Below are 549,839 nucleotides of genomic sequence, written 5' to 3' on the forward strand. Positions count from 1 at the left end.
GATAAGCTCTTTAAAGATTTTTATTCGCAATTTACTTTTTATTATCCTAGCTATAAATACGAAAGAAATCGCTCGTAACTTAGATAGGAGCTCTAGGTTCTTATTATAGGTCTTAAAGCGGCTTCGGATTACGTTAATTATACTAAGAAAGTCGTTTTAATTAAGATTACGCACCGCTTTATAATAATAATTAAAGGCTTTGCTTATGAGTACGATATTAATTACTAAATAGTACTAGTATTCCCTAATTCCGACTTTTTTATAATAATCGTAAAATATCGTTAGGGTTTTTTATAAGACCTTATACTTCCCCCCAAAGTATAATTTCTCTTTTAAAAAGATCTTCTTAAGGTCTATAAATTACCTCGTATTCGCTACTAGATTTTTAGTATTTATATACGATCCCTGCGTCGCTACGTAGTATTAATAACTTCGGGTCGTTTACCTCCTTTTTTATTAGCTAATCGGCGCCGAATTTCGTATTAATAGTAGTAACGAGTTATAGATCGAAATAGGTAGAATTATTAATTATTATACTTTTAGTACTATATTTTGCCCCGGTATATCTTTTTATAATAATAGATTTCCGTTAGTAATTATAGGGAGGAAATCTAAGTCGTTTACCCTTTTTCTAAATTTATTAAAGCGATTATACGCTCTATCGACCTATGCCTAGTTTTATAATACGAATTCCTTTTTTATAATTATCGCTACTAGTATTTCGTATAGTTTTTATAATTATAATTACGCTAGTAATACCCCTCGCCCATAGAGGAATTTATTAACTACTTTTATAATTCTTAGGCTTGCGCTCGCGAACTATTCGTTTAGTTAGTAACTAAGGTCGTTTACGATTTCGTAAAATAGGGGTTGCCCCTATAGCCCCTTTTTCTTATAAACCTTAGTTAAATAGATTAATACCGCGTTAATTTACTTATTACTAAGCTAATTTACGATTTTATATATCTACGTCCCTTAATAGTCCGGGTTAATATTTACTTACTTATAAAGGATTAGGATTTTATTTAGGATCGGGTTTTATCCTCTCCTTCTTTACCCTAACTCGCTAAGGGTCGTGCTCTAGCTTATGCCCGTATTAGTAATTACTAACGTATTTAATTTTAACGGGGATATATTTAATCCGCGCGCGGGTCGTAGTAAATCCGTACTTTCGCTACCTAACGAATTTATCGGGGTTTAAAAAATTCCTACTTCTTCTCGCCGTCTCGCTACTATTCTCGTTTTTACTATTTTTAATAATTATTACTACCTTTTTAAATCGCTAGCTATCGTACTTACTAAGATCCTCCTTTTTATTTAATAAAAAAAGGTAGGTTTTAGTAGTTCTTTTTAATAATAGTAGCGGCAGACGTTTATATTATTATAAGAAGATATAGTAATTAGTCTCGGGATCTTTATTAGTTACCGATTTTCGCTATCCTATATACTTCTAGCTTCCTAAGCCTCGTACTCTCTATAATCTCTAAATAACTTCTTTAATTAATTTCTTAAAATTAACTTCTTTAATTAATTTCTTAAAATTAGTAATCTCGCGCCGGGAGCTAGTATAAAAAAGAAGCCCTTTAGTAGCCCTTTAGAAAATTCTTTTCTTTTCCCCTTAGATCCTCGTCTTTTTAGCCTTTTCTTAAGCTAATAATAACTCTAGCAGGAGGTTATAGGACTACTTTAGGGTAGCCGCCTTCTTCCTAAGTTAATTTCTAAGATCCGTAATACTCTTAGTTCGATATTATAAAGACCTCTAAATCCCCTCTTCCCTCGTTAAACTATTCCCTATACTATATTCTTAAATAATACTTAGGAAGTAATTAAGGGAGCTATAAAGAGGTCGTTTAGATCGCGGGCTTAAGGTCGTATTTATAAAATCTTCGTAATAATAGACTTTCTTATATACTATAGATCTCTTAGCTTAATAGCTCCTATAGGGTTACTTTTACCGCTAAGTAAGAATATTTATATTTAGAGATCCCCTTTTTTAATCGCGCGGTACTCTTTTATACCGTACTTTTACTAATTTAATTAGTTAATTTCTAATTACGGGCCGGTTATAAAAAAGTCGTTTAGTAAAAAAGCTACTCGGGGCGATAGTAAAAGGCTAGTTATTTAAGTAGTTTTATTAATTAACGTAGTTTAACGTAGTAAACGTCGACCTCTCGTAAGTAATAAAGGGCTACGATTACTTAATTCCGTACGGTATTTAAAAATCGCCCCCTTTTTCGTTTATTTCCGTAAAGTTAATTAGTACAAATCTCTTATCCCGTGCGGTATTAAGAAGTCGTCTCTTTTACGTAATAAGATACCTTACCGATCTATAATAATAGAATTTAATTACTAATTAGTATTAGTATCCCTATTATATTTTCGTTTATTTCCGTAAGTTAATTAGTACAAATCTCTTATCCCGTGCGGTATTAAGAAGTCGTCTCTTTTACGTAATAAGATACCTTACCGATCTATAATAATAGAATTTAATTACTAATTAGTATTAGTATCCCTATTATAAAGTAGTTAGTTCGAACTATAGTTAATAAAGAGATTAATTAAACTATATAAATATTTGCGTAGTAAGTATAAAAAGGAGGTTCTAACCGTAAGTTAGGCTAGCTACGATAATCGTAAATAGGGCCCCTAATTAGCCCCTGCGCAGTCGGCTATATGCTGCGGTCGAATTGGACTTCTAATCCGATAGTGAGGAAGCGGACGGAATGTGGGGAATTGGAAGCTGTGAAGGGATTCTTACTTGAATTGGTTTCGCAGAGTTGATAATGTTTAGGGGCATCTACTATGATATGAACCCCAGTACGGTAATACTTCGTATGAACAGTTGCTCTAACACGTTGTAGTATAAGGTTCGAGTTGTGATGCTTTAGTTTAAATGTTGCTTTTTATTAACCGCGCGACGGCAGGAGACTTCTGTCACGTCGGTAAGCGGATACCATCCCCCGTTATTAGTCGAATACCCTAATTGGAACACATTAACTATGCAAAAGTAAAGACGCAAGATACCTATTCAACAGACCGGCGGATTAAACCGAATGGTACAAGCCTCGGTAACTAATCCGGGCAGGTGACAGACCTTCTTCTTTAGGCAACTTTTGGTGGTTAGCGCCTGGTGTTTAGGCTATATTAACTTTTACTACTATTCCACGCAAGTCGTTACAAGGGCCTAGCACGGCAAATTTGGCGGAGTTTAAACCTTTAGACTAAGGTACTAATTGTACTTTACTGGGAGGAGGGGGCAGGTCGCTTCCCCTATAATGCTCGAAGTACTATTGATAGTAGTAGTTATAAATACGATAGTTACTAACTAAATTACCGTTACTAAATAGTTATTAAGAGTTTTAGGAGTTATAAGTAGGTTATGTTCCTCCTATATAAATCTAAGTAAAGGTAATATTAAGCGAAAATATATAATTAATAATAGGTATTATATTAATTCGAATATTATAAACACCTTCTCTATATTATTATAACTTATATTATTTTTTTTAAAATTATTATAGTACTAGTACCGTTGGTAAGTAGCTATTATAATATTATTATTACTTTTTAGGGCCTTTAGTAGTCTCCTCTTGCTATTAGTACTGCCTAGGGGACTCTTTGCGCTATTAGTACTATTAGTACTATTAATACTATTACTACTCTAGCTACGCGCTTACTAAGTTAATATACTCCTTATCACTAAGCTCGGGCTAAAAAAAAAGAGAGATTATTAGTTAGTTATTTATTATTAAAGAGAAACAGGCTAAATCCTCCAACTTTAATACTTCAAAGAGCATAGCGCTCGATTATAATATTAATAATAATAATAAAGGGGCTCGGGCTATTATTACTATTAGAGGCTATAATAAATAAGCGGGGTAGTTTAAGTAAAAAAAATTAATATAATTAATATACTATAATTTAGCTTAAAAAAAGGGTATTATATTTAGCGAAGAAAAAAATGATATAATATTTAATATAATATATATTTTTAATATAATATATAATATATAATATGTAATGTGTATATATTTATAAATATTGCGAGATTAGTAAGATAGATATAGTAGAGAGACCTATTATAGAACTTAGTACTTACTCGCCCGTTTAGGGTACTAAAGTTAGAAGACCGCTCTAAGTAAAAGGGCTAGTAGAGTATTAAATACTATATAAAGTATTATATAAAGCTTATTTCCCTTTGGGGTCCGGTCCGCCTCATTAGGGGCCATCTTTGCCTTCACGGGCAAGCTAGTCTATTAGGGTTAATATCGAGTATCTTTATTACGTAATAAACTTTATAACTAATAATAGCCGGCCGCAGCCGTTACTAAAACGATCTTACTATAATATATTAATCGCCCTCTAAATAGCTAAAAACTACCCCCTACTTTCCGCCTTATTTAATAACTCTAGAATATCCCTTTTAGTTTTTCCTAACCTACTCCTATACTACGTTTTTAAAATATTAATAATACTCTAGAGTTAGTTAGGTATTTTAAAACTACTATATTATATAAGCTAAGCGCCTATTAGGGTAATAGCTATATTAATATATATTTTTCTAATTTTTAAGTTAATAATATTTAATCCGTATTCCTTAAGATAGCCGTATTATAGTTCGGGGTCCTTTAATATAATACTTATAAAATCGAACTTCTAGTTATTAAAAAAGCCCTAGGGGTCGATAATAACTATACGTCTCGGTATTTTAATAATATATATTTAAAAATAAGTAAACGATTTAATAATAATAATAATAGTAATAATAATAGGGTAATAGTAATAAGGCGATAGTAATAGGGTAATAGTAATAAGATAATAATAATAAATAATAAGAGAAGTAGCGTTTTTCGATTTTAATAAAAAAAACGAAGTAACGAATATATATATATATATGCGAGTCGAAGTTAAAAGCGTATATTAATAAGGTCGGTATTATTTTTAATAACGGTAATAAGGGTATTTCTAATACTATATTATTATAAGTTATTATTACTTAGGGAGTAGTAAACTTAGCTAAGTAAGTAGCTTATAAAGTAGTAGCGTCGGGTACTTAATATCGCTATTAATAATCCATAATTATAAACTTTATAAAAAGGAAAGTTAAAAAGTTAAAAAATCTAAAAAAAATAGTCTATCGAAATAGTAGGAGTATTTATTAATACTATGTATTAATACTATATAATCGATATTAAGAACCGCCCGAGTAACTAGTAAAGGTAGAATAAAAAAAACAAATAAAGCTTATTTACGGTTATATAAGCTATAAGAAGAAAATAAATAGCGAGGGTTACTAAGCGGCTAGATAGGAGCTATTATATAGTTAGTATATTAATATAATTATACTTTACTAAGGTAAGTATTATATAGTTAGCTTTTATAATTAATATATATATAATTAAGTTTAAATCGGTTACCTATACTTAATACGTTTTTAAAAGACGGGCCATAAGTAGCGCCGACTCGCCTCTAGGTAAGGGACTATATACTAATAATATACCGCTTATCCTCTTTTATAGTAGTTTAGTTCGTAACCCTTAAGCCTAAGTTTATATATTAATATATTATCCCTCCTTTCCTCCCTCTTATAGCCTCTATATTTTCTTATTATATATCCGTTATACTAGTAGTAAGCTATACTAATCTCTTTATACTAAAGCGAGAGGGTCGAACTTATATAATTAGTACTATATTAATATTAAAAAAGATAGAGATAGCTAAGTACTTAAATAAGTATATATATAGTAAATTAATTACGGTAAGCGCTATACTATATAAAAAGAGAGCTAAGTAAGGTATTAGTTATAGTAGTAGTATTAGACTTATTAGTCGACTCGTAAGTATTATAAGTACTATTTATTTTAAGGTTACGATACGAACTATTACTAATACTAGCGGTATTAGTAAAAGGATTATATAACTCGGTCTATATAATATTATTAATAAAGTTAGATATAGAAAGACGACTACTTCTAGTACCTCTAGTACTAATATTCGAAGTAAAAGAACTAGGGGTAGGTCTACGTAAATAGAAATTACGAATAAGAGCTTAAGTAATATAGTTAATAGGGGGTAGCGGGGGAGCCTTATTATTTTATATATAGCGGTAAGTATAACGCTTAATACCCGAGGTACGACTACTAATAATAAGGTCTCTTTTTTTCTAAATAAAGAGCTCTTTATTAATATTTATAAAATAATTTATAATAGTAAGGCCTTTATAAGTATTACGGATCTTAATATAGAAATTCTTATTTATAATACGCTTCTCGCTTTTAAAAATATCTTTATTAAGCTCCTTTTTATAGTTAATATACTCGAATATTATAAGAGCTAAGGTAGTAAAGACGATACGAATAAAATAATAAAGTAGGGACTACTAATTAGGGAAAGTAACTTCGTAATTAATAAAGGACTTAATAAAGCGCTAAATAGTAATAAAAGTAATCTTATTTAGCTAGCTAAGTAATAAGTTATATATAGTTTAGCGAGCGCTAGTATTATTATTTAAATTACTAAGCTTAGGATATAATTTAAAGACTTTAGTATAATTATTAAAAAAGCGATTATATTAATTAAAAAAGTAAATAAAGAGGAACTTATATTAAAAGTCCTAGTACTAAGTAGTATATAGCTTATAGAGCTTAATAACCTTTTTAAATAATAAAATATAGTCCTTAAATACTTTATAAATAATATTTATAATAAACTTATTATTATAAAAAAGGAGCTAGTTCTAATAATACTCTAAATCTAACTTATTATATAATATAGTATAAGTCTTTTTGGGAATATTAGTAAGAGCGTGTACTATATTAATAATAATTATAAAGTTATTAACTTTTTTTATAGTAGCCTTTTTATTACCCTTCTTAATCTTTTTAAGGGGGGTATTATTATTAAAAAGGGTAAGGGTATTATTATTATTAATAATAAGGCGCTAGTCTAGAGTATTTTTAAGAGCGATATTATTAACGTAATAAGTTTTAAAAAAAAGCCGGGGTTATTAATAGCTAAGGTAATAATATACTAATTATAGTTAATAACCTTAGTAATTAGGGCATTTTAATAAAATATATTAGTTAGATAATATTAAAATAAATAAGAAGAGTAATTATAATATTTACTTAACGAATAAAAGGGGTCTCTAGGGGAGGTAGTAGAGTAGGGTTAATTTATATAGCCTCGGGCTTAGGCTTAGGCTCTGGCTCTTTATACTTAAGCTCCTTATTATATAGCTATTATTATTACTACTTAATAAAAAGGGACTCGTTATACTTAGCTTAAAACTAAGCTTTAGTAGAGCGATGCGTATTCTTTTTACGCTTATTACTTTTATTACCTCTTTTAGTTTAATTATAGGGAGGTATAATAATTAATTATAAAGATATAGTAAGTAGTATATTATAAATAGGTAGAGTAAGGATACGTAATAAGTAAGGTAAGTTAGGTAGTAAAAGAATAAGCTATTTATATTAATTTAATAGACTAACTTATAATAAGTATAGAAAAAGGAAAAAAGGAAAGGTTTAGAAGCGCGGGTAGAGGGCTAGATAAGTTAATTTTTTATTCTTATTTAATAAGTACGTATATACGCGAGATAAGTAATTAAAAAAAATTAATAAAGGGCCTAAGTAGTAGTAAATAAGTAAATTAATAATAAAGATATAAATATGTGCTTATAAGTAGTAGTAATAGAGGTATGTTAGCTCGGTAAGGGCCCGGTTAGCTTAGTAAGAGTTATATAACCCTACTTTTACGGCCTTTTTCCTCTACTAGTTAACTACTTACTACTACCTAATTTCTTAACCTACCTTTTTAATACTTATAATAGGTATTTTGTAATCTAACTACGTTAAATTATTATTAAAAAAATAATATAAATATACGCGACGCCTCTACTTACTGCGACGCCTCTATTTATTACGACGATAGGTAAACGTAAAAAGCTTTTTGTTAATATACTTGCGGATAATATTGCCCTAGGTTACTACTAAAGGGCGCCTTAGCTTAGCGCTAACTAAGTATCTTAATTAAGTATTAACTAATCGGTTTCTTAATTATAAAACTACGATAGTAATATTAATATAAGAATAAAAGCCGATATTAGTTACTAAATAGACGCTAAGATAGATAATAGTAATATAATAAATAATATAGAAAATAAGGGCGAGGTATTTAATACTAATTCTATATATATTATAAATAAGCTCGTATTTTATTAAGGATAATTAGGATATAACTAACTATAATCTAAGCAGCGCAATTAATCTTAATAATATCGACCCTAATAAAGTTAATAAAGCTAGGGCTAACGGTAATTTACTAACTAGATTTAATATAAAAAAAGCTAATATTACTAGGGTATATAATAATCGTATTTTTAAAGAAGATAATATTAATAACCTAGATACTTAGCCCTTTAATAAGACTAACGATAAGGATAATACTTTTTTTTTATAAAAAACTATATTACTATCCGTACTAGCCCTTTTTTAAAAGAGCGTATTATAATAAAAGGGTATTAAGAACTCGATAATAATATTTTAAAACTAATCCCCTATTATTAAAATAAGTTTATTTAGTTATCGGACTTCGAGCTTAGGCTTAGCTTTTTTTTTTATATTTTTAGTAATAATCGTACGGAGTATATTACTCTTTATTAACTTCTTTTTATTTTTTTTAATATTAAGGGAGCTACTAAGTAGGCTATTAAGAAGCTTTTTATATAATTAGTATTTTTAAAAATTCGTATTTTTTAAAAATTCTTTTTAATCCTTATATAAAAAGCGGAGGTATTATTAATACTTAAAAAGCTTTTCATAATACGAGTATTCTATAAGTTAAATAAATAAGAGATTATAAAAAGGGGTATTATATTAAACTTATTTATTATTAACTCTTAGGTAATATTTATTAACTTCTTATTATCTAACGTAGCTAATAATATATATCGAGGATTAGTATATTTTATTAATATATTTATTAAGCTTTTTAAGTTATATAGTTAAGTATTGTTAGTATATATTACGTCTAGCGAGTTTACGTATATTATTAATAACGAGAATAAAGAGACTAATATAGTTTTATTATTAGACTTTATTATATATGAATACCTCGACCCCTTTTATATTTACTAAGAAGCTAACTAAATAAATAAAGAGAAGCTATACTATAGCTATATTTATACTATTAGCTATAATTATTAAAACGACTTTTATATTATTAAGAAGGGTAATATCGTAATTTAAATCTAAAAGATCTTTTTTTATATTAATAATTAATACCTAGAAATAATCCCGAAGCATCCCTTTTATAATAATAAAGGTTATACCTAAAATAATAATAAGATAATTATTATAAACGAGGTTACTTTTATCCCCGAGGAGAGCATAGCTAATATAATTAATAATAATATAATATATAATTACTTTTTTAGTAAGACTATAGCCGATTTAAGCCTTAATACTAAATAGAAATAGAAGTTTAAAAAGTTTATTAAGCGCCTAGTACTAAATAATTATAAACTCGTTATTTAGTAAGTATAGTACTATATATCTAAGGATATAATTCCCTTAGTATATATATACCCTATTTATATAAAGTTAGAGCTTAAGATATATAGTTAAGAAATATTTAAGGACTAGGATAAGTTTAATATAAAAATTTATAAATATCTAATTATATACTTTATTAATAAGTTTAGCATATATTATAATTCTTATTATACTCTTATAAGCGTATATATAATAATTACTAAGCTCTAGGTAAAAGATCGACTCTAATAGGCTAATATCTTCCCTTTTATACTTAGTCTATACGGTTCGAACTTTAATAATATTATTAAAATATTCTAATCCTTAGCTAAGCTCGACCGCGGTATTAAATTATATATTAATAATAAGTACTATATTATAATCGCGCTAATTCTCTATTATATTAAGGATATATTATAGGAAAATAAGAATAGTAAATTCTAAAATACTTAAGTAAATAAGTTTTATTATTTCTATTTCGTTAGTAATTGATAAAAAAATAGTAATAACCCGGAGTTAGTACTAAATTTCGATATAGTTACTTACGGGCGCTATTATTATTAGTATATAATTATATATAAGGATATAAATAATCTTATAATAGTGGCTTTTTATAAGTAATATAAAAAAGTATAGGGTATTATAAAAAAGACGCTTATATTAGCGTCTATTACCCTTATACTAAACTTAATCTTTTTTTACCCTCTAGATCCTATTTATTTTAAATATTAGGGCCTTACTAAGCTAATATATAGTATATTATTTAATAATATCCTTACTACGTAGGGGTATAAGGAGTATACTCATATACTACGTATCTAGCCCTTTTTACTAAGTTAGGAGCGCCTATAATTACTACTTTATTATTTTCGTAGTTACTCTTTAGTAATAAATACTTATTAGTTAGTTATTACCCCGGGTTTATTTCGAAGCTTCCTAATCCCCTATTATATTTACTCTAAATTTATAAATACTATATAAAGCTAGCTTAATAATATTATTAATAATAATATTATTAACTTTATAATAAAGGCTTATACGAGGTTAGTTAAGTTAAATAGTATCCTAGTTAGTACTAATATTAATAAAGCCGATTATAAGAATATAATAAGTATCGTTATCGAGGCTCGCAAACTATATTAATAGCTATATTAAATTACTAACTAGGCTATTATTAATAACCCCCGAGCGTAGAGTACCATTAGTAGTAGTTACTAAGGCTCGATAATACCGCTATAATAGCCCTTTTATTAATTATAAGTTAGGTTAGGATCGGAATATATATAGCTATTTACTAAGCCCGTTTTATATAATATTTCTTAATATATAAAAAGATAGTTAACCTAGTTATTACTTATTTTTATAATAGAAAATAAGCCTAAGGCTAAGCGAGGACTTATATTACTTAATAAAAGAGCTAAAGGGTATATATTAAATATAGTACGGCCGAATATTTATATAGGTATTTATTACGAAGCTATTACTAAGGAGTTTAGAATACTTATAAATATAAATATATTATTAAATAAGAATAAGTATAGGTAAGTAAGGGGTATAGTAATATCCTACTACTTTAATATTTATTATTATATAATATATTTATTATTAATAGCTATATAAGTAGTTTAAGATAATAGTAACCTAAACGAACTATACTAATATTAAAAAGATCTTATTATTAAAAGTTAATATATAAATAACGTAGCGCTTCCTCTTTCGTAATACTTTTTATTATAATAATAGTAAGCTTATTTACTAAATATATTAGCTTTATAATAAGGCTCCGATCTTATTTAATAAGGTACTATTTCGTATTAATAAAAAGGATATATAATAAGAGGATATTAAAGAGGAAGAGCTAGTAAGTATTATTAAGAAAGACGGGGAGTACCGTAATCCCACTATTATTAGTTAAGTTAATAAAGTATAGTACTTAATTAATAAAAATAAGCTTCTACTTATTAAGGATACGAATATATTATAAACTTTTAGGCGAGCCCTATACTTAGTATATATACGGTATTATATTTATAATAAGATCTAAAACTTTAGATATAAGGCTATTTAGTAGTCGAACCGTTTTAGCTTTATAGATAAGTAAGTACTATGTCTGCTTATTTACTATATCTACTTATTTACTATATTTATTTATTTACTATATTTACTTATTTACTATGTTTACTTAGTTAAGTTTTATACTTGGTAATTCGAAGTATTTTAAGGGGCCCGGCGACGCCCGCGAAATAAAGTTAATAATATTTAGGGCCTAGAGAGGGGTTATTAATATTTACTAAGGGGTCCGAAATTACCTTTTTATCTCTTAGTTAATAACTTTAAGTAATTTTATTAATTAAATATCGGATATTATTTTATAATATCGCTCTTAACTAAAAAAAAAACTTTAAGTACTACGTATTTATATACTATTGAGATATATAAAGTATAAAATCTAGGAAAATTACTATTATAATATAGGCCGTGATTTTAAGTTACTTTTGTTATAGTATTAAGGTTTTTAAAGTACTCTCGAAGTACCCTCGGGTTTTTTACGAATTCGTAGGATATTTACTATTACTATAGCATTATTACCCTATCCCTCGTTAACTATATAGGTAGTATTCGCAATAGCTTCATATTTATAATAAAAGGAATTACTAATATTCTTTTACTTTAGTAATTTCTATTAGTATATCTTTACTTATAGTAATTACGTTAAGTATATAAATAGTAATAGGTAGTTTATAATAGGCCGTATTAATTATATTTTTATTTATAAGATATATAACTTATGCTATATTTTTATTATTATTACGCTAATAGAGATCTTAGATAATAAGGACTATATACTCAACTTATATAAGGTGCGCTACTTTAAGTAACCTATTATTATTAGTATTAATACTATCTAGCTTAAGAAGCTATATTTCGTTAAGATCCGTAACTATAGTATCTAAGTAAAGTAATAAGTAGAGTGGCTATAATATGCTTAGTATTATATAAGTATATCCTTATTACTATTATTAGTCCGACTATATACTAATATATTTATATCGTAAGTATTAGTATTATACCTTTGCCTACCTTATACGTCTAAGTATTAGGTAGGTAAGACTATTTATTTCTAATACTTATAGTTACGAGAAGATAAATAGCTTACCTACCTAATACTAAAAAACTTTATAAGTAGTAGTAGCGGCGCCTTAATACTATAATTTCTAAATAATAAAGTAAGTTAATTATGACGAGCGGCTTTATTTTCTTTTTTATTAATAGATCTTTATATAAGTAAGCTATATATTTATATTATCTTACTTACTAAACTATTTCTCTAAATTCGATAGGGATAGTAGTATTAGAGTTAGGGGTCTAACTTTATAGTAATAGTAATAGCGTTTATTAGATTTAGAGGTTTAACTTTAGGGATTTTACTTAGAGGTATAGGTAGCCGCGATATCTGCGTATCTATAGTAATATTATAATATATATAGGTAGTAGTATATTAATATATTTACTTAAATATATTAGTATCCGTGTACCCCGGGCCCCGGGAGTACCCCCCGGTACGGTCCCCTAATACTTTACTTATAACTCCTAAAACTCTTAATAACTCTTAGACGATTATTACTATAGCCGTAACTATTATATATTCTATTACCGCTATAAAATAAGTAATAATATCTTATTTAATAGTAGTAGTATAGAGTCGCGCAATTACTTTAATAACTCTAATTAATATATTCCCTTATACGCCCCCGGTAAGGTAGTCTACGATCTCGATCGAGCAATTGAGACCCGAGCGCTCGCACCTTTTGGCTCATCCGTGTACCACGCTTGCTATTGTTGGAGTTCGATCAAGGTTGATGAGATAGCCGCTTCAGTTCCGACCGAATATCTGCCCGTTCTCGCGAGTTAGACTTTAATAGCTGCGCCTTATCGTCTGGAAAGCGGGAAACCTGCTTCCGGACTCCTTCAAATGGTCGATTTGGCGGTTGAGTGATTGACAGCTGAACTCTGACGGAGCTGATTGACGTCGCAATTGTTTGAAACCTTTTGCAGCAGTGGGTTCGCGATTCCGTTTCCAAGGCTCGGTCAGTTCGATCCTTGAACGGCCCAAACCTTCTCAATCTCAGCTGGGCTCTCTCCAGTCAAGGTAGTTATCTAGATGTAGCATGTTGTTGTCAGTCATGTCAACAGCAACTAGAAACGCGATTGGATCTTTCTTTGGCGGAGAATCAATCAGGGAAGTTCTCGAGACTGGAATAGCCGCAAGTGAAGTCTGACTGTAGCAACCAATTGCATTTCCACTATTCCGTAAATATCCATTTTCCATGGAATATGACGTTCTCAAGTTTGTGTAACTTCCGCTTGAAACCCTTCTTTGCCTCTTTTCCGTGATCATTGGACTATCCAGCATCAAGAAACTTTGGCAAGAGCTGCTGCTAAATTTGTATAGAAAGGACCGAATCCGGTAACGTCTTGTTCATGAACAGTCCTGAATCTATTAGGAATCATCGTTTTTTCACTCAACTGCGGATGTCAATCCATAATCAACAACATCAAAGTCAAGTTATTAGTATGGATACAATGCAAGACCAGATACAACCTATCGCCATAGTTGGCTTGAACCTCAAGTTTCCTGGAGACGCTACTTCGGCGGAATCCTTCTGGGAGATGCTTGAGAATGCAAGGAACGCATCAAGCAAGGTGCCCTCAACCCGCTTCAACGTCGATGCATTCTATCATCCACACCCTAACCGTCTCGACAGTGTGAGTTATTGCCTTTGATTCAACGTACGTGGCCAACATCTGATTGCTCTGGAAACCAGATGCGTGTTCAAAACGCCCACTTCATGAAAGAAGATCCGCGGGCCTTTGATGCTGTCTTTTTCAACATGTCGCCAGCAGAAGCATCCATCTTAGATCCCCAACAGCGCGGGCTCCTCGAGGGCACATATCACACCTTTGAAAACGGTATGAGCCGATAGATGGATGTTCTTGATCAAGGCATGAATCACTAATCGAGAATTTATGGAATCATACAGCTGGCTTAGCAATGGAGAGAGTTGCTGGTTCCCGCACCTCAGTTTTCTGCGCCTCTTTCGGCCGCGATAGTGATGCCATAGTGGCCCGAGATCCAGAGTTCCAATCCCGGTACCAAGCAACGTCTTCAGGGTCGTCTATGTTGTCAAACCGCATCAGTCATTTCTTTGACCTCCGAGGTCCATCTTTGACGGTTGACACCGCATGCTCCAGCGGACTGTACGCCCTTCACCTAGCGTGTCAGAGCATACTCAACGGGGAGTCCGACATGAGCCTAGTCTGTGGCTCCAATACCTATCTCACTCCCGAGTGCATGAGTTTCCCCTTGAGCAACGCCGGCTTTCTATCTCCGGATGGCCGATCCTATAGCTTTGACCACAAAGCCAACGGTTACGCTCGTGGAGAGGGATACGCATTCGTTCTTCTCAAGCCGTTATCCAAAGCTCTGGCGGACGGAGACATTATTCGATCAGTGATCCGTGCCACAGGCGCAAATCAAGACGGGCGGACGCCGAGTATCACCCAGCCCAGTGCTACCGCTTAGCAGCGCTTATACCCATTTAAATTAATCAAACAAATAAGTCAAACAAACAGTCAAATATAGGAATTTCAGCAAGTTAAATAATTAAATATCGTGAGGCCCTATATTTAACGTATTTAATTAAATATAAGGTTACTTAGAAAAGAAGAATCCGGGGCCGGGCTAATTAAAAATCGATATTCCTAACTATACCTTATAGAAGTTTATAATTAAAAATATAAATACTTAGAGCGGGATTTAAACCCGCGACTCCTTATTTATAATTATAAGTTCGGTATTATACTACTTAACTAAATAAATTACTAATAATTACTATAAAAAAAAAGGGCCTAAGTATTATAGAGCTTTAAATTTAGTATCTTATTATATTTAAAAATTTAAAAAACCTTTAGTACCCCCTTTTTTTAATATTAATAAAACTAACGAAGTTACGTATTATTACTTTTAACCCTTTATAATTATTATAATTATTATTAATATTAATTAAATTATATATTAATTAATTTGTTATATTATAATTAATTAATTAGTAATAAGTTATACGATCTTTAGTACGTAGCTACTATTTTAAATTATTTTATAATTATAAACCCTAATTAACGCTAGCCTCGTATTATTAACTAATTTTAATAATTATAATAGCCTCTTTATCTTTTTAAAAATAATTTAAAAAGGGAGGACTTTTATTAATAATAATTTAATATTATAAAAGGGCATAAGGCTAAGGAAGTTATAGATTTATTTAGAGGGGGTCTTTACTTAAGAGATTTATAATAGAAATATTTAAAGCGAAGTCTTTTAGTTTTATTATTATTATAATAAAATAAGTATTATTACTTATTTTAAAGTAGTAGCTATAAGCTTAGTAACAGCTTATTTAAAATTAAAATACTAAGTAATAAATCTAAGCTTTAATAAGTTATTATATCTATTAAAATTCTTTGAGTACGACTTTATATTAAAGAAATAAAAACTTACTTTTAGTATTATTACGAAGGGCTAAGTAATAAGAATTAAGGAATTAGTAATTAAGTATATTATTAATAGTAATAGCTTATTTATAACTTTTCATAATTTTTACCTCCGGGCCCTCTTTTATTAGTTAGATTATAGTATTACTAACGAACTCTTATTATTATATAAAAATATAAAAAAGGAGCTAAGTAGGATCTTTATTAAAAAAAAAGATATAATTAGGGTAAAGATCCGGAGGTTAATAATAAAAGTCTATTTATTATTTAATTTATAAACCTTATTAACATAGAATATTATTATCGCCGTTTTTATTTACTTTTTAAACTATGCTAAGTAATAAATATAATACCTTATTATTCTATAATAATAGTATAGTGCTTATAATAGGGCTAATATTACTTAAATTATAAAATTAGTAATAAACGACTAGGAATTAGGTAACTAAGTTAGAGTAATTATTTATAATAATATTTTAAATAAAGATACTTACCTAGGTTATTTATATCCTATATTATTTTATATTTATATTTAAGAAGATATTTTCAACTAGAGGATAAGGTACTACGGTTATATTCTTAACCTCGTTAATAAGGCCTTTTTATTTAGTAATAATAAAAAGATATTTAAATAAGAATTAAATATATTAATTAATACTAAGTAATTTTAAAAAGATCTTAACCTTTAGTATATAAGGGGCCCTATTAGTAAGCTTCGGAATATTATTAAATTTATTTACTTATTACTTTAATAATATAAGGCCTTCTTCGAAGTTAGTAATAAGATTAATAAAAACGATATATTTACTTTTTTTAAAGAGTCGTTATAAAAGCTTATACTAATACTTAATAACAATATAAAATAGAATTTAATATATCTTATAATATAGTGCTTTTTATAAAAGAAAAAGTAAATTTATACCTTCTTAGTAACTAGTTAAGCTTATAAAGATTTAAAGTAATAGATCCCTATTAAGGACGTTTTTAATAATAATAACTAGTAGTTACTAGCTGAGCTAAAAGCGGTACTTAAGCTATTTTATTTCTAAATAATAAAATACTAAAGCTAGGGTAAAGGAGATAATTATAGCCGTTTATAAGAAGTAATAATAAGTCTTAAGTACTTTATTAACTATTTCGAGGAATAGAAAAAGTTATATAATAAACTTTTTAAAAAAGAGATAAATTTTATAGCTTTTTAAATCGTAGCGTTATAATCGTAGTTAACGTAAGTAATATTACTTTATTAATAGTTAGCTCGTTATTAATTTATATCCTAACTTCTTTTTTAATTTTTAATTTTAAGTAGTATCCCTTATTATATTTAGTTTAAATATATACTTAAGGAGCGGATAAAGCTGCTTCTTAATAATAATTTTAACTCGCGAGGATAATTCTAATTATTAATTATTAATACTTAATAAGTTTTTAATAAGTATTATATTAAGTTAGGTAACTCTCCGCTCTATATTATAATAATTATTTTTTATTTTCAATAAGGATTAAAATAGCTAGAAAAGAGGTAAGATATACCTAAGTAGAGCTACTAACTATTTAATATAAAAAAGGGATTTTATAATTATGAATAAAAATAGTATATAAACGAGATAATAAGTCCTCCTCCTCTTCGTTATCTAAGTCCTCCTCCTTCGCTACGATAATTATAAGCTATTTTTAATACCCTTATAATTTTAAAAAGTATTATAAAAGACTCGTAATATTAATAATAATTAATATTTTAAATAATAAATATAATAATTAACTACGTACTTAAGCTTAATTAATATTACTTATGAATTATCCCTTAGCTAGTCCTTAACTTAATTTAATAATAAATTAATTATTAGCTAACTTATTTAATATTAAGTAAGCTTATACTTAATATTTTTATAATCCTTATAATAATAATAAATTGCGAGAGGATATTTAGCTTTACGAAGTTAACTTTAATTTTATAGCGATTATTAATAAGATCTTTTATACTAGAGGAGGTCTAATATCTTAAGAACTAGCTTTATAGTAGTATTATAGAAATAAGAGGTTAATTTTTTAATTAGAAGAGCTAATCGAGGTAAAGTTTATAAGTTAATATTATAAGGACTTTTATAATAGCTTTATTTAATTCCCGATTAGGAAATTAGTTAAATTTATTAATTAATTATTAAATAATTAAATATAGCGCGAGAAATGAGCTAAATAATTAAATACGAACCTTATATTTAATTTGTTTATATGGGTATAAGCGCTGCCGCTTAGGTTGAGCTCATTCGGAGAACTTATGCTTCTGGAGGACTGGACCTTTCCGAGACCGAGTACGTGGAAGCTCACGGAACCGGCACACTAGTCGGTAATCCAATCGAGGTTTCCGCGATTAGAGAGGTTTTCAGACCTCATAGATCTAGCCCGCTCTGGATTGGGTCTGTGAAGAGCAATATTGGCCATCTCGAGGGTGCTAGTGGCCTGGCGGGTTTGCTCAAGACAGTCTTCTCGCTCGAGAGAGCCATTATACCTCCCATCGCGGACTTTGAAAAGGTGAACCCAGCAATCGACGTCAATGCGCTAGGCGTTCAGTTTCCAACGCGCTCTACGGCTTGGCCTGCCACTCCTTCTGGGATCCGCCGGGCTTCAGTCAGCTCGTTCGGATATGGCGGATCTAATGCACATGTCGTATTGGATGATGCATACAACTATCTTCGGATTCGAGGCCTTACTGGAAACCACCTATCCGTGGCCAAGTCTAATGACTCTTACAAGCCATGTGTTGCGAACAGCAGCACCTCAATTGGAACAGTCGAAGATCAGGCCCCAGACGCCGGCATCTCTGATTCTGTTTCAGATGTTTCTGATGATAGTGGTGTCATCATTGGCTCTGAAGACGATGCTGAGCATAGCTCCATCTCGCTTCTCACATTCTCAGCCGCCGATGAGGATGGTCCACGAAGACAGGCCTCGGCGTTGCAAGATCACGTCGCTACCCAGCGAATGTCGCGAAAGAGAGCACAGAGAGTTTTCCTTGCCGACCTAGCCTACACACTCTCTCAGAAGAGCATACTCAATTGGAGAGCATTTGCAGTGGTCAAGTCGGAAGCGAACATGGGCAACAACCTCGCAGAGATCCTCTCCCCCATTACGTCAGTCTTGTCATCGAAGAGGCCAGAGCTCAATTTCGTCTTCACAGGCCAGGGAGCTCAGTACCCGCGCATGGGTCTCAAGCTGATGCGTTACGAAGTATTCCGGCAGAGTCTGATGGACTGCGACGAGTATCTGCGGTCTCTTGGTTGCGAATGGTCCGTCCTCACAGAGCTTCGGAAGGCCCCGGGATCGTCCAGAATTCAAAAGCCTGAAATTTCACAGCCCCTTTGTACCGCTCTACAGATTGCCACTGTCGACCTTCTCCGAAACTGGGATATCATACCACAATCCGTATGCGGCCACTCATCGGGTGAAATCGCGGCAGCATATTGTGCTGGAGCCCTTGGTCGCCAGTCTAGCTGGAAGATTGCATACTTTCGAGGCGTCTTGGCAGGTCGATTGGCATCTGATGCGTCTCGGAGCAAGACGACGATGATGTCTGTTGGCCTCGGCGAGGCAGCCGTACGCCCCTATCTTTCAAACAGGCTCTCGATAGCTTGTATCAATAGTCCAGCCAATGTGACGATTTCAGGGCCGACTAAAGAGATCCAGCTCCTGTTTGAGAGACTGGAGAAGGAAGAGATCTTCGTCAAAAGACTTCCTGTTGATGTTGGATATCACTCTCCGGCCATGGAAGTTGTCGCAGCCGAGTATCAAGATCGAATCCGTGATATTGGCGCACCTACTGGCTCAGCCGCCGAGAGGTTACGCAAGGAGTCTCTCGTATCCTTCTACTCCTCAACCGAGGGAAACCTCACATCTTTCGAGGCTGTGACGAACCCTTCGTATTGGGTAAAGAACCTTGTCTCTCCAGTTCTCTTCTCAGGTGCTCTCGAAGCCATGACCGGATCGAAACATGGAGGGCAACACTTCCTCGTAGAAATCGGTCAGCAGTCAGCTCTCAGACGACCTGTGCAAGATACCTTGACTCCTCACCTCGGCAATAAGGCTGCTAAGAAATGGCAGTACGTCAGCGTATTGAAGCCCAACGTCGATGATGATCGATCATTGATGGAGGCTCTCGGCAGTCTCTGGGCAGCAGGCATCCCGATTTCTTTGTCCAAGCCAAACCAGGAGTCGACTCAAATATCGCGGAAACCGAAGATTCTGGTGGACCTTCCTTCATACCCCTTCAGTCGGTCTCGGGAGTTCTGGGAGGAGAGCAGGCTGAGTCGCAACTACGCAAAGCGTCCGTGCCGTAGGCATGCTCTTCTGGGCATCAGAGACCGTGACTGGAATCCCGAAGAGGGAAGTTGGAGGCACTTGATCCGATCCCAAGAGAACCCTTGGATCCTGGATCATGCCTTGAACGGCTCACCGCTGTATCCCGGCTCGGGTATGCTTGTCATGGCCATCGAAGCCGCCCGTCAACTTGCCACACCAGTTGAAAATCGCATCCGCGGCTATCAGCTAGACAACGTACGCTTTTTGAGAGCCATTGATGTAGACGACTCAGAGCGCGGCACAGAAGCAAAGATTGTGATGCGGCGCCGTCGACAGGCCACCAACACAAGCGGACAACAGCTCTGTTACGACTGGCGGGTTTTTGGGACCAATGGCGACGACTGGAACGAATGCGCTTATGGAAGCATCAAAGTCGAACTTGAACCGGAGCAAGCCTTGGGATCCGAACAGGCCGCCGCTTCTGAGGCACGTCGGTCCCGCTTCGAGACGTCTATCAAAGAGCAACTTCAGGCAGACGTCGACAAATGCCGTCTGGTCGTGCACCCCAGCCAATTGTACAAGAACATGTCCCAGCGATCAGGCTTCGATTACGGACCGTACTTCCAGTTGCTGAAGAACATTTCCTACGATAGGGAAGGTCATGCTACAGCCATGCTGTCAGCGAGAGATTACACTTCAAGCATGCCGTACGCTGGAGAAGACCCGTGCGTGGTTCATCCGAGCACGTTGGACGCAGTTTGTCACCTTCAGATGGTCGCCCTATCTCAAGGTGGATGGAACGCCGTCCCTACGATGATGTTCTCGCACCTGCGAAATTCATGGGTGTCGCAAAAACTGTTCGTGGCACCTGGGAACCCCCAGCTGCGAGTTGCAACTCGAGAGACTATGCGCGCTGTCCGAGAAGCTGAGTGCAGGACACTGGTCACCTTTGCCGATTCCAATGAGCCCGTTCTCGTCCTGGATGGTCAGCGGGGTACAGCCATCACAAGTCTCAAGTCAGCCGACACAGCTGCTACTTCACAAGGCGATTGGGGCCAGAAGTTCTATGGTCTCGATTACAAACCCGACCTGTCTCTCCTGACTGTAGATGCCAAGAGTCGCTACTTCGCGGCTGCGTTCAAAGAGGATACCCGATGCCGCGCCCCTCCGAGAGAGCTCATCGATCGTGCCGATGCTATTGCTCTGCACTTCATCGAGGCGGCTCTGGAGCAAATTGACAAGGAAGATAAGCCGCTGCAATTCGATAATCACCTGGCTCGGTATGTCAAGTGGATGCGGCGCGTACACCTGAATCGGGATACATGGACGCTAGAGTCCCGGGGCCTAAGTCACCTGCGTATCGAGGAGATCTTGGATGAAGCCGAAGGCGAGCCTACGCAGAGACTTACCAAGAAGGTTGGCGAGCATCTGCACAGCATCCTCAAAGGAGAAGTAAACGCGCTCCAGGTCATATTCGAGGGCAATCTGGCCAACGAATTTTATCACTCTGACATCTTTGCAACGAATAATAGCAAGATGGGAGCGTACATCAACGTCCTAGCCCACGCGAATCCAAAACTTCGTTTGTTGGAAGTCGGAGCTGGAACCGGGAGCTCGACCGGCCGGATTCTCCCTTACCTGGCTGCGCAAGGGGTTGAAGGTGGTCCTCCAGAGGCTGTACGCTTCGGTGAATACTGCTACACAGACATCTCGGCTGGTTTCTTCGAAAAGGCGCGCGAGCGTTTCTCCTACGCGGCAAGCCACATGACGTTCAAGAAGTTGGATCTTGAGAAGCATCCCAACGTACAAGGGTTCGCCGAAGGGACTTATGATGTCGTCGTTGCAGGCAATGTGTTGCATGCCACAAGCGACTTGATACAGACACTTCGGTATGTCAGAGGTCTTCTACGGCCTGGCGGTGTGCTTGTACTGGGCGAAACAGTCAACCTGGACAACGTCCGTGATGGCCTCATTTTTGGCCTGTTGCCTGGCTGGTGGCTACGTGAAGGACAGTGGTGGTCTACCAATAAAGAGTACCAAGACCAAGGCCCCCTTTTGACGGAAGAGCAATGGACCACGGTTCTCAAGGAGGCTGGTTTCCCTGGAATCCAAATGGCTTTCCGCGATCATGAACAAAAGCCACATCACCGAGTCTCTATCATCATAACTACCCGCCCGGAGAATGAGAGCCTCTTAAGCCAACCGTCCAGAGTCGAGTCACCCTATAGGATCATCATGAACCCTACCTCAGCGATCCAAACCTCTGTGGCCGAGTCGCTCCGAAGCCACCTTGTCTCAGGCTCTCAGCCGGGGGGGGGCAGACATATCCAGCATAGTGGACATTTCATCAGGAGATACCAAATTGAACGGAGATGACGCAGTCATCAGCTTGTTAGAGCTCGATGCTTCAGTATTATCATCCGTCGCCGCGAAGGAGTTCGAAGCCATCAAGAAGATTTCCCTTGATACCAGGTTCACGCTTTGGTTAACTTATGGAGGAGCTCCAAAGGCCACCAATCCCGCAGCCGAGGTCGCCATCGGATTCGGCCGGAGTGTCTGTTCAGAGAGAGGAGACCAAGGTTTCGTGACTTTGAACTTGTCCTACCGGCCTGAGACCCCTACGGCTGTCACTAGCGCCGTCGACAGTATCGTGCGTGTTGTTGAGAGATTGCACAACGTTTCTTGCCCTGGTACCGACAACGAGTCCGAGTTCTCGGAAGACAATGGCTTGATCTGCATTCCTCGCCTTATGCCTACACCTCATATGGATCAAGCGCTTTCCATGAAGCAAAGTGGCGACAGGCTCAAGTCGTTCACATTCAACAGGGATGTTCCGAAGCCGCACATCAGTATCACTATTGAAACCCCTGGGCTTCTTGACACCATCTTCTACACAGAGAACGCTGAGGCGGACAAGGAGCTCCAGGCGGGTGACATTGAGATCGAAGTCAAGGCAACCAGCATGAACTTCAAGGATGTCATGATTGCTCTGGGGCAGATTCCTGGGCGAAGCTTCGGATTTGACGGCGCTGGCGTTGTCTCTAGAGTCTCGCGGGAGAGTAATCTTTGCCCAGGCGACTCGGTGTTGTTCTGCAGCTCTACTGGAGGAGGCTTCGGAACATTTGTGCGCTGTCCTGAACTGCAAACAGAGAAGCTCCCTACAGGCATGTCTTTCCAAGCAGCTGCCGCAATTCCGGCTGTGTGGTCTACAGTGGTGTACTCTCTCGACCACATTGCACGTCTCAGCCGTGGTGAGACTGTTCTCATCCACGCAGCCGCTGGAGGTGTCGGACAGGCAGCTGTGCAACTTGCTCAGTTGCGGGGTGCCAAAGTCTTTGCGACCGTGGGAAGTCAGACGAAGCGTGAGCTTGTCAAGCAGCTCTTTGGACTCTCGGACGACCAAATCTTTAACAGCCGTGATGAAACTTTTGCCCAAGATGTGCTTCACGCCACGGAAGGCCGAGGCGTGGATGTGGTTCTCAACTCACTAGGCGGCGAGCTCCTTCGTCAGTCTTGGGAATGCATCGCACCCTTCGGTCGCTTCATCGACATTGGCAAAGCGGACATCATCGCTAACAATACTTTGCCGATGGGACCATTTAATCGAAATGTGACGTTCTCTGCGGTTGATCTAGTCGTAGTTCATGAAGAGGCAAAGCCTCTCATGAAGAAGATCCTGCAGGATGTCACAAGGCTGTTCGAGGAGAACCCTCACCTACACGAACCCAAGCCGCTTCACGTATTCTCACCTTCAAAGCTCGAGGATGCAATGCGCTTCCTCCAGGGCGGGAAGAATACAGGCAAAGTCATCATCGACTACGCTTCCGCGACCGACACAGTAGAGTACCGACCTTCGCAGCTTCAGCACGGGTACAACTTCGACGCGAATGCCACGTACGTTATCAGCGGCGGCCTGGGTGGACTTGGTCGTGAGATTGCTCGGTGGATGGTCTCGCGCGGAGCCCGGAACCTACTTCTCCTCTCCTCACGTGGTGTCGCAGGACGACCAGACGCTCTCAAGCTTATTCAAGAACTCGAAGCCACCGATGGAGTCACAGTGCTCGCGCCGACGTGTAACGTTGTCGACCGGGGAGCGGTCGAGGATACCCTCCTGAAGGCATCACGAGAGCTTCCACCGATCAAGGGCTGCATACAGGCCGCCATGGTACTCCGCGATGACATGCTTGCCAAAATGTCTCATTCAATGTTCCATGAGACTCTCGGTCCTAAGCGCGCTGGATCATGGAATCTGCACCAGCTCCTGCCCGACGACATGGACTTCTTTGTCTTGCTCTCGTCATTCTGTGGCATCATGGGCAATCGTGGACAGAGCAACTATGCAGCTGGAAACGCATTCGAGGATGCTCTCGCGCGTCATCGAGTGGCACAAGGCCTCAAGGGCGTCTCGGTCGACTTGGTGCTCGTCGCTGAGGCCGGTTGGGCCAATGTCAACTATGAGTCCGTGACGCAAAGCCTCCGCGCCGGTCATGACAATCTCACACAGGCACAGCTGATGGAGTTGCTTGATTTGCTCTGCGACCCAAGCTACGACTGCGCAAAGCCTGGCGCAGCTCAGATCGTCAACATGGTGGACAGCGCGGCGGACCTGGCGCGCATGACACAACAAGGGCTCTTGGATTGGATGCAGAAGCCCATGTTCAGCAACCTTCTCCGTATGGGTGAGACCGAGGCTAGTGGCAATGGCCGTGGGGCCGGTGGAGGCAATGGTGATGGAAGCGACGACGTCAACCGGCTGGCTTTGGTGAAAGCGGCGCCTGACTTGTCGACTGCCAGCGAGATCGTAACACAGGGTCTCGTACAAAAGCTGGCCAAGTCGCTGTCTGTGCCGATTGAGACGCTTGACGTCGGGAAACCGGCGTACGTTGTTGGTGTTGATTCCTTGATTGCGGTTGAGGTTCGGTATTGGTTCATGAAACAGCTCCTTGTTGAGGTGCCTGTATTCGAGATTCTCAAGAACCAGAGTATCACGGATCTGTGTCAGCAGGTGGCTTCCAAGGTTCTGCAAAGCAGCTCGAAGTAGACTTGCGTATTACAAGATAGCTAAACGGGGATGAGCGTAATGAATGTCGAATCATATCAATCTGACCTGTACTTATCTCGACCGATCAAAATCGCCTTTCTCAGTGAACGTCGAAAAGGACATCATGACAATTTGTAGCTCTGAATCGCAACGTTGGCCGCTCACAGCCATCTGCCCATGATCCCGGATATAGGGCCAATCCTGGGAACCTCCCATTCTCAATGAGGATTGGTCAAAGACGGCACAGTAAGACGACGAGACGACCTTCCTAATTAGGTACTCGGGACCGCTGGAACACTCATGGTCCTCCTACGCCGCGAAGCATCACCAGTCGCCTCATAAAGGCCAGGTTTGATCTCATATCGCGACTGAGTCTTGAGACACCAATTGACTAAAGCTCAATCGAAACTTATGATAGAACTCAATTGACACAGCCAATATGACACGGCGTCTCATCGAACGACCAGCCCAGATCTACTCTGCGTCTCTGGGTGGCTCATTCAGGCCAATTTACACCGGCACGGACTCCGAACTGCCCGTTAGCATCTCCAAGAAAACAACTCTCACCATCATCACCACCTCCCTTCTCATCCCCGGCGACGGCGAACCCACCAAAGATGCTGCCCTCGTCATATCATCAAAGCTCATCGCCTGGGTCGGCCCGCAGTCGGCAATCCCTAAAGAGTACACCGACTCTCCTCACAAGTCCTACTCCACCCCATACCTGATGCCCGGTCTCTGGGACTGTCACGCTCACTTTGGGGGAGAGTCTCCCGACGCAGGATCCAGTGGCGATCCCTACCAGGTCTTTATCACAGAGCACCCCGCCGCATCCGGCGCCCGTCTCACGCGCATGTGTTGGCTGGCTCTGCAGCGAGGATACACGTCCCTCCGCGATGTGGCTGGCATGGGCTGCGAGATCTCCCGCGCCATCGAAGATGGATCCATTGTGGGACCCAACGTCTACAGCTCCGGCGCGTGTATCAGCCAGCTGGCTGGCCACGGTGACATCTTCTCTCTCCCGGCTGGAGATGTGCTGTTGAACTTGGGCGTGTCGCAAGTCACTGCAGGACACTTTGGCACTGCAACGAGCATGATCGTGGACGGCGTTGATGAGTGTCGCCGCGCCGTCCGATTGCAAATTCGGCGAGGGGCAAAGTGCATCAAGGTCATGGCATCTGGCGGCGTGATGTCTCGTGACGATAATCCGCTCTACGCGCAGTTTAGTCCTGCGGAACTCGAGACGATCGTGGAAGAGGCAAACAGACAAAATCGCGTGGTCGCGGCGCATGTCCATGGCAAGCCCGGCATCATGGCCGCCATCAAGGCTGGCGTCACGACGTTGGAGCATGTCTCATTTGCCGACCGCGAGTGCATCGATCTCATCAAGGAGAAGGGCATTATCTACATTGCCACACGTCTCGTCATGGACTTGCTGCTCGGCACCGGAGGGAAGGGGATCCCTCCTACAGCTTGGGAGAAGGTGAAGCTGTGTGCCACGAATCACTTGGCGGCATACAAGATGGCCATCGAGGCTGGTATTCCGATTGCCCTAGGTACAGACACGGGACCCGGGTTCAACATGGCAATGGAGTTGGAGGCGGCCGTGAAAGCAGGAATGAGCAATCTGGAGGCTATCAAAGCGGCGACCGCGAATGGACCGCTCAGCGTGGGTGGACAAGCGCCCAAGACAGGACAGCTCAAGGCTGGATATGAGGCAGATGTTCTTGGTCTGTTGGAGAACCCGGTGGAAGACGTCAGGGTGCTGCAAAAGATTGAGAATGTCGCATGGGTCTGGAAAGGAGGTTCTCTCTTCAAGGGGCCCGGTGTTGGACCCTGGGGTGAGGATCCTAGTTTCTTTGACGAGTGGTCTGCGGCCACATACATTCGTTCATAGTGCCCCGATAATGCCTTCTTTGGCCTTTTTCTAACCTCCGTTCTGTTTTGCTTCTTCATGAAGCTGGCAAAGCTTTAGTTGTGTGTGCCAGTGCGTATATTGATGACTTCAAAATCTCCTGGAAAAGACGCGATTCTTTGGTCGTGTTAACCGTCGGTTTCCTCAAAGCCCGTTGTAGTCCAAACCCATGGAGGAACGCTTTAGGTGTTACGCAACTTGATCCGAGTTGTTGAATTGTGATATGGTCTTTGGCCTTTCCAGCATGTAGCCCAGATAGCTTTCAAGCCGAGCCTAAGGCCCCGATAATGACGGATTTCCATGTTTGAAGATCCCAAAATCTTTGACATCGAGACAAAGACATCACCTGCTCCAGCTTCGTCGTCCATCTATCGCCGGGCCTCTGTTTGAAGCCACGATCCAACTCGATATCTCTCCAAGGGGGTGCCCGAAGTCATATTTAAAAAGGCCTCGTCATTGCTCCATCTAGATGATAGCGCCGTCTTCCTCATCTCAGCCTCATCCAAATTATTATCATTCTCACTCCCACCAATGAATTGTTCATCTGAAATACAAAGCACCGCATCCAGCATGTCCCCGAGACCAGAAGATACGCTCGGTAATCTCGACCTCTATCCCGCGAGCTACTTCGTGCCCATCCGCCACGGCGGCCAACGCCCGGTCAAAGTCGCAGGCTACACCCTCAGAGCGCTCGCCGAAACCTGCCGCAGCGAAGAGAGATACAATGCCGCCCGTGAATCTCTCATGAGCATCATCCACATTTTCCACGAAGAGATTGAGTTGCTCCGAATTGGCGGGTCGCCTGCTACTAAGCCAGCTGAGCAAGGCTATCTCAACGGCTGGGAAGATGCCTTGTCAACCGTCATCGGCGTTCTAAACTATTGCATCGTCAAGCCGGTGTCTCAGTCTTCCCCTAACGCTCGCCCCGAGACGCCGCAACAGCTTGATCGCCCTTTGCATTCTCTCAGGGTGAAGAAGTTGGCAGAGATGTACGCATGCCGTCCGCTTCTGAGTCTGGAAAGCCTAGAACAGGCTCCCGATGATGTCAAAGGCAAGAGACCGGCGACACCTGATGGAATTGATATTCGCCAGGGAGAAGGTGCCGCCCGCTGGCTGGAGTTCGTCGCCGGCGACGAGTATCGTCTCCCAAAGAAGAACTCATCTCTGGATATCCCCTCCACCGAAACTAACGGCTCGGGCGTCAGCACGCCCTCAACGACAAGCAGCGGCTCCTCGGCCCAGAACCTCCTCTCGTTCCCATCCAGCCAGGATACCGAGAGATTCGCCATGGCCGAAGAGAACCAACTGATCCCCGATGCTTCGGAACTCATCCGCGGCATCGACACCATCCAGATCCTGCTTCACTACGAGCGACAATGCCGCATCTCGGAGCGCAGAATCGCAGCGGAGCTGATCAAGTCGAGCGTCCTCCGCCGGGCCATCTTTCAAGACCGTATCGGCCGCGTGCACACGTCCGAGGGTGCGAATGGCAGTCGCAAGAAAGGTGTTGAGGATAGCATCAACGATCCGTTCTTTGGTCAGACGATGTACGAGAAGGCTGTGGGACAGGTGAAGTCGCTTTTCCGACGTTGGGGTGGTACAGCCTGGCAAGATGATACAGAGACGGAGGCAGACACGGAGACTGATACCGATACTGACCTCAAGGAAGCAAGTACGCAAGCTGTTGAAGAGCGCGCTGGCTCGATTAGTGAGAGTCTCGTGGGAGAGTACGGCTATGTCGAGTCCAGCCTTGCATGCCTCAACCCGGATTCAGATCTCTCGTTTCCAATGGTGCCGGACCCTTCGTACCAGCTGGGATACCAGGGAACAGAAGCTTGTGTGCCACATGTACAAGCCCCCATATACCAAAGCTTGTTCATGAGATCGCCGTACTTGACGCCAAAGTCTGGAAGCTCATGTGATACATCTAACCTTCTCTCATCATCCGAATACCGCCCGCTGCCTAGTCAATCGTATCTCATGGTAGAAGCAAACAGCTCCAAGGACGCCTGGGATCTACTCTCATCCTCACAAGACTCGCTGGCGAACATTGAGCAGGTACCCGCTTCCAGGGAACGAGAACAGCTCAAGCTCAGAAAGTCACCATTACTTGAATATTATGGCTCACACTACCCAAAGAAAGATCTCGGAGAAGCCAGTCATAGGGCACCACTCGCGGCCTCGCGGTCTCAAGGAACGTCAGCAGAGCCAGATTGTCCTGCAAGTTCCACACTTCCTCAACCTCCTTCCGAACCCTGGACTGTCGTGTGTCAATGTAAGGGATGTCAGGAACGGGCTTCTCGCGATCAGGTTTGAACGATGGTCATGCTGATTTTGGGGGGTATCAAATTTCGTATGTATTTGGGCTAGGTTGTTGGGTGGTACTTTGGTTAGACTTGTGAGATTGTTAGTTGGATGATTTTTCCAGGAATGCAGTAGACTGGTTTACTCACGAAGCATGGCCATGACTGCTCCTTGTGAACCTTCCCTACTGTTGCCCGTGAAGTGCCCCGCAACGCCATTCCGGGCTTTCGCATCCCTCAACCTTGCTCCCGTATCTTCGCCCAACGTCTATGCAATGGTCTCCGTCTCCATATCTCCCTCCTCGGGCTTCTCGGCAGTCTCCTCAACATCTGTAACAATCAAAGTCAGCTTTAGTCGCCACTTACTTCAAGCGTCTCATTCCGCCCCAAAGTCTTGTCCATAGTAGCACGAGGAGCACTCACCCTGCATGACAACCTCTCCCTCAGCCTCCATCTTCCTCCTCATCGCATGGGCAATCTTCTTCTCCATCTTCTTGGCCTTCTTCTTGCTCATGGGCGCGTTAGGACCGCTGGTGGCCATCAGACCGGGCCTCGCGCCGCGCATGGTGTCCGTCCTCGCAATCTTGTGCTTGTTCGCCTCGGACTTCTTACGGCGGGCAATCTTGGCGCCGAGGGCCTTGTTGGCCAGGCGGTTCTTGGAGGGACCGTTGGGGTTCTTGACTGACGGCATGGTGGCGGTGGTCTTTGGTGTCGTCGAAAGGGTTGGGGAATTCGACGTAGGGAGAGGGAGAGGAGAGACGGTGTCGAAGACGGAATGTCAAAACTGGGCAGCGGATGCAATGCGATGGAGCGTCGCTCTGGGATTTTTTAAGGTGGGGCACGGGGCGGGATGCAGGGTCGGGGTCCAGGCCTGCCCCGCTAAGGTGAGGTCGCCCCTCGCCGACCCCACACGCCTCACCGAGGTCGGTATACATCAAGGTGAAGCCAGACCTGGATGGAGTAAGGTAGTAAGACACGGCTCTGTGGCAGTACTTGTATGCCGCTCGGTCTTTCGGCAAGAAAGCCAGAACATAATACATGATGCCCACAGCGGGTTGTTGAGATATTACCGTATTTCTATGTGCCACATCTACTCGGACAACTGTATATCGTGATAGATCCGAGCAAATGAAATTTCAAGATGTCAAACTACAAATCGAGATTGTTGTCCTATTGAGACGCTTTCCTGCCCATGAAATGTGCTGCAACCTGGATCCAAACGCCGAACCTGAAATGCGATATGCCTTTCCCATCTATTCAATCAACGCCAATGTAGACTACTCTTTTACACTCATCACCGCGCTACTCTGTCACTGTTCTTTCCAATAGTGCTAGGGCTGCTAGGGCTTCCCTCGTCATCAACTTCGTCCTTCAGGCCTTTGCGGGCCTCGTCATCGTCGTCGTCGCTCATAAGGCCCTCGAGCTCGAATTCCTCGGCATCACGCACTTGACGGGTTTCACCGGGGCGACCGTTGGCCAGGGGCACGCCATTCGCCAGGTTGACCTTGCCTTCGGTGTTGGTGTTACGGTCGAACAGGTGGATGAGCATCATGGTGAAAAGGAAGAGAAGGAATGCGAAGGAGTAGAGGATAAGGATATACGACACGTGGTCGAGACCCGAGTTGGCGACAAGTTCCATCTGCTCCTCAGTGGCACCCATAAAGAGGAAGCCAGAGGCGTACAAAAGCTACAAGGCATTAGATAGTGCTCAAACAACGGCTTTTGGGTGATACAAAACTTACGAAGACAGGAATGAACTGCCAGCTGTTGGTTTGGCGTCCATCAGCAGAGACGCCAACGCCGTCCTTGACAACGAAGGCAACCTCAATAACACGGGTAATGCCGACACCCATCAAGGTCTTGCCAAACATACTGTGGGTCATGGCGCTGATGGGAAGGTCCTGGGGATGGGCAGACATGGCCCATCCAGTGACACCAATGACGAAGCCGGGAATGAAGTTGCGCTTGGGGTTTCCATCGCGGTCCCGGCTGAGCCAGATACCAACAAGACCAGCACACCACCAGATAATACCCATGGTTGTATGTTGCCAGTCGTTCCTGACCCACTCCGTGCCCCATCGATGCTCGGTGAAGGTGTTCACGCAGCCCCATGCCGCAATAACAATGCTGTCAAAAAATTCCTGGGATCGGCCACTGCGTCGCACCCACAGCTGTCCAACGAGGAGAAGCAGGGTCAAGATGATTCCGTAAGCAATGAAGGCGCTACCCATGATGAAATGCGCCAAACACTGGCCGAGATGGTCGCCCTGGCAGAAACCCAGCGAGGTAATGCCGCCAAACAAGAATTGTGTCCAAGCCAAGACTGGCGAGGCCTTGCCCAAGATGCTGTGGGCGGGCTTGATGAAGCGGCGGATACGACCGTTGATGCCCTTCTCGAGATGCAGCCTGAGGTAAATGCCCAAGCCGACCTGGGAGGCCATGATGATCATGAGCCAGTTGGCGAAGGAGGCATGGACGTTATGGGCAACGAATTGTCTTCCGCCATGCATGTGGCCGAGGAAATATCCGACAATGGCGAGGGCGGAGCCGAGGACTTGAGTCGGAACATGCCAGCGGTTCTTGGTCATCTAAAGAGAGGCAATCGTTAGCAACTCTTGGGAAGTTCAGAAACTTGTAGACCAGGTAGGATCGCCACTTACGCCCAAGACCATGCCGACGGGGAAGATGACCCCGAAGGCCAGCATCATGATGAAGATATGAATCCATAGTATTGTGTCCTGCAATTGTCGTCAGTTAGCATTCCTGGCCTTTTTGTTTCTCGTGTTTCTCGGAGGTGTTTCATGAGGTCGGGCAGTTTTTCTCGAAGGCAGTCTGCGTGCGTGCAGTCTCTTGGTTCGGTGAGGTGGTGATGGTCGCTTACGATGGGTTCTTGCGAGACGGTCTCGCCCTCTTGGATGTGGCTGACGCCGTGTTCGTGACCGAGAGCCATGGGAAGCGATGTGAGGATGTATGCAGCAGCAGCGAGTGTCTTGAAGGAGGAGAAAGACTTGAGCGGCAACGAGGCCGTAAAAGAGTCAAGTCGCGCCATGACGGGCGTTTCGAAATAGCAGAAGCGTCCCCTGTGCTGCTGGGCCTTGGTGTGCTGGGCTTGTCGGGGCGCGCTGGAGCCAGACGTGTCACAGACTTGAGCCTGGCTGGAGTGTTTGGAGCGGGGCGGGCTTGAGGATGTCGCAATGCAATTGGCGAGGTTCGGACGAAGCGTCGAGGATGGTGAGGTAAGGTAAGGTAAGCAACAATAGGGACCGGACGAGACGAGACGGGTGGGCGGCAAGGTACGCTGTAGAGCAAGCGAATGTCTACGGGGGAGGTTGTAGCGTAGCGGTACTGGTGCACTGAGGCGCGTGGGGACGGTCGCGGGAAGGGGTCTGAGGGTTTCGATCGGTCGGTCGTTCGGTCAGGCCAAGGCTTGAAAGGTCGGTCGTTACCGTGGGTGAGGACAAGGTAAGGTTGGTGTGGGAGTGGAGGGAGGGAGAAGCTATCTTGGGACGGCGACGGGACCCTTGGGTGTAGGCAGTCCTCCTCTCCTATGGTGGTGGTTTTTTGTCGGACGGAGAGGATTTTGGGGGCGATATGTCGTGCAAATAGAGATGTGTAGGATGCAAAAGAGAGAATGGCGAAAGAAGAATGAGGCTCACGGCTGGGCTGGGCTTGAAAGAAAAGGAGAGAGAAGCGCCAAATTGGAAAGACCCGGTCGTCGTGTCCATTAGATTGTGGCTTCGCTGATGCACCGGACACTGAGAAACCCGACCTGGACGGCCTACCTATCCGTACATACCTCCACAGCACTCCGTAGGTAAGGTACGCATACGTATTTCGTACGAATACATGGAAGCGAGCCGGAGGCTTCGGTAACGCCCATATTGCAAGTGGGGTCGACCTCTAGAAGGTATCGTTACACACATATTTTGCTGGGGTGTACTTCTCCGGGCAATCCGTCACCCAAACTGCCCGCCCGTTGTGATGGAAGTGGGAGGGACAACATTGACCAGGCCTGGGCAGATTACGCGGGGGATGATGCAAAGTATCTATTCATATTGAACTGTATCGCGTTGTACCTTGGTTTTCTTGTTGTCTGCTCGAGCAGTTGCTGGCTGCCTCACACCTGCCTTCTATTGCTGTTGCAGTGCTTGTGACTTGTCGGCTCCTTCTCTACGACTCTGGGAATCTGCAGACGGGACCTGGGAGTGCAGGTGGCAGCTGCTCCCTCCTGCCCTGCACGTTCCCCATCCCATCCAGGTCCTTCCCATTCGTCAGCCAGGTACGTATCGCACTTTCCCATCGTGGCATAACAGCATTGAGCGCATTTCCATTGGCCAAGCCAGGCATTCACCCCCTCTCTTTAGTGGACCCTCTAAGAAATGCCCAGTCGAAAAAAAAGTTGTTCGCCCATTTTGTTGTTCCCCGTCGCCGACTTTCCGTTCCAGGTTCGCCGGTCCGCCCGCAACGGCACGACGGGCATCAGTCAGCACAATCACCCGCACTGCACTCTGCCACTCACACTCACACTCATACTCATCCTCACACCTCACACCTCACGCCTCATAAGTACTGCGTATTCCCTCATCTTAGTCAATGACTTACTCAGTCGCCAATGTACCTGTCACGATGCTGTAGTCAGAAACGTCTCAAGACTCGCGATCAAGACTCAAGATAACCAACACAACTAGAGGACAGAGTTGCAACTTGGCAGAAGACCTCCCAAGAACACTGCCCCAATGCCAAACGTCCTCTACTCCCCCTGCCAAGCTATCATTCTGAACCCGGCCCGCCTAGCAAGCTCAGCCATACCACGCTCAAGAGCTAACATTCTGCAAAAAATGCCCCTAAAGTCTCTCCCTTCCAAATCCAGTCTTGTTCATCCCCCACACAATTTGCATCTTGGCCCGAGCAAGCCAAGCTGTCCATTTCTTTTACCGCTTGCCAATGCTTGAGCCGATGTCAAGTTTGCGCTTGGCTAGGAGCTACTTTTCTGGCTGCAGCCTGCGACTATGAATCCGCCCACATGTCGCCTTATAAATTCGCGAGTGTGAGGCCTCTGAAAGTCGGATTAACATGTATCCTGGCATGCATTTGTACAACACACGTAGGCTTATACAAGTGGTATGCACAACTGACTATGACATGACGTATCGATGTGAAGCCATCATCATTTTCACTCACTCAATAAGTAATTTCATCACGTACTACCGTGCTACCTACCCCAATGACTTCACACTTACAGCAGCTGTTTACATGGCCCATCGTCTGTTGTCCCTGGTCTAGGACAGGAAAAGGGTTCGAGCGGTTCGCGTGGGCATAATCGTGTGCGAGTGCGCCAACTACATGGGATTGAAATGGCACGAACCCTTCTCAGGAACATCTTGACACGGCCGTCAAAAGGCTAGCTAGCCGTGCCATTAATGCCGTCTCAACTCTGGCCTCTGGATGCCCATCCAAGGTTTATCAGAGCTATGAGTATGTGTGCAAGCTCAAACCCGATGATCCTCATTTTCTCAGTCTTCATTTCGATGTAAGTCAGCATAGCAAGAAGATTTGGCAATGTTCGCTGCCGCGTCGGCAGAGGACGTGAACCAACCCCCCCCCCGGAGGATCGCGTTAGCACTTTTGTCTCTTGTTCGCAGTCAAACTTTCAACTGATCTTGGTCAAGGAGAGACGGCTTGACCAATCGCTCTGTGTGAGCATCCTCGATATTGAACAGCAGCTGGCCAGAAGCGATGTGGTGCAAGATTTGTTCACCCTCCATTGGAGGCATGGATTTTCTCTCCAGTCAAAGCCCTATCCTCAATGATTGCGTTATTGCCGTTAAGATCGCGAGCCCAGGAGGAATACATTCATAGCCAGAAATTACTGCCGTCAGGTCTTCGACAGGAGTACGGAAACCCTCACTGGTGCCCAATAACAGCTCATTCCCACTGAACTCTTCAGTCATAGGCGGAAGATATGATCTAGTGAGGTAATTGACACTTGGAATTGCCCATTTGCTCTCCCAGAATATGTCGATATGAATGAAGCATACATGTTCTCAAGGCTTGAGGCCGCCTTTCGAGTCCATATCCCAACCATCTTTCCCTCGAAGCAACGTGTCACTCAAGGGAAGTTGCCGGTGCCGGCCCCATCATTGAAGCTTAACATGTGCAGGCAGAACCATGTAAATGCTTCTACCCAGCCACATGATGACAGGAAGATTAATCCTTGGAGCCGTAGGGCTTACACACATGCCAAAGGTCCAATGCACGACGCCGGCGCCGAGACTTAGACGGCGTAGCCCGAGCCACCGGAGCCCTCGCCGGCCAACCACGCATCGCTCACGGCGCCTAGCGCCGCCGTCTCCTACGTTTCTTCACGAATCCCGCAGCCGCCAATAACGCACCTCTCGTCTGTCTGCCGTCGCATGCCTCGGCACTTGCGTCGATCACGGAACGATTACTATTCCTCACAGGATGGCGCAATTTCACTGACTTACTTAAACACCATGGGAGGTCGCAACTGTTCGCACCCAAATTTCATTCAAGAGCTCTCGCTCGGTATTATTCACTGGCACTAGCCTTGCTACACGGATAGTATATTCTCATGACGCTGAGCACCTTGTCCCTTGAATCCCACCAAATCCCGCTGGAGATCGTCATAATCTCTTTCATTAATCATAAAGCACGCTGATTCACCCACAGAATATCCCTTAGTAGGTATAGCGGAAACCAGGCTGAGCACCCTCCTGCACATTCCGGTTAGCAATCGGTCCTAATCCAAGGAGGGTCTTGTGGGAAACACTTACATCATCAGCCTCAAGCTCCTTCTCGCCCCTGTCGGCCTTCTTGTTCTTGAAGTAGGCGTCGACAGTCAACAAGCTGACCAAAATGCACGTCAACAAGCTGCACGCAATGCAGGCGTACATGCCCGGGCGGTAGTGAGGCTTGTCCTGCTCACGGAAGAGCAAGCTACCGGCAATACCTCCGATACCACCGAACGAGACAAGTGTCGCACTGCAGAAAGCTCGCTTCCACTGGCCACGGATGTTGTTTGCCTGGTACGCCATCACAGCAGGGACGTTGGAGTTGGCACCGGCCGTGGTCAGGAAGACGCCAAAGTAGCGCACCGCCGCGCTGGAGTGGAAACCCATGATGGGAAGACCAACGATGCAGAAGAGCATGTTGATGAGAATGACGGGACCACGGAACTTCATTCTATCACCCAACCACGCGGTCGCGAACATGACGATACCGGCAAAGGCATAAGGCGGCGCGACGAGGCATTGCGCGGCACCAACGTCGAAGCCCATATTGACCTGCAGAATGATGGGCAAGAAGTATGCAAGCGCGTACGAGACGGTGGTGGTGTTGAAGAAGATCATGGCGTAGGCCCAGATTCTCCAGTCGGCGCCGGCACCGAGGAATCTCTTGAGGTTGAAGGCGGGAATGTGGGCGTCACCGCGATCACGGTTCACGCGCGCGACGATCCAGGCGCGCTCACGCTCGCCGAGGAAGTTCCAGTCCTTGCGCTTCTTGGAGTCGGGGAAGTCGACGAGGAGCCAGTAGCCTGCGAGGCCGAGCACGCAGGTGAGAGCACCTTCGATGATGAAGATCCAGCGCCATCCAGTCAGGCCCTGTTGGCCGTTGAGCTGCATCAGACCGAAAGCGAGAATACCGGAGAAGGCGGAAGCGACGCAGCCGAGAAGGTAGAAGACGGAGTATCGCTTTCCGACCTCATCTGTTCATGGTCAGAAGTCTGGTCGTGGAGGCAGCATCAGCGGGTGCCAACTTACATCTGGTGTACCATGTGCTGAGAAGGTAGACACAACTGGGGAAGAATCCGGCCTCGAGAACACCCAGGAGAATTCTGCATGCATACAAGTGTGTGTACTTTGCTGAGAAACCCATACCGATCATCACAGCACCCCACAAGAGGGTAAGTCCACCAAGGTGAAGACGAGGTCCAATCTTGCGAACAATGATGGTCGAGGGCGGCTGGAAGATAATGTACGGAATGAAGAAGAGGAGGGAAGCAATGCTCTGTTGAAGTCAATGGTCAGCTGTCCACCCTCATCGACCATACACACAGTCATCGAGTTCAACTCACGTATCGGTTGTCGAGATAGAGACCCAATTCCTTGGTCATGCCTGCAATGGCGGCCGCAGACAAGTTGGTACGATCCATCAATGACACGCAGTACATGGCACCGACAGTGACGACGAGTCTTCGGTCGACTCGGCGAATGATCTTGCGCTGCTCCTCAGCAGTGAAGCCATGGTCAATGTCGAGATCATGGGAGTCGTTGATGGAGCTGGTTCTGATGTGGTCACTGTGCTCGAAGCCTGCCTTCTCGGGGTCTGAGACGGGACGATCCATGTTGGGCGGTTGTGTCGTTGATCGAAGCTCGCTGTGAATGATTCGTCGAAGAAGTGAAAGACGAGGGACTGGTGTCGACGGCGCACAGAAGCTGCAGATTGTGCGTCACTTATTGAGTTTGACCAAGGGAGGGGGTCAATCGAGAAAGAGGTCTGGGCCTTCTAATCAACGCCGACGCAGGACTGAGGAATGCCGTTCGAATAAGGATGTGGAACAAACAACCCAAAGTCAAGAGGGGGGAACTCTGGAGGTTATCTACTCAAGAAACACAAAGATCCTGAGAGTAGCATCGGATGACACGACGATTCGATAACGATCCGCACACAGCCTTTTTGTATCCGTTCGGGTCCAGCCCCAGTTCCCCGCGAAAAGACAGCAAGTCGACGACGACTACAACCCCCTTCTTTTCACCCACCCCCGCCCCCCTGGTCCGTAAGACAAGACATACACGAAAGCACCCAGGACGGTGGATCCAAAGACCCAAGAATCCAAGACCAGACAAGGCCTTGAAGCCATCCAAACCACCGGCGTTCATTTTCCCCATGTTCCCCAGAAAAAAACACAGACGAAATGAGCCTTAGCAGACACACGTCCCCATATCTCCCCCGCCCTGGGATGGGGGACCACCCCCGATGCTGCTGTCCTCTTGCTGCGGGGGAGCCAATCAAACTCAAAACAAGACAAGAAGATACCGAGGGTGGCGGCAAGCAAGCCTAGGAAGAAGCCTGTGGAGTTGTCGACTCGTTCGAAGGAAGCCAAGACTGAAGGGCAAGGGCGTGGCCGCAGTGCCGCATTAGGATGAAAAGTTGGAACCAAGAGCCACGGAAAGGGTGTGGTATGCGGCATCGGTTTTCCCTCTAGCCGTCAGAGACAAGACATTCAGACACCGGGAGACGGGTCCAGCCAAAGACGGTGATGGCATGTAGATTGGTATTGAAACGGCAGGTAATAGAGACACGCATACCCGAATACTCTGCTGAATTGCAGAATTGCAGAAATAGAGATACTGATTCTTCGGTAATTTCCCATGTCTACAGCTGATATTGAGAGTGAGTCTCAACACCCCAGATCCCTCTCACTCTTAATCTCAATCTCGCTCTCACTCACACTCACCTCTCTCGCTCAAATCCACTCACTTGACTCAACTATGCTCACCAAAAATACAGCGGCACAGCGTGCGGCTAGCCACAACAGCTCAAATCCGGGGTACCAAAGGTTCAAAGTGGGTTCGTCCCGGCCTTTGGCTGCGGGGTAAACGCACGATGTGCGTGTGGAGGAAAGCTGGAGCCTCCACGTCCCGTGTGGGTGGTGAGGAGAAGTCCGCCGAGCCTAGTGGGAAGCAAGCCGGGGAAAGGGGGCCCATGGCCCATCATTCATCCATCGAACATGGGTTGATGGGCTATGAGAGACCCCAGGAGGGGACGTGTGTCGGTCATTCACTCTTTGAAATGTCCACTCATAAGATAGAAAGACACGATGAATAAAAAGGTCAGAAGTGATCATGGTTCGGCCGGTCGACTCGGTACTGTGCGCCGGAGCGACTTGGCGGGTATGCGATTGGATCGTCTGCCGGCGGATTGCCCAATTCGGTTCTAGACGCGAAGCTGAGACTAAGGCATGCAAGCCCACGCGATGAGACCCGAGAATGTACTAGGCGCAGCGCGGCATGGAGATGGGGTTGGGGTTGGGAAATCTGGCAGTCCACTCTTCTGGCAATAGGGACGAAGTATGGATGCTATTCCAATGTCTCTGCCCCTCTTCGGGTCTTTTTGTGATGCTACGCGGCCCCGTCGGTAAGGTAGAATAGTGAGAGAGAGAGACGGAGAGAGATAGAAAGAGTGAGGGGGAAGAAGCAAAGAAGATCGACGGGACATACGGAGGCGTACATGGGGAATGGAGATACGAGCCAGGGTGTAAGGACACCGACACGAAGTGATATGCTTCTTCTTCAGGCTTGATGACACACTGCTCAGGGTATCTCGCAGAAAGAGTGACATAACCCTGTGGAGCGTGCTCCATCTCATGCCATGTCACCTCCAGACGCAGCAGACATGGGGGATATCCGTGGCCGTGGCATCTGTCATTTTCTTGACTGAAAAGTTGTACCCATCTCCCGGGTGACTCGTCCCGAACCTGCGCTGGAATGGCGGCAAGAATAAGACACCGAAAGAGTGAGACGACGAACGAGGAGGTTTGTTGACCCTCGAACTTCGAACGGTGGACGAACCATGGGTACCTACCTTACGCACGCGCTTGCGAAAAACTGAAATTCGTTTATTGGCGCCGGTGACTGAATCGAGTGTGCTGCCCACGAACCTTCACGAAATGAAGCAAAATTCAATTGCCGCGCTCCGTGTGAGTCGCGTACTCCGTACCACAAGTCCGCCGTCCCAGTCCACCTGAGGACTCAAGGAGGCTTCGAGGGCTTCGAGACCTCATTAGACGCAGTCCGTCGAACCCGAGCCAAAGGACGCCAAACTTCCTAGGTGATCGAGAGACGCCGTCTGCCACCGGACGCCAAGATGCCTCCATCGATCTTGGCAAAAGCCGCGTGCCACCCGCAACCTGTCCTATCCGGACGTTTATAGCCATGTTGCCGTCTTGTCCGTCGTCAACAGTCGCCGAAAGCATCGAAGAGGCATTCCCAATCAGATTAGCAGGGAGATGAGCTGTCGTTAAGTCGCCTCCTCCCCTTCCCCGTGGCTGTTCCACCCCTGTTCCCGACATGGCGGCCTTCGTGTCTGTGAGTCTGTGACTGCTGTCTCAAGCGTCCTAGCGCACATCATCCCAACAACGTGTGAACGTGTAAAGATTCCACTACCGTGACCGCGGTTCAGACATCGTCTTCAGTCTCCCTTGCGTTGGCGTTGGGGCGAGCTGGTGCGAGCATGGACCCTTGAGGACCAGGTGATTCGATGCCACCCTCTTCAATTTCGCCCTGCATGCCTCGCCGTGCTACCAAACAACAAGAAATAGAACGAGCCAAGCAGCATTGGCGTCGCCGCAGATAGTGTACATCCCTCCACAGATCATGCACACTTTCTCCCCGAGTCTAGGTTCCCGACTCCTACCTATTGAGGATCTTAGGATGCATACACGCCACCACACCCTCCACGAGCAACCGCCCGGACGGCGGACAACCATTATAGATTTCCCCTCAGAGGCTCAGACTAAGGTAGGACATCAAACTTCCCAGTCTAGACCTGACAAGCCATCCTTCCAACCCCCTCCCTCGGATCGAACCTCGGCATCCTCGACCCTTCTACGGCGTGCCATTGGGCGACGATCACCTCTCCTGTGTCCGATTGAACGAGAACTGAAGCTAATTTCAACGACACAAATTCCCGATAGTTGGGTTGAACCTAACTGCATCTTCGCCCGCCGTGCCACGCCGTCGGTTCTTGGAAGTCTGTCTGGTCTGCCTGCTTGTAGCCCATGTTCAATCGCCTCCTGTCCTTTTGCTGCCCACTATCCCCCTTGGTCGCCCCTCCATCTCGATGGGAATTGCGGCAGATTCGCAAACCAAGCCCAAAACGTGCAAAGTCGCCCAGCCTCCATCATGATCCCACAGATCCAACAAGTCACCCAGATCCTGGTGATACCTTGTTGGTCAGGCCTACGTGCTTTTGCTTGGTCCTTGGATGAGGAACAGGGAGTTTACGGGTGGCCTGAAGAATAGGGCTGCATGTCTGCGCCGCAAGGCTGCATTCATTGAAATAGCAGACGACCGTAACACTGCTTGAGACCGAGGAAGGATCATCACCGTAAAGTTACGTACCTTGCGGTGAGAAACTGACGAACCAGAGGCTGTAGAGTGGCCGAACTTCCTCGGTTGTCTCGGCCTTCCAAGACTTGTGTAAACTTGAGGGTTCCCAGGGACGCCGGATGGTGATCACTATGCCTCTGATACGATCTCTTGCATCTCACAGAGAAGGAGAGCATAGTCCTCTAGGTTCTTCCGAAGTAGCTGTTCTCGCGTAGTTGTTGACACTTTCGTCTGCGCTTCTGCCAGTGGCTCTCACAACTCACCACTACATTATGTTACTACTTTGACGCTTCCACTCGTACAATTGCAGTATATGCGGCAACGTAGACACAACAAATCTGCCCCAGTTCTTCAACAGTCAGAGATCTGGTCATGATCTATCCTACACACGATAGTTCTGGTACCAGGATAACAGACATCGAGTGTCAAATCCCACAAACAAACAAGCTGTAAGTAATCAGGCTCATCACTTCGAGTCTTTGAATATATCATATGCCTTTTGGTACTAGAAGGAGAATGTCAGTACATATTCACAGGCAGAACTGATCGATATCCAACTTCAAACCCGAGACCACACCATAGACTGGAGAAAACCGACTTCGTACTTCAGACGAACCCCTTTATTCTGTTCCGATGGAACCAAGTATTCGTATAATTTTAATCAGGATAAAAGGCGAGAATCAGCAATGTCCTCCGAGCGAAGAACACGAAGCCCTACTCCAAAATCTCGGAAATCTCGAACCCTCCAGGGCTTTTGCTTACCATCCCTAAGACAGTGCAACAGTCCGGCATCGTCCCGTATATCTCAAGTCGTTTCTTCAACATGCTCCCTCATGCCCACATACTTTACATAAACCATCCTATTATCGTCATCTTTGTCGAAATAGTACAAGACGACGTTCAGCTACACCATCATCGTCCAACTACAGTCTACTCAAAGCCCCAAAGCCCTTTGTGAACATATACTAACAAATCATTCTCGCAGAGCCTAGTACTAGTTCGATCAGATCAATTCACCCTATATCGAGGTTTCCATAATTGTCGTTCTCGTATTCGATCTCCTGCTCTTCATCAAAATCCATGAGTCAAAATTCTCGAGGTTACGTTCACAAGATGAGACCATCACATACCGAAGGATGACCTGAGGGATTCTAGAGCCAGTTATCAAGGCCGGTTTCCCTCGATATGATCCACTGCAACCGACTGAAATTGACAAAGACACTGAGGCTTGCCAAGAAATCAGGAACATATCAGCGACCACATTGCGACGGGCCTACTGAAGCAGAAAGTACCACACTTTCTCCAATGAGATTGAGACCATCCAACCCATTCTAGATACTTGGGTCAAACAACACGAAGTCGCAATATGGGAAACCAGGACACAACGAGCGGCGGCTCAACAGCTCCCTGCAATCCATGCTGAGTCCTGAAGCTCAACTATTCTGGCTCGGTATTGGGAGTCCTAATGATCGTTGCGGCTGACGGACGTGGCGTACAATCCTTGGATTGATCTGACAACTGCTTGGAGACAAGAGGCCAGGTTATTGAATTCAATTTCAATTCTCAACTACTTTCGATGTGTCGGATTGGAAGTCCAATTCGACCGCGGCATACAGCCGACTGCGCAGGGGCCAATTGGGGGCCCTATTTACGATTATCATAGCCAGCCCAACCTACGGTTAGAACCTCCTTTTTATACCTACTACGTAGATATTTATATAGTTTAATTAATCTCTTCGTTAACTACGGTTCGAACTAACTACCCTATAATAGGAATACTAATACTAATTAGTAATTAAATTCTATTATCGTAGATTAGTAAGGTATCTCGTTATATAAAAGAAACGACCTTTTAATACCGCACGGGATAAGAGATTTATATTAATTAACTTTACGGAAGTAGACGAAAAAGGGGGCGATTCTTAAATACTATATAGAATTAAGTAATCATAGCCCTTTACTACTTATAAGAGGTCGACGTTTACTACGTTAAACTACGTTAATTAATAGAACTGCTTAAGTAACTAGCCTTTTACTATCGCCCCGAGTAGCTTTTTTACTAAACGATTTTTTTATAACCGGCCTACGATTAAAAATTAACTAATTAAATTAATAAAAATACGGTATAAAAAAGCACCGCGCGATTAAAAAAGGGGATTTTTAAATATAAATATTCTTACTTAGCGGTAAAAGTAACCCTATAAGAGTTATTAAGCTAAGAAATTTACGGTATATAAGAAAGTCTATTATTACGAGGACTTTACGAGTATAACCTTAAGCCTACGATCTAAACGACCTCTTTATAGCTCCCTTAACTACCCCCCGGGTATTACTTAGGAATATAATATAGGGGACGGTTTAATAAAAGAGGAGGGGATTTAGAGGTCCTAATAGTATTAAGCTAAGAGTATTATAAATCTTAGAAATTAACTTAAAAAGAAAGTAGCTACTCTAAAATAGTCCTACGACCTCCCGCTAGAGTTACTATTAGCCTAAGAAAAGGCTAAAAAAACGAGGATCTAAGGGGAAAAGAAAAGAATCCTCTAGAGGGCCGCTAAAGGGCTTTTTTTTTATACTAGCTCCCGGTATAAGATTACTAATTTTAAAAAATTAATTAAGGAAGCTATTTAAAAATTATAAAGAGCACGAGGCTTAGGAAGCTAGAAGTATATAAAATAGTAGAAATCGGTAACTAATAAAAATCCCGAGACTAATTACTATATCTTCTTATAGTAATATAAATATCTATTACTATTATTATTAAAAAGAACTACTAAAACCTACCCTTTTTTACTAAATAAAAAGGAGGATCTTAATAAGTATAATAGCTAGTAATTTAAAAGGGTAATAATAATTACTAGAAATAATAAAAACGAGAGTAGTAGCGAGATAATAAGAAGAAGCGGGAATTTCTTAAACCTTAATAAATTCGTTAAGTAGCGAAAGTACGGATTTATTACGACTAGCGCGCGGATTAAATATATTCTTATTAAAATTAAATACGCTAGCGACTACTAATACGAGCATAAGCTAGAGCACGACCCTTAGCGAGTTAGGGTAAGAAAAAAAAGGACGAAACCCGATCCTAAATAGAATCCTAATCCCTTATAAGTAAGTAAATATTAACCCGGACTATTAAAGGACGTAAATATATAGAATCGCAAATTAGCCTAATAGCGAGTAAATAAACGTAGTATTAATCTATTTAACTAAGGTTTATAAGAAAAAGGGGCTATAGGGGTAACCCCTATTCTACGAGATCGTAGACGACCTTAACTACTAGCTAGACGAATAATTCGTAAGCGTAAGCTTAGGAATTATAAAAATAGTTAATAAATTCCTTTATGAGCGAGGGGTATTACTAGCGTAATTATAATTATAAGAGCTATACGAAATACTAATAGTAATAATTATAAAGGAGGAATTCGTACTATAGAACTAAGCATAAGTTAATAGAGCGTATAATCGCTTTAACGAATTTAAAAAAAAGGTAAACGACCCAAATTTCCTCCTTATAATTACTAACGAAAATCTGTTATTATAAAAGGATATACCGGGGTAAAATATAGTACTAGAAGTACGATAATTAATAATTCCGCCTATTTCGATCTATAACTTATTACCGCTATTAATACGAAATTCGGTACTAATCGGCTAATAAAAAAAGAAATAAACGACCCGAAGTTATTAATAATACGTAGCGACGCAGGGTTTATATATAAATACTAAAAATCTAGTAGCGAATACGAAGCAATTTATAAACCTTAAAAAAATCTTTTTAAAAAAGAAATTATATTCTAGGGAGAAGTATAAGGTCTTATAAAAAGCCCTAACGATATTTTACGATTATTACGAAAAAGTCGGAATTAGGGAATACTAATACTATTTAGTAATTAATATCGTACTCGTAAGTAAAGCCTTTAATTATTATTACGAAGCGGTATATAATCTCGATTAAAATAACTTTCTTAGTATAATTAACGTAATCCAAAGCCGCTTCGAGACCTACGATAAGAACCTAGAGCTCCTATCTAAGCTATGAGCGATTTCTTTCGTATCTATAACTAAGATAATAAAAAGTAAATTACGAATAGAGATCCTTAAAGAGCTTATCGATCGAATTAATAAGCTAATAAAAACCTAGCTAAATAAGAGAATAAACGAGTAAAAAGTCGGATATTTTTATACCGTAGTTTAGTATATACTAAAGGTAAAAATTACCCTATACTAAGTACTTAAAAATTACGAGACGTTCTACTCGAGGCTAAGATCTAGCTTTAATATTAAAACGAGAATGCCGTGCTAAACCTATTTTTAAGCGTACGACGGCCCTTATTAATAATATTAAGTCGATCGAACGTATAATAAGAAGAGAAAAGAGGCTAGATACGGTAATTACTAATAAGGAGGCCTAGATTCGTTAAATAGGTAGAGATTTAACTTATGGGTAGGGTAATAAAAGAAGTAATATTATATTTATAAAAAGGATAGATATTAGTTAAGTAACTACTCTAAGAAAGAGTATACTAAATTATATAAATAGTATAGAAAGTTAAGGGTAGTAAATAGTAAAACTAGCCCTCGTTAGTTTAACTAATTCCTTATTATATATAAGGGTAGATCTGGGGGTATAGAACCTAGCGATAGTAGCTAAAGTAGCGGCCTAAAGCATATACCCCCTATAGGAAATTCGGAAAATAAAGAAAATCTTACCCCCTATATTAACGAATTAGATTATAACGAAATCGACGATATTAACTACTCTTTTTTCGCCCCGTTAGCCTCTAGAGGATATACGAGGCTAAACGAATAGAAGGTAATAAAAGCTCTTAATAAGTAGGCTTTTATTTATAAATAGTAAGGGAAGGTCCTTTAGATAACGGATATAGAGGCGGCTAAAAGGGCAAATCTAATAAGGCTAAAGCCTATTTTCTTAATGATTAAAGAAAAGACGCTATCTCTCTTAATATTTAAAAAAAAGGAACATAGTACTAAGTAAATCTAGGGGTAGCTAGAGGGGTCCTTTTTATACTACCTAGATCCCTCGAATACTAAGCTCGTATAAGTATTCTATATAAATAAAAAGTATAGCCTAGACGATTTTTATAAAATTATCCTAGATACTAAGGTATTATAATAATTAATTAAAGGAAAAGGGCAATTCTAAGTATTATAAAAGATCGCGCTAGTAATGCTTAATACGTTAACGGTAGGTATTATAAGGATTAGTTTTAGCCTAAGTAAGGAAATCGTCGCCCTGGGTATAGTAAAAATAGAAATATACTTCGGAACGATAACTTTCTATATTTTACCCGTTAATACCCCATTTCTCCTATATCTAAAAGATATAGATTAACTAAGTATTATATTTAATAACACGAGGAACAGAATCTCTAGCGGTAAGTACTTCGAAATAGTCGAACGATAATAGGGGTATACGTTTATAAAACTTATTAATAATACGAAGTTAATTAATTATTTAACGGAAAGTAAGCTTAGAAGACTATACTGGAAATTCGGGTACCCGTCGGTTACGAGGCTATATAACCTCCTAAAGTAATTAAGTAATAATAATATTAAAATAAGGGCGCTAGAGTAGTTAACGAAAGTATATTATTAATACTAGATAAATGCGCAGAGCTTACGTAGATTTAAGTTTAAATTGCGTAATAAGCTTAACTTTAATTAGGAAATAGTCGTCGATATTTTCTATTTAAATAGTTAGCTAGTACTATATATAATCGACGTAGCTATATCTTTCTAAGTAGGGCAATTCCTCTAGGATTTATAAATAAAGATAGTGTGGGTAGCCCTACGAAAAAGCTAGATCGATATATACTAAGGACTACTAAACGGTATTAGAACCGACGCTAGTACTAGTTTTAAGTCGGTAGAATTTAAGGATAATACGACGGCCTACGGTATATAGCTAAAAATCGTACCCGTTAAAGCGTATTATAGTATTAAAAAGGTAAAAAGGGTATATTAGTAATTAAAAAGGGCGTTTAGAATTATTAAAAAGGAAAATCCGGATTTTATTAACGACGAATACCTCTAGATAGTACTTAAATACTATAACGATACTATAAGGCCTAACGGACTTATACTAACGCTATTAGTATTTAAAGTATATTTAAGAACGACCTTAGCCTCGCTACCGTTACTAAGTATAAGCTAACGAGCCCGAGTAATTAAAAAAGTAATATAGGCACTGCGCGAGGTAAGTATAAAAAAGTAAGTTAATAAAGTAATTACTATGCGCAATAGGCCCGATATAAAAAATAATCTAAATATATTACTAAATTTAGATATACGAGTATAGTACGAAATTACCTAATAATAGGCTAGGTTATATAAGTTAATTTTTATTAACGAGCGCTTTTATATAATTACGAGAGATCGTAACTAGCTACTTAAAGTATTAATTATAGTAGTTAGACCGTACTATATAGATCCTAACGAGGTAATTTCTAACCTATAAAAAGAAGAAGAGCTAAGGGAAACTATATAACCCGCGGTAGAGACATAGGAAATTATCCTCGATAAAATCGTTATAGTAGTACTAATAGACGACGAGGAAAAGGAAATTACTAAAAGGGCACTAATACTACTAGCGAGACGTTATAAAAGACCACGACGGCAAGCCCTAACGTAGCAATTTATTACTAATAATAAGGTAATTAATACTTTTTATATAGTAAAAAAAAAAGCCGATTTCGAGCTAGTAGTTAAACTACGTAAAAAAGGCGTAATTGTAATTATTAAAAAGCCGTATAAGGGATTAGATCTTATTAAAGTAAACACTTTTCGCAATCGAGGGGTCTATCGATTTATTCTATACGACTTAAAAAAATATATAAACCTCCGCATATTTAAATTACGAATAGTTCGTAAGATTAAAAAGAAAGGAACACCCTAGCCGTACGAAAAGTCTAAATACGTAATTTAGGGGTACGGTAACGTTAAAAAGGTAGCGTTACTTATATAATCGCTTATTATATAGCGCTATAGCTAACGATTAATAATAGTAATAATAGTATCGCTACGGAAGAAGGGATATAAGATTTAGAGCTATAATATTACCTAGGCCTATACCTAATTAGCCATAGGGCTCATAAGGAAAATCCTGGCCTATTTACCGAAGGAAATAGCTAGTAAGTACCTAGAAAGTACGATTATTAAAGTGCTTAAGCTACTATATAGGCTCGCAGAATTGGGCACTTATTAATAAGCTACTTATTACAATTTTTATATTAATTAACTATTAATAGTTACCTCTACGTACGACCCGTACTTATTAGTCGCAGAGTACGAAGGCGACTAATTTAAAATCGTTAGAATATAGACCGACGATATATTAGGCCTATCCGATATTAACTTTATAAAAAAGAAAGATAAGGAGCTTTAGAAAGCGGGCTTCGTAATAAAGCTAAAAGAGGTCCTTATAATAAATACCCCCCTAGTATTTAATAGTAGAATTTTTATAATTAAAAAGGAAAACGTCGTCTTTTAATAAAAGGGGTAGGGTAAGAAAATTAACTTTGTTAATCTAAATATAACTAACGTTAAGAAGTAGTATAAAGCTAAGCTCGCGCGAGGGGTATATATTATAAGTATTTATTAGCTTAAGGCGACTTTTAACTACGCTAGGGTAGCATAGGTTATAAATCTAACTAAATAAAACGTCGAAGTACTTAATAAGCGGCTTAAGTAGTAATAAACGAATCTCGATCGAAGTCTCGTTTACTACCCGATCGACTTTATAACTAATAAGCTCTACGTCTTTATTAATAGGTTATTTACGAATAATAACGACCTTACTTCGTAATTAGGGTATATTATTATCCTAGCTAACGAGAGTATAGGTAAGAGCGAATTTACTATATACGGCAATATAATTTACTACTCGTTAACTAAAAATAAGTAAGTAATAAGAAGTATACTAGCGTCGGAGGTTTATAGTATAATTAACGGCGTTAACCTCTCTTACGTAATTTTAATAACGCTAAAAAGAATTACCGATCGAATTAGCCTTTTACCTATTCTAACGGTTATTTATACCGATTCCTACTCGCTATATAAATACTTCGTTAAATTAGGAACGATAAAGAAAAAGAGGCTTATAATTAATATTATAGCCCTTAGGTAATTATATAAAAGGCACGAGATATTTAAGATCCGTTAGATTAATAATAAAAATAACTTTATAAACGCTTTTATAAAAATAGTACTAAATAAGGGATTAGAGTAATTCGTAAGTAGCGGAAAAGTTATTATATAAATAGAGGGATAGGTTATATAAAAAGAATAAAGAAAAGGGGGAAAGGAGACGACTTAGTAGACGGGCCCGAGGTCGAATTATACCTCTAACCGTAATAATTAAATCGATAAAAAAAAGAGAAAGTTAGTATCGGATTAAAAGTCTAATTTAACCGCGGTATATAGCCGACTATATAGGGGCTAATTAGGGGCCCTATTTATAATTATTATAGCTAGCCTAACCTACGGTTAGAACCTCCTTTTTATACCTACTACGTAGATATTTATATAGTTCAATTGATCTCTTCGTCAACTACGGTTCGAACCAACTACCCTGTAATAGGGATACCAACACGATACAAGGGGTCATTCGGCCGACAGACCCTCTTTAACCCTTGCCGCGAGCTCCTCCAGAGATCACGTCAAGTGCCAATGCCTCCAGTGTTCAACGGTTCTTAAGCCGTAGTACACGTTTACATGTATCCAAGTCAGGGTGCTTTTCAAAGAACCCAACGAAAGGTCAGTAGGGTAAACGGCCATGTAAGACACAGCAGCCAATTCATGGCCTTTGAATACGTAGAGTTCTTGGTATTTCGTTTGAAAGGGCTACATTGACGAACGTAAATGCCAGCAGAAATGATGCTATTGGTCTTGAAAGTCCTCTAGGTCAGAGACTCTCGTAACCATCATAGAAACATAAAATGAGTACTATGGAAGTGTAAAGTATGGGTGGCAAAACTGACAAAGCATATGATGTTCAGAATCTCTTGGGGTAGAGGTGATGGGTTCATATCTTGCTTTTTCAGACGTTTCGTAAAATTGTAGCCTCCTTAGAGACGTCTTCGATTCAATCCTGATAGGTCATTTACCTAGGTATCTACGCAGGCTTTGGCGATCAACATGTGCCTACTATGTACATGCACTCTCTGGAGTAAGCCCGGAATATGTTGAAGTAGATGCTTACAAGTAGCTCTCGCTTCGTCCTCGCCATCTTTTCTATGACCTTATCTCGAGATGCATCGGACAGCCAGAGAAAGGTTTCCGTTTTGCTGCGAATAGTCACTACATGGCCGTCCAGAAAGCGTTTGAATGTAGCATCATACCATAAACGGCAGATCATTCGTGCACATGAACCTCCAAAGCAACTAAAGCCAAGGCCGTTCTCCTTCCCCATCAAGCGTGGACACATGGCAAACGTTTTCAGGGCTGAAGACTCTGTCCTAATAGCAAGCAGCTTTAGAGGAGGCCAAGAGTCAGATGCGCACCTCGTCGACAGTATCTTGAGCCTTTCAATGAAAATAGCTACTGCTAGTCGAGAAACTACGTATCAGACGAGACAGCTGAAACCATGGCTACCATGGTAGACGTTGGAATATGCAACAAAATGCGAGACTCTCCCGATTCGTCTGCTTAGAGAACACATACTTGCATACGGATACGACAGAGACAACAGAGATAGATTCGCCGAGGAAGAAAGAGGTCTTTACTCGCGTGCGTATCTCTTTTGAAATTTCCGGGAGCAATGGAAAAATGGGGTAACGGGGGCCCTCGTGAGAACCAATTGATGTCGCGGTGTGCAAGTTTCGGGACTACTTCTCAACCACGGGATCCATAACTTCGAGAGGGCTCGGGATCGTCATTGAAATATCCTACAAGGGACCAAGAGGCAGGTAGACTATTAAGCTGCGATCTTGGCAACCATGTGTACCATCTTCACCGCTTCAGTAACAGCGTCCGTAGATATTTCACCATGTCCGAGAGTCCTGCCAAGTGCTGGGCAAGAATCTTAGGTAAATGACGCCTAGGTTGCCAAGGCAAGAGCAACGGCTAGATGGTGGCTGAGATCACTGCCAAGTTGTGATATGTACACTCACACATTCACAAGGTCCAATCAGGGCAATCGATATGAACAAAAAGAAAAAGTTCTATTCATCGAACCAAAAGACACTAGAAAACAACATTGACCTCTGTCGGCCAGTCATGAAGCAGAATAGCTGCTGCCAGTGAAGACCCAACGCCATGTGATGGTGAGAAACACAAAAGAGCCTCATGCTAGTAAAAAATCTGTCGAGTCGTGACTGTATTAAACGAGGCACCATGGTAACCTGCGTTGGATATCCTACACGCTCGCATAAATGTATATCGCCCTAATCCTGGGCACACCCATTTTTTCCACCTCAACTCATCATTAGATGAAGAGACCGTTTACAGAGCAACCATGGCAGCACCGACGGCACCGGCGGCGACAATGTAGGCGCCGATGGCAAAACCGCCGAAGTTGAACATGGGCTGGTAGGGGCTGCCGGCAGCAGCGTTGCCAGAAGAGCTGGAGCTGGGGTTGGCAGTGGAGGAGACGGGGGCGGTGGCGGTGGCAGCAGCGCTGTTGGCGGCGGAAGCGGAGGCAAGGGCGGAGCTGCAAGAGCTGTCGGTGGAGGAGGGGGTAACAACCTGGCCCTGGCCATCGTAGTTGCAAGCAGTGCTGGCGGACTTCTGGGCCTTGTAGTAGGTGTCCATGACGAAGGCGAGCTTCTGCTCGTCAGTGCACATGGAGTAGGCGCCGTAGACACCGGTGGTGGTGTTGGTGTTGATACCGCGGCAAGAGTCGGGGGAGGCACCGCAGATGTAGCCGAAGATCTCGCCAATGGCAGAAGCCTTCAGGCCATCCTTGGGGGTGCAAGAAAGAGACTTGACCATACACTCGCAGAGAGAACTGTCAGGGGTGGGGGGAAGGGCATCGCCGTGAACCTCCCAGGTGGAGGAGGTGCCAGGGCACTCAGCGGCCTTGTTGGTGGGCGAGTAAGAGGCCATCTGAACGGCAGCGGGGGTGGCAGCAAGGACACGGGAAGCGAGCTGGTCGTAGTTCTTCATGGTCTTGGCGACACCGTTGTTGATCTCGACGAGACCGTAGTCGTTGGCCTCCTGGTGATACATGTAGACGATACCACCAGAGAAGACGTCAGTCATCTCCTTCTCGTACAGAGCGGTGGTCTCCTGGAAGATACGGCCATCGGCACCGTCGGGGATGTTGCAGCCGTACTCGGCGAAGAAGACGGGGACGGAGTAGTTCTTGAAGAAGTCGATCTGGGTGGTGTAACCGGCACCGGCGAGGGTGTTCTTACCGCACCACGAGTAGATGTTGTAACCCCAGAAGTCAATGGCGGTCTCCTGGTCACCGCAGTTGAAGTAGTGGGCCGAGTTGGTGCGAATGTCAGCGTCGTCGTTGGCGGCGTAGCCAACACCCATCCAGCGGTAACCCTTGTCCTTGATGTGCTTCTTGGAGTCACGAACGGCAGCCTTGACGAAGGCGGAAGCCTCGGTGTTGGTCTTGTTGTTGGAGACCTCATTACCGGCGAAGAAACCGATGGTGTTGTCGTACTTGGCGAGGGCATCGATAACGGCAGTGTAGCGGTCGAGGAGCTCGGTGTTCCACTGGGCGTTGTCACGGTTGATGGAGAGCTTGGGCTCACCCAAGTCGGAGACGACGTAGATGCCGGCGTCGCTGAGAAGCTTCATGCAGGCGTCGTGGTTGTTCTTGGGGTCAATGGCGTAGGTTCGGATGGTGTTGGTGCCGGCCTTCACCATGATAGGAACGTCACGCTTGCAAGCAGTCTCGTCTGCGAGGGGATCGTTGTAGTCGCCAGTCTTGGACTCACCACCGGCGGCGGCGGTGTCCTGCTGGTAGGCAATACCCTTCATGTAGAACTGGGTGCCGTTCTCGTAGAAGAACTTGGAGCCCTGGTTTGAATTGTTAGTGATGCATGTCAGGCTTGGTGGGGGTGTGTGATGGCATCATACCTTCATGACGATAGGGTCGAGAGCAGCGGCGTTGCTGGCAAGCAGCAGAGCCGCGGAAACGGCGGCGGCGACCTTGCCCATTGTGATGGTTGTGTTGTGTGATTTGTGAGTGTTCGGTACGTGTGGTCTGGAGGATCTTCTCTGACGGGCTTGTCTTCGAGGTTGTTGTCGGGAAGTGGGAAGTGACGTTTAGTTGTTTTTGTCTTTCCTGAATATCCGATCCAAACGGTCTGAAAAAGGTAGAAATAATTGGTTGAGCTAACGAGAGTGCGAAGTGGTTTGTTGTTGATTAAAAGAATAGGGTTTCAGAGACAGTGACACATTCAGAAAAGGATGAATAGGGCCTTGTCTGATGAATTCCCCTACAAGAAGAAACGATTGCGGATAGCAAGTGAGGGAGTGGACGGGTTTGGAGGAAACACGGAGAGGGGAAAGGAGAATCAAGAAGTCAGAGAGTCTGTGACGGGAGGGAGGCGCGAGGTAGAAAAGCAGAAACACGCCCTGGAATGTGTGGTCAAGCCCCACCGGGTACGAAGTGAGGTACTTGCTTCAAGTATCCATGTACCTGAGTACTTGTGGATGTACGTAAGGTAGGTACCTATCTCTTCTAAAGAATGGGAAAGAGCAAGAGGACTGAACCTGCCTGCAATTGCTGCGTACTGCGTACAGTGAAAGGAGTGGACTGTGGAAGGAAGACACAGAGGATCGACTGGTGCAATGGTGAGGCAGGCACCGGCTGGACCACCATGGCGTTGAGAAGGCAGGAAGCAACGGCGCGGAAGGCGTAAAAAAGGTACCTTGAACAGACAGGGAAGGAAGGACCGGGGTCATGGATAACCCCCAGGGGCAAGAGTGAAGGAGGGGCAGGGGTGACCCCTTTCGGTTTATCCTTACTGGCAAGCTTCTTCTGCTAGCCTGTTGCTTCCTCTTGCTTCCTCCAATCCTCCCCCCCCTTGCCCTCCTCCCAAAGTCTCTTTCCTCCACTCCTCCTCTCTAATCTCTTGGTATTCTTTACTCTTTTTTCTTGTGACCATCCACTGTTCAGCATTCATCCAATTTCGCTCTCTTCCAATCCATTGAACAATCATCCCCGTATTCGATGCGCAAATTGGATCGCCTCGTGAATACTCCGTACATACGTGCGCTACCGTCTCATCGTACCAAACACCAATACGTGCATCTCTACATTCAGCAATTGATGCCGCTTATTGGATACACCATTAGCACACACATTCAGACAACAAGACCGCAGACGCGAATAGCCGGCGCGAGAGCGAGGCGCAGCCGTCTTAGCACCATTCATACATTGCCTGCCTGCATCTTCATTTCCATTCTTTTGGACGAGACGAGCGAAAGAGAAAGATGCGACGGTACGGATACCTGAAGCCACTGCGCGACACTATTGAATCACGAGGTACCTGCACATGTGCCAAATTAGCACTTGCACTCAACATGCATCTGCCAACCGAACCTACCTTACCTTACTTAGTACTCGAGGAATGTCTTATTACCTAAGAACCTTCTTCTCCGCGCGAAAGAAGAGGAAGAGAGACGAGAGAGGCGAGCGACAAGATACGTACCCTGGATGCACGCAGGGAACCGCCTGGGCCATGTTCATCTCGTTTCAAGGTTGTGAGAGACTTGGCACAGTGTGGACAGAGGTCCATCCAAATCACCGTATGACGTTCGATGAAGCACTAACATCTGCTCAGGAATCCACCACCTAAAGCTGTTATAGCTTCATCTTCACTGCATCTCTCCTTGACAACTCTCCTTTCGACGCCATCTCGAACCAACACAAACACACTGCACCAGGGCACCAGGGCACCATTACCACGCCCCCAGTTCACACTGTAGCCGCTGGGGCCACGGTCCACCGCCTCATCCACCAAGGCCGTTAGTGAAATAGCGAGAAATAGGGGCAATCTCCACTCAAGGTGAGCTTCGGCCTGGAGAACCGGCTGACCTTCCAGACCGGGACTTGCGGACGCCGGGCTCATCTTCTCACAACCCAGCCGCCGCCCCTCGTCTGGTCCATCACAGGCTCATAACTCGTGGGTGTGCCACCAACGCACCGGCCTACCAGAACCAGTGAACCCCTCCAGCAAGACGCCGAGATGCTCTAGCCTCTACGAAGTAGGTTCTACGTAGTAGACGAACAGAATTGGAGGCTATCGTGTGCCGCCAAGCGTCAAACATCGCCATCTTTGGCCTCAACAGATAAACCAAGAACCCTTCCACCTGGATTGCCAAGAGGTCATTCACCTCTCAGCATTGGCATTTCTTCTCGTCCGTCCTCTGCGCCTCACTATCTCATCACATCCCGCTGTCAAGTCCCGCGGCGCATAACCAGACAGAAAGTCAATTTCACTTCACAGGTTCCCCTTCGCCCAGCCACTGCCCAGCGCGCTCTTCTCCCTCAGGTCTGCCATGGCAAGCTCCCACCGACTCTGCCCAGCCCAATCCAACATGCTTGGGATGAACACGGCAGCGATCTGAAAGAATTTTTCATCCTCATCTGCCACATACGGATACATCTCCTTGTTAGCAGCACTGCAATCAACTTCCGGCATGGTTTTCTTGTTATCTCCACCGTGGCCAACTCGACTGTCAATATCAGCCTCCAAGGTGTCACTCGCCAAAGGCCCAAATCTCCAGTGAGAACCACAGATAATGTTACAATGGGTAATTCAATACTCTGTGCAATGCAGGAGCAGAACAACCCAGAGAGCCAGGCTCCCAGCAGATGCGTCCACGTCGACGGAAGTACTCTGTACACAGTCTGACTGCAGCGGCGGTCCAGACCTTCAGGCCAATCATCCCACTACTCGTCTGTTCTCCCAGTCATCCCACACCATCCATTCATGATCCATCAGGCTTGCAGCGCTTGGCTGTTGCTGTCTCGCAGCACTCGAACCCAGACGGACCGATGTTTCTGGCGGTTGTCCCATGACAAAGCGCTGCGCAATCTGCTCGTATCCTTGCTTGACGGATGCCTCACTGCTGAGCAAATGCAAATCAAGCTGAGCTAGCCAACGCATGACGGACAGCTTCACCACCAGCTCGGGACGGACGGGGGCTGACCGAATTCTCCGAATTGACTGACGACGAAGCAGCGCATCGACAAACTGTCAACCACAGCCCCAGAGGCAAAACTTTCATATCGCCGCCAATACGAGGCTTGGAGGCACACCTACAGGCTGTGTGGGTGTGCTACTTCTACACAGTGAAGGCCTTTAGTTCCGACCAGCAGTGCAGTCAGCGCTAACCGCCATGTTCCCTGAGTCGACGGGGTTTTCCAGTACTGTGTCGGTGCTGGCAGCATCCATACTGGCAGCGTATGTATCCGTATGGGCACCTAATACTCGCCAGTTGCCAACTTGCAAGAGCAACAAAAATAGGACTGGCGAAGCGGGAGTCCAATTAACTCTCTTTTGGTATGGCCTACCTTAAGTTGTTTACTCTAGGCCTAGCGCCAGGCTTAAACGGCCCAGACATCCAGAGTCTCCAGAAGGGAGCCAGAGGGGCCCGGTCCGAATGTCGGATGCGCTGTTGGCATTGGTTCAAGGCCCAGCATCAAACCATCAAACCCGGTCTTGCGAATCTCAATCTGGAATCACTTTTACTGCGTATGCTCGCCGCCCCGATTTTCCAACGACAGAATTGTGGTTTATGTGGGCTTCTCGACACTGGTTCATCTGCCGCCGCGCAGGAAGCCAATACGATGGACAAACGATTTGCTTGCTTTTTCTTCACCCGTCTTGCGTCTCGTTTCTCCCCGAGGATGGGCCCTTTGGCCCGTTCATCGGTACAATGTACTGTACGGATACTGCAAGACGTGACCCGTTTATCAGAATTCGAGAGTCACCAGAGTCTTGCTGATTGTAAATTCGGATCTTCTATTCTATGGATTCCATGCGACGTGGTCTGCGGCAGTGCAACTCCAACCAAGCATTTCCTTCCCGTACCGCATCCGTCTACTATTCTTGTTGATAGTCGACAGAAGATCGTTTCGGTGTCGCTCGCGCCCCGTTTCACACCCATTCAGATGATCTAAATCGCAAAAGGCGGCCAACCATCCCACTCGGCTATCATCCCGCGGCCACCCAGCGGGATCACCGTCCGCCATGTCCGCAGCTCCCGCGTTCTCGATATTCTTTCCTCGGATTCTCGCGCCTTATCCTCATTCCTAACCAAGGGCAAACCCTCGTTACCTATCTCCCCCCGGCTCGCCCGCCCAGCGACTGTCTCCCTTTCCCTCCCGGCGTCACCAAAACCTTGAGCCTTGAAGGGGCCCACTCTGGCAGGATGATCCCCTCAAATCCGTGTCAAGTTGATGGGGAACCACTGAATCCGCCTCCAGCTGAACTATCTGTCACAGTGCCAAGAGATGGACACAGCGTTCTAGAGTCTGCGGCGCTGATCGAGATTTTCCCAGGCCCGACGTCATCGGTGGGCGGGTTGTCGATGCCAATCTTGCTGTTCGCCCAAGCGGGTTGTTTCTTTCAATCTGGTCTAATCTGGCCCTCCTTGTCGGATTGGCTGGTGAATTATGGTTGGATCCTGTCAACATTTCTCGATGCCAGCCTGTGGTTCCCTAATGTTGCTCTCGGGATACTCGAAATGCTTGATTCCTCCACCCCGGTGCTCCGTCGTTCATCTTCTCGTCTCCGGTTGTCGTTTGTCGTTAATCATTAGGCGCGTTATTCGTTTACTCGTTACTCATGTGTTGTTCGTCATTCGTCACTACTCGGTGGGCCGTCAGGGCTACACTGGAATGCGATGATGCATCCATACGTCTGCCGGCCCTGTCGCCTGCCCCGCGGCATATCACCATCTGCCGGTGATCTTGAAATAGGCCTTGCCTACGCCGTAGCAGACCCCATCCCAGACCTCGTACGTCTCGCGCCAGACGGTACGGAGCGGATTGCGCCCCGATGGGCGGCCTGATCTGCCATTACGCTGGTATTGATTGACAGTCGTCATTGTAGCTTCTCGTCTCGGTCTCGTGATTTGCTTTGGTGCTTGGGTTTTTGATATTCGGTTTGTTCACACGATACTCAAAAGCCCATTCGCATTCACATCATGAGCAGCCCCTCTGCTTCATTAAATACGTCTGGGCAAAAGCTGCCTCATCTCACAAAAAGTCTGCCTACATCTTGGCGGCTGTCACCCATCGCCAAGGTCATTGGTCGACCCTGTCAGTCGCCCGTCTTGTCACCCGGCGGTGCGGCCATCACGAGCGCTCCCGCACAGCCCGCAGCGCACCGCCGCCCGCCCGCCTGACAGCCGTTCCATTTGTAGTACGGTTTGCACCTGGCCCTACGCTGGAACTTGAGCTAAATGGAACGAACCCGCCTCGCCGCTGCGGATGGCCGCTGATACTACCTACCTACCTTACTACAACGTGCAAACTTAACCGCTGACCAAACACAATACAGAGAGCAGCCGACCGGGAGCTGCCTAAGGAACACCCACTAGGGGCATCTCACGGATCCTAACGGCTACCACACGCGCTGATCAAGTGCCTAGTTCGACTCATTTCTGACCACGGAGAACATCACCTTTGCGCCCTACGTATGTTAAGGATCCTCCGGTCGATCTGGAAGGGAAAGTCTTTGAGCGGCTCGCTTCTGCGGCAACAGGTACAGCGCGACATTGAATTTCCAGTTGGGGGATTGATGGCTGTGGCGCGGGTTCATAGCGGGCGTCACTGCGCTCACAATGACGAGGACTCGCTCATCCTCTCACTCTAGTTTGATACCACATGCAGAGGATAAGCAACTGGATGTCTAGGCATACGTTGAAGTAAGCCTCGCCAGAGGCTGCCTGTAGATGTATGCGGGTGTGTCACACACCCACGTTTCTGTGCTAATGTCCCACGGCCCGCGGACACCGACAACCCTTCGGCCCCGTTCAATCCTCCGCGTGCTGTGTTCCCAGTCGGCACTTGCTATGATATGTCTTGACTGTCGTGCATCGCTCACCCATTACTCCCCTGTCATAGGCCTTTTGGAAACGGGTTGTGACGATGAGGAGGAAGGATGTGATCTGTGAGACCTGTGGACGGCTGAGGCGCTGGTCTCACTCGTCTACCAGAAGATTGTAGTTGAAGGAGTACCTAGTTGTTCTGCGATGTCACGGGTAGGCAAAGGGTCAACAGGCGGCTGTCGAACATTTGCCACCGGCGTTTGTCATGTCATGTACCCTGTTTAGACCGTATATTTGAATGCGTGAATGATACAGATGTCTGTTGGCTACCTAGAGACAGATTACTGCCTCATGATGATGGTATGTATTCCCTCTCGCCACCATTCGTGCAAGGCTCCTGATAGCTCTGTCCAAACGCAGCTGATGGCTGATGTTTGGCGATTGCCGTTATGCCTTGCCCTTGAAAAACTCGTCCACAAGCGTCATGCTTGCGCATCTGGGCAAATTCCTGTACATATCTCGTAGTTCCTTCCTTCCATATCGGTATCTTGCCCTAAAGCACATGAACAGACTCTTTCTCGCTAGTCCACGCACTGATCAAAAACGATAATGTAGCAATCTCTGAAATACTGGTGAGGGGTGTCAGCATTCCCGACCGTTTTGCAAGTCGGAATGGATGGAACGAACGAGAGTATTCGAAGCAAGTATGTTTGTAAAAGTCACATCTGTAACAGCCATGTGGTCTTTGGACGAACGTCGAGCGCAGGGCCGCTCACTCGAGACGGATTCTCTTGGCAGCTGTCCGACTTGTTAGCTTCAAGGCAAAGAGGAAGGAGTAGGAGTAGGAACTGGAAGCTTACCACGCTCGCCGCCATCAGTAATCTTGATCAAGATCTTGGTCTCTCCAGCAGAAACCGCGATCTCGACAGGCTTGCTATTGTTGACGGCCTTGGCGTCGGCTTCCTCGGTAGGCATGCTATCGAATACAGTCACGATGGGGGACAAGCGCAACTTCCGGCGCGGCTTGTAGGGCTTCTTTGTTGGCGTAGCAGGAGGCGTGAGCATCAAGTCGTCCATCTTCTTGTTCTCGCCCTGCTTCTGAAGGAACTTGTCGTGATGGTCTCGGAACACTTCGCTGTCCACGTATTCACAACTCTTGGACTCCATGTGTTGAGCGAACGGATCGTCCTTGCGCTCCCACGCCCACGCTTGCATGGTACAGAAATCGCAGACGACGATGTCGCCTCCGACTTCCCGGTTGCCTTCGAAGCGATAGCCAGCGCCTGCCATGTCCTCGGGAGAGGGAAGCGAGTGAGGCCAGCGGCCGGGCTTGCCGTCCATGCCGCGGTCGAAGTACGAGAGGAGACGAACGCAGAATTCGTCCATATTGATGTCGAAGTCTAAATGATGACTGAATTGAGTGAAGTAGCTCGAAGGACGCGAGCAAAAGAGGATTTTGGAGAGCTTGTAAAGATTGCTATACGATCTGGCTCGCAGCGAAAGTGGTTGAGTATAAGAGAGAGTGGGCGATGATGAAAAAGCTGGGAGTAATTCGAGGCAAGTAGAGGAAAGAAAAGGAGAGATAATCTTTTTCGGAGTAGAAGGAAGGAGCAGGCTGAAATGGGAAGGGGTGCTCTCGCCAGTTCTGTTAGTTGACTTTCTTTCTGCGGGACAGAGATGAGGCCTCGTGATACAACGAGCAAGAGTGTGAGATGAGACGTGTTTAAAAATGCCTTGGGAGAGGCAAGATGGGTCTCATCAGTACTGTCTCTCAATAAGGTGTCCGGGCAAGAGGCTTCCTTCCACCGGCCCCAGGATTCACCTGCTAGCCCATGTGTTGGAAAACTTACAGTACAGAAGGCGTCAGAGTACAAAGATACCATTACTATCGCTGGCTGGCTTTCTGTGACCTCAATTCTTCGACTTCTCGGCTTTGTTATTGGAAATGTTAAACATAAAGACGTTGTGAAGTCGAGGCTTGAGCCGTTGCAACGCAACTTTCTTTGTCATCACTGTCTTGAGTCTTATCAAAGCAACGGAAGAGCTATGAGAGAGTAACCTACTACTCCAGACAATCTTTGCTCACCTTTTCGATAATGAAGCATGGCCGCCCTTGACCATTCCATAGGGAACTTTACAACACAGGACTAACGGCTCCGAATCCTGCTCTTGGGGTGGATTTACCTTGAAGAGGTGCCGCTAAAGACCATTCATTCCTTTTGCCGTTGCGTCGTTCCTGGAAACATGGGCAAAACGAATCATCATGGGCAATCTATCAGTACAACTTCATACCCGTAGCACCGTCATATGATACATCATCTCCTGGGAGCTGTCGGTCACCTCAATTTCCCTGATGCTTCAACCTTCATACACTAGAAAACTGGAAATCTTCAGTACATTGTTCAAACATGAAGATATTCTATCAGATCAGCGCCATCGCCACAGAGGCTCCCAACCGATATTCGCTTTCCCCTTCGAATACCAGGCCAACGAACACACTCCAACATACAGTCCGCTATGAGTTTCTTAAGATGTATCAAACTGCACCGAAGGCCTCTCCTACCGCTGCGTAGGAGTCTTTCTTATACTTCAGCCAGTACTCGACCGCTGCAGACCCTGTGACAATCACCATGTCCATATCGATGCTCTGTGGCGGGACGTAAACCTCAAATGTCGGGGCTGACTGTCCAATCATGCCGCTTAACCTGCCTTCAGGGTACCTTTTCCATGTCGCCAGCAGGTTGCCCCCGGCATCCTTCAGACACATCGTGTTCATTGACATGCTCAAATTGGAGACACCCCAACTGTAGCTTATACCATGGTGGTCGAACCTGTGCGTGTTACCCATAGTGTTGGTCTTCATCTTGATCGGCACGCCGCGGAGAATGACGTCGATTTTTGAGGACAGGGAGTGGTATTTCGCTATGAGTTTTGCTATCCGGGCAGTACTGTTTGGCTATCCGGGCAGTAATCCACTTTTCGAACCAATCAGAGCCTGCCGTCTAAACTCTAAACTTTTTTGCCCCGCTGCACCTGCCCACGGGCCACCTAGCGCATATGCGCCGCAATTACGTAAGGCAGCCGCAATTGCCCACGGTCGTAATTGCTTACGGTCGCAATTACCTACACTAGCAATTGCCTGCTTAATTACCTACTTAATTATCTATTTCTATAGGTATTTATAACCGTAGGTAATTACGACCGTGGGCAGTTGCGACCGTGGGCAATTGCGACCGTGGGCAATTGCGACTGAACGTGCCTGCGGCTGCCTTACGTAACTGCGCCGGGTGGCCCGTGGGCAGGTGCAGCGGGTACGGATGTGGGGCCATGACCCGAGCTCTGCAGCTGTGAGCTCTTATTGGTCCAAAAAGTGGGTTACTGCCCGGATAGCCAAACAGTACTGCCCGGATAGCAAAACTCTTCGCTATACCCAACGCTTCACCCGATGCTTGCGCGCGGGGATCTGCATGTAACACGGCAACGGTTTTGTTTTCCTTGTTGCTGTGAAGGACGTAGAATGGTGTTGTAGAACCGGTTGCGAGATCGACCCGGTCTATCATTGTTTGGGCACCACCCAGTCGTTCCACCTGGCGGAGGACTTCGCAGGGCGAGCCGGACGGCGTGGGCATTGCGTCGCAGCCGGTGCTCATCATGTTGTGTGCTTTCTGGTTGTGCTGATCGATGCGTTTGTCGACGAGGGAAACAAGTTCATACATTTCAGAGTCGGTGCAAAGGATGTTGCCTGTATCGTATTTATACAATAAAGATGCAAAGCTATCTTGCTCGGTCTTGCTTATTGATGATGCTGGTTCTGGCTCCGCTGCTGTGGTGATCTCACTGCGCTTCCAACCAGGGAAGAAATAAGCATAAATACTTCCTTTGCCCAGACTCGGAAAGCCGCAGGGTCCAGCTGCTCTGCCTTGTGCATCATGAGAGCTACTTGAAGCTCGAAGAGGGCAAAGGGAAACGACTTCAGGTTTCCTAATGTAGCAAGCCAAGATACTACCTCGTGGCTTGACGTCGCTGATCTTTGGCCAACGCTTTTGCCTAGCAGGGCTGAATAAACGTGGCGCAGGGTCTTCCAGGTCTTTCACACACCTCATAGGTCCCGCGAGAGTCGCCGGGATCGCTAGAGTCCTTGTTGTTTGCTCATTCGCTCATGGTGTGAAGCCTTAGGCGCGTGGCAATCGGTCTCAGCGACTTGGCTTGCGGCACAGGATCCGTCAGATGACGTGTGGTCAGCGGTTCTAATGCCACATTTCATGGATCGGCTAGGAATCCTCACCCTAAAGCCACATCATTCTTTCAAAAGGCACTCTGTCCTCAACTTCACTTTTGAAAAGCTGAAGCTCTAACATCTTTCGCTGCCTTTCTCGCAGAATTGTAGAAGTTGTCTGAAGTTCATGATGCTTCAACCCCGCACCCCATAGTTTAAATGCGCTTGCGGAGTCTTCCGCGACCTGTTGGGATGTTTACCAAATATGGAAGTTTCCCCAGCTAAAAGACTTAGCGTCATGCGCTGTACCTCGCTTTCGTACTTGAAAAGGCGGGCGGAGTCACCGCTTCCACCACCTTGGTAGGCCGATTTAAGGTGGTGAGATCCCAAATTTTGACGTCGATATTCCAACGTCACATTTCACCTTGAGCCTCTCAATCGACAGTCAACTATACAATAGCCAAGATGGTGCCACCAATCCGTACGCAAAAGGACGATAAGGCTATTGCCTTTGCCAAGACTCTCGAGCATGTGCCCTGGTGCGAAGACTATGAGAAGATGGTCTCCGGCATGCTTTACAGCTGCATGGCGCCTGAGCTAGTAGCATCGAGACACCGAGCCCGTCGACTGGCTCAGAAATTCAACACCTATGTTCCAGGAGACGACGAATCTGCAGACGACGTTGCCAACAAGAGAGTGGGCATGATCAAGGAGCTTTTCGGCGGTATTGGAAAAGATGTCTACGTCGAGCCCAGCTTGCAGGTTGATTACGGCTGCAATATCACGGTCGGAGATCGCTTCTACGCCAATTTCAAGTATGTGATATTCCTATGAGTCGACCCATTCCCCCTTTGAAACAGACAAAACTGACCAAGAACCTGTAAAGCTGCGTCATTCTTGACTGTGCTCATGTGACCATTGGAGACAATGTCTTCTTCGCCACAGGAGTCAGCCTCATCACAGCAACTCACGAGACTGCCTTGCAGTCTAGGAGAGACAACATCGAGTATGCAGAGCCCATCACCATTGGCGATGACTGCTGGATTGGAGCGAACGTCACAGTGTTGCCAGGAATCAACATCGGCAAGGGGTGCACCATTGGTGCCGGCGCGCTTGTGAATAGAGATATCCCCGATTACTCAGTTGCAGTGGGTGTTCCGGCCAAGGTCGTCAAGAAGGTAGAACCGGTTGCTTAGACAAATTTCGTAAAATAAAGACATACAATCTGGTATTTAATATGGGTTGTGTCAAGTTGTGAACTAGCCCTGCCTCCCGAAACCTTTCGACCCCTGCCCGGCTTTGCAAAAATCCGCGCTGTAAGTAAACACCGCTGCCCCATCAGTCTAGTATCTGCTTGCTGCAGCCGTGGAATTACGCCGCAGACCCTATTGGCTACAGCGATTGATGGATTGCCGAATGCCTGTGATTCGACAAAAGACTCACACGTCCAAGTCTGACACAGGCAAGAGATGTGACGAATCCAAAGCTGGGATCTCCTAACCACCATGACTTGGACTATGCTCAGCTCTGGTTTAACACAAAGCGTTCGACAAACCAAAGATTCGGTATCCAAGAAATGTATCCAGTGATGGACAGCGCAAACTTGACTTCCATACCGGCGGCGATCATCAGAGGCAACTGCCACCGCAGCATCACCGCGGCATAGGTCAGAGCAAAGTTTCTCGTCATCCAAGCTTGATGGCTCTTGATATCCCCATTCGACCGGACGGCAACAATGCTACGCCTAGCGCTCTCGAGCCATCCCAAGGCGAGAAGGCCAAAGCCAACCTTGCCCCATGTCAACGCCTCGCTGTTGAATGTGACGTAGAACGCAGCAATGCCACCAGTCGTCACGGCAAGGACATAGACCCATCCCAACCAGCGATGAATCTGAAGGTATCTCTGTCGTAGCTGCGGCAGGAACTGAAAAGGGCCGAGTCCCATGGCCATGAGAGAACCCCCAATGTGAATTACGCCCCCGAGTGAACCTATGATCCTCGCCTTGATTTGTGGATCGCCTGGGGTATTTCCGGTGAAGAATACAGCGCCGTAAGCTGAAATAATGAATGACGGAATAGCCATGAGCCACCATTGAAAACTCGGCCAGCTCGAGCGTGACTGTTGAGTAGTTCCCGCAGCCTTCCTAGCCAGGGCCCCATGTTGAGATTTGAGCGGCGTGACAGTTCGGACATCTTTGGGCTTTGGGTCGTCCTCGATTAGAGCTTTACGGTGTGAAAAGCTTGAGTTAAGCATTGTGTCGTTGCGATGTTGATGTTGTCGTTAAAGGTTGCTATCAAACGCCACGTGTGAGCCTGTGTGTCTGCGGAGTTGATTGGAGCTTTCTTACCGCTGTTATATGGGATTTTGAATGTGACGCTAGATCTGTAAAGAAATATGCTGAATAGAGAATCTTACATCCCTTTATAATGAAACTGAGTGGGATGACGGATGGCTGTCGTTGGCGGCTAGCGGGGTTCAATGTTCACCGTAGTCCGGCAGGTGGATGTGTAACCGCAAGGCAGTACAGTCAGTCGGCATTTACTGTACGGTCGGCTAACGGAGTATTCTAGATTCTCCTTTGCCGCCGTATAATTTGAACATAGTCTAGTCTTTGGCAGATGTGGAGTTACGTCCTGCTTCTGAGACGAACCCTCCCTACGGCCGCTTGCAACACTCCGAAGATGTATACTGATTTCCCCACTTCCCGTAATCGAACGGCATAACCAGCTTGTCAATCTAGCATTCGTCACTGGCGGTTGTGGGAAGCATATGTATCTGGGTTTCTTCCGTTTAGTCTAGCGGATGGGTTTGGGCCGATTTCAATGGACCAGGCTCTGGTACATCAGACCAATCAAGATTTCGTCATTCTCAGGAATCATACAGAAGCTAAGAGTAGAGCAGGCGATGGGAATGCTGACGTGCCATTGTGTGACTCTAGCGTAGTCAATGTCAATGCTCGCTTTCGCGGGAACGGGCCATTCCTCCGTTTTTCGGCGGACGAACGGACTATTCCGTGTACCAGTGTCCTTGCCTCGATTTTCCTCCAGCAATTCGTGTCTCATATAATTCTGGACACAGAATCTTCTTTTAAATGTAGATGTCATAAGTCCAGCTCCTCTACGTCGTCTTCGTGAGGTCTGTCTACGCGGTGACAGGTCAGGATCATCAGGTCTCAGCGACACCAGTTGTGACAATGCAAGTGGTGCTTCCCTTCCGGTTAGGTACCTTGATTGAAACTCGTCAGTTCTAGTATGCCTGAAATTTTAAAGGAGGAAAAGGCTTAGATAACTAGCCGAGTTATATCTATCATCGACATCGATTTCGGCAAGGAAACGAGTCATCCATGTAGCTTGAAGATGGTGACTAGGAATAGACCTCGTTCGTTGGTGTAGCGATTTCTATTTGCAACTTACACTAGACCTCCCTACGAAGGTAGCGTCTTTCGGACCATTGTTCCACGGTGGATAGAAATGCATTCATTACAAGCAGCCCAGTCAAGATCTATCTCCATTGAGCCACGACAAGTCATTGGCTTAATGCTTTGGTTGTATCTAGGTGACAACTAATGGTCCGTTAGGATGAGCAGAATCACTAGAAGATGACTAGTTCTGGCTTGATCTCCAATGGAAAGTACAATATTGTTCACAAGGACAATATAAGAGCCTCAGTCCCTTCCCTAGCGGTTCGGCTGACAGTTTGGCCGTGTGCTGACTGCACGTTAATGGTCAATCAATTTAGTCTAGTTACTGAGGAGCCATGTCATTGCCAACAAACTAAGCCCAGTTCTGGTTTCTCCCAAGTATGATAAAATCATAAACATTCCAACAAATAGTGTTATTGTCGCTTCAGCATGCTTTCACATGACTAAACGAAGACGTGGCCAGCCGTTGGAATCCACTAAATAAAGTTGCCGATGTCAACGTCTATGTTAGACCTCGATCTGTAACAATACCGCAAACTAGCAGACCACAGAATTAAAAACAATGCCGGTATGGTGAGGAGTGTTCAAGTGCACAGGGTCGTTTTCTATTTCCCCATCTAGGTAGGGTCAATAGGCTAGAAACACCTAGGCTCATGAATTTTGCACTCTCTGCCCGCTCTTGTAAAAGGCATATTCACTCATTGCTTAGGCTCACTTCTGAGTTTCGATAATGATGCTGTTATGAAAGTACGGAGTACGGAGACAGATGATGGGCGCCACATATCTACGGCACTGCCGCGCCAGTAACGGATGTAGTCCGCTGTTCAGCACGGAACCTCGGCAGGGAGATCTACGGATCACCAACTCGAGTCAATACCCTTGAGTTGAAGAACACCGCAATCAAAAAAAAAAATCGGACACCGCCGCAGGCCCGCAGCGCTCGTTTCAAACAACCAATGTGGCTGAGACAATGGCAAGGGCCACGGCTATGGCCGTGTTTGCCTGTTTGGGCCTTTCAGTACAAGCCGCCGACATATTCTTGACCCAAACTAGTTCTGACGAGATCTGCTAGCAATACGAAGATGGCCATAGCTTACCTCTATACTATGTATATCCGCAGTAGGGCGGCGGAGTCGCTGAAGCTTTGATCATCGGCCTTTTAAATGAGCGAGAACGACTCAGTATCTCCTCCTGTCGATAATTCTATGGAGTATTCGTACCTGCATGGGATCTATCTAGCCAATGGCGGAGCTCTTTGGCTTTAGCTGAGGTCCTCCGGCACCATGTGTTTCAGTCACAATGAGCTGCGCGAATTCACGCTATTTTCAAATAGTTTTAATGATGTTCGACTCCAATTTTCTATCTGGTCCCTTTCTATAATATATGTACATGTATCATAAACATTCGTATGCATCGTATCATGGTATCTCTGAGCAACCTGTGCTTATTGTGCGCGTTCACTGAACAGCGACGGCGGTCTTGCCAGTGCCGTATCCAATGTTGGTAACAGGCAGGGTGGTCAAAGTCTTGACGGAGCCGAGGCCACTAGGGCAGGCAGCCTGGTTGCTGACAGCCAGGTTGAGGGTGCAGACCTCATCGACACCCCAGGTGCAAGCAGGGTTCTGGATGTTGTAAAGAGCGTAGTTCTTGGCGACGAAGCTATCGGGCTCGGCGAGGCAGGAGGTAAGGTAGTTCATGCTGTTGGCAGCAGAGAGAGGGAACTTGCCGTCCTTGAGAAGGTGGCTGCACTCGCTGGCATCGACGGCCTCCCAGTTCATGAGAACACCGCCGCCAATGGTCGGGTCCTCAGTGGCAGACTTGCCGGTGGTGAGGTAGTTCCAGGCGTCGTAGGAGATGTCGAAAGCACCGCCAGATTGGTCGATGCGGAGGAGGTGAACGCTGCGGTCACCGTTGGAGACCTTAAGACAGATGTCGTTGCAGCTAAGAGGGTTGGGCCAGTAGGCAACGCGGTTGGTGTCGATCTTGCAGCCGAGGACACCAATGGAAGAAGAGTAGGAGTCGTGGGGCGTCATGCTGTATGAACCGGACTTGCCGGCGTCCCGGATCGGGATGGTAGCGGCCGAGACCAAGGTAGCCGAGACGGCAAGGAAGGTGGTCAAAGTGGTAGAGAACATCTTGACTGAAGTTGAAGGTGATATGTGGGTTTCTTTCCGAAAAGGATTGTGTAGTTAATATGGCGGCCAGGTGGACGACTGTCAAAAGATTCGAGGCTGAAGGTGGTATGGACTTTCACGTCGAGGGACAGGAAGTTTGGGCTTGCGAAGGAGTGAAGCTGCTGGTTGAGCGTTCAAAAAGAGTGATGCCTGATCTGGGAGCTTTCAAAGCTGGCCGAGAGAATGACTGGGGAAAGAAGAAGAGTTGAAGAGGGAGTGTAAGGATGGTGGTGGTGATCAGAACAAGACCATCCCAGAAGAAGATGAGACTGGGGGATTATATACCAAATATCATCCCTACAGGAGACGAGATGAAAACGTTCAACATCAGCCGGAAAGATGAGATGTCACTCACACGTGCTGGCAGTCAGTGCCATGTCAGGCTTGCTATTCCCTTCGGTCCATCTGCGGAGGCCCACGTAGCAAGGCGCTGTGTCCCCACAGACGCCGCAATCCTCCACGATGACACTGCGCCTGCACAGCTGGACTTGGATCCTTTGAGTCTGAGCCTGGGATGGGAGGGGCCGCAGAGGACCGGAGACGTTTGTGTGCCTAGAGTCTTTGAAGAGAGTCAGCGACTCCAACGGACCCGCAAAGTAGGAGTTGGCGAGTCGGGTTCGTTGTTCAATCAAGGACTGCCATGAATCTGACAGAAAGAGGCCGTGGAACCTTCAGAGAAATCTTTCCCTACCCCTCATTACGCTGCGGTGTTACTGTCAGAAACAAAGTGAGGAACTTGAGTTTAGAAAGCCCTAACGGGAGGCCCAGTCGCGGGAAACATTACACTAGGCAAGGTCCAAGGAAGACACATGGAGTTTGTCAGTTGGTTAGGCGCTGGGATTCAGCCAAAGTCGGAGAGCAGACCAGGAGAAAGACATGGCCAAGGCCCAACAAGGAAAGGGGGGTGCGCTCTGTCAGGGGGTGAAAATCGCTCATGGGTCGCCAAGGGGCCCGGATTAGGTTTAATGACAGGAACGGCTCAGGAACCAAACGCTCTTTGGCTCGTGCTAATCCATAGTTCAGGTCCCGACTCCCAAGTAAAAGGGAGCCAAGGGGCGGTACATCGGCAAGGCGTCGGCCACATCTCATGCCAGCACGGGAGTTGTGGGCGCTGTGCCTCTTGGAGCCTCGAGGGAACATTGAAAGAGGGGGTGGCCTCGGCGGCCAAGGCCCAAGGGCTGAGAAGGATGGCCTTTGAGATGACGGCGGATGCAGGTACAGTACAACGCAGCGCAACGTCCGGGAACCTGGGCGTATGTACTGCCGAACGGGAGAGCAAAAAGAAACCGAGCAAGCTTGACTGGTTCGAGAGGGAAGGGAACCCGCCGCCACGCGGTTCCAGCCCTGACGCTTGACTCGGCGCGGAGGCGCGGACGGGTCATCCGCAAGGACCGGAGTCTGCTTCTGGCCAGTCGGAAGATAGGGATTCCAACCTAGAAACGAACCACGAGTCCACGACATGCCTAGTGTGCAGCGATCGACAGGGCGGGTTGTGCTACGGTGCTAGTTTTTCACAAAATGGTCCCACAAGGCTCCAATACCCGAGCCTGCTTTTGCTTTTTGCTGTGCTGTTTCGGTTTTTCAAGAACTCCTCCAACAAGTCACAAAGTCACGGACAAGTCTCACGGGTCTCCAACAGGCTCTTCCACTTGCCCCGAAAGTATGGATCACCGGGCACACAAAGTTGGAGCCAGTTGGCGGGCGTGTCCGCTTTGCCAACTCGCCAACACCTTCTCCGCGTTGGCAACCGGGCGGGACTTGACGGGTACGTGACGGCCAGTTGGCGTCATGTCGAACAACGGATGGAGGGGTAAGAGGACCAAGACGTGTGTTGAGTGTTCTAGCCAGAAGTGCTTGCAGCTTGTACCAATCTAGCGGGGTTTACGTCTTTTGCCAATGAGAAACTTGGTTTTGTGAGCAGAGGGATTGGAAATTGTTAGAGGCTACTTCTTTTGACGTAAAGGAAATGCCTCGCCGCGGCTCACCGCGACGGCGGCGAAGTGGCACGCAACCGGCTGGAATGCAGGCTCTTTTGCATTCTTTCTTTCTTTCTCTCTGGACAATGCTTTGTAAGTCGTAACTGTCAGATTTTTTTTTCTTTCCTACATCCCAATAGGTCCGAAAGGATCTTTCTGAGCGATTTATGTCCGTACCTTGCCCGATCCCGGCACGTTTCCGAGGTCCAAGAAGTACTTGGAGGAGGTCTAGGCCGTTTCCATCTCATGATGTTTCCATCACCGCACATGCACGGAGAATCCTCCGCTGCTGAATTCTGTCAGCGCCATGCTGTGCGACTTCGGCAGTTGTTGGCACCTCACCATGGGCTTAGTCATAATTGTTAAGGGCTCTTTGCCTGGGTAAATTGTTCTTCCTCTCATCGGACATCTTGAGGGATTTCCAATGCCACTATTTCTGAGTCATCCATAGAGAAATCTCTCATGGGTCCTGAAGTCCGCGTAGCTGCTGCAAACGGACGGACCGGCGGCTCGACCAACAAAAGTCTCATTGAAACAAACTTCTGCACCACACAGACGGACCACTGAATAAACCAACAGCTACTCTTCGGCAGTCTTGTTCGGTAAAACTCTCGGTAACACGCAAAAAAAGAGGAAGATTAACAACCGGGGCTAACTAAGCTTAAACGAATGGAGCCCAGCCAAGGAACTGAGATCCGACGTAAGAAGCTCAGCTATTTGCAGAAAGTTGCGATTTCCCCAACATCTGAGGCTTGAGCAGTATGCATTCCAAATTCACCGAGTTGTTGTTGGACCCTTCTTTGCAATAAGTGCTCCGACACCGTTTACAACTGCTTTAGTGCGAAGAGTAATATCAGGGTCAGCAGGCATTGCTGCGACTTGAGCAACTGGCGGGGCTGCAACGACGAATTGCAAGGGCGCGGCATCGACTGAAGGTAATGATCGTATGTGAGTCGCATCAACTTCACTCATCGCACAATGCTAAGAAAAGCTGCATTTCAAGCAACTTTGAGATAGGGGTTTTCTATTTATCATTGTCTGGAATCTTATGACTTTTGCGAATTCTCAAGCGATCATGACCAAACGACCCCTTGAGTCGCCACCTGAAGTCTGAGCTAGCACCACAACCATGAACTGATCTCTAGCAACCTTGCCCTGAACTGGGTATCTCTCCTTCATCTTCTTCCGTTCCAGCATTCCAGACCATTCCCATTGGCTATCCTTGAGTGTGGGAGACCTCATCAGATCCCCGTTAACAAACACTTGCATCGATGCTGCCTCAGACGAATTGTCGACTTCCAAAAACCCACTGAGAGCGACGTGACGTCTTTCCAAGGTTTCCGTCGAGGCATCATCTTCTACGTCCACACAAGAGACGAGCAACTCCAGCTTCCTATGCTGCTTGACAGAACCTTGATTCGTGTTGACTTGAATCAGGTCCGTATCTAGCCGTGGCGCCAATGAGGGGCTCTCTCTTCGCTCCTTCGAGGACTCAAACGCATACGCATAACGTAACAGGTCGCTGTCACTCCAGGCCTTGCCCGCGAATGTCAACCCCGCAGGGATTTTCTTGTCATACAGCGATCCCATCGGCACAGTGATGGCGGGCACACCCAAGTGCTTCATTGCACGATTGCCATTGGAGTACTTCAACCCGTCTCGTAGGGAGTATGCCATAGACTCACGGTTGTCCTCGGAATCGGCTCTTCCGACGTCGCCATTCGTGGGAAAGACGACAACATCGAAGCCATTCTCGTCCATCCAGTGTTCCAAGTCTCTCTTACGAGCCTCCTCAAGCGCGATCAACGCATCTGCGCAACCTGGCAGATCGTAGATAGAGTCGGACCTGTCGCGGATGAAGTCAATCATCTCTGCGTACCGGACATGATTCTGCTGTTCGGTGTGCTCCGACCGATCATCCAACGGCGCAAAGTCGGGGTTGATCTGGCTGTGGTCAACGCCTTCCAGAGAAGGGCACTCGGGATCGCTGTTGTTGCGCAGAAAGTCATCCCAAGCGGTGGCAATCATCTGACACCGCTCAGTATCAATCCAGGTACTCGGGATGCCGGGCACATTAGCAGCTTGCCCAGGAAACAGTTGTGTCGAGTAACGCTCGACTAGTGGGAAATCAGTTTCGGTGATTTTGGCACCCAGCGTCTCAAGGTCAACTCGAGCTTGCTCCCATAGCTGCCGAGTGGCTTCTGAACAGACCACAGAGTATTCGGATGAAGTTTGCTTCCCGATGTAGCACTTGGGCACAGCAACATGCTTTCCTCGCAACGCCTCCGGATCTTTGAGAGATAAATAATCCCTTGGCCGGATCTTGGAGCTGGGTGGTATGGGCACAACCGTCTGCTCGCGCCAAAAGTCACCTCTGGGGTGCGCATCATCGGCAACAATGGCGTTCAGAAGCGCCAGCATGTCAGCGACAGACTTGGTGTGTGGTGCGACAACATCGCACGTCGGGTACAATGGCCAATGGCCGCGAGAAGGAATGACGCCTCTTGACGGTGAGTACCCCACCAGCGCGTTGTGCGAAGCCGGCGCTCGACCAGATGAGACTGTCTCACCACCGAGACCAATAGGGGCGAACGAGCATGTCGTGGATACGGCGGATCCGTATGAAGAGCCTGACGCGAAGCTGGTGCACAAGTATTTGGGGTTGTAAGGGCTGATTGAACGGCCGTAGAGGCCTCGCTGACTTCCTCCGTCGGCCATGGGAGGCATTGTGGTCTTCCCAATCAGTACTGCTCCTGCAGCCCTCAGTAGCTCGACGACCGCGGCATCTGAAGACGCAACGAGGCTTTCGAAAGCTGGGGACGCAGCTGCGACTGTGAGTATCGGATTGGAAGTCCAATTCGACCGCGGCATACAGCCGACTGCGCAGGGGCTAATTAGGGGCCCTATTTACGATTATCGTAGCCAGCCTAACCTACGGTTAGAACCTCCTTTTTACACCTACTACGTAGATATTTATATAGTTTAATTAATCTCTTTATTAACTACGGTTCGAACTAACTACTTTATAATAGGGATACTAATACTAATTAGTAATTAAATTTTATTATTATAAATTAGTAAGGTATCTCGCTACGCAAAAGAGACGACCTCTTAATACCGCACGGGATAGGAGATTCGTACTAATTAACCTTATAAAAATAAACAAAAAAGGAAGCAATTCTCGAATACTATACGGAATTAAGTAATCGTAGCCCTTTACTACTTACGAGAGGTCGACGTTTATTATATTAAACTACGTTAATTAACGGAACTACTTAAGTAACTAGCTTTTTACCGTCGCCCTAAGTAGCTTTTTTATTAAATAACTTTTCTATAACTAGCCCGCGATTAGAAATTAACTAGTTAAATTAGTAAAAAGAAATACCTATATAACGACTACTTACCTAATTAATTAGCGCGACGAACGAGCTTAATAATATAATATAAAAGAGTACCGCGCGATTAAAAAAGGGGATCTCGAAATATAAATATTTTTACTTAGTAATAAAGGTAACTTTATAGGAGTTATTAAGTTAAGAGATCTATAGTATATAGAAAAGTCTATTATTACGAGGATATTATAAGTACGACCTTAAGCTTGCGATTTAAACGACCTTTTTATAACTCCCTTAACTACCCCCCGGGTATTACTTAGGAATATAATATAGGGGACGGTTTAATAAAAGAGGAGGGGATTTAGAGGTCCTAATAATATCGAGTTAAGAATATTACGGATCTCGGAGATTAACTTAAAAAAAAAGCGGCTACTTTAAAGTAGTCCTACGACCTCTTATTAAAGTTATTATTAGCTTAAGAAAAGGCTAAAAAGACGAGGATTTAAAAGGAAAAAAAAAGAATCCTCTAGAGGGCCGCTAAAGGGCTTCTTTTTATATTAGCTCCTGGCGTAAAATTACTAATTTTAAGAAATTAATTAAGTAATAAAAGGGATTGCTAGTAAGTAATAATTACCTAACCATAATTAAACTACGAAAAAGACTGCTTAAAAGATATAAAATAGGGTACTAAGAGGCTATAAAAGATAAGATTTTTAAAGTATTTAACCCTACCGCGTACGAGTAATAAGTAGGTATTTTTAGTAAGTTTTTAAAATTTACGATTTTATAAAAAAGAGGGCTTAACTTCGTTAACTATACTTAACGGCCTATACGGTTCTTAATAGCCTATATAGCTCTTTTATAAGCCGCCCGGCGTCTATTTTTAACTATTTTTATAGAATACTACTCTAGAGGAGGTAGGTTAAAAAAAGAAGCTATTTAGAGATTATAGAGAGTACGAGGCTTAGGAAGCTAGAAGTATATAGGATAGCGGAAATCGGTAATTAGTAAAAATCCCGAGACTAATTATTATATTTTTATATAGTAATATAAACGTTTATTACTATTGTTATAAAAAGGAATTATTAAAACCTACCCTTTTATATTAAATAAAAAGGAGGATCTTAGTAAGTATAATAGCTAGCGATTTAGAAAGGTAGTAATAATCGTTAGAAATAGTAAAAACGAGAGTAGTAGCGAGATAGTAAGAGGAAATAGGAATTTCTTAGACTTTAATAAATTCGTTAAGTAGCAAAAGTATAGATTTATTATAACTAGCGCGCGGATTAAATATATCCTTATTAAAATTAAATACGCTAGCGACTATTAATATAAGTATAAGTGTTACGGCAGTGGGCATCAGGGCCCCTGTGGGCCCCGTGGCTTAGCCTTAGGCTGCGAGGCTGAGCTCCTAGTAGTTACGTAACGAGCTAGACCGCTGGGCCCAAAGGGCTAGCTCGCTAGCTTTTGCCTACTATTCTGTTTTTTCCCTCTTTACGTTAAGTCTTTAGTTAATTAGGTTAATATAGTAGCGTTCCGACCTACTTTAAGTTCCCTTTTATAATACTACTTAACGTTATTTAATTAACTATTCTCCGGAAACGGAACGATAATATCTTAATTAATTAACTACTTATTATACTAACTAGCTACCCCTATTAAGAAAGCGTATAAGAGAGCCGAGCGATAGCTAACTAAATTAATCGCGTATAAGTAGCATAATCGATACTCCCTAAATATATACCCCCTTTACTAAACGTAATAATTAGAGAATATAGCTAGGGAGGCTAGGTCTCCCTTTATATTAACGGCTTTTAGTAAAGTCGCCGCTTTTATAAGTCCTAATAAAGCGTCGTAGGCCTTAACGAAGGCGCTAAGCTCTTAATTATTAATTTTAAAGTCGCGCTATCCGACTAGTTAATAAAGCGCTTCTTACCCTCTACTACTTAGGCCGATCGCTTAGTATACCTTAGTAATATAGCTAACTAGCTTACCTTGCTTATTTATATCTATAACGATGTCCTCTTTAAAAAGAATACTAAGTAGTATATCGACCTCGACCTTATTTAGGAGCTATATTTTAAAAATAACGAAAAGACCTTACTTAAGTAAATCGAATAGTAGCTAAAGATACGCATCGCTTAGTATTAATTAGAATAGGTCCTAGCTTTTATTATTAGCTAGCTAAGTAATAATACGGAGCGCTTATATATAATAACTTATAAAAACCTCGACCTTATGCGTATTACTACTATAGAGCTCCGTATTACGAAGGAAGCCCTTACCTAAGCCTATATTAATAATACGGCTATAGCTAAAAAATTAGAGTAATTAGAAAACGGCTCTTAGGCTAGCTTTATTTAAAATACCGCTACCCTTAGCGCGCTAGAGTAACGGCTAGTATACTTAAAAATATAAAGTAATTACGAGACTACTTTAGCCTCGTCCTATCCTATTACCCACGGCTCTTAGAAAATACTTAACGTACCTATTTTTATAAGTAATAATACTAGCTTTAAGTTCGACTACTAGCTCTAACGTATTATAAAACGCTTAGAAAATACTAACTATAGTATGGATAAGTACTACTTAGAGTATATTATTAATAAGATTAGAGGTAGTGCTACGGAGTTTATATATTTAATACTAACCTCTAACGAGATTATTATAGCTAAGTAGCTATTTTACGAGCTTAAGTCGGTTTATACTAGCCCGACTACTATAGACGACGCTAGTCGTAAGCTAGACGCACTCGTAATTATACTTAAAAACGTTTACTAAAAGCGCTCTACGTTTATTAAGCTCGCGCGTGTTAATAAGCTTCTAAAATCTTAGTAGAAGCGCCGTTTCTATAATAAGCTACTTATATATCTTTATAACTAAGTTATATTAAAGTACCTAAATAATACGGCTATTTTTTAAAAATATACTAAGTACGTCGCTTAGCTAGCTAACGTAATATAGCCCCTTTTTATAAAGGACCGCCCGGTTAAGGCTTCTAGCTAGACTCGCTAGACCTCGGGTAGAAATAATAGAAATAGCGGAAATAATAGAAGTACTAAAGGTATTAAATAGGACCGAGGTCGCACCTTTATCCGCGAGACGATTCCTAAAGCCCTATATTAAAAGCTTAAGGATAGTAGCGCTTATTTTATTTATAATAATACTAAATATATTTTTAAGGACTACCCTAAGAAGCCGAAGACTACTATAGCCGCTATTAATACTACCGAGGGCCTTACTAAGATAAAGTCGGGTTTAGAAAACTAGAACCCCTAGTAGAAGTAAACTCCTAGCTAGAGGATACGTATAGAAAGGATAGAAGATTAGTAATTAATTTAGTAAACTTATAGGATCTCATAGGGGGCTAGCCCCTTAAGATAGAGCTTATATTAGTATTTAATAGATATAAAATTCGCTTAAGAGCCTTATTTAATATAGGAGCTAATAAGTACGGATTTATAAATAACCGCGTAACCCCTTTATTATAACGGTTCTACGTAGCTCTATCCTATAAATTATAATACCCAATCCCTATTACTAAATTTAATAAAGAGCAATTAGATAATACTAGCGTAGTATAAATTACTAACTTATATATTAATTAACGGGTCCTTTTAAAAGCACCCCTCTTTTAGCTTAATACGGGCCGCTACGACCTAATCCTAGGGCAGAAGTAGTTCGAATACTACGGGGTAAACCCTAATATTCGCTACTAACGTTTAATATAGCCTAAGGACTTATTATTATAAGAGACGCCCTTTATTATTATTAGGAATATCGAGGACCTATGTGCCCCGGAAGTTATTAATATATAATACTAAATCGACGCTAACTACTAGTAGGACCTATTTAAAATAGATATAACCCGCTATAATTAAAAGCTCTAGTAGTAGCGGGCGAAGGGTATACCGATTAGGATATTACTACGCCCGCTAAAAACGATAGCCTATTAAATATAGCGGTTAAACGAGGCTAAGAATATAAAGAAAATAGAACGCGCCCTTAATAGCACTAGTATCGCCCCTATAGAGAGGGCTAAGTAATAAAAACTATACTTAGTAATAATATAAATAGATATTACCTTTATTAGCGCTCCCGCTTTTAAAAAAAACCTAAGGTAGAAAGACGTCGAGATAGGCTTTATATTACTTTATAAGCTTAATTATATTATAAAAGATAAGAAAGAGGAGGTAGACCCCTTATATAACGACGACTAGGTTACTTATAACCTTATAGCGACGAACTTATTAAAGTATCTGCGGCCCTAGACCGACGTTTTTAATAAGGCTACTAGCGATATATTAGCGCTTTATAGGCCGTATAACTATAAGATCGAGCTCTTAGATAATAATAAGGAGAAGCTAACCTACTACTCTCTATATAAGTAGTTAGTACCCGAGCTAGAGGCTACTAGGGCCTATTTACTAAAGCACTTATAAAAGGGATTTATTAAGCTAAATAATGCTCCTTTTATATTACCGACGCTATTTATAAAAAAGTACGATAGTAGCCTGCGCTTTTACGTTAACTTCTATAAGCTTAATAAGGTTATAAAAAAAGACCGCTACTTATTACTACTTATTAACGAGACCCTCGCGCGGCTAAGTAGGGTAAAGGTATTTACTAAGCTAGATATTAAATAGGCCTTTTATTATATCCGACTTAACCTAGCCTCCGAGGACTTAACGATATTTAGAACCCGCTATGGGGCGTATAAGTATAAGGTAGTACCCTTTGGGCTTTATAACGGGCTTATTACGTATTAGTAATATATAAATAAAATATTAATAAAGTACTTAAACGACTTCTATATAGTATATATAAACGATATTCTAATCTTTTTTAACGACCCCCTCTAGTACTAAGAGCACGTTACTAAAGTGCTAAACTGCTTATAGAAAGTAGGCTTATAAGCGGATATTAAGAAGTGCGAATTTAGTGTTATTTTTATAAAGTACTTAGGCTTCGTAGTTTTAATAGAAGGTATATAGCCGGACGAGGAGAAAGTCTTTATAATTAGAGACTAGAAACTACTTATATTACTTAAGGGTATCTAGTCTTTCCTTAGGTTCTATAACTTTTATAAGAGGTTTATAAAGAATTACGGCTGCTTAGCTAGGCCCCTTACGAGGTTAATAAATAAGGGAGTTCTTTTTAACTTTAGCGCCGGTTATAAGACGGCCTTTAAGGCTATAAAGTTAGTACTAACGTTAGCGCCTATCCTCTACTATTTTAAGCTAAAGTTACTAACGCGGCTAGAAATAAATACTTCTAACTTAGTATGCGCCGGGGCGCTATTATAATAATAAGAGGATAACGGGTTATAGTACCTAGTGGCTTTTTATTTAAAAACAATAAGCGGCGCAGAGCTTAACTATACTATTTATAATAAAAAAATACTAGTAATAGTACTATGCTTAGAAGAATAGCGCGCGGAGCTTATAAGCTATAAATATAGGTTCGACGTTATTATAAACTATTAGCTATTACTATTTTTTATAACTAAGCGCCTACTTAACTTATAATAAGCCCGCTAAGCCGGCACGCTAACGGACTTTAATTTTTAGATTTACTACTACCTAGGGAAGGAGAACGTATTAGCTAACGCCCTCTTATAAAAGATAAAAGATATCCGTACTTAATAAGTACTAAAAAAGGCTAATAGGATATAAGTCCTTATATTACTAAGATTACTATTTTTTAATATCGTAGCGGAGCTGCGGGCGCTACTAGGCGCCGCCGTTAGCTAACTATAGTTTATAATTAGCTTATTTTTATTAAAAAACGAGCTATAGGGGTACTTATTAATAAAGAAGATTCTAAAGCTTAATAGGGACCCTATTATAGCGTTTCTTATATTAATACGAGCGCTAGTAGCTAAAGGACGCGAGCGCTAGTCTATTTAAAACGACGGATTATTAGTAATAAATAGGAAACTCGTAGTACCCGAGGAGGAGAACCTCCGTATTATAGTTATTCGCAAGGTCTATAAGTAGAAACTCCTCGCCTACCTAGGGCGTAATAAGGTCGTAAAAATAATTAAATAGCGGTATTACTAGCCGGGCCTAACGGTAGATACTTACTAATATGTTTAGAACTACTATACCTATTACTAATTATAAAAACCGCGCAATAAACCCCTAGGGGAGCTAAGACCGCTACTAGTACCCGACTACCCGTAATAGTATATCTCTACCGACTTTATAACTATCCCTACTAATTAAAAAGGATTTAATAATATATAAGTAGTAGTAGACCGCCTAGGTAAAAGGGCAATATTTATTCCTTATTATAAGACTATTATAATAAAAAATATAAGCCGGATATTTTATAAGCGGGTACTACTTATCTTCGGCCTATTAGAAACTATTACGTCGGACCGAGGCCCCTAATTTATCTCTAATTTTTAGGGGGAGCTCTATAAGATCTACGGGGTTAAGTTATAGCTATTAACGGTAGATTACTTATAAACGGACGGCTAGATAGAGGTACTAAACTAGTATATCTTATAGCGGTTAAGACTACTAATTAACCGATATTAAGATAATTAGAGTAATATACTACCCGCAGTCGACTTTGCCTATACTACCTAGCTTAGTAAGACTACGGGGCTGTCGCTATACGAAGTAGAATTCGGTCGCTAGCTACGGCTTTTTTTTAACTAGTCTAAGCGAACTTACTAATTTAGCTTTATAAAAGAGAAGCTAAACCGTATTAACGCGTAGTATATAGCTTAGGGAATATACGAGGCCTAGGAGATTACTAAGAGTAATATAAAGGTTACTTAGGTATAATATAAAAAGTATACTAACCGCTGCCGGCGCCCGGACGACTTAAAAATAAGAGACCGGGTCTTTATTAATACTTTATATTAAAAGTTTACTAATATAAATAAACTATAGTAGCTATAAGCCGGCCTATAGCCTATCGTTAGTACCGGATAGGGGGGTATATAGGTCGTAGAATTGCTAGTAAGTAGCCGGGTATACCCGGTCTTTTACCTAAGTAAGCTAAGGAAGGTTACTAACGACCTACTACCCGGGTAGAACTAAGAGCTGCCGCTACTAATTGCTAACGATAATAGTAAGCTAGAGTACGAGGTTTCTAAAGTAGTTAAGTTATGCTTATATAGGGGAAAGCTATAGTACTAGGCGGACTAGAAGGGATATAATACGGATCTAACGTAGTACGATATAAAGAGCTTTAGGTATGCGCCGGCGGTATTATAAGCGTTTTATTATTAATACTTAATTACTAAGGGTCCGCTACGGAACCTAGACGTATAAATAGAAGCTACCGCGGCTAGCGATTTACTACTACCGAGGGACGACGATAATATAATAATAATAATTATAGCTATAGATTTGTTAAAATAAGGGGTAATTAGGAGGTTTATTTTTCGGCGCTACGGATAGCGCCCTCTAGTATAGAGGGGGAGGTAATATTACGGTAGTAAGTATTAGGGCCCCTATGGGCCCCGTGGCTTAGCCTTAGGCTACGAGGCTAAGCTCTTAGTAGTTACGTAACGAGCTAGACCGCTGGGCCCAAAGGGCTAGCTCGCCAGCTTCTGCCCACTGTTCTGTTTTTTCCTTTTTTACGTTAAGTCTTTAGTTAATTAGGTCAATATAGCAGCGTTCCGACCTGCCTCAAGTTCCTTTTCGTAATATAAGTTAGAGTACGACCCTTAGTAAGTTAGGGTAAAAAAGAAGAGGACGAAACCTAATCTTAAATAGAATCCTAATCCCTTATAAATAAGTAAATATTAACCCGGACTATTAGGGAACGTAGATATATAGAATTACGGATTAGCTTAATAATAAGTAAATTAACGCGGTATTAATCTATTTAACTAAGGTTTATAAGAAAAAGGGGCTATAGGGGTAACCCCTATTTTACGAGATCGTAAACGACCTTAGCTATTAGCTAGATAAATAGTTCGCGAGCGCAAGCCTAGGAATTATAAAAGTAGTTAATAGATTTTTTTATAAGCGAGGGGTATTACTAGCGTAATTATAATCGCAAGAGTTATACGAAATATTAATAGTAATAATTATAGAGGAGGAATTCGTACTATAGAACTAGGTATAAGTTAATAAAGTATATAATCGCTTTAACGAATTTAAAAAAAGGGTAAATAACTTAGATTTCCTCCCTATAATTACTAATAGAAATCTGTTATTATAAAAGGATATACTAGGGTAAAATATAGTACTAGAAGTACGATAATCGATAATTCTACTTATTTCGATTTATAACCCGTTACTATTACTAACGTAAAATTCGGCGCCGATTAGTTAATAAGAAAGGAGGTAGACGACCCGAAGTTATTAATAATACGTAGCGACGTAGGGATCGTATATAAATACCGAAAATCTAGTAGTAAATATAAGGCAATTTATAAACCTTAAAAAGATCTTCCTAAAAGAGAAATTATACTCTGGGGGGAAGTATAAGGTTTTATAAGAAACCCTAACGATATTTTATAATTATTATAAAAAAGTTAGAATTAAGGAATACTAGTACTATTTAGTAATTAATATCGTACTCGTAAGTAAAGCCTCTAATTATTACTACGAAGCGGTGCGTAATCTTAATTAAAACGACTTTTTTAATATAATTAATATAATCTAAAGCCGCTTCGAGACTTATAATAAGAACTTAGAGCTCCTATTTAAGTTATAAGCGATTTCTTTTATATTTATAGCTAGAATAATAGAGGGTAAATTGCGAGTAGAGATCCTTAAAGAGCTTATTAATTAAATTAATAAGCTAGCGAAAACCTAGCTAAATAAGGGGATAAATAAGTAGAAAGTCGGATATCTTTATACTATAGTTTAGTATATACTAAAAGTAAAAATAACCCTATATTAAGTACCTAAAGACTATAAGATGCTCTACTCGAGGCTAAGATTTAGCTTTAATATTAAAATAAGAATACTACGCTAAACCTACTTCTAGGTATATAACGGCCCTTATTAGTAATATTAGGTCGATCGAACGTATAATAAAAAAGGAAAAGAGGCTAGATACGGTAATCGTTATTAAGGAGGCCTAGATTTATTAAATAAGTAGAGATTTAACTTATAAGTAAGGTAATAAAAGAGGTAATGCTATATTTATAAAAAGGATAGATATTAGTTAAGTAACTATTCTAAGAAAGAGCGTGCTAAATCGTATAAATAGTATAAAAAGTCGAGGGTAGTAAATAGTAAAACTAGCCCTCGTTAGTTTAACTAATTCCTTATTATATATAAGGGTAGATCCGGGGGTACAGAACCTAGCGACGGTAGTTAAAATAGTAGCCTAAAGTATATACCCCCTATAAGAGATTCGGAAAATAAGGAAGATCTTATCCCCTATACTAACGAATTAGATTATAACGAAATCGACGATATTAACTACTCTTTTTTCGCCCCGTTAACCTCTAGAAAATATACGAGGCTAAATAAATAAAGAGTAGCAAAAGCTCTTAATAAGTAGGCTTTTATTTATGGATAGTAAGAGAAGGTCCCTTAAATAACGGATATAGAGGAGGCTAAAAGGGCGAATTTAATAAGGCCAAAGCCTATTCTCTTAATAATTAAGGAGAAAACGCTATCTTTTTTAATATTTAAAAAAAAGGAATATAATACTAAGTAAATCTAGGGGTAGCTAGAGGGGTCTTTTTTATATTACCTAGATCCTTTAAATACTAAGCTTATATAGGTATTTTATACGAGCAAAAGGTACGGCCTAAACGATTTCTATAGGATTATCCTAGATATTAGGGTATTATAATAGTTAACTAGAGGAAAAGGGTAATTCTAAGCGCTATAAAAGATTGCGCTAATAATACTTAATATATTAACGGCGGGTATTATAAGGATTAGTTTTAGCCTAGGTAAGGAAATCGTTGCCCTAGGTATAATAAAAATAGAAACGTACTTCGAAACGATGACTTTTTATATTTTACCCGTTAATACCCTATTTCTCTTATATTTAAAAGATATAGATCGACTAGGTATTATATTCAATAATACGAGGAATAGAATTTCTAGCAGTAAGTACTTTAAAATAGTCGAACGATAATAGGGGTATGCGTTTATAAAGCTTATTAATAATACGAAGTTAATTAATTATTTAACGGAAAGTGAGCTTAGAAGACTATACTAGAGATTCGGGTACTCGTTAGTTACGAGGCTATATAACCTCCTAAAGTAATTAAGTAATAATAATATTAAAATAGGGGCGCTAGAGTAGTTAATAAAAGTATACTATTAATACTAAATAAATATATAGAGCCTACGCAGATTTAAGTTTAAATTGCGTAATAAGCTTAACTTTAACTAAGAAATCGTTATTAATATTTTCTATTTAAATAGTTAGCTAGTATTATATATAATCGACGTAGTTATATTTTTCTAAGTAGGGTAATTCCTTTAGGATTTATAAGTAAAAATAGTGTGGGTAGCCCTACGAAAAAGCTAGATTAATATATACTAGGGACCGCTAGACGGTATTAAAACCGACGCTAGTACTAGCTTTAAGTTAGTAGAATTTAGGGATAATACGACGGCTTACGGTATATAGCTAAAAGTCGTACCCATTAAAGCGTACTATAGTATTAAAAAAGTAAAGAGGGTATATTAATAATTAAAAAGGGCGTTTAGAATTATTAAAGAGGAAAATCCGGATTCTATTAATAACGAATGCTTCTAAATAGTACTTAAATACTATAACGATATTATGAGGCCTAACGGACTTATACTAACGCTATTAGTATTTAGAGTATATTTAAAAATAACCTTAGCCTTACTACCGTCGCTAAGTATAAGCTAACGAGCCTAAGTAATTAAAAAAATAATATAGGTACTGCGCGAGGTAAGTATAAAAAAGTAAGTTAACGAGGTAATTACTACGTATAATAGGCCCGATATAGGGGATAATCTAAATATACTACTAAATTTAAATATATAAGTATAGCGCGAAATTACTTAATAGTAAGCTAGGCTATATAAGTTAATTTCTATTAACGAGCGCTCTTATATAGTTACGAGAGATTGCGACTAGTTATTTAAAGTGTTAATTACGGTAATTAGACCGTATTATATAGATCCTAACGAGGTGATTTTTAACTTATAAAAAGAAGAAGAGCTAGGGGAAACTATATAACCCGCAGTAGAGGTATAGGAAATTATCCTTAACGAAATCGTTATAGTAGTATTAATAAACGACGAGGAAGAGGAAATTGCTAAAAGGGTACTAATACTACTAGCGAGACGTTATAGAAGATTATAATAGTAAGCCCTAACGTAGTAATTTATTACTAGTAACGAGGTAATTAATACTTTTTATATAGTAAAAGAGAAAGCCGATTTCGAGCTAGTAATTAAACTACGTAAAGAAGGCGTAATTATAATTACTAAAAAGCCGTATAAGGGATTAGATCTTATTGAAATAAATACTCTTTATAATTAAGGGGTCTATTAATTTATCTTATATAACTTAGAAAAATATATAAACCTCTATATATTTAATTACGAATAGTTCGTAAGATTAAAGGGAAAGGAATACCCTAGCCGTACGAGAAGTTTAGATACGTAATTTAAAGGTACGGCGACGTTAAAAAAGCGACGCTGCTTATATAATCGCTTATTATATAGTACTATAGCTAACGATTAATAATAGTATTAATAGCATCGCTACGGAAGAAGGGATACGAGATTTAGAGCCGTAATATTACTTAGGCCTATATTTAATTAGCTACAGGGCTTATAAAGAAAATCCTAGCCTATTTACTAAAGGAAATAGCTAGTAAGTACTTAGAAGGCACGATTATTAAAGTACTTAAGCTATTATATAGGCTTATAAAATCGGGTACTTATTAATAAGCTACTTATTACGATTTTTATATTAATTAATTATTAATAGTTACTTCTACGTACGACCCGTGCTTACTAATCGCGGAGTACGAAAGTAACTAATTTAGGATCGTTAGAATATAAACCGACGATATATTAGGCTTATTTAATATTAACTTTATAAAAAAAGAGGATAAGGAGCTTTAAAAAGCGGGCTTTATAATAAAGCTAAAAGAGGTCTTTATAATAAATACCCCCCTAGTATTTAACGGCGGGATTTTTATAATTAAAGGGGAAACCGTCGTTTTTTAGTAAAAGGGGTAGGGCGAGAAGATTAACCTCGTTAATCTAAACGTAACCGACGTTAAAAAGTAATATAAGGCTAAGCTTGCGCGAGGGGTATATATTATAAGTATTTATTAGCCTAAGGTAATTTTTAACTACGTTAGGGTAGCGTAAGTTATAAATTTAACTAAACGAGACGTCGAGGTACTTAATAAGCAGCTTAAGTAGTAATAAATAAATCTTAATCGAGGTCTTGTTTATTACCTAATTAACCTTATAATTAGTAAGCTCTACGTTTTTATTAATAGGTTATTTACGAATAATAACGACCTTATTTCGTAATTAGGGTATATTATTATCCTAGCTAACGAGAGTATAGGTAAGAGCGAATTTACTATATATAGTAATATAATTTATTACTCGTTAATTAAAAATAAGTAAGTAACGAGAAGTGTACTAATATTAGAGGTTTATAGTATAATTAACGGCGTTAACCTCTTTTATACGATTTTAATAACGCTAAGGAAGATTACTAATTAAATTAGCTTTTTATTTATTTTAATAGTTATTTATACTAATTCCTACTCGCTATACGAATGCTTTATTAAATTAGGAACGACGAAGGAAAAGAGGCTTATAATCGATATTATAGCCCTTAAGTAATCGTACAAAAGGTACGAAATACTTAAGATCCGTTAGATTAGTAATAAAAATAACCTCGTAAACACTTTTATAAAAGTAGTACTAAATAAGGGATTAGAGTAATTCGTAGGTAGTAAAAAAGTTATTATACGAATAGAGGGATAGGTTATATAAAAAGAGTAAAAAAAAGGGGGAAAAGGAGACGACTTAGTAAACGGGCCCGAGGTTAAATTATACTTCTAACTATAGTAGTTAAATTAATAAAAAAAAAGAGAAAGTTAGTATTAGATTAGAAGTCTAATTCGACCGCGGCATATAGCCGACTATATAGGGGCTAATTAGGGGCCCTATTTATAATTATCGTAGCTAGCCTAACCTATAGTTAGAACCTCCTTTTTACACTTACTACGTAGATATTTATATAGTTCAATTAATCTCTTCGTCAACTACGGTTCGAACTAACTACCCTGTAATAGGGATACTAACAGTGAGACCCTCCACCTTGTAGCTGTCTTTCACGGTGAACGGAATCCCTTCCAGAGGCCTTGGAGGACGCCCTGATGCGCGGTAAGCGTCCGAGGCCTGTGCCCCATCGAAGACTTTAGGGTTAATGATGCAAATGGAGTTGAATGTTGGCCCGCGGTGATCGAGTTTGCCGATTCGATGGAGGAAGCGCGCGACAAGGTCTACGCTTGAGATTTGAGAATTAATCAGCGCATCCTGTAGTTGACATATTGACACTTCGGTGATGTTGAGGGATTGTACGGCCTCCATAATGCTTGGTGTCTTGTGAAGAGACTTGCACACTGGTGGAGGCTTAGGGTGACTTAATAGGTGCCGACTGGTTGAGCAAAGAAACAGTACATGAAGGGTAAATCAGGATTCAGAGTTCGAATATCTTCAAAAATGAGTTTATATCCCTCTTTTCTTTTGGCCTATCCAGTCTTCATCGCGAGAGTCTCGTATGCTCACTCGACTGTTGGGACGGAAGGTCGAGACGGTGTCAGTAAAACGAAGGTCGAAGCGGGCATGGAATGTCGAGCCGGAACGCCCCAGTTAAACACGCCAAAATGGTGCAGCCAACGCAAGTTGATTCGTCCTAGCTCTAATCCGACGCTAGCGATTCTCCGGGCCTCAACTTGTCTCTTGAATCTATTCGCATTTTCTCGGACATCGAGGCTATCCACTTCACTGAAGTCATGATAGCAGATGATAATTAGTTCCTGCTATAAATTGAAAATGGGCTAGTGGAAGAATTGGTGGAATGAATAATGCGAAGTTTCGCGCAAGTATGACCGAGCACTAGGTGTGCATCCAAGGTTGCGAGAAGAGAGAGATTTTGATCTTTCTGCCTTTCAGCTTTCATTATGAGAAAGTCCGGGAAACAGAAAAGACACCAAGGGTGAGATTGATGGTTAAAGCAAGTCATAAAGTATGTATGAGGCCCTCACTTGTGGCGAGCTCACCGAGGTAGACCGTAGAGCTGGGCTAGCGAGTTCGGAAGGAGTAGGTGGCGAGTGTTGCACCTGTGACGGGAAGGAATTAATGACAGTCTATTGATGTGATGGAACAACTCTCGCAGTTGAAATAAGGGATGTAAATTCTATATGCTAGATTTTGATAGGCAGCAGCGTTCCAAAGAGCAAACCGTGGCACAAATGGATGAAACGTACTTTGTCCGAGGTAGGTAAATTCTCTTTACCCACGGTGAGCCTGAAACTCTTGAATATGACACCAACTTGTACCAAAACGCACCTTCGGAGTTATACGAGGATCATCGCAAGTATTATATTGTGAGTGCAGCATACTGGGGCCCCGGCTGTGAAAGACTAGCTTAAGCATATGGGCTGCGCAAGGTCGCAAGGGTGACAACTAGTACACCTGCTCCTCAGGAAGCCCAGCCTTAGTCAAGAGGTATATAAGTAAGTTTAAGTAAAAATGTCCGACTCGTAGCTTAGTTGGTTACTTATCATGCCCGGTAGTCAAGACGGACTAGCCCGTAGCATCACCAATAAATTGATGTTGCATGACAACCTTGATGTTCCTTCATGGAGGGTAGTAACAATCACTGGATTGATAACTCGTTTGCAGTCATTCTTTAACTGTCGGCAGAAAACTTCTCACACCGGAGAAGCTTTGCACACTTTACTTCTAGAAGGAATGGCTGGGCTTGGCTCGGACTTGTTTCGCGTTCAGTCCATGACAAGACTGTTCATACACCGAAATACGAAGCTATGAAAGGGGAGTTTTCGTCATTAGGTCTCTGCTGCTCCCATATGTTATTATCAGGGTTGCGTATTGGCGTGTTTATTAGCTTTTCTATTCATCACCAGCAATGTTGGGGGATGTTGACGAATCAATGACCATTTGTATCCTGCGAGGGAGTCCTTCGGAACCTAGAACCCAGATTCTTTACCTTACTTCTTGATATGTTCCCATCTCTCGTAAAATTGAAATCCCGAATACCAAGATTGTCGACGAACTTTGATAAAATTCCTAGTCAAACTTGAGCTTTTGCATTTAAGAATCTGAACATGTGCTTTTGCCAAAATATGGGTGTCACTCATCTTGGACACCCGTGCTTTTCTGGATTGTCCACGCGTCGGCAAGCTGCCGATAGACCCATTCTTTATGGCTGGTGGATCAAAGAGCCAAGCAATGCTTGATCTCCTCGGAATTGTGGCCCGAGGCTTGGATGTCACGGAACGCGGTGCTGACGATGAGCTTGGCACTGGTAGCAAGCGAATCAGTCTTTTAGATGATAAGGGTGTAACATATTAAGCACTGGGGGGTTTCCCATGAAGTAAAGAAACGAAATCTGACATTACCTAGAACCCGAACTTTGGGTGTTGCTGCTGAAGTATTTCAAAGAATGAAGACCGCACGTGGTCCAATTCGTGGTTGACTTTGACCAGCATGGATCCTTCAAGTACAGTAGCTTCTTAATCATCATGCAACATCGCAATTTTTCACCTTGGCTAACGTGCTGTTTTAGCGACAAAAGCCCCTCGTTGGACATTCGTCAGACCTCGTATTCATCCCGCTTAGAAACTTAGCTAGGGTGAAATCCTACAGCGTTTCCCGCGCATATTGTGACACTCGCGGGTTCACTCCGTGCATGTTATTGATCCCACCCCAGCCGAAGCAGCTCACTGTGTCTTGATTGGGACGACAATGCCGATCTGCGCGAATAGAAAGGTGGGGTATGATCAGATAAGATGATCTAATCCATCAATTCCATCCTTCCTTCAAAGCTAAAAGAGTAAAAACAGCCTGTTGTACGGTCATCTTCAGCAACAGGCTTTCTTGGCAATAATGTAAGGTTACAGAGATGGGGAACCTCAATGACACCTTGGCCAGATCCACCCGTGGGGATGGTCCGAACAAAAGAGGACGAAATCGTTTCGCATCTCGATTTGAGTGGTTGCCCATTGACATTTTGGGGTATGGTGGGTGAGATGGGAATTTGCCAAGTGGGTTGATGGATGACGGGTACGCTATCTGACGCTATCTCCCCAGCGTTTGGAGATCACGAGTAAAGGCTCCCACACCCTTGTCCTTCCCTACCAAATCTGACTTACATGGGCTTTTAGCCTTGGTTTCTCTTTTCCCGAGGCATTTGATACGATCCTGTCAATGTCAATCAAGTCGCTAAGCTGTTCAATATTCGGTATTTGGCACTGCACAATTCACAAAAATGGACGGCTTCAAGCTCCCCGAAATCCCGGCCTTGACCTTACAAGAAGGCGTTAAGAAGGACGAAGTTGACGCGGACAGAATTTCCAGTGAATGGCTCTCCAAACTCGAGAAGCGGTTCGCCGAAAAGTCTTTCAGCGACATCTCCGACTTGTTCATCGACGACTGCTGGTGGAGAGACATCGTCGGCCTTTCATGGGATTTCACCTGCAAGCAAGGCCAAGACAACATCAAAAAGTACCTAGCCTCAGCAAACCATGGTCTCTCTGAGCTGCAGACCAACAAGCTTGGCGGGTTGAAGCCATTGCTCCTCGACTTTGACGGCATGGTCTGGATCCAAACTGGCTTCACCTTCCGGACGCCGCATGGCGAAGGAAAGGGATTGCTCAAGCTAGGCAACACTAGCAAAGACGAGTGGAAGGCATGGACCGTCTTTACGCAGTTGGAGAAACTCGATTTCCAGAAGGAAGTCGAGGCACGGCACGCGGCTTCGGTTCCGACGCCAAAGGCGCCCGTCACTAATGGTGTCAACGGGGTCAACCGAGTCAACGGCATCAATGGACACGCCCATGTAGAGCCCGAGGAAGACCTGCAGGTTCTGATTGTCGGCGCAGGTCAGTCTTCATACTCAGCTTTCCATCTTCTTCTCTCGCTAACACAAGACACACCAAACAGCCCAAGCCGGCCTGATGCTCGGCGCACGCCTCCAACACATGGGCATCAAAACCCGCCTCGTAGAACGCAGCGCACGCCTTGGTGACTCTTGGCGAGAACGATACCAAAGCGTCACGCTGCATACGCCGACCTACACCGATCATTGGGCGTTCATGAAGATCCCCGAGACCTGGCCACGGTTCCTGACGGGCGACAAGGTTGCCGAGTTCATGGAGCACTACGGCCAGCTGATGGGACTCGACATCGCCTTCAACACGGAAGTCACAAAGGCTACATATGATGAAGAGAAGAAGAGATACCGTGTCGAGCTTCGCACGCCTGAGGGAACACGGACGTTGTCGGCGCGGCATGTGGTCTTGGCCACGGGCGTGTACGGCGACCAGCCCAAGATCCCTCACTTCTCAGGTCAAGAGATGTTCAGGGGGCAAATCTATCACTCAAAGTACCACAAGACTGCCGCCAAGATCCCCGATGTAACGAATAAGAAGGTTGTCGTCGTCGGCTGTGCCACCAGCGGCCACGATATCTCAGCCGACTTTGTCACGCATGGGGCCAAGGAGGTGACAATGGTGCAGCGACATCCAATCTTTTCCATCTCGCGCGAGTCGTGGGAGAACTCCATGCTCTCACTCTGGACAATCCCGGGTCTGAGTACTGAGGAAGCAGACATTGTGGGCAATGCTATCCCGCTGGCACTGATACGCAGGATGAGCATCGGGTTGACGCAGGCGATGGCCAAAAATGACAAGACGGTGCACGATGAGTTGAAGAAGGCTGGGTTGGTGATTAAGGAGGGCGAAGACGGGTATGGGTTGGCGGACTACCAGCTCATCAAGGGCGGGCAGTATTACATCGACCAGGGGGCGAACCAGATGATCATTGACGGCAAGATTCGGATCCAGAGGTGCGAGGAGGGTATAAAGGAGTTCCAAGCGGATGGCCTAGTCTTGGCAAACGGTACAAAGCTCGAGGCGGATGTGGTGGTGCTCGCGACGGGTTTCGAGCAGAACATCACTACAGTCGAGAAACTGCTTGGGACGGATGTTGTTCAGAGGCTAGATGGGTTCGCGAACTTGGATGCCGAGCAGGAACGCTCAGGTGTAAGTCTAATGATGCGAATGCTTGGAAGAGTTATGCTGACTATTGTGTAGTGGTGGCGAGCCACTGGAGTGCCTGGTTTCTGGTACATGACTGGCAGCTTCATGATGTGTCGACAGTTCTCCTTGCCGCTGGCGTTGCAGATTGCGGCGGTTGAGAAGGGTCTGAACACGTCTTACTATGCCTAGAAGTGACAATAACTAAGGTCAGTCCTACGAGGATGATTAGAGAAGTTCGATGGGAGCCTTGGCTCCTTGGCTAGACTGGAGGACTGGAAGGGGAAAGGGACAAGGAAAGGGTGAGGGGGAGGGCGGGCTGGTGAGCTCGATGGCCCATCTGGATCCATCATCGCGAACTTTCTTTCAACATGGAAGGTAAAACGGTTTCATTCAACATTAAAGATACCCATAACGAGAAAAGAAGAACACTTTTTATAAATGCTGCCAGGCAGAATGGAGGTGACCGCAAAGCTCCCCGAGTAACTCAGAACTCTCGGTCTGGGATGGACCCCAGACTAGGCACAACTGTAATTTGCCCACAAACACAGCCAAAGTCGACTTCACCCATGAGTAGGCCTGCAGGCGAAACGGAAGACAACTTCTCGGCCGAGAGAGACAGTCCCAAATCCTCAGTGTTCTTGTTACTGAGGCTCAAGGTGAGCGAGGTGAGCAAGGTGAAGAAGGTGAAGAAGGTGAAGAAGGTGAAGAAGGTGAAGAAGGCGGGCCTCGGTCATCAAGGTAGACCCACCTCACCTTGCCTTATGCTATCAGCACGTGATGGCGCGCCCGGACCCGATAAGGACGACCTCCAGAGAAGTGTCCTCTAATTCCATGTGCCAAAGGCTCGGCCAGCCACCTTGGACCCCCGGATCGACAGCTGGCAATAAACCACCATCTCGAAGCAACCCTCGCAACAACACCTCGTTCGCGATCGCAGCCCTCCTCACATCCGTCACTCCCTACCACTTCACGATACCCGGACGCGGCCACCCGAATACTCCCAGTACCACAGGCACAACTGACGAACCCGCGCGACCTTGCGACGACACAGACAAACCAATCCAACATCACCACGTCTACACAACCACACAACTACCGCCCAACATGACAGACCTCACGCACTTCGACCTCCTCCCCCTTCAACTAGACCCCCAATCCAAATCTCTCTCCTCAACCTCCTCCTCGCGCGCCCTCGCCGCCGAGCTCTCCCAACTAAACGCCCTCCACCGCTCCCTCATCACCTCCGACACAACAACCCAGCACGGCGTGCCCCCGCCGCCCATGCCCGTGAACCCCAAACGCTCCGCCCAAGTCGCCAAGCTCCGCGACAGCGGCAACGCAGAGTTCCACAAGAAGAAGTACGGCGACGCCATCAAGTTCTACACTCTGGGCCTGCAAATGGCCCTCACCCGTCCGCTCTGGGAACCCTCTCAGCTCGTCCGCGAGGAGGTTTCGGGTTTGTACGCCAACAGGGCGCAGGCGCACATGGCGCTGCAGCAGTGGGCAGAGGGGTCTGTTGACGCCGAGGCTAGCGTCGAGGCGCGCAAGGTCGGCAACGCAAAGGCGTGGTGGCGCCGTGGAAAGTGTCTGATGGAGATGGGCAGGTTGGAGGAGGCGAGGGAGTGGGTTGGCAAGGCTCTTGAGTATGAGGGCGAGGAGGGCGAGCTCGTTGCGCAGTACAAGGAGATTGAGGCCCGTTTGGAGAAGGCGTAAGTCTAAGAAAAGACGTATGATTTCTATCAAAAAGGGGGGTCATGTTCTATACGAGCGCCGAAGGAGTAAAGAGCCATTCCACTCAAAGCACTCAAGGATGTTCATACACAGATATATGGGTATGGCAGCTTGTAGTTCTCGAACGGGTGATGGGGAAATGAGGGGCTAAGAACCTGGCCAAGCAGTCTCGGGCCTGCTTTGGCTGTGCATAAGACCCATGAGAGAGCCGCCTGGCGCATGGAGATGGAAAGCCCGGGTAGACGCAATGGTTTGGCGGCTTGAAGAGTCCCTAGGAATTTGTGATTGTTCTTTGGCGCAGGTTGTCTCATTTTTTGATACAGGCTTGTTTGTTACTAGCCACTACAAACTTTGTCAGCAATGCGGCATCCATCATTTGCGACACTCGCGCCGAACAAACACATCAGGCTGGAAATCAGAGAACGTATGGGTGGGTTGGGTCATTGAGCATTTCTAGTATACCATAGGTACCACTACCTGAACATCCCAGTTTCGTTATAGGAAACCCCCATACCATGATCCCAAGTCTCTTGAGATAGACTCAGCGAGTAATGCGTCTCTGGGTAGGAAATATGTAAACGCAGCCGGAGCATCGCAATAAACCATTTAAACACTATGCATGGGATGCCATCATTGCGACGTTGGCGCTCCAGTCATCCTCTGGATATCCCAACAAACCAAAATCACTCTTCACAACTTGTCACAACTTGTCTGTTTCCACGACGGCCCCATGCCCAATTCTCAATCCGAATCCCATATCCATTGTCCCTCCGTATATCCACTCAAAGGTGTATCGTCTGCCGCGTCTCGTCGTGGGCAATGTTGTACGATGGAGTCCGCGGCTACAGCGAGCTGTCTAGCCGGACAGCATTAGGTGCGAATCCCACTCCTGTCGTTCCGTGTTCGTGTGGCAGATGGCCCGTGACGGTCTGGTTCCGATTATTGTGTTTGTTTGGGTTGTGCGGTAAACATGGCCTGCCACGGCCAATTCTTCGAGGTCAAAGGTTGCTCGACAGTCTCCTACGCAGCCTGAGCAGGCTTCTCGTTCAAGGTCTTGCCGCGCGGACGCATGACGGCATCCTGGCTGCTCATTCTCCTGTCCAGCGCGCGTTCCAACTTGGCACCCAGAGCTAGCTTGCTCAGGTTTGCGCTCTTCTCCTCGCTCAGAGTAACCCTTTGAGAGCTGAGGGCCTTGTTCTCCATGCGGTCGAGGCCAACAGCGATGTCGGTGATCTCGGCGTGAGCCGAATCGTTTGTCTGAATGGTGTTGGCAAATGAGGGCGCCATGCTATATGTGCTGTATCGCACAGAGGTACGCACCTGAGGGGGGGTTTCTGTTAGTACTGCGGTCATTTTGGTCTTTGGTTGAAGAGGACGGCACAGATGGAGGATTCAAGTGAACGAGGGAGGGTCGGCGAGAGGTAGGTAGTAATAGGATTGGATAGGAACGGGTCGAAAGGCAAACAAGATCGGATAGGTGGGTAGCTTGGGGGGGGAGGACCGGGATTTGCGGTGTCCAAGTGCAAAGAAGGGCACAGGGGCGGTTGCGAGCGAGGCGAAGCAGGTGAGAACAGACGCAAGACAGATGCAGGTAGGGCAGTTAGGGCGAAAAAAGGCAACATCAGGAGAGAAACAAACGTACAGAGGGAGCCATGATGGGACGAGAAGAATCGAGCGAGGTAGGCATTGTGTTGATTTTTTTTTGGGTTTGGCGAGATCCCTGCGTAAAAAAGGTTCGTGTCGATGTGGCCGTCCAGTCTCAACTATGGTTCGAGTTTCCACAGGCCGGGGCTTGCTTCACGACTGTCGGACCAGGCAAGCAGGCGAGCCGAACAGGGCGAAAGGGAATTGGCACTGGATTGGATTTTGGCAGATTGGGATGACTGCAGTGAGGTGCAGGATTGCTGCTGGACACGGTGCTCTTTGCGGCAGAGCAGCGGTAGCGGCAGCGGCAGTGGGTGCGGTAGGAAGGGAGCGGTCTCCGGTGAACGTGGCCGTGAACCGTGAAGGTGAGGGCGGCCGTGAGCGACTTCAGTCGTTCCTTGGTGCGTCCTCCGTTCGCTTCGGGGGTATGCGTGTGGGCGCGTGTGGGTTGGACCGTTGGCGTCAAAAGATTGAATGGAACAGCGGTTGCAAGTCAAGTTTGGCGAGCTCTGTGAGGTCACTGGGAGAGCAGGATTGCGGAAAATCAGGGACCTGCAGGCTTTGTGCTAGGTCCTTGGTTGGCGGGTTGGTGTCTCGAGAGGAGCGAAGTTGTCTACTCTACACGGAGGCGAGATGGAGGCGAACTTGTCGGTCGGGGGGGACGATCGATGGGTCTGCACCGGGGGGATTGAGCCTTGAGGTAGTATCGTGGACGTTGAACCTTTGCGGCGGTCCAGAAAAAAAAGCAGAAAAAAGGGAGCGAGTGGTTGATTGATGACGGAGGAGGGACTGGGTTAATTGGGAGGAGGGAAGACGAAGAGGAGAACGGAGGACGGAGGACGGGTCCAGATGCAGATTGGGAAGTCGCGGCAGGAGGGGAGCACGGAAATAATATCAGGCAGGCACACTGCTGTGGATCTGCGCCTGCCTGTTTTTTCTTGCTGCCCTTTGCACTTTCCACGTCTTCTCCTGGACAGGATCCTGTACGGAGTACCTTAGTGTAGTGCGCCTGCCCGACCTGGGGGTTTGGGACTGGACTGAGAGACGGAGGCCGGGAGTGGACGGAGCCTGGGACGCGCTAAGCAAGGCCACCTGGAGAAGGCGGGCAGGCGGGCTAGGCCAGGCCAGGCACACTTTCTCTCCTTGCCTCTGACCTCTCACCTCTCACCATTTAGTGCCCAGTCGGAGGTACCTGACAGGAGTACGTACGGTAAGGTAGGTACCTCTTTCTCTCCTGGCCTACCTTGACTGTTCACTCTCATCTCAGGCTCCGTGCCCGGCACCTGGAAAGCACGGCAAGTAGATGCGTACTCCCTGCACTTTCCCTCTGAGACTTCAGGTGCGCAATGATTCGAGGTGATGATCGTCGGATGTCAGGTTGATAAGGTAAGGTACCTTAAGGCACCTAGAGGCAGGCACGGAGATAGTACATGACACAGGTACCTACCTACCTTAGGTACCTCGAAAAGGGGGCCCAGAGAGGGAGGCAGGGCCTACCTCAGGTAGGTACGTAGGTATTTGAGAAGGGGCGCTTTCACCCCAAATCGATTATGTATGTAGAAAGCACGGCAGGAAGTCACCATCAATAGGAAGGAGAATGGCACTTGTGACTGCTTCAGGTTGACTGGTCTACAGATAGATAGATACCTAGGTACGTACGGATTACTGGAGGAAAGAATGCTGGACTTCCGACTTGCACCTGCAGCAGAAGCACCTGCGCTACTGTCACTTGAGATGGGCTAAGCAGAAAGGAGGAAGCAGCCATGTGCAGAACAGGGATCAGGTCATCAGGAGGGGAGGAAGCGACAGGGGGTTGGTCCTCCTTCACCAACGAATGAACATTGACCTCTCTCATGCATTCCCCCACTCTCAGGCACGGCGAGGGGTGTTGAGTGAGCCTGACAGCAGGGCCAATCCATGTCTCTCATGGCCGTTTTGCCCGATCAACAACGTGAGACGTGTACCGCGACTGCGAGTCTGCGAGAGAGATGCAGGCAGATACGTCTCTCTGCGATATAGATACGCAGCAGCTGGGCATGAGAGCATCACATCACAGCGCATCGCATCGCACCAGAATATGCGCTGCAGCTTCGCTCATACTTGCATTGCGGCACTCATCTACTAGAATGGTATAATACCCTTGGTCTATTTAGGTATTCAACGCCTCTCTGCAAGACAAGACGCTCTCCGGGGCCCCCCCTTCATAGCATCTTCCGAATCAAGTTTACACGGGCCGCAGAAGAGTCAGAGGTCATGAGCTGTGCATAAGACAACACATATGAGAGTGTCATGTTCCAGCGTACCGAAATCAGTCAACCAGGTTGAGCCTGCGAATAGCTTGGTGCTGCGGCCCTCTAATTCTACAAAGTGATGACCTCGATAAAAAAATAGATGTTCGTACACATTGAAATGCAAAATAATGTATGGATACCGGTAGGAGTAACAAGACTACCGGTAGATGAGATAACTCGCTGCACCCTGTTAAACTATTCGTGTGGTGCAGACCAGTTGAGGCGCGTCTCAGCTCACTATGAGTCTCATTCTTGATCTCACGCTCAGTCTCAGTCTCACTCTCACTCATACAACGCGAACAATGACATGACCGGGAGAGAGGTAAACCATGGCAGGCCCAGGCTAGGTTCCTTCCCTCATCATGACACACCAAGTTCAACCTAAATACGCTGCACTTTCCTCTCCCGTCTCCGTGGCCTCCGTGGTACCTAACTTACTTCAAGGTAAGGTAGGTACACAGTGAGGTACTGCAATGGTTGCCGTCCCTTCTTTTCACGTCGGATCTCTTGTTTCTTCCATCCCGCCCACAAACCTTGACTTCAACCAGACAGCATCGGGAGAAATCTCAATCCCACATCCCATGCAATGCAGAAACATCCCGCTTCCCTCCAGGGCCAACCTGGCGTCGGCACGGCACAGACTGTTCAAGGCTTCCCCTGTTCAATCTCTGCATTATTCCGAAGAAAAATCGCCCATTGACTGGATCCTTGGCCTCGCCTTGCCTTGGCCCTTGGGTTATCGTCGTCGCCTCCGCCCACCGGTCTGACTTGACCACCAGTCTTCTCTTTTCGACCGCTTGCGTCGACCTGCAGGCCAACAGCTGAAGAAACATGTGTGCCAATCAAAGAAACACCGACAGAATGCAGTCAACTCGCTTGCCAAAACCAGCCGCCCTCGCCGCCGCCTTCAAGTCTTCTACCGGTACCATACCTTCACCACGTCCCATTCTTTATCAAACCACCGCTCTACCCGATTTGCCAATCTTCTTCGCCTCCTCAACCTGTAAGCAGCCTACTGGCCAACGGCCGAGTCTTGTCCACCGTCCACGAAGGGGTGGAATTCCCACAGGGGTACGGAGCCACAATACACTGGTGCACAGGGAGGCTTGCTAGAGGTGCCGCTCAGGCGAATATGATCAACTCGAGTCTGGGAGGAAAGGGGCCAGATGCACAGGGATCGTGATTACCGATTTCGAACGAGAAACCAAACGGCAAAACGCTGCCCACTCGAGCCGATCACCACGCGTCTAACAGTCGCGGTCCAACCGTGAGCACTCACACAGCAATAATTACGGTCCGTCCGTCACACCTCTTTTCGCGTTGCAAGCAGCCTTTAGTTCCAACCTTTTGAATGGCTTTCCAAGGGGCCCGAGAGCCCCTCCGAACAACCATTAGACCAACGACAGGCAAATCGATACCGCACTCTCCAGACTCCGCCTCGGCTGCCCCCCCGACCTCACACCCACTTGACCTCACCATTATAAGGTACTTGGGCACCTCAAAGGCACTTGTCCAGGAACGCATCGCCAATTCCACGTGTCGCTTACTGCATCGATTGAGTTCGGGCCTCCCCCTCAAGTCGGGCCTGCGAATGGCCTACCTACGCCCAGAGTCCTTGGGACACGAAATCGGCATCGCATCCGTCTAGTGACAGAACTAAGCAGCAGCTCTCTCTCACCAAAAAGTTGGACCATGGTTTTAAATTGCGAGAATTTGGCTTCGAGCTACCGGCGGAATCGTACGAACTGACGCCCACTGACTGATACCGCCGGCCGTACGTGCAGGCTCAGCCAACCACCAGCCAGCCTGTCCTGTCTCGGCCACTGTCAAACAGCCGGTGGCTTTTGATGTTGCGATTGTTTTTCGATTCGGCCTAGTCGTACCTAAGTTCTTTCTCGCCCTCGTCCACTTTCGTGTTTGAAGTCAGTGCCGATCCTCTTGGCCTGGACAGGCCCAAAGACCCTGAGAACCCCCGTCAAAGTCCTATCATGGATATCATCACCCTCGCGCCTTGGGGCGGCAAGTCCAGAGGATAATTACGGACACCTACAAACAGACTGAGCAGTACTCCCGGCTCCGTCGACTGTGTGACACCGTATTAGTGCCGCCAACGTCAGCGCCCTCGGGCACCAAGCTTAGCTCCTCACAAGCGGGGTCTCCATCTTGGATATGGCGCTCATGATGGCTCGGCTTCGGGACCGACGAGCTCCATGACCACAAGGCATGATTGAAAACGGTCAAGTAATGGCGATTACGCTTGTTAGACTTGAATCCTGTCGATCGGCATCTTGCGAGACCAGCCACCTCCGGCAGTTCCATCATACTATGATCGATGCCCTCGTGTTTCTCGACCTGCCTACTGCACGGGAATGGCAATCATTGTCTGAGATGTAGGCACACGAGGCTCGTCTCAGCGATTCGGATGGGCTAGGTATCGTTTTCATATTGGCCACCTTCTCGCGCCATCATCACCACTAGACTCAACTTCTCAGACCACTTTCGATGCGACTCTGGCCTGACCAAACACGCCAATGGCTGTTTCCCCTCATCCCCCGTCCTCCATCGACTTGTACCTTGCTGCTGCATGCACCGCACGTGGCAGACGCACCCTTACCTGGCCGCTAAACTTCACCTGGAACTCGTGGACCACATGGGTTCTCAACGGACGACACGTTCCTATCACCAATGTGGCCAACCATATCGCTGCCGTTGTCGACTGTTGCCTGCCGTGGAGGATTTGACTTTGCAGTATCTTGGTCTTTCTGAAGCTTTATTTCGAAATATGTTTCCAATGAATCGTGACAGTCACCCAGCAGACTTTTCATGAATCAGGCCATGGGATTGACCTTTGGGAGCCTGTCAATCACTCCTCATCTCCCTAATCATTCGGCCGTAGAGCGTTCTCGGACATCACAATCTGCCAGGCCGGCCTGGTTGAGTGAAGGTTTCCATCGTCGGGTTTCACTAAGCATGCTGGTCCCAATCAAGATCGTTTCCGGACAATCCCGTCCCATGACTCCCATATAGACTTCATGCTTATACCGAATATCCCTATGAAGCTTTGTGGTTTTTCGACTCGGAAAGCTGTATGCATGCGGCTTATCCAACAGGTCCAGAACGGACACCGGAGACTCGAGTCATGGCATCGCTGGAGCTTCAAGTTGCTCCAAATATTTGACTGGGGCAATCACCACGGTACACCGTACGCGTTGGGAAGCCGGGACAAACGGCCACCCACTCAAACGGTCCGAGTCCCTCCTCCACGTGGTATCCCGCAGTTTGGTTACACAATCTTGGGGGCCCTATCTACAGTCAAGGCTTGTTCGGAATGAAGCTCGCTCAGGTCGGTGAGCAGCTTCGAGAGACGATGGAGCTTTTGCGTATTATGCTGATGGATTCGAACGTCGGCGAGTAATCAGAGTCGACAACAAGCTACGATTCTTTGGGCCCGACATTGATTTATCACCGAGGATCAAGCTCGGACTCCTGTACAGACAGCAATCGCACCCATCAGCTCCTTGACAAGTGGCACACTTTGAGGTGTATCATCGCTTCGGGGACACGTTTAGTGCCCTCGATGGGCCCCTGCAGCCAACATCTCCAGTCGCACGTCAGCCGTGTTTGCTTGCGACGTTGTGTCGTGTCTGGTGGGCATCAACAAGGTTGTTGTCAGTTCGAAACAGTTTCGCTTGTGTGCCCACAACTCCTCCACAGCTAATCTCTCTCAATCTGATAATTCTGATGAATTTACGCCTTGTTATCTTCAGGACTGGGTCGCCCGCACTGAGGCGCACGTCGCTAGCTGCCGGGTCGAGCCAACTGAGTCGTGACGAAGGGCGGTCAGCTAGCGATACGAGCATTCCCCCATGGCACGTCCCAGGATTCGCCCGAGTTTGATACTCTGCTGATCGTCAGTAAAGCGCTGTCAAGGTTTTCGAGCGGCTGCGGTGATAATGCCGAAAAAGCGGTTCGCGATGCCCCCTCTATCAATTTGTGTATCATGGACCATGGTCAAGCTTGTTGTCCAAAACTCCCGCAGCAAGCTTGCGCATGGACCATGGACCATGTAGCATTTACCCAGTAGACGCGCCCCCGGCTTTTCGGCGGTTTGCTGCAGGTTGCGCGGGGCAATTGTGAGGTCTGCCGGCATACATAGATGCATTGGAGAGCTTCATGGCAGGGACTCGAAGCTTAATCACAGGTTGACGTGGTGATTGGGCATCTTGATACCGACACAGGTTGATTATACTATCATGTTTGCTCCCCTCCTTTGCTGAGCCAGGCTTCAACTCTCACACGAAGAACACCATAACACACCACTGAGCTCGTCGGGGATATCTGGTCATTGATTCACGCTACTTCAGATCTGTGGTATAGGGTATATTGTGTTATTTGAAGGTGCTCAACAGGGCACATACTATGGCCTATAAAGAGCCTGTATTTGGCAGATTGCTTTACCGAATCTTCTGTGTTCCTGGTAAGTTCCGAACTTGACTTTGCCTACTATTACAATCCAACCAGCGCTTAACATCTCTCAATTGCCACCAACTTGTCTCCATGTCCAAGTTACCAACTTTGAGAACATGTCAAATACGAATCGAAACCACGGACATTAGAGGGAGTTATGGAATATAAGGTAGGAAAGGGTGAAACTCCGGTTGAGGGTGAGATACGGGTGGCGGTACATTGGGCGTGCTGTTCGCTGGTGGTAGATTAAACTCTCCATCGGACTCGTCTTCGCTGTCGGCGTCAGACATGGGCGGAGACATGGGCGGAGACATGGGCGGAGACATGGGCGGAGACATGTCAAAGTCTAGATCAAGCCTATTTTCCAAGGGCATTCCTACAGGTGTATAGATCGGGCCATCATCCTCGGGACCAAGCCTCACGAGCGCCAGCTCCTCCTCGGAAGTAGCCCACTCGGCAAAGTGCCCCTTTAGCGTCCGGATCCCGCAGGGAAACCTCTCTTTGGAGCGTCTCTCCCTCATGATCATGCCCACCTCATTCTCGGCCTTGCGCTGGCTTCCCGGGTCCTCCGCGGCCCAGATCTCGGCCGTCTCGAGGATCCGTCGCCAATTTACCTCAAAGTGGCGGGCCACGACCTCGAACCACGGGTTATCCTCGGCGGCCGGGTGGGCGTTCTTGCGCAGATGGAGCCAGTGGCTCATGGCGTAGATGAGGGTGTCGGCGCGCATCTCCGTCTTGTAAACCAGCGAGGCTGCCGGGGAAAAGGCCTGGTTGGGTTCGTTCCAGACCGGGTCCGGGCTGAAGATCATGGCATGGATGGAGACGAGGAGCTGGAGGAGGGTGGACTTCTTGGGGTCCCAATTCTCGGCGGCGCTGCCTGTCCAGGTGCCGAGGAGGGAGAAGCAGACTGTTGGCAAAGAGTTAGCAATGGTCCACGAAAATATAGTGCAGGTGAGAAATCAAAGGGGGCTTTCGTACCTTGGCCATTTGAATATAGGTTCGGGTTGAACTTTCGACGGCTGTACGTTGTTCTGAAGACCATCTTAGGTGGCCTCTCTGGGTAATCGAGAGGGCAGAACAGATCAAACTCGAAGAGCCCATTCTCATACGGCGTACCTTCCGGTCCGACGATGAGGACCTTCATGGCGTCCAACCGCGTGTCGTCGTGGCGAACAAAGATGCCGTCGGGGAGCGTGGTACGCAGCATGGAGAGCTCCATCACGAGCTTCTTCATACGGCGGGGGGCGGTGGCCTCCGAGTCTGGGATGGGAATCTTGAAGTCACTTTGCCATCTTTCGGAATCCATCTCCCGCACCTTGTTCTCGATGAGCCATTGCCGGGCGGCTGTGAGTCTCTCCTCCTTGTCATCGGGAATGGTGGGTGATTCTGCCACTGACGAAACGGTCGATTGTGAGTAAGTCAGAGAGGGAGGGTTGCTTCCTTCGTCAATAGTCACTTCCCTCTTGTCTTTCTTGAGGGTTTCTCCTTCGAGTTGTTGGGAGATCTCGCAAATACGGTCGCACATGACTATCGTCTGGGAGAGACCCCCGGGGCTGGGTTTGTAGAGTCGCTTCACCGATTCCGCCTGGACTCTCAAGGCAGAAAGTAGACTCACTAACGACTTGAGCGTTTCTTGAGGCTGGTCCTGCTTCTCTTCAAGCTCCACCGCTTTCCCCTTCCCCTTTTCATCGTCACTGGAGCTAGACGACCTGTCTAAAACTGGAAGAGGGCCATATCCGAAGCAGACCGGGAGTAGAGTGCGGGCGAGAGGATAGCTGATTCGAACATCACAGACTAGCGGGGTTGTAGCAGGGTGTGCTGAGAGCACGTGAAGGAAATCGAAGAGGGCTTGGTATGGAACTCGTTGCCGCATAATCTCTTGCATGTTATCATTCCGAAGAAGCTCTGCCATCCTGATCATCAGCGGGCTTCGGCGAGCCATGACCATTAACAACGGTGGAGGATTTCGATCAAACTGAGTGTAGTTGGAAGTTGAAGGCCATGCTATCGAAAGCGCGGCGAAAAGCCTGGGTAACCGAACCATGCTGTTCTCAAGGTCTTCGCGGCGAATACAGGCGAGTTCATTGGGCTTCTCTTTCTTTCTGTCGAGCTTACCCGTTGCGTAGCCCGTTCCTTTGGATGTGCCTTGGTCATCGCTGGTCTTGAAGTAGCTCTTGAATCTCGACCCGGACTTTTTCTCGGTCTTGGGGGGCTTCTCGATCGAGTCCACTTGGGAGTCTTGAAAGATAGAGACCCGCGGGTTTGCAGCGTGGGCGGTCGGGCCGCACAGGAGAGCAAAGAGGTGGAAAAGTCGACCAGGGGGGCAGCACCATTTGGTCGACTTGGAACTGGCGAATGGCGTCCTTAAATTATCTCCGATTCGGGAGCAGCCGAAACAGTATGAGATCCCGCAAGAGCATCTAACATAATGGCTGCCCAGTTCGATAGTCTCTCTACCTAGAAGAATGACACTGGCGTGTTGGAAGATGGTGCTGCTCTCAATTGCGACGCCACGCTTGCATCTTGGACACCTACGGCCCGTTGCAAACCTAATGAAGCGTCGAAGCACTTCTTCTTCTTCCTGGCATGACGGATTAGGAGACGAGAATTCCTGGATTATCGAGACGTTTGGCTGGTTGTTGTCGGAAGGTCTGAGCAAAGATGGGGGTACGCAGGGCGAGAATAGGGGTGTTGATAATGGCTTTCGAAGCCTGTCCGGGGCGGTGCCGTGGTTGTAAGCAAACGCCTCCGCGGAGCCCTCTGGCGTGGGCCGATATGGCTGGACAGCAGTAGGATCGAAAGGTCGAGGTGTCACCCATTGAGTTGGCAATTCGTTATTTATATGGAAGTGTGGGGCTTGCCACCTTTGTCGCGTTGAAGAGCCTGAGACGGCGGTCCCATCTACTGTCATGACCGGTAGATGGGCAGAGTAAGGGTTACTATCTGCCAACTTTGTATCCTCTCCTGGATCTAGCCATGAAGGCCTCATGCCTGCGCTAGAGGTAAAGGGTTGAAAGGGAGGGGATCGAGGATCCAAGGGCACTCCACTGCTCTTCCCGTTTCCTTTCAACTTTGTCTTGATTGTCATTAGGATTTTAGACCGTACCGAGTGCTTAGCGACCCCGGAAGATGGGGCCGAATTATCGGCTTCGTTTGTGCTGCTCGCTTCTGGGAGGCTAGTATCTCTGGGTTGCTGGGCTTCTTGGCCGCCAAGAATCGTATCCTGTTCCTTTGCGCAGATAACGAGTCAGAATAGAACATCCAGAAGATATAGCGAGAAGGTTTTTGGAATTCATACGGCGAACAACCCCTGTGTCTTGGCTTCTGCATCGGAACCCGATGGGAGGGCTACCGGTATGCTTCCCTTCGTTGCAGATTTCTTCTCCTTGTGTCGCTTGCGGAGGGCCTTGAGAGGCCAAGGAATGCGATAAAACATCCAAATAAGTGTAAGTGGAAAGAGGAGGGCCAAGAGAAGGGCTATCCACATCTATATAGGCTTGGCGGCCTGCGTAATCGAACGTTGGGGGTGATTTGAGAGGAAATCGGATGCATCGAGCTATCATGAAAGAACCATAAGAAAAGAGAAGGGAGGGGAAGCGCTGAGGGGCGAGCTTTTTATAGCGGCGTCTTTCCGATCAGGCCAACCGAGTTTGTACCAGTTCAGGTACCCAGGGTTCAGTCCTAGATCTCGGGACCTAGACGGACCAAAAGACACCGGCACGGCGCTCCGATGCTTTCCTCTCTATGATCGGTGGTTGACCCACACAGCAAGCATAGTCCTTCCGGGTTGAAGACGGACTACCCGAGCAGCACGGAGCAGGAGAGCCAAGTGGGTTCGAAAGTATATAAAAGATTCATCTTCTAAGTAGGTGAAATATATACACGAAGATAAATAGAACGCGACGTCTGCAGCCCAGGGCCATATTTCTAGAAGAAATTGAACAGCACTTAGAAGGCAGGGTTAGCGTTTACGAGGAGCTGCTCGAAGTAGGCCTGGAACCAAGTTCCGGCCTCAGGAGCGGGCTTCAGAGCGTCCTCCTTGCCGCAGTTGTAGTCGTAGCGAGTGGCGGTAGTGAGGGAAGTGCCGTCACTCTCACCACCAGGCTTCACCCAGACAAAAGAATCAACAAGAGATGAGCCTGTGTTGGTGGAGGGACGGAGACCAAAACCGGTGCCGATGGCATTGCACCAGTCACCCCAAGCCAACTGGCCAGTGGGCTGCTTACCAGAGCGGCCTTGGTCAACGATGAAGTGAGCGTCCCATCCCTGAGCAGCGAGAAGGGGCTGGAGTGCCTCGACGTAGTGCTTCTCGTCATAGTTGGAGTTGCCTAGGCCAGTCAGATACGGAAACGTTAGAAATCTGGATGGGTACGACTTACCTGAGGTGTAGGAAGGCGGGGAGCTAACGCTCCATGCGTTGTAGTTGGCCACGTTGGTCACGATTCCACGGAGAGCCTTGGGGCTGCCGGCATCTTTGTAGACCTTTGCGTACATGTTCGCGGCGGGTCCCAAGTTTGCAGCCCACTGGAGAAGTATATTAGATCAGTAGAACATGTGTGGAGCGTGGCGCGGTGAGAACTTACTCCTAACCAACCCGCGTGGCCGCCATCAAGGTACATGGCGACATTGGGCAGGTTGAGCTGAGTGACAGCATAGTTGGTGCACTCGAGGTAAGCGGCCTGGGCACCGGAGCACTTGGCAACGTTGAGGTTGGTGACCAAGTTTGCCAGGGAATCAGGCTCTGGACGAGAAAGTTAGGAAACGCAGATTTTGGTGGGTGCGAGACAAGACACATACCGATCACCAGGAGAATGCGAATGTCAGAGTACTTGAGAATCATAGTGCGTATGGCGTCGATGTACTCCTTGTACTTGGCAACACCACCGTCAGCGATGGCGTATTCGCCGTTGGAGGCGGCAGCAGCGCAGTCGCGGTCGGGAAGATCGTAGACGACGAACTGGCCGGCGTAGTTGCCGCCAGCGGCGTTGGCCTTGCGAATATCGGCCAGCGTGGAGTCAACCAAGGGAATCTTGGCACGAGTGTCCCTTGATGGTGTCAGCAAAAGGAGGCCTTCAACACCGACGTACGTAGCATAGATAACTTACATCCACATGAAGGTAGGGACCTTGGCAACGGCGGCAGCCGCCGTCTGCAAAGCAGGGCTCAGTGACGGGATAGCCAAAGTCGTAATCTCGGAGGCATAGTATGAGTTGGCCCAGAGGTTGACTCCGGCAAAGGGGTTGCCCGTGTAGGTCGCACCACCGGTGACCGCGGGAGCGCTAGTGGTGGCAGTTCCGGCCTGCGTGGTAGTGGTACCGGCCCCGGCGGTTGTCGAGGTTCGCGAAGGGCTAACGACTGCGGAAGAGCTAGAGCGAACAGTCGATGAAGCGGCAGCAGAGCTGGCGGACGAGGCGCTGCCGGGCAAGCACTGGCTGTAATAAGCGTTGTTGACGACGCAAGTGCTGCCAGAAGCACAGCACGTTGGGCCGGTGAAGCCTTGGCCGCCGCATTGTGCCCTGGTCACCAATCAGATTCTTTCCTCGTTCAAGCTGCATATCCTACTTACCAGACGGCTCCGCAAGATTGCCTCTCCTCGATGGGAACGGCCAGAGCTGCAGTGCCCAAGAGGGCAGCAGTGAGGAACGCACGAGCAGCCATGGTTGCTTCTGTTGTGGGATATTGACTTGACTCTGGAGAGGATGATGTCCGTGGGTTGCAAGTCTGGAGCTGATGATGAACGACCTGGGACATGGTCCTTTTATCATGTTGCCAACCTGAGTTGAGGACTCGGATCTCTTGAACACACCGCTTGGCCTTTCGGAACGGCGGGATGGATGTGTGCTGGGCCTATTCTGGGCTGCCGGCGGGAGAGAGGCATTGCCCCACGATCGCGGAGTGAAGCAGCGGCATCTTGAGTTTGATTACTCCATTGAGAAAAGCGTCAAGAGAGCAGACCAAGCCGAGGGAGCCATCGTTACCATGGGTATATGGGGATATGGAAGAGACATCCGAAGGACAGGTCTTGAACCATGGAATCGCCTGGTTGACGGCATGCTGGACCAGGTCCCTAAGGCTGGGCATGGAGCCATGAATTGCTTGCGGTTGCAGCAAACTACGGCCACCATCGATATTCCATGGCGTCAAGGAGTAAAAGTCCGCCAGCCAAGGTGTGGGCAAACTGCGTATTGGATGTAACGGAGTGTAAGTCATCTCGGAGGCGACGCTCCATATTAGCCACGAAGGGAAGAGCGCGTTGGTCATGGGGGCGTGATGGATGTGGGGACCGTTGAAGAGGGTGCCATGAGGGGTCGGGAAGCTCTTTAAATCGTTCCGGTCAAGTTGCAATCCAGCAAACTCTCGATTGGAAAGGCGGCTTCGTTGCCCGAGATAACGCTGAGTAGCAGTGGCGTGCCTATGCCATTTAATTTAAAGACGGAGAAGTGCATCGCGAACCTGTCGGAAAGTGTAGGTTAAAGACAGAGGTAACCAGTCACGGGATGCGAAGTTGGCGGATCGAAAGCCGAAGCGAAAGTAGCTTGGCTCCAGGTACAGAGACAGGTACCGTCAGCGAAGAGAGGAATAATCGTGGCGATTCGTCGGAGCCGCACTCAAGAGGGCAAGACGCAAGAGGCAAGACGCAAGGGACGACAAGCGAGTTGGAGAAATTGGGGTTTGTGTGGTGGTGAACCGCGTCGATGGTGGTGCTGTGGTACTCGGACCTGTCTGGTGTTAATGAGGTTAATGAGTGTCAAGAGCGGAAGCAATCAATACTGATTGCCTACCTGATAACCATCGGCCCTCAATCTTGGGTTCCCACGCCTGCGGGAACGATCCAAATTGACGTTTCGTCGAGATTTGGACGTCCAGCAACCTCATGTCATGACCACGGTGGCAATTGGTGGCCGGTGTAAGAGGCTTTGCTTGAGAGTATACATAACATTGCAAGCCGCTGATATCAATAGCATTGACGCGAGGAGAGATGACCAAACGAGAGCCGTGCACTATCAGCTATGCATACAGTTGGTGGGTGGTGACAAGAGCATGTCGAGGCAGATTCTTCTCTTGGTGGTGAGATGCCAAGGGTTCATGGTACCGACGCGCATCTTTCGGATGCACAGTCCCGTGCTCAACATCGCAGTCCATCCGTAGAACAGTCCGGAAGATCAGAGAGGCATGCTGTTACGAATAAGGGTCGTACGTTGTTGTCTTGGGGAGCGGAGACTCGTGATAGTGGTTGTGGTGGTGACGGTGGGTGTGTAAGAGGAGGAAGACGACCGGGGCGGAGGTGTGAAAATGTATTGGCACTGTCCAGATCACCGTGCTTACATAAGACAAGGTATCTAGGTACCGACTGTTACACGTCAAGACGGGAGTCTGCACGTGAGTGGATCACGTAAGGCGATTCCAGAAAGCTTACCTAAGAAAAGAAGCATGGACCATTGTGCCCCACACCGCACGAAGCGCCGGTCCACCGCGAGGCTCACCGCCCGGACCCTTTTGGGGCCTGGCAGAATTTCCCGCCGGTCCCGAAACCGTTCCCCTCGACCAAGTCGCAAAGTGGAAGCTCTCCCCTGACGGCTGACCGAGCCAGTTCCCGCCGCTGTCCCCGCCGTGTCCCGCCCGCGATCCTGTGCTTCGAGAATCACCAACACACCCATCCCACCAGCTCTACTACTGTTCACCACAACGCGCCCTCCCGTCTCTCCGTCCGCTCGTCAATCCCCAGTGGTCGCTCCCCTCGCGTGCGCCCTCACCCCCTGACCCGCCACGATGTTGTCTGGAATCCTCATCTTCAACCAAAAGGGCGAGAACCTCATCTTCCGCGCCTTTCGCAACGATTGCAGGCCCAGACTTGCCGACGTCTTCCGGATTCAAGTGATCTCGAACTCGCAAGTCCGGTCCCCCATCTTGACCCTTGGAAGCACCACCTTCAGCCACGTAAAGCATGAGAACATTTACCTTGTTGCTATTACCAAGAGCAATGCGAATGCTGCGCTGGTCTTTGAGTTCCTCTATCGCTTAATTGCGTTGGGACGGGGCTACTTTGGCAAGTTTGATGAGGAGGCTGTCAAGAACAACTTCGTGCTTGTCTATGAGCTGCTCGACGGTACGTGCCACATCACACCGGCTCAATGGACTGTGTTACTAGTGTTCCCCTTCTAACGTTCGCCTTGCAGAGATCATTGACTTTGGCTACCCCCAAAACACCGAGACCGACACCCTCAAGATGTACATCACGACCGAAGGCGTCAAGTCAGAACGAGCCGCCGAGGACTCGGCCAAGATTACAATGCAGGCGACAGGCGCGCTCTCGTGGCGCAAGGCAGATGTTAAGTACAGAAAGAACGAGGCGTTCGTTGACGTGATCGAAGACGTCAACCTTCTCATGTCCGCCACGGGAGCAGTCCTCCGCGCCGACGTCACGGGTCAAATCGTCATGCGCGCCTACCTCTCCGGTACCCCAGAGTGCAAGTTCGGCCTTAACGACCGGCTACTTCTCGATAACGACGGGCTCCTTAGTCTACCGAGTGGAAACAGGATGGGAACAAAGGCCACCAAGGCCGCCGCCGGCAGTGTCACCCTCGAAGACTGTCAATTCCACCAGTGCGTCAAGTTGGGCAAGTTCGACAGCGACCGCATCATCTCCTTCGTCCCGCCCGATGGCGAGTTCGAGCTCATGCGCTACCGCGCCACCGAGAACGTCAACCTCCCCTTCAAGATCCACGCCATCGTCAACGAGGTCGGCCGCACAAAGGTCGAATACAGCATCGGCATCAAGGCGAATTTTGGCGCAAAGCTCTTCGCCACCAACGTCGTTGTCCGCATCCCTACACCGCTCAACACTGCTAAGATCACGGAACGATGCACCCAGGGCAAGGCCAAGTACGAGCCCAGCGAGAACAACATTGTGTGGAAGATTGGGCGGTTTACGGGACAGAGCGAGTTTGTCTTGAGTGCCGAGGCCATCCTGACGAGCATGACGAATCAGCGCGCCTGGTCGCGGCCGCCCCTGAGCCTCAACTTTAGCTTGTTGATGTTTACCAGTTCAGGCCTCTTGGTTAGGTACCTCAAGGTGTTCGAGAAGAGCAACTATTCGAGCGTCAAGTGGGTGCGGTACATGACGAGAGCGGGTTCCTATGAGATACGGTAAGTCTGGCCTTGTCCATCATCATCATTCCATGTTCTAAGCCCTGTTGCTAACCAATTCACAGTTTCTAGCGAGGTAATTATACGTGTATGTGTGGTTTTGAGCTTGCGTGGTATATGCATAGTATGGCGTCAAAAGGTATTCCCAGTAGAGAAAAACTGGTGGGCTTCAGCACGTTTTGTCAATGTTTACGGCGGCCATATTGTTGTCAATAACGTCTCTTCTTCCAGAGATTATAGTAATACAAGGTCTCCCTCCCTAGCTCGCATCCTCCCAGTAGTTTCGACATATGTCGTTTCGACGAAATCATCTCCTCGTTGCCCCACGCCAGCCGATTCGACCCAACCACTTGGTCCAGCTGGAATAAGCACCTTTTCGTCAGTCAGCTTATCTCGCTCTTCTTACGCCGAGAAGGTCTCTTGTTCTCACCCGCGTCGCTAGCTCGACTATCGCAGGCTCATGTCCACGCCCTCATTGGCGACCTCTGAACGGCTATCCGGATAACAGTCCATTACCGTCGTGTTGTCCACGCCCTCCAACTCGTCGTCTTCCACCAGTAGCACCCTGATTCCCTCGAAATCCTGCGTAGCAGCGTCTGCCTGCTGGCTCCTGATCATCTCGTCCATAACCCTCGCAAACACGTAGATCGGGTGCTCGTCCGACCAACCCATGCCCTCCAAATTAAACACCTCCCGATACGTCTTTCCCACGCCATGGATTACGTCCGCCACCCGTGATATAGCCGCATCCCTGTCTCGACTGTGAAGCTGGTAATATAGTTCGCCGCGCGTCTGAAGCTGAGATCTCGTGATATCCTGTTTCTTGCATCGGGTACACCGGCCGTGACAGTGATCGACCAAGTACAGCACTCGGAGTCCCCGTTGTATACAACATGCCAGGTATGCCACCTCTTCAAACACCACCGCCCCAACTGTTGCCGGCGTCCACGTCTCCGCGATATCCAAAGCGATGAGTCGCGCATCACGTAACGTCTCCGCTATCTCGGCGCTCCACGGCCCTTCAAGCACCTCGGTCAAGTTATTCACCCCCGACGCCTCATATTCGCCAGACAAAACCCCGTGGCAGAGATCCGTGAGGGCACCGCCGTCTCCGAAACGCAACAGCAGCACATCTTCTTCGTTGTCGTAGTGTATTTTCTTGTTCCGACCGGGGAGGTAGACAGAGTTCATGTTCCTCCCCCTCAACCGCCTCTCCACAGCCGCCGAGGCTTCAGAACACACTAACCGCATCGTTTGCCGTTGTTTGTATACGGATGGATCATGCATGTGTCTCGCAATCCTCGTCCGCCGCGCAAGCTCCGCCGGACCCGTTTCAAGGGCGTCCAAGAAGACACACTCTCTGTACTTTGTCCATCTGGCGTGGTTCTGCTCTGAAATCTTGCCGTCTGCGGATTGGAAAGCCCGTCTGCTTCGATCGGTACCGCGCCAGGACGGAAAACAGACGTCAAAAATATGTATCGACGGTCCGGCTGTTGCTTCATCCCAGATCTTGAGGCGGAGTTCGGGAGGGAGCTCCGCGAACTTTGTGAATGGCATCATAGGCGAATTGGACCGGTGCTGCTGAGTCTCGGACGAGAATTTGACTTCTTGTCGTGATTCTTGTTGGGGTTTATAAAGATAGTCATGAAGGACTCTCATCGCATTCGACCCCGGGAACCCCGTCGCAGGCAAAAGAGTTGACCAGTCAGACACCCACTCAACAGCATCCACTGCCAACTCACACATCTCATCCATGCTTACTGTCACCTCACTGTCGTTGCTCTGATATCGCAACGTGGGATGATCAGACTGGAAAAGACAAATCAAGGCTGTCTTCAACGGCGTCCCTTGGACAAAGTGCCGCTCACTCGTATATCTGTTCTGGGCGTCAGCGCTTACATGCGTTCTCAACAGCGCAGACCCAGAACGCCACCATCAGATTTGGCCGTTGGTCGTCGCCCGTTTGATAAGCCACGCGACTACCGTGCCGCCGGGTCGCATACCACACCAAGATACAATGGCAATGTGCCCATTGGCCGGGTCATGTGTGAGCTTGGCACTTGATGGAAGATTGGCTCAACGGCTGCATGAGTCCGACCAGCCGGGAGAGCTGAGAGGACAATAAGAGCGAATCTAAGTTGTTTGCTTCGGTGGAACGGGTTGAATGGCCTTTCTGTCGCTACCAGTTGCCTTGCCCACATCGGCCACGGCTGCTAGTCACCGGAACTCTTGGAGGTCAATCATGTTGCTATCTTTACCGATTTCTTCTCAAAATTTCTCTCTTGCTGACTCTTCAGCATGCTCCTATACCCTATCTTCTTCCTTGCGCTTCTCATTCCATCGTCCCCTACATTATTAAACCGCCACATCACACGGGTAAACAGCGCTTATACCCATTCAAATCAATTAAATAAATAAGTTAAACAAAGAGTTAAATATAAGAATTTTAGTAAGTTAAATAATTAAATATCGTAAGGCCCTATATTTAACGTATTTAATTAAATATAAAGTTATTTAAAAAAAAGAAAATCCGGGGCTAGGCTAATTAAAAATTAATATTCTTAACTACGCCTTATAAAAGTTCGTAATTAAGAATATAAATACTTAGAGCAAGATTCGAACTTATAACTCCTTATTTATAATTATAAGTTTAGTATTATACTACTTAACTAAATAGATTATTAGTAATTATTATAAAAAAAAAGCTTAAGTATTATAAAGCCCTAAATTTAGTATTTTATTATATTTAATAATTTAAAAAACCTCTAGTACCCCCTTTTTTTAATATTAATAAAAATAATAAAGTTACGTATTACTACTTCTAACCTTTTATAATTATTATAATTATTATTAAAATTAATTAAATTATATATTAATTAATTTATTATATTATAATTAATCAATTAATAATAAGTCGTACGATTTTCGGTACGTAGTTACTATTTCGGATTACTTCGTAACTATAGACCTTAACTAATATTAGCTTTGTATTATTAACTAATTTTAATAATTATAATAGCCTCTACGCCTTTTTAAAAGTAATTTAAAAAGGGAGGACTTTTATTAATAATAATTTAATATTATAAAAGGGTATAAAACTAAAGAAGTTATAGATCCGTTTAGAGGGGGTTTTTATTTAAGAAATTTATAATAAAAATAATCAAAGTAAAGTTTTTTAGTTTTATTATTATTACGACGAAATAAGTATTATTATTTATTTTAAAATAGTAATTATAAGTTTAGTAATAGCTTATTTAAAGTTAAAATACTAAGTAGTAAATCTAAGCTCTAACGAGTCGTTATATTTATTAAAATCCTCTAAGTACAATTTTATATTAAAAAAACAAAAACTTATTTTTAATATTATTACGAAGGGCTAAGTAATAAGAATTAAAAAATTAATAATCGGGTATATTATTAATAATAATAGCCTATTTATAACTTTTTAAGATCCTTACCTCTAGGCCCTCTTTTATTAATTAAATTATAATATTACTAACGAACTCTTATTATTATATAGAAATATAAAAAAGGAGCTAAGTAAGATCTTTATTAAAAAAAAAGATATAATTAGAATAGAGATCTGGAGGTTAATAATAAAAGTCTACTTATTATTCGATTTATAGACCTTGCTAACGTAGAATATTATTATTATTGTTTTTATTTACTTTTTAAACTATACTAAGTAATAAATATAATACTTTATTATTTTATAATAATAGTATAGTACTTATAATCCCCCTAACAGAGCAATCCGCCGGGGCCGTACTATATATTACGTATTAAAAAGAACTAGGTATATTGCGCTCTATACTTAATTACTAATTAAAATAGCTCCCGACCTTCCCCCGTAGTCCTCTAAGTTCTAGTTATTTAGAAGGCGAGCTATACCTATTTTAATATATATAAAACCTCTTAGTACTAGCTTACGTAAGTAACTAAATCCTATATTATATACTCTTTTTTATTAAGGGTTAGGGGGCCCCTTATATATTCCCTTACGTTTATAATATAGCCCGTATTAAAAGGATTTTTAGTTTTATAAAATATAATTTCTAAGTTAGCGTTAATATACTAAATTTTAACGTTTATACTAGCCCGGCTATTTATAATATTTATATTATTACTTAGCTAAATTCTATATTATTAAAAAGTATTTTACTAATCCTTAGGCGTATTTACGTTAGTTATAATAACTATAGCGTCGAGCTAGCTAAAGAGGGCGCCTAGCCCGAGAGGGGTAGACTTATTAACGGGTATTTTTAGTTTTAGCTTACTAATTATTAATTATATATTAAGAGAGTAGGTTCTTATTAAGGTAGTAGTTTATATATTAATAAGTTTATTTAATGGATTTATTTAGTAGATTTATTTAGTTTAAATAGAGAGTAGTTTTAGGTAATATTAAAAGTAATAAGGATAAAAAGAATCTTTATAAGCTCTAAGTAGTAAATATTAGCCTATTTAGCCCTTTTTTTTAAAAACCTCTATGTTACTATTAAAGTTTAGAACCTCTGCGGTTAAGGGCCGCTTCTAACTATTATAATTAATTATTATAGCTAATTATTACGGCCGACCTCTACTGTTAACCTTTTTAGCTAGTACTACTACGTAAGTATATTACTTAGCTTATTATTAATAAGTAGCTAAAGAGGGCAGCTTACTTATCCCGAATTATATAATAGTTTTCGTATTAAAATTATTATATTACGTTAAGCGCGTACTTAGGGTATATTGCGCGTATTATATAGTTAAAAAGTATATTATATTATATAATTTCCCTTAAAAGTATAATCCCGTTAAGGTTAATCTTTTGCGCCTATAAAGCCGGAAAAAAACCACTACATAGTACTTATAATAAGGCTAATATTACTCAAATTATAAAATTAGTAATAGATAACTAAGAATTAAGTAACTAAGTCGGAGTAGTTATTTATAATAATATTTTAAATAATAATACTTACTTAGGTTATTTATATTTTATTTTATTTTATATTTATACTTAAGAAAATGTTTTTAATTAGAGGATAAAGTATTATAGTTATATTCTTAACCTCGTTAATAAAGCCTTTTTATTTAACAATAATAAAGAAGTATTTAAATAAGAATTAAATATATTAATTAATACTAAGTAACTTTAAAAAGATCTTAATTTTTAGTATATAAGAGGCCCTATTAATAAGCTTTGGAACGTTATTAAATTTATTCGCTTATTATTTTAATAATATAAGGCCTTTTTTAAGGTTAATAATAAAACTAATAAGAACGATATATTTATTCTCTTTAAGGAGTCGTTATAAGAGCTTATACTAACGTTTAATAATAATATAAAATAAAATTCGATATATTTTATAATATAGCGCTCTTTATAAAAAAAAAGCAAATTTATATTTTTTTAGTAACTAGTCGAGCTTATAAAGATCTAAAGTAACGGATTCTTATTAAAAACGTTTTTAATAATAATAACTAATAGCTACTAACTGAGCTAAAAGTAGTACTTAAACTACTTTATTTTTAAATAATAAAATACTAAGGCTAGGGTAAAAAAGACGGTTATAACCGTTTATAAAAAGTAATAATAGGTCTCAAGTACTTTATTAACTATTTTAAAAAGTAAAAAAAGTTATATAATAAACTTTTTAAAAAAGAGATAGATCTTACGGCTTTTTAAATTATAATATCGTAATTATAATTAATATAAGTAATACTACCTCGTTAATAATTAGCTCGTTATTAATTTATATCTTAACCTCTTTTCTAATTTCTAATTTTAAATAATATTCCTCGTTATATTTAGTTTAAATATATATTTAGGGAGTAGGTAGAGCTACTTTTTAATAATAATTTTAACTCGTAAGGATATTTTTAACTATTAATTATTAATACTTAGTAAGTCCTTAATAAGTATTATACTAAGTTAGGTAACTCTCTATTCTATGTTATAATAATTATTTTTTATTTTAAGTAAGGATTAAAATAGTTAGAAAAGAGGTAAGATATATTTAAGTAGAGCTATTAGCTATTTAATATAAAAAAAAGACTTTACGATTATTAATAAAAATAATATATAAATAAAATAATAAGTCCTTTTCTTCCTCGTTATTTAAGTCCTCCTCTTTTATTACGATAGTTATAAACTACTTTTACTACCCTTATAATTCTAAAAAGTATTATAAAAAACTCGTAGTACTAATAATAATTAATATCTTAAATAATAAACGTAATAATTAACTACGTACCTAAGCTTAATTAATATTATTTATAAATTATCCCTTAGCTAATCCTTAACCTAATTTAATAATAAATTAATTATTAGCTAATTTATTTAACGTTAAGTAAGCTTATATTTAATATCTTTACGATATTTATAATAATAATAAACTATAAGAGGATATTTAGCCTTATAAAGTTAATTTTAATTTTATAGTAATTATTAATAAAATTCTCTATACTAAAAGAGGTTTAATATTTTAAGAACTAGCTTTATAATAGTATTATAAAAGTAAGAAGTTAACTTTTTAATTAGAAAAGCTAATCGAGGTAAAGTCTATAAGTTAGTACTATAAGGACTTTTATAATAGCTTTATTTAATTCCTAATTAAGAAATTAGTTAAATCTATTAATTAATTATTAAATAATTAAATATAGCGCGAGAAATAAGCTAAATAATTAAATATAAACCTTATATTTAATTTGTTTATATGGGTATAAGCGCTGCGGGTGAATCATTGTTATCCTCTCGGTGCGCTCGGCCTCTTTTAAACTCCAGAATCGTTTTGCAGATTCGTGGCGTCGGCGCAGGCGGGGTAGTCCGGATTGTCATCAGTACCCTGGTTGCCAGGCCAGTAGTTCTTGCAGTCATACGCCCAAGTATTCCAGCTTGCACAGAGACTGTGGGCATTATCAAGAGCCTGAGAGTTCCCGGCGGGCCAAATGAGGTTGGCGTCGGCCTGTCGTTCCATTATTTGTAGAGACAGGCCCTGAGAGGCGTGGCGAGCAATGTGGCAGTGCATTAACCACACGCCGGGATTATCTGACTTGAAGGCAATGACAGCGTAGCCGCTCTTGGGAAGCAGTACCACGTCACGGCGGGGGGGATTGTTCCTTTTAATCTTCTCGAGGTTGAAGTCTTTGGGGTTCCATAACTTGTCATCCGCCTGCTCGACGATGGCAAAATCATGGCCGTGGAGATGGATCTGAATACAGTCAGTTTCGTGCCAAATCTAAATAGGGGCTACCGCTACTGCTACTCACTGGATGAGGACCATATGTTGGGTGGGTATTGTCGTTGTTGTCGGAGTTAAGAACCAGATATACCTATGTAAGTTGCCAGTCAGTAACACATTTGATGATAGTATCCTACGCGCCACCAAACTCACCCAGTCATCAGCGGTATAGTTCTCCGGCACGACAACCCATCCTGTCGGCCACTCATCGCCAACATTGTCGAGGTTCAAGAAGGTAGGATTGCCATAGGTGGTCTGGAAAGGTCGTACGTCCTTGCTGTCCGGTCGCTCGAAAGAGAAAAATGCTGTCGCGTATGGGCCTTTCTGGTTTGCTGCGTTGCTCAGATCCGCGATATTGAATTCTTCCCCGATTTCGCCGTTCGAGGGAGGTCCAACTGTCCAGGGAACAGTGGGTACAAGCTTGTCGTTGAACTCAGTATCTGAGACAACGAGGCTGATGTTCCAACCCGTGGTAGTGGGGTCTGCTGTACTGGAACTGTCGTAACGCAGGATACCGGTCTTCATGTAGTTGTTCACGTCCACAGTGGCGTTGCCTTCTGATGTCCGGTTCGTGCCTTCTTGCAGTGGCACCTGGGTGCGAATCCAGAAATTGCCATCCTCCGGTAAAGGATTAGCATCGGGGTTCGAGCTATTGACAACCGGCTTTGCCTCGACGATAATGTGATACCTCTGTCCGATGGCGATGAGAATAGAAGTAGCGTTAAATGGCTCAACGGGGACAAAGTCTGCCTCAACAACGGTAAAACTGTGGTTGTCGATGGAGAAGATAAACGTGGATTGAAATGCGGTGTTGACAAGGCGTAGGAGATACCGCTTTGCTCTCGTAATAGGGTTGGGATCGATGTCATCGAACCAAATCTCGTAACCACGGGGGATCTCTGTGGTGTTTTCAATACCTCCAGTGAATCGATTGATGTTCCCTTTGCCACCCAGCAGGATGTCTTGCCCCGTTGCAGGTATATTATTCAAGCTTTCAAATGCGCTATTGTTCGCTGAAATCCATTAATTAGTATCAGCTCGATGCAGCAAGACAATGCAGGCATGGCTTGGCCTGACTCACCCCAATCAGTCACCGAGATTGGCTCGATAGCCTCGTCATACGGGAATGATGTTGGCCCGTGAATGGTCTGAAGTAAGGTAGGATGATTAGCATTCGAATTTTGAAGAGACTGAAACTCAAGCAATAGGACTTACAATGGGAGCTTGCACTCCGTCGGCGTACTGGACCGAGTAATGGCTGTGATACCATGAAGTGCCGTACTGTGTGGCATTCCACCGGTAAACAAAGCTGGACTGCGGGGCGATGGGGCATTGTGTGATGCCGTTGACACCGTCCATGTGCATCGTTTGATTCTGCCTGATACCATGCCAGTGAACGCTGGTTCCGTTGTTGACGAGGAAGTTCTGAACGTGAATTTCCACGGTATCACCCCAGCAAGCTTCAATGAGAGGTCCAGGCCAAGAGTTGTTGAACAACTTCGCTTCGGTGAATTCCTGGCCGTTGGCATTGATGGATCCATCTGTAACGTTGAGGTAGTAAACACGGGTGATGCCTTGTGGCACCTTGTTCTCATAATCGGTTGTGATGTTGTACTCTTCTCCAGTATCCGCATTGCGAAGCCAACATTTCCGGTCATCTGCAGTGCCACATGCCTTGAAGCCTTTCATATGGCTGTAGTCGCAGACAAATTTGTCAATGTTGCTGCCGGGAGGCGTGAAGACAGGACTGCCATGTCCAGCGGTCTCTAGGCCGATGTGAGACCAGCTAAACTTGGCTCCTAGGTGGTGTTGAGGTCCGTCCCGAAAGAAGGGTGAACCGAAGAGTGAATTGGCAACATCAGTAACGATGATCCAAACATGGCGAAGGGCCAACATAATGACTTTCTTTTGGCAGGGCAGCTCAGAAGCTGGCTTACAAAGTAATTGATCAGAACCCCCTCGACAGGCTTTGCTTCAAGGGACTCATGAGAAAGGGGATTTGAGCATTTTTGAGCACGATTCGTATCGTCACGTTATCATACCAGCAAGCCTAGGCTTTTGCCTTCATTAACGTTCGCGGATCATTCAGCCCTCAGTCTACTGATGACTGGGTAGGGATACATTCGAGGCTGTGATGACTTTGGACTGGAACGGCGTGGCGCTTCGATTCAAGATCGCAACCGGACATGGAACGTGAATTGATGGAAATGTTAACCGCCACAAATTCCACTAACTTCCAAGTAACCTGCGGGATACAATTCGGGGATCTTGACTTGAATCAGAATTACGGATGGCAGATATTCATGTTTCATAGTCAATCTTAAAGTTCAGTACTGGATGGTACTAAGGTGGTCCGACTACCTTACCATGAGTACCGTCTTCTGCATCTCTGGAAGTGTGATAGGAGATCATCAGAGCACCACAGAGGAATCTCGGAAGAACGAACACTTGCATGAAGAGAAATAAGATATGTGACCGAAGCGACAGCCCGCTTCTGATGCTGTCAGCCGTCGGCCCAGCCCAAGGAACGGGCCGGCAAGTAAGGGGTTAGAAGTGATTGGTCGCGTTCCGCTCTCTACTGAGACAACACCATGCTAACAAGGTTGACGAGCGTGACAAGGCTCGAACCATGGATCACCACTTGCCTAGATGCGGCAAGACACCCACCGGCAACTACGGGTGCGGATGAGGGGTTGAACGGTCAACTGCCCCTGATTTCTCGTGGAGCGGCTGAAGATTTTCAGCTCCTCGCGCTTGTTGTTAGCGGATTCGGATTGGATCATTTGAAGCATGCGGGGGGGAAGGCGGTAATTGGTGTTAACTGTGAAAAGTCCGGAATGCAAACGGCTCATGGGGTGCTCCCTTAGTTTATGATCATGCCATTCTATGTTTACCGTGCTGATTTTCGGGAGGAGCATCCAATCATGCAGTCGAGACTAAGACGATTGCGATCGGAGCAGTGAGTTGTCTTACTGAGTTCTCTTCCATCGACAGAAGGCTGGCAATTTACGTCTCACTTAGTGAGACCGCGAGAAGCTCAGATGTCTTGGCATCTTTTTAGCTTTTCGTCAACCGCCCAAGAACTTCTTCTAATGAGAAACGAACAAATTGACTTGGTACACCTGTGGTAGAGCTTGGGAATATTCATTGAGGATAGCCTCATGAGTAACTGTTAGACGCGCGATGGCTTTCGTTGAAGATCCCACATAAAGTTAGAAGAGTTGCCATTGATCGCTATTCATTTCAGTGTTGAGCTTTAAGAAACAATACGCCCTTCAACATGTTCAGGCATCATCTTGACGTCAAGCGCTTGTGCACTCAGTCCAGCTTAGCTAGCTGAGGCTATGAATACAATTGAGAGAAACGGATGGCACATAGGTTCTCTGTAAGATGAGGACCAAACCAAATCAGTTGGTAAGCACACAATTGCGAAGAGAATGGTGCAGGTTGTCAGCATTTCGAATCGTTCAGTGACGAATCTTCTTTCTTTCCGAATAAGGTACTTGGGCTCTCGATGGCGGCGCTAAACATCGTTTACTGAGACATGGGCTTCCAGGGCTCCCACTTGCACAGCTTCGAGTCTTTCGGATCTAGGCCTTTTGTGCCACCCTGGAAACTTGCCTCAATTTGATTCAGACTTGTCCGTGTTACGGCTTACGTGGAGATTTGGAGTCTGGTATCATCCAAGTCCAGCTTCAATTGCCCAGGAAGCGCAGTCTCTGATTTCTGCGGCCGTAAGCTTTGAATCAGCTCCGAGGAGTGAAGCTATTGAATACCTTATGGCTATCTCAGCTACATCTGTCATTTTAGTTGATAGAGACGCATCTCAATGGGGAAGGTCTTGCGCTTTCCCAGCTCTGCTGGTAACCGAGGAGCCAATGCTCGACCTTGTGTAGCCGGCGGGAACGTACAGCCGCATTGCAGTTTCGGTAGGCGGATTTGCTCTCGTATGATATATCTCCGGCATGAATTCCCAATTCGGAAGAGTGTTCCGACCCGATGTTTGACAATACGCGAAATTTCAACGCCTTAGGGTTCGATCAAGACGACTGATCGGTGATAAGACCAACATACTTGGGTATGGCAAGTGAGAGAAGGCCGGACCGAGAAGCTTGATATCTTGTTCCAGCCACTCCGTCGCTGAAGAATGGACTTCCGGTGTCTCGGGACCCGTGAAGTACGCCAAAAAGCCTCCATATCAGCCATCAGTATCTTCCACTATAGCCTGCATGACTTGACAGACCTTGATCGCACTTTCTGCTGACCATCATGCAGTGTCACCATTTCAAACAGCCACAGGAGCGGCTGGGCCTCGCTATAAGTGGTTGATCTAACGTGTCTTACAGTAGTTTGCTCTTACAGTAGTCTACCCTTCTGCGTCGGAGCTGGCCGAACGTTGTCATTGGATATCGTGCCTAGTTTGATGTTAAGACTTTGGCGAGACAAGATATTCGGGGTTACGCCTTACTGAATGAATGTGTTAGCTGTCACATGTCATTTTCTTGCAAGAGCTCTCGCAGGTGACTTTGATGTCGGAACTGTTCGTGGCCACCGATTATAGCGCTACAAGCACACAGGAAGATTCCAATAAAGTCAAAGATCGTGATATCTGAGGTATGGTATAATCCTTTGGCGCACGCTCCTTCAATTAGACCACACAACTGCCGCAGTATTCGGGCTGAAGACTGTGGCATAAGTTATGTGTGACCCCATATACCGCGTCAAACGCCGGTGATATGTAGGAGTCGGCCGCCATTAACTTGACTCCTACTGGAATCTCGATTTCGAGCCCAAATCTAAGATTACACTACATCTTGCAGCTCTCGATGAGGCAGGGCCAAAGGGAATAGTCGGACACATCCTACAAGCCCTCTCCTGTGTACATCATTTTATCTCACTGTACCTACCCCTCTTTCCTCCCCCAACAAGCCGACGTGATTGCGAACAAGATGCATTGGGTCATCAATCTCTTACACTGGCATTGGTCGGGGGAACTGGACGGTTTCTCATGATTGGAAACAAGGGAAGCTTCGTGGAACTGAGTCTTGAGGCCCGGGAGCACACGAAAAACTGTACATCCACTTTGGAACAAGGCAACTCTGGGGTACATGGTGTTGTCCCATATCAGCTTCGAGAAAGGTGCTCTACACACATTAAGGGGTTTCTAGAACGCCTTCGAATATCGCGATGATGGGTAAACATTATCGCTAGTCTCATCAGCCTTGGAACCCGGAACCAGGAGCCCGGAAACGAGGATAGCAACTCGTGGGAGCCGGGGTGAATAGCGCCTTTGTGGCTGATTGCCATGCCCATCTCATGTGGCCTCCATATGGGCGACGAAAAGGCAATTTTCCCGAAGTTGTGCATTGTTACAAAAGTGTGCCTCTGTGTCTCATTCCTCTTGATATCATTGGAACTTCACATTGAAGAGAACCCTGGTTGCAAGACCGGTAAGCATGGGCAAGCCACGTGCTTCGCCATTCTCCGGAGGGACAGTCTGAATTGCGACCCATAGGTTTGACAATGGCGGCCAATTATTGAAGCCTGGAAGAGAAATCGTGCCATTCCCTTAGGGTTCGTGAGGCAAACATCAGAGAAATGAGGTGGCCAGGTCCCAACAGCGTGGTAGTGACGGGCCGGGGCTTTGAGATGGGCCAGATGCCCAATACTCGAGGTTCAGGGAGAAGTAGCTGTGAGCTGTGTCAAGGACATTACGAAAATTCCAATGGTATGGTGTATAAGAGGATTCATATCTGCACTCAGAAGTATCGAAACACTCGGCGACAACGGCATCAAACATCACAAGGGTGCCGTCCCAATCAATATCAAACCGATTCACTGAGTCACTTTGCTCCTGCTCAACAACCCACTGTTACCTTCTCTAGCAGATGCAGACTGCTTGTGATAATCAATTTTATCGAAATTCTGTTCATAAGTCGGCCCAGATCGACACTCAGCTCCATCATACACAATCAACCCAGTTCGCCTAGAGTCCGCAATTCCTCGAACCGTCTCTTGGCTCCCACTGCTTACACAAAACATCTGTTCGGAGCTCGCATCTTTGTGTCACGCGATATTTCGATCAACCACGGGATTTCCTGTCCTCGAGATCGGTCTCCGCATCTTGTCTAGGACCCCTTTTCCTTCCTGTTGTCGACATTTCGATACCTTACTACCTGCAACTACCTAAACGGGGAAGAACATACGGCAGCAGCCCTCGTGAAGACTACCAAAACTTTGGAATTTTTCAGCTCAGCTTAAGAACATCAACCATGTGCACTTGGTCCTACCTTCACCACCACCACGTTCAGCCGTGCCCTCGGCCGATTGACAATGTCTTCCATTGGGAATTTTGCATGGACGCTGGAGGAGATTCGGATGGCAATTTTCAGACTCCCTGCGATAAAGTCACTTCCAATGCGGTCCAGAATGTTGATTTTGATAATCCTTGTGCAACTGGAGGCTGTCTGATTTCTCCTGATTGCAGTGCCGGCGGCTGCCGTTTGCAAGAGTTGAACGGCTATTGGAACTGTTGTCAATGCAGCAGAGGAAGTAACACACTGCGCTGGTGTCGACACAAAATGAAGAAGAGTCCAGACACTTTCTGCTACCATCGAGTCTGCAGAAATTGTACGGCGGACACTAACACCTGAGTCCTGACGACCTTGGTAGGGCAAGACAAGGTGATGAGCACCTCACAGCCACTGAGCTTCATTGATAGACGACGACGTGGAGACAGGGAAGAATACACGAGGAGTTCGCAAGAGTGATTTGGAATCTTTCGACAGACCGACGATTTGCTATTCCAGAAGTGGCGCCATATCTCACTCGATGCTCGTTCACCAGCCGCCACACCCAAGTTCTCGGCTCTTCATGGGCCGTGGAAAGATGGGTATCAGAGTCTAGGCTATTAAGCCCTAGTCCAGCAGCTGATGTCGGGTCGTACACGGATCGGGATGAAGACCAGTTATATTGGAGAGAACATCAGGCAGGGGGTGTTGTCGTCGGCCGAGAGCGCCTCCTGGTGATCAACTTGCTTCCTGGCTGTTCACCACGAGCCCAACTCCACGCACGAGGCTGAACGATGGAGGCGAGGAGGCTTGGGAGCCTTTGCATTACATGAAGTAATATAGACCAATCGAAATGCTATCTTTTCTACTGCGTGTTTCACCCAAATGGTTCGCACATTTGCCTGACTAAAGTGTCTGTCGCGATTTTGTTCTAACGGAAAGCAGATACGGATCAAGCCCCGGGATTCAACGCGTCCGAAGTCGGTCCCTGATACATATCAGAGACCTGGCTGCCACGTTTTTCTTTCAATAACCCTTCGAACTATTTGTTCTTGGATGCATCTTGCGAGTCATTTGCTCGCCTTTTGCAAACAGGCCGCCAAAGCCTCCGCTTGGGACCCAATGCAGTGGTAACTGATCGTCAGGGGAAGGGGAAGAAATCGTGGCCGCCTCAATATGCTTACCGACAGGTCGGATTAGATCGCCGAACCTGCTTCTTCTGTAACCTTCCGGCCGGAGATTCTGAGTATATAGTTGAGGATTGAAACCCCAGAATAGTCGAGGTGTATTTCAGGACCTGGAAGTAACATCAGAACATTGAGCATCGCATCGTGCCTGTGACTCTCAAATCTTCATTTGACTATTCAACTCCAGCTTCTCTATCTTCGTAACTTTTGAACTGCAACATCCGCATATCGAAAAGTACATTTACATTCGAAAACCTCGAAGACGTCATGTGCCACACCATAGCTTTCAAGTTGCCCTGCGAGCATATCCAGACTCATATCGAATATTGCTCCAAGGCTTCGACATCCTCGAAAAAAGATCCATCCAAACGCAAAACCTGCAGAGATGTCACTCAACAAAACATTCCGTACCCTCCTCCCCCAGGCTATGACCAGAGAGCCTTGCCAAAGTGCCCTTTGGCAGACTGCCCATACGAAAGCCGCAACAGATGCTGGAACTGCTGCTGGTGTGGCAAGGGTTGGAACGATGGAGGCAGATGTAGCTGCATCATGATCATTGACGGAAACCAGTACCGCTGCGAGCATATCTGCTGCTCGACATGTACTGCCGCCATGGATGGTTGAATATTTCCAAGAATATGATGGAGCAATTAAGCGAGTGGCCTGTGGAATCAAATCACTCCTTGGAGCTTAGGAGGTGACGTAAAAGAAGGAGAAAGACTCAGCTTGAGATTCTCAAGTGACTAGACGTCATGGCAATCTATCTTTTGGAGGAGCCCAAACCCAGGAAAGGATAGTATGAATCAGTGGTGGGTGCAGAAACACATAGAAAGGATAGGTTCCACTTGTTTTCTCTTCAATAATCTCGCAGTGGTCGAGTAAGCCAGCAAGTTCTCATAGTGACATCCATCGCCATCGTCGGTGGCAATGGGTGCTTGCAGGGGAATCTCAGACAACCGGATTGTCTCACACTGTATAATGTATCTAATATTCCTAAGTGGTGAAATTGTCCGCAACCTTTTTCGGTGCCGCGTTCCTGCATGATATTTGCCCAGATTCCGTATCTGTGAGTAGTTGAACATGATCTCGAGATCGTGATCGGATGGGGTCCAACTTGGGTCACATTAAGCAGCTACCCAGCTCAGTCTCCAGATCCTGCACTCTTGCATTTCGATCCAGCCAACCAACCCCTCCTAACTCACGCCACTTTCCTCTCGACCACTCAGATTTTGGAGCAGCCGATTGGCGAGGCTAAGTATTATCGGGGCTAATATTAGCCCCGAATAAGGATCGTGATTATCGTGAAACCCTCCATTCAGACTATCACAAGATGGTCATGCGTCAAGCTTCCTAGCGAGATCTTACGAACCCAGACACCGGGAGGGCGGGCTTCTCATCCGCTGCTCAAACCACTCGTGGAGGAATTCATCCCCATGGATGCGATGTAAGACGCGTAACACAGAGATTGATGACGGTGGAGATCGTCGTGTCGCAATAATGGGTGGACCGGTGTGACACAAAGCTGCGAGTTCCCGTCGGAGACTTCACCCAGATTTGATGAGGGCGTGTTGGGAGAGCCCTGGCCGCACAAGCAGGTTGTTTCATTGGCTGCCTGATCTATGTTTCCGCACCCTCAAGTATGGATGCAACACATAACATTCACGCCAAACAACCCATTCACCATGCAGCCCGAGACATTGGAATCCCAGAAACAGTCAATTGGGGCCATCTTTGACCCTGGGTTCCACGACCCTTACTGTCGGTGAGCGAGGGGTGATGACAGATGAGATGTGGAGTGAGGGTGGTGTTCGAGATGGTTGGTAAGAAGTGAACATGTGTCAGTAGCTGTGAGAAAAGAAACCAACGGAGGCGTTCATCGGCAGTTAGGACGGAATAGTGATCATGGAAGTGCGGTAACTTTGTACAAATTTTATGATGTGCAAGGAGAGGTCATCAAGAAGGCGGAAACGATGAAGTATATAAGATACAGGAAGCTGCTTGGTGAAAGCGAATTCCAGTCAACTTCACAGATTACCGCCATCAGTCGTTGACTATCTCACTACAGTGACTTCATACTTTTGTTTCGTCAAGTATAAATAAATCTGCACATTGCCATCTTTCACCATGTGTCACGGCCACCCTCGTCTCCACCCTTGCTCACACACTTCGATCAACTGGCACTACTGCCCTTCGGCCCTGATTGATCTCGAAACAGGTGTAGAGACTCCTTGCTCACACCTGAGTTATGCAACCGCCCAACCCAGCAATGCCGACTGTCCTTTGATCAACTGTCAGTTCAAGGCGATGGGTGGCACCTGGACCTGTTGTCAGTGTAACCAAGGTCCCAATACCCAGGGCTGGTGTACAATGCCAAAAGCCACACCAGGCCATGGTACCTCCGCCCCTGTCAATGAGTCTGAGACTTGTGATCATGGGTGCTGTGCCGAATGCGCACGTTACCGTGGGTCTATCAATCCTCGATGTACACCTGTTAACCATTGAGCTAAACAACCGGCCTAGTCCCAACACGAGCGACCACCCCAGATATGGCATTCAGTGAGCTCCGTCAGGGGGCTGCTAGCCGCAGGTTTGGCTACGGCTCTTCCAGTCGCTCTCACCGTCGAGGTTCTGCCTTATCCAAGATCAACGGGTTTCCTCCTGTGGATGAGAACGCAGACACTGTGTCGCCCTCCGCATCAGGCTCGTGTTCAAGAAGCAACAACTCTTACAAATCGTCTACATCCGGCAATACCTCTTATGGATCTGTGACTTCAGCAAGCCGAAGCGCGGCCTACAGGGTCGATTTGGAGTACAGTTCTAAACGGCACAAGTCATCTTCCGGAAAGTCAAGCAAAAAGAGCCAGAAGTCTATGAGAGCGCATTGATGTAGGGTGGGTCAGCTGAGTTGGCGCTATCAAGGAGATTATCCTAGGAGACAACGAATTGTCAAATACTACGTTTGGCGATCTCTGTAGAGGACAGGTGCTCAGTGCCAGTCGGATTCTTTCGTCAACGCGTTTGTCAGTGGTCACAGTCTGAGCTTGCCAGCTGTGACCGGAGGAACCTATGAACCAGAGAAGTATCGGTTCTATCATGTTTATGTAAGTCTAATCCGGTGCCCAGCGCCGAGATCATGGTGCGAAATGGTACTGTTTGTAAACCAGTTGCCCTCGACTCCGCATCTTGGCCTTCAGCGTATCTCTTCTGTGTCCGGGAAGAAGAAGCAGACCCTGAAGGGAGAGAGCCATGTGTAGTCTTATAGTTCCGAGAACCTCATGCAAATCATGGTTTCGGCTAGAATTATGTTCAGGTCCTTAAAACAACATCTGTTGTGGAAGCTAGCAATCAATGATGAACAAAACGAGAGTCGAGGGAGTTGAAGGATTACACACAATCCGCCCATGATTGACTTGCCCCGCCACATTAAGTGTGGCGTCTAGCCTCGTTACCTAAGCGACCCGGAAGCGGGTGTGGGTTGATCCACCCCTCCGGGCACGTGCCTCCGTAGCCGGACCCGCAGTTCCCCCAAAAGCTCCCGTGAAGTGCCGCCGACGTGTCGTCTCATCTGTCCATCGCATCACACGTCAGGGTCACAATCTCAGAGAAGAAAATCACAAGAACTACATACTCGCCGTCAAAACTTTCTCAATGGCCTGTGGATCCGGCTGCTGCGGTCCTCCACAGGAACAGGCTTTCGCGAGGGACAACCCGCCTCTAGTCGCCTCGCCCCCAGATGGATTGGACCGCGACTATCCTGATGTTGTCGACACCTGCTGCGCGGTTGAGGAGAGCGATTTGAATGCCGTCATTGAAGCTAAGGTGGAAGAATGCAAGACGACCGATCATGGAAGAGACAAGGACTCTGGAAACACAATCCTCCAGAACTGCTGCGCTGCGTCCAACGACGGCAGCATTGACTCAGCACAAGTCGAAGAAGATTGTTGCGCTCCAAAGGTCAAGGTTGGCGACTTTGCGAACGCTTGCTATGGGTCTCATAATGAACAAGTTGCTGTAATCAGCGCTAAAAGCAATACCATCGCCGAGTCTCCTGACGAGTCCGCAAAGAAGGTTCCTGGCGTTGGATGCCAATCTGAACAAGACGACCCCGCCTTCAAGTCAATCGCGGCCTCGATCAACACTCCCGATTCCAAGCAGGACTCTTGTGCCCCAAAATCCAAGAAGTGCTCTTCAGGATGTTGTGGCTCGGCGAGGGGCAAAAGACCTACTGACAGCCCTGAGACCACATCAATCAAAGCAGTGGCGGGCGAAGTTATTGCCGTGACCGAATCTGATGGTGATGAACCTGTAAAGATCTGCTCAGACGATGGCAAAAAGGGTTGTTGCTCCTCTGGTTCTGCACCTGACGTTCGTGGAGAGAAGACACCCGGCTGTTGTGAGGGCAAGACGTCACCTTGCTGCGACTCTACTTGCATCGATCGCCTCGCTCTGCGCGAGTGCGCAAACGGAAAGGCTTCAAAGCTTCCGCAGACCTACCAAGGTAAATTCTCGTGCAAAGAGCTCACTTTTTCCAGCTGCTAATATGATCCACACAAGCCTCCACAGACAATAACTGCACTGGCGGCCAAGACGGCAAGGCGTGCCGAGGTCATTCTCGAAGCGTACGTCAGATTTATCAGTCAAAGCTTGATGCCTTGGGCTGTATCTGCCGTGCACTTCTTGCTCTCGGCCAGGAATCTTGCTGTGCTCCTCGTGAGCGCTCCTCCATCGAAAGGAAGCGATCTTCAAAGAAATCCGCGTCTTTTCATCGCACATCGGTTGATTCCTGCAGCGCTTCCGGGGTGGACAAATCTGCTTCCCGTCCGGGACCAAGGAAATGCGGCGAAAAGCCAACTCGCAGTTCAAGGTCTGGCATCAAACCAGGTACATGTAACGATGGTTGCTGCTCGAAGCCCAAAACGCAGAGCATTGTTGGATCATGTGCCGACTCCTGTTGCGACGAGTCGCCGTCGAGACCTATTAACCAATCGTTACCGCCTGAGCCGAAGAGTGTGAACGAGGATCTTGAACAAGGCCTTGTTGGAAAAGAACACGTCGTGCTGAGCATTTCTGGCATGACCTGCACTGGGTGCGAAACAAAACTCAGACGAACTCTGGCCACGATGAACGCAGTCAAAAACCTGAAGACTAGCTTGGTGTTGGCTCGAGCCGAATTCGACTTGAACATTGGCGCCGGCTCGGTGGATGAAGTCATCAAACATCTCGAACGTACAACTGAGTTCAAATGCGAAAAGATCACCACGCAGGGTGCTGCCAGTGTTGACATCGTCTGCCCTGGCGATCCCCAAGATTTCATCAATCATCCATGGCCCAATGGTGTCACGGACATTCGGGTCATAGACAAGGCCATTGTTCATGTTGAATTTGACGCGAAGGTCGTCGGAGCCCGTGATCTGGTCGAAACAGGCTGGGGAACGCCTGTTACGCTGGCGCCACTTCGAGCGGATCCTTCGTTGGAGGCTGGAAGCAAGCACATTCGCAACATGGGATGCATAACTTTGCTTTCAACTATCCTGACGATTCCCGTTCTCATAATGGCCTGGGCACCTCTTCCAAAAAGAGAAATAGCATATGGCTCGGCATCGCTAGCCTTGGCGACGATTGTACAAGTCGTAATTGCTGGGCCATTCTATCCAAAAGCTTTGAAGAGCTTGATCTTTTCACGAGTTATTGAGATGGATCTATTGATTGTGCTAAGCACAAGTGCCGCTTACATCTTCTCCGTTGTGTCATTTGGGTTTCTTGTCTCTCAGAAGCCTCTTTCGACTGGGGAGTTTTTCGAAACGAGTACCCTTCTTGTAACGCTCATTATGGTTGGTAGGTATGTGAGCGCTCTAGCGCGACAAAGAGCCGTCGAGTCTATCTCGATACGATCTCTTCAGATCTCGACGGCTCTGATTGTTAATTCAGTTGGTGAGGATGAGGAGATTGACGCCCGTCTCCTCCAGTACGGAGACATCTTCAAGGTCGTCCCTGATTCCAGAATCCCTACCGATGGGACAGTTATCTCAGGTTTCTCGCAAGTTGATGAGTCAATGATGACTGGGGAGTCAGGACGCATCGAAAAGTCCACCGGATCCTCAGTCATTGCTGGCACTGTAAACGGCTTTGGCTCTCTTACCGTTCGTCTGAATAGACTTCCTGGCAATAACACCATCAGCAATATCGCCGGAATGGTCGACGAGGCTAAGCTTTCTAAGCCAAAGATCCAGGACATTGCCGATAGAGTCGCTTCATACTTCGTACCGGTAGTTATGGCCATCACCATCATCACTTTCTCGATTTGGATTGCTGTTGGCATTGCGGTCCGCAAGCAGGGTGGCTCTGAAGCAACTATCCAGGCGGTAACATACGCCATCACCGTCCTCATTGTATCTTGCCCATGCGCTATAGGCCTCGCAGTACCCATGGTCATTTTAATCGCGAGTGGTGCAGCTGCCGAAAAGGGTATCGTCTTCAAATCTGCGGACAGCATTGAGCTTGCCTATAAGACTTCGCACGTTGTCTTTGACAAAACCGGAACCCTTACAACTGGAAATCTCAGAGTTGCGCACGAGACATACTTTACAAAAGATCAAGAGGCCATCAGATCGGTGCTTCTCGGCCTCGTTGGCACCATCAAACACCCAGTCTCTGTTGCCATTTTCACTCATCTAAAAGCACACGTTGCTACACCTACAGCTGTTACGGATCTGAAGGCCCTAACGGGCAAGGGTGTTGAGGCGAAACTCGACGGAGCCACTCTTCGAGCTGGCAACTCGCGTTGGCTTGGTCTCTCTAACGACCCCAGGGTTCAATCAGTCCTATCCAAGAGCTACACAGCCTTCTGCTTTACTGTGGACAACTCCTTGGTTGCTGTCTTTGGCCTCGAAGACTCTATCCGCACAGATGCTCTTGAAACAATTTCCAATCTCCAGGCTTCCGGCATTTCTGTTCACATCCTCTCAGGGGATGATGATGGTGCCGTTCGAACAGTGGCTTCACGATTGGGCATCTCAGATCTAAACGTTCGTTCCCGATGCACCCCTGGCGACAAGCAAGAGTACATCCAGAACCTACTGTCGCAACCTTTGTCCGACGCCCGCCGATTCAGAGCGAAGAAGCCGAAAGAGCCAGTCATCATCTTCTGTGGCGATGGAACTAACGATGCAGTTGCACTGGCACAGGCCACCATTGGCGTGCACATGAACGAGGGGACCGACGTCGCAAAGTCCGCCGCGGACGTCGTTCTCATGCGTCCGAGCCTTGCGGGGATTCTCACCATCATTGCCATTAGCAAGAAAGCTATCCACAGGATTGCCTTCAACTTTGGCTGGAGCTTCGTATACAACGTGTTTGCTATTCTCCTCGGCGCTGGCGCGTTTGTCAACGCCAGGATTCCGCCCGAATTTGCGGGCTTGGGTGAACTAGTCAGCGTCCTTCCAGTCATCGCCGCCGCGGTCCTTTTGCGATGGACCGCAATCTAGCCCTCTATCGTTACATGCCAGACCCAGGTGGGGGATCCGCTCCGGAGAGGGCGTGTGATGCTCACAGGCGGGCGCCTGAGGATGTGCGTCGGGGCATATTCAACATTTGCCACAAGAATAGTCGCTCTTTGCTTTTGGATGCTTGGAACTTGTTTTTCATTGGTTTGTGGTTTCTTGGTATCGCAAAGTGTTGCCACTACTGGTACGAGAATTGAGTCAATTGCTCTCTTTCGCATTCGTCTGCAAGAACGCGTGTATCGTGCCCTTCTTCGCTAAGCTCTGTCCAAGGAGTTGTAGAGGCACGGCTCCGTGTGCCCCATCGCAGTCTCTGAATCTCAGCTCTCAGATCTTACCTTCAACTGACATGGTCTGAATGTAAGCTACTTACACAAAAAGTGTGGATCAGGGGGTACCTCATCCGTTCTCGTTACTTCATAGATCGTTGGCATTTCAATTTACCAGGGCTGTTAGGGTGCAACGTTGACAGTCTCTCATTCTTTCTGCCTCACCTATCGCGATCAACGATGGGCAGCAAGACACTTCTCCACCCTTGATGTGAGATTCGGCAGAAACAGCTGCATGTAGGGTATACCCAGGTGATTGAAATGCTTGAAAGAGATAAGGTACCACAGGTCATCTTTGTGAACATGAATCTTCCACCGCCAAGTTTGAGGTATCTGCCTCTCGACGCCTTCGTGCCCGAGGCTGTCCATGCTTTGGGGATACACCTAATTCAAGAGTACTCGGGCGAATCAAGGGATCAAGGCGGTCAACTTGACAAGATGTTTGTACTTCTGACGGCAGAGTAAGTACTTGACTCAGAGATTCTGAACCCAATCAGTACTATATCGTCACTATGCTTCAGCCAACAGTATCCTCCCAGTGACGTCTGATCTAGACGCTAGATTGGTTTAGAAGCCGTGCATTTGGGGTTGGGTGAGAGAGTCAGGGGGGATACCAAAGGCTAGGGGCTCTAGAACCACCATGCTGCAGACAGATCGAGGCGTGCTGCATTTTGTCTGCCGTATCAACCAGTCGGTCTACTGGCATCGAATGGGTGTCGCGACATCATTCAATGTGCCATCTCACCGGTGTGGGGGCACTCCATGCAAACTGCAAAAAGAAACGAGGACATGGGGGCGGGGCCGCGGGGATGTTGCAGCATCATGGGACGGGGTGACGGACTAGTCGTCGGCAGACCCCTGGATACCGTCAGCTGGATATTTACATGTTCATTGCATATTCATCTCTTTACTTCGAATGGACGATCTTACCCTCTCTTCACGATGCGAGAGGTTTGGTTTTCAACCCTACACCTTTGTGTGGATCGAGCGTGCGTATTCCACGTGTGAAGGCGGTAGTTCAGTCAAGCCCATCGACCCAGAATGACGCGCATCCGAACACTTGCAGCCCTCGGTACCTTGGAGAAAAGGCTGTACGGTACCTCCGTACATCGTAGAAGGAGCTGCGAGCACGGCTTGACCTTGATACTAGGCAAGGCATGAGAGAGGCGCGGTGCCAGGGGACATTCCGGATGGTTTGATCGCTGTCCATGATTTCATTTCTATTCGTACGGTGGTACAATAAGGATTAAGGTCAGAGGAAGGGCTGTTGCTTTTTCTGCCCACCCATGCCCCGCGTCACGGGCCGTGACAACTTGTATGTAGGCTAGAGCATGCAGTCCAGAAACGCCGTCCTTGCCAAGAAGAGTGTGATGGGCAACACATGTGTCTATTGGCTCTAGACGGATCTCCGGCAGGACATGCGTGCAAATCTCCCGATCATACTGAAATGGGGAGTGCATGTTAAGCTGCTGCCTTAGGCTGAGCGTCAGTATAGGTGGTTACGGCCGATGCCTAGTCCTCACGTCGTTTATTGTCTCATTCGCGTGATAGCTCCAAACCAGGTTGGCATTGAAAGTCTGGGAGCTGGACTCACCTCTGGTGAGATTTTATCTTTTGAATCAAGCATAATTCCAAGGCTACTTGTATTCAGCCGAGAAGGTTACAGGCACGGAACCTAGCTTCGAGGGTGAAGGCACGGCATGGTCTTCGTAGTCCCAGTTCACGGGAGCAATGTTACTGCAATCAACTTGTTGATAATTATTCGACTACCTATAACTAACTTCTCTGAATACCTTCGGACAAATAGGGGACCGCCCTGCGTCTCCTCGTAAGATAGACATTGGCGTCGGTTACAATAGTGCAAAGGCATGTGAAGTATTGATATCAGCTTGCATCATGCATGCTTGGCACCTCGGATTCAGGCTGGGGGAAACATCACAGCAGATGAAGAGAGATCAATGATCCTAGCACAGCTGCTACCATCTGCATCAAGGGCGCTACCAATGGCACATTTCTGATAGGGCTGCAAAAAGGGACCTAAGTCCGAACAAGAAGACCTCAAGGGTGATGGATGCAGCAAGAAGCCAGCCATTCTGCCCGGCCAAGTTTGGCGGAGGACTCGTGGCTGGCGGCGAAATAAGCAATATCTCTGTGCCACCAGGGCCGCCCCGGGCCTTCGTGCCTCGCCCCGGCCCTTACTTCGCCTCTCTTCTTAGTGTTGTCCCATCACCTCGACAGTGGACACGTGTGACACTGATGTTGGCAGGCTGGAAAAGGAGGAAACACACCCATCCCTTATCCGGACGTGAGATCCTACACAGTGTTCTCTCCTACAGTGTCTATTCGACACTAGGTCTCGGGCAGAAAAAGGAACTAAAGGTCCGAGAGGGGGGAAGAGGAAAAGAAGGCTGGCACCGCTGGTACATGTCTAGGGCGCACTCCAAATCCCTGGGCCGCCATCAAATCTTTGGGACGCGTTGATGCTCTTGGATTTGTACACCCCACCACTAAACAAGCCACTTCAGCTAAATGCCAGTGGCGCGGTGACGACAGGGCCTTGTCACACAAGTGTATCTCCACCACTCAACCCGACAAGAACTGGATGTTTCTCCTTGTACTTCAGTCACTTTTCGGCTCTCTTGCTTAAAGAGGCCTCACCATTTCAAGCAGCATCTGCATGCAAGGATCTTAGTAAGTCTCCGTGATAACAACCGTGATGCAGCTGTTTGAGACTCGACGCTGTACGATGCGCCGATGCCAAGATCGCCCTCGCATCCATTCCTCTCCCCTTCAGTGTAGCTTGCCACGCATACCACCCAATTCTGACAAGAACAATATGGAGACATAGCTGGGAAGATGGGCCTGGCCAAAACTACAGACAGTGGCGGCCGGTTGTGCTCAGTCCACTGGGGAGTAAATTACCGTCAGCATGATACTTAGCATCTGCGACGGCACAGTGGAAGGGAGTTGAGATCTGATATGTGACACAATTGGCCCGAACTACTCTTGGATTTACATGCATTAGCTTCGCTCTCATGAGATAATAAGCCTCTTGAACGAGAAGACGTTGCGCTGTCATGCGGAGCAATCCGGCTTCCTCACTCTCACATTGTGTAGGTTCCCCCTCTTTGCATGCCGGCCTCAAACCAAACGTAGAACAGAGCTCATCTACATTAGCTTCTACATCATGGGCTTTCACTGCCTTTGTTTCATGCTAACTTTTCGTTTTAGGGGTCACTAGGGGTATGGCGCAGATGCTGTGGCAGGACGATCCTCGCCGGGACTAACACCATTAAGATTACTTCGCAGAAGCTCGACCTCTGTCTGTCACTTGGTTTTCTCCTCGGAAAACGTCAGCGTGTCCTCTAAATATGAGTTCATATAGAAAATACTGAACTTGCTCTGGCTTTCCTGAAGATGCTCTGACTGATGGGTGACCCAGGCAGAAGACATTATTTTCGCCAAATCTCAGGGTCGCTTCCAGGCCCCCATCACGTATAGCTTGTAGGCTGATCATGAATAGGTAGTATATGCCTAGTTCAAGGTAGTGAGCCTCCATGGTGGTTAAGTAGGCAAGTGATTAGGCACTTGTGAATTCTACTTCCTCGAATCCTTGCACTGTTGCCAGGAAATTCAGTCCATCGGTATCCGGGCTGCTGACTGGCCGTTCCGGCCTCACGATGTTCACGGATAGGCACGAAGTACCTGTCATGGCCAAGATCATTCTGACCGCTTTCTGTTTCACTGCAAGCCCCAAAGCTAGTGGAAGTCTTTCTTCAGCTGCCGACTCTTGAGACAGTCTACTGTTGTGCGACCCCGGCGCCCCTTAATCCTCACTTCGTATTGTTCGGAACCTTCGGCGACACCTGTCACACTATGGGCTCTAGTGGGTGAAGGGTCCTAGACAGTATTACCCACATGCAAATTACGTGTGGTGTCAGGGCTCCCGAGTCCGTAGGGCTTAAGTATTAGCGCCCATTGGGGTGATGCTGTGTGGTTGAGAATGAGCTCGTGGCTCGAGTCTCTTGGATTCTCAAAAGACTACGGAGATAATAATCGGAAACTCGTGAAGTTGCGACTGTCCAAGCTGAAGAGTTATAGGCTATCCTGTGGGCTCACAGATGCATTGTCGTCTCTTTCTGGTGACTAGGTAGTCGCTATCTGAAATTCAGTGTCTTGAAGCCTCGAGACAACGGCCTGACAGGGTGTCGGGTAGGGGCTGAAGAGCGCTGTCAGGTCAATTTCAAGGAAATAGGTTTCGTTTCAAGTAGGCTATTTGTACGGTTGCATGCTGCAGCCGGATGGCTCGTCACAGATCAGACCTTGGGCAACATAGACAGTCAGCTCAAGGAGGCTCGTGAGGGGTGTGCAGTCTGATTCTTGGGAATGTTCTACGAATACTTTCTCGCGTTAAGCTGCAGATGGAGACATTGAGTTTAGTGGACTCAGAATGTATGCTGCTATGATGAGAACAACAGCTTCAGGTTCTCGACTGAAGCAGACACAGCTCAGGAATCGGGGGTCCGCCGCAAACCCTCAAAACCAAATACGGGGGGGCGGGCGTTTCTCCATGCTCCATGTACTCTATATAGGCGCTTCAGACCCAGCAATCATTGGTGATCATAGTGGCATGCTTTGGTACGAGAATATTTCCGAGCATACTGCCCCAGCCGTAGATATATTGCGTAAAAAAAAAAACGGACGATGCCTCGGTGTACTCGATTAAGCACCTCACGTAAGTTCTCGTACTTCTTGTACAGCGCTACTTTGGGTTAGAGTCCAGCTCCCCGTCTCTCGACGTCCTCAAACTCGTAAGGGTTCAACTCAGCTCCCGATGCGGCCCAAGTGAACCCTCTAAAAGTTCGAACGATCCCAGACGCGGCTCTCTTGGATCGTTCTCCTTGGGGCGTGCAGGCGGCCAGGTCGTCAGCGATCTTGCGGAGGAAACGACTCTCAATGGGGAGAAGGGCCATCCCCGTTCGAGCATTCACTGGTAGACGGCTTATTAACCTCGTGAAGAAAGTCGCCAACCCGCAACGGGCGTAGGTTGAGGCTTTGGAATGGAGGGCTATTCCCCTCCCCCTCTCCCCTTTGACCCCCCATCTATTAATGCATTCGTAACATGAGACCAATAATGGCGCCAAGAACGTGCAGTGAATAGATGGGACAGTACCTGATGGATCTTGATCTTTTTGGATTCGGTTAGTTGTGGCCGCCGAATATTTCTTCGAGGCCGCGTTCCCGGGTATGCGCCCTGTGAAATCGGTACAATCAAACGTTCAACTGCCTTCGAGGCATCGTGTGCTACTTATCCACCGAGTGATGTGAATTGAGACGAAAAGAGGACCAAGAAAAATTTCGCTACGTGAATCTGGCTGTGTCTCATTAGTTATCTCGAATCTCGGGAGGGCTCTATCACCACCCACATCCACGGAATAGCCCTCGCAGTCTCAGCCCAACAGACATATTCATAGAATATCCACCTGTTCCCGCGGTCCATAGTCTCAAATCTAGAACCTACTAGCGCTTGAAAGCATTTTCCTATTTCGTGATAGCGACTTGGCCTGGTATACGTGCGCCTCCACATTGCTTCTAGGTCCTTCAACCTTCGTCCACGAGCCGACAGGTCCATCGGACCGGGGAAATGTGACAGACCAAGACAGACCTTCTCCAGACGGCCTAGACCAGAAGGAGAGTAAGACGCACAGTGCGTTTAAGAAAAGTATGCCAGCGCGAAGTACTCCTTGACGGCGATCGAGGGTGGACGGCGGCCCCATCCTCGGGCTGCGTCCACCCTCGGCGAGAACTCAAATGCGAACCAGCTAGGTCACTTTGTGTAGTAAGTTGCAGACTCACATGGTCAAGAACGCGGTAAGGGTCCGCGGTAAAGATCATGTCTTGGGTATTCTAGAGATTGTAAGCATCCGTACTTCCCCGGAGAGCGCCTTGTTGGTTTAATACCGGGGTTCAGATTGCTTGCTCCCTGATGTGGAATCAACGGCCGGATGCTGGGCCTGCACCCTGGTATCGCCTTCATGTAGCCTATCCGCCGCAGGATCTCGAATCCTCCACAGGCTCAACGCCCACGCACTAACCCCAGTCGCAAGATTAACGTACGCACGAGCTAAAAGGTGGTCTTGATGGGCCACAGATTTCCGGTAAATCCGGGTCAACTTTGGATTCGTCCACGTCCTCTGGTACGTCACTCAATTCGATGTCTACGCCTGTGGTGGGCCTAAAGTCCAAAGATACGGCAGTAGGGAGCGCCGCCGGTAATGCTCTCGCGCCGCCCCCGTCAGACACAGCCGACACAGGTGAGCATGCTTGGTCAACCGCTGGATGATTTATGACTACAAACAGGGATGCCGTTGCATGCCCACAATCCGCATACAGGAAGAAGAAATGTCTCCCTGAATGCTGGGAAAGACAGAGAAGTAGTGGGATATCATGGCTGGTCTTCAAGAACGATGGTGTAGATCCTCGAAGCGGGGAGCCGCCAAGATAGCAAAATGTCATTAAAGCGGGATGGGGAACCGCGTTATCTTACCATACATGTATTTTTCAAAGAAAAATAGACTTCGGATGCTTCAAGCTACAGTTTTCCATCGGTATCTTGCCTTCGGAGACACCCACTTGTCCGACTTGTATATCTTCTCAAGCCAATCCTTTTTCAACATTATCCCGAGCAGCATCGAGTCACGAGATCTGACAGTCGATTAACGGGTGGGAACACAAGCCAAGTGCGCCTTACCCTTGTCGTCGAATTCTCCCGGTCATTCGATTGAGAATTCGGTTTGCTCGTGCATCACCGGTTCATGCCACACCCAAGAAAACCACTTGCTCTTTGCGATAACTGCAGTCACACTCGATTTGATACCAAAAGATGGAGGATTCAGGAGCTCAATGGTCCGAGCACTGTGACCCCCTCGTCTTTGTAAGCCATTCCTGACCCAGCTCAATAACTCTCGCAGTAATTCTGCCCAGGCTACCTTCTTCCTAGAACCGTGAAAAGACGGTCTGAGTCAAACGAGAAGGGAGAAGGAAAATGACTAATCAGAATTCAGAACACCAAGACTTTGTACGATGCTGGATGCTCCGTTTACTCGGCGCCCTATGATTGCCAACACAGAGACTCGGCAACTCAGGGCCACTGGCAGTACGGCACTCTTGAAAACCAGAACAGTCCGCAATGTTTTCACCAAGCCATCAATGGGCCCTACAATGTCGACGCGCCTCAAGCTGTTAGCTGGACTCCAGCTCCATCCTCCCTCGATCATGGCTCATCGGGTGGGTTAATTCAGCAAACAAGCACTCTTCCGCCTAGAGTTCCATGGTCGGTCGGCCTGGTCTACAGCTGCTTCGTGCATCAGAACGATGGTACTCGGCCGCAAGAGAATCAAACTATCGACCGAGTGGTCTCTCTAAATGGTCAACACTTCAACCACGATGGGCGGATGAATCATTGGGAGGTTCCCGGGGAACGTGTTTCGACCACGGCGAGCTTGCAAATACCATCTCCGCCGAGATCAACAACTCTGTCTTACGGTTCTGCTAGTCCAGAGGATATTGTTTCGCCTCAAGAGAATCGTCTGCTCCATCGCGGTTTCCCGTTATCTGCCGAACTCTCTCAGCCAACTTCGATCAACCCGACTTCGCGGGGCGCCGTGCCTCATCAGCAACCTGAAATTCCTTCTCTGCCTAGTCCACAAGGCGATAGTCGAATCAACAACAAACAATCACGGTCTCAGAAGCAAGCCTGGAAGCAGTGCTTGACCTCTCCGACAAACAAGTCGAGTCCGCTTGAGCCACCAGAACAACCGGGAAACGCTCGTGGAGTCAAGTCACTTTCTGAGATGTCCTCCAAGCCTTCTCTCTACCATAAGCCAGCGCGGAATGCGGCAGCAAAAGAAAGGGACGAGGGTGGCCGGCTGTTGGAAATTGTCCCTCGGCCAAAAGACACCGAGTCACAAATCTCCAGTCAAGGACGAGAGACAAAGTCAGCTGGTCGACGGAAACGCGTACTGACGGACGAGGACCGACGCGCTGTGGCCGACACCCGCAAAATTGGCGCGTGTATTCGATGTCGTATGCAGCGTCTCAAGGTGAGTTGGCTATGTCCTCTTCCAAGATTGGCAAGGTCGATTGCTACAAAGAAGATGGGATCCTCGATATTGACCATGCGATATTAGTGCGAAGTTGACGCGGCAAATCGCGATGGGCCCTGCTTGACTTGTGCGAAAGTCGACTTGACTTCTTCAAAAGTCATTCACCGCCAGCCGTGCATACGAACCAAACTCGCCGATGTCGTCCTTTACAATGTCAATTACGCTGGAATCGACACGAAGCTGGGTCTTCCCGCCAAGATAATCGAGATCGAGAAGTGGGTTGACGAAGGTGAACATGACATCCAACTCGTAACGCGGGGACTGTGTTCTGTACCGATGAATATCCGGGTTCGCAAGTTCGACAAAGAGTCCATGCCGACGGACCAAATCAACTACTTCTGGATGAACGAATACAAGGGCGAGGTAGAAGAGACGAAACTCGAACCGTATGCTCTTGCCAGTGTGAGTTCGTCGAGGGAGCAGCTGGAAGCTTACATCGAGGCCAACGCGGTGAAGGGCTGGGAGGAGCAAGCCTATCGAGGTGATACCGACCAGCTCATTTCGAAACACTACAAAGCGGCAGTGGAGTACTACAACGATTGTGACCAACATCCCATCGACCGGCGTCTGTTACTCAACTTGTTCAAGTTCCGTTTCGCCCAGCGTGAGTGCTTTTCCCACTCTGAATCCAGGTTTCTGCATCAATTAAGTTGTGAAAATGTGGCGTTACATGTTCTAACAAGACTCCTTCGCTAGGCATCTTGACACGCCCTTCATGGATCTATAACAAAGATCCGAAGAGTCAAAATTGCCTAGGCATGACACCAGCCAAAGACGAATATCACCCTTTGATCGACAGAATTCCTACTCCGCCAACGACTACCTCGCAACTTCGTTCTATGGCTCATCTGCGACTGGTCAAGTACCACGAGCATATTCTTGAAGACCTTGAGAAGCTCTGCTGCAAGAAGATTCGAACATCCTTCTTCACGGTTTATCTCGTGACGTTCATCATGCTCCACGAGCTTGATGCGACTACAGAACACTACAAGAAAAGCCCCTCCTTCTGCGCTGCAAAAGAGGTATTACGCGGTCGTCTATACAGCTTGAGGACTCTTTGCTGATGAAGACTACAGAAAGAAGATAAAGAAGAGTCCTACCAGCAATATTGCGAAGTTGCGAAGAAGAGCGCAAACATCCTTCTGCTTCATTGGCAATATTACCGACGCGCTCCCGAATCATACTGCGCTGCCGACGATTTCCTGGGAGACCATGTTGCCCGATGGTTTTGGACTGGCTTGCAAGACAGACATGAAGGATTTTGCAGGCAGACCTGGAGGGACATGAAGAATGCTGGTAGGTGAAAACGCTGCCAACACTTACGTTTTAGCTTGACTAACTCTTTGGCAGGCCATTGTACCAATCAAACGTCCCCAGGAGATCCGTTTCACTGGATTTCTCAGATGTTTGATAGCGATTGGAGTCCGAAAAGTATATGGGACCGCGTGGATAATATTATCGCAAAGCAGGAACCACCGGCTGAGCCGGCGTTCAAGCCGCGGAAAGCGACGAAATTGCGATGAATGTTTTGACGAATGGAGGCGCGTTGGTGATGGTTTTGCATGGAATACACGAGGAAGGGTAGGACTGGTCATTTTAGTGGGAGGTACCCTGCATTTGGACATGAAGCTATCATGGCATGAAGTACGACGACGACGAATAGAATCAAAACTCATGTTGCCCGCACCTGTTTTGAACAGAAGTCCTATATATGGCTCTGAAACCGAGACACCAATGTTGGGCCTTACAAATGAGGTAGGTCCCTTCTAGTCATGTTGGTTGGCTCTCTAGAATAGGTATATTCCAACACAAATGCAGCGTGGGTGAATGGTAAGGTACTCATAGCAAAAGTCGCACACGCGCTTCTGTGGCTAGCCTATCAAACTTTGCCGTTTCAACCTTGCCGCACGCGTAGTATCTAGAAGTATCCTAGCATGCTAAAAATATTCCCCTCGAAAGTATTGGGCACATGTATTCTTGCTTCCCCTACCATGCTGGCCTCATCAACCTCCAGAGATGATCAAGTAGCTGCATACTGGTAGCTCGTCAACCTACCTTAGTTGAAGCAGACCCAGGCGGACAACTGCGGCGTACTTGTCAGCCTTGGGCGGCTTACCTGTCAGTAGTCTCAGGGGCACCTTAGAGACAATCTCTCCCAACATGATGCCTGAGACCTTCATTGAGAATATCACGAATACCACCTGTAATGGCTGACAACTGTTAGCACAGTACTATCGATTGTAATCGAGTTATTTATTTCGACCCTCTCGGAAATCATCCTTCGGGCAATACTTTTTAAGCCGTGGGCATGAGACTCCAAGCTGTTGTCAATGGCCTAATTGATCTTCCTCCGGGTGAAGTCAAAATTTTGATGGCTTTGTGCGGCGAGCTCAAGCTGGAACTCATGATGAGTCTCTCATTCGTATCCTTTGAAGAGACACCTCTCGTGCAGCTGGGCAAGCGAAGCACTGGAGACAATCCTCGACATGAGGTGCCTTAGCTAGCTGATTGACTGCTGAAGGTACCTTATTCAGAAGTAGGTAATCCGCAAATCATGCTAGAATACGATGAACAGGACAGCACGCGACAACGTTAGGACACCACCATACTCGTGCGGCTATCTCTACCACCAGAACGCGCTGCGTGCCTTATGTTCCGGCACGCCGGCAAAGGTACTAGCACTATGTAAACGAAGACGCGAGTTCTTATCTACACGCACCGAAAACCAAGTATCGTTCTCAACACACCTCGTGCGCCGATGCTGCCAGCACATCTCATAAGCCTTGCAAACACCAACTCAGGCCTCGCAGTAGGCAATATCGTCCGAGGGAACAAAAGTTCAAAAGTGATAGCACAACCTGGTTTCGATCCAGGGACCTCTGGGTTATGAGCCCAGCGCTCTACCCCTGAGCTATTGTGCTTGAGGCAGCCTGTTTAAAAGCAGATGCTTCGGTGAGGCGGGGCTGGGATTTATGGAGCTTGAACGAGTGTGAGTCATCGTGGGTGGATTCATGGCAGCCCCACCGGATTTGATGAACGGTCTTTTCTTAAGCCGTTGTTGTACGAGAAAATATTGCCAGCGCAACATCACTTTACGGAAGAGAGCATGCAAAGAGGTTAAGTTATAGGTATCTTGCGCAGAGTAGACAATATTCCTTTGGTCTAGATTTTGACATCTATGTAGCTAGTGGGCGGGCCAACACGCCATGGTATATTCGCAAGACATGATATTCATGAAAAATGCACAGACTCCCATTTCCTCTGACCACACTCAACGCGTCTAGAAGAGCCAAGAAAGGAAGGTTTTGTAGAACCAACCTCCCTTGCCGCCCTTGCCACCGTTGGCCTCCTTCTCGGCAGCCTTGCGAGCGAGGAACTCCTCCTCCTCGCGGTCAATGATATCCTTTCCGGTGTAGAAGTCGGCCTCGTGGGGCTTGACGCCACGGGTCTTGTAGTAGAACTTGTGGCCGAAGATGAGGATGAGGTAGAGGGGAATGCCAAGGTAGCCGGTGATGAAGGTCTTGTACTTCTCTTTGCCAAAGTCGCCGCCAGTGAAGACATCGTAGTTCTTGGTGAGGGCGATGATGATGCAGAGGAACAGAGCGCCGTAAGAGCCCCAGATGCCGACGGGGGCGACGTAGGGCAGGATCTCGTCGGGGATGTTCTGAGCCTTGCGGGCCTTGCACCACCAGATGTGGGTGACGAGGATCGAGATCCAGGTCAAGAGACCGAAGATGGTGGTGAGGTTGACGAAGTAGCCAAAGACAGCCTTGGAGTCGTTGGACACGTTCATGAAAGCCAGAAGGGCGAACATGGCGGAGAAGCCAAGGGCGTAGATGGGGACACCACGCTTGTCAGTGCGCTTGAAGATGGCAGGGGCGGAGCCGTCAGAAGCAAGACCGTAGAGGGTACGGGAGGCGATGTAGAGATCCGAGTTGGATGCAGAGAAGACGAAGATGCAAATGCAAGCGTTGATGATGTGGGGGATGACCTTGACACCAGCGAGCGTGGCAGCGACGACGAAGGGGGAGGCGGAGGCACCGGTCTGGGCTTTGTTGGCGAAGGCGAGATCCGGAGAGTTGTAAGGAACGAGCATGCCGATGAGGAGGACACTGAAGCAGTAGAAGAAGAGAATACGGTAGAAGGTGAGCTTGATCGCGCGGGGGATCGTCTTGCGCGGGTTTTGAGCCTCAGCGACGGTGACACCGACAAGCTCAGTACCGAGGTAGGCGAAGGTGGCGTTGACCATGCAGGACCAGAAACCATAGAAGCGGCCGGCATCGCCAGTGTCGATGTACTCCCTGAAAGCACTTGGAGGTTGTTAGTTATGGAAACGAGTTGGTTTGGAGGGTGTAAGTTAGACATACCCAGGGTTCTTCCAGTAGCGGAATCCCTTGCGATCGTGGTCGGGGCCACCGCCCAGAGCCAGGACGAGAGAGAAGATGATGATTCCGACAATGGTGACGACCTTGAAACTGGAGAGCCAGAACTCGAATTCACCGAAGAATCTGATACCGAAGTAGTTGATGCAGACAATGGCGACGAGGAAGATAGCTATGAAGACACCGGGGTTGACCTTTTCACGGTCTACCCAGAACTGGATAACCAAGGCGGCGGCTGTGAGCTGGTTGGGAGTGACAATAATGTACTTGAACCAATAACTGAAAGGCAAAATCATAGTCAGCACTTGGTGCGGAGAAAGAATTGAGGTGAAATGGAGGGGGTATTGCGACTTACGTCCAGCCAAGGGCAAAACCGAGCGAGGGGTCGCAGAATCTCGAGGCGTAGCCAGTGAAACCAGAAGAGATGGGCAGCCAAGCAGCCATCTCACCGAGACCAGCCATGACGAGGAAGACGATGAAACCGACGAGAGTGTACGAGATGAAGACGGAGCCGGGGCCAGCCTGGGCGAGAGCCTTGCCGGTTCCGACAATGAGACCAGTACCGATGGCACCACCGATGGCAATCATGGTGATGTGGCGGGCCTTGAGACCACGGTGCAGCTTCGTGTCTTCGCTGGTCTCGAGACCGCGGATGTGGACATTCTCCTTGAGGTTGTCGTCGTAGGTCTGTGTTTGGTAGCCCGTCTTCTCGATGTCGTGGCCGCCGTGAGCGCCCTCCGAGGAGGACGCCCGCTTGACAAGGCCGTCGCTCATTGTTGCTGTGTGGCGACTGAGTGCGTCGTACACAGAATGGGATGAGACTCTACTTCTGGATTTGGGCGAAGACAGAAGGTTGGGGGATTGACAAGTGAGAGCTCTGGGAGCGAGAGGGATGGGAGAGAAATGAGAGAGGGCGAGGTACACAACGACGTAGGGAGGGGGGTTCGAGGTTCTTTAATTAAGATTTCAGCGCCGGCTCGCGGGACCAGGGACGGAGGCGCGATAGAGAGGCTGCCGCATATGAGGGAAGGGTATCCGTCCATAGGTAGCAGCTCGCATCCCGTTTTGACTGACACCCGGCGGCGCCATACCAGCGGGCGAGGCAAGACAGGCAGAATCATAGCTGTCGCTCACACATACATCCCATGTCGCTCGCAGGTTCGTGGGCTGGACCTGGCCTAGCTTGCTTGGGGGTCTTGATGGAGCCTGCAAGACTGGGGCACTGGCGTCGTGCGCTAAGATACACCCGTCAAGGATCCCTGTAGGCGTCGCCGAGTGGTAGTCGGAGACGGATGGTGCTTATGGAGTTCTACATTGTTTTGACTGTTGGTATTACCTTTGGATGTTGGTCGCACTATCTTTCGGTATCTCTTTTACGTTGCGTGTACATGCGTGCCCACAATGGAGACTACGGGGACCAAGGTACCCGCACCACGCTCGCGGTTCTTCGCAGGCTAGCCAGGTGATTGTGGAGAGATAGAGGGAGAATGTGTGTGTAAAGGCCGTGTCTCACAGACAGCTCCTCCATTCTCTCCGTTAAGCCAGTCCAGTCTCTCAGTCAGGGCCCAGCAGTAGTGTACAGTACCGCACTGGTCGAGGAGGGGACTGGAGGATGAGTGAGGGGAGGGGAATTGTGGTGGAGAAAAAGCCTGTCTACCGGGGTACGAATGGGCCAGGAAACGACAGTACGTAGTAAGACAAGGATAGGCTGATTCTGTGGATGGAGGGGGGCCGTGGCAAGGGTTCACTTGTCTTGCGGACAGGAAGCAAAGACAAAGGCAGCATGGGCAGTTGAGTTGTGGTTTGTAATATCTGTTGGCTGTGATTGGGCACTGGAAAGTTGCGTGTCCAACGCCGTTCAGCCTTGGCGAGCATCATCAGTGCAGTAAGATGGATGGGTGGCGGTGGGCAAGTTTGGAGAAGTATGAGTTGGATGTGTGGAGGTGATGGGAAAGCCATAGCTTCAGCGGGGGCTACGCAGTGAGTTGAGATGAAGAGAACAAGAAAGCAGAGATACGGATACTTGGCAGTCAAAGTCAATCCTTAACGCGGAGTATCGTCAACCGCCGAGCATGAGTCGTGATTCCAAGTTAGCTGTGCCTAGAAACTGCCCAGCTGTCCAGTCCTTCGCGAAGCCAGTTCACGCCAGTCTTACTCGCTGATAGGAAGAGTTGGGGAAAGCTTAGACGCGACAAGCAAAGGAGGATGAGCCCCGAAGTGCCTGAGCAAGCGAGACAGACCCTGGCTCGAGATGGGCAACGATCGGTGGTACCAAGAAAACACCAAGACAATGGCCGAATGCGCGGGATTCCTTCGACGGCCGGACGCAGCAGGTCGATGTGCCAAATTCCAGTTCTGCCACTTCGGTTGCGAGAAACAATTCTAGAGCAACGCCCGCAGAGTGAGCAAATCCACCAGGTGGTTTCCTCTAGCAGCTTAAGAATTGTCTTGCATCGAGAGATTTGACCCAGACTGTCGAAATTTCCACCGTAATACTAGTCGTACGGACTTACGCGATGATGCTTATCTCTGGGGCAAACTCAGTTTACCCTCATCGTTCCTCTTTCTCCCGATTTATCGCCAACAGCGTGAGATCAACAGACCTTCCATCACGATCAGGTTACAAGTCTACCAACTACGAGAGAGGTAGTCAGTCCGCCCGGCCACCCGGTACGCCTCTCTCTCTCTCTCTACCCTAGAACTTAGCACTGCGCAAGGCAGAGTGCGAGGGAGAGACACGGACGGCGTGCGAATATGCAGGCTTCAGCTGTTTCCGTCCCACAGCGTGGGTGTCCCGGACACGGATAAGGCGTACGGAGTTGGAGTACGGCGACCAGGACGCCAGAACAGGAACCACCACGACCAACACCACCACCACCTCGGCCAGCTCTCGTCAAGTCACAGAGAGCCAAGAGATAGACGGCTCACGCGATGGCCATCTACTCGGGCAATCTGCGGGGACACCCTCAAGCCACGATTCATACCCTCGCGCCAATCACCGCCAATGGCTCGTGCCCAGATAGGCTGTTCGCTCGCTGAATCGATCCCAAGTATCCGTACTGCATTTGTTGCTGCTGATGGGCAGCGTGATTTTGCCTTTACTAAGGTACTAGCAGGCTGGCAGTATTACTGGGAGAGCCTAGCGGGATCCCTCGAGTCGTCGACCCTGCAAGGGAACAGCCAGTCTTCACGAGGCACTGATAGAGCTATCGGCGTGGCCGTCTCTGCCCAGTCTCGATGATGTTAACCTAGGTACTGCAACTGCATGGAAGAATAGACCGTTCGTCGCATCACGTCTGTTCACTGACTGGCTCTCTGACAGCTCAACACCAAGTGGTGGCTGCGTCTGCCAAAAGCTTAGAAAGCGCGCCACTGCGCCATCTGCGCCATCGTGCCCGTGTCCAAGAACCGCCAGCGCCTTGTCCATCTCTTGAATCTCTTGTTGCTTCTTGGAGTCTCAACCTCCCGCAGACGACCCGTTGCTCGGCAGAGGGGATGTGGATAGAGCCGCCGTTGAAGGAAGTCTGCCCCATGATTCCTATTCTCTACCCTTCACCATGTGCCCCTCCACGAGTCCACAGGAACAAATGCCCAGGCCAGAACAGAGTAAACGAATACGTACATGTTATGTGAACCTTTTAGGTGTTCAGCTTCACCAGCGGGTCGCCAAATAAGTCTAATCGCGACGCTGACAATAACGCTTATTGATCATATCGTCCGCGTGGGCATTCCATCTTACGTTCTAGAAACGCGCTGCATCTTCCCACCCATCCCCTCTCACCAAGGGCCCCAACCACCATCTTCCCTGCCACTCTCCCCCCTCCATCGCTTCTCCAGCTGCTGCCTCGTCCACTCAGAGCCTGGATCAATCTCCCCGCCAAGACGTTTATCTCTGGCCCAAATAAGCAGGTCCTTATCTCCTCCACATGGCCCCTGTACTCCTCTTCCCTGCCTCGGAGTGGGAACTTGGGAAAGTTGAGCATGGGTTTGCCCGAGCTTATCCTCGCCCTTGGCCGACTTTGGCTTAGACTACCGATGGGCGACCTCGGATGGCTTGGGACGGTTCGGCCACTTTGCCTCGTCCTGTCAAAGCCTGCCAAAGTCAATGGCTGGAAATGTCTTGTCCTGGACAAGTCGTAAAGTTGGCTCACGTTCCCGTCTGGCAGTCAGCATTACCTATCCGTACTGCCACTCTGCCATAGAGGCATACCTAGACAGAAAAGTCTTGCTAGCATGTTTTGTTTCTTGGGAGCCGGGACTGAATGACCACGGCTGCATTAGCCCCGCGAGACCCCGTCGCTTTTGCTCGGGCACCTGGCCGCATGCAAGTCCCCTGCCCACCCATTGAGTGCGTCGTACGAATGGCAGAGCGTCCTGTCCTGCGGGAACTATTCCCAAAGAGTCGGCAGCGTCTCTCCCACATCCCAGCCCAAAGGTCCATTCTGCATTTCTCGGGACTCTCTGCGCAGTAATTACATGCTAGCTGGGGCGTCTGGGCTGACTGGGAAAGGTCAGCACTTCTCAACTGCATGCGTGATGCGAAAATGAGACTCCAGTCCGCTCTTCACCTCAACGTGAACTGACGATGCGCTGGAATGGCGGCGCCAGGGCAGATTTGATGTCTGATTGTCGTCACGCAAACGTGGGACACTCGGCCGGATCGCATACCGAAGGGGATCATCGTGCTGCTTCCCTCTGATTGACGAAAACAAGCCCAACAGCGCCAGATGCGCCGTTAACTCAGACACCCACTCGCAAAGTGCACAGCCATCCTGGGGGAAGACCCTTTAGCCTGTGGTGCTTGGCGATCAGCGCGTCGTCTTTGACAAGTTTGGGGTAGGTATTCCCAGCTTGCCAGTCAAGAGACAGTCAATAGACAGTCACACAGTCAGACATCAGACTGTCAGACGTGATCCATCCCGTTGTCCCCCAAGGTCCCCAATCCTCCGCAGTGCAGGAATACCGTACATGAGTCCCCAAGTCCCGGTCCCGGTCCCACGCGTTGGTCGAAGATGCAAGCAGCCGACTCGAGGCCGGCTCGCCGTCATCTAAAAGGACCCAGCTCTTAATTCCCGACGTCTGTCCTGGCGCTGCAAGATCTGGAATAGCGGGCGGGACAGAGCAGGGATACTGCCGGGGGCAAAGGTAGGGTCAATGTGATGTGTCAAGTAGTGGTTGATTCTTCTAGCTAGGTAATGTGGGCAGAAGCCCCTATGTACAGTTGTGGCTGGTCGCCACCAGTTGTGGCACACAGCCTGTGGCTGTGTAGTGTGGCAGATACTGACTTTGGTACCGTCGGTGAGCAAGTTGAACGGCTATTGAAAGGCTGAAGTCCAAAGATGTCTCCTCTCCACGGAGCAACTTGTGACGAATTCCCTTCCGTCACCGCGAAACGGGTCTTCCATCTAGGTACCGTCCAAACAGACTGTGCGAGTCGGTACTATGGTCCCCCGGAACGATGTGCGGGCGTCTGATATTGGTTTCTCTTCTTCTCCCCCCTCCCATTCCCGAGAAAATCGAAACGGCCTCCGCTCCGGCGCTTCCCACTGTTCTCAGAAGTACGAAAAGTAATCAAAATCGCGCCATTCCCAACGCGCCCCTAACCCGAATATTGTGCCGGATCAGCTTTGCCAAGAGGCCCTAGATGCGGTATTTTACCCATCACTGCTCCGGCGACTCGCATGCGCGCCTGGATTTGATATCTTCTCGGCCTTGGCCCGGCTAGGCGCCTCGGACAGTCTCCTAGGCCTGCTAGGCAAACCAGTCTGCCGGTGGCTTGCTCTAGTGCTTTGTGTGCCGAAATCTGCAAAACACACGCTTGAGGCTGCACTAAGAGACCGACTGAGAATTCGCAACGGCGAGAAGACCGTGGAGTTGTTGAGACCTCACAACTCCTTTATCGAACGACGTAACTTTTGTGGTCAGTTTTTTCCGCTTTCAAATAACCGTGATAGACAATGCTGGCATAAGTTAGGTAGCCGAAGACGCGAGGTAGCTGTTGCATCGCAGTTGAATCGATCGTCGATGCAGCCTCTGCAGCCTGAAATAATTGCGAGTTCTCGGGATGCTACCCTGCCTTTCCCCTTGCTCACCCATCGACGGCTACTCACGGCCAACACCTCAAAGTTTTTGTGCGTGCCTGAAGGTACTAGGTATCCCCCTTCACTGGCGTCTTCTACGCATTTTCTAGCGTTTCCATGGCCGCCATCGCCGAGAGAGTAGTTGCTCGTCCCTGGCGCCCCTCGCAAAGTTTTGAAAGTGTGGGAAATAACCCTTCAAAATCTCTGTGTGTGCAGTGGGTCACTTTTCCCCAGCTCTTCCACATGATGTCTCACGAATCAGTGATGCTTCAAATTGACCAGACCCCAGATGAGACTAACTAGGGCAGTAAGTGCAATATGGAAATTCCCATGTGCATTCGGTAATTCCAGGCCTTCTCCAGGTATTCAGCAGCTCTTGGAAAAGCTTGGGACGAACGCACAGTTGGGGAAAAGGAAGCGATGGGGTAATGGATTGGTACTATGGAGTAAATTTCTCGTAAGAGGTTGGCATTCTAGCGGAACCTCTGTTGACGCCATTCTTCTCTCCCGCAAACACTCAGGCCGCCCAACGATCAGACTTATTGTGCCATCTGTCAAAGAGAGATTCTATTACGTGAAATGGCGGGGAGATTCGTGAATCCGTCTCTTGGCTGTCTTGATTAACCTGGGGTATGGGGTAAGGTAGCGAGGGAGGGGTTCAATGGATGAACCGGAGGCCAAGGCTATTATGGTTCTCTCTTGATTCCGGAGCAGTGAGGAGACAATTTTGACAGATACTGCGCAGAGCGTTCTGGTGTCACAGTCCTCGCTGATTGAGACACGGGAACTCTTGTTTTCCGTAGGGAAACGGATGGTCTCTAATCCCTAGAGTAGAGTACAAGATACAGCGGTCAAGAGATCAGCCTCGGCCGCCGCCGCCTTATCGGGAGGGAGGCTGAAAACGCCAGCTGAAGTCAGCCTAGATGAATGTCTTGACTGCGACGCCCAACGGGACACGTTGCGAAATACAAGGTTTGTTAACGGCATGCAGGACGGGTACGGCTCTCTCATGAGCGTCATTGCTCTTACGGTCAGTTCCGTTGCCGGTCAGCTGAGGAAAGTTAGTTGCTCATGCCGAAGGGGACATGTCGGCTCTCTCAGAGCACTGCGGTTAGCATTCAGGTGGTCCGGCGGCTCCCGCAGACCCCCGACAAGTGGGTGGCCTGAGTTCAATTGCGATGCGATCGACTCAGCCTCAGTAGCGTAGCATGCCCAGACTAGATCCGCAGACTGTTGAAGTACGAGCGGTCATGTTTGCATGCTGCACTCGTCTGGCACGTGAAGAAAGAACGGATGGCTTCGCATCTGGCAGGGAGTATCATGTCACGGCAGATAATCTTCCTACCGCTATTGTTACATATGATACAATGTAATATGATTCTATTGTCGTGGCCTAAGCCTTAGCCTCTATCCCGAAGCTAGCCAGTGTACAACATGCCAGCGACGCTCGCCGACGTGAGGGTTGAAAGTACGCCGGCGAATAGGGCAGACAAGGCGACTCGTGACACATCTCCGGCGCGTCCGGGAGCAATCTGTGAAAGAACACCGATCTGAGTTCCCAGTGAACCAATGTTGCCAAAGCCCTGCGATTTCTGATCAGTCTTCTACTCTACGTAGGGTTGCGACTCTGTCAAAAGTTAACTTACGCAGCAGGCATAGGTTGCAATGAGCTTGGATCGAGGTGACATGGAGATGTAAGGTTCGACCTTGCTTGACAGAGAGTTGAAAGCAACGTATTCGTTGGTGATGATCTTGATTCCAATGAGCTCTCCCACTGTGAGTAGGTCCTTCTTGGGCACACCCAGACACCAAGCGACGGGGTAAAAGACGTAGCCCAGGACAAGCTGAAGGGTCAATGGGGGATCGTCGATGCCCAAGAACTTGCCAAACCAGCCGAGGATGCCGTTGATGAGGGCGACGAAGGAGATGATGCAGAGGAGAGTGGCGACGATCATGCCGGCCACCTTGATACCGAACCAAGCTCCGTTAGCAAAGGCGTGGATGGCGTTGGCAGCCTTTTCCTCGTCATCCGGAACTGTGATGCTACCGCGAGTGATGCTTTCCTCTGTCTCTGGGTAGCGAAGCTTTGATACCGCAATACTTGCTGGAATAGACATGACGCATGACGAGACAAGAACTTGTGCGTCGAGGCCGAGGCCAATGTAACCAACCAGCACGGATCCCGCGATAGTAGCAAAGCCACAGGTCATGACCTGATGGATCTCGGCCAGCGTAAGGTACGGCACGAACGGCTTGATGAGCATTGCCGATTCACCTTGCCCGACGAAAGGGGTTGCCGTCGCCACCACGGCCTCGGCGCCTGAGACACGAAGCGACCAGAAGAAGAAGACGGCAAACTTCTTGATGAACCATTGCAGGAACCCGCAGTGATAGAGCAGCTGAACGAGCGAGATGAAGAAAATGATGGCCGGGATCACAGAAATGAGAAACCAGGTCAGAGCAGATACTTCAGTCGACGTCAAGAACTCGAGACCCTGCTTTGCGAAACCCAGAAGCGTCCGGGCCATCTCGGAGATGAAGGCAAAGATGTCGTAGCCGACGCCCGTTTTGAGCACGAATACGGCTATGATGAACTGCGTGAGCATCCCGCCGATGACAGTGTGCCAGGGGATCTTCCTCCAGTCGCGGGAGGTGAGGGTGAGAAGACCGATCATGAGAAGCAGGCCAAAGAGACTGATGGCGCGACTGGCACGAGTGTTCTCTCCTACTTCCTCAGGGACCATGGAACCGACAAGGAAGACGCCAATGGTGAGAAGCGCAGCAAGAGGCTGGTGCAGCTTGCTGGGGATCATGTCGTACGCTCTGCCAACGGTGTGCTTCCAGACGAAGCGCAGCGGTACCATGACGGCAGCGGCAGGGAGCCACAAGGTGACGATGCGTATGGTGATGGCGAGATAGACCAGGAAAGACTTCAACCAGCCCATCTTATCGCGCTGGAAGACGAGGCCGACGATCCACCATCTGTCCAGGATTTTTCGGTCAACCGATGCCACCAGACTAGCCACCATGAAGGGGACATCTGAGAGCATGAGAGAGGTTCTCAACTTACGCTGTGAACAACATCCATACAAACACGTGGATCGGAAGCTTGAACTTCCTATAGAACCGGGCCACTTTCGCTCCCTTGCCCTTGGCATCTCTCATCGAGTCGGTCTGGTTGGTGCCGACCTCCAAGTCGCTCGTGTCGACGACTTCTTCTCTGTCGCGTGACGACTTGCCCGTCTCGTCGCCCTTGGGCGGAAGAGAGCGAATAGGAGGGTCCACACCCGCCTCGCCGCCGGGCCCAATCTCGTTCCCGGACCCTCCTCCTCCTCCGTGCTTCTCGGACTTCATGTCGGTGCCAGACATGTCCTCGCCCGGCGCTGCTGCAGTAGTAGGACGCATGGTTCGCTTTTGGCTTGTGTGCCGTGCCGTCCACTGCGCACGGGAATGGTGACGAAGTAGGGGGGAGGTTTGAACAGGACGAGCTTTTCAGGGACTGGAGCCCCGTCCAAGAAAAAATTTGGCGAGTTGTGGAGAGGAATTAGCGGAGCCGGGAGGCGACGTCTTGACCGTGTGGTGATCCAGTAGGAGATGGGACGATGATGCTGGGAGGGGGGAGGTCAGTGCGAGCTTTTGCTGCGCCCACCGGACGAATATCAACTGAGATTAATGAAGATGCTGGGTCTCTACCGTAAGTCAACGAGAAGACGGTAGGCAAGATGGGATGAGACAGGAAGCTTAATGCGGCCTGATAATGGGAGGCTTCTCCGGATCCTCCAGCTTCGCGAATGATCGACGATGTTGCACTGTGGCGGGATGGCGGCGTGTTGCATGTGTTCATCGCCTGACAGCGCGTTGGGGTCTGTCGAGTCGGCCCTTTCTCCGTGTTCCCACTTCGATCCCTTGGCTTTCTTGGGGTTTACTTGAGCGCCACCCAAACTCGTTCTTGAGAACCGCGGCGACCGCCGTGGTGCATTGAGGTGCTCCGGCTGTCATACGGATACTTTACCGACAACAACACGTGGCACCGTGTCTAACCGGTGATTCTTATTACCTTCAAGATACTACCTGCCTACTGTTGCGGGGAAGCTGGCGCTGGCGTATTTCTCCACGAAATCGGTTATGCGGAGCTAGAGGAAGAAGAGTATTGAGCTACTGGTGAGAGCTAGGTGATGACGTCGCATGTCTTAGTGAAACCGATGATGTCAAATGTGAAAATAAGGTGCGGCTTAGATGTTGGGATGAACTGATAGGTCGATTGATCTGTTGACACAACGCAGACTGAGTCAAGGCATTGTTGCGACTGAACAAAGTAATGAATGGCGAACTCATCCGTCATGCGAGCTGTGATCATCCAATGGCACTCAGGAAGATTAAGTGAGATGAAACTTTCGTTCTGGGACTCTCAGAAAGCTAGTCAGCAGCTCTGGTAAGCCTAATGTGCAGACTGAGAGTGGATTGCTATTCCCGATGTCGACAAAAAATAGAGTTTCGGGTTCTGGACGGCATAGACGTACGTAGTATCGCCATGTCGGACAACCCGGCTGGTGTTGAGGGGTGTAACCAGCCGGGTGTATCTCGATGAATCTCCCTCTCGTCAGCTGTCGTGAGAGCCCTAGATCATCATTCTATTCGAAGGAACTTTGGCAATGTACAAATCTTGTTGTATTTCCTCCCAAAGCCAGACTATTAATACCTAGTCAAGGCGCTGGTGACCGACGACGTACAGGTCCGGGGCACCAGCAGAATCAAACCTTAACAATTACAGTTGCAAGAAATATTCCTATATAAAGCGATTGCAACAGCCACTAATACCCAGCAAAGTCACCAATCTCGACATTAGGCGTGATGTATGGTTGGATCTTGTCCCTCGTCTTGGTCCTCTGCTCATAAGCATAGGCCAGGCTGATGAGCTTTGCTTCGGAGAACTTTGCGCCGAGGAAGCTGATACCAAATCTACGACCAGTTAGTATTCGACAGGCAGTTCAACGTACGGTCTACTTACGGGACATGGGGACCAGTATCGACGAGGTTACCCCTCCTATTCTTGATCACCGTGGCATTCGCGGGATAGAAACCCAGGGGAACGGTAATCACGGGTGCTCCAACGATAGCGGCCCAGGTGCTAGAGAAGCTTGTCGGCAAGATGACGGCGTCGAGATTGTGCCTTTCCAGTGTTCCAAATAGCCCGCCCTCGCCACCAAGGAACGCACTCTCTTGCCAGGCGGCCCAGAATCGCGGGTCGGTGTTGTTGAACCCTTGCTCGTCAAGAGCCTCATCCCAGACACCCGTATTACGATCAGGGTAATCCTCGAGCGCGAATGATTGCGTGAATTTGCGGACGTCGGCCAGAGACTTCACATTGTTCGGGTTGACTGTGAGGTCAGTGAGATAGGAAGCCAAGTTCGAGATGAAGTCTGCGTTCAGGACGATGGTTTCGGAGTTTGACGTAGCTAGCTGCTCCGCGGCGGTAAAGTTGGCATTGTCGACAATGACGGCACCAGCCGCCTTGAAGACCTCAAGGGTCTCCTCAAAGGCATCGGTTTCAGTCCCGGTGGTGTTGTCGGAGAAGAGTTCGATGGCATTACGAGGGATCCCGATGCGAGTTCCTCGCAGACCGTACATATCGCAAGCGGCTGGGTAGTCTGGTATCTCGCCATTGTTGGGTATCGCTGACGTGTAGTTATCGTTGGGGTCTGCGCCGGCGATAGCGTGGAGGATGTAGGCGGCATCCTTGACGGTGCGGGCCATAGGTCCGATGGTATCTTGATGTTCACTAATCGGTATCACCAGGTGCCGGGATGTCAGGCCAACGGTTGGCTTGATGCCGACAAGATTATTACGTTGAGAGGGCGAGACAATGGAACCATCGGTCTGAATAGTGTGAGTAAAGATGGTCTAGTGCACATGAAGCTGTATCACGTACCTCGGTGCCCAGAGCCGCAAGTGCGAGGCCAAGATCTGAGGCCACACCACTACCACTTGAACTTCCACTCGGATCTTGCTGGGGATAGTAGGCAGCATAGACCTGACCTCCGTACGCGGACCACCCGTTGCTCGTATTGTTGCTCCTAAAGTTGGCCCACTGGCTGAGGTTGGTCTTGCCGAGGATAATCGCACCAGCCTCTCGAAGCTTCTTTGCCATGAAGCTATCTTGAGAAACCTTGGCACCTAGCAAGACCCATGAGCCCGCAGTGTTATTCATCTGGTCGGCGGTCGCGATGTTGTTCTTGATGAGGATGGGCATGCCGTGGAGCGGACCCTTGATTGTGCCGTTGGCGCGCGAAGCATCCAGGTCGGCGGCAATTGATAGAGCATCCGGGTTCACCTCGGTCACGACATTGAGTGTACTATTCACTTGATTGATGCGGCCAAGATAGGCATTGACAAGGTCGACACTGGTGAAGAGCCCGTTTTCGAGGCCCTCGGCCAGTTCGTCGAGAGTCACATCTATCAGACCGGGAAACGGTACACCCTTGACTACAGTTCAAGTCAGTGAATAGACCGGACTACAGTTGATATGATGGCAAGCTCACCCGTCGTCAAGCAGGTCGCAATGCCAAAGATCTTGAGCCAGATCAGGGCGAGAATAATCACTGGGCGATAGGTTGCCATCGTGCCCAAGTGAGCGAGGGCAAGTCCCGCGATGGTTAGACTTCAGATGGTTGACTTAATCACGAAACATGTTCTCCATCATCCAACCTGGGGTTGCTTTCATTATAAACACAACTGCCCAAGCCAAGACATCTCTGCGTGCATGCTTAGCTCGATGCAGAGGTGCATCGCGTAGAGTAGTCTGCCGGCACGGCCCCGGAACCCGGCGAGAGTGATAAGAAACGGCCGGGATCGCGTAGCTTTAGTCAACGCGGAATGATGGTGTATCCAGCCAAGAGAGGCAGCTCATTTTGATAAGAGCCCGGGAGCCAAAAGTCATGACGTGTACGGAGAGTGAGATTGGGGTATGGAACCTTTTCTCCCCCTTGTACGCAGTGTTAGTCATACCAGCAGACCTCGATACCCCTCAATTATTGACAAGGCATTCGCTTAAGGTAATGTACCGCAAGATGAAGTGATCAAGCGGTGGTAGCACGGGATGTTGCACCGAGCGGCTGGAGATGCAGCCACAAAACCGGTGAGAAGTGAGGGGCACGGAGGATCCTACGGAAGCACGAGAGAGAAGGGGGAGAGGCGCGGGGAACAGGTGCCGGTCCACCGGGGGGCCGCGGGGGGAAAACCCGCTGCGCTGGTGGAGACTTGGGTGTATGTACGTACCTCCATCCGCTGCCCGGCGTCCTTCCGGCTTATGTCAGCTTACAAGAGGCACCTTCACTCCTCCCGGTTGATCTTCGGCTCTGTCTCCTTATCTTATCAGCGAGCCCCGACTGGGCACTTTCCCGGCAAGAGGTTTTCCCGCTCGGAACGGCCGAACAGCGAGATGGCTTATGTAAGTGCATGATGTAAGTCGAAGGTCCTCGCTTCGATGCTCAGACGCGCCCTCGTCCCCAAACCTCCCCCCCCCCCCCCCTTCTCTCTCTTCATGAGGCCATCAGCACGACTCGGACGGTACTGACTTTGGCAAAGCATTCGTCACCTCATGTATCCATCTTCTCGTCATACCCCGATCAAGCCTGTTCCGTAATCTCACGGCATGTGGCCCACGCATCATATATCCAGATTCTGACGTTCTGGCTCGCAGGTGCAGCCTGGAAAGTCTATCTTCTGCCTATCTGTCCATACTGGCTACTCAGTCACGATCAGTCAAGAAATCCGAGAGTCAAGACTGCAGAATCAACACTTTCTAAAGTTCTGGCCAAGACTGCGAGAGACCAAAAATAGGACCGTGCCAAGAGCCATCTGCAACAGCTCTTCTACAGGTTATGCAGCATCGTCACATACCCTGCGCCACAGAGTCTCATACCATCGGTTCCTGCATGTTGCGAGTCTCAAAGATCTGCACAAAGATCGCTTACGCAGAAAGCTTCTTTTGCAGCGTGAACCCGAGGAAACGTCCAAGAGTTGACTCTCCGCCATTCAACGGACCAGGCCGCGTTTGCCAAGTTGACACTGCCGAAGCGTACAACAAATGCATGATATTCCCAGCGGACTAAGCAACCTTGCCTGCGGTAACGGCGGAATCTCGCCCAACAGGCTATCAAGGAGACATCACGGAAATCACAAGGCAAAACGATGTGGAGCTGCCATTGGCTGAGCCATCGTACCTGCATATCCGCCTCAATAACGTCTTGTCTTCTGATACGCCACCTAGGCATGATTCAGTCTGGTCACTTCAGACGATGTTAGCCCTAACTTCTGAATGAGTAACCTGCCCGTTGAGCCGGCAAAGCCAGCGTCCCAGCCCCCTGAACAAGTACCTTGGTTTCCACGACTATCAGCAGGCCCTACGAAGTGAGAGGCGCATGAAACGATACCTGCTGGACGTCCATCCTTGTGGATAACTCCCGACTCTCTGGGAGATCGCCGCTGGGGAAGCAGGCAGCTTGGCAGCCCACCTTACCCGCGCCATTTCATGCACCAGATTCGTCCGCCACTCATATCCACTGGCGGCTGGTCGCCGCTAGACGTCCGTGAGCGACTGCCGCTTTGCCCATCCAAACTGTCAACATTCCTTCGCATGAGGTTGCGCAGAGCACCCGATCTTGTCATCTGAGTGGGCTGTGGTGCACCACGGTTCGCTACGAGATGCTCTTTACCACTGCCGTCTGAAAGGATTCTCCGTCGTTCTCCACGCCAGCTGTCAGGACGTTTCGCTGGCATCCAGGTGAGAGAGCGCCAGTCTTGGCGTACCATAGTACCATATGATATCAAGGACGACATGAAAATCGACGTCGGTTTTGCCTATGTGGCTCGTGATGCAAGATTGCATCGTATTGCGTTTGCTGAAAACTTTGCTGCAGAGCCGCGGACTAGTCTAACTATGCTGACCTTAATTCTCACTTTTCCCCCCTTCTCTCCACAACGTGGATTCTTGGATGAAGGACCAGATCAAGGAGATGAATTACGTTTTTCTCAAGCATGGACCGAAAACTTGAGTTTCTCGGCAAGCGACGATTTACCTCTCAGCCTGCATGTAAACCAACCACGGGCCACGCACTAGACCGTCAGGCTTTCAAAACACTCTCGAAATGAAGCTAACACAAACTCGCTGAACTATCGTCAGAATCCAGGGAATCGCAAGAGGGCAAGGTTCCCGAAGCTTCCAGCCTGCATTCGGGCGAAGTCGAACCGCCGATGTGGTCGCGAGGAGATGACAGCCAACCCTTGGCTTCCACGACCTGGCCCCCTCGTCCCTTTGGCGCCATAGGTAAGCTTAAGACCAGGACTCCGCTTGCCGAGAGCGTAGAAGGGCAGAGGGGTACTCCAGGCCAGCCTCCAGGACACACCATCTTAAGAGAGGCGCTGAAACGAAGCGACATCGGACGAGTTGGTCTATCTCGCGTCTTCTTGCAGAATTCTGCTCAAGGCTTACATCAGACGAGGAGAGCCTCCACCCACGAAACGCCCCAGCGAAACGTCTCTTCATCCTAGAAAGTTAGGAGAATTAGCGGCGCAGGGAGATGCTTCCCACCCTGAGAGAACTCAAGGCGAGCCAGATGCAAGGTAGTATCCTCCACCCAACGCCGATCCGGCTCTATGCGGTGCGTGGCTCTCGTGAGGTCGGGCACTTGAGCCGTGAACTCTAGATGCTGTCGACTTGGAGATGCGATTACCAGTTTCAGGCACTCGCGAGTCGCCCTTTCCGTGAATGTTAATCGGAAGTCGCGGCCAATGGATCGACGCCCACCCCTTACGGCTGGCAGAATGGAAGCCATTCCAAGGTTTGGACGAGCATTGCACATCCCTGGGCTCGAGCCTGAATGCATACTCGCTCTTGTTGACTAAACGGAGTATTAAAGAAGAGCTTCATCGCCAACTACTTATGCGGAAAGGCCAGGCAGGCTCCTCAGTTTACGCCGATACCCTAACGGCAACCTCAGATACGAGTACTCCCCTCCTATCAAGCGCCAAGCTTGTCTTGGTCACCACCTCCAATCATTTGTTGAGCAAATACCACCATTCACTATAATGAGATACTTCACGCCAGCCCTCCTGCTCGCCTCGGCCCTCCTCGTCGGCATCAATGGTGCTCCGGCGGGGACCGATGTTGTCCAACGAGACCTAGGGTAAGCATGCATTGTGTTCGTCTAGCATGTCTTCCTCAAAGAAACTAACAAACAGCAGCGAGCTGGGCGCCCAGGCGGACGTGCCGCAGATTAATGGCCCCGTCGCCGCCGCCGCTGTAGAACAGCCCGAGACCGCGCTAGTCGCGGAAGATGAGCCGCACATCAAGGAGCGTCAGATTCTGAAGAAACTCGCCAAGCTCCTCGGCAAGAAAAAGAAGAAGAAGAAGAAGAAGAAGAAGGCGAAGGCCGCCAAGGCAAAGGCAAAGGCAAAGGCGAAGGTCAACACTCCACCTCCGGCCAAGGCGGCACCGCCTCCGGCCAAGGTCACTCCGCCGACTCCGCCTGCCGCCCAGCCTCCCGCCGCCGCCCCTCCCGCTGCTACTCCGTCCAAACCACCCGCTGGCGCGCCCAAACCACCTGCTGCGAATCCCAAGAAGGCCGGCGCCGCCGCTGGAGCCGGAGCTGCAGCGGCTGGAGGAAATGCTGCTGGAGCTGCCAAAGGTAATCCAAACCAAGGTGCTAAACCCGTCCCACCTGCTCCTGTTCCCGCCGGCGCAATTGCGGCCGGTTCAAAACCCAAGCCTCCGGCTGGAGGAACGCCCAAGGCGGGCGGTAACACAAACACAAACAACCCGAAGGATCCAGCCCCTGCCCCTGCTGGAGCTCTCATGGCTGGCGCTCTCGCCGGAGGTGCGACAAATGGGAATAAGCCTGGTGCTGCCCCTCAGACACCTCCCAAGCCGCAAGCCCCTCCTCCTCCTCCCCAGCAGCCTCAGACGCCTCAGAATCCCGCACCGCAGACACCACAGAACCCTCAAAAGCCCCAAACACCGCCCCCTAAGCCTGGTGGAAGTGGTGGTTTACCCCTTGCCGTTCCTGGTAGGAATTCTGTATGAGCTTGTGTTGACGAAATGGTTTTTGCGCAGTTTGAGTCAGCAATCGTTCGGAGATAGCGAACACACGGGACAAATTACAAGCGACAAGACACTCATTTTCATGCCTCGTGGGTAAACTAAAACTCCATAATTCAATAACTATATTCGGTGGAACATATTGGTGAGAAAGTCTTGGGCATGTCACTCGGTGAGACTACAAAGGCTTTGGCTTGGCTGGGAAATCCGAGTGTGTGTACATAGGGATGACAAAGACACGAATGATGACTGGACAACAAGTCGGGTTCTATACCGAAAGTGCTCCAAATGTGTGACAGGCATGATCCTCTGATATTCTGTGCGGTGCCTGGTGAGTTGCTTCTAGCTGAAGTTTATTGCTCTGATGCAAAGTTACGGCCATTAGAGTAGTTTCAGCTCGCCAATAAGGCACGGTTACAAAGTTTATTCATGACGCAGGTGTGTCGATGGCGACGAGTCTGCCCAAAGTGAACTTCGCAATGGCGAATGCGACCGTCAAGAGTGGTGCCTCTTAGTCTTCCGATACCGTTTGAGATGGTCACGCTCGATCCTGGAGCCTGGGCAGCACCTCTCTCTCATGCCAACCATCCCCTTCGTATCACCCGTTCGGTAAGTCGACCCACCCCCTTTTGGCCACCCCCCCCTTTTGGCCACCCCATTAAAACATGGTATTAAAACATCGCCACTAACTACACTCAATTAATTAACTATCTTCTACTGCCACAATAATATAGTTATTATTCTCCCTAGGTAATTCGACCCCTACGAGTTAACTAGGACTAACTAGACGGTTGCTAGAGTCCTCTTAAGCTTTTTATATCCTAAATATTCGCGAACTTAGTATTTAGGTCTATTAGTATACTCTTCTTTTTCCGTAGCCTTAATTAGTTAACTTTAGCTTTTAGAACTTAAATATGGTACTAAGATGCTACTAAATAGTAGGCCTGCTCGCTAAATACCTTTTTTACCTTTTTAAATAGTAGTTATTAAGTATTATAGTCTAGACTAAGCTCTATAAATAACTTTAACTAATTAAAAAGCTCGCTAGCCTTTTTAAGTATTAACTAGTTAATAATAGACGCTACTAATACCTAGTTAATAGCTTTTTTAATATTACTAATCACTTACTTAGTATCTATAGTCTTTTTAGTTAGTATAACTAGGTTAGGTAGGACTATTAGATTAGTAAGTAGTCTAGCTATATTAGGGGAATATAGTCCAGTTATTTTCCACTTACTTCGTATATTTAATAACGTTAGACTAGCTAAACGAGCTTTTTAATAGTAGCTTAAGAAGTACCGCTTTTTAATAATAATAGAATTATTTACTATATCCTCCTTACTAAGCTCCTTTTTATACTTAGACTTAATAAGTCTAAAGATAGTTATATTTAACGGCTAGAGGATATAAGAAGTATATAGTAGTAAGAATAGTAAATAGACGTTATTTTTATAGTATTCCTATATAAATTCTATCGTTATATAACTCCTATAGCTATCTAGAACTAATAGTTGAGGCTTATTAAGTATACTAAGCCCCCTAAGGGGGGGGGTCTTAGTTTATAATAAGAATACTATTTTTAACTACTTAAAAGCAGTCTTATTAGTCGTCTAGCTATTATCTATTATTATAAACTCCTAACTAATATAAAGGTTAAGTTTAAGTAGAAACTACTACTACTATACCGACTTTCCCTTATATATAATTAGTAGTTTAATAGCTCGACTATTAATAAAAATATACTTAATAATAAATACCTAAGTACGCAAACTAGGCTCTTTTTTTCGCACTACTATAGTCTCTATTTTACTTAAAACTAGGCTATTAAATCCCTTACCCTCTAGGATACTAGTCTTATTTATATTATACTTATTAATCTATTTAATATCGCTAATTTCTAGTATATTAAGTAATCTAAACTATAACTTAATTATATTAGTAATAGCCCTATTTAAATAACTTGAATCGATAGTACGACTTCTCTAGACCTTAATTAATAAGTTCCTTTTTAAAAAAGCGTCTATCTATCTCTTCTTAAGAGGATTTATATCCCCTTAGGATCTTAGAACTTACTTAGCGAATTCTATAAGCTATTTATAAGTTAGTATAATACTTAGATTATACTAAATACGAACCTATTAGGCTAGCTAGTCTTTTTATTATAGAAGAAGCCTCTAGAGGTCTACGAATACTATTACCCTCGTCTAGTAGCCTCTCTTATAATTACGAAAAGTTAACTTTAAAACTCTAAACTTAATCGAGGCCTAATTAACTAAGAGACCTCTTTTAATAGCCTTAAGAGCCCGAATAACTTTATTTTCGGTATACGAGACTATTATATATCAATAAATAAGTATATAAAAAAGAATTATATTTGGACGATTTTTGTAATTATTATAGTGGTTTGAAAATCGTGGGTAGGGTTTTAATGCGGTGGCTGGGATGGAGAAATGGGGTGGCTAAAAGGGGGGGGTGGCTAAAAGGGGGTGGGTCGACTTACCGTTCGGTACCATTTAGTGGCCAAACTTATTGTCAGAGTTGGCCCTGCATAGAGCAAGCAGGCAAGCTCTCTTATCGGGAAAGACGAGGGGAATTTGAAGTGACTGGGCAGAAACTTCCATCGACGGCTCGCACTATCAAGCGGCCTTCGGAGATTCGAGATGCTCGGAGTTCTGCTACTTTCATCAAGCATAATGGTGTCCGCGCTTACTTCCCATGGATGCCGCGGATGATCATCTGAACTTGAAAATCACAGGTAAAGATGTAGCCCTTTTCCAACTGGCAATTCATCTTACTTCCTCCTTGAAAGCTGGTTCGTAGATGACCACATCCATAGTCAGTCTGGATGTTTATCGAGGGGCGACTTCAGCGGAAGTTTGCCTAGCTCAGTTTGACCAAAAACGCCGCTCCTCCCCGAGAAGCTTTGCTACTGTTGAAGCAGGCCACAGCTGGGTACCTACACCTAGTGAAGTCAGCGAAGAATATTGTGAAATATTCCGAGTACAATACGGGCACTGGGGCATGCTACCAAGGGATGAGAACGGAGATAACTTGCGCATAACAAACGGCGATTGAATGTTGCAAAAGTCAGCTTATACGCAATGAAACTAATTGTCGGAAGGATTCACACACATAATCTTCCGTCGAATTATTGTTCACCTTATTAGATTATCCTGTGAGTTTACATGACAGAAAGAAATGTAGGGCTAGGGCTGACGACACTAAGGTACCTATCCCTAAGCACCGCAGCGCAGACGGATGGCAGTGTGCTAAATACGTGTTGTTATGATGACCGAATGCGTCTATCTGGCAAGTATTTTCGGTAATTAAGGGATATCAAGTCATGCAGGGCTCATCCCATATGTTTGGCCATACGCAAACAACGTAGTGACAATCTAGGTGGTGCTCCCTCTCATGCCCATAGTCCCTGCCGCGAAGTCGTTACTCGAGCCGTTTGTATTGCGTGGATCAACTAACCGGACAATCTTGCTGACCATGCACCTATATGAGCACTATATGTTGGTAACTGAAGCTGTTTACAAACCATAACTGGCGTGTAGGATACGATCTCGTGACTGCGAGTTCTCCAGCCGTCACGAGCAAGTAGCTAGAAAATATCTTTCGACCAACCCCTTTTGTATCAATCTCGTTCCTAGGTGCATGATTTGAGAGAGAGAGTCTGATAAGTAGCTGATGATCCCTGCTATGGCCAAAGTCCTATTGGGACCTTCTGATGCTGATCGAATATTCTGAGAGCAAAAACCGGACACTGATCTTGAATGTACGCGAAAGAATGGAAATGCCCGAAGAACCCAGTAAGAGATGGAATGGGTCTTGGAATCACAGGCCTTTTGTTCTATCAAAGCCTAGTGCTGCGTCGTGAAACCTCTTAGAGAACGATAATCCTTCTGCGACCCTTGCCAAGTAAGTACGACGTGTCAATTGTGCTGGGAAGAGACTACTGAGCTCAAACCGGCGAAAGAACTCAGCATTTTTGTTGAAGACATACTTGTTCGAAATCTGATGGAAAGCATAAGAGGATCGCAACCCTTGAATCCGTTGAGAACAGCATAACACTGTCGTATACTACTCTGACACTCAATGCGGTCTCGATATTATGCAGCTTTCTACCGCATAATGTCTTTTTGAGGATCTTCATTTTCCTGCTGGAAAAGCTTTGAATCATACAATTTCCCGATTCACCAGCTTCAGCGAGTCCAAGATGCTTCCACCCGGTAGTCCAGGCCGTAAGATCCTCAGATTTCTCTTCGGCATCAACGATAGGATCTACAATCTCATGTTCTTCCATGACAAAGGCATCCCAACGGAACATGTCGACCATACTCTGGTTACGATTATGTTGGGTGACGAAAGCGGAGCAGGAGGCCATCAGCCTCAGATGGAACCATACGACGACCTCAACGCGCGAGCCTTGAGCTTTCATCTCATCGACATGCTTGGAACACCAGATAAAGTCGAAATGTACAAGGGATACCTGTGTAATAGCACTCCTCGTTTCTCGTTCTGGTATCAACTTCGGCCAGGGGCAAACCTTCCACATTTCAAGCCTCCCTTGGAGTACAAGCGGGACGCAATCACCGGACAAGAAGGCCGGGACAAGCACACACAACGTGAAGTTGACAAGGTCAAGTGGGACAAGATGGCCGACCATGACCCGCGGCCTATTGTAACACGTTCTTTGACGGAGTCTGAGCGAAAGGCCAAGAGACAGAAGTTGGCCAAGAGACGAGGCACAAACCCTGACATCACTCATCTCATCGTCACCCGCGCTGAGGAACATGCAGCGTCGTCGGTTTGCAACAGTACAACGTCTTACGGCCACGATATTGTATCCCTTTACGAGAAAACTTACTGCGATATAACCGTTAAGAGACTCCACAACCTTTGTGACAACGTTTTGAAGGAGAACTGTTTTGACGTGCAACGAAGGACTCTGATAGGACATGGTGGAATCAATGCTCATGGCGAAATATCTGCAGTCGGTATCTCTCAGAAGCGATATAAAACGGCAGCCTACTGGGAAGAATGATCTCAACTCTCTTCGGAAGCTATGAAAGCGATCTGAGTCCACAGAGTGTTGTAGATTTTCACGGGTTTATTCTACTGCTTTCGTTGGAACTTGAACCTAAGCTATGGATGTTTCCTCTGTGTTGTACAAAAACAAAATCATGGTTGCCAGCGAGAAATTACGCCTTGTTTACCACACTCGGATAAAGACTCCTGCCGAATGAGTTCCTGGTGGGTTTAAGGGCGTAAGACTTAAGAGTTGCTTTACTAGAACTAGAAACATCATCACCCCTCATTCAATGGGCTTTTGTCACGAGAAACGCCGAGGAATCCAATCGCTGAGCAGTTTATTTTCAAGCTCATCCATTCAGCTGCCTATCAACTGCCTATTTGGATATGTACTGTTTAGAACGGTGTGCGCTGCATACATTGCTGAAGAAATAGTGCCTACGAGGAAGGTTTGGTGTTCTGAGTCAACCTCCTCAGAGATGCGATCTGGTCGTGACAAAATCCCACAGCCTGTTGCTTAATGCTATCCTCGTGCTGTTGCTCAACTCGTCTGGCCCCAGATACCCAGGTGACGATCGTCTCCTCAGAACCGGAAGGATGAAGCTGCACGGCTGCAAGGACTTCCATTGCCGGACTCGGGCTCGGCTCAAGCACTTCGTACTGCAGCTTGAAGGCGTTGTGGTCGCACACGACGATGCGCTCATCAAAGTAGGTCTCACCAAAGTAGACGCGGCGGACGGCGCCCTGGCCGTATCCTTCCAGGACTGCGGATCGGGTGCAGCCCGGGATCAGGATCCGCTCAGCTCCGATCGCTGAGAGAAACGGCCAAATTTCGTTGGCAGGAGCATTGATTGTTTCTGTAACTGAGGCCAGGACGATCCTCCCATCTAAGTCTTCGATTGACATCTTCAGTCTTAATACCCCAACATCAGTAGCCGTAACTAATGGCAGAATATTTGTATAATAACTGAGCATATGCACATACCTAAAGTAGGAGGGTTCTTATCCTACTAGAGTAGGGTGTATTTTTCTTCGCAAATCAATGATTTGTGTCTACAGCTTACTTATTTATTCGCATATTTCTCGCCGAAATGGTTCTGGATTGAATATGTTTCTTGGTTTCCTTGACGCAACGATATTCGACCGTCAAACGGACGAAAGATGGAAATTTGTAAGCTCTAGAAGCCCTGCGTGTGCGGAGTCTATACGTGTTTCGGCCTCCTCAACGTACTCCGAAAGCGATAGCGAGAATCCACGTCAATATGGTTTCGCTCTGAAATCTCAGTCGAGAGGATCCGTGTTTTTCTTTGCAAAGAACTCAGGAATCAGGTTTGGTATAGGTAGTTATCGGCACGGGCAAATTCTTGAACATCCTGCATGTAGTAGTGTTGTCGTCTACATACCTTAGCCTTCGGCCACTGCCGTTATGAATGCAACGGACTGTGAGCACGGAGCGCGAAGCAACAATCCCAAAGAGAACGCAAAGATAGTCTTTGAGAAGAGAAACGGTGCTATAATATTTGGGGCTTCCGGTATCGTGAGTGTCGGATTGGAAGTCCAATTCGACCGCGGCGTACGGCCGACTGCGCAGGGGCCAATTGGGGGCCCTATTTACGATTATCGTAGCCAGCCCAACCTACGGTTGGAACCTCCTTTTTACACCTACGCAGATATTCAGATAGTTCAATTGATCTCTTCGTCAACTACGGTTCGAACCAACTACCCTGTAATAGGGATACCAACAGTGAGCCTCCCAAGTTGCACATTCATTGGCTTTTTCTCCATGCTCAAAATTCTAGTCTAGCTGGGTTTTGATGCTCGAGTGTCTTAGCTACCTTACCCATCAACAGTCGCCTTCAGTCAATTCATAGGCATAAGCAAGAGGCCTCTGGGCAGGAAAACGGCACGGTTAGAGGACGATGCGAGACTGAAGATACATACCGGACTCGATCTTACCGATGCTGACTTGACGCTGCAGAGACCAAAGGTTATCCCAGAGGTTGTGCTGTTGCATTTATACGTTACTGGTAGGTACGACTTCATTTGCTTGATTATCAAAGCACAGCGCACACAAATGGATTGGCCAAGAGACTTCTTGCAGCGGACACGGGCCATGAAAGTGATCTAGAAAACCCAGTCAAGATCAACGCTGCGATCATCGACAACGGTCTGGAAGCCGTCAAGCATCTATGCCCGAACCTCGAAATTGTTTCCCTACAGACGGGCGGAAAGGTGAGTGAAACTCCGGCTGCGATAATTAAGTTTCACTAAAGGCTTCTCCCCTAGGGGTACGGAATTGTAGGATTCGACTGGCCTCCCGCACCGTGGAAGGAAGACCTAGCCCGCTTGCCAGAACCGTACGCGTCTAAGATTTTCTAGTTCGCCCAGTCCGACGTGTAAGTAGAGACGCCGCTAACAGTTGGTGGAAATGGGCCGAAGTCAGGCCGTCCTTTTTGGTGAACTTTTCGACAATAGTCGCGCCTCCTCAACTCCCTCATATCAGCCAAATCTGATAAGGCCTACTCTATAGCCTGGATTTCTCTCCCAGTCTAACGTCATAAACGTGGCACAGAGCTCGGGGCGGTATCACTCATTTTATCTTTCTACGTATGGTGACGGAGTGTCCTGTCCCTTTCCAGGAACCTAAGAGTCCTGGGCGGCACTGCACACCGATTCTTTTCAAGACCGGTAACCTGTTTCCATATTCACGTATCCTTGCACTCGTAGGAGACTCATGAGAGGCCATTAAATATCGAAGATGGCGATTCTGTCTCGTGGGAGATGAAGTGGCGATCTATTTGCAGCTATTTTGGCCTCAATGGAATTGGGCCACCAGAGCAGCTCACCAGCCAGACATTGGGCATCAACTGTCTCATTGCTCAGAAAGACAAGTGGCCAGACTAGGTCGTCACGAATGGTCTTGAACGGGGCGCCCTCGGAAACGTTGATTAGGATATACTAACTGTCATTTTAACCTCGCCGATTCCTATCGACTATGGCCTGACGGCATCTCGAGACATTGGGTTCACTGAGAGTCTAGAGCCGGGGAGAGGCTACATCCTAGCTTTTGATCGACTTGTAGAAGCAAAGTTTCTGCCGCGTTACTGACAAATTGAAACTCAGCTCGACTGGCTGGCCAGGGTGCAGAGATTCTTTCAGCCTCAAGTATTGTCAAAAAGTCCAGGGAAGCGGATCCAGAACCCTACGGTCTTCAAGTGAGCTCATCATGCGAGCGATTAGTAGACCGATATAGGCATAGACTAGTTTACATTGTTAAATATTTACACATCCTAGAGTTTCAAGACAGCCAATTCTGCGAAGCCGTGAGTTGGTGCTTGGTTCATGGCTGACCTATATGACACAAGAGAATGCGGAAGGGTACTTGGTGATGGTAAGAGGGTTGCTGCACCCTAGATGGAAGACAGAACTCAGTGGGAAGCAAAAAGGTGATCCGCCTCAACAAGGGGATTGTGATCTACAACTAGCTTGATTGTGGCTAGGTTGGCATTGAGGATTGACTTTCATAGAATCGAGCAGGTCTGAACAAGCCGTAACTTATAGCCTACACTTAGTCGTGTAATCAAAAGCAATGATATGGCTTCCATTCGGCGATGACATCCGTGAGGATAGGGCGGCAGGGGGGCTGCTTGTCGAAAACCCCTCCTCAGTCCGCCGTAACTTATCAGTTTCGAAACATTTTATATCCATAAACGAAGAAAGAAGAGCCTTAGTATGCTCTAACTCATGTCCCAGAGCCTTGTGGTTTCTAGAGCAGAATTATTTCACTTAACCTGATATCATTTTTTAGTGCCCCGCCACGTAGACTCAACTTCTAAAGAAAGCCTCCAGTGAACGAGAGTCATTTGAGTCCTTTTCTAGGGAACCAGGCTTGACCGCTCTGCCTCGTATTCATATAAACGGGTGTAAGTTAACATGAACGAGAAGAATGCTCCGCACTCTGTCCAACACAAAATCAGTAATTGCATGCGCGCTTAGGTGTTTCCTTTCGCACAAAGTAGCAGATTGTGATCAATCACAGTACGATGGATTGTATACCATAGAGTAATTATCTTACCTTGCGTGTCAACGAGTTCAAGTTCCATACGCCAATCAGGGTTGTAAAGACCATGAATCGAATTTGAAGCTTGAAGCAGGGGTCCCCTAGATCAATAGGCTTGGGCCGAGGGCCCGCACCCACGGGATCCTGAATCAATTACCATGAACTATCGAAAGATGCTTTTGGATCGGCGGATATCAGCCAAATGTAACGTGTAGGTTCTGACTGACAATAAAGTCTCGGTCATCGTCGACCTGGCGATCACCAAGATAACTTTCTTTGGCCTTTGCTTGGCGCTAGCAAAGGAATGCAGATTTGCATCTTCACTTGCACCTGGCAAATTATGAGAGAGAGCACATTGCCATCCAATTCTCCATGTCAGATGGCCTGCAAGTCCTAGCCCGTTTCCCCAGTCCTTTGACGTGAGCTGTCTAATCCATCAAACTATGCATATACCAATGGGGCAAAGAGCCGAGAGCCCACGTGAAGACGGATTCTGGTACTCACTTGCCGATCATTGGCGCAATTCTTTGCTCCATCGGGAAAGCAATGCGGCGTCTTAGGCATGAAGTACGGACCACCGAGGCCAGGCGTTCGAGCACCATATTAGATTCCAACTGGGATGCACGCTGTACGCTTGAAGGTTTCAGCAGAAACACCAGACGACTTGTTACAGGAAGGACCGCCTCAGAGGAACTCTGTCTTCACAGGCAACCAGAGAGATCGAGACAAGTGACAGGCCATCCTAGTTAAATTTTTGATCATTGAGAGTGGCCGGTGGCAATTCATCAGGGCAAAATGACGATACCCAGTCCTGAGGCGGAACTTTCGCCCGATGAAGTAGCCGAATTGTTGGAAAGAAAGACAGGTTTGTGAATTAGGGTGTTCGTAGGCCCGCCTCATCAAAATATGATGAGTCGCTCTGGCTTAAGTATTGATCGCTCAATGACTATTGTTTGTGTTTCTGAGGTCTACATGTACGCACCGTGACAGGTGGAGGCCGCTCTCTCAAATGCAGACGCTGACGAGAACCGTTCTGGCGCGGTTGATGGTTCGTGTATGTCTAGAACGCCTCGCTCAAAAATGCAAATCAACGTCCCTCGTGGTCATACCCCAATAATAATCGGTAAGAAGAATAGGCTTTAGGCTTTTTGCCGGTCTGGATGATCTTGTACACCAACCTTTGACCTCCTCTTCTCTCTCTGAGCCCGCCACTTGGGCCCCCAGAATTGATTGACAACCTGAATGGGAGACACAGCTATGACCGCCATGCCGAGGACAAGGAACGCGGTGCCAGGGCCAACGGCGTTGAGCATCTGCTCTGCGAATGCCACGCCGAGAGCTGCCAGCCCGCAGCGGACCACATTGTTGATGGCTGTGGCACTCGCGCCCTCACCGGGACAAAGATCCGAAATGATGGTCTGGTTCAGCGCAAAGATGGCGTTCGCCGATGCGGCAATAAGAAATTGCATTGTCAAGGGCAACGCAATCCATCCCGGTCGGGATATTGCATTAGGATACGCCAAAGAAAAACCGTAGCCGACGATAGAGGCAACGAATAGGAAGACTATCCACGGGAGGCGTCTCAGACGGGCCTGCTCCAAAGGGAAATCCGGCGCAATATCTTTGGGTGACAGTTCCTCGTCGTAAGGGATGTTGTGGGTTTCCTTGTATTTGGTCTCAACGGCTTTGTAGTCTCGAGTCAGAAGTTTGCCCGCAAACACGGAGCCGACAATGGTCCCAATTCCTACCCACACAGGTCAGTCACGTCCGGACAGTCCCGCTTCCATCGGAGTTCAAGCCATCCAATCAGTGTTTGATGTTCGGAAGGAGTAGTTTCTACTGACCATTGGGTATGAATGCTACACCAAGAAGGAGTTCGTTCAGTCCGAACCGCTCCTTGAACAGTGGAGTTGTGCTGGTCGTTACCATGTTCCAGATGGCATAGATCACACCACCCCAGACGAGGTTGATCACCAAGTCCTTCTCTTTGAAGAGCTTGAACGGCCTCAAAAAGGTCCAAATGGTAATCTTGCGATTCAAAGGTCCATCTGGATCCTCCATATACTTCGGCTCCTTGGTCACATATCTGTAAAGCGGCTTGTAGATGATGCCGTTCAGACGGAGGGATCCATTGCCAGCAATAGTTCTCAAAGTCTCTGGTAGGAATACCATGATAGTGATGAGAATCAGCGACGTGGCGATGAGCAAGAAAACAAACACGGATCGAAAGCCCAAGGAATTGGCGAGAGCACCTCCTAACAGCGGGCCGATCGCTGTGCTGAAATTTCGGACTACAAAGAATTAGATGCCGTTCAAGACCCCGGCGGAGAGTACCACGACTCACTCGCTTGATAGAAGCTGATGTATGCCCCCCTTTCGGCCGTCGGAGAGATATCCTGGATAACGCCGTTGCCTGTCACACCAGACACGTTAGCTGCCAAGTTTGGAAACTGAAGAGACGGCTACGACGGAACACCTACCGATACTAACAGTTGAGGCACTTCCTGCAGCTTGGAGGCCCCGGAAAATGAGTAATACCGCGTAGTTTGGCGAGAAGCTCAACGCGATATTGGCGCCAATGTAAACGCCCATGGAAGCGATGTAAGTTGGTCGCCGGCCGAGCGTGTCAGACATGGGGCCCCATATCAGCGGTGTAACGGCTTGCATGATCAAGTAAGACGTGATTGTGAGTGACACTTGTGATGCGCTAACCTTCAGCTCCTGGATCGTACGTTAGCATCTGCCGGGCGCGTGAATTGCTTTGAAAGAATGACGGATAGTTTCCACTCACCTTGGATATTGCATCCAAGGAAGGGTTGTAAATGTTGGACGATAACCCGGAGAAGAGACCCGCAGAAGCAATAATAACTAGAATAAACCACTTGTGCCTCTTGGTGAAGACCGAAAACGGTTCATCATTACCATCATTGTTGTCGTCGTCTTGCTGACTCCCCATCTCATTGGAATCGTCGAAAGGATTCCGGTCTTGGCCTCCACGTCCCTCGTCATACTGATTGTACTGAGAGTCTTCAAACGACTTGGTGCGGAGCTCTCCAGTGCTGCTATCCTTCTGCCAGGTCCTCTTCCGGATGGGCGGCGGTCTCAGCGGCAGAATGTTACGGCCGCGCGGGGCTCCTAGTCGGATGCTGGTGCCGGCCCGAGATAACCGAGTGGGAAAGGCCTTTTCGTCATAGTATCGGTCCGGCATGTACTCGTAGTCATGAGCGAGAAAGTTGTACGCTGCAGCTGATGCAGCAGTCAGACTTCCGAGCAGTCCCCTCCTCACGTCCGGTCGCGGCGGCGGCTGCGGCTGTAGCCGATTGGGATTCATAGCTTAATTTGACTCTGAATCCCTTTCTATTTCGTCGGTTCAAGAATGAAAGAAATCAAAGTATGGAAGACCAGATCTTGGCCCCGTGGACAGTTGCTACGCTCGGTTATCTCATGCATATAAAGAACAATACTGGCCAAGTCCACCGGCTGGTCTGGAAGTCCAATTCAGCTTTCACCGCCACGCTGTGACGCAGCCAGCTAGTATTCATCATCGTCCTGACGTCAATTAGAGATCGCGAACACGGCTGAACGAGCTAAATCGAATTTCGATAATCAGCTCGAGAAAGAAACCTCCAAGTTGAAGAGAGGACCAGGTTTACCCTCGCGCGAAGTGGTCCGGGGATGCCTGCGACTCCTCGCACGGCCGCCCACCCCAAATGCACGAGAAGCGCAAGGAGGCATGGGAGGCTCAAGAGGTTACAGAAAATGGTTTCGCAAAACACTGAAGCTATTGGTCGTCCCATCTTCTAGACCACTTCTGCCTCCTTTGTGAAACAACGAGGCTGCTTCGACGCCGCGTCGTAGTCATCGCCAACAACGAGTCGACGCTTCGAAGTCTATCTATGGCTCTCCGACCCCCTCCACCCCCCTTCTCCTCTCAACACAAACAGTAGGGGAACTTTAAGGGCAGAGGAAACAAACCGGAGCAGAGAAAAAGAGAGGGTCGGGGAGCGCACGTTCACCTAATGGGCCAAAGCCGGCCCTTAATCGATCACCTTCTTTTCCTATTGTCTCCGGCAACCGTGTTAATGACACCGAATTCCCATCATTTCTACCCGTCAGTCGGAAACTTGACGCACACTTGCCCCTTTGGGACACATCTCAACCCCGTAGACCAGCGCGAAAAGGCCCGGGCCCGAGTGGTGGCGCCTCGGCCTCCAAAGTTTGACACGAGCCAGAAGTCAAATGATGGATGGAACTAGCAGAGACTGACAGAATGGACGAGCACAAGGCCTGAATAAGAAGTGCATGGGTTCCACCTCGCTCGCTACCCTGGCCGCTGCCTTATCTAGTATCCCAGGACCCTTTCTCTCGGTTATTCGCAACCGGGCTAGCACGACAAGCGCATCTGTGATACGCTTGACAAGTGCTTCACGACCTGTCGGCTCACCTACCGAGGCAGAGATGTTTTAGACAGTGAATCGACGTACCGAGCAAAGTAGAAGACCGACTAGCCACTCCAGCAACAACATTACCGGCGTGGAGGGTGAAGCAAGTGATGGATATGGGAAACCGTAACGTCGCCAAGCGCGACAAGGAAGAGGAGGAGGAGGTTCAAGATGTTCGCCGACAAATGCAAGACGCCGAAGCAGCCAATGCTCAAGCTGTTGCCGCAGGAGCTGCAAAGCAAGCGGGCGCGCCCAATGCCAACGCGCTCCCTCTCGATCCGAACCAGCTTCTCTCAGTCCTAGGTCTACTCAGCGGTCAACCTCAAGCCACGCCGGCGGCGCCTGGACAGCCTGTGGCTACAGGAATGCCTCCGAACAACAATGCCAACGTACCGACGGTCACCATCTTCGTAACGGTGACGCCTCCAGCTGCGACACAGACCGTGATGATCATGGTCCCGACAACAGTCACGGTGACTGCGACACCAGTAGCGCCTCCCCCAGTTAATCAGCCTCCTCCTCCACCGCCAGCTCCGCCAGTCCAGACATCACCGCCGCTGCCGCCAGCAGCACCGCCGATGAGCACTCCGCCACCTCCTCCTCCGCCGGTCGTCGCGCCCCCACCACCTCCACCACCTCCTCCAGCCAGCGGGCTCACGATGCCTCTTGTTGGAGCTAGCCCGTTCCCGATGCCGCCTCCTGCGGCGTCCGTGTCTGCGCCCATGTCTTCAGCTTCATCAACAGGAACTCCCAAGGGAGCCGGCGGTACTCCCACAGCTGTAGTATTGTTGGGTGTCTTCGGCGGTGTTGGTAAGTCAAGCTTGACGAAGCTCAACTGGTAAGTTATTCGCTAACAGAGAGCCTAGCTGGTGTGTCCCTCTTAGCAATGGGAGCATTCGTATATGGTTTGATGAGAAGAAGAAAGAATAAGTCTGAAGCAGAGGTAAGCATCTAATGGATTCCTGAATATCAGCTAGGCGCTGACGAGTTGTTAGACTGCGAGCGTCCAGAGTATGCAAATTGGAAGGCCAATGCCCTCCTGAGTTCTTCAACAGAACCAGTGGGGTGTGGCGTTGTAGACTTTTCCCAGATTATTGGCGGTGTCATCAAGGCAACTTCATGGTCTAGAGTTGATAGTAAAATTCGGACATACCCCAACACACCAGACGGCAAAATTTCCCGGTTACCTCAGGCGAGGGAAAAGGCAGGTATCTGCTGGATTTCCGCTTCTCCCATTCCAGTTACTTCATGTAAGATCAGAAGCGTTGGAAATTTTGGAATACAATTATTGTCTATTGTTTAATATTATACACTCAAAAAATCCGCTGGGCGTAATCGTGATGAAAAGACACACTCACCGCATAATCATGCTGGTGGCTGAGGCAAGCCGTCCCATATCTCTTTCAACCATTCGGCGACTTTGGCGGCGATGATCTCGCTGTTCTTTTCCGTAGTGCAAAAAGCGTGAGGAAGTCCCGTATCGTCAATCTCAACCCTCGCCCAACCGTTCTCGATGTGCTTCTCTCTGGCTCTGATGAAGTGGTCCCTGAAATGGTCTCCAACCCAGTGATCCTTCTTCGCGAAGAAGAAGAAGAATCTAGGAGCAGCTCGCTTGCCGTTCCCCACATCGTCCTCTTCAACCTCCCAGAGTTCCTTATCCCACTTCTCCTCGGTAATCACTTTCATCTCATCTTTGCCCATGTGAATGGCTTGCCATACTCCGTCCCGACTCTTCAAGAAACTGGTCGTGACATCTGCTGCTTTGGGACCCATGCCTAGGACATTGCCCACGAACCACCGGAGCGCGACCGCCGGCCAGAGGTTCAAAAACTTTTGTGCGATCACGTGTGCGGTATTGTCGAGGAATGGCGTCGTACGAATGAGTTCCATTTGCTTTCCGCTCGGCGATTTGGAAATATGTGTGACCGTTGGGAAGAGCAGCATGCCCGTGAGAAGCTTGAGATGGGGCGCGCGCGAGGGATCCTTTAGGTGCCGGTGGAAAATCTCAAGGGCAATGTAGCTACCGACAGAATGGCCCGCGATCACGACAAAGTCATATGGCTCGCCCTTCTTGCCCGGCGAATTGCGCGAAGAGTCTGTCCGCCGCAATGATGCCAAATGGTCAAAAACAAGCTCAATCTGATGTTCCACATCATACGGCGGGCTGTCTTTACTGAACGGCTCGTGGCTGTCATCTCTAAACCCAAACAGATCGCGGCCGTGGACGTGAATGTGACCGTCGGCCCAGCCGATGCGGGCCTTGAGCGCATCGAAGAAGTCGGTGTAGTAATCGACAAGCCCTGGGTTGCCGGGAATGAAGAAAAAGAGGCCGTGTCCCGTCGCCATTGTCTGTGTTCGCGTGTGTGTAAGAGTGTCTTTCTTTTTTTTTCTTGCGCTTTGGTGAAGCCGTCTTGCAACACAGCACGGCCCGCACAGATTCTGTCGGCTCTGTGCCGAGAGTTGACGTCGTCTAAAGTCGAGAAGCCCGGCAACGAGAGGCGGAACTTTTGGAAAGGAGGTTGAAGGGCGGGAGATCCACCTCGGCAATGAATCGCGAAATTGGTGGGCAGTTTCCACGCGTTGCATTAGTGTCGGAGATAATGCGCCGTCGGCGTTTATCTCACTACGTGCTCGACGGTACGTACCTCGATTCTGGTGATGGCTTCATTTCGCCGAGCACTGGTGATGTAACGATTGCACACCCCGTACTTTGTTGAACATAATTCACTTGAGATTTATTCTTGTCCATGGTCGCCTGTATTCTGCTTATAGTCGCCGGAACCTGAGGGTGTCGGATTAGAAGTCTAATTCGACCGCGGCATACAGCCGACTACGCAGGGGCCAATTAGGGGCCCTATTTACGATTATTATAGCTAGCCTAACCTACGGTTAGAACCTCCTTTTTATACTTATTATATAGATATTTATATAATTTAATTAATCTCTTCTTTAATTACGATTCGAATTAACTACCCTATAATAGGGATATTAATACTAATTAATAATTAAATTTTACTATCGTAAATTAGTAAGGTATTTTATTATATAAAAGAGACGACTTCTTAATACTATACGGGATAGGAGATTCGTACTAATTAACTTTATAAAAATAAATAAAAAAGGAGACGATTCTTAAATACTATATAAAATTAAGTAATTATAGCCCTTTATTATTTATAAAAGGTCGACGTTTACTACGTTAAACTACGTTAATTAATAAAACTACTTAAATAACTAGCCTTTTACCGTCGCCCTAAGTAGCTTTTTTATTAAACGACTTTTCTATAGCCGGCCCGTAATTAAAAATTAACTAATTAAATTAATAAAAAGAAATACCTACGTAATAATTACTTATTTAATTAATTAGCGCAACGAACGAGTTTAATAATATAATATAAAAAAGCACTACGTAATTAAAAAAAGGGATTTTTAAATATAAATATTTTTATTTAGTAACGAAAGTAACTTTATAAGAGTTATTAAGCTAAGAGATTTATAGTATATAAAAAAGTCTATTATTATAAAGATTTTATAAATATAACTTTAAGCTTATAATTTAAATAACCTCTTTATAGCTCCCTTAACTACCCCCCGAGTATTATTTAAGAATATAATATAAGGGATAGTCTAACGAGGGAAGAGGGGATTTAGAGGTCCTAATAGTATTAAGTTAAGAATATTACGGATCTTAGAAATTAATTTAAAAAGAAAGCGGCTACCCTAAAGTAGTCTTATAACCTCTTATTAAAATTATTATTAACTTAAAAAAAGGCTAAAAAGACGAGGATTTAAAGAGAAAAAAAAAAGAATCCTCTAGAGGGCCGTTAAAGGGCTTTTTTTATACTAGCTCCCGGCGCGAGATTACTAATTTTAAAAAATTAACTAAGTAATAAAAAAGATCGCTAATAAACGATAATTACCTAACTATAATTAAGCTATAAAAAAACTACTTAAAAATATAAAATAGGGTATTAAGAGGTTATAAAAAATAAGATTTTTAAAGTATTTAACCCTATTACGTACGAGTAATAAGTAGGTATTTTTAATAAGTTTTTAAAATCTATAATTTTATAAAAAAGAGGGCTTAATTTTATTAACTATACTTAATAACTCATACGGTTTTTAATAGCCTATATAGCTCTTTTATAAGCTATTTAGTATCTATTTTTAACTATTCTTACGGAATACCGCCCTAAAGAAAGTAGGTTAAGAAAAGAAGCTATTTAAAAATTATAAAAAATACGAGGCTTAGGAAGCTAGAAGTATATAGAATAGCAGAAATTAATAACTAATAAAAATCCCGAGACTAATTACTATATCTTCTTATAATAATATAAACGTTTATTACTACTATTATAAAAAAGAACTACTAAAACCTACCCTTTTATATTAAATAAAAAAGAGGATCCTAGTAAGTATAATAGCTAATAATTAAAAAGGTAGTAATAATTACTAAAAATAATAAAAACGAGAGTAATAACGAGATAGTAAAAAGAAGCGGGAATTTCTTAGACCTTAATAAATTTATTAAGTAGTAAAAGTACGGATTTATTATAACTAGCGCGCGGATTAAATATATCCCTATTAAAATTAAATACGCTAATAATTATTAATATAAGTATAAGCTAAAGTACGACCCTTAATAAGTTAGGGTAAAAAAAAAGAGGACGAAACCCGATCCTAGATAGAATCCTAATCCCTTATAAATAAATAAATATTAACTTAGATTATTAAGGGACGTAAATATATAGAATTATAGATTAGCCTAACGGTAAGTAAATTAACGTAATATTAATTTATTTAACTAAGGTTTATAAAAAAAAGGGGCTATAGGGGTAACCCCTATTTTATAAAATCGTAAATAACTTTAACCACTAGCTAAATAAATAATTCGCGAGCGCAAGCCTAAGAATTATAAAAGTAGTTAATAAATTCCTCTATAAATAAGGGGTATTATTAGTATAATTATAATCGTAAGAGCTATATAAAATACTAATAATAATAATTATAAAAGAGGAATTCGTATTATAGAACTAGGTATAGGTTAATAGAGCGTATAATCGCTTTAATAAATTTAAAAAAAGGGTAAACGACTTAAATTTCCTTTTTATAATTACTAATAGAAATCTATTGTTATAAAAGGATATACCGGGGCAAAATATAGTACTAGAAGTACGATAATTAATAATTCCGCTTATTTCGATTTATAACTCGTTACCGCTACTAATACGAAATTCGGTACCGATCGGCTAATAAGAAATGAGGTAAACGACCCGAAGTTATTAATAATATATAGCGACGTAAGGATCGTATATAGATATTAAAAATCTAGTAATAAATACGAGGTAATTTATAAACTTTAAAAAGATCTTTTTAAAAGAGAAATTATACTCTAGGGGGAAGTATAAGGTCTTATAAGAAACCTTAACGATATTTTATAATTATTATAAAAAAGTCGGAATTAGGGAACACTAGTACTATTTGGTAATTAATATCGTACTCGTAAGTAAAGTTTTTAATTATTATTACGAAGCGGTACGTAATTTTAATTAAAACGACTTTTTTTAATATAATTAACGTAATCCGAAGCCGTTTTGAGACTTACGATAAGAACTTAGAGCTCCTATTTAAGTTACGAGCGATTTCTTTTATATTTATAGCTAGGATAATAAAGAGTAAATCGTAAGTAAAGATTTTTAAAGAGCTTATTAATCGAATTAATAAGCTAATAAAAACCTAGCTAAATAAAGAGATAAATAAGCGGAAAGTCGGATATTTTTATATTATAATCTAATATATATTAAAAGTAAAAATAACCCTATATTAAGTACTTAAAGACTATAAAACGCTCTACTTAAGGCTAAGATTTAGTTTTAATATTAAAACGAGAATGCTATACTAAACTTATTTCTAAGTATATAACGGCCCTTATTAATAATATTAAGTCGATCGAACGTATAATAAAAAAAGAAAAGAGGCTAGATATAGTAATTATTAATAAGGAGGCCTAGATTTATTAAATAAGTAAAGATTTAACTTATAAGTAAGGTAATAGAAGAGGTAATACTATATTTATAAAAAAAATATTAGTTAAGTAATTACTCTAAAGAAGAGCGTACTAAATTATGTAAATAATATAAAAAGTCGAGGGTAATAAATAATAAAACTAGCCCTCGTTAGTTTAACTAATTCTTTATTATATATAAAAGTAAATCCGGGGGTATAGAACCTAACAACGGTAGCTAAAGTAGCGGCCTAAAGTATATACCCCCTATAAGAGATTTAAAAAATAAAAAAGATCTTACCCCTTATATTAACGAATTAGATTATAACGAAATTAATAATATTAATTACTCTTTTTTTGCCCCATTAGCCTTTAGAAAATATACAAAGCTAAACGAATAGAGGGTAATAAAAGCTCTTAATAAGTAGGCTTTTATTTATAAATAGTAAGGGAAGGTCCTTTAGATAACGGATATAGAAGTAGCTAAAAGGGCGAATTTAATAAGGCTAAAGCCTATTTTTTAAACGATTAAAAAAAAGACGCTATTTCTTTTAATATTTAAAAAAAAAAATTATAGTACTAAGTAAATCTAGGGGTAGCTAGAGGGGTCCTTTTTATACTACCTAAATCCCTCGAATACTAAGCTTATATAAGTATTTTATATAAATAAAAAGTACGGCCTAGATAATTTCTATAAGATTATCTTAAATACTAGGGTATTATAATAGTTAACTAAAAGAAAAAGGTAATTCTAAGTGCTATAAAAGATCGCGCTAATAATACTTAATATATTAATAGTAAGTATTATAAAAATTAGTTTTAGCCTAAGTAAGGAAATCGTCGCTTTAAGTATAATAAAAATAGAGACGTATTTTAGAACGATAATTTTTTATATTTTACTTATTAATACCTTATTTTTTTTATATTTAAAAGATATAGATTAACTAAGTATTATATTTAATAATACGAAGAATAGAATCTTTAGTAATAAGTACTTTAAGATAGTTAAATAACGATAGGGGTATACGTTTATAAAGCTTATTAATAATATAAAGTTAATTAATTACTTAACGAAAAGTGAGCTTAGAAAACTATATTAAAAATTCGGGTACCCGTTAGTTACGAGGCTATATAACTTCTTAAAGTAATTAAGTAATAATAATATCGAAATAGGGGCGCTAAAGTAGTTAACGAAAGTATATTACTAATACTAAATAAATGCGCAGAGCCTACGTAAATTTAAGTTTAAATTACGTAATAAGCTTAACTTTAACTAGGAAATTATTATTAATATCTTCTATTTAAATAGTCGGCTAGTATTATATATAATCGACGTAGCTATATCTTTTTAAATAAGGTAATTCCTCTAAGATTTATAAGTAAAAATAGTATAAGTAGCCCTATAAAAAAGCTAGATTAATATATATTAGGGACCGCTAAACGGCATTAAAACTAACGTTAGTACTAGCTTTAAGTCGGTAGAATTTAGGGATAATACGACGGCTTATAGTATATAGCTAAAAGTCGTACTCGTTAAAGCGTACTATAGTATTAAAAAAGTAAAAAGGGCACACTAGTAATTAAAAAGGGCGTTTAGAATTATTAAAAAAGAAAATCCGGATTCTATTAATAACGAATACTTCTAAATAGTACTTAAATATTATAACGATATTATAGGGCCTAATAGACTTATATTAACGCTATTAGTATTTAGAGTATATTTAAGAACGACTTTAGCCTCGCTACTATTACTAAGTATAAGCTAACGAGCCTAAGTAGTTAAAAAAGTAATATAAGTACTGCGCGAAGTAAATATAAAAAAGTAAGTTAATAAGGTAATTATTACGCGCAATAGGCCTAATATAGGGGGTAATTTAGATATATTACTAAATTTAGATATACGAATATAATATAAAATTACTTAATAATAAGCTAGGCTATATAAGTTAATTTTTATTAACGAGCGTTTTTATATAGTTATAAGAGATCGTAACTAGCTACTCGAAGTATTAATTATAGTAGTTAGACCGTATTATATAGATCTTAATAAGGTAATTTCTAACTTATAAAAAGAAGAAGAGCTAAGGGAAACTATATAACCCGTAGTAAAAGCATAAGAAATTATCCTTAACAAAATCGTCGTAATAGTACTAATAGATAATAAGGAAAAGGAAATTATTAAAAGGGTACTAATATTACTAGTAAGACGTCGTAGAAAACTATAATAGTAAGCCCTAATGCGGTAATTTATTATTAATAACGAAGTAATTAATACCTTTTATATAATAAAAGAAAAAGCCGATTTCGAGCTAGTAGTTAAACTATATAAGGAAGGCGTAATTATAACTACTAAAAAGCCGTATAAAGGATTAGATCTTATTAAAGTAAATACTCTTCGTAATCGAGGGGTCTATTAATTTATCCTATATAACCTAAAAAAATATATAAACCTCTATATATTTAAATTACGAATAGTTCGTAAAATTAAAAGGAAAGGAATATCCTAGTTATATAAAAATTTTAAATACGTAATTTAGGGGTATAGCAATGTTAAAAAGGCGACGCTACTTATATAATTACTTACTATATAGCGCTATAGCTAACGATTAATAATAATACTAATAGTATCGCTACGGAAGAAGGGATACGAGATTTAGAGCCGTAATATTACCTAGGCTTATACTTAATTAACTATAAGGCTTATAAAAAAAATCCTAGCCTATTTACTAAAGGAAATAGCTAATAAGTACTTAGAAAGTACGATTATTAAAGTACTTAAGCTACTATATAGGCTCGTAAAATCGGGTACTTATTAGTAAGCTACTTACTACGACTTTTTATATTAATTAATTATTAATAATTACCTCTACGTACGACCCGTGCTTACTAATCGCGGAATATAAAAGTAACTAATTTAAGATTATTAAAATATAGACCGACGATATATTAGGCCTATTTAATATTAATTTTATCAAAAAAAAGGATAAAGAGCTTTAAAAAGCGGGCTTTATAATAAAGCTAAAAGAGGTCTTTATAATAAATACCCCCTTAGTATTTAATAATAGGATTTTTATAATTAAAAAAGAAACCGTCGTTTTTTAATAAAAGGGGTAGGGCGAGAAGATTAACCTCGTTAATCTAAATATAATTAATATTAAAAAGTAGTATAAAACTAAGCTCGTGCGAGGGGTATATATTATAAATATTTATTAGCCCGAGGTAACTTTTAATTATATTAAAGTAGCGTAAGTTATAGATCTAACTAAACAAAACGTCGAGGTACTTAATAAGTAGTTTAAGTAGTAGTAAACGAATCTTAATCAAGGTCTCGTTTACTACCTAATCGACTTTATAACTAATAAGCTCTATATCTTCGTTAATAGGTTATTTATAAATAATAACGACCTTATTTCGTAGTTAAGGTATATTATTATCCTAGTTAACGAGAGTATAAGTAAGAACGAATTTACTATATATAGTAATATAATTTACTACTTATTAACTAAAAATAAGTAAGTAATAAGAAGTATACTAACGTTAAAAGTCTACGGTATAATTAACGACGTTAACCTCTCTTATATAATTTTAATAATACTAAAGAAAATTACCGATCGAATTAGCCTTCTACTTATTTTAATAATTATTTATACCAATTCTTACTTACTATATAAATACCTCGTTAAATTAAAAACGACGAAGGAAAAGAGGCTTATAATTAATATTATAGCCCTTAGGTAATCGTACGAAAGACGCGAAATACTTAAAATCCGTTAGATTAATAATAAAAATAACCTTGTAAATACTTTTATAAAAGTAGTACTAAATAAGGGATTAAAATAATTCGTAAGTAGTAGAAAAGTTATTATACAAATAGAGGGATAAGTTATATAAAAAGAGTAGAAAAAAGGGGGAAAAAGAGACGACTTAATAAACGGGCCCGAGGTCGAATTATACCTTTAACCGTAGCGGTTAAATTAATAAAAAAAAGAGAAAGTTAGTATCGGATTAAAAGTTTAATTTAACTATAGTATATAGCCGACTATATAGGGGCTAATTAGGGGCCCTATTTATAATTATTATAGCTAGCCTAACCTATAGTTAAAACCTCCTTTTTATACTTACTACGTAGATATTTATATAGTTTAATTAATCTCTTCGTTAACTACGGTTCGAACTAACTACCTTATAATAGGGATACTAATAGAGGGATCGTACTAAACGTATTGAAGGCATGCTTCTTCCGCGTGTGCCCAGAGAGATGTGTATCTAATTATACCCACGCCGTACATTATGTCTTAACAGAAAGGTCTTCTCTTCGAATTCGATCAGCCGCATCAGAACTTAAACCGGAAACTGGGATGCATCCATCCAAGTCTAAACTCGTGCTCTTCTGCCGATTGGCCGTCCCTTTGACTCTCGTCTAGTCGAAAATCGCGCTGGCCTCGCGACTGTTTCTCGTTCTCCCGCTTCATATACAGGGGCAAAAATATTCCTATCACCAATAACACAACCAGGCAGCCAAAGTTGATGAAGTGCCCTTTGAGATATCTGAGAAATGACAGAGTCAGTGAACGGACACGCGCAAGAGTATCCATGAGGGCAACCTACCTGGGCGCTTCATCTTTGATGTAGGTGAAGGAAGCGAGAAAGGCAGCCGAGTTTCCGATTGACAGTAAGAAACCCAAAGCAACGGCACGGACATAGTGCGGTGATGCATTGATACTCATCCATGTGAGCGCTAGAGGAGGTGTTGCGTTGACTGACATGGCGACGAAAAACGAGCCAGCGTACTGAACCTTGATATTCATGTAGAACGGTGCCGGACCGATGTGGGCCCCAACGATCATCAGGATGTACCCGAAAATGCCGGTCATACTGCACACATTCAAGGGCAGCGCAGTCTTTCCAGACCGACGACTCCAGAACGAGATGCCAATAGTGAAGATCAATGCCGCAAAGTTGGGGGGAGCTGTCATCAACGATGCCTGCAGCTTTTTGTATCCCATGGCAGATATAATCGTCGGGAAGAACATGGAAAAGCTGTAGATGGCCTGGATAGAGCAGAAGCTTCCGAGAGCCATCAGAATGGTGATGACATTAAGGATTGCCCCTGAAATAGTTTTCCATGTAAGAGGATCCTTCTTATTCTGGAGCCTCGATATACCACCCTGTCGATCATCTGATGCTGATTCTTGGTCGGACAGGCGAGGATTGCCGAGATAGTGCCATTGATCTTGACATTGCATTCTCGCAACAGCCAGAGCCCTTTCAGTCGGCGAGAGAAATTTGGCGCCAGCAGGTGTGTGTGGCAAGATAAAAAGCAGCAGGAGGCCCAGCAAGACGGTCAAGGCCCCTTCAATGAAGAAAATCCAAGGCCACCCGTCATAGCCGCGGACCTTAATCTGTCCAAGTCCAGCAGCCATCAAGCCACCGAGAAACCCAGCAAGGGCGGTACTCGAGTAGAACAAGCCCACACGAAGAATGAGCTCATCGGCAGTGTAAAAGAAGCCAAGGTATATCAGAACACCACCAAGGAAAGAGCTTTCGGTTAAGCCAAGGAAAGCGCGCGTAATGCAGAGGCCGACGAAGTTGGTGATGAAACCGCTGAGAGTGGTAACTATCCCCCATGAGATGATCAAGAGCGGCAGCCATATGGCACCTCCGACACGGCGTACGGCTAGGTTTCCCGGGATGTTGAACAGTATGTTGAGGATGAAGAACATTGCCAGAGCTGCATTGAATTGGTTGCCAACCAGCTTGAGGTCTCGCTCGAGTCCATTGATACGAGCGAGAGCAATGTTGCTCTTGTCGAGGAAGAAGAGAAGATGTGCAAGGAACATAGAAGGTACCAGCCTGTGATCGAACTTGCGGACCAGGCTCGATCGGATCTTCTCTTTCTGCGCAGCGTTTCTTGGGGAGATGGAATCGGTATTAGTGTCGCTTGTTGTTTGTCCGATAGCATCACCGCACTTCTCCTCATAAGAACCGGTAGCATCAAGACCAGCTCCATCAATTTTGCCATCTCTGCTCAAGTCATGGTCTGCCGGCGAACATTTGCTGTCGTTGGAGATTCCAGGACCTTTCGCCATTTCAAAAGACAATTATTTACGTGAAGGGAGAAATTGATTGAGAGATGGTTCATAATTTGGGCTGTTTGCTAGTGGCAAGTCTAGAAACTTGAGCTTGAGGGGTAACCTCCAACTCTAAACTGAAGCGATTCCACGGCCTTGATAATGAATGGGGATAATTGCTCCGAGGTTAGTGACACAACTCACCCGAGAGGAAAGACTGGTCGGGATGTGCCACTGGCGCTCCTTTTCACCAACACAGAATGGTCCTCAACAGTATTGGCATTTCGACACGGCCAATCAGGTCTGTTGGCCACCGCCGCGATTCTTCTCTCATTGTCTGGATACGACCTACCACATGGCCTTGTTACCTACTTGGCGCATCTAGGCATCAAGGATAAAGTAAACACCTTCACTTCTTGATCTGCTTGAACAAGGGAGTAACCGAAGCAAATTGATTGTTACGACAACAAACACGCAGGCACCCCTTTCTGCATCCCCCGTCAATCACGGTATCATATCTGCGATCTAGGCAACTTAAACACTATGGGACTGCGCAATAATGACACCAATAAGAATGACTTTCTCTCGCCACATTTCGCTCCTGTGTTGGTCAACATACGGGTCGACGCATGTCCGAGGTGATGCAGTGATCAAGAGCCAATATTTGTGCGACAATCTGGGAAGCCACAATCGGGTCACTGCCTTAGCTTGTGTAACACATCTATCTGTTTTTTTGGTTGACTACCCCTGGTTTTCCTGAGATACACGGTACTCTCTAAATGATGTGCAAATGAAGTGATCATTGAATTTATGCGGAATTGTTGATGATTATACATCATCTTGTATGATAATCATACCAGATAGAGTAAGGCAAGAATATGACGCAGGCTGGACAAATCAATTCTGCTTGATTGACCTCTTTGTTTGTGGTACATCTTCATTCACCATCAGGTGTGGTTAGAATGAGTACCTCATGTTACAAAAATGCTTCCATGATTCACCGCCGTTTCGACAGGGCGTCCGAGACTTCACCTTTGTTGGTCTCACGGAGAAGAGATGCCTCTACTTGGCACAGTTTCTGGTTGGTCGTTTTCGCAGAACCCCAGCACGAGAATCGATATTTCGAAAACAGCATCCAAGACTGTCTCTACTTCATGCAATCTTCTAGGCTTTTCTACAATCCTTGATGGGCGCCGGGCACCCGTGCTGGCTTCATCGGAAGCGACACCAATTTTCGCCTTAAAATTGAGTCAGGAAACGTCACACGACCAACTAGTGATCCCGCGATCATGGCAGCTGTCTTGGAATTTGAGATCATCCTTGTTCTCGAACGATTGCGAGAACGATTCCCAGAGACCAGAGATCGTGGCAACCTATTCCTATGCCCGTCCTGCAATGCGAAGCGCTCTGCATCAGCAAACTTGAATGCAACAAGGCTCGTAGATTCCCATCGTCACGCCAGGTAAGCCAGCAGCCGCTACGATTTACCGATATCCAGAGTGTCCATCAAGAGTCAAACTATTGCCTAGACCTTTCTTGATGGTCGTTGTTCATGATGGACATCATTTTCAACTCTAAATCTTGACGAAGTCTCTCATTCCGACAAAATCACTTTCCTATATTCCTTAATCTTCGAATTTTATCTGTTGAAATGTAATCTTGAATATACTTCTTTTACTCGGTATTCTGCTCGGTAAATAGTTGACGAGATGAAGTCGATGCGAGATTCAAAGCAATCAGAATCGAGAGTGGTTTCGCTGGTTTCATTCTCCACGCGGTGAATCGAAACTCCTATCTTATCACCATCATCCTCGATCTCGTAGAGATCACTGTACTGTCATTACATAATAATGTTCCAGATCACTTACTACGTTTCTTACAGTCGTCATTGGCTTCGTGTTCTCGCTCAAACTTTCGGGGCCTTATGGGTCGGAATGGGAGTAAAGGCTTCGGTTTCGCAAAACGACGCCGCAACTTGGCTTCTCCAGTGACTCGGCCCAGTGGAGCAAGTCCGATCGCCTCTTGTATCTTAGCTAAGACTGGGCCGAGTCAACTTTGAAATGGGTGTGTTTAACACCGTCAGCGAATCATCGGCAAGGAAAACCGCCTCCTCTCCTCGTCTGCGTGTGTTAGTCAGGAATGTTTCCGACCAATACTCCGCTAGCGCTGCGCGTCTGCCTCCGAGAAAGGAACCTTGGAACCCTGGAACCCCAGATCCTCCGGATAATCATCGGCGGAAGCCCCCCCGCCCAGTTCTCGTTCAAGCGAAGTCACCAGACCACTCTCGACAACCCTTTTGTTATCATGGAAGCTGTTCTTCTTTCCAACGAGTTCAATTAATGGTTCTCGTCCGGCGTTCTTTAAAAGCCAATCCGTTTGTACACAGAGTTTAGAGAATCAGGTTGCGCTGGTGACTGGCCAATACCCCTTCAAGATGTCGCAAACCGTCACCGAGGCGCGGTCCGAGGCGCGGCACCAGAAAACCTTCACTTCGGAACCCTATGAGCTCGGCAGACTGAGCTCCAGCGGTCGCGCACTTGGGACTGCCTCACCGAAGGAAGATGGACCCGAAGAACATCAATCGTCGGATGTGCCCGACGACACTCCTCCAACAAATGCTCATGGACCTATCGAACGATGGAATTCGCCAAGGGGTAACATGGGAAGACTAGGCTTTGCTTTCTTCTCGTTTGCCATTGCCGGTATGAACGACGCAGCAGTCGGTGTAAGTGGTCGTTGATATGCCGATAAGTTGTAGATAAGTAGTCACTAACATAACACCATCCTTCAGGCTTTGATTCCCTACGTACGTTAGCCTCCTATGCGCTCTGAATATTAGAGGATCTGTAGTGGACTTGACATTCTAATTCTTTTCCAGCTTGAAACCTACTACGAACTCAGCTACACTATCGTCTCGTTGATCTTTCTGACTCCCTTCGCCGGTTACTCGGTCGCAGCATTCACCAACGCTAGGATTCATCAGAAATTTGGTCAAAGAGGCGTGGCCATCATGGCCCCTCTCTGCCACATCATCACATACGTCGTCCTGGCTTTGCATCCTCCTTACCCAGCACTTATCGTGGCCAATATGGTCAGCGGATTCGGCAATGGACTGACTGATGCGTGCTTTTGCGCCTGGGTTGGCGCCATGGACAAGGCAAACACGATTCAGGGATTTCTGCACTCTTTCTATTCCGTTGGAGCTCTCGTGTCTCCACTGATCGCTACTTCGATGGTGGTTACTGCCAAGCTGCCTTGGTACAACTACTACTATGTAATGGTGGGTCGAGTGCCACTTGGCCGGCGCCGTTGGTATTAAATACATGTACTAACAACTCGTAGGTCGGTGCATCTGTCCTCGAACTGGTCGGCCTCACTGTCACCTTCTGGCAAAAGACCGGCGCTATGTATCGCGCGGAGCACGCGCACGAGAACGAGGGTAACGGGGGTGCGGGTACCAGAATCGCACTCAAATCCAAAGTTACCTGGCTTTGTTCCATCTTCTTCTTTGCGTACATGGGTGTCGAAGGTAGGACGTCATATCGGTATGGTGTTTGAAAGGTGCTAACTCGACTTCTTAGTTGGTCTCGGAGGCTGGATCGTAACATTCATGTTACGCGTTCGAAAGGCATCCGCCTATGCGTCTGGTATTTCTGCGACTGGATTCTGGGCAGGCCAGGCCCTGGGACGTGCTACCTTGGGCTTCGTGACAGAGCGTTATGGAGAAAGGCTTTGCATCAGCATTTACATCGCCATCTGTCTCGCCCTCCAGCTTCTCTTCTGGCTTGTTCCCCAGTTCATCGTTTCAGCCATTGCGGTGGCTTTCCTCGGGTTCTTCCTGGGGCCGATGTTCCCTGGAGCAGTCATGATGACAGCCAAGCTACTCCCGAAGCACATCCATGTCAGCGCTATTGGCTTTGCCATGGCTATTGGTGGTACTGGTGGAACGGTTTTTCCGTTCATCATTGGCGCGATTGCGACAAGTAAGGGTGTTGCTGTACTCCAGCCGATTGTCCTGTCGCTGATTGCAGTCGTGGCTATCGTGTGGCTTTGCTTCCCTCGCATCAAGAAGCGGGATGAGAACATTATGTCTGGTCTATAAAAAAGAGGTATAACAAGGCGCTGTCCTTGATTGTACAATTGCCCACGTAATTTGTTGCCGAGCCATAGATGTAGGTAGATGAAAGATAGAGCTCATCGATCATTTCACCACAGACATACTGCAGTGGGAATCAATTTGGGAGAGAAGCTTCTGCTCAGTTTAAAGAGTAAACCGCACAATTATACACAATGCCTCCAAATAACCCAGCTCTGGCAAACGGTCGGACCCCATATGTACACAACAGGGGCGTATATCAACAGACCAGCAGCGTTGCGCATATACACTGAGTCAAGTATGTACAAAGAAATATCATTTCATCCCACCATACCATAATTACGACATCCAAACCGGCTGATGATCCAATTACAACTTTTGGCCAGCAGCGCCGGGGACGGAACCAGCAACCTTGCCGGAGCCGAGGGCGGCAATCTTGTAAGGCAACGAGGCAGAGGTGAGGGTTCCCTTGGGAACGGAGTTCTTGGAGCCACCGAGGTCGACGTCCTCAGCGACGGCGTATCCGGTCTCCTTGGAGTCAGCGAAGAAGATGGCTTCGGCGGGGCAGCTGTTAAAGGCGGTGCTCTGGACAAGGACCTGGGCACCCATGCGGGAGTTGATACCGGTGAGCAGGAGCTTGTCGTAGTATGAGTTGACGACGTGGACGGTACCGAAGCGGACGAGAGGAGTACGGGAGTTGATGTTGGTCCAGTGGTTGTTGGCATAGGTGACGTGAAGCTTGCCCTTGTCCTCGCTGCCGTTGCTGTCAGAGTGACCGACCAGGGATCCCTTCCACTGTATTATCGTTGTTAGTTTGGAACTTGTTGAGAACCAAGAGACAGAAGCCAAGATCATAACAGGACTTACGTGGTCGTGGAAGTAGACGTTGGAGACCGTGATCCAGTCAGCACCGTGGGAGATGTCGAGGAGACCATCGAGGTCATCCTTGCCTCCGCTCAAGTCACCAGAAAGGTCGCAGTGATCAACCCAGACGTTGGTGGACTCATCGATACCAATGGCATCACCATTGCTAGCCTTGACACCGCCGATCTTCAGGTTGCGGATAATGACGTTCTTGACCTGGCGGACGTACAGGCCAACGTTGTTGAGGGCTACAGAGATATTGACCTTAGTATAACAGTGCGTAAGAGGCGGTAATTGTAACCTTCACGATACTTACAGCTGCCCTTCTCTCCGATGATAGTCTTGTCAGAAGAAACGCGGACCTTGGCGCTGCCAGAGATGGCCCCGGAGATGATTATTGTCACGTAACAGGGATAGTAATCGCACCTCACAAAGTGCCCGTTACGTGCTAAATCACGTGTCTATCTTAGATATCGTGTATATAGACCTTCTCCTTTTATTTATTTCTACTTTAATAATTAAGCTACTTTTATTACACTCCGTATGCCCATTACTACGTACTATAACTCGTAATAGTTATAAGCCTAGCTCTTAATTAAGACCCTATACTACGATAACGTACTTATTAATACGATTCTTACGATCTCTTTAAAATAACCGACTTACTCATACCTACTTTAGCCTAAGCTAAACTAACTAGCCGCGATAGTTAAATTAAATAGTTTAACGTACTTCGCGCTATAAATAAGGGTGTCGGGGTTTAGAAATACGTCGACCTAAACGCTTTAAATTCCGACGCATTCCTCGACCCCTCTATAGCGCTTACTTCGCCCTTAGAATTCGGACGATTAGTCGTAACCCGTAATAAGAAAGAACTACGAGCCTACTAGGCCCGTTATAAAGTATTCGAGAACGACTAAAAAAACTAAGAAATCCTCTGCTAATAGCTTCTAAATATAACTCCTAGTACGAACTTTTTAACTTCTTTAAGTACGAGTAACCTATAGAACTAAGCCGGGTTTTTTTTTACGAAGCTAGCTATACTACCTACTTTACGTAGATAAATCTATCCTTATACCGTACTTATAAAGAGGATCTATACGCTCGAGAGTATTTAGAAATAATAGGAGCTTAACGCTAAATACGAGTAACTTATAGCTTACGAACATAATATTATTAATACGTATATTAAAGTCCTCGCCTAGTGGTTAGTAAAATTAGTTAATGCTATATTATACGAATACGTATTTTAGAAAGCTACTAAGAACGGCGCTAAGTTTAATATATAACGAATCGTTAAATATTTAAAATAGGAATTTGCGCCCCCCGAACTAGTAGTAAGGAATACGGTTCGAGAAGAATACTAATAAGCCCTTAATAAAACGAGGACCGGAATTAATTCCTAACGCTAATATAAGGAGTAATAGTCCGCTTACTTCTAAACTAAAACGTATAATATTTTAGAAATTAGTAAAGAGATCGCTATACTTAACTTCTTAGTTATGGTTAAGTCTAGACTTAACCCTATATAGGGCTAACGTATATATAAGACCTTTAGTAAATTAATAGCCTTCGGAACGTATACGAGGACCCTCGAGGAGATTGCGTATATATTTAGCTTAGTAACCTAGGATATATATACTAAACGACCTTTAGGTTAAAGAGGGGCTTATTCTATTTTTACTAGACGCTCTAACTTAGTTAACGACGTAAATAATAAGGGTAACGTTATATACTTTTATAATCGCGCATACCTATAGCGCCCTATGGCGTATTAAAAATTAGAATAGGTACTTATAGGCCGAAATACTAGTAAGTTACTAATACGAATACTAAGGAGCTATATAGAGGAAGTCCTCGCTACTATTAAATTAAGTAAGTAGAAATTACTCTACGGTAAGCTTAAGAAAGCTAGTTAGCTAAGGAACGATAGAACTCCTAAGAAACCTGGGTTTCCGAAAGGATCCTCTAACTAACCCATAGCGAGCTTATTAGCAGACTAGGACGAGGGCTACGTAATCGCTATATTTATAAAAAGTTAGGACTTAGAGGTAAACGTAATTTTTAGTACCCCTATAAGTAGCGCTTACCCCCTTTCTTAGAGTACGGTAATAAATAGCTATAGAGTAATATATCTAATTAACGATAAGAGCCTATTTAAACCCGAGAGTTGCGTACTATTAGGTAATAAAGACTACGTTAAATTAGGAACTACTATACTACTTATTACCGCACGCAGTACTCATATTATAAAGGGCGTCCTAGACGGACCTAAGGGAAAGGGAACTTACGATCTAAAGCTCTAGAACGTTACTTATATTAAGGGATTTTATGTTAATATAGTCTTAAAGACTTTATTAAATAGAAGCGCACTCTAGTACTACGGTCTAGATTATATTTTATAATAGGGAACGCTTTATAAGAGTACTATCAAAAAGCAGCTTATCTAAAAGAATAATCTAGTCTTCCTTAAATATAAGCTCCTCTAATCCTATCCTTCTTCTACAAACCTTAAGCGTATCCTATAGAGCCTAGCTAGTATTATACTACTAGTTAGTTATAGAAAATTCCGTCGCTTATATTAACGTACTTATAAGAGGTTTAATAGCGCGCTCCTCTAGCACCTTAAAATAAGTTATCTCGGACCTAATACTCTTTATTAATTACTATATAAGACTCGAGGTATGCGTATTAAACCTCTATTATAAGTTAAGTATAAAGTATATATATTATCCGAAGCTAAGATAGTAATCTTAAGAGGACCACCCTCGAGAAGAGCCTCACGGCTATAGTACCGTATATACTAGGATCTTTTCTATTTCGAACTATTTTTTAATAAACGATAATATATACTCATAGCTTCTGACGAATATAGTAAGTAGCTCAGGGGGTTCCCTTTAAGGATAAAAATAGAGGAGGAAGTGCTTTTCGTATTATAGAGCCTCGAGGTAGCGATTCGTTATTAAAAAGGGACTCTAATTTACTTCTTTAAAAGTAATAATAAGACCGCTCTTTTAATTATAAACGTTAGACGCGTATATAAGACGTAGTATAGCGAGCTAAGAATCGGAATAAAACTTCTATTTCTATATACGAAGGAACCCGTGGGTAACGCTAAAAGAGTAAGTTAACTCGTAATTGCTAAAGCTCGTAAGATGCGCCTTTTTACGAACCTCTTTATAAATCTATAGGACGAAATAGTACTAGCGGTAATCTTTATCTATAATATTACCCTACGGGAGGCTAATAAAGGAAATTTGCCTATTATAATAGAAATTAACTAGCAGAAGCGGTATTAACGCTAGTAATAAACGGGTTACTAAGTATAGGATTCTAAACCGGTTACCCCGCATTTCGGTAGCCTCTACGCATATAGCTACTAAGCATACCCTCTTTATAGGGATCGTAAGAGGGGCATATGTTAGAAGGAGTTTAAAGTGCTTCCCCGCGGGCATATAGGATACCTAGTTAGATATATATTAGAAACGCATAACTTATATAGGGTCTAGGTACCCGCGCTCGAGTAAGTATTTATTATAAGGAATATTAAGTTTAATAAAAAAGTCTTTTATAATCCTATACACGAGGAATAAGCTATCGTAGGTAAGTAAGTAAATCTGGTAATCTAAGAGATATAAGAACTCTTTAATACTAACGATAAGTTAATTCGAGCACTCGGGGAAGTAGATCTGGACTTCGGAAATACTAATACTTAAGATAACTTTATAGTCGAGGATAGTATTATTATTAGATTTTTAACTATTTAGGACGCTAAGTAACTAATAGACGTACTCTAGGGTATAGTAAATAAGGCTAAAGAGGCTAATATAGTCTTACTATTATTACTAACCCCTAAAATAACCCCCTTGCGCGAGCTCGGGGGTAGGGGTAAAAAAGGGGATATAATAACTAAGTTATAAACGGCTCTGCGCAGTCTATAGTCCTCTTTACGAGCGCTTATATATACCGCGGAGGTTCTCGAGTTTTTAATTCTTAATAGCTCTTAATAGAACGCTAGAGTACGCAGTAGACGAGGTACTGATTATAAAAAAGTAATTCCTAACGCTAAAGTCGACGTTAATAAGGAACCCTTATAATAAACCTCTACTATTATATAAAAACAGAGCTTATAAGAACCGCCTTATCGAGTACTAAGTAAAGCTCTGTTAGGTCCTAGACGTTTAAACCAGGCCCGCAGACCTCTATAACGCTTTAATAATAATATCTTCGCAACACTCTTATATTTAAATATAAGAAACGGCAATTACTATAACTATCTCTAGGACTACTTTTTCTCTACCTTTATACCTAATTAGCAAAAAGCTATAGAAGAAAGTAGTATAGGATATATAATACTCTATTAAATAGTAAAAGGAGTAGTTCATAAGACCTACCTAGAGCGCTCCGGAGGAGTTTAAAAACTACGACTTACTAAAGTTAACTTCTAGAGCCTACTAAAGAAGTTTAGTAATATTAAACATCTCCTACCGCAACTATAGAAGTTACTTAGGGATGCTATGGATATAGAAATGAAAAAGCTAAGGGATATTAGTATATAGGAAGAGGTTAACCGTAATCCTAAATAAGGGATCTTACTTTTATTAAAGTAGGTGTATATTTATAAGCACGACGTTAATAACGAGGTTAGTAAGGTAAAAGCACGTATATATATAAGGGGGGATATATAACTACTTAACCCCTTATAAAATACGTACGCTTCGACGCTCGCCGTAAAGGCCTTTAGGCTTATAATAGTAATAGCTACCTAATTCGACCTTAAAGTAGACTAGTATAATATTATTAACGTATTCCTTAACGCGCCTCTTAAGAGCGAGAAGCTAGTAATTATTAAACTCCTAGAGGGATATAAGGTTACTAGTAAAATAAATAAACTCTAACGCGCTCTATATAGCCTCCGAGACTTACTAATTCTTTAGTTCTAAACTTTTACCTCTATACTCCGTAATATAAACATAATATATAGCTACGAAGAGATCTATATTTACTAAACCGTAAATAAGAAGGTAATACTAGTATTCTACGTCGATAACTTTATTATTCTATACTATCGAGACGACCGAAAAGCGGCTTAGGGGATCGTCGATAGTATAAAAGAATATATTAACCTTAAAGAGAATAGACCGATTAATTACTTCCTTAAAGTGCGGATTTTACGAGACCGTACTACTCGCAAGGTTTACTTTATTTACGACGCATATATTGAGCGAGTTACTAAGCGCTTCGACCTTATAGATTTACTATATCTAGCTACCCCTCTTCCTTAAGAAGAGTTTAAACTAAACGAGGGGTAAGTAATAAAGGAGGAAATAAAGAGCTACTAAGAGAAGGTCGGGAGTATGCTTTATATAGCTATTATAATTAAACTAGACGTCGCCTTTACTTATTCGCAATTATTACGGTTCTTAACTAACCTAAGCGCAACCTATATCAAAGTAATTAACTACTATATCTAATATCTCTATATAACGAGATATCTTACGCTCTACTACGGTAGTATACCGAGTACGCAATTATTACTTCTAGCTAGAGATACTAGCTTCGTAAATAACAAGGTAACACGACGATTATTTTAAGGATATATAATATTCTTTTTTAGTAGCCTAATTTAATAAAAATTAGTACGCTAAGCGATAGTTACGACGTTAACTACCGAAGCTAAGCTTCTTTACCTTAAGGAAACCGTAAAAGAGACTATAGCTCTAAAGCGCCTTTTTAAGGATATTACCCTTAACCTAGGAGAAGTATAGTTAGTTAACTACGATAATTAGTAAACAATTCGACTCGTCGTGGGGGAAGGAGAAAGAATAGCTACTCGACTTCGCTATATTAATATATAGAATATATAGCTAAAATAAGAGCACGCTAGAGGTAGCTTCGAGGTTACTTATATATTAATAAAAAATATGCTAGTAAATAGACTTACTAAAAACCTTTTACGAGCTAAGTTTAAATATTTCCGTATACTTTTTAACCTTTACGATGCGCGAGAAGCTATTATAAATAGCTAAAATAGTTAAAAATAATTAATTTGGGCTACGCTTAGAAAAACTTAATGCTCGAAGGTAGACGATAGACGGAACCTAGAGTGCGGCCCGGAGGCCTAAAATAAATAAAATAACCTTACTCCGTAGGGTATACGTATATAAAAATAAGACCTAGGCTTATGCTTATTATTTAAACTCTTAGTTTATAAAGTACGCGATTATTAGGAGTATAGTATTATTAAAGAGGAGGGTTAGTATGCGTATTAAAAAACGCGTTTTGCGTACCTCGAAGTTTATAAAGCTAGGAGTAGTGGGGGTAGCGGGGGGCGCGGGAGCCGGAACGATTATTAAGTTAACGACTTAGGGTACGGAAGCGGGCGGCGCGATAGGAGGTTAGTTATAAATAATTATAATAAGTACAAGAGAGGACTAGGGGCGCGCGTTAAGGAAGTCCTCTATATAAAAGCCGATATAGTTCTCGTATATCCTCTAGTTATTATATATTTAGCGGACGATATTACGGAGCTTAGTAATATCCTATTAAAACTATAATTAGAAGTGCGCTTCTTAATAATAAAAAAGGATAATATACTTACGAAAAAGGGAGCGCTATTTATAATAGCCTCGGTAAGGGCCTAGGCTATTAGCCGTAAAACGACTAGTATATCGATATACCCTTTAACTAAACGGCCGTTAAAGTAGCGCGTATATTAGCTATTACTTCTTATAAAATAACGACTATTATCCTTAGTATTAGTATACCGGAGGGCTACTTTAAAATAGGGTAGGTACTAGATCTCCTATTCCTTAAGAGCCTCTCCCTTAAGCTTTTTAGGGACTAAGTATACGTTAAATAGGCCTAGAATAGTAAAGAGAACTATACTTACTACGGGGGGTACCTTAGCCTCTTAGCGTTCTCTTTTACTTCTTACTACCCTTTTAGGAAGAGCTAGCCTTGCGTTTTTTAGACCCTAGAATAATATTAAATATAAACTCCTAAAATAATAAGCATACGACATACCCTTTTTAGAGGGCTTATTATCCGAACTAGTCTTATCCTTACTCTTAAACTCCGAGGGGGGGATAGGTAAAAGCCCGTTAGAGCTCTTATTACTACTATTTACCTTATTATTGCCCTTATTACGGCTGCTAAGGAGAGCCTCGAACTTAATAGAATCCTCGGCATCTCGACTAGTAGCCTCGATATCTTCTTAGCTAGGGAGGGAGAGCTCGGTAGCCAGGCCCTAGTAGGCGGGTAGGAGGTCGCGGGGGGGGGTAACGACCCGGAGGGGCTCGTTAATATTATTGCTTATTTAAACTCTTAGTAAACCGCATAATACGTATATAAAAAGTATTATAAAAATTGCGCAAAACTTATTATTACTTCTAGATATATTAAATATTTATATTTAGAATAAAATTAGTAAACGATTCGATAGCGTAGGCGCGCGCGCGTAGTAAACGGGGGTACTTATAGTAATTACGAGAGGTTAAAAAGAGGAAGAAAAATAATAGCTAGGCGACGCTACGAGAATTTAGATATACGCAAGGCGGCTAGGTAGCCTCGCCCTTAGTAATTTATATATTAGAAGTAGTAGAATACGCGCTATTCCGGGTTAGGATTCTATTTATTTTAGATAAAGGGATATATTTATAATAAACGCAGTTTAAAAGACGCGTATCCTTTGCGCTTAATTTTCCTTTGTTTATATTCGACTAAATTAGGCCTTTATAAGGGCATTTAGAGATTCTATCTTAGGCACAATAGCTCCCTAGCGGTAGTAATTAGGGGGTATGTTACGTAATAGGGATAGTAATCGTACCTCACAAAGTGCCCGTTACGTGCTAAATTACGTGTCTATCTTAGATATTGTGTATATAGACCTTCTCCTTTTGTCTATTTCCACTTTGATAGTTAAGCCACTTTTATTATACTCCGTATGCCTATTGCTGCGTGCCATAACTCGTGATAATTATGGTAAGGGGACCCTCCTTCTTAGCGGTAGCAACGAGCTTATCGACAGTCTTGACGGTAACACTGGAGCCGCCGGCACCACCGATGGTACCTTCGCTTTGGGTGCAGTAGCCGATGTTGCAAGCCTCGGCGGCCTGGCGGAGAGTAAGCTCGTTGCGGGCGGTGACGATGTTGGCAGGCGAAGCCGCGGCCAAAGCAGCCATGAATGTGACAGCTGGAAACTTTATCTTGGTGGTGTTGAGTATCTTAGGTAAATAGGCTGGGTAAGGAATCGGTTCGGATGATTAATAGGTAAATGTCGTGAAGCGGGTGACTAGCACTACCGAAGTTGATGGAATGGGATGAACAGGAAAGAGAATGAAAGACTTGAAAGGCGCGATGGAGAGAAAGAAGAACTGCTGGTCCGACCTATCGACGGCTGAGTCTTATATATGAAATACAAGCGCCGGATTCCGTTTCTCGTTTAAAGTGAGGTAAGATGGCGCCATTGGTGATTGTGGGAACTTGCAAGAAGGCCAGTCCACGGCTCCACGTTGACAACTGCATTGCTGGGCGTTTCCAACTGAGCGCATCCCTTGAGCTCGTCGAGACCCTTGTTTATTTCGCCTTCTGTGTAGTCCAAGATGATCTTACAAACATGACAGGGCATCGGAGGGACTGGACGAGGATTCCGTCGATAAAGACGCCTTGGTCGAAGGATACAGCAAGAGGTGATTGGCCTCTAGCGCGCCGGTTACATTGACATGAACGACGCGAGTAAGGAAGACCGATGTCTTGGCCCGTCCCATGACGGCCAGGGTACCAAAACCAGAGAACTGGGCGCAACTTCATTTCCTAAAAGAACGTGAGAGAATGGCTGCTGTCCGATATTGCCCGTCTTCTGGTATGGCCTGGTGTGGTTGGGGAGTGCAGGGGTTGCGAATAGGCTCATTCGGCTGTTGCTGGCAGGGCCTAGTTGAACCCACCGAGGGCAGAAGACCGAGCCAGTGCCCCCCCAGCTGGGCAGCCGTCCGCAGTAACGCTGAAGGTGTGACCCTGCGCTAGAGTTGTACAGCTGCTATGTTTCGGATCAGCAGGGTGAGTGGCTTTTGCGCGCGGCACCCCGGAGATAGATGAACGCCAAGATGCTGTCTAAATGAACGAGGACTGGTCGTTGGAGGAATAACTCAAAGCAGAGCGTCGCCGTGTGCAGAGCGGATGGCGCCGCCTATCTAAGAAGATGCGCTGCTGATCTGATGGGGGTTATTGTCATGATGTGTGGGGGGATGACCCCTGGCCTTGTTGCTCATAGCGAGTTGCCAACGAGTTGATGACCGGCTCCCATCTCTTTACACCTTTTACCTCACGTTGAAAGCCCATCTTACGGCGAGTTCTCAACTATAGAGGAACACAGATGCGAAACGAAACTTCTATATCTTACTTCCTTGTAACTTCCCGGCACTTTGCGATCACTTCGCAGCGAACTTTATCACTCTCAGACAGTATGCCCGTCATGATGCAAGAAGTGAGGGGGGCGGTCATTGACCTGTGCATCTACCCGCAACCTTGGCATGTTGCACTATTGAAAAGGGGGATTAGCTGCCAAGAATGCGAATATTGGCATTCTGCACTGCCAAACTCTGCTTTCCAATCATCGTGCAGTTCAACTGCCTACTCCACCATTTTCTCACTTCTTACCAAGCACGAGAACAGAAGACAATAGCGGCCTTGTGTTGCCCATTCAAGGCGGGCGTATCCCGTGGCCTCCTCCTCGCCTCTCACGAGTCATCGATGCACCAACGTACTCAATCCAACTGAGCCGATAGCGCCAAGACGTCTATATCGAACCAACCTTGGCATTCTACAACGCAGGAGATTGGAACCTGAACATCAAACGGCTCGTATTCGATCGGCAGAAATCCACAATCAAGGGGAGAACGTCTTGCTCTCAAGAGAAAGGAGAGAGCAAGATCCGCTAAATCAAGAACTCAGCTGGTAGCTACGTCTAGCCAGACGTATGTCGGGGGAAGATCGTTGTCAACGAATACAATTCAAGGTCGGTTGCGATGTCTGGTCAGACCCAGCAGGTCAGCACTCCCTCTAGCCTTTCAACGACTCCATAGCGTCATGTATGCCTTCTGTACTAACCAATGCCGAAAAGGTTAGCACCTGCGGTGACACCATTTTGTCTTAGGATCTCTTTGCATAGCGACGGCTACCGGAATCCTTCTCGATATCGACCGACGGTTGCATCTTGCCGAACTCTTCAGATCGCCCGGGTCATGTGGCAATCTTCGCCATTGACTTATTTTGCACGAATGAAACTGTTTCCTCCGTCTCCGAATGACCATACGGAAAAGCCACCGACATGCCTTGAAGAAGAAGGTGGGTTGATCAAAGCTAACATTACATCCATCTAAGGATTCCACTCCACTGTAAGCGATTTCCGGTTAAATTCAATTTGCTGCATTGATTCGACTCAGGCACAGTATCCGCATTGATCGAGGAAGGAAAGGTGACCTCGGACGAAGAATCAAGACCATCAATGACGACCTCAATAGCTATTTTTGTGTTCTTGATCTGCATCTCGAGAGATATTAGATGATCATCAGAAGCGAAATCGGCGCTTTGCTCAGTCTCGTATTGCTATGAGCTTCGAATCAGTTGCCAGTCTGCTAATAGGTTGAGTAATTGTCAGCGCGCAGACTGAACAGCATTCAGGATGCTTGCCACACTTTTAAGGGCTTATGTCTAGAAGCATAATACGTCTCGGAATCTTGGTATTCTTTGTTACTTGACGCATGTGTCTCGCTACATATCTTCGTGGGCTTTGCTAACGGCTCGTCGCTTTAGATACTTCCAGAGGTGTTTTTCCGAGCATCCACTGGTCTTCAGTTGACTATCGATACAACTCCCCTATCTCTCCGATAGTCGAGCAGCCTGATTTGAGAACGTTTCGATGCTATGGCCCAAGTTCTCGTCCATCATCCATGGGTACTGGCAGCACACGTATGAGTGGCCTAACAGGACATAGAACGGAGTCATCCCATGCTAACCAGTGGTCTCCTCGGTCGTCCGGTACTATGAGACATAAAGGCCTCTACCTAAACATTCCCTCTTCTTTTCCCGTCAACTCTCATGCAATGGTTGGCAACGACCTATTTTCTTTCGGTCTAATTACCTCTGCGTGTCAAATTCGCATTTTATCACCACACAAACCCCTTTCGGATAAAGATGAGGCAGAGAAATGTTTACGATCTGGTTGCCTGGTCATGAGAGACCAAGAAATAAAGCACTAGAGCAAGAGTCCACCACCTGCATATGCGTCCTCTGTTCTCTAATCCTACCACTCTCTCGATGCCCTTTAACGGCAGCAAATATCCCACAAGCGCATCATTCAGTATACCACCAAGCGGGTGTCATATCGGTCTAGGCGGCCGAGCTCAGCCTCATCTTAGATACCTACCCCGAAGTCGACATTGATAGCGACCTGGGTTATCGCAAAGTAGTAAGTTCAAGCTCCAGCGCCGCTAGTAGGGGTTCGCCTTGCTAGATACGGCTGTGGGGAGACGCTTCCTTCACCGAGAATCCCTACTCAACCTTTTAGTGCCAAGGTTACGTGACCTTCACGTCACAATGCAGTGTCCCTCGGATGTAATGAAGAGTCAGGAGCACAAGAGTGCGCTTGGTCTCAACTCTCGAGTTGGTCTTCTCTTTCGTCGGTATAAAAGTCTATCGTAATTTAAGGTTATCGGGGCTTCTAGCGTTGGCGATGGTTGTAGATAACGTAGGGAGCGGACGACATAAAATGCGGGGTCGGTCCGGCGCCGGTCACGGGTCTCACGGGTTGAATCGGCTGACCCCTGCTTCCCCTCACATCGCCGTCGGCATATCATGACGAAAGAAAGATAAGAATGCTGTTGGCATATCACTCTTGTTCATTCCACGGCTTCCTTACGTCTCAATACACCTCTCAAGTTTCTCTGCCTTTGTTTTGAGAGAGTACGGCTATAGACCCATTTCACTTTGAACCTCATTCCTCTCAATCAAACATGTCTGATATCAAGAAGTACCAGCTTGGAGACTTCGCCCTCCAAAGTGGTGGCTCATTGCCAGGAGCATGGATCGCATATAAGACATTTGGCGACCCATCCCTTCCAGCGGTTGTCTATCCTACCTGGTACTCCGGCGCTATTGCGGACAACGAATGGCTAGTGGGAGACGACAAGACCTTGAACCCGAAAGACTATTTCATCATCATTCCGGCCCTGTTTGGCAACGGACAGTCCGTCAGCCCTTCCAACTCAGACATCAATCCATTTCCCGACGTGTCTTTCTTCGATAACGTGAAGGCGCAATACGAATTGGTTACCAAGGAACTCAAGATCACCCATCTCAGAGCCGTTCTAGGATGGTCTATGGGCGCGGCTCAATCTTTCCAATGGGCGACGCAATATCCCGACTTCTTGGATATCGCAGTCCCATTTTGTGGCGCCGCGAAGTGCGCCCTACACAATCAAGTCTTCTTGGAAGGCGTCAAGTCGGCGCTTCTCGCGGCAAAGAAGACCAGCTCAGCCGGCAGTACGTTAGGACGCATTGCATCAACCGGGGACAAGTCTGCCAGGGTCTGGTCAGACGAGGAGAAGCAAGTTGGCCTGAAAGCTTTTGGTCGCGGGTACGCCGGATGGGGCTTTTCCCAAGCATTTTACCGACATGAGCTGCACAAAAAGTTTTACGGAGCCAAGGATCTCGAGGACTTCATGCAATCGTTTTGGGAGAAGTGGGCTCTTAGCAAGGACCCGGAGAACTTGCTTGTCATGATTCACACGTGGCAAAGTGCCGATGTGAGCAATCAAGAGCCATACAATGGCGATTTCAAGAAGGCCATGGCGAGCATCAAGGCTAAAACTTTGGTGCTGCCCTCCAAGACTGATCTCTACTTTCCGTAAGAATCTCGCTCTAAATACCGCCATGACTAGTACTGACAGTTGCAGGCCTGAGGACTCTGAGTATGAGGTCGAGTGTATGAGTGAAGGCGTCGGTGAACTGGCTGTTTACCCTTCCATTTGGGGCCATTGGGCTGGAGGGCCCCCGGGGAACTTTGAAGATGTGAAGTGGCTAGACGACAAGCTGAAGAACATCTTCGCTATAGCGCCAAAGAGGAGTTAAAGAGGTCCAGGAGTTGATTGCGAAATATGCGGGGCATGGCGTCGTGACCAAATTGTGTCTTTTCGCTAAAAGCAATAGTTAATTTGTGCACTTTACCAGGAAAGAAGACACCGCCTCTTCCTAAGTCCTATGCCGGTGTGCTATTTCAACTATCTACTAATGAGATGTAAGAGACAGACATATGTTACTGTAACCACCAAGAAGACATTCAGTCTCTCACTTTCTGAGGTCTCTACACACTGGACCTTCCTGCCATTGTCCCTTTACTTTCGTAGGGCTGGCTGAACGGTGATACCCTCAAACTTCTGCCGAATCTCTGTAGTTACGCCAGACATATCGCAGAGATCTTTATCATGCAACATGTCCGAGCGGGGCACCCAACTTCCATGTATGCCATTGCGTAGCCGGAAAGGTAGTTCAATTATTGCCACAGGGCCTGATTCAATATCTTTGGCGTCGAGGATCAAAATGCAGGACAGTCTGACATCTCGTCTGTTCGCGATGGTCACAAGAAAGCCGTCTCCTTCCGCAGCTTTGAAAATGTTAGTGAACCCATCACTCGTCTGATGCCTGTTGCTCAATGGAATATTTACCCTCCGGGGACCTTGGTAAGAAAGCTACCTCATGTAGGGAAGTATGTTCCCCCGCAGACCAGTGATCATACTTCCCGGTGTTGATATCTGCAGCTGCAATGGTGTTGTAAGTCCCACCGACAGGACTGTACTTGGCCTTTGGATCGTGAACGCAAAGGAACAGTTTGCTGTACGCTTTGGTTGCGAATCTTTCATCAACCTTGGGCATTTCGCCATCGAGGGCGACGAGCTCGGTCGGCTCAACTTGGAAGGTTGTTGCGTTGGGATCGAGCTTCCAGCGCACATAGCTACTAGCAGGTTGTCCCACCGCTGCTTTACCGCTTGGGTGAGAGAATGGGTCTTCGCCTCGTGGACTAAAGAACCAAAACTAGTGCACAAGTTAGAGAATGCTTTTAGGAGATAGTCCTACAGACTGCGCACCTTGTTATGGTGGGTAAGGGGCGCGTCGAGGTAAACACATCCGTCTTCGCCTTCGAACGCGTTTCCGGTGTGTCCGTAGAAGGCGTTCTTGAAGTTGAACCACCGAACATCTTCAGGTTTAGGGTTTCGCCGCGGCAGAAGACCAAAGGTCAGGGTCTTGTCCTCAGCCCATGCGAAATGCTTCGATCCTTGCTGCAGTATTTCAACTGGCTGTGTCTCAAGTGGAATGAGTACGAATACGATCCAATTCTTGGTCGCTGCCATATCGTGCATCATTCCCACATACGGCGTCTTAATCCAACATTCTTCGAGCTTCTCCCCGTTCTTATCGAAGAGATAGTATGCAACATCATTTGTCGCATCGCCTTTGGCTTCATAGCCCATGGTGATCAGTTCTCCATTGTCAGGGTCAATTTTCGGATGCGCGGTAAAAGTTGGAGCTGAGTACTGCCCATGAAAGTCGTACAATCCTTCAGCTTTGAATTAGTTGCATGTAGAGAACAGGCATGCATTGGTCAGTTGAGTGACGATACCTTACCTCTGGTTTCAAGGGAGTCCGGGTCCATTGCGTACGGCCTAGAGTCTTCTTTCAATGCCAGTAGCTGATTTTCGAAATACACAATGTGAGTGTTCGCAGTGGAGTGAACCTCATGCTTCACTCTTGGGTCGTCTGAGTAGCGGTTTCGATATTTGCCAAAGACTGACTGCCTCGCTGCCCTCTCAATGTTAAACTTGGCAGTGCGCACATACTTCTGCTTGAAGTCGGCGTGGCCGTGCCTGATTCGAACTGCATCTATGGCGCCATCCCCGTTGATGAAAACATCGTCTTCGTAAAGAGGGGCCCAAGACCAGTCGGGCATGCAACGGTAGTATGTTCCGTCTATCTCTTGTGGGATTGAACCGCGGACAATGCAATTATAGACTTCCGCTTCGAAACGGCAAGGTGCTTCTGGTCCATCAAAGAATGGCGTTGGAGGGAAGTTCGTCTCCTGTTGTGCCTTGAGAGACCTCGAACACTCAGAGAGGTTAGGCATGTTGCTATCTTGATTTGTTTAAACCTTGGGGATGCCCATTGGATTCGTCCGTCTTTCGATGAATAGTTATACTACCAAATGACTTATTCGGGTGGCCCGGCATTATCTTAATAAACGTCTTCGGTTTTACTACGCTACTTCTGGTAACCGAGACCGACTACGAGTAGTTGCAATCGAAACACCATGGTCATCATTGAAAAGTACAGTAATCGATTCCCAGGCTTTTCCTCCTTGACGCTTCAAACTCTGTATCATCTGCCGAACAGTGACGCTGCCACACTTTCCAACGGCGACCGCTATGCGGAGATGGCGGGGGCGGAGACCGAGACGGGATTGAACTGCCGGTCGACCAGGGATGCTAGGTCAAGCACAAAGGGCTCAGTGATTGGTGGCCTAGGACGGAGACCGAACTCAAGGTTTCGGCTCTGGCCGTGCGTTCATTCAGTAAGCTGACTAGGTAGGACGGAAGATCGTATATATCGAGTGTATTGACCTGGATACAAGGTGGTCACTGACAAACGTAAGAACTCAACAATTACAGCAAACTCTAGTCGCGAGCTCGCAGGGTCGCTGTCCTTGAACTAAGACTTGCAAACACACTACCAAGTGCCAGTCACTACCAAAGTTCAACCGAAAGTGGGCATGACTTCCAGCAAGGACTACGTTTTCAAGCAGGTTGGCAATACGTTGATTGAGGCAACGGCTTACTGGAAGCCAACAAAGAGTAAGGAGCCAAAGGGGCTTGGTAAGTCTTTAATCGATCGTGTCGACTACCTTGTGACTGAATGTTCCCAGCTCTGGCTCTTCATGGAGGAGGTTTCGTGATAGGATCCAGACATGCGTTGCCAGAGGTTGAAGTTGGGTATCTTGCCGACGCAAACTTTGTTGTCGTATCAGCTTCCTATCGACTTTGCCCACAAGTTCCCTTACACGACGTAATTGAAGACGCTATCGACGTTTTCTCTTGGTGCAAGACGGAGCTTCCGCAAAAGTTCGAAGCGGACACTGGCTTTAGGATTGACGCACGAAAGGCGGTGGTTTTCGGGCAATCTGCTGGAGCACTCTTAGCTTTACACTTGGTGAGTTACCAATGCTTCCGGTCCCAGTTTGATACCCAAAACTCAACATCTCATGAATAGGGTGCTCTGGCGGAACCTCCCCGGGCGATTCTTGACTTTTATGGCGTCAAGTACGTCAGTGATGAATTCTGGCACAAGCCTTTGCCTGCCTTAGCTGCCATTCCGACACTGCCACAGGCTTTAACCGACAAAATCTTTGAAGAACCGGTCATGACGACCACTGTCACATCCCTAGAAAAGGCAGCTGCGTCTCAAGACGGGGAGAGAAAAAGGGGCATGCCAGCACCCGATCTATCGGTTCCTAGAAACGCCTGGCTATTCGCAGCATTGAAGAACGGGACACAGATGAAGTCCATCGTCAAAGACGATGACTTCGACCGCGTCGACCCTGTTAAAGTGTTTCACCCAAAATTCCCCCCAACCTTTTTTGTGCATGGGGATAATGATGGCTTGATTCCCAATGCCTTCAGCGAAAGGGCTTGTAGGGAGCTGACCGAGCTTGGAGTGAAGGCGCGTATCTCTTTGATTCCAGGCCAATCCCATGGTTTCGATGCCGGCTTAGGAGTGGATGACCCGGAATGGCCGCAGGTACGCGATGCGCTGGACTTTCTCATCTTCTACGGAAACAAAGCCATCTGAGGTGCACGCATCCTGCTAGAGATTGAAATCGAAATTATACTCAGAGAACCCCAGCTGCTCCCACAAGTCCAAATTGGGTAGTCCTGTTTCGAAAGAGATGATACTGCTGTCAAATGTTGTGGTTTCCGGTCTTGAAGAAGTTAGAAAGTCTGCTGGTAGAGAAGTCAAGCTAAAGAACTCACTGGCGGTGTTCAATGTCTTCGAGTACTTTGTCAAAACACTGGACGGCAAAAGCGTGCAATCTATCAGGAAACATTCGAAGAAGACTCCTCAACTTTATCACCATATCTCGCAAATCGACAGACGCTGGATTCTTGATGATTCTGATGAGAAGCACCAGTCCGCAGGTCACTGCATGGTACGAATCAAACCAGAAGTGGCTGGTAAGAACATCCCTTTCCTGCATCTCGATCAGCGTTGCAATAGTCTTGTTGTTGCTATCTTCGCAGATGTTCATTCGATGGTCGGCATCAGACCCTGAAAAGGTAGCATTAAACAGGTACGATTGAGTCAATAAGACGATGATGCAATGATATCTCAACCGTAAGTACAGCGTGGCGCGCAACAATGATGGGGGGATTGCTGCTGCAGGTATGGTCAGGTGCTGAGGCAGGCTCTCCCACCACCCATAAAGGTCTTGAATCAACCGATCGATAGCATTGCCATTATCGCAATGTTTCTCGGAGTTGCACTGAAGGGTACGAGACAGAAGCCGTGTAAGGCGTGCTGAGGCGAAGGCATACATGGGCGGCATGTTTGGGGCACCGATGAGGTTCTATGACGTGATGTTAGTTGAGGATTACATTTCAATGGCTTGCGCTGGATTACATCTGAAGGCGAACCGATGGTACTTAGATCAACGGTGATTCCTAACGATCTCCCCAGAACGCTGGTGAACCACTGATCCAAGTCGCATAATGACCACCAAAGCTTGGTTTTCTGTTCCGCCCACAGGGGACTTTCGTCGTCAGTTGCTACGTGCAACCCAAGTGACTGGGCAATTCTGATGGCGCTGCCGAGGACGACCCAAGAAGTGTTCCGCTGGCTTTTCTTTAGCCGGTACAAGGCCTAAGCTCAGTGAGCTGCATTAGCTGAGTTCTTGATCGGTGAAGTAGAGGTAAGCAGCATTATGACTGACCATAACAATAATCGCCTGGATACTCTCGACACTCCCCTCCTCGATGACACTCTCCATCTTCTTTGAGGCAAGCTCAAAATGATGTGGATCGTCGTCAATGAGAGCAACGATGAGCTGAATCATGGCTTGGGTCGACACGCTCACTTCTGCATTTCCGTGGGCTCTCACTATTGCATCGAAAAGCTTTTCTGGACCGAGGACGTAAAATACGCAGTTGACGAAGCGAAGAAAGACAACGCTGCATCTTTCGCATGTCTTTCTGTCGGGAAGTGCTGCATCCTGTTTATTCGACAGCGGTTCGCCTTCACGCAAGTCAAAGGTGCCACTGGGTTGCAGTGCCGCGAGCCGAGGGAAGCTTCGTGTGATGCACAGGCTGACTTTGGACTGAAGGACCGCGTAGCTTGAGGCACCGTTGAATCCTAGGGGGCGATGAGTAAATGCGAGATTCTTGTTAGACCGAATCGCAAGTCTACTCACTTCGCTGGCGTGTTGCATCTGAAATGAACGAGCCCTCTGACATTGGTGACGCCGAGTCCTTAGCAGCGACACCCGGTAGTAAGTGCCCGCCATCGACCGGCGAGCATGACGAAGTATCCGCAGGTGGGACTTGCTGTGCAAGTTCCGTGGGAAAGTCAGGTTGTTGGGGTGCCGCCTGGAGTTTGCTGACAAAAGTGCGCAGGCTTTCAACGCTTAATGGGATACCAGGAGTATAGTGCTGGACAATGGCGGCCATCAGTTCGAACTGCTCCTTCGAAGTGTGATAGTAGGGACGGATGCTGGCTTCATCAGTGACAACGCAATCTAATCCGAGGCGCTCACACCGGTGACAGGATCTGGACGTCGGTTTGTCGCACTCTCATAGTCAGTACGAGACTCAGTCCTTGATGTAGCTCCATTGCTCACTTTGATCTTTCGCTGTCTGCAATTGACGCAGCTAGAGGGCAGCCGACCGGCTCGACGCGTTGTTGTACTCATGCTGGCAATGACGGAATCGTTTCAAATCGAGGCACGTCTGCGATTGAGATGATTCCGATTGCCCAGCGAGGAAGCCATCATCACCAGACCACGGTATCACATAGAACGCAAAGGGCAGGCCAGGAGCCTTGGAGCCATGAGCATGGTCATACTCAGAGGCAACACTTGAATGCTGTGGGGATTTGTGCTAGCCTGTGGTCCCGGCGTTGTAACCGTAATAGCACGGCCCATTTGGAGTGATGTTAGGCACGAAACATTGGAATATGCCGGCTAGATCAGACTTCCTTCAACGTAGGGACTGTAGAACTCATTATTAATGCATAAGCTTCATATTCTGTATGACTCGTGTTGGAAAGCGTCATGATCTCGAAACATCACGGGTGAAAGGGGAGCGGCATGGAGACGGAGGGCGGACAATAGGGTACAAACAGAATCTAGGGGAGAGAGACCCACAGCGGTCACCGCTCTCCGTCCCATGCCGCATTCTTTGAGTTCGGCAGTCGAACACGGTCTCCGCGCTGGACACACCCATCGGTGACTGTGGATCCTCGATCCTTGTACTCAGGCGCTATCGGCGATCTGGGAAGTACTCACTTCTGTCTGCGAGGATATGAAAGACTAGTAACGAGAAATGATAAATTACCGTATTACGGAGAAGAGAACATGTTGTGTCTTTATTGCCACGCTTCGAATTGTTGCAGAGGAGTCAACAAATCAGTGAGCACAATTCCAAATGAGCCATGGAGACTCAGAACGCGACGGTCAATTGGCACTATTCCAGTCCCCAAGTCGCTGCCATCATCTCTGCAATCTTATGTTTGGTATATCAAACTGACATCAATATGCCTCCAAACATTGGACTCTAGACTGACTCTAGTAGCTGGCGATCCCTCTCATTTACAATGTGATCTTCCACCCTCTGGCCCGAGTCCCGGGGCCTTTCTTGGCCAAGTTCAACGACTTCTGGCACGCATACCAACTATACACAAATATGAGACATGAGACGCTCTGTAAACTTCATGATAAATACGGTAATCACTACAATCTGCTGCTCTCAATGGTATTAGCTAACATGGATGGCTAGGTCCTTTGGTGCGCTTGGGCCCGAGCACTGTCTCTGTGAACACCACAGAAGGATTCCAAAAGGTTTACTCGGCGACATCACCAATCGACAAGTCGCCATTCTATCAGAGCTTCACCCCAGGTTTCCAAAGTAGTTTCTCTTCGATGGGTCTTGCGTACAAAGAGAAGAAGTCTATTCTCTCTCAAGCATTTGCTCAGAAGAAGCTAGACGCCATGGAACCAGCATTCATGGAGCATATTTGGAAGCTTTGCGACGTGATGAAAAGTCAAGCTAAGGTCAATTTAGATGATTGTTTATCAGCCTTGACAGTTGACATCTTATCGGACGTTTGTTTCGGCGAAACGTTTGATTTACTTCACAATCCCACAGAGAAGGCGAACATCAGCGATGGTTTAGTGCAGGCAGCAAAATTTGTCTCATTGGTACCAATAAACGCCTTCGATTGTTCCATACTCCAGGCAATTTGACTAAGAGAGTTTTAGGAAGGTACACTCTGGAGATGACCTTTGTTGCAGCGCCTAATTCGAAAGTTCTCGTACAACCATACGACGCGGGGCTATCCAGCGAAGGTGAGTCTGCCTTCTGTTTCAAGCAGCATCGTCAACTGAAATGCGTAGATGGCGATTGGCGCCATGATCAAACAGAGACAGAATCCTTCGGGTAGGCAAGACATATTCAATTACCTACTTACGGCTAAAAGTCCCACCACCGGTACGCCGTTTCCTGATCGTGAGCTGTTCGGTGAAGCGATCGTCATGTTTGTAGCAGGGTCTGATACCACATCTACTGCGCTGTTGACAATATTGTGGCATCTGTTGGCTCATAAAGATGCATATGACAAGGTGGCCTTGGAGGTTAGATCTACAGTCACGACGCGTGATGAATTGAACTACCACAAGATTCAGCACCTACCATATCTAAGAGCTGTGATTGAGGAAGGATTGAGAATCTTCCCACCGAATGCAGGTTTCATTCCGAGACAGGTACTCCAATCCGACGGAGCCTTCGTTCTCCACGGCATACCTCTGCCAGTGGGAGTAAGTCGATATCATCGTCTATCTCAACCTCAAGAGCGTGGACACTGACATCATCCCTTCTCAGACGGAAGTCGGCGTTGCAAACATGGCGATGCATAGGAACCCCAAGTATTTTGAACGACCAAACGACTTCATTCCAGAACGCTGGATCGGCGATGGCCATTCTGCGGTAAAGGATAAATCAGCTTTCTCTCCCTTCTCCAAGGGCCCAAGGGCGTGCCTCGGAAGAACGTAAGAGGTCCCGTTTTAGCTTCTCACAGACCATTGCTAAACTTTGTACCAGAATGGCATACATGGAGATGTCTATAGCTTTGGCAGCAATGTTTTTGGAGATGGACATGGAATTTGAGGATCACGGTTCTGAGGCAAGACAGGGTTACACAGCGACGGATTCTTTCGTTCTCGTACGACCAAAAGTTAGGATCGTGGTAAAATCTCGCCGCTGAGAGGACGCAGGCAATCTGGAGGGCATTTGAGTCTTTTCTCTCGTGGGAAGCAGCCCCTCTGTTGCGATCTCAGCAAAGCGACAGGGGCTGCAGCAGAAGCCGCTAATGGAAGAAGGCACAGGCCATGAGACATGTTCACAAGAACATGCTGTAGAGACCGATCGGGTTCGAGATCTTGGTTGCAAAGACGGGAGCAATTTAGGCTAAAGGAGTTGATCTCATTCACCCCTGCTAATCTGATCACGGGAATCGGCGAGGCCCCAGCCAGGATGCTCCCATGCATGAGAGTCTTGAATACTGTAGTCACCAGGGATAGCAATGAAGAGAACCATATGGCGATGTAGAACAAAATGGCCTTCTGATAGTAATTATAGGAATATCTTGCCAAGAACCCACGCCAATATCCCACATCAGCCGCCCATGTGGAATAAAGTAGTAAAGAAAATGGTATCTAGTAAAGAGTGATATCTCCAACGCCAACGTAATCTCTGGGCTTAATAGGCCGTCCCTCAATGGTTCAAAGTTTCTTCGTATCAATACAGCACTATCTGTAGAGGGACTGACTCATGAGAAACCCCTTGCCTCAACTTTCTGTGAGGAGACCTGCACAATATCGCACTTAACCTCGATCGGCGCTCCTGGCTGCAGCTCGATCTCGTCATCAGAGACTCTCCTTCCCGCTTCGATTCTTGTTTCGACGACGGCGTGGTGGTTTGGTCTATATCCGCCCAATTCGATAGACTCCTGTTGCCGTGATGGAGACGGCATCTTATCGGTCTGACTGGTGAAATCCGGGCTATCTCTCGAGGCTTGGATGGGCAGCCCTGTCTCGCGGCTCGCATCAGAGTGGCTCAAATCGTAGCTGGCGACGCCATAGAGATCAGCCTTGCTGTCCGCCGAGCCAGTTCGTCGTTTCGAGTAGCGGGCAGAGTAGTGATTCGGGTTGCCAAGTGTACCACCGAGCTCGGGATCGCGGTGGCGTGAGGTACTTTCGGTGTTTTCAGAATAGTCTCCGTTCTTGTGGTATTTCGAGGATTTCGCAATACGGCTCGACAGGGCGGGAATGAATCGAGAGACCAAGGGTCGGAATGTCGGTAGGCAAGCGCAGACGAGTCCACAGCAGAGCTCGCCGATGGACCAACCGGCGGTCTCGACATTTTGCCAAGTGAAGTCTTCTTCGAGCTTGAGGAATCGGATTCGGATGAAGGATATGGTACATGTGCTATTCAAAGATTAGTCGGAGCCCGGAATGGTCGTGTGATCACGGGACAAGACATACAAAAAGCCCAAACAGAAGATACCAAGCAAGACATATTTCTGGCCTCGGGCCAGATTCAGTCTGTGAATAACTGGCAGCGGCAGCACAAATACAATAATGTCGGTGATGATATTGCCTGCTGCGTTGATGTACCATTGGGGGTAGTTCGGGATGCATTTGCCATCAATGGTCTTGTCCCAGAATGCCGGGATAGGGGTACAGATGAAGATCTCGACAAGGATCTGCGAAATGCTCCATGCGCCGACTATTACCATGGCCGCAATGAAGACCTTCTTCATCTTTTGGACGGCCAGGACTCGGTAATATTGAAAAAGGAAGGTCATCTTGATACCAGCCAATGCTGCATTATAGAATACAATGGTGACGTAGAATGTCTTCGAAGTGTTAATAGGTGTGCGAAATGGATTGTATCAGACATCAACTGACCTTCATGTAGTCTTGAATTTGTTCCGAAGTAAGAAAGTAAACATGATGACCGAGGCCATTTCTGGTGTCTTCAGGTTGTTAGATACCATCTGATGGAGCCGTGGATATATATGACTCACTCAGTGCGACAGCCAAGCCGCATCCAAGAACCAACAGCTACAGAGTTGTGGTCAGAATCAGGTTCAAGGCATGGAGAGGACTTTCCAAAACCTACAAAAGCAAAGACGGATGCCCAGTCATCCATACCAAATTGTCGTATCACGAATATTCTGGTGTACACTCGTATTGATACAGCCAAGAAGGCAACTGAAAGCACAAAGCTCGTGACGCCGACGACGATTGGTACCCGCGAGTCGTCCGCGCTCATTCCTGGAGGGACCTCCATGCTGCCTGTGAACTCTCCCTGAACAATGTTGACGGCTATGCTTGGTTGGTAGTGGAATTAAGAAGCATCGATAGTCCACGAGGACTGGCACGTGGCAATGTGCTTTTTCGTTCCCTTCAACGGCGGCTGATGATGGGGATAGGTGTGGGACGTCGGACGACGAAATGCATGGGAATCTAAACGCCGAGGGATGCTGTCTTTGTATATTGACGAAAACTTGGCTTTGCCAGCCTTGACTGGTCTTAGATCGAAGGGGCACCTATGCGCGGGTGTGGCTCGAGAAAGAGGCAGAAGACAGAGAGGGTGTGAGACATCAACGAGAAGGAGCTGCCCGCAAAGACTGCTACACTAGCACGCCTCGCACGCTCGAGGGACCCTCAGGTTTTCGATATTCCGTGTCTCATATGGCTTAGACGTGGAGACCACTGTGGGATCGACGAATCTATTTCCAAGGATACTGTCGATTGCCTTTGGGCAGAAAAAGCGCAATGCAGGAGCCGTGCGCGCGGTAGACTGCTCGGAATACAAGAAGACAGCTGGGCGGAACTAGCACAACGGTCGTGGCTTCTTCTCTGATGACACCCTTTGTGCAGTTTTTGTACACTTGCATGACGACCTAACGAATTGGCAAATGGGGAGTGACACCTTGTTTACTAGCGGAAAAGCCGTAGCGTGTAAGCTATGCCGGGACGGCTCCGCGTGTCGTTATGAAGGTTTAGACGAACTAACGGGCCTTCGATTCGTCATGTTAGACTACACCCGGAAGGTGGGAAAAGGAGAGGAGGGTGGCAGGCAGTGGACAGTCTGCGGTGTTGGAGGTCTGCCAGCCTAGGGACGCAACGTTATTCTCGACGCGCAGATGACGGCAATCTCCCGGCTTTGCTGGCACGCTGGCACGCTGACGGCGCATGGATTTGGCGGCACTGCATTCCTCTTGTCGCGGGCCAGGGCGGCAGGCATTCTGGGATTTCTTCCATTTTGGAGATGCGGCGATTCAGCTGCCATCGATAGAGAGACTTGCAATGTCTCAGATCACCTCCTGGCATGTGCAAATATGGAGCTGGGAGCTTGGGAGTCGGCCCCGAGTTGGAGTCGATGTCTGTGTGTCCAAGAGATAGCCCAATGATGATCGGCTGGACAGGGTGATAGGCTCGAACCCCGGGGATCCAAAGTCGTATACCGTCCCTGCTAGCCCGGGATAGGGACCGGGGTAACTCCTGTCCGCTTCTCGGTGAAAGAGGAGACTATCGCGGGAATTTATGTCGCCAGGGTCGCGGCTGACTCGCATTTGAGAGGTAGTGGTTGTTGGCGCAATTGCCAGGCATCGGCGATCACTGCTGACGGGCAGGAAAAAGAAATTGGGCATCAAATAGACTACGAAGCATTCTGCCGGGCCGAAGACAGATATTGAATAAAGCCATGGACGAATGACCTTGACTAAACTATCTGTTCATCTGATCGGCAGACTGACTTTGGCTTCCAGAATCGGGTGAAACAGAGACAGTTCAAAGGTCCCTTTTCGTAAGACCAGCCAGATCATAGATGGCTACTTTACCCTCTTGCGTAACAGTGTGCCGACAGCGACTCGGCTACGGAAATCATCTGACAAGATGATGATTATGACCGTATCTGTTTCCAGCAAATTTCTCGCTCTCGCACGAAAGAGGTAGTATTTTAGGACTTTGGGCGTCTCAGCCGCGCTCTCACCGGTGCCGACTACTCACTACGGAGTATGGGAGGGCAGATTCGTTATTGCAGCTCAACCGAGCAAATTCGGCGACGGCGGCCGAGCCGGTGAAGGGAGACCCACCTAAGTTCCTTGTTCTTCGCTCTCGTCGTCGAATCCAGCCTTTCCAGCTTGGCGTTGAAGGACCCTGGCACGCCTGGCAAGTCTGGCAGCCTCTTCGAAGCGTGGATCTGGTAAATCATGCCACTCAATGAATCGCATTGGTTAGAACCTGGCAGGCGAGGGTCTGAGCGTAACCACGCCGTCGGAGGGACGAGCCGGGGGGGGAAACGGGCAATGAATACTCTGCAACGCCTCTCGACTTGATTTGGACGACCGTCGATACAAAGGCCCGTTTAGCTCCGACGTTTGGCCCGACGATGGCGTGTCTTGCTACGCATTGTTTGTTCTCTTCGTACCATATTCAAGCCACAGCTGCGGCAACGAGAAATAAACTCAGGTAACCTGCTCCGCGGACAGGCTCCGGGCAGTACGGTAACTGTGTTGTCAAACGTTCTCGCGCTTATGAGAATTCAAAGAAACACGAAGGTAACACAACAATCAATGACTCGTTGATGTCCCAAGACTAGGTTAACGTCTCCAGAGAGAGGAAGCGCAGAAACACCCTCCTTTTCGAGGATACAGCAGACTCCCTGGGGATGGACAAGGAATATTCGCTTATTCCTCGCTGAATTCCACCGCGCGAGCCAGAATAGCCCGCTGAAACCCCTGGCATGTCCGCCTGGCGTGTCACTCGTCATCCATGGCGGGTCGATCTAACGGGCGCTGCGCCGGTGACAGCCCCTCTGTAGTGGGGTAGAAGGATCCGGTTCCTGGAGCGTGAGGGGAACAGGGCACGGCGAAGCCATAGAGATCGGTTCGACTTGTCGAGACGGTCAGGCTGTTGTTCCTGGATACTCAGCCGGAATCCATTGGCGTCAGGAATCTAATCTGCTATCATCGTGGAGGATCAGCATGCTTGCTAATTTACCCCCATGATGAGCCGTCCCACGCAACTGGTAAACTTTAGTCGTCGTCAGGTGATCCCCCTCTCCAAATCTTTGGGAGACTAGGGTTGAACTATGCAATCAAACGCAGAAATCATCGCACATTCAAAGAGTACGAATATCAACACGGAACCGATTATCTCTAACAGTTTTGCATCTTGTCATCCATATACGGGCAGCAAGACCTCAACTCCCCTCACCCTGTTGACGAGTGAGTGAAGCATGCTGTGAGGGATTACGTATTCACATTACCACAGACCCGCCCAGCTCCGTCGCGACCCATTCTAGTGCAGCAAATTGCACCAGACTCTTGAATCTTGCACCATCATTTCCACAACGTTTCCGGTGAAATCAACCATTCGCAAGGCAGATCTTGTGATTCTGGCTGGCTGGCCAAATGGTAAGGCGTCGGACTCCTAATCCGAAGATTCTGGGTTCGAGTCCCCGGTTGGTCGTTCATGATGTATTCCCAGCAGCATGACCTTTTTGCTGCACAAGCTCGCCTTATCGTAGACCACCATCTTACTTTGTCGGTGTGCTTCTTCTTTCCTTCTGTGACTTTATAGGTGTCAGCTGTACTCGTCTGTGTGCTGAGGTTCTTGCTGAAAAACAAATCTTCTTTGGGTCTTTATATGACCACGGCTCTTGGATTTTGTCCCACTCACGTGGTATTGACTCCCGTGGTATTATCAAGTTTGTTTATTTCTTTTGTAACATCAAAGCCCAAACATTACTGGGCAACAAAACTGCCCAGATAGTCGGCCTTTCCAACCGGAACACCCTTGGATCTCAGAATCGCGTATCCTGCATTCAAGTGGAAGAAGAAGTTTGGAACTCCGTGGCTCAAAGCTGCCTCCTTCGCGGTAACCTTCAACGTCTTGCCACCAAAGATAGGCCTTGAATAATGTTAGATATCTCTTCTGTATTCTGTCTCGTTTCATGGAACAAGCACTCACAAGTCGACTTGCGAGTCAGCCTTGGCGTTAACAGTCGCCGCATCGACCTTGCTCAGGAGCTCCAGAGCATCCTTGATACGCTTGTGGAGATCCGCGATAGTCTTCTCCGTGTTCTCGTACGGCTCCAACTCAACACCGGTCAGACGGCTGATGTTGGTCTTGACAGTCTTTGTCGCATTCTGGACCTGGAAAGTGAGGGGGAGTTGGTCCTCAACAAGACGAGCCTCTGGGTAAGTGTTGACATCCACATTGTTGGCCTTGGCATGCTCCTCAGCCTTTGTCAGGATGTGATCAAAGGTCTTGAGGCCCTTGGTGAAAGTGGGAATGACTGCGTCGTAGACGGTGACTGATGCCATTTTGTCGATGCTTCGATGTTAAGATGAGGGGAAATTGAGGAGAAGGCCGGAAGTCTCGGGAAACAGAGCGGGAGGTTTTTATAAGAGTTGATAGAGTTCAATCGTCTGTGTGACCGGCTTCGAAACATTGATCATGAAACGGATCTTCAGGCCGTCTTATATAATTATGTAGATCAACAAAGCGGTACATCACGGATTGGTAAGTTAATGTCACGTAACAGGGATAGTAATCGCACCTTACAAAGTGCCCGTTACGTACTAAATTACGTATCTATCTCAGATATCGTGTATATAGACCTTCTCCTTTTGTCTATTTCTACTTTAATAGTTAAGCCACTTTTACTATACTCCGTATGCCTATTACTACGTACTATAACTCGTAATAGTTATAAGCCTAGCTCTTAATTAAGACCCTATATTATAATAACGCACTTATTAATACGATTCTTACGATCTCTTTAAGATAACCGACTTACTTATACTTACTTTGGCCTAAGCTAAACTAACTAACTATAATAGTTAGATTAAATAGTTTAACGTACTTTGCGCTATAAGTAAGGGCATTGGGGTTTAAAAGTACGTCGACCTAGACGCTCTAAATTCCGACGCATTCCTTAACCCCTCTATAGCGCTCACTTCGCCTTTAGAATTTAAATAATTAGTCGCGACCTATAATAAAGAAGAACTACGAGCTTACTAAGCCCGTTATAAGGCGTTTAAAAATAACTAAAGAAACTAAAAAATCCTCCGCTAGTAATTTCTAAATATAATTCCTAATACGAACCTTTCGACTTCTTTAAGCACGAGTAACTTATAGAACTAAGCCGGGTTTCTTTTTATAAAGCTAGCTATACTACCTATTTTATATAAATAAATCTATCCCTATACCATACCTATAAAGAGGATCTATATACTTAAAAGTATTTAAAAATAATAAGAGCTCGATACTAAATATAAGTAACTTATAGCTTACGAACGTAATATTATTAATACGTATATTAAAGTCCTCGCTTAGTAGTTAGTAAAATTAGTTAACGCTATACTATACGAATACGTATTCTAAAAAGTTATTAAGAACGGCGCTAAGTTTAGTATATAGCGAATCGTTAGATATTTAAAATAAGAATTTACGCCCCCCGAACTAATAATAAGGAATATAGTTCGAGAGGAATATTAATAAGCCCTTAATAAAGCGAGGACCGGAATTAACCCCTAACGCTAATATAAGGAGTAGTAATCCGCTTACCTCCGAGCTAAAACGTACGATATTTTAAAAATTAATAAAAAGATCGCCGTACTTAACTTCTTAGTTATAGTTAAGTCTAAACTTAACCTTATATAAGGCTAACGCATATATAAGACCTTTAGCGAATTAATAGCCTTCGGAACGCACATAAGGACCCTCGAGGAGATTATATATATATTTAGCTTAGTAACCTAGGACGTATATACTAAACGACCTTTAGGTTAAGGAGGGGCTTATTTTACTTTTACTAAACGCTCTAACTTAGTTAACGACGTAAATAATAAGGGTAACGTTATATACCCTTATAATTATATATACCTATAGCGCCCTACGGCGTACTAAAAATTAGAATGGGCACTTATAGGCCGAAACGCTAGTAAGTTATTAATACGAATACTAAGGAGCTATATAAAAGAAGTCCTCGCCGCTATTAAATTAAATAAGTAAAAATCACTCCACGGTGAGCTTAAAAAAGCTAGTTAGCTAAGGAACGATAGAACCCCTAAGAAACCTAGGTTTTTAAAAGGATCCTCTAACTAACTTATAGCGAGCTTATTAATAAACTAGGACGAGGGCTACGTAGTCGCTATACTTATAAAAAGTCAGGACTTAGAAATAAACGCAATCTTTAGTACCCCTATAAGTAGCGCTTACCCCCTTTCTTAGAGTACGGTAATAGATAGCTATAAAATAATATATCTAGTTAACAATAAGAGCCTATTTAAACCCGAGAGTTGCGTACTATTAAGTAATAAAAACTACGTTAAATTAAGAACTACTATACTATCTATTACCGCACGCAGCACTCGTATTATAAAGGGCGTTTTAAACGGACCTAAGGGAAAGTAAACTTATAATTTAAAGCTCTAGAACGTCGCTTATATCGAGGGATTCTATATTAATATAGTCTTAAAGACTTTACTAAATAGAAGCGCACTCTAATACTGCGGTTTAAATTATACTTTATAATAGGGAACGCTTTATAAGAGTATTATTAAAAAGTAGCTTATCTAAAAGAATAATCTAGTCTTCTTCGAATATAAGCTCTTCTAATCCTATCCTTCTTCCGTAAACCTTAAGCGTGTCCTATAGAGCCTAGCTAGTATTATATTACTAATTAGCTATAAAAAATTCCGTCGCTTATATTAACGTACTTATAAGAGGTCTAATAGCGCGCTCCTCTAGTACCTTAAAATAGGTTATTTCGGACCCAATACTCTTCGTTAATTACTATATAAGACTCGAGGTATGCGTATTAAACCTCTATTATAAGTTAAGTATAAAGTATATATATTATCCGAAGCTAAGATAGTAGTTTTAAGAGGACTACCCTCGAGAAGAGCCTTACGGCTATAGTACTATATATACTAGGATCTCTTTTATTTCGAACTATTTCTTAGTAAACGATAATATATATTTATAGCTTCTAACGAATATAGTAAGTAGCTTAGGGGGTTCCCTTTAAGGATAAAAATAGAAGAGGAAGTACTTTTTATATTATAGAGCCTCGAGGTAACGATTCGTCGTTAAAAAGGGACTCTAATCTACTTTTTTAAAAGTAATAATAAGACCGCTCTCTTAACCGTAAACGTTAGATACGTATATAAAACGTAGTATAGCGAGCTAGGAATCGGAATAGAACTTCTACTTCTATATATAAAGGAACCCGTAAGTAATACTAAAAGAGTAGGTTAACTCGTAATTACTAAAGCTCGTAAAATATGCCTTTTTACGAACCTCCTTATAAATCTATAAAACGAAATAGTACTAGCGGTAATTTTTATCTATAATATTACCTTACGGGAGGCTAATAAAGGAGATTCGCTTATTATAATAGAAATTAATTAATAAAAGCGGTATTAACGCTAGTAATAAACGGGTTACTAAGTGCGGGATTCTAAACTAGTTACCCCGTATCTTAGTAGCCTCTACGTATATAGCTACTAAGTATACCCTTTTTATAAAGATCGTAAGAGGGGCATATATTAAAAAGAGTTTAAAGTACTTCCCCGCGGGCATATAGGATACTTAGTTAGATATATACTAAAAACGCATAACTTATATAAGGTCTAAGTACCCGCGCTCGAGTAAGTATTTATTATAAAGAATATTAAGTTTAATAAAGAAGTCTTTTATAATCCCGCACACGAGGAATAAGCTATCGTAAGTAAGTAAGTAAATTTAGTAATCTAAGAGATATAAGAACTTTTTAATACTAATAATAAGTTAATTCGAGCACTCGGGGAAGTAGATCTAGACTTTAGAAATACTAATATTTAAGATAACTCTATAGTTAAGAATAGTATTATTATTAGATTTTTAACTATTTAGGACGCTAAGTAACCGATAGACGTACTCTAGGGTATAGTAAATAAGGCTAAAGAGGCTAATATAGTCTTATTATTATTACTAACCCCTAAGATAACCCCCTTATATAAGCTCGGGGGTAGGGGTAAAAAAGGGGATATAATAACCGGGTTATAAACGGCTCTGCGTAGTTTATAGTCCTCCTTACGAGCGCTTATATATACTACGGAGGTTCTCAAGCTTTTAATTCCTAACGGCTCTTAGTAAAACGCTAGAGTACGTAGTAAATAAAGTACTAATCATAAAAAAGTAATTCCTAATACTAAAATTAACGTTAATAAGGAACCCTTATAACAAACCTTTATTATTATATAAGAATAGAGCTTATAAGAACTACCTTATCGAGTACTAAGTAAAGCTCCGTTAGGTCCTAGATATTTAAACCGGGCCCGTAGACCTCTATAACGCTTCAATAATAATATCTTCGCGACGCTCTTATATTTAAATATAAGAGACGGCGATTACTATAACCGTCTCTAGGACTGCTTTTTCTCTACTTTTATACCTAATTAGCAAAAAGCTATAGAGGAAAATAGTATAGGATATATAATACTCTATTAAGTAGTAAAAGGAGCAGTTTATAAGACCTACCTAGAGCGCTCTAGAGGAGTTTAGAAACTACGACTTATTAAAGTTAACTTTTAAAACTTACTAAAGAAGTTTAGTAATATTAAATATCTCTTATTATAATTATAGAAGTTACTTAGGGATGCTATAGACGTAAAAATAAAAAAGCTAAGGGATATTAATATATAGGAAGAGGTCGACCGTAATCCTAAATAAGGGATCCTATTTTTATTAAAGTAGGTATATACTTATAAGTACGACGTTAATAACGAGGTTAGTAAGGTAAAAGTACGTATATATATAAGGGGGGATATATAACTACTTAACCCCTTATAAAATACGTACGCTTCGACGCTCGCCGCAAAGGCCTTTAGGCTTATAATAATAATAACTACCTAATTCGACCTTAAGGTAGATTAATATAATACTATTAACGCATTCCTTAATACGCCTCTTAAGAGCGAGAAGCTAGTAATTATTAAACTCCTAGAGGGATATAAGGTTACTAACAAAGTAAGTAAACTCTAACGCGCTCTATATAGCCTCTAAGACTTACTAATTCTCTAGTTCTAAACTTTTATTTTTATACTCCGTAGTATAAATATAATATATAGCTACGAGGAGATCTATATTTACTAAACTATAAATAAGAAGGTAATATTAGTATTCTACGTCGATAACTTTATTATTTTATACTATTAAGACGACCGAAAGGCAGCTTAGGGGATCGTTAATAGTATAAAAGAATATATTAACCTTAAGGAGAATAGACCGATTAATTACTTCCTCGGAGTGCGGATTTTATAAAACCGTACTGCTCGCAAAGTTTACCTTATTTACGACGTATATATCGAGCAAGTTACTAAGCGCTTCGACCTTATAGATTTACTATATCTAGCTACCCCTCTTCCTTAAGAAGAGTTTAAACTAAACGAGGGGTAAGTAATAAAAAAGGAAATAAAGAGCTATTAAAAGAAGGTTAGGAGTGTGCTTTATATAGCTATTATAATTAAACTAGACGTCGCTTTTACTTACTCGTAATTATTACGGTTCCTAACTAACCTAAGCGTAACTTATATTAAAGTAATTAACTACTATATCCGATATTTCTATATAACGAGATATCTTGCGCTCTATTATAGTAGTATACTAAGTGCGCAATTATTATTTTTAACTAGAAATACTAGCTTCGTAAATAATAAGGTAATACGATAATTATCTTAGGGATATATAATATTCCTTTTTAGCGGCCTAATTTAATAAAAATTAGTACGCTAAGTAATGGTTACGACGTTAACTACCGAAGCTAAGCTTTTTTACCTTAAGGAAACCGCAAAAGAGACTATAGCTCTAAAGCGCCTTTTTAAGGATATTACCCTTAACCTAAGAGAAGTATAGTTAGTTAACTACGATAATTAGTAAACGATTCGACTCGTCGTAGGGGAAGGAGAAAGAATAGCTACTTAACTTCGCTATATCGATATATAAAATATATAGCTAAGATAAGAGCACGCTAAAAGTAACTTCGAGGTTACTTATATATTAATAAAAGATATACTAGTAAATAGACTTATTAAAAACCTTTTATAAGCTAAGTTCGAATATTTCTATATACTTTTTAACCTCTACGATATATAAGAAGCTATTATAAATAGCTAAAATAGTTAAAAATAATTAATTTAGGCCACGCTTAGAAAAACTTAATACCTAAAAGTAAACGATAAACGGAACTTAGAATACGGCCCGGAGGCCTAAAATAAATAAAATAACCTTACCCCATAGGGTATATATATATAGAAATAAGACCTAGGCTTATGCTTATTATTTAAACTCTTAGTTTACGAAGTACGTAATTACTAAGAATATAGCGTTATTAAAGAGGAGAGTTAATATACGTACTAAGAAACGCGTCTTATATACTTCGAAGTTTATAAAACTAAGAGTAATAGGGGTAGTAGGGGGTATAAGAGCTGGAACGACCGTTAGGTTAACGACCTAAGGTATAGAAGCGGGCGGCGTAATAAGAAGTTAGTTATAAACGACTATAATAAGTACGAGAGAGGACCGGGGGCGCGCGTTAAGAAAGTCCTTTATATATAAGCCGATATAGTTTTTATATATCCTTTAGTTATTATATATCTAACGGACGATACTACGGAGCTTAGTAATATCCTACTAAAACTATAGTTAGAAATGCGCTTCTTAACAATAAAAAAGGATAATATACTTACGAGAGAGGGAGCGCTACTTATAATAGCCTTAGTAAGGGCCCAGGCTATCGGCTATAAGACGACCGGTATATTAATATACCCTTTAGCTAAACGGCTATTAAAATAGTACGTATACTAGCTACTACTTTTTATAAAATAATAACTATTATCCTTAGTATTAATATACTAAAAGGCTACTTTAAAATAGGGTAAGTACTAGATCTCCCGTTCCTTAAAAGCCTCTTTTTTAAGCTTCTTAGGGACTAAGTACACGTTAAATAAGCCTAGAATAGTAAAAAAAACTATACTTACCGCGGGGGGTACCTTAGCTTCTTAGCGTTCTTTTTTACTTCTTACCGCCCTTTTAAAAAGAACTAGCCTTACGTTTTTTAAACCCTAAAATAATATTAAATATAAACTCTTAAGATAATAAATATACGATATACCCTTTTTAAAGGGCTTATTATCTAAACTAATCTTATTCTTACTCTTAGACTCCGAGGGGAGGATAAGTAAAAGCCCGTTAGAGCTCTTATTATTATTATTTATTTTATTATTACCCTTATTATAGCTACTAAAGAGAGCCTCGAACTTAATAAAGTCCTCGGTATCTTAACTAGTAGCCTCGATATCCTCTTAACTAAGGAGGGAGAGCTTAGTAGCCGGGCCTTAATAAGTAAATAAGAGGTCGTAAAGGGGGGTAATAACTTAAAGGGGCTCGTTAGTATTATTACCTATTTAAACTCTTAGTAAACCGTATAATACGTATATAAGAGGTATTATAAAAATTACGCAAAACTTACTATTACTTCTAGATATATTAAATATTTATATTTAAAATAAAATTAATAAACGATTTGACGGCGTAGGCACGCGCGCGTAGTAAACGAGGGTACTTATAATAACTATAAAAAGTTAAAAAAAAAAAGAAAAATAATAGCTAAGTAACGCTATAAGAATTTAGATATATGTAAGGCGGCTAAGTAGCCTCGCCCTTAGTAATTTATATACTAAAAGTAGTAGAATACGCACTATTCTAAGTTAGGATTCTATTTACTTTAAATAAAGGGATATATTTATAATAAACGCAGCTTAAAAGACACGTATCCCTTGCGCTTAATTTTTATTTATTTATATTCGACTAAATTAGGCCTTTATAAAAGTATTTAAAAATTCTATCTTAAGCATAATAGCTCCCTAGCGGTAGTAATTAGGGGGTGTATTACGTAATAGGGATAGTAATCGTACCTTATAAAGTGCCCGTTACGTGCTAAATCACGTATCTATCTCAGATATCGTGTATATAGACCTTCTCCTTTTGTCTATTTCCACTTTAATAGTTAAGCCACTTTTACCACACTCCGTATGCCCATTGCTGCGTGCCATAACTCGTGACAGTTAAATAGCAGGATTGCGTGCTTGGTAAGCTCTCTTATCAGTGCACCTGCAAGTCAATCTCATAACAAGCGGTCACCGCCAGGAACGCATCTGATCTAACGCAGATCTCACGCCTTTTGGTAGGGTTACTGATGTCGCGATGGTCCGGGGATGAGGGGCCTCCCTTGGGCTTTTCCTTTTACGGGCATTTGTTCTGCGGTTTTCACCATCGTGGTGGAACGTCACGTTATCGGTTCTCAGATGGCGTCATCAGCCTCTCCTTCCAACCCCACGACATCGCTACGCGGGCTGCGTTGAATGGGACAATATGAACAAGAGCATGACTCTAAACTGATTAGCAATAGCTTTCTCCAATCACGTCCAATGGTTTCGTGCAGGGGAAGTATAGATGTTCAGACTCTTGGTCCGAAGTCGGGTTGAATCCCCAATGCCACAAAACTAGTGATGGCGAATACCTTCGGATGATAGGAGCACCAGGCCTTGCAAAAGCCCGTGGCATGGGATAGATGCGGCTGCGTTTAACTGCAGCTTGTCATTTCTTGGGTCGCAATAGCGAATCACCGGCTCATACATGTTGCGTGGTTTGTCGTGACAAAATTCTCTCCGAATAAATGGCCGCAATCAATTTTGCTCTATGTGCTCGGTGTCCGCCGTGTCGTAGTAGCCCTATTATCCCTGATCATTTATACCGTCAAAGTTTGAAGACTTTAAAGCTACAGACCTCGAAAACTCATTGCGATGCACCATCATCGTACTTAGGAGAAGCGCAGGTTCTCGCTACGATATAGTGTTATCTCAATGATGCTGGCACCTGGTCATCATCCGACCTCTTTTTTAGAGTAATACTCACGTAGGCAGCACTGAATAGAAGATAATGTCCAGGGCGGAATTTAACTCCGAGTGTGATCATCGTTCTTTCGCATCCTCTAGCTTCTAAATGCTGCCGTGTGCCTACCCTATGGCACATTACCCGGAGTCGGCGAAGTCGTACTAACAGATTCAAAAGACTATGCTCAAAGTTACGAGCTCTCAATAGGTTCTAAGATTGAGTTATTCTGAGTTATTAGAGAAACATCATTACATATAAAGACGAGATTTGAGTTGTGACTTTGGAGATTAGCTACACAAGATGTGTGCTTTGGAGACAGCAGACTAAAAGTATGTTCTAACTCTTTTTGCCCGGCCAAAGTATTATTCTCTTACGGAGCAGTTCGTTTGGACCCAGAAACCAAACACCTTTTTAGGAACTCTATCTAGCATGAGAAAACTTGAGAAAGGTAAGTTTCGAAGTATATTAAGTCTTAGACGTGGACCACTCCACAAGTTCAGCTCCCTACATCTCAAAACCAATCTGAACATGTCGGAAATGTGACGACTTATTCATAGAAACCGTCAGGTTTTACGAAACCATCAAAACATGGGAGATCTCACCATTCGCCTTGAAAACCAAGAGAGACATCTTGCATCGATGCTTCGCTCCCCCATTTGTTACTTAATTATAACCACCATATCGCGCCGCACATGTGCATCGGGCCAAGGATGTGGAGAGTCAAGTGAAGACTATAGTGAGGGAATAACGGGCTTCCGACAGCCACAAACAACATATGGTCATCCAAGATTGAACTATCCCGCGTGGAATAGCCGGAAGTGTCTATGACGACTGCTAAGGAAGGTGTTGCTCCTGTGTACCCTATGGCAGCCATGTTTAGTCTCGTGGGGGGTTGGCTGACATCTGCCGAACTTACCCCTCATCTGAATTCGTTCACCCAAACACCAGCCTTGCCAAACCTACCAATCCATGGAGATGCGCGGGTTACACTATTCTTTTCGGCTTTAAACCCGGCATGGCGGTCATGTCGGATTGCCGTGAGCCGTGGGTAGTGTGTCGACGAACCCCAATGTTACTGCAGTGGGTAATTCTCCCTTCAACCACGACAGACCTAGATCGCATGAGTAGGCATAGTCAGGCAACGTGTGACTTTCGTCGAAAGCACGATACCATTAGATAATTCACAGAAAGGATTTGACAGAGACTTGAAACCCTTCGATCATTCATCATGATCCAGAACGATGGTGTGCCGCATTGCATAACCAATGGCAACTCCCTAGGAGACCTGCAGTGAGTTTAGCTCTGTATCCTCCCATTTCAGCTATTGTAAGGGACATGCTTAAGGAAACTCGTGACAGGAAAGAAGTAGACTACTCATGGGCGGCTCCTCTTCTTGAGCGGACCATTGACGCTGATCGCAAAGTCCGAGTCATCTGCGTTGGCGCGGGTTTCAGTGGCATCGGGGCATCAATTCACCTGCGAGAGCATATACGAGACATTGACTTCCAGATTTACGAAGCTGCGGACGATGTCGGCGGAGTGTGGCATCACAATCGATACGCAGGCGCCGCCTGCGACATCCCAGCTCACAGCTATCAGTACTCCTTCTGCCAGAACACCCAGTGGTCGGAATTCTATGCGCCTGGCCTAGAGATCCACAGATACTTGAAGAGAGTTGTCGATCACTACAAGTTGCAAAGCCTCATCAAGCTGCGTCACAGAGTAGTTGGAGCCGAGTGGTCTCAGGATCGCGGAAAGTGGCTTGTCAGAGTGTTAGATCTAGACAAGAATGAGGAGAAAGTAGATGAGGCAGAATACTTTTTGTACGCCACTGGTCTCTTGTCAAAGCCCAAATGGCCGACGATTGCGGGTAAGCTCACATCCTATAACTGAGAGGCTTTAGATAATGCCCATCAAGGCGAGAACGGCTGGACTAACAAATAGTGAACAGGCCGAGAAAGATTCAGGGGCATTTTGCATCATTCTGCAAATTGGGATGCTGCCAAGGAGGAAGCTCAAGAAGGATTCTCATGGAAAGACAAAAGAGTTGCTGTCATTGGCGTAGTAAGTCGTAGACACAGTCCTGATCGACAGTTCTTCATTTTCTCTGACCATATTGCGCTTGTCTAGGGGTCTAGTGCAATTCAGATCATGCCACAAATGCAGAGGAAAGCGAAACATGTTACAAACTTTGTAAGGAGTCGCAGTAAGTACACCAATAATCTTCCGCAGGTATTATTGGCAATTTACTTACCAGACAACCATTACCAGCATGGATCTCGTCTACATTTGCCTCGGCCTTTCTTGAACGCCTCAATGAAGGTGCAGGCGCTAGTAATCGTAAGTCGGTACCTTCAGAGATTCAGAAAGTCGAGCTCTTTGATGCTAAAGTCATTCAGATGTATTCTCTCCTGAAGAAAGGAAAAGTTTTACGAATGAAGAGTTCTACTCTCAGTTCCGTTGAGAGTTAGAGAGAGGCCTCAACGCCGTGCACAAGATCACCGAACAGGGCCAACCATTGCAGCTGGAAGCGCGAAGAATCATAGAGGAAAAGATGCTGGAGAAGCTTGCATCCAAGCCTGAGATTGCTGATAAGCTTATACCTGACTTCCCAGTTGCCTGCAAACGCCTCACGCCGGGGCCGGGTACGCTCACCGAAATCTTACTTGCACAACCCCTTCAATCGTCTTTGGCCCATCAAGAACAAAACTTGACTAACACAAGAAACTTCTTGCAGGTTACCTCGAGAGTCTAACAGCAGACAATGTTGAGTTCTGTTCTCAAGAGCTAGCATCGTTCACCGAGAAAGGTCTCATGACAGCAGATGGCTGCGAACTTGAATTCGACGCAATCATTTGCGCTACTGGCTTCGTGAGCTACATTTACTATTCAACGCCCCATTTCAGGATTAACACACGTAGAAAGGATGTCTCTGCTGTACCCAGCTTCCCGATCTATGGCTCTAACAACATCAATTTGCAAGACATGTGGGCCACAGATGTCAAACAGTACTTGGCTGTCTGCGTTCCTCAGATGCCTAACTTGTACGTCATTATTGAGCGTTCAAATTCCTTGGATATTGCAGCCACTTACCTGTTTGACAGCTTCCCAATTCTAAGTGTCCAGTCTGGTGTTGGTTCAGGGTCCCTGCTCATTCTGATGGAGCAACAAATTGCCTACGTCACCAAGTGCATTCAAAAGTGCATCCGGGAAGGTTACAAGAGCATCGTAGTGAAGGATGACGCTGTCGAATCATTCCTTCAGTACGCAGACAATTACTTTGACAGGACTGTGTATTCAGGTGAGCCGCTTGTTACCAAGCTTTTTTGCACAAATCGACTGCCGGGAAAGAGACTAACTCCATCTACTATGATTCTCACAATTCAGGCAACTGCAAATCGTGGTACAAGAACGGAGCTTCTGGAAAGGCCAAGATCCGAACACTGTGGCCTGGGTCTTGTCTACACGGGTACACCGCGCTGCGTCACCCTCGATGGGAAGATTTCGAATACGAAAGGGCCGAAGACTATGATCATCGAATGGCATGGCTTGGCAACGGAGATGTCCGACCGGATCTTGATCGTGTGTTCTATTTGGACGAAATTTGGGCGATGCACAAGGTTTGTCCACAACAGGTTTTTACACATTTACTACCCCGTCACTTTACTGACTATGTCGATGGTAGGATCATCCAATGTTCAATGATTGAAGATTAGGGTAGGCATCTTATGCGGGGGTTCACCCGCATATGCCCGCATCTAGGCATGTGTCAAATAAAGTAGAGTTTGCCGGTGGACTTAAGGTTGTTTCAAGACCGGTTCCAGGACACACATGGAGACAGAGAAACTTCCGGGGCAACATGAGTTTGTGTAATTACCTAGAGCAGGAAAGTTTTGTCTGCGGCTCCGTTTGCATGCGGACATCTTTGGACTCCACGGGATTGATTATGCCGCTCAAGGTGACGAATAGTTGTTTATTATCGACAACCAAAATAGCGATTAAAACATCCCAGTACAAAACCTTTCAGGCCAAGACACAATCATGATTCAATTGAACAAAGCCTCGGAATTCAGAAGAAAAGTGGTGATTATTGAGCGTATTACAACATCCATGACGAACTTACGGTGGTTTATCAACAACAGCTTTGGCCCTCATTCGTTTCCAAATCAGGCCTTGACACACTCAATGACCTGCATCTTCATGTCCAGGCCATGAATCTTCTCAATCTTAAGCCCAGACCTAGCAACAAGCACCTCCCAGTCATTGGCTGTCCGTTCCTTGCCCCCAATTCCGAGCATGCCGAAGTCTGTCATGGCGCCAATGGGCGGGGGAGGGCTCGGAAGGACGTATTCGACGATGAGTACCTTACTGTCCGAACTCATGGCATCCGATAGCTGCGTGAGCATCGTGGCGCAGACATCGTCTCCATAGTCGTGTAGACATCGCCGGATCCAATAGATCAGTGCGTCTGCATGTGTCAGCTGATCTTCACGGACGCGGGCAAGACTTCGATAGCATGTAAACGTACTTCTGACAGGTTGCGCTTCGTGGAAGTCGTGTACCTGGAGGTGTACACCATCGAGCCCCGAATCTTTGAGGCCCACAACCTGTTGAATCACCTCATCTCTGTCCTGGAGAACTATGCGATCGGCTGGAATAAAAGGGTTCTCCTTCATAATCGCCTTGATGGCGTGGCCCTTGCTGCCACCCACATCCACGAGAAGCGGTCTGTCATGCTGCTCCGACAGCTTCGTCGCCACCCAACCAAAGTCGTAAATACCAGTCAGAGGAATGAATGACTGCACCATCTCCATAACTCCCATGAACCTCTTTACCTGCGCAGGGTTCTCTTGGTGAATCTCCCAGATCTCTTTTTCTGGCTGACCGCGTGAGAATGCATAGGGAGTGTGCTGCCGATTGGCCGGCTCCCGGCGGCCGTACTGTTCAAAGTACTCAGGCAGCTTCAGAGCCGTCATAACATGCTCTTCGAACCTGGCGAACATGTCAGACGGTTGGTCATTGAATGAGAGAGTCTACTCAAGTCTCACATCATGTGTAGCAGGAGTTCATTAGATGTCCCGGGAAGATACTGGCGTGATTTCTCTGTATGTGCGATCTTGTCGTCATCCACCTGACGCAACATTCCGCTGGAAACAAGCACCCAGGCTAGCCGTCCTTTATTGCTGTCAATTTCGACGTTCATCGACAGGTTGAGCCGTTGAGTGAGCCGACTTACGAAGTAAAGGCTCATCCGCGGACAGCTTTTTGGCCAACTCAGCATATGTGATAGCGCCCTCCAATGGTATCATGGCCAGGGCGTTCCAGTCAAGGAGCAATTTAAGTCCAGTCAGTTCCATGACATTAATCACCCGGTCCATCCAGTCTGGTGTCGGTCCTCGAGCTGCCGCGAGGATCCTTTGAGCTATGTCAACGGCGGCGCTGTTTTTTTCAACATCGCTTGACGTCGAGCTTGCCAGCTGCGAAAGCTGAGTTGCTAGCGTATTGAAGGTCTTGGAGAGGTCAATCATGATATAACTGCGGTTGAGGTGATGAATCTGGTTCACTGAGACGTGTGTTTGCGAGGTTTTGAACCAGGACTTGGTGACGAAAACTGTACGAGTCTATGATATCTCTCTCCTCCAATATATATCTACGTGCTACATTGCAAAACGGGCACCTCAGCCTAAATTCCGGCTTACATAGAGCGGGAACGAATTCACCGAACGAAATTACCGAGTCCCGAGTAGATCTCGGGAGGCCGATAGTCGCCCCGCCCTGCCGTTATCCCCGCGCCGAGAGCGGGGCCGAATCCTTCGGGCTTTTGGCAAGGGAGCCGCTGTCTCCTTAGTTGTGGAAAATACGCGGGTAACCCCCGAAAAGACCGTAGGGCATTCCCGGAGATGTCCAGCTGTGTTTGTCAGTCGATACCCTCAGCCTTCCGAGCTCCAGTCAGCTGAAGTGCGAATCGCATTCCACAGATGGCTGTCACATCAGCTTACTCAGTGGTTTTCGTCCCATTCCTTGGCCGCCTTTGCCGCCATTCCGGTACGGCGAATAATCGCACTCGCATCGGCATCAAGCTCTCGACTCGATGTAGTCAGGGACATGACCTGAGAACGGCACTACCACGGCTCTGTCTGACAGTCTTCTCGAACAATTCCCGCGTTCCATTCTCTCTCTGCAGCGACCCTGAAGGGAACGGATAGGCCGTGTTCCCGCGCAGTCTGCAACCCAACACCAAACCCCAAAGCCGCGTTTGCCAATTTGCAACCCCCCCCCCCTTTGCCTCTTGTTCCGCTTCCAGGCGACTCATGAATTGCCAGAAGAGGGAAATGGGTGGTCGAAGGAGGCGACGCATAGCCCATCATGCAGGGTCATTGGGCAACAGAGACCGACGGGGCCAATCTGTTTCTGTCTTGGCAGTCTCTGCTCTGGTCTTCCGGCCTTCCTGTCGCGTTCCGGTTCGATGTTTGTCAATGAACGGAGGGGCCTTGCGTCGCTGGATATGGGTGGCAGCCGATCATCCGTCACGCCTTGTCAGCCGATTAGGCCATATGCGACCAAGACACGCCAAAACCGGCGGCGACATCATCGCTTCCCCAGCTGCACAGGGTATGACCGGCCAAGACGATGCCGCGCATTCCCCAGATGGATAATCTGCAAGCCACGAGAGGCAATAGGTACCCTGGTGGAGCCAGAGATGCCATACTGGCCTTCGTTTTCGTGGGGATCGGTAGTTTCCTCATACATCTTACCCCGTTTCCCTTAGTGCTAAGGTTAAATCTAGTGCCATTTTGGCGCAGAGCCGTGAGCCGTGGGCCGTCAACTAGTGCTTGGTCTCCGCCCTCTTAACCCTTGCGGCGATCTAGAGCCTGACCCCGTTTGAACCTGTTTGGAGGCCATCCCGGTTACGCGAAGCCCACCAACCTGGAGAGAGTTTCTCCTCTAGATTACCCGAATAGGAAACCCATACATTGGTCCTGAAGACCTTTCCCTGGCTTGTGCGCGGGAGGCTGGGTGATGGGCTCTGGGGTGATGAGTTGTTTGCTGCATTTGAGTGCCCAGATCGTCGGCAAGTCCCTGTAAGCCATCGGCGAATGACAGATGTCGTCGCGCCTGAAGTTCTTTGACTCTCTGACTCGAATCGTTGGTGAAGAGGTGTGGTGGTGCAGACCAACCCCAAAACGGTAAGATGGTGAGAAGAAGACAGAGCCTCAACCCTGCGGTCTTCCCCCATTGCCACACATTGTCCGGAGGGAAGTCCTTGGCATGGGAATCTCAACGTCTCCAAACGTCTCACGATTTCGTGAACAAACGTTGCCGCTCAGACATGGGGCTCCTTGTGCCTTTCCCAAATGGTAGCTGCAGTCGACTTTGTGGGACGACTTACACGGCCGAGTTTCGTTTCATCTGAACTTCAACGCTCGCAAGCGCGCACAACTGACTATTTTCCTCCCCACACCAACGGCAGACATAACACAAATTCGCACACACTTTGACATGGCGCAATCCTGGATCCGTCAATACACACCGGTAGGGGGGGTGACATAATGGCCAATACGCCATGGAAACTAGTGCTGCTCCCCTCAACTCAACGACGACAGCCAAGATGTGCAGCTGACTTGGACGTGAAGACTGGGCCCAACGTGGCACGTAATCCGTGCCCCTCCTCCACCACAGAAACAAGGGAGGGCTCTCGAACACCTTGAGACGTCCGAAGAAACTGCCCGCAAGCCGTGGTGCCGTTGGTCTGGTGCGATAATAATATCCACACCTCTATGGTTTCCATCGTCTCAGGCTCCGGGGGCTGTGCGTATATTGGACCTATCTTGGTGCAGGGGACTTAGAGTTGCTGCCGAGGTGAACTCACCAAGATGTGCTTCACTGCTTTTGCCCGTGGCATATGAGGTCAGCGCGCAGCCATCCGGTCACTCATATATCAGCTTGATAGTTCCCGGCTCACAATCGGGGATGAAAAAGCATCCTCATCCATCAAACCTTGTCAGCACAGACTTTTCCAACGCTTCTTACTTATATACTCCCGGGTTGGAGACTTGTTTCCGCATCTTACTCTATTCTCTAATCATCCCTTGATACCACAACAGATCACTCTGGCTAGTGACTTATTACCAAAATGCAGCTGACCAAGACTCTCCTCTTCGCCCTCGTCGGCACCGCCTTCGCCTCCCCCATCGAGAAGCGTCAACTCTCCGTCATCCAGGGCGCCGTCACCTCCGTCCAGGGAGCTCTCACCAAGCTCAACACCGCTGTCCAGGTATGTTAGTCCGAAGATCGGGCATACGGTACCGTCGGAAAGCTTCGGCTTCGATCTGGTGCAGAGATGGGATATGCAGGAACATAGCACACCGGACATTTTGACTAACATGCATGCTTCAGGGCGTTGGTAACGATGTTGCATCTGCACAACCCATTCTGGCTGCCTCCACCGAGGTCCAGAACACCCTGTCAAAGGCCGCCACCGACATTCAGGGAGCTCAGCCTCTTCAGCTTCAGGAGGCTCTCGGACTTCAGCAGACCGCTACCGATCTGACCTCGTCCGCAACCACCTTGATCGACACTCTCGTCTCCAAGAAGCCCAACTTCGACCAGATTGGTGTCTCCAGCGTTGTCCTCCAGAACCTCCAGCAACAGAAGACCGCCTCCGCCAGCCTCGGAACCGCCATTGTCTCCAAGGTTCCCGCTATCGGCCAGGGCATCGCACAGCAGAGCATCGACCAGATTACTGCCGCCCTCGACAAGGGCATCCAGGCCTACTCCGCTGGTGGTGCCGCTCCCGCTGGTGGTGCGTAGAGCACCCCCCCTCCGTCGCGCGCCGTCCCCCGCGCCTCCCCCGTTTCCGTCCGTCCGTCCGAGAAGTTAAACATAATCGAATACTAACCATGGTACTCTTGCTTTCCAGCCAAACCTGCAACTAACACCACTGCTCCCCCTGCTGCTGCTCCCGCTAAGCCCAAGACTCCTGCTGCTGCCCCTGCTGCCCCAAAGACACCCGCTGCTGCTCCCAAGGCCCCCGCTGGGGGTATTGAGGGTCTGCTCGGTGGTCTTCTCGGTGGTGGTGCGGGCGGTGCTGGTGGCGCCGCCGGCGCCGGAGGCTTGGGTGCCCTCCTCGGAGGTCTCACGGGAGGTGCAGCTGGCGGTGCGGCGGGCGCTGGTGGCGCTGGAGGAATCGGTGCCCTTCTCGGTGGTCTTACTGGTGGTGCGGCTGGAGGTGCGACGAAGGCGAACGTGGTCGATTTGGCAGAAGACGCAGCAGAGGAGGACGAGGAATAAAGTACAGACCGGGATACTCCTTACAGCTTGTTTAGCCTGTAGCAAATCATCATTGAGGCTTTCTTTCACCATCACAGTTACCGATTAAATTGTTCCTTTCGTGATGGGTGTCGTTCTTTATTCCAGCGACTGTTCAATACTTTGATCATCGTTTACGATCGTTACGACTTAGCTATACCGTGCTAGCCATGTTTGACACATCAACATCTACGGCCGGTCTTGACATTGCACATGTTGAGTCAGGATGCGCGCTGGGTCACCGCTCGTTCGAATATAGCAGAACTCAGCGGCCTCCTTCGTATCGGAGCAATACTAGCATCAATGTCCATGTTGGACGTTACCTGACGTGCAGTGGGCAGAGCATTGCCAGGTTCCCCGGATTTGAGCATTTAGTGAAACATATCTAGCGTCGATCTTACGACAGACCCAGCTGCAAACCTCACGTCGCAGCGGCATAGCCTGGTTTCGTAGATCTCTCCACTGGATCCTCGTTTACTTTCTTTGAGGACAGAAAATCCTACTACGCAAGCCTACCAGGCTTCGGGCCCCCACGTATTGGCCAACTTGGCGAAACCTTACTCACGTATGTCAACAGCCTATAGGGCTGTCATGCGCGGCAGGCGAGTCGCCTTTCTGAACTTTTATCTTGTGATGCCGCGGCGCCCGATGGTGGTTTGACCACCCACCCCTGACAACAGCTGACAAGTGTTGGCATTTCAACATCAAGACAAGTCCAGTCGTTGAGTACTATGCAGTATGTTATGATTAAGAAGAACTTATGCCGTTTGTCTTCCCCACATAGTATTCTCGTGACAGAACTTACCCCGCGTGGGATCGAACCCTTTTGTTAATTACTCCTGTCTCTGATAACCACAATGCCACTGCCTACAACTGCAATGACGTTCCCCAGGATTATATGCCAGCCGATCGACCGCGCGCTAGCATTGAAGACGGCGTGTCACCCCGGTCTGGTCTGCTCTTCGGAGGACTGGCGACGCTCCCGTGATCCCTGGCAGCTCGATGTTACATGGTAGACCTTGAATCGAATACTGACAGGGCGGGGTGGCCAGGGTCCCAAGTCAACCGAGACGTGTCTCTGGCACTCGGAGCCGCTGCTCTGTTGACCCAATCGCATCTCGATCCTGGACTCTGTCAGTCGATCCTTGTCTCCTTTCACGTCTCCATCTTGCCAGCACCCTACTTAGTGTGCTAGTCCTCTTACGACAACCCCAGAAAGCTGTGTTTGATCCTCGCGATCAACATCATGGAGTTATTGAGTCTCTAAGGGACTCCGCCGTTTCGGCGATCGAATCTTACGACGCACAAGTATAAGCGTGAAGTAGAAGCATACTATATGCATAATTGGAATGAAGCAACATACCTGCTACATTTTCTCACACGAACACTGGGTATGAATAGCACAATCTCATGATGTTCAAAATCTAGTAATTCCGATGTCATAGGATGATGTTGGAAACAACCTCGGTTCAGGTTTTTTGGCGTTGTGACCTCCGTGCCTTAGTCCAAGGATCCAGACATGGAATCCAGTATGGGCTACGAAATGTGTACATTTCAAGCCTACTGTGGTTGAGAATATGCGATACTTACAGCAGGAATGAGAATCCAAAGGTGTGAATTATTTCTTGGTCCAGTAACTTCTAACTATGCGATATAAGCGCAATCGCATCAGGAACATACAATATCCTCATCAGAGATGAAATGTGAACCTCCCGCACACCGGAACCCCGTACTCTGCTTGATCCACTCAAAATTCATGGGGCATCGGCCCATCATCGCGGCTTTCTTGCGCTGCTCTTCTTCTTTCTTCCGTCGCTCTTCTTCCTCAATGAGCTCCTTGAGAATTGCGTCCCTGGCAGCCCCCACTGCTTTGCGCTTCTTCTCGAGCATTTCTCGGTACTTGGCATCCTTTTCCTCTTGAGCCCTCTTGTCCCTCTCCAATTGTTCCCAGACCTCATCGCTGACACCGGCGTCGCGTTTTGCTACTCGACTCTCATCACTGACTTCCACCACTGGACACTCGGGAGGCGTTGATTCTGCTCCCTCTTCAGTCGCTTCGGGGGCGGTTTTTGCATAAGCTGTTGGTTGCATGCTTTGTGTTCGAGGGGGTAATGACATCTGCTGGAATATTCGCTCGAGATTGGGCACGCCACGCATGGTCCCTGCCTGCTTCTCCCGGCTTTCGCGCTCATCGAGCATCTTGGAGAATTCTTGCTTTACAAGATCTTCGTCGATTGTCACCCGTCGGTCTCGGCAAGACTTGATCGCGATGCTAACAATCGACTTGGCAAGGCTTTCCACATCTCGGGCGCTAGCCCATCCGGCGGTTGTAGTGAGTTTGTGAAACGTAGCGACAATTTCCCTCTTGAAATCGGGCGATGGATTCGATATACAATCCATTACGAGATTATTAGATGAATTCTTACTGTGAAGAGTTCGCTTCTGCTTATCTAGAATCTGCAGCAGAAGCTCGTAGCAACTCTCGGGGCTAAGGCTGTGGAAGTCGATGACTTCTGGGAACCGACTTGACATTCCCGGGTTGACTGAAAGTAGCCGATTGATGTCCTCGTCGTATCCAGCTAGGATTATTACAAGGCGATTCTTGTACTTGTCCTTCGTCACCGAATCGACAACCTCATCAACTGCCTCTTTGGCAAATTGTCCTTCCGCAAGACGGTAAGCTTCATCGACAAACAGTACTTTTCCAAGAGCCTTTTCCAGGAGTTGCTGCACTTTAGGGCCGGTCTGGCCGATGTATTCGCCGATGAGATCAGATGCAGAGCAGTCAATAACTTCTGCCTTGGCCAAGAACCCCATATCGTAGAAGACTTTGCCCGTCTTTCTCGCTGTTGAGGTCTTGCCCGTACCTGGAGGGCCGCGGAAGATGAAGTTGAAAGGAATACTATCCTTAGGGTCCATATTCAGTGCCTTCATACAACGTACAGTCTCCTGGTATCCCTCAAGGGTGGCGACAATCTTCTCGCAACCAACGGTCCCCTCGAAGAGTTTGGCAACATTGGTCTGAGCCCGATCTGCGCGGTCAAAGTCGTGGTCAAAGTCCAGAGCTTCGAGGGTAGAGACGTGATGGCTTTCTTTAGCTGTCAGTCGTCGCTGATGACGTGCCTTTGCCTCGTTCAGGAGAATGTCCACTTCTCCTGCATTGCCAAAGTTTGGTCGGTTGCGGGCCCTCTCGAGCATCTCTGAGGCGACTTGCTTGGCCTGATCAGTAGCGGAAAATCCTTGTAACTTGAGTTTGAGGTCCAAGATCTTCCGCATGTCTGCCTTCTCGAAGTCTTCGAAGATAAAGGCTGACGACAATGGAAATCGTCGACTTAAGCCCGGGTTGACGTTCTGCATCATCTCCTCCATCTGGTCCTTATAACCCAGAAGAAGAACACATCGATCTTCTCCTGGAACACTTTGGACCTCAGCAACAATGGTGTCTACTACGGCAGTTTTGTAGGGGTCAGAACCTCCCCAAGCTGAGTTACTGCCCCCGTATAATCCGTAAGCCTCGTCAATGACGAGAACCTTACCGACGGTCGACGCTAATATGCCTTTGGTCTGGGCCTCGGAGCCTCCTAGTACAGCACCCGTGAAGTCCGCCGGACTTTTGACAATCACTGTGAAGCATCCATGTCAGCATGAGAACTCCTAGGTACTTCAGGCACACCAGCTTACCCTCTCCATTCGATAACAGACCTAAGTCAACAAGGATCTGGGCGTACAGCTTGGCGACAGTGGTCTTTCCCGTTCCTGGCGAACCGAGAAAGACTTTATTGAGCGTATACTCGATGATGGGTTCTTCCGCCAGCTCGCGAACATAGTTGGTCTGGATGCTATCGATCAAGGCTCGAACTGATTCTTTGACTGAACTAAGGCCGATCAAGGTCTGTAATTTCCCCCAAGCTTTGCTGTGCTCGAGGGCAACTGAAGGTTCAGGTCCGACCAAATCCTCCATTGTGAACAGGAGATCGTCCGGGTTCGCGCCCCTTCGATGAGCCTTCCGAATTCGATTGGCCTGCCGGCTGGAGACAATGGAAAGGAGATTTTCAATTGCTCGCGCATTGCCAAACCCTTCCTTTCCGCGCCCTCGTCCAAGTCTACGACAGGCGATGCGGAGATAGAGATCATCTTCCCACTTCATGCGGCATCCGTACTTATTGTCAATCTGGAACTGAAGGATCTTCAGAAGCTCGTCATCATCGTAGTCGTCAAACTTCATCGTAATCGGAAACCGACTTGGAAACCCAGTGTTGTGCGCGAAGAAAGACTCCATCAGTTCGTTGTACCCAGCGAGAACGAAGACAATCTTGCCGGTAAGGTTCTCAACTTCCGCGAGCAGGAGATCAAGGACTGCGCGGCCACCGGGACTATTGCCTGAGGATAGTTGATATGCTTCGTCAATAAAGATCACACCACCGCCGTCATTCAAAATGTCATCTAACAGCTTCTGGCAGCCAGGCACACCTAGAGATGCTAGTTTCGATCCAGACGTCTCTTCGAAGCGACTGCCAGCTATGACGCCCACCGACACCAAAAATTGGGCAAAGATCCGTGCTACGGTAGTTTTGCCTGTGATCAACATATCAGCCACCGAATGACACTTATTGTTACTGCGATTGAGCCTTACCTGTTCCGGGGTTCCCCAAGAGGGAGCAGCCAAACCTCTCCGTCGACAATGAAATCCTCTGTCTCGCCGCCGTGTCGACTTTGGACTTGATGGAGAGGAACTCCTCTTTAATGCTCTCGAGCCCGATCATCTTCATGAGTTGATCCATGGCACTGCTGCTAGCACCGAATTTCGACTTCAAATTCAGCCACTCTTCCTCTGCGCTTCCGGGTTTTGGGGCTGGGCTCGCTGTAGGTTTTCGTTCATCTGGAAAAGCACCCGGAACTCTCTTGGGAGCTTCTCTGGCAGCCTTAACCATCTCAGCACGAGCTCTCGTCTGCTGCAGAGCTCTGAGTTCTTCTCTGCGTTCTTTCAGAGTCCTGTTCTGCTCGAGGTCCTCTTGTTCATTCATTATCAGTCTCCTCTGAAGATCCAAGTCGTCTTCTACCTTTTGTAGATCTTGAGCGTATCTCTTCTGTGCCACATCGCGATCCACTTCCATCTGCAAGTCGCGCTTCAAGCGCCTCCGACTATTCTCATCCTCCTTGAAGCATTCGACGCATTTTTGAGTTCGGTTGTTGCAGTCAACGCTGTACATATGTCCCCTGTCGCAGTGTTTTGCGACCTTTGTGTGACAACTGATCTTGCTATGATCCATGAGTCTATGGCACCGGCGAAGGCACTTATGTATGTTGCAAGACAACATGACGTTACTACATGCAAGTTCCGTCTATTAGCATAGGTCCTGCTTTAACGTCAAATTGAGCTTCTTGGTGAGACTTACCAAGCTTCGTCGCAGCCACCTTCAGGACACTTCATATCGAAGTCGTCCGGTTCTTTGAGCAATGCGGTCCTGCCAGTGTGCTGTTGGCAGCTGATTGCGAATCCATCATGTAGATAATTCTTCTCCTTCAGTAAGGCGAAGAAAGGCAACCAGACTGCTTTTCCGTGCCCAGATGCCATGAAGGTTTCCATATTGCCGAAGAGAATGAGACACTCTCTCGCACGAGAACATAGAACATTGAGCCGCTCAGGCGCTTTCATGAATCCGATGTCGCCATTATTGTTGCTCCGGGTCAGAGAAACAATGACGATGTCGCTCTCTTCGCCCTGGTAGTTATCTATAGGCAGAAATAGGTAAGGCTTCAGTCTTCAGACTTCATTGGCCGAAAGTCTCTTGAACTCACCGATAGTCGAAAGTTTGATTCTTCCTGATCCTGATCCGTCGTGCACTTTCCCGGCGGCAGCAGTCATGAGTCCCGCGCGAATGAGCTCAAACGAATCTAAATCATTGAGCCAAGGGTCATTCTCGGAGCTCAAGATTTCTCCGAGTAGGCGCAATTGTCCCAGATATGGCGTGAGAATGACGAGGTTTTCAGTGCGATATCCTTGCTGCCCAAGGTATTTGACTAGCTTCAGAACCATTCGCGCTTCATAAAGATTACTCTTACTAGAGACGACACCAACGTCGCGGCGATCGGTAATATCGCCGGCCAGGTCTTCTGGGTGGCTGTGGTTGACGAAGCTGACTCTTCCCTGAAATCCCTTGGGAGGCTTCCGATCCTTGGTCTTGTCACCGTCCAATAGATCCGGGTATGTCATCTTCCGGACAAGATCCGAGATATCGGGATGCATGCGATGCTGCTTTTGGAGTGTGACGTGGTCGTGTCCCTGGAGAATCAGTCGTTCAAAGAGCGAGCGATTGAGATCGAAGCCGTCTCCTTTTTCGACGCTTAGAGCATAGTTGTTGATCTTGGGTCGCAGTTGTTTATGGTCTCCGATTAGTAGGAGCTGCTTTGTGTCGCTGTGCAAAGCAGTCAAAACGTGAGCCTCGAGGATTTCACCAGCCTCTTCAACCAAAACGACATCGGGATTTGCAGCCTTGATCAGCGACTTGTACATGGCAGCCGCGGTTGTTGTACATCCGACGACTCTCTTCGTTTGCATAAAGGAGCATTTGGACTCTCTGAACAGCCTGTCCACTTGCTCCTGGGCTTCATTGAATCTCTTGATGAGATTCTGGACTGCTTCGATTCGTTCCTTGCGAATGCACTCGACCCACCGTTGGATATGTGCAGATTTCTGAGCCATTGACAAGTACCAGATATCGTGGCTTCCAGACGAGACGAAGTGACGGAGTTCACCGGCATCTTGTCCCGTAATCCACCGGCCCAGCAGATAGTCGGGACCCATGGCTCTGTTACTTTTGCCTGCGATCCGGAAGCCTCTGTCTTGCTCGGGTAAGAGAAAAGCTTCATAAAATAGCTGGTCATCGTCGGAGAACTCGAGAAAGCTCAAGAGCTCCAAAGAACCAACCTTGTCCCGGACGAGAAGGTCGCATGCCGACCCCATCTCTCTTCGAACTTCATCCATCTCTGTTTTCATGCCGTTGATGTGTTCCCACGTTGCATTATTTCGACGGTAGGCGTAACTTCGCAATTGCTTCTCCAGTGACAGGGCTGAAGTTGATTCCTTTGACTTCGATCCTAAGCGCACCATATCACCGGATGAAATGCCAATTTTCATCAGATCCTCGAGGAACTGATCTAGGGCATGGTTGGTGTAGCTCAGCACCAAAATTCGCTTTTCCGGATCTCCCAGCAGTATCTTAGCTGCCAAGGCGCCAACGAATGACTTTCCAGTTCCTGGAGTTCGGTTAACTTCGTACCTATTTAAAGTGTGATATATGTGTCTCAGTTGAAATGACTGAGGGTAACGTACCAGGAGGGCCTTGGATGAGTGCCAAAGGGCTCTGTAACGCATGCAGCAACGATTGAAGTTGAGAATCATCGAGTCGGAAAGTCTGCGTGCCCAAGGAAAGGCAGCGTGTTCCACTTTTCATCATCTCTTCCAACCTTCTCACATATTGTTGGACGTAAGAAGTTTGCTGAAGCAAGTCTTGTGGTTGACTTTTCTCATCGTTTGGGAGTCTCAGAAGCCTCTCTGCGAGAGGCAACTCTGTTATTTCCTGAAGACACTCCAGAACGGGTTGGTAGGCAAACACCGGAGTATCTACAAGAACGAACCTGAGATTGTTTGACGGTGTAAGTGCCTGCAAAGCTCTTGCAGTAGCTTCACTATCAGTGAATTGCAGGGTGACGATGGGGGGCTTCTTCGACAATTGGTCCACGTCCCGTAGCAGGAATGCGAACGCGACAATATGGTCTTCACCACATAAAGCGCCGAAAGACTGGTGTCGAAGGAAATTTCTGTGGTCATCAAAGAAGGCCTTGCATTTGGCCGGTGATAGCTTCTTTATGATCTCCAGTCCCCCGAGGCATGTAAGCGCGACCGCACAAGCACGGCTTCGCCTATCATCGCCGGTGTCAATGCCAACAGGCAACAATCCTGAGAGTATCTGGGCCCTCTTCTTGCTCTTCTTTCTTCCCATAGCTACTTTAAAATCATCACGGAGTTCGCCCAGCATGTCTTCACGAAGAAGGCGAAACTGGTTATCCAGATGAACACGCGGTCGCTGAACCTGACCTGCGGCAGCAACCTCGGCTGCCATTCGATAGAAAGGTTTGGCATTGGAGTAGAACTCGTCACTCGTTGGAAAGATTGAGATATCTCGAAAGCTCGAAAAGTCATTGTCATGGCGGCCTCCGGCTGCCTCGAGGTTCTCATCGCCAGAAGACGATCTGAGAGCGAGTACTTTTCTGATCCTGTAGACGAGGTCACGAGTCCCATGGTTCCGAGCCTCGCAAAACGGCTTCTCGTCCAAGGCGTTCGTGATGTCCTCTACGATGGTATCGATTATGCTGTCAGAGAGACCGGAAAGCTCGATGCAGAGCCACGCAAAGACTTGAAGCTCGTCTTCGGTAAGTTGAGACTCTCGGAAAGCGCTCAGGAGTTTTCCCCAGAGGGCTGGTGGGTAGGCGATGATGAGTAGGACTTGGTGAAGAAGCTGCCCACCGTACATCATCTTCAGTCCGGGGTCGCTCAAATAGGCAATGAATGGTATAACGTGTGCCCTCATGAAAGAGATTGACGAATCGATCCGGATGCTGTTGCTGATGGCATTGCGTGCAACCTCACTAGCCGTGATGATCTCCAGGCAGGCAGCGGGAGAGGTGTTCGTTCGAACTGCCTCGAGGAACAGACGTGCCTCGACTGCCGTGTAAATTGCTTTGCCACCTTTAGTGACATCTCTGAACACTTTCAAGAGGCGGGAAGCGCGAGCAGGATCAATCTTTTGAGTGGCAATGACACTCTCTGACTTGAGCAGGACCATGATCTCGTTCGTAAGGAATTGATGGAAAATGTTTTAGCGACTCGCAGAGCTTTCAAGCTCAGATTCTGGAAGCATATGACGTTTTGCAGTGAATAAGTGCCGAAAGAGATGGCTCGATCTCGTTCTCAGTGCGGTTTTCCGGCCGATCAACGAAGAAGTCGTCACATGCCACGGTTGGCCCAAGTATAAGTAAGTAAGTAAGCAAGGTTAAGCTTCAACGTTTTCTGTTGGGAGCCAACATGTTGGGGACCTAGAGTAATAAGCAAGTAGAAATACCACCAAGAGTAGGCTTTCTTCTCGAAGATTGGGTCGCGAGATGAGGGGTTGTAGGCCTCCGGCATGAAGGCTGCAAGAGGCCGCCTCGCAGCTCGATGACTGGTTCGCCATCCACAGAGCGAGCCGCCATTAAAAAGAGGTTAACATCAATATGGTTACCAACTATTTCGTCGTTTCTGATTGTCTCATAGTTCCCATCTAGTTCCCTGGCTCCTCAAAGTCCTCCGTTCCTGCACCAAGTAATGTATCGACGACAGAAACATGACCAGCTTCAAAGAAACCCGCGATGGCGGCGGTCAGAACCTGCGACGACATGGCCGGCGCCACCATTCGGGCCACTCGTAGAGACTGTCAGTGTAGCAGAATTGTCTAAGCCTGCCTTGGAGTTTGAATCAACTGCCCGGGTGACGGGCTGCCAGCTTGTCGCGTCGTATAACTGGCTGGACGGGACATCGCCGTCAATCATCGTCCCAGGTGAGTAGTGCTACTGTACTCGTCCGAGGGCATGGTGGTATTAATGAATTCAGGTGCGCCACCCAGATGGACACCCCTCGCGGAACCTCGACAACTGTCAGAAGACGACGGTGTCTATTACCGTGACAAGAACGCTGCCCGACACCCAGCTCATCCGATGGAGCCCGCCATCCAAGCTATCCTGATGGCACACCCCGAGCCCTCTCCCAGGCCCGTTGACATCGTTGCCTGCGGTAGTACCATCGGGAACTTGCTCCGCTTCATCCGAGGTGACGAGAGACCCTTCCGGATGCTCCTCGAGGTGGTTGGCGATGCTGTCCACCTAATCCGTAGGGAAAATTCCCCGAAAGAGACAATGTCTGATGTCAGGGGCTACGGACACAAGTTTCCAGAGGCTTACACGACTTGGGATTCTGAAGTCCGTGGTTCAACATCTCATCAGCGGATCATTCAATACGACTTTGGGGGGCTTCGTTGCCTTGTTCGTCACGAGGGTGATGGCTACCTCCAACATAAACAAGGCTCCTCTACGAACGATACCCGCACCACCTTTGTTGAAAATGTTTCAGTCGATAGCCTGATCGAAAACCTCAAAGTCAAGGAGACGGCACCAGGGAGTCCGCAAGACCAATCTCAGCAAGTACAACTGAAGAGTGGCGGGTTTGAGGTGCCCCAATGTGCAGTTTTTGATCTCAAGACTCGGTCAGTTAAGCGCAAAGGCAGTGATTTCCTTGGCGAGGAACTTCCGCGTTTATGGGCTGCCCAGATTCCTAACTTCATCCTGGCCTACCATGATAGGGGCACGTTCAAGGATATTGAGGTCATGGATGTGGTTCAGGAGGTCAAAGCCTGGGAGACATCGAAGAACCCGGAGCTCTCTCGACTAGCGGCGCTCCTGTCTCACATTGTCCGCCTTGCTCGTGCACAGAGGAATGACAGGCTTGAGCTCAGCCGCCAACATCTCGACAGGCTCGAGATTCGGAACCAGTGCCCTGGACTATCTTCCGCATTCTCTAGTGAAGTCAATGATGAGTGGGCAATGTGGCTAGCTGGAGATGATACACAGGATGGCCCGAGTACGGATGGTGAGGATGGACTTCAGTGGAGCGATGGCGAAGGTGACTACACAGCCTGTTCCGAGAGCTGTTCATACTGTGGAAAGTGTACGTATTGATAATGGCATTTCCTTCCAGACTTACAGATTGGATACTATATGAAGGGTATTGTAGTTCCTGTCGAATATATTGCGATGATTTAAAGACCTTTGCAAGTTAGCGTTGTCTCCTCAAGGATTATCACGGCAGTTTATGTAGGAGAAACTGCAGTGCCGATGGAAGAAGTGACCACATCCCTAGTCTTGCTATCTTTAGTTTCGTTGTGCATAGTGTTTTAGGACTCTACCATTCTCTGAATCTCAATTAGTCACTGATAGATTCTCCCTAGCCATTGACCTAGTAAGTTCTGTTGGTGGTGTCGCGAACAAGGTATCGTTGATATGGTGGGATGTGGTGGTTGATTGAGGGTCGTGATGCTGTTCTGGGAGACGATTGTTGCGATGTTAGTCCTGAGAGGCGGGGATTCAGGTGGGATCAATCACAAGGGGCCAAGGTAGCATGGTTTTGGTCAGATCAGCCTGCCTAATCCCCACTTCCCCTGGTATGAACTGCATTGAATACACCAGGAGCGTTGAGGGTGGCGGCGATAAAGAAGGGGATACAGCCAAGGTAGTGATGATACTGGCGACTGGTCGTTTGTTTCACCGCCCGTTAGGTCTATGTGCGTATACTTTCTTGTGATCAATCACGCAAGTACCGCAAGCACTTGGGCATTACTCTGTGATCACCGAGTACGGTGGTCAACTGCGGGCCAAGCTACATAATGCTACGCAGCAGATGATCGACGAGTCTTGACCGTGAGTGCCGCCGCCAGCATCCCAAGTGGGCTGAAGTCCCAAGAATCAAATTATATCATCCGGGTGCCCGCAGGTCAAGCACCATATCTGATGCCTAAAGACATCGCCGCTAACACCATTGGTATTGACTTTTAGAGCCTCACAAATACCCATCAATACACTAGCTATGGTTAAATGTTGTCAGCCACTGCATTGTTGGTAGGATAGGAGTTGGTGCTTACTGTCCATCGTCTAGGTTGCCGTGATCATTTCAGGAAACCCGTTAAGGTCAGTCGACGTTTCTGGGTGGACGAGAGGGAAGATACGTGCATCGTTCCCTTTTGCCTTCGTGGCCTCATGGTTGAGTTACCTGCGGACTTCGTTGACCACTCTAGCTGGGCACGAATGGTTATGTACTATGGAAAGCGTAACTCCTCGGAAGACTTCACTGAGGTCGACACTCAACCTAGGGTCCAAACAGTGGTATGGCAGATGACAGAAGAGAGGCTAGTTACTCCAGTAAATCCCTTTCCGCTTCATCTGAGCTTGGAAGCCATCGATGTATCCAGCGCCTGGTACATTGACTCGGTGGATCGAGGCAGAAGGGATCGTCGTCTCCCAATCACATCTGCAAGAGTTACCGTGCTAGAGGTCACCGGCTTCCGCAATGGTGTAAAGACTTTGGCTGCTCGGCGATATTTGGGGATATGAGCCATCAGCCGCTTCTGGCCGCCGTAATCGTTTTCACTAGATTTCTGTGCTTATGGATACGGTGTGGTCGGAGATGATGTAAAGAGTTCTAGCGCATTGTTTTGAGGGAAGCCTCCACGCGCGGTCGTGAGAGCGCGTTTGAGTGGGTCGAATTAACGTCGACAGGTAGGGCCAGCAGTTGGGGTAAACAAGGGGGTCAAGGTGAGCTTGGTGGGATTCGGTGAAGGGGGCTTTACCGAGATGATCACCAATTTATCCCACCATGTGGGTGAGCAGAATGGCGGGGTAAGCTGATAGGAGAGTCAACAGCTGTTGCCAGAGAAGCAGACCACACTCTGGCTTGCGATAGTCCCGTTCTATTCCGCTTATGCTAGAGGTATGCGGTTTCCCTCACACGCAGGCTCGCTCTACGAGCTGTAAGGGGCTAGGATCCTCGTCAAGAGAGAGCCCAACCGCTACCGGGTCATCTGACCCTACTTCCCTAATTCCCTAATCACCTCCTATATGGTTTACTCGATTATGCTGTTCATAGAAGTCCACAGGATGCGCCTATTGTCAAGCCTCATCGGCCTATGACGTCTGCCAGTCTCGGGTGGCCTCCTGCATGCGAACCGAATCAACCACTGTGGAGCGTGAACTTGACTTGTCTCGACGCTCATACCAGAAATGTCATGAATGGCTGAAACATGGACTCTGATAAGACGGCTATGCCAGGCCTTGTTCACCCCTCCGACAGGTGCCTTGGCATAGCAAAGTTGGGACATTTCCCATACCCTGGGGCTCTTGGGGTTTTTCTAAGCGCGATGGCAACCTTAAATTTTTCATCACGACACCCTTATACAATACCGGTGGGGGGCTCCGGGCTTACTTTCAAGGCCTTGAAATGATATTCGGCCAATTTCAACTCACTTTCTATGTCATTTTTCTCTGTTTCGGCTTGTGAAGGGCATTTCTCAATTTTTTCTCTTTCAATTTTATAATCTCAATTCCAAGAGCCAATGACCTACTGACTGGGTAACTCACCAACTACAACCAGGATCGCTGTCCAACGCAGAGTTCACCTGAGAGTAAGGCTCGACTTGGGATATTACTCCAACAATTGTAGCAGGAGACGGCTCAATAGAAAATAGCAAATAGCTACGGGCCAACGTGACGGACGAGCTGTGGTAGTGAAAGGCACAGCCTTTGGCCCCTCATGTATGACGCGCAGCAAAGCAACTCGCCCCTTAGTAGCCAGCTCTTCAACATTCCGACCATGTCAAACTCTTCCCATCGAGACTCATAGTCGGCTTTTGAGATTGAGAATAATTGCGACCATATGAAAAGTAGAGTGACTACTTACTTATACACACATCACCAACAGTACCAGCCTCTTGTTCAGATATATCGTCCGGTCATCAGGTAACCAAAGTGGGGCTTGTGATTTCCCCAAATTCATCGTCAGTGTGCCTCACCTGGAAGTGGAAATACTCGCTCAGGAAACAACGTGAACCAACGGAACAAGATGGGAAAGAAGTAGATAGACAGAAAGAGAAGAAAACGCGGGCATGCGCGTGACTGGCGAGAAAGAGCAAACGACCAAACAGGACGCGCGACATGAGATGAGAGACAATTGGCTGCAGGATCCCTCCCTCCGCTGCCTGCCACTGCGCTGAATCCGAACCTGCCTTCACTTCACTTCATCTCACTTCACCTCTCATTTCACCTCTCACTTCACTTCTCACTTCACTTCTCACCTTCGCAGCTGCCGCATCAAAACCTCGCCTTCTGCCTTCCATAACCACTGATTTGTCAACTTGCCGAAGCTACCTGCTTCAGTTTGATTCTTCAAAGTCTGGAGGTCGCGTCTGGACGACGCTCATTCATCACCGCCTCAACCGCCGCACACTCTTCATCATCATTCTTTGGCGTTGGCGACCCATCGACGCAGCCTGACGAATAGCCACCAACGATAATTGTTCCCTATACAGCCTCGATACCGTGAACAGAAACAAGCAGTACGGTGTCGTCGGTGACAGGACCATCAATCAAGATGGCTCTCTACCAGCAACCCCAAAACCCGTATGGGGCCCCGTCCCTCGTCATCGAGCCGACCCAGAGCTACCTCTACCATCTCCGATCAATGGCCCATCGGAAAGACATCCTCATCAAGAGCGGCTTCATCCTCAATCCACTGTCTGAGAGGGATATTGACGATAAGAAGCGATGCCGCAGATGTAACCTCCGCTGTGAGTATTTGTGCATCAGCCGCTCTTCTCTTCCAGACCCCACGTCATTCCTCACCATCGCCATCACGATACTGACCTTAAGGCAGGCTCCAACAACAGGAACAAATTCAAATCGAATGGGAAAGGGTCACACGCCGATGCGAAGTCCTCATCTGTTCAGCCCAAGACCAAAACGTTCACCAGATCTTCTTCCACAGCCGACGAGGAGCCCGAGGGCGCAAAAGGGGACGAGAAGCCCGCAAAGCCGGTCCTTAAGTGTCAGTATCACACCGGCCGCGTCATAAATATGGTAACTTTCCATCTCTTTTCACCTTCATTCCGTTTGTCAAACCGAGCTGACGCCTATAGCGCTGGAACTGCTGCAGAGTCCACGTTTCCGAGCCAGGCTGCACGTACGCTCCAGAGCACCTCGTCCGGAACTATCCCTCGGGTGAAATCCACGACCGTCACCAATTCCACAAAACCCCGACTCACGCCCTCCTGGACCTGGGAACTGACACCGTGCCGTCCGCTCAGAGGGCACCGCGTCTCGCCGTCGCCATGGACTGCGAAATGGGCGTGGCCTACGACGGAGAATCCGAGCTCATCCGCGTCACCCTCGTCGACTACTTCACATCAGAGATCCTCCTCGACAGCCTCGTCTACCCGCAGGTCCGCATGGCGCACTACAACACGCGCTTCTCGGGTGTCTCCCGCCAAGACATGCAGGCTGCGCGATCAAAGGGCAAGTGTATCACTGGCGGGCTGGCCAACGTCAGGGCCGCCGTGTGGGAGTGGGTGAGCGCCGAGACCATTGTCGTCGGACACGCCGTCCACAACGACCTCGCATCACTGCGATGGATTCACCCCAAGGTGGTGGACTCCTTGATTCTCGCTACTAACGTGCGGGCCGAAACTGAGAGACTGGAAGCGGAGGAGGAGGAGAGAGCCAATAAGGAGGCCGAGAAAGCTGCCGCTGAGGCTGCTGCTGAAGCCGTCGCCGAAGGCGGCGTCAACTTGGAGGAAGAAGACCTAATCTCATTTGATAAGCCCGAATCCTTGGAAAAGACCGACGAGGGAGGAGGTCTCGCCGAGAGGAAGCCCCAGAAGCGCAAGGCCGGCGGGCTCTCCCTCAAGGCGCTGACATCCGAGATGCTTGGTCGTGACATCCAAAAGGGTAGGGTCGGTCACGACAGCCTGGAAGACGCCTTGGCGTCGAGGGATCTGGTGCACTGCTTCGTGGCCAAGAAGCTTGCGGAGTCGGTCCAGGACGGCGGACCGATCATACCTGGCTTCTGGTAAAGGGGGGGGGGGGGGGAGGATGATGGGGCAGATATGCTTCATGCCTATTCTGAATGCATCGTCTTTCCAGTTTCCAGGGTTGGAGAGGCGGAAAATGCGATTACCATGGCACACGGGGCCTCAGGAGTCAGATGGTTCACATCGTCATAGCGGATAGCTAGCATAGCATAGCGAGGAGACAGCGGTTCTATCAAATCAGATATTCTGGGATTCTTCCAGAGATGGACAACTTTTTCAATGCCATTCCCACCTACGATTCGTTTAGTATGGGCGGGAACGTCAAGTTTACCTAAAAAGAGAGAAAGAAATTTCGTGCAGGTCGAGCAAATACTTTAATTCCATGTCAATGCTTTGCTAATTTGATATCGCGGCCTCGAGGCCGAACTAACCTTGCCCCCCCTACAGTATGCCGTGTTGCTCCCAATCTCAGATAGGACAGAGTGAAATGAAACATCCATAGTCTATCACCGACTAATAACAGGTCGATGAGAATTGGCCTCTAAACGGCCAACGTGTGTTGATCTCAAGCCTAGCTAGGACTGCCAAAAGGGCCACAACCAAACACAACCATCCGCGAGATAGAATATTCTTGTGCTTGTCGCACGCATCCTTTAGACCGTTGCCAAACAATGCCAAAAGGCTACATGGACCCCCCCCCAAAAAAAAGTCCAACCAAGCGTTAAAAAGGGTAACCGACACCTTGCCTGTTCCAAACCCTCTGTGTACCGGTGTTTCCCCGCGCGCTCCTGGGTATATTGTCGTTGCGTATCTCATGCCAGCGTATCATAGTCTCCAACCGCTTCCCCCAAAGGATATACGAGCCTGCTTCAACGCCCTCTCGCTTATCAATGCTGCTGTTGTCCGTTTGGTGTGGTAGGCTCAATCATATCCGGGTCCAGAGGTCCCAGCATAGACGCCTCCATGGAGATAACACTCGCCGGCCGACTGCGATGCGAGACGGGGCTCAACATTGACGCTTCCATTGATGCCGTGCTGGCACCAAGTGGTGCGGGTCTCCGATTTGTGTATGCGGGGAAGCCAAGGTTGGTGCCTTGCGGCGAGAGTGCGTTTGCAGTCGATGTGCTGGGTCCGGCACTCGTCGGGGAGTAGTGGCTCGAGATGACCAAAGGCGACGGGTGATTTGTCGGGCCCCCGGCCGTCGGTGAACGAGTTGACTGCGGAAAGCTGGGGCTGGTAGGGCTGAACAACAAGGGAGCCTGTCCAAGTGGTTGGGCGAACATGGGCACAGCGCCGGCCGGAGGCACATGGTTCGGCGGGGGCGGAGGCACACCGTTTTGGGCATTGCCGTTCACAAGGTTTTGTGCCAACAAGGGCTGGCCATCGACTGCCATTTCACTGCCGTCAAGACCTTCAAACTCGTCGTCCTCCGGCACCTCCGCTTCGTCAACTTCAACATCCCCGTTGGTCTGTCCAGCGTGTGCGGCCGTTGCGCGGGGATCGGCGGCTCGACGTGCAGGGAAGCTCGAGAGCCCTGGGAAGCGAGGACCAGGAGAGTCGCGAAGACCCTCGTATTCGGGAGAGGTGTTGAGATAGTCGCGGAGCTTCGTGACGCCGACGCCAGAGAAAACACAAAAGACGCCTCGCTGATGATCCGTGAATTCTGTGCACGTCTTGTTAGTTTATCTGTACACCAACAACGAGGAACAGATATGGCTTACCAGGCGGAGGAGGTCGGCAGAACTCGGCGAATTCTTCTCTGAGGAAAGCGGTGACCCCTGTCAAACTGAGATGGGTCAGGCGTGGGCAGTAGTTAAGCAGTTTGATGATACTCTACGATAATGTTAGTGTGCGGAATCGGCAACTTTACATGGGGCGACAACATGCCTTGAGTGTAAGGTTGGTGCAGTAGCTGAGATGGACTCTTTCGAGGCTGGACGAATAGTATTCATCAATGTTGCCATGCGCATCGCGGCGTGCCCGGGGGCGATGGTTGGCGCGAGCGAGCGCGAACACGGACTCGTCGGTGATACTACTGCACTTGACGAGACCGATTCTCTTGAGCTTAGGAAGTTGTGCCAGTTTGGTGACGGAGTCGTCGGTGAGGTTAATGCAGCATCCCAGATCAATGTACCGTATACGATTGCATTGCTGCACGAGGCGTTTGACGGCCTCGTCGGTGATATGGCCACAGTGACCAAGGTGCAAATAATGCAAGTTCTTGCCGAGTTTTGAGATGGCATTCACGGCAACGTCGGTGATGTTACGGCACTTGGCCAGCACCAGATTGCGGAGGCGTGGTGCAGCATCAATAATCTTCTGCACCGACTGATCCGTCAGCCTGGCGCAAGATGTCAAGTCGAGAATGCGCAGGTGATCGTAGGTCTTGGCCGGGGGCAGAGTCAAGAAGGCGCTGTCGTCGATGAGCTCACAGCCTGCCAGCCGAAGCTCGCGGAGGGACTGGCCCTTTGAGATGAGGGCAGTGATGGGCTCATTGCCGATCTGAGCACACTGGTGCAAGTCGATTTCGAGGATATTCGGGCAGTTCTCGGCAAATGCAAGGATGGCATTGTCTTGCAGTTGAGCACAATCGTTTAGTTTGAGCTGTTGGAGAAGAGAGTCATGTCAGCGAATGTCCAAAACGCAATGCGGGGCGCGAAAGCCAAGCGCGAAGCGCATACAGGCCAGGCCTGCAGGGAGAAAAAATAGGCAAAGGAGCAAGGGAAGCAAAGAGCAAACATACCCTCTTGATGAACCGGCAGTTCTCAGCAAGCTGTATCATGCTGTCGTTGGTGATCAAGCGGCAGCCAGAAATGTTGAGACCCTGTAACCTCTTGCAGTGCTCGGCGATAGTTTGGATAGAGACGTCTGTGATGTGCTCGTCGCCTGAGATATCAAGGGCAAGCAACGAGGAGCTGTTTTCCACCAACTTGGTCAAGCCCTGGTCGGTGAGGTTGCGGCAGTTGGTCAGAGTGAGTCGCTCGACACGAGTGCACACGGACAGAGGCATGACACTGCCATCGCTGATCTTATCTGCGAGACCACCGGCAGCAAGGTTGAGACGCTTGATGAAGTCGCGGTATGCGAAGAAGGGCGTCTCTAGTTGCAGAGTAAGGCAAATTGACGAATGATTCTTCCAGTTTGTGCAGGCGGGGCGATGCCACAGCAAGTCGACAGAGTTCTTAGCCCATCGCTTGCATGTCAGCATGCAGTTGAAGAGGTCGTTTGAGTTGTTGAGCTTGGCGAAGATGGAGATGAGGATCTCGCTAGGGAGCCGGTTGACAGCGGGTTGGCACGGATCATCGCTAACCTGCATGTCCTCGATGTTGGGGACGCCGAGTGATGATTGGGAATCGTTGCCGGCGATGAAGAAGTCTGACTCCTCATTGTCGGCAGGGAGTGGCGAGTTTGTGGACGACGAGGATCGCGAGTCCGGCGTGGCTGACTGTGTAGCCATGATCTCTATTGAGGGGGCAGCGGGCCTCATGATGGGCGGCTGCGATGTGCGAGCAAGGGAGCAAACGGTCGGCGGATCGTGGATTCGCGTGAATTCGGTCAGAGGAGAGGGAAAGGGGGTTCGGATCCCCAGTCGGAGAAAGTTCGTGGACTATGGCAAGCGATCTCGAGTCGCTAGTCGTAAATCGTGGGTGCCGTTGGTGTTTTTGTCGTCGTGATGTAGTTTGTAGGGTTGTCGGGTTTCGTCAGGTTGGCAGAATGAATGGCGGGGATTTGTCACCAGAGCGAGGGTTGGAAAGGCGAACTAGTTCCCACGAGGCCGATGGAACACTGGAATACTGACACTGACGCCTGACCCACGGAAGGTGGAAATGGAGAGGCTCCGACAGTGGAGGGGGGAGCCGGGACAAGGAGGCAGGCTGACGCTAAGTCTGTTGTGAGTCCGGTACCTCTCTGGTGTGTGTACTTTGTAGTTGTGTGTATATGTGTGTGTGTCGACTACTGCCTCAGCACATAAACGGGGATGGCAGTACGGAACACAGGCTGTACAGGAGTAAGTACCCGTGCTGGTGCGTTTTGTGGTGCAGGGCGAGGGCGCGGAAGGTATTTTGTGCGACGGAACGGAGTGCCAAGGCAACGGAGAGAAAGAGAAAAGAGTATTCGTAGCAGACAAGACTGCTAGGGAGAGACGAGGGTTATTGTCGGAGACGGCGGCTAGAGGAATAGAATTGTATTCTCGATTGGGATAAGTTGGTCTGAAGTCGTGTCGTCGATGGGAGTAGACTGGAGAGGGAGACAAAGATCAGGTCGAGAGTTCGCGTCGCGAGACAAGAGACTGAAAGGTAACCACGGGGCACAGGGTCGTTGGGTGGCAGTAGGTGGTGCGTGGGCTGCGGTTGCGTTTGCGGTGAATCGTGATTCAGGTTTTGCAGCACCGTCTCTCTCCCTGTTTCTGTTGCAGTGAAGCGAAGCAAAGCAAGCAGGAGGGCCTGAAGTGATGCCGTGCGGTGCGGTGCTGTGCTGTGCTGTGCCTAAGCAGTGGGCAGTTCGTGGTGGCAGCGACAGTGACCGACAGGGCGGGTGACAATGACGACGGGGCGAGTGAGGCTAGAGCACCCTGAGCGGCCGTGGTCGCAGGCTCCCAGCTTGCGGATGGGCGGGCGTTCGCGTGTGAAGTGGACTCTGTGTGTCTTGTACGGATACCTAGGCTGTAGCTCAGCGAAATGTTAGCAGTGACTTTGGAGCTGTGGAGAAAGGGAGCGGAGGGATGTGACACCCTTGGGCCAAGGGCCTTGGGCTCTCGGAGGGCTGGCTGGGCTGGGCGGCGGCTGGGCTGGAAGTGGAAACCAGGGGACGGAGGGCTGGGACCTAGGATGTGTGTAGGTACCTTGCTTTTGGGTGGTGCGGGAGGCAGGTCTCTGGTGCTCGACGTGTGTCGCCTGCTGCGTGGAGCTGTTGATGGCGGAGGAAGATGCGGCGGTGATGGGAGAGGCTGAAGGCTGGCAGTAGACCGGGAACCTGCGATGCAATGCGATGCGGTGCGATGCGCGGCAACTGGTCGAGCGCGAAGTTGACGATGGCTGCTGCTGCTGCTGCTGTTGCTGCGAATACTACTGTATAGGTAGGCTCTGGGGCAGGCGGTGCTTGTTAGGCTTCGTCTTGTGGCACTTGCAAGGGCCGACTCTAGTGTAGACTTCTAGGAGACTGGAGCATCCGTAGAATAGAATCCAAAGGATGTCGGATCGAGCCGGTCAAGTTCTCTGAGGCGTGGGCGTGGGCGTGGGCGTCATGAGGTAAGGCTGGCGGGAAACCCAACGTTGACGCGTGACCTGCTCCTGTGCCTTGCAGTTGCCGTTCTCCTCTCTTTCCGGTATTTCTGACCTTTCCCGCTTTGCACCCTTTATTCACTTTCTGCTGATGTTGATTTGATTGCAGAGTCCGAGCAGAAAAGGATGCTTGACTTGTTGAAGCAGGAAGAAACAGCAGCAATGCGAAGAGTCACAGTCAAACTTGGGGATGTATCGATGTACTCATGTATCGATGTACCAACCAAATGGAGGAAGTTGTGTTCCGCAAGTTAGGAAGGACCAGACGGGACCAGGACAAGGGACCGGGGAAGGAATAACAGAGGGGTCGTCAAAGTACTTATCCACACAGTCACAGTGCCTCGCTACTTCAGTACGTCTCCCGTTCTCATTGAAGGCGACACCATCTCTCATTGGCCGACGGCACAAAAGGGCCTGAGGTTGCGGGATAGGTAGGTGATGATTCTGGAGTTACTTTATTGTGTAGACACTTTATAAAATAAAATGAAAAGCACATGGTTGCTTTGTAGACTATGGATTACTTCTCCCGTGTCTACTGAGCTTCTGGCTCATCAATACTCCGTATACAAACTCGAAACCAGACCACGCGAGACGAGACGATATCCCCGACGTGGAGCGTGGGGCGCTCTCAATGGAACATGCCGCTTTCCCAAGGAGCCATGCGTTAATGCGGCCTGTAATGGAAAAGGTTACCTCTAGCCCTCAAAGTACCTCACTTTCCAAGGTACCTTATACTGCCTGTCAAGAGACATACAACATTGTGTCACAAAGTCATAACCAACCAAATATGTTGCAGAACGTGCCTGGCGGAAAGAGCATAAGGTACCTATGCAACCCGAATGTCGTACAGCCCGTTCATGTACTTCGTACAAAAACCCTCTACTGTGTATGGCAGGCGAAGCGGTACTCGAGTCTCGCCTATACTTTACCCAACCTGCGGCATAACTCAATCTGGCAAAGTCCCCTCTTAAAAAAAAAAAAAAAAAAAAAAAAAAAAAAAAAAAGGTACATTCCACTTGCTACGGAAATCACTCGATGAATTGCATTACCGCATTTCGCGCCAACTCCACCAAAATAAGCCCATGGCATTTACATACAATTGCACGAATGGTCCGGGCCAGGGAGACTGAAGCCGTCGCTTGTTCCTGACGCTACGTCAAGGACGGAATGGTCTACAGCCTCTGGCACGTCTTGTCAGTCCCTCTCATTAACAGAGTTTTGGCTGAGTGTACGTAAGGTACTTTGCAGTGCTACCTTACCTTGAATCGCGGCATTCTTTCTCGACATTCGACTAATTTCTCTTTCCTCTATCTTCAGCTCCCTCTAGCCCAGGTCGTGAGTACAGAATGAGGTGCCAAGTCCTGACTAAATCTTCCCAGGCGTATGATGATGAAGATGATCATCGCCGAGAGGGAAACGCTTCCACACACATTGGTCAATATTCAGAATACGGCAATGCCATCAATGCAACATCGGCCCTCTAGAGCCTACCAGGAACCATGACATCTTGAGCTTGTCGGCCTGCCTGCATGCTTACATCCAACCTAATCTCGTTACCCTGACGTCGGGGACCATCTAGCAACTGACAGCATCCCCCAAAGGCTACCTATCTATCGAGTCTCTGCCGCTCCTCGCCCTTCGCCTCTCGGAGACCAAATCGTCAGCAGATACCCGTGGCGCCATCTTCATCCACGCTCAGACTTGAGCTCGAGCTTCGTCTTCAGGGCACCCAATCTCCGTTGCTGCATCTCGGGGCACAGACGCGGGCCCCCATACATTGTGCTCTCAATGACAGTCTCAAGACATTTCCTCCCACCCTCCCTGCCTTATGAGACGGGATGTCAGGGCCTCGGATGCTCGACTGTAATGCGGTCCGCTCTTCCAGACAGCCTAGACAGCCTAGCTTGTTGTTGCCGTTTCGTGAGGATGCTCTTTTTGAGTTTCCATCTCGGCTTCTTCCTCGATGCTCCTCGAGTCCTCACACTTCAGCACAAGGATGTTGAACACCTTAGGACCAATGTCGTTGGTCTGCTCTGCGCCTGATACCGTTTCACTCCCGACCACCCCGGTCTTTAAGGACATTCTCCCACCTGGGTCATCCCTGCCTTGCTACCTACAATCCGTAGGGCAATTGATATCTTGCGGCGACTGCTTCAAAGCATGACGGCCGCAAGACCACTCGTTCAATCACATTGGTCCGACGGCATGTCCCGCATGTCACTTGCAAGCATTGTAAAGGGAGACGTCGGACGTCGGGAATCGGTGACTACGATCGCCGAGTTCGCGTCTTCGGTGTGTAGGCCGCGTCGTCTAGTTTCCTCGTCCGTGGTGTCGAGCCTTGGATACGGGAAGATGGGGTGAATGCCAAGCCGGCTTAGACGGGCTTCCACGGCTTTTGGCTTTTCGAATTCAGCTTCTGCGCTCACATACGAGAAGTAGTGAGAGCTCGCAATCGTCGATACTAGGCGCTGCCATTCTCCCATCATCAGACTGAAGGGCAGGTAGTTGGGTACTCGGTCAACGAGGCTCCCGGGCACCCGAGTTCACAGACCTGGAGACATCCTCGAGGTATGGTGGGGTAGGCCGATTGAGTTGGGAATAAGGAATGCTCCCGCAGTGGACAAGAATAGCAACCCCCTCGCGTACCAAAGACAACGTGTGCAGGGTCTGCGGGAGAGGGAGGATAAGACGTCGGGGACGACCAGCCTGGCTGGCTCTCACCTCATTCGTCATTCAGACGGGCATCAACAAAGCCCTGCATTAGGTGAGGTTGGATTGGCTTCACCTGGTTGGCGGTGTTGGGTGAGCCTACTCGGAAGGAATATCAGATTGCGACGTCCTCACCATCACAACGGCGCAGTCGCAGCACTCCCGTGGTCTAGCCATCCGCGAGGTCTACTCGCAAGACAGACGCACACTCCAAGTGACAGCCCACACAGCCAGGTCAACGTGTGGGAGTGAGCGGTGGCTTCGCGGTCCAGCGTGATACCGTCACGATCCTGGACGCCATCACGCGTGGGCGCTTAGACGGCCACAGACGAGCGACCACTCAGCTTCGCCCATTTCACATTTTCGGATCACAGACGTGCAACCCTGTTGTGATGTAATGGTGGTCTCTGAGCGCGAGAACCCTGGAAGTCTTAGCATCAAGTCACCGAGTGATTGCAGGATCGGCCGTCATGACTATCGAGAGACTAGATCCTCATCCTTTGACTTTTACGCATCCTGACCATTCTCGTGGAACAGATGGGCAAATGCATGTGCCGTGTCAGATCGCATCCAACAACCTAGTTCCAACACAACATCCATCATCTCCATTCAGGACATTTCCATGATCTTGTACGCGGATAAAATAGAAAATTCAGAGTCTTCGAATGGACCAGTCCAGCCCTTGAGACGCAGTAAATCAACTTTTCCCTTGCATATGTCGCAGATATTAGTAGATGCACCTGAAGCTCTCCCTCCTTGTGTCCAGGGACTGCGATCTGAGGCGGAGAAGCGGAGGTGGAGGCGGAGTCGGAGGACATCCGCACAGACCACAGCCAAAAGTGAGGGAGCCGCAGTACGTAGCTTTCCTTACCTAAGCAAGACGGAGAATACCGGCACGTGACAGTTTTCCGGAGGACGTCATCCGGAGGGGCCGATTATGCGCCGGGCCACTCAGGTGCCTCGCTCGCTGACGTGCTCCAATTTCTCAGGGCATCGGGGGGGGGGCATTGGATCCAATGGGGAGAGCTCCAATTGCCATGCGGTTGACATTGACAATTCCCGACCACAAGCCTCACGTCACGATCAGACTCTCTCCATTGCCTTCGTAGCTCGCCAGTCTGTGCAAAGGAATAGGCCAAATTACACTTGCCCGCATGACCAGGCCATGAATCGTTCTGCCCGACCGGCACCGAAGTCGAATTAGCAAGCCCGGGTCTACAGTTCAAGGTACTGCATCATTGACGGTTGTCCCCGCCCGACCATCCCGCACCATCTGAAGAATCTCGAATCTCCATCAGCCCACTTCCCTTTGTCGACTATTGTTCCTCCACACGGTCCATAGTACCGAGTGACCTCTACCAATTCAACCACAGGCGCACTCTCGCTCGCCGCCTACACGACTCACACACATTCTCGCATACCTAACACTCAGATTCACGCCCTCTACCACAATGTTCCGCCCACGCACTCTCCGGGCCCTGCCCAGGGGTCTGCCGCACCCGCAGCCACCCGTCCGAACTAGTCGCCGCACCCTCTTCTCTCGCCAGCGCAGCTCGCCCTCCCGCCCCGTCGAGCGCTTCAACCTCGGCCAGCTCAGCGAAGCCCGCTCCAGCTACGACCGAGACCGCACATACTTCCTCGTCGCCGGTGCCCTCGCCGGCATCGTCTCGTTTGCGTACACGGCCAACAAGCTCCGCAAGGCCCTCGCCGCCGAGAAGAAACGCAACGCCGCGGAGGACAGCGGTGGCAGCGACAATGGCAGCGGCAGCAACACGAGCGAGCGCGCCGGCTTCCAACTCGATTCTTCTGTGCCGGCAGAGACCTTCACCACCGAGGCCGGCACCAAGCGCAAGGTCGTCATCCACGACGAAGACGGCAGAGAGCTCGTGCCGACGGGCAACAAGACGGTGCCCAACTTCCCGCGGACCATCGACCTCTCCCTAAGCAAAACCCACCGCGACCCGGAAGCGCCTATCGCCGCGACGGTGCAGGACACGGACGGCGTAGAATACACCCTCGTCGGCCTCGGCATCCGCACCGTCAGCTTCCTCAGCATCCAGGTATACATGGTCGGCTACTACGTCGCCACCCAGGACGTCGCCAAGCTGCAGCACTACCTTACCAAGAAGATTAACCCCATCGCGACGACGCTCGTCCCCTCGGAGCGCGACAGCCTCAAGCAGAAGCTGTTCGACCCCGTCGAGGGCGAGGAGACGTGGACGGCGCTGTTGCAGGAGGTCGGCACCCGCAGCGCATTCCGCATCGTCCCCGTGCGCGATACCGATTTCCCTCACCTCCGTGATGGGTTCGTGCGAGCCATCACGGCGCGGTCGTCTGCGGATAAGGAGGCGTATGGAGATGAAGCGTTTGGCGAAGCGATGAAGGAGTTTAAGAGGCTGTTTAACCGTGGCAAGGTGCAGAAGAACAAGGAGCTGTTGCTCTGCCGTGATGAGAAGGGCCAGCTTGAGGTCGTTTTTGATGATGGGCGGAGCATGGGCAGGCAGAGCGTCGGCAGGGTGCAGGATGAGCGCGTGTCGAGGCTGCTATGGCTCAACTGGCTTGCGGGCAGCAAGGTTGCTTCGCCGCCGGCGAGGGAGAGCATTATCGATGGCGTCATGGAGTTTGTCGAGAGGCCCGTCGGTACTGTTGCCGCGCAGGTTGTGTAAAAAATGGGAATGAAGAGAAATTTGTAGAATTAGTTGAAAATAGTCACGGCTCAAAATGTACAACACACTAGACGCGGTCCTCGCTAAAAGAAAGGCCAATATCATTTCTTGGAAACTTGTATTTTGAGACTCTAAGCACCCATCTTTATGCCTTTAAGCCCATGGTATATCATCATCCACCATTCTCACTCCCACCGGGTTGAACGATTCTGCAGCAACAGCTACAACTTGAACGGCCTTGAAGTCGAGCCGTCAGCGTGTTCTATGCTGTATGCATTCTCCAACCAGTTTCTAATCAAACACACAATGTCTGCCCCCTCTTTCTGTCTTTCTCTCTGAACCGAGGACGAAAGTGGGTGCCTTACGCCTTGAGAGCGCCGGCCTCCTTGAGAAGGTTCTCGAGCTTGCCGCCCTTGAGCAGGCCCTGCAGGTCCGAGTTGCCGCCAATGTGCTTCTGGGCGATGAAGCTGTTGGGGACGGTGCGCTGGCCGGTGATCTCGTGGAGGGCGTCCTGGATGGCGCTGCCATCGTCTGTATTGGTGTCAGTAAGTTGTCTGGATGCTAGTGTTGGTAGATGAATGGGAAAAGACTAACCAATCTGGTCGAGCTCGAGGACGGTGTAGTCGGCGTTGATCTCGTCGAGGACGGACTTTGTGGCGCGGCAGTAGGGGCAGTAGGACTTTGAAAAGACGACGACCTTGTTGTCGTCGATGAGGGACTGAACCTTTTGCTTGGTGGCGGCCATGTTTGCTGGTGATGTCGAGGATGAGGAGAAGAGACGTCTGAAGAGTGATGCCATTTCGGAGGGAGAAGAGTGGTGGAAGGAGGGGCAGGGGCGATGATATAATAAAATGCAGCAGGTGACGGGGAGGGACAGAAGGTGGGGGGTTATTTGTCAGGCAAAGTGTCGCAATGCAGCAGGTAGGGGCGGGGTGCTGGGTGCTTGTGCTGGTGCTGGTGCTGTGCTGAAGCTAGATGCGGTTCAGTTTAGTTGCGACGGGGACGGGACTTGCAGCGAAGGGAAAGGCAATTCGGGGCCGAAGGCGGCGGGAGTGGATGATGCAATCGGGACTCTGATTACCTAAGAGGTAGACTGTGAGGTTCCAGACTGCGACGCAGCTGGTAGCAAAAGCCGAGTTTTCTAGAAGGTGGAGGTCACAGAGTTTAGTGTAACCGTACAACCGTGGTGTGGCTTTCAAATTTCGATACCTTTGGGAGCAAAGACCCGATTTATAAGACACCGGCTCTCCCGAAGCTCACCTGCCTCGGCGTGTGTTACACCTTCTAGGTACCCGTAGATGTACTGAGGTTTGTCAGCTTCATTCGGGCCCTTGAGAGGCACCCGTCGACAGCGAGATTCCACACTGGAGATGATTTGATGACCTCGGCGAAGAAGAGAGATGCGAAGAGGCTAATTCAAAATGGGCAATGAGCTCAACTCAGCACCGGAGAGCAAATGGAAGGATCAAGGACCGGCTTGTGCCTCGAGTCTGCGGGTATGGTACTACGTATTGCTAAGCTTGCAAAGTTGGGTCCGCTTGTCGTGAGATGAGGTAAGCATTTAGATAACTGGGATCAGGATAAGATAAAGATAAGAGGACCCTGGATTTCGGTGCATCTCGTGTTTCTGTCAATACCTAGGTACCTTAGGTAGGTACTCTACGTAAGGTACCTTCACGAACACCACCATCTTTCTATGGTTAATGAAAACATGAATGCACCCAAGATTCCACATGGGAGGCTGAGGGAATGAGGCTATCATACCCAAGTTGGGGGATCGATCTATCCGCATCACCCACAATTATTACCCGCGTCTAGCGCCTGACCGCATCCTCGGGCACCCGTACAGCGCAGCACACGTCTCGAGGTTCGTGATGACTGCCCGGTACGGAGCACACGGCAGGTAAATGGGTCAACGTTGTGGACGGGGCATGGCTGCTGGGTTGGGTTTGAAAGTCAGACGGGATTATTCCCGGGTCCCTGCAAGTATCGGCTGCTCGCCGAATCGCAGCCAATTGCTGATTCCGCCTGCCCCGGTTGTCGTCGTGCAGAGAATCCTCGAGGACTGGTGAGAGTTACCTAAGTATTTGCAAACACCAAGCCATTCCCAAGCAGGCTTCGTGTCCTCTTTGCCGCAGTTTTGCCTATACAAAAAACTATTTGAAACCTTTATTAACTGGTCCTTCTCAACCTGATATCCAAACCATTACCAGTCAGCGAATCCCTGATAACCAAAGTAACAAAAGGTACGTCTATCTATCGTGACAGCTCGAAGCGCAGAAAGGACCCGTGGCACCGTCTCTCGGCCCGGCCAATGACACCGGGTCCTTCCTCGGCGCGCATCCCCGTCATTCGCTGCCTTTGCAACCTGCCAGGTTTTTTCTAGAACCTCCCCTCCACATCCACTTCCACGCTTCACCATCGCGCAACCTTACGCAACACCATCACTTCCGACCACTCACCTCTCGCCGTCGTCCCCAACTTTCTGCCGTCATCCTCTCCGAGTCCCGTAGGGCCACCTTTGACACACAACCACTCCTCACGCAGACCACACTCGCTCACTCGCTCGCTCACCCAGAACCGGACGCTTCGTCGCATCCCTGCCCGCCGCCCTCATCATCGCCTCTTCGCCCATCCACCACCCACCAGAACCCCAAAAGCTGACAGCGCATTGCCTTCTCTCCAGTCCTGCTTCTACAGCCTCACCAAAGCCAACGAGCCACCACCTGGATCCTTGACCCAGGCTGGTGATCGTCCACGCCAGTTGGAGCCGGATCGAAACTCTCGACGACCCAAGCAGCCAAGCACCCGAATCGAACAGAACAGAACAGCTCGTCTTCTTTTATCTTTATTTTATTTCCCTTTACCCCACTGCTTCTGCAGCCTTCTTCTCTCTTGGTGCTGCTGCATTGCGTCGACTCCTTTCCCTTCCAAGGACCTTACCAGAGCCTGCGCCGTACTTGCGCCGTACTGTACGACCTGCCTTGCTGCAGAACGGCCTGATCTTCGAACCCCGCGAGTCGGAAAATTCCAGACGAGGGCATCCCCACGGCACCCGACGCCCACGATCAACATTTCACTCCCATCCGCCACGATACCAATCACTGCTGTCGCCTTCGACCTTGCCTCACTTCACCTCTTCTCTCCTCCACCCCCTCCCCCTCCTTCTCATCCACTTTTTTCTCTCTCCCGGTTCAGCGTCCTTAGCTTCAAGGACCGCCTACTCCCGCCAAGGTGGCTTCCAGTCAGCCTCTTCTGGCATCTTCTGGTGCACTCCAAAACATCACCGCCTTGTTACCCACCACCCTCCAGGTCTATCTCGACAAGTCCATCGCCAGCCTAGCCAAAGCTATCGCCAACTACTCCGGATACATCTCCGACACCACCGGCATCGATCCGAACCTCATCCTCTACTCCACCATTGGCTGCATCCTTCTCGCAGTCCCCTTCACCATGTCTCGATACGGCTGGTCGACAAATCGGGAACAAATATCCCCTTACGGCTCCACCCTCAGCGGTGTTCCCGACGTTACGGACGAAGACTTTAGCTACATCACTACAGAGGACCTGCAGTCAACCTCTCTTGGTAGCTCTGTCCCGACGAGATCGTACGCCCACAACCCCCGATCCCGTGGCAGCGTCCCCGACGACGACATTCTCCTCATCAAGAACAAGGGCATCACCTACCCCGCCCACTTCCCCGCGTATGCCATTGGCGACGGCAAGCTGCGCGTCCGCGATGTTCGGGACCGAGTAAGCGTCCTGCTGGAGCTGTCCGAGAGACGTGGACGCCGCGTCAAGCTTCTCTACAAGGGCCGCCAGCTCAAGGAGCCCGCTGCGCCCGTCCGGGATTACGGTGTCAAGAACAACAGCGAAGTCATGGTGGTGCTGCCCGAGGGCGAGGTGGACGCTGAGAGCAGCGACGACTCGGACGAGGAAATGGTGGTCGTAGGTGGCGATGGCGGCAGCGCTGTGGGCAGCAACGGCGGCACCGATGACGGCAAGAAGCGCCGTGGCAAGAAGAAGGGTCGCAAGTCCAAGAAGCGAAGCAGCAACACCAGCCCGAGGGATAGCGCATCAAATCTTGGCGTCCCAGGTCAGGAGAGACAAAGCTCGCCCTCCCCCAGCAAGGCCAACGGCCCTCACGCCAAGCTCGATGCCATTGCAGCAAAATTCGAGGCGGATCTTCGCCAGCCTTGTGAGGACTACATCGCCTCGCCTCCGACAGACCCCAAGAAGAGAGAGGAGGAGCATCGCAAGCTGTCTGAGACGACGATGCAACATGTGCTTCTGAAGCTTGATGAGGTCGAGACGGAAGGCGACCAGGACGCCAGAATGAAGAGAAAAGCCTTGGTCCAAACCGTTCAGGATGTCCTGAAGCGCCTTGACGCGAGGCTCAAGGCATAAAAGAAGCGAATTGGGGCGTCATTTGGGGGGTGCCTGCTGTTTCTGCAATACGTTTGTTTACTAATAACGGCCTACTTCCGTTGAATTCTTCTAGATGAGCATTTGTGGAGGGTTTCTATTCAGTCAAGCTGCATGTTTTATCAAAGCGAGATTTGCATCTAGAGGCATGCCGCGTAAAATGGCGGATGCGATGGGCGTTAGGGACAGCTTGAGATGGGATGCTGTACAACGATGGCCATTGCTTGAGCCGAAGATGATGCTAGGCAATGGGGAGCAGAGACGAGGAGTAGAGACAGAGACAGACAGAGAGGCGCATAGCACGCCGTAGACAGGAACTGCAAAAACAACCCAAGTGTACTGGGATCTTCACTCCATCCATTGCGCACATGATGCATACGAGCACAGCCTTCCAAGTCCTAGACCTGGAACTGGATCTTGGAATAGCCGCATTCTGTCATTGAAGCAGGGCTGCAGCGTGACGTTGTCGACGAGGTCCAGTCGTGGGGATATCCCGGTCTCCCGTTTGAACAATTGTGCCATGCTTGACGTCGTTGGCTTAGTCAACGGGTGTCCTTATCTCATGTGACAGAGAGGCCGTTATCGATTAATCCGGTATCGGGTATTATTTCCTGCCCGGCCTAGGGACCCAGGGGAGAAAGACGGGAAAGGCCCGGTGAATGGAAGCGGCAGTGACAGACGTGGGCAAGGTGAGTCGTCGATTGGGGTCTGGCCGCCAGCGGATGCCCCGCCACATACCTTACACCGAGATGAGCCCGCACTGAAAAGTCAAGGTGAGTCAGCAGAAACCTGACGCTGTGGGCATCGGAAGCGCTGAGCGGATGCGCGCCTTCTGGTAGGTCTTTGCAGCCCTAAGCTGCCTCAGGCCCCACTTCCAACCCTCGCTTGTGATGGATACTGCTTTGCCACAAAGGGCTAGCCTCATTCATTTCTCTGGCGTGCCATTGGAGGGTTTTGTGTGTGCGTGTGTAAATTTCTCATTGACCTGTCCCCTTCCCAGTTGTGTGCCCGCCCCGATTTCAAGATTGTCGCGACGGCTTCTTCCAAATCTCACCCTCCGACAATACTAACCCAATCGCAGCAGACCAAATCTCTACAGAGGCACCCATTCCGCCCAGAGATTTGAATCACCCTTTTCCTTCTTTTTCAGCAGAACACCGCGAACCGGTGTTTTTAAAGGAACAGGAACGATGTCTTCTTTCGAGCCGGTGGTGAGTCTTTACCGAATTATCTTTTGGGGTTCCCATTTCGAGATAAATGAGAGCCGCGGAATATCGACGATGAGGAATTTCGGGATACTTGTAGGAGCGAGGAACACCATGCGATGGAACAATGGCACTTGACTGCAGCCCGTCTTCACGTCAACGCTGCTTCCGCTATTTCAGCTCGCCGCCGCTGTTGTCGCCGGCGCTTCAACAGTCAATCCCGAATCTTCTCATCGGCCGACCGCGAATACATTGTTGGAGATGCAGATCGCTGACTCCAGCCCTCTCTACAGGTCGTCATCGACGGCAAGGGCCATCTCCTTGGTCGTCTTGCCTCCATCGTCGCCAAGCAGCTTCTCAACGGCCAGAAGATCGTCGTTGTCCGCACCGAGGCCCTCAACATCTCTGGCGAGTTCTTCCGTGCCAAGCGTATGTCGACTCTCTCTCAACCCTACCCCCACCGGTCGCAACACCCAGTCTGTCAAAAGAGGAGGAAACACCACTGGGAACATGCAAAGACTTGCGGTGCCGACAACCCGAACCGATCGAACATATACTGATGAATGGCTATAGTCAAGTACCACGCCTACCTGCGCAAGATGACCCGTTACAACCCGACTCGCGGTGGTAAGCCAACACACATACACACACATACATCCGGGCTCTGCTCTGTCTCCTAGCTGAGATACTCAACTCGAGGACATTCAAATGTCTGACTTGACCGCTATAGGTCCCTTCCACTTCCGCGCCCCGTCGCGTATCTTCTACAAGACCGTCCGTGGCATGATCCCCCACAAGACTGCTCGCGGTGCCGCCGCTCTTGAGCGCCTCAAGGTCTTCGAGGGTGTTCCCCCTCCCTACGACAAGCAGAAGAAGATGGTCGTCCCCCAGGCCCTCCGTGTCCTGAGACTGCAGCCCGGCCGCAAGTTCTGCACCGTTGGCCGTCTCTCCCACGAGGTCGGCTGGAAGTACCAGGACGTCGTTGCCAGGTATGTACCTCCCACAATGGACCTAACCCTGGGTTTTTCAATACTGACAAACCCCCCAGACTCGAGGAGCGCCGCAAGGCCAAGGGTGCTGCCTACTACGAGCGCAAGAAGGTCGCTCAGCGCCAGCTCACCGACGCGAAGAAGAACGCCAAGGTCGACCAGAAGACGGCGCAGGCCCTCGAGGCCTTCGGCTACTAAACGTAGTCGACAAATCCCTTTTCGACGTTGATTTTTTTCGAGCCGCTCTATCTTGAGGGAAATGGAGGAGGAGAGGAGGAAAGGCTTTATCCCCGTTGAGCCGCCACCATACCCACCACCAACGCCCACACGATAGTCCGACCAAAAATGAAAAGACTCGGAGGGTGATTTCTCGCGCATTTCTGTCCTCTTCCTCGCGTTTCCTCATTAGATTGGCGTGGGCGGTTCACAAGGGAAATTCTTCATTTTGCTGATGGCACAAATGGGCTGGTCATTGGAAGGGGGGGAATTCAAAAATAAGACATGATTTTGGGGGGCCCAAACGAGAGAGAAGAGAGTTTTTATGGAGTGAGTCCGAAAAGGCTTCGCTTTGCAAAATCATCATCATCCTGTTCAATACCCCCCCGCGCCGCCGTTCTCGGTGTTTTCGGTACATTCGGTTCAACCGCCAAAAGCACACAAATACGCACCAACCAAAAAACCCCTTTTCTCGCAATAAGTCACAACACAAACACTCAATCTAGATGATTCATGTCCACGGGCTTTTTTCATGGTGTACTTTGTCTTTTTAATGGTGGTTGCCGTAAAAAGATTTTGGGGTTTTGGCTTTCTGAATTATATGGGAATTGATATCACACACTTCAACAACATTCATCCTGTCGATCAATGGCCTCCCCCATCTCATCCTCTTCTTTTCAATCTTCCCCCCCTTCCCCAGGGTTTCCCCCTTAGACGAACAACCCGTAGTCCCAGATGAGGCGATATTCGAAGAAGAGCAGACGGAAATCGAACGAACAAAAAGAACTACGAAGAAGAAAAGTATACCACGGCATTTTGGGAGGGGAACCTTGGCGAGGCGTCTTGTGCTTAGAGAAGTAATTGCATTACAATTATGAAGACTTCATGTGAAATGATGATATCAAGTGACGATCTAAGTATGCTGATCAAGTGAATACTGCGGTCTTCCTTGCTCAAAGTTCGCGAGAAAGTGAAATGATCGATGACGGAACATTGACGAAAGCAACCTTCCGTCGCACTCAAAAGAGGGTTCCACGCGCGAATCTTAAGCACTCTCATCTCAGGAGTGCAGATTGAATGTTGGCAAACCCGCGACGGCACTTAGTAAACGTGACATGTTCGCGACAAGACGCGTTAGTGTGCCCTATCTTATCCCAAGTCCTAAGAGACCCGCCGCCAATTCACGGCACAATCTTATCGTTCGAGGGTCCAGCTCGGTGTGCCCCAGAACTAACATGGCGAGGCTCCTGTGAAAATCGAGGCCGAGTAGCTGTTTGCCTAAATGACAATATCTGCTCGTAGACGTGGGTTCCGGCTGCAGCTGCAAGTCATGAGCCGTTCGCTGATTGACGGCCCTTGAACCCTTCAGGTGAGGTCATCGAGCGGCGCCGAGGTCTACGCGCAGGCCAGAGAGGAGGACGCTTGCGCAGCGCGGCCCGGGCTGCTCGCTACATGAATACACGCCAGACCGACTCTTTCAACAATGGGCGATTGGTTTAGTGGTATAATGACCGCTTAGCATGCGGTAGGTCCTGGGTTCGATTCCCAGATCGTCCAATCTTTTGGCTTTTCCAGCTTCAATCCTACCCTTTGCCAATTGTGAATGATGTCCTTTGATGCAGTTGTAATCTACAATTTTTCTAAGTGAGCATCAAAGTTTGTTGAATCTTATTGCGTGTATCTGTCCGCTTTTTGTTCACCTGCTCTGAAGGAAGCAGGTGTCGTTTGTGCTTGCCAATGCGAGGCTGAGTGGGCTGGGTGCATGTTTGTGGTCCGTGCTTCGACTTCATGTCAACATCAAGACGCGCCTTGAGTTGCTCAATAAGTGCCGTTTCTTCATCATACAACAGGCATTTGATCGCTAAATTGAAGATTAGGAGTCTTCAGGCTGAGGGTTTTTCAAAGAGACACAGGAGACTGTGTACAGAGATATACAGCCCGAAATGACACAAAATATTGGAGATTCCATGGATGGTCATTCAAAACCAGTGAATAAAGATACTGAAAAAGAAAAGTAAGTTATCGCAACGCGTTTGAACTTTGTTTTCCCTCGTAAAACTGTTTCTTGACGCGTTTGAACCTTAATGAGAGACTTTGTTAATGTTTCTTCGCTTACAGAGAGTTTGAGGAGGCATCGGCCGTGGTTGCGAAACATGTCAAGCTCCTGCGGGAGTACAACCAGATCAAGGATGTGGGGCAGCAACTGATGGGTATGGTTGCCGAGAAGAGGGGCGTCACTGTGGGAAGTCTGTATGAGACTCGCGAATTTGGAGTTGGGCCAAAGGATTGAGATGGGGATGCGGTGGGCTGGGAGGTGTGTCGCGATTGCGCGTGGAGGAAGTGTGCGGCAGACTATGGCTGATGCTGCGTGCTTGATCAATCAGACACGGTTGATGAGAACCAGAGTGCTCTCGAGACAGTAAGGGTGAAGTATGTGTCTGACCTGACACCATAAAAGCCTGCCGTGACGTGAGCGTCCAACATTCAGTGCTACATAAGCCTAGTACCATTGCTTTTTCCGGAGAGTTTCTGAACTTGGAGAAGAGATGTGTAAAAAACAAGGTAGCAGCAAATTGGAGAATAAAGGCATGAGAGCAAAGACAAAAAAGAGTTTCAATAGATCGAAGGTGTCTCCGACGGGAAACGAACATACTTCTCCATCCAGTCGTCGCCGTTACCCTCCCGATCTTGATCATCGTGTAAACCGCAAATATCAGCCCTGCACGACGCTCCATTAACCTCTGAGCACCTAGTACCTGTAATGTCTTGCAAGTACTGTGTTTCGTCGCGAGAGGAAGTGTCCGGATCGCCAGCCTTATTGTTTTCGCTGTTTTCGTTGTTCTCGATGTCTTTGATCAGCAATGCCACTTCTGACGGCAACGTCAGGTCATCAAATTTCGCCTCCTCTCTACTAGTTCCACTTGCTGCCTTCATTATCATCTCGGCTTCCACGTCATACCCGAAGAATTGCTGTAGAGGCTTAAGATCGTCTTGGAGGTCTCCGTTGTCAGAAGAGTCGCCTTCATCCCCCACGAATCCTTCAAAGTGATGCTCCGGCAAGTTGTACGTCTCGTCAAACAGCTCATAATCAGCTTTATCCCAACGTCGAAAGCTCCGTAACAACCTTTCAACGGCGAGGCGCCCTCGTTTCCGCGCTAACACAACAGCTCTGATGTACTGGAGACGGCCGGTTCCTTCAGTCGAGACGCCAGAGTCAAGGAGGAGCTGCACAACGTCTAATCGGCCATTCTCTGACGCCGTCTCTATAGCAGTCCGCCTGAACTCCGTCTTGCCTGGGATGTCTGGATCTGCATGCAATTCTAGCAATCTTTTCACGACGCCGAAGAAGCCCATCATAGCTGCCTCTGTCAACGGCGGATGACATAAGAAGTCCTCATGGTACTCATTGACATCGGCGCCCATTCTTACAAGAGTCTCCACGAGGGCGATGTCGCCTACAGTGGCCGCAGCTTTCAGCGGTGTTCCACAGATTCTTTCACTCTCACGCCAGTGCACGGTGTTGACACCGATGCCAGACGACAAGTACCAGTCCATAACCGCGGTAGACTTTCGAAGAATAGCTCTCGTTAGAAGCACCCTGTCCAGTGTGGCTTTGGCTCTTTGTAGAAGGGGGAGGATAGCCAGGGCATGTGGATTGTCAGCAACACGTGAACAATCGACGTTGAATTGGTGGCCATTTTGCACCAATCTGGCGACGCAATTCGGTGAAGATAAGAGCGCATGAAAGGTTACTGGCTGATGCTCCTCATACTGTCGCGTTTCCTCGTCAATCGCTTCGAGATATAGCTCTTCGTACCGCTGTAAAGACACCTTGGGGGGCCTGTTAAAAGGTACGAACATCTGGGGGCCCAAACCTCGGTATGTCATTTGCGGAGGGCACAGTCCTGTCATAAGAATTTCATCGGCCACATCATCGATGCCAATTCTCATTGCGAGACACATCGCTGATCCGAGCCAATGGTGTTCGCTGGTCGGAACTTTAGCATGTTTGCTCAGCTCTAAAAGCTTGTGGAATAGGACCCAGTCAAATGTATACTCGGCCATATAAACAGCTGCAAAGACTGTCCTTGTCGAGAACTCGGCCGCGTCCATTAAACCTATGATCTGTAGAGCCATCCGAGAATCTTGGACCAATATAGCGGCTTCGAGAGGTGATAGCTCGTTAAGAAGACTTGGTGCGGTGAGCGATGCCCCAAGTGCCAGTATCTGCTCTGTTGAGGAGGCCAGGCGAGTTCTGATCGACATCGCTAGCTCTTCCCCGAATAGTTTTGCCCCGCAGGAGAGTAGGAACAGGGCGTTTTCTTCACTGCTGCAAGACAAAGCTGCTTGTAGTGAGGTTCTACCCAACTGGCCTACAGATATGATTCCATGGAAGAAGCCCCAGGTGATCACCTCGCGTTTTCGGTAGCGGCGAGGGCCTTCGGCATAATCTCCTGCAAAGGGTTGACAGAAGTTGACATCAGCACCGTGATTCAGCAAGAGTTTAATGAGTCTTGGATCGGCACTGGCCGCGGCACACTGAAGTGGCGTGGTGAACACGAGGGAACCGACTTCGACAACAGGGTTTGGTATTGCTCCGAGCCCCAAAAGGCGTTTGCACAAGGAATAGTTGTTCCTAGAAGCTGCAACCCCTAGGACCGACTCTCCAACGAAGTTCATGTAGTTGAGACAGTCTCGGTGCTTAGAGACCCACTTGAAGACCGATTTGCTGCTGGTTTTGACAGAAGTGATGAGAAGTTGAGCAAGAGAGGTTGCACTCTTGAATTTGGATTCGAAAAATTCGAGGATAGGCTCTGTAGCGGAAGAATGAGTTCTCATCCCAAGTTCATTCAGAAAGACGCGAGACATGATCTCGTCATCTTCTTGGTATCGGTAAACAGATAGTACCCATCTCGTCATGATCCCGACTGAAGGCTCATGAACGACTTGTGCTGAGACGAGCGCTGCGTTACAAACAATTTGAAGCATTTCAAGGTCGACTGAATGACTGTGTGCGCCAAGTTTTGTTAAGAGCTCGACCATGGTGATATTGAGCGTAAAGGCAGCCCAATGAATTGCCCTTAGGTGATCGTTGTGAAACCTTATGGATGTAGGTATAGGTAGGTCGATCAGAGGAAGGTTGACATCTATCCCGGCTAAGGCTAGGGACTCAATGGTGGCAAGGTCCGAAGCTAGAACCGCTTTTTCGAAAATCTGGCACAAGAAAGCCTGAAGGCTGATTGGGAGAGTCTTCAATTCGCGTGATACTAGTAGTTTCCATGCAGTGATATCTCGAAACACTGTCAAAATTGCTTCGTTGATCATGTCTCGGTCGTAAGGTCCTTCATCTAAGTGGTTGCAGAAACCATTGGATAGAAGAAAGACCATGATTTCTAAGGCATCGGAGTCTGCGCATCCGGAAGAGAAGCGTTGAATGAGACTAGTTGCTCTGCGAGCATGGTTGTCTGTCGTTCTCTCAGGCATCAGAAGATAAAGGGCCCGAAAGGTCTGCTGAAGGGTTGGTGTGTAATCCCGCGGTTGTGTTCGCCGTAAGGTAATGCGACCCAGTTCTCTGCCCACAAGAATCGTGGCTGATGGAGAGATACTGCTTTGTATAGGAATGTTTATTGTCAAAGCTGTGTATGTATATGAGCAAGGCAGGCCAGATCTCAGGGAAGGCATTGCCTCAAGCTATAACGCGAACATACCGCTCAAGAGTTGCTGACACTGCAACCAAGGCAGATTCTGTATGGTACAGGAATATCGAGCCTCTTTGATAGGCGATGGAGTCCGGATTATGAGTGGAAAGTCCCCAGGTAACGATGGCGTGGGCATGGCTGGAAAACATTCAGTGAGAGGACAGAGCATACATAGGAGAACTATCATGATCATGTTTGATCCATCTCCGGGACATGAGAAGTCGAAAGTTCTTACGTGGTTTGAATCTCTCCACAATTGATGTATGACAGTGCCGCGCTCTTGCTTTCTCCACCGCCGCAGGCCTCAATGGGATTCCAGAGAGATACAGACTGGTCCTCTTCCCGCGGCTTAGACGCTCGCGAACTCGGACATCGACGCACTTCCATTGTTGGGCGGACATGTTTTTGAACATGTGCCATTCCTTGAGTTTCCATTCTAACTGAGCTTTGCTATGAGAATCTTAGTACCTCGATTTGACGTTGCACTGTGCATAGATTCCTTGGTGGTAGGGTAGACTTACGATGCATGAAATTTGTGCATGGTCCTGAGTGCCGTCAAGACGAAGGTCAATGCCATATCTTGCTGTAGATACAGTCGTTGAATGACAGATCTTACCCGCTCCCACTCTGCCTCGCTGATCACAGGATGCCGTTGCCTATGAGACATGGTGGCAGAAGCAGAACGCACAGCATACAAGGTCTTTTGGGGGGTAGAAAGATGGATTCAATGATCTTCCCTGAGTCTGGGCTACGGTATGGAGGGAATTTCGATAGCGAGATGTGGAAAGCATATGTCCCATGCTTTCGGATGGATTTACTTGAGGTTCAAATACATGGGCACACGAGGCGGCATACAGAGTAAATGCGACTGTTGATTGGACTGGCCCGAAATCCGATTCAGCTTTTCCCTCCACCGCGTGCGGCATCAAGCAGACCGTTGGTTTCTGGGCAGCTTGGTCGTGATTGGGTACTTCCAAAATCTGGTTCGGTGTAAGCCCAGCCCCAACCTGGCCTCGGCGAGTAGAAGATGCAGGAAGAATGCACTTTGCTGCTGACCGGCACATTTCTTAGAGCCTGCCGAAAAAGTCATCATGCTTAGTCCCTCGATTCATGATGTGGACATTCCTCATTGGGCGTTGCCAGTTCCTGATTGAACCTCTGTCACTGGTGTTGCTCATCGCAGATTCAAGCACTCAGGGTCGCTCTTGGCTGTTTTGATTCTTCGGCGATCCAGTTGGAACGTCTCTTGTAGTCTATCAGGTACCTTAGTCAAGACTGTAAGTTTGTGTGTAGGCATTACGATATTATGTTATATTTTCCAAGTGCACTCTTCGCCGAGCCCCGTCTAAGGCGCCCCTTTCACTGACTACCTATCTATTTGGACAACCAGGCAACAAGCGCGTCATGGAACTCCTCTGGTTGGGAGATCTGAGGCGCGTGGCCAAGCGTGGGGAAGGTGTGAAGAGTCGCGTTGGGGATCTGGGCAGCAACAGCAGGACCGAGGGCAGCAAAGTTACCCAGCTTAGCAGCGACATCGGGAGGAGACCACTGCTTTCCGATGGCTGTGTTGTCCTTCTCGCCGATCATGAGCAGGGTGCGGGGCTTGATGAGAGAGAACTCGTAGCTGACGGGCTGCGTGAGGACGAGGTCGACGATCTGGGCCTGATTGAGCGCATAGGTGTCGGCTTTGGAACCCTTGTAGATGTTGACCAGCATGTTGACCCAGGTGTCGTACTCGTCCTTCCACTCTCCGACGTAGTAGGTCGCCTGCTCGTATCCCTTGATAGAGGCGTAGGAGCTGGCGCGCTCCGTCACGTAGTTGTCGTCGATGGGGAGGTAGGGGACGCCGAGCGCCTTGTAGTCTTCGAGGCCGACGGGGTTGACGAGGACCATCTCGTCGACCTCGTCGGGGAACATCAGACCGTAACGGGTAGTGAGCATACCGCCGAGGGAGTGCCCCATGACGGTAGCGCTCTCGATGCCAAGGGTCTTTAAGAGTCCGTTGGTGTTGGTCGCGAATTGCTGTAGAGAGAACTGGTAGCGCTCAGGCTTGGATGACTTGCAGAAGCCGATCTGGTCCGGGGCAATGACGCGGTAGCCGGACTGAGCGAGGACGCGGATGGTGGTCTCCCACGTCGGGCCGCAAAAGTTCTTGCCATGGAAGAGGACGGCAGTCTTTCCATTGGGAGCGCACTTTGGCTTGATGTCCATGAAGGCCATCTCCAGCTCCTGCAGCTGGGAGGTGAACTTGTACAACTTGACGGGCCATGGGTAGGTGAAGTTGGAGCCGTTGAGGTCTTCGGGGAAGGAGTCGGAGTTGTCGTCGATTGTGCCCTGGGCAGACACGAGGGCGACGCCCGCCGCGGAGAGGGCGGTGATGATGGAGAAGACCTTCATTCTGACGAATCTTGGTAGGGTTAGCTACGTGAATACTGAGTGAAGTGCCGCATGAGAACTCTCATCGTGCCATTGACAATGTAGATAGCCGACGGAGGTGTGTAACAGCCAGGTTATCACTGCGACAACCAGACAATCAAATAAACGAACAAACAGACTCCTATTCATCATGAAGTTTCAAACAACTTCATTATGGAATGCGACCGCCGCAAGACTCTACCAGACCGCATAGACTTGGGCTGGCTTCAATTGAGGGATTGACGCAAAGTGAAGCGTACTTACTTAGTAGCGATGACAACTCGACTTCAACTCTGCCAGAGATACCCGTTGACCTGAGCAAAGTGCCAACACCTGGTGCGTGCGAGCGGAAGATCATTTCGCGACTTGTAACCCAGGATGGGCGCCGTCTGTTTATATTGCGATGGTAGCTCGGACAAGTTGCCGGGAACCAACACGTGTGTTGGAGCACATGGCGGGCATACAAGGCATGGAATAGCTGCAATATGCACAGAAAAGATGGAGAAGTGAGGGAGGGAGGGAGGGTGAGAGGTAGGGATGGAGGAAGACCGAAGCCAGTCATGACGCCGTGCCTCTTTGGGCCGCACAACTGCGTAAGGCGAGATCCATATTCGATGGCTTCGACACTCTAATCTCCGCTGTCCAGTGGGCCTGACAGCTTCGGCTCCGCTGGCGAGTATGCCCCGGACGGTGAGGTGGGTTGGCGCTATTTCTTCATATCGGGTGCTGCGCCGTTCAAGCCGGCCGCTGAGGATACGGCCCGGGTCGGTGGCGCAGGCGGGTTTGTTTTGACCTTGTGTCTTGGTTGGACTGAATCAAATTCGATACGTCAATGATTTCTATCGCCATTGGTGTGTGGTCGCCGTAGACTTGGCCACCGATCCGTGAGTTACGATAGTAAACATGGCGGATGGACTGGTAACATCGACGGTTGACTCAGGTAAGGTAGGATCTGACGTCGTTCGCGTAGTTCTAGCGATGACTCGCCTAGAGAAGCATGCTGAGATCATGACAGAACCAGCAGGATTTCAGCCGGGAATAACGAGATCGAAGGACTTTTGCAGGGCCCTGGTCGTCACCAACATGAGTATGGGAGGGGAGGGTAACTCATACAGAAGCATCCTTGTGAGGTGCGGTGGTGCGCAGTTCTGCTGACCCGTGTTCTAGGTCTCAAAGGCGTCTTTACTCCTTAAGGTAGGCTTTGATCTTCCTGAAGAGGCGCGGTGTCTGTTCTTATCGACCTGCGATGCGCAGCTGAGGCGACAGAAGATTCGGCGACAGACAAGATCGGCGTTGCACAATTCTTTGGTTGCCATTAATGCCAGCCTTCGTCACAATTGCTGCACATGGATCAATCTCACAGACGAACGTTCCCGTAATGTAGATGGGATTGATTTCATTCGTCCTGCCACACATCCCCGTCCTTCGTCCCAGACCGGCCGAGATCTTGGTTGGTCAGTGCCATGAACTGTCGGTCGAACGTCAATAAGATAGAAGTTTTGCTAAAACAGTCGGGTTGTGGCTCGTAGCTCGTATTCTGTCGGTCTACTGAACCGCCCGCCGTTACGTATTTGCAAATTTCTCTTCGAGATCTCCGCCATGTTCAGGTGAAAAAACACCAGCCTCTTCCGACTTAGACCGCAGCAACTTCATCTTAAGCTGTTGCTGATGACAGGGATGCTTGCATTGATAGTGCTTCATCCCGGCTATCCGCGGCGGGCGCCAGTGTCCGACCGAAGAACACACAGAGAGAGGGGGAGGGGAAAATCCCTCAGAAGGGTGTCTCGGCCGATGGTACACGGAGCGTAGCTCGCCAGCTTTCATGAATAGGTAGTACCATTCTGCTGCTGGGATGCCATGACACCCATGGTTATCCATTGGACAATTTGACAAGCAAACTTGGGTGCGTGGGATCACAATCCTTCGATCATTTACAATATTTGTCTACCTCATCAGGATGCCTAAATCGGGAAGGCCTAGCGAAGGAGGATTCTTTGCCCTGAGGCTTGCATATCTTCATCGAGAACCACCTAGGAGAACCACAGAACTTGGGTAATGCCAAGTGCGGTTCCTGGAGGCAATCCGCACACACCACGCAGCGAACATCGCTGCCCAGAAAGGAAGCTCAGCGCCGTTGACCGAGAGCTCTATCGAGTGACTGCATCATGAGAGTATCTCGGTGACTAAAGTAACGGCTGCCTTTTCCGTTTGGACGGGTTATCTGTTCGCCAAGTTCAGCCAGGATACCACCTCACCTTAGGTACACTGGATGTCGGACACTTCGTCACCATCACAGCAGCATCGGATGTCAGATCTCAATCGCGGCCGGGTGGTTGCAACGAGAACAGACGGACATCCCACCAAACTGAGTTGGCGGGAGCGGGAACCAGAACGGGACGTTGGCGCCAACAGCCCCCAAGCCCACAAAGCCCCCCTCAAGTCCTCGCAAAGGGACCACAAGGCGGACGATATTGTAGTGGTGTGGTGACATTAGGGCCCAAAGAACGACGGGCCCCAGGGCGCACAGACGGGCCTCCGGATGCTACGGATGGGCAGGGAACTTTAAACGAACCTGTGTGATGGTTGCATGCAACTTCAGTTTACCCAAGATGAACTGCAAGCCACAACGAGAACTCAATGGCAAGTAACATTCCGAAGTGCCCATCGAAGGATCTAGTCGACGCCAACAGCCGGACTGCGGCGTTTCTTATACGTGGTACAAGTCAATAGTGGCGTAGCCTCATGACGAGCTCCAACAAAGATTATTAGCACGAAAAGCCTCTGATGAGTGAGCTGATTTTGTCGGACCAACAAGGGGAAAAGCCATTCAGCTTATGCGAAGAGGACCACCGGAATCCGCTACAGAACCCCATAAACCCTCCACGCCCCGTCTCCTCATCCGACAGAACGTCTGAACATGGATCTGGTGGATGTTGAAGATTTTGACGAGGAAAAAGAAAGCAACGGAATCGATTCCTTCGACATGTGAAATCCTGTACTCCGTTTAGGACCACTGGTACAGAATCACTTGCACCTCATTTCCCAAAAATCGTCAACAACACCCGGGCTGTGGGCACACTGTCCGTCCTTCAAGTACGGTAGAGCCTAACCTAAATGGTATCGCTGTCCGATGCCCATGTCTAGACCTCTTCCTCAATGTGTAAAGATGGAAAGGCAAAAGAGTGACAAAGATGAGGGTGCCTGGATGATCCCGGTCAGGTACATGTTCGTCGGACATGTCTTTTGGGCTCTCGAAGCTGTTCTCTTTCATGCAGGCCTTTATGTCGAGGACCATCAATGGTCAATCTCTTCAAGCTTCCGCCTGGTCGGTATAGCATACGTAAGTCCAGGGCATAGAGCCAGATCAAAACATCAGCAAACTTCCACTGGACATTGATCTGAGAACCACAAACGTTTTCCTCAGCAACTGCCTGTTCATTCTACCGAAACCAACACTGCTCCAGAATCGAACGTTTTGTGTGGAAGACATTGGGGACGGTCCAGAATTTGATCCTGGCGACGACCACAAAGGATGGCGGATGCAACGACCCATTCATTCACCCTTTGGTGATCACTCTCCTTGTCCCTCGACCTGCGGAAAACTGCAAGGATATAGAGTTCGTTTCTCTTTGGTCGTCTCGCGATCGGTAATCTAGTCTACCGGCCGTTTTCTGTCTACATGTACCCGCAGCCCTGGTCTTCCTTCACCTGGCCCCCAAACCCGCGTTCGTCCCTCGGCGAACCTCATGGTTGGCTATCCACCCTCCTTTCTTAGGAACGGAGACGCATAGTGGCCAACGGTTGACTACTCCTTCAAGTACTGCAGTAGTCTGCAGACTGTCACGCCCGTTTCACGCCACCCTCCTTCTCGGTTTCGATGCAAGGGCGGGCAAGAGAGGGAGTTGCAGACTTGTGCCTGGCGGGAGACATACGCGGGGGGCCGTTGTCTCTTCCTGTTCACATACTTTTTGACTGCCCAATGAAATCCCCGCCTTTCCTTTTCTACCACGGAAAGGTTACTGAACCCTTCGGACTTGGACGGACGGGTTCTCCCTAGTCTAAAGCCACAAATTCTGCACAAGACAGGCCTGGGAATGGACATATAACCGTTCGTGGGGACCCAGTCGTCCCAGCTTATTGGATTCTCCCTCGATCTGCGTCTGCCATCTTCCACTGTTCTGGTGTCTTGCCCACAGACCGTTGGCCTCTCGGGGCCCACAACCTCATCGGACCAGTTTGATCTCCTACGGCTTCAACATCAATCACTGCATATTCGCCATGGTCGAGGGGAACATTCCCGGCGAGAGCAATGCGCTCATGGTGCAGGTGCCGGCCATTGTCTTCTTCGTACTTACGCCCATCTTCGTGGGCATCCGGTTTTGGTCGAGGATCAAGATGAGATCCGGCCTTGGTTGGGACGACTGGACCATCCTGTTCTCGTTCGTGAGTCTACTCTACAAGAAACTCGGTACCATTTTGTTCGCTGACGCTCCCAAGATCTGCTGCCTGACTGTATCGATATTGATGATGATCTCCTGCGAGTATGGGTTCGGCCAGCACATTAGAAACCTGTCTAAACCTAATAAGGTCATGACTTTGCAGGTATGTAGCCAGGAACATCTCATGCCGCTTGGTTGAAGTGAGGTATCATGTAACATCAGTCTGACTGTTGATAGTTGTTCTACGTTGCACAGATCTTCTACAAGATCACCATCAATCTCACAAAGGCATCGATATTACTCCTATATCTTCGCATATTCGTCCAGCGGTACTTCAGGATTCTTTGCTACACGCTACTCAGCATCATCCTGGCCTACATGGTAGCGACATCGGCCTCTTCGATATGGCAGTGTACCCCTATTCCGAGAGCTTGGGACAAGACTATTCCGGGCACTTGTATCTCGCTTACTATGAACTGGTATGCGAATGCGGGATTCTCTATCGCTACCGATATCCTCATCATGGCATTGCCGCAGCACGTTCTGTGGCAGTCGAAACTCCCTCTCAACCAGAAGAGGCTGCTCATGATTGTCTTTGCTCTGGGCCTTTTCGTCACGATCACGAGCATCTTACGTATGACGACGCTGAACTTTTCCACCACAAGCCCAGACACCACTTGTAAGTAACAAAAAGACTCCATATGACTTCAAACATATGCTTACATATTGACGCAGTCGACATTGCCTCCACGCTCTGGACAGTCGTCGAAGATAACGTCGCCATCATCTGCGCCTGCCTGCCAATGTGCCGTCTACCCTTGACCTACCTCTTCCCAACATACTTCGCGACCAAGAAAGGGTCGTCTGCCGGCAGCTACAACACAGGCTCCGCGCCGCGAACGAACAACAGCAACTTCATCCACGCCGGTACGAGCCGCAACGACTGGCACCCATACCAAGGCCGCGAAGAGAAGAACGGGATTCATCTGACGAGCGTGCATGCCAGACCAAAAGTTGGGGACGATACGAGCGAGGAGTACATCCTACCTACAGCCGCCGACGAAAGGCGTGTGAGGACTCCGAGCGAGGAGGTGGAGGATCGGCGGGCTATCAGGAAGACGACGGCGTTTCACATGACTTATGACGAAGAACGGCCGAGAGTATGATCCTAGGGATATAATGTGACGGAGAGGACAGCTACGAGTAAAAAGCATGATTTCCCGGAAATGTTACTACCTAATCCTCGTTCTGCGAGGTGTAGAAACACCTTAGACCGGAAGTGACTACGCCGAATCTTACGTGACTCACTTTGAAGTGTCCTTACCTCCATCCGCAATGAAAGAAGGGTTATGTGAGAGCTATGGTATGTTTAAGCTGCAAGAGACGCAATAATTCTGTCGCGCCCAATGCAACGGTCGTTTGTAAAGCTGTCATACCGGCTGACATATTGGCCAGTGGTGTTCAAAAGTAAAACGTCCTTATTCTGTCCATACAGCGGGAACTCCGCGATTTCCTGTCCATGGGGATTTCCGCTTAGAGTGAAGCTGGTCATGTATCGCTGCAAGGCGATCGCAGTCTCTGGACTAGACATACCAACCCCGTTATCGGAAAAGGTGTATGCAACATCATCGGCGTGCATGGCTGGGTATACACCAAACTCGTACTGATGAGTCGTGCCATTCAGCGCTCTCACGAGAGCAAGACCATTGCACCGGAAAAGCAAGTCCTGCATGGTGAGGGAAGTACGAGCGATGTGGTCCGTGTATCCATAGGAGCCATTGAGAATGGGCGGGTACAGCTCCGTTGCCATGTAATCGATCGAGTCAGCGCTGGCTCCGGGAAGGGTGACGGACATCCATTCGTGGTAGCCAGCGTCGTCTGTGATGTCGAAGGAACCGAAGAAGAGACCATCGTTGGTGTTTGAGCCAGCCATGACTTTGACTTTGGTATCGAACTTCCCCTCCGAGATCAAGACTGCAGGCTCGGCCGGGACAAAGGTGCCGTCAACTACCGGGCTGAAAGTGAAGCTTCCCAGGCGGCCTGCAAAGACCTGATCGCTGTTGGCTGCAATCACAGAGGCAGCAGGAAGCTGCCTAGCTTCGGCTAGAGTGCTGACGTTTAAACGCGATAGGAATTCGGCAAAGATATCGTCCTGGTTCTGGGCTGGCGGAGATGGGAGGATCGCTGGGGACTGCGGGATAATCTGTTGGAAGGGAACGGAGCCCTGGGAGCCGCCGAAAGCCTCCGGGATTTCCGTATTAGCCTCTTTCACCCCCTCAAATCACTTTTCCTTGACTCACAGTTGTCTGGAATACGATCGAACCTCCTCCAGCGGACTCTCCTGCAAGAGTCACACGAGCCGGGTCTCCGCCGAAAAGGTGAATGTTTTGTTGAATCCACTCCAGCGCAAGCCTCTGGTCGAGGAGTCCAGCATTGGCAACGCCTCCCTGGGATGTAAATTCTGGGCCGCTGAGGAAACCAAAGGCACCAAGGCGGTAGTTGAGAGCCACATAGACAAAATCGTGGTTGCCTTGTCTTAAGAGACCAGCAGGCGAACCGCTGTTTAGTCCAGCCTTGGAGCCAACGTCGTAGCCACCGCCGTAGATCCATACGAAAACCTGTTTGAGTAGCCAGTGTCAGCTCAGGAATCTTAGTTTCTTTGACGACAGGGGAATCGCATGGATCACAAGATGTTCTACTTACGGGTGCTCTAGTAGCAGTCTCATTGGACCTGACAGCATCAAAAATCTTCTTCGGGGCCACCACGTCAAGAAACAGACAGTCTTCGCTAGCTCTCGAGTCGAGGAGCTGACTAGCAGATATGGAGATGTTAGGACCGAATAGGTATTGGTATGCTTGTTCGATCAGGCTCGGCGTCCATTCCGGGAGGGCCTGTGGGCAGATTCGGGCCTCTTCACCCTTCTGCACGATAGACCTGTTCGTTGCAGGAGTTAACGGGGCAGCGAATCGAAGATCTCCAATTGGTGGGGCTCCATATCGAATGTTGGAAAAGTTGTATGCTTCACTCAAGGTCTGTGATGGGTGAGCTTTTCAAGGATGGCAAAATCAAGTGTCATTGCATTTGGGGCAATTGCCCTTCAAACACAAGGTTTTACTTACATCGAAGTTGAGAGCTTGATGAAGCTCGTAGCCTAAGTCTACAATCGGTAGACTATTTGACGTATTGCCTGTTTCGATGCATGACGCTGAAACGAGTGAGAGGCAGACGAGCGTGATGATACCTGCAACGAAAGAACGCATCATGGGGAGAGTGAAGCCGTGTCGATCTTTGAATGATGACAAGTGAATCGAGTGTGCTTGCTAAAGAATGAACGGAGAAGAGAATTTGGTTTCTTTTTAACATTTCTACTGCTTTTTTGCTTGCCTCTCTTGCCTCTACCGAAGAAGACAGTCTTGATTGCTTCTACTGCACCTCGCGGGTCTCTCCACTGATAAACCAGTCTGTACGGACGAACCTTGAGCCGCGATGCAGCCAGCTGACGTCTGTAATTGCTGCATGTTGGATTACGATAGCAAAAACCAAGACTATAAGTCAAGGGCAAGGGGGCTTGAGTCAAGCTGCGGCCCGATTCCTTAGCTGAGCAGACACCAGCGCGGAAACAAGCCGCTCTTCTTTCCTCTTGTGCGTCTTCTCTTTCTTTCGAGAAGGTCTGTTCCTCCTCCACTCTAGCCGTCTTCACCACCTTGCCAGGGCACGCCGGCATTCCATCAGCCGGGATATATCACGACTTGAAAATAAGCGAGAGAGGAGGGAGGGAGAGAGAGAGAGAGAGAGAGAGAGAGAGAGAGAGAGAGAGAGAGAGACGCTATGAAGGTATTCGGATAGACGATGATGTGTATGGCTCGGATTTTGATTGGGCAGATACGCGTACGTGGCTGTCTGTAGTAGCCTGTAATGCTAATATCCAAGCCCGGGACCGGATCCGTCAGCTCGGTTTCGGGAACGATATGAACCGGTTTAACTGCCGGGTAAGGCCATTCAGGAGCTACAGCCAGGGACACGGAGAGTCATTGTGGAGTGAAAGCTGTTTCTGTACCATTTCCGGGTCCATAAGGCAAGCAGTTACTTTCTTAGCGGGCAAGGAAGCACGGCCATGTCAGCGACACTGCGAGACATACTTGTTCCTATGTCCGTACACTCCGTCTAGAAGACTGACGTAATGATGTTAAGTCCGTTAACAACAAAAAATACTTGCAACTAGAGTTGGCTCACACGTATCTGTCAATTTCACATATTTAATAATCAATTATTCCGTAGTAAAAATTGACTGTATTACTGGACAAGATACACATTGTTAGAACCTACGTGGTCGCATTTTTGATTTTCTATTCGTCAAGACTGAGCCACCTCCTTGGCAATTTCACATATCCAACCTTCTCAAAAAATGACCAGAGTTCTTCTTACCGGAGGCAGTGGCTTCATTGCTACGCATATTCTGAAGCTTCTTCTTGAACGCGGGTAGGAGACATTCCAATTCGCGAATCAAAAGCATATGCTGGTCTCAACTAAAAGCATCCATGTAGACACTCTGTGGTCACAAGCGTCCGCAACCAAGCCAAAGCAGACGCTATCAAGCAGTCATATCCTGAAATCGGAGCCGACAAATTGTCCTTCGCCATTGTTCCCGATGTGGCTAAGAGCGATGCATTCACCGATGCCGTCAAATCTGACCCACCATTTGAGGCGGTCATTCATACTGCAAGTCCCTTTCACTTCAACGTGACGGACATCAAGGCGGACCTCCTTGATCCCGCTATCAACGGAACAACCGGTATCCTCCAAGCTATCAAGCAAAATGCCTCGTCGGTTAAGCGCGTGATCATCACGTCATCCTTCGGTTCCATGATGGACATTTCCAAGGGGCTATGGCCCGGTCACACTTATGACGAGAGTGACTGGAACCCCATCACGATGGAACAGGCGTTGCAGAGCGCTGGCGCTGGTTACTCTGGTGAGTTGACCCCTACTGTCTCGAGATCGCGCTGAATGCGGCACTTGATAATTGCTATGTATCTGACAAGTATACAGCAAGCAAGAAGTTTGCTGAAAAGGCAGCTTGGGACTTCCTCGAGGCCGAGTCTCCTGCGTTTTCCATTTCCACAATCTTACCACCCCTCGTCTTTGGTCCTGCTGTGCAGAGCCTGGCTTCCCTTGATGCCCTCAACACCTCAAACCAATTTATCCGCAGCTTCATTCTTGGCGCGGCGAAAAAGGGAATTCCTCCCACTCAGGTCAGTCCATCTTCCCTGCCGTAACTCCGATTACTTCGACGCACTTCGGCTGACTCGAGTGTGTATCACAGAACCCCATCTTCGCCGATGTACGAGATGTGGCATTTGCTCATGTAGCGGCCATGGAGAAGAAGGAGGCTGGCAACAAACGCTTCTTTATCACGAACGGCTACTGCTCAAACCGTGAGATTATTGAAATCATCCAAAAGCTCTTCCCGGAATACAAGTCAGCTTTGCCTTCCAAAGGCACTAAGGGCGGTGGTACGTGGAAACTTTGATTGCAACTTATTCAATGATCACTGACCGCTGTCTAGAACTGCCCAAGGAGGTTTACCAAACGAACACCACACGCAGCGTCGAGATTCTGGGCATGAAGTACGCGGATTTCGAACATTGTATTATTGACACCATTAGATCTTTTGCCTCCATCAAGCAGTAGCATCACAGTGCTCGGGTATCGGGGGAGATGACATCAAAATTGTAGCATATCTAGCATAGGAATGATCAGGATTGCTTCTATGTTCGAAATGTGTTGATCCATAGGGGTGATGTGCGATAGTCTAGAATTTAAACTTCAAGTAATTGTTAGTATCCCTATTATAGGGTAGTTAGTTCGAACCGTAGTTAACGAAGAGATTAATTAAACTATATAAATATTTGCGTAGGTATAAAAAAGAGGTTCTAACTATAAGTTAAGCTAGCTACGATAATCGTAAATAAGGCCCCTAATTAGCCCCTATATAGTCGGCTATATGCCGCGGTCGAATTAGATTTCTAATCCGATATTAACTTTCTCTTTTTTTTATTAATTTAATTACTATAGTTAGAGGTATAATTCGACCTTAGGCCCGTTTACTAAGTCGTCTCCTTTTCCCCCTTTTCTCTACTCTTTTTATATAACTTATCCCTCTATTCGTATAATAACTTTTTTATTACTTACGAATTACTCTAATCCCTTATTTAGTACTACTTTTATAAAAGCGTTTGCGAGGTTATTTTTATTATTAATCTAACAGATCTCGAGTATCTCGCGCCTTTTATACGATTACTTAAGGGCTATAATATTAATTATAAGCCTCTTTTCCTTTATCGTTCTTAATTTAACGAGGTATTCGTATAGCGAGTAGGAATCGGTATAAATAACCGTTAGAATAAATAAAAGGCTAATTTAATTAGTAATTTTCTTTAGCGTCGTTAAAATCGCGTAGGAGAGGTTAACGTTATTAACTATATTATAAACCTCCGACGCTAATATACTTCTCGTTACTTACTTATTTTTAATTAATAAGTAGTAGATTATATTACTATATATAGTAAATTCGCTCTCGCTTATACTCTCGTTAGCTATAATAATAATATACCCTAATTACGAAGTAAGGTCGTTATTATTTATAAATAACCTATTAACAAAGACGTAGAGCTTACTAATCGCAAGGTTAATTAGGTAATAAATAAGACCTCGATCGAGATTCGTTTACTACTACTTAAGCCGCTTATTAAGTACCTCGACGTTTTATTTAGTTAGATTTATAACTTATGCTACTTTAGCGTAGTTAAAAATTACTTTAGGTTAATAAATACTCGTAATATATACCCCTTGCGCGAGCTTAGCCTTATACTACTTTTTAACGTTAGTTACGTTTAGATCGACGAGGTTAATCTTCTCGCCCTACCCTTTTTATTAAAAGACGACGGTTTCCTTTTTAATTATAAAAATCCCGCTATTAAATACTAGGGGGGTGTTTATTATAAGGACCTCTTTTAGTTTTACTACGAAGCCCGCTTTTTAGAGCTCCTTATCCTCCTTTTTTATAAAGTTAATATTGGATAGGCCTAATATATCGTCGGTTTATATTCTAACGATTTTAAATTAGTCGCCTTCGTGCTCTGCGATTAGTAAGCACGGGTCGTACGTAGGGGTAACTATTAATAATTAATTAATATAAAAATCGTAATAAGTAGCCTATTAATAAGTGCCTAATTCTGCGAGCCTATATAGTAGCTTAAGTACTTTAATAATCGTGCTTTCTAAGTACTTACTAGCTATTTCTTTTAGTAAATAGGCTAGGATTTTCTTTATAAGCCCTGTGGCCGATTAGGTATAGGCCTAGGTAATATTACGGCTCTAAATCTCGTATCCCTTCTTCTATAGCGATACTATTAGTACTATTATTAATCGTTAGCTATAGCGCTATATAATAGGCAATTATATAAGTAGCGTTACCTTTTCGACGTCGCCGTACCCCTAAATTACGTATTTAGACTTCTCGTACGGCTAGGATGTTCCTTTCCCTTTAATCTTACGAACTATTCGTAATTTAAATATACGGAGGTTTATATATTTTTTTAGGTCGTATAGGATAAATCGATAGACCCCTCGATCGCAAAGAGTATTTGTTTTAATAAGATCTAATCCCTTATACGGCTTTTTAGTAATTATAATTACGCCTTCCTTACGTAGTTTAACCGCTAGCTCGAAATCGGCTTTCTCTTTTACTATATAAAAGGTATTAATTACCTCGTTATTAGTAATAAATTACTGCGTTAGGGCTTGCTATCGTAGTTTTTTACGACGTCTTGCTAGTAGTATTAGTACCCTTTTAGCAATTTCCTCTTCCTCGTCGTTTATTAGTATTACTACGACGATTTCGTTAAGGATAATTTCCTATGCCTCTACCGCGGGTTATATAGTTTCCCCTAGCTCTTTTTCTTCTTATAGGTTAGAAATTACCTCGTTAGGATCTATATAGTACGGTCTAACTACCGTAATTAATACTTTAAGTAGCTAGTTACGATCTCTTATAATTATATAAGAGCGCTCGTTAACGGAAATTAACTTATATAGCCTAGCCTATTATTAAGTGATTTCGTACTATACTTATATATCCGAATTTAGTAGCATATCTAGATTATCCCCTATATCGGGCCTATTGTGCGTAGTAATTACCTCGTTAACTTACTTTTTTACGCTTATTTTATATAGTACCCGCATTATTTTTTTAACTACTTAGGCTCATTAGCTTATACTTAGTAATAGTAGCGAGGCTAAGGTCGTTCTTAAATATACTCTAAATACTAATAGCGTTAATATAAGTCCGTTAGGCCCCATAGTGTCGTTATAGTATTTAAGTACTATCTAGAGGCATTCGTTATCGGTAGAATCCGGATTTTCCTCTTTAATAATTCTAAACGCCCTTTTTAACTACTAATATACCCTTTTTACCTTTTTAATACTATAGTACGCTTTAATAGGTACGACTTTTAGTTATATACCGTAGGCCGTCGCATTGTCCTTGAATTTTACTAACTTAAAGCTAGTGCTAGCGTCGGTTCTAATATTATCTAGCGGTCCTTAGTATATATCGATCTAGCTTTTTTATAGGGCTACTTATACTATCTTTGCTTATAAATCCTAGAGGAATTGCCCTACTTAGAAAGATATAGCTACGTCGATTATATATAGTACTAACTAACTATTTAAATAGAAAATATCGATAACTATTTCCTAGTTAAAGTTAAGCTTATTACGTAATTTGAATTTAAATCTGCGTAGGCTCTGCGTATTTATTTAGTATTAATAATATACTTTCGTTAACTACTCTAGCGCCCCTATTTTAATATTATTATTACTTAATTACTTTAAGAGGTTATATAGCCTCGTAACTAACGGGTACCCGAATCTCCGGTATAATTTTCTAAGCTTACTTTCCGTTAGGTAATTAATTAACTTCGTATTATTAGTAAGCTTTATAAACACATGCCCCTATTATCGTTCGACTATTTCGAAGTGCTTATTACTAAAGATTCTATTCTTCGTATTATCGAATATAATACCTAGTCGATCTATGTCTTTTAAATATAAGAGAAATGGGGTATTAATAGGTAAAATATAGAAAGTTATCGTTCCGAAGTATGTTTTTATTTTTATTATACCTAGGGTGACGATTTCCTTACTTAGGCCGAAACTAATCTTCGTAATACTTACTATTAACGTATTAAGTATTACTAACGTAATCTTTTATAACGCTTAGAATTACCCTTTTCCTCTAGTTAACTATTACGATGCCCTAGTGTCTAGGATAACTTTATAAAAATCGTCTAGGCCGTACTTTTTATTCGTATAAAATGCCTATATAAGCTTAGTATTCGAGGGATCTAAGTAGTATAAAAAGGACCCCTCTAGCTACCCCTAGATTTACTTAGTACTATGTTCCTTTTTTTTAAATATCGAGAGAGATAGCGTCTTCTCTTTAATTATTAAGAGAATAGGCTTCGGCCCTATTAGATTCGCCTTTTTAGCCGCCTTTATATCCGTTATCTAAGGGACCTTCTTTTACTATCCGTAAATAAAAGCTTACTTATTAAGAGCTTTTATTACCCTCTATTCGTTTAGCCTCGTATATCTTCTAGAGGCTAACGGGGCGAAAAAAGAGTAGTTAATATCGTTAATTTCGTTATAATCTAATTTGTTAATATAGGGGGTAAGATCTTTTTTATTTTTTAAATCTTTTATAGAGGGTATATACTTTAGGCCGCTACTTTAGCTACCGTTACTAGGTTCCGTACCCCCGGATCTGCCCTTATATATAACGAGGAATTAGTTAAACTAAAGAGGGCTAGTTTTATTATTTATTACCCTCAACTTTTTATACTATTCGTACGATTTAATACGCTCTTCTTTAGAGTAGTTACTTAACTAATATCTATCCTTTTTATAAATATAGTATTACCTTTTCTATTACCCTACCTATAAGTTAAATCTCTACCTATTTAACGAATCTGGGCCTCTTTATTAGCGATTATTATATTTAGCCTCTTTTTTTTTTTTATTATACGTTCGATCGACCTAATATTATTAATAAGGGCCGTTATATACTTAGAAATAGGTTTAGCGCGGCATTCTCGCCTTAATATTAAAGCTAGATCTTAGTCTCGAGCAGAGCGTCTCGTAGTCTTTAAGTACTTAGTATAGGGTGATTTTTATTTTTAATATATACTAGACTGCGGTATAAAGATATCCGACTTTCTGCTCGTTTATCCCCTTATTTAGCTAGGTTTTCGCTAGCTTATCGATTCGATTAATAAGCTCTTTAAGGATCTCTACTTATAATTTGCCCTCTATTATCTTAGTTATAAATATAAAAAAAATCGCTCGTAGCTTAAATAGGAGCTCTAGGTTTTTATCGTAAGTCTTAAAGTAGCTTCGGATTACGTTAATTATACTAAGAAAGTCGTTTCGATCGAGATTACGTACCGCTTCGTAATAATAATTAGAGGCTTTATTTACGAGTACGATATTAATTACCGAATAGTACTAGTGTTCCCTAATTCCGACTTTTTTATAATAATTATAAAATATCGTTAAGGTTTCTTATAAGACCTTATACTTCCCCCTAGAGTACAATTTCTTTTTTAAGAAGATCTTTTTAAGGTTTATAAATTGCCTCGTATTTGCCGCTAGATTTTTAGTATTTATATACGAACCCTACGTCGCTACGTATTATTAATAACTTTAGGTCGTTTACCTCCTTTTTTATTAACTAATTGGCGCCGAATTTTATATTAGTAGCGGTAATAAGTTATAGATCGAAATAGGCAGAATTATTAATTATCGTACTTCTAATACTATATTTTACCCCGGTATATCCTTTTATAACGATAGATTTCCGTTAGTAATTATAAAGAGGAAATCTAGGTCGTTTACCCTTTTTTTAAATTCGTTAAAGCGATTATACGCTCTATCGACCTATGCCTAGTTCTATAGTACGAATTCCGTTTTTATAATTATTATTATTAGTATTTCGTATAGCTCTCGCAATTATAATTACGCTAGTAATACCCCTCGCCCGTAAAGGAATTTATTAACTACTTTTATAATTCCTAGGCTTGCGCTCGCGAACTATTCGTTTAGCTAGTAGCTAAGGTCGTTTATAATCTCGTAAAATAGGGGTTGCCCCTATAGCCCCTTTTTCTTATAGACTTTAATTAAATAGATTAATACCGCGTCTATTTACTTATTATTAAGCTAATCTGCGATTCTATATATCTACGTCCCCTAATAGTCTAGGTTAATATTTACTTACTTATAAAGGATTAAGATTCTATTTAGGATCGGGTTTTATCTTCTTCTTTTTTACTTTAACTCGCTAAGGGTTATGCTTTAGCTTATACCCGTATTAGTAATCGCTAGCGTATTTAATCTTAACGAGGATATATTTAATTTGCGCGCTAGTTATAATAAATCCGTACTTTTACTATCCGACGAATTTATTAAAGTTTAGGAAATTCCCGCTTCCTCTCGCCGTCTCGCTACTACTCTCGTTTTTATTATTTTTAGTAATTATTATTACCTTTTTAGATCGCTAGCTATCGTACTTACTAAGATCCTCCTTTTTATTTAATAAAAAAGGGTAGGTTTTAGTAGTTCTTTTTAATAATAGTAGCGGTAGACGTTTATATTATTATAAAAAGATATAGTAATTAGTCTTAGGATCTTTATTAGTTACCGATTTCCGCTATCCCGTATACTTCTAGCTTCCTAAGCCTCGTACTCTCTATAATCTCTAAATAGCTTCCTTCCTCGACCTACCTCTTCTAGGGCGGTATTCCGTAAGAATAGTTAAAAATAAACGCCGGGCGGCTTATAAAAGAGCTATATAAGCTATTAAGAACCGTATAGGCTATTAAGTATGGTTAACGAAGTTAAGCCCTCCTTTTTATAAAATCGTATATTTCGAGGAAATTATTAAAAATACTTACTTATTACTTATACGTAGTAAGGTTAAATACTTTAAAGATCTTATTTTTTACGGCCTCTTAGTACCCTATTTTATATCTTTTAGGTAGTCTTTTTCGTAACTTAATTACGGTTAGGTAATTATCGCTTACTAGCGATCCTTTTTATTATTTATTTAATTTCTAATCGCGGGCCGGCTATAGAAAAGTCGTTTAGTAAAAAAGCTACTCGGGGCGACGGTAAAAGGCTAGTTACTTAAGTAGTTCTATTAATTAACGTAGTTTAACGTAATAAACGTCGACCTCTCGTAAGTAATAAAGGGCTACGATTACTTAATTCCGTATAGTATTTAAGAATCGCCTCTTTTTTCGTTTATTTTTATAAAGTTAATTAGTACGAATCTCCTATCCTATACGGTATTAAGAAGTCGTCTTTTTTACGTAGTAAGATACCTTACTAATCTATAATAATAGAATTTAATTACTAATTAATATTAGTATCCCTATTATAGGGTAGTTAGTTCGAACCGTAATTAACAAAGAGATTAATTAAACTATATAAATATTTACGTAAGTATAAAAAGGAGGTTCTAACCGTAGGTTAGGCTGGCTACGATAATCGTAAATAGGGCCCCCAATTGGCCCCTGCGCAGTCGGCTGTATGCCGCGGTCGAATTGGACTTCCAATCCGACAGTAATATTAGAAAACCCCAAACCCGAAGAAAATGATGCTGCTATGAGGTGGTCTATCAACGTAAAGGAATCTGCACAGCAATATCCTAAGGCATGAAGTCCTGCGCCATCATGTACGCTTCATTCCTGGCCTCCTCATCATATAGAGCCCCACTATGGTTTCCGGACAAGAAGGGGGTTTAGGGAAGCCATGGTTTTTCGTCAAACGGACGTAATGAAGCCTACCATTTTTGCAAATTGTAAACCGATAGAAGAATGAGATAAACAAGTATCGGTTCAAATAGAATGTTTGATTGGTAGGAGCATGTATAGTAGTTTCATGCGTGCTGATGATCCAAGCAACCTGTTGTTGTCGTCTTGTTCCAACATCGGCTGGGGACCGATAATGCGGCCGACGCGGCCGCCTGCGATGACTGAGTTCGCTAGAGGCCCAGAGCCTCTAGTAGGTAGCAAGGAAGGTTGGAACCAAACATTCAATCGAAAAGGACACAGTATAATTGGAAACAAAATCTACCTAAAGTATCTGAAAAGAGACCACTTATGAACTGAATGGGGTGAGAGTCTGGAGTTCCCGGCTGGATATTCCAGCGCGGGCAATGCGGCCGCATGCCGCACGTTGACTAGTGAGTGGAGGGAGGCGCAATGCGGCGACGCGGGGATACGGTAATGAGATGCATGCTTAGCCAAATCGACGGCGGATGGATAGGATACTTCTGGACTTACGAACGTTAATTCCGAGAGAGGTCATGTTGCCTGCGCGCTGGTGGCTTTTTGTATGTCTGAGAATCGAGTATAAAGGGTCAGGTCGGTCGATTTGACATAACCTGGTGGGATTTGAAAGCATATCACACCTCATTATACTTTACATCTCTATACACTTCAAATTCCCAACAAGCGGCTGGTCAGTCTCCCACTTTTACATCATGTCTTCAAAGTACGCCTCTTCCCATCTTTCTCCTCAAGGTCCTGGGGATGCTCGTCCTACAGCCCTTCAAATCATCAAAGACGAGGGTGTTGAAGACAAGCTCTCTGACAAGGTTGTCCTCATCACTGGCTGTTCCTCCGGCCTAGGAGTTGAGACGGCGCGTGCGCTGTTGGTGACAGGTGCAACATTGTACCTGGCGGTTCGCAATCCCGCCAAGGCGAAAGCTGCCTTGGGCGACATGTCCCAGAACGACCGAGTCCATCTCTTGACGCTTGACCTGAATGATCTCACGAGCGTCAGGGCCTGCGCCGCAGACTTCGCGACAAAGAGCAAGATCTTGAACATCCTCATCAACAACGCGGGTGTTATGGCGACACCTGAGGGCAAGACTTCCGATGGGTTCGAGACCCAGTTTGGCACCAACTATGTCGCCCACTTCCTCTTCTTTCAACTCCTCAAACCTATTCTTGTTGCCTCCTCGACTCCAGAATTCCCTTCGCGGCTAGTCAACGTCTCTTCAAGCTTGCATAGAGCCTGCGAGGTCCAATTTGACAATTTTAATTGGACTGGAAACTACGACCCCTGGAAGGCTTATGGCCAGAGCAAGACTGCTCTTGTATGGATGGCCAACGAGGTGGAACGCCGATATGGATCTCAACACCTCCATGCCTTCAGTCTCCACCCAGGGGGCATCTTGAGCGGTCTTCAGCAACATGTCCCTGTCGAACTGAAGGAGGCATGGGGGAGGAATGAGGCCCTCGCCAAGCATTGGAAGAGCGCTGAGCAGGGAGCCGCGACTACTGTGTGGGCGACGGTCAGCAAGGACTTGGAGGGCCGGGGTGGTAAGTATCTTGAGGACTGCCAAATCATTGGTGCATGGGATCCCGCAACTGGTGATGCTGGCTCGGGATACGCTACGTGGGCGTACGACCAGGAGAAAGCTGAGAGGCTGTGGTCATTGGGTCTCAAGCTTGTCGGGCTACCAGATGCCGAGTAAGGCCATCCTTCGGACCGCCTGGAGATGCTATAAATAGTACGAGCTTACTGGTAGAAGCATGAGATCTTAAACAGTACTCCAAAAACTATATCGTTGCATGCACGATCAAGTACGCAGGCTAAGTATGCAAGAGCATCACGTAGTGTTGTAATTGACAAGGCTATTGTTCATCTTTTCCAAACCTCCCATCTCAAGCCGTACGTTTAAAACCTGAAGTAACCAACTATTTGGTGAGGACTCCCACAACATGGGGGATCACATCGCTGCTTGACTCATCCGGCGGTTGGGCCAAGTCCACCTCGCTCCATGAGCCAACCTGCCTCAAGGTCTGCCCAGTGGCTCGGCACAATTGACAAGAACCCATCATGTGCCCCCAAAAGATATTTGTGAATTCTGGGAAACAATGTCAGTATGATGCATGTCCGAAGGTGTAGGAAGGTTTCTCACGTTGAAAAAATGGGATAAACAGCCCTTGCTCCGCCTTGACATGCTCAAAGACGTACCATCGGCCGCCCTTCTTCAAGTAGTTGTAAAGCAGCTGTATGTTCTTCTCCGGCTCCGGAATGCTGCAGAGGCACTGGACAGTCATGATGCAGTCGACGCTACCGGGCTCGATCCGTCCGCCCCAAGCCGACTCATTCTGCAAATCCTCAATGCCCACCGGCACAACCTGGTAGGTTCCTTTTAAGCCGACCTCTTCGACACGTCGTTTCAGCGATGCAGCAGAAACCGGGTTCGGCTCGACGCCGTAGATCTTGGTCGGAGCTGCACGGGACTCGGCCTTGGCGGACCGGACGACGGTGGCGAGCGACTCGGTCCACATCCCACTGCCGGCTCCGATTTCGAGGACAACACCTTCGATAGGCTTGCTGGTGCCTCTTTCGGAGACCCGCCCGTCACGAATTCGGCCCTCAAGGAGCGGCAAGACTTTGTCCTCTGCGCTGGCTTTGGCTTTGGGGCCCATGAATTTCCAGAACTCGCCGAACCAGGCCTCTTTGAGTGCGGACCAACTCGACAGGGTCTTGACGTCACCGGTGATGGCGAGTTTGAAGATGGTCAACCATAGGTAGATCAAGGAGATGGTCATGAAGAACCATGGTAGCACGATCTTTGCCAACATTGTGATCATGTGAGGCGGTTCGATTGGTAGCAGAGACGTGAATACCCGCAGTGGTATCACTGTGATGCTTTTGATGCTTTAATACAACATAGGTAAATTCGGAAACTTTACGAGATGTTTCCGTCCTCTTAGTCAAAAGCGCTTGAGCACGGATATTTTGGCGCCATAGAATGGCAGCAGAATGCAACGGAGACAAAAAGTTTGCCCCTCAGTTTCAAACCCCGCGCCGCCTAAAGTGGACCGATCATCTCCAAGACGTAATATGGGGCCGGGAAACTTGCTCGCTTCAATGGAGAGAGTGTGTGAGTTCTAGAGTAAGAGCAAAGACAGGGTAGAGCGAACTAAGAATACATCTTTATCAAATAGAATATAGAGTTTATAACACGCTTAGGGACGCGCAACTACAATATGCACTAGTAGTAGTATCGGATTAGAAGTCCAATTCGACCGCGGCATACAGCCGACTGCGCAGGGGCCAATTAGGGGCCCTATTTACAATTATTATAGCTAGCCTAACCTACGGTTAGAACCTCCTTTTTATACCTACGTAAATATTTATATAATTCAATTAATCTCTTCGTTAACTATAGTTTAAACTAACTACCCTATAATAAGGATACTAATACTAATTAGTAATTAAATTCTATTATTATAGATTAGTAAAGTATTTCGTTACATAAAAAAAACGACCTCTTAATACCGCATAGGATAAGAGATTCGTACTAATTAACTTTATAAAAATAAACAAAAAAAGAGGCAATTTTCAAATACTATATAAAATTAAATAATTATAGCCCTTTATTACTTATAAAAAGTCGACGTCTATTATATTAAACTACGTTAATTAATAAAACCGCTTAAATAATTAACCTTTTACTATCGCCCCGAGTAGTTTTTTTACTAAACGACTTTTCTATAGCCGGCCCGTAATTAAAAATTAACTAATTAAATTAAAAAAAGGAAATACTTACGTAACGACTACCTACCTAATTAATTAGCATAATAAACGAGCTTAATAATATAATATAAAAGAGTACTACGCGATCGAAAAAGGGGATCTCTAAATATAAATATTCTTACTTAGCGGTAAAAGTAACCCTATAGGAGTTATTAAATTAAGAGATTTATAGTATATAAAAAAGTCTATTACTACGAGGATCTTATAAGTATAACTTTAAGCTTACGATCTAAACGACCTCTTTATAGCCCCCTTAACTACCCCCCGGGTATTATTTAAAAATATAATATAAGGAACGGTTTAATAAGGGAAGAGTGGATTTAAAGGTCCTAATAATATCGAGTTAAGAGTATTACGGATCTTAGAAATTAACTTAAGAAAAAAGTAGCTACCCTAAAGTAGTCCTACGACCTCCCGCTAAAGTTATTATTAACCTAAGAAAAGGCTAAAAAAACGAGGATTTAAAGAAAAAAAAAAGAATCCTCTAAAGGGCCGCTAAAGGGCTTTTTTTTATATTAGCTCCCGGTATAAAATTACTAATTTCGAAAAATTAACTAAATAATAAAAGGGATTATTAGTAAGTAATAATTATTAAATTATAATTAAGCTATAAAAAAGACTACCTAAAAATATAAAATAGGGTACCGAGAGGCCGTAAAAAATAAGATCTTTAAAATATCTAACCCTACCGCGTACGAGTAATAAGTAAGTATTTTTAGTAAGTCCTTAAAATTTATAATTTTATAAAAAAGAGGGCTTAACTTTATTAACTATACTTAACGGCCTATACGGTTCTTAATAACTTATATAGCTCTTTTACGAGCTACTTAGTATTTACTTTTAACTATTCTTATAAAATACCGCCCTAAAAAAAGTAAGTTAAAAAAAGAAACTATTTAGAAATTATAAAAAATACGAGGCTTAAAAAGCTAGAAATATATAAAATAACGAAAATCGGTAACTAATAAAGATCCTAAGACTAATTACTATATCTTTTTATAGTAATATAAACGTCTACCGCTATTATTATAAAAAAGAACTATTAAAACCTACCCTTTTATATTAAATAAAAAAGAAGATCTTAATAAGTATAATAGCTAGCGATCTAAAAGGGCAGTAATAATCGTTAAAAATAATAAAAACGAGAGTAATAATAAGACGGTAAAAAGAAGTAGGAATTTCCTAAACCCTAATAAATTCGTTAGGTAATAAAAGCACGGATTTATTATAACTAGCGCGCGGATTAAGTATATCCCCGTTAAAATTAAATACGCTAATAACCGCTAATACGGGCATAAGCTAGAGCACGACCCTTAGCGAGTTAGGATAAAAAAAAAAGGATAAAACCCGATCCTAAATAGAATCCTAATCCCTTATAAATAAGTAAATATTAACCCGGATTATTAAGGAACGTAGATATATAGAATTATAAATTAGCCTAACGGCGAGCAAATTAACATAGTATTAATCTATTTAACTAAAGTCTATAAAAAAAAGGGGCTATAGAAGTAACCCCTATTTTATAAGATTATAAACGACCTTAGTTACTAACTAAATAAATAGTTCGTAAGCGTAAGCCTAAGAATTATAAAAGTAGTTAATAAATTCCTTTATAAGCGAGGGGTATTACTAACGTAATTATAATCGCAAGAGCTATATAAAATACTAATAGCGATAATTATAAAAGAGGAATTCGTATTATAGAACTAAGTATAGGTTAATAGAGCGTATAATCGCTTTAACGAATTTAAAAAAAGGGTAAACGACCTAGATTTCCTACCTATAATTATTAATAAAAATCTATCGTCGTAAAAAGATATACTAGGGCAAAATATAGTACTAGAAGTATAATAATTAATAATTCTACCTATTTTGATCTATAACTCGTTACCGTTACTAACGCGAAATTTAGTACCGATCGGTTAATAAAAAAAGAAATAAACGACCCGAAGTTATTAATAATACGTAGCGACGTAGGGATCGTATATAAATACTAAAAATCTAATAATAAATACGAGGCAATTTATAGACCTTAAAAAGATCTTCTTAAAAGAAAAATTATACTCTAGAGGGAAATATAAGGTCTTATAAAAAACCCTAACGATATTTTATAATTATTATAAAAAGGTCGGAATTAGGGAATACTAATATTATTTAGTAATTAATATCGTACTCATAAGCAAAGCCTCTAATTATTATTACGAAGTAGTACGTAATCTCGATCGAAACGACTTTTTTAATATAATTAACGCAATCTAAAGCCGTTTCAAGACCTACGATAAGAACCTAGAGCTCCTATTTAAGTTACGAGCGATTTTTTTATATTTATAGCTAGGATAATAAAGGGTAAATTGCGAGTAAAGATTTTTAAAGAGCTTATTAATTAAATTAATAAGCTAGCGAAAACCTAACTAAACAAGGGGATAAATAAGTAAAAAGTCGGATATCTCTATATCGTAGTCTAGCGTATACTAAAAGCAAAAATAACCTTATACTAGTTACTTAAAAACTACAAGACGCTCTACTCGAGGCTAAGATTTAGCTTTAATATTAAAATAAGAATACCGTACTAAACCTACCTCTAAGCGTATAACGGCCCTTATTAATAATATTAAGTCGATCGAACGTATAATAAAAAAAGAAAAGAGGCTAAATACGGTAATCGCTAATAAAGAGGCCTAGATTCGTTAAATAGGTAAAGATTTAACTTACGGGCAGGGTAATAAAAGAGGTAATATTATATTTATAAAAAGGATAGATATTAGTTAAGTAACTACTCCGAAAAAGAGCGTATTAAATCGTACGAATAATATAAAAAGTCGAGGGTAATAAATAGTAAAACTAGCCCTCGTCGGTTTAACTAATTTCTTATTATATATTAGGGTAAATCTAGGGGTACGGAACTTAGTAACGGTAACTAAAGTAGCGGCCTAAAGTATATACCCCCTATAAGAGATTCGGAAAATAAAGAAGATCTTACCCTCTATATTAACGAATTAGATTATAACGAAATCGACGATATTAACTACTCTTTTTTTACACCGTTAGCCTTTAGAAAATATACGAGGCTAAACGAATAGAGGGTAGCAGAAGCTCTTAATAAATAGGCTTTTATTTATAAATAGTAAGAGAAAGTCCCTTAAATAACGAATATAAAGGAGGCTAAAAGGGCGAATCTAATAGGGCTAAAGCCCATTCTCTTAACGATTAAAGAAAAAACGTTATCTCTTTTAATATTGAAAAAAAGGAATATAGTATTAAATAAATCTAGGGGTAGCTAGAGGGGTCCTTTTTATATTACTTAGATCCCTCGAATACTAAGCTTATATAAGCATTCTATACGAGCGAAAAGTACGGCCTAAACAATTTCTATAAAATTATCCTAAATACTAGGGTATTGTAATAGTTAACTAAAAAAAAAGGGTAATTCTAGGCACTATAAAAAATCGCGCTAATAACGCTTAGTATATTAACGGCGGGTATTATAAAAATTAGTTTTAACCTAAGTAAGGAAATCGTCGCCCTAAGTATAATAAAAGTAAAAACGCACTTCGGAACAATAACTTTTTATATTTTACTTATTAATACCCTATTTCTCTTATATCTAAAGGATATAAATCAACTAAGTATTATATTTAATAATACGAAGAATAAAATCTCTAGTAATAAGTACTTCGAGATAGTCGAACGACGATAGGGGTATACGTTTATAAAGCTTACTAATAATACGAAGTTAATTAATTACTTAACGGAAAGTAAGCTTAGAAAACTATATTAAAGATTCGGGTACCTATCGGTTACGAGGCTATATAACTTCCTAAAGTAATTAGGTAATAATAATATTAAAATAGGGGCGCTAAAGTAGTTAATAAAAGTATATTACTAATACTAAATAAATACGCAGAGCCTACGTAAATTTAAGTTTAAATTACGTAATAAGCTTAATTTTAACTAGGAAATTATTGTTAATATCTTCTATTTAAATAGTTAGCTAGTACTATATATAATCGACGTAGCTATATCTTTCTAAATAGGGCAATTCCTCTAGGATTTATAAATAAAAATAGTATAGTTAGCCTTACGAAAAAGCTAGATTAATATATACTAGGGACCGCTAGATAGTATTAAAACCGATACTAGTACTAGCTTTAAGTTAATAGAATTTAGGGATAATATAACGGCTTACGGTATATAGCTAAAGGTTATATTTATTAAAGCGCACTATAGTATTAAAAAGGTAAAAAGGGTATATTAGTAGTTAAAAAGGGCGTTTAGAATTATTAAAAAGGAAAATCCGGATTCTATTAACGACGAATGCCTCTAGATAGTACTTAAATACTATAACGATACTATGGGGCCTAACGGACTTATATTAATACTATTAATATTTAGAGTATATTTAAGAATAACCTTAGCCTCGCTACCGTCGCTTAGCGTAAAATAACGAGCCCGAGTAGTTAAAATAATAATATAAGTACTACGCGAGGTAAGTATAAAAAAGTAAGTTAAAGAGATAATTACTATATATAATAGGCCCGATATAAAGGATAATTTAAATATATTACTAAATTCGGATATAAAAGTATAGCGCGAAATTACTTAATAATAAGCTAGGCTATATAAGTTAATTTCTATTAACGAGCGCTCTTATATAGTTATAAGAGATTATAACTAGCTACTCGAAGTATTAATTACGGTAGTTAGACCGTACTATATAGATCCTAACGAGGTAATTTCTAACTTATAAAAAAAAAAAGAGCTAGGGAAAACTATATAACCCGTAGTAGAGGCATAAGAAATTATCTTTAATAAAATCGTCGTAGTAATATTAATAAATAACGAGGAAGAGGAAATTACTAAAAGGGTACTAATACTACTAATAAGACGTTATAAAAGACTATAACGGCAAGCCCTAACGTAGTAATTCATTACTAATAACGAGGTAATTAATACCTTTTATATAGTAAAAAAAAAAGCCGATTTTAAACTAGCGGTTAAACTACGTAAAGAAGGCGTAATTATAATTACTAAAAAGCCGTATAAAAGATTAAATCTTATCGAAATAAATACTCTTCGTAATCGAGAGGTCTATCGATTTATCCTATATAACTTAGAAAAATATATAAACCTCTATATATTTAAATTACGAATAGTTCGTAAGATTAAAAAGAAAGAAATACCTTAGCCGTACGAGAAGTCTAGATACGTAATTTAGGGGTATAGTAACGTTAAAAAAGCGACGCTACTTATATAATCGCCTACTATATAGCGCTATAGCTAACGATTAATAATAATATTAATAGCATCGCTACGGAAAAAGGGATACGAGATTTAGAGCCGTAATATTACCTAGGCCTATACCTAATTAGTTATAGGGCTTATAAAGAAAATCCTAGCCCATTTACTAAAAGAAATAGCTAGTAAGTACTTAAAAAGTACGATTATTAAAGTACTTAAGCTACTATATAAGCTCGCAGAATTAGGCACCTATTAGTAAGCTACTTACTACTATTTTTATATTAATTAATTATTAATAGTTACCTCTACGTACGACCCGTACTTACTAGTCGCAGAGTACGAAGGTAACTAATTTAAGATTATCAGAATATAGACCGACGATATATTAAGCCTATCCAATATTAACTTTATAAAAAACGAGGATAAGGAGCTTTAGAAAGCGGGCTTCGTAACGAAGCTAAAAGAGGTCTTTATAATAAATACCCCCCTAGTATTTAATAGCGGGATTCTTATAATTAAAAAGGAAACCGTCGTTTTTTAATAAAAGGGATAGGGTAAGAAAATTAACCTCGTTAATTTAAATATAATTAATATTAAGAAATAGTATAAAGCTAAGCTCGCGCGAGGGGTATATATTACGAGTATTTATTAACCCGAAGTAACTTTTAACTACGTTAAGGTAGTATAAGCTATAAATCTAACTAAATAAAACGTTAAAGTACTTAATAAGTAGCTTAAGTAATAATAAATAAATCTCGATCGAGGTCTTATTTACTACCTAATTAACCTTACGATTAGTAAGCTCTACGTCTTTATTAATAAATTATTTATAAATAATAACGACCTTACTTCGTAATTAGGGTATATTATTATCCTAACTAACGAGAATATAAGCAAGAGCGAATTTACTATATATAATAATATAATCTACTACTCGTTAACTAAAAATAAGTAAATAACGAAAAATATACTAGCATTAGAGGTCTATAATATAGTTAACGGCGTTAACCTTTCTTACGCAATTTTAATAATACTAAAGAAGATTACTAATCGAATTAGCCTTCTACCTATTCTAATAGTTATTTATACTAATTCCTACTCGCTATATAAATACCTCGTTAAAATAAGAACGATAAAAGAAAAGAGGCTTATAATTAATATTTTAACCCTTAGGTAATCGTATAAAAAGTATAAAATACTTAAGATTTATTAAATTAATAATAAAAATAACCTCGCAGACGCTTTTATAAAAATAGTACTAAACAAGGGATTAAAATAATTTATAAATAATAAAAAAGTTATTATACGAATAGAGGGATAGGTTATATAAAAAGAGTAAAGAAAAGGGGGAAAAGGAAACGACTTAGTAAACGGGCCCGAGGTCGAATTATACCTCTAACTATAGTAGTTAAATTAATAAAAAAAAGAGAAAGTTAGTATTAGATTAGAAGTCTAATTCGACCGCGGTATATAGCCGACTATATAAGAGCTAATTAAGGGCCCTATTTACGATTATTATAGCTAGCCTAACCTACGGTTAGAACCTCCTTTTTAAACCTACGTAGGTATTTATATAGTTTAATTAATCTCTTCGTTAACTACGGTTCGAACTAACTACCCTGTAATAGGGATACCAACAGGTAGACTTTATTTCAAAAGGCCAAAAGACCCGAGATGAGATTTTCTATGTACAGTCTAATCATTGTTCATATTACAAATGGGATTTTTACAGGCGGGCACTGATGTTCAGAGTCCCGGATTGCTGCTAAAAGCCAGCTAGAGCATTTAGAGCTTCTTGACAGGCTTAGCGGCAGGCTCCTTGGAGATGCGCTTGGCAGTCTCCTGCTCGTCGCGCTCGTGCAGCTCAGGCTTGGAGTCCAGGGGGCGGTCCAGGCCGAGGCGGTGGTAGGTGCTATAGGAAGCGATGCCGCCCTGGGGGTCGGCCTCGGTGACGAGCTCCTTGCGGCGGGTGTCGACCAGGAGGCGGATGAGGTCGGGGCGCATGTAGTGGCCGGCGAAATCGGCGAGGACCTTGGTGAGGTGGGTCTCGTTGAGGTCAATGTCGACGAACATGAGACCGTCAAAGTCCTTGTCGGGCTTGGGGACAGCCAGGCTGCCGTCGGGCTTGTAGATGCGGGCGTGGCCGTTGTAGTCGGAGGGGTCGGTCTCGGGCTCGACGCCCTCGGGGGTGTTCTTCTTGAGACCCTCGACGGAGAGGCGCTGGAAGGGAGCGAGGACCCAGGTGCCGGTCTCGATGGCATAGGCCGGGGTGACGAGCTCGGAGGCTGTGTCGGCGTAGTTGGTGGCCGGGTCAGGGGACACCTGGCGCTGGACGCCGGGGTAGATGGGCCATCCGGCGACGTGAACCTGCTCGCCCTGGGAGACGTTGAGGGACTTGAGGAAGGGGTTCATGTTCTCCCAGCAGTTGAGCTGGCCGACGCGGCCGATCTCGGTCTCTGAGACGGACATGAAGGTGTCGCCGGAGCCATCACCGTAGACGAGCTTCTCAACGTGGGTGGGTTTGATCTTGCGGCGGTGGTTGATGATAGCGCCGGTGGGGTCGATGAAGACCTGGGCGAGGTAGAGGGTGGCATGGTCAAGCTCGGCGAAGCCCATGGAGACGAAGATCTGGTTATCGCGGGCGGCGCGGCGGATACGGCGCATCTCCTCAGAGTCGACGCGGAGGGAGTTCTCGCGGTACTTCTTGAGCATGGGGAGGGACTGAAGGTAGGTGACCTTCCACATCCAGTAGGGGTAACCGGGGATCCCTGTGGGGGTATTAGCATGCTGAAGAAGTTTGAGGCCAGGAGGGGTCACTTACAAACTTCGGGGAAGGCAACAAGCTTGCAGCCGGCCTGGCCAGCCTCGTTGATGAAGTTGATGGTCTTCTGAACACCACCCTCAAGGTCGAACCACTAGGAAAGTCAGTTATCAGTGGAAAGGGAGGAAGATGGCATCGAGGCTTACACCGGGCTCGGAGGTGACGGCGGCGGCCTTGTACTTGGTGATAGGCATGTTGGCGGGTGTTGTTATTGGAAAGATTCGAAGGGAGTTGAGTCGATGATTGTATGAGACTAGAAGTCTTGATGATTGATGATCTTGTGTGAGTGTGATGATCTGGAAGGAAAAAGAGATGAGCCAAGTCGCGATGCTGAAGCCTTTTTATGATTTCTTCTTCCTCTCAAAACTGACTTTGTTGAAATGGATTGACTAATTCAACGCCGTCGGGCTTTGCGAACCATCTTGCAGACTGCATTTGACAAGTTGCATTTCTGAGTTCTTCAACACAGGTTGATGTCAGTTGCTCGCTTGATTTACAAACGCCGTATGTGGTACTACCTATTGATGCGATCCGGGCATTCGGGTCCATTTGCGCAAGTTTCTAGTCCGCATTTCATTTCCATAGGCCGCCAACACCTTTGTGGCGTGACTGATGTTCGAGAAGTTCCGAGCTGACGAACAGTAACCAGACGGACAGGCTGTGACACGACTCAGGCAATGCGGATACCAACATCATTCCTCACAGGTGGTAGGTAGCAGAGACTCGGAAGAACGCGCATCAAGCAGTCCCCTTGGACCTAATTCCGAGCCATGCGAACTTCGTCCGGGTGCCACGGGAAAGCTGGGCAAAAGCCGCGCTGCAGAATGGCATGTTGCCTCTGACGTAAACAGCACCCCGACTGCCGCTTTGCTCCGGGTCGATCAGGCGAGATCTTGTGGGTGCTCTTGATTTAGTTCCCGTCTTCCCGGCAGCGGCGCGGTTCTCAACGTGCAGCTGGCCGGGGGGCCATCGCCGTTTGTGGATCTCCGGGATCTGGAGATCTGCGTGCGTTCAAACCCCGCCAGATCCAAACACCTACATCGTCTGATGTTCGGGGACGCCTCGATCCCGATAATCTGTGGGGAACCATGGGTGTCAGTCACGGGAGAGAAGGAATTTGCTAAATACTATGTGGAATTGTTCCTATCCACTACCGATCTGATAATGCTGTCTCTGTTGTGCGTATGGGCGACCTTGTGCTCTGCAACGAATTGAATGCCCGCGAAACACAGCTCTTCCTTCCGTTCGCGTATCGATCCATGTCACCATTGCGTCTCCCGACTGTCCTCGAACCAAAGCATTTCCTCGAAGGCCCTGACGCCTCATCCTATACTCAAACACAGTCTTCACCCAATGCTCCCTCACCCCCTGTCTCCAACTCTAGTGCTTCGTATATTGCTCTGCGTTCTGCCCGCTTCTGTTTCACTTCTTGAGGAGATAGTCGCGCTTCAGGAGAACTTTCATGATAGCCTTGGAGCGAGAAGGCTGTTCCTTGTAGGTCGGGTTCGGGTTGCCGAGCTTGTCCCAGAGGCTGGGAAGGCCGGCAGCACCCCACTTGTCGCGGAGATCATCGTAAAACTCCTTGTCGTAAATTCGCCAGAATTCCTCTTCCGTGTAGTAGTTGTCGCCGTAAACCACCTTGGTACCGCCGAGATCGCGAGTAGCCTGCTCAATCATCTTGTTATCCCGGATGAATCGCTCAAAGGCCTCGGGGCTGTCGCGACCTGGAACGTCATCAGGCCCGTGGATGGTCTTGGGACCCCACAATCGTACATTGACATTGATATTGTGGCAACGTTCACGGTTGCGACTGTCGGGAATGACTCTTACGGGGCAGATCCAGACAGGATAAATCCCCAAGTTGTTGTTGACCCAGTCGAGGAAGGCCGCAACGGTGTTTCCCGGCAGCGTAATATCTTGAAAGAACATTTTGCGGTTCTGTCTGCTATGATGGATACTAGCGAACAAGCACTCACCCTTCACGATGGGATTGAGAAGAAAGCGTGTAAGACCGTTGAAGGTATCGGGATTCTGACCGTAAACTCCCATCCAGAAAGAGGCTCTATCGTATCGGAAGAGATAATCCTTGATCGGTACTAGGTCAGTGACTATGCCTCTCTTGTCGACTGAGCGAGATTCCGAAAGCGTGCAGAGCATGCAATTGGTATCTCTGACGTGAGAGACCGACTCGTGCACATGTAGAGCGAACCACTGATCATGAGCTCGGCTGAAGCGAACGACAGGCATGCCCTGCTTCTTCTCATCCGTCATGGTGCCAGTAATGATGACACCATCGTTTAGACCGAACATAATGGCATCGACGAAATCGACGGGCGAAGTATCGGCGGTGTAGGACTGCATAGTGTTCAAAGCTTCGGCGGCGGAGTGAACTGGGAGATAGTTGAGCTCGACAAATCGGCGAGCAGGAACAAGCTTGACTTCGATGATTGTGCATAAACCGAGAGTACCACAAGAGCCAGCGAGACCACTAAAGAGGTCCGAGTTCTCGACGGGCGAGGCGGTGACGATGTTGCCGTTTCCAAGGATGACCTCGAGAGAAGCGACAGACTTTTCAAAGTGACCATAGCGGAATGAAGAACTCTCGAGCGCAGTGCCGGAAAAGGCGCCGCCCACGGTGATGCCAGGGAACTCAGGGACAACGGCAGGAATGAGGCCGTGCTTGAGCGTGGCCGTGACGAGAGTCGCTATTGATACATTTGGTTCCACGGCCGCGCGGCGCCGGCGAGGGTCGACAGTGATGACATGATCCAGCCCACTGATGTCGATGATCTCATCCGCCTGTCGGGTGCTGGGCCGGGTGCTGTTGGTCGTCTTGTGATGAACGCGATATTTTATTCCGTCGCGAGCGAATTGTCTAGCCTTGGCGGCGATGACGCTGACGCGCCGGCGATGCTTGATCAAGCGATACTCCGTCTCGATGGATTCGGCCATTTTTCCATGAAGTAGACGTGAAATGATTGAAGGCTGATAAGGATAGGTGTTGGTATCCCTATTATAGGGTAGTTGGTTCGAACCGTAGTTAACGAAGAGATTAATTGAACTATATGAATATTTGCGTAGTAGGTATAAAAAGGAGGTTCTAACCGTAGGTTAGGCTAGCTACGATAATCGTAAATAAGGCCCCTAATTGGCCCCTATATAGTCGGCTATATACTACGGTTAAATTAGACTTCTAATCTAATACTAACTTTCTCTTTTTTTTATTAATTTAATTACTATAGTTAGAGGTATAATTCGACCTTAGGCCCGTTTACTAAGTCGTCTCCTTTTCCCCCTTTTTTTTACTCTTTTTATATAACTTATCCCTCTATTCGTATAATAACTTTTCTATTACTTATGAATTACTCTAATCCCTTATTTAGTATTACTTTTATATAAGCGTTTACGAGGTTATTTTTATTATTAATCTAACGGATCTGAAGTATCTCGCGCCTTTTATATAATTACCTAAGGGCTATAATATCGATTATAAGCCTCTTTTCCTTTATCGTTCCTAATTTAATAAGGCATTCGTATAGCGAGTAAGAATCGGTATAAATAACTATTTAAATAAGTAAAAGGCTAATTTAATTAATAATCTTTCTTAGCGTTATTAAAATTATATAAGAGAGGTTAATACCGTTAATTATATTATAAACCTCTAACGCTAGTATACTTCTTATTACCCGCTTATGTTTAGTTAATAAGTAGTAAATTATATTACTATATATAGTAAATTCGCTCTTACCTATACTCTCGTTAATTAGGATAATAATATACCCTAATTATAAAGTAAGGTCGTTATTATTTATAAATAACTTATTAATAAAGATATAGAGCTTATTAGTTATAAGGTCGATTAAGTAATAAACGAGACCTCGATCGAGATTCGTTTATTATTACTTAAGCCGCTTATTAAGTACTTTAATATTTCGTTCGGTTAGATCTATAGCTTATGCTACCCTAGTATAATTAAAAATTACTTCGGGCTAATAAATATTTATAATATATACCCCTTGCGTAAGCTTAGCCTTATACTACTTCTTAATATTAATTATATTTAGATTAATAAAGTTAATCTTCTCGCCCTACCCCTTTTATTAAAAAATAACGGTTTCCCTTTTAATTATAAAAATCCTATTATTAAATACTAAGGGGGTATTTATTATAAGGACCTTTTTTAGCTTCGTTATAAAGCCTACTTTTTAAAGCTCCTTATCCTCTTTTTTTATAAAATTAATATTAAATAGGCTTAATATATCGTCGGTTTATATTCTAACGATCCTAAATTAATTACTTTTATACTCTGCGACTAGTAAGTATAAGTCGTATATAAAAGTAACTATTAATAATTAATTAATATAAAAATCGTAGTATATAGCCTATTAATAAGTACCCGATTCTACGAGCTTATATAATAGCTTAAGTACTTTAATAATCGTACTTTCTAAGTACTTACTAACTATTTCTTTTAATAAATAGGCTAGGATTTTCTTTATAAGCCCTATAGCCGATTAAGTATAGGCCTAAGTAATATCACGGCTCCAAATCTTATATCCCTTCTTCTATAATAATACTATTAGTACTATTATTAATCGTTAACTATAATACTATATAATAAGTAATTATATAAGTAGCATTACCTTTTTAATATCGCCGTACCCCTAAATTATATATCTAAACTTCTCGTACGGCTAGGGTATTCCTTTCCTTTTAATCTTACGAACTATTCGTAATTTAAATATATAGAGGTTTATATATTTTTCTAAGTCGTATAAGATAAATCAATAGACCCCTCGATCGTAAAGAGTATCTACTTTAATAAGATCTAATCCCTTATATAGCTTTCTAATAATTATAATTACGCCTTCTTTACGTAGTTTAACTACTAGCTCGAAATCGGCTTTCTCTTTTACTATATAAAAAGTATTAATTACCTCGTTATTAGTAATGAATTACTACGTTAGGGCTTACTATTATAGTCTTCTACGACGTCTTACTAATAGTATTAATACCCTTTTAATAATTTCCTCTTCCTCGTTATCTATTAATACTACTATAACAATTTCGTTAAGGATAATTTCTTATACCTCTACTGCGGGTTATATAGTTTCCCCTAGCTCTTCTTCTTTTTATAAGTTAAGAATTACCTCGTTAAGATCTATATAGTACGGTCTAACTACTATAATTAATATTTTAAATAACTAATTACGATCTCTTACGACTATATAAAAGCGCTCGTTAATAGAAATTAACTTATATAGCCTAGCCTATTATTAAGTAATTTCGTACTATACTTATATATCCGAATTTAGTAGTATATCTAGATTATCCCCTATATTAGGCCTATTACGCATAGTAATTACCTCGTTAACTTACTTTTTTATACTTACTTTACGTAGTACCCGTATTACTTTTTTAATTACTTAGGCTCGTTAGCTTATACTTAGTAACGGTAGCGAGGCTGAGGTCGTTCTTAAATATACTCTAAATACTAATAGCGTTAGTATAAGTCCGTTAGGCCCTATAATATCGTTATAGTATTTAAGTATTATTTAAAGGCATTCGTCGTTAATAAAATCCGGATTTTCCTTTTTAATAATTCTAAACGCCCTTTTTAATTACTAATATACCCTCTCTACCTTTCTAATACTATAATACGCTTTAACGAGTACGACTTTTAGCTATATACCGTAGGCCGTCGTATTATCCCTAAATTTTACTAACTTAAAGCTAGTACTAGCGTTAGTTCTAATACTATTTAGCGGTCTTTAGTATATATCGATCTAGCTTTTTCATAGGGCTACTTATACTATCTTTACTTATAAATCCCAGAGGAATTGCCCTATTTAGAAAGATATAGCTACGTTAATTATATATAATACTAGCCGACTATTTACGTAAAAGATATTAACGACGATTTCCTAGTTAAAGTTAAGCTTATTACGCAATTTAAACTTAAATCTGCGTAGGCTCTGCGTATTTATTTAATATTAATAATATACTTTCGTTAACTACTCTAGCGCCCCTATTTCGATATTATTATTACTTAATTACTTTAGGAAGTTATATAGCTTCGTAACTAACGAGTACCCGAATCTCCGGTATAGTTTTCTAAGCTCACTTTTTATTAAGTAATTAATTAACTTTATATCGTTAATAAGCTTTATAAACGCATACCCCTATCGTTATTCGACTATTTTAAAATACTTATTACTAGAGATTCTATTCCTCGTATTATTAAATATAATACCTAGTCGATCTATATTTTTTAGATATAAGAGAAATAGGGTATTAATAAGTAAAATATAAAAAGTTATCGTTCCGAAATATATCTCTATTTTTATTATACCTAAGGTAACGATTTCCTTATTTAGGCTAAAACTAATCCTTATAATACCTATTATTAACGTATTAAGCATTACTAGCGCAATCTTTTATAGTACTTAAAATTACCCTTTTCTTTTAGTTAACTATTATAATACCCTAGTATTTAGGATAATCTTATAAAAATCGTTTAGGCCGTACTTTTTACTCGTATAGAATACCTATACGAGCTTAGTATTCGAGGGATCTAAGTAGTATAAAAAGGACCCCTCTAGCTACCCCTAGATTTACTTAGTACTATATTCCTTTTTTTTAAATATTAAGAGAGATAGCGTCTTTTCTTTAATTATTAAGAGAATAGGCTTCGGCCTTATTAAATTCGCCCTTTTAGCCTCCTCTATATCCGTTATCTAAGGGACCTTCCTTTATTATTTATAAATAAAAGCCTACTTATTAAGAGCTTTTATTACCCTCTATTCGTTTAGCCTCGTATATTCTCTAGAGGCTAACGGGGTAAAAAAAGAGTAATTAATATCGTCGATTTTATTATAATCTAATTTATTAGTATAGGGAGTAAGATCTTCTTTATTTTCTAAATCTCTTATAGGGGGTATATACTTTAAGCTATTACTTTAGCTACTATTACTAAGTTCCGTACCCCCGGATCTACCCTTATATATAATAAAGAATTAGTTAAACCGACGAGGGCTAGTTTTATTATTTACTACCCTCGACTTTTTATACTATTTATATAATTTAGTACGCTCTTCTTTAGAGTAGTTACTTAACTAATATCTATCCTTTTTATAAATATAGTATTACCTCTTTTATTACCCTGCCTATAAGTTAAATCTCTACTTATTTAACGAATCTAAGCCTCCTTATTAGCGATTACCGTATCTAACCTCTTTTTTTTTCTTATTATATATTTAATTAATTTAATATTATTAATAAGGGCCGTTATACGCTTAGAGGTAAGTTTAGTACGGCATTTTTATTTTAATATTAAAGCTAGATCTTAGCCTTAAGTAGAGCGTCTCGTAGTTTTTAAGTACCTAGTATAAGGTTATTTTTACTTTTAATATACGCTAGACTACGGTATAAAAATATCCGACTTTCTACTTATTTATCCCCTTATTTAGCTAGGTTTTTACTAGCTTATCGATTTAATTAATAAGCTTTTTAAGGATCTCTACTCGCGATTTACCCTTTATTATCCTAGCTATAAATATAAAAGAAATCGCTCGTAGCTTAGATAAGAGCTCTAAGTACTTATTATAGGTCTCGAAGCGGCTTCGGATTATATTAATTATACTAAAAAAGTCGTTTTAATTAAGATTACGTACCGCTTCGTAGTAATAATTAGAGGCTTTACCTACGAGTACGATATTAATTACTAAATAGTATTAGTATTCCCTAATTCCGACTTTTTTATAGTAATCGTAAAATATCGTTAGGGTTTTTTATAAGACCTTATACTTCCCCTTAAAATATAATTTCTCTTTTAAAAAGATCTTTTTAAAGTCTATAAATTACCTCGTATTTATTACTAGATTTTTAGTATTTATATACGATCCCTGCGTTACTATATATTATTAGTAACTTCGGGTCGTCTACCTCCTTTTTTATTAGCTAATCGGTACTAAATTTTGCGTTAGTAGCAGTAATAAGTTATAGATTAAAATAGGTAGAATTATCGATTATTATACTTCTAGTACTATATTTTACCCCGGTATATCCTTTTATAATAATAGATTTCTGTTAGTAATTATGAAAAGAAAATCTAAGTCGTTTACCCTTTTTTTAAATTCGTTAAAGCGATTATACGCTCTATTAACCTATACCTAGTTCTATAATACGAATTCCTCTTCTATAATTATCGCTACTAGTATTTCGTATAGCTCTTATAATTATAATTATATTAGTAATACCCCTTGCCCATAGAGAAATCTATTAACTACTTTTACAATTCTTAAGCTTACGCTCGCAAACTATTTATCTAGTTAATAACTAAGATCGTTTATAATTTCGTAAAATAGGGGTTACCCCTATAGCCCCTTTTTCTTATAGACCTTAGTTAAATAGATTAATACTTCGTTAATTTACTTATTATTAGGCTAATCCGCAATTCTATATATCTACGTCCCCTAATAGTCCGGGTTAATATTTACCTATTTATAAGGGATTAGGATTCTATCTAAAATTAGGTTTCGTCCTTTTCTTTTTTACCCTAATTTACTAAGGGTCGTACTTTAGTTTATACCTATATTAGTAGTCGCTAGCGTATTTAATTTTAATAAAAATATATCTAATCCGCGGGCTAGTTATAATAAATCCGTATTTTCGCTACTTAACGAATTTATTAAAGTCTAAGAGATTCTTACTTCTTCTCGCCGTCTCGCTATTACTCTCGTTTTTACTATTTCTAATAATTATTACTAACTTTTTAAATCGCTAACTATTATACTTACTAAGATCCTCCTTTTTATTTAATATAAAAAAGTAGGTTTTAATAGTTCTTTTTAATAATAGTAGTAGTAGACGTTTATATTACTATAAGAAAATATAATAATTAGTCTCGGGATCTTTATTAGTTACCGATTTCCGCTATCCTATATATTTCTAGCCTTTTAAGCCTCGTACTCTTTATAATCTCTAAATAGCTTCCTTCCTCAACCTACCTCTTTTAGGGTAGTATTCTATAAGAATAATTAAAAATAAACGCTAAGTAGTTTATATATAAGCTATATAAGCTATTAAGAACCGTATAGGCCGTTAAGTATAGTTAATAAAGTTAAGCCCTCTTTTTCGTAAAATTATAGATTTTAAGGACTTATTAAAAATACCTACTTATTACTTATACATAGTAAGGTTAAATACTTTAGAAATCTTATCTTTTACGGCCTCTCGGTACCCTATTTTATATTTTTTAAGTAGTCTTTTTTATAGCTTAATTATAGTTAGGTAATTATTACTTATTAGCGATCCCCTTTATTACTTAGTTAATTTCTTAAAATTAATAATCTTGCGCTAGGAGCTAATATAAAAAGAAGCCCTTTATTAGCCCTCTAGAGGATTCTTTTTTTTTTTTTTTAAATCCTCGTCTTTTTAGCCTTTTTTTAAGCTAATAATAACTCAAGCGGGAGGTTATAAGACTACTTTAAAATAGCCGCCTTTTTTTTAAGTTAATCTCCGAGATCCGTAATACTCTTAACTTAATATTATTAGGACCTCTAAATCCCCCTTTTTTTTATTAAACCGTCCTTTATATTATATTCTTAAGTAATACCCGGGGGGTAGTTAAGGGAGCTACGAAGAGGTTATTTAGATCGCGGGCTTAAGGTTATACCTATAAGATCCTTATAATAATAAACTTTTTTATATACTATAGATTTCTTAGCTTAATAACTCTTATAAGGTTACTTTTATTACTAAATAAAAATATTTATATTAAAAAATCCTTTTTTTTAATTATATAGTACTTTTTTATACCGTATTATTAAGCTCGTTCATTACGCTAATTAATTAAGTAAGTAGTCGTTACGTAAATGTTTTTTTTTACTAATTTAACTAGTTAATTTCTAATCGCGGGCCGGCTACGGAAAAGTCGTTTAATAAAAAAGCTACTTAGAGCGACGGTAAAAAGCTAGTTACTTAAGCGGTTCCGTTAATTAACGTAGTTTAATATAATAAACATTAACCTCTTATAAATAGTAAAGGGCTACGATTACTTAATTCCGTATAGTATTTAAAAATCGCCTCCTTTTTTATTTATTTTTATAAGGTTAATTAGTATAAATCTCTTATCCCATACGGTATTAAGAAGTTATCTTTTTTACGTAATAAAATACCTTACCGATCTATAATAATAGAATTTAATTACTAATTAGTATTAATATCCTTATTATAAGGTAGTTAGTTTGAACTATAGTTAACGAAGAGATTAATTAAACTATATAAATATCTGCGTAGTAAGTATAAAAAGGAGGTTCTAACCGTAGGTTAGGCTAGTTACGATAATCGTAAATAGGGCCCCTAATTAGCCCCTGCGCAGTCGGCTATATGCCGCGGTCGAATTAGACTTCTAATCCGACAATAGGTCCGACGAGCTACTTAAAGCTTCCGAGGGTAAAACAAAAATGTAGTGGGAATCGGCGGTTAGTGAGGTGACAAGTCTCAAGGAAAGCAACTCGACTGGAAAATAGAAAGTTAGAAGGAGGTATAGGCAACAGGAAAAAGTCCTCTGACCTAATCACCCACAGCGGGGTGAGGGTATCTAGACGGAGGAGGCCGGAAGGATGAGGAATTTCTTGGAAGACCAGTTCCGTGCCATGAACCCTGGGCCTTGTGAGAGAATCCGTGGCCAGGCATTGAAAAGGCATGATGCTTATTGCCTCGTCGTATGTTGTGTGTGGGCGTGGCTGAGAAGGCGAGTGCAGGGGATGCCTGTGCCTTCATTGTCTCTCCTTGGTAACATAAAGAGGTAAGACGGGAACCATCTTATGGCTCTCACAACAAAAGGAGAATAGAAGGAAGGTTCATTGTGACAGTTTTCAAAGGCGTGTCAGAACGTCGCTGTTCGAATCTCACTCGGCATACAAATAAAGGAGGCATGGGTCAAGAGTGATCATGTTGCTTTCAATCAGGTTTCAAGCTCCTTGTACCAGAGTGCAAAATATTGCCCATAGTTGAAGGGTGAATGAAAAGAAAGTATTCAAGCGAGAACTTGATCACCTTCACTTGTATCTCGAAAGCCTCATAGCTTACGATGAATGAGATCATAGATGGGGAATATCCCAAGCCTCACTTTCTCAGTCTTACACAAATGTTTGCTTGATCATCTCAACTGGGCGGATGTAATGTTAATTGCCTGGCATCCAATCAGCTTATCACATCAAAGGTGCGATGAAAGTAAAGTTGTGACGAAGTTGAAAAAGCAGTAAGGGTGTTGGCAAACAGCTATCCGGTCTGTTCAGATAAATTAGTACACATTCACTCCTAAGCTTTGGACGAAAGCTCAAATGTGATTCACTACAATGAGCCAAGTGAGGCATGTAGTGAGTATATGAGGCAGCTTATCATGCTGCGATGAGACTCATTTTTTACTTAACACCTCAAACCTAATTATGCAGGAAGAAGCGAGAAAGGCAGTCACCGGTGCTCTTGACTTTGTAGAGCACCTCGGTTTGCTTGGGTGGAAGGAGTCATCCCACAAACAGTCAAACACCAGGCAAGAAGCATCACCAGCAAATATCCTGCGGGAAAGACAGAATTACGCAATTTCCTCAAGATTTTGTTCCTGATGTTGGGAAACCACCAGTAAAACAGACGAACTTCCATTTCCACGCCCCCTGGTGGTCGCCCAACATTGACATCCAGTCTTCAACATCATATCATCCATCCACACACTAGTCTCTAGACTCCCACCAGATTCCCCCCCAATAGCCGACGGATACCCCAAGCATCTATATGCACGCGCCGAATACAGCCTTTTACCTATTCAGCCATGTTCTCGTCAACACTGCGTGCGATGCGAGTCAGGGATGCCCGGAAACAGGCCAAAATGTTCGAAAATGCATTTGAACGGGCGATGGAACTGGCCAGCCCTGAAGTGATAACCGAGTTTGCTGCCTCCAATCTGGAGGTGTCATATGATTCCGACTGGGATCTGGAAGAGGGTGCAGAAGAGAACATGGAGTTTTGGGATGATCCACCAGTACGCGAATCCGAAAACGGTTCGAAAAGCGGGAAAGGGAAAGAACCGGAGGAACGTCTGCCATTCGTCTATCAGCCACCTCATGAGAATGATCCCGCGGACCAGCGTTCAGATATCAACACTCTCCTATGGTTACTTGCTGCCACAGATGTCGAATCCGATCAAAGCAGACGCAATACACCAAGAACGGAACCCAGCAGCAGCTCAGACGTATCCATGGGTGATGCCGAGGACCTTGAACAACGCGATACAGAGATGGCAGACATACAAGCCGAACCAGGGACTCAAAGTTGCAAGCGAGAGGGCATATCAGTTACAGACACATTGACCCTAGGCAACCCACTCGAGGCAGAAGCCGATATACCAATAAATGACGCACTGTCGGCAACGAGTCAAGGAGATTCTGGAAAGAGATTTCCCCCAGGAGTTTATATCGAACACGTGGAGAATGTTGAGAATGATGGAGGCTTGGAGCGGAAAGAAGACGACGGATCGCTTGAAGCGGCACAGCTCGAGAGTTCATCCGAATCTGCCATGGCACAAAATGATGATAAACAGCAAGTGGAGTGCCCCAGCATGGAGAAGAGACCTTCCGCTATCTCGGTCGAGTTTTTGGAGGGCATCTGGCATCATTATCACGAGCTGCAAGAGTTTTGCGAATGGGAAGAGGCGCACGAGTGGAATCGAAAGAACCTTCGCAAAATGCTCCGAGAACCCTTGAATGATAGTCGAGCCCGCCATCGACAGCGCTCTCCGATGCCATACCCCCGGTATGGACGATCGAGAAGCCCGTTGGGAGTCACCGTGATGACAGAGGGGGTTGAAGAAGACAGACAGTCGGCGTACGCGGCAGAGAATATGAAGTGGTAGTGACATGGAGACTGAATGGCGCCTTGGAGTATCTAGTATAGCATGCTCGACGTTTTGGGGAGCTTTTCGGTATCGTTGGATATTGGCATCAGCGGGGCTTTCTGTCAGTAAGGTAGTAGAGGGACTGGGTGTAATAGCGAACATCACGGTTTTATGATTGCGTTAGACACACACTGGAAGTAGCGCCAAGCTTGGAAATTCATTTTGGTCCATTGACCCAACGTCTTGTGTTTGCAAATAAGGTACTGTACGTTGCGAGAGTATTGTAACCCTTGAATGATGCTGAACGTGACCCTTACTCTCATTGAAGTTTCTCGCCGATGCTCCCGAAAACCGGCTTGGGCTCCGTCTCATCGCCATGTTTTTCAACGGAATTCTCTGAGTCGTTCCTGATAGACGTTCTAGAAAAAACTGGTGACTCATATTAGCCTTTTGCTAGACGTTCAGTTGCGGAAAACTTACGTGCATCCATCTCTTCAAGAGATTTCCCCTTAGTCTCCTTGATGAAGAACCAGACAAATACGACGAGTGCCCAATTGAAGATGCAAAACATCAAGAATGTCTTCCATCCAAGGTTCTGAACGGCGTGTGGCGTCGCTTGGGAGAAAACAAAGTTGAAGAGCCATTGTGTTGAAGTGCCGATGGCAATGCCAGCTTCGCGGATTCGAGATGGGAAGATTTCACCCATGTAAACCTGGATCTCGGTCAGTGGCGTCCTTTGAAGGCGCAAGAATGTTTCAAACTTACCCATGGTGCTGGACCCCATGAAATGTTGTACGACATGGCTTCGAGGTAGATCATCGTCATTGAGGCGATGGCTGTCGAGGTCAAACCCTGGTCTACGGATTTGGGCGGGTGGGTTGCGGTGAGGCAGGCGATAATGAGCATGTAAGTCCCCATCAGGAATGCTCCACCCAGCAGCGAACCGCGGCGTCCGATACGTTCGACGAGGAAAAGAAGATAGAAGAGACATGACACGACCTTGACCAGACCGAAGAAGCCTGTGATGAGGAGGTTATTCTGACCTGCACCTACGGCTGCGAACACTTGCGGGGCGTCTGCGGATAATGTCAGTGTTTAGGAATTGGGAAACACGAGTATGGTTTCTTGGATCTTACAGTAGGCCAGAGACGTGTTGCCAGTGAGTTGAACACCTAGAAACTATGTCAGCCCTGGTCAAAGGGGTGTATATTGCATGCTTTTTTGGATGGGTACCGATTTGTAGAGCAATGATGAGAAAAATGCGGTATTGGTTGACAGGCTGGATCAGCTCTCTCCATGTGAGTCCCTCTTTTTGGTTTCTCTCTTCTTCGATACTGGCAATAATTTCGGCAAACCTGCGGTCTCATCAGCATTCATGCTACTCTTCATGAAATCGAACAGCTCACTCTTCTTGGACTTCGGGCGCATCACCACCCCGAACCCAAATCAGAGACTGCAGTGCTTCCTCTCTCCGTCCAGTCCTGGCCAGCCATCGTGTACTCTCCTTGCAAAGCAGCATGCCCAATCCGAGAATCGCCCCAGGAACGAGTTGCAAGCCGACAGGAATCTGCCACTGCCTCGTTGAAGACTTGACATGCTTGCTCACACCGTAATCAACAAAGTAGGACGTCATGACACCCATCGTGAAAAAGAACTGGAACATGCTGCCGAGCATTCCGCGGATGCTCTTAGGGGCCATCTCTGCCGAGTACATGGGGATCACGACGGTGGCCATGCCTACGCCAACACCGCTGACGACTCGAGCGACATAGAAGGCGGCGAGGGAGTGAGTGTTGATTGTTTGAACGATTGCGCCGGCGCAGAATATTATTGAGGCGAGGATGATTGACCATCTTCGGCCGTATTTTGCGGTGAAGGGCCAGATGAAGAAGCATGAGAAGAAAGCTGTTGCTTAGACAGAATTAGCAGAGGCTCTCTGACCGTAGAGAATCTGAGAAGTGGCAGACCTCCTGCCTGTAGCAGACTTGTTGAGTTTGACCCGACGTTGGCTTTCTGGGACGGGCCATAACGAAAGTCCTCTTGGAAACCTTGGAAGGTGAGGATACCACCAATGATACCAGTGTCGTATGCAAACAAGAAAGACCCTACGCAGCACAAAGCTACGAGGTAGAATGCTCGAAATGTCCCTAGTTCCGACATTGTCAATGGTGATTTGTGAAAGGTCAAGGCTCAATTGATTCACCAATCTGTCGTCGAGTGATTATGAACGACCACAGGCTGTCTTATGTACGGAGGCGTATCCTAGATGCTAAACAGCAAACTCAAGACTCTGCATCTCCCGATTTAGATAGGAGTGGAAAAATACCATAGGAGAAAACAGCTCTAACCAGTTTGTCGTCGCCGGCTCAGCACGCAATTCTAGAGTGCCCAATAGCTGACTATCGCAGCATCAAACAGACAAACTCCTCGAGCCATTTCCAGAGTGCTTCCAGCACGCCATACGGCCCCTGCTCCCAAGAGCAGGGGTCAGCCATGGACAAACAGCAAGAGGCCCGTCGTTTCCTCTCTTCAATCGGAGTGTGGATGCCGGTAGTCGGCCGGGACGCTCAATCTGGGATGGCCTCAAGGCCGGATGAGTCTCCATTTGCCCGTTTGGGATGCCGGACCGACTACCGAAGCCTCCGGGAGAGCGCGTGGGGTAAGCTCCGGCGAGGTACAGGGGTGCCGGTCTTCCGTTCCTGTTGGTTTTCTGACAGATGCCTTTTGAAAATGCTTCGGCAGGGTAACATGCCATGTTCGATTCGCGTCATTATGTGTTCCACATCACTTGAGCAGCTCAAGAGGTTCATTACCAATGGGTAAGATTATGGGACATAGCTTTGGAGGGGCTTTGCTGCAGGGTTGGAGCTATCCTAAGCTTTATCGAATGCCCCTCCTTTCAGTCACTCGGTGTCATTTAAACCCTCCAAGCAACTGAAGACTTACCTGCTTCCTCCACCTTTCAATCCTCTCTCGCTGCCAATCTGCTGTCATATAAGTATATCAAAATGACGAACGTTAGGCCCAACATCCTCTTTATCATGGCTGATGACCATGCCTCCAAAGCCATCAGCGCTTACGGAGCTGGCATCAACCACACTCCAAATATTGACCGGCTCGCAGCGGAGGGAATGAAGTTCAACCACTGTTATGTCACCAACTCCATTTGCACTCCGTCCCGCGCTGCCATTCTCACGGGTACCCACAACCATGTCAACGGCGTCATGACGCTGAACGACAACATCAACAAGCACTTGCCAAACGTCGCGAAGCACATGCGTACCGGCGGGTACAGGACGGCAATGGTCGGCAAGTGGCACTTGTGCGAAGGCAGACCACACGAGCCCACCGGCTTCGACTACTGGTCTGTCCTCCCCGGGCAGGGCGATTACTGGGACCCCGAGTTCATTGAGCCAGCGGGAGAAAAGGTTGAAGATGGCTACGTTACAGATATCATCACCGACAAGTGTCTCGACTGGATCTCCAAGACAAAAAACACCGACAAGCCCTTCTTCCTCATGTGCCACCACAAGGCTCCGCACCGCTCGTGGGAGTGCGACGAGAAGCACAAGGACCTATACAAAGACCCGATACGCGTTCCCGAGACATACGATGACGACTACAAGAACCGCGCAAAGGCTGCAAAGGTTGCAAAGATGCGTGTTGCAGGAGATATGACGTACCAGGACCTGGGCCTTGTGCAGCCAGACGGTGGTAACAAGGTCGGCGAGCGTGTCGTTCAGGAGGCGGGCTCTGCGCAGCGCAAGATTCCTGTTGATGCCAAGAGACTGATCGATAAGGAAGATGGGACAGTGTTCACCTTTAAGAGCCAGGACGACCTTGCTCATTTCAAGTTCCAGAGGTACATGCAGCGATACCTGCGAACCATCCAGTCTGTCGACGACAATGTCGGGCGAATGCTTGACTACCTCGAAGAAAACGGGCTTGCGGAGAACACCATTGTGATCTACACCTCAGACCAGGGCTTCTTCCTTGGTGAGCACGGATGGTTCGACAAGCGATTCATGTACGAGGAATCTTTCCAGATGCCCTTCCTCATTCGATACCCGGCGGGAATTGCCAAAGGCTCTGTTTGCGACGACATCATCTGCAATGTCGATTTTGCGCCTACCTTTCTCGATTTCGCAAACCTTCATATCCCAAGCTACATGCAAGGCGAATCTTTCCGGCAGTTACTGGAGGGGAACACACCAGCAGATTGGCAGCAGATTGCCTACCACCGGTACTGGATGCACAATGATATTATCCACCACGCCTATGCGCATTATGGCGTGAGAGACCAGCGATACAAACTCATCTACTGGTACAACGAGCCGTTAGAGGTTAGTGGCGCCAGGCCGGGCGGGGAGAGGGATAAGGAGTGGGAGTTGTTCGATTGCGAGAAGGATCCATTGGAGCTGTTCAATGTTTACCAGGACCCAGCTTACGCCGAGAAAGCGAAGCACATGACGAGATTGCTAGAGTTGAAGATGGAACAAATCGGCGATGAGCCAGTTCATCCCAGAGGTGTTGATACTGGCGGGTCAGTGAGTTTAGCAAGCAAATTGAAAGGCAGAACCATAGATATGCTACTTCTTGTAAGTATGAGTGCTTGACTACGATGCCAGATCAGGGTCATATTTCGATGATAGTCTCTGGATATGCACGATCAAGACTTCAATAGTTGTCGTATCGGATGACTTGAATCGAAAGTCAATTATTAGAACCTCGCAGTGGCATGTTGGAGAATCATGGTGGAGAGGTGGATTCGATCTCCCAGCAAGGGTTCGTGAAGTGAACAGGGATAAACCGCTCGCCAACTCCCATAATTGGCTCACCAAGGCCCATTCCTGGATGTCGTTACCCTATCCACTCCTCGCGTCATGGCAGTCTAGCTCGAGTAGGTAAAGTGTAGACTCCCTCCGCATTCATGTTTGCCCTCATGCAGAGAGATCCGGAGAATCATTCAAGAAACCCGGTTCCGAGGACGAGGAAACAGACTTCGAGTGAGAAGGCGGAATCCAAACCTTTCCTATCGTCCATCCATCCCCCGAAATCCATCCCGCCGGCTTGCTCAAACGACTCCTCCGACATATCATGCTTGCTCAAGCTCCAGCTTCCATGGCATAGAATTATTATCAACTTCTATTGTAAAGTTACGGAACCGAACGACGCTGAGTTGCGGCAGGGCACTGCAACATGAGACGAGGTCGACAATGAAGTGCCAGGATGCCAAAGTTTCAACAACAACATGATGGACTCTTTCGTTGGCTGCTTTCAAGCTGGCCCAAGCACGACGCGTCAGACTTGTTCTCAATGCCGGTGGCGCAAGGTCAGTCCGCTGGAATCGTACCGTTGGTCTGTGGCCGTGAATTGACCTGAATCAGGTCAAGTGCGAAGGTGGCAGTGAACTGCGTTGCGGCACGTGTGCTCGTCTTGGGCTGGATTGTTCGCTTGCCGCCATCGAGGAAGTTGGACCAGATTTTCACTTTGGCAAGCAACAACTGGTCTCCACCAAGCCGCGACGCCTCAGAGGCACCCGGGCGTGTAAAGCTTGTCGAGAAAAGAAAGTCCGCTGCTCCGGCACATCACCGCGATGCACAAACTGCGCGCGCCATGCTAGAGAGTGCACATACCCGACGCCGGCACGAAGTGCGAGGGCATCTTCCCCGCAGAGCACCTCTACCGAGGGAGACGAGTCCTGCGGAGTCGAAGTCGGCCAATTCCTCCCCGGCGCCGTGGAAAGCTTCTTCGAGAAGGTTTACCCTCTTCCATCCCACGCATTTCTGCACCCCGAGACGACCAGGGAGCGTTGTCGAGAGGGGAGGATTGACTCAGCCCTGGCACACGCCATCTGTGCTTTGGCGACCCTTCACTGTGGTTCGGATCTTCAGACTCGCGACAGAGCTACGCCGTGGGTTCAGACGGCGGAACAAAAGATATGGCAGCACCTCGAGAGCCCTACCATACCGCGTTTGCAGGCCCTGCTGCTCGTGATTCACTATCAAATGGAGACTGGAAAGTTCCAGAGAGCGTTCATGCTGACGGCTACTGCAGCTAGGTTTGCAGCTGCGATGCGACTGAACCATGAGAGGCCTGATCTCGACTTTGTCGCGCAGGAAGTACGCCGTAGGATCATGTGGTCGCTGAAGATTACTGAAAGGTACTTTTCAGTTGGCTTGCCCGAATTTGAAGCTTGTCCTATCGAAACGATTTACCTGCAATACCCCTCAGATGAGAATGATTTCAGCAATGATGGAGATTGTGGTGATGGGGCCTCCTATAGACTCTACGTGAGACTGGAAATAACTCGGAGGGACATTATGAAGTTGACAAGAGGAGTGACACTTTGCGACCAGCCTTTCTTGCCTTTGACGAAACTCATCGGCGACTTCGAAAGCGACCTGGGCGAGATCGGATCGCTGTTGCCAGACGGAACGAACTTTTCTATGGTCAATATCGGAGCCCTTGAAGGCGACCGATGGCTGCGGAGACGGCTATTCATGCACATTTCATTCCACCAAGCCCATTGCGACCTGTACCGAATCCTGCTTTCAGGATATCCCGAAGCAGCACCTCGCGTGGTTCTCGAGGCAGTAGACATGGACTACATCACCATGGCAGAACAAAACTGCCTTAAACATGCCACCGCCATCATTCAGATCTTGACCAGCCTCAACCAACACAGCACAGAACTTCTGCTTCTCGAATTCGACACGGCTATTTGCGCCTACCACGCCACGAGGCTCTTGCTTTTCATAGCCCGAGCACAAAGAACGCCGGGCTGTCCCTCACCAGAGTTTGCCTTGAGCCGCGCGGCTTTGTGTCTGGCTGCGCTTCAGCGTTTCTTTCCTTCCTCCGCACTGGTCAAGCCCATCATCGACGATATGGAGCGACTTTCCCGGGGCCATGCACCTCAAGAAGCCGGGATAGGCGGGCTATCGTCGCCAGAGTTTCAAGAAGGAAGACGGAATCTAGAACAGCGACTTTCAGAGGTAGCAAAAGCGAGACAGAGGCTGGCAATTCACAGTCTGCTGAGACAAGCCGACTTTACCGACGAGGATGAGGGAGACGATTACTCTTCTTCCATGTCTGCGTCCGGGTTGTCCCCAATCATGATAAGGCGAACGCCCTAGACTCTAGAGTCGGACAGTGGCGGCAGCAGGTCCGGGATGCGTACCCCGCGAAAGAGCAGAGTTCCTACGTCCGCAGTTCGGATAGCTGCGGGCGGCCTTTCTGACGAGGCACCGTTCTGATGAAACTGGTGGAGACGCCTGACTAGCAAGTAACTATGCATTTGGACTCGCTTACTGGTGTCAGCAACAAACATATTAACCGAGTATGAACTTGTGGCTCTTGTTACCATTCCTGAGTATGAAAACTCTCTGTTTCTCGTCCAGGTGGAGCTTGGTGTGTTAAACTCTGGCATAGGGAATAAGAAACCAATAAGAAGTTGTAAAAGTTGGTGCATGCGCTTATGCATAGAGCAAAAACGATGATGTGACACGCTCCACGCGATACTTGCTCATACCAGGTGCGCAATATGATGGAACCCAGTAGAGTGGAAAGCGACATCCAAGCCACCAAGAAGGCGGTTCGTGGAGCTGAAATAGAGTTTGTCTTTTTCCGCAGGTTACTTAAGCTATTCTGTAGTGTTATGTATTTTTCTGTCAAAGGCCCCTCTCCTCTGTAACCACTCAGCGTTTCAGTCCGGCCTCACGGCGTTCCCGTTCTCTGGGTTGACAAGAACGTACATGTCAGGCGCCGACTCATGTCCCCTGTTGACATGACTCAACAACAAGGCAAACACGATGATGGCTCGGAGGAACAGGTCAAGAACAACATAAATTTCGAGATGGCGGGCAAGCAGAAAGAGATAAATATCGTTGAAAGTCCGCCAAGATGGTTGGAATAATAATCATCTCCAGCGCACCATCTTACTATTCACTCAACGATTTCATCAACTTTATCACACATAATACCTAAATCAGACTTTCCGGTTAAAGTCCAGCAAAATGAAGTTCTCCGCCGTCATCCTCTTTGTTGCTTCAGTCGCCGCCGTTGCTCTCGATACCGATGTCCCTCCTGCGCTCAGCCAGCCTGGTCGCCGTGGTGTTGACTGCGGGGCTTGCGACAGACTGAACTTCTGCCCTGGCAAGCCCAACAACAATGTCGAGTGCGAGCTTGACGGCTGCTGCAAGAAGTAAACGACTTCCTCGGGCTTCCAACTGAAAATTGAGATATCAACATGTACGTCATCAGATCTATTTTCTTTTTAAATCTTAAGGTGCGATACACAAGCTAACAACCACTCAGACAGCGCGCTTCGGATACCCATCACGGTTGCCGTATTTCTAACATGTGGGAACTTGGTGAAGTCAACGTTCAGATGATCAAAGGTCTTAGCAACCTGATCTCAACTACCTTACCTTACCCAATACAACTGTTCAACCAATTTATTTGCCAACTCTGATCGGATGAAAGAGTACGAATATCATTTTACACCAAAGTTGCGTTCAACCTCTGCAGATCTTGGGTTCTCGAACTGTTCCCAATCCAGAAGTTGCACAGTCCTGTCTCGACTTGCCATTTCCCGTCGACGAAGTAACCTAACTCGGCGTAAGGCACATTGAAGCTGACCTGTGAGGAGCTGCCTGCTGCGACTTCAACCTTGCCAAAGCGAATAAGCTTCATGACCGGGAACTCGATTTGATTGTACTCTGGACGATAGTAAAGCTGCACCACCTCCTGGCCATCTCTCGACCCCGTGTTCTTGACTGTCGCAGAGACAGTGACTTGGCTGTCCTTGTCACATTGACTGACAGTGCTGTTGTTACCCACTGAGTGGCATTGGAGAGAGACGAAAGAAATGTTGAAAGTCGTGTAGCTCAAACCAAAGCCGAATCTCAAAGGAGCATAACGTGTCAGTTCTGGCAAGTGCCAATCATACTGCGTCGCCGTCCCAAATCCACCCTGGTCATCGGACGGGAAATAGTCATAGGCCACAGGGAACGCGCCATCGGCTTCCGGAAAAGTGATTGTAAGCTTGCCACTTGGGTTCACACTACCAAAGAGGATTTCCACCAAGGCGTCAGCTGTGAATTCACCGGCGAGCCAAGTGTGGATGATTGCCTTTGCCCTCTTGGCCGACTCTTCCAGCAGGAATGTCTGACCCCCGCTGAGTACCAACACAGTCGGCACGTCGGCGTTGATCACCGCATCGAGAAGCTGCTGTTGCAACCCGGGAAATCCCAAGTGCGGATGACTGAAGCCCTCCCCATCAGTCCGGTGAAGAGACTCGTACGAGTTGTCAAAAGACCCCCAGCCGGACCCGAGAACCACAACGGCAAGGCCCGCTTCCTTAGCTGCGTTGACAGCAGCCTCGATGCCCGAGCTGTCATTCGTGCGCAAGATGTCAACCCCTGCAACATATTTGACGTTTTCCACACCAATTTCTCGCTCTAGACTTCGACGGAAGGTATCGCCATAGGAGGAATCTGAGGCGTTGTTGGCAGCATATTGGCCGGTATTGAGAATGTCGGCATAAGGGCCTAGCAGGGCAATTTGGTGCACTTCGCTGCGCTGCAAAGGCAGCGTGCCATCATTCTGAAGCAGCACAATTGCCTCGCGCGACACCTTGCGACTGATCTCAAGATGCTCCTCGCTGCGAAGAGTCGCGGTCAGATTCTCGACCGAGAGGCAGATCAAAGGTTCCAGTAGCAAATTTGATCTCAAGAATCGCTCGGACAGAGCTGTCGACAAGTTCCATGACCTCGGTATCGTTCGAATAGTTGATGAGCGTGGGGAATACAGAAGGCGGTCTCGGTGAAAGTTCGTGCTCCAGCCCACCCCGCAAAGCCTTTAGTCCGGCGTCCGCAAACGACTTGGCGACCTTTGACTGAGTATACATGTTGCGAATCGAACCGGCGTCAGACATGATGAGACCTTTGAAGCCGAGCATCTCTCGAAGAACCTTTCTGTTGAGGTACTTGTTCATGGACATGGGAACCTGATCGACGCTGGCATATGATATCATCAGTGACAAGGGGTTTGCCTCTCGAAAGGCCTTGACATAGGGGGCTCCGAAGTCATTGAGGATATAGTTCAGGCCACTCTGAATGCTCGCAGTGTTCACGCCTCCGCTGCTAGAGCCGTAGACCCAGTGCTTGATTGTCGTTGCGACTTTGACGAAACCGTTCTCATCTTTCTCCTGCATCGTGTTGATGTAGTGCGTCGCAAATTCGCCGACGAGGTAGCTGTCCTCGCCAAACCTAGGTGAAGTCATTAGGAAGAAGTAAGATTGTTGTTCGAAAGCACTTACATCTCGCCGTTTCTCCCATTTCTGGGATCTTTAGCAAGGTCAACCTCGGGCGATAACACCCAACGAGTGCCCATCGCCACATTTTCGTCACGAATAGCGGCTACGGCTTGTTCGTAAAGAGGAATATTCCACGTCGATCCCATGGAAAGGGCGCCAGGGAACAGAGTGCCACCGGAAATCATGAGACCACTAACAGAGTCGGCGATGGTGATATACGGAATGCCTAGTCTAGTGTTGTTGATTTGCTCGGCTCTAACCTTGTTGGCGATAGGCAACAGATCATGCGCATAATTTTGAGGCGCCCCGAAGCCTACGATATGATCAATATTGACGTGGAGATGTAGGATTACCAAATTTGGCTTACCGATCTGCCCATTCTGAGTCTTCCGGATTTCCTCGAACAGCGTTTCGTTGTATGATATCTTGCCGTTAACAGTCTCTGCAAGTCGTCTTATCCCTACGAGTTCAGGTTACTAACACAGCCCGGCTTTCGCAAGCTTTCCGACTAACCTCCGAGCTGGCCAATCTTTTCCTCCCATGACATGAGACGCAAGAGGTCGTCAGCTCGCTCTGCGGCAGAGCGTGTCGAGTCGAGATAAGCTGATCCATTCGATGCAGCTGTAGCACAGCTAATATGAATGAACTGACAAAGCGCGAGGACCACGAACGAGGTTGCTGATTTGACCATCTTGACGACAATGCATAACACCCTGAGCGAAACCTGGGTATACTGAGAAAGCAAGTGACAACAGTTGCCAGGTTCTTCTCTATCTTTCCGAAAACCTTATATCTTTAGTTGAAAAGCACGCCATTGCAAATGGTCCACCATCAACCAAGAGTTCGGGCCAAGACTCCACTCGAGAAAAGGCTCCAGGATTCCGGCAAGCAAGGCCGGATCGGGTGCCCCACTTGGTTCGCCGGGGCTCCGAAGAGTCAGCTCGGATGTCGGTCGGTAGTCCTGAAGGGGGAAGGCTAGACCGGAGTCTACCCAATCATTCCCATTCCGTGCTGTGCGGCGAGGGATTGTACCATCCTATCCATGAAGAGCCATGGTGCTTATAAGCCTCCAGGAATTGTTCGGCGACAGCTATTTGCTGTTCCATGCTGACAAATGCCCCATCTCTGGATCCGATCACTTAACAGGTGTCCTGGGAGTGTAGTTACAGTAGCTCATCACAATTCGGGTTCTGCGTTTGCTTGTTTTTTTCTTTGCACGTAAATATTCCCTTGAATCCAATTGTAAGTTATCGAAAGCACATGTAAGGTCCAAATAGAAAACGCTGAAAGTGTCTTAATGAGTTGCGTGTCGCTTCATTATCTACATGTCTACCTTGGGAGCTGTCGATAGTATTCCTATGCTTTGCTGCTGCCCTTGTTGTTTTCAGGTTGCCTAACGCTCCTCCACTCCAAAGCCAAAGCACCAAAGATGGCGAGACACACGAGGACCAGGCCAACAAGAAATACATGTCTGATCGCCTCATTGTAAGCAACCAGAGCTGTAGCCTTGATGGCGGCGGGGAGGTTTGTTAGGGAGGTGACACCGTTGTCCAAAATCTTCTGGGCATCGAGCCCGGGAACTGAAGAGAGTCGCTCAAGCAGCTGGGTATTGAGGATGTTCTGAGCAACAGCCAGGAAGATGGCTCCGCCAATGAGCTGGCCGAAGAACATGAGGGAGATTCCCACCGGCACATCCTTCTTCGGCAAGACTGTCTGGGCTGCTAGGTTTGGTGCTTGTGTTGACAGGCCCAACCCGAATCCGTAGATGATTTGGTATCCAATCCATTTGCTGCTGTCAGTGTTGACCTCGAATGTGTAAATCAACCCAGCACCGACAGCCATTAGGCAGATACCTCCGATCATGAATGGTGTGTAGTAGCCGATGCGACGAACAAGGGCGCCCGTCATGAGAGTGGCGACTACCATTGAGAGCATGAGGGGTGAGAGACGGATTCCAGACTCGACAGCTGAGACGCCTTTGATAGCCTGGAACCAGATCGGTAGATAGTAGGCTGATTTCCAATTAGTCTGAGTAATGTGCGAGTTCTGTGCTGTTTGTGTAACTTACAGAATATCATCAGTTGCGATCCGTTACAGATGGTAGCGTAGACACCTGCTAGGATACTGCGCTGCGTAAAGATTCTGCTAGGGAGTGTGGCTGTCTTGGGCATGAAGATTTGGACCAGAGCAAACCCGGCGAGAAGAATAACTGCGAGCACCAACAGAAGAATGATTCTCCAGTTGTTCCACTAAGAGTCATGGTCAGAAATTGCAACCAGATATGTTTCGGAGATGTAGACTTACAGCATACGTCGAGCCACCCCATTCCATGGCCAGAATGAGAGACACTGATCCAGGGATAAGCAGAGCGGTACCAAAAAAGTCAAGCTGCGCCAGCTTGGACTTCAAATCAAGCTTTGTGGTATCTCTATCAGGAATGGCAAGGATCAAGAAGATGATGATGCCTGCCAAGCCTCCCAAGGGGAGGTTGATATAGAAGCACCATCTCCAGGTGACTTTTGAGGTGAAGACGCCTCCAAGCAGCGGTCCGACCACGGAAGAGACGCCGAAGATGGCGCCGAAGAATCCTTGGTATGTGGGACGTTTGCGAAGCGGGACGGCATGCACGATGATGACAACCTGAGGGAATGCGGGTTAGACCTTGATTTGACTGCGGGATAGTAGACCCAATACTTACTACGCCGCTGAGGATACCAGCCGCACCAAGTCCAGCAATGGCTCTCCCAATGATGAATGACACCGAATTTGGAGCCGCGCCGCAGATTGCGGATCCAACTTCGAAGAGGAAAAGGGAAGTAAGGAACGTGCCCTTGACGCTGAAGAACGTGTAGAGTTTGCCGAAGAGGAGTTGTGAAGCGCACTGGGTAAGGAGATATGCCGATCCGTACCAGCCTATGTCAGTGACGGAGTGGAACTCGTCGGTGATTTGGGGGATGGCTGTTGTGATAATCATGCGATCCTGTGAAACGGTCCCGTTAAATTATTGTCTCTAGACATACGTGGTGTGGTTGTACAAAGTTAACTTACCAAGGAAGTCAAAAACATGCACATGAAGGCAGACGACATGATGCAGGCGAACTTGAGTCCTGTCGGATATTCTGCGTCATCTACGGACTTTCCTCCATCCTCGAGCTTCTCTGAGACGTTCTTCTCGGTCTTGGTATCATCGTTGTTTAGTGATGGCTCAGCAATAGTCGAAGCTCTTGACTCGTTGTCGTGGGATGGTGTCGATTCAGGATGTGTGCTTGATGGAGTTGCCATCTTGAAGGTTTTGTTGACGTTAAAACGTGTTGGGATACTGAGATCAGACTTTTGGCGGACTTGGTACTGGAAGCAGACTACTTTGACCAGATTAAAGCATTAGATATTGGGTGGACCAAGTGATTGAGATCTGAAGTAAGGTTGAGGCTGTTGAGCTGAAAAGACGAGAAGCCAAGACCTCGGGATGCCATTTCTTTATACATGTTCAAGAGAAATAATGTTTTCCAAAAGACTGACTTTTGAAAAGTCCGTTGTCGGAAAACGGCAAGAACAAGCCATCGTAGACCCATTGCTGATGCATCTTTGGTTTAGACCGTCGATCCTCCCAAACATCTCGGGCCCGAAATATCCAAAAGAGGCTAGACTCCTCAGTGATCCTCATAGTAAGGATGGAGCAATTCATCAGACGGAAGCCGAAAAGAAACGCTAACCTTCTTTGAGACCCGAGATCCCCGACATCTTCCTTCGCGCCATCCCGACGGGCATCCTTCACCACAAGTAACCTCACAACCGTTACCGGACATTTTCCAAAGTCCGGGAAGAGTCCGAATATCTTATGAAAATCAATCAATCAAATGTGCATGGATACTTGTTTCGCCTCAAGCAATCCGTCTCTCATTTCTCAACGTTCTGCCCATGGCGACCCCGCAACCGACAGCTCTTCAAGGGCAGCATAAGCACGCGTGCTCGCTCTGCGCAAAGAGGAAGATCAAATGCGACAAAGCTGAGCCATGTTCAAACTGCACAAAGACACAGGCACAATGCCTCTACGAAGGACCAGCTCCGCCGCGACCTCGAAAACGAGCTGCTGACGAAGAGCTCCTTGCGCGCTTGGCCGCATACGAGGACTTGATGCGGAAGCACGATGTCGACTTTACGCCGTGTTCTCATGGTTGGATTACGTCTGGGCCTCAGGGGCGGATCAAGCAAGATAAATCTGAGGCGATATCCTCTGCGACGTCTCCGCTCGATCACCAGAGCTCAACGACTCAAGTGTTGAAGGGTATTCCCTTGACAGCAGAGCGGTCAGTGTTAGGACGGAGTAGAATATGGCGTCACTTGCTGATTAGACATACTTAGTTGTCTTTGGTCAACTCTCCCGGCAGAAGTAAGAGTCGCCGTGCTATTTAGTAGACGACTAATATCTGACTTGCATTACAGCTCATGTACCCGCCCGTGCAGTGCCTCACTCGTAAAGAAGACCCTCTGCATATCCCTACGCCAGCGCTTCATGTTTTGATGACGACCGTTCAACCCGAACTTTCACAGCTCCACCCGGACCCAAGGCACATCTGCCGATTTTGGCAGATCTTTGTCGAGGCCGTCAACCCATTGTTGAAGATCATCCATGTGCCGACTCTACAGCAGCAGGTCCTGGACGCAAGTTGGAATCCGGCCGGCGCATCAAAGCCGCTTACAGCCATGCTATTCGCCATTTACACTCTAGCTGTCACCTCCACGTCCATTGAAGGCTGCCAGACTACCTTTGGCGAGGCCAGGAGCACGCTCATACTGCGCTATCGGACCGCCGCTTTGCGTGCTCTCATTGCAGCCGACTTCCTCACCACGCGAAACTTTGAGGTTTTGCAAGCCTTTGTTCTTTTTCTCTTTTCTGACCCAGATTCGGAGCTGACATCCACTCTGACCGGCGCCGCAATCAGGATCAGCCAGAAAATGGGTCTGAACAGACCAAAGCCAGATCCAAAAGTATCGGTATTCGAGACTGAAATGCGTATACGTCTATGGTGGCAGTTGAACGGGTTGGATTCTAGAGTGAGAATCGTCAAAATTGCGGGCATGCGACTCATACCATCCGAAAGTGATTTCGGCGATGTCCGCCTCCCGCTCAACGTCAACGACGCCGACTTGCATCCGGAAATGGCGGAACTGCCACTGGAGCACCCGGGGGCAACGGAAATGCTCTGCGTGTTGATGAAGTTTGAGACCTTTAACATCATCAGATCCTCCAGTAGAGCTGTCAAGGTCTTTGATGTCATCATACACGGCCCTGGGAAAGACAAGCCTCCATCAAAACTAGAAGATGATGCGATCAACGAGATTGAGGCCATTTACCACGAAAAGTTCATTCGGCACCTGGATAGGAATATTCCTCTCCATGCTCTGGTGTATACCATGACCAGGCTCACGCTAGCTCGCTTCCGGTGCAAGGTGCACAGCCCGCGAGGCCGGGCTAATAGCAATGGGGAGGTGTTCATGACGCGCGAGGAGGGTGATCTGGTTTTCGACTGGAGTGTGACTTGGCTGGAGATGATGGAGATTGCTATGAGCAGCAAGTTCTCCTCGCACTTTATCGCGCATATGACGACGAAATTCACCGTGGATGTCTACATCTATATCATTAGTGATCTCCGCAAGAGGGTCTCTGGTGAGCGGGTCACGTTGGCTTGGAAGCTTATAGAGAGTCTCTACGGATATCATCCGGAACTGATTGAGAACACGGAGAGTTCCTTCTATGTGGCGCTAGGGGACTTGACATTGGAAGCTTGGGAGGCTAGGAGGAGAGAGTTGGTCAATATCCAGGGGAGTCATGAGACCGATAATCCGCCCCGGTATATTTGCTTGCTTCGGGAACAGAGGCAACAGAAAATTGCGCCAGTTGCACAGGTGCCTGCGGCAGACTTTCAAAGTCTTGACCCTCTGGGACTCACCGATTCGGCAAACTTGGACTGGGACTATTGGAATGATTTTTTACGACTGTAGTCAGGTTGTTGTAATGGCAATTTCGACTTCAACTAGTATTTGCCATCTACATTGCAATTGCCCATTTGTGAAACTGAGACTCTTGAAGGTGGAGTTCGAGTTGCGGTGACTCTATCTAGTTCAAGCTCACGTTCCATCGCCAATGCGGGCCAGCGCATCCTTGTACTCAGAGCTAACGACCCCTTCGCCCTGCTCAGGTAGTAGTGAGTAAGCACATCGTAGCATGGGAACACCAAAGTCCCGTTTCAAACCTTGCGCTCAATGACTGAGAGCCAACAGTTGCGATGGACCCTGGATGATGGGATCAAAGAGACAATGTTGTTAATACATCATCCGAATATTCCCCATCCGGAGATTGGGCCGCGGCACGCGTCTAGTCAGCAACATCCCTGCGCAGCCCACGAGTACGACGTTGTTGTCATTTGACAGTCGGCAAGCATATTCAATTCTTCAGCGGCACCTACCTGTACTTGGGGAACTACTCAATGTCTTCCAGTCTATTTATGATACTGTACGAACCTAAGGTATTCTTCCCCGGCACAGGAAATCGACATTATGAGATTTGCGTTCCTTCGCCAGACTATTCTTAGTGACCTTTCCCCGCATCTTTGGTCCCCTCCTTTCCCACCATGATCGTCCGCCAATAGCCCCATGCCGACACACACTGAATGTATCCCTCCTCAAGACTTAACTCCCCGACGAGTCAGAAGACGCCCATATGGCGTAAGAATGCCTCTAGGACCTATTGTATAAGTCAAGAATTCGCGCCCGAGTCCGAAGTCATCTTGCTAAAAGGCACTAGAAGAGACCAGCCGACGAGCCCTAAACTCAAAGCTGCCCAGCTGCGCCATCCGGAAAACATGGAGCGAACTGGAGCCGCCCACTTAGTCTATCATAGTGTTGGGGAACCCTGGAGTTGTAACCTAGCCAAGTTGGCAAATTAAATAACCTCAATTGGCTGGGTCGGTTAAGCGCCCACACCTCAGACATGCTTCCCCGTATCAACTTCGCCCCATAGTTGTCCTGCCTAGTGCAACATAACATCTACATCCGTACTCTGTTGAGTCTGTTGTGTCTAGTCTGTCTGCACAATCACTGCGTCTGCATCTCTATGTGTCTATGTATCATTGCCATCCCATCCCCGCACCCGACAACTAGCTCCTCCTTCAGGGTTCTGGTCACATCGGGGTCTTCAGTAGCCCCTCCGCTTGTCCGCAACCTGCGACGTGTTCGCCGCCATCTGTGCGGCCATGTAGCCCCTTGAGCTTCTCGAAATGCAGCCCCAAGCTTCCAAGGGCCCCCTCCTCTAGGCCTTTGTCTCTCTCTTGTCAATAGATCAGCGCAACGCGGAATCTCGGCGGAATACACCCTGCTTGCATTCCGCCCGAGCGTGCGTAACAGCCCTGTGAATTTTTTTCTCCAAACGCTGCGACGTGGCGTGCGGAGAAGGATATATAAAGTAGAGTAACCATCGCAGTCCGCGAGCCGCTTGTTTGTGCTGGTTGCTTCATCCCGACTCTCTGCTCAACACACTCAATCACCCCCACGCGCGCCTCTGTTTTTGAAATCTTTTGCCCCTCAATTGAGTTTACACTGGCTTTGCGAAAAACCGTAGCCATGGGTCTCTACAGCAAGCTGGCGGATGATATTACAGAGGTGGACGTGATCATTGCTGGAGGTATCTTGCAGGACTTCTACACCCCAACCAACAATTTTCACGTATTGACTCTTCAATCCTAGGCGGAACAGCAGCTTGCGTCCTCGCTGGTCGTCTCGCGGCCGCCGACCCTCAATTGTCCATCCTCGTCATTGAAGGCGGCACGAACAACCGCGATGTTCCCAATGTCGTCCACCCCGCCTTCTTTCTGGACCACCTTGCCCCGACGAGCAAGACCGCAATCTTTTACCAGGGCAACGTATCCGACAAGCTGGCAGGTCGCGGTCCCATTGTCCCGGCTGGAGGAATACTCGGTGGCGGTTCCTCGATTAACTTTATGCTATATGTTAAGTCAAAGCACCCACTTTTGGGCACCCCCCCCTTTTGGGCACCCCCAAAAATCCCTCCCAGCCACCACATTAAAACCCTACCTATTATTTCAATTCAACACAACAATTACAAAAATCGTCTAAATGCATTCCTTTTTAGCATACTTACTGATTAATAAGTAATAGTATCGTATACCGAAAATGAGCTCTAATAGGTACTTAATGCTATTAAAAACGGTCTCTCTATTAAAAGGGCCTTGATTAAGTTCGGGGTTCTTAAGATAACACTTTAGGGTCGAAGGAGAGGCTACTAAACGAGGGCGAGGGCATTCGCAGAGCTTTAGAGGCTTCTTCTATAGCAAGAAAACTAACTAGCCTAATAGATTCGTATATAGTATTACTTAGGTATTATATTAACTTATAAATAAGTTAAGGAATTCGCTAAGCGAGTTCTAAGGTCCTAGGGGGATAATAAACTACTTAGTAAGAGATAGATTAACGCTTTTATTAAAAGGAATCTATTAATAAGGGTTTAGAGAAGTCGTTTAATCAATTCGTACCGCGTTAATAGAGCTATTACTAATATAATTAAATAATAATTTAAATTACTTAATATACTAGAGATTAGCGGTATTAAATAGGCTAATAGGTATAATATAGATAAGACTAGTATAATAGAGGGTAAGGGAGCTAATAGGCTGGTCTTGGGCATAGTAAAGGCTATAGTAGTGCGAAAAAAAGAGCCTAGTTCGCGTACCTAGGTAACGATTATTAAGTATATCTTTGCTAATAGTAGAGCTATTAAACTACTAGTTATTTATAAGGGAAAGTCGGTTTAATAGTAGTAGTTCCCTCTTTAACTTACCGCTTATAATAGTTAGAAGTTTATAGTAATAGATAATAGCTAGACGACCGACGAGACTGCCCTTTACTAGCTAAAGGAAGTGTTCTTATTATAGACTAAGACCCCCCCTATTAGGGGGCTTAGTAAGCTAAACTAGCCTCGACTATTAGTGCTAAATAGGCATAGGAGTTATACGACGACAGAATTTATATAGGAGTGCTATAGAAATAACGTCTACTTATTATTCTTACTACTACACGCTTCCTATATCCTCTAGTTATTAAATATAGCTATCTTTGGGCCTATTAAGTTTATATATAAAAAAGAGCTTAGTAAGGAGGATATAGTAGACAATTCTACTATCGTTAGAAAGTAGTACTTCTTAAGCTACTACTAGCTTACTCGTTTAGTTAGTCTAACGTCGTTAAATATACGAAGTAAGTAAAAAGTAACTAGACTATAGCTACTTAACATAGCTAAGCCACTTCTTAACCCAATAGTCCTACCTATATAAGTTATATTATTTAAAAGGGGTATAGAAGCTGGGTAGACGACTAGTAATACTAATAGACTACTTAACTAGGCATTAGCGACCTCTATTATTAACTAGTTAACTCCTAAGAAGGCTAGCGAGCTCTGTAATTACTTAAAGCTATTTATAGAGCTCAGTCTAGACGATAGTACTTAATAACTACTATTTCGAAAGGTAAAAAAAGCTTTTAGGGAGCAGGCCTACTAATTAGCTATATCTCGGTACTAAGTTCGAGTTCTTAAGGCCAGGATTAAGCGTATAAGGCCTAGGAAAAAAAAGACTATATATCTAGACCTAAATACTAGGTTCGCGGATATTTAGAACGTATAGAAAGCTCAGGAGGACTCTAGCGACCGTTTAGTTAGTCCTAATCGACTCGTAGGGGTCGAATTACTTAGGGAGAATTTTGATTATATTGTTGTAGCAGTAGAAGGTAGTTAATTAATTAATTGTGGTTGGTGTTGATGTTTGGATGCCATGTTTTGTTAGGGTGCCCAAAAGGGGGGGGTGCCCAAAAGTGGGTGCTTTGACTTACCGAATCTCTGTCTCTCCCCTCCCCTTAATGCCCCCCTCCTCCCTCTTCGACTCTCTCGGATCTCCAGCCCCCCTCAAGTTCGTAGCCTCAACCCGGTATCCGATAAGACCTCCCCAGCTTCGCCTCCTTCATCCCCCCATATCCGCTCCCACACGATCCATTCTGTCTGGACCGTTTCATCCCGTACCCCGGATGCGGGGGCGGCAGTTAGCACCGGGATGGAAGGGGAAAAGTTGGGGTAGCTCCATTCTAGCTCGTGGCACATGAGCTCTTCTGACTCCCTCATGACGATCGACGTCCCCTCCACGAGCCAAGCTAACGAGTCATGCTATTGCCAGCTACACCCGTGCCCAAAAGTCTGACTTTGATTCATGGGCGACACCCGGCTGGTCTTCGGCAGACCTTTGGCCTTACCTGAAGCGCTTCGAGACGTACCACGGTAACGGCGACCCGGCCCACCACGGCTCTTCTGGCCCGGTGCATGTGTCTTCGGGAGGCTTCCGTGTCGAGAGTGCCGAGGATGATATCCTGGCCGCCGCAAAGCAGACTGGCTACCCTGAGATTCGGGACTTGCAGAACCTAGAGGCAAACAGCGGCTATGAAAGGTGGATGAGATACGTCTCGCCTGAAGGGAGACGACAGGATGCCGCACACACTTTCCTGCACCCACTTCTCGAGGATGGAAAGCACCCGAACCTTCACGTGCTGGTGGAGTCAAAGGTGATCGGCGTCCTGTTTGACGACCACAAGCGTGCCGTCGGAGTCGAGTACACTCCCAACTCAGACTACCAGGCTGTCTTGAACACCACACAACAACCGGTCCGGAGCGTCAAGGCAAAGAAGATGGTGGTCGTGTCGTGCGGCGCCTGCGGAACCCCCGGCGTTCTCGAGCGCTCTGGCCTAGGAAGCAAGAAGATCCTGGACAAGGCTGGCGTTCCCGTTGTGGCGGATTTGCCTGGCGTGGGAAGCAACTATCAAGATCACAATCTTGTTTTGATGCCCTACAAGACGGCGTTGAAGCCGGAGGAGACGCTGGATAACATCTTTAGCGGGCGCATAAGCCACGAGGATGCGATTGCCAAGAAGGACAAGATGCTGGGCTGGAACGGTGTCGATGTCGTCAGTAAGATCCGGCCCACTGAGGAAGAGGTAAAGAAGCTCGGTCCCGAGTTCGAAAAGGCATGGGAGAAGGACTTCAAGAATGACCCCAACAGACCTGTCATGCTTACTGGTTTCCTTCACGGGTATGTACACCATGCAACACATCCTACTATCAAGAGCGCAAAGACACTGACATCTACAGGTTCCTGGGCGACCACGCCGCCATCCCGCAAGGCCAGTACACCACAGTCGCAAACTACACGGCGTACCCCTACTCCCGCGGTAGCATCCACATCACCGGCCCCGCCCTAACGGATCCCCTCGACTTTGAGACCGGATTCTTTAGCGATCCTGACGACCTGGACCTCAAGAAGCAGATCTGGGCCTACAAGCACTCGCGCGAGGTCGCCCGCCGCACAGCCCTCTACCGCGGCGAAGTCGCCGGCGGACACCCTTCCTTTGCTGCGGACTCCAAGGCCGCGCTTGTCGAGTCCGTCTCGGCGGACGCGTATAAGAACGTCAAGCCGATTGAGTATTCTAAGGAAGACGACAAGGCGATTGAACAGTTCTTGAGGGAGAACATCAACACGACGTGGCATTCTCTTGGAACGACCAAGATGGCGCCGCGGGATGATGGGGGTGTTGTTGATTCTTCGTTGAGCGTGTACGGTGTTGAGGGACTCAAGGTTGTTGACTTGAGTATTGTGCCTGAGAATGTTGGTGCTAATACGAACAACACGGCATTTGTGGTCGGCGAGAAGGCGGCGGATATCATTGCAAAGGATTTGGGCATTATCATCGCGCCAAAGTTGTAAGATGATGACGGATTGAGAGATGGACTGGCTGGCAGACCGCATATGAGCGAGATGTAATGAGTGCGAAGCAATTGACGACGAGCCCGTTCTGAGGACAAGCCCTTCTCAGCCCTATCATCATTCCTGGTGTTTATTGCAATGAGTAATGTAAGATTTCACTCTAGAATCCCGATTAGGGGAGTTGGCACACACAGCACGGCAAATCCATAGAAGGCTGGAGGAGAAGTACGTCTCGTTCTAGGTGATGTAATTTGTGTATATCCAAATCTCCCCAGAACGTTCATTTCATTATTAAGATCGTGACTACACATGATGCAGTCTTACAGGAGTGTGGGTATCAAGCTCTTCAGCGAGCACAGTTCTAGATGAGATGGCAGGTCTTCAAGCAGACTCGTGGTGAGACTCGTGAAGCCCCTTCTTCTCAGCGTGGATAGCGCTGTCCTCCAGGTCCTCAGTCAGGCCGACATCCCGTCTAGCCTGCTCGAGCAAAACGCTGTCCTCGGCACCCGCGTTGCTGCCAAAGACACGGTCCATCTCCTCAAGGGTGGCGCCCTTGGTCTCGGGCAAGGCGAAGTGCACCCAGATGATGCTGGCGCCGAGGAAGACGGCGAAGAAGATGTAGGTTCCCCATTTCCAGCTCTCGAGCATGGAGGGAACGTAGAAGGCGACGGCGAAGTTGTTGAGCTAACAGGTTGATGTTAGTCTGATGTCAATGTCTAAAAAGAAAGAGGCTTGGAGTGCATACCCAGTTGCTTGATGCGCCGATGGAAGCACCCTTAGCGCGGATGGAGAGGGGGAAGATCTCGGAAACAAGGGTCCATGAAACGGGGCCCCACGAAGCTCCGAAACCGGCAACTGAGATGTAAAGTTAGCATACCTAGTCCTTAAGAGATCTCGACTGGAGACAGAAAGGCTCAACGTACTGTAAATCCAGATGAAGGCGACGGCAACCCATCCCTCAACAGGATGGCCCGGCCAGTCGTGGCTGAACTTGGCGACAATGATACCGGGAATGACCATGGAGATCAACATGACAATGGAGCCAACAATCAGAATGGGCTTTCTGCCGACCTTGTCGATGATGGCCATGGCGGGAAGGGTGCTGATGAAGAAGACGACACCGGTGACGCCAGTGGCCAAGAGAGCAGTCGTGCCGCCGGTGAGACCGAGGCTCTGGAAGACGTTGCTGGCGTAGTAGATGATGGCGTCGATACCGGACCACCTAGCAGACTCAGTTAGTTCGGTCGCGGGGGCCAAGGAGGTCGTGGTAGACTTACTGTTGCCAGAACATGACCAGCCAAGCATACGCAACACGCTTGAAATGGTCCCAGGAGCGGAGAATACGCCAGTACTGCGCAACCTCGCGCATCCAAACGCTCGTCTTCTCCTTTTCGGCCAACTGAGGGAACGCCTTCTGGAACGAGCGCTGCTCGAAGAGGGCCTCGGCCTTGATCTCCTTGAACTCAACCTGGACAAGCTCGCTATCCTCGGGGAGCTTGCGGAGGTACGCAATGGTCTTGACGGCCTCTTCGTCGCGGCCCTGCTTCACGAGCCAGCGAGGGGAGAAGGGCAGCCACCAGATTCCGAGGGCGAGAAGGGCGGCGGGGACACCCTGGATGTAGGAGGGGAGTCTCCATGCGAGGTCGGACTGGCCCTCGCCGATGCCGCCGATGTAGTTGCTGCCGTATCCGATCCAGAAGGAGAGCATGATTCCGAGAATGGTGGCGAATTGGTAGAAGGAGACGATGAAACCTCTCATTTCGGGGGCGGCGAGCTCGGCGTTGTACAGAGGGCTGAGAGTTGGTTAGCATCGTGGCCTCGGCGTAAGTTCTTAGACAGAGGGCAGACTTACCCGACACCACTAAAGGTTCCGACACCAAGACCGGTGAAGAAACGGCCGGCGTAGAGGAGCTCAGGCTTGTGGTAGCTTGCGCCAGTGTAGAGGTAACTGCCCAGGACGACCCAGAGACAGGCGGAGAACATGGTGTACTTGCGGGAGAAGACCTCGCCAAAGACACCGGCGCTGACGGAGCCCAGTATACCGCCGAGCTGGAGGATGGACGTCAACCAGCCCGTCGCGCTGGACGAGTTGACGACGGAAGGGAAGTTGTCCTTGAAGCGCGTCATGACGAGGGATTGTCCGAGGACACCTAGGAAGACGATCAGGTCAGCAACGGAACAGTCGTCATCGGATTCGGGAGATTAGAGACATACCCTGCTGGTATCCATACTCAAAACCTCCAAAGGATGCAAAGAGGGCAATGACGAGAATCTTGGGGTTGTTTGCCAGCGAAATCCATCTGTTCTGGTAGGCAAGCTGCGTGCGCGCCTCGGCGGCGGTGGCTGCTTGGACGGCCATGATTGCAAAAGGCGATTGACGAGCAAAAGAATTGGCCTCGTAACGCAAGACAACCGAGTGACAATCACGGGAAGCAGGAGCCGGGAAATAATAAGACGATCACCTCACCCAACAGGCCGGGCCATCGTCTGTACTTATTCTTGGGAGCACCGACGCTAAGGACTGCCTTCCTGGGGGGTGGTTGACCAGGGAGACGTCCTTTGGCGATGGGGCAACTTTTGCCAGATGGGGACAGGATGTGTCAAGTTTTGATGCGACTCTGTGTAGACCGTCCCGCAGAGTCGAACGAGATGGGCCCCATGGGCTAGGTTCTTGGGTCGTCCCTCGTGTCAATGTTATTGCTAGCTCCTTGAGTTCATCATTGACCTGTCTGAACCCAGGGAAGCCTCGTCTGGCATGTTCGATCTGTGTTGCTTCTTCGACTGCGTGTACATGTGAGATTCTCAGTTGCTGGAAATCCGGGGTATGTGAGATCAGCGTGGTGGGATCTGAGTACTGACCGACATGGTGCTTATGGTTCCCGGATCCAGACGTCGGCTCCAAATACGCGTTCTACTACCGCTGGCTCTTTGCCCGACGATCACCTCCCCTCAGGTTTGGCAAACGTTGGCATCAGTTGGCATTCGCCCGAAGGTTTCCGAACCCGAAGCATCTCCAACGCTCCAACCCCTTCAGAAATCCTCTGGCTGCTCAAGAGCTGGCGGGACAAACAGCGGAGTCCTCCGTCTTGTTTCCACCTTGACCCCCTGGTTCATGGAGTTCATACCCCGTCCACCCGCACACAGAGAAGTCTGGCACATCACACGATTTGGTCCACCCCCGCAGCGGGTTCGCAGTCGTAAAAAAGATACCAAAGTAAAAAAGAATTACGGAAAAAGAGAAGGCCAAGGCGTGTAACGTCGGGGAAAAGTCCCGGAGCTAACGCCAGAAGCGGAAGTTGGCCGAGTTGGTCTGGGACTCTGGGTGGATTCAAAGCAGAAATCTTTACCACTTCCCCACCGGCGGCGGTAAAGTGCCAGAGGGCAGAAGTGTTCTTGACTAAGGTGTTTTTCCCGTGGGGAATGTTTTGACTTCTCTGGGGATCCCGCTGGCCCAGACTCGAGTGAGGATTGTGAGGGGAAAACCCCCCATCTTGTCAGCAATAGCACCGAGAAGAGGCCGTTGAATCGACGACAACAACTGGTCGACGTGCAGATATACCGGCCACAATGACAGAACTTTGATTGTCTTTCAGGTTTCAAATAGACCGCCCACATGGTCGCCACGTTAATTTGACGGTTCCCGGATGAGAAAACATCCCTCATACCGGATCTCATACCGGGATATTCGTCGAAGCCCCAAAGAAAAGTCAAGTTGAGCCGCACCCTTGGCAGCGATGCCGGGACCGCGCTATTACTCAACTCGCCCACTCCTCGACGCTTCCAGACTTTGCTTTTATGGTTATTGAGCCCGGGCTCTTGTACGTCAGGAGTCATGCCATCCCCGGCGCCATGCTGCTGCTTGACTAAGAAGTCCCACAGCAACGTTACCTAGCAGGCTAGTTCGCGTGTGCTCGACCTTTTTGCCCGCGGGGTTGGTTTCTGACTGGTCCCTGTAATCAAAAAGCAGAATTTTCTGCAGGCGATCCTTTGCAAGTAATTCGCTTCTGCAATGCGCTCTTTCAGTTGGATTTTCGTGTCGGCAGGACCCGGCCGAGATGTTCAAAATACCGTTGCCTTTGACCGATGAAGTTTGCGTCATTGAATCGCGAAATGTGAAAGCTCGGTGTTCTCTCCGTCGATGCTTGGGTAGTCGGCTTTTGTTGCCGACGCTAATTACGTGAGCTCCATAGTTGTGATACTGAGCAAACGTCTGTTCATGATCCCCTGATGGCATCAAATTTTCTCATTGCAAAAAACTCGTCACCGCTTCACATTGGCATCGATGCATCGTGGTTCGCGCATGAGATCCCGGTATTGCTGGTGGAGAGCACGACAGGACCCGTTTTCCATCTGCGGGCGAATTCGGAAGAGCAATAATGAACGCCCCACGATGTCGGTTTACGAGTCTTTTGGGAGATGTTCGAGACAAAATAGCGGAGTTGACGACCTGTTCCTGACTCGATGCATCATGTCCTCGGCAATCTCTTACGGAAAGCGTAGATGCAACCGATGGTGCCAGCAAGCATTGCAATTTGCTAGGTGTAATCCGTCGGCCCTCTGAACTCATGCCAACTTTTGAGGCTTGAGACTGCTTCACTTCAGATGTTCACATGCCTGCTCTCTGCCATCGCTATATCGCTGCTATGGGACACCAGAAAACGGAAGGTCTTGCGCGTTATGTATTGTTCACCCTCCACGGCGTAGGAGAAAGTTCTATTGGAGGGTAAAGTGGTTTAGTCGAAGGGGCGTAGACTCGATCAAAGGTCTCTTGCGCAGGATGCCACGATGCTGCGGCTTTGGCACGTCTACTCTACTAAATCACACACGCGAAAATGATCAAAATTGAGATTTTTGAACGACATAGGGGTGGGAAGATATCTCGACGTGATCTACAGCTCGTACATTCTCAACTACGTCATCTCTAAAACTGGAGATGGCCAAACATCGTTCAGAAACCACAGAGACGAATTGGAGACATGCAGTCGAAAGTTACGCTTTTCTCAATCTGAACGTCAAAATAGACAAGCGATCTCCGGCAACGGTTGATCATATGGTTACGACAACCTGGAGAGTGGACGTGTAGATCGGCAGCCATCCGAAGTGCGTTTGACACGTGGAAGAACCGCAATGCTGGGTCGTCAGCCCCCCAAGGATGAGTATCCGTGACTCCTAGGACCCATCGACGGCAGTTGAGATGAAGGTGGTTCGAGACATTGCTCATGCAAGGTAACCTTCGAAGGCGGGTAGTCCCACAGTGACAGACACGCAAGACTTGGCTCCAGACGCAACATGCATCATAGACATGCATGAATTAAGAGCCCATGTGGAAGGGAGCGCGAGGCGTGTTCCCCCGCAATATTCCCTCTGAGGCTGGAGAGACGTCCGGAGAGGCCGGGGTAATTCTGGGGTTCTGGGGTTCTGTGGGGTTTGGTGTAATTGATTAGTTGACAACTTGACAACATTAAAGCATTACAGCCGACCGATGATGGCATTTGGCGAACATGAGTATTCTATGATATAGCTTCTCTTCTAGCTTTGTTTCTGATCGGATTTCTCGTTCCAAAGTCAGTGATAGTGGACGCCTTGGAGCGCCCCGCAACTTGGTGTGCTTTTCTCACAACTCGAGATGTCGAAAGACAGCCGCGACTAGCTGTAACATTTGAGTCTCATGACGTTTGATTGATGTCCTTCCGTGAAGCGTAGACTAAGATAGCGCGAAAGCAAATGCATTGAGAGGAGAAAATTGTAATGGGCGAACTGATACTCTTGACGACGGTGAAGTTGTCATCTCGATATGTCACTGACTGAATGATCCTGACTTTAGGCTCGGCTGTTGGTTCTGGCTACCGCAGTGCAATCAGCGGACAAAGTCAAGATGTGCACATTATACTTTCCCAAATAGAGAAAACATCATGGGTCTTTTACTCATTGTAGGCAAGTCCATGCGAATGGCGCCTTTTCCACCAATGTCTTGGTGCCAGACCACCTTACAGGAGGCCATCTTGAGCCCTGACATATCGATCGTCAATGCGGACTATAGCTTAACTCAACTTGAGGAAAGGTATGAACTCTGATAATGGCGCGTACAAGGCCCATTTTGAAGAGTCTGGAACCAAGGACTGAAACGGACGCGACAATTCTCGACGGGGGCGAACCGAGGGGCGGCACGTGCCGTGGCACCTGCCATGTCTATTCTAGGGAGAGTTTGTTGAATGATTGAGTTTGGACGGGAAGTTTGCGTTACTTTACTTGGATGCTGTAAGCAATATAGCCGAACATGATGAACAAATGGTCATGGTGATGGTAAGATTTGTGAGATGAGAGATGAGAATGAACGGTGGTGAGTGAACAGGAGCTGGATGTGATGAGATGAGCAATCAGCTGCCTTTAAGTGACTGATATGGATAGATGAATACGTCTATCCGAAACCAGGGGCTTACGTCATTTCTCTCGATATTTCTGTATCGGGGACGTGCCCCGCGCTAACCTGGAAGGAAAGAACCGTGCACGCAGCCCCTGCCCCACCATGGCGGGGAGCTGCTGCCGTTTTGTCACAGAAACTCGGCGGTCGGTGTTTTGGCACCCAAAAAAGATGAGACACGTCGTCGCAAACAAAATCTCTCGAGATAACCTGATAATCTCGCTGCTTTCCCCTCTCTTTCTCTGAGTCCCTCTGAATTGCATCTTCTTTCCGGCCAACCTCTGCTGGACTCTCTCGATACCCAATCCCTTCTTCAGATCCAAGATGCCTGGTATGGTTCCCCGCCATTGGTGCCTCCAGACATCACCACAAACCTCGCACCAAGCTAATCACCATGCTATTGACAGCTCCCTACTCGACCGGCGACAAGACCTCCTTTGGCTGGGTCACTGCTCGCGAGCGCTGGCCCGTCATTATTGTGCGTACTTGGCATCCTTGTTGACAATTCACGTCTCGCTGACAGCTACCCTGCAGACCCAAGCCATTGACGACCTCTACCGATCCGTCACCCAGACCAAGGACGCCGAGAAGGAAGCCGAGGGCAAGAAGATCATTGAGGAGATTGCAAAGATCAAATACGAGGTTCAGCACGACCGCGCTTTGACGTACGGCTCTCCATCGACACCTCCAGTACGATAGTTGCTGACTATACTCTCCATACCAGACCGATCGAAGACGATGGATACCCCGACGTGAGCATCTACAACGAGGAGCTCAAGAAGCTTGGCTCTCCCACATGGCTGAACGTGCCGTGGCTTTACACCGAGTGCTACCTCTTCAGGTAAGCTACATATGGCAAACCACTTGGCAAACACGTGCTAACAGCAACAGACGCATCAGCACGCACTTTGCCCGGTCCACCCACTGGAAGAACTACGACGTCTTTGCCCGCCAAAAGATGAGCACATTCAGATCCTCCCGCCCCGCCGTGGTCGAGCTGGCGTCAAAGTACAAGGAGCTAGTCGAGCAGCTCCACAAGAACAAGGGCGCCGCCCAGGACGAGGCCGCCGAGAAGCTCCTCTTCACCGAAATGTGCGAAATCTGCCTCTGGGGTAACGCCACCGACCTGTCCCTCCTGACGAGCTTGACCTACGAAGATATCCAGAAATTGCAGGGCTCCGAGGCCCGCAAGGCTTCCGAGAAGAACATTGTCGTCAACGATCTCCCCGCCGTCTACGAGCTCCTAAAGAAGGCCAAGGCCGAGGGCAAGGCTGAGCGCCGCGTCGACATTGTGCTCGACAACGCCGGTTTCGAGCTCTACGTCGACCTCATCCTCGCCGGGTACCTTTTGTCTGCCGGCCTGGCCACCAACGTCGTCCTGCACCCCAAGTCCATCCCCTGGTTCGTATCCGACGTGCTCCCGGGTGACTTTGCCCAGCTCCTCAGCGCCATTGCCAGCCCTAAGCGCTTCTACGAGACACCCTCCGAAGAGGAGGAGCTCCAAGGCAAGACCCCCGAGCCTCTTTCGGCTGCGGACTCGGAAAGCCTGGCATTCCTCTTCCAGGAGTGGAGCCAGTTCCACGCCGAGGGACAGCTCATCCTCCGCCCCAACCGCTACTGGACGCACCCCGGCCCCTTTTGGCAATTGCCCGAGGAGGCCAAGGAGCTGTACGAGGACCTCAAGGCCAGCGAAGTTGTCATCTTCAAGGGTGATCTCAACTACCGCAAGCTGACTGGTGATGTGAGTTCCACGTTCTACGTAACAAAGTGGCTAGGATGCTAATGACAAGTAGGCCAACTGGGATGCTGCCACACCCTTCACGGAAGCCCTCAAGAACCTCGGCCCCGGATCCGGCCTCAACATCTTGGCCCTCCGCACGTGCAAGGCCGATGTCGTCGTCGGCCTTCAGCCTGGCGAGGACGAGAAGCTGCTCGCCACCGAAGGCGGCGGCGGCGATTCTGGCTCACGGAAGTGGGCTTGGAGCGGCAAGTGGGCCGTCGTATCTTTCTCAGACGGTAAATAAACCGTTTGATTGACTGCTACTAGTGTTCTCTTTCTTCTTTTGCGTATTTACTTTACTACCGCTATAGAGCCATGACCGATAGACATTTGAGAGAAACCTCCCCTAGACGCGAATAGAGAGGCTGGCCTTTTTCCCTAGCCTCGTCTAATCTAGTTTTTTTGACCATTCAGTTCCTCGACCATTTCCAATAGCTTTGACTGCCTTCCACCGACTCCCATGGTACTTGTGTCTTCCCTTCTAAGGCTTATCCTGCCTCTTCTGTCAGGCCCTCGGACCCAGCCTCCCGCCCCGGAGTCGTAGACCGGAACCTTGGGAGGTTTGGGCTGCGGCGTCTTTGATTTGGGTCGTCGCGGTCTCGATGGCGCGTCCGGGACTATGCAGACGGAGCAACCTTTGCAGCGGAACCTTGGCGGTTTTATGTTCTCGGAGCGTTTGGCGGGCTCAGCCAACCCAGTTGGCTCAGTCAGTTGAGTCGGTGTAGTCAGTTGAGTTGGAGCAGTCAACTGAGTTGACAGAGTCTCGACAGTTGACTGAGACGGAACAGACAACGGAGACTGAAGGGTTGACTGAGATTGTTTGTCTGGCTCGCGCCCCATGGCTCGAAGCTCCGCCAGTTCCATTTCCTCGGGAGTTCTGTGCGGAATGTTCGCCAAGGAAGACTCCCCTATCAAAGAAAGTCAGCTCGCGTCCCCATACCCTCTCTACGAATCACTCACAAGGAAGGCACTCAGCGCAGACGCCATGGTCACAATCTTGACCCTCGCACGTCATGGAGTCCTCGTTATCCATATCGCACACGTGGCAGATCCATCGCTTGTCCTGTTGCTCGTACTTGCACGCCATGGCAGAACAGACGTCCCGGACTGTCTTTTCGACAAGGGTGGGGTTTGCGCATTTCGTTGGGGTGATTCCGAACGGGCAGTCGTCAAAGGCGCGTTTGCAGACTGGCGTGAAGTCCTTCGTGTGACCGCACTCGTAGTGATATATCGTTTTGATGCACATCTTCGCGGTAGGTCTTATGGTCTAAGTGGGATGTTGTTGATGCGTTGTTTCTAATGGTTGACTCGGTTGAGAACAATGAACATAAAGATCGAGAGAGTAGATATGACAGCGAGTTGGGCAACGGAGATGACTCGATGCTCTTGACGAGACGGAAGGTTTGGTCCATGGACGGTCTGCGAAACCCTCTGTCGACACGGGACGGCAGGAAACCTTGGGAGACATGGCGGCTTCCTTGACACCACCTGGAGAGATGGCAGTCGACCTTGGTGTTTCCCTCTTGTCTCTGACAACCTGTTTGGTCTCGACTTCCTCCCGTCCTCACCGAGGGTATGCGGGAAAGCATCACGGGCCTCGCCGAGCTCACCGAGCCTTCCTTCACCTTTTTTTCATGAGAATCTCTGGAGACTCACAGTAGTGAAAGGTATGTATGAATTATAACCTACTATTTCATAACAAGCAGACTATTACAAAGAAAATGTTCCATGCGGAAGAGCAGTTCTCCCAACAACGCCTATCCAGATGACAATTCAACAATCTCTTCAACGATTAGGTATTCCATCTCTCTCTCCGTCCCTTTCTCTTTTCCACGTCCCCATGAAATCAAACGCAAAGCCCAGCACAATCGGCACCCCCCTGAAGCGGGTGACAGTCATCTCTTGGATCATCAACGCACCACTTGCCAGCGGGGCACTTGATGGCCGCGATGCCGCCGCACATGATGGGCACGACGCAGATGCCAGTCTGATCGCACGCCAGGCCGCAGCCCTTGCGGAAGGGGTCGTCGATACACTCGAAGCTGGCGGGGCACGGGTTGGGCGTGGGTCGGAGGCCGCCGCACTCTTGGTAGATGTTTGTCTTTACGGGGGCGAGGGAGATTGTGCGGGTTCTGCCGGGGCGGGATGTCGTGGTTGTTGAGAGGGTTGCTGCGCCGGCGGAGGAGGAGGAGTTTGATGACGGTGGGGATGGCGGTGAGGAAGAGAGGGGAGATGCTGCGGAGGATGCTGGTGGTAAGGGGACCGCTGGGATGGCGGAGGAGGAGGATGGTTGTGGGACGAGGGTCGTTGGTTGGGATCCTGGTTGTGTGAGGAAGGGTGTTACGGCTGGTGCGTCTGCGGCGGCGAGGGCTGTTGTGCCGAGAATGGCGAGGAGGGTGTCGATGCGCATTGTGAGGCTGTTAGTGAGGGTTTGGGTGGTATCTTGGGTGAGGTTTGCGAGTATGGACGTCTGCTGTCTACAGTCTACGCGTGTACCGTGTGACGGGCTTAGAACTTGGGAGAACCAGAGGGCGAGCAGCCAGGAGGAAGAGAACATCTGACTTTGCAAAACGGCGGACCGTTGGTTGTTGATGTATGAAATTGACATGGCTGTCGTCTGGAATGCGGTCAGATGGGTTGTCTTGGTGCCTCATCTATCCCGAATTCCAGTCCGCGGTGGGACAACCACCACCGCCACGACAGCCTGCCACTTTTGGGGTTCGGGGACACACGGGAACACCAACAAGTGGGAATACGGGGTACAGTTGTCTCCACGAACATTCCCCCGCAAGGATGGGCTGAGCCTTTGAGGACTGGTTGAGTTAGCCTCGTGTCTCAGTTGCGCCTGTGCCCGAAGGGAGGATTGACATGACACTTCCAGTTTGGGAGCCATCACAACATTGACTGTGATAGATATGGGTTAGGAGAGTGACGCCGGATATAAATCTCGCGATACTTGATTGTGCTTCGCACGTATCGGACTGTGATAGATGTGGGATGCCGTGCGACGAGGTCTCTTGGGAAGATCGCTCCTCTTGCAGTGATGATGGCGGTTGTTTTCAGTGGAGGGTTACTCCTCACGAGGTGAATCGAGCTGCCAAGATTCATTCAGCTGGCCGGATGTATCGAGACCTCGGTGCGATTCGCTGCGAAGGTTTGCCGATCTGTGCATCGCGGAATGGCACGGTAGTTGTGGCTGGCGAGGAGGCGGCGGCGTCTTCGGACGGGTTGTAAATGACCTTGGCAAGTCGAACAGCTAGCTGTGGAGGTGCTGGTAAGATATGATGAGTCTGTCACGACCAGATATTCGAAGGATCTTGGATGGCCGGATGATGAGAAGGCTGGGACTAGTTGACCTTGGCTCGTGTCACCTTTAATTCGTGAATTCCAGTCGATGGTCGGCCTGCCTCCGTCCGCCGACCGGCCCCGCTTCTCCGTGTCGGGTCCGTCCCATCTCCTACCGATCCGTGCCGACAGGAATGCAGCCGTGAGACGACACCGCAGCTCATTTGAGAGAATTGATACTGACCTTGGATGTATTCGGGGGAAGTTCAATACTCCTGGTCTTCTTGCTCTTCAACTAATGCCAGAGCGACCCATATGAGGACATGAAGGCTGACGACGTAGACTACCATGTTCCCGCGTCGCCGGTCGGACGTGTCCAATCTCTTGCCGACTTGGGCCGAAGATGCCAATACCAACCACAAAAGCCACATGATAATTGCTGTATATGTCATTCCATTTGTTTGAAAGTCCATAAACAATTCATGCACAGAAGTAAGTAGTGCCCTGCCGTTAAAAGGTGTTTGGGCAACCCTGTAGTCTTCGAACCCCGTAAATTATTCTCTTCTGCCTACCTATCCATAACAGTAACCTAGAAACTATAAACTCTAGCTTTTCGTCGACCTTGATATACGATGGTTTCTAACTATCAAGGTTGACAAGGGCAGTATTTAAACTCGCATCTGACAAGCAGTGGCTTGCTTAATCTCACACTTTCACACGTAAACTTGACGAAACAAGTCAAGACGTCAAATTCGATAACATATTCGTTTATTATCTACGGCAGGTTTACTTCTCGAGGTATTTCCCTTTTCCGTATTTCATTCAGTCAATGTTTTCATTGCCTAACCGCTGAACCTTTAGTACCTTCTTGACATCCCAAATGACGGTGCCGATTCAGCCGGTTCTGATGCCGGGCTCCAAGTCTCATACCACTATACCGCCACATGTAGCGACTTGGGGTTCTCTACCATGGGAACTGCGGCAGATGATACTTCAAACTATTGCACGACAAACTTCTGGTTGGGGCGCCTGCGCTTCCGTTTGTAAGGAGTGGCAGGCTATACTAGAGAAGGAAAGCTTCCGCCAGCTGAAGTTACAAGCTTCCTGTTTAGATGATATAGAAGCTATGATTAGTGTAAAACAAGCAAAGCTTGTTAGTCATATCTGGCTAAATATCGAGCTGAAGCCATATACATGTCGAAGTTGTCAGACCACTGAAAGTTCTTCATGGGCTTGTGAAGATGGCCGCATGGCTAGACGAGCAATTACGAAGCTTTTTTCGATCTTGTCTCAATGGCCAGTGGTAGAGGGAGCCGAGCTGACACTGGAGTTGAGCTTCCAGTCTCCTAGCGATAAGGAGCATTGCTTTAAGAACCTCTATTTTGGAGGTGTTGGCGAGGATGAGGATTTGAAATTCGACCGGCCTGGTCATCGGTTACCCCACCTCGACTCAAAGCATTCATTTCACGACTCTCAACATGGCTGGATGAATGGACGTCAGGTCGATGCCCCCAATGGAAATTCTTTTTCACGAATATTTCAGCCTCTCCATCTCACATTCAAGGAAGGCCTCCCTCAAGTCAAAGCGGTAACACGATTTGTACTTCGCCGACAATGTCGAAGATGGATTGAACCTCGAGTGCTAGGGTTTCTATTCGATAAACTTCCTCGATTACAATCATTAATCTATGAGCCATGGCAAAGTTTGGATAAGATGGCACAAGATCTTATTTGGGATTCCGGTAAGATATAGTATTTGACTATATATATTATACCTACTAACGACTCGCGCTACAGAATACCTAAGGCTTATCGAATCCCACTTACCAAAAGCACTGAAGAAAATATCAGTGTTTGAAGAGACTAATGAAGAATATATTACCTCGTTTCGACCTATCTCACCAATCACTGCACCTGATATAATCCGGATCACATCACCGACGGTCAGTGCTGCTTTTGCCAAGAGGAGTCTTAGTCTCGAGCAGCTCTCCGTTACGTTTTTGATTGAAGCTTCGGACTTCTTCCAGTCACGTCAAAAAGACTGGGTTTGGAGCCACATGAGATTCCTGACTCTTACATCAAGGATACTTACCCAAACAGAGAATCTCAGGATAGAGAATCTCTTAAGAAATGCTGCTACAACTGCACTTTCAATTCCACACCTACATACAATGGTACTATGGAATGGTCGTAAGGGTGAAGCTTTTAAGTTCTTCTACCACGCAAAGTCTAGTTATACTTGTATTGGCTGGCAAGGAACATGGGATTGGAAGCTGAAACCTAGCGTGATACGCAATTGGCAGAGGGTTGCCGATCAAAATACTAGGCATGACCTCAAAGTCATTCCAGAGCCTCTCATTACTACAAGCATCGACTCTCATGCTCATGCCATCGAGCTCCTGGACTTGCCCTCGGAGGTTGTTCATCCTGTATCTTTATTACAGATGCAACGAGAAGCTGAATCGAGTTGGTATAAGACTTAGACATAGCTAGGCTGAATACTAGGTGTTGTCTCTCATGAGTTAATGAAGTGATTTGACGTTCAACTTTAATGTACTGATTAGGGCGCCTTTCTGAATTCAGTATCTTCTGCCTTCGTATTGGGCCGAAAGGGAACTCTTCAACCCCACTTCCACCCTGCTCACCCTGCTCACCCTCACCCCAGTACGGCAGACTGCAAGAGGCACTCCGCCAAAACACTTTTTTCATGTATCAAAGCAGAAATCGTATTTTACGGTTACCCTACTACTTAGGATAGGGTCTAGATTAGTATAATAACCTATAAATAGGGGTTATAAAGATTTATAGCTTAAGAGATATTTTAATTTCGTAATATATTAGACCGTACGGCGGTATATAAAATCGTATAATATCGTACCCTAATATAAAAGTTTTTCTTCTTTTTATAACTTTATTATAAAAATAACGATTACTTTTTACCTTTTTATAAATAAAAATCACTTTTTACTTAAGTTATTAAATTAATAGCTCGCTTATAGATATTAAAATATAGATTTATAATAACTTCTAGTCTTTATATAAGACGTTACTAAACTAATCGACCTTACGATACCTCCTTATAAAGCTATTTTAAAACGACCGATTAATAATAATATTCGTATAGGCTTTGCCCTTTTTATATAATAAGAACGTATAAACGTATAAGTTTTAATATTAATAAAATCTCTTCTTATAGGCTTAAAGGAGTAAGAAAGAAGTATTTAGTAAATAAAAAAGGAGCTAAAGTAATTATTAATAATTAATATTTTTATTATATTATATAACGCATCCTTTTTTAAGAATAAACTTAATACTTTCTAAGTAACGACTTATATTAATATCTAAGTTATTAAGAAGTTTATTAGGAAAGTTTAGTTTAATCGCTTCTCGACGTTTATTTTATATTAAGATATAATGCGATTTATTATTTTATATTTCATAATAAACTAATAAATTCTTTTAATAGAGTAGATAGTATTTCTAATTAATATAAAGAATTCTTATAATATTTTAAAGTACTTTAAAGTAGCGTACGAAGCTATAAGTTTAAAGAAATTCTTTTCTAAAGCTATAATCTTATATAAAAAAGATAATTACTAACTTTTTATTATTTCTTAAATTAGAATTAAGTTACTAATTATTAAACCTTAGTGAGTAAAGAAGGGAAAAGGTCGTATAAAGCTAATTATAACTAAAACTTTAAGTAAAACGACGTATAGAAATATTTTAAAAACACGGCTTTTAATAGGTATTAATATTAAACTAACGATAAAGATTAAGGAGGAATTGTTAGTTAAGTAAGAAAAGAAGATCGTTAAAAAGGAGGTAAAGGCTAAGAAAAAGGTTAAAAAGGATAAAAACGATAGAAAAAACGAGATTATAATAGTTTAATAAGAAGATAAAGTTTATAATAGTAAATAACTTAGTATACTATAAGGATAGAAACGAGCATTCTCGTTAATAAATAGTTTAGAATAAACTATAATTATATTTATAATTTTTTTTCGTCCTTAATATTGCTCGTAATTACGAAGCTATTTAATATTTTAAAATTAATTCTAAAGTTTTCTAATCTCTACTTAACCTATATAATACCGCCCTATAGTTTACTAAGTAAAGTAATTTCTAATTAGAGCTTATTATATATATATTACGTTAAATAAATATAAAGATATTAATACGCTTTAAAATAAAAATAATTAGCCTTACTAAACTTCGTACTTTTAGCTAATATAATTAGGGAGCCCTTAATAATTAAAATATAAATTTATAAAGTAACTTAAGGAGGATATATGTTTAGATTATTACTATTTTAAATAGCGTTTAATAGTTATTAAACTTAGTCTTAGTTAATTAGCTATATAAAGTCTTATACGGTTCGTAACGTAAGTTAATAGTATAATTACTATAACTAATTAAAAATAACATAAGGGCGACCTTTTTAATAACGAATTTAATAAGAGTTCTAAATTTATGCGAAGTTAATAAAATTAGAACGAATTAGTAATATATACGTAAATAGAAGTATAATCTAGTTAAAGAGTATATTTATATAAAATAGCCCTCAGAACTTAAGTAGTTAGAAGTATTCTTATAAACGTAAGTATACTTATATATATTAAGATATATATTACTTACTTACTAATATACTAATTTATTTTAATAAAGACGATTTTATTAACTCTTAATCTTAATATTATAGATACTTTTACTAAAGATTTAGTAATTACGGAATATAATTAAACTTTTTATTATTAAATAGTATTATAAAAGGTAGTAATAAATACTAAATATAAGAACGGTTTCTTTCCCTTAGTCTAAACGAACTCGTAATAATATAAATCCCTATTATTAAATAACAGTAAGATATTATATAAATATATTTTAAGACGTATAGATAGAAACCCTTATATAGAACTATATAATAAACCGCGAATAAGTATTAATACTAATATAGATCTTAAATCTAAATAGTAAAAGCTTATTATACGTATCTAAAAACTAAATATAATTTAGTTTAGGAGTCGTAAACCCTTTATAACGGTACTTTATCTTACTTAACCGATTTTAAACTTATTATAAAAAGGTTTTATAATATATAAAGTATAGTTTATCTTAGCTAATAATATAAGCTTATTAGTAAACTTATATATAAAAATACTTTTTATTATACCCTTTAGTATAGTAAGTAACCTCTAGTATATTAAAAAAAAACTCTTTTAATTATTATTATATAATTACGAGCTATTTTAGTATTTATCGTTACTAAAGCTAATTTTATTAACGAAGTGTTAATAATCTTATAACCGTAATTATAAATCCTTTAGACTAGAGTTAAAAAAGAATATTTTTATTATTTAAGTATTATTAGAAGAATAATTCTTAGATACGAATTAATAAATCCTTAGAAAAGACTATACTCTCTTCTTATTATAAGTCCTATTTCGTAAGTTAACGTTCGAAAGTTCGCTTTATAATTCTAGTACTAAAAACTGTAAAGATATATATAATAATTATATTATAGGTCTAATTACTCTCTAATTTTATAATAATTATCGTTTAATATAGTAAAAGATTAATACGTAGTCGTATTATTTTAAGAAAGTAGTAATATATAAAGTAAGAAACTAAGAAAGAAATTTTAAATAAGGGGTAAATATTTATATATAATTATAGCGATATATAGAAGTATCCTTTTGCTTATAAGGTCTTATAAGTATATATATAGAAATATAAACGCTTATAGGGATCTATAATGCTAAAAAGGATAGAAAAGTACATAATAATAATATATAATAAATAAAAGTTCTATAATTTTATTAAAAACGTTAAACTTTAGGGGGAGCCTTTATACGGTTAATTACGGCCTCTTATAAGCTAAACTAAGCGCGTATACTCTAACTTATAATTAATAAGTACTCTACGACTCTATAGGGGCCTTACTACCCAAGTATTAAGCCTAACCGTGCTATATCTTAATATATACTTATATAAACTCCTATATTATACTATATAAAAATATTAAATTAATTACTCCTTACTTAGAGTTTATATAAGTTAAAAATGCTCCTTATAATCCTACATATTATTATATATACCCTCTTCGTTATTTTTAGCCTATTTAGCTACTTATTTAAGGGCTTTTATTATTATATAAAAGTATATAGCGGGGATAGTACTTAAAGACTTAAATAGAGCGCCGATACGGACTTTATTACGGCCCTTATAATTATAACTGCGCTTAATAACCTTAGTAAGTATATTACGAGCTAATACGAACCGTTAATAAATTATAAATAAATATAAAGTAGTATAAGGTAACGTATAAATAATAACGGGAGGTATAACGAGCGTATACTCGTATATAGTAAATATATAGTTATAATTAAAGTAGCCCTTATTTATAAAAGTAACGTAATTAATAAAAATGCCTTTACTAACTTTATAACGGGCGCACGACTTAGTATTAGTCTTAGCGTTATTATATACGGTTATCTAAATAGTATTAGTAGCCTAAATACGAGTTATAATAATATCCGGGGGTATATAACGGCTATTCTTAATAATCTTAAGGTTAAGCTTAATCTAACGCTAGGGCTAGATTATACGGGTTAATATAGTAATATTAAATAATATAAAGTAGTATATACTAACTTATATAATACTAAGGTTATAGATTTAGTAAAAAGTCTTTAAAAAGGAAGACAAAGAGCCTATAAATAATATAAAAATCCGTATAATAAGGAAGCTATTATATAGAGGTATACGTATTAGTAAAGAGGTAAGAGGTTATTTTATAGGATATAAGGTCGTTAGGGTACTACGTAGGTTAGTATATAGGGACTATCGGGAGCTATATACCCTTAATACGGGCCGGAACGCTATATTAAGTACTTATTATAAGTATTATACGGCGTACGTAATTATTAGGAAAGGGAGTGTCCTATACGAAATTATTAGTATATATACGTAAATAGTTAATACTAAAGAAAAAAGTAAATAAAAAGAATTAAATTATAAATAGGTATATATACGTAATTATACTTATAATTACGCATATATTAACTTAAAAAAAAACATAATTACTAATTAGTAAAAATTACACTAGTAATTACGTATAAAATTACCTAATTATACCTAATTCTAGCACGTATAGCTTTAACGAGGTAATGCGGGATATTCTTATAAAGAATATAAAGAGTGAATATTCATATAGAAGCAAGAATATATGAATAAAGGGGATATAAGCGTATATAAAAGAGGTTTTTGTAATAAAGAGAGTAATATAGTTGAATTACTATATGAGAAGTTGCTTGCTTAACGAAAGGTCTAGGTAGGCAAATACACGCCTATATGTAGGCATAAAAACCTCCTACTGGAATATTCCATTGCTTATTAATTATGATATAATTAATAAGCGTATACGTAAGTGAATGCGTAATCGTAGTACGTAATTCCGCCTCGAGTAAATTCCAGATTATTCAGTTACCTTCCAGTACTTTCCATTGCTCACGTAAGCTCATATAAGCAGTATTGCTTACATAATCAATACCTATAATAATCTACAGAAATCGTAGATTAATATGGTATATAGTTTGCTTACGTAATATTGATAATAAGGCGAATAATAAGGTAAACAAAGTTACCTTCGTAACACTAATTAATATTTCTAATTAGTAAATCGCGAATATTATATTTATAATTGCGTATATAATTAGGTAATAATAATAAAAGTAAAGTAGAAAAGGGTATAAAGTATAATAAAGTAAAATATAATCGTTAATAAGTAACTATAGGGGCGTAGGCGGATTACTTACCTTACTTAAGGAATATTAAGTTAATTAAGAGGAAAGGGAAATTAATTAGTAATAGAAATTAGTAAGAAGGATATGCCCCCTAGCTACCCTACTTTCGCTAAGTAGCATAACCGCCCTTACGTAACTACTACTACCTACGGTTATAAATAGTTCCTTATAATAATATATAGGATTTATTATAATATTTATTTATATATATAAGAAAGTCGCGCTATTGATGCCTAAAATTTACGGTAGCCGTAGGTCTATTAGAAAGAACGGTTTTGGCGGAGTGCCTCTTGCAGTCTGCCGTACCCCAGTTGTAAAGTCTGCGGGTTAAAGCAGCCACTTGAAGGTGAGCGACAGGTGATACGATCGCAATTCAAAAATAAAGTGAGGCGCCACTACAGCCATATAGGGGCCGTCCGACGAAGCAGGCCGCTACTTTCCCGTCCATATCGCATTCGTTCGGTTTGCTGGCTTGGGCCGAGAGGTGCACGCCGCCCAGGCCGGAGACTCTGCGATATCTCGAGGATCTTTGCTCGAATATTCCTAGATCTTGGGACCTAGGCTTAGTCCTTTATTCTACCTTTCAGCCACTGTCATAATTACGCAGGCAATTGTGGACTTGGTCTGGCGAAAGAGGCCACCACGACGCCGTGTCGGATCCGTCTGATCCCCTACGCATTTGGACCGAGAAACATCCCGCGAACGAGTCCGACTGCTATTTCCGAGGATATGGATTCAGTATTGTAATGTTTCAGACAGTCGTTAATATCCTATTGTTGCTTTCTACTTTCCAATCGTGCAGTTGGGGGCTTAAAGTCCGACGACACGGACGACTCCCGTCGTTCCCCGCCGCCACGACTCACTTCCGCAGCGGCCGAATTGCATGCGACGGACGCACAGATTCGTACATCCTTGACCATAAGGTAGGTAATAAATTAGCAGGACCCTCCGCAGTCATCGACGTGAGCTCCGAGACGGAAATCAAGTGACCTCCCGGTCCTCTGTCACCGGCCATGAATACCTGCGCGCTGTGGAGTCGTCGGTGGTTCAGGTCGCCGTCAAGTGTGATCTCGATGATGTTCTCACTCTGACCAAGGCTGAAAAGCCGCGCCCCATATCCTCCGGGCGGTGTCAGCGAGAGACATCTGTTGACACACGTTCTCACTCACCACCGTCCAAAGTCATCTGGTGTCCCTACGTCCTCTAAAGACCCCAACAATCTCAGAGTCTTGCCAGAGGCAGATCAGAGTAGGTGGCCCAAGACGGAAGGAGGTTGGTGGAAAGGCGCTAGCTTTGCCGCTTCATCCGAAGACGTGTGTTGGTCGTTGGCTGTTGGTTGTTGGCTGATGGGAAGCGACCGACTTTTCGTATTCGGCCCATCTTCCGACCTTGCCGTACAACGATGCGCCACTTCCTATGTAAGATAGTCGGCATACAGCCTGACAACATGTAAGAATATCACGCATTCTCTGATATCGTCCAAGCCCCGACACCCAAAACCTCACGGAAACCCCCATATCAACCGAGTATGCTCTGCGCACCTCTCATAACCATGATCTTCAGCCCCTTCCGACCATGCGAGGGCACTCCGACCTTCCAAGACGAATACCGCGGCACCTACATCCCAAACTTCATCGAAGCCTGGCACGGCCCGCAGATCGTGGCGCCGGACACCCCCTACGTCGCGGCGGCGGGCAAGAACAGCTTGCACTTCATCGACACCCGGTTCGAAGCCAGCGTCGCGGAGCACATAAAAACGCAAATCGAGTGGGCGACTGTGATGGTAGGGCCGGAGGAGGTCATCGCTATTGACGAGATGGAAGCGACGGCGGAAGTGAGGAATAGCTTGACGGGGGAGACGGTGTTTGTATTTGATCCGGCGTATGCGAGGGTGCTGTTCGCGAGGGGTATTAATAGGAGGAATCCGGAGATTAAGCTGCCTGAGCTTGACTTTGCTGGGGACTGGTTGGTGAATTATGAGAGTGGTCTAACAAAGATGGAGGACGTCTGATTATCGTTGCTGACTGCTGATCTAAGAGAGATGGAAAGCTGAATGTTTGCTTCCAGGTCTGGCATTTCTTGTCGTTTGAATCTGTTTCACCAACTCAGTGACGATGATGATAATAGTTGGACATTACGTATGGACGCTGCTTGGTATACGGTCGAGGACTGACTCCACGCTAGGCATCACTTCTAGTCTTCCAAAGAGAACCACGCTTTTTCCCACTCATGTCAGAACTGTGAATGGTTCAGACCTAGAAATCGATGTTGTCATCGTAGCTATGAATCCATTTGGGTTCTAAGAACAGGCTATCTCGTCCTCCAAGGAACTTTGGACGTAGTCTCTCTTGGCGAAAGGCTTGAGTTGGACCTTTTGTACAGCTGAAGTCGAAGGATTGATCTTTTGTCTAGCTCGCAGTGGTAGAGTGGATAGCAACTAGGTATCTATGGTCGGCCGCCAAGACCGCCCACATGACACGTAGCTAGGCGGCAAAGTTCTCGTCCACGATAGACTCTGTTAATTGGGCGGCTTGGACATGAAGTACCGGGTCGCGAGTTGAGAAGTACCGGGGTAGTGATCTTATCTGATGATCAGTTGTGATGCGTGGGCATCGCGAGGCTGAAGGAGTGGGTCGGAAATATTATGAGATTGAATACAGTAGAGATTTGCAGAACTATGGGATGACTGTGTCTCTTGCGCCAAGAGACGGCCAATTTGGGAGCACTTATGAGCGTGCCAAGAGATATGCGTATTCCTTTGACTCGGAGGTGAGGAATTTTCGCCAGACCTCGAACTTGTGGACTGATTGTGATGTGACTGATCTTTTCGCTAGGCTTCGAATAATCGATGTGAAGAATCGATGGGCAGAGCAAGTATAAGTATGAGGTTCAGTTCCGCTACACTCCGTCATTATAACAACACCAGACTCAACGCACTCATCTCTCTTTTCACAACTAAGAACTCCCCAAGTATCGAGTCACCACCAACAATGCTCTTCACCAAGTCTCTCCTCTTCGTCACGGCCATGGTGGCCCCCACGGTCATCGCTGCCTGCACGGGAGCACCGTTCCAGGGAACCTGCAATAACTGCGTTGTCGAGTGCCACGATAGTGAGTCTTTTTTCTTAGGGACACACTTGAGACATGCGTGTTTCTAACGAAAGTGAAGCCTACAATGGACCCGGCAGACAGGAGTCTCTGCAACGGGCCAGCTGCCAGTTTGCCTGCCTCGCGTTCTGTGACGACTGCGACTGAGTGATGGGAAACGATGTCTGCAGGATTCTATGTAGATGCTGGGTGTCATGATTGAGAAGTTAATTCATGCCAAACATGGTATGGGGCGACAAAGGCAGCAGTAAAATGTAGTCGGAACATGTATGGTATTAGGTTCGGTGTGAACAGGTCAGGGCGTTGAATCTAGCTCAAAGGCTCAAGTAAAGACTTGTATTGCATTCACTATCTCACCTTGTCCTAAGTGAAGTGTCTCACGGTTGTATTCCTACCTGTAATTAGGTGTATAAACCTAGTAGAGGGAGAACTTGTCAACGAAACTGAGGTCCCATCAACCATCGAGCCAGAGTCCCGGGACTTGGAAGGCATACTCAACTTTAGCACCACAGCGCTAATAGAGAGTTGCCACAACGTATAGTCCATCCCATATCTCTCCTCGTACCACCACTATCTGGGTGACTCTTTGTCTCAAGCCAGCTTGATGGTCCACCAGACTACGTTAGACATTGTATGGTTCATTAAACACCTTGCGCGCTCCGTGACTGGAAGCAATCTACAATGAGGGACACGCGGTCACAAAGCGGGAGAAATGAATTGCTTTGCTACTGATGTTTAGCCATCAGAGCCTTGCCTGGTATCTGCGTGACATTGTCCCCATCCCAACGCCCGTAACTCCATCGCACTGCCTACAAAGCTTGAAGAAAATTGACCGCCCTCGGCCCCTCCAACTCTGCAGCCAGCTCCTATTTGTATGGTGTCTGACGAAGAGCCTTGACCCGTGCCTCAGGCTGCCCGTATACTGAAAACTTGGACTGTAGACTCGGACTGGAACTAGCGCTATGTGTCCGTGGATTGGGGGCGCCGACCCCCTGGCTCAGAAATTGTCCAGCATGGTTGATGTGAGCCTTAGGCGGGAGCACACCCCTCGGCGTGCCGAGACTCGATCCAGGGCTTGCATGGTATCCGTACGGTAGCCTAGGACTAACGTTGCCACCAGACGGAAATTGGGGGCTGTAGGTGCCGCTTTGCAGGAACTTTGGGCTCATATCGGCGAGGGAAAACTCGTCTACTTGCTGCGGGCGCCGAGCTGGTGGATGGGGCGGGGACGCGGCGGCCGAGTCTCTCAAAGAGAGGGACAGGTTCCGTGTCTGCCTATTTCGCCTCGAGAATCCCTTTGGCATAAAGGTGTCGTGAATCTTGCATTGAAACGTCTTGGTCGTCCCGAAGACGAGAAAGGCGACCAGGCTTGGTGTCACGCCGGCAACGTATCCCCTGATACTGGAACGTGCTCGTCTCACGCTGAGGTCGGGCTCCAAGTTGTCGGCGGTGTCGATGGTGTGGCTTGCCGCGGCGATGCGCGGTATCACGTTTGTGTACTCAAACACACTGCATATACAGGTTCAACTGTTAGCATTCGTCCCAGCGTGAGGTTAGAACATTCGTGTGCGCAGCCTTCCGGTCGGACGTGGTGTGACTGACCAGAGCACTGCGAAGGCGATCGACAGTCGGATCACCAACCAACTGTCATATGTGTTATTGGTGCCAGCACCGCTGTACGCTCGACTTCGTCCACCGCGGCTTGAGGCACTGCCCAGCCAGACGGACCGTGCCTTGACGCTGCCACCGCCGTTATTGCTGCTCGGTAGCGAAGAGTTCATGTCCGGGTTCCCGTAGAGCACGTTCCAACTTGTGAGGTTCCGCCGCGAGTGGACGTATTTCAAAAGGATCATGAGCAACAGTACAGCGCTTCCAAAAAGGCTCAGGACAAATTGTGTATTGGCAACAAACATGTACACCAGGAACGACTTCTGGGCCGGCGGAGAGTGCATCAGGCCGACGGTGATACTGGTGAGAATGATGGGCAAGACTCTTCCGACAATGGAAATGGTGTGTGTTGTCCTCGGCGTTGTCGCGAACCATCCGTAGACACTAGCGGCCAAGGATAAGGCACTTTCTTCGTGTTAGAAACGCAATACCTCTTGTTGTTGTTTGGGGAGGGGGGGAGAGTTTCTCTTTGGCATCTGGCTTACAAGAAAAAGACAAATGTTGATGCAATGGTGAATCCAAAGATGCCTGTTGTTCCGGTCAATCAAGTCAGCGGCGCCAGTCACCAAGGCCGATAGGTCGCTCTTGGGCTATCTTAAGGAAACCCCCGACAAAAAGAGCATGCACGTACGAACGTAGCTGAGGACGAGCTTGATGCCCTGGGAGCCCTTGTGGTATTGCACCTCCGCATTATCGGCGTTTTGTCTCGCATAGTAGAATTGTTCTGTCAGAATGTCTCGCCAGTAGGCGTAGTCGTAGAATTGCTGGCAAATACTCGTCGTCGTGATAATGAGAGTAGCGTAGGAGATGCAGGCAATATCTAAGAAGAATGTGTAAGATGATTTGCGACTGGCCGCCAGGTAATCCTGGAAGAGAATTCACTGGAGAGAGAAGATGGTCCGCAACCTACAACTTGTCCGGTCATTGTGCGTCCAAAGCAGCCATCCCAGTAGGATATTGGAGAAGAAGCAGATGAAGGAGTAGCATATCACCGCGACAGCTTCGGCATCGACAGCGGCCGGTAGTTGAAATACCATCACGACGGTCACTTGCGCCGCGACGTCATCCGTACATGGCGATTCCGCAAGAAACCAAAGCGCAAAGGACCGAGCTTCTTCGATCTCTTGAGATTTCGTTCAGCTCAGACGAGGGGACACCACGTTTTTGATGCGCACCCAGCCGTCTCCCCGTCTCGCAATTCCGTGCACCCCCCCCCCCCGCCGCCGGAAGCTGCAGATGCAGTGCAGGGAATCTCAGCCCCGTGTGGGGAGGCTCTGTTGATGGTTTCTTTTCCAGTTCGCCATCTGATGCGGATTTCTATACAGAATATGCTGTCTTATTGCGTGGGAAGATGACTCGCTCCCGACGAGGGGTCTCCTTTAGGACGCGTTCTCCATCTCCTCGAAACGAACCCCTGGTCAAAGCCTATCGCGTGGACCGACTGAGGAAGCACAAGGTTGCGCTGCTAGCCGGATAGGTAAACCGAGGTGGTGACACTGACTCGTCCGTCGACCAACGCTGCAACCATGCCTGAGAATTTTGCATATTAAAATAGCGTCTGTTATAGTGCCGAGTGAGCATGATACAATTGACAGCACGTGTTTTCTGGGTATTACTGGCATGTCTGAACCTGGTTGAAGTACCATGTCGTTGCATTCAAAGTCGCAACTTGAGACTACCGGATCGAACTCTCCATGCCCCATGGGATGACGAGACGATCAGACGCGACATTCCGATTCTGGATTCCTTCCTGCCGCGGGCGAATTCGAGACTATCGCACCTTCACAATAGGAGTCGCAAGTTGCAACACGCATCAAAGTCTTCTCATGCACTCAGTCAGGTCAAGGCCACACGGGCGGTCGTAGGTCTCAAGGTTCAACAAGCTCGCGAATGGGTACATGTGGAGCGCGAAGTGGGTAACAGGCCCAAAAGAATTGTGGATGATCGGTCTAGGACCTTCGTCCAACAGTCGACGGCGGGCAACAGGCCCGGACTCAAGAAAGTGCCGACCTGCTCACTCGCAATTCCACCGACCGCACGTGGTTGGTTGCTGCTTCTTGAGAGTAGCATGATGGAGTTTGTCCGACGTCAAGCATTTGATGGGCTCAGTAAGACTTTGTTTTTACCTCTCTATTACTTACTTTGTCACCTATGGTTATCTTTTCTTGCTCATGAGCGGAACATGCGCCCATTGTGGCTGGCCCTTGTTCGCCCCTCGTGGTGTCCAAGTTGAAGCTACCTACATACCATATCCTTAGCGATATCGACGAGGACTCATCATTGATACATAAATAAAGGCAGAGCATCTCGATGTCCTTTCTGAGGGTAAGATTTACTGATGACTGCTTAGTGTTATGTTTCCTTTTATGAGGTATTTTTTGATAGCAAACGTGACCCCACCTGGATGTAGGGAAATTACAATTTTGATTGCTTCGCACTGAACGAGCCTTGGACGAAGCGCTTGACCCTTCGCTGGGTGGTTATCGTCAGTTGCACTGTCAATTTAGATCGTCGTGCTGGAATAAGCTTCCTCGAGAACCTCAGTCAGAAAGGATGTGGTACACAAGAACCAGGTCAAATTGACTCTTGACTGCGCGCTTGTGTCATGAATCGCTAGTCGTCTGTGAAAGGTAGCTGTTGCTGATTCACCTGAGTCCTTCCAGCTGAACTTGAGGCCCATGAAGCGACCGACATTATCAGTGATCGCCATCTCAGCTTTTCTATTTTGCGCTCAGCCACCGCCATTCCAGGGGTGAAGCGCGCGCCTGATGTCTTGGCGCTATGTCCCGCGAAGTTCTGTCCTACGATATGGAAAGAAAGCTTCTCGCACTCGAGTGCCACTATCGGATGCTCTATGTCGGCCGTACATATCAATAGAAGTGTTTCTCACACAGTCTTCAGCACATCAGCCCCGTCCTATTCTTTCACTCACCTGGACACAACATCGATTGAAAATGGGAGTAACACTGCAAGTCGACACTAATGATGACAATGTCAGCCGCGAGGAGAACGATTGGCTGCAATATCAACAACAAGCCGATTCTGACAGTGACTCGGACGATTCTTTCTTTAATAGGAAATCAGATAACCCATTCATCCGAGCTGGCACTGTCGCCGTTAACTTGGCGAAGAAATGCGACACGTTCTTCGCCAAGATAGGGGTGCGAAAAGCTGAAATACACCGTGACCCCAAGACTGGGAATTGCATGACCTGTGGAGGTATGGACGAGGGGTTTTTCTCTCTTGTCACGGATATCGAAAAGAGGGCCGCAGCTGGGTGTCCGTCTTGCAGCATCATCTGCGCTGGTGTACGAGCATGTCTACCCAGGCACATTGCCACTAGCTCAAGAGTCTCTGTGATGGAGACCTGGAACTCAGGATGTGCTGGACGCCAGTTCATCCGAACGAAAAGAAGATCAGCGACGATGACAGGGGCCTACGGTGTCATCGTTGCCAGGAGCGACCATTTGGATCTCAGCAAGATCTTTGTCCCCTGGACACAGTTACGAGAGCAAGTTCTTGCCGAACTTAACTTCTTCGGTACTCAAGGTGAGCCATTCTTCCAGAGTAGAAGGTCTCCCTAGATCCTTTCTAATTCCGATGCAATAGAGGAACCCGCATCGTGGGACTCGATCGGCCTCGCTTACCACATTTCCGGAGACACATCTTCCGATGCAGCTTTTCAATGGCTCCAAGCTCGCCTGCAGCACTGCATTTCAGAGCACTCATTATGTAGGACAACAGATAGTGACAGGCGAATGCCAACCCGCGTTCTGGACATAGGGCCTTTCGACGATCACGTCGAGGGTTCGCAAGAGACAACTGATTGCGACATTCGACTTCACGAGACCCAAGGGATTTGCGATAGATATGTCTGCTTAAGCTACTGTTGGGGAGGCACCATAGATATCCGCTTGACCAAAGATCGATATCATTCCTACATGCACCGGGTCACTTGGTCATCTTTGCCCGAAGGGTACCGCGACGCTGTCAGACTGACTCGCAAGCTGGGAATCCGCTACATCTGGATTGACTCGCTCTGTATCATTCAGGACGACAAGGACGATTGGAGGGCAGAGGCAGCTCATATGGCATCAGTCTTTCAAGGCGCCCACGTCACGATTTCGGGAGCGAAATCCTCGAACCCTCACCAGAGCTACTTCGCCCATAGCGATAGCAAGTACAAAGCAAAGAGAGTAGAGCATCGGGATGACAAGGGAAAGACATGGCACGCAAACGTGCGACACACCGTTCCGCACTTCTTCTCATCCGACGCATCTGGTGAACCAAACTACAGCCCAGGTAACTTCCCTTTGCTGAACCGTGGCTGGGTATTCCAGGAGCGTCTACTGTCTCCCCGAATCCTACACCTTGGAGATGTAGAGATGGCTTGGGAGTGTAACGAGGTCTGCGCCTGCGAGTGTATGGGAGAGACCACGATATACGACACCGAACCAAGATGGGCGCATACCAAGGGTGCTCACGTACGAAACTTGTCATCTGCGACTGAGGCCAAGGAGCTGTACCCAGATTGGCGCAGTACGGTGCAGAATTACAAAAGAACGAGGCTCACTTATCAGGATGACATCCTCCCAGCCATTGCAGGCGTGGTAAAAAATATGCAGAGGTATAGAAAAGACAGGTACCTGGCCGGAATCTGGGAAGACAGCTTGCTTGACGATCTCGCCTGGCAGGCTACCCAAAGTGTTCTCCCTCGACCGGACTCTTGGACAGCTCCGACGTGGTCATGGGCATCTGTGACATCAAGAATCCACTATTCCAACCTACGTACGACATTGGCATCCAAGTTCATGGAAGAGGCGAATGCGAAAATGCAAAGAACAGTGGTCATCGAAGCTTCAACGGAGTCTGCGGGAGCAGATCCAACAATGGAGATTATCTCGGGCCACATAACTTTATCCGGGCCAATGATCACAGCACGCCTAGAGAATGATGAAGGGGAAATCGACGCTCCTATACCGACCTATTTCGCTCTACACGGCAGCACGTTACTGGAAATAGCCCCTGACTACAATTTCTGGGCGCCTGGTAAAGATTATGTGCCGCTTGGCAGCACCATTTATCTTTTACACTTGTGCAGAGAGCCCGAACTTCGGAACAAGAACGGCATAGGCACTAAGAAAATGCCGACCAAAGTTTTTTCTCTCGTGCTTCGAAAGGTGGATGACGATGGAGACACTTCCACCGTCAGCGGTCACAGCAAGAAAGGAAACACCAAGGGCGATCGTTCTTCAGTACATTCAGACCACGGGACGTATGAAAGAATCGAGATACTGATACTGGCCTGCGATGACGATAGGACAGAGGATTATGTAGTCGAAAATGGTAGAGATAGCGTGGTGAAGTTGATTTGACCGAATACTTTCCTTTTTTGTCAAAAGAACTTAGATTGTCAATATTTGGCCATTAGGTCAAGCTTTCTTATGTTGTAGGAGAAGCTTCTCACTAACTTTTGCTGGAGTATGTGATAATAAACTCGCTCGTCAATCGGTCTTGCATCGATTGGGCTCGGTACCGACGCATTGCAACTACGATACAATGCCCTGAAAGCTAGACCATACCCGTCAGGTACTATAATTGATACTGACAGCAAGACTGCTCAAAGTGATGCTCCCATGGAGACTCGCGCCCGTCATACTGATACCGGCCTCAGATTGACAACGGCCTTATTCTCTTCTGTGGGAACGCTCTCCATCCAAAATCATAGGCAGGCCAGAAGCCGTTTCTTCTATTCGGGAAGGTAAGGTAGATCTCCATTCTTCCTCGCATTCGCTAGAAGCGGAGCCAAAGGCTTTTGGTACAACAACATGTAAGCTCTAGGGCAAGAGATCTCATGATAAGCCTCTTGGACGGCAGAATTCGGAACAAGCCAAATTGGAGGCGTTCACAAGGTTCAAGCCCCTTGCTAGCAGACTCTTGGCCGATGCCAATTGACTTGGCGGGCTTGCAGAACCAAAAGAACATTTGTGCTATTAAGACCTCTCTGTTAGTATCCCTATTATAGGGTAGTTAGTTCGAACCGTAGTTAACGAAGAGATTAATTAAACTATATAAATATCTACGTAGGTATAAAAAGGAGGTTCTAATCGTAGGTTAGGCTGGCTACGATAATTATAAATAGGGCCCCTAATTAGCCCCTGCGCAGTCGGCTATATACCGCGGTCGAATTAGACTTCTAATTTAATACTAACTTTCTCTTTTTTTTATTAATTTAACCGCTACGGTTAGAGGTATAATTCGACCTCGGGCCCGTCTATTAAGTCGTCTCCTTTTCCCCCTTTTTTCTATTCTTTTTATATAACCCATCCCTCTATTCGTATAATAACTTTTCCGCTACTTACGAATTACTCTAATCCCTTATTTAGTACTATTTTTATAAAAGTATCTGCGAGGTTATTTTTACTATTAATCTAACGGATCTCGAGTATCTCGCGCCTTTTATACGATTACCTAAGGGCCATAATATCGATTATAAGCCTCTTTTCCTTCGTCGTTCCCAATTTAACGAGGCATTTATATAGTAAGTAGGAATCGGTATAAATAACTATTAGAATAAGTAAAAGGCTAATTCGATCGGTAATCTTCCTTAGCGTCGTTAAAATCGCATAGGAGAGGTTAACGCCGTTAACTATACTATAGACCTCTAACGTTAGTACACTTCTTATTACCCGCTTATTTTTAATTAACGAGTAATAAATTATATTACCGTATATAGTAAATTCGCTCTCGCCCATACTCTTATTAACTAGGATAATAATATACCCCAATTGCGAAATAAAGTCGTTATTATTCGTAAATAACCTATTAACGAAGATATAGAGCTTACTAATTATAAGGTCGATCGGGTAGTAAACGAGACCTCGATCGAGATTCGTTTACTATTACTTAAGCTGCTTATTAAGTACTTCGACGTCTCGTTCGGTTAGATTTATAGCCTACGCTACCCTAGCGTAGTTAAAAATTACCTCGGGCTAATAAATACTTATAATATATACCCCTCGCACAAGCTTAGCCTTATACTACTTCTTAATATTAGTTACGTTCGGGTTAACGAGGTTAATCTTCTCGCCCTACCCCTTTTACTAAAAGATAACGGTTTCCCCTTCGATTATAAGAATCCTATCGTTAAATACTAGGGGGGTATTTATTATAAGGACCTCTTTTAGCTTCGCTACGAAGCCCGCTTTCTAAAGCTCCTTATCCTCCTTCTTTATAAAGTTAATATCGGATAGGCCTAATATATCGTTAGTCTATATTCTAATAATCCTAAATTAGTCGCCTTCGTACTCCGCGACTAGTAAGCACGGGTCGTATATAGAGGTAACTATTAATAATTAATTAATATAAAAATCGTAGTAAATAGCCCACTAATAGGTACCCAATTCTGCGAGCCTATATAGTAGCTTAAGTACTTTAATAATCGTGCCTTCTAAGTACTTACTAGCTATTTCCTTTAGTAGATAGGCTAGGATTTTCCTTATAAGCCCTGTGGCCGATTGGGTATATACCTAGGTAATATTACGGCTCTAAATCTCGTATCCCTTCTTCCGTAGCGATACTATTAGTACTATTATTAATCGTTAGCTATAGCGCTATATAGTAAGCGATTATATAAGCAGCGTCGCCTTTTTAACGTCGCCGTACCCTTGAATTACGTATCTAAACTTCTCGTACAGTTAGGGTATTCCTTTTCTTTTAATTTCACGAACTATTTACGATTTAAATATATAGAGGTTTATATACTTTTCTAGATCGTAGAAAATAAATCGATAGACCCCTCGATCGCGTAAAGTATCTACTTCGATAAGATCTAATCCCTTATACGGCTTTCTAGTAGTTATAATTACGCCTTCTTTACGTAGTTTAACTACTAGCTCGAAATCGGCTTTCTTTTTTACTATATAAAAGGTATTAATTACCTCGTTACTAGTAATAAATTGCCGCGTTAGTGCTTACTATCGTAGTCTCCCGCGACGTATTAGTACCCTTTTAATAATTTCTTTTTCCTCGTCGTTTATTAATACTACTACGACGATTTCGTTAAGGATAATTTCCTATGCCTCTACCGCGGGTTATATAGCTTCCCCTAGCTCTTCTTCTTCTTATAGGCTAGAAATTACCTTAATAGGATCTATATAATATAGTCTAACTACCGTAATTAATACCTCGAGTAACTAGTTACGATCTCTCGCGACTACGTAAGAACGCTCGTTAATAAAAATCAATTTATATAGCCCAGCCTATTATTAAGTAATTTCGCGCTATACTCGTATATCCGAATTTAGGGGCATATTTAAATTAACCCCTATATTGGGCCTATTGCGCATAGTAATTACCTTATTAACTTACCTTCTTATGCTTACCTCGCGTAGTACCCGTATTACTTTTTCGACTACTTAAGCTCGCTAGCTTATATCTAGTAACGGTAGCGAGGCTAAGGTCGTTCTTAAATATACTCTAAATACTAAAAGCGTCAGTATAAGCCCGTTAGGCCCTATAGTATCGTTATAGTATTTAAGTACTATCTAGAGGCATTCGTCGTCGTTAGAATCGGGATTTTCCTTTTTAATAATTTTAAACGCTCTTTTTAACTACTAGTGCGCCCTTTCTACCTTTTTAATACTATAGTGCGCTTCGACGGGCACGACTTTTAACTATATACCGTAGGCCGTCGCATTTTTTTTAAATTCTATTAACTTAAAACTAGTACTAGCGTTAGTTCTAATACTATCTAGCGGTCCCTAATATATATTAATCTAGCTTTTTCGTAGAACTACCTATACTATTTTTACTTATAGATCCCGTAGGAATTACCCTACTTAGAATAATATAGCCTCGTTAATTATATATAGGACCGGTCGACTATTTAAGTAGAAGATATTAATAACAATCTCCTAATTAAAGTTAAGCTTATTACGCAATTTAAATTTAAATCTACGTGGGCTCTGCGCATTTATTTAGTATTAGTAGTATACTTTTGTTAACTACTCTAGCGCCCCTATTTTGATATTATTATTACTTAAATGCTTTAGGAGGTTATATAGCCTCGCGACTAACGAGTAACTAAATCTCTAGTATAGTCGTCTAAGCTTACTTTCCGTTAAGTAATTAATCGACTTCGTATCGTTAATAAGCCTTATAAACGCGTGCCCCTATCGTCGTTCGACTATTTCAAAGTACTTACGGCTAGAGATTCTATTCCTCGTATTATCGAATATAATACTTAGTCGATCTATATCTTTTAGATATAAGAGAAATAGGGTATTAACGGGTAGGATATAGAAAGTTATCGTTCCGAAATACGTCTCTATTTCTACCGTACCTAGGGCGACGATTTCCTTACCTAGGCCAAAGCTAATCCTCGTAATACCCGCTATTAACGTATTAAGCGTTACTAATACGATTTTCTATAGCGCCTAGAATTGCCCTTTTCCTCTTATTAACTATTACGATGCCCTAGTATCTAGGATAATCTTATAAAAATTATCTAAGCCGTACCTTTTGTTCGCATAGAATACCTATACGAGCTTAGTATTCGAGTAATCTAGGTAGTATAAAAAGGACCCCTCTAGCTACCCCTAGAATTGCTTAGCACCCTATCTCTTTTCTTTAAATATTAAGAGAGTAGAATTTTACGCTATTAAATTCGTCCTTTTGCCTACCTCCGTATCCGTTATCTAAGGGACCTTCCCTTATTATCCGTAAATAAAAGCCTACTTATTAAGGGCTTCTACTACTTTTTATTCGTTTAGCCTCGTATATCCTCCCGAAGCTAACGGGGCAAAGAAAGAGTAGTTAATATCGTCGACTTCGTTATAATTTAATTCGTTAGTATAGGGGGTAAGATCTTCCTTATTTTCTAAATCTCTTATAGGGTGCGGGTACTTTAGGCCGCTAAATTAGCTACTTTCGCTAAGTTCCGTACCCCCGGATCTGCCCTTATATATAATAAGGAATTAGTTAAATCGATAAGGGCTAGTTTTGCTATTTACTACCCTCGATTTTCTATATTATTTATACGATTTAGCACGCTCTTCTTCGGAGTAGTTACTTAATTAATATCTATCCTTTTTATAAATAAAACACTACTTCTTCTGTTACCCTGCTCGCGAGTTAAATCTCTGCCTATTTAACGAATCTAGGATTCCCTATTAACGATTACCGTACCTAGCTTCCTTTCCTTTCCTATTATACGTTCGGTCGACCTAATACTATTAATAAGGGCCGTCATATACTTAGAAATAGGTTTAGCGTAGCATTCTTATTTTAATATTAAAGCTAGATCTTAGCCTCGAGCAGAGCGTCTCGTAGTTTTCGGGTACTTAGTATAGAGTTATTTTCGCCTTTAGAACGCGCTAGATTATAGTATAAAGATATCCGACTTTCCGCTCGTTAGTCCCCTTATTTAGCTAGGTTTTTACTAGCTTATTAATTCGATTAATAAGCTCTTCGAGGATTTCTACTCGCAATTTGCCCTCTATTATCTTAGCTATAAATATAAAAGAAATCGCTCGTAGCTTAGATAAGAGCTCTAGGTTCCTATTATAGGTCTCGAAGCGGCTTCGGATTGCGTTAATTATATTAAGAAAGTCGTTTTAATCGAGATTACGCACCGCTTCGTAATAATAATTAGAGGCTTTGCTTACGAGTACGATATTAACTACTAAATAGTACTAGTATTCCCTAATTCCGACTTTTTCATAATAATTATAAAACATCGTTAGGGTTTCTTATAAGACCTTATACTTCCCCCCAGAGTATAATTTCTCTTTTAGGAAGATCTTTTTAAGGTCTGTAAACTACTTCGTATTTATTACTAGATTTTCGGTATTTATATACGATCCCTGCGTCGCTACGTATTATTAGTAACTTCGGGTAGTCTACCTCCTTTCTTACTAGCCGATTAGTACCGAATTTCGCATTAGTAGCGGCGACGAGCTATAGATCGAAATAGGTAGAATTATTAATTATCGTACTTTTAGTACTATATTTTGCCTCTATATATCCTTTTACGACGATAGATTACCGTTAGTAATTATAAGAAGGAAATCTAGGTCGTTTACCCTTTTTCTAAATTTGTTAAAGCGATTATACGCCCTATCGACTTGTGCCTAGGTCTATATTACGAATTCCTCCTCTATAATCGTCGCTACTAGGATTTCGTAAGGTTCTCGTGATTATAATTGCGCTAATAGTACCCCTCGCCTATAGAGGAATCTATTAACCGCTTTTGTAATTCCTAGGCTTATGCTTACGAACTATTTGTCTAGCTAATAGCTAAGGTCGTCTACGATCTCGTAGAATAGGGGTTACCCCTATAGCCCCTTTTTCTTATAGACCTTAGTTAAATAGATTAATACCGCGTTAATTTACTTACCGTTAGGCTAATCCGCGATTCTATATATCTACGTCCCCTAATAGTCCGGGTTAATATTTACCTACTTATAAGGGATTAGGATTCTATCTAGGATCGGGTTTCGTCCTCTTTTTCCTTACCCTAACTCGCTAAGGGTCGTACTCTAGCTTATACTTATATTAGCGGTCGCTAGCGTATTTAATCTTAATAAGGATATATTTAATCTGCGCGCCGGTCGTAGTAAATCCGTACTTTCGCTACCCGACGAATTTATTAAAGTCTAGGAGATTCCCGCTTCCTCTCGCCGTCTTACTATTACTCTCGTTTTTACTATTTTTAGTAATTACTACTACCCTTCTAAATCGCTAGCTATCGTACTTACTAAGATCCTCCTTTTTATTTAGTATAAAAGGGTAGGTTCTAGTAGTTCTTTTTAATAATAGTAGCGGCAAACGTTTATATTACCGTAATAAGATATAATAATTAGTCTCGGGATCTTTATTAGTTACTAATTTCTTAAAATTAGTGATCTTGCGCCGTAAGCTAGTATAAAAAGAAGCCCTTTAGCGGCTCTTTAAAAGATTCTTTTCTTTTTTCTTAGATCCTCGTCTTTTTAGCCTTTTTTTAAGCTAATAATAACTCTAGTAAGAGGTCGTAGGACTACTTTAGGGTAGCTACTTTCTTTTTAAGTTAATCTCCGAGATCCGTAATATTCTTAACTTAATATTATTAGGACCCCTAAATCCCCTCCTCCCTCGTTAGACCGTCCCCTATACTATATTCCTAAATAATACCCGGGGGGTAGTTAAGGGAGCTACGAAGAGGTCGTCTAGATCGCGGGCTTAAGGGCATACCTATAAGATCCCTATAGTAATAGACTTTTCTATATACTATAGATCTCTTAGCTTAATAACTCCTATAGGGTTACCTTCGTCACTAAATAAGAATATCTATATTTAGAAATCCCCTTTTTCAATTGCGTAGTGCTCTTTTATACTATATTATTAAGCCCGTTCGTCGCGCTAATCGATTAGGCAGGTAGTCGTCGTATAGGGAATTCCTTTTACTAATTTAACTAGTTAATTTCTAATCGCGGGCCGGCTGCGGAAAAGTTATTTAGTAAAAAGGCTACTTAAGGCGATAGTAAAAAACTAGTTGCTTAAGTAGTTCTATTAATTAACGTAGTTTAACATAGTAGACGTCGACCTCTCGTAAGTAGTAAAGGGCTACGATTACTTAATTCCGTATAGTATTCGAGAATCGCCCCCTTTTTTATTTACTTCCGTAAGGTTAATTAGTACGAATCTCCTATCCCGTGCGGTATTAAGAGGTCGTCTCTTTTACGTAGCGAGATACCTTACCGATTTATAATAATAGAATTTAATTACTAATTAGTATTAGTATCCCTATTATAAGGTAGTTAGTTCGAACCGTAGTTAATAAAAAGATTAATTAAACTATATAAATATCTACGTAGGTATAAAAAGGAGGTTCTAACCGTAGGTTAGGCTAGTTACGATAATCGTAAATAGGGCCCCTAATTAGCCCCTGCGCAGTCGGCTGTATGCCGCGGTCGAATTGGACTTCCAATCCGACACTCTTAGCCTAACTTAATTAGCGCGGAAGCGAATGACAAAACATTAGCAGTTGCGTGAAGTTGATTAAGAATTCTGGCTATCAAACATCGAGATTTCGATACCAACAAGAGATCTATCGTGAAAACCCGAACGTAAAGGTGCAGCTAGTCAAGTCCAGCAACCTGGGGAGGCTGCAAACTGCCTATCCGGACATACACTTCTGTCGAAATTTGAGACAGGACAAGAAACAACCCAGTCCCTTTCCATATTTTCAACACACAATTATCATCCTATTAGCCTGTCTCAAGGCTTCGCTATTCGTTCTGGCATCGGAAATCTTGGATGAATGTGTAGCGACGCTACCTTCTTCGCGAGCCGGTCCAGTAGCCCTTGCTGTTTCGAATAGTACAAATTATCTCGGCTCGAGGGCATGTGAGACTGCAGCGCAACAAAGCTGGACTTGCTTAACATTTTGGGATTTGCTAGCCTGCCCATACATCACGCTCAGTGCTTAAATCATGCATATTGCGCAAATACTGTGTAGGACCAGCGGGGATGTGCTTGACAAGATCGTATCTCGACGCACTTGGGTATCTTTCAACGGAGCACGCGATTGAGAGTGTGCATACCTGAGACAAAGTAAATGAAAGCAGAATGATCAGAAAGCAGTCAAACGAATCCGTACATTCGACGCTCGAAATGTTCAGTCCAAATGTCAGCATAAAATATCGCATCGAACACGCCCGCCCCACGCTTGAACGATGGTACCCCGAGCGGTTTCCCTTCAGTCTACCGCGAAAGCCAGAATCCGTGTGACTTCCACTTGGGGACATGAGAGAGGAGCTTCAAGAATTCAAATCAATGGTATTGGCTGACATACACCAGAAATCCATCGCATTATGGTGGCGCGCTGCAGCCGAGTCGTTTGTTGGACCGGTATTCCAGCCGCAGCCACCAACGGCGTTCACTCCGGCGTCACCAATTCTTAATTTCTTCCGACCCTTGTGGATAGAATCACCTTGGCGGCCCCATTTGGCGCCAACTACGGGGGGACGGACAAAGAGGGGGAAGAGTGGGAATGGGGTAAAGTTGGAGAAGACGAGGGGGCGGAATCATGACAATTCATTCCCTGATCTCAAGCTTCTGATAGAGCTAAACAACCGGTTGCCATTACAATTCGCCAGCAAGCCGTACGTTTTGCATACCAAAGATGCACATGTAGTCAAGGGATGAGCGGGGAAGTGGTGGTCTCTTGTTCTAGGGCTAAGGGTACCTCGCTCGGGAGGACGCCAATGATCCGGGCCATCCTACATGAAGTCATGTCTATGAGCATGCAGGCTTTGACCGCGTCTCTCCAATCAGTTGTGCCGCGGGTGGGAGATCTGGCGATATAATTAACCTCAACCTTTTCCGTCTGCTTCCCCCTCAACTTGGTAAAACATTTGGGCCCTCCGTTCTTGACTGACTTTGATCTGCTCTCGTGAGGCTTTGTTCTTCTAGTGGGCAACTACCTACATGTAATTACGGACAGCAGTGTGTTGATTGCACCCCTCTTGCCAAGACACCGAGAGCAAGCGTCTGCATGCCCAGCTACGCCTTCTGACGCTGGGCACTCTTGGCTACACATACCGTAGTAGGGTATAGCCTTTTTCACTTTTCAGCCAAGACAATCTTGTCGAGAGATGATCCATTTGATCGTTCTTGGATTGGGCCTGGGGTGCACCAGCACGACACCGGGGGAAGAATATGCCTCATAGGCCGTCACCGACAAATCAGTCCTACGCCGCGCCGGTCAAGCACTAAATCGGGCCTGAGCTGGCAGCCCTGGGGAAATTCGCCTGGATATCCCGAATCGACGACCAGAATGAGTCGAACAAGTATACCAGTCTATCTCGACTCCAACTGTTTAAGTAGCAGAGGGTCCGGTAAGGATCACTATGGGGCTCGAGATCCGGGGAATCATCGCCGCGTCGCTTGTCAACTGTCAATCTCGTGTTGAGCAATTCCGGGGACGCGCCACCGGTACTGTCCCCTTGAAGCTCCAAATGAGACCTTCTTCCCCACGGCGTTCGTCCTGTCTCTAGCATTTCACTGCGAGGCCCCCACTCCGATGGAGCTGAGACCGCACAAATGCGACGAGGGCCTCCTTCATGCTTGACGCCAGAGCAGGTCTGCAAGGGTGGGCAGGTCAGACTACCTTTCGTGGATGGTCACCTGCGATCCTGCGTTTCTGCATTCGCATTGGACGTTGCTATGCTCGCAACTCGATCCTACATGGATGCCACCGATAGTTGGTCCATTGGGTGTCATCGAAGACAGCGGACATGAACATTAGCATTGCTCGACTGGTACCACGGATATAGTCACTCCAACGTCTTGCAGACATAAGCTGGACATCCTCCACCTGAACGTCGCTGAACAGAGGCATGCGGCCTCGAATATCCCATGTACTATGTGATACGAGCTTCTTAGCGAGCTTCTACGCCCGCTCTGATTGTGATAGTGGTCGTGTATTCAGCGCATCATAACGCACTAGACGCCCTAGAAGCGCTGCAGGGAAGGCTTCGTTCAAACTGGTTCGCCCCCGTCATCAAGGAAGCAACTAAATCAACCTTCTAGCCTGACTCCAAGTATTCTAGTGCGCGGCGCCAAAACGAAGCTTTCCCCTTCACGCAAGTGCCGAGCCAAATCGTAACCAGCCGACCTGCCTGCCCTCGCCAAGAATGAGGGCTTGAACTACGTCTGGCACGACCTATCATTGTTGGGAAAACAACGCAAACATAGATACAAGAACGTGCGTGAGCACACCACCGTAGATAAACACCCGGAGCATGTCCGGGGCAAGTCAATGATTAGTGAATTACATTTCGCCTGCTCCGTCGACTAGGCTTGAAACAAGGTTGGCACTTGTTGGCCTTACTTGGCGCTGCGCCGTCTCCCTGGCCCTGAGCGCATTTCACTCTCGGCAGCGCTTGTTAGCGGAGGTTTGGATTCTAGAACGCAGGGAACCATCGTCAGGTTGGCCCACCTTCTTCTACGACCAACCTTAAGCTGCGTCGTTCGACCCAGGAACCTGATCCCCTCCCCCAAAGAACTCACGCCACCATGCCCAACCTGCACTGAAGCAATCCAGCGAAGAGGAACGCGGGGAAAGCTGAGTTAGCGCGACACTGATTGCGCCCACTTTCCCCAGGTCAGAAACTGACCTCCCACTTCCCCGGACGGAGACACATGCACAGCCCACCCCGACTTGACCGGGTGCGGGCGTCCTTAAGTGAATGTGGCGGCCGAGGTGAGGCACTGGTATGGGAGTCTTGCCTATCACCCTTTCTAACTCGCATCACTATACGAGCAACGTAATGTCGTCAACTCGGGACGAGTCATCAAGTCGCAGAGCCAAGAATTAGGCCCACCACGTTCATTCTCAAAAGCCATGCCTCCGGTGATTTTCATCCCTCGCTCGGCAGTCTATGTCACTACTTTGCAAACAAAATAACACGAGGCAACTGAGGAGAGGCACGCTACTACTTGCCAAGACACATGGGCAGTCAAGGGTAGAAGGAAGGCAATGTCACATTCCCCAAGCTTGGTATTTCTTGGTAACTTTCTTCTGTAGCACAAAGTGATTCGTCGTGACTCCTGTCAACGCTTATAATAGCAGCTAGCTGGGAGCGTACACCACCAGCTCAAGTTGTGCGCGCTTCCAGGATCGCTGGCCGCCCGCCTGGGCAAGTCTTCTCCTTCTTGGGAATGACTAGGGGGTGGTCGTTGGTGTTCGGAACATGTCGGGCGTGACTTGGCAGAAACAAAATAAGTGAGATTTCGTGATGAACAAGTGTGGGTGTAAGCAACCCAAGACTCGCCGAGCCCATGCCCCTAGTCAATCGCGGGCACGACATGGGAGCACAACGTGGACGGAGGCTGGAGGTCATCCCACGAGGGTAAGGTCTGGGCATCCCCGCCTTGTACGAATACATAAGAGCTCCAGACCCCGTGGGGAAATGGAAAATGAATTTCGCTAGACAGAGTACAATTAGCCTAGCATCGCTAACATCAGTCTCAATATCTTCCTCCACACTTCTTTTGTTGCTCGTCTGGACTTCCGAGAAGTCATTGCCAAAGCAAGAGCCGGAATCATGACCTCCAAAACCAATACCGCGGCTAATAATGAAGCCGACAGAGTCAAGGATATGGAGCCCCAAATCTTTGAGGACGAGAACCCAGAGAAGCCCATTCCAAGGAACACGGGCAAGATCGACTACTCTGGGGCTCAGGAGAAGACTGATCCCAAGGAAATCGCTCTTGTGAAGAAGTTAGACAGATGGATCATGGTATTTGAAACTCCAGATACCTTCTCTAAGTGACTATGGACTAACTAATGCTTTTCTTTAGCCGATGCTATGGTCCATGTACTGGCTGAATGTGAGTCCACATTTTGGAGCCTCTACGTCGTCAACACACACTAACGACTCTTGCAACAGTACCTTGACCGCAATGCCATTGCTTTGGCTCGTCTCAACGATCTCGAGAAAGACCTCAATTTAACTGGTTCTCGTACGTCTGACAATATTCGTTGGTGGTGTTAAGAATATCGCTAATGCCTCTATCTGACAGAGTACCAGACCTGTGTTTCGATTCTCTTCGTCGGTTACATTCTGTAAGATGCTCGTCGATGTTCACTTGTTTCATAACTAACACCATCCTACTAGAGGACAGATCCCTTCAAATATGTTCCTTACTCGAACCCGGCCTAGCCGCTATATGGTACTTCTTCACAGCCCCCGACTCTGAACGCAGGGAGATACTAAATCTGTTGCCTGTCTCCAGGGAATCATGATGATGCTCTGGGCTGTTGTTAGCGCTCTCACTGCAGTTTCCAAGGACTTCACCGGACTTCTCCTCACCCGGTTCTTTCTCGGAGTCACTGAAGCTCCATACTATCCCGGTGCTGTCTACTTGCTGAGTATCTTCTACACCCGAAAAGAGGTTGCCACTCGCATTGCTATCCTCTACACCGGAAATATTCTCGCCACTGCCTTCGCCGGCCTGATTGCTGCCGGGATTTTCCACGGCATGGATGACCTCGCGGGCATTGCAGGCTGGAAGTGGCTGTTCATCCTCCAAGGTGCTGTTACGTTCGTCATTGCAGTCATCGGCTTCTTTCTACTTCCCGACTTCCCACAGACCACCAAGTGGTTGACACAGGAAGAACGTGACCTCGCCTACAACCGTATGGAACTCGACACCGTTGCCAATAAGGGCGAGACCAGCACCTGGAACGGTCTGCGTCAAGCTGCCAAAGACCCCATGGTCTGGATCTTCTGTGCGATGGCCCACATGCATCTGGCTGCCAATGGTTTCAAGAACTTTGTAAGACTTTTATGACTCCTGATCGACATGTGAGAGAGGAGACGACTAACAACAAGTTCTTGAACAGTTTCCAAGCGTTGTCAAGACACTCGGCTTCAACACAACCATCACCCTCGTGCTCACCTGTCCCCCCTACCTCATTGCTGGTGCGGTTACCATTGCTGTGTCTTGGTCATCAGGCAAGTTCAATGAGCGCACATGGCATATCACCGCGTCCAAAGCCGTCGCCGTTGTCGGTTTTATTTCAGCCGCTGCCACGATGAACTTGGCTGGTCGATACGTCTCCATGGTGATCTTCACCATCGGCACATACGGAGTCAACTCGGTGCGATTATTCTCTCTCCAAAATCGTTGCAAAACTTTGCCATTGTAGCTGACTCCGGAAACAGTTGATCCTAGGTTGGTGCGGCAGTGTCTGTGGTCAAACAAAAGAGAAAAAGGCAGTGGCCATCTCCATGGTGACCATGATCATGAACGTCAGCTTCATTTGGACCCCATATCTTTGGCCCAGCAGCGACGAGCCTCGTTATGTCATCGCCATGTCAAGCAGCGCCGCATTCAGCATTGCTACTGCTTTGCTGGCTTGGCTTGGAAAGATCATCTTGAAGAAGCGCAATGAGAAGCTCAGGGCTTCCCCTGACGAGACCGCCGTCTTTTATGTCTACTGAATGTAAACTTTGATACGAATTTCTTGCGGGGGACTGCTTTTTGCACACTCATACACACTCATTTAGAAGTATCACTACGGCTACGTCTGTTTTTGGAGCTGATCATATAAACATGCTGTAGTACCGTACTCGAGTAATGATATTCGTGTTTTTCCTCTGACCTTGCATCAATCGAATTTCAGCTTGATCTTGTCATCGCCCCTTCCCCCTGGTATCGAATTCGTGCTATTGGAGTTCACTTGATGAGGATTGGTGTGGTCGTTGATTGTGCTTTCCTGGGTACCGGCTCTAGTATGGGCAAGATGGCCCACAGCTTTCTACCTGCTTTCTCAATAAAGCTGCTAGAGCTCGATATTCTTTCTGTGGAAAATGCGTTTAGCTGCAAATCCTCACTCCTCGTTGGGAGATGATACTAAGGTGATGTGGTAAGCTGACACGACATGGCTCCAGTCAATTCGCTTCCGCGTCTCTAATAGGGCAGCTGAGTCAAGGGTCAGATTTTGGTGCCGTTGAAGGAACATCTGAAGGCCGAATTATGCTGCATACGCTGGGATCGACGGATGTGGGTGGACAAGCGAGGCGGTTGGGGTCGCGATCAGTTGCTTAGCCTATTTTGACAGGAGGTATCTCTATTGTAGCGGCAACCTTTAAATGTCAGCCCTACCGCTCCTCTTTCACGTCGCTTTAAAGTCTCTATTGAATGTCCTAGAGCCGGGGAGTGCGAAGCTCTCGGTAACGCCAGCATCGACTCCACGGTTTTACCAGAAAAGCATAAGCTCGACCTTCCATGGCAGATAGAGCTCTTCAAAAGCCAATGGCGCCGGTGGCCCCGGTTTCGGCGCCCCAGATCCTCAGCTTTGCCCTCAGGGACCGGCCGAAGGTAAACCGCCGGAGACAAGCTCCGAAGTCTCGGGCAGGCTGTATCACATGCAAGTGAGTTACGAGCAACATGAAGACACAACAACCGCATCTGAGATATGCGTTCCGATCAATTCTCACCGATGCTTGTGATGCAGCGAGCTAACGCAATCATTAGAAAACGACGCATCCGTTGCGATGAGGGGAAGCCATCCTGTCTAAATTGCGGCAAATCAAAGCGAACTTGCGAAGGATACGCACCAAAGTCCACGGGAAATGAACGTAGATTGCAGGAATACCGCCCACTGCTCATTCGACCCAACTACGAGATGTACATGTTTACTGCACAACTCGAGAAAGATCAATTCGAGTATTGGATGACATTCAGCAAGCAGTTTACTCTGTTTCCGTCGGATCTCATCACACAGCTCATACCACAAATTGCCCGTGAAGAGCCGGCCATCAGACACGCAGCGTTTGCCATTGGCGCAGTCACTTTGGGCAGCGATAGTCGCCTACAATGCACCAGTGGCGCGGGTCCATTCATGAAGGATGCTTTGCAACATTATGTAATATAGGTAGTAGAACGGCATCGGTATCTAAAAATCAACAAGTCGGCAGGATGCTAGAGACTAGCCTATCTCTACTCAATATCCGCGATCCAGCCTTCTTATCTGGCTTATTCAAAGATGGTCAAATCTTTGGAGATTTGAAGCTGGAGACTGACCCGTTCCAAGGAAACCGATCTTGCGGAATTCATCTTCCGCGCGGTAAGGTGTGGGGGTTATCTTCTCATCCCCAGCCCGTACACGACCCAGTGTTTACGCAACCGGTGTCATGTCTTTACTTGACAGGATACCTAACTTCAATCTGCTACCAAATGATTGCAATGATAAGATAATAGCATTGTTTTATCTTGGGAATGGAGCATCCTGGGGGAAGGGTTAATAGATTGGCGCACGCCGATGTACTAATCCGTGTTATCATCCGAAGATGATTTACGTGTCCCTCGCTGTGTAGGATAGAACTCGATATGCCGCGCCCAATGATGCACAGAGTATAGAGAGACTTTCAACTGTACTAGAAATTATGAAGAAGCGTTCGCGCCTTGCCTCTGAGACTGAGTCGCGGGAAGATCCAGCAATATGCTCCTAGCAGATGTACCATCCAGCCGACTGAGATTCTCACCTGCCTCACACGCGTAGAAACGATGACCACAAGACACGAAAAGACACATTCAGTCGACCTTTAGAATAGGCTCGAAGAGAACGTCGACAATGCCTATCTCGAACCAGGCTCTCAGAGCCTCCCATCGAAGAACTGGCTTACCAGATTACGGAACGCCTTGTTGCGCTCTGCTGAGACTCGAGGCGTGGCACCTGTTCCGATCGAAGAGAGAAGCGACAAGGATACTTTTAAAATATTCACGTTGTGGCTCACTGCAAACTGCACTACCCTCCCGTATGTTTCGAAATTTCTTCCTGAATTATGGCACCTCCGCGCGTAAGACTTGCTATAGTTCGCCAAGCTGATGAATACCATAAGTATGACCACTGGCATATCCGAAACCCTCAGCTTGGACTAGATCCTACTGTTACTTCAGTAGTCATCGTGCTAAGCACTCTCCTATTCATCCTTCCCGTTGCCTGGATGGGAATGATGGGGCCGAAGACTGCCATGAGTTAAGTGGTTCAGACTAGATACTACTTCTGGTATTACTCAATCCCACGCTTGATGAACGTTTCTTTCATTGTAATCAACTCGAAAACCAGCTACTACTTTTCTATCGGCATTGCGCTGCTACAAATCGCCACCTTGATCGGTTACACCATCATGGCATCTATTGTCAGTGGGTAGACTCTCACGGCTGGTTCTGAAGGCGACCTCGGCTTGATTGTGGGTATCACAATTAGTGTTGTTGGCGCACTGCCCATATCCTTCTTGGGCCACAAGTATCTGCATTACATTGATTAACACTTGTGGGATCCATCTTTTGTTGCTCTCGTAATTGTTGCCGGCGTCAGTGGCAAGTCGGTTGCTGGTGCGGGTGCCGAGACTGTTGCGAGTTCACCAGTCTTGACGTTTGCCGCTGCGTGTGCAAGTCTGTGTACTAAGGTAGTTGGGCTCCGTTGGTATCGGACTTCGCCGTCTACATCGACCCATCCACGCCAAGGAAGGTCTTGACTTGCGCATCGCCGAGACTGGAGTAGGCTTACGCCATCTACAACAGAACCAAGATCTTTTTATGCGTGTACGTAGGGTACAGTGTTCCTTCAATTCTGCTACTCATTCTAGGTGCCGCTGCAGGTGCCGCTGTGCCAGCAAACGAGACTTGGGCTCAGGCCTACGGTCTCTACTCCGTTGGTGGTATCATCAATGCCATAACACTCCTCTGGGAGGATTTGGAAAGTTCGTCTCGGTCCTGTTGGCGTTCCTGTGCTTGGTTTCACAGCCTGCACACTATATTCGCTCTCTATTAGCTTTCAGTCTCTTCATCCGATTCTCAGTCGCCTTCCCCGGTATCTATACCCGCTTGTCATTGTGGCAATCATTGTGCCCATCTCAATTGTTGCCAGCTCCAACTTTTACAACTCTCTATCGAACTTCCTGAGCGTCGTTGGCTACTGGACGGCTTCGTACACTAGTATCGCGCTTACTGAGCACTTCCGCTTTCGTCGGGGCCGGTATTCTGCGTACAACATCTCTGACTGGGATAATCCAAAGGCACTCCCGCTTGGATTCGCTGCCTTGGCATCGCTCTGCTGTTCTTTCAGACTGATCGTCCCTTCTATGGATACTGCGTGGTATACTGGACCCATTGCAGTACGGACCGGCGATATTGGTATGCAGTTGGGAATTGCTCTTGGTTCACTAATATATATAGTGCTGAGAGGTGCCGAATCACAATGGAAAGGTCGAGGTAGATCATCTTAGTAGGAGCTTTGGGTACTTACCATCTTCCTCACCATAGTCTCCGAACTTTTGAAGCAGTTTGATTTCCTAATTAAAAAAAAGATGTAGCTTCACTGTCCCTAGCTCAAAACTGGAGACCGCCGTTCAGAGGTAGTGAGTGGTATCGTCATTGTCACCGAAGGCCGTCTCGGGGTCCCCTCAATGGACTTCCGTTATGACTGCCACATGACTTTACCGTAGTAATTTGAATGAAGTAGCCTCCACATAGTGGTCGGCAAAACCTCGAAGTCTCGCGTCGCTTGATGGCTGACCTCATCAACCCAGCGAATGTCGTGCTCACATCAGGTGCTCAAAGACTCCTCAATTGCATTTAAGAGCCGTGCCTACCCAGTTTCCCTTTTGCAATTAGACAACTTTCTAAACTTGTCAATCTTCACATTGATAGTCGGTTGGGTTCCCCTAGCCCTCTCACGACAGCTGAACTAGACGCAAAGCGATGCGTTGATGTTCCTAACTAATTTCCGGCGTGCGACTTCGGCGGATTTGACGGCCTTCGCAGTTGCCGACAAGACTGCGAGCATATCTACGCATGACTTCAAGTAAGCAATAATCTATCAGGCGCTCTCGAAACATATGTATTGCAAACGGCCCGAACGAAAAGTCCAAAGCATATCGAAAAGAACTGCCACGTCAAGCGTCGGACAATGCCCGGCCTCTTGTGAAAGCAAAGAGTGCATCTGGGCCCAGAAATCCGCTGCGACTCTGCGGAGAAGTATGCCGACCATGTCCTGGGCCCCGGCCGATGGCCGCCGTTGAAATGGAAAAGCAATGGGATGCACGAGATCGGGGCACTGTCAATCTAAGCTGCTTTCAGGGGAAAAAGAAAAGGCACGAAAACAAGACCAAAAGACCTTAGCAATCAATGCGAGCCGGCATCAAGCCGCCCGAACGGCTGTCGCAAGACTAAGATTCCATTCGGGTCGCAGCCGACGTTACCCTCTCTCCTCCCATACGAAAGAACAAGGCACTAAGCGCCGACGTCGAGTCGCCTCGCCGGTCACAAGCAGCCTCGGGGGCTTCAGCTCGGAAATTCTTGGACATTGACGATCCCCTCTCAAGTCTCATTGTTAGACGGGTCATTGGAAACACACCAACTCGCCTGGTGCGACGCTTGCTAGTTAAGGGGGGGGGGTAAAGACGCGGCAACCAACAACGGCGCGGAAAAGCCAAACGCGACGGGAAAGTTCACCATTTGCCACAGCAGACTCTAGGCTATTCTTTGCCGAAATTTGCATCATCACAAGACTTACGCGACTGGCTGTGAACCACGTTGCCTTTCAATTTCCATAGGGTCGACTCGTGGGAAATCTCAGCAAGAATTGAGGAGAGACGTTCTTCATCAATATCAGCGAGGGAATATCAGTGGCTCGAAGTCTCATCCCCACAGAACTAGGCAGGCCAGGGAGCGACCATCTGTTCACAGACCGTTCTGCCGTCAGTGCCGCGAGGCGAGATGAGGTAGGCAGATCTCTCTCAGATGGCTTCGCACGCACGCACGCCCAGGTACGACACGCGCCGTTCATAGAGCTACGGCCTCGGGCGTCCACTGTCGCGCGCGGAGCTTCGTGGCCAACGAGGTGAACACTGAACAAGCATCCTGGAGGCAGAGCGCCATGTGTGATGCAAAATGAAGTATGGCACAACCTTAAGCTCTTCCCAAGCTACCTGACGCCACGCCACGATGGGCTACTGTACAGCGAGTATGTGTCGGTGGCAATCAACATCTCTTCACGAGAGGAAGAGACCAACTCGCGCTAGGAACTTGGCTCAGGTCTCGGTCAGCGGAAGACAGAAGGGGAGGAGGTCTAGGGGCGGGAGGGGGCAGCCGGCTTGTTCGGCCGATCTCTGGCGCAACTCGAGCCATATCCGCCAGCGAACCCCTGTACCGCCCCAGCAAAAGGACCGGACTGGGCTCTTTCCAACTCCAACCAGCTAAAGAACCGGCAAAGGCAGCATCGGGGCCCTCGTTGTGGTCGTCTGTTCCCGCTCGCTCTGGTTTAGAGTTAAATCAAAAGCGGTCAGCCGTTGATGAGACGAGGATCTCTCATCAAAGGTCAAACCGCGGTCAAATCCATCCACGGAAAGACAGGAAATGATGGATTGGTTTTTCTTTCAGTCTTGTCAGTGTCAACGTCAACGTCAATGTCAAGTGTCAGTGTCACGATGTATCTACCTACATGTGACAGAAGCAAATATGGCATGGAGCCTGATCCGTCGCCAACGTCAGCAATCTATGGAGCGTAAGGTACAAATGTGCCATAATCAGATGCTTTTTCATTCTTCTTCGTCTGCTTGCCGCACTTTTCGATATTTTCCTGCAGAAAGACGTAAAAAGGAAGCAGCTTCACCTCGGCAGGCTTGCATCTAAGCAGCACTGCAGCAGTCAGGGACAGGGGCACCCAGGCAGCGCCATTCCGACAAGGGAATGGCTTCGTGCGGGGGAAATTGGCATCTCCCCAGACAAGCTGCGATGTGGCCCTCCCCTTCCTGGGCCTCGTCCAAGCTAAAATTTGTCCTTGTCCACGTCGTCAAACGGACGCGAAGGGTGCAGAGCCTGGCTTGGTGTGGTGAGATTGACCCAATCAAGGCAGACATGACACACGGGTGTTACCTCGATGGGATACCAGAGAGAGGGGGATCACGGTGGTTGCTTGTGGCTGCCGTGGTGTTCCTGCATCTGCCCACCTTATCTTGCCTGTGTCTGCCTTCTTGTCTGTCGCTCCGGGTATGATTGTATGTCTGGTGCCACCATCTTTCTCTTAACCTTAGGGCGCCAGACCCGGATGGATTGGCAAACCTTTTTCAGCTCAAGTTACCGAAACGCGCGACCTTTGCGTATCTGCATTATGGACTTGGACGGGCAAAAGTGGCCAATCAAGCTAACAGAGTTCGCATAATCACCAAGTCGCCCAGATCCCTCTACGGAAGCAGAGACAACACGATTGGGATGGCGTCTTCAATGGCCTTTACGAAGTGGTATCAAGGTGTTCTAGATGGTTCAATACGGGCAAAGACTGGAGCTATAGTTCCGAGTGCGCTTGTGCCACCCAACAAACAGTCCAATATCATCCCGCATGTGGCAATGTGGCCTTGGTCAAGCAAGGCCAGGAACCATCATCATCTTCTCAATTAACTTTGCAGAGTCTAGAAGCCCCCAAAACCTACTTCACCAGGAACCATGGCCAGAGGTTCATCTGACAGCTCCGGACTTCAGCTCGTCTTACTTCTGATTCCCTAGAGACGCTTGGCCAATGGCAACTTTTCGATTTCCCCATCAATAGCGTGACAAGCAGCCAAGAGATGCTCCCGCCATTGTCCCCAGTCACCCCGGATTTGGCCTGGAAAGTGGAAAGGAGGAGAGAAATTTGATCCCAGCTACGGAGAATTCTCCATTTCCGAGAGCAATTGACTCAATAATACATGTAACCACAAGTGTTGCACGTCCGCCAGATCCCATACACAATTTCACCAGTCATGGGATTCAACGCTTATTGAAGCGCAGCGCCATGTCAGCTAACTACTAAGATGAGTGGATTGGCTCCGAAATTACGCCCGACCGAACATACAAAAGTCCAGCTTCCCAACACTGCAAAGCCCATGTCCATCTGCATCATGCCACTCCCCTGATGGGGAATCGATCTCCTTCTTCACATGTCCAACGAGATGAGTACCGAGCACAACCTGCGGCCTTTACACACACAGAGACACCACTTTTTCTCCAATACGCGCCCTCGCGCCATAATGGCCAGGATTCGGAACTTAGCTAAGAGGCAATAGAGGTCAAAAAAGCCCACTTCCCCGGCCTCGCCTTGACCCAAGAAGATCCCCGTCCTAACGGAGGACACTGTCCAATCCGGTATTCCCACCCGTCCACACCCCCTGCTCCTCTGCAACCCTCGCCTTTGCTCTATACGATCACCGGCGCAGCCCTGAGGCCTGCAGACCACTCGAAGGTCGGGTACGCGCGGGGAACTTTCGACTACGAGGTAGGCCCTGTTCTCGCTCTCTTCTTTTTTCATCATACCGTTGCAACGCGCATGCACATGCCGACCCCATTCGGACCTAGCAACCACTTCTCACGACCAGGGTCTCCCAGCTATCCACTTTCCCCCAGATTCTTGACTTGCTTGCGCAGTAACTCTACTGACGGAGGTCCTCATCCATCCGGGTTTTCTGTGACTACTTCAGTTGCTTGCCAGTGGTAGTCACTGGACTCGCTACAACTGCTTGTACATGCTCTCCAGGATGGAAGCCCACTTCTAGTCGTTTGCCCCGTCCCAGCCCTGAGAACCTTGGTTATTAGGCTCGCCAACTAGGTCCATGCAATCCCTTCTCCGTTATGAACCTCGAAGTCATCCCAGTCCGAACATCCCGCCTATACCCATACAGCCGAAAGGCATCAGGGTGCAACCACACGTACCCTCTACTCCGGCTTCTATCTACATAAAGTCTGCTCTCCCTCAGCTTTTCTCAGGCTCTCTCTTCTCCTCTGCTTCATCCACACTCGCTTGTCTTTCATACCGACACCTGATACCCACTACCACCTTACACTCACAACCCACCAACAAGCAACAATTATCAAAATGAAGTACGCGTATGCTCTCGCTGCCCTGGCCGCTGTCGTCGCCGCCCAGGTTGACCCTACCATCATCCCCGAGTGCGCTCGTCAGTGCTTGCTGGACGCCACTGCCTCGGCCACCAGCTGCAAGGCGGGCGACTACGTCTGTTCCTGCGAGCCCGCCAACAAGTCTGCCATCCAGGCCGCCGCCACTGGCTGCGTCGTCGGAGCCTGCGGTGCCGACGTTGCTCTGAGTATGTCTACATCCATTCCTATGTACTACCAAAGTAGCATCATCAGAAGGCTAACCTCACTTCTCAACAGACCAGGTCCTTCCCGCCTCCGACAAGCTTTGCGCCGCCGCTTCGGCCGGCTCTGGCATGTCTGCCTCAGCTTCCGCCTCCTCCTCGGCCGCTGCCTCCTCGGCTGCCTCTGCTGCCTCTTCGGTCCCCCCCGCCAGCATGCCTTCCGTTGCCTCCACCACGGCCGTGACCGTCACTGCCTCTCCCTCCGCCAGCAGCGTTGTCGTCACCTCTACCCGCGCCAGCAACGGCACCGCCTCTGCCTCTGGCACCGCTTCCGGTACCGCTGCCGCTACCACCTCCGCCGTCCAGGCTGGCGCTGCTGGCCTTGCCCCCATCGGTGGTCTTGCCATGCTGGTTCTCGGTGCTCTTGCCATCTAAGCTACCAGACCACTGGAAACATGGCTCTTGGAAGTAGAGCTCGCCCGGTGCTATCTGTAAAGATAGATGGGTGGACTCTTTGTACGCTCATGAGAAAAGCCGGAACGAAACGATTCATGGTTGATGGTGGATGATTGAAGTTTTCTGCACCGCCATACGGAGGTTTATTGCCCGAAGTCATGTGTTTGACATCGGGCATGTAGTTCAAGTCAAAAGCAATACAAGTTTTTTAATACCATTACTCAGTCTCTCTTCATTATCTTGCAAAACAAAGTCCAATATCGCTCCCTCTAAATTACCCTAGCAGGCCTGGGGCCGCATCAGAGGAACCAAAACACAACTGTCCATGTTAAGGTTATCGGCATCAAGATCTTCTTAGCTAGACGTCCGACGACAGGTGACCACGAGCTATGCGGGGTGTTCATGAGAATGTTTGCCTGCTTGCTAACATCCGGGCACTTCCCATCGAGCAGATCCTGCATGCTAGACCTCTTTCCCACGGCCGCTTTCCCGTCCGGCATGCACTCTCCCGCTTCGTACCCGCGCCTGAATTCGAGCGCATTGGCAAACATCCGCGCCTTCTGATCAGTGGTGAAGCCGTTCTGCGGTATTTTGCCACGGCACGAGGAGTACTGTTCTCCAACCAAAAGCTATCCGTTAGTGCTCTTCTTTGAGTCCAATGTGAGGGCGGCAGGACACTGACACTCATGTAGTTATTGATCTCAACCGCTGGACCACCAACGCATGTTACCTGCGAGCATTGATAAACCACGTCACGATTACCCGAGGTCTGGGTCGCGTTTGTCAATCCATCTTGAATGAGACATTCCTGGCCGATCTCATTAAACGTATGACCGAGACCAAACCAGTGACCAACATCGTGAACAAGTGTTGTGGCGTCGCCTCCCTGAACATGCGCCTCTTCAATTACAATACCGTCTGCTTCATCGAGCTGCTGGTTTGGGAACGTGACGTACTATGCATGATGATAATCAAGAGTTAGTCATTGTTTTCTTTCATGATCAGGTAGTTAGTTGGAATAGCCTTACGCTGTTGAGTTCCTGGTCATTCTTTTCACTGCTTCGCAACCCATTGACAATCCAAACGGTCAATGTTAGCTTTCCAGGCGCGCGTGTGCGGCGTTGCCAGTCTAATAATTTAGCCTCCTGTCTGGTTACTCTTGACCAGTCCTCATTTGCCTTTGGCTCCCACCAATTGAGTGCCATAAAGCGGAAGTTGATCCTCACTGCTCCCAAAGCCTCGTTCAGGACATCGATCTACACACCTTCAGTCCCAATACTCTGACAATCTCTACAATAGATGAGTAAGAGCTTACCTGTCCTTTCACCCTCGACTCCATCTCATTTGGTTTCTCGGCGGTCGAAGAGGCTCTCATATAATGAAAATATACCCCAACTTCCATAGAGTCAACTGCTTTGCAATTGCTAAAGCCTCGGAGATCCCTTGATACTAATGGTATCCAGTCGAATACGTTGTCAACGAAGGCCTTTCTCCTTGCCAATCTCTGAGAGTATAAGTTTTGGCACTCGGAAATATTGGCTGGGATGGAGACTTTTCCCATGTCGACAGGAGCAGGGTCCTTTTTGGCAAAGTACTCGAAATACGCCGTCTCAAGGATCGCCAGCGCCCGGGCATTGTTATTATTTATCGACTTTGCCGGAACATTGACATTGAGCTCGGCTTGAAACTGCTCAATCGTTGATTTATCGGGAGGTGTGACAACTTGAGACTCTGGGACCGCCAGAATTGCTGTTTCGTTAACACCTTGGAAGCTGTCCGATGGTTGAGCGGCAAAGGAGGCCGTAGTAGCTAGCTCTGGCGATGATACTGTATAAGTAGCTTGACCGGCACCAAGAGAGCCGGTTCGAGACCTTTTCAGTTTAGCAAGAATTACTAAGGTATCAAGAAGCACTTACACTTGAGTCGATGCAACATTGCCCGGGTCATCAACTGCCTGAGTGCCTGACGCTTGAGGGGCACCAGGTGCAGTGGTTCCTGATCCCTGGACCTGGACTAACGTAGAGCTACCGGGACCTCTGGGTACGCTGGATTGCGCCTGAGAACTGCGCTGTGCCGAATTCGAGTTTGGAATACTTGCTGATGCTTCGCCGCTTTGTACAATTACTCTAGATGAAGGAGCTTCCCTCGAGTCTGTTATCCCTCTCGAAGGGACCGCTTGACCAGACACGCTGACTTGGACCGAAGACGCTGCTTCTTTGGGAGAATTGGGAGAGGCAGGCACAGCAGATGATGCAGGAGCAGCCTTAGATGTAACCTCTACATTCGCAGAGGAGGGCTTGATGATTTGAATAGAAGGCTGCGCTGAACTTGGACGAGCTTCTGATACGGGTGGTCTTGCTACGGAAGAGGCCTCTTGCGGTGTGTTGGGCCTGGTGCTTGCGGGTGGAGGAGCGGCTGGTTCTATATGCTCTCGTGTCAGCAAAGTCTCGCACAACAAGACATAAAGCAGTGAGTCCGCCTTAAGGGCCTTTCACTATTTGTACTGACCTGGAGAGCTGACTGGCACCGGCGGCCTGGCGACAGAAGATGCTGGAGCATCAGAAGTTGACAAGTTGCTGAAGTTTTGCGCAGACACCCAGGATAACGGCCCAGATAGGAGACAGATGAAGGCAAGGAATCTCATGTTGAAGTCAACTCGAATTCACTCCAATGGTTATTTTCAATATTGAATTTGAGCAGAGATATCTCAAGATGGGAAGACCGTGCCGATCATTATTATACGCTTCATGTGGACCATCTCCAGAACTCGCTTGAGCTATCCAAAACCGTTTGAAGAGGGTCTCTTCAACCAGATGGCTGGAATACGCCACGCTCGCTGCTAGCAGAGTGAGGCTGGATGCATTCGGCATTTTGATTCACACATGCGGGGAAAACTGGCAGCTTGGGTAGATGAACGAGCTGAACAGCTTCTGCCAAGCCTGTCTCTTTGAGCCACAGACGTTGGCGGTGCTTCAGCCGCAGTGCTTCGATCCATCTCCGACGTCGTCTGCTGTGATAGGCGGATTTGACAACCTCCTCATATGGAGAACAATGTCTTGAGATATGTAGACAAAAGCTCCCCGCAGCTCCTATTCCGCGAACCACCCGAGGCAAATGCTTCGACGGTGTTGAATTCACTCCACAGAGCTGCTGATCATTCCAGCAGAAGCAGCAAAGATGGCTACGGGCGAACATGTCGTAATTGTTGTTTCAGTGCTATATGTTGCCTCATTCCACGATGCCAACAAGCGGTATTCCGTAAAATTTGGCTAGATTCTTCACTACAGGCGGGTCACATTCGAGGTCATCTTTCAGGCGGGGAATGCAGCTTTCTCATTGACATATCAATGCTATTGCGCCACAACAGCCATTCGCTCGAATACCCTGGAGCGTATTGGATGTTTGCGGCAGTCGTGTGCTACTCCATAACCTACTACTACCAAATTGTAGAGCCATCCTAGAGCCCAGACTTGCGCCAAGGCTGGCCATTGAGGCGTCTCTCCGTCCTCGTGACATTTTTGCCAGGCATAACACCAGCTGCGCTTTTAGACAGGCAGGTAACATTCTTAACGCATCTTTAGCTTTGAGTTTAATTTCCTTAGCTTCCATGACTGCCGCCACGGCTCAGCCCTAGGATTGAGACACTGGAGTTTTGGGATAGACTGAAGTTCGGACCGAGAAATTGGATTGTGTCCCGCATCATCCGCGCCCGGGGTAGAGAGTAGAAGACATCTTAGTGAGCTGAGCAATCGAGGACACCAATGAGAACCCACAATGGCGATCAAAGAGAGAAAATGCGGGCGAAAATTCGTCCCCAAAGATGGCGAGACAAATATGCAGCAGCTGGTAGGACCGACCGAAGCGCTGGGGTCCCTGCACCTACTTGTATATTTGCCCATTTGCGTGATTGTTATTTGACTGAGCCTTATGTGTAGACATCAGGTGACGCGAAACATTCCAATGGTGCCTACGACGTCCCATGACGTGTGAGTCACCTATCCAATTACTTAATCCCCCCCCACGAACACTAAAGTTACGTCAAAGTGATGTTCAAAAGCGAATCGTTGACTGATCAGACGTAGATGTAGCACAAGAATAAAGTAGCTGCGTTGTTCTAAGAATCAAAGCTGGGTCTACTCCAGCTCTGACATACAGCACTGTTCGTGTAACACCAAATATTTAATATTCGGTATCAGCCAAGTGATTACGTAGTTGGCCCCATTCCACTTTTGCTGTCCATTTCGTGCCATGATATCTGGGAATGCCCTTAAATAGAAGAAGTCTAAACGAAAGTCAAGAAGAGAAACACCAGCTTTGTACTCCAGCCCCCAAGACCCCTCATATCAATCTATCAAGCCAGACTAAACTGGACGTTCACACCAAGAGTGTCGTAATTTTGTACAAGACGGAAACTACATTCTCGGAGCCCGACGACGGCCGAATTCATATTCACCGTAGATGGTCGACGCCGAAGTGTATTCATCAGACTTGCGAGTCTCAAAGGTCGTCGGGGTGGGCGATACCTCTGAAATGGAGGGGCTCACCAGGGACGGTCGAGCACTGGCCACGGTGGTGCCGAGATACTTGGTCGAACTCGACTCCTGGGACGACTGGGAAGATGAAGAAGGGGGATAGTCGTAACCACCAGGGATGCTGCTGGCAGTTGAGCTAATCAAAGTTGGAAGAGCACTCGAGATGGTGGTACCCAAGGTTGAGCTTGAAGCTGGGTAATAGGTGTCGTAGCCTCCAGGGATATCCGAAGTGCTGCTAGAGACGAGTGTAGGCTTGGCGCTGCCTACAGTAGTTTCCGGCGATGCGGTGGACTCCTGAGTGGAGGGAGGGTAGTCGTATCCGCCAGAAACGCTGCTCAGAGTTGCTGTACCTGTGGGTGTGACGAGAGTTGCCAGAGCGCTGGAGATTGTGAATCCCGGTGCAGAAGTGGAGGGAACGGAAAGATACGACGACACAGACGTGGAAGTGGATTCCTCGTGAGTTGTGCAAGGTTCCTTGGATGTAGTAGAGACAGTGCTGCTCCCGAGAGAGGTAGGAGTAGTGTTGGACAAGCTGGGGGCGGTGGTAGTAGGGTAGCCGAGCGTGGTGGAAAGCTGAATGGAGGTTGGTGATGAAACAGATGGAAAGCCACTGGAGACTCCTGTACCGCGACTAGTCGACGAGGAGGCAGTCCCGGTGCTGAGAGGTACGGTCTTCGTGAGGGTGACTACAACTGTAGTCCTCTTCGTGGTATGAGAAGTGGAGAGAGGGGGTGTGGATGCTCCGGGATGCTGAGACGAGACAGTGGTGTTTAAGACTGATGTGGTGGTGAGGGTGGTCAATGAATAGGATACAGGGGGGGCGATGCTCGACTTGGATTGTGTGGAAAGAGACGGCAGAGGGGGAATGCTGATCGTGGGGATGCTTGGGATGCTTTGCGTCGTAACTTTTGAAGAAGTGGACGAGTCTGTGTCAGTGGTGCGGATGGTCTTGGTAACGGTGCGAGTGATATGAGTGCGGGTAGAGTTCGTCCAGAGGCTCGAGGGGAAGCCAGTGGTAACACTCGTGCCGGCAGTGCCAGTACCATGACTGTAGGAGCTGGGAAGGCTGAGGGTTCTGGGATATCAGTTAATATCAATGGCAACTGCGAAAGAACGTCAACTTACGACGAAGTATTGGTGGCCCAGGTTGGAGAGGAGCTCGGGGTGCCAGCACTAGGCAGCTGGGAGGAGAAAGTGACTCCCGTAGTTGGAGTCCATGATGACACTGCTCCGGTGGCTTCAGAAGAACTGCTAGAGCTAACGGAGGTGGACGAGTTGGTGTGACCGAGGGACGTAGACGCAGTAGGAAGAATGCTGGACGACAAGGACTTAGAGCTCAAGCTTCCTGGGATGCCCGTACTAGAAGGCTCGCAGGTGTGAATGTACGGAGGTGTCACAGTCAGGGTCTCTGTGATAGTCACAGTACTGGCACACTGAGAACCACAAGCAGTGACAGTCACCGTCGCCGGAGGATGCGGAATGAGGTAGTTGTTGGCGTTGGGAGGAATGGCGTTTACCAAAGAGGCACTGCCAAGTCGGGTCAGCAATGGTCAAGAAGAATATGATTGAATCCTCACCTAAGACCTAAAAGGACGAAGTAAAGTGCGACAGGGACCATGACTGGCAGAGGATTCGGGATATCAAACGAGTGTGGCGTTGCAACAGCTGGTGCTTGCGGGTTTGAGATGAGAAGCGAAACTCCGGTACACCATTACGTCTGTCCAGACAGCTTTATATCAAGAAGCCCATCTTATGTACACCAATGCTAAATGACACAGCATATATCTCAGAGCATTCTCGATTGCAACGCCGACGGGAGGGCCGGCAGACATCCTCGTCACGGAAGCCGTTACCCCGGCCTAGAACGTCCTTCGGCGAGGCTTTTCATGCAGGGCGCCGCTGAGAGCCAACAACACAGCGATCGATTCAAGTATCTCCCTATTGAAATTCCGAGCTAAACAGAAGTTAGAGGCTTGCCCTCGTGGTTGTTTGAAGCGAGATCGCACAAGCCGCAACGTTCGAGATGCGTCGTTGCCACATGGGTCAAGGGGATGGGTACCTGATCTCATCTGAGCCAGAGCGTCAGGATTGTTTGACAAAACCATTCGAACTTCACGAGTGATAATTTGAGCCGAAAACAGATGGGATTTCTGGCAAGGAAAGCCATATAATTTAGCAATCTCAAGTAACGGCTACAACGTGTGATGCTACATAGCTTGGATGCGCTCCAGAGCTGGCACTTCAGGATGCAGTGTTCGTTTGCGGGTAGAATTTGGAAGACAAGATTAATGCCCCTGCCTTTTAGATTCGACGGGAAATCCTGGTAGGCAAACAAGAGCGGCGAGAAAACAGAGTCGTGTGAATGAGCACGGCTGCAGATGCCCTCGTTGCGGCTGCAGGTGTCCGTCCCACACAATCTCTGGCAGACAACCCACATAGTCAAATAACCTCATACGAGCAAAATAGGTAAGAAGTGCAAGTTCGCGTTACCCTGGCCTTAAGATTGGAGCATCGGAATACGATTTTGTGATCTGCGTGTTCTGGAGGGCACATGTACGAGAATCTGACATCCTCTTCGCCCCGAATTGTAGAATGTTTGAAGCTTCGAGCTTTTCCAATAACCTGGAATCACTATTCTCGAAGGATGCTCCAGCACGACAGATCCCGTATTTTTCATCAAGCATGAGATACTACGGTAGTGAGGGACTTTTTGGCTTTCACATTGGCTTCCAACAAGATGGTGTAACACCGACGCCAGTGCACGCATCGCGTGTGTGCATGCCTGCATTGACGTAGCTGCGGGTTTCCGACCATTCAGGGGTGGGACCAAACAGACAACATCTGTTCCCTTCATAACAAGAGGAAGTTTAGAGCTTGTGTCCTTGGTTGCAGGACCAGAGAATGCACCTACACATAAATTCCATTTAGGGACTGGATTCACAGAAACAGTTCATTCTACTTGTAAGGTATACCGGGGAGGTGCATCCTGCAGATGAGCAACACGTACAATCAGATCCCGTAAACTTGACATTCTTGTCACATGTTGATTGCGGGAGTATGTGCGATTTCTGCGGCGGGAAGGATGAAGGAAGCACTTTTGTCTGGAAGTTTCTGTTGCAACAGAAAAGTCGGAAGTTTCCTAATCGGCCGAAGGCAGGAGTCATCTTCGTCACTTTGGAAGGATCAGCAGAGCTTCACGTCTTGTTTGCACTTCATCTCGGGATGTGTGGGCCGTCTCACACCCGTTGATGTTTGTCCTTGTTGGTACTCGGAGATTTGGGCGAGCGGCTGTACTGGACTTGGGGGATAGTCCCTCTACAACACACCTTGATCTGCACGGGATGTTTTGTTTGACCAGACCTTGCCCCGACCTGTCCAGGCGATGGTATCACCTCGATGCGTGGCACGCGTGGCCAAAGGCGTTCGAAGTTACGGTTGTGCGCCACATCACCGAGGACGGGGGCCATGAATCATTGATCCTCGTACAATGCGACTAAATTGGCACTCTGTGTAGAGTAAAGTAATGTTCACATACAGAGCAAAAACACGTATCTGAGACTGTCTTAAGCTCTGCGAAAGGAATCATTGCCAAGCTCTTCCACAATTGCAGGTTACACGGCCGGGTAAGGAGTCGTAAGGTGGCCACAATCGCGGCACCTATGTGTGCGATTCAATTCTCCTCGGCACGCCCAGCCGCTTGATTTGGTTGTGGCAGGTCCCGCTGGAATAGATGAATGATCAAGTGCGTGATGCAACTGTCTCGCACTGCACCCTGGGAGAGTACCCTCGCCTCTTCGTCTTGCGAGCAAACAACTTTGGGATGGAGATGTGCAGTCTATTCATAGTCCCGCACCTCAAATTTCTGGATACTCTCTGGATAATCTCCATCCCAACATACTGTTCTCAGAGGACCGCCTTCAATGCCTTGAATGCATCATCTCGACTGCCCGAGAACCTGAGCTCTGAGGTCTTCCAGTTAATGACGTTCCAGATATTCTCCACGTATGCCGCCTTTCCATTAAGATACTATCACTCTCCTTGATTAGTCTACTAGAGTCTCAAGCACATGTTCTCATCGGTGGGGACGAACCTGTAGGTAGTACGCGTGCTCCCACATGTCGACACCAAAGATGGGCACACCCTTGGTGACGGGGTCCTGGTCCTTGGTGGTAACGATGCTGAGGCCTGTGACATCGTCCTTGACCAGCCAACCCCAGCCGCTGCCGGTGATACCAAGCAGAGCGGCATTAAAGGCCGCTTTGAATTGATCAAGGCTACCCCAGATACGAGTAACCTCGGCGATCAGCTTCGGTGCCGCATCAGGCGAAGCATCCGGGCTTGAAGCTGGGGAGAGGTTCTCCCAGAAGAGAGAGTGGTTGATGTGGCCACCGCCGTGAAAGTTGAGGGCTGCGAGGACCGTGAATCGACTTTGGAGAGGGTTCGCGTTGTAGGTCTCTATGGCTTTATTCAAGTTCGTGACGTATGTTTGGTGACTGTTTAACTCAATGATTAGTACCTTGGTGACGCATACTCCGTTTCTCCCCGGCACGATGCGGCTTACTGTTTGCTGTGATGTAGCTCCATGATTTGAGGTGAGATGTGAGGCTCGAGAGCCTGCGGATGAGATTAGCATATAGCGGCTCTATCGAGCAGTGATGGGAAACTAACATCGTAAGCGTAGGGAAGCTTAGGTAGCGTGTACTGCGCGCTGGTCATTGTCAAATATTGATGCCGGGTATGGTCTGGTTAGCTAGGCTGTGCAGCGAATATCGTGAGGTCTTGGAGCTCTGTGTAGATGAAGTTGAGTCAATAGGAAAGGGTATCGAGGGGTAGGGACTTAGAATCCAGAGTCACTCCCGCCGGCAAAGACATACAACCGGTCCAAATGAGGGGTAGAAGTGAGCACATTTCATCATCTAGGCAACAAGACTCGCCTTTTCCATGTCCGTTGAGGCCGAGGATGTGACAAACACCTTGATGGCTGCCCTTCCTCCGTCTCATTGACCGGCTCCATTCCGACATTGCATGGGTCATGGTGCTAACGCCCACCGACGATTCGGGCATCTCCACCAGCCCATATGCCTCGAGATTCAGTCCTCGTCAAGATACATCTTCGAGAGGACTGTTTTCAACTTCGATGTGTTTTTAGTAAAGTCAACAGTATGTAAGTCGCGGCGATATGTGTATGTACCTAGCGCAGACCGGCTTAAATATGATCAATATTGCTCTAACTTGCTCACCAGGAAACCCGTGCAGGGCCCTCCAGTCCCAAAATTGGGGTCAGATGTGCTATGATTGGCCAACATATTGTTAGTGACGCCCCGGTCCGCGACCCGTTCACTCTCGTTTTGGGATGACAGGGATAGAGAGACAGATTGAGCACCTTGAGGGAGTTATTAGGATCAATCGAGACGTTTAAAGCATCGCGAAGACTCTACCTTTCGAGTTGCTGGTTTGTACAGTTGTTCCAATTCTCACAAGTCGGCCTTCCAACAGCATCCACCGACTTGCTAGCCATACTCACAACTCATTCACATCTCACCATGTGCGGCCCAGATACCTGCACCAAGCCCCGAGGCGGCGCTTTGGCTGTTCTCAACCAACCTTGCAGCCAGCACAGCCCGACAACACCGAAACAGCGCCTTCGCGGAGATCTCGCTTTTCATACGCCTGGTCAACCGGGATGCTCTTTGGCGACCCATGCACGAATCACAGGCGGCGAAGGTTGCGATTTACAGTCGTTGTCCGAGATGATTGTCGTGATACAGTAAGTAATGCTGACCTGAACGTCGCGAGGTGGGGTTGAGTAGCATCAGGCATTAACAAAGCTCTTCTTAACAGTCAGTCCGGTGACCTCACTCGTAAACTTGAAGATTGCGGCTTGTTCGAATGCTTCGCCTTCTCCGGTGCCTCGATCCTCGAGAACGGTTCTATACTGGAGTTGGCGTTGAAAAGGCCAGTCTCGCTGGAAGTCGGCGATGATGGCATCATTGGCCGTAGAGTTTCTGTCTTTCCAGGAACAGGAATGGATCATGCATGCGCCGAGGGCATCGTTGGCTTCAATTTTGTCCACGCATTGTGAAAGCAGTAGATCGCATCTGACTTGAGGAACCTATTTTAGCATGGCATTTGGCGTTTGAGCGAGATTGGCGTTCAGTATTCATTTATGATTTTAGTTCGTGGACTACCTTGGACTTGTAATCCCGAGCATGATTTTTATGTCCGTTAGCAAAATGAGTGCATCTCTATATTTGAATCACAAAGTCCATGCACTCTGTGTCTCCGGATACTCGAATCTAGACACATCGATTCACGAGACATACGACACACCCATCTGTGTTTCCAATTTACTCGCGATTCTCTTCATTCAATGGCCTTACCTCACATTACCGAAACATCCTCGCGCGTGTACACGCGACTGCATTTGACCACCATGGGAATCATCGCCCTTTAAGAGTAGAAAAGCCCTCCTGCAAGTCTCCAGGGCCGTTTGGGCTTTTAAGTACCAAGACACCTTCGTAGGGACCGTTTAAGCTAACTATTGTCCTACCCATCTGCTCTTCAACTTGATCTTTTGCTTCATAATGATGATTGATAATCCTTACAATACTTGACTCACATAGGGCCAAGAACGCCGAAGCTCTATCTTCAAGATGCATTAGTATGTGGAGGAACATGACCTTGCAATCGAGAGCGGTGGCAAACGGCTGATGGGATAGGCATCTTGCTACATCTTCGACCATTGTCGGTGACAGGAATATCCGAGAAACCATGACATACAGTGGTAGCTTCTTAAGTAAGCACTGGACCTTTCAGTACGATGGGTACCTTACATGAGTGAGGACCTTGAATACGACTTCGCACTGCACATGTTGAAATAAACTGGAAAAGATTGAGTACTCCAGATCTTCTGGCAGCAGTACTCTCAAGGTTAGAATTATATAAGCTATCAGCAGTGACGATGATCTACGCCGTGTTGTCGACGGCCTCAGAAACGGCGCCGACTACCTTACGGAGTCAATACTCAACATCCAATTGGGTTGATTTTACAGACATAATGCATCATCCGTTGTGAAAATTAATCAATAAGAGAGGATATTTGAAGAAAAGAAATGCCCTGGCAAGTGGTACCTGGACGTATTGGTGAGACATCGTGACATCATGCGACAAAGCTACATCATATTCCAGGTTGCCCAATATCCAAAGACGCGTTGATGTTATTGGAATGACTACCTAATAAAAACACATTGCAAGAGACGCCAGAAGGCCTTGCCACGTTCCGTATGCTAACTTCTAGCTGTCAAAGCGAATACGATGTGAGGTGACGATCAATACGAGGTACGAAATCGTGATACAAAATCCCCTCATACCTCGTCTAGCAAAATTATTCGGCAAACCCCCAGAAAAATTCGCCTTTGCTACAAACGTTCTCGATGAGACTTTTTGAAGCACGAGACGCTTCTGCAAGGTCGATGACAGCGTCTGGTCTAGTGTCTCCACTTTAAACCGAAGAATGCAAATGGAAAACCAGATGGTGATAAGCGAAAACCATTTTCCTTGATGACTCTGCCAAGCCAGTTCGGCACTGCTGAGCTAATGTGAGACCCGATGTCTCTAGTTGGGTGAAGTCAAAAGCCGAAGGTATTCAGCCTTTTACATAGAGAAGGGGCTTGCGGAGTAGTCCCGACCCTAAGGTTAGTCTCGGCTATTCTTGGTTCTCGGGGAGCAACGTAGCATAGCTTGACTCGTGGGGGAGGGAGGCAAAATCAATGGTTGGGCAGAGCTTCACGGTTAGCATTTTCTTTCCTTCGGTTCAACGACCCGGGCCAAGAGGCTGGCGGACAGCGGAGCTGGATTGATCGGCCGTTCGGCAGCAACCGACTAACCCGGCCTTGGTCAAAGACAAGAGGGTCCCTAGTGGGCTGATTGGCACGCTTCCTCGCCGCGTCCCAAGCTGGAAAGCCAGGGTCTATTTTCAGCATGTTTCTGACGTCAAACAAACTCTGTCTTCAAAGAGCCTCTTCCCATTCTGGTGAGGTTCGGCCTGGTTGGGAACTGAAAGACAGCCCGATGGGTTGTTAAGCCCCTGCCACAAATACCTATGGGGTCCTCCAGACGCTAGCTGAGCCATGAGATCATGAGGACCGTGGAGATATTGAGCTGTCAACTTTAACGGGTTAGTTGCCGGGGCGAACGGCTAAGGCGAGGTGGGTTGCTAGTCAATACGAACAACTTAGAACAATTTTCCCGCCCTTTCGGCTCCACTGACGAGCCTCTCGCACACAGGCGAACACGAGATGTTGAAGTTTCTCTCCAGAAGAGAGGCGGAGAGATCGACTTTGAGAGTCTTACGATGCCTCGAGTAACCTGTATATAACCATTGCAACATCGCTGCTGAAATGTTGTAATCCTCCTCATCACACTCAGCTTCATCAACAACATCAGCAACATCATTAACCTCCATTTTATCTACACCCATTCATATCTACAATTGACATCCTCGGCATCTTTCAATCACATTCATCTTACCTTCAATCAATATGATGAACAAGATCGTCTTCGCTTTGGCCATGGCCTCCGCCGCCGTCGCGGCTCCTCTCAATGCCCGCCAGGACGCCTGCCAGGACGCCTACAAGGCCTGCATCGCCGCTGGTACCCCAGAGGTTGCCTGCTCATGCACTTTGACGGCCTGCGTCGGTGAGGATAACGCTCGCAACCGCGAGTACTGTGCCTCCGCGACAGCCAACCTCCCTAAGCCCACCTCTACCGGCATCCCCGGCGGCTGCAACCCGGCTCATCCCGGATCTTGCCCCTCCTCCTACTTCACCTACACTACTGCCACTGCTACCGCCGCTCCCGCGCCAACCTTCACTTCCATCTCCGGAATCCCGGGTGGCTGCAACCCTGCTCACCCCGGTTCCTGCCCCTCCTCCTACTTCACCTACCCGACCTTGTCCGCCACCGCTGTGCCCACTCCCGCACCCACCTCCGGATCCGGCGGAAGCGCCCCCGCCTACCCCAACCCCAAGGCAGTCGAGGGCAAGAAGTGGACGATCAAGGACATGATTCGCTACTGCGGCGAGAAGAACGACGGCTGCGACTACAACTTCGCCATCGAGGCTGACGGAAAGACCGAGCGCTGCACCGTCATCCGCATGCCCGGCTCCAATGCGGCCACCGAGAGCTGGTCCGACCAGCCCTGCACTTCCGGCTCCAACTTCAAGGTCTCTTGGGGCTACGTTGCCAACCCCGCCCCTGCTTTCGCCGTCGTCACCGTCGTCAACGGCAAGGAGCTTGCATGGTTCGGTGTCTCTGACATCAACGGCAAGCCTGTCACCACTGCTCCCTCCAGCCCCTTTGGCTCCGGACAGTTCGGCAACCTCGGCCCCGAGCAGGTTTACACCTACTAAGTGGCTTTGAAAAATCTCATACAAAAATTGCATTCATTGATTTTAGCGACTATTGATTTGACGATACGATACACCGAGGCATATGATACGAAGCATAGAGAAGGGATCCAAAACTAGACACTCATTATGATAATGTTAAATACTCCCTGTACAACATACATGTACAAATACACAATCCTTAAATATTAATGTAAAGTCTTCCGCGCCCAGCGTTTCTCCTGCCGTGGTGCGATGTGGAATCGTGTAATTGCTCTCGGCTGATAATTGTGTACAAAATCCGCAAATCTCAGATTCCACGAGCACAGACATGTCCTCACCGGACTGATTCATACTGGTGTTGATAGTCTGGACGCATGTCATGGTACAGATTTGTGCACGTGGCTAATGTGACTCCTCTTATATGCAAGTGCCAACTGAGATCGCGGACTCGCCGCGGTAAAAAATAACGGGCTGATGTTTTAGATTTAGTCGGAAACCTTAATAAAGTGTGTAGTCCACTACATATTTGCACAAAACCCATCCAGCTTGTTGTACCAGAGACTGCACAGACTCATCATACTGAGTCAAGAAGCTTTCACGGGGAATTGTATGTTTAAAGAGTACTCCGTAGAAAAGGGGGAAAATGGAGCGTGATAAAAAGCCAGTGACGCGCCGGAACTCGACCTGCTTTGCGTGTTCCCAACTTTAGCAACGACTTCGCGAACACCCGAGTGCTCCTGAGATATCTGCAACACGCAACGGAATCGTAATCAGGTACATCAAATCTCTCAACCAAGCGTCAGCGTTTGGCCTCTGTCGCAACCATGAAATTCATTACGGCAATTTCCTTCTTCTTTGCTGCGGTTGCATCCGCCCAGTCCTGCGTCGGTACCGAGCTCCAAGTTTGTGACGGCAACAGAATCAAATTCTGTAACCTTGCAAGAAACAACGTCTTCGATGTGAGCAATCTTATCCAAAGTCGTCAGTACCAGATGCTTACCCTTTCTCTAGTACATGGACTGCGGCAGTCAGAAGTGTCATAACGTCGTTGGAGGAGCAAACTGTCAATAGTCTGGGCGTGGCACTGAGCTTGGAGAGGGATATGTTGAATGGAATGACTTCGTCAGACATAGAGATACTGGAATAGAAGTCATTGATCTGGGCTAAGGCCCGGTTTGCGTACGTCACGAAGCACGGAATTTTGATTGTGAGCTTTCCCGGCGTTGTGTGAATGTCAAATCATCATTAGTGATTTCGTCGGGGCTTCCGTGTAACTGCCCGCTCATTGCACACTTTTGATTACTTCGCGAATGGAACACGCTTTCAAGTCATGGGCTAATTCAATACCGTTCAAAAGTCGTGCCGGCCATGTCAGGTGTACATATGACAGCGACGGATAGGTCGGAGTTTCTACAAACTGGGAATGGTGCTTGCCCCGAGAACCAACACTAACATCCCGCTCAACTTAGAAGTCCTGGGTCACGGAGGGACCTGTAGAACTCAGTTCAACGATTGTCAAAGTGTACCATGTTCTCGCTTGGCCACGACACATTGCCTCAACTAGGATGAATTTTGATGCATGCCCGGGACCAAGCTCGATATACTAACACTGGGTTCTTCGCCCCTACTCACATTTTCCATAACTAGTTCATCTTCATCTACATCTTAGACCCAACCTTGGTGCCATTGTTCGGAAGCTTAGCCCTCAGCAACCCAAAAGGACGCTGTCTTGTGTCTGTCCCGGGATAGACCGCCGGGCCGAACGCCAGCTGATTGTTTGTGAAGTAGATATAGCCATCTGTGGCAACAGAGAACTTGAATTCCGCCTCAGTCAACCAAATATGTCCATGATGGAATTTAGAAACAGCTGGAGCTTACCGTGTCGGCCCAGTTGATTCTCGGATCTCGCAAAAATACCTGATCAGTCCCATTCTCGGGGTTGAAGAAGTTGATTGCGTTTTGCTCGAAATTCCCGTGGTAAATGAATCCATTCGTGTCCGTCTCAAAGCCGTCAGAAAGACCCCTCTGACTCTCCGTCACAACTGCTGCTTGAGCTCGTATCTCTGATGTTGGACCATTGTCTCGTAGACGTTCCGTGGGGATGCTGTACAGGTATCGGTTGCCAACGCCACCAAAGTACAATGTCTTGCCATCTTTGCCGAGAGCGATGCCATCAGCACCAAAGGTCAAATGACCGGCTCGATTGCCTGCCTGGTTCGCGTAGAGCTCGCGGCCCCAGACAAATGCGAGAAATTGTCGGTCGCCTTGCACGTAAGGACTTCCGTCAAGGTGCCTCCACGATTCACCAGATCCGAGATCGACGACGATCAAGCCTGTCCGGCCCTCGCTCGAAGAGTCCGTGATGTAAGCAACACCTTCCCCGCTGCTGGTTAGACTAGGATCCAGGTCAAATCGCACGTCGTTCAGGTATGTATCCGGGTAGGCGACAGTATTGGGAAAGACGATAGTTTTGATGACCGAATTTGTGGTCAGATTGACGCCGACTAGCTTTGCGCCACCGACGCTGGCAGGGACGAGAACGCCCTGAGGTGTCAAGACCCTGCCAGTATCTAAAATCCAAAGGCGATCCGCACTGTCAATGACCACGCTTTGAACCCCAATCAGGTAGTTCTTGTAGTTCGCGCCCGTTGGAGGAGTAGTGGTGAAGTTGATTGCGCCGCCAGGTGGATTGTTGAACTCAGCACTTGGGTACGGCTTCTCGATATTGTTTTCAAAGAGTTCGGCAACCGTGTACTTGCCGTTGGTACCATCATTTGTGTTATTTGGGTCCAGACCACCGGGGTAATTTGAAAATCTCCGTCCAGTTGACGATACGGCAACGCCTATTCAAGTATATGAGCGTAATGCGCGAGTTTTCTTGACTTTGTGACATTACCCGTGGGCCACTGGTCGTTGTACAGATGAACGACTTCGAGGGACGGACCACTTCGTCCTGAATCAAAGATGAGGTTCTGCGCTCTCGCTGGAAAAAGACTAGCCAGAGTTGCGACCAATGTCAACTTGAGAGAAATCATGGCTGCTGAAAGCTTAAACTAGACCTGCTGCTGTTCTCAAGTGAGAGCTCACGGGGCACAACGCGTTTTGGGGCAGTAAGTCAAAATGACTATTGCTTATATGCACTCCCTCACCTCGGAGACTTCGTGACCCATTGGATCCATGACGCATGCATCCACGTCTGTTCACATCACCTTGAGGATTGCAAAGCGCCAATATTCAGCGTGAGTGGTCAATTTTCTCATTCCTCGACTCGCAATTCTCCAGAGTTCGCATGCGGACACTCGCTTAATTGCCTGTATTTAGTCGCTAACCACCACTGCCGTGGCACTAATTGTTGGCGCTACCACTCCATGAGCTCATCCTGCGGGGAAGCTAGGAATTCAGTATCCCAAATCGGCGCGTGAAGAGCGTGTCCGTGGGATTGCAGATAATGAGTGCCCGTTGGAAAACATGTTTGCTGCCTGATTATTGTGCACTATGACGAGAAAGGGTCGTCCGCGAAGCTGATGGAAATAAGTTGGTTAGAGGAAAGTTCAAAGGCACTTCTCGTCTAGTGGGTCGATGTTCTTACAATGTGTTGCCGAAACCATCATCACACACTAGACGTCCCTGAACGGGACTGCACTGAGCACCATCAAGTACGACTCTGCCTCCGCTATTATCCTTGGCCGGAACACTTTTGGCCGGTGCAGCAATGGCGGATGCCATGAAGCTGCCGAGAGCAACGATGATAAGGGAGAACTTCATCTTGAAGGTGGTGCTTGGAGAGCTGCAAGAATTACCAAGTTGAATGAAGGCGTTGTGATGTAAGGTACTGGTATGCTTAAATCTGGCCAGCCAGGAGCGATGAAATGTTTTTGTTTGTGAAATGAAAAGCCCGCTTGCAGAAAGTGACGTGACGGTATTCCAACGATGAAAGGTCCATCGGGCTTTTAATGTGACTTTGGGCAATTCAAGCTTAAAAGGAGCGATCAATTCTTTTGGTCGAGATGAGACGATGTCAGGGTGCAGTTGAGACGAACACCCCGGTCACATCCCACTCGGCTGTCAACACGAGCACATCGCGAGTATCAAACCTTTCCCCCTTTGTTCCACAGTCAACCGACAACATTGTCTCACGTTACCCCACACGCCTCAGGAGTAATGTTTCGGCCTTCAATTTTCCTACTTGAGAAAGTGAAGCACCAACTTTTTGTATCCCTCTATGCTTTCAATCAACTCCGGCACACGGATGAACTCGTCGGGCCCGTGAGCTACCAGGATAGACCCTGGACCGTACAGCACCCTGTTGTCGCAGTACTCCGCCTTGAGTCGAGGTACGTCAGTCCCGAAAGCCACGGGAGCCGCATCAAAGCCGTCAATCTCCCACTGCAGTAGCGCTTCGGGGTACTCAAAAACAAACTTCAACTCCACGTCTGGGTGTCGTGAAACGATCTCGGCAACCTTGGTCTTGATGCCGGGCAGGTCGGAAACCATGCGAACCTCGCATAGTGCCTTGGCTGACGGAGCGACGATGTTATGTTTCTCGCCTCCCTCGATAGTTCCGATGTTGAAGGTGGAAGGGCCGAGCAGGTCGGATTCGGGCCAAGCTGCTGCGGAGAGGTCATTCAACACCGCCAGCAATGCAGAAGTTGCGCTTTTGCCGAGATGGGGGTATCCTGAGTGACTACATCTTGGCTTTAGTAGTGCTTTTGGATGAATACGATCTCTTCGCGGTTGAGAAGGGTTGACTTACCAAGCGACGCCGTTGGCGATCACTTCAAATGCCACCTGCCCCTTGTGACCTTTTGCAAGTTTGCTCTCAGTCGGTTCAGCAAAAATGCCAGATTCCCACTTTAAGCCCATGTCATTCGCAGCGATCATTCCGTGACCGCCGTTTTCTTCACCGACAACAAACAACAAGGCAATATCTCCTTCCTCCTGTATCTTGGCTTCCTTTCTCAGTTCTTCTGCAGCTAAGATCTCGGCTGCCAACGGGCCAAGGTCGTCGGACGAGCCTCTTCCCCGGATGATATCCCCGTCGATCGTTAGCGGAATATGCGGTGGTACAGTGTCCATATGGGCTGTGAGAAGCACCCGTGTCTTGCGTGAAGAGCCAAGGTATGCGTAGACATTATGGCGAGACGATTCTGGTGAAATGGGTATTCGCTCGACGGTGTATCCAAGCGAATGAAGATGATGTTCTAGGAAGACACCAATGCTTTCCTCAAGTTCGCTGGTGCTCACGATTGACATGAGCGACTTCAACAAGCCCACCACGGGGTGATCCATGATAGCAGATGCCATAGCTTTCAATTGGCTTGAAGTCTGCGCTTTAGAACTACTTCTGACATGTAAATGAGAGGAGCAAAATGCTGCGATGAATGTGGTTGGGGCGGACCCCTCTCCGTCAACACCGGTACGGAGTTCATAGTTAGTTAAGAGAGACTTCCCCAACCGTGCATTAACACCCCAAATTGTGAGTCACAACCAACCAACAGTCGAATGTGGATCTATCGGCGGGAACCACTTTGTCGGGCTTTGGTCAGTTCGGGCCAACATCCGCCTTGCTCGGGATGATTTCCGCGTTGGTTTCTTGGTGCCAGATATAGATGCTGTAGCCATTTCAGTCAACCGGACTTAGAAAATCAATGCCAATGACTTTTTCCAAATACTGGGTTCTACTTCGGTGGTGCGAGAGTAATTACGTGCAACTGACAAGAGGTTTACCACCTCAGCCAGCCCAAGCTGCAACCGGCTGACTGCAAGCCCCCCTAAAGAGTTCTCGTCATAACGTCGATAGAGGAAAGCATTCCCCAAATGCTTCTGATTTTGTCCACTGCCCGACCTGAAGTCGACGAGTTTTTTACCAATGTCGTGAAGGGCCTGGTTTCATCAGTCGTCTATGGAGTGTCTACACCGAGTTTGGCAGAATCTGCTCTCTCCAACTGTTGCAACATAGGTACTGAGAAACAGCAAGTATGCGGAACATGGCAAACGTCAAGCTAGCTTGGATCTACTTTGGGACTTGGTCATTTATTTGATGCCATTTGGACAAAGCTTTACCGATGCTCTAGGCATAACGCCAATGATCATGGCACACCCTACCTACACGATAATGGACGGAAATCCTACTTGCACTGCACTAAAACCCGTGGCGCACTGGTCTCCCATCACTTTCCTATACCTTGTAGCTCCAGCTGGGCAGCTCAGGCCAGGGAGTAGAGCTGATTTGCACGTTGGGATCTCCCGAGGTGGGTGGATTCCTTCTCAATCCTCCGCTTGGTGAAGATCCCCAATCAACGACGGGTAAATCTCACCGGGCTGTGCTGATGTCAGATTAAATGTCTCCGCCGGGTTAGCGTGGCATTAAGTATCTCTAATAGCTTGCAAAGGTAGGCGATATTTCAACCTGATAAGAGGATGTGCCCTTCCTACCTGCACTCTGTAAATTGGAAGCATTTGGGGAACACAATTGGAGACATTTCCGCTTTTCCTCCTCAGCATCACGAAAGACCTTTCTCTCCTCCACATGGCGAACGACGACTCGAAGCCCGTGGGTGGCCAAGTCGGCGTTGTCGGCACCGGGGCATTGGGACTTCTCGCAATAAAGAACCTCAAGGAGCAAGACCTAGAAGTGACCGCGTTTGAGCAAAATGATCACCTCGGTGGGCTATGGCACTTCTCACCCAGACCAGATCAAGTCACCGCACTTCCAATGACATCTTTCAACACCTCAAAACAGATGGTGAGCAAGGCTTGACTTTTCTGCATTAGTGACGTCAGATACTCATGCAAATATTAGGCGCACATCACAGACTTCCCCTTCACGGATGGTAAAATACTTCACCTACACCGCATGGGTATGATCGTTGCTAACGTTGCCATGTGGCCTTAGATGATGCAACACACCCCACTGCGAAAAGTATTGAACGATACCTCGAAGCTTACGCAAAGGAATTTGACCTTCTGCCTCATATCAAGTTCTCCACCAAAGTCAGCAAAGTAGAACGAGATGATGTCAACGGGAAATGGGTCATACATACGCATAACACACTCCCAGGCATGGAGACTGGCCTTCAGAAGCATGTGTTCGATCGAGTTGTGCTGGCCACTGGAATCGTCAACACTCCAATGATGCCAGATATCAAAGGCATTGAAAAGTTCGAGGGAGAGGCCAAGCACTCTATTGAATTCAAGGACCCATACCGATACTCGGGCAAAAATGTTTTGCTTATCGGGATTGGGGCTACAAGTGCTGACACGCAGTCGTTTCTCAAGAAGGCAAACGCTCGCTCAATCACAATCAGTCATCGTCAGCAGTTCTATCTGGTAAGTTGCCGGACTCTCGAATGTGATTCTAGCTTGTAAGGGTATGGTTCTGAATGCGATCACAGGTCCCAAAAATGGTCCGGGGTAACGCTTTTGACCACAGCATGACGCGCCGTGCCCTCACATTCTTCCGAAGTCTAGGTGATTGGTGGCCTAGGGCTTGCGCCATGTTCTTCACCAACGCTTTGGATAGCGCCCGAAGGAAAGCATATCCCTGGCTCAGCAAACATCCGTCGTTTGTGGCTCCCCGGGTTCTCGCAAGCGCAGAGCATCGGATTCCGGTTCTATCAAATGACCTCGCTGAGAACTTGAGGGACGGTATCACTCGTACTGTTCCTGGGGTGAAGGGAGTTACTGGGCCCAAGTCGGTCACTTTCACAGATGGTACAGTTCTAGACGATATTGATGCCATCATCATCTGCACGGGGTATGAGTACGATTTCTCGGTCATCAAAGGCCCAGGTGACCCTACCGACCCTGCAAAAGCTCCCGATCATTTTGAGCGCATCAACGCAACTCGATTCAAGGACCCTCATGTCCAATTCGCTCGCTTGTATCGAGGGTTTCTGTCAGAGGAGTATCCTGAATCACTTGCGTTCATCGGCCACTTCTTCATTCTGAAGGCGCCATTTGTGTTCAATGACCTCGTCACGATGGCGCTCGCTAGCCTCTGGAGCGGAAAAGTCCCTCTTCCCTCCCCCGACTTGATGACAAAAGACATCAACAGACACTACGACACCGTTGTGGATACTCTTGGACGCGGGCCGCTACCCCACCTGGGGTTTAGGATGTTCGGCAGCGACACCTACACATGGTTGAACCAGGTTGCAGGAACCGGGGTAACGGAGAGGGTTGGCTGTTTCAGTATGGAGGCCTGGAAGCTTTGGTGGAGCGACCGAAAGTTCTACAACTTGCTCATGGACGGTGCCGATTCACCGGCGGTCTACCGGCTTTTCGAGACGGGGCGGGGCCGGAAGGCTTGGCCGGGGGCCCGCGATCAAATTCTGAAGGCGAACAGGGAGGTGGAGGAAATGGGCGAGGAGTGGAGGAGGAACAACAACGCAAAGTCAAAGTGAAATTGCGCCCCTTTGTGTACCAAGTATTTGACAGCGAATCCTCTTGTGTCATCGGAGTAGGTACTGTCGTTTATAGGCAGCGGTAATCAGTCTGAATTGAGGTATACTATTCTCTAGGCCCCAACGCCTGTACTCAACTGTTAATGAAAAGTCATGCATGTCTACTGGAATAGGTAATAGGAATCCACTACTTCGAGTGTTCCTATACTTTCACGTGAGGGGCGATAGTGGTGGTCATCAGACGATCGGCTATTCGTGAGCCATTTCAACAAGCATTGATTACTCCACTTTCTCCGCGGCACGACATTCGGGAGAGCAATGTCGCCATCACCGCAGCGAAACCGGAACAGCCAGCGGTATTGATATCTGCTGTCTAGGCACAAGGTACGAGGTTCAATCTCACCAGAGCTAACGAACTAACTCAGCGTTGACCAGACGATTGAGCAGCATCTTCAGATAGGGCAGAGTTTCTGTGCTTTCAGCCGTCGCAGAAGACATCTGGCACACCTTGTATACCACTATGGCCACCGTCACTTTGACCCGTCCAGTGCAGCCGGACATCCAGTATGCTCCAGACTATCAGAAGTTTCAGGCTCGGACTGCGCGCCGAGTTCAGGAGCCTGGTCTTCCCAAAAGCCTCCCTGAGGGCCTTCCGCAGAAGTTCACGAGCGATATGGTCTGGGAGGGAGCAACACTAGCCAACGAGTATGATTGGACATATGCCCTCACAACAGAACAGCTTGACGAACTTGACGCAGCGCTCTCTCACTTCAGAGGTATGATGGATTACCTCACATGCAACCCGCAAGATAGCAACCTAGAGCTGATCTATCCACGAAGCGCTGAATTTGCCGCTCGGCCACATCAATCTGGAAAAATTTCCCCTGCCCAAGCTTCATCCCGAGCTTCGAAAGCTCTCATATGAGTTGCACAATGGGCACGGATTCTTCGTTATCCGCGGCCTTCGTGTGGATGAGCACACAAGAGAAGATAACATCATCATTTACGCAGGCTTGTCTTCACATATCGCACCTCAACGGGGTCGCCAGGACAGGCAATACGACGGGAAGCCAGCTAATATAGTTCTCACTCATATCAAAGACTTAACTTTAACGAAGGACAAGGGCCAGATTAGCAGTCCTGCCTACACTACGGACAAGCAAGTATTTCTATCGGATTAGAAGTCCAATTCGACCGCGGCATACAGCCGACTGCGCAGGGGCTAATTAGGGGCCCTATTTACGATTATCGTAGCCAGCCTAACCTACGGTTAGAACCTCCTTTTTATACCTACGCAGATATCTAAATAGTTTAATTAATCTCTTTATTAACTACGGTTCGAACTAACTACCTTATAATAAGGATACTAATACTAATTAGTAATTAAATTCTACTATTATAGATCGGTAAGGTATCTCGCTACGTAAAAGAGACGACCTCCTAATACCGCACGGGATAAGAGATTTATACTAATTAACCTTACGGAAATAGACGAAAAAGGGGGCGATTTTTAAATACCGCACGGAATTAAGTAATCGTAGCCCTTTACTACTTATAAGAGGTCGACGTCTATTACGTTAAACTATATTAATTAACAGAACCGCTTAAGTAATTAGTTTTTTACCGTCGCTTTAAGTAGCCTTTTTACTAAATAACTTTTCCGCAGCCGGCCCGCAATTAGAAATTAACTAGCTAAATCGGTAAAAGGAATTCCCTATACGACGACTACCCGCTTAATTAACTAGCGTAACGAACGGGCTTAATAATACGGTATAAAAGAGCACTACGTAATTAAAAAAGGGGATCTCTAAATATAAACATTCTTATTTAGTAATAAAAGTAACTCTATAGAAGTTATTAAGCTAAGAGATCTATAGTATATAAAAAAGTTTATTATTACGGGGATCTTATGGGTACGCCCTTAAGCCCGCAATCTAAATAACCTCCTCGTAGCTCCCTTAACTACCCCCTGGGTATTACTTAAGAATATAATATAGGGGACGGTCTAACGAGGGAGGAGGGGATTTAGAGGTCCTAATAGTATTGAGTTAAGAGTATTACGGATCTCGGAGATTAACTTAAGAAGAAGGTAGCTACCCTAAAGTAGTCCTACGACCTCCCGCTAAAGTTATTATTAGCCTAAAAAAAGGCTAAAAAGACGAGGATCTAAGAGAAAAGAAAAGAATCTTTTAAAGGGCCGCTAAAAGGCTTCTTTTTATACTAGCTTATAGCATAAGATTACTAATTTTAAGAAATCGGTAACTAATAAAGATCCTAAGACTAATTACCACATCTTATTACGGTAATATAAACGTCTACCGCTACTATTATTAAAAAGAACTACCAGAACCTACCCTTTTATACTAAATAAAAAAGAGGATCTTAGTAAGTACGATAGTTAGCAATTTAAAAAGGTAGTAGTAATTACTAGAAATAATAAAAACGAGAGTAGTAGTAAGATAGTAAAAAGAAGCGGGAATCTCTTAAACCCCAATAAATTCGTTAAGTAGCAAAAGCACGGATTTACTATAACCGGCGCGCGGATTAGATATATCCCTATTAAAATTAAACACGCTAGTAATTATTAATACGGGCATAAGCTAGAGTACGACCTTTAGCGAGTTAGGGTAAGGAAGAAGAGGACGAAACCCGATCCTAAATAGAATCCCAATCCTTTATAAGTAGGTAAATATTAACCCGGACTATTAGGGGACGTAGATATATAGAATCGCGGATTAGCTTAACGGCAAGTAAATTAACGTAGTATTAATCTATTTAACTAAGGTTTACGAGAAAAAGGGGCTATAGGGGCAACCCCTATTTTACGAGATCGTAGACGACCTTAGCTATTAGCTAGATAAATAGTTCGTAAGCATAAGCCTAGGAATTATAAAAGCGGTTAATAGATTCTTTTATAAGCGAGGGGTACTACTAGCGCAATTATAATCGCAAGAACTTTACGAAATCCTAGTAACGACGATTATAGAGGAGGAATTCGTAATATAGACCTAAGCACAAATCAATAGGGCGTATAATCGCTTTAACAAATTCAGAAAAAGGGTAAACGACCCAGATTTCCTTCTTATAATTACTAACGGTAATCTATCGTTATAAAAGGATATATAGAGGTAAAATATAGTACTAAAAGTACGATAATCGATAATTCCGCCTATTTCGATTTATAGCTCGTCGCCGCTACTAATACGAAATTCGGTACTAATCGGCTAGTAAGAAAAGAGGCAAACTACTCGAAGTTACTAATAGTACGCAGCGACGCAGGGATCGTATATAAATACTAAAAATCTAGTAGTAAATATGAGGTAGTTCATAGACCTTAAAAAGATCTTCCTAAAAAAGAAATTATACTCTGGGGGGAAGTATAAGGTCTTATAAAAAACCCTAACGATATTTTACGATTATTATAAAAAAGTCGGAATTAGGGAATACTAATACTATTCGGTAGTTAATATCGTACTCGTAAGCAAAGCCTCTAATTACTACTACGAAGCGGTACGTAATCTCGATCAAAACGACTTTTTTAGTATAATTAACGTAATCCGAAGCCGCTTCGAGACCTATAATAAGAACTTAGAGCTCCTATTTAAGCTACGAGCGATTTCTTTTATATCTATAGCTAGGATAATAGAGGGCAAATTGCGAGTAGAAATCCTCGAAGAGCTTATCGATCGAATTAATAAGCTAGCGAAAACCTAGCTAAATAAGGGGACTAACGAGTAAAAAGTCGAATATCTCTATACCGCAGTCTAGCGCGTTTTAGAAGCGAAAATAACTCTATACTAAGTACCCGAAAACTACGAGACGCTCTACTCGAGGCTAAAATCTAGCTTTAATATTAAGGTAAGAATACCGCGCTAAACCTACTTCTAGGTATACGACGGCCCTTACTAATAGCATTAAGTTAACCGAACGTATAATAAGAAAAAAAAAGAAGCTAGGTACGGCAATTACTAACAGGGAATCCTAGATTCGTTAAATAGGCAAAAATTTAACTCGCGAGCAGGGTAATAGAAGAAGCAGTGTTTTATTTATAAAAAAAATAGATATTAGTTAAGTAACCACTCCGAGGAAGAGCGTACTAAATCGTACGAATAATATAAAAAATCGAGGGTAGTAAATAGCAAAACTAGCCCTCATTAATTTAACTAATTCTTTATTATATATAAGGGTAGATCTGGGGGTACGGAACTTAGCAAAAGTAGCTAATTTAGTAGCCTAAAGTACCCGCACCCTATAGGAGATTCGGAAAATAAAGAAAATCTCACCCCTTATACTAACGAATTAGATTACGACGAAGTCGACGATATTAACTACTCTTTCTTTGCCCCGTTAGCCTCGGGAGGATATACGAGGCTAAACGAATAAAAGGTAGTAAAAGCCCTTAATAAGTAGGCTTTTATCTACGGATAGTAAGGGAAGGTCCCTTAGACGACGGATACGGAGGTAAGTAAAAGGACGAATCTAATAGCGCAGAATTCTATTCTCTTAATATCTAAAAAAAAGAGATAGGGTACTAAGTAATTCTAGGGGTAGCTAGAGGGGTCCTTTTTATACTACCTAGATTACTTAAATACTAAGCTTGTATAGGCATTCTACGCGAACAAAAGGTACGGCCTAGACAATTTCTATAGGATTATCCTAAATACTAGGGCATCGTAATAGTTAATAAGAGGAAAAGGGCAATTCTAGGCGCTATAGAAAATCGTACTAATAACGCTTAATACGTCGATAGCGGGTATTACGAGGATTAGCTTCGGCCTAAGCGAGGAAATCGTCGCCCTAAGTATAATAAAAATAAAGACGTACTTCGGAACAATAACTTTCTATATCCTACCCGTTAATACCCCATTTCTCCTATATCTAAAAGACATAGATCGACTAGGTATTATATTTAATAATACGAGGAACAGAATCTCTAGCTATAAGCACTTCGAAATAGTCGAACGACAATAGGGGCACGCGTTTATAAAGCTTATTAACGATACGAAGTCGATTAATTACTTAATAAAAAGTAAGCTTAGACGACTATACCGGAGATTTAGCTACCCGTTAGTTACGAGGCTATATAACCTCCTAAAGCATTCGGGTAATAATAATATTAAAATAGGGGCGCTAGAGTAGCTAACGAAAGTATATTACTAATACTAAATAAATACGCAGAGCCTACGCAGATTCAAATTTAAATTACGTAATAAGCTTAACTTTAATTAGGAGATCGTCGTCGATATTTTCTACTTAAATAGTTAACCGGTCCTATATATAATTAACGAGGCTATATTATTTTAAGTAGGGCAATTCCTACGGGATCTATAAATAAAAATAGTATGGGCAGCTCTACGAAAAAGCTAGATCGATATATACTAGGGACCGCTAGACGATATTAGAACTGACGCTAATACTAGTTTTAAGTTAGTAAAATTTAAAGAAAATGCGACGGCCTACGGTATATAGTTAAAAGTCGTGCCCGTCGAAGCGCACTATAGTATTAGAAAGGTAAAAAGGGCGCATTAATAGTTAAAAAGAGCGTTCAAAATCATTAAAGAAGAAAATCCCGATTCTAATAATAACGAATGCCTCTAGACGGCACTTAAATGCTATAACGATATTATAGGGCCTAACGGGCTCATACTAACGCTTTTAGTATTTAGAGTATATTTAAGAACGACCTTAGCCTCGCTACCGTCGCTAGATATAAGCTAGCGAGCTTAAGTAGTTAAAAAAGTAATACGGGTACTGCGCGAGGTAAGCGTAAAAAGGTAAGTTAATAAAGCAATTATTACGCGCAATAGGCCCGATATAGGGGTTAATTTAAATATACCCCTAAATTCGGATATACGAGTATAGCGCAAAATTACTTAATAATAGGCTAGGCTATATAAATTAATTTCCGTTAACGAGCGTTCTTACGTAGTTATAAGAGATTGTGACTAGCTACTCGAAGTATTAATTATAGTAGTTAGATTATATTATATAGATCCCATCGAGGTAATTTCTAGCCTATAAGAAGAAGAAGAGCTAGGGGAAGCTATATAACCCGCGGCAGAGGTATAAGAAATTATCCTCGACGAAATCGTTATAACAGTACTAATAGACGACGAGAAAGAGGAAATTACTAAAAGGGCACTAATACGTCGCGGGAGACTACGATAATAAGCACTAACGCGGCAATTTATTACTAATAACGAGGTAATTAATACTTTTTATATAGTAAAAAAGAAAGCCGATTTCGAGCTAGTAGTTAAACTACGTAAGGAAGGCGTAATTATAATTATTAGAAAGCCGTATAAGGGATTAGATCTTATTAAAGTAAATACTCTGCGCGATCGAAGGGTCTATTGATTTATCCTTTACGATTTAAAAAAGTATATAAACCTCTATATATTTAAATCGTAAATAGTTCGTAAAATTAAAAGAAAAAGAACACCCTAACCGTACGAGAAGTCTAGATACGTAATTTAAGAGTACGGCGACGTTAAAAAAGCGACGCTACTTATATAATCGCCTACTATATAGCGCTATAGCTAACGATTAATAATAGCACTAATAGTATCGCTATAAAAGAAAGGATACGAGATTTAGAGCTATAATATTACCTAGGTATATACCCAATCGGCCATAGGGCTCATAAGGAAAATCCTAGCCTATTTACTAAAAGAAATAGCTAGTAAGTACTTAGAAAGCACGATTATTAAAGTGCTCAAGCTACTATATAGGCTCGCAGAATCGGGCACTTATTAATAGGCTACCTACTACGATTTTTATATTAATTAACTATTAATAGTTACCTCTACGTACGACCCGTACTTACTAGTCGCAGAGCACGAAGGCAACTAATTTAGGATCGTTAGAATATAAACCGACGATATATTAGGCCTATCTAATATTAACTTTATAAAGAAGGAGGATAAGAAGCTCTAGAAAGCGGGCTTCGTAGCGAAGCTAAAAGAGGTCCTTATAATAAACACCCCCCTAGTATTTAATAGTAAGATTCTTATAATTAAAAGGGAAACCGTCGTTTTCTAATAAAAGGGGCAGGGTGAGAAAATTAACCTCGTTAACCCGAACGTAACTAATATTAAAAAGTAGTATAAGGCTAAGCTTGCGCGAGGGGTATATATTATGAGTATTTATTAGCCTGAGGTAACTTTTAATTATATTAAGGTAGCGTAGGCTATAAATCTAACTAAACGAGACGTCGAGGTACTTAATAAGCGGCTTAAGTAGTAGTAAACGAATCTCGATCGAGGTCTCGTTTATTACTTAATCGACCTTATAATTAGTAAGCTCTACGTCTTCGTCGATAGGTTATTTACGAATAATAACGACCTTACTTCGTAATTAGGGTATATTATTATCCTAGCTAACGAGAGTATAGGTAAGAGCGAATTTATTATATATGGTAATATAATCTACTACTCGTTAATTAAAAGTAAGCGGGTAATAAGAAGTGTACTAACGTTAGAGGTTTATAGTATAGTTAACGGCGTTAACCTCTTTTACGTAATTTTAACGACGCTAAGAAAAATTACTGATCGAATTAGCCTTCTACCTATTCTAACGGTTATCTATACTAATTCCTACTCGCTATATAAATACCTCGTTAAATTAAGAACGACGAAAGAAAAGAGGCTTATAATCGATATTATAGCCCTTAAGTAATCGTATAAAAGGCGCAAGATACTCGAGATCCGTTAGATTAATAGTAAAGATAACCTCGCAAACGCTTTTATAAAAGTAGTACTAAATAAGGGATTAGAATAATTCGTAGGTAGTAGAAAAGTTACCGTACGAATAGAAGAATAGGTTATACGAAAAAAATAGAGAAAAGGGGGAAAAGGAGACGACCTAGTAGACGGGCCCGAGGTCGAATTATACCTCTAACCGTAATAGTTAAATCGATAAAAAAAAGAGAAAGTTAGTATTAGATTAGAAATTTAATTCGACCGCGGTATATAACCGACTATATAGGGGCTAATTAGGGGCCCTATTTATGATTATCGTAGCTAGCCTAACCTATAGTTAGAACCTCCTTTTTATACCTACGCAGATATCTAGATAGTTTAATTAATCTCTTCGTTAACTACGGTTCGAACTAACTACCCTATAATAGGGATACCAACAATTTCATACGGATGCCGGAGACATTGTCTCTCTGTTTGCTCTCTCCACTGCTGCGGAGGGCGGCACGAGCAAATTGGCAAGCATCGCAAGGGTTTACAATAAGATCGCTAGTACGCGTCCTAATCTCATCCACACCCTCACGCAAGACTGGCAGTTTGAGGTGTAAGTAGCTGCATGCTAACGAGAATGGATTGATGTAACGAGATGAGTATCGGCTAACGATGTGTATCATTGCTAGTTTCGGCAAGCCCGAGAAGTCTTTCACTTCCCGACCTCTGGTGCACTACCCACCTGCGACTTCAAAGACGCCTGAGCGCTTAGCTGTACAATACGCTCGTCGATACTTTGTCGGTTACGGTGCGCTTCCCCGAAGTGACGAGATCCCACCGATCTCCGAGGCACAAGCGGAAGCACTTGATACTCTTCATTATCTTGGTGAAAAGTTTGCCGTCAACCTGGATTTCCAAAAAGGCGACATTCAGTACGCCAATAACATGGGTATCTTCCATGCTCGTGATGGCTTCACCGATACTCATGAGCAACAGTAAGTTCATGCCTCCACTATTTACTGGTGGATTCAAGAAGGGTATCGTGTTGACTGGTTGATTTTCAACTGCCATAGGCGTCATCTGCTACGACAGTGGTTGCGCGATCCAGAGTATGGCTGGGAGACGCCAGAGCCATTGAAAGAAAGATGGGCTCAATTGTACGATGGCATTACTCCAGAAGCTCAGATATTCCCTCTAGAGCCATTCATCCGTAGCGAAGGAAACAAGAGTAAGGGAAGGTCATAAAACAGTTATCCGTAGCTCAGTCTAGGCTGTCAAGAATGTATGCCGCTTTGGCTTCTGGAAGTCGCATCTGGGCAACGCGCCCATGAACTCAACGCTTCCAAATCGGCCCAACCAATGAATTGCTATTTCTCTAGAGGTGCATCCTAATTTTATGAAACTGGGATCCCGGAAAAATATGGTCGGCCCGGTGTTGGCTGGGGCTTGGGCAAAGGACGTGCCAAGAGGCTGACGTTCGTACCCAGATAGATTCACTGGACAGTAAGAATTGGTTCCCGGAACAGCGAGAGGCCTATTCACGAGCAAAAAAGCAGGGGTACAGTTTGAATCATACCTAGTTGGCTTTCTTCCTCATAGCTATACCCCCTGCAATCCATCCCAGATGTGATGAGGACTGCAGCATTGTTCGCGATAGCCAGTCAGCATTGTGTGCTGCTTGCTGACATAGGAGGGCTATCGTAACACTTCGTGAACAGCAATAAAGCACAAGCCATAAGAAAGGCAGGCCTGGGTCTCCGGGATATTTGATGCTATCCCTGAGAGCATCGCATACCTTTGAAACTAGTACTGCAACCGAAGGAGGAAGAATTCAAGTAATAAACCGCATAACAATAAACCAAGGATAACAGCCTGGAAGCCCCAGGTTTTGGTTGGATTTTCTTCTTCCCCGCAAATGCTGCTACTATTATTTCTTTGATAGAGTTGACATAAAGCCTTGGAGGCGATTGGCAGCCCGATTTAGAGGCCTGAGACTCGGGACACTCCATTGAACGGGATGGAGATCTTGCGCATACGCTTGCAAAGGGAGGCAACGGGTCGAAGGCCGCTTACCAGAAGGCAGTAGAAATACCAGTTTAAAAGCAGTCGCCATCAGGTTATCACATAGAGTGCACTTACGGTGATATTTCTTAAAGTCAAGCAGATGATTGGCACCAGAATGTCTTCGACTCGTCCGCTTCACATGCTGCATCAGATTCAATGACTCACTGTAACATGGACTGACGACTTAGCATAGCTGCATCGGTCCTGAACGGCACCGGTTATGTCAGCCTTGCCTTTATCTGCTGAACAATCGGAATATTGATGGCTCTGGCAGGGCTAAGCATGTACGTGGAGCTTGCAAGCTACGTCCCTAATCGCAGCGGCTTAGAGGTCTTGTTTTTCGAACAAGCTTATGCTCGACCGAAAGATTTCTTCCCCATGTCATTTGCCGTACAATCAGTCTTGCTCTCCTTCAGCTATGTCAACGCTATCGGTGAGCTTGCCGGGTTGTTAGCCGCCCAACTTTCTAGAGTTAGGTTGGCAGGGAGAGCAAGGTAAACGGGATGGGATTGCCGTCGCTGATGAGGGCCAACATCGATACCAACATTAGAAGAGGTTCAATTTGCAGGGGCTTCAAGCGAGCCTCGGCTAAACAAAAGAGCCTTTTATGAGCAGCGTTGGTTATTTGATTTCAACAGTCATGTATGAGTCACCAACATGCCAAGAATTTCCAAACTCCAACCTCAACGAAATCTGCCTGAACGAGGTGGAAATTATCACGCCACTTTTGTAGTCACAGCAACAACAACGACAACGACAACCATCTGGACGGTGGTGATAGCACCCAAAACACCGCTCCAGTATCAAGATTCATATCAACGACAAGTCCTTTTTTTCAATCTGCTCAATTTCCAATTCACTTGTGGCGAAAATACAAACCATCTCAATGGCTTCCCTCACAGATCTACCAGTCGAGATTCTCGACCAGATTTGCACCTCACTCTGCTGTCATTGTCGACAGCACAAAATGCAGCTCGACAAGCCGAGCGCCGCCGTCAGCTCGACAGAAGACGACGGAGAACGGCTTGGACTACGCAATCTATGCCTCACATCACGGTCACTACGCCAAATTGCTCAGCCAATTCTTTTTCACGTTTTCTTACACCACTGCACCATGAGCACCATGAACTGGACAAGCGAAGAAACAAACTTGATACCTCGGTTGTTCTAGTTACTGAGAACGATCAACGAAGACGCCCATCTTTCTTCTTGCCTTAAGTCCATCGATATCAATGCATTTGAAGAGAAATGTATTATCTGTTCACCTTCGTTAGAATGTGCAACTCAGGAAGAAATCAGTCAAGTTACGCGATTGTCGAAAAAGACAGGTCTAGATATCAATTCCGCCGGCTTGGACCACGATCTTCTCCCTGAGATTCTAATCCAATTCTTATTGATTATGACGCCGAATCTCCAGAACGTCAGCTTGTGCGTACCACGTTGGTGGGTCTTTTACCCGTTGAGAAAATGGATCAATAAATGGAGGCCCAAACTAAATGAGTCAAAAATACTGCTGGGCCAGGTACGACACATGGAGCTGGAGACTGAGAGATATAGCGACGACACGTGTCTTGAGGACGACCATAAAGATGAGGGTCTTTGTCACCCGATTCCTGATCCCATTGAACGACTACTCATAGACAGTGCACCGAATCTCGAGGTATTGTCATGTTCTGCTGGAGGGCTGGAGGGTCTTCCGAAGTTGCCATTGCTCAGGTGGCTGCACCTCCGCATGGAAGGGTCTTGGAAGGGAATGTTGCCTAAATTAATGGATCGCCTACCGTCCCTGACACATTTCAGCTACTCGACCAGCAACTTGCACTCTCCCACGCCCAGAGAGATCCAAGACGCCCTCCATAATCACCAGGAGACTCTTCAACATCTCACTGTGATCAATCGGTTTGGGGAGAGCATTGCAAGTGATGATTTGCGAACGGATCCAAGCCGGCCATACTCAATGACCTCTCTGGCCGGTTTCAAGGCTCTCGAATCCATTAACCTTGATGGCTATATGATCTGGCCGCATCGGAGGGACGGAGGCACGATACAAGAAATGGAGGCGGACTTGCAGCTTCTACCGAACTTTTTGCCTCAATGCTTACGGCAGCTTCATATTGATGGCTGGGGTAACTACGGAGAGGAGAACCTAAGGTCTTTAGCTAAGGCTATGGCAAATGTGGAATTTCCCTACCTGGAAACGGTGATCTGGGGCATCGTTCATGATCGCCGGCTCCTTCGGCGTGGGTCTTGCAACAAAGCGTGGGAGATGGGCATGGATTGGAGGGAAATAATTACAGAGAAAGTTGAAGACCGCATACGCAATTGTCATCAGGAAGCATTTCCAAACTGGGGAGACGATTTTTTGGGGTCTGCTGCGAATGAGGCTGGCTGATGATCAATTGCTCGCTTCAACTACCTACTCATATAGCATCGAAGCTTTGCGTCGTAATATAGGGCTGTAAATGTCCGAACCGCTCTCACCACCATGTACTTACTCAGTATCTTGACCGGCCGTGGGCCAGTTACCTTCCCGATGAGAATAATATGACAAGATGATGAAGCGTAATTATCAAATTCAATTGAGTCTTGAACGGGCTTGAGGCATTGATGATGACATATTCTGCACAAATGCTGTGGCCAAGTACGTGCAGTGAAGAGGGATAGGGGAGCTGCGACCTTTCTACCACGAATTTGCTAGAAGGGAAAATTGATTGTTCAACTACATTGGAACACATCTCGACATTGACAATGATCTTACTCTTCCCACACGCTTTAGGATGATTTGTGCAGTGAAATTGTCTACCGAAAGTCAAAAGCCGACGTTGCAATTGCACTAAAGTTCTGTTTGTTTGATATGATCACTACAGTAGTATACTAAGGTACATGGTAGTAACTCAAAGATTGGCATACCAGAGCACAAGCAGAGTCTTCCCACATTTCGTAACTGTGGTAAATAAGGCGTGATTGCTGGCCGGCAATTACGGTTCCGTTTTTTGTACGACAGTAACATTGATACTTCAGCTTTGAAAGTTACCATATGTCAGGAATGCCTGATCTATATATCCAGCTTTACCATGACGCCAATGCTTTTTCCAAAACTTTGGTACTTTTGCAGCGCCGCCTGTGCCTCCGGCTTAGTCCAAGCAGCCTTTGCTTCCTGGCGCACGTGTTAGCAGTGAATACATATAACCTAAGACCGTAGCAATCAGATGGAAGGCTTACCTCATCACTGTCCCATCCCAAGATGCCCAAGCCAGTTGACTGACCTCCATCTACACTCTTTCCTCCAAAGTGGACGGTCTGGCCGAGGGCAGCAACTAGGTCCATCCAGGCCTGCTTCGCTTCCTCATGCTTACTCTCGTCTGCAACATCAATGAAGCAGAACTGAGTAAATGTCTTAGGCTTTTCACCGGGAAGCGGACCAGTCTCGAACTTTTTGACTCGAGGCTCGCCGCCGGGACCAGCCTTGAACTGCTCTTCACGCTCTTTGATCCACGCCGAATCGGCAAACGCCTTGTCATCTGCCGCGGACTCGAAAGCTACGAGGAGATTTAGGTACTGCCAAACAACTTGACTTCAGAGGAGGATCTCACTTATCGTTTGCAGGAATTTGAAGTCTGTCACAGGTGTTCCGTTTTCGTTGATGACATGTCCACCAGCTACTCCAATAACGCCTGGCTGCTTCGCAATATCTTCCTTGACCTGCGGCCATGCTCCGAGGAACTCATCCTTCTTGTCGGCAGGAATGTTGGGGGTGACGACAACGAGGAAAGGCATTTTGGCTGTTTTTATGTTCGGGGCTAGTAGAGACGATGGAATTGTTTTCGTGGTGTGTTTTGGCGCTAACCGGTCTACGGTGATCTGGTTGTCTTTCGTTTCGATAAAATATTGATTCTGTGCTGGCTTGAAGTCGGTTGGTGGATGCGGTCAACACGAGGTTTTTATGACTTTCGAGGGGGGTTCATTCATGTATCAAAGACCTTGCTGAATCAAGACAGTGGTCAGTCAACCATCGACCCCGACACAGACCGCACCCTGCACCCGGAAATCCCGGCGGTGCGGCATGACAGCAGCCAGGCGCCCCCAGACGAGTTGCGTCTTGGAAGCCCCCCCCCCCCCTCCGGCACAAGCTGAGAGCCACCAGTACGTCGCCGACCGACCCCAGATCAGCTAACCTCGAACCCCCTCTCGTCGCGGATAATACCACCGGCAACTAGGGACGGCTCTCAGGGTCCAACAGCTGATTGGCGGTGCCCACTAGGTATGTTGCATGGTAAACAAACCGCGTGTACTTGTATGCCGTATCGTGAATGCTTCAACCCAGGAAGTGAAACCCAGGCGGAGCCGGGAACCGGGGGTCAGGCCAGTGTGGGGTACAGTCGCTGCCACGGCGGCGGAGGACGGGCCGGCGGGTTTTGACGAGACGGTCTCGGGTTTTCGTCTGATCCGTGATTTATGCCCCCTCCACCAAGCCGAAAGTCTAATTCACTCGGCAACGTGCTTGGAGGCCTGCATGAATCCAAGCCGTCAGCCCGGCGGACAAAAGATTGACTAGGCCAGGTCTAAGAAAAAGGGGTCCTTATGCAAGTAACAGCTGTCGAATCACCGCAGGCGAAGTGTGTTTGCTGCGTGAGGCAGTGCCAGAACCCGAAGGTCTTTCAAGGAGCGAGAATCCCTAGTCGAGTGCTTGGCTGTACTAATTCAAGCTGAGTGTTCATCTCGTATTGCTATGTATTACGAAGCTGGAAACACTTTGGCAGAATGCGGGGACAAGCACATTGAGGCATGGAGATGCGACTGAGTCAGATACATGAGGAAACGTTCCAGAACAAGCACAAACCTTCGGGGATATATCAATATTCCGGGGAATTAGCAAAGCAACCCGTGCTCATATCCAGTCTCTCCAATAGTTGCAATGTTACTGAGGAAGGTTGAATTTCTCAGGCTGGCCTGAAATAAGTAGATGCGAGTACAACTGAATGGGTGAAGTCATGGCTTCGAGCTTTTGCATCAAAGATCAGCAAGGACTTGGACATGGTCCACGAGCTGAATACAAGTACTAATCGCATGATTGTGGTAAAGAGTTTGTTCTATTTTCATCCCTCCAATGCATGTGTTTTCTCCTTCGGCACTAAATCTACGTGATGGGCAATGACCGAGGCCTGGTTTACAATATGGACTTGGTTGTTCGGAGTTTCGGGCAAAATGAGGTTACCGAATCAACAAGTGAACGTGTGAAGCAGCCTTGCTCCCCTTTGATATTGAGAAATACCTGCAAGCAACATTGAAATCTCGGGAATAATGCATATGCACTGCTTCGAATACATGGCTCGATCGGTTGAGTTCAAGTGGCGGTGTGAGATCGTTCAATGACTCGCTCCTGGCCACCACAAAGACAGGCCGATGCGCTGCACAGTTTTGCCATAAGTCTTCCACTTAGAGAAGCCGTGCCCGAAGATAGGATTTTTAATTATTATCGGCTGCAGGGGCGAGCTCTAGCCAAGGGCTCTGGTACTGTCACATATCAGCAGAAGAGTAAGTGCCTCTTTCGTTCATCCCGAAATTCGGTCGAGATCGTTTGTTTGTGTGTGTGTGTATGTGTGTGTGTGTAAGTGAAAGGAAGAGAGAGAGGGGGAGAGAGAGATAGAGAGAGATGTTGTTGTTGAAGACATACGACTCTTTGCTCTTTGGATGAGAAACTACATACGACGTATTGAACTAATCTCTTCCTTGATTCCCATTTTCATGAAACGTCGAAAGCTATGCACATTACTACCTACAGGATATCCATGCCTGACCTTACACAGATCGCACAAATCTTGCCGACAGTCAAAACGAGGACATTTCACACTGCAGGTGGGAGCTTGGCATCTGAGAGCAGCCAAATGTTCAATCTGTTTCTTCTCTGTGGCCAGACTGATCCAGGGTAGCTTGCAAATATGCGTCTCGATATTTGATGGTTTAAACGTATATGTCATGACAGTTGAGAAAGCCCCAACTGTTTGCGTTGAGCACAGAACAATTACACTTCCACCCCATCATTGTCGAAATCCTCAGGACCACCAACCCAATATTCCTGACAACGATTTCCCCCCTGCTAAATGAAAGTATGCGAGGCGACGGGTATCTCTCAAGCGAACACGACAACAGCCGCCGCGACACCGAGAATTGCCGCCATCCCCGCCCGAACGGTCGACCCCGCCCCCGCCGGAACCGTACTCGACGAAGGCTCCGCTCCGCTTCCCGTCCCAGTCGGCACAGCCTCACCCTCCGTCGACGTGATCAAGGTACTACCGGCGACGCCCGTCCTAGTCGTGACCACCGACGGCGTCAGCGACGACAATGGCGACATCACCGACGTAGTAACGGTTTTGATAATGGTGCTCGTCGTGGTAGGGGGCGTGACCGTCACCGTCGTGCTGCCTACACCGCTATTCGACCCGGGGGTCGCGAGGGTCTGGGTGACCGTGATTGTGGGCGGTTTGACGGTTGCGCAGCTGGAGAAGAAGCTCTTGGTGATGGTCTCGGTACCGGAGTAGCCCGGGCAGCCCGGGATTTTCTTGCCGGACGCCGGGTCCGTACCTCCGCAGTCGAGCGGGGTGCAGATTTCGTGGGTTTCGGGGACGTAGTGGATGACTGTCTTGATGGAGTCGCCAGAGGGTCCTGGGTAGGTGTATGTGAGAGAGGTGCAGCCCGTGAGGTCCGTCTTGGCTAGGACCGCTGTAGCTGCCAGAACTGGGAGGAGGTAGCGAGACATCCTTTTTGGAGTTGAATGACGATTTGCGAGTGAACGTTGGTGAACGAGTGTGATGGTCAACAACTGCTGATAGACACCTAAGATCTCGAGGATGAGAGAGGCATGGATCGCCAAGTCATATCTGGGTGGCATAACGGGTCTTTTTGAATACATGATGGTGTTGTAGGATCGGGAAGTCGCATTGGTCCCATGCGTCTTGGATGTTTGGCGAGCAGGCAAGCTTCCTGGAACCTCGTCACCTCGAACTCGTCTAGCCCCTGGGTACGACCTCAAGAGGCTGCGTCGTGCCGCATAGGCGCGTCGACTCCTTGCATTACCGGCGTTATTTTGTCATCTGACACGAGGAAGGACAGGGACAGGAGAGAACACAGCGGTTCTGAACAATCCCGTGGTTCATGTCAGGCATACTACGAGAACAAAGAAGGTTTATTTTCGGAGACATGCACTCGAAAACAAGCGACTGACGAATGCCTTGCCGCGCTCACATACTTGGCAATCAACAACTGAGATGCAAGGAGCAGGAATTCAATCTGCCTGTCAGGCACCGGAAGATCAAGGAATACTGTCTTACTAATGCTCTAGTATCGACCTAGGAATCCAACGGCGCCATATCATCACCGAGAGAATTGGAGCAAAAACTCACAGCCAGTTGGGCCATTTCATTAAACCACGGAAAGTGGTGGAGGAGAAGAGATTGGTTTTGCTATCTATCTCCGAGTCCACTGTCATAGAATCGGTCAAGCTTGTCCAGAAGATCGAACAAAGAAAACCTGACTAAATGTATGTACAGTACAGGTCAAAGTCTTTGAGACGATTGCTCAAGGACGGCCATGCCACCATCCTCGTATGCGGGCCCCTGCTTGCAATACCAAAAGCACTGCAGTTTGCCGTTGTTTCCATCAAACACTGCTGCATTGTTCTCCCTCCTGTACGACACGACCTCGACCTAGCAATCGAGTCACACGAAATAGCTCTTTTTTTGCCGTTGGGAGAGGGGCTGTTGCCGGTGCGTACTCTTCTGAGTCATCTCTCCATCGAACGGCCCACGTGCTTGTCTGGCGACAGCTTCAAGTTAACATGACATCGAAACTCAAAGAAACCAAGAGCACAGTGTTCTGTATGTACAGCAATGGTGTATTGACAGGTAGCGATTGGCGCATTAGTTGGTAAGTCTAGGTTATTACAATTTATCATACAGAAGTCGTCGTGTCGGCCGTTAAAAGAAAAGGAATGCATAGCCGGAAAGTCTTTGGCGACGACTTTGTCACTTCAAGATTCCAGCGAATGTTGATCCCCTCCAGCGGAGAGACAGAAGTCGGAAACAACACTTTTGCGAGAGGATCGAATTCAATCTCTTTACTGCGCCTTCTTGGCCTTGTCCAACTTTTTCTCCCGTCTACGCTGGTGGGCTTCCGCGCCGGCTTCGGTATCCATGAGGTAGTCCCACCACCGGAAGCTAGACGCGTAGTTGCCAATGAATTTCTCATGGTGCACGTCGTGGTGCTCGGCGCCGGCCCAGAAGGGGAGGAAGTGCCTCAGAGACCAGGGGAAATCGTAACCGGAATGCGAGTCGATGGCTTGGAACAGGCGGAGGACAATCCACATGTACATGGTAAAGAGGTGCAGGTCCTTTGTGATGAGGACCCATAGAACGGGGGACCCAACGGTGCCGAGACCAAGGAACATGACCTCAATCGGGGAGGCGTACTCGGCCGTCATGCCAAAGGGGGCCGAGTAGTAGTGGTGCATCTTGTGGACGGCCTTATACAGGGGAGGCCAGTGGGCACCGCGGTGCATCCAGTAGTGCCAAGTGTCCTCGAGGACGAAGAAGATTGCGATCTGGTAGGCCATCTTCCACCAGGCGGGAAAGGGCACGCCGTAGTCGAGACCGCACCAGGTGGCGATGGGGTGGAAGAGCCAAATTTGCGGAAGCTCGACGGTGAAGTGACTGAAGAGAACTAGGGCGCCGCATTCAAATTGCTCTCTCCAAGTTGGGACTTTTTGCTGCTCGAGGTTAGTGGCTGGTACGGGTGGTAGTCGTTCATGTCTGGGATCCTGCCGAATGCATTAGACATGGCGGATGTGGAGTGACGTGCCTGTTGAATCTTCCACCTGCGGAAGTAGGGAATGGCGTCGATAATGATCCATGGCAGACTGCGACCAAAGTAGACGACCTCGTGCATGACAAAGGTCATGATGCCAGTGGCGAGGATGTCGTTCTGCATCCACAGGTACCACGCCGCCCACAGGCGCTCAATGGCGTTGAGCTGGACGTTGTACTTGTTCACATCGTCGAGTACGCCGAGGTAGGTTGTGGTAGACGTCTGGTTGGGAAACACGACGGTAGAATTCCTATGAGAGCGTTGTGTGTAAGCGGATGGTCAACTTGTGAGGTAGGTGGGAAGTTGCGGTTGGCTTACCAGGACGCCATGGTATCAAACACACCCCAATGCAGGAGAGACGAACTAAAGCAAGGTGATGTGCGACTCTCGAGATGCAACGGCAGCAACTAGAGCAAATATGGGAATTTGGCAGAATTGCGAAAGGGGTCAAGTCGAATTAATAAACATCCGCGTTTGGTGGAGACTGCGCGTGTTGGCGTTGAACGGGCTTTGGAAATGGACGGTTCTTCTCGAAGGGCGGCGCAGGGGTCCAGACGCCGATGGGACGATAAAAATTCACCGGCATCCGCTCAGGTGTGGTACGATAACTTGCATGTTTTGCTGTGCCTGTTCCTCTTGAGACACGGGAGACTTTAAACATGAATCCACAGATCCGAATACGAAATGGATGAGTTGCGCCTCGACGACCGTTGCCATCGGCTCATTGTAAAGCTGATGAGATTGGCGAATCTGGTGACAGCTTCTCATCGCCTGCTCTTGGTGAATGGCCCGGAGCCGTGTGTTTCCAGCTGCAGAGAGGCACAGAGTATCCATTCTCCATCCCCGGGCGACCCACTTCCCGGTGGTCTGTTTGTGGTGTGATTTTGTCCACCGCGCTTGAGTCCCCGAGATTGCCGGCCTCAGGGGCAGCGTCTGGCGCCCACAGCCTGGTTCTGGTCCGTCCTGAGCTTGCAGATGGGCTTCTGAAGCACTGAGACAAGGCGATGAGAACATTTGACGTTGCGATGGACATTAGATAATCTCTCGTTATTAGTATCCCTATTATAGGGTATTTAGTTCGAACCGTAGTTAACGAAGAGATTAATTAAACTATATAAATATTTACGTAGTAAGTATAAAAAGGAGTTTCTAATTATAAGTTAAGCTAGCTATAATAACCCTAAATAGGGCCCCTAATTAGCCCCTACGTAGTTAGCTATATATTATAATTAAATTAAACTTTTAATTTAATACTAACTTTCTCTTTTTTTTTATTAATTTACTTATTATAATTAGAAATATAATTTAACTTTAGGTCCGTTTATTAAGTCGTTTTTTTTTATTCCTTTTCTCTATTTTTTTTATATAACCTATTTTTTTATTTATATATTAACTTTTTTATTATTTATAAATTACCCTAACCCCTTATTAAGGGTTACTTTTATAAAAGCGTTAGCGAGGTTATTATTATTATTAATTTAATAGATCTTAAGTATCTCGCGCCTTTTATACGATTACTTAAAGGTTATAATATTAATTATAAGCCTCTTTTCTTTTATTATCCCTAATTTTATAAAGCATTTATATAATAAGTAAAAATCCGTATGAATAACTATTAGGATTAGTAAAAAGCTAAGTTAATTAGTAATCTTTTTTAGTATTATTAAAATTACGTAGGAGAGGTTAACGCCGTTAACTATACTATAGACCTCTAACGTTAGTATATTTCTTGTTATTTATTTATTTTTAGTTAATAAATAGTAGATTATATTACCGTATATAATAAATTCGCTCTTACTTATACTCTCGTTAATTAGGATAATAATATACTCTAATTACGAAATAAGGTCGTTATTATTTATAAATAACTTATTAATAAGGGAATTAATAAGGACGCATAACGAATTAATACGGACGCATAGCTCTTAAGAACATATAATATTCTCCATTTCTAATTAGTTTAAAAAAATAATACTTCTTTATAAAAGTAATAAGGGTAATTATATTAATATAACTATTCTTATTATCCTCTTTAACCTAAGCTTTAGTTTAAGATTTTTAAAAATAAGAATATTATTATAACCCCCGTACTCGTTTAGAACTACTATATTACTTATTTAAAATTTATAAATCTTAAATAAGCTAATAATCTAAGCTTTTATAAATTTTAAATAAATAAGGCTTTTTTATATTATATATTTAAAATATATAAAAAGTAAATTATAATAACGTTTACTTAACTACCTTTTTTAATATAATTATAATAATTTACTATTACTATAAACTACTTTTTACTAACTCCGTTTTTTTTAAATATTAAGCTATATCGGCTGTTTACTTATATAATTCCCTATTATTCTCCCCTTATTAAAAATACTAAACTAGCTCCTTATTTATTATTAAAATAAGCTTAATATTTAGCTTTAATTTAACTAACTTATCTTTTTTATAAACTTAGTTAGTATTAACTTATTCTTATTTTTAAATAAGTAGCTTCGCTTCTTATTATTAATACCTTAGTTATTATAAGTAATACGGGCTTAACTAGCTAACCGGCCTTTTTTAAATAAAGTTAATTATAATAAAATAGGCTATATTATATTTTTTAGCTTATTACGGAGGGATATAGTAATTTTAAAATTAAAGATTTAGTAATATAAATTTAAAAAAAACGTTTCTTAAAAACGCTACTAAAAATATACTTTTTATTTATTAAAAGTAGCTAAATTTAATATTTTAAAATAGATTTTATAATAATATAGGATACTTAGCTTAATTAAAATAGTATAATTTAAATTATAAGATCCGAGGGGGTCTAGGAATAGCCTCTTATTAAATAGTATTACTTTTTTTATAAGCCGGCCTTACGTCCTAATTAAAATAAGATATTTTAAGAAAAGTATTATTTAGAGTTTACTTAAGTACTTAAAATAAATACTTATATACTCCTAGCTTATAAGTACCTTATCTTTTATATAAGCTTAGTAAAAGCGTAGTTCTTAATTATTAATTATATTTTATATAACGTTAATAAGCCGATATAAATAACTAAGACTATTTAAAAAATAACCCTTAATATTATTATTACTTAACTTAGTATTAAAAATAACACGAGTACTAAAGTTTTAATATTTTTAAATAAAATAACGGGCCTATTATACTTTTAAAAATAGGTATATTACGTAAAAGTACTAAAAAATTAGGTGTTAGTTATTAAACTTTTTATAGAGCTTAGTCTAGGCTTTTTTAAAAATATACTTAGTCTTAGCGAAAATAATAAACTTTTATATTATAAGGACCTTATAATATATATAAAGGGGGGGCTTATTAATAAGTATATTAATATAGGCCTTATTTTTATTACTTAGTATAACTATTATTTATATTAATAACTAATATCCCTCGTTATTAAACTTATTACTATTATTATTATAACTACGGTCCTTAACCTACTTTTACTTAGCCCTAAGTATAATATTAAAGTTAATATAATAAATATAAAGTTATTACTAAACGTTTAAAAACTACTCGTTTAGTATAGCCTTTATCTATTTATTATAGTTTATAATAATAATAATAAAGTAATAGACTAAGTATTAGTTTATAAATTAGCGGATACTTATTAAAAGAAATTAAAAACTTTTTAATTTCTTATTATTAATAAGGCTAAACGTAGTATTATAAATAAATCTAAAGTAGGTTTACTTAGTAGCTTAGAAAAGAGGGAGCTTAAAGCGATTAGTATTATAAATATTATTAAAACTAATTACTTTAGGGAATCGCTTTTATATTTAAAAACAATAAAAAAAAGTCTAAATAAGGCTAATAAGGTAGTTTAGCTCGTTATTTACCTATTTTACTATATATAAAATATTTTACTTATTAAATAGCTTAATTAACGTTATAGTTAGCGAGTATTTAGCTAATTTCTCTTAGTTTATATAAGCCCTAGTATTATAAATATTTTACTAAGTAAATAAGGACTTGAAGAACTACTCTTAAATAATAATACGTACGTTACGTACTTAAATCCTAACTCGTTAGTTTATAGTTTTAATAATATCCTTAACTAGCTAAGTAAGCTTATAATAAAAAGGGTATATAAATATTTTAAAGCTAGGCCTATAGTTATATTAGCTATATTAAAAATCTTTATATTATTATAATAACTACTATTCCTTGACCTTAGCTTTAATAATTAACTTCTATTTATAATTATATTTTTAAGATCTCCGTTACTTTAAACCTATATTATAACTAAGCTTAGGATATTTATATTAGTTATATTAAAATATATACTAAATATTCTTCTTATTTTACTAATACGTATAATATTTTATAATATTAAAGCTATTAGCCGTAATAAAAATAGTAACTTAATTAAAAAAAGTATTTATTATTAGCTCTAGGCTACTAAGAATTAATAAGTTTAAGGTTTTATTTAAAAAAGGGGAGAAGGATTTGTTACTTTAAGTACGATAAGAAGCTATAGTTTAAAGAAATAATAAACTTAAAAAAGGCTTTTATTATAAACATAAATAGAGTAATGAGTTTATTTAAGAACCCTATGCTTCTTATTATAAATGGCTTTATTTATATTATTAAATAAAGCTAGTTATTAACCTTTTATTAATCTTAATAACTTATATAATAAACTAAAGAATATTATTAAATTATTCTATAATAAGCTAGGTAAGTTATTAAAATGTATTAAAAAAAGGAGAGGGACTAGGCTTTAATAATATTTAAAAAAGGGTAGTATACTGAGTAATCTATATCCTTTTTAAAAAATAGTATATAAAATAGAATATAGGCCGTTTAAACTTTTTATTAAAAGGGGGAGGATTATATATTAATAAGAATTAGGGAATAGTAAAAGGCTAAAAAGTATTAGTTCATTAAAGAATTTCTAATTAAAATAGAAAGTTAGTTTTATTTTAATATATTAATACGAATAATAAAATAATAGTTATATTTCTTATAATAGTTTAGGTAAAATATTATTTATTAAGTTATTATATATATAAGGATTACTAACTTTATAAAACTAGCTAATATTAATATAGCTTCTACTTAAAATAAAAAATAATAGTATATTATTATTATCGGAGCGTTAGCGTCTTATAAAATAACTTTAATTATTTAAGTTATTAAATTAAGCTTAGTAATATAAGCTTAGTACGTAAGTTATTAAAAGAGCTATTTTATAATATATAAACTAGTATAGCCTTAAGGAAAAGAGGATATAAGACGTATTAAGTTAATAATAACTTCGTAATAAAGCTCCCTTAAGGTATAATTATATAAAGGAGATTATAGAAAGGGATAGGTACTTTAAAAAAAAGTAATAAAATCTAAGTATATTAATAATAAATCTTTAGACTAATTAGAGGTAGAGAATGTTATGCGTCCCTAAGAGCTATGCGTCCGTATTAATTCGTTATACATCCCTATTAATTCTTATTAATAAATACGTAAAGCTTATTAATTATAAAGTTAATTAAGTAGTAAATAAGGCCTCGATTAAGATTCGTTTATTATTACTTAAGTCGTTTATTAAGTATTTTAATATTTTATTTAATTAGATCTATAGCTTACGTTACTTTAGTATAATTAAAAATTACCTTAGGCTAATATATACTTACAATATATACCCCTTGCGCAAGCTTAGCTTTATATTACTTCTTAATTTTAGTTATATTTAAATTAATAAGGTTAATTTTCTTACCCTACCCCTTTTATTAAAAAATAACGGTTTCTTTTTTAATAATAAAAATCCTATTATTAAATACTAGGGGGGCGTTTATTATAAGGACCTTTTTTAGCTTTATTATAAAGCCCGCTTTTTAAAGCTCTTTATTCTTTTTTTTTATAAAATTAATATTAAATAGGCCTAATATATTATCGGTTTATATTTTAATAATCCTAAATTAATTACTTTTATACTTAGAGATTAGTAAGTATAGGTCGTACGTAAATATAATTATTAATAATTAATTAATATAAAAATCGTAGTATATAGCTTATTAATAAGTACCCGATTTTATAAGCCTATATAGTAGCTTAAGTACTTTAATAATCGTATTTTCTAAGTACTTACTAACTATTTCTTTTAGTAAATAGGCTAGGATTTTCTTTATAAGCCCTATAGCCGATTAAGTATAGGCTTAGGTAATATTACGGCTTTAAATCTTATATTCTTTTTTTATAGTAATATTATTAATATTATTATTAACTATTAGCTATAGCGCTATATAATAAGTAATTATATAAATAGTATTACCTTTTTAATATTACTATACTCTTATATTATATACTTAGATTTCTCGTATAGTTAGAGTATTCCTTTTTTTTTAATTTTATAAACTATTCGTAATTTAAATATATAAAAATCTATATACTTTTCTAAGTTATAGAGAATAAATTAATAAACCCCTTAATTATAAAGAGTATCTATTTAAATAAGATCTAATTTCTTAAATAGCTTTTTAATAGTTATAATTATGCCTTTTTTACGTAGTTTAATTATTAACTTAAAATCGTCTTTTTTTTTTATTATATAAAAGGTATTAATTACCTCGTTATTAATAATAAATTACCACGTTAGGGTTTACTATTATATCTTTTTATAACGTTTTATTAGTAATATTAATACTCTTTTAGTAATTTCCTTTTCTTCATCGTTTATTAATATTACTTTAATAATCTCGTTAAGGATAACTTCTTATACCTCTATTACGGGTTATATAGTTTCCCTTAGCTCTTTTTTCTTTATAAGTTAAAAATTACCTCGCTAGGATTTATATAATATAGTCTAATTATTATAATTAATACTTTAAGGGGCTAGTTACGATCCTTTATAATTACGTAAGATCGCTTATTAATAAAAATTAATTTATATAGCCTAGTTTATTAATAAGTATTTTCGTACTATACTTATATATCCGAATTTAGTAATATATTTAAGTTATCCCCTATATTAAGCTTATTATACGTAGTAATTACCTTATTAATTTACTTTTTTATATTTATTTTATATAATACTTATATTATTTTTTTAATTACTCGGGCTCGTTAGCTTATATTTAGTAATAATAGCGAGGCTAAGGTCGTTTTTAAATATACTCTAAATATTAATAGCGTTAGTATAAGCCCGTTAGGCCTTATAGTATTATTATAGTATTTAAGTACTATTTAGATATATTCGTTATTAATAAAATTAGGATTTTCCTTTTTAATAATTCTAAACGCCCTTTTTAGTTATTAATATACCCTTTTTACTTTTTTAATATTATAATACGCTTTAATGAGTACGACTTTTAGTTATATATTATAAGCTATCGTATTTTTTTTAAATTCTATTAATTTAAAACTAATATTTGCGTCGGTTCTAATACTATCTAGCGGTCCTTAGTATATATTAATCTATTTTTTATAGGGCTACTTATACTATTTTTATTTATAAATCCTTAAAGAATTACCCTATTTAAAAAGATATAGCTATATTAATTATATATAAGACTAGCTAATTATTTAAATAGAAGATATTAATAACGATTTCTTAATTAAAATCAAGCTTATTATATAATTTAAATTTAAATTTATATAGGCTCTGCGTATTTATTTAGTATTAGTAATATACTTTCGTTAACTACTTTAATACCCCTATTTTAATATTATTATTATTTAATTACTTTAGGAGGTTATATAGCCTCGTAACTAACGAGTACCTAGATCTCTAATATAATTATCTAAGCTTATTTTCCGTTAAGTAATTAATTAACTTCGTATTATTAATAAGCTTTATAAACGTATACCCCTATTATTATTTAATTATTTTAAAATACTTATTATTAGAAATTCTATTTTTTATATTATTAAATATAATACTTAGTCGATCTATATCTTTTAAATATAAGAGAAATAGGGTATTAATAAATAAAATATAAAACGTTATTATTCCGAAGTACGTTTTTATTTTTATTATACTTAGAGTAACGATTTTCTTACTTAGGCTAAAGCTAATTTTTATAATACCCGCTATTAATATATTAAGTATTACTAATATAATCTTTTATAACGCTTAGAATTACCCTTTTTTTCTTATTAACTATTATAATACCTTAGTATTTAAAATAATCTTATAAAAACTATCTAGGCCGTACTTTTTACTTATATAGAATGCTTATACGAGCTTAGTATTTAATAAATCTAAGTAGTATAAAAAGGACCCCTCTAGCTACCCTTAGATTTACTTAGTACTGTAATTTTTTTTTTTAAATATTAAAAAGAGTAGCGTCTTTTTTTTAGGTATTAAGAGAATAGGTTTTTACCTTATTAAATTCGCCCTTTTAGCTACTTCTATATTTATTATTTAAGGGACCTTTTTTTATCATTTATAAATAAAAGCTTACTTATTAAGAGCTTTTATTACTTTTTATTCGTTTAGCTTCGTATATTTTCTAAAGGCTAATAAAGTAAAAAAAGAGTAGTTAACGTCGTTAATTTTATTATAATTTAATTTATTAATATAGGGGGTAAAATCTTTTTTATTTTCTAAATCTTTTATAGGGAGCGGATACTCTAAGCCGCTACTTTAGCTATTATTACTAAGTTCCGTACCCCTAGATTTACCCTTATATATAATAAAGAATTAGTTAAACTAACGAGGGCTAGTTTTACTATTTATTACCCTTAACTTTTTATATTATTTATATAATTTCGTACGCTCTGTTTTAAAATAGTTACTTAATTAATATTTTATTTTTATAAATATAGTATTATGTCTTTTATTATTTTATTTATAAGTTAAATCTCTACTTATTTAACGTATCTAGGCCTCCCTATTAATAATTACTATATTTAGCCTCTTTTTTTTATTATTATATATTTAATTAACTTAATATTATTAATAAGGGCCGTCGTATACTTAGAGGTAGGTTTAGTATAATATTCTTATTTTAATATTGGAGCTAGATCTTAGCTTTAAATAGAGCGTCTTATAATCTTTGGGTACTTAGTATAGGGTTATTTTTACCTCTAATATGCACTAGATTATAATATAGAAATATTTAACTTTTCGCTTATTAATCCCTTTATTTAACTAGGTTTTTATTAGTTTATTAATTCGATTAATAAGCTTTTTAAAGATCTTTACTCGCAATTTACCTTTTATTATTCTAGCTATAGATATAAAAAAAATTATTTATAACTTAAATAGGAGCTTTAGGTTTTTATTATAGGTCTCGAAGCGGCTTTAGATTACGTTAATAATACTAAAAAAGTCGTTTTAATTAAGATTACGTACCGCTTCGTAATAATAATCCGAGGTTTTATTTACGAGGACGATATTAATTATTAAATAGTACTAATATCCCCTTATCCTAACCTTTTTATAATAATTATAAAATATTATTAGGGTTTCTTATAAGACCTTATACTTCCCTCTAAAATATAATTTCTTTTTTAAAAAGATCTTTTTAAAGTTTATAAATTACCTCGTATTTATTATTATATTTTTAGTATTTATATACGATCCCTACGTTATTATATATTATTAGTAGTTTTAGGTCGTTTAATCTTTTTCATTAATTAGTTAGTACTAAATTTCGTATTAATAATAGTAACGAGTTATAGATTAAAATAAGTAGAATTATTAATTATCATATTTTTAGTACTTTATTTTATTTTTATATATTTGTTTATAATAATAGATTATTATTAATAATTATAAAGAAGAAATCTACGTTATTTACTTCTTTTTTAAATTTATTAAAACGATTATACGCCTTATTAACTTATACTTAGTTTTATAATACGAATTCCTCTTTTATAATTATTATTACTAGGATTTTATATAGTTCTTATAACTATAACTATATTAGTAATATCCCTCGTATATAAAGGAATTTATTAATTACTTTTATAATTCCTAAGCTTATATTTATAAATTATTTATTTAGCTAGTAACTAAGGTTATTTACGATTTTATAAAATAGGAGTTGCCCTTATAGCACCTTTTTTTTATAAACCTTAGTTAAATAGATTAATATTACGTTAATTTACTTATTATTAGACTAATTTATAATTTTATATGTTTACGTTCCTTAATAGTCCGGGTTAATATCTACTTATTTATAAAGGATTAGGATTTTATTTAAAATCGGGTTCCTCTCTCTTCTCTTTTACTTTAACTTATTAAAAATCGTACTCTAATTTATACTTATATTAATCATTACTAACGTATTTAATTTTAATAAAGATATATTTAATTTACGTATTAGCCGTAATAAATTTATACTTTTATTACTTAACGAATTTACTAAAGTTTAAGAAATTCCTATTTCTTTTTACTATCTCGCTACTACTCTCGTTTTTATTATTTTTAATAATTATTATTACTTTTTTAAATCGTTAGTTATCGTACTTATTAAAATCCTCTTTTTTATTTAATATAAAAAAATAAGTTTTAATAGTTCCTTTTCTTAATAATAGTAGTAGATATTTATATTATTATAAGAAAATATAATAATTAGTCTTAAGATTTTTATTAGCTATTAACTTTTTATTATTTTATATACTTTTAGTTTTTTAAACCTCGTACTTTTTATAATTTCTAAATAGCTTCCTTCTTTAACTTACCTCTTTTAGGGTAGTATTTTATAAGAATAGTCAAAAATAAATACTAAGTAGCTCGTAGAGGAGCTATATAGGTTATTAAGTACGGTTAGTAAAGTTAAGCCCTCTTTTTTATAAAATTATAAACGTTAAGGACTTATTAAAAATACTTAATTATTATTTATATTTAATAAGGCTAAATACTTTAAAAATCTTTTTTTACGGCTTTTTAATACTTTATTTTGTATTCTTCAAGTAGTTTTTTTTATAGCTTAATTATAATTAAGTAATTATTACTTATTAATAAACTTTCTTATTACTTAGTTAATTTTTTAAAATTAATAATCTCGCGCCGGGAGTTAGTATAAAAAGAGCTCCTTAGTAGCTTTTTAAAAGATTTCTTTTTTTTTTCCCTTAGAGCCGTATTTTCTTAGCTTTTTTTAAACTAATAATAATTATAATAAGAGATTATAAAACTATTTTAAAATAACTACTTTTTTTTTAAATTAATCTCTAAGATTTATAATACTCTTAACTTAATATTTTTAAGACCTCTAAATTCCTTCTTTTTTTATTAAACCGTCCTTTATATTATATTTTTAAGTAATACTCGGGGGGGTAGTTAAGGGGGTTATAAAAAGATTCTCGAAATTATAAGCTTAGGGTTATATTTATAAAATCCTCGTAGTGATAGACCTTTTTATATATTATAAATCTCTTAGTTTTATAATTCCTATATAAGTTCTTATTATACTTACTAAAAATATTTATATTTAAAAATCCCTTTTTTTAATTATATAGTTCTCTTTTATATCATATTATTAAGCTCGTTTATTATATTAATTAATTAAGTAAGTAGTTGCTATATAATTATTTCTTTTTACTAATTTAACTAGCTAATTTCTAATTATAAGCCGGCTATAGAAAAGTTATTTAATAAAAAAGCTACTTAAAATAATAATAAAGAGCTAGTTACTTAAGTAGTTTTATTAATTAATATAGTTTAATATAATAAACGTCGACCTCTTATAAATAGTAAAGGGCTATAATTACCTAATTCCGTGCGGTATTTAAAAATTACCCCTTTTTATTTATTTTTATAAAGTTAATTAGTATAAATCTCCTATCCTATATAGTATTAAAAGGTCGTCTTTTTTACGTAGTAAAATACCTTACTAATTTATAATAATAGAATTTAATTACTAATTAATATTAATATTCTTATTTTAAAATATTTAGTTTAAACCGTAATTAATAAAGAGATTAATTAAACTATATAAATATCTATATAATAAGTATAAAAAGGAGTTTTTAACTATAGGTTAGGCTAGCTATAATAACCCTAAATAGGGCCCTTAATTAGCCCCTACGTAGTTAGCTATATACCGCGGTCGAATTAGACTTCTAATCCGATACTCGTTAATGGCCGTTTCTATAGTAGTTGGGGCCAAGCAACATGGCAGAGGTGTAATCTGCGTGATGATCTGCCACTACGGAGTGGATGGGCAAGGTGAATATTGCAGCTCTGTCCATCGGGTTGATGAACTTCAAGGCGTCTTCTGAGTGCGGACAAGTTAGGCCTGGCAAGGAAGTTTACTGCCGTCCGTGTGGTATGATTGTGCATCCGGGTCGGACGCAAGATGCCCGGCATACTATGCACGTCTTCGGCTCGCTGATGGGTCCGCCCGCCGTCGATTGTTCGGTTTTCAGCTCGCCGTGCTGCCCCATGTGGCCACAGACACGCGGCAGTCACTCGATTCGCGATGGACCAGTGCCGAATTTGTTTGCAACGGCCAAAGGTGGGCACTCGCCGGGTCTGTTGGTGTCTTGATCGGAGCAGCTCGACAGGTGAGGGACGCAACATGCGGTGTGGAGATGATGGCCCATCCCGGCCTTGGAGGTGTCCGGATACGGATGCCAATGTTGACCCTGGCTAGCGATAATGGTGCATGTTGGAACTTGGATAAACATGGGTGCGTAAATTGGTTTCCATGTTCAAGTCTCGCTGTCGCTGGTTCGTCATCAACTTCATCGAAGACTCCAGGTTGGCCATGGCCATCCTCCCTGCTAGTGACGCCAGCGGGTCTGGGTTTGTCACGTCACCGGACCTAGGGGTTCTGATCGAATGAGAAAAAGAATTGATTGTTGTTATTGATCGCTGTTGGAAGAAAGATTGGCTGGTAGCTGTACCGACTGATGTGTCGGACTACCTTACCCTGCTGTAGAGGCGTTGTTGAGATCTCGCAGAGCAGAGGGAGAGGGCTGAATCTGGGCCACAAAGAGGTTTGAAGGACTCGTAGAATCGAAGATCCTCGTCAAGTCTTTTTTCGAGCCGTATCGAGGTTCCCAAATTCGTGGAGAAGGTGAGGCAGAAGAAGTAGTGTGGTGATGCGTTTTTTGGTGTTGAGTGGACCTTCAGAGATTCAAGTGTGGCTGAGGATGTCGGCGATTCCGATGCTCCGACTGTGGCTCAGCTGAGGCGGTGCACATCAGCCACTCACCGCCAGCCACGCGACGGCATTCGCGCCCAAAGCTCCCGCAGCTCTCCACTGGCACCACTCACCCACGCACCAACGCGAAGCGCGCCCGCACACCGCACACCGCATCGCAAGGCAGCGAGCTCTCAGTTCGTCTCGGCGGCATGGGGAAAAAAAGAGGCTCAGCAGGTTCTTTGCCCTGGTCTCTGACCCCGTACAGACCCCGTCGAGACCCAACCTCCTCCAGTCATCTCCCCAGTCACATCGAGTCCGCGCCCACCTCGTGACCTCAGAGGCTCTCAGTCAAGATGACCCATCGTCGGCCAGACCAGGGTGTCTTCGTTGTTTATCCAAGTTCTTGTTCTCGTTCTTGATGCTGGTTTGGGCTGCGGGTCGTCACTTGCGAGGCCATCTTGGACGTGGCCCTGATTCACGCACACGCATAACAGCAAATGTCGTGAATCCCCTTCAAAGTGTCGTCACGCTGTTCTTTTTCTTGCCTTTCTCCTGGCCGACTCTTGGCAAGTCTTTACCTTCTTTTTGACGCGACCTTTACCCGCTGCCGCTATCGCATTTGAGCTTTCCATCCTTCGCATCTTCCTTGGCGCTCCGGCTGCTATAGACGAAGACATTCACGAACTTTGAACTAAGAAGGAAACGACGACGACGAACAAATCCATTGTTCAACTCGAAGGGAGGAAACAATGGGATACATTGCAAACACGCCCGAGGAGCGCCTCGAGCGATCAGACTCGAAGAATCCAAAGACAACGTGCAAGGGCCTCACGGGCGCAGGAAACCTATGCCGCAACTCAGTCACGCCCGCGAGGGGCAAGATGCTTTCGCCAACGGCCAAGGAGGAGTCGCTCTACTGCCACCACCACAAAGACCAGGCTGCAAGTCGCTCTGCACAGTCGAGTCCCGGCCCTAGACTGTCCGGCAGACCCATCTTGGAAGAGCGAACGAGCATCGACACTCTCGCGGACCGTCTTGGCCTGGTGGACGTAGGCTCCAACCCAACCAAGAAACAGAAACGGCCTCATGGAGGACGGCTCAGTGGCGGTAGTGGGACACAAACCACGAGCGCCTCGAAGCCGCCCTCGGCATATACACGTCCGCCGCAAAAGCAGCGCAAGGAATTACACCTCTGCTGCTGCTTCAGCATCCCCATCGACGAGGTCCAGGAATCCCAGCCCGCCCCTCGGCCCCAGCCGCGACCGGTGCAGAACGGCGGCTCCGCAGCCATGCCCCGGCCCTCGAGCCAGCTCCTGGCCCCTTCGAATTCGCGCCCGCGACCGAGCACGTCGAGCCACTCCCGGAAGAGCTCCCAGCAGGCGTCCCCTCAGCCGCTCTCGACGTCCCAGACAGCGCAGTACCTATCACTCATCCCCCCATCGACCGACCCCCAGACAGCATCGGCGCTCATGGCGGAGTTGGCGAGGCCGTACGGCAGCTCTGAAGAAGCGGGCTACATCTACATGTTTTGGATCACCCCGACTTCCAAAAAGGAGGCGGCCCCTGTGCAGGAAGCGAGATCGCTGCTTGCACCGCCTTCGCCAGCCCGGGGCGTGGGACGCAACCGACGGTCTAGCGACGTGGTATCGGCCTTTGCAAACGCCAACGGCGGCGCATCGGGAGACAATAAGATGCTCATCAAGATTGGACGGGCGCAGAACGTCCAGCGCAGGATGCAACAGTGGACAAAGCAGTGTTCCTACGAGATCGAGGTACTGCGGTACTACCCGTACATACCGGGAGCGAGCGCGGCATCGGGACAGCAACCGCGCATGACGCCGCATGTGCACCGCGTCGAGCGGCTCATCCACATTGAGCTGTCGGGCATGGGACTGCATGCCGGGCCCATAACGTGTGCCGGATGCACTTCGGTGCACCGCGAGTGGTTTGAGGTGCAGACGTCCAAGAAGGGCATCGGCGCGGTGGACGATGTGATTCGGAGATGGGTTGACTGGGACGAGACGACTGTTTGAGTCTGGCGGGTTGACCAGACTTGCACAGGACTACCTTTGGAGTGCCTCAGTGGTGATCAAGTGATCACTGGATGCTGGGCCTAAGCCCTTTTATCTGCACGCATTGCATGGCGGACGGCGCAAGGGAATCTTTCATCGCATTCGAATCTCGTATAGCATTTGAATCAGTATCAAAAGAGTACAGCAGACTGCAACCAGACTTCGGGGCAATAACAGAACCCTGCATTTCGGCAGCTGCCCGCGGGCCTCGACCGGTCGGGATTCCGCCGGTTCGGGTCACCAAGGAAAGACTCACGAATACAAGCGGAGTACTCCTTAGATGTTTGAGTTTTACGTTTTTACTGTGTATGTTTTTACGTTTGCTCTGCAGGTTGATGCAATTTCAAAAGCCGATGGCGCAATTTCAGACCTCGACCCATGGCCTCCACGGTTCCCGGGCGGGTGGCAGCCGTATCCCAACGTCAGCTGAAGACAAGGTTCAATTACGGGGACTATGACTGTAAGATCAAAAGGAACACAAACTGTGAGCATCCCACGCTGCTACAGTTTCCATGTGTCATTGTGGTTCTCTTCTTGGTTGAAGACTCGGGCTCTTTGGCTCTTGATCAAGTTGCCGAAAGTGGTTTACTCTTGTAGACTCTTGATCATTACTGCACCTACGGAGTACGGATACATACAATGAACGGTCTTTAAGTCTCATAACCAAGATTACAGGCAAGCAGCACACACTAGCGGTAGACTGATACAACGTGTATGTACAGGTTGCTCCAGGTGTCCAGCAAACGTCGAGGACGGCACGGATGTGGCCCGACGGTGCCACCACCTCCCGCCCACCCTGCTCGTTGCATGCAGCATCCTGGGAATGCTGACGAGCTAATGCAGAACCAGAGGGACGGCGGGGGACACCACCGTTGGAGCCTTGGACTCTGCTCTGGAGGTATGAGCGTCTGGGCGTCCCCCAGCTTCGAGGCCAAACTTTCAGTGCTCTCCACGCCTTCAAGCTCTGACCCGGACCGAGTGAGTAAACATGGACTGGTTGGTTGCTCAGTGTCTCTGTTGAAGATTCATTCGGCCATAACTCAATGTGTTGGTCTCACAGAAAACAAACAGAACGGTGACTGTTGATGAGAGTCTCACATCTCAGATCATCAGCCAGACATTCGTCTCACTCGTCATTCCTCGCCCTGCCAAGCTTGGTGTTTCCGCGTGCCGAGCAAGTGCCTCATCTCTTGGCCATCTCTTGACAACCTCTTGGACTTTTTGTTTCCCGCTCAGAGGGCCGCTCGCTGCTTGGCGCTGGCACAAATCCTCCGAGCAAACTCGCACCCACCAACAAGCCCTACTAGTCTGTTAATCTGTGAACGAGGGCAGCGTCACTTCATCAGGACTGGAGGGGGGACTGGCGGGGGGGCTGACCGGGGACGACGTCACTAGCTCGAGCAAGCTTTTCTGGTGGCGCATCTTCCGATGCTTGTCGTTGCTTGTCCTGTTTGGCATTTTTGCTTGTCTCTTGTCGATCGCTGGTGTCGCCCCCGGGAACTCAATTGGCTCTTCAACGACATTGAGTCTCTCTCGCAAGAACTGCACCGGTGCCCGGCGACGCCGCGGCCGTAAGAAACGTTCGTTCTACTCGACACGCTAGAGGGTTTGGTTTGGTCACCAAGTATCCAATGTCATCTCTTGAACGACATCTCGACGGGGATAGCAACAACAAGTTCGCCTCTTTATGGGTACCCTACTGCAGATACTGGCAAGGTAGGCAATGCTAACCTAGCACGGCTAGGTACCTCCAAGGCCCCAACAGTCTTTCCGAGCCGCGAAGCCATCCGCGATCCAGTTCCCCTTTGAGAGAAGCGCCGCCTGTAGCTGGACGTCTTCCCCATATCTTGCAATGACGTGCTCCGCGAGCCTGGGCCGGATTGTGATCCCCTTTTGACGCCTTTGGTCCTCGACAACTTTGAGAGGCTCTGAAATCTCTGACCGGGGCGGAACTCGAGTTCCACCCACGTACGGGGGAGATCCTTCTCCTCCCCTTGCTCCCCTCTGCATGCTTTCACATTTCCTGGCTGCATTGGCTGGTTTCTGACTGGAGGATGTCCGCTGGTGGGTATCGTAATCTGTGGCGGACGCTTTCAAGCAACTTTGCCATGGTCGAAATGTGTCGAACGACTAGCCAAAGTGACATGGCAATAAACCTGTTCTGTGGTGCCTCTTGAGGTATCGCCATCATCTTTGACAAGGCGAAATCCCTCTGCTCTCTCACGCTCTCTAGGGATAACACCATCCGCACACCCCTTCCCAGTTGCTGTTGTCTGCGCATACTCGATCTGCCTACTGCAGTCTCCTGCAAGTCGCATGCAACGAGCTCCTCCCATCGCTCCCTCCGGCCCAGTTTACACTCCTGGTTCGCAAGGAACCCGCGTCCGTGGCTCCAGCCCTTCTTCGGCCGTTCCCAACTTCCCATGTCACCTTGCCATGTCGCATCTCTCTTCCCAACTGCCGGCATCATACTGCTGACGCCTGGCCAAGCTGATCTTTTTCCTCTTCACAAGTAGCCTGTAGCTCTTTGCCTCTCCCTCCTTCTCCTCGTACCCTTAAACTCGCACGTCCCACGTGCTCGCGCATTCTCTCCGTCATCCTGTGCCTGGAGACTGTTCTGAACTCTACCTCCCTCTTGTCCTCGTCCCTCCTCCTCTTCTACACCTCCGTCTTTTCTCTTCTTCTCCATCCGCCGAACTGCCACTTGAGCGTCCGTGATCCGTCCCACCGTATCGTCACACCAGTATACCACTGCGCCATTGCCATCGATATCATCACCCACCCGCATTGCGAAACCCCGTCGCCTCTACCCCTCCATCTCCCAGTGTCACCCGGCGCATCGCCGCGACTCAATTGGCGCGCCATGGATAAAGATCTACGCCAACCCGAGCCCACGTCCAACGACAAGGGCTCCTCCGAGCTCGCTTTTGCCCGCGCCGATGCCGAGACAGGAGGCTCCTCCGGCTTCAGCGCCTGGTTCGGCGGCCGCAACACAAAGGTCGGCCCGCGGATTGCGCCTCGCAAGGAGGGTGTCGGAGAGGGCTCCGACAGCGAAGACAGCGCCGATGCTATCTTGACCAAGCAGCTTGCCGAGGAGAATAGTCATGCGATCAAATACAGGACGTGCAGCTGGCAGAAGACGGCCGGCCTGCTGTTTTCCGAGTACATTTGTCTGGTAAGTTTCCGTCTTGGGGGAGATCTGGCGCATGGCACATCGTGCTGACCGACAAAGGCCATCATGAGTTTCCCGTGGTCATACAGTATTCTTGGCCTGGTGCCCGGCTTGATCCTCACTGCCGTCATCGCGCTCGTTGTGCTCTACACGTAAGTTCCGACTCCCTCGCCCAACTCGCCTCGACATGATACTGACTGCCCGTGTAGATCTTTGGTTCTTTGGCAATTCTGCATGAGACACCCCGAGGTTCGCGACGTCTGCGATATCGGCCAGATGCTCTTCTGGGGAAAGACATGGGCCTGGTACGCTACGGCTGTCATGTTCATTCTGAACAACACTGTATGCCTCTTACTCCCGTCGACAACATGGGTGCATTGCTAACACTACGTACGTAGTTCATCCAAGCTCTACACGTCCTCGTTGGCGCCAAGTACCTCAACACAATGACCGAATCCGACCCCGTCGTCTGCAGAACCGTCGTCTTCTCCATCGTCGTCACCATCATCTGCTGGCTCTGCTCGCTGCCTCGCACCTTCGACGCCCTTTCGAAAGCCGGAACCGCCTCCGCAGCCTTCACCTTCATCTCAGTGCTTCTGGCGACCATCTTTGCTGGCATTCAGGCGCATCCCGCCGGCTACGACCCCCGATCAACGTATGTCGATGAGACCACAGGCACTACAAAGACTGGCGGCGCCCCGATTGTCACGGCCATCCCCATTGCTGCCACGACTTTTGTTTCTGGAATGAATGCCTTCCTGAACATCAGCTATACTTTCATCGGCCAAATCACGTTGCCCAGTTTCATTGCGGAGATGAAGGATCCTAGGTAAGTCTACAATCATACTCTTTTTTAGCATACATGCTAAGCCAGGTATAGGGATTTCCCCAAGGCTCTCTGGGCCGTGACCATTGGTGAGATCATCGTCTTCAGCATTGTCGGAGCTGTCGTCTACGCCTTCGTCGGAAACCAATACATGACGGCTCCCGCCTTCGGCTCCCTCGAGGAAGTCTATAAGAAGGTGTCCTTCTCCTTCATGATCCCGACTCTCGTCTTCCTCGGCGTCTTGTACGCCAGCGTTTCGGCTAGATTCCTCTTCTTCCGTCTCTTCAAGGGCACCAAGCACTTGCACGAGCACACCATTGTCGGCTGGGGTTCTTGGGCCACCATTCTTCTTGCCTTGTGGCTTTTGGCGTTCTTGATTGCCGAACTTATCCCCTTCTTCTCTTCCCGTAAGTTTCGCTTGGTCAATGATCCAGAGTTTTCGCTAACTAGGTTCAGTGCTTTCCCTCATGTCCTCTCTGTTCGATTCATTCTTCGGCTTCATCTTCTGGGGCGTCGCCTACTTCCGCATGCGAGGTGCCGATAATCGCGCCGGTGTCCCCAAGCCGGGAAAACTTGCCGATCTTACGACGATGGGTCTCAACATCATCATTATTCTCACCGGTCTTTTGTTCCTCACTGCCGGCACATACGCCAGTGTTGAAGGCATCATTGAAGAGTTTAGAGCGGGCACCGTCGGCAAGCCTTTTGGCTGTGCAAGCAACGGGCTTTGAACGGGCCCCAACATCAATTGTCTTTGTGCCATTGTAAAAGATTGACACATGACTTGGAGCGTCGCTGCATGCTCGTAAGCAATATTATAGGGGGTAGAGGAAGACTAAAGCAACGATACCATAGTGTTTATTATCACGTCCTTTTGGCTATAAACAGATCAAGACGCAGTTTCATGATCTTTTTTTCGACCTTTCACTAGCGATGTCGACAATGATGGTCCCCGACATCAGGAGTGCACAAATAATCCACCTCATCAAATGCAACAGACAGCGCTTATACCCATACGAACAAATCAAATATGAACCTCATATTTGATTGTTTGGCTGATTTCTCGCGCTATATTTAATTGTTTGACTTATTTGATGAATATTTGATTAATTTGCTAGAATTTCCTATAGCCCGTTTAGAGGTGTAAATAGTGCAGTGGATTTTGCGCCGGAGCCGCCGGAATGTTTTCGGCGGGCCCCCTTTGATACCGGAGGTCCGGTGTTCGAATCCGGGTCCGGGCGGTCCCTTTTTTACCGTATTTTCTCGGTATATTATTGGTATATTCGGGCCCACCCTTAGATTCTAGATTTGATCAAATATACTAAATATATGGGCTAGAATATTTGATTGTTTGACTTACTGAAATTCCTATACTTGACTGTTTGTTTGACTTATTTGTTTGATTGATTTGAATGGGTATAAGCGCTGGCAACAGATGCCATCTAAAGTGCTTGTTCGCTCATCAAGAGGCCATGGAAGTCCCTCATTGCTATGCGAGCGGTGATACAATCATTGCTCATAAAGGCAAAGATGGCAAACGAACGAAACATTCGTGCGGATCCCACGTCAACTTGTCGTAAGCCCCCTTCGTGTTGAGTTTCTGTGAAAGCTTTTCTAGTTGGAAATTCGACCGCACAAGCACCACCAGCATTCGAAAGTGCATATACCTCGGATCAAAAATGTCTCTAGTGCCGTCCTTAGACGAAAAACATCACCTCTCAGGCGCGTACATTGCCCTATTGATGCCTGGGACACCAGACGCCACCCATTTCAAGCAGTGTGGCACTTAAGAATGGTTGAACATTGAAGTTTTGCCTCGAGGAATTGAAGAAGTTACTAAGTTGGATAATTTTGTGGTAGATACACCACCATCCCAAGCTTGTAGTCCTTTGAAGCAAATTGTTGCAAGCTCGAGCTCCAAAATCTTCGTTCGAATGACTTTAAACCAACGTGGTCAGACGATCCGCCTCGGATACGAGCACGGAGGTTTACGACGAATCCGGGGAGTATTAGCCGCCAGACATGGATGGATAGAATTCCACACTGGACGGTCCGCCATACTTTGCCTGAAATGCTTATACTGTTAGTATCCCTATTATAGGGTAGTTAGTTCGAACCGTAGTTAACGAAGAGATTAATTAAACTATATAAATATCTACGTAAGTATAAAAAGGAGGTTCTAACCGTAAGTTAAGCTAGCTATAATAATTATAAATAGGGCCCCTAATTAGCCCCTGCGCAGTTAGTTATATACTATAGTTAAATTAAATTTCTAATTTAATACTAACTTTTTTTTTTTTTATCGATTTAACCGCTATAGTTAAAAGTATAATTCGACCTCAGGCCCGTTTACTAAGTCGTCTCCTTTTCCCCCTTTTTTTTACTTTTTTTATATAACTTATCCCTCTATTCGTATAGTAACTTTTTTACTATTTACGAATTACTCTAATCCCTTATTTAGTACTACTTTTATAAAAGCGTTTACGAGGTTATTTTTATTATTAATTTAACGGATCTTAAATATCTCGCGCCTTTTATATAATTACCTAAGGGCTATAATATTAATTATAAGCCTTTTTTCCTTTATTATTCTTAATTTAATAAGGTATTCGTATAATAAGTAGGAATTAGTATAAATAACTATTAGAATAGGTAAAAAGCTAATTCGATTAGTAATCTTTTTTAGTATTATTAAAATCGCATAAGAAAGGTTAACGTTATTAACTATATTATATACCTTTAACGCTAGTATATTTCTTACTACTTATTTATTTTTAATTAACGAGTAGTAGATTATATTACTATATATAGTAAATTCGCTCTCGCTTATACTCTTATTAACTAGGATAATAATATACCCTAATTACGAAATAAGGTCGTTATTATTTATAAATAACTTATTAATAAAGACGTAGAGCTTATTAATTATAAAGTTAATTAAGTAGTAAACGAGACCTCGATCGAGATTCGTTTATTATTATTTAAGCCGCTTATTAAGTACCTCGACGTCTCATTTAGTTAGATTTATAACTTACGTTACCTTAGCGTAGTTAAAAATTATTTTAAGTTAATAAATACTTATAATATATACCCCTCGCGCGAGCTTAGCTTTATATTACTTTTTAACGTTAGTTATATTTAAATTAATAAAGTTAATTTTCTCGCCCTACCCCTTTTATTAAAAAACGACGGTTTCCTTTTTAATTATAAAAATCCTATCGTTAAATACTAGGGGGGTATTTATTATAAAGACCTCTTTTAGCTTTATTATAAAGCCCGCTTTTTAAAGCTCCTTATCCTCCTTTTTTATAAAGTTAATATTAAATAGGCTTAATATATTATTAGTTTATATTTTAACGATCCTAAATTAGTTACTTTTATACTCCGCGATTAGTAAGTATAGGTTATACGTAGAGGTAATTATTAATAGTTAATTAATATAAAAATCGTAGTAAGTAGCTTATTAATAAGTGCCCGATTTTACGAGCCTATATAGTAACTTAAGTACTTTAATAATCGTGCTTTCTAAGTACTTACTAGCTATTTCTTTTAGTAAATAGGCTAGGATTTTCCTTATAAGCCCTATGGCCGATTAGGTATAGGCCTAGGTAATATTACGGCTCTAAATCTCGTATCCCTTCTTCTATAGCGATATTATTAATACTATTATTAATCGTTAGCTATAGCGCTATATAGTAGGCGATTATATAAGTAGCGTCGCTTTTTCGATATTACTATACCCCTAAATTACGTATTTAGACTTCTTACACGGCTAGGGTATTCTTTTCTTTTTAATTTTACGAACTATTTATAATTTAAATATATAGAGGTTTATATATTTTTTAGAGTTATATAGGATAAATTAATAGACCCCTCGATTATAAAGAGTGTTTATTTTAATAAGATCTAATCCCTTATATAGTTTTTTAGTAGTTATAATTATACCTTCTTTACGTAGTTTAACCGCTAGCTCAAAATCGGTTTTCTCTTTTATTATATAAAAGGCATTAATTACCTCGTTATTAGTAATAAATTGCCGCGTTAGGGCTTACTATCGTAGTCTTTTATAACGTCTTATTAGTAGTATTAGTACCCTTTTAATAATTTCCTTTTCCTCGTTATCTATTAGTATTATTATAACGATTTTGTTAAGGATAATTTTTTATACCTCTACTACGGGTTATATAGTTTCCCTTAGCTCTTTTTCTTTTTATAAATTAGAAATTATTTCGTTAGGATTTATATAATATGGTCTAACTACTATAATTAATATTTTAAGTAGCTAGTTATAATCTCTTATGACTATATAAGAGCGCTCGTTAACGGAAACTAATTTATATAGCTTAGCTTATTATTAAGTAATTTTGCGCTATATTCGTATATCCGAATTTAGTAGTATATTTAGATTATCCTTTATATTGGGCCTATTATATATAGTAATTACTTTATTAACTTATTTTCTTATGCTTATTTTACGTAGTGCCCGTATTACTTTTTTAATTACTTAGGCTCGTTAGCTTATACTTAGTAACGGTAGCGAGGCTAAGGTCGTTCTTAGATATATTCTAAATATTAATAGTGTTAGTATAAGTCCGTTGGGCCTTATAGTATTGTTATAGTATTTAAGTGCTATTTAGAGGTATTCGTTATTAATAGAATCTAGATTTTTCTTTTTGATAATTTTAAATGCCTTTTTTAACTACTAGTATGCCCTTTTTACTTTTTTAATACTATAGTACGCTTTAATAAGTACGATTTTTAGTTATATACCGTAAGCTATTATATTATCCTTAAATTCTACTAACTTAAAGCTAGTATTAGCGTCGGTTCTAATGCCGTTTAGCGGTCCCTAGTATATATCAATCTAGCTTTTTCGCAAGGCTACTTATACTATCTTTATTTATAAATCCTAGAAGAATTACCCTATTTAGAAGGATGTAGCTACGTTAATTATATATAATACTAGCTAACTATTTAAATAGAAGATATTAACGACGATTTCCTAGTTAAAGTTAAGCTTATTACGTAATTTAAACTTAAATTTGCGTAGGCTCTGCGTATTTATTTAGTATTAGTAATACACTTTTATTAACTACTTTAGCGCCCCTATTTCGATATTATTATTACTTAATTACTTTAGGAGGTTATATAGCCTCGTAACTAACGGGTACCTAAATCTTTAGTATAGTCTTTTAAGCTTACTTTCTATTAAGTAATTAATTAATTTCGTATTATTAGTAAGCTTTATAAACGCATACCCCTATTATCGTTCGACTATCTCGAAGTACTTACTACTAGAGATTCTATTCCTCGTATTATTAAATATAATACCTAGTCGATTTATATTTTTTAAATATAAGAGAAATAGGGTATTAATAAGTAAAATATAAAAGGTTATCGTTTTAAAGTGCGTTTCTACTTCTATTATACCTAGGGCGACGATTTCTTTACCTAGGCTAAAACTAATCCTTATAATACCTGCTATTAATATATTAAGTATTACTAGCGCGATCTTTTATAGCGCTTAGAATTACCCTTTTCTTCTAATTAATTATTATAATACCTTAATATCTAGGATAATTTTATAAAAATCGTTTAGGCTATACCTTTTACTTACATAGAATGCCTATATAAGCTTATTATTTAAGGGATTTAAGTAGTATAAAAAGGACCCCTTTAGCTACCCCTAGATATGCTTAGTACTATATTCTTTTTTTTTAAATATTAAGAAAGAGAGCGTTTTCTTTTTAATTATTAAGAGAATAGGCTTCGGCTCTATTAAATTCGCCCTTTTAGCTACCTCTATATTTATTATCTAAAGGACTTTCCCTTACTATTTATAGATAAAAGCCTACTTATTAAGAGCTTTTACTACCCTTTATTTATTTAGCCTCGTATATCTTTTAAAAGCTAACGGGGTAAAAAAAGAGTAGTTAATATTATCGATTTTATTATAATCTAATTCGTTAGTATAGGGGGTGAGATCTTCTTTATTTTCTAAATTTCTTATAGGGGGTATATATTTTAAGCCGCTACTTTAGCTACCGTCGCTAGGTTCCGTACCCCCGGATCTGCCCTTATATATAACAAGGAATTAGTTAAACTAACCAGGGCTAGTTTTATTATTTACTACCCTCGACTTTTTATACTATTTATACGATTTAGTACGCTCTTCCTCAGAGTAGTTACTTAACTAATATCTATCCTTTTTATAAATATAATATTACTTCTTTTATTACCCTATTTATAAGTTAAATCTCTACTTATTTAATAAATCTAGGCCTTTTTACTAGCGATTGCTATATTTAGCCTCTTTTTTTTTCTTATTATACGTTTAATTAACTTAATATTATTAATAAGGGCCGTCGTACGCTTAGAGGTAGGTTTAGTACGGTATTCTTATTTTAATATTAAAGCTAGATTTTAGTTTAAAATAGAGCGTCTTGTAGTTTTTGGGTGCCTAGTATAGGGTGATTTTTATTTTCATTATACGCTAGACTACGGTATAAAAATATTTAACTTTCCGCTTATTTATCCCCTTATTTAACTAGGTTTTTACTAACTTATTAATTCGATTAATAAGCTTTTTAAGGATTTTTACTCGCAATTTACCCTCTATTATCCTAGCTATAGATATAAAAAAAATCGCTCGTAGCTTAAATAAGAGCTTTAGGTTTTTATTATAGGTCTCGAAGCGGCTTTAAATTACGTTAATTATACTAAGAAAGTTATTTTAATTAAGATTACGTACCGCTTCGTAATAGTAATTAGAGGCTTTATTTATAAATACGATATTAATTACCGAATAATACTAATATTCCCTAATTCCGACTTTTTTATAATAATCGTAAAATATTATTAGGGTTTTTTATAAGACCTTATACTTCTCCTTAGAATATAATTTCTTTTTTAAAAAGATTTTTTTAAGGTCTGTGAATTGCTTTATATTTATTATTAAATTTTCGGTTTTTATATACGATCCCTACGTCGCTGCGTATTATTAATAACTTTAGGTCGTTTACTTCTTTTTTTATTAGCTAATTAGCGCCGAATTTTATATTAGTAATAGTAATAAGTTATAAATTAAAATAAGCAGAATCGTTAATTATCGTATTTTTAATACTATATTTTACCCTAGTATATCCTTTTATAATAATAGATTTCTATTAGTAATTATAGGGAGGAAATCTAAGTCGTTTACTTTTTTTTTAAATTCGTTAAAGCGATTATACGCTCTATCGACCTATACTTAGTTCTATAATACGAATTCCTTTTTTATAATTATCGCTACTAATATTTTATATAGCTCTTGCGATTATAATTACGCTAATAATACCCCTTACCTATAGAGGAATCTATTAATAGCTTTTATAATTCCTAAGCTTACGCTCGCGAACTATTTATCTAGTTAGTAGCTAAAGTTATTTACGATTTTATAGAATAGGGGTTGCCCCTATAGCCCCTTTTTTTTATAAACTTTAGTTAAATAAATTAATACTACGTTAATTTACTCGCCGTTAGGCTAATCCGCAATTTTATATATTTACGTCCTCTAATAGTCCGGGTTAATATTTACCTACTTATAAGGGATTAGGATTCTATCTAAGATCGGGTTTCGTTCTTTTTTTTTTTACCCTAACTTACTAAGGGTCGTGCTCTAACTTATACTTATATTAGTAATTACTAATATATTTAATTTTAATAAAAATATATTTAATCCGCGCACTAGTCGTAATAAATCCATACTTTTACTACTTAACGAATTTATTAAGGTCTAAAAGATTTTTATTTTTTTTTATTATCTCGCTACTACTCTCGTTTTTATTATTTTTAGTAATTACTATTACCCTTTTAAATTACTAGTTATTATACTTATTAGGATCTTCCTTTTTATTTAGTATAAAAGGTAGGTTTTAATAGTTCTTTTTTATAATAGTAGTAGTAGACGTTTATATTACTATAAGAAGATATAATAATTAGTCTTAGGATCTTTACTAGTTACTAATTTCTGCTATTCTATATATTTCTAGCTTCTTAAGCCTCGTACTCTTTATAATCTCTAAATAGCTTCTTTTTTTAACTTACCTCCTTTAGGGCAGTATTTTATAAAAATAGTTAAAAATAAATACCGGGCGGCTCGTAAAAAAGCTATATAAGCTATTAAGAACTATATAGGCCGTTAAATACGGTTAACGAAGTTATACCCTCTTTTTTATAAAATTATATATTTTAAGGACTTATTAAAAATGCCTACTTATTACTCGTACGAAATAGGGTTAAATACTTTAGAAATCTTATTTTTTACGGCCTCTTAGTACCCTATTTTATATCTTTTAAATAGTTTTTTTCGTAGCTTAATTATAGTTAGGTAATTATCGTTTATTAGCGATCCCTTTTATTATTTAATTAATTTCTCAAAATTAGTAATTTTATACTAAGAGCTAATATAAAAAGAAGCCCTTAAGCGGCCCTTTAGAAAATTCTTTTTTTTTCCCCTTAAATCCTCGTCTTTTTAACTTTTTTTTAAATTAATAATAACTTTAGCGAGAGGTCGTAGGACTACTTTAAAATAGCTACCTTCTTTTTAAATTAATCTCTAAGATTTATAATACTCTTAGCTCGATACTATTAGGACTTTTAAATCCCCTTTTCTTTTATTAAACCGTCCTTTATATTATATTCTTAAGTAATACCCGGGGGGTAGTTAAGGGAGCTATAAAAAAGTTATTTAAATCGTAAGCTTAAAGTCGTATTTATAAAATCTTTATAATAATAGACTTTCTTATATACTATAAATCTCTTAGCTTAATAACTCCTATAAGGTTACTTTTATTACTAAATAAGAATATTTATATTTAGAGATCCTTTTTTTTAATTACGCAGTACTTTTTTATATTATACTTTTATTAATTTAACTAGTTAATTTCTAATTACGGGCCGGCTATAGAAAAGTTATTTAATAAAAAAGCTACTTAGGGTAATAATAAAAGGCTAGTTACTTAAGCAGTTCCGTTAATTAACGTAGTTTAATATAATAAACGTCGACCTTTTATAAGTAATAAAGGGCTACGATTACTTAATTCCGTATAGTATTTAAAAATCGCCTCTTTTTTTATTTACTTTTATAAAGTTAATTAGTACGAATCTCTTATTTTATATAGTATTAAAAAGTCGTCTCTTTTATATAGTAAAATACCTTACCGATCTATAATAGTAGAATTTAATTACTAATTAGTATTAATATCCCTATTATAAAGTAATTAGTTCGAACCGTAGTTAAGGAAGAGATTAATTAAACTATATAAATATCTACGTAGGTATAAAAAGGAGGTTCTAACCGTAAGTTAGGCTAGCTACGATAATCGTAAATAGGGCCCCTAATTGGCCCCTGCGCAGTCGGCTGTATGCCGCGGTCGAATTAGACTTCTAATCCGACATATACTTCCCATCCCACACTTTCACGTTCGGCTACTCACAGCTCCGTGGAGAGGTGTACACAAGCTGTAGGCAGCGGCAAAGCTAATTGCCCGGGCTTTTGTGTGTCTACCTTCCGTTCACTTATTTATCTGTGTTTTGCGCGAATGTGAGAATCAGACTCAAACATCTTGCGGCAACTGGCCTCTCGCTCCACCATTTCTCCTTCACCCAGCTCACCAGCCAGCACTTCGGCTCTTTCCCAAGTCGTAAAATTGGAATCGTCGTATTGAAGAGGTCTTTGTCGAAATGGAATACACCACTCTCTCACTGCATTGGTTCTCGCAACTAGCTAGCCTGCTGACCCCTTTTTCAGCATTGGCTGTTGTCGTGGTTCTCGTCACAATCCTCCCGATGGTCATGGACCGGGCCACCGCGGAAAAACCAAAGCCCAAAATCGCCAGCTCAGGATCCCGGTTCGCCAACAGACAGGACTTCGCCGCCAATGGCGTTGAGATCATTGAGAAGGGCTTCAACTAGGTGAAGAGCGGTGTATTTCGAGTGACGGCTCTCGATGGTTCCGATTTGGTTCTGATTGCGCCAGAACATTGGCTCGCATTGTGCAAGAAGACCGACGAGGGGGTGGCGTCCGCTCGTAAGGAGGTTTGTTCACGAAGACGCGACCGTCGAGTAATTGTAGCTAAAATTGTCCAGTTCTTCTTGTGCTTTTAAACGGCGCACCATTCGAGGAACCCTTTTCCTACCGCTAAGTTGTCTCGCGCATGTCCGGGTTTGGTGCGTCTCGTACTACTTACTTTTTGCGATTGCGGTTGCTGTAAACTAACGATAGCCTACAAATAAAGATCGTTATCTCGATGTCATATCCACCACGTTGAATGAGGATATATGCAGTGTTTTCGGTCCGCCATCCGGGGGTTCAAAAGCTGGTATACTTCTCACTCATTTACCTTCCCCATCATCCGCCTGGTACCTCTCATATCAAAAGTCTTCCTAATGTTGGGGATCTCGTACAGCACCAAAGCGTGTCATCATGCAACCGCAAATCCTACTCATTTACTCGAACGTCATTTGGAAGGTCATTCTGGGGAATAGTTTCAAGCCCGAGGTGGTCGATATCTTTGTAACGTACTCTGCAACATTAATATCCGTAATGAAAGCACTGAAGGCCCAACGACCCCTATTGGCCCGAATATCTGCCGCCTTTTCGAAGGACGTCCGTCAAGCCAACGCGCAACTTAAGCAAGCCTCAGCATTCTTCGCACCTCTTTTTGAACAATGTGTGCAGGCGTCAGAGCAGGGGCTTGCGAGGAGCTCCCTAGATCCTGAGTGGCTCTTGGCTTATCACCAGATCAGTCCTGAGGAAAGGGAGACTGAGAGATATCGAGATGTTCACTATGGCCAATACGTATGTGCCTCTCCTTCCTGTGCCTCCACTCCGGAATTCGATAATTCTCGGCGTCTCTTCTGAACCGCTGACAAAGTTTCCAGAGTTCTCCGAATCCAACCAAGCATATTATTCTCAAACCGATAATGCGGCAATGAAGCCTGACCACATACATGGAAATGTTCTCCGCCGAGGACACCAACGGGTTTGTGGTCTGACGTGGGATTGAAGAAATGATGACTATTGACTCTCTGGTGAATTATTGGATGCACCATGACAGCTTCCAATTGACATAGGTACAACTTTAGACAGTAACCATTCCAGTGCACATGCCTTCTGAGTCCATAGTCAGACATACCCGACTTGCCCGAGAGCGGTGTTCCCGTCATGACTCGTGTCTTGGAGTGCCGAGATCTGTGATGGAATGCCTTCACCAGTGTCTTTGTGCTGCAAAAAAGCCGCTTGCTTTTCTTAACACATAACCAGGCTCTCCGCATTGACTTGCACATGTCAAACCAGGAAGAAATCTCCTCTACTAGAACTCAACCCATCCAAGCTTTCCAAGCATCTGGTTGCTTGAGTTTGCTGATCAACCCGGGGCAGATAATGCGGAGAAATGACGCAAGTACTAGGATTACTCACCTTGTCCCTGCTGATCTCCAACTCCAAGGCCGCAACATCAGATGACTTTGGCTGAAACACAAGTGACGTTCCCGCAGCCCAAGCACCGCTGCGTCTTCAACGCTTCAGCCTTTTGAGCCGTTGAGTCTGATTTCTCTGAACACGCCACAGATAAGCTTGAAAACACCTCAAAGAACCTCATCACTTGAGACAATCCCTTGATCAACTTGGCAATCTATTCGAAAAGCTTGAAAAACATGTCTAACCGAACCATTTGCGATGTCGACACGCCGGACCCTTGGATTGTGGCCGGCAATGGCAAATTCTACTTCACCTTTACCCTGGACAACCGCGTCGAAATATGGTGCTCTAATACCCTCGAGAACTTTCACCACTGCCACAAGAGTGTCGTTTGGCAGCCGGCGCCGGGGACTCCATGGTCAGTCAACATTTGGGCACCAGAACTGCACTACCTCAAGGGCCGGTGGTATATCTACACCTGTGGCGCGCCGCCCGGGGTCGGAAACCCGGGCCATCGGACTACGGTCCTCCGATCGTCGTCCCAGGATCCGATGGACGCCTCCGCATGGGAGTCTCTAGGTCCGCTGAAGGGTATGCCGGACCACTGGTCCATCGACGCCACAGTCTTTAGTCCCAATGGACACGATTTATACTGCTGCTGGTCCGGATGGCCTCTTGGAGATCATTCCGACACGCAGCAAGACCTGTTCCTGATTAAGCTTCGTGTCCCGGAAGAAGCCATTACCGACACACTCCTTTGTATTTCGAGGGCTGAGCTCTCATGGGAACGTCCTGATGAGGGCCGCCGGGGCGTTAACGAGGGCCCGACATGGGTTGATATTCCTGGTGTCTTCAGAGGCATTGTGTACTCTGCCGACGGAAGCTGGACTAGCGACTACAAGCTCGGCCTGCTGCCGCTCGTAGGGCAGAACCCTCTAGATCCAGGCGCATGGGCGAAGCGATCGACACCGCTTATGGTCAGTCACAAGCGCTGCGGAGGTCCGTACGGGCCGGGGCACGCAAGTTTCTTGCCAAATCCACATGATCGAAGCCGTGTCTACTGCATTTACCATGCGACAGCGAATTATGGTGAGGGATGGGCAAATCGGAAAGCGAGGATAATTGATCTTGGGCCAGAGTGCTTTGGGCCTCATGCTCACTCCATATGCTGCGCGCTGGAACGTCATATTCCGAAGCATGGTCACGATAGACCACATAAGTCTTCATGTATCATGTCCTAGTGTTCTATGTCTATATGCATGCAAAACCCTGTTCTACGTCCTTCAAATACAACCTTGTCAATTCAGTTCTCCTCGACTGCGAAGTTTGCTGGCAGCTTCAATACTGATAGTCCCAAGTGTTGTTGCGACCCATGAATATCATTCTCCATAAAGCTGCCGGCTGAAGCTCTCTTTCCCCCTCTGAACCGAGGTATTGTTACCTTGAATGCCAGAGCCGGTTCAAAGAACCCAGTCCAAACAATGTCGCTCTCAGAAATGCCAAGAGCCTCGGCGACATTGACAGGATGTAGTATTCCCGACTCTCGAATCGCTCTGAAGGTGCACTCGGACTCGAAGATGACGTCCATTGTAATCTCGTAGGGCCCCGCGTTCTTCGAACGAAGGACTCGGGAGATGTCCGAAAGGGTTCTCGGGTGACCTGCAATGCTCTTTAGACTCGAAGGAGAGTTCCGCGGGCTCGCGTGGGCTTTCTCGCCATTTGTATTCGGCCCGCCTGTCGACTGAGACTCAAAGTCCGTCGGGAGAGGCTGATTACTTCTTGTTCCCTGACCGTTTCCAAATATGGAGACTGAAGAGCGGAGGAGGCTTCTGTTCTTCTGGTTCTCTGATGTAATTGAGAGCCTTTCTTCGCCCGGCTTGAGATCGATGAGATGGTATATCGAGAACTGGGCACATGGGCCGGTCTCAATCTCTAATTTCCCAGCAATCCCAAAAGCGAAGTTGCCGGACGTAGCCTTTTGGCCCGCATATGGCCCATGCTACATTGCTGTTAGAAAGTATTGGGACCATGTGATAGATTCATCCTTACAATCAATGCAATTCTCGCTGTCGATACGAGACCTGTCGCAAGTTCTTGTGTCGGGGCAATTGCTTCCGCGACGATGAATATCTCCCCGGGACCACTGGGCGTGCTCTGCCCTTTGCCATAAGTGTGGAAGTCTAGATCCCAGTCACCGGACACATTTTTATGTTGCTGCTTGACGTAGGCTTTGACAAGAATGAGCAAGTCGTCCAATTGCTCAATGAGTATATCTGCGCATTGTCAGTCCTGCAAGCCTGTTGAATATGGGCAACAACTCTTCTAAGACCAACGCCAACTTACGATCTTTGACACTCCCAAGAACAATGGATCGATAGCCAAGAACGCGTGCGGCTTCTAGCTTGAACTGATATGGTTTGCCATCTGCGATTGACGAAACAAAGCGCGCCCCACGTGCTCGGACGGTACGCTGATCGCTGAGCTGCTCATAGTGTGCCTGGTCGAGATGAAGAGCACCCCCGGGCCCTCGCAGGATGTCAGGCCTCGTATTCTCATACAATGAATGCGCGGCTACTGACAGTGGCATGCAACGTGAACCGGGCGCGATTGGTCTGACGTCGAACATGCCACTTTCGTAGACGGTAGCAACAGCGCCGTGGGACTTGGGTGTTGAACAAAGCCCGCCACATTCCATGATCTTGCCCATGTGCAGAAAGCCGCCATGTATGGACTCAATTTGGTCGTGAGTGATGCCTGGGTTCTGACGTTTGAGCTGGTACATGGAGTATGCAACATAAGGAGCGGGATCGTATGCCCTTCCGCCGATGATGATATCGAAGTCGGGTGTGGCTTCCATGGCATCAACGAACGCCTCGGGGCCTATTTGTGCCACAACACGAGTTGAATCTTTGACATCTTTGGACTTTAATGGGGGCACACAGACACCACAGCCGGAGATCCCCCCAACATTGAGTCGTTCGAGAATGACGGATTTGTCGATACTAGAAAATATCGAGACAGTTTTGAACGAGTATTGCCTTGTTCTATTAGCCAAGGAATGTAGCTTCGGGTAAGGCAGGACTTACGAGTTGCTATCTTCTGCACAAATCTCTTCAATGATTTCTTCCATCAACTTCACATGTTCGTCGGAGCCATCTCCTCCGGCAGAGCCGAAGACCAATGGAACCCGAAAGTCATGTACGAGCTTCAGCAACTTGGTCAAGTCTCTGACATAGGCTGAACGAGGGCAAGTCATGGTGCCAAGTGCCAGTTTCTCGGGGCCACTATCAGTTGATCCGGCGTCTAGGATAATAGCCGTTGGAACGCCGCTGGGAACGAGTTGTGCGAGTTCCTTGCCGCAAGCGTCCTCGTCAAGGCCATACCCCATGCACCCAACTGGTGTAACGATGTAGCAGAGGGGGTGTGGACCCATGCTTGCAGACTCTTCGAGAACAGAACTCATGCTGAGGGTGTGGTGTTTGTTCGGTGCTTCAACAAAATCGACATAAAGAATTGAGATGTATGGGTGTTTTTGATACGGGATTCTCTCTTAGACAAGAGAACGATCCTTGATGATCCTAAGACCAGCTCTTAAATCAGCTCTCAGTCGAATAGAGGCATGGGATCTCGTCGACCAAGTCGTTGAATCCTGTTCCAATCCTCTAACCCTTCGGTGATCCGGGATGATCGATATTCTCCGTCAATGCCAGCGGATCATATCCAATTCCCTACGGGCATGTGAGTGAAAGATAGGATTACGACGCATTTGTCTCGGTGCATCATTCTGATCAAGTGTGTTCGCGTACGTTTGGGACCGTAGTCAATATGTATGTGGCTTAGACGGGCTCCCCGTATCCGTGTCCGTAGGGGGCTGGTGGTGCAGATTGGCGCATACTGAGCTTCCAATCAGAGTAACACCGTTGGCTCGAGCCTAGAAGGATCGAAGAATAACGGCAGCTAGCAAACATGTGGGCCTTGGAAGTTGGATCTTAGATTCTAGTCCGTTCCCGTTCCCGTACCCGTCGGAAGAAGTGCACATTGCGCGAGCGGCGATGGTCCAGCATGGCAGCGGCAGAGGAACGCGCCAGGTGCTGCGCCGCGCTGTCGCACGCCCCCGCATCGTCTTAGAATGCCACAATGCTTATTTTCTTATGCGGACGACGACTGAAGGGGGGTACTTGGATATCTGGACCGCTATCAGTCGAAGGATCCGAGTCTCTACGTGCTAGCTGGAAGAGTCAAGAGCGTCGTCAACTCCAGCTTGGCGATCGTAGTTGAATCCGTTGGGGACTTCAACGTCGCTGACCCGTGTTGCTGCGCCATGGCATCTCCTAGTCTTCAATCCTTCACAGCAATGCCACCGCAAATGTTCGTTGAGAGTCGTTTGCCAGATTGCACACGTTAAAGATGGACATGTTAGCGTAAAGAAGGAACTCTGGGTTCTTTAAAAGCTCCCAGTCTGTTCAAATCACAAAACTGGAATCCCGAATGGAAAGGCATCACACCACCTCTTACCATTGTTCTCGCCGACCAACGCACAATCATACTCTAGAAAGCTGCGCAAATAACTGCCGGGGGAACACACAGCAAATCATTGTCAAATCTCATTTCACTCTGCGCGGAGCTATACCTAATTCTGTCTACCCCATTCGCCCGTTTAAAGTTTTGGCAAATATTTGCTAAGCGATGAACCCCTTTCACGATAAGATCAGCCCTGGCGACAGGGGGTCGATCACGACCAACAACATCGAGTTGACGGAGTCGCCCTCTCCGTCCTACATAACAGAGACGAGGGGCGGACGAGAACGAGATCTTGCGCCAGGCGAAACCAGTCGCGTCCGAGACGAGTCAACGAACCCTCTCATGAAGTCAATCAGCACCACGTCTGTCACCAATGTGCCAGAGGAGGAAAAGGACCTGCCTCTGGGCCAGGCCATTCGCCAGTACCCCAAGGTCGTAGCGTACTGCCTGTCCCTGACAATCGTCGTCATCGGATGGGGTTACGCGTTGGTGATTGTCGGCTCCATCGTCGCCGTCGAGCCCTTCCAGCACGATTATGGAGAACTTGACAAGGACAAATGGATCATTCCGTCACTCTGGGTGTCGCTATGGTCGGCCGCGATTCCCCTCGGCATGGCCATCGGCTCCGTCTTTGCAGGATGGTATCAGGATCGCATCGGGCGCATTTGGAGCTTACGGACAGGTGCTATCATTTGCGCTGTTGGCGTCGCAGGCATTTTCTTCTCTTACCTCCCCGAGGATATCGAGACCATGCGCGCCCTCTTCTTCGCCGGTAAGACGGTTCAGGGAATTGCCATTGGAATACTCAAAGTCACCGCAATGACGTACATCTCCGAGACAGCGCCGACGTCTCTGCGCGCCTCGGTCATGGGCTTGGTGCCGACGGGAAATCTCTTGGGTCAACTGCTGGGATCGATTGTCGTCTTCCTCGTCAACAAAGCACCTAACAGGACCGGATACCTCGTCGCCTTTGGGTCCCAATGGCTTCTCGCAGTTGTTCCTTTTATCCTCTCGGTCATCATCCCCGAAAGTCCCGCATATCTCGAAGAACGCGGGCAGTCCGATAGAGCTCTCGAGTCCTCACGCAAACTGTACGCACCTAGAGTGGATGCATTGAAGGTCCTAGAGAAGGTTCGGGCTAGCATTGCGGAAGAGAAGGAGGCTACATCGGGAGCGACGTACTTGACCTGCTTCCAGGGCGTCAATACTCGACGAACGATGATTGTCGTCATGGCCAACTTGCTCCCAGCGATGTTTGGCCTCGACCTGATTGCCAAGTCAAGCTACTTCTTGCAGACCATCGGCATGAAGTCGAGCACCAGTCTCATGATCCTGATCGGTGGCATCGTTGCTGGCACATTCGCAAATGGCGTTGGCCTGTGGGTTCTATCGAGAGTTGGACGTAGAAAGGTCACACTGATCTCGATGTCAATCTCTACTGTACTCTGGATTGCTGTAGGTATCTCTGGCATATGGAGAGGACCTGCAGTCGCGTATTTCACCGCCGGAGGGTGCATCGCCATCATCATTGTTTGTGGTATGGGCGCGTGGCCTGCCGGCTATGCGATCATGGGCGAAACGAGCTCGTTGAGGTTGAGAGCAAAGACACAGGGTATCGGCGGCGTTGCTCAGCAAGGATCGTCTGTGTTAATCAACTTCCTTCTTCCTCTCGCCTACAACCCGGACGCCGGAAACTGGGGAGGAAAGACGGGCTTTATTTACGTCGGATTGTGTGCTTTAGGAGTCCTGCTTTCTTGGTTCTTCTTGCCAGAGATGAAGGGACGAAGCGTGATGGAGATTGACCATATGTTTAATATCAAGCTGCCCGCGCGGCAGTTCAAGAAGTGGAGAGGTGATGTCGAGTCAAAGTAGGAAGAGTGTAGATAGCTTGTTAGACTTTGTTACGAGCGTTCATGCGAATTTCTCACTCATGTGCATTTAATATGTCCCAGAACCTTGACAATAGTATGACAGCTATCTGCTTCAGGCATCTTGACTCGAATAGGAAAATGCATGGTTGACAGACATTACCGGTGCCAATAGCCTCGGGCTTCAACGCCTCAACAGAACCTTCGCCACGATAATGATGATGATGGTCTCCGGGTAGAGTTCTTCCATCACGGTTGCAGTGGTTAGTGTGTGAGAGTTGAAAATAATGTTCAGGAGATGATCAATAGTCTACCACGCTGGAGGAAAGGGCTCGAGCTGGGGTTGTTGGTCGAGAAACAGAGAAACGAAAGCCGCCAAACGGCATGGTATCTAGCAAACTTGCTGCCCCGCTTGCTGGGACCAAATGGCGCAAAGACCGAAAGAGATCTGTGAACTCATAGTTTGACCGGCAATCTTGCCTATTCTCCCCATTGCATGTTGATTGCAAAGTGCATCAGATATCCATGCCAAAGAGCCACCTGATCAAATGGTTCAGGTCCAATATTGATGTGACTTGCCAGGAATATTCAGTCGTATGAATTGCCTACTGATAATGCCTCACACCTTGGTGTGCGTACTCCAGGCCGTCCTCAAAGCATCTACCACTGAGCTCGTAGGCCAGGCATGCATCGTCTCAAGCATATCCATGAAGCTAACTACAGCTTTCTGTTCCCCTTCGTCACGGAAGTACTCCCCACACAACGACACACCGACTCCAGCTGTGACCATTGATGGTTGGTCCTTCCGATTCGAGATAGCTAAACCGCAAATCTTCCTGGTCGACTCCCTCAGGGTCTCCTCCAGCACCTGGTTTGCAGCTTGCGCACCGATGCCTAGCCGTTTGTTCTTGGCCCCGTGCACAGCCAAGACGATTCGCATGAGTTCAATGTGCTGGAGGGCCAGCACCTGACAATCATTGGCATGCCATACTGTGGGAAAGTACTCCCCCATTTCCGGGTTTCGCTCTTGGTAGGCAAGGGGTTTGAAGTGAGGTGGCTGGTGCGTGTCCCAATTATGCTGAAAGGCCTCGATGGCTTTCCATTGATCGGCTCTTATTTTCGGATCTTCAGTTTCAACAGTGCCCTCGGAATTCGCACCGAAGCAGAACTTGACGACGTATGCGCACCAGACCAGAATACGATTCGCCCAGTCAAAGTCGTCGGCAACGGAATCAGGTTCGAACAAGGAGCAGTCTTCGGTTCCATAGAGGGGTAATCGAAATGGTCTTCGATAGAGAAGAACAGACCATATTTCTTGGCGGAGGGCAATTAGAGTTGCAGAATGTCGTAAAGAGGGCATAGTCGGTGCATATATGTCGAGACCGCGGGGAGGGTGATACACGATGCTAAAGAGTCCAATTGTCTCCTCCTGTTGAGCATGGAAGACAGCTTGGACAGCATTGATGTAGGTTTCGTGATCGGTTCCGGTAAGGTGCGCTATAACATCGAGATCATTTAGTAGTGTTCTGCCTTGAAAGGATCGTCGAATCTCCTACTGTCTACTTGTTCATGATATCGTAGAATCGTAATCGCAGTCAATGCATCGTCCGTACACGGGTTTGCAGGATCAGTCGAAGTATCCATCAGATAGGAGATGGACTTGCTGTGATAGTGTATCGCCGACTCTTTGTCTAAATTCGGGAGAGGAATCCCATTAAAGTCTATAACCTGATTTGGCGGCTTCTTTGACCAGATCTGTGTGAGAAACCTGGCCGATGCAGTACAGATTGCGTTCATCAGCAGTGGATTATGCATAGCTCGTTGCGGAACTACAGTAACGTAATGTCGGTCCCTATCGGTCGTGTCAAACTGTTGAAGCTGTTAGCAAAGTCAGGGGATAGAGGTATCCGACCAATTCGTCCAGCATCAAGTACCCAACTTACAGCTGCAGCCAGATGTTCTATGAAGCAACGAATAAGACAACCTTCTTGAAGACCAAGGTGCAGCTCTCCACCCAGGCTTCTCGATACCGAAGATGATCGTCCGCGGTTATCTCCCAGAGGTAGTTGCCATTGCTGGGAGAGTACGCTCAATCTGCTGCCTCCAATGTCAGGAGTCCTTCGATCCCATCCATCTGGTATCGACCGTGGGACCGACGGGCTGGGAGCTGAAAATCCAGAGTATGGGGTTTCTATTGTGGAAGAGGCTGCTGGAGTAGCAGCGAGATTGGGATCAATGGCATCTTCAAGCGCTATTTGAGGAACATCTTCAGGGGTTGTTTCTCCTCTTGGGGGCGACTGATTCGTTCGGAGTCGAGATTGATGGGTAGGGACTCTCGACGTGCCGATGGACTCGGATGGATTACTGTGTTCTCTTTGTGAGATGGACTGCAGCAGTTCTGCCGCAACGGTTATTTGGTCGTGAATCTGGTCATCGTGTTGGTTGTTTGCTTCTCCATTTTGAGAAATGGTATCGGAAATCGGTGCTGTTAATGCATGCTTTAGTTTCGAGGGTGTATCTTCCGATGGTTTTCTGGATTCATCGACAATAGCGAGAGGTCGAGCCTGGACTTAACGGTGCCACGTTTGTGTTAGAGCTGAGATGTGTCGAAGTGTGAAGAGGGAGAGGGTCGGTCTTACAAGTGTCCGGGGTCGTTTGTAACCAAGGCTGATCGACGTCGAATGAAAATTGTTTCTCAGTCGTAACTACTCTTTTGAACCTGAATTTATTGTTCACTCGCGTACACCGGGACTCTGACTTCTTGCAGTGAGAGCACGGGATGTCGCCATCACCTATAGTCCAGGAGAGGTTAATACAACCGATTAACAGATACGTTTACCATGAAACCTCAACCCAGGCCAAGGTCCGATGGACGGGAAAATTGGATATTGTCTTACATTTCAGATGTTTTTCTGTGTCCCAGCGATCGATCAAATCAGTTCTCGACGTTCACTTGACATCACCAAAACCAAAACAAGGGGTGATGTTGAGGATTTCAGCCCGCGCATTCCGCGGCTTGCTCGGGGTGCGTTTAAGACGGCATTATATCCGATAATCAAGACGGAAAAATCACCAATCATCGAACTGGCAATCCCGCAATCCTACTTACCTCTGCATTTCACGCAGGGCACAATCCGCTCGCGTCGCTGTGGTGGAGCCATCCCTTCCCGTCCCGGAGAAGGACAATCAGACCATCGTTAAGATTAAGGAGTGAAGGATGATGGGAAAGAGGAGATGGGATGCATAGGATGGCGCTCAGGTTGGCAGCATTTCGCCGATGAGCTGCTCAGTGAGATGGGGCGGTAGAGGGCATATAAAGAGGGACATTACTCGGCGAAAGTAGCGGCATGTGGCCTAGCCGTGGCTTAGTTAGCGGCCTATCCATACGCTGACTCGCCCTACTCCACGCTGTTCTCATGTTCTTCTACCTAAGCGTGCTACGTTAATTGTTAGGGTTTCCCCTCAGCCCGTATCCGTGCGTGACGCCTCGGATGAGTGTCGGTTTCGCTCTTCTGCATTTCAGTAAAGGTCTGCTAAATAGGCCTGATTGGACAGAAGTCATTCATCTGGCTATTCGCAAACGGGTAAAGTGAAGTGTTTGCGAGCGTTTCCGTAATGAGCAGCGCGCCTATGTTTTGTCTGCCACCCGAATCCTCGTTTCGTAGAGGGGAACGGTGGAACAATGACGCCCCCGAGACAGTGGCTACAGACACCATGCCTTGGACAAGACGGAGCCAGGGGAGCCCGCAGATGCAAGATCACTTGATATGACACTACAATTACTTCAGGTTGTGATAAGCGCAGTGGGTGCTCCGCGTCTTCTCATATTTCACTAGACATTTCTCATCAAATCGCTACATCATGATTCTTTCGATTGACCTCAACTCAAGCCCGGGACACAGTGACCGAGTTGTACTTTGGGTCGGTCCAGACTTCTTCTACGATGCGGCGGCGGATATCCTGCTCCTCAACCACGCTATTATCACCAAACAGCTCAGAAATCTGTTCGAGAGACTTGTGGGCAGTCTCGGGCACCAAGAAGAAGGAAAAGACACCCGCGGCAACACAGAACAACCCGAAGAACAGATAGGTGCCCCATCCAAGCTTAATGACCATCTCTGGTACACAAACGCCGATGATGAAATTAGCCAGCCAGATCATGGCAGTCGCAGCGCCAACGCCCTTGGCGCGTTTGGAGTTAGGAAAGACCTCGGCAGGCAACGTCCAGGCAAGAGGGCCGTAACTAAGATAGCACCAAGTCAGCACGTGAGTGTGATATCGAAACGTGGTCGTCAACTTACGAAGTCGCATAGCAAAGGACGTAGATATCTGCAGAACGTGTCAGCAATTGTTGTTTACAATCAAAAACCCGGATTAACTTACAGATGAGAGCGACACCAAACCAGCCCATTGCGGGGTGCTCATCCCACGACGAGCTGAACTTGCCGACAACCTCAGCCATGATCAGGTGGGGAACAGCCATCGCAAAACCACCACCAATGGCGAGCTTTCTGCGACCAACTTGATCGAGGAAAAGGAACGTGGGGATACCGGCAACAAGCTGGCAGATGTTGACCATGCCAGAGAGAATAAGGGGCATGTCTCCCTTTTGTCCAAGGGCGGCGAAGAACGTTGGCGCGTAATACACAAACGCGTTGATCCCACTGAACTGAAATGGCTGTCAGCACTATGACATCAGGCAGCGCCCATCACGGATCATTACCTGTTGGAAAAAAGGAATACCAAGGGCGATAGTCGTGCGCTTCAGGTATCTGGGCTTGAAGAGGTCTGCCCACTGATTCAACTCTGCCGTGAAAGCGTTGGAGCTTGGGTGTTCCCGAGCGAGCATGGCCTGCTGGAAGCGAACTTCAGACAGGATTCCCTTCCACTCGGCCTGGACTCGCTCGTCTGTTGGTGGGACCCGGCGCAATTTGGTCAGAGACCCCAGACTGTCTTCATCACGACCCACCATGGCAAGCCAGCGAGGCGAGAAAGGGAAGAAGTGGATTCCAAGACCAACCATCAGGGCCGGGGCCATTTGCAGAGCAAAAGGCAGTCTGAATGCCCATTCTCCATCCATGTGTCTTGTTGCAAATGTGATCCAATACGCAATGATGGCACCGATTACGATGCTGATAGACTCGAGTACGAGGAGGGAACCGCGAAGGTTTGGGGGCGCAATTTCTGAGATGTAGAGCGGCGCACCCATTGCCAGAGTCCCGACTCCAACGCCACCAATGGTGCGGCCCGCCACAAGCGTTCCGTAGTTGTGAGCAGCGGTCTGTATAATAGCCCCCACGCAGAAGAAGAAGGTTGCAATAGTCAGAGCCCACTTGCGAGAGATCTTGTCGGCGAGATACGGGAGGAAAAGGCAGCCGATGAAGGCTCCGAACTCGAGCATGCCGGTCATGAACCCGGTGTAGAAGCCATATCTGGGGCCGCCTGGGGCAGTCTCGGGAAACCACTCGTGAAACTGTGGCATAACGAGAATGATGGAGATGACACCCTGGTCTTGTGGATGTCAGCAAGGTGTTCAGAACTGTCGCACTTTAGAAGCAAAGTCCGGGCCCTTACCGTAGCCAAACGAAAAGCCACCGAAAGAGGCAAGCAGCGCGGCACCTAGCACGTACGGCGAGCGCACAATTCCCTTGATGCCATCACTGTCGTAGTTGATAGGCGCATCGGCCTGAGCCAGGATAGTATTGTTCACATCTTCGACTTGGCTTTGAGAGCCGCTGCGAGAGGCTCGCTTTTCCAGATCGGACATGGCTGGTACGTCGTGGAGAGAAGATGAGGGCTAAGTACTTTTAACAAGGACAGTCAAGAGAATGAGGTAAATCACAGCTGTCTTGACCAAAGTAGCAGCTTCTAAGTTGGTGACGCGACTCGAAGACTGGCAAGAGGCTTGTCCAAGCATAAATTCATCTAAACATACTCTGATGAACTCTTTATACTTTCGACACGTCCAAGCTTTCTAGATAGGAGACCGTCGCGAACCTTGGCACGGGCCTATCCAATGATTTTGCATGTAATCAGAGTGCGGGGAGCAGCATCTCAAGAGGTTCTGGGGAAAGATGCCCGAGAGCTAACGATGTCCCCCATGGGGAAGAAGCCCTGTTACTCTTTGCATTTGGCATAGCCATTCTCGGGAGTTCGTTGATTAGGATGCCAAGAATGATGCAGCTCGTGGTTGGCCGGGTTTGTGACAACGAGCATATCCGCACATCATCGTGCAAAGGATATGTGTTGACCCGCCGAAACGGCATGGGCTTGAGTCGGGCTGACTCTGTCGAGACTAGCAACTCTGCCGCCCGAATCGAGAAGGTTTTCGCCGAAAATCCGGCGATTCTTTGCCTTTTTGGGACAACTGGAGGCCTGGCCCCGACTACTCCGCTCCGCAAGTGAAATTCAAACTCCACCTCGGCACTCCGTACTAGGCCATCGCACGCAAGACTAAAGACACTGGCGTCATCTCTAACCTTTCTTGAGACGTTGGATTCAACAATGGATCCGGCAGGGAGGTAGATAGGCTTGACGTTAGTCTATCATCACGATGTGCAGCATGAGGGGGTCCTATCATGCAGCTGCACCAGTGCCAACCCATGAAATTTAAGTTAGCAAGGCTTATGACGGCACAGCTGTAGTCAAGTCACTTACCATTGTGAATCATACGGAAGACACCCTCGCATATAGCAATCTTAAATCAAGTTAGATATATGTCAGTTTCCGATAATAGTCCGTTGGACCGGGTCATCGGGATGTCCAGTCTTGCCAGCTACATCGCCGTGAATGACTGCATGGAGAAGCCAATGACAAGAGCGCCGAAAATTGCCTGAAGAAAAAAGAAATAAAAAGACAGAATTATGTCTACATCACGGTGATTAGTATTCCATGAACTTTCTTCTGGATTATCGAAAATAAGCAGAAGGCGGCAGGGTGGCCCGGCATGAATCCGTCTGGAAATCACTCTCAATGGTTTCCATCTCAAACTCAAGAGATTGAGGAGATTCATGATGAATCAGAAGCCTCCAATCATCATCTAGAACGTGGAAAACTTGGTCGTAGTCTTTCGGGCAAAGTGCCGTTGTGAAGCTGGACAGGAACTGCCAATAATATCTCCTACATCTGAGACGCCTTTTATGAATAATGATATCAAGAGTTGATGGTCGAAAAGTTCAGGCCTTAGATGAATGACTGCGTAGTGAAGACGCCTAAAAGTACTCGGGAAAGGGTCTGGTCTACCTCAAAGAAGATGCACAAGGCGTCTATGAAAATCAAAATCTTGATCCCAAAGGTGCTTCCGTTCGAAGTACTCAGTGCCCGTAAACCTTGCAAGCAGCCACACGCTACCCATCAATGTTCAAAACTTCCAGCCTTCAGTATGGTGCAAGCTCACATGGAAAGTTTAATCCATTACTCACTCAAATTCTTAGTCTTCAGATGCACTCCCTCCCCATCTACAGCTGCACCTGTCATGCTCGCTGTTTCCATCGACTGTTATTCCCGACTTCTCTACTACCTTCCAGTTACTACAAACCCCAAGAGACATAGCTGAGTATGCCGGAATCCAATATGCCTCCAGTTTCCTCCAACGTTACAGTTTTCTTCGACCTTGATGGCACTTTGTTCGATCATCACCACTCACTCAGCTGCGGTATCTCAGCGATACGTCAAAAGTATCCCGCCCTTGCGAGCTTCGACTTGACAAGTCTCATCACTCAGTACAACACATCGCTTCAATCAGCCTACGACGAGTATCTCCAAAAGATCATAACGTATGAGGAAACCGATTACAGGAAGGTCCGGTTATTCGTTCAGGGTTTAGGCCTCGATGTCCCAGACGACGCAAAGATTGCCGAATTGCGGGACATCTATAGACCAGCTTATCGCGGCAGCCGAAGAGCGACGCCGGGAAGTATCGAGACACTTGTATGGCTGCGGAAGAAAGGTGTCTGTCTGGGTATAATTACAAATGGTCAAGCAAAGGACCAACTAGAGAAGGCGACAGCCATCGGGGTGCAGCATCTTGTAGATTACATGATCACTTCAGAAGAAGCAGATTGCTGTAAGCCAGACAGGGGTATCTTCCGACTCGCCATCGACGCTTTCGGCTGTTGTCTCAGCGAAACCTATATGGTTGGTGACTCTGTAGAGTCCGACATTAGGGGGGCGCTTGACATCGGTATAAATCCCATCCTCTTTTCGCCAAATTCAACAGATAGCCACCTGACAGTCAGCGGGAAGACGGTACCCATTATACACAACATGTCTCAACTCGTCGGGATGATTGAGGTATCTCTATGGATGCTTGACTGAGTTCCTTACGCCATGAGTGCCGACTGGCGGTGAAGAATTGGTAAAGAATCGGGGGACTCGATGTGGTACGAAATCAAAAGGCTGCATTGAGTATTTCACAGTCTGAAGATCTCTTATGTCCGAAGAGACAGTGAAAAAGGAACGAGCAACTTGGATACAACAGTTTCCCATGTAAGGTAGAGAACGTCCTATTGATACAGCTGCTACATCTTACCCAAAACAAGCTATCACAATTCCAACTTTCTCCGCCAGATCTTAACCGGTAAAGCTCCACAGATGATGTTGAAAGCCTCATGTCTCTGCAGCACAAAGTCAGGTGAGGGTAGAGCGAACTCATATCTGTGAACAAGCGAGGCCAGAACCATGATCTGTTCTAGGTACGAAATATTCCTTCCTATACAACCCCTGGCTCCAGTTGAGAATGGGATGAAATAGGGCTCCATTCGCTTCCTCTCTTCGGGGTCAAGCCATCTCTCAGGCTTGAACACCTCGGGGTCTGGGAATATCTTAGGGTCCCTATGAGCGCCGTATATTGTCATCGATACACTTATGTCGCCAGGAATCCACTCGTCCAGAATACGAGCACCCTCTGGTGGTGTGCGGCGGGGAAGAGGTGCAGAGGTTGGCGGGATGATACGAAGAGCTTCGTCGATGCAAGCCCGTAGGAATGGAAGATCTTTGACTTTGTCATAAGAAGCAATGACTTCATCAGAGTCCAACACGCTGTCAACCTCCTCGCGAAGCTTCTTCATATTGTCCGGGTGCTTGATCAAAATCTCGAGGATGTGCGTCAAGGCGATAGCTGTGGTATCCGATCCAGCGTTGATGATGGCGCCGACTTCCGCCACGATTTCACCCCAATCGAGGTTGTTTGGGCTTCCAGTCTTGTCTTCCATCATACAAGTAAAGAAGTCGTCGAGCTGCTCCCCGCTCTGATATCTGCGCAACCTTTCGGCAGCGGCATGGTAATAACAATCGTCCCATGGCTCAAAGTCCTTCCACATCTTCTGCCATCGGCTGGGGATCGTCTTTGACAGCCACTCTACCCATGGCCAGAGATCGTAGTCCCACACAAAAGCCGCCTGTGCGATGGCTCCTTGGTTCATAGAGTGACGATATCGGGCTTTGTAAGTTGTGCCATCGCGCTTCTCGGCTGTTACAACATCTGTTCCGGTATCTAAGAGGTCCATTTGAGTCGAGAGAGTGATGTAGTTGATCGCTTCGATTGTCCAGAGGTTGATCCAGTGGTTGAAGTCAATAGTCAGGTCCGCAGGACAGGGGATGGTGCCTTTGAGAGGGTCGGTGCATTTTCCGTCAAAGGCTTTGAAGAGTCTTTCAGCCGTGTAAGCGACCTTGTACTCCCATTTCTCAAGGTTCTTGATAGCAAAGGCTGCAGAAAGTAGCTTGCGTTTGCGGGCATGTTCGGGCTTATCCACTACATCAAAAAGGTGGCGATGCGTCCCACTTAAGACAACATAATTGTTATCTTTGACGCACTTGGTGCTGTGTCCGTAGATGTCTTTGATAGCTCTAGTATCTCCAAAAGACAGCGCGTTGGGGCCTGTCCTCAAGATAGGAAAGCCGGTGTTCTTGTGTGATTCGTACAGTTCCTTAGATCTGAACCCCTGGGCGCTGAGATAGCAGTGCCTGAGGTCCGTCAACGGTGACAGGGGCGAGTAGTTGGGGTATTTGCGAAGTCCCTTGGGGTCGTAAAAATACAAGATGATAGGTCGAATGACGAGATGGAAAATGACTGCAAAGGCAACACCTGCCAGCGCAAGAAGACCGAGCATAGTGAAAATCAGACCAACATGAAGTGTGTGTGTAGAGGCCGTTACTGTGAAGTCGCTGATGAGATGTCTGGTGATTTTCTCACCACCACGACTAATCCCCGTGGGATGTTAAGGAAGCGTCTTATATCTCGCTTTCGATGACTGAGGTCAGGAATCGGTCCAAATCATCTGCAGTTGCTACACAGGCACGCGTCTGTCACAAGGCATCCAAATCGAGTCTTTGATTCCGCGGGATACACATAGCGCTGGATTAACTGCAAAAGCAAGGAACTACAGTCAACGATACAAACGGCAACTCAGTCCGCAATGATACATCTCAGAATACGAGGCAAGGGCTGCGCGGATGTTAGAGATATTCTGAAATGAGGGGTTGGGCGATATCTCGAAGGAGAAAGATATCGCCGAAAACTCGGTGTTGCGGATTTTGGAACCATCTCGAGATATTTTTCGGCGAAACATTTCCTAATCTAATTGCACGACGATCATATGTGAATGCTGGCAGGGCCTAGTCGATGTATCACCTCGCGGCTGACCTCCCCGCATGCGGGGTTGCACTTTCACCCCGTGGGGGAGCGAACATCATCTCAATATCTCCAGGGCTGAATGGGCGTCGGAGGCTCAAGGATGACAAGGGGTACGTATGTAAACCAGAGAGTCGGCGAAATTATCCAATTGTGTCAGGCAGTACATGTCTGAAGCCCATCGAGCTGAATTTCTTGCGATGGTCACCTTGGCGTCAGTCTTCGGGATTCGGAAACACATGCTCATACTCGGTTTTCGACAGTGGGCTACTATTTGTTGAAAATCCTCGTCATAGAAAATGCAAAAAGAGACTCTGTTCTTGGGCGCTATTCCACAACACCGGACATTTCCCCCTTCTTTTCAACCCGACTCCTCCAATTTCATTGCCCAGTATGGAGGCCTACTTTGGCATAGACAACACCCAGAATTGCCTTTTTGCTAATGCTATCAACCTCGTCTCCAAGAAAAGTAGCTTTGACGATATCTTTCTCTTACCTTTGGTTGTCTTGGGCTCCATATATGTCTTCAACAAAGGAAGCCTTCTGCCGAGGAGAGACCCATATCGCTATAAGTGGTTTGAGAAACCACAAGTGCAACGAACTCAGAATCTCCTTATTGAGAAGAAGACGCGCAACATCTCGGAAAAGATCGAAGAGCTCCAATCTGATATTGTCATCTTTCGGGGCTCCCAGTCCGGCACCGCAGAAGCCTGTGCTCACCGCCTTGCTCGAGATTTCCACCAAAGATTCAAGCTCAACGCTCTAGTAGCAGACCTGTCCGACTATGACCCAGAGACTATCTCTCTTATTCCGGGGTCGAAGCTTGCTGTGTTTATCATGTCGACCTACGGTGAGGGCGACCCAAGCGACAATGCTCAAGACTTTGTTAGTTGGGCTGACGCAGCCACTGGTGTCTCCCTCGCCCACCTCAAATACGCCGCATTCGGTTGCGGCAACAGCAACTATCGCTTCTACAACAAAGTCATAGATGATGTCGTCGTCGCCTTGTCCCAGTTCAACGCCACCGCGGTTCTACCCACTGGCAAGGGCGATGAAGCTACCCGGACGACAGAGGAAGATTTCATGGACTGGAAAGAGAGCCTTTTCAAGACTCTGGTCTCCAATTTCGACTACCAGGAGTATGAAGTAGCATACGAGCCCAGTGTAGGTATTGTTTCGAGCGACAGCAATGACTTGCATAAAGGCGAACCGTTCTACAAACCGCATTCGAGAAAAGCAACCACACTCCACTCTCCTATTGCTTTCCTTCCCGTCAAGGCTAAGCGAGACCTCGCGAAATACGACGAGAAAGGCCATAGTTGCATTGATCTTGAAGTGGATCTCACTGCTCAACCCGAAATCAAATACAAGACTGGAGATCACATCGCTATCTGGCCCGTGAATCCAGATGAGGAAATCAGCCTTCTTATTCGCATTCTCGGACTCCAATCTCAGCAACTAAAAGCCATCTGCGTTGTACTCCAGTCGGCAGACAAGGAGCCAAAAGTTCCCAGTCCGACAACAGTGCAGGCTTTGTTCCGGCACTATCTGGAGATATGTTCCGCAGTTCCTCGCGAGACAGTTCTATCATTGGCTCAATTCGCACCAAGTCTAAAGGTTAAGTCGGAGCTGATGACAATCGGCAATGACAGGGCGGTTTACTCCAAGTTCCTCGAAGCAAACCATTTGACCTTGGCCCGACTTCTCGAGAACACTATTGCCGTCGACCCGGCAGTCACATGGGCTGGTTTACCACTCTCATTCATCATCGACTTCCTACCTGCCATGCAGCCACGTCTCTATTCTATCTCCACTTCACGCATCACATCACCCCGAAGTGTGGGCCTGACTGTGTCAGTTAAGCCGTCGCAATTACTCGGAAATCAAGATATCACAGTCCCTGGACTCACAAGCACATATTTATCTGGACTTCAACCTGGGAGCCATTCTCCGTCAGAAACAGCTTTAATGGACTCATGCCGTGTTCATGCTCAGATTCGTGGCTCAACATTCAAGCTGCCGTTCCTTTCATCAGTGCCTCTGATCATGGTGGCAGCCGGTACTGGAGTTGCCCCCTTCCGCGCATTTATCCATGAGCGAGCTAGACTTGCTTCTGTAGGCAAAGATGTCGGCCGAATGATGCTGTTCTTCGGATGTCAGAACGAGAGCGACTATCTCTACCGTGACGAGTTTGCGGAGTGGATAGCTGGACCCCTCGCCAAGAAATTGGTGGTGGTGACAGCATTTTCAAGGGCAAGCAATGAGAAGTGCTATGTTCAGAACAAAGTGGAAGCCAGAGGTGATGAAGTTAGGAGAATGCTGCTGGAAGACGATGCCGCTTTCTACATCTGCGGTGCCGCGAACATGGCGAAAGCTGTTGGCATGGCGGTCCATGGCGTCGTGAAACGGACGAATAGCTGGAAAGACTCTGAGGTCGAAAGCTGGAGACAGGATAGGAAGAAGTCAAAAAGATGGTTTGAGGATGTTTGGAGTTAAGACCGAGAAATGGTTCGCAGATAGTTACCTCCGCTCAAGTGTGTTAGCTATCCCTTCGTCAATATTGGGATGTCAAAGCTCAGCCTGAGGGATTTTCAAGAATAGTGACTTGTCTTCTTATGCTCTCCTGTCTCGCAACTAATTTTATACACTGGCACTGTAGTATTCTGGTCTGTTGCACAATAATGACGGCTTGCAAGCTCGTCCTCTGTTACTCTGTGTCATTCTGTTGTAGTAATTTCCTGACTTTTTGTCCCCTCACGCCTTGTGGTATGCTGAGAAACCCAGCTTGTTGACCATAATGAAGGCCAATCAGGCTCTTTCTCGTGATCAATCTTAGTAGACGCTGATTCACTCAGTGTCGATGTTGATGCATGTTTCGACCTTGATGAAACCAAGTCCACTCATTTTCGACAACTCTCCGTTAACATGAGTCATGTCGAACGAATCATCCTCAAAGAAGTCGTGAGGAAGATGAGATGACGGATCATATTCTTCCATGATCTTGATAGCCTCATTGACAACGTCATACCCAAAGTTGAAAGCCAAGTTTTCTTGCGGATTTTCTGCGAGATGTTAGTGGCAAAGTCCCTATCTCATCTTCACGGGCAACAGCAGTAACATACTCGGGATCTCATCTGCTGCGACAAATTCCAAAAGGTCCTTCTCGACGAGACTGGACTGGTCGGTTCCGACGTTGCTGAGAATTTGAATGGCACTGGCACGGTTTCGACGGATCTTCTCAAATAGGTCCAACCTCTTCTCGAGATCAGAGTTATCAGACACACCTGCAAACACGACACCCAGAGCCAAACCATCTTCGAGACCCATGGCACCGCCTTGCCCTTGATCTACGCACAGACGATATATCAGCGACCAAATCAACGAGGATAAAACCGTCCATACTGTGTAGCACTCACGAGGTAGCATTGGATGCGCCGCATCGCCGGTTATGACCATCTTCCCTTTCCGCCAGGTCGGTAGCGGAGCACGGTACAACAGTGGCCATCGCTTGATCTCAGTTGCTTTGCTGATTGTGACGTTAACCATGGGTAATCGGCGCCTATCTTCGACGCGACCTACTTGATAATAGCCAGTAGGCTTGGATGAAACCCAGCAAACTTTTCAATTACTTGCGCTTTGTCGACATCGGCTTGATAATCTAACGTCACGGTATGAGTAAGCCTCATCAACTCCCAGACGGTTCCTTGAGTGGTATTTGAACAAACCTTCACTGGAAACGTCCTTCATGTCTTCATCGTAAAATATACCCACGAGGTTGTGGATGGTGTTGCTAATAGGTCAGATAGAGTCCATCTCTCGAGGGCACAATGCACCTACTTGCGGCATGGATATGACACTAGCCTCCTATTGGTCTTGTTGTCGGGGAAAAGACGGATGAGTCCATCAGCGTCCTCATTCCAAAACTTGGTCTCGGAATCTTCCTCAAGAACTTCGGCAGGAATCAAGAAACGGTAGCAGCAATTATGGAGAAGAGGCGCAACGGCAGGATTCTTGCGGCCGAGGACAGTCTCAGCCGCAATAGAGTGAATTCCATCTGCACCAACAACCAGGTCACACTCAATCTCGTCACCATCTTGGAGATGCACAGCTGGCAACTCAGGATTCTGTAAAACAGTCAGCAAAAAGAGCAACCATCGCGGTGGAAATGTTGGCAGGGATCTTCCCCGCACTCACGTATCCCACAACCCACGAGTTGGGATGGATGGTGACGGGAACGCCCGGGCCGGCAGGATCGGTCGCTATCCTCTTGAGGCTATCGTGCAGATCCACGCGGTGGGCGTACCAGAGATCGGCGTCGTAGAACTCCTCGTTGTCGGCGTGTGATAGCGTCGACGTGATCTCCATCGTGACGGGATCCTGGAAATGAACAGGCCCAGCCTTGACGAAGCCAGAAGCCTTGGGCTCGAGACCCCATCGTGTGAGAAACCGCGTCGCATTGGGAGGGACGTTGATGGCGGCGCCGACCTCGTTGTCCATGTCAGATCGCTCGTAGATGCGCACAACGTGGCCCGCACGGCGCAGCGAGATGCCGGCCGAGAGGCCGGCGACGCCTGCTCCGACAATGACTACGTCCAGCATGGTACTAGTCGCTTTTAGACGAACAGGAAAGGCACGTTTTCGTGTTCAGTATCACTTCTCACTGTCGAATCGTTGATATCGTCTGAAAGATGTCACGTTGACGGAGGAAGAAGCCAAGAAAGAAATCCGTCGGCTTCGGCCTCAGTAGGAGAACCAACACGGGGCCAGGAAGCCGTTGCATTCGCCTGTATCTGACAGGGACCATGTAGGGTTACGACCGCCCTCACTCCGCCAAGACGACCGCGATCTGCGGCGCAACCCGCTCTTTGATGGAGACATAACCCTGTGATCGGGACTCAACGGCGGTACTACGCGAAGCTATTGGACGGTGACCGAAAGAGAGGAGTCTTCGCCATCAACCTGAGGATACTGCCGGGGTCCGTGCAAGAAGGAGCGAGACGGTTGAGAAAACAATAGTTGTCTCGATTCACATATCTTGATATGTAATCTTGTTCATTTGGGGTTTTCGAAACGCACTTGGCAATTTGGAGAAGGTGGACAATAGGTGAGGACATGCCTGAACGCAACTCCAATTTCGTGGACGTTCTAGGTTAAACTTTACATGCCTACTAGTACCGGAGTATTCCAAGTCCTACTCCCTTCCCTAAGTATGTCTTTGTTCCGAAGGGGCGACATCCCGACACAGTTAGGCACAGTGACCCAAAACGAGGCCGAACTTTCTATCCGCAATTCTATGGTATTGAGGAACTCACAAGCTGTGGCAGCTCATTCTTGCTTCTCCGAATTTCTAGACAAACAGAGCCAAACGGAGCGCTACCACAGGCGAGCTCCAACGTCGCGGAGAAGGACAGGGCCCGTCAAATGAGTCCCACCGTGGCAACGCGTCGGAGTTCGTCCCTTGGTCCGCTATTGGACCAGACTATCGCGAATGGAGTCCACCTGCAGGTGCCCTTGTCGATTACCGTTGTGCCGAACCCATGTCGGAGAAAATTTGATTCACTGAGAGGGCCATGTGGGAGGCGGTTTCATATCCAATGAGTGAGCGGTTTTCAGTTTGATCTTTTCGGCAAAGCAATAGGCAGTTCGGGTATTATCTGACAGCGGCATTCTCGCCAGCGCCAAGACGTGTCCAATTTGAGGTTCCTTGGTTGATTGACAGGACTAGGAAACTCAAATAGCAACCAGATACTTGATAAGATAGTGTGGCCGAGATTACAGGAAACACGAAATGGAGTGCAGCATCTGAAAAGCGTTGGAAGGAATGTTGCGTGCCGGGCGGCGGCCCGCCCACTAGTTCAGCCACCTGCAAGCACAAAGTGAATTTTCTTGTGGTAGCACAATTCATATGTACTGAGTGGTTAGGGAGTATTACGTAGGCCATCCCCTCGGCTCCCATTCATCCAGAGGCCGAGCCCGAGACACATCATGGATTAAGATCCGCCTTATAACGTTGTGGCCGTGCACCCTTGCCGTCTCGGCCGGGGACTTCCGGGCAGCCAAGGGATGGCGGGCCGATCCTTGCAAACGCGAGTTGGGTGAGAACTTCATGAAGTCTGTGCAGTCTGATGATTAGAGATTGACAGGTGAAAAGGCGTGGAAAACAAAGATCAAACAACAAGGCTCTAAGACCAACTTACTACTCTTCTAATGTTTAGTGATCTGTAGCAACCTATGTTGCCTAGGACCACTGAGGGTGTTACCAAACTACTTGGGGGTCTCTCTTCCCAAAAAGAGCCGCATAGACGTGATCGTGAAAAGAAAAACAAGAAGATTGCTGACGCGTGGTATTGCATGACTGCGAAGTGAGTGTGTTAGATCACCATTGTGGCATTCCTGATGTCCGTGGTTTTCCTCGTATGCATCGCGACCACGAACCGTGGCAGTAGCAATCCAGTCTAGGGGTACTCAATATTATTTGGCATCGCTCTAGGCTTCTGACAACTCTCGTCACAGGAGCTCAACTTAGCAATCCGCTTAAACTAATCTCAGTCGACAGCGGTCTCATAATCAGTACGTAATCGCTTGGTGGGACTATTGGAATCTCCACCTACGTTGTTCTCTCTAACGAGGGCATGAGCCACATGTCCGCAAACATTGCCCAAGCAGTCTCACTAGCATGTTTTGAAGCTGATTATTTTGTATCTCTTTCCATGGCTCTCAATTCTCACAATCAGAGCGCAATCACCCCTGTACAAGGTGCCGCTCATGAGGTTCCCTCTCCCTCTCGATGGGTACGCTTGTGCTTTCAGAAATGTCTGGATCTCGGCGAGTTATTTCGTTGCTCTGGCATCCATCGGCGAGTGCACTTCAGGCTCGAGGTTAGGGCCTTAACAATTACCTACTGACTTATGATTACAAGCCTCTGCCTTCCATTTTAATCCCGAGAAAGACTTCAACAATCACGTTAATATCCCTTTGGAAAAGAAGTGGATCCAGTGTCTGTGGACGAGTATCCTGATTATGGGTGAGGGCTCACCACATGTAGGCCTGTCGATGATACATGTTGCTGCCTCCCATTCATCGACGAAGAATATCTGTTGCGCCTCAAGTTTTTCACATGCCTACATGAGATTGCAGTGTTGTTAGACTTAAGCATGGTGAACCAACCTCTTCCTGGGTGAACTTATAGTCATAGATACCTCGTACAAATGTCAATAAGTGTACGACATAGGGAAGAAGCTCATAGAGGCCAACTGCTATTAGGGTCTAAAAGAGGAATTACTGAAATCTGCCCTTCCCTCGAGGTATACTACTAGCGCTCTATATATGCCTAAGCTACTCCTTTATTACTTAGTCCCCCTCTTTATACCCCCCTAAGCTATCCCTTAACTAATAAGGCCTAACTAACGAGGCCTAATAGGGTGCTCCCTCCCCTAGGCTTTGTCCCGAAGCCCGTTTACGGTTCGCGTACGCTACGTTAATCCCTTATTTAGGAAGTCTTTAAATATATAGTATGAGGGTAGGTATAAGCGGCGCCCGTTAGCCCGAGTATAGACCCCTTATTCTAAATAATAGCTTTATAATTCTATACCCGGGTCGCTCCTACTTATAGGCTATCCTTACGACCGCTAATACCTAGGTAGTCGTCGCCCCACTTTTATTTACCGATATTAACCCCCTTCTAAGCTACTATAATTCCAAATTCCTTTTTTTTTTTTTTTTATCTATAGTTATCTTTTTTATATATAGTCTCTTATTTTTATTAGCGTTTGCGCTACTCCCTCGTTATATAAATATTATAGCTAACGAATATCTCCTAGATCCCTATTCTCGTATACTCCCTATACTTAAATAAGTCTTTTTTAGAGTCGTTCCGTAGTCGTTACTAACTCGTTTTAATATAATTATAGCCCTTAATCGTAGTATTATTATTATTAGCGGTAGAACGGTTATTAGCGTTATAGGTATACCTAGTAACGGCCGCGGTAGCGGTCTACTTAAAAAGCCCAATATCCCCTTTACTTACCCTAACTTCGTATATATATCGCTACTTATACGCTACTTATACTAACTATTATAGACTCTTATTAAAAAAAAAAAAAAGGCGAACGTTAAAAAGATCGGGGTCGGCTAGGTGCGCCCGCTCCCCTACCCCGCTTACGTTATATATAAGGCGCTCGATTTAAAAACTAAGTATTATAATTAACTAGGTCAGTGATTTATAGCCCCTAGTTCGCTCCTTTATTTAATACTTCTTTAGGATTTAGCGTACGTTATATTAAGTATGCTACGTAGAACTATTTTTATAAGGATATAGTAAGTACTTAGCGCTATCGCTACTCTATCGCTTCTTTTAAGTATTATATTAATAATATCTTAGGTCCCTAAGTCTGCGGAATTTATAATACGAACCTTTTAGAGTACTATACTCGCCTCTAATAGCGACGTTTATAATTTAGAGGTTTATTGCTCTATTATTACTCTATTATTATTATTACTTAGGTTACTAATATTGCTCTATAGCTCTAATAAACCTACCGAATCGCTATTAGTAATGCGCAGAGGGCGCTTAAGCGCGCTAGTAAAGAGGCCTACTCGACCCCCGTTATTAATAGTAACGACGATAAAGTAACTATAAGCTCCTCTCGCGCTACGTCTTTATCTTATAACGACGTTATAATTACGCTACTTCGTACTATTCGTAACGAAGTGCGCCGCTTTAATAATATTCTAACTAGTATATAGTTACCCCGCCTACGCTCCGTATTCGTAACTAATTATTTATAAATTCGCTAATAGTAAGGAGATTATTTTTTTTATAACGACCCCTAGGATAATAGCTAGGGCGGCCCTTTTATATATAAGGGTAGTCCCTCTATGGATAAGGGCAGTCCTTTTGCGCATTATAAGGATTAAAAAAACGGTTAGTAATTAGCGCGTTTATACTACTTAGTTATAGCTATATAGCCCTTTTTTTTTATCGTTAGTAGCTAGTTCGCTACGTTATTAGGCTCTTTAAGAGCTAGGGCACGCTACCTAATTAAAACTCGTTCTTTATATATACTAATTAACGCTACGTTTTTAATATGCCTAGCTAGCTCTTACGTATCTTCGTCGCTATTATATCCTTTTTACTAAATTAGGTATTATCGCCTCCTCTTCGGCCCTCTATATTATATAATATCTTTTACTTCGTAAAGTAGCTCCCTATTTATATCCCTAATAAGTAAGGGCTTCTAAGGGGCTTCCTCGCGGTATTAATACGGCTCGAGTAAGGATATATAGAATATATTATATATTCTATACTACGTCGGTACGTTTAGTTAGTAAGCGACCCCCGCCGTTCTAACTATTAATTTAACTTCGAATAGGCCTAAATACTTATTAGCTAACTTCCGGCTAGGACGCTACTTCTTAATATTCTTTTTTAATAATAGTACCTAGTCGCCCACTTTATATAACATATCTATCCTAGCTTTATTAGCTTATTACTTATACGTCTCGTATACTTTTTATATAAGGGGTCGTAGAGCTTCTTAGTTAGCTCGTAGTCGGGCCGCACGCTCCTCGGCCAAGATATTCTATATACCGTTTCGAGTCCCCGTTAAGATTAATATAAGGTACGTAAATAGGAACCCGAGTAGGGCCTTAGTAGGCGCTTTACGGATTACTAAGTACTAGGCGTTATTATATATAAACTTAGCTAGGTAAAGACGCTATACTTAATCTAATTAGTCCTAGGTATAAAAGTAACGAAAGTACTACTCTAAGTATTAGTTCTACCGTTCTATTTAACCGTCCGTTTGTGGGTAGAATATAGTACTAAGACGCCTCTTTATTATTAAAAAGTAGTAGAGATAAGTTTAAAACTTATTTATAAATAACGACCCCCTATTAGAAACGATCCTTTTAAGTATTCTAAACTTAGTAAAGATCTTTATAAATAAGAGGTTTGCGAATCCCTAGGCTATAAGGGTCGTCCTCGTAGTAATATAGACGCTATACTTCGTAAATCGGTTTATTATAATAAGTACTGCGTCGTAGGGGCGCCTCCCGATTAGCGTAATTAATATAAGTAAGCTCGTAATAAAGTCTAGCGATATCTCTTATTATAGCTTAACTAGGGTAAGTAGGGGGCGTAGTAAGCTATATAGCTTATAGTAACGAGGCTTCGTTCGCTAGTATATTATATAAGTATTAATATAACTTTTTATATCCCTACTTACTCTATCTTAATAATAGTAGCGTTTTAGTAGCGCTATTGTCCGCTTTATATTATAATATCCCGCCGTGGGCGTATCGTAATATATTTCGATAACCTCCCTCTTTAGCCCCTTATATAGCGGTACGTAAGCACAGCTACTATAGTATAATAACCTTTTAGAGTCGTATACCTAGCTCTATTATTACTTTTTCTTAGCTAAGCGAGGCCGTTAGTTCTTCTTAGTTTACTACTTATCCCTTATAAAAGCGTCCTCTTATTAAGCGGCCCGTAGTCGACTTATTATTAATAACCCCTCCTTACTAAATACTATTTCGGGTACTCCTATTACGTTAGAGTCCCGTAGAATAAGTAGCTTGCGATTTATAGTTCTAGTAATAAGCTTAAGTAGCTCTCTAAGTACTACGCTATAACTTTAATACCCTAAGCTCGTAGCCCCGTTACGCCTCTCGAGGTACTCTTCGGAGTTCCCTCGAGCTAGAGCTCTTAACCTCCTTTACTTACTTCTCCGTACTACTATTAGTTCCGCTTCTAGAACACTTACTATCCCTTTTACTTAGGAGCCGCTCCCGTAGCTCGTCCTCGTATACCTTATTACTGCGACTTTAAGGGGCTCCTATATATTTCTAGCGTTATAAAAGTCTTCTCTTATTTTTAATAATAACTCCTCCGCTCTACTATTATTATTACCTTTACCGTAATTAGGTCTTCGTAATAGTCTATCCGCTAGGTTCTTTATACCTAGCTTAAACTTAATCTCGATATTAAACGCTACGAGTTCGTCTAGCTAGCGTAGCTATTTCCCGTTTAGTCTCTTTTTTATATTTAAGAACTATAGGTTAAAATAATCTATAAATACTACGACCTAATCTCGGCTATAAGCGAGGTAGTATTACTAGTTCTTTAGTATATTTACGATAGCTAGTAGCTCCGCGTCTCTTATACCGTAGCGGCTCTCCGTATTTATTAATTTCCTCGACCTATAAATAATTAGGTACTAATTACCCTTAAATAATTACGTAATTACTAAACTAATAGCTCGAGCCGAAGCGTCTATTTATAACCGTATGGGTAGGGTAGGGTTGAAATATCGTAGTATTAGCGCGTTAGTAAATACTATTAGTAGCTTCTTAAACGACTCTATGGCTAGTATTAGTAGCTTTAATTATCCCGGTTTTACCTTCCTTAGTAAGTCTATTAGAGGTACTGTTATCTTAGTATAGTTATTAATAAATCTATAGTAGAACCCTGTAAATTTAAAGAACGTCTATATATTTTTAACGCTCCTCGGAAGTAGCTAATTTACTATAGCTTCGGTACGCGCGGGTTCTATTTCTACGCTTTTATTAGATATAATATACCCTAAGAATCCTATACGCGATATATAAAACTCGTATTTATTACTATTTAGATATAGGTTCTATTATTATAGTCTTTATAGTACGCTACGTACGTACTCTTTATACGCTACGTAGTCGTTACTATATATTAGGATATCGTCTAGGTATACGATATAGACGGTATTAACTAGGCCGCTTAGAACGTTATTAATATATGCTTAAAAAGTCGCGGGTGCGTTAATTAGCCCGAAAGGTATGACTAAGTACTTAAACTACCCGTATTTAGTACGAAAAGCCGTCTTCTACTTATCGCCCTCGGCTATACGTATATAGTAATACGCGTTCTTAAGGTCTAGCTTCGTAAAAATAGAGGTATTAAATAGTCTATCTAATATTCCTCTAATTAGTAATAGCGGCGTTCTATTTTTCTATATAATTTTATTAATCGCTCTATAGTCGACGTAAAGTCGTAGCTCTCCTCCTTTTTTAAGTATAAAGAGGATAAGTGCTCTTGCCGGGCTTATAGAGGGGCATATCTAGCCCCTAGCCTCTACTTTTATTAAATAGTTACGTAAGATCTTAAGCTTATAGTTCGATAGTAGGTAAATAGGTCCCTAGGGAATAGGTGCCGCGTCGTTTAGTTTAATACGGTAGTCGTGCGGTATTTTATTTAGTAGCGAAATAGCCTTCTCTTTTAAAAATAAGTTATTAAAGTCTTAGTAACGTAGTTTCTAGTCCTCGGCTATGCTCGCTAGTACTACGTCGCTATCTATAACTAGGTTAATTATAATATGCGCGAGTGTTACTAAAACTAAGTTATTTAGTAGCCCCTTTTTTAGGGCGTCTAAGCGGATATATCATTCGTAGATTAGATACTACTACTTCTTTTATTTCTAACTAATTAGTAGGTCGACATCCTCTAGCTAAGGGAAACTAAGGATAAGCGTAAGTACCGTAATATTGGCTATTACGAAGCGATATAGCTATGTCTCTATTACGTAGTCGTTATTAGTAATTCAAAGCCATAAGTAGTAGCTTCTTAACGTCTCTATCTATTTACTTTTAACGTTTATTAGCTACGGCAATAAGTAAATTTATAAATTAGCGTTAAAACTATTAAGTAGCTCGATACTAACTACGTTCCCTTTTATTCTTAAATTAATAAAGGCGCTTAGCTTTTCCTATACGCAGTTTAGGTATATATAGATTAGGATATCTAAGCGCCGCCCTTATTAATCGCTAGCTACTCTTTTTATTAAAATAATATTTAAGCTCGTTACCGGTCCGCGCTACTTGGCTAGGGCGAGGTCTAATTAATAGCTAGCGGCCTTATGCCCCTTCTAGTTATATTTGCGGTATATAACGCTTAGGTAGCTATTAATAAGGTGCCTAGTTTTACTATAGTTATAGTATTATTAATACTACTCCTGCGGTCGTAGGTAATCCCTTACGATATAGCTAGTCTTTTTATAATTATAGTACGTAGTATCCTTACTAAGCGAGTTACGGCGTGTTCCTTACGTATTCGACTTATTAGCGCCCCGGTATCTTCTTACTAGCTCGTTCGAGTTTAAGTTAGAATATTACCTAGGGGACGTTCGTAGGCTCCCTATTAATAGCGAGGATTATTTAATACGTCTTATTAGCAATACTAGCTATAAATAAGTCCGCGGAAGTTCTATCTATAATACTATTACGAAGTATAGTTCGGGCCGTAGCTTACTTATTAGCGTAGAGATCCTCTATTTCTTTATTAAGATATATTCTAATTCTATCTCGAGCTTATTAATGCGGCTAATAAACTCGTCGACTTTTTCTTTTTAACTTTACGAGGCGCTATTTAGTTATATACTCGCTACTATTCCTCGGCTAGCAGGATTAGATAGGTTATTTTATAAGAAGGTCTCTAGTTCTTCCTATATAACCTAGTTTATTATAAAACCGGGGGTCCTTTAGTAATCGAAAATATAGTATATCTAAGAGGTTTTTATACCGCTACTTAGGTAGCTAACTATATATACTACTTTATCGTAATTTATTCTTATTTATTAAGCCTATAGGTTAAAGTAATAGTAATAGTCAAAGAGGAAGCTTTATAGATCCCGTACTAATTTACTAACGTATAATAAGTTAGAGAGGGATAGCGGTCTAAATATAAACGTTCCGCTTATAGCGCTTACTTAAGTCGGGAGGGAGCTAGTAAATAGGGGCTTAGGTAGTACGAACTCGTCGTTTTATCGTCGCTCGAGCGGCGCTTTAAGTACGGCTTTACCTATTGAACTATCCTTAGTCCGGGGGTTTACGTTTCTATTTATATCGAAACTAACGTCTAAGGCTACTATAATTAAGAGCATAGCCCTTAGCGTAGGGGCCGGGCTATTTAAGGAGCTCTATAAGCGTTCTAAATCTACTCGTCTTCTATATAAGCGCTTTTCGTACGTTACGATAAGGATTTTTTTTTCTAATTATCGTTCTTATTCTTATAGTTCTATTAGCCTATTACTTATCGTTCGGTTTAGGTATTAGTAAATAAAAATAAGAGGTTCGCTATTTTATTTAAAATTTGTTAATACTCTTAGTAATACGGTCTTTTTATATCGCCGCTACGTTAATAGTTCTACTGCGCTTTGTTCTTATATTATTTACTAAGGAGGAGGTAATTCTAGGGGGTCTAATAAAAAAGAGTCGTCTTTTTTTTATTATCGTAGCGCTAACTACGCTCTCTCGCTACGTCTCGTTCTTATTAGCATTTTAAGCTTCCGGCCTAGTCTCCTTTATAAGTAGAGATTTTAGACTATTAATAAGTATATGACATAGGGAAGAAGCTTATAGAGGCTAACTGCTATTAGGGTCTAAAAGAGGAATTACTAAAATCTACCCTTCCCTCGAGGTATATTACTAGCGCTCTATATATGCCTGAGCTGCTCCTTTATTACTTAGTCCCCCTCTTTATGCCCCCCTAAGCTATCCCTTAACCGACGAGGCCTGACCGGCGAGGCCTGACAACAAACTCCTAAAGACTTGGAATTTTTAAAACCGTCTGAGAAGCTCTTCTTAACCCAATGACTTCATTTTCTAGGTTGAGTCCGCATCAAATGACTAAAGGCTTGTACTTAGCCTTAACATGTAATAGTGCTCTTTTGGCTTACCGTAACGCCGAAAGCGGAGTAGGGCTTCGGGAGAGAACGCCGACGGACGAGGTGCGGGGATCGCCCATCTGCAGATGTCCGGCTTACCTCAACGATTGACTCACTCTTGGCAAGTAATTCTAGAGAACTTATGTGCCATACAATTGGAAACTATCACTGCGACCCATTGGCTATCCATCAAGTAGTCAATTGTCAGAATCACATCGTGTTGACAGTCGAACTTCAGTCACCCCTAAATTATCTGGCCGACCAACAAAATGAGCGCAGCTTCAATCGTAACTTCAGCGTTACACCCCCGGCTGGGATGGATAGGTGGGTGCACCTACTTGTTCCTGTCTCTAAACTTCGTGCGCATGCTGACGAGTCGACAAGGTCTCGGATCAATGGGTCTCGGCATGGCTACAAATTTGCAAAATCATCTCAAAACGCACTTTGCCGGAAGCCTCCAATTTCACAATCGGACAATGTCTCGAGGCGCTCCCTTAGAGAAAGCCGGAGGCGCGCCGCAACCGAACATCATTGACCTTGTCAAAAACACGGACATTGTGTTCATCTCACTCAGCGACGACAAAGCACTCGAGGCGACGTTGGACGCAATCCTAAACGACGCAGCCACAGCTGATCTATCAGGTAAGATTATTGTCGACACCTCAACGGTCCACCCCCTGTCGTCTGCAAAGGCGAAAGACAGATTGGCAGCAAGGGGAGCCCAATTCATTGCTGCGCCGGTGTTTGGGGCAAGCCCAGTCGCTGCGCAGGGTAAGCTGCTCTGGATCATCGCTGGACCCGATGATGCCGTGGAGAAGATCAAGCCGTTCATCGTCGGCGTCATGGGCAGAGGCATCATCTGTCTAGGGGAAGACGTGCAGAAAGCCAGCATCATGAAGACGGCTGGGTGAGTAGAAGACGTCGAACAATGCCATCAGATATGATGCAATCGTGCTAACCTGCCGCAGAAACTTCGTGACCGCGGGGATGATGGAGCTGGTCGCAGAGGCCCAGGTCTTTGCGGAGAAGTCCGGGCTCGGTAGCGATGCAATGGAGGATCTTCTCGGACAGCAGTTTGGACCCTTGGCTCAGGGCATGTCAAAACGCCTGACGACTGGTGCTTACTTACCGCCTCGTGATGAGAGGCCGTGGTCTGACTTGTCCCTGGCGATGAAGGATGTCGGGCATGGTCTGAGCTGTGCGGAGGAGGCCGGTGTACGTCTTCATATCGCTGATATTGCTGCTGGGCATCTGAAGGAAGCGAAGAAGATTTCAGATACTCAAGGGCGGGCATTCGATTCTTCTTCATTGTATGGGGTGGTGAGAACGGAGGCCGGACTCGACTTTGAGACAGACCTCGTCAAGAAGAGAGATGGCTCTTCTTGATTGAAATCGTTATACTTTACCATAAATATATATATCGGTACAAAGAAATAATTTCCACCTGATCACCAAAAATGGCATTTAATGTCAGCGAGCCGTCAAGTAAAGCTGGACCAAAATATTGAAGAAAGTCTACAAAACTCAGGCGATGTCGATTCAATCCGGTCTTCATAGCCACGCACACGGCGAGGCAGTCCGTTCGGCAAAACAGTTTTTCACTCATGAAAGTAGAAAGTTGAAAGTAGGGAGTACAAAATTTTGAAAACTTGCCTCGATGGGGTTGATGCCGGTGTTGCAGGTGTTGCAGGTGCTGTTGTGGTCCTTTGCCATCCAGCAGTGGAAATATCGATCTTGATCGGGGTTCCTTACTTGACTACGGGTGCCATATTTACGAATGTAGAAGGCAGTAGTCGGCGTTACAAACATATAGAGGACACGGGACTCAAGCTTTCCTTTAGCAATCGATTGAATATATACTGCAAAATGTATTTGTGGATGAACGACTGTTCAAGGGCATCTACAACTTGGCTGGAACGCTCTGTCACTATTTCCCATACATATAAATTTAGTCAGAATGAATCATCCGGCACCATCCATGTGTCAGTATCTGTCAACCCGACTTGACGAGGGGCTATTGGGGAAATTTGGGTTGGGTGTACAAGATGAGAGCAAGTGAGCAACTATGAATCATCCTGGCCAGGACCCCCCCATCGGCTGTCGCCCCATCAGCGTCTGTCAACTACAGTAGGTATCTGCAAATGGATGAGAACTTCAGGCCTTCCTTTGATCCCGGTGACATTAAAAGAGCTATTAATATACATAGGAAACTCAAGAGATAAGTCTCCTGGACGTAGGCTTTATGTGAAGCCGTGCTCATGTGTGCTTCATTGTGTCGCTGAGAATGCCTTTGCCGGAGTTCACCTCGAGCTACTCCCTGCACAAGTCTAACACGGACTCTTCTGGTGCATTGACTTTTGGGACCTGGAGTGGTCTGTTAAAAAAAGACCTTCGCGCGTATCAACACGGTACATTGACTTGTGCATTTGAAGAAATGTAGAAAGTAGACCACAAATTCCAAGTTCAAGTAACCGTGATTCCAGATGCTCTATCATACGACTTGTCTCGGCATCTCCTGAATAGGCGCCACTTCACTGCCCCGATTCACCGCGGTCATGTAAATTTTGCGACCGATCAAGGGTTTCTCCGCAACCAAAACAGGCGTAGGTATTGGAGGCCCGTCACCCCAGCCGCTTGACAAGCTAGAGTTACTTGAGCTGGTGGAGCTTCGCCAAGGAATGATCAAGGATTCCTGGGAGACAGTTGAGAATGTTTGCTGCTCCGTAGACGACATTGGTGACAGTGTGGGCGCATTCGATGGTCTAGAAAACCTTGACATCATCCCTCGCAAGGAAGTTGTCCTCGGTTCCTTTCTCCCGATATACGGAGGGGGAGGCCAGCTCTCTACCCGTGCCTGCGCCATTGCTGCATTTCTCTGTCTTCGTTCTATTGCGGATTGGAAGAATGCAGGGATCGCATAAGTCGCTTGCGGCTTCTCCTCTCGCGGTGCGGGTACGGCATCGGTTATGACGGAGGCGCTCTGATCTAGTGATTGTTGCGTTTGTGAACTTGGACCCGTTCCTATGGCATATCTGCTAGATGTCGACGAGTCGCGGAGACCTGATGATCTGGGAGGTGGCTGACCAAGGGATCGCTGGATCGGAGGCGGAGGCGGAAGTGACACCATGGGGGGATTAGAGGTCAGCGGGGGAAGACCAGGGCCTTCAAATCTATCAGGTCTGTCCGGGCGAGGGGGAGCTGGTGGTTCTCCCATGATGGATTTCGTTTTTTCATTTCTACGGGCTTGACGGCGACTCCTCCACCTCCTGAAAAGAAAGAAGCCTGCAAACAGACCGAAAAAGGCTACAAGTCATCGGCGCATCAGTCACTGCTTTTATTTCTGCTAGCCTTACAGATATCTCAGGTCTTAACTCACCGAGAATCAGAAAGACGATTCCAGTTGTCCTACCGGCGTTGTTCGAGCTGGTACTAGCTTGTGTAGGCGGTGGTGACGCGGTTGTTACCGGGGCACCTGCCACTGATGAACTAGTTGTCGGTGATGAACTTGATGGCAGTGGAATTACGCTGGATGATAGCGTCGATGTCTCTGCCGCAAGAGGTGTACTAGATGTCGAGGCATCTGTCACTGGAGGAATTGTGGTTGAAGATAGAACAACGCTCAACGTCGATGTTACCAGGGTTGATGGCTGCGGTGGCAGTGGTGGTAATGGGAGAGGGGAAGAAGATGGAACATTTGTTGTCGATGAAGGAGGAGCGGGCGCACTACTTGGTAGACTCGTAGTAGTTGCCGATGGTTGTGCTTGTGTCTGGGTCGCTGTCGCTGTGCTATGCTGCCCATTTCTTGTTCTCGTGCATTTTTTCTCATCGTCGTCATCATCGCAATCGTCATCCTTCTCATCTGGCTCATTCTCATTTTCGCTGTCTTGCCTCGCTTGAAGAGCTTCCTTGCTTACGGTATCGTCTCTCATCCTTCTTCTAAGTAACTGTATTGTTCTCGTGAGTGGAGACCTCTTGATAGGATCCAACCTGGTCGATTTTGGGTTGAGGGAACTTGAGATCGCACGAACCTCGACTCTGAGTGAGGACATTATGACAATTAGTCACTAAGACCCAAACATACAGTTTTTTTCGGAGTGTTTCCACTGTTGACTTCTTTTGATCGATGTTTGTCGGCGTCTCCTTGATCAATCGCGCCTCTATCGGTTCGCAACGTACATGTCACAGGCCTGCTGCACATGAAGTCGACCTAGAACAAATCAAAGTAGAGAGCATGCAATTTTGACTTGGCGAGACATCGATTACTTGGCCTCCTTAAAGCCCCTGGTGAGCATCATCTTGTCGTTTGCTTACAGCGAAAAACAGCATTGGGCCCTGGACGATTGTTTCAAAACCCAGCTCTACCGGCTTCCGGGGCGTGAGGCGGACCACGGAAAGCTTGTTTTGGAGCCAAAAATAATCTGCCGTGAGTAATCCCCGCCCAATACTACGCTCGTATTGATGGCAGCATCGGGTTGAAGAGTTGGGGTTGTTTCACTGCTAGGGACCCCGCATAGCTCCCGCGTCTTTTATTTGACGGTGACATAGCCCCTGAGGTCTCTCCAACAAGTTCCCGCGCCTGGCCTCACTATAGAATACGACATGACACGGGGACGGGTGTAACTCGGTAAGATGAGAGACAGCTGAAGCTTGATCATGAGGCTCTTAGTGATTGATAATGGATTCAGATGAAATGCCGATTGAGGTGAGGCGAAGGCCTTTGGTGCCGTGCTCCGAGAGTTTGTGCGCACCGTAAATGTGTTTTACCACTCTGTCTTATTCCTTCTGCATGCGTTCTTAAGTAACATAATATCATTGTCAATGGTAATCAGCATTGATACCGGACTCATGATCTCGTGAGTCAATCTTTTAGCTTTTGTAGGCTTATACACAGCAGGAAAAGGCTGTTATCCATACACAACTTTGTCTTACCAAGAGCTTCATGACTTGTTTTGATCCTGTGTGAATTGCGGCATAGACCTTAACACATTCTCAACGAATTTGCACCCAAATGTTGAATACGACGAAATCTCGCAGGCTTCTGGAGGAGAATACAACGGATAGAAGCATGGCACCAATACAACGGAAGGTGAACAACTCGAAGTTACATGTATGTTAAATTGAACATGATCTGCAAAGCTTCGATCTTCAGTCGTGATGTCACCTATCATAGAGTGTTGCACGCTGAAGAAAAGTATACTCTAGGTCGTAGAGCCATTGTTTCAAATCTCCGTTGACGACTTACTCCGTTTCCTCTGTCTAATATCAAGCACACAGATTTGGAGGAAAGTAGATCGAATATGAATTGTTGCTAAAGTACAGCTTTGCACGATCCCACCGCCTGCCTTGATACCGTAACAGACAACGGTTACTCCTTCCGATCAAAACAAAGTACTCAGCCCAGTATCGCTATAAAAGAAAGTGATATGGCAGCACTGTTCAGTTTGTTTCTTCCCTAAACCTGGCCTCCAAAGGTTCAAAAAAGCGAAAGGCCTGCAAAAACCTGGTCCAAACAATGACCGACTTCGACGAAAGAGCCTAGTCATCCATATCCGTCTGACCGGGGGCATCTACGAAACTTAGCATCATTCTGTTCATACGAATAACTGTCTTGTAAAGTTCACATACCATCGTCATCATCCTCATCTCTTTGAGGAGGACGCGGTGGTGCCGGATTATTATCAGGCCGGGGCGGACCATTCGGTGGCTTTGGTGCTTTGGTACCAGTCAGCAGTGAGATCATGACCAAGTCCTGGTAGTGTTGTTGCGACTCACGATCATCATCATCATCATCCCGAACGAAGAGTCCAGCATAAGGAGACAAATTGTCCCTCTGCTTGACGTGATGGCCCTGAGCGAAGACTTCATGTGACCTGGCCGTCAGAGGTCGAGGAGGCAGAGCAATAGCTGAGCCAAAGGACTCTACAAGGAGGATCCCAATCAGGGCCTTTCTCCCAAGGTTGAGCATAATGATGAATATGTCTGCGGAAATAACTAGGTTTCTTTGCGGTGCAAGCCTGTTTGTGTAGACATCAGTGAGCCGGAGTCTGTAGCTTCGGAGAGGACGGCAATATCCATCCTCTTTATATCTGGCCAAAATTAACAATACTAGAAGGGCGCATGTTTTCTCATGAACAGGAGCGGCTGCGTATATGCCATCATTAGCAACGTTCCAGCTCATACCCCGAAAATAGCCCGGCTTCGTCCTAACGAGGCATAAGTTGACACAGCATCGACGGAGGGGGTCACTGCATAGGGGGGGCTCTCAAAGTTCACAGAATGACGCGAGACGGCTGAGGCTTTCCAGATCGACGAAGACAATGCGAAAGATGTCACGAGTTATAGCACGCAGCAATGGGCATACGGAGTGTAGTAAAAGTGGCTTAACTATTAAAATAAAAATAGATAAAAGGAAAAGGTCTATATATATAATATCTAAGATAGACACGTGATTTAGTACATAACGGGCACTTTATAAAATACGATTATTATCCTTATTACGTAACATACCCCCTAATTACTATTACTAAGGAGCTATTATACCTAAAATAGAATCTTTAAATACCCTTATAAAGGCCTAATTTAGTTAAATATAAATAAAGAAAAATTAAGTATAAGGGATACGCGTCTTTTAAACTACGTTTATTATAAATATATTCCTTTATTTAAAATAAATAGAATCCTAACCCGGAATAGTGCGTATTTTATTACTTTTAGTATATAAATTACTAAGGGTAAGGTTACTTAGCTACTTTATGTATATCTGAATTCTTATAGTATCGCTTAGCTATTATTTTTTTTTCTCTTTTTAACCTCTTATAGTTATTATGAGTACCCCCGTTTACTACGCGCGCGCGCTTATATTATTAAATTATTTATTAATTTTATTTTAAACATAAATACTTAATATATTTAAAAATAATAATAAGTTTTACGTAATTTTTATAATACCTCTTATATATACGTTATATAATTTACTAAAAGTTTAAATAAATAATAATATTAATAAGCCTTTTTAAATTATTACCCCCTCTTATAACCTCTTACCTACTTATTAAAGCCCGGCTACTAAGCTCTCTTTCTTTAATTAAGAGGATATTAAGGTTACTAATTAAAATAATAAGGACTTTATTAAGTTCGAGGCTCTCTTTAATAGTTATAATAAGGGTAATAATAAAATAAATAGTAGTAATAAGAGCTTTAATAGGCTTTTACTTATCCCCCCTTCGGAGTTTAAAAATAAAAATAAGATTAGTTTAAATAATAAGTCCTTTAAAAAGGGTATATTATATACTTATTATTTTAAAAGTTTATATTTAATATTATTTTTAAAGTTTAAAAAACGTAAGGTTAGTTCTTTTTAAAAAGGTAATAAGAAGTAAAAAAAAACGCCGAGAGGCTAAGGTACTTCTTATAGTAAATATAGTTCTTTTTATTATTTTAGGCCTATTTAATATATACTTAGTCCTTAAAAAGCTTAAAAAAGAGGCTCCTAAGGAACGGGAGATTTAGTACTTACCCTATTTTAAAATAGCCCTTTAGTATACCGATACTAAAAATAGTAGTTATTAATTTATAAAAAGTAATAGCTAGTATATATACTATTTTAACGGCTATTTAGTTAAAAAGTATATTAATATATTAGTTATTTTATAGTTAATAGCCTAGGCTTTTATTAAGGCTATTATAAATAGTACTCCTTTTTTTATAAGTATATTATCCTTTTTTATTATTAAGAAGCGTATTTCTAACTATAGTTTTAATAAGATATTACTAAGCTCCGTAATATTATTTACTAAATATATAATAACTAAAAGATATATAAAAACTATATCGGCTTCTATATAGAGGACTTTTTTAACATACGCCCCTAGTCCTCTCTTATACTTATTATAATTATTTATAATTAACTTTTTATTACGCCGCCTATTTTTATACCCTAAGTCGTTAACTTAATAGTTATTTTAGCTCCTACGCCCCCCGTTACCCCTATTACTCTTAGTTTTATAAACTTCGAAGTATATAAAATACGTTTCTTAGTACGTATATTAACCCTCTTCTTTAATAACGCTATACTCTTAGTATTTATATACTTTATAAACTAAAAGTTTAAATAATAAGTATAAGCCTAGGTCTTATTTTTATATATATATAACCTATAAAATAAAGTTATTTTAGGAGTTTAGGCTTTTAGGTTATAAGAGGTTTTTATTTTATTTATTTTAAGCCTCTAGGCCGTACTCTAAGTTCTATTTATTATTTACTTTTAAGTATTAAGTTTTTCTAAGCATAGCCTAAATTAATTATTTTTAACTATTTTAACTATTTATAATAGCTTCTTACGCATTATAAAAGTTAAGAAGTATATAAAAATATTTAAACTTAGCTCGTAAAAGGTTTTTAATAAGTCTATTTACTAATATATCTTTTATTAATATATAAGTAACCTTAAAGCTACTTTTAGTATACTCTTATTTTAGTTATATATTTTATATATTAATATAGTAAAGTCGAGTAGCTATTCTTTTTCTTTTCCCTATAATAAGTCGAATTATTTATTAATTATCGTAGTTAACTAACTATACTTCTCCTAAATTAAGGGTAATACTTTTAAAAAGGCGCTTTAGAGCTATAGTCTCTTTTATAGTTTCTTTAAAATAAAAAAGCTTAGCTTTAATAATTAACGTCGTAACCGTTACTTAGTATACTAATTTTTATTAAATTAGGTTATTAAAAAAGAATATTATATATTTTTAAAATAATCGTCGTATTACCTCGTTATTTATAAAGCTAGTATCTCTAGTTAAAAGTAATAATTATATACTTAGTATATTACTATAGTAGAGTATAAGATATCTTATTATATAAAAATATTAAATATAGTAGTTAATTACTTTAATATAGGTTGCGCTTAGGTTAGCTAAGAACCGTAATAATTATAAGTAAGTAAAGGCGACGTTTAGTTTAATTATAATAGCTATATAAAGCATATTCCCGACCTTTTTTTAGTAGCTCTTTATTTCCTCTTTTATTACCTACCCCTCGTTTAGTTTAAACTTATCTTAAAGAAAAGGGGCAGCTAAATATAGTAAATTTATAAGGTTAAAGCGCTTAGTAACTCGCTTAATATATACGTCGTAAATAAGGTAAACCTTATAAGTAATACGGTTTTATAAAATCCGTACTTTAAAAAAGTAATTAATTAGTCTATTCTTTTTAAAGTTAATATATTTTTTTATATTATTAATAATCCCCTAAGCTGCTTTTTAGTCGTTTTAATAATATAGAATAATAAAATTCTTAACGTAGAATATTAATATTACCTTTTTATTTATAGTTTAATAAATATAAATCTTTTCGTAGCTATATATTATATTTATACTACGGAGTATAAAAATAAAAGTTTAGAACTAGAGAATTAGTAAGTCTTAGAGGCTATATAGAGCGCGTTAAAGTTTACTTATTTTATTAATAACTTTATATCTCTTTAGGAGTTTAATAATTACTAGCTTTTTATTCTTAAGAGGCGCGTTAAGGAATATATTAATAATATTATACTAGTCTGCCTTAAGGTCGAATTAGGTAGCTATTACTATTATAAGCCTAAAGGCCTTTGCGGCGAGCGTCGAAGCGTACGTATTTTATAAAGGGTTAAGTAGTTATATATCCCCCCTTATATATATACGTACTTTTACCTCGCTAACCTCGTTATTAACGTCGTACTTATAAGTATATACTTACTTTAATAAAAGTAGGATCCCTTATTTAGGATCACGGTCGACCTCTTCTTATATATTAATATCCTTTAGCTTTTTTATTTTTATATCTATAGTATCCCTAAATAACTTTTATAATTATAATAAAAAATATTTAATATTACTAAACTTTTTTAATAAGCTTTAGAAATTAACTTCAATAAGTCGTAGTTTTTAAACTCCTCTAGAGCGCTCTAAGTAGGTCTTATAAACTACTCCTTTTACTACTTAATAAAATATTATATATCCTATACTACTTTCTTTTATAGCTTTTTACTAATTAAATATAAAAATAAAGAAAAAGTAGTCCTAGAGATAGTTATAATAATCGCTATTTCCTATATTTAAATATAAAAGCGTTACGAAAATACTATTATTAAAACGTTATAGAAGTTTACGGGCCTAGTTTAAACGTTTAAAACCTAATAAAGCTTTACTTAATACTTAATAAGGTAGTTCTTATAAGCTCTATTCTTATATAATAATAGAAGTTTATTATAAGGGTTCTTTATTAACGTTAACTTTAGTATTAAGAATTATTATTTTATAATTAGTACCTCGTTTACCGCGTGCTCTAGCGTTTTACTGAGAGTTATTAAAAATTAAAGGCTTAAGAACTTTTATAATATATATAAGTACTTATAAAGAGGATTATAGACTATATAGAGCCGTTTATAACCTAGTTATTATATCCCCTTCCTTACCCCTACCCCCGAGCTCGTATAAGGGGGTTATCTTAGGGGTTAATAATAATAATAAGATTATATTAGCCTCTTTAGCCTTATTTATTATACCCTAGAGTACGTCTATCGGTTACTTAGCGTCCTAAATAGTTAAAAATTTAATAATAATACTATCCTTAATTATAAAGTTATTTTAAATACTAGTATTTCCAAAGTCTAAATTTACTTCCCCGAGTACTTAAACTAACTTATTATTAGTATTAAAAAGTTCTTATATTTCTTAAATTACTAAATTTACTTACTTACCTACGATAGCTTATTCTTTATATACGGGATTATAAAAAACTCTTTTATTAAACTTAATATTCTTTATAATAAATACTTACTCGAGCGCGGGTACCTAGACCTTATATAAGTTATACGTTTCTAATATATATCTAATTAAATATCCTATATACCCGCGGGGAAGTACTTTAAACTCCTTTTAATATATGCCCCTCTTACGATCCCTATAAAGAGGATATACTTAATAACTATATATATAGAGGTTACTAAAATACGGAGTAACCGGTTTAGAATCCCGTACTTAGTAACCTATTTATTACTAACGTTAATACCGCTTTTATTAATTAATTTTTATTATAATAAGCGAATCTCCTTTATTAGCCTCCTATAGGGTAATATTATAAATAAAAATTACCGCTAGTACTATTTTGTTTTATAAATTCGTAAGGAGGTTTATAAAAAAGTATATTTTATAAGCTTTAATAATTACGAGTTAACCTGCTTTTTTAGTATTACTTACGGGTTCTTTTATATATAAAAATAGAAGTTCTATTCCGATTCTTAGCTTATTATACTACGTTTTATATACGTATTTAACGTTTATAGTTAAGAGAGCGGTCTTATTATTATTTTTAAAAAAGTAAATTAAAGTCCCTTTTTAATAATAAATCGCTACCTCAAGGCTCTATAATACGAAAAATACTTCCTCCTCTATTTTTATTTTTAAAAAGAACCCCCTAAGCTACTTATTATATTCGTTAAAAACTATAAGTATATATTATCGTTTATTAAGAAATAGTTCGAAATAGAAAAGATCTTAGTATATATAATACTATAGCCGTAAGGCTCTTCTTAAGGGTAGTCTTTTTAAAACTACTATCTTAGCTTTAAATAATATATATACTTTATACTTAACTTATAATAAAGGTTTAATACGTATACCTCGAGTTTTATATAATAATTAATAAAAAGTATTAGGTCCGAGATAACCTATTTTAAAGTACTAGAGGAGCGCACTATTAGACCTCTTATAAGTACGTTAATATAAGTAACGGAATTTTCTATAGCTAACTAGTAGTATAATACTAACTAAGCTCTATAAAATACGCTTAAAGTTTATAAAAGAAGGATAGAATTAGAGGAGCTTATATTTAAAAAAGACTAAATTTTTTTTTTAAATAAGCTACTTTTTAATAATACTTTTATAAAGCGTTCCTTATTATAAAGTATAATCTAAACTATAGTATTAAAGTGCGCTTTTATTTAGTAAGATTTTTAAAACTAAATTAATATAAAATCCCTTAATATAAGCGACGTTTTAGAGCTTTAAATCGTAAGTTCCCTTTTTTTTAGGTCCGTCTAAGACGCCCTTTATAATACGAGTACCGCGTATAATAATAAGTAGTATAATAATTCTTAATTTAACGTAGTTTTTATTACTTAATAATACGTAACTCTTAAGTTTAAATAAGCTCTTATTATTAACTAAATATATTATTTTATAGCTATTTATTATTATACTTTAAAAAAGGGGGTAAGTACTACTTATAGGGGTATTAAAAATTACGTTTATTTCTAAGTCTTAACTTTTTATAAATATAGTAACTACGTAGCCCTCGTCCTAGTTTATTAATAAGCTTATTATAAGTTAGTTAGAAGATCTTTTTAAAAACCTAGGTTTTTTAGGGGTTCTATCGTTCCTTAACTAACTAGCTTTTTTAAGCTTATTATAAAGTAATTTCTACTTACTTAATTTAATAGTAATAAGGACTTCCTTTATATAGCTCTTTAGTATTCGTATTAATAACTTATTAGCGTTTCGGCCTATAAATACTTATTCTAATTTTTAATACGCTATAAGGCGTTATAAGTATACGTAATTATAAGGGTATATAATATTACTCTTATTATTTATATTATTAACTAAGTTAGAGCGTTTAGTAAAAATAAAATAAGCCCCTCTTTAACTTAAAGGTTATTTAGTATATACGTCTTAAGTTACTAAGCTAAATATATACGTAATCTCCTCGAGGGTCCTCGTTTGCGTTCCGAAGGCTATTAATTTACTAAAGGTCTTATATATATATTAATTTTATATAGGGTTAAGTCTAGACTTAACTATAATTAAGAAGTTAAGTACGGCGATCTTTTTATTAATTTCTAAAATATTATACGTTTTAGTTTAGACATAAGTAAATTATTACTTTTTATACTAGCGTTAAGGGTTAATTCCGGTCCTCGTTTTATTAAGGGCTTATTAATATTCCTCTCGAACCGCATTCTTTATTACTAGTTCGGGGGGCATAAATTCCTATTTTAAATATTTAACGATTTACTATATATTAAACTTAGCGCCGTTCTTAGTAACTTTTTAAAATACGTATTTATATAGTATAGCGTTAACTAATTTTATTAATTACTAAGTAAGGACTTTAATATATATATTAATAATATTACGTTCGTAAGCTATAAGTTATTTATATTTAGTATCGAGCTCTTATTATTTTTAAATACTCTTAAATATATAAATCCTTTTTATAAGTATAGTATAAGAATAAATTTATTTATATAAAATAAGTAATATAGTTAGCTTTATAAAAAAAAACCTAGCTTAGTTTTATAAATTACTCGTATTTAAAAAAGTTAAAAGGTTCGTACTAAGAGTTATATTTAAAAGCTATTAATAAAGGATTTCTTAGTTTCTTTAGTCGTTCTTAAATACTTTATAACGGGCCTAATAAGCTTATAGTTCTTTTTTATTATAAGTTATAACTAATCGTCCGAATTCTAAGGGCAAAGTAAGTATTATAGAGGGGTCGAAGAATATATTAAAATTTAGAGCGTTTAGGTCGACGTATTTCTAAACCCCGACGCCCTTATTTATAATACGAAGTACGTTAAACTATTTAATTTAACTATTATAACTAGTTAGTTTAGCTTAGGTTAAAATAGGTATAAATAAGTTAGTTATTTTGAAAAGATTATAAGAATCGTATTAATAAGTATATTATTATAATATAAGGTCTTAATTAAGAGCTAGGCTTATAATTATTACGAGTTATAGTACGTAATAATAGGTATACGGAGTATAGTAAAAGTAGCTTAATTATTAAAGTAGAAATAGATAAAAGGAAAAGGTCTATATATACGATATCTGAGATAGACACGTGATTCAGCACGTGACGGGCACTTTGTGAGGTGCGATTACTATCCCTGTTACGTGACAAAAGATGAGTGGACGATGCTCAGCTGCCAAGTGAAAATGCCCAGCTTGATGAGTTGACTAGCTCCGTCTGCGCCATCTCGCTGCGAGAGGTGCACGTCATGTCAGTCCGTCCTCGCTTGTGCTTCAGATCTCTGCCGTGGTCATTGGACGATGCAACTTTGGTGGCTAATGTGAAGCAAGGACAAGGATCAGATACGGATCTTACGGAAAAGGGGTTCCTCCCATAGGCTAGCTTGTCTCATGTCTTTCGAGAACTGTTGATGCAAGAATAGTTACCTATCGCAATTTGACTTTCATCTGAGCAAGCATTGGTTCTAGTCTGGATGATTGCGATATGCTGGCACCATCAATATCTAGAAACCATCCCTAGCCGATTTCTCTGTTCAAGTTTACGACGGTAGGCGGCGTCCCAAAGTCCCGGTGCGGAAAGTATTCAAAGCATCAAACAAGTATCATTCAACGAATTTCGTTTCGATCATGATATCTGCCGAGCGATTTCAAGGGCTGTTCAGCCGGCAGATGCTGTTGTGCCTAAAAGCTGGGGTTCTCCCTGAAACGCGACCAGTTGCTTGGCGGCCTCTCATGAGCTTGGAGAACTCTAAAGAGGCCGGGTCAAATGCAGCAAGAGTTTATTCTGGTGGGTTAGTGAGAAATAGCTCTTCGGCCGCTCCCGACACGCAATATGATGAGTTTCTGTCCTCATTTCCATGCCGTTGAGGGAACCCTAACAGCTAGCTCGTCTCCTAGCTTAGATCTTATCAAGTTTGATCGTCCATTTTTCAAGCTTATTCGACTGTAGTAAACAACCTTGTTTCCCATGCAGCTGATGAATTGATGATTGCAGGCTCAAAGTACCACCCAACCAAAGTCTACGATCTATTCAGCAGTTGTCGCCCACCGACGTGACGCGTTGGGAGGCTCATCGCAGCTGCGATTCAACAGCACGGACAAAATTACGCTGAATCCTCTCTATGTATTCGAATACCGTGCGTACTTCATGCGGCGCAGCTTCTTGGCTGATCGCGATCGGCCGAATTAGAGTAGAGCATACTTAAACTTTCGAACAACGTCAATGTTTCGCTATATGAACAGACTTGCAAGCTACGAGGCTTGGCTCATTCTCAGCTGCCATTACAACATGTGGAGATTCTGCATGGGATGATGGCGAAAAGTCGGGGGCCAGGTGGTCGTTCTCGCCACGCAGAAATTCTGATTCGAGCTAGGATATGGCATCTTGGCATCTGTTCGTCTTTTAAACTTTGAACGATTTCTCCGCATCAGTATGAACTTAGTGCAAGGTCAAAGCAGCTTCCCCCATCGTTTGGTGGCAAGGAAGGTCCAATGATCTTATCTGTGCCTCGATGATGATGGCCGCATGCTCATGTTGTGACTAGCACCGTAGTCTGCGACTCCAGCTGCTGACGTCTTCTCTATTGTACAAATTTTGCCTGAACCAAAAATTGCAAAGACTCCGCCTAGCCTTGCCTTGGCCTGGTCTCCACTATCTTCGCCGCCTTGTTCGAACTGATCCCACCGGAGCGATAATCACCAATGCTTGAACAGGGTGTCCAGTAGCGGCAGCCCAATTCCTGTCTCGCAGTAAATTGTGTTAATGTTATCAATCTGCTGACCTGGGCCACAATTATTGACCTTCAGAGCGGCGTCAGCCAGGCCCTCAATGGGTCTATCTGCGATGTTTCTGATCACCAGGGCGAGACCAAGAGGCTGGAAGCGGTCCACGTATCCCTCTCTTGCTGCTGAAATCCTCATGTTGAGCCAGTTTGGGATCCATAGACGTCTGAGGTGTGCACATCCTCCGTTTCTCAGCTCAGTGCTTAGGTTGAGAATGTCGGAATACTTGAGGTCGTTGCTCGCGACGCTCACGATACTCTCAGGAAGGATGGACAGAAGAACGCTGCGCAGACGCACGCCGCTGGGATAGCACGTAGCGCTGTACGGGTTGAGAAGGCCAGTGCCGTAAAGCAGCAGATACTTGAGTTATTCGAAGGGAGCTAGCGATAAGATGGCAGCCTCTTCGTCAAGTTCCATGCTGCGTCGAAAGATGTGCATGGTATGGAGTGTCCTTCTGTGTCTCCGCAACAATACCGACATCTCCCTAGGTGTGACTTCAAAGGGATAGGCCTCGGTGCCCCAAGATTCGTCTTCCAAACTGTCGTACACGTTGTTTCTTTCTATGAATGAATCTATGAGCTGCTGAGTAGTAAGAGAAGACTTTCAGGGTGCTGCTCAAGTTCAAGATACTTCTCATCTCCTTGGAGCTCAGAAAAACGTTCTGAGCGCCTAGGTACCTGAGTTTCCTTGGCTTAGATAATTCTCTGTCGACCAGTTGGCGTCGATCAAAGCAAAGCTCTTCCAATTGAGGGCTGCACAAAGGAACCATCAGCTTCTTGGCCGTACGTGGGGGTAAACATAGTGTATTCTACCTACCTACTAGGCAAGACGTGGACTTTCAATCAAACGATAGTAAGGCGCATACCTGGCACAAGAAGTACTACCCCGTTTCAACTCGGATTTTGTGGTTTGTAACCCACATACCTCCGGGTGTCTGCTGAATTTGGGCTTCATCAGTTGATGCCTGCTTACTCCCTCGTCCCTGATAAAGTAAACACGCAGACTACAACTATCATCGAGATTGCTTAAGGTATGAGAAAGCTGCTACCGCGGGACTTTGCCATAAATCGCCATCGTGACTGACTTCATTGTATGACACCTAACTTGATGGCGTAATGAATACTCACTATGTGGGAAGTATGTGTAACTTATAGACGTCTCGTGTATGATTTGGTGCCACGTGCCCACCGGGAGTAGCTTGATAGCATATATTTCAACATCGCTATCGTGTCTCATAGCCTGAGGAACGTCTCTACAATACGCGTTCACGGTGAAAGGTGAGCGGCGGGGGCAGGTTCGGAAGCGTGAGGTCTTAGGCAGGAACGTGAAAATCTGCCATCAAGTGATTGGTACACCAGCTGGTGCCTAGACAACCTTTCAATGGAATGATAAATATCAAGTAGTCTGAATTACTCAAAGCTACTTTTAGTTTAGGTGCAGGTGGACTTCTGCATGAGTACCGTCTCGAGTTAGGAATTATTACATGTAATTTCCGTTTCTTTCGACATGCAGCCTAACGTTGACACTGAGCTTTGCACATTCATTATCGGGGACGGGAATTGACCTATGCTGGCTTTTTGACTTTATGCTAAGCTTTTGCTTCCCTCGCCTAGTCAGAAACGCGTTGCCTCCAGCATCGATGTCACAAGACGGCCCCTTCGACATCTGGCCAGCAGTCTCCAATCTTTCCGTCGCTTTGCACAGCCAGGACCACGCTTCCCTCGCCAATAAGAGGGCTTCCGTCCCAGACGACAAAGTCGCCAAGGATAGTGGTCTCTGTCAGTACCTCTCCAGATCCGTTCGGAGCTCGAAAATTGCCATTCAACCCGAGTATCTCATCAAAGTTTGTCGAGACCAGCTTGATGGCTTCTTTGTCCGCCAGCCCAGCGAACTTTGCCACCCACTGCGCCTCCTGGGCCAAACCATGGATTTTGGAGTCGCCTCTGACGGCAAGGGCGACTAGAACACCAGCATCAATAAGTACTTGGGCAGGACTTGGTGAGAGAGGCGGGCCCGCAAGTGAGGATTTCTTCTCCCACCTATCGGGCGCACCCCTGTTTCCAGTCAGAATGACGGGGACCTGAGCTTCGTTGAGCTCCTTCGCGACCTAGGTGGCAATTGCTTCAGCTTTTTGTTCTTCCAAAAAACAAACGATGCCTTACCAGAGGAGCTCCATGGCCGCCGAAGATGACAAACTTCACGGTGGGAAATTCTCGCTTCAGGAGAACAATCTGCGAAATATCATCCTGCGACAAGTTTACTCTTGTTCAGTGTACTCTTCCAAATATTGGAGAAGAACCGACAAACCTCGTTCACTGTATATACAACGACTGGAAGAGAGCCATGCGCGGCGCGATAGTACACGCTACTTGGAGATTGGTCTTGGCCCTGTCCCTCAAGAAGGGTTTGACGCAGTCGCTCAACGCCGGAAGACACAGTCGGGGTATCATCGCCTGCACAAGGGTCAGTAAAAAATCAATTACTTTTCATAAGGAAAGTAACTCACCTTTGGCCTCTTGACCAATAGCAAAGTGAAGAGCCACTTCGTCCCGCCAAATCCCGCCTCCCAGAATCGTTGCGTTCTCACTTGTCCGCAAGCCGACACTTACACCCTGGAGAACACCGCCTCCAAAGATAGGAGCCGTGATCGCCCTTGTCACACCGCCGATTCTTGCTCTGCCGAAGCCCCTTCCACCGAAGTGGACACCATATTTGGCACTATGCAAGTGCTTCTGGGCATCGAGTGCATTCACCTTTGATCCTGGTGATCCGTCGCCTGTTGACGGCTCAGATGAAACGTCGAGAATACCAAGATTATTGCCGAAAGCAATCAGGCCAGGAGTGACGTATCCGTTGGATAGTTTAATCTCCACAGTCCCGTTATGCTGAAGGGTAGATGAACATTTGGACTCGACATCTAGACAAGTGATACGACCGTCAGAAACCACTAGGGCAAGGTCTTGCTCCTGTTCGACGGCCAAGACAACCTCAGGGAGTTGATTTTCCAAAAGAGAGCTCTTGATGCCGGTGAAGAGAATATTTGCTCCCGGAGCTGTCGCTCGATTACAAACATCTCGCTTCTCTGTCTGCAAAACATACGGGCGTGCCTCCGGCACAACATTATCCGTGGATGAAACCTGGGCTTGCAATCGTTGAAGAGAGTCTTTGATGTCGAGAACCTCTCTGCCATCGACATACACTTGAACAGTTGTAGCACCAACCGAAAGAGGATGAGAATCCCAGATAACCAGGTCAGCATCATATCCAGGTCTTACGAAGCCAATTCGATGGCCCTGGTAGATGGATTGTGCAGCGACAGAGGTCACAGACTGTAGAGCTTTGTTTTCGGACAAGCCGAATGAGTGGGAAACAGCAGCTTGGTACATGAGATACTTGGCATGATTGCTTTCACCAGTGTGGTCCTACAACGAACACACGCCGAATTGTTAGTCAAAGACCATCAATGTAACACGGAAACGTTAGTTACTGACCGACTTCAAAACAACGCGGATGCCATGATCATCGAGAATCTTGGGGCCTCGAAGGTTTGCACCGTAGGCTTCATGCTTGAAGAGCGAATTCTCGGCAAAGGTGGCAATGGTGATATTTCTGGCCAGTGTCAAGACCTCTTCCCGATCCCGTAGGGTGAGATGGTACTTACTCTTCCTGCTTCTTGAGAAACTCGGGAACCTGCCAAGCTTCAAGAGCATGATGGAAGGCCTGTGGATGAACCCCGAACTCATGGAGCACATCGAGCATTCGCTCAAAATCCTCAGGTTCATAGCAGTGAATGTTGACGTTGAACTCGCCTTTGAGAAGAGCTACCGTTGCTTCTAGTTCTAAGTCTTCCGGCCGCTCACCTACTTTGTCTACAAGTCGGGAGACTCGGCTTTGCTGCCATAAACCACCGGACTGGAGTTCTTGGGCAATTTGGCACCAAGCTTCCTGCTTGTACTTGAGCTTCTGTGCCTTTTCCAAGTGCTGTCTCAGAAGCCAGACATTACCGAGCCGGGTGTGTCCATACAGGTGCTTTGGGTTCTCGCCACACGCCATCTTAAGATATCGTTGACGACTCAACTCCGGAATCCCATGCTCGAGTAGCAATTCTTCGACAACGGGTTCGCCATTTTCACCAGGAAGCGGTAGATTCTTGACCAAGTACCCTTGGCCACCAATAATGTTGCCAGACCCAGGCAAATTTAGAGAAGACGTGACACCGCCGGACGCAATGATCTTGATCGCAGGATCATATGGTTTGAAGCCGTCAATCGCACGGACGAAAGGAGTGATGGGACCAAGTCCAGGCTTCTCGTTGACGTCTGCGATCGCTGAGACCGAAGAGAAAGGGAGTTCCAAATGGTGAGAATGGATGTCAACAAGACCAGGAGTAACAAATCTCCCTTTGACATCATACAAATCTGTATTGCTGGGAAAAGTCACCTCATCCCGAGTCTCGAACACTGACTTGATAACTCCCTGTTCGAACGTAATATCGACAGTCGCCGCAAGGACCTTCTCTCCGTCGAACAGAGTTGCATTACGGAGCACAATGGCGCGCTGCTGTCCAGACTTTGAGTTCCAGCGCGGATTTGACCGATTTGGCGAGGACGACTCTCGACTCGCGCTTCGCGAACTACTCTCGCCACACTTGGTCAATCCTCTTACGAATTGCTCTGATTGGTTGTACGAGGGCTCCCGAACAGCATTGCTGTAGTGAGACAGGAATAGTAAAAAAATGACAAGTCCCGCGAGGGTCATTAGACGTCCTCGGCGTCTCCGAATGAAGAAGCGTTGAGTTGGTGGTTGCGGTTGATACGGAGGGGGGCTTGCGTCGAAAAGCTCATCGTTTTTAGCGCCCATCGTGATTTGGCTTCTGGTTCAATGATATGACGGGCCTTCCTACTCAAGAAAGACAGTTAAATAAAAGCTGATCTGATTTTGATCAGAATTCGCATTACGTGCACTCAAATTCGCTACAGCAACCGCTTCTCCTCGAGCAGCTCGACTTGTTATCGGGTGAGTTTGTCCCGACGTCGGGGTGGGTTGGGGATAAGGCTTGGCAGCTCTTTATTCCCAGAGGCGTCAACGTGGAGATAAAGCACGTCAGGCGGAGGCGGCCCACTTGGGAACTCGACTGCATGTTACGAGTAATCCTATCTTGGTCATGGAGATTGAGATTACCACTCTTTTCATGGTGCATTCAAAGTATGTTGATTGGAGACACTGGCGCTCTGGATGTAGGGCGTTGTTGCAAACTAGACTTCCCTTTAAATTCAGGAAGTAAATTATTGCTGATGGATCCAGCCAGTCATTATGAGATTTCCAACCGACCAAATCACTAGATGTTACTTTGTAGAGCTTAAGACCAGGATCAATATCTACGTTGTCGTTTCCACAACACTCAAAGCCCTATTTTCGATTGTTTCTAGAGCTGCGGCCTTTACCCGACCACAATCATGTAGTCGGGTCTATCCCGACAATTACACCGGCTTCAAGTCCCGAACAGACCATTCCAGAGCCCGAAAAAAGGATGGACATCTGCAAACTGCCAAGACGCCTTGCCGAGTAGGTCTCGTACGCCGAAGCCGTCATTCTGGTCTTTAATGGCGCCACAAGGTACCCGCCCACTTCCCGCCGACCATTTCCCTGCAAAATCCCGGCGATTTGGTGTTCAACGCGTCGAACGGGGACTTACAGCGGGAGGTCAATACGGATTAAGCATACTGGTACGTAACTGACCTGCTTTCACCGGAGCCGATTGTAAAAGCCGTTCAGATGTCAGCGCGTTTAGAGGAACGACGGAAACCGAGACCGGGCATCTTATTAGGATCATAAGCATTTTGGGATATGGCGCAAGAGTCAGGAGTGTAATGGCATACTTCATTGGGTGTGGACCTCGGTAATGTGACGCCTTTGGGTCATTTCGTCCGAGATATCTTTGTTGTTGTACGCAAGCTGTGAGGAAAAGTTACTTTAGTTGAACGCATGTCCGGCGAATCCTTTGCGGAGTTAGGACACGGACGACCTGGGACCACACCACTGTCGAGGTTCTGAATGAACAGCTTATTGCGCCAAGCAGACCGACGCGGGATCTAGATGTGTCCTACCAACATCCACTTTTAGCTCAGAATACATCCAGGCAACGCAAAGACCCTAGACATTGACGCCACTGACAGTCGGCCCGGCTAAGGTCGAGGTTTTGCCCTGGATCAGGACGTCGATAAAGATAAGGTGGCTTCGGACTCTGTCTGTCCCTATCCCACCGGCTGTCTTCCTGGAGTGATGCATCCTGTTCTCAACCCCAAGTCTTTGATACGTGTTGATAATTGAACTTGTCGCCTAGTTAGTCACGGATCAATATGGGTACACTCAATGAGAAAACGGGAGACACCATCGACGTTGTCACACCCGCAGATGCAAACCTTCAGGTTTGACCTACTCTGATCGAATGCACAGATGAGTCAATCTGACACTTACACAGAGAGAGAGTTTCGATGAAAAGGTTTCCATCGACGATGTAGCGAGGTATTTACTTGATTTCCACACCGAGATTTACACCAGACCATATCAAGTCGCCGAGAAAGCTGACACTTCGCAGGCAACTCAATGCCACCCCCGAAGAAGTCCTCGAAGCCAGAGAACTTTCACGCTCCCTATCTCTCGAGGAGACCAGATCGGTATGCAGTCTTTGGACCCCACCGTTGTAGGCAGGAAGCTTCAGCCTCTAACCCATCTCAAAGTCGGCCGAGAGACTAGTGCAACAGCATGGTCTCGATCCCAACTTCCCGGCAGGAGCCCTCGAGCGTCTCAAGGAGTTTCTTGCCAACGAAGACATCCTTGTCAACCCGGATTCGCACAGCCGTGAAATCTCAGAGGCCAAGATCGAAGTTTCTCTGTTGACTTCCAATAGCCCGTACGCCGAGGTTCGCGCTGTAGTCGACCCGCATGACGATGCTAGCATGCCAGTCGCCACGATCCGTGCCTGGACTATCGGTCTCTTTTTCGTCGTCTTCATCGCTTTCATCAACCAGCTTTTCAGTGTGCGTCAGCCTTCTATCACCTTGCGCGCGGAAGTCGTACAACTCCTCGCGTATCCAGTCGGCAAAGCTGCCGAAAAATGGCTTCCCGATGTTGGCTTCACGCTCTTTGGGGTTCGGCATAGTCTCAATCCTGGACCGTTCAACAAGAAAGAGCACATGCTCATTTCGATCATGGCAAGTGTTGGAAAGACTCTGCCGAGTTCCAGATACATCAGTGAGTCATCCTCTACAGACTACTCGACACGTAATTCGGCCGTCCATTGCTAATAAAACGTTAGTCTTTACGCAGTGGATGGACCGTTACTTTGGCCAGAAATATGCCAAGTCCTTCAGTTACCAGATTCTTCTGGCTCTTTCCACAAATCTGATGGGATTCGGACTAGCCGGTCTGTGTAGAAGGTTCTTGGTCTACCCATCTTTCTGCCTCTGGCCGGCATCTCTAGTCACCATCGCTCTCAACAGCTCCTTACACAACGGTATGATATTAGTAATATGCTAAACATATGACGAAGTTGGATGCTAATGGTTCCCACAGAGGCAAATCATCCAGTACCCGGTCCTTTTAAGAAGATCTACAACATGTCGCGATACCGATTCTTCATGGTTGCTTTTGCCGCGATGTTTGTGTGGTTCTGGTTCCCCGATTACATCTTCGGTGCACTGTCCCTTTTCAACTGGATCGCCTGGATTGCTCCCAATAACTTTACACTCACTGCCATTACCGGTGTTAACAAGGGTCTCGGCTTCAATCCCATCCCAACTTTTGACTGGAATGTTGCGACACACGTCGTTCAGCCTCTTGTGGTCCCTTTCCGTGTTACCTTCAACACCTTCATCGGCGTGTTTCTGGGCGGTATTACAATCATCGGACTCTACTGGACCAATGCGTACAACACTGCTTACCTCCCTATCAACTCGAACCTGATGTATAATCACTTCGGTGGCTCATACAACGTTTCGAAGATTTTGGATGGCAGAGGGTGGCTCGACGAGACCAAGTACCAGGCGTACTCCCCCGTGTACCTCGCAGCTAGTAGTATCACGATGTACTACTACTTCTTCGCTGTCTATGCGGCTACCGTGTCCTATGCTATTCTCTATCATCGTCACGATATTGCACTTGGTTTCCGGAGTTTGTGGCGCAGCTTCAATAAAGAGGCGTCGACTGATTTCAAGGATGTTCATACAAAGCTGATGTCCAACTACCCTGAAGGTATGTCTGAAGCTAACTTGGAAAATTAATTACTACTAAAATCCCTCTCAGTTCCTGAATGGTGGTACCTGATTCTCAATCTGGCCGCCATTGCTTTCGGTGTTGCGGCAGTTGCTGCATGGCCGACCGAGGTAAGTCGAACGACCCATACTGCTACTGCCGTTGCTGCTTAGCGACTAACATTCTACCAGACGAGCGTTGGTGTTGTGTTCTTCGGCATTGCGCTTGCCCTGGTCTTCGTTATTCCAACAGGTATTATCTTCGCTACGACTGGCATGGAAGTGGAATTCAAGTAAGCAAACCTGGCTTGTCCATGTTTTCTAGTTGTTCATATGAGACTAACATGACATAGCGTCCTTGCGGAATTCATTGGAGGTGCCTGGGAGCCGGGCAATGCCTTGGCCATGAACTTCTTCAAGTGCTTCGGGTAAGTGAATAATCTGCTGTTGTGTTCTACCTGAGGTACCTTAGTATATTCAACAACTTACGATACTCGCAGTTATGTCACTACAGCTCATGCTCTTGACTTTGCCAATGACTTGAAGCTAGCTCACTACCTCAAGATCCCACAGAGGCACACATTCGCCGCTCAAGTCGTTGCTGTCTTTGTCTCAGCATTTGTCTGTACTGGCGTTATGAACTTTCAGATCAGCAACATTCCAGATCTTTGCTCAACGTCAGTATACTGCGTAACATCATATTTATCATGTTCGGACGACTAACATGAAAGTCCTACAGAAACCAAAAAGACCGTTTCACTTGCCCTGGCGTAAACACCTACTTTACTGCTGCGGTGCTGTTCGGTAGTCTAGGTGCCCGAAAGGTCTTTGGATCTGGCGGGATCTATACAGCCCTGCTCTCAGCGTTCCCGGTCGGCTTTGCACTTCCTTTCGTTTTCTACTACTTCCAGCGCAAATTTCCTCGTACCCACTGGTTCGCCAAGATTCACCCAGTGATGATCCTCAGCGGTGGCATCAGCTGGTCTCCTGTAAGCTTTCCCAATGGTTGGTTTACGATCGCTTTTGTAGCTAACATCAAGTCAAGTACAACATCGCTTACATGTGGCCGGCCGTCCTGCCTGGGTGGCTGAGCATGGTGTACCTCCGCCAGCGTTATCTTGCGTTCTGGTCAAAGTACAACTACGTCTTGTCGGCGGCTTTCTCGACTGCCATCGCTCTCGCTGGTGTGATTATCTTCTTTGCCGTCAGTTATCATGGATTTGAGATTACTTGGTGGGGCAACGACTCGGAGAGTGGATGCGAGTCTACGGCCTGCACGCTGCTGAAGCTGCCTAAAGGCGAATATTTTGGACCGCGCGTTGGAACTTACGCTGGTTAACGAGATGAAGTTTGGAAACCATTGATCGAGGAAATGCAAGCCGTCCAGCGAGGCCGGGTTGTTTCTACGGGCTCATACATACTGTGTAGCAAATCTTGGGTGCCACGGCATTCTAGCGAAATACAAGTGGCTCTTCTCACAGCCCGAAGAGGGTCAGATCACTGGTCGTTGACCCGGCCTCACATCGCCAAGGGAGATACTTGAAATATAACATACCGTATCCTTCATCGATGGGCGACCTGCGATATACAGAGCCCATGCGGCTTGCAGGCGGTGAGGCGTCGCGCTTCAACCACAATCAGGCCATGACTCGGTCAGCTCACCGAAAGCTAAGCCCTCTGGCGAGATTACACTTTGACCCTGGCCATCAACCAGAACGGGGGACGATGAAACTCTATCGGCGACCGCCAATCAGCACAGTTAAATGGTAACCGAGTACTGGTTTCTAGGAAAGTTAGTTTAAGCCATCGCATACCTCCTTTGACGTCAGCCCCTCTTCTCCTCGATTCACAACACCTCTAGGTCGAGTCGAGTTGAAAGGGCCCGGCCAAAGTGTCGCTCAGCTCCACCCTCCCCTTCTGCCGGCAGAAATATAGCAGCAGCTCGCATTCGATATCTCGCGTCGCGCGCCCTTGCCGCGCCTCCGAAAGCCCCACTATTCGAGTCCGGCGTGTCCGGCGGACTGTAAGGTCTCGTTAGAGTTCGTTGCCATGAGCTGTGGCCGTTCTCCACCCGGTACCTCCGGATCCAAGTCACGGCCATCCGTCCAAGCTAAGAAGAGTTGCACACCTTGCAGGTAAGTCCGAACATTCCGTCGCGGTACAACATAGGACGATGTCAGAAGGACTCGGACTGACCTGGTCTCTAGAATCCATAGAGTCAAGTGTGATGAGACAAGACCAGCTTGTCGACGGTGTAGCATCACAGGCAGGGTCTGCGATGGCTACGGCGGTGAGGGTGGCGGTCCAGCGGCCCGCAGACCCTCACTGCCACTTCTCCCGACCTCATCAGCATCTCCATCGCGTTGCGACACACATGCGGGCTCGGCGGAGCTGAGCTGTACTGATAAACTTCACTTCGAGTGGTTCGTGAGCCGGACCACGAACCAACTGCCTGGCGTCTTCAACTCGCCGTTCTGGAAGACCTTGGTGCTTCAAGCTAGCTCGACTGAGCCTGCTATCCTCTATGCTATCCTCGCCCTGGGTGCGGCCCACGAGACATCAAACATCGACGCATGCATCGTCAAACGGGAGCCGTCAAGTCCCGAGACAGCGGATCAACAGGAACACCTCAGCCTGCAGTATTACAACAAGTCCATTTATCACCTTCAGAAGCATTTACGCACGCCAAGCACAGAATCAATACGCGTCGTTCTAGTTGTCTGCACGGTCTACATATGCATGGAGTTCATGCAAAAGCGATGCAAGACGGGATTCCTTCACTTCAGGCACAGTCTCCAGCTTCTGGGAAGCTTGTTGAGATCTTCTGCTCCGACATCATCATGCGACCCAGCAGATGATTGGTTCGTTGATGTCATACCTCGACTAGATATCCAAGCGACTCTTCTTACGAACGAGTTTTACCAAGGTGCCGGCACTAAACACACCTCATCGATATGGCCGCCAATGCCCCGGCTGTTTCAATCAGTTCGGGACGCTAGCCAAAGCCTCGACGGCCTCTTGTTCAGAGCGTACCAATTACAGAAAGACGGTGCCGCGGCCGGACCAGCAGAAGATGCAGCTGACATATTTGAGCTGCTCGCTACACAGCAGTCCCTTCGGAACGAGCTAGAATTGTGGATACAAGCCTCTGAAATCTTCAAAGCCAGAACGTGGAACTTCGTAACAGATCGAGAGAGGCTCGCCTACGGACCGCTGCCGATTTATCACACTATGGCATACGTCATCACCAATACTTCTCTAAATCCTGGAAATGAGCTTATCTTTGACCTATACACGAGTCACTTTGCGTCGGTTGTAGCTTCGGCGAGGCAGCTTATTGAGGCGACATCATCTGCAACCATGCTGACACCTGCTGCTGAATCGTCCCCAGAAGATTACACGCATCAAGCTGAGCACGCCTCAGACACGGGCTTGGTTCCGCCGTTATTCTTCACCGCTGTCAAGTGTCGCGTGCCCAGGATCAGACGTCAGGCATTGGAACTTCTTCTAGCATCTCAACGGCAGGAAGGAATCTGGGATGCGATATTATCCGCGCGGATAGCGAAAGAAGTGATGGTTCTTGAAGAGCGGGGTCTCTATGAAGGTGATGTTGACGAGAAGAGGGCTTCCCCAGATTTTGTGATCCCGGTTCTGCCGGGGCCGCCCAGGATACACAAACTCTGGATCGAGGTGCCGGAGGAGCCACGCGGAGATATCCTTCTCAGCATCCAGAGGATCTTTCCAGAGGGCAAGCGGGAGACCCTGGGAAGGCGGTTTCACGCGGAGCATGACTATTGGACTTCTGTTCCCGTAACCAGCGCACATACCCATTCAAATCAATCAAACAAATAAGTCAAACAAACAGTTAAATATAGGAATTTCAGTGAGTTAAATAATTAAATATCGTGAGGCCCTATATTTAATATATTTAATTAAATATAAGATCGCGCGGAAAAAGGAAAATCCGGGGCCGGGCTAATTAAAAATTAATATTCCCGACCACGCCCTATAGAAGTTCGTAATTAAGAACATAAATACTTACGGCAGGATTCGAACCTACGACTCCTTACTTACGACTATAAGTTCGGTATTATACTACTTAACTAAATAGATTACTAGTGATTATTATAAAAAAAAAAAAAGCCTAAGTAATATAGAGCGCTAGATTTAATATCCTACTATATCTAGGAATCTAAAAAACCTATATTAGTTAACTAGTACCCCCTTTTTTTAATATTAATAAAACTAACGAAGTTACGCACTACTACTTCTAACCCTTTGCGACTACTATAATTATCGTCGAAATTAATTAAATTATATATTAATTAATTTGCTATATCGTAATTAATTAATTAGTAATAAGTCGTACGATTTTTAGCGCATAGTAGTTACTTTAGATTACTTCGTAGTTATAAACCCTAACTAACGCTAGCCTCGTATTATCGACCGACCTTAAGAATCGTAATAACCTCCTCGCCTTTTTAAAAGTAATTTAAAAAGGGAGGACTTTTATTAATAACGATTTAATATTATAAAAGGGCGCAAGGCTAAGGAAGTTATAGATCCGCTTAGAGGGGGTCTTCGCTCAAGAGATCTATAATAAAAATAGTCGAAGCAAAGTCTTCTAGTTTTATCGTCGCTACGACGAAATAGGTATTATTACTTATTTTAAAATAGTAGCTATGAGCTTAGCGACGACTTACTTAAAATTAAAATACTAAGTAATAGATCTAAGCTCTAACGAGTCGCTATATTTATTAGAATCCTTAGAGTACGACTCTATACTAAAAAAATAAAAACTTATCTCTAGTATTATTACGAAGGGCTAAGTAACGAGAATTAAGGAATTAGTAATCGGGTATATTATTAATAATAATAGCCTATTTATAACTTTCTAAGATCCTTACCTCCGGGCCCTCCTCTATTAGTTAGATTATAGTATTACTAACGAACTCTTATTATTATATAGAAGTATAAAAAAGGAGCTAAGTAGGATCTTTACTAAGAAAAAAGATATAATTAGGGTAGAGATCCGGAGGTTAATAATAAAAGTCTACTTATTATTCGATCTATAGACCTCGCTAACGCGGAATACTATTATCGCTATCTTTATTTACTTTTTAAACTATACTAAGTAATAGATATAATACCTTATTACTCTACGACGATAGTATAGTACTTACGATAGGGCTAATATTACCTAGACTATAAAGTCTATAATAAACGACTAGGAATTAGGCGATTAAGTCGGGGCAATTGTTTACGACAATGCCTTAAATAACGATACTTACTTAGGTTATTTATATCCTATATTATCTTATGCCTATACCTAAGAAGATATTTTTAACTAGAGGATTAGGTACTATAGTTATATCCTTAACCTCGTTAGTAAGGCCTTTTTATTTAATAATAATAAAGAGGTATTTAAGTAAGAATTAAATATATTAATTAATACTAAGTAACTTTAAGAAGATCTTAACCTCTAGTATACAAGGGGGCCTATTAGTAAGCTTCGGAACGTTATTAAATTTATTTACTCGTCGCCTTAACAATATAAGGCCTTCCTCGAGGTTAGTAATAAGACCGACGAGAACGATATATTTACTCTCTTCGAGGAGTCGTCGCAAGAGCTTATACTAACGCTTAATAATAATATAAAGTAGAATTTAATATATTTTATAATATAGCGCTTTTTATAAAAGAGAAAGCAGATCTATACTTTTTTAGTAACTAGTTAAGCTTATAGGGATCTAAAGTAACGGATCCTTATTAAGGACGTTCTTAATAATAACGATTAGTAGTTACTAGCCGAGCTAAAGGCGGTGCTTAAGCTACTTTACCTCTAGATAATAAGATATTAAGGCTAGGGTAAAGGAGACGGTTATAGCCGTCTATAAGAAGTAATAGTAGGTCTCAAGTATCTTATTAACTATCTCGAGGAGTAAAAAAGGTTATATAATAAACCTTTTAAAAAAGAGATAGATCTTACGGCTTTTTAAATCGTAGCGTCGCAATCGTAATTAACGTAAATAATACTACCTCGTCGGCGGTTAGCTCGTTATTAATTTATATCCTAACCTCTTTCTTAACCTCTAACTTTAAGTAATATCCCTCGTTATATTTAGTCTAAGTATATGCCTAGGGAGCGGACGGAGCTACTTCTTAGTAGTAATTTTAACTCGCGAGGATATTTCTAACTATTAATTATTAATACTTAGTAAGTCTTTAATAAGTATTATACTAAGTTAGGTAACTCTCCGCTCTATGCCGTAGTAATTATTTTTTACCCTGGGTAAGGATTAAGATAGCTAGAGAAGAGGTAGGATACGCCCGAGCAGAGCTACTAGCTATTTAATATAAAAAAGGGGCTTTACGATTACTAATAAAAATAGTATATAAACGAGATAGTAAGTCCTCCTCCTCCTCGTTATCTAAGTTCTCCTCCTTCGCTACGATAGTTATAAGCCACTTTTACTACCCTTACGATTTTAAAAAGTATTATAAAAAACTCGTAATACTAATAATAGTTAATATCTCGAATAATAGAGGTAGTAATTAACTACGCGCCTAAGCTTAATTAATATTACTTATAGATTATCTCTTAGCCGGTCCTTAACTTAATCTAATAGTAGATTAACTATTAGCTAACCTATTTAACGTTAAGTAAGCTTGCGCTTAATATCTTTACGATCTTTATAATAGCAATAGACTACGAGAGGGTATTTAGCTTTACGAAGTTAACTTTAACCTTATAGCAATTATTAATAAGATCCTCTACGCTAGAGGAGGTCTAATATCTTAAGAACTAGCTTCGTAATAGTATTATAAAAATAGGAGGTTAATTTTTTAATTAGAAGAGCTAATCGAGGTCAAGTCTATAAGTTAGTACTATAAGGACTTTCGCAATAGCTTCATTTAATTCCCGATTAGGAAATCAGTTAAATTAATTAATTATTTGTTAAATAAGTCAAACAATTAAATATAGCGCGAGAAATCAATCAAACAATCAAATATAAACCTCATATTTGATTTGTTTATTTGGGTATAAGCGCTGCCCGTAACACTACGCGTCGCTAAGGTCACTGAGCAGGCCAAGTAGGGAAGGCCGTGCTCCGGAGTGATCTGGAGGGAGGAGTCGCGAATACCCTTTGTACTATTATTAACCCAATGCGATCAGTGCCTCTTCTGAGACGAGTACACATTCAGCGCATATCTGCGAAAGCTTTTGGTCTGTCGTCTCCAAATTCTGCCTGGCCTATGCCTTGGTGAGATGCCATCTCGTATCTGACATTCATGCTGCTGGCGGATATTTCATACAAGCCATGCCCCTCAACTGGCAGTTCTGGCTGCCATCCAGGGGCTTGGGCATAGTGATACTGTTGTTGCTGGCTCCCATCAAGGCTGTGCTTCTCAGCTTGTGCGATCGGGGTTTTTCTCGCTTGTCGTCGACGCCACAAAAGCCACCCGATAGTGCCCATGCCCAACACTGCAGCAAAAGTAACTCCAACCGCAATGCCTGCTGCAGCTCCCGACGATAGGCCTTGATCTTTCGTCGTCGGCAGTGGTGTTGCTGCAGAGGTATTGCTTGGTTGGGGTATTACTTGGGTTTCGGTGATGTTGAAATAGTGGCAGGTGACGCCCCAGTTTGCCGGTTCTTTGCCTGGCCCGAGTAATTCGAAGAAGTAGAGGTTGCTGAGTTTCGGATTAGGGAAGTCCTTTATGGAGACTTCCCAGTTAATCGACTTTGCGGAGGTGCTCGCTACGGCCGGGCAATCGATGTCAGCCATGGTAGTTCTCCCTAAGTTGCAGGCCTTCCGTCGCTTCGCCTATTTAAATTCAGGCTTCATAAGATCGTGCAACTCACCTACGACATCGATGTAGTCTAAAGTGCTTCCGCCTCCTACCGATTCTTGCCATAATATCAACCTGGCAGAGTCGTATTCCATGTCCCAGTGGAGATCTATAATGTCTCCTATTGTGTAAGCGTTGTTGTCTCGGTAGTCATAGGCGAGACCTGGACCAGGTGGCCGGCGAAAACGGTTTTCGGCGGCGACAAATGCTGCGGAGAGCAAATAAAGACAAACCCACAGGCTTGGTAGAGCCATGACAACAAGCTGAAAGGTTCTTGACGGAAACGACTGATATGATGCGTGACGCTATGGACGATTCACTGCGACAAGGGGACTCAGATTTTAGCTAACTTCAGCTTGAACGACGGAAGGATGAGACATCCGGGACCTCGCAGCATTTAACAAAACCATTCTGCAAGGCAGAATTGCGGAGGATGCTTGACCCTGCTACGCAAAATAAGCGCTAACGATGTGCGACTAGGCGGTTACAATAAAATCCCACAGCCCCAAGTACCACCCTGTACGAAGGATCTGCCCTCAAGGATTAACAATGGCAAGACCTATCGCGCGCTGCAGCCGAGATGCGAGGCAGCAGTGTGCGGTCTCCCGAATTAGATGGTTTTCAGCCGCTCAATCAACTTTCTTCGATTGGACGGCAACCTAGGAGGGGTACTTGAATTATCAAAGTTCCATAGTCCTTTCGGAAGCTTGACCGATTCCCACGGGTTCCACACTAGATAGCAGTCACTTTGCCATGCGAAGATGAAGATGCAACGGTAAGCTCGGGATCTCCACATTAACAGGTTAAGATTCTAACCAAGCTTAATTGGACCATCTTTCCCGTAACCTAGTGTCCTTAGGGAATTGGGTGCTTGCAGTGCCTTGCCTAACGCCAGTTGTGAACTTTTGGTGATAGTGAGTTAGGCTGCCCGATTCGCTGAATCTCGCTAAAACCGCGCCTCTCTTGGCCCTGACCGAGCCTCGGCCAGATCGGTCGGAAACTTGAGAAAATTAACTCGAAATGTTTCTGCCTGGTCGTCGTGCTATCTATCTTATTGTACCCGGCTGGCTGCACTATCTGTTCTCATGCTTTCATGCCGACAACGCGCCGGAAGAGCAATAGCAAAAATCTTGAATATTTCACGTGTGCAGTAGTTTACCTAACCTTTCGGAGTATTTGAATTTACATATCCAGCAACCTGAATCAACGATAGTGTTACACAGGGTTACCAAACTTATCCGTCTTCTTTGCCTTGGAGGTGAAGCACTCATCATCTGGCCCACAGCCCTGCCAGTTGAAAGATTCCCCGAAAAGCATGCGCTGTCGCAATTCTGCTTCTTGCAAAGCCCATGCGCCTCATCACCGCCGACCCACCCATCATCTTTGGCACCGTTGACTGTTCCTTCTATCGCATGCCACTATTTCTCATCAGCAACCTAATCAACCTGATACAAAACCATTGGAGGGGAAGAATGGTGCCGACGTACGTAAGGGCCGCTGTACGGCGCGCCGTGTAGCTCATCAGAAAACCAATTGCCTCCAGCTATAAGATCTTATTAGCGACGATGAAGTTTAATAGCGTGAAGGCCAATTCTCTCACCATAAACGAACCGTCCGTCGTACGCGTTGACAACTGCTTTTGTTGCATCATCGTTGATTTGAACACCAACAAGACCCTGGTCGCTGATACAGGCGCAAAGGCGGTGCTTATCAGCGCTGACACGCGCCACCCTGGGATCAATTAGCTCTCAATTTCACTCGTACCTTACTCGAAATGCCAGCTTACATCAGCAGACTGAGTAGGCAAAGATCTTTCAACGACATGATAGTCTTGGGCTACTAGTATGATATGCCAAATCAATTATAGGTGATTAAAAGATAGTCTGGATGATAGAAGCTGTGAACGAGAATTTGAAATAAAGGACGACAGCTTATTGTGGCGAGGGGAAGTCGGACTTGAAAAGTCATTTACATTTGTATGTACTCTCCCAAGCCTTACGTGCCCCATGGAGTCCTCAGTGGATGGCAGATGGCTAATAAGATATCGGCTTCCCCGACCTCTGGAGGTGTGAAATGTCGCTCTCATCAAGGCCTCAATATGACGATGCATTCATTGATTGAAGATTGCGGGGAATGTCATTTTTTTTTCGAATGCTCTATTTAGTCATCCGAACTTTGTTTGATTATCAAATTAATGTACATTGCTTTTGAGTTTACAGGCAACGTGTTCCCGAGTTCTTGATAGGGCAAAGTGTTATCTCACTATTCGTAGAATAGGAGAGGCCTGTGCCGAGTCATATCCTTCCCAGAAAGTCTGGGGAACAATCTATTCGGACCAAAGATCGCTGCCACTCTGCAACGGGTTTGTCCGGGAAATTGGGACTTCTCTTTGAGCATGACTAATGCCAAAGCATGGCACCCCGTTGACGCATGGATGATCTCAAAACAACTTTACCAGCGTGCTGTGAATGCCATTATATCTGATTCGAATTGTAACCTGATGCCTACTCGATAGCATCTACTCAGTTTTTGTTCTTTGCCCTCAGACTCTCAAGAGATTGGTGGCTTCTAGACAATGCCTGTTTTATTTGGTATTTGATCGTGGGGAAACCATTGATACGAAGTTTCTCGTCTGTCTTACCATCAGATTGTGGACTTCTAGGTCTTATCCGTGTGATCATAGGAAAAGCTCCTCAAGTGGTATGAGTCAAACCATCTATTTCCAGGTAAACATGCTGCGACAGATGCCACCAATTCGAAGACAAGAGACTGTTATTAAGTCTTCTTGACCAATAACTAAGCTGGAGTGCTTATAGCTTGATTGATGGGTCTGTGTATGGCATGATGCCTTTGCCTGTTCACTAAGCCAGCCTTCTTTATCAATGTCTTTGGTCAACACTTCATTTTCCTGGCACGCCCAAGCTCTCAACTTTGCAAACATCTCCATGACGTAGGCTCGAGCGAGCATCAGCGCTAGTAGACAACTGTGTATTTAACGACTGCTCTGACACATTCGATGAAGAATGCACGCTTGTTGGTGGCAGAAATGAATACTACCACATACGTATCGAGAGGATGGGAGCTTTGAGGGTCAGGAATAAGAGGTTGAGCGATATCGAGTGAGCTTCCCACATAAGTCTTGACGACATTTGTTCTCACTTTCCAATACCGCCGGTTATTGCTCCCTTCAAAATCGATGATCGCCAATTGCGTGCCTCTCTTTTCCTTCTAAGACCGGCAGAAGCGTTGTTTTAGGAATCATGGGCGTCCAAATTACGCGTGCTTTGGGCGAACAACTCCTGGAACACGCATAGGCACTCCAATTGACAATATCAGGAAGTTTAAGGTCCCAGAACCAGATTCAAACTCATATAATAGACTGACTTGTTTGGGCAGACCACTTTTGGTCAGGTAGTGCGCGATCAGGTATATATACGAACTTGGCGCCTGCAGGGCATCATTCGTTTCTCGAAGATGAGAGTAAGGTGCGAGTTCTTCGTGGAAAGGAGAGTGTCACTGGTTTGGGACGAAGCAAGGGGCAGAAGCGTAATGATGCAATAAAGGTAGCAAACTATTTGACGTTGTACAACCACACAGATGCCCTGAGCATTGTTTTACACAGCAATCATTCACCGTTTGTTCTCTTTGGATAGTGAAGTTTTTCAATACCTACAGAGCTAAGCTTGGAGAAAGTACCCAGTGTGGAAGACATCATCCCATACCTAAGCGGTGAAGTGAGTATTCCCAACATTCACTGTTCCACGTGACGCCACCCACATACCGGGTCTTTTCTTCAGTCTGCTTTCTCATATGCTCCTTCCTTCCCACTATTGGTATCTCATAAGGAGGCTTCTGCCTGGGGTCAAATAGGTCATTTGCTTATAGATCTTCCGGGCGTTATTCAGAACAACGTGACCAGAGGAGGTGGCTTGGTATTCCTTCCACATTCTCCCTCATAGCTCAGCCCTTTCCTCCTACTTCATTCTATCGAACACACATCTCCTCTTTCACATCTACTTCCTTTCTCTCTTTCACTGAGGGAAAACTCGGTACTTCCCTGAAAAAACCCTCGATTCTCGATCACCTTTACAACCACCCACATTGAGACCACCGACGAAGTTGAGGAACACTCGTCATGATGACGGTCTCCCGCATCGTCTTCCAGGCAATCCTCGCCTTGGGTATTTATTCCCTGGCTACTTTTGCCCTGGCCGAGGACCTTACTATCACCAAGGCTGGAACCTTCCCGGTCATCGCCATCGAGGCCGGTCTTACCGCTCGCGATGACACGATCGCCCCTCACGACTGCGGCGATATTCTCGGGCGCGGCATCACCCCTCAGATCGACTGCTCCTACTCGGAAGAGAACTGTGGTTTCCAGGACGACATTGAATACATCATCCGCATCAAGCCTATTGGCAAGGTCAGCACCCACTGGTGCGGCATGATGCGGGCGCAGGTTGCAAAGGAGACCAATTCCTATATCGAGGAGATTGTGATGAAGAAGTGCGACCGCACTTACGAGGCCAACGAGAATGGCAATGGCATGTGGCTTGTCCTCAATATTCAGCACATCCACTTTCTCGGTGATCGGCGCCCTGATGTCGAGCGTGCTATCAGGAACACCATGTGCCCTGGTGGTCCAAAGCTGGACTATTGGGTCAATGAGGGGTACATATCTCTTCCCCTTTCCACCCCTCCCCCCCTCCCCCCGAGGCAACCTTGTTCAACTCTGTAGCTAACTTCTTTTCACCACTAGTTGCTACCGCTCCAGCATCTGTAGCAAGCGCTACTGGAATGTCGATAAGCGTCGCAGCTTGCCTGACGCCCTCGACCAGATCTCTTACCCCAAAGGACGCGATGTCCTCAAGGTCCGCCCCGAGATCGAGAAGCCTGTCACCGCCCTCGCCGCTACCAATGTTGTCGCCACCACTTAGCCGACTACGTTCCCCACAACCAAGCCGTTCCCCATTGCCGAGAGTCTCATTTCGGACTTGCTTCTCAAAGACACTCCCACCGGTTTCGAGGCTCCTCAACCCCAAGCGATCAATGATATTACTCGTGGCCTTGACCACGACTTCGAATACGGAGGATACTTCCAGCTAGCGAGAATTAGTAAGGGGGAATCTTCGTCTTGAGATGCTCAGAGCCATGGTATTTGAGAAGCAGCAATGCCATTTCCTAGCTTCTTCTTCAGACTGCGGTTTGTTGTGGAGTGCCAGGGGGTACACACGTCTTCGAAGAACGATGTGATGACTATGGCTATGTTATTACAGTGCAGCTAGATAGGAACATAAATCGGCTCCCGTTGCGGTATCATCATCTAGTGCACCGACTTAACCCTGAACTAGTCTGAAGCTTTCCGTGCCATATTTCACCGAGTTATATTGAAGGGCAGCCGCTCATGTAGAAGGAAACGAGTCAAGAATAAGGAGGTAGTCGGCGAGCCAGTCGACGAGGGCTCTCCGCTGGGGCCCCTCAGCCGCTGGCACTTCTTGGAGTGCCGGGCAATGACCCTCTCGATACAGCTGTAACTCCTCTCCAAGATTGACAGCCTGTTCCTATGAGTACCTAGGTCATGGAGCGAGTCCTGTGACTTGTCTCTGTCGTGGATCTCGCCTCAAATAGGAAAAGCCTAGGGAGCCTCGTCCATGTTTTCAATCGTTTTGCTCCTTTTGCTCTCCGATTGCCGTCCCGGAACAGCAGCGATAGGTTCTTTCGGAGGCGAAGTGCTACCAAGAGACGGCAAGATTTCTCCACTCCCAACAATGGCCTTGAAAAGCCTGTGGCAAAAGCCGGTATGTCTGTTCAAATTGCTTGGGCGTTCTACGAATCTCATACAGACTTCATAACCACGTTTAGCAAGCTCTATGCTCACAGGATCTTCACAGAAGCGCTGGAGTGCCAGCTGAACCACAATATGGGATAAAGTGACAGATATCTCGACTTTCTGGGAACCGTAACTTTTCCACTCAGCCATCGCCAACTGCACTCTTCCAGATATTGGGTTAAAATAATAAACGATCGTGGTCAGCTTGAGCATATCCAAAGGTTTTTATTGGATGGCGGATAAAGCACAGGCTAGAGATTGTAGACAGTGAGAAATTACATCAATCTCAATAATGAAAGGGTCAATCTTCCGATCAGTCAGATCGACGACTGGGACTCTTCGGCAGCATAGAAACATTTGCAGACCGTATGACGTCTCAATAAACCTTGGCTAATTTCTAGTTGCTCCAGACTCGAGTGACAGAACCCGTTCTCACCCGGCTATGCATCTCTAGGTAGTAGCCTTGCGGGGCTCAACCTGGACGGAAATCGTTTAAATCATAGGAGATCTCGCAGTCGCACAGGCTCCCGCACATGGCAAGTCCTCGCGAGCTCTCAACCACGTCAACATGAACACTCCCACCCGCCCACCAGACGTTTCGAAACTCAACATCAGAAAGGTTCTTCTATATTCGGCAGATCGATGCTGCAGTGCCCAGCTTTTATCTACCCTTGGGGGTTCTCGGTGCGTTGCATCTCACCCTCCCCAGTCTACCAGAAACTTCAACATCATGAGTATCATGCTTGGACTCTTGGGAGAACTACATCAAAAATGAAAAACATCATATGAACAGCTTGGCAAAAAGAATATACAGTGAATAGAAGATCAATTCCCCAGGAACTCTCACAACCCCCACCCACTCTAAAAATGGAGAAAAAAAAGGTTGCTTCCCATCCATCTTCCCTCCTCCCGTATATTGACGCAAAGGTGACCCAGCCTTTTAAGAAGAACCCTCAATCATTGCCAGCGGATTCCAGCCCGGTTAGGAGAAGAGAAGAAGTTCTTGTCTCTGACAAGAAGCCAACCAAAAAAAACTGAAGAGTCGTCAAGTCAGAAGACTTTACATCCTCACAGCCTTCTTCGACTTACTCCCCTCCGTGGAAAACGGCGCCAAAGGCGGCACGCTCTCCTTGGCCTTCTGCCTCGCCGTCAAATCACCGCCCCTCTTCTCCCCTTTGCTCTTTGTCGAGAACGGCGCCAGCGGCGGGACCTCCTCCTCGCCCCCCTTCTTCTTGCGCGCCTCGATGACCGCCTCGCGCTTCCTCGCGTCGGTGCCAAACGGGTTTAAGGGCGGAGGCGGGTCATTCTTGCCGGGCTTGTCGGCGCGTCGGGCGACGGCGGCCATGGCTTCCTCGTGGGCGAGTCCGGAATGGAAGCGGATCGGGGAGCGCTTGATTTGCGGGACGACGGGTTTCCCAGCATCTTCGCGCTTGATGAAGCTTACGACGCCGCCGATTGCGTCCGAGGCGCGGGCTTGGAGGCTTGCGATGGGGCTGGAAGTGTTTGTTAGTTGGGAGTCAGGTGGAAGAGTTGTGAGTCTTACCCAGACTCAACGGGCACGGCACCAACGCCGGCAACCGCAGCGGCGACGACGGCAACAGCAGAGAACTTCATCTTGTCTAATTCCAACGCTTCGTATCTTCGTGTTTGTAGTGTAAACCTTGTCGTAACTCGTTCCCGCCGTCGTGAAATGTGTGTTCGAGCCGGCGATGACGTTGAGTCGTGTAGGATAGTTGTATATGTGTATAATTTGGAAGGAAATGATCGACGCTTGGTCTATTCGATAGCTGGTTACCGGAAGTAAATGTTGTAGTTGTCAAGTAAAGTGATCGTCCGAATTCAGACGCAGCAACCAAAAGAAAAAGGGTGCGGAAGAAAGACCGGACGTCCACGACTCTTTTATCTATCTCTTCTCTTCCAGACGTCCGGTCCCAGACCACCGCCTCCTTTCCCCATATTCTTCAACTCTCCACATGAGCAATCCAGACATCCCTGACCATTGCGTGAGCTGACAGGCAGCTTACACTACACCCTTGTCCGTCAACATTGGCCACCCGGCAGCCCCACGGCCTTGCCTCGCATCACAACGTGGCGCGCCCGCTCGATGCCACCCCTGGTCTGGTATCACATTCACATCTTGCCCTACCCAACTACCTCATATTCCACCTCGGCGCGACGATGGTATAAGAAAGAGTCCGGGGATGATGGCTGTACGTCTTGTACGCAATAAGCAGCGCACATCTAACTTCCACAAGCGCGTTTCCACAGTTTCAGCCCGCGACAATCCACACGAACCACGGGCCAACATCCGGTACAGACGGCGGGGACTTGCTCTCGGGGTTTTCTCTTTCACCTCAAATCGTCTCTAATTATCTACGGGAATCTCTGCTCGGCGAGTTGAATTCTCCGCCAGTCCACTCGGTTTCCCCTCCCCATCCCACCGGGCTGGATATTGATTGCAGCCTTGGACTGGGGCAGACTTTCGAGGCTCCTGTCCCCCAACTCTGCCCAATACCACGCGCGAGAATACCGCCTTCTATTTTCAGCTGATGTCGTCTCGTCTCGTCTCATCTCCTCTGCCTTTGCAGCTCCAATCAACTCACCTTCGTAAGACATGGTCGAGCTGTTCAATTCCGCTCAACATCACCCGACCATCCGGTCATCCCGACTCAAGATTCGACGGCTCTCAGCTGCTGCTCGACTCGCGACGTCTTATCCAAAATCACTCGCCATGCGGTTGTCGCACAACGGCACACAGCCACCGCCCTTCTCAACCTGATTCAGTTTTGCTCCCCTTTGTTCCCTCCACGACTCGCAAAGTGAAGAGTTGCCATTCTTGGCAGAATCCATTCCATACTCTCTACACTTGGTCACTGCCCCATCCAAAAACAGCAACATGGAAAATCGGTACCAAAAGAATTCCTTCCATCCCTCAGACCCTCATCCGTCCGACCACTTCATCTGAAGCGATGCCGTAATCCGGTTCTCCCGAGCCTTTGCGCCATCCACCAGAGTGCTCAGCAACTTCTTATTCCTCCCATCTCTTCTTTTATCCGCCAATTTTCCACTAGCCCTTTTTCTCACCGACCCCTCATCTTAACCGAATTAAACGAAGACATCGGGCTGTTTCGATAAACTCTGCCCTCTGCCTCAATGACGAACGGTGTGTCACAAATCAAAATTTAAACCTCGACTCTCTTTGTTTGACAATCGAGGGATCGAGATCTGTTGCTCTCAGCGTCCATGGAACTATAGCTCGGTCCGAACTCACGTACCCAAGCGCGCGTATTCCTCCCAAGATGCCAAGAAAGCAAAAGAGCCAGAAAACCAAGAAACCTCACCAAACCGAGTCGTGTTGTGACAAGACAAACCATACAAGTAGTGTGTGTTTCTCAGCTCTTGCTGCGCCTACCTTCACTTTCTGGACAAGAAAGATCTCCTAGCTCAGACGTTGTGTAGACACCCCTGCCTTGATCCCTCAACCCATCCCATCCTTCCAGAATATTCGCGAATCCGACTTGACGTGCCCAGCCAAGCCCAAGAACTTCCAAGAACCCCCTTCAGCCAGCAATGTCCCCGGTCTCGATCCTCTACAATCATGCAACCTCACGAACGCCCAGCTCAAGCCCAAAGTCCCCTTCAACCCTCACCTAGTGTAAAACCGGGCTCGGCACCAACAGGCCGGTCATACCCAAGAGAAAAAAGTCCCCGCGCAACGGCAGCCACACCACCCAATACCCCAGATCCCTGTCCCCGCCTCTGGATACATTAGCGCACGTCAGCCGTCGATCATCAGCCTGGCTCCCCTCGGCAGATCCAGTAGCATGAACGGCGGCTCCATTTTGGGTTCCTTGGTGCCGTTGCAGGTCTTTCATCTAGACAACCTCGTCCCCTCCTGCATGACAACTGCCTCACCATCTTCACACACCGAGCCCACCACGGCAGACCGAATCACATGGTCAGAATCATGAGGATATGGTAGCATTGTGGAAAAGTCTATTCTTCATTCCTCGTGAGTGAACCGCCGCCAGAATGTGCCCACCAAGCGCCAAGCAATGCGACGACTACACGCAGGTCCCAGAGGCGCAAAGAATACTACGTACAAGAAGGACAATTTTGTCTGGTATATATAGAGAAGCTTCGCCCCCGGTCCCTGGCCCAACGTTGCATTCCGAGGACTCACGCATAGCGGACCTCGTTGAAGAGCGCCGCGCGCACCTGGATCAGGGCTGCGAGCTCAAACAGGAATGACTGTAGCACAATGACATTGGTGATGACATGCGACACGGTAGCTTTCCTCTCTTCCTTTTCCGTGTCCCTCTTTGGCGTACTTGCTCCGGCAGTACCACCGCTAGGTGTTCCCGGCACGGCATCCTGTTCTGGCTCATCGCCGTCCCGGTCTACCTCTTGCTGCTCATCTCCGCCCTCGTCATCATCATCTTTAGGGGGCGGCATGTGTAACGTGGGCTTCTTCTTCCCAAGATCTAGTGGGATAGGCTCAACCTTGCCGGGGATGCCAACCTTTCGGGCGAGAATGCTCTGATCTATAGCTGCAAACGCCGCGGCCTGGCTGGCTACCGGATCTCGAGGTGTGTGCGACGACCCAGCTTCATCCGCTGCGCCCCGGCCAGAGTTATCGTGACTGCCAGGCGTGTCTTTGGGCGGGGGAACAGGCCGAGACGTTGGCGTAGAGAATCCATACCCACCAGACATAACACCTGGTGCCGGGCTACCCGTTCCGGAACTTCGGCTGTTCTTCCTGCCTCGTGGGCTTCCAGTACGGCTGGGCGTGCTCAGCTCCGACACCAGGCGCTGAGCAAACCGTTCGAGGCCCGAGGGCCGCGCTGGCGATCCACTGCGGGTCGCGTCGTCCAGACTTGAACGTTCCGGGGTATGCGTTGAACTATGCCTCTGCGGTGTTGGCTTGCGGGGTGGCAACGGCGGACCAGGCGGGCGGGGCTGGTCTGCAGTCTGGAACGCCTCTCTCCTACCTTGCAGAAGATCCTCGAAGCGGGGCACAGTCTCGCGATACTTGGTGACCTGGTTGCACAACTGCTGTAGGACGACGAGTATGCGAGGTAGGGATGACTGTACCCATACTGGACGACGACGGCAGGCATCCAACGACTCAAGCGTCTGCTGTTCCTCCGACGTCGTAGAATCAGGGTCTGTCGGGGGCCTAAAGGAAGTGGTCGAGGCGTCGGGTGAGGTAGGGCTGGGTGGCTGCTCGTCATAGGTGTACTTTTGAGGGCTCCGCAGCATCCATCCTTCGGGTGCCATGTAGCCACAAATGGCCAGGTCTAAGATGGCCTCGGTGAGGGAGAGATTTGTGTCGACGGGGTTCATGAAAAAGGTCTCGAGCAGATCCAAAACCGAGTTGAGCAGCGGGTCGTCCGGGCGAAGCGTGTGCTCGTGCACGTCGCGTGGCGCCCCAGGCAGTGTATCAGGAACAGCGGGCAAGTCATGATTGTTGGTGGATATCTTGGGTGCGACCAGCTTCAGGGAGCAGGGATGACTCTCGAGCCGGGACATGGTGTCCTTCAGGACGTTATCGTAGATTTCGTCAAAGTTGTCCTGCCCTCCAATGGACCCAGCCAAACTCATCAAATAATCCACCTCCTGCTCGTGGGCACCGACAGTCCGGTGCATTTTGACTCCCAAGACCGCTTCAGTCCGAAGCAGCGTGCTGATAGCATAACGATGATGCCTCCGGAGGATAGCTGAGATCAGCTGGAGAGTCACGCGGATGGTCTGCTGGTTATGTGAGCGTAGACACGCCTGAGCAAGATCGACCAGATTGAAGAGTAAAGGAGTAGCCGTGATGTCGGATTTGGTCTGGGCAAGCATAGTAGCGAGATCCATGGATTTACGCTTGCGAGCCGCACTGATGGAGGCTCGGGAACCTGACATGTCTTCGGTGACATGATCAGGCAAGCCGAGCAGATAATGAAGGATAAGGTTGATCATGTCAGGGTGGTCTAGGGATTCGAGGATCCGGCGGAGGTACGTCAAGACAGCTACGGACGAGCCTCCGTCGATATCGGACGACTCTAGTAAAGAAGGGTATCTAGGGAATATGTCAATATTTACCATGGCCAACCTGCAGGTGGGCTATCTTACAAGAGTTGTTGGAGGAAAATGACCTGGAAATGCTCCAGAAGCGTCTGCTTCACCTCGACGGATTTGCAGTGGTCCAAGACATCCTGCCAGAAGAGAAGATGAGAGAGAAAGGTCTCAAGGTGTAGTTGGAAATCACCAGAGCATGAGCTGATGATCTCAAAGGTGGAGGCTGGGTGTTGATAGTCGGACAGAGCGAGGATGGGAGGCAGATCGTTGGTGGGATAGTCAATAACCAGCTTGCGACTCAGCTGACTGTAGAGCGCACCCAGGCCGGTGGCCATGAGAGTGGAGAGGTCGCTCTCGACAATCCATTGCTCGAGAGATTCGTCGCTTGATGCGGACTCAATGATGTACAGCAGACCTGTTCTGGCAAAGTCCCCAACCTTACCCTCGTGGTGAATGTAGTCCATCAGGATGTAGAATAACGGGAAATCCTGTCTCTGCGTTCGGCCAGCAAATGCATCATGCCCGTCCTGGGGCTTGTCCTTGGGGTTCCCATCGTGATGGCTCTTGAACCAAGCGTGTAGTATCTCTCGGTTGAGGCGGATCTTGGTGGTGATGTTAAAAGCCAACTCAACGACCTTGGCCTCGGTATCAGAGCCCAACCGCACACTGTTGACGCCGGTGATGCGCACCAGGAGGTTCGTCAAGCTGGCGGAGAAGGTTGTGTTTTCGACAAATGCCTCCTCTTCGGTTTCGAGCAGAGTTGCGAAGAAGAGCACAGCTTCCTTGATGATCCACTCATTGTAGGAAGTGGTGGCTATCTTGCCAATGGGTACGTAGACTTGTTTCTTGGCGGCATACTGGATGCACGGGTGAGGTAGCGGTCGTCGGGACTCGTCGTTGAGGATGTTTGTAAGTTCTTGGAGGCGGAGTTCGAGGTTCTCGGCGGCATCGACGTCGTTGGCGAGATTGGAAGACGACCTCCAGATTTGCTATCACGTGTTAAGATCAGGGCCTCGCCGGCAGCGCGGGGGAAGCTTCTCACGAGGATGCGGTTGTACTCTTTGTCGAAGCGATGCAGACGTTTCGTAGGGTTCTTTGCTTCTTCCTTGCGATGGGCCGCGGGGGACAGCGAGGTGCCTGCTAGGAGGCGCGACCACTAGATTTTGGTCAGGATTGAAGTTTCTTGTTGCCCAAGCCCAAGATCAAAAGGGAGGGAGGGGTGTTTCGTCTAGGGTATCTCACAAAGTCCATAGTGTTGTCCCCGAAGGCATCTCCAGCAGGGCAGGAGGAGTTGGAATTATTCGCGCATCAAGCTCGGTGAGAGGATGTCGGCTGGTTGGCGAAAGAGGAGCAGCAAAGAGGAGGCGATTGGCGGCGGTGGCCAAGGTGAGACCATGTGGTTTAGGGGGACTGGCGAGAAATGGAGACGGAGCTTCGGTGCATAAACTGTCAAGTGTCAGGCGTCGCGAAATGTCATTCCGAGACTTGACCGCGTCCGCTGCTTGCCCGTTAGTGGGAGATCGGTACGTACCCTCTGATGCAGCCCGCCGTACCTGCCCACGTTGTGTTGCACAGCCCGGCCGACGCACGAACTCCAGGGACTTGGACAAGATAGGTAAAGCAACGTACCTCATGTGGCGGTGCACTTCACCTTCTTATCTAATCGGGTTTGTGGCTGATCAAGGTGGGTGGATAAGGTACCTAGTAATAGTGGCTGAAGGCGGACACAGGCGTTGAAGCTACATCCTCATTTTCACTTGGTTCTCTGCATTGGAGACTCAATCAACCTTGCAATGCAGGCTAGAGCATCATAATCGCATTTCGTAGGCTCACGCAGCTATTGCCCACCTTTGGTCCTACTGCATCCATCACTTTGCGCTCTAATCCTAATCTGCAAGGTCCCTAGATGATTCTGCGGTCTCTCGTAGTACGTCCAAAGATTCTTTGATTAGGAGCTTCATGGTCTTGAACACGCCCAACGTAATGAACGTACTCTTCGGCCGCCCGGGAATTCAAGGTAATGTTATTTCAACCACTCTATTCGTCCTCACACTATCCAGCATGCTGTCTTGCCCCTGCCATGTGGCGTAATAGCCAGGGAGCGTTCATGTGTCGTCGCCCAAGCTGTCTGCCAATCAATTACTCTAGATTTTCGGGCTAACAGGTATCTGTTCTGTTGGTTGTAATGCCAAGTGCAGAACGGAAGGAACAGCGGAGGCGGCGGCATTATGACTACCTGGTCTACCGCCTCTACAAACAGCAAGGGATCTTCTTTCAGAGAACCGGGAGTGAGTTCCACTGCACAAAGCAACGCAAATGATAACTGATAACTACCTAGCTCTTGCCCTGATTAACATTCTTAGATATCCGTAGGAAACGATATAGGTATCTGGCGGCGGTTAATTTAGCGATACTATAATCGCCCCCGTATGCGTCGCGGCCTTGTAATATGGTGATTCTGCTCTCTGTTTACTTTATTGACTAGACATGCTCTATAGGTTTAATTGATTATTGATACCTAGGTGTAGTCTAATCTTTCCGTAATCCATCTAAAACTGAACAGCGTCTTGACGTCTTTTCTTTATTGCCCCCGCCGCCTCGTAAGCATCTTTGCCAAAGAGTAAGCTTCGATGTTCTACGGCAGTCATCAGCGCCATTGGATCTAACCGCATTTCACAACACCAGCTCTTAAGAAATGGTGCAAATCTGGATGAGGCGGTAAAGAAATCACCTGGGTGTTCTTTCGGTGTGATTTACAATAGAAAATCATGCTGGCAGATACCTAGTCATCTGTTGTCCACAACCTCATGTGGCCGCAATTTCACGGGCGCTAGGCTTACACGGTCACATTGAAAACTTGCCTATACAGGGCTGTAGGCCAGGATTAGAAGCGAACAAGATTCAAATAAAGAAATTGATTCAAATGACAAGACTTGACATAGTTAGGGTGGGGCAGGGAATAGATGCAGCAAGAAAGGACAGAGCGGCCTTGACTGCCAGTGAGAGAAAGCTTGCAATATTGTTGTTCATCATCTTCCGACTAAGGTACCTAAGACTTTGGGCAACCATGTTAAATGACACCAAGGGGTTTACTTCGGATTCCAGCTATAAATGCGTTGGTAAAATCCCACTTGAGGGCTGGAAACATTTCCGGATTCTCATGCTCAAGGTCCTCCATTACCACCCACATACTTAACGTAGAGTTGATTCTTTCTACCTTCGGGATTCAATCTATAGCAAAGGCCCAGACGTTTCTGGTCCAGGAATGAATCATCGAGTCTCCGTTCTGATACTTTCTACGACCTTAAATCGACTCGGTATTACTTCACGATGTCCTCTGCTCCAGGCAACAATGTAGTTCCGCTTGAACTTCGAGGCCAAGAAAAAGTGACAATCCATGCCCAAGAAGGAGAAACAAATAAGAGGGACGAAGAACAAAAGATAAGGAGCCTTGTCTGTTATTATTCACCCGTACTTGTCCATCGCTACAAGCATCTAGACACGTTTCGGCTCAGCGACGTCCCCAACGTGTCCCAAGATTTTGAGAATACACTGTATAGGGAGTGGAGATTTCTTCTCCATAATGTTGCCAGGGGTAACATCACTCCTAGCCAGGAAAGGCAGGCCAATGCTCCCCGGAAGTATTCGTTGATTTTGAACAACACCTTCCATACGCTCTTGGTTGATAGCGGAGATGTCGGTGGCCTGATCAAAATTTTGTTAGCGATTCGGGAATGGAGATGTAATAAGTTTCCCAAGCGGCTTTTCGTCACATACGGAGACATCGATCCAGAATCATATGCCAAGAACAATATCGAGATGCACAAAGTTGCCGTCGTCAACGAGATCTTGGTTGAACAATATTTTGAAACTGGAAACCTCGGAACCGGGTACTTCGTACCTGTCAACAGGAAACTCAAATACAAGAGCAACGAGGAGGCGAAACGACAATTTTGCATGCTCATAACTCTGCTCCAAGATTTGCCAAATGTTTTCGAGGTGGCGCTTGACAAACGCGTTGCAGCTTTCTTTGATGCCGACGAGACCACCAAGAATATCTTTGACGAAGTTCTAAAGAAGAAGCAAAAGCGAGCTCTCGAGCAAGAGCAATTTTGTGAGCAACAGCAAGATTCTGAGCAAGAGCAATATACAGAGCAAGAGCAATCTCGTTGGGGCGGTCCCCCTGTCAAGGGAAAGCTATCCTCTCTTTCTCTTAGAGGCATGGACGAGAGCAGTACAATCAAATGGAATAGTATCTGCCGGTTATCTACTATCATGCCCTCCAAGCACTTTTTCCTCGAGGGAAAGATAGATGGCATGGACGATGCCAAAGCAGGCCTCACGGAGCCATCGGATATCACCTTCAACAAAGTACGATTGGGCAATACCCCAATCAGCAAAATCATTGATTTGGGCAAGGCCAAGATCTCAGCTTTCAGATATTTTGGCGAGGATGTCGATCCTGGGAACAAACATTGGGCAGATCCAGTGAATGAAGTCATTGACCATTTGCAAGACTTCCAGCACGAATATTTG

The 549,839-nt window shown here is 45.8% G+C and overlaps 162 protein-coding genes and 3 non-coding genes across 165 annotated transcripts in view; 79 read left to right on the forward strand and 86 right to left on the reverse strand.

The window, feature by feature from the left end:
• Positions 1-14,111: 14,111 nt before the first annotated feature.
• On the forward strand, positions 14,112-15,120 carry CLUP02_09460 (KR domain-containing protein; the record flags this gene model as incomplete). Its single annotated transcript, XM_049288438.1, has 3 exons — positions 14,112-14,303; positions 14,363-14,507; positions 14,579-15,120. 3 exons carry the CDS (start codon positions 14,112-14,114, stop codon positions 15,118-15,120), a joined length of 879 nt encoding a protein of 292 aa, XP_049145582.1.
• Positions 15,121-18,344: 3,224 nt separating this feature from the next.
• Positions 18,345-25,425, forward strand: CLUP02_09461 (KR domain-containing protein; the record flags this gene model as incomplete). Its single annotated transcript, XM_049288439.1, has 2 exons — positions 18,345-22,535; positions 22,636-25,425. Coding segments are annotated over 2 exons (6,981 nt in total), but the record flags the coding sequence as incomplete, so codon positions are not given.
• A 439-nt stretch (positions 25,426-25,864) lies between these two features.
• Positions 25,865-27,322, forward strand: CLUP02_09462 (amidohydrolase; the record flags this gene model as incomplete). The annotated part of the gene is made up of 1 exon (XM_049288440.1): positions 25,865-27,322. One exon carries the CDS (start codon positions 25,865-25,867, stop codon positions 27,320-27,322), a length of 1,458 nt encoding a protein of 485 aa, XP_049145584.1.
• Positions 27,323-27,910: 588 nt separating this feature from the next.
• Positions 27,911-29,672, forward strand: CLUP02_09463 (uncharacterized protein; the record flags this gene model as incomplete). The annotated part of the gene is made up of 2 exons (XM_049288441.1): positions 27,911-29,398; positions 29,484-29,672. The coding sequence occupies 2 exons, from the start codon at positions 27,911-27,913 to the stop codon at positions 29,670-29,672; spliced, it is 1,677 nt and encodes a 558-aa protein (XP_049145585.1).
• A 239-nt stretch (positions 29,673-29,911) lies between these two features.
• CLUP02_09464 (uncharacterized protein) lies at positions 29,912-33,990 on the reverse strand (the record flags this gene model as incomplete). Its single annotated transcript, XM_049288442.1, has 15 exons — positions 29,912-29,973; positions 30,067-30,324; positions 30,381-30,427; positions 30,486-30,522; positions 30,563-30,720; positions 30,824-30,896; positions 30,958-31,330; positions 31,386-32,231; positions 32,304-32,381; positions 32,525-32,822; positions 32,918-33,383; positions 33,565-33,608; positions 33,669-33,703; positions 33,767-33,903; positions 33,936-33,990. 15 exons carry the CDS (start codon positions 33,988-33,990, stop codon positions 29,912-29,914), a joined length of 2,967 nt encoding a protein of 988 aa, XP_049145586.1.
• A 32-nt stretch (positions 33,991-34,022) lies between these two features.
• On the forward strand, positions 34,023-36,030 carry CLUP02_09465 (uncharacterized protein; the record flags this gene model as incomplete). Its single annotated transcript, XM_049288443.1, has 9 exons — positions 34,023-34,277; positions 34,332-34,563; positions 34,608-34,668; positions 34,752-34,920; positions 35,018-35,173; positions 35,286-35,384; positions 35,503-35,618; positions 35,693-35,813; positions 35,890-36,030. The coding sequence occupies 9 exons, from the start codon at positions 34,023-34,025 to the stop codon at positions 36,028-36,030; spliced, it is 1,350 nt and encodes a 449-aa protein (XP_049145587.1).
• A 311-nt stretch (positions 36,031-36,341) lies between these two features.
• CLUP02_09466 (major facilitator superfamily transporter) lies at positions 36,342-38,543 on the reverse strand (the record flags this gene model as incomplete). Its single annotated transcript, XM_049288444.1, has 5 exons — positions 36,342-36,377; positions 36,438-37,369; positions 37,425-37,671; positions 37,739-38,099; positions 38,467-38,543. The coding sequence occupies 5 exons, from the start codon at positions 38,541-38,543 to the stop codon at positions 36,342-36,344; spliced, it is 1,653 nt and encodes a 550-aa protein (XP_049145588.1).
• An 8,422-nt stretch (positions 38,544-46,965) lies between these two features.
• CLUP02_09467 (uncharacterized protein) lies at positions 46,966-47,130 on the forward strand (the record flags this gene model as incomplete). The annotated part of the gene is made up of 1 exon (XM_049288445.1): positions 46,966-47,130. One exon carries the CDS (start codon positions 46,966-46,968, stop codon positions 47,128-47,130), a length of 165 nt encoding a protein of 54 aa, XP_049145589.1.
• A 5,108-nt stretch (positions 47,131-52,238) lies between these two features.
• CLUP02_09468 (glycolipid anchored surface protein) lies at positions 52,239-53,909 on the reverse strand (the record flags this gene model as incomplete). Its single annotated transcript, XM_049288446.1, has 2 exons — positions 52,239-53,768; positions 53,829-53,909. The coding sequence occupies 2 exons, from the start codon at positions 53,907-53,909 to the stop codon at positions 52,239-52,241; spliced, it is 1,611 nt and encodes a 536-aa protein (XP_049145590.1).
• A 1,418-nt stretch (positions 53,910-55,327) lies between these two features.
• On the forward strand, positions 55,328-56,614 carry CLUP02_09469 (uncharacterized protein; the record flags this gene model as incomplete). The annotated part of the gene is made up of 5 exons (XM_049288447.1): positions 55,328-55,479; positions 55,567-55,724; positions 55,802-55,919; positions 55,999-56,485; positions 56,540-56,614. 5 exons carry the CDS (start codon positions 55,328-55,330, stop codon positions 56,612-56,614), a joined length of 990 nt encoding a protein of 329 aa, XP_049145591.1.
• CLUP02_09470 (uncharacterized protein) lies at positions 56,201-57,157 on the reverse strand (the record flags this gene model as incomplete). Its single annotated transcript, XM_049288448.1, has 3 exons — positions 56,201-56,346; positions 56,746-56,956; positions 57,098-57,157. 3 exons carry the CDS (start codon positions 57,155-57,157, stop codon positions 56,201-56,203), a joined length of 417 nt encoding a protein of 138 aa, XP_049145592.1.
• Positions 57,158-57,267: 110 nt separating this feature from the next.
• Positions 57,268-59,309, forward strand: CLUP02_09471 (uncharacterized protein; the record flags this gene model as incomplete). The annotated part of the gene is made up of 6 exons (XM_049288449.1): positions 57,268-57,753; positions 57,825-58,494; positions 58,594-58,743; positions 58,808-58,857; positions 58,922-59,235; positions 59,270-59,309. The coding sequence occupies 6 exons, from the start codon at positions 57,268-57,270 to the stop codon at positions 59,307-59,309; spliced, it is 1,710 nt and encodes a 569-aa protein (XP_049145593.1).
• Positions 59,310-59,702: 393 nt separating this feature from the next.
• On the forward strand, positions 59,703-59,885 carry CLUP02_09472 (uncharacterized protein; the record flags this gene model as incomplete). The annotated part of the gene is made up of 1 exon (XM_049288450.1): positions 59,703-59,885. The coding sequence occupies one exon, from the start codon at positions 59,703-59,705 to the stop codon at positions 59,883-59,885; it is 183 nt and encodes a 60-aa protein (XP_049145594.1).
• A 646-nt stretch (positions 59,886-60,531) lies between these two features.
• CLUP02_09473 (uncharacterized protein) lies at positions 60,532-61,145 on the reverse strand (the record flags this gene model as incomplete). The annotated part of the gene is made up of 2 exons (XM_049288451.1): positions 60,532-60,557; positions 60,620-61,145. The coding sequence occupies 2 exons, from the start codon at positions 61,143-61,145 to the stop codon at positions 60,532-60,534; spliced, it is 552 nt and encodes a 183-aa protein (XP_049145595.1).
• Positions 61,146-62,295: 1,150 nt separating this feature from the next.
• Positions 62,296-63,412, reverse strand: CLUP02_09474 (uncharacterized protein; the record flags this gene model as incomplete). The annotated part of the gene is made up of 3 exons (XM_049288452.1): positions 62,296-62,715; positions 63,034-63,113; positions 63,202-63,412. 3 exons carry the CDS (start codon positions 63,410-63,412, stop codon positions 62,296-62,298), a joined length of 711 nt encoding a protein of 236 aa, XP_049145596.1.
• Positions 63,413-64,440: 1,028 nt separating this feature from the next.
• On the forward strand, positions 64,441-65,171 carry CLUP02_09475 (galactoside O-acetyltransferase; the record flags this gene model as incomplete). The annotated part of the gene is made up of 2 exons (XM_049288453.1): positions 64,441-64,790; positions 64,862-65,171. The coding sequence occupies 2 exons, from the start codon at positions 64,441-64,443 to the stop codon at positions 65,169-65,171; spliced, it is 660 nt and encodes a 219-aa protein (XP_049145597.1).
• A 325-nt stretch (positions 65,172-65,496) lies between these two features.
• Positions 65,497-66,228, reverse strand: CLUP02_09476 (uncharacterized protein; the record flags this gene model as incomplete). The annotated part of the gene is made up of 1 exon (XM_049288454.1): positions 65,497-66,228. The coding sequence occupies one exon, from the start codon at positions 66,226-66,228 to the stop codon at positions 65,497-65,499; it is 732 nt and encodes a 243-aa protein (XP_049145598.1).
• A 402-nt stretch (positions 66,229-66,630) lies between these two features.
• Positions 66,631-68,486, reverse strand: CLUP02_09477 (uncharacterized protein; the record flags this gene model as incomplete). The annotated part of the gene is made up of 9 exons (XM_049288455.1): positions 66,631-66,711; positions 66,804-67,016; positions 67,097-67,146; positions 67,459-67,526; positions 67,669-67,686; positions 67,750-67,818; positions 68,112-68,188; positions 68,316-68,358; positions 68,419-68,486. The coding sequence occupies 9 exons, from the start codon at positions 68,484-68,486 to the stop codon at positions 66,631-66,633; spliced, it is 687 nt and encodes a 228-aa protein (XP_049145599.1).
• A 367-nt stretch (positions 68,487-68,853) lies between these two features.
• Positions 68,854-69,531, reverse strand: CLUP02_09478 (uncharacterized protein; the record flags this gene model as incomplete). Its single annotated transcript, XM_049288456.1, has 1 exon — positions 68,854-69,531. The coding sequence occupies one exon, from the start codon at positions 69,529-69,531 to the stop codon at positions 68,854-68,856; it is 678 nt and encodes a 225-aa protein (XP_049145600.1).
• An 858-nt stretch (positions 69,532-70,389) lies between these two features.
• CLUP02_09479 (uncharacterized protein) lies at positions 70,390-71,031 on the reverse strand (the record flags this gene model as incomplete). The annotated part of the gene is made up of 1 exon (XM_049288457.1): positions 70,390-71,031. One exon carries the CDS (start codon positions 71,029-71,031, stop codon positions 70,390-70,392), a length of 642 nt encoding a protein of 213 aa, XP_049145601.1.
• A 1,580-nt stretch (positions 71,032-72,611) lies between these two features.
• CLUP02_09480 (amidase) lies at positions 72,612-74,417 on the reverse strand (the record flags this gene model as incomplete). The annotated part of the gene is made up of 1 exon (XM_049288458.1): positions 72,612-74,417. The coding sequence occupies one exon, from the start codon at positions 74,415-74,417 to the stop codon at positions 72,612-72,614; it is 1,806 nt and encodes a 601-aa protein (XP_049145602.1).
• Positions 74,418-84,718: 10,301 nt separating this feature from the next.
• Positions 84,719-84,952, forward strand: CLUP02_09481 (uncharacterized protein; the record flags this gene model as incomplete). Its single annotated transcript, XM_049288459.1, has 1 exon — positions 84,719-84,952. A coding segment is annotated over one exon (234 nt), but the record flags the coding sequence as incomplete, so codon positions are not given.
• Positions 84,953-90,294: 5,342 nt separating this feature from the next.
• CLUP02_09482 (uncharacterized protein) lies at positions 90,295-91,089 on the reverse strand (the record flags this gene model as incomplete). The annotated part of the gene is made up of 5 exons (XM_049288460.1): positions 90,295-90,382; positions 90,480-90,658; positions 90,725-90,749; positions 90,805-90,833; positions 90,922-91,089. The coding sequence occupies 5 exons, from the start codon at positions 91,087-91,089 to the stop codon at positions 90,295-90,297; spliced, it is 489 nt and encodes a 162-aa protein (XP_049145604.1).
• Positions 91,090-91,348: 259 nt separating this feature from the next.
• CLUP02_09483 (flavin-containing monooxygenase) lies at positions 91,349-93,308 on the forward strand (the record flags this gene model as incomplete). The annotated part of the gene is made up of 3 exons (XM_049288461.1): positions 91,349-91,961; positions 92,023-93,122; positions 93,174-93,308. The coding sequence occupies 3 exons, from the start codon at positions 91,349-91,351 to the stop codon at positions 93,306-93,308; spliced, it is 1,848 nt and encodes a 615-aa protein (XP_049145605.1).
• A 377-nt stretch (positions 93,309-93,685) lies between these two features.
• CLUP02_09484 (tetratricopeptide) lies at positions 93,686-94,832 on the forward strand (the record flags this gene model as incomplete). Its single annotated transcript, XM_049288462.1, has 2 exons — positions 93,686-93,829; positions 93,891-94,832. The coding sequence occupies 2 exons, from the start codon at positions 93,686-93,688 to the stop codon at positions 94,830-94,832; spliced, it is 1,086 nt and encodes a 361-aa protein (XP_049145606.1).
• A 1,038-nt stretch (positions 94,833-95,870) lies between these two features.
• On the reverse strand, positions 95,871-96,537 carry CLUP02_09485 (uncharacterized protein; the record flags this gene model as incomplete). Its single annotated transcript, XM_049288463.1, has 2 exons — positions 95,871-96,170; positions 96,493-96,537. The coding sequence occupies 2 exons, from the start codon at positions 96,535-96,537 to the stop codon at positions 95,871-95,873; spliced, it is 345 nt and encodes a 114-aa protein (XP_049145607.1).
• Positions 96,538-99,366: 2,829 nt separating this feature from the next.
• CLUP02_09486 (uncharacterized protein) lies at positions 99,367-99,552 on the forward strand (the record flags this gene model as incomplete). The annotated part of the gene is made up of 1 exon (XM_049288464.1): positions 99,367-99,552. One exon carries the CDS (start codon positions 99,367-99,369, stop codon positions 99,550-99,552), a length of 186 nt encoding a protein of 61 aa, XP_049145608.1.
• Positions 99,553-103,407: 3,855 nt separating this feature from the next.
• CLUP02_09487 (glycosyl hydrolase family 6) lies at positions 103,408-110,128 on the reverse strand (the record flags this gene model as incomplete). The annotated part of the gene is made up of 14 exons (XM_049288465.1): positions 103,408-104,159; positions 104,231-106,481; positions 106,551-106,729; positions 106,898-106,994; positions 107,225-107,580; positions 107,632-107,776; positions 107,836-107,993; positions 108,050-108,297; positions 108,358-108,768; positions 108,819-109,099; positions 109,139-109,645; positions 109,706-109,787; positions 109,861-109,975; positions 110,035-110,128. 14 exons carry the CDS (start codon positions 110,126-110,128, stop codon positions 103,408-103,410), a joined length of 5,676 nt encoding a protein of 1,891 aa, XP_049145609.1.
• Positions 110,129-111,022: 894 nt separating this feature from the next.
• On the forward strand, positions 111,023-112,471 carry CLUP02_09488 (adaptor complexes medium subunit family protein; the record flags this gene model as incomplete). Its single annotated transcript, XM_049288466.1, has 3 exons — positions 111,023-111,359; positions 111,430-112,399; positions 112,465-112,471. The coding sequence occupies 3 exons, from the start codon at positions 111,023-111,025 to the stop codon at positions 112,469-112,471; spliced, it is 1,314 nt and encodes a 437-aa protein (XP_049145610.1).
• Positions 112,472-112,846: 375 nt separating this feature from the next.
• CLUP02_09489 (uncharacterized protein) lies at positions 112,847-114,699 on the reverse strand (the record flags this gene model as incomplete). Its single annotated transcript, XM_049288467.1, has 5 exons — positions 112,847-114,246; positions 114,299-114,378; positions 114,460-114,509; positions 114,557-114,609; positions 114,690-114,699. The coding sequence occupies 5 exons, from the start codon at positions 114,697-114,699 to the stop codon at positions 112,847-112,849; spliced, it is 1,593 nt and encodes a 530-aa protein (XP_049145611.1).
• A 4,458-nt stretch (positions 114,700-119,157) lies between these two features.
• CLUP02_09490 (Lcc2) lies at positions 119,158-121,521 on the reverse strand (the record flags this gene model as incomplete). The annotated part of the gene is made up of 5 exons (XM_049288468.1): positions 119,158-119,595; positions 119,654-119,716; positions 119,779-120,638; positions 120,707-120,773; positions 120,841-121,521. The coding sequence occupies 5 exons, from the start codon at positions 121,519-121,521 to the stop codon at positions 119,158-119,160; spliced, it is 2,109 nt and encodes a 702-aa protein (XP_049145612.1).
• Positions 121,522-125,897: 4,376 nt separating this feature from the next.
• On the forward strand, positions 125,898-126,278 carry CLUP02_09491 (uncharacterized protein; the record flags this gene model as incomplete). Its single annotated transcript, XM_049288469.1, has 1 exon — positions 125,898-126,278. One exon carries the CDS (start codon positions 125,898-125,900, stop codon positions 126,276-126,278), a length of 381 nt encoding a protein of 126 aa, XP_049145613.1.
• Positions 126,279-127,369: 1,091 nt separating this feature from the next.
• Positions 127,370-127,726, forward strand: CLUP02_09492 (uncharacterized protein; the record flags this gene model as incomplete). The annotated part of the gene is made up of 1 exon (XM_049288470.1): positions 127,370-127,726. One exon carries the CDS (start codon positions 127,370-127,372, stop codon positions 127,724-127,726), a length of 357 nt encoding a protein of 118 aa, XP_049145614.1.
• Positions 127,727-128,784: 1,058 nt separating this feature from the next.
• On the forward strand, positions 128,785-129,153 carry CLUP02_09493 (uncharacterized protein; the record flags this gene model as incomplete). Its single annotated transcript, XM_049288471.1, has 2 exons — positions 128,785-128,860; positions 128,948-129,153. 2 exons carry the CDS (start codon positions 128,785-128,787, stop codon positions 129,151-129,153), a joined length of 282 nt encoding a protein of 93 aa, XP_049145615.1.
• Positions 129,154-129,226: 73 nt separating this feature from the next.
• Positions 129,227-135,501, forward strand: CLUP02_09494 (copper-translocating P-type ATPase; the record flags this gene model as incomplete). The annotated part of the gene is made up of 13 exons (XM_049288472.1): positions 129,227-129,396; positions 129,434-129,658; positions 129,779-129,911; positions 130,099-130,203; positions 130,267-130,352; positions 130,485-130,531; positions 130,611-131,600; positions 131,657-134,521; positions 134,587-134,773; positions 134,884-134,953; positions 135,074-135,141; positions 135,203-135,391; positions 135,459-135,501. 13 exons carry the CDS (start codon positions 129,227-129,229, stop codon positions 135,499-135,501), a joined length of 5,178 nt encoding a protein of 1,725 aa, XP_049145616.1.
• A 30-nt stretch (positions 135,502-135,531) lies between these two features.
• On the reverse strand, positions 135,532-136,825 carry CLUP02_09495 (uncharacterized protein; the record flags this gene model as incomplete). The annotated part of the gene is made up of 8 exons (XM_049288473.1): positions 135,532-135,629; positions 135,676-135,788; positions 135,861-135,902; positions 135,967-136,076; positions 136,169-136,399; positions 136,454-136,514; positions 136,572-136,667; positions 136,785-136,825. 8 exons carry the CDS (start codon positions 136,823-136,825, stop codon positions 135,532-135,534), a joined length of 792 nt encoding a protein of 263 aa, XP_049145617.1.
• Positions 136,826-136,997: 172 nt separating this feature from the next.
• Positions 136,998-139,927, forward strand: CLUP02_09496 (uncharacterized protein; the record flags this gene model as incomplete). The annotated part of the gene is made up of 13 exons (XM_049288474.1): positions 136,998-137,167; positions 137,252-137,309; positions 137,363-137,544; positions 137,653-137,824; positions 138,048-138,082; positions 138,197-138,290; positions 138,373-138,434; positions 138,559-138,668; positions 138,730-138,820; positions 138,933-139,072; positions 139,135-139,294; positions 139,371-139,602; positions 139,691-139,927. The coding sequence occupies 13 exons, from the start codon at positions 136,998-137,000 to the stop codon at positions 139,925-139,927; spliced, it is 1,743 nt and encodes a 580-aa protein (XP_049145618.1).
• Positions 139,928-140,132: 205 nt separating this feature from the next.
• CLUP02_09497 (uncharacterized protein) lies at positions 140,133-141,446 on the reverse strand (the record flags this gene model as incomplete). Its single annotated transcript, XM_049288475.1, has 6 exons — positions 140,133-140,184; positions 140,247-140,291; positions 140,357-140,609; positions 140,672-140,837; positions 140,930-141,020; positions 141,052-141,446. 6 exons carry the CDS (start codon positions 141,444-141,446, stop codon positions 140,133-140,135), a joined length of 1,002 nt encoding a protein of 333 aa, XP_049145619.1.
• A 367-nt stretch (positions 141,447-141,813) lies between these two features.
• CLUP02_09498 (uncharacterized protein) lies at positions 141,814-144,680 on the forward strand (the record flags this gene model as incomplete). The annotated part of the gene is made up of 8 exons (XM_049288476.1): positions 141,814-141,864; positions 141,931-141,945; positions 141,995-143,032; positions 143,120-143,699; positions 143,792-144,117; positions 144,172-144,391; positions 144,446-144,517; positions 144,580-144,680. 8 exons carry the CDS (start codon positions 141,814-141,816, stop codon positions 144,678-144,680), a joined length of 2,403 nt encoding a protein of 800 aa, XP_049145620.1.
• A 723-nt stretch (positions 144,681-145,403) lies between these two features.
• CLUP02_09499 (uncharacterized protein) lies at positions 145,404-146,005 on the forward strand (the record flags this gene model as incomplete). The annotated part of the gene is made up of 3 exons (XM_049288477.1): positions 145,404-145,586; positions 145,657-145,829; positions 145,897-146,005. 3 exons carry the CDS (start codon positions 145,404-145,406, stop codon positions 146,003-146,005), a joined length of 465 nt encoding a protein of 154 aa, XP_049145621.1.
• CLUP02_tRNA200 lies at positions 145,945-146,016 on the reverse strand. Its single transcript has one exon. It is a non-coding gene; the product is annotated as a tRNA-Met (tRNA).
• Positions 146,017-146,375: 359 nt separating this feature from the next.
• CLUP02_09500 (amino acid permease) lies at positions 146,376-149,436 on the reverse strand (the record flags this gene model as incomplete). The annotated part of the gene is made up of 8 exons (XM_049288478.1): positions 146,376-147,405; positions 147,463-147,756; positions 147,833-148,246; positions 148,305-148,354; positions 148,471-148,775; positions 148,904-148,931; positions 148,995-149,082; positions 149,135-149,436. The coding sequence occupies 8 exons, from the start codon at positions 149,434-149,436 to the stop codon at positions 146,376-146,378; spliced, it is 2,511 nt and encodes an 836-aa protein (XP_049145622.1).
• Positions 149,437-152,041: 2,605 nt separating this feature from the next.
• Positions 152,042-152,158, reverse strand: CLUP02_09501 (uncharacterized protein; the record flags this gene model as incomplete). The annotated part of the gene is made up of 1 exon (XM_049288479.1): positions 152,042-152,158. One exon carries the CDS (start codon positions 152,156-152,158, stop codon positions 152,042-152,044), a length of 117 nt encoding a protein of 38 aa, XP_049145623.1.
• A 2,817-nt stretch (positions 152,159-154,975) lies between these two features.
• On the reverse strand, positions 154,976-160,175 carry CLUP02_09502 (NupC family nucleoside transporter; the record flags this gene model as incomplete). Its single annotated transcript, XM_049288480.1, has 13 exons — positions 154,976-155,140; positions 155,204-156,628; positions 156,693-156,968; positions 157,004-157,165; positions 157,262-157,549; positions 157,637-157,690; positions 157,738-157,948; positions 158,009-158,153; positions 158,277-158,314; positions 158,376-158,516; positions 158,566-159,434; positions 159,487-160,040; positions 160,097-160,175. The coding sequence occupies 13 exons, from the start codon at positions 160,173-160,175 to the stop codon at positions 154,976-154,978; spliced, it is 4,407 nt and encodes a 1,468-aa protein (XP_049145624.1).
• Positions 160,176-160,206: 31 nt separating this feature from the next.
• CLUP02_09503 (uncharacterized protein) lies at positions 160,207-163,261 on the forward strand (the record flags this gene model as incomplete). Its single annotated transcript, XM_049288481.1, has 13 exons — positions 160,207-160,346; positions 160,447-160,629; positions 160,701-161,004; positions 161,111-161,333; positions 161,397-161,634; positions 161,740-161,856; positions 161,917-161,966; positions 162,035-162,145; positions 162,207-162,314; positions 162,371-162,538; positions 162,612-162,648; positions 162,746-163,091; positions 163,163-163,261. 13 exons carry the CDS (start codon positions 160,207-160,209, stop codon positions 163,259-163,261), a joined length of 2,124 nt encoding a protein of 707 aa, XP_049145625.1.
• Positions 163,262-163,643: 382 nt separating this feature from the next.
• CLUP02_09504 (uncharacterized protein) lies at positions 163,644-164,637 on the forward strand (the record flags this gene model as incomplete). The annotated part of the gene is made up of 2 exons (XM_049288482.1): positions 163,644-163,741; positions 163,800-164,637. 2 exons carry the CDS (start codon positions 163,644-163,646, stop codon positions 164,635-164,637), a joined length of 936 nt encoding a protein of 311 aa, XP_049145626.1.
• Positions 164,638-168,874: 4,237 nt separating this feature from the next.
• CLUP02_09505 (uncharacterized protein) lies at positions 168,875-169,702 on the forward strand (the record flags this gene model as incomplete). The annotated part of the gene is made up of 1 exon (XM_049288483.1): positions 168,875-169,702. The coding sequence occupies one exon, from the start codon at positions 168,875-168,877 to the stop codon at positions 169,700-169,702; it is 828 nt and encodes a 275-aa protein (XP_049145627.1).
• Positions 169,703-170,127: 425 nt separating this feature from the next.
• On the reverse strand, positions 170,128-170,595 carry CLUP02_09506 (uncharacterized protein; the record flags this gene model as incomplete). The annotated part of the gene is made up of 1 exon (XM_049288484.1): positions 170,128-170,595. One exon carries the CDS (start codon positions 170,593-170,595, stop codon positions 170,128-170,130), a length of 468 nt encoding a protein of 155 aa, XP_049145628.1.
• Positions 170,596-171,115: 520 nt separating this feature from the next.
• Positions 171,116-172,089, forward strand: CLUP02_09507 (uncharacterized protein; the record flags this gene model as incomplete). Its single annotated transcript, XM_049288485.1, has 4 exons — positions 171,116-171,226; positions 171,668-171,716; positions 171,791-171,921; positions 172,069-172,089. The coding sequence occupies 4 exons, from the start codon at positions 171,116-171,118 to the stop codon at positions 172,087-172,089; spliced, it is 312 nt and encodes a 103-aa protein (XP_049145629.1).
• A 2,799-nt stretch (positions 172,090-174,888) lies between these two features.
• On the reverse strand, positions 174,889-177,080 carry CLUP02_09508 (major facilitator superfamily transporter; the record flags this gene model as incomplete). The annotated part of the gene is made up of 5 exons (XM_049288486.1): positions 174,889-175,493; positions 175,594-176,040; positions 176,094-176,162; positions 176,230-176,470; positions 176,541-177,080. The coding sequence occupies 5 exons, from the start codon at positions 177,078-177,080 to the stop codon at positions 174,889-174,891; spliced, it is 1,902 nt and encodes a 633-aa protein (XP_049145630.1).
• A 106-nt stretch (positions 177,081-177,186) lies between these two features.
• Positions 177,187-177,546, reverse strand: CLUP02_09509 (uncharacterized protein; the record flags this gene model as incomplete). The annotated part of the gene is made up of 2 exons (XM_049288487.1): positions 177,187-177,336; positions 177,403-177,546. 2 exons carry the CDS (start codon positions 177,544-177,546, stop codon positions 177,187-177,189), a joined length of 294 nt encoding a protein of 97 aa, XP_049145631.1.
• A 755-nt stretch (positions 177,547-178,301) lies between these two features.
• CLUP02_09510 (uncharacterized protein) lies at positions 178,302-179,033 on the forward strand (the record flags this gene model as incomplete). The annotated part of the gene is made up of 1 exon (XM_049288488.1): positions 178,302-179,033. One exon carries the CDS (start codon positions 178,302-178,304, stop codon positions 179,031-179,033), a length of 732 nt encoding a protein of 243 aa, XP_049145632.1.
• Positions 179,034-179,556: 523 nt separating this feature from the next.
• CLUP02_09511 (uncharacterized protein) lies at positions 179,557-180,537 on the reverse strand (the record flags this gene model as incomplete). The annotated part of the gene is made up of 1 exon (XM_049288489.1): positions 179,557-180,537. One exon carries the CDS (start codon positions 180,535-180,537, stop codon positions 179,557-179,559), a length of 981 nt encoding a protein of 326 aa, XP_049145633.1.
• Positions 180,538-188,529: 7,992 nt separating this feature from the next.
• Positions 188,530-190,284, reverse strand: CLUP02_09512 (major facilitator superfamily transporter; the record flags this gene model as incomplete). Its single annotated transcript, XM_049288490.1, has 2 exons — positions 188,530-188,743; positions 188,804-190,284. 2 exons carry the CDS (start codon positions 190,282-190,284, stop codon positions 188,530-188,532), a joined length of 1,695 nt encoding a protein of 564 aa, XP_049145634.1.
• A 2,416-nt stretch (positions 190,285-192,700) lies between these two features.
• CLUP02_09513 (major facilitator superfamily transporter) lies at positions 192,701-194,368 on the forward strand (the record flags this gene model as incomplete). Its single annotated transcript, XM_049288491.1, has 4 exons — positions 192,701-192,856; positions 193,145-193,546; positions 193,609-193,795; positions 193,848-194,368. 4 exons carry the CDS (start codon positions 192,701-192,703, stop codon positions 194,366-194,368), a joined length of 1,266 nt encoding a protein of 421 aa, XP_049145635.1.
• Positions 194,369-194,731: 363 nt separating this feature from the next.
• On the reverse strand, positions 194,732-195,896 carry CLUP02_09514 (pectate lyase B; the record flags this gene model as incomplete). The annotated part of the gene is made up of 4 exons (XM_049288492.1): positions 194,732-195,157; positions 195,230-195,474; positions 195,543-195,674; positions 195,893-195,896. 4 exons carry the CDS (start codon positions 195,894-195,896, stop codon positions 194,732-194,734), a joined length of 807 nt encoding a protein of 268 aa, XP_049145636.1.
• Positions 195,897-203,175: 7,279 nt separating this feature from the next.
• On the reverse strand, positions 203,176-203,409 carry CLUP02_09515 (pectate lyase B; the record flags this gene model as incomplete). The annotated part of the gene is made up of 1 exon (XM_049288493.1): positions 203,176-203,409. One exon carries the CDS (start codon positions 203,407-203,409, stop codon positions 203,176-203,178), a length of 234 nt encoding a protein of 77 aa, XP_049145637.1.
• Positions 203,410-203,684: 275 nt separating this feature from the next.
• On the forward strand, positions 203,685-207,083 carry CLUP02_09516 (uncharacterized protein; the record flags this gene model as incomplete). Its single annotated transcript, XM_049288494.1, has 17 exons — positions 203,685-203,896; positions 203,968-204,089; positions 204,162-204,192; positions 204,251-204,283; positions 204,351-204,463; positions 204,498-204,575; positions 204,666-204,710; positions 204,776-204,986; positions 205,117-205,200; positions 205,264-205,314; positions 205,395-205,570; positions 205,669-205,700; positions 205,780-205,855; positions 206,039-206,331; positions 206,619-206,693; positions 206,828-206,903; positions 206,968-207,083. 17 exons carry the CDS (start codon positions 203,685-203,687, stop codon positions 207,081-207,083), a joined length of 1,824 nt encoding a protein of 607 aa, XP_049145638.1.
• Positions 207,084-207,237: 154 nt separating this feature from the next.
• On the forward strand, positions 207,238-208,354 carry CLUP02_09517 (uncharacterized protein; the record flags this gene model as incomplete). The annotated part of the gene is made up of 2 exons (XM_049288495.1): positions 207,238-208,130; positions 208,180-208,354. 2 exons carry the CDS (start codon positions 207,238-207,240, stop codon positions 208,352-208,354), a joined length of 1,068 nt encoding a protein of 355 aa, XP_049145639.1.
• Positions 208,355-208,617: 263 nt separating this feature from the next.
• Positions 208,618-210,401, reverse strand: CLUP02_09518 (uncharacterized protein; the record flags this gene model as incomplete). The annotated part of the gene is made up of 4 exons (XM_049288496.1): positions 208,618-208,917; positions 208,976-209,314; positions 209,368-209,843; positions 209,906-210,401. 4 exons carry the CDS (start codon positions 210,399-210,401, stop codon positions 208,618-208,620), a joined length of 1,611 nt encoding a protein of 536 aa, XP_049145640.1.
• A 642-nt stretch (positions 210,402-211,043) lies between these two features.
• On the forward strand, positions 211,044-212,119 carry CLUP02_09519 (uncharacterized protein; the record flags this gene model as incomplete). Its single annotated transcript, XM_049288497.1, has 3 exons — positions 211,044-211,146; positions 211,197-211,480; positions 211,541-212,119. 3 exons carry the CDS (start codon positions 211,044-211,046, stop codon positions 212,117-212,119), a joined length of 966 nt encoding a protein of 321 aa, XP_049145641.1.
• Positions 212,120-212,297: 178 nt separating this feature from the next.
• On the reverse strand, positions 212,298-214,153 carry CLUP02_09520 (uncharacterized protein; the record flags this gene model as incomplete). The annotated part of the gene is made up of 5 exons (XM_049288498.1): positions 212,298-212,894; positions 212,948-213,187; positions 213,258-213,676; positions 213,735-214,033; positions 214,077-214,153. The coding sequence occupies 5 exons, from the start codon at positions 214,151-214,153 to the stop codon at positions 212,298-212,300; spliced, it is 1,632 nt and encodes a 543-aa protein (XP_049145642.1).
• A 38-nt stretch (positions 214,154-214,191) lies between these two features.
• Positions 214,192-214,897, reverse strand: CLUP02_09521 (uncharacterized protein; the record flags this gene model as incomplete). Its single annotated transcript, XM_049288499.1, has 3 exons — positions 214,192-214,396; positions 214,695-214,811; positions 214,884-214,897. 3 exons carry the CDS (start codon positions 214,895-214,897, stop codon positions 214,192-214,194), a joined length of 336 nt encoding a protein of 111 aa, XP_049145643.1.
• A 75-nt stretch (positions 214,898-214,972) lies between these two features.
• On the forward strand, positions 214,973-216,905 carry CLUP02_09522 (cytochrome P450 4A5; the record flags this gene model as incomplete). The annotated part of the gene is made up of 8 exons (XM_049288500.1): positions 214,973-215,053; positions 215,113-215,242; positions 215,317-215,738; positions 215,832-215,885; positions 215,934-216,353; positions 216,418-216,584; positions 216,637-216,757; positions 216,810-216,905. The coding sequence occupies 8 exons, from the start codon at positions 214,973-214,975 to the stop codon at positions 216,903-216,905; spliced, it is 1,491 nt and encodes a 496-aa protein (XP_049145644.1).
• A 458-nt stretch (positions 216,906-217,363) lies between these two features.
• CLUP02_09523 (uncharacterized protein) lies at positions 217,364-218,889 on the reverse strand (the record flags this gene model as incomplete). The annotated part of the gene is made up of 4 exons (XM_049288501.1): positions 217,364-218,021; positions 218,079-218,418; positions 218,624-218,660; positions 218,719-218,889. 4 exons carry the CDS (start codon positions 218,887-218,889, stop codon positions 217,364-217,366), a joined length of 1,206 nt encoding a protein of 401 aa, XP_049145645.1.
• Positions 218,890-222,005: 3,116 nt separating this feature from the next.
• CLUP02_tRNA151 lies at positions 222,006-222,077 on the forward strand. The gene has a single exon. It is a non-coding gene; the product is annotated as a tRNA-Arg (tRNA).
• A 275-nt stretch (positions 222,078-222,352) lies between these two features.
• Positions 222,353-222,934, reverse strand: CLUP02_09524 (uncharacterized protein; the record flags this gene model as incomplete). Its single annotated transcript, XM_049288502.1, has 2 exons — positions 222,353-222,518; positions 222,579-222,934. The coding sequence occupies 2 exons, from the start codon at positions 222,932-222,934 to the stop codon at positions 222,353-222,355; spliced, it is 522 nt and encodes a 173-aa protein (XP_049145646.1).
• A 9,845-nt stretch (positions 222,935-232,779) lies between these two features.
• On the forward strand, positions 232,780-235,596 carry CLUP02_09525 (uncharacterized protein; the record flags this gene model as incomplete). The annotated part of the gene is made up of 10 exons (XM_049288503.1): positions 232,780-232,841; positions 232,910-233,421; positions 233,503-233,615; positions 233,682-233,757; positions 233,823-233,873; positions 234,017-234,196; positions 234,289-234,852; positions 234,939-235,171; positions 235,393-235,509; positions 235,564-235,596. The coding sequence occupies 10 exons, from the start codon at positions 232,780-232,782 to the stop codon at positions 235,594-235,596; spliced, it is 1,941 nt and encodes a 646-aa protein (XP_049145647.1).
• A 121-nt stretch (positions 235,597-235,717) lies between these two features.
• Positions 235,718-237,079, reverse strand: CLUP02_09526 (O-methyltransferase; the record flags this gene model as incomplete). Its single annotated transcript, XM_049288504.1, has 3 exons — positions 235,718-236,543; positions 236,600-236,726; positions 236,788-237,079. The coding sequence occupies 3 exons, from the start codon at positions 237,077-237,079 to the stop codon at positions 235,718-235,720; spliced, it is 1,245 nt and encodes a 414-aa protein (XP_049145648.1).
• A 2,606-nt stretch (positions 237,080-239,685) lies between these two features.
• CLUP02_09527 (uncharacterized protein) lies at positions 239,686-240,842 on the forward strand (the record flags this gene model as incomplete). The annotated part of the gene is made up of 3 exons (XM_049288505.1): positions 239,686-239,826; positions 239,949-240,354; positions 240,472-240,842. 3 exons carry the CDS (start codon positions 239,686-239,688, stop codon positions 240,840-240,842), a joined length of 918 nt encoding a protein of 305 aa, XP_049145649.1.
• A 1,518-nt stretch (positions 240,843-242,360) lies between these two features.
• CLUP02_09528 (ATPase) lies at positions 242,361-249,706 on the reverse strand (the record flags this gene model as incomplete). Its single annotated transcript, XM_049288506.1, has 7 exons — positions 242,361-242,396; positions 242,541-244,483; positions 244,542-245,435; positions 245,494-246,185; positions 246,257-246,593; positions 246,660-248,117; positions 248,194-249,706. The coding sequence occupies 7 exons, from the start codon at positions 249,704-249,706 to the stop codon at positions 242,361-242,363; spliced, it is 6,873 nt and encodes a 2,290-aa protein (XP_049145650.1).
• A 907-nt stretch (positions 249,707-250,613) lies between these two features.
• On the forward strand, positions 250,614-251,630 carry CLUP02_09529 (geranylgeranyl pyrophosphate synthetase; the record flags this gene model as incomplete). The annotated part of the gene is made up of 1 exon (XM_049288507.1): positions 250,614-251,630. One exon carries the CDS (start codon positions 250,614-250,616, stop codon positions 251,628-251,630), a length of 1,017 nt encoding a protein of 338 aa, XP_049145651.1.
• Positions 251,631-255,090: 3,460 nt separating this feature from the next.
• On the forward strand, positions 255,091-256,567 carry CLUP02_09530 (RNA exonuclease; the record flags this gene model as incomplete). The annotated part of the gene is made up of 3 exons (XM_049288508.1): positions 255,091-255,286; positions 255,373-255,575; positions 255,635-256,567. The coding sequence occupies 3 exons, from the start codon at positions 255,091-255,093 to the stop codon at positions 256,565-256,567; spliced, it is 1,332 nt and encodes a 443-aa protein (XP_049145652.1).
• Positions 256,568-257,412: 845 nt separating this feature from the next.
• CLUP02_09531 (F-box domain-containing protein) lies at positions 257,413-260,012 on the reverse strand (the record flags this gene model as incomplete). Its single annotated transcript, XM_049288509.1, has 4 exons — positions 257,413-258,188; positions 258,247-258,311; positions 258,396-259,129; positions 259,269-260,012. 4 exons carry the CDS (start codon positions 260,010-260,012, stop codon positions 257,413-257,415), a joined length of 2,319 nt encoding a protein of 772 aa, XP_049145653.1.
• A 664-nt stretch (positions 260,013-260,676) lies between these two features.
• On the reverse strand, positions 260,677-261,668 carry CLUP02_09532 (uncharacterized protein; the record flags this gene model as incomplete). Its single annotated transcript, XM_049288510.1, has 3 exons — positions 260,677-260,877; positions 261,018-261,165; positions 261,196-261,668. Coding segments are annotated over 3 exons (822 nt in total), but the record flags the coding sequence as incomplete, so codon positions are not given.
• Positions 261,669-263,706: 2,038 nt separating this feature from the next.
• CLUP02_09533 (uncharacterized protein) lies at positions 263,707-263,889 on the reverse strand (the record flags this gene model as incomplete). The annotated part of the gene is made up of 1 exon (XM_049288511.1): positions 263,707-263,889. One exon carries the CDS (start codon positions 263,887-263,889, stop codon positions 263,707-263,709), a length of 183 nt encoding a protein of 60 aa, XP_049145655.1.
• Positions 263,890-265,967: 2,078 nt separating this feature from the next.
• On the forward strand, positions 265,968-267,182 carry CLUP02_09534 (chalcone-flavanone isomerase; the record flags this gene model as incomplete). The annotated part of the gene is made up of 1 exon (XM_049288512.1): positions 265,968-267,182. The coding sequence occupies one exon, from the start codon at positions 265,968-265,970 to the stop codon at positions 267,180-267,182; it is 1,215 nt and encodes a 404-aa protein (XP_049145656.1).
• Positions 267,183-267,403: 221 nt separating this feature from the next.
• Positions 267,404-267,981, reverse strand: CLUP02_09535 (glutaredoxin; the record flags this gene model as incomplete). Its single annotated transcript, XM_049288513.1, has 3 exons — positions 267,404-267,473; positions 267,548-267,713; positions 267,777-267,981. The coding sequence occupies 3 exons, from the start codon at positions 267,979-267,981 to the stop codon at positions 267,404-267,406; spliced, it is 441 nt and encodes a 146-aa protein (XP_049145657.1).
• Positions 267,982-268,153: 172 nt separating this feature from the next.
• Positions 268,154-268,974, reverse strand: CLUP02_09536 (uncharacterized protein; the record flags this gene model as incomplete). The annotated part of the gene is made up of 4 exons (XM_049288514.1): positions 268,154-268,323; positions 268,443-268,485; positions 268,533-268,593; positions 268,904-268,974. The coding sequence occupies 4 exons, from the start codon at positions 268,972-268,974 to the stop codon at positions 268,154-268,156; spliced, it is 345 nt and encodes a 114-aa protein (XP_049145658.1).
• Positions 268,975-269,089: 115 nt separating this feature from the next.
• CLUP02_09537 (BAG domain-containing protein) lies at positions 269,090-271,589 on the forward strand (the record flags this gene model as incomplete). Its single annotated transcript, XM_049288515.1, has 5 exons — positions 269,090-269,250; positions 269,321-269,394; positions 269,458-269,686; positions 269,730-270,450; positions 270,495-271,589. 5 exons carry the CDS (start codon positions 269,090-269,092, stop codon positions 271,587-271,589), a joined length of 2,280 nt encoding a protein of 759 aa, XP_049145659.1.
• Positions 271,590-272,797: 1,208 nt separating this feature from the next.
• On the forward strand, positions 272,798-273,999 carry CLUP02_09538 (ribosomal protein L13; the record flags this gene model as incomplete). The annotated part of the gene is made up of 5 exons (XM_049288516.1): positions 272,798-272,818; positions 273,106-273,241; positions 273,386-273,439; positions 273,543-273,801; positions 273,861-273,999. 5 exons carry the CDS (start codon positions 272,798-272,800, stop codon positions 273,997-273,999), a joined length of 609 nt encoding a protein of 202 aa, XP_049145660.1.
• Positions 274,000-275,502: 1,503 nt separating this feature from the next.
• On the forward strand, positions 275,503-275,574 carry CLUP02_tRNA152. The gene has a single exon. It is a non-coding gene; the product is annotated as a tRNA-Ala (tRNA).
• Positions 275,575-275,960: 386 nt separating this feature from the next.
• CLUP02_09539 (uncharacterized protein) lies at positions 275,961-276,307 on the forward strand (the record flags this gene model as incomplete). The annotated part of the gene is made up of 2 exons (XM_049288517.1): positions 275,961-276,031; positions 276,136-276,307. 2 exons carry the CDS (start codon positions 275,961-275,963, stop codon positions 276,305-276,307), a joined length of 243 nt encoding a protein of 80 aa, XP_049145661.1.
• A 323-nt stretch (positions 276,308-276,630) lies between these two features.
• Positions 276,631-280,383, reverse strand: CLUP02_09540 (uncharacterized protein; the record flags this gene model as incomplete). The annotated part of the gene is made up of 4 exons (XM_049288518.1): positions 276,631-279,025; positions 279,726-279,762; positions 279,952-280,166; positions 280,238-280,383. 4 exons carry the CDS (start codon positions 280,381-280,383, stop codon positions 276,631-276,633), a joined length of 2,793 nt encoding a protein of 930 aa, XP_049145662.1.
• A 707-nt stretch (positions 280,384-281,090) lies between these two features.
• On the reverse strand, positions 281,091-282,113 carry CLUP02_09541 (uncharacterized protein; the record flags this gene model as incomplete). Its single annotated transcript, XM_049288519.1, has 1 exon — positions 281,091-282,113. The coding sequence occupies one exon, from the start codon at positions 282,111-282,113 to the stop codon at positions 281,091-281,093; it is 1,023 nt and encodes a 340-aa protein (XP_049145663.1).
• Positions 282,114-286,409: 4,296 nt separating this feature from the next.
• CLUP02_09542 (uncharacterized protein) lies at positions 286,410-287,736 on the forward strand (the record flags this gene model as incomplete). Its single annotated transcript, XM_049288520.1, has 3 exons — positions 286,410-286,733; positions 286,808-287,249; positions 287,306-287,736. The coding sequence occupies 3 exons, from the start codon at positions 286,410-286,412 to the stop codon at positions 287,734-287,736; spliced, it is 1,197 nt and encodes a 398-aa protein (XP_049145664.1).
• A 203-nt stretch (positions 287,737-287,939) lies between these two features.
• CLUP02_09543 (acetylcholinesterase) lies at positions 287,940-289,834 on the reverse strand (the record flags this gene model as incomplete). Its single annotated transcript, XM_049288521.1, has 4 exons — positions 287,940-288,812; positions 288,871-289,188; positions 289,274-289,603; positions 289,691-289,834. 4 exons carry the CDS (start codon positions 289,832-289,834, stop codon positions 287,940-287,942), a joined length of 1,665 nt encoding a protein of 554 aa, XP_049145665.1.
• A 1,142-nt stretch (positions 289,835-290,976) lies between these two features.
• CLUP02_09544 (NAD dependent epimerase/dehydratase) lies at positions 290,977-292,262 on the forward strand (the record flags this gene model as incomplete). The annotated part of the gene is made up of 5 exons (XM_049288522.1): positions 290,977-291,050; positions 291,116-291,543; positions 291,621-291,823; positions 291,895-292,084; positions 292,138-292,262. The coding sequence occupies 5 exons, from the start codon at positions 290,977-290,979 to the stop codon at positions 292,260-292,262; spliced, it is 1,020 nt and encodes a 339-aa protein (XP_049145666.1).
• A 3,327-nt stretch (positions 292,263-295,589) lies between these two features.
• CLUP02_09545 (uncharacterized protein) lies at positions 295,590-295,820 on the reverse strand (the record flags this gene model as incomplete). The annotated part of the gene is made up of 1 exon (XM_049288523.1): positions 295,590-295,820. A coding segment is annotated over one exon (231 nt), but the record flags the coding sequence as incomplete, so codon positions are not given.
• A 4,354-nt stretch (positions 295,821-300,174) lies between these two features.
• CLUP02_09546 (oxidoreductase) lies at positions 300,175-301,173 on the forward strand (the record flags this gene model as incomplete). The annotated part of the gene is made up of 1 exon (XM_049288524.1): positions 300,175-301,173. The coding sequence occupies one exon, from the start codon at positions 300,175-300,177 to the stop codon at positions 301,171-301,173; it is 999 nt and encodes a 332-aa protein (XP_049145668.1).
• A 135-nt stretch (positions 301,174-301,308) lies between these two features.
• On the reverse strand, positions 301,309-302,293 carry CLUP02_09547 (uncharacterized protein; the record flags this gene model as incomplete). The annotated part of the gene is made up of 3 exons (XM_049288525.1): positions 301,309-301,333; positions 301,398-301,566; positions 301,621-302,293. The coding sequence occupies 3 exons, from the start codon at positions 302,291-302,293 to the stop codon at positions 301,309-301,311; spliced, it is 867 nt and encodes a 288-aa protein (XP_049145669.1).
• Positions 302,294-310,274: 7,981 nt separating this feature from the next.
• On the reverse strand, positions 310,275-311,504 carry CLUP02_09548 (cyanide hydratase; the record flags this gene model as incomplete). The annotated part of the gene is made up of 3 exons (XM_049288526.1): positions 310,275-311,257; positions 311,311-311,404; positions 311,457-311,504. The coding sequence occupies 3 exons, from the start codon at positions 311,502-311,504 to the stop codon at positions 310,275-310,277; spliced, it is 1,125 nt and encodes a 374-aa protein (XP_049145670.1).
• A 1,228-nt stretch (positions 311,505-312,732) lies between these two features.
• On the reverse strand, positions 312,733-314,262 carry CLUP02_09549 (FAD binding domain-containing protein; the record flags this gene model as incomplete). Its single annotated transcript, XM_049288527.1, has 2 exons — positions 312,733-313,226; positions 313,779-314,262. The coding sequence occupies 2 exons, from the start codon at positions 314,260-314,262 to the stop codon at positions 312,733-312,735; spliced, it is 978 nt and encodes a 325-aa protein (XP_049145671.1).
• Positions 314,263-323,143: 8,881 nt separating this feature from the next.
• Positions 323,144-324,223, forward strand: CLUP02_09550 (uncharacterized protein; the record flags this gene model as incomplete). Its single annotated transcript, XM_049288528.1, has 1 exon — positions 323,144-324,223. One exon carries the CDS (start codon positions 323,144-323,146, stop codon positions 324,221-324,223), a length of 1,080 nt encoding a protein of 359 aa, XP_049145672.1.
• Positions 324,224-324,524: 301 nt separating this feature from the next.
• Positions 324,525-326,365, reverse strand: CLUP02_09551 (uncharacterized protein; the record flags this gene model as incomplete). The annotated part of the gene is made up of 7 exons (XM_049288529.1): positions 324,525-324,601; positions 324,686-324,917; positions 324,971-325,281; positions 325,342-325,377; positions 325,439-325,560; positions 325,612-326,110; positions 326,173-326,365. 7 exons carry the CDS (start codon positions 326,363-326,365, stop codon positions 324,525-324,527), a joined length of 1,470 nt encoding a protein of 489 aa, XP_049145673.1.
• Positions 326,366-326,474: 109 nt separating this feature from the next.
• Positions 326,475-326,960, reverse strand: CLUP02_09552 (uncharacterized protein; the record flags this gene model as incomplete). The annotated part of the gene is made up of 2 exons (XM_049288530.1): positions 326,475-326,584; positions 326,669-326,960. 2 exons carry the CDS (start codon positions 326,958-326,960, stop codon positions 326,475-326,477), a joined length of 402 nt encoding a protein of 133 aa, XP_049145674.1.
• A 253-nt stretch (positions 326,961-327,213) lies between these two features.
• CLUP02_09553 (extracellular sulfatase Sulf-2) lies at positions 327,214-332,678 on the forward strand (the record flags this gene model as incomplete). Its single annotated transcript, XM_049288531.1, has 11 exons — positions 327,214-328,748; positions 328,834-329,085; positions 329,177-329,355; positions 329,410-329,537; positions 329,593-331,295; positions 331,349-331,416; positions 331,526-331,605; positions 331,740-331,819; positions 331,907-332,110; positions 332,217-332,408; positions 332,522-332,678. The coding sequence occupies 11 exons, from the start codon at positions 327,214-327,216 to the stop codon at positions 332,676-332,678; spliced, it is 4,578 nt and encodes a 1,525-aa protein (XP_049145675.1).
• Positions 332,254-335,214, reverse strand: CLUP02_09554 (beta-glucosidase; the record flags this gene model as incomplete). The annotated part of the gene is made up of 5 exons (XM_049288532.1): positions 332,254-332,396; positions 332,752-333,892; positions 333,966-334,476; positions 334,527-334,983; positions 335,037-335,214. The coding sequence occupies 5 exons, from the start codon at positions 335,212-335,214 to the stop codon at positions 332,254-332,256; spliced, it is 2,430 nt and encodes an 809-aa protein (XP_049145676.1).
• Positions 335,215-335,879: 665 nt separating this feature from the next.
• CLUP02_09555 (uncharacterized protein) lies at positions 335,880-338,106 on the reverse strand (the record flags this gene model as incomplete). The annotated part of the gene is made up of 6 exons (XM_049288533.1): positions 335,880-336,535; positions 336,592-336,772; positions 336,828-337,163; positions 337,222-337,503; positions 337,572-337,882; positions 338,043-338,106. The coding sequence occupies 6 exons, from the start codon at positions 338,104-338,106 to the stop codon at positions 335,880-335,882; spliced, it is 1,830 nt and encodes a 609-aa protein (XP_049145677.1).
• Positions 338,107-338,255: 149 nt separating this feature from the next.
• Positions 338,256-340,526, forward strand: CLUP02_09556 (fungal specific transcription factor; the record flags this gene model as incomplete). Its single annotated transcript, XM_049288534.1, has 3 exons — positions 338,256-338,830; positions 338,886-338,913; positions 338,967-340,526. Coding segments are annotated over 3 exons (2,163 nt in total), but the record flags the coding sequence as incomplete, so codon positions are not given.
• A 1,617-nt stretch (positions 340,527-342,143) lies between these two features.
• Positions 342,144-342,724, forward strand: CLUP02_09557 (GMC oxidoreductase; the record flags this gene model as incomplete). Its single annotated transcript, XM_049288535.1, has 3 exons — positions 342,144-342,204; positions 342,267-342,503; positions 342,699-342,724. The coding sequence occupies 3 exons, from the start codon at positions 342,144-342,146 to the stop codon at positions 342,722-342,724; spliced, it is 324 nt and encodes a 107-aa protein (XP_049145679.1).
• A 2,038-nt stretch (positions 342,725-344,762) lies between these two features.
• On the forward strand, positions 344,763-346,339 carry CLUP02_09558 (GMC oxidoreductase; the record flags this gene model as incomplete). The annotated part of the gene is made up of 2 exons (XM_049288536.1): positions 344,763-345,667; positions 345,727-346,339. Coding segments are annotated over 2 exons (1,518 nt in total), but the record flags the coding sequence as incomplete, so codon positions are not given.
• A 237-nt stretch (positions 346,340-346,576) lies between these two features.
• On the reverse strand, positions 346,577-350,689 carry CLUP02_09559 (quinate permease; the record flags this gene model as incomplete). The annotated part of the gene is made up of 14 exons (XM_049288537.1): positions 346,577-346,606; positions 346,664-346,700; positions 346,731-347,023; positions 347,085-347,194; positions 347,263-347,561; positions 347,617-348,132; positions 348,192-348,489; positions 348,554-348,734; positions 348,807-349,250; positions 349,410-349,489; positions 349,569-349,785; positions 349,847-350,197; positions 350,256-350,549; positions 350,612-350,689. 14 exons carry the CDS (start codon positions 350,687-350,689, stop codon positions 346,577-346,579), a joined length of 3,228 nt encoding a protein of 1,075 aa, XP_049145681.1.
• Positions 350,690-350,729: 40 nt separating this feature from the next.
• On the forward strand, positions 350,730-351,156 carry CLUP02_09560 (uncharacterized protein; the record flags this gene model as incomplete). Its single annotated transcript, XM_049288538.1, has 3 exons — positions 350,730-350,880; positions 350,942-351,039; positions 351,103-351,156. The coding sequence occupies 3 exons, from the start codon at positions 350,730-350,732 to the stop codon at positions 351,154-351,156; spliced, it is 303 nt and encodes a 100-aa protein (XP_049145682.1).
• Positions 351,157-351,287: 131 nt separating this feature from the next.
• On the reverse strand, positions 351,288-353,108 carry CLUP02_09561 (uncharacterized protein; the record flags this gene model as incomplete). Its single annotated transcript, XM_049288539.1, has 9 exons — positions 351,288-351,508; positions 351,571-351,749; positions 351,813-351,868; positions 351,958-352,004; positions 352,098-352,178; positions 352,265-352,348; positions 352,409-352,533; positions 352,584-352,694; positions 352,780-353,108. The coding sequence occupies 9 exons, from the start codon at positions 353,106-353,108 to the stop codon at positions 351,288-351,290; spliced, it is 1,233 nt and encodes a 410-aa protein (XP_049145683.1).
• A 46-nt stretch (positions 353,109-353,154) lies between these two features.
• Positions 353,155-354,784, forward strand: CLUP02_09562 (uncharacterized protein; the record flags this gene model as incomplete). The annotated part of the gene is made up of 5 exons (XM_049288540.1): positions 353,155-353,238; positions 353,295-353,425; positions 353,485-353,601; positions 353,652-354,501; positions 354,554-354,784. 5 exons carry the CDS (start codon positions 353,155-353,157, stop codon positions 354,782-354,784), a joined length of 1,413 nt encoding a protein of 470 aa, XP_049145684.1.
• A 149-nt stretch (positions 354,785-354,933) lies between these two features.
• On the reverse strand, positions 354,934-355,786 carry CLUP02_09563 (uncharacterized protein; the record flags this gene model as incomplete). The annotated part of the gene is made up of 2 exons (XM_049288541.1): positions 354,934-355,448; positions 355,501-355,786. The coding sequence occupies 2 exons, from the start codon at positions 355,784-355,786 to the stop codon at positions 354,934-354,936; spliced, it is 801 nt and encodes a 266-aa protein (XP_049145685.1).
• Positions 355,787-356,386: 600 nt separating this feature from the next.
• On the reverse strand, positions 356,387-356,950 carry CLUP02_09564 (uncharacterized protein; the record flags this gene model as incomplete). The annotated part of the gene is made up of 2 exons (XM_049288542.1): positions 356,387-356,715; positions 356,773-356,950. The coding sequence occupies 2 exons, from the start codon at positions 356,948-356,950 to the stop codon at positions 356,387-356,389; spliced, it is 507 nt and encodes a 168-aa protein (XP_049145686.1).
• A 1,755-nt stretch (positions 356,951-358,705) lies between these two features.
• CLUP02_09565 (uncharacterized protein) lies at positions 358,706-360,308 on the forward strand (the record flags this gene model as incomplete). Its single annotated transcript, XM_049288543.1, has 2 exons — positions 358,706-359,567; positions 359,623-360,308. The coding sequence occupies 2 exons, from the start codon at positions 358,706-358,708 to the stop codon at positions 360,306-360,308; spliced, it is 1,548 nt and encodes a 515-aa protein (XP_049145687.1).
• A 6,068-nt stretch (positions 360,309-366,376) lies between these two features.
• Positions 366,377-366,837, forward strand: CLUP02_09566 (uncharacterized protein; the record flags this gene model as incomplete). The annotated part of the gene is made up of 2 exons (XM_049288544.1): positions 366,377-366,534; positions 366,573-366,837. The coding sequence occupies 2 exons, from the start codon at positions 366,377-366,379 to the stop codon at positions 366,835-366,837; spliced, it is 423 nt and encodes a 140-aa protein (XP_049145688.1).
• A 345-nt stretch (positions 366,838-367,182) lies between these two features.
• Positions 367,183-367,641, forward strand: CLUP02_09567 (uncharacterized protein; the record flags this gene model as incomplete). The annotated part of the gene is made up of 1 exon (XM_049288545.1): positions 367,183-367,641. The coding sequence occupies one exon, from the start codon at positions 367,183-367,185 to the stop codon at positions 367,639-367,641; it is 459 nt and encodes a 152-aa protein (XP_049145689.1).
• A 979-nt stretch (positions 367,642-368,620) lies between these two features.
• CLUP02_09568 (uncharacterized protein) lies at positions 368,621-368,885 on the forward strand (the record flags this gene model as incomplete). Its single annotated transcript, XM_049288546.1, has 2 exons — positions 368,621-368,741; positions 368,800-368,885. 2 exons carry the CDS (start codon positions 368,621-368,623, stop codon positions 368,883-368,885), a joined length of 207 nt encoding a protein of 68 aa, XP_049145690.1.
• Positions 368,886-369,604: 719 nt separating this feature from the next.
• Positions 369,605-371,331, reverse strand: CLUP02_09569 (uncharacterized protein; the record flags this gene model as incomplete). Its single annotated transcript, XM_049288547.1, has 5 exons — positions 369,605-370,247; positions 370,341-370,811; positions 370,892-370,934; positions 371,038-371,074; positions 371,317-371,331. 5 exons carry the CDS (start codon positions 371,329-371,331, stop codon positions 369,605-369,607), a joined length of 1,209 nt encoding a protein of 402 aa, XP_049145691.1.
• A 1,578-nt stretch (positions 371,332-372,909) lies between these two features.
• On the reverse strand, positions 372,910-373,116 carry CLUP02_09570 (uncharacterized protein; the record flags this gene model as incomplete). The annotated part of the gene is made up of 1 exon (XM_049288548.1): positions 372,910-373,116. One exon carries the CDS (start codon positions 373,114-373,116, stop codon positions 372,910-372,912), a length of 207 nt encoding a protein of 68 aa, XP_049145692.1.
• Positions 373,117-374,347: 1,231 nt separating this feature from the next.
• Positions 374,348-375,781, forward strand: CLUP02_09571 (uncharacterized protein; the record flags this gene model as incomplete). The annotated part of the gene is made up of 1 exon (XM_049288549.1): positions 374,348-375,781. The coding sequence occupies one exon, from the start codon at positions 374,348-374,350 to the stop codon at positions 375,779-375,781; it is 1,434 nt and encodes a 477-aa protein (XP_049145693.1).
• Positions 375,782-387,496: 11,715 nt separating this feature from the next.
• CLUP02_09572 (major facilitator superfamily transporter) lies at positions 387,497-389,398 on the forward strand (the record flags this gene model as incomplete). Its single annotated transcript, XM_049288550.1, has 8 exons — positions 387,497-387,691; positions 387,753-387,782; positions 387,842-387,914; positions 387,975-388,017; positions 388,070-388,124; positions 388,188-388,730; positions 388,798-389,055; positions 389,120-389,398. The coding sequence occupies 8 exons, from the start codon at positions 387,497-387,499 to the stop codon at positions 389,396-389,398; spliced, it is 1,476 nt and encodes a 491-aa protein (XP_049145694.1).
• Positions 389,399-390,212: 814 nt separating this feature from the next.
• CLUP02_09573 (C6 zinc finger protein) lies at positions 390,213-390,834 on the forward strand (the record flags this gene model as incomplete). The annotated part of the gene is made up of 2 exons (XM_049288551.1): positions 390,213-390,278; positions 390,415-390,834. The coding sequence occupies 2 exons, from the start codon at positions 390,213-390,215 to the stop codon at positions 390,832-390,834; spliced, it is 486 nt and encodes a 161-aa protein (XP_049145695.1).
• Positions 390,835-395,392: 4,558 nt separating this feature from the next.
• CLUP02_09574 (uncharacterized protein) lies at positions 395,393-396,856 on the forward strand (the record flags this gene model as incomplete). Its single annotated transcript, XM_049288552.1, has 8 exons — positions 395,393-395,469; positions 395,617-395,793; positions 395,857-395,962; positions 396,036-396,225; positions 396,288-396,417; positions 396,528-396,651; positions 396,702-396,737; positions 396,806-396,856. The coding sequence occupies 8 exons, from the start codon at positions 395,393-395,395 to the stop codon at positions 396,854-396,856; spliced, it is 891 nt and encodes a 296-aa protein (XP_049145696.1).
• Positions 396,857-396,880: 24 nt separating this feature from the next.
• On the forward strand, positions 396,881-398,470 carry CLUP02_09575 (CFEM domain-containing protein; the record flags this gene model as incomplete). Its single annotated transcript, XM_049288553.1, has 5 exons — positions 396,881-396,896; positions 397,007-397,404; positions 397,474-397,524; positions 397,591-398,041; positions 398,112-398,470. 5 exons carry the CDS (start codon positions 396,881-396,883, stop codon positions 398,468-398,470), a joined length of 1,275 nt encoding a protein of 424 aa, XP_049145697.1.
• A 320-nt stretch (positions 398,471-398,790) lies between these two features.
• On the reverse strand, positions 398,791-401,135 carry CLUP02_09576 (uncharacterized protein; the record flags this gene model as incomplete). The annotated part of the gene is made up of 6 exons (XM_049288554.1): positions 398,791-399,102; positions 399,174-399,446; positions 399,520-399,747; positions 399,807-400,362; positions 400,408-400,912; positions 401,000-401,135. 6 exons carry the CDS (start codon positions 401,133-401,135, stop codon positions 398,791-398,793), a joined length of 2,010 nt encoding a protein of 669 aa, XP_049145698.1.
• Positions 401,136-401,824: 689 nt separating this feature from the next.
• CLUP02_09577 (uncharacterized protein) lies at positions 401,825-402,055 on the reverse strand (the record flags this gene model as incomplete). The annotated part of the gene is made up of 1 exon (XM_049288555.1): positions 401,825-402,055. The coding sequence occupies one exon, from the start codon at positions 402,053-402,055 to the stop codon at positions 401,825-401,827; it is 231 nt and encodes a 76-aa protein (XP_049145699.1).
• A 787-nt stretch (positions 402,056-402,842) lies between these two features.
• Positions 402,843-404,641, reverse strand: CLUP02_09578 (uncharacterized protein; the record flags this gene model as incomplete). Its single annotated transcript, XM_049288556.1, has 4 exons — positions 402,843-402,852; positions 402,908-404,098; positions 404,149-404,550; positions 404,601-404,641. 4 exons carry the CDS (start codon positions 404,639-404,641, stop codon positions 402,843-402,845), a joined length of 1,644 nt encoding a protein of 547 aa, XP_049145700.1.
• Positions 404,642-405,978: 1,337 nt separating this feature from the next.
• Positions 405,979-406,490, reverse strand: CLUP02_09579 (uncharacterized protein; the record flags this gene model as incomplete). The annotated part of the gene is made up of 3 exons (XM_049288557.1): positions 405,979-406,009; positions 406,064-406,195; positions 406,264-406,490. The coding sequence occupies 3 exons, from the start codon at positions 406,488-406,490 to the stop codon at positions 405,979-405,981; spliced, it is 390 nt and encodes a 129-aa protein (XP_049145701.1).
• Positions 406,491-406,693: 203 nt separating this feature from the next.
• CLUP02_09580 (iron/manganese superoxide dismutase) lies at positions 406,694-408,541 on the reverse strand (the record flags this gene model as incomplete). The annotated part of the gene is made up of 9 exons (XM_049288558.1): positions 406,694-406,836; positions 406,922-406,938; positions 406,979-407,049; positions 407,114-407,516; positions 407,585-407,637; positions 407,692-407,731; positions 407,930-408,105; positions 408,264-408,406; positions 408,502-408,541. The coding sequence occupies 9 exons, from the start codon at positions 408,539-408,541 to the stop codon at positions 406,694-406,696; spliced, it is 1,086 nt and encodes a 361-aa protein (XP_049145702.1).
• Positions 408,542-408,566: 25 nt separating this feature from the next.
• On the forward strand, positions 408,567-409,798 carry CLUP02_09581 (uncharacterized protein; the record flags this gene model as incomplete). Its single annotated transcript, XM_049288559.1, has 7 exons — positions 408,567-408,790; positions 408,865-409,101; positions 409,165-409,220; positions 409,288-409,431; positions 409,508-409,541; positions 409,647-409,684; positions 409,743-409,798. 7 exons carry the CDS (start codon positions 408,567-408,569, stop codon positions 409,796-409,798), a joined length of 789 nt encoding a protein of 262 aa, XP_049145703.1.
• A 191-nt stretch (positions 409,799-409,989) lies between these two features.
• Positions 409,990-411,487, reverse strand: CLUP02_09582 (uncharacterized protein; the record flags this gene model as incomplete). The annotated part of the gene is made up of 8 exons (XM_049288560.1): positions 409,990-410,031; positions 410,155-410,256; positions 410,450-410,505; positions 410,573-410,637; positions 410,754-410,806; positions 410,867-410,992; positions 411,026-411,220; positions 411,293-411,487. The coding sequence occupies 8 exons, from the start codon at positions 411,485-411,487 to the stop codon at positions 409,990-409,992; spliced, it is 834 nt and encodes a 277-aa protein (XP_049145704.1).
• A 76-nt stretch (positions 411,488-411,563) lies between these two features.
• Positions 411,564-412,433, forward strand: CLUP02_09583 (uncharacterized protein; the record flags this gene model as incomplete). Its single annotated transcript, XM_049288561.1, has 1 exon — positions 411,564-412,433. One exon carries the CDS (start codon positions 411,564-411,566, stop codon positions 412,431-412,433), a length of 870 nt encoding a protein of 289 aa, XP_049145705.1.
• An 803-nt stretch (positions 412,434-413,236) lies between these two features.
• CLUP02_09584 (protein kinase) lies at positions 413,237-413,483 on the forward strand (the record flags this gene model as incomplete). The annotated part of the gene is made up of 2 exons (XM_049288562.1): positions 413,237-413,371; positions 413,424-413,483. The coding sequence occupies 2 exons, from the start codon at positions 413,237-413,239 to the stop codon at positions 413,481-413,483; spliced, it is 195 nt and encodes a 64-aa protein (XP_049145706.1).
• A 587-nt stretch (positions 413,484-414,070) lies between these two features.
• CLUP02_09585 (major royal jelly protein) lies at positions 414,071-416,177 on the reverse strand (the record flags this gene model as incomplete). The annotated part of the gene is made up of 5 exons (XM_049288563.1): positions 414,071-414,181; positions 414,291-415,255; positions 415,357-415,406; positions 415,913-415,933; positions 416,002-416,177. 5 exons carry the CDS (start codon positions 416,175-416,177, stop codon positions 414,071-414,073), a joined length of 1,323 nt encoding a protein of 440 aa, XP_049145707.1.
• Positions 416,178-416,594: 417 nt separating this feature from the next.
• CLUP02_09586 (uncharacterized protein) lies at positions 416,595-417,716 on the reverse strand (the record flags this gene model as incomplete). Its single annotated transcript, XM_049288564.1, has 2 exons — positions 416,595-417,096; positions 417,166-417,716. The coding sequence occupies 2 exons, from the start codon at positions 417,714-417,716 to the stop codon at positions 416,595-416,597; spliced, it is 1,053 nt and encodes a 350-aa protein (XP_049145708.1).
• Positions 417,717-418,941: 1,225 nt separating this feature from the next.
• Positions 418,942-420,817, forward strand: CLUP02_09587 (uncharacterized protein; the record flags this gene model as incomplete). The annotated part of the gene is made up of 4 exons (XM_049288565.1): positions 418,942-419,157; positions 419,215-419,245; positions 419,308-419,741; positions 419,807-420,817. The coding sequence occupies 4 exons, from the start codon at positions 418,942-418,944 to the stop codon at positions 420,815-420,817; spliced, it is 1,692 nt and encodes a 563-aa protein (XP_049145709.1).
• Positions 420,818-421,337: 520 nt separating this feature from the next.
• On the forward strand, positions 421,338-421,998 carry CLUP02_09588 (TfdA family Taurine catabolism dioxygenase TauD; the record flags this gene model as incomplete). Its single annotated transcript, XM_049288566.1, has 2 exons — positions 421,338-421,593; positions 421,658-421,998. The coding sequence occupies 2 exons, from the start codon at positions 421,338-421,340 to the stop codon at positions 421,996-421,998; spliced, it is 597 nt and encodes a 198-aa protein (XP_049145710.1).
• Positions 421,999-428,825: 6,827 nt separating this feature from the next.
• CLUP02_09589 (TfdA family Taurine catabolism dioxygenase TauD) lies at positions 428,826-429,750 on the forward strand (the record flags this gene model as incomplete). Its single annotated transcript, XM_049288567.1, has 4 exons — positions 428,826-428,834; positions 428,946-429,118; positions 429,195-429,500; positions 429,579-429,750. 4 exons carry the CDS (start codon positions 428,826-428,828, stop codon positions 429,748-429,750), a joined length of 660 nt encoding a protein of 219 aa, XP_049145711.1.
• Positions 429,751-430,684: 934 nt separating this feature from the next.
• On the forward strand, positions 430,685-432,961 carry CLUP02_09590 (uncharacterized protein; the record flags this gene model as incomplete). The annotated part of the gene is made up of 7 exons (XM_049288568.1): positions 430,685-430,697; positions 430,763-430,786; positions 430,844-431,002; positions 431,096-431,185; positions 431,235-431,275; positions 431,351-431,662; positions 431,741-432,961. The coding sequence occupies 7 exons, from the start codon at positions 430,685-430,687 to the stop codon at positions 432,959-432,961; spliced, it is 1,860 nt and encodes a 619-aa protein (XP_049145712.1).
• A 663-nt stretch (positions 432,962-433,624) lies between these two features.
• CLUP02_09591 (uncharacterized protein) lies at positions 433,625-434,346 on the reverse strand (the record flags this gene model as incomplete). Its single annotated transcript, XM_049288569.1, has 3 exons — positions 433,625-433,726; positions 433,792-434,108; positions 434,163-434,346. 3 exons carry the CDS (start codon positions 434,344-434,346, stop codon positions 433,625-433,627), a joined length of 603 nt encoding a protein of 200 aa, XP_049145713.1.
• Positions 434,347-436,699: 2,353 nt separating this feature from the next.
• On the reverse strand, positions 436,700-437,326 carry CLUP02_09592 (uncharacterized protein; the record flags this gene model as incomplete). Its single annotated transcript, XM_049288570.1, has 1 exon — positions 436,700-437,326. The coding sequence occupies one exon, from the start codon at positions 437,324-437,326 to the stop codon at positions 436,700-436,702; it is 627 nt and encodes a 208-aa protein (XP_049145714.1).
• A 1,356-nt stretch (positions 437,327-438,682) lies between these two features.
• Positions 438,683-439,757, reverse strand: CLUP02_09593 (fatty acid hydroxylase; the record flags this gene model as incomplete). The annotated part of the gene is made up of 3 exons (XM_049288571.1): positions 438,683-439,274; positions 439,355-439,678; positions 439,747-439,757. The coding sequence occupies 3 exons, from the start codon at positions 439,755-439,757 to the stop codon at positions 438,683-438,685; spliced, it is 927 nt and encodes a 308-aa protein (XP_049145715.1).
• A 7,496-nt stretch (positions 439,758-447,253) lies between these two features.
• CLUP02_09594 (uncharacterized protein) lies at positions 447,254-447,481 on the reverse strand (the record flags this gene model as incomplete). Its single annotated transcript, XM_049288572.1, has 1 exon — positions 447,254-447,481. A coding segment is annotated over one exon (228 nt), but the record flags the coding sequence as incomplete, so codon positions are not given.
• Positions 447,482-452,036: 4,555 nt separating this feature from the next.
• On the forward strand, positions 452,037-454,510 carry CLUP02_09595 (uncharacterized protein; the record flags this gene model as incomplete). The annotated part of the gene is made up of 4 exons (XM_049288573.1): positions 452,037-452,134; positions 452,539-452,671; positions 452,743-452,824; positions 453,174-454,510. The coding sequence occupies 4 exons, from the start codon at positions 452,037-452,039 to the stop codon at positions 454,508-454,510; spliced, it is 1,650 nt and encodes a 549-aa protein (XP_049145717.1).
• A 2,355-nt stretch (positions 454,511-456,865) lies between these two features.
• CLUP02_09596 (transmembrane amino acid transporter) lies at positions 456,866-459,278 on the forward strand (the record flags this gene model as incomplete). Its single annotated transcript, XM_049288574.1, has 7 exons — positions 456,866-456,914; positions 457,066-457,724; positions 457,782-457,873; positions 457,931-458,063; positions 458,120-458,550; positions 458,602-458,954; positions 459,004-459,278. The coding sequence occupies 7 exons, from the start codon at positions 456,866-456,868 to the stop codon at positions 459,276-459,278; spliced, it is 1,992 nt and encodes a 663-aa protein (XP_049145718.1).
• An 8,992-nt stretch (positions 459,279-468,270) lies between these two features.
• CLUP02_09597 (cytochrome P450) lies at positions 468,271-468,501 on the forward strand (the record flags this gene model as incomplete). The annotated part of the gene is made up of 1 exon (XM_049288575.1): positions 468,271-468,501. One exon carries the CDS (start codon positions 468,271-468,273, stop codon positions 468,499-468,501), a length of 231 nt encoding a protein of 76 aa, XP_049145719.1.
• A 1,743-nt stretch (positions 468,502-470,244) lies between these two features.
• CLUP02_09598 (alpha-L-arabinofuranosidase II) lies at positions 470,245-471,130 on the forward strand (the record flags this gene model as incomplete). The annotated part of the gene is made up of 2 exons (XM_049288576.1): positions 470,245-470,985; positions 471,089-471,130. The coding sequence occupies 2 exons, from the start codon at positions 470,245-470,247 to the stop codon at positions 471,128-471,130; spliced, it is 783 nt and encodes a 260-aa protein (XP_049145720.1).
• A 181-nt stretch (positions 471,131-471,311) lies between these two features.
• Positions 471,312-473,471, reverse strand: CLUP02_09599 (uncharacterized protein; the record flags this gene model as incomplete). Its single annotated transcript, XM_049288577.1, has 4 exons — positions 471,312-472,007; positions 472,058-472,281; positions 472,352-473,010; positions 473,095-473,471. The coding sequence occupies 4 exons, from the start codon at positions 473,469-473,471 to the stop codon at positions 471,312-471,314; spliced, it is 1,956 nt and encodes a 651-aa protein (XP_049145721.1).
• A 1,223-nt stretch (positions 473,472-474,694) lies between these two features.
• Positions 474,695-476,401, forward strand: CLUP02_09600 (uncharacterized protein; the record flags this gene model as incomplete). Its single annotated transcript, XM_049288578.1, has 1 exon — positions 474,695-476,401. The coding sequence occupies one exon, from the start codon at positions 474,695-474,697 to the stop codon at positions 476,399-476,401; it is 1,707 nt and encodes a 568-aa protein (XP_049145722.1).
• A 615-nt stretch (positions 476,402-477,016) lies between these two features.
• On the reverse strand, positions 477,017-477,858 carry CLUP02_09601 (uncharacterized protein; the record flags this gene model as incomplete). Its single annotated transcript, XM_049288579.1, has 2 exons — positions 477,017-477,683; positions 477,800-477,858. The coding sequence occupies 2 exons, from the start codon at positions 477,856-477,858 to the stop codon at positions 477,017-477,019; spliced, it is 726 nt and encodes a 241-aa protein (XP_049145723.1).
• A 368-nt stretch (positions 477,859-478,226) lies between these two features.
• On the reverse strand, positions 478,227-479,558 carry CLUP02_09602 (uncharacterized protein; the record flags this gene model as incomplete). The annotated part of the gene is made up of 4 exons (XM_049288580.1): positions 478,227-478,966; positions 479,037-479,189; positions 479,295-479,309; positions 479,507-479,558. The coding sequence occupies 4 exons, from the start codon at positions 479,556-479,558 to the stop codon at positions 478,227-478,229; spliced, it is 960 nt and encodes a 319-aa protein (XP_049145724.1).
• Positions 479,559-480,282: 724 nt separating this feature from the next.
• CLUP02_09603 (uncharacterized protein) lies at positions 480,283-482,164 on the reverse strand (the record flags this gene model as incomplete). Its single annotated transcript, XM_049288581.1, has 5 exons — positions 480,283-480,640; positions 480,699-480,726; positions 480,781-481,066; positions 481,121-481,908; positions 481,972-482,164. 5 exons carry the CDS (start codon positions 482,162-482,164, stop codon positions 480,283-480,285), a joined length of 1,653 nt encoding a protein of 550 aa, XP_049145725.1.
• Positions 482,165-483,969: 1,805 nt separating this feature from the next.
• CLUP02_09604 (uncharacterized protein) lies at positions 483,970-484,713 on the forward strand (the record flags this gene model as incomplete). Its single annotated transcript, XM_049288582.1, has 1 exon — positions 483,970-484,713. One exon carries the CDS (start codon positions 483,970-483,972, stop codon positions 484,711-484,713), a length of 744 nt encoding a protein of 247 aa, XP_049145726.1.
• Positions 484,714-484,940: 227 nt separating this feature from the next.
• Positions 484,941-486,506, reverse strand: CLUP02_09605 (cytochrome P450 oxidoreductase; the record flags this gene model as incomplete). The annotated part of the gene is made up of 1 exon (XM_049288583.1): positions 484,941-486,506. One exon carries the CDS (start codon positions 486,504-486,506, stop codon positions 484,941-484,943), a length of 1,566 nt encoding a protein of 521 aa, XP_049145727.1.
• A 914-nt stretch (positions 486,507-487,420) lies between these two features.
• CLUP02_09606 (NADP/FAD dependent oxidoreductase) lies at positions 487,421-489,523 on the forward strand (the record flags this gene model as incomplete). The annotated part of the gene is made up of 3 exons (XM_049288584.1): positions 487,421-488,191; positions 488,306-488,866; positions 489,023-489,523. 3 exons carry the CDS (start codon positions 487,421-487,423, stop codon positions 489,521-489,523), a joined length of 1,833 nt encoding a protein of 610 aa, XP_049145728.1.
• Positions 489,524-489,874: 351 nt separating this feature from the next.
• Positions 489,875-491,626, reverse strand: CLUP02_09607 (FAD binding domain-containing protein; the record flags this gene model as incomplete). The annotated part of the gene is made up of 7 exons (XM_049288585.1): positions 489,875-490,089; positions 490,150-490,374; positions 490,444-490,553; positions 490,607-490,685; positions 490,753-490,817; positions 490,865-491,151; positions 491,222-491,626. 7 exons carry the CDS (start codon positions 491,624-491,626, stop codon positions 489,875-489,877), a joined length of 1,386 nt encoding a protein of 461 aa, XP_049145729.1.
• A 10,369-nt stretch (positions 491,627-501,995) lies between these two features.
• Positions 501,996-503,112, forward strand: CLUP02_09608 (uncharacterized protein; the record flags this gene model as incomplete). The annotated part of the gene is made up of 3 exons (XM_049288586.1): positions 501,996-502,050; positions 502,111-502,633; positions 502,695-503,112. 3 exons carry the CDS (start codon positions 501,996-501,998, stop codon positions 503,110-503,112), a joined length of 996 nt encoding a protein of 331 aa, XP_049145730.1.
• A 1,105-nt stretch (positions 503,113-504,217) lies between these two features.
• CLUP02_09609 (uncharacterized protein) lies at positions 504,218-506,573 on the reverse strand (the record flags this gene model as incomplete). Its single annotated transcript, XM_049288587.1, has 7 exons — positions 504,218-505,029; positions 505,103-505,670; positions 505,714-505,761; positions 505,808-505,933; positions 506,038-506,175; positions 506,262-506,454; positions 506,530-506,573. The coding sequence occupies 7 exons, from the start codon at positions 506,571-506,573 to the stop codon at positions 504,218-504,220; spliced, it is 1,929 nt and encodes a 642-aa protein (XP_049145731.1).
• Positions 506,574-507,261: 688 nt separating this feature from the next.
• On the reverse strand, positions 507,262-507,691 carry CLUP02_09610 (uncharacterized protein; the record flags this gene model as incomplete). The annotated part of the gene is made up of 2 exons (XM_049288588.1): positions 507,262-507,293; positions 507,352-507,691. The coding sequence occupies 2 exons, from the start codon at positions 507,689-507,691 to the stop codon at positions 507,262-507,264; spliced, it is 372 nt and encodes a 123-aa protein (XP_049145732.1).
• Positions 507,692-517,217: 9,526 nt separating this feature from the next.
• On the reverse strand, positions 517,218-518,258 carry CLUP02_09611 (uncharacterized protein; the record flags this gene model as incomplete). Its single annotated transcript, XM_049288589.1, has 2 exons — positions 517,218-517,664; positions 518,229-518,258. The coding sequence occupies 2 exons, from the start codon at positions 518,256-518,258 to the stop codon at positions 517,218-517,220; spliced, it is 477 nt and encodes a 158-aa protein (XP_049145733.1).
• Positions 518,259-518,946: 688 nt separating this feature from the next.
• CLUP02_09612 (amidohydrolase) lies at positions 518,947-522,164 on the reverse strand (the record flags this gene model as incomplete). The annotated part of the gene is made up of 6 exons (XM_049288590.1): positions 518,947-519,411; positions 519,467-519,550; positions 519,612-519,757; positions 519,811-520,726; positions 520,796-520,913; positions 520,966-522,164. The coding sequence occupies 6 exons, from the start codon at positions 522,162-522,164 to the stop codon at positions 518,947-518,949; spliced, it is 2,928 nt and encodes a 975-aa protein (XP_049145734.1).
• Positions 522,165-523,663: 1,499 nt separating this feature from the next.
• On the forward strand, positions 523,664-529,408 carry CLUP02_09613 (OPT oligopeptide transporter; the record flags this gene model as incomplete). Its single annotated transcript, XM_049288591.1, has 17 exons — positions 523,664-523,732; positions 523,786-523,829; positions 523,903-523,981; positions 524,045-524,558; positions 524,623-524,820; positions 524,880-525,557; positions 525,609-525,688; positions 525,749-525,849; positions 525,910-525,984; positions 526,057-526,233; positions 526,296-526,545; positions 526,602-526,890; positions 526,985-527,062; positions 527,148-527,322; positions 527,418-527,579; positions 527,611-527,691; positions 527,764-529,408. 17 exons carry the CDS (start codon positions 523,664-523,666, stop codon positions 529,406-529,408), a joined length of 4,695 nt encoding a protein of 1,564 aa, XP_049145735.1.
• Positions 529,409-532,758: 3,350 nt separating this feature from the next.
• On the reverse strand, positions 532,759-533,661 carry CLUP02_09614 (uncharacterized protein; the record flags this gene model as incomplete). Its single annotated transcript, XM_049288592.1, has 2 exons — positions 532,759-533,315; positions 533,421-533,661. 2 exons carry the CDS (start codon positions 533,659-533,661, stop codon positions 532,759-532,761), a joined length of 798 nt encoding a protein of 265 aa, XP_049145736.1.
• Positions 533,662-534,546: 885 nt separating this feature from the next.
• Positions 534,547-535,231, reverse strand: CLUP02_09615 (uncharacterized protein; the record flags this gene model as incomplete). Its single annotated transcript, XM_049288593.1, has 4 exons — positions 534,547-534,825; positions 534,895-534,950; positions 535,008-535,138; positions 535,194-535,231. The coding sequence occupies 4 exons, from the start codon at positions 535,229-535,231 to the stop codon at positions 534,547-534,549; spliced, it is 504 nt and encodes a 167-aa protein (XP_049145737.1).
• An 892-nt stretch (positions 535,232-536,123) lies between these two features.
• On the reverse strand, positions 536,124-537,364 carry CLUP02_09616 (uncharacterized protein; the record flags this gene model as incomplete). Its single annotated transcript, XM_049288594.1, has 6 exons — positions 536,124-536,362; positions 536,419-536,635; positions 536,848-536,978; positions 537,041-537,129; positions 537,189-537,263; positions 537,324-537,364. The coding sequence occupies 6 exons, from the start codon at positions 537,362-537,364 to the stop codon at positions 536,124-536,126; spliced, it is 792 nt and encodes a 263-aa protein (XP_049145738.1).
• A 178-nt stretch (positions 537,365-537,542) lies between these two features.
• CLUP02_09617 (uncharacterized protein) lies at positions 537,543-538,344 on the forward strand (the record flags this gene model as incomplete). The annotated part of the gene is made up of 2 exons (XM_049288595.1): positions 537,543-538,078; positions 538,167-538,344. The coding sequence occupies 2 exons, from the start codon at positions 537,543-537,545 to the stop codon at positions 538,342-538,344; spliced, it is 714 nt and encodes a 237-aa protein (XP_049145739.1).
• Positions 538,345-540,297: 1,953 nt separating this feature from the next.
• On the reverse strand, positions 540,298-540,851 carry CLUP02_09618 (uncharacterized protein; the record flags this gene model as incomplete). The annotated part of the gene is made up of 2 exons (XM_049288596.1): positions 540,298-540,730; positions 540,781-540,851. 2 exons carry the CDS (start codon positions 540,849-540,851, stop codon positions 540,298-540,300), a joined length of 504 nt encoding a protein of 167 aa, XP_049145740.1.
• A 2,389-nt stretch (positions 540,852-543,240) lies between these two features.
• On the reverse strand, positions 543,241-546,554 carry CLUP02_09619 (uncharacterized protein; the record flags this gene model as incomplete). The annotated part of the gene is made up of 5 exons (XM_049288597.1): positions 543,241-543,301; positions 543,421-545,304; positions 545,358-546,292; positions 546,346-546,459; positions 546,546-546,554. The coding sequence occupies 5 exons, from the start codon at positions 546,552-546,554 to the stop codon at positions 543,241-543,243; spliced, it is 3,003 nt and encodes a 1,000-aa protein (XP_049145741.1).
• A 46-nt stretch (positions 546,555-546,600) lies between these two features.
• CLUP02_09620 (uncharacterized protein) lies at positions 546,601-547,530 on the reverse strand (the record flags this gene model as incomplete). Its single annotated transcript, XM_049288598.1, has 5 exons — positions 546,601-546,749; positions 546,835-546,932; positions 547,030-547,068; positions 547,137-547,159; positions 547,357-547,530. 5 exons carry the CDS (start codon positions 547,528-547,530, stop codon positions 546,601-546,603), a joined length of 483 nt encoding a protein of 160 aa, XP_049145742.1.
• A 1,103-nt stretch (positions 547,531-548,633) lies between these two features.
• CLUP02_09621 (uncharacterized protein) overlaps positions 548,634-549,839 on the forward strand; it is a gene marked incomplete at both ends in the record, with an annotated part of 1,707 nt that continues 501 nt past the window's right edge. Inside the window, one exon of the mRNA XM_049288599.1 lies at positions 548,634-549,839. This exon is cut by the window's right edge and continues 501 nt beyond it. Coding sequence (XP_049145743.1) covers positions 548,634-549,839 — 1,206 coding nt within the window.

Source organism: Colletotrichum lupini, chromosome 5 (assembly GCF_023278565.1).
Source record: "Colletotrichum lupini chromosome 5, complete sequence".
NCBI classification, from domain to species: domain Eukaryota; kingdom Fungi; phylum Ascomycota; class Sordariomycetes; order Glomerellales; family Glomerellaceae; genus Colletotrichum; species Colletotrichum lupini.